The sequence below is a fragment of the Equus asinus genome, chromosome 27 (assembly GCF_041296235.1).
Source record: "Equus asinus isolate D_3611 breed Donkey chromosome 27, EquAss-T2T_v2, whole genome shotgun sequence".
NCBI classification, from domain to species: Eukaryota; Metazoa; Chordata; class Mammalia; order Perissodactyla; family Equidae; genus Equus; species Equus asinus.
This window is the reverse complement of record NC_091816.1, coordinates 25,295,665-25,764,960: the sequence shown is the minus strand read 5'-3', so window position 1 is coordinate 25,764,960 and position 469,296 is coordinate 25,295,665. Positions and strand designations below refer to the sequence as shown.

Sequence of the window (469,296 nt, the reverse complement as noted above, 5' to 3'; positions counted from 1 at the left end):
AGGAACTGAGGTCCCTGGAGACATGGCTGATGGAAGCTCTGGAACAGGGAAAGCGGGAGAGGAGCCTGGAGTACATTCTTGTGCCAGAAAACAAGGAAATGCTCAAAGAATAATGGGGATACATCAGAAGACACAGGAGCCAGACTGAAGGAGCTCCCAACCGCCAAATCTGAGACAATTTGAGCGTTAAAAAAAAAAAAAGAAAAAGATGGTGTAGTTGGCAGGAACTGGGGGGAGGGAAGAATGGGGACTGGGTGTTTAATGGGTACAGAGTTCAGCTGGGGAAGATGAAGAAGTTCTATCTGGAGATGGATGGTGGTGACAGTTGAACAACAATGGTAACATACTTAATGCCACTGAACTATACACTTAAAAATGGTGAAAATGGTAAATTTTGTTATATATTTTACCACAATAAAAAGTGATGGTAATGGATTATAACACACTAAATAAAAAATAATCCATCAGTCCCTAAGGATTAAAAACAGTAACAATAATGGCAGGAAGGGGTAGGGGGAGTTCTTCATATACAAATGCTGTCTGATAAATGTAGGGAAAAACGCCATTTGGGAACCATTAACATAATAATTGATGTATGTAGGCACAGATCTTCAATAAATGCCAAATCTAGTTGGTGAAAGATTTGTTGGGGAAAAGAATATTCATCCAGTCTTAAAATATCACCCCACAGAGCGTTACCAGTTACAAAGGAGAAAAGATACCTTTAAAATAGTATCAGATGTGCCTGTCAGGTACCACTTTCACTGAGGGTCAAATTGAGCATCACTCACGATGGGACAAAACTGACATCTTGTGCCTCCTGATGTGATGAAGTGAGAAGTGTACAATCCAACTATGGAGTTTTCTTGACAAGAGTTTTAATCTGAAACTAATGATGAGGAACTCATCTAAAACCAGATTGTGGGATATTTTGCAAGACTGCTGGCCTAGACTCTATGTCATTGTCACAAAAGGTTTAACAACAACAACAAAAAAGCAGGGGATGTTCTAGATTAAAATGAGACTAAAGGAACAGGACAATTAAGTGTGATATGATGTCCTTGACAGCATCCTGTTTTAATCAAACAAACAACAAATAGCTATAGAGAATGTCTTGGGGCAATTGTGGCAAGTTGAATGTGGACTATATATTAGATAATATTTTATGTCAATTTTAATTTTTTAGGTTTGATAATAATACATGGTTAAGTGGGAGAATGTTCTTATTTTTAGGAGACACATATTGAAGTATTTAGGAATCAAATGTCATGATATCTGTAATTTACTTTCAAATAGTTGCGTAAAAAAGCCTCTATTTATAGACAGAGAAAGAAAAGCAGTGTGACAAAATGTTAATATTTCCTGGTGAATCTGGAAGACAGATCCATAGGTACTCATTTTATTATCCTTTCAATTTTTCTGTAGTTTTCATACTTTTCAAAACGAAAAGTAGAGTCTAACTCTCTTGGGTGTGTCTCGAGAAGTGAACGGTTCAGATTTCTTATTTTTAAAATATTAAAATGACAGTATTACACCAACAAAATTACAGATATTTAAAGACATAAAACCAGCACGCTATATGGGAATACCCAAATCCGGAGAATCAGTATGGCAATCTAGTGGGGGCCTTGTTCTCACTCACCTTTTAGTCTTCAGAACGCCATTCACAATCAGTTCTCAATAAATGTTGACTGAATGAGTGAGGAATTTGTTTTATTTTGTGATTTGATGGTTTAGGTAACTACTAGAAGAGGTGATTTGGGTATCTTCTGCAGAAAGAGCTGAGGTGAGCTGAAGGGTAAGAGTTACAACAACTGGTATGCACAGTGCGATTCTGGGAACCTGGCGCCTCTGGCCTACCCACCATTGCCGCCACCACCTAGGACCCCAGGGCAACAGTACTCAGGCCATTTTAACACTGAAAGTGGTTAGAAACCAGCTAAAGCATCTGTTGGGTAGAATTATTGTTGTGCATAATTTATTATGGTTTTCAAAATCTCTGATGTAGGATAACAATTTGAAGGATATAGCTTTGTTTTCCAGAATTATTCTAATTGGCTCTTATTTTACAGTCTCCAAATCTGTGAGTAAATAAACAAGGGAACTCTTAGAAAGAATAACCTTCAGTACGGCATTTTCAGTCACACACTAAAAGTGCTAATTATAAGTAAAATTTCCATCTCTTCAGTAAAGCAGGTGTTAAGACAGGCGTTGGGTATTTCTCACACTTCAATATAAAACTGTAGTATTTCTAGGGGCCAGCCTGGTGGCCCAGCGGTTAAGTTCACACATTCTGCTTCGGCGGCCCGGGGTTCACTGGTTGGGATCCCAGGTGCAGACCTACGCACCGCTTATCAAGCCACGCTGTGGCAGGCATCCCACATATAAAGTAGAAGAAGGTGGGTATGGATGTTAGCTCAGGGCCAGTCTTCCTCAGCAAAAAGAGGAGGATTGGCAGCAGATGTTAGTCCAGGGCTAATCTTCCTCAAAAAAAGAAAAAAAACAGTATGGTATTTCTGTGCGTGTGTGAAAGAGTGAGAGGAAGGAATATGACACATATAGAAAAGTGTATAACATATGCACACATAATTTAACAAATAAGTATAAAACAGACAGGTGGAAACACAGAACATTATCAGAACTCCCCTCCCCATGTTTTCTCCCCCAAGTTCATCATCTCTCTCTTTACAAGAAAGCACCATCTTGACCTTTGTGATAATTATTTCCTTGCTTTCCTTTATGCTTTTACCTCTTGTGTTTGCATCCCTAACCAATATGGTTTGGTTTTCACCTGTTTTTCTCAACTTTATAGGAATGAAATCATACTTTACAAATTACTTTGTTTCTTGCTTCTTCTATCCAACACATGTTTATAAAGATTCACCCAAGTGGTTTTGTGTAACTCTAGTTCATTCTTTTATCATTGCTATATTGTATGCCATTGTTGAAATATACTACAATTTATTTATCCACTACACCCTTTATTGGACATTTGCATGCTTCAATTTTGGGCTACTGGATATAGTAATGCTATAAACACTTTTGACTGTGATCTTATGCCTACATGTGTGAGTGTCTCTAAGGATGTACCTAGGAGTGGAATCACCATGTTGTAGGATGTGGATGTCCTCCTCTTTCCTAGATAAGGCCAAATGGTGGCTGTAACCAATTTATATTCCCACCCCTTATTGATGACAATTCCTGGTGCTCCACATTCTTGTCAACACTTAACATTATTAAACTTTACAATTTTTGCCAATATAGAGTCTGTATGAATCTCATTGTGGTTTTAGTTTTCATTTCCCTGGTTACCAATGACATTGAGCACCTTCTCACCTTTCCATATGTTAATTGGCAAAATATATTTCTTTGAATATGTTTTATTACATAGACCTTTTTTTTTCCTTTTCAATTTGAATATCCCCAAATCAGACAAATTGGGGAGATTATATTGTAGCTGAATTTCTTAAAGCCAAATTCACAGCATTGAGTGAACATCAGGGAATCAAGAACTGAGGGGAAGAGAGAGGATGAAGTGGGGAAAGAGAGAAACACTGATAAATAATAAGTAGAAACAAAAATTTCAGTGGAAAATTCAGAGGGATAGGAAAGGAGATGTATACTTGTTTTAAAAGATAGCAATGAGAGAACACAATCCCGTCTTTTAAAGCAGCTGTTTTTCAGAGACTCTAAAGTTGAAATGGGGAAAAAAAGCAAATTAAAGATGGTACAATGAAAAAAACCCCTCATGTTATTTCATTATATAAGAAAAAATGTAGGTAAATATTTACTGTAAGAGTCCACCCCACACAGTATGCAAGAGATGTCCTCTGAGAGCCTTGCTATTTTTTTTTTTTTAAATTGGCACCTGAGCTAACCACTGTTGCCAATCTTCTTTTTTTTCCCTGCTTTTTTCTCCCCAAATCCCCCCAGTACATAGTTGCATATTTTCAGTTGTGGGTCCTTCTAGTTATGGCATGTGGGACGCCATCTCAACAAGGCCTGATGAGTGGTGCCATGTCCGCGCCCAGGATCTGAACCGGCGAAATCCTGGGCTGCGGATGCGGAGAGCGTGAACTTAACCACTTGGTCATGGGGCTGGCCCCAGAGAGCCTCACTTGTTTTTTTTTTGAGGAAGATTAGCCCTGAGCTAACATCTGCTGCCAATCCTCCTCTTTTTGCTGAGGAAGACTGGCCCTGAGCTAACATCTGTGCCCATCTTCCTCTACTTCATATGTGGGACACCTACCACAGCATGGCTTGCCAAGCAGTGCCATGTCTGAACCCTGGGATCCAAACCAGCGAACCCCAGGCCACCAAAGCAGAACGTGCACATTTAACCACTGTGCCACCGGCCCGCACCAGAGCCTCTCATTTTTAACATGGCATTGGGCTTCTGTTCCTTTATACTAATAAGACAGATTTTTAAATGTTCAATATATTTTTAGTAACCAGAGTTTGCTCATGTGAGTCTGCTATCTGTAATGAATAAGGTAAAACCTAATCTGTTTGATGTTGCTTACTATTGAATTGAAATGATTGTTGTTGCCTAAGGTGTTGATATAATAAATAACTGGAGGGGAAGTGGTTACGGTAATTGAGGTTTCTGGTTTGGCCCAGCACTGGGAATTCTTAAAGATCACATGCCTGTCTTGTTAAGGACTGTCTAGGCAATAAAATTTAGAAATTGTGGACTAGGGTTACCTATTCACAATAATTAGAGATGTTATTTGTTTTAACCAGTTCGATTGCAGAAGAGCAAAAGCAAAACCCAAAAAGTCACTAGTTTGATTCAGAAAAAAGGAATGTTCCTTTTTTTAGGCGTTCTAGTTTATATAGTCCCTGATCTCCTTGAGGAACCGGGGGTTATAAAAATATTGAAAACCAGTTCATCTTGTCCTACAGAGTTGATTCAATAGCATAACGACAAAGGTTATAACAATCATTCATTCAGAGATGGTTTACACACCAGTAACTAATTCTTACACACATCACTGAAAATGGAGACCACATTTTACAAAGAAATAAACTAAATCATATCAAATTACTTAAGAGTGATAGGCCAGAAATAGGATTATAGCTGGGCTACTTAATTCCATTTGACTTAGACTGGCATTTCCTTTCCAAGATTCTGTCCTGAATCCTCAGTTCTCAGATGGGTAACATCCCACCACATATTTGCTGTCGTGACTTTCTGTTTAAGCTTGAGTCCTGATCTTTAACTTTCTGCTGGGTATCTCTAATTTTTAAAATCAACCCCCATATCAGATCCTCCTTGGGACTTCCTCATTTTTTCCAGCTATTTGAGTCTCTCTTGAGGGCCTAAAATCTTGGAATCATGCCAGATTCCTCCTTCTAGTCTATTCACCTCTCCCTTCTTAATCTAATCAGTAGCAAATTCTTGCCAGATCATTCCTTTTCATCCCCCGTTGCCTTATTTCTAATCCAGACCTTTATCTCTCTCATACCTATACTATCACGCCAGCCTCCCAACTAGACGGCTCCAGCCAGTCTTGGGCTCTTTCACTCCAGATTCATCTTTGAGCTTGGCAGGTCCATTTCTTTCCACAAGCATGCCCTGCCATGTCTGTCCATTTTGGCATCACGTCTGTGCTCATCTCCACCCTGTCTCTTTTCTTTAAGGATCATTTTCCTCATGTACACTTCTTTGATAGGACCTCCCTGACAACCTCCATTCTCTATAAAAACTCCCCTACATCTCTGTCTGACTTCTTTGCCATTAAGGAAGTGTATAGGAGACTGCACTGTTATTTACAATTGATGATTGGGCCACTTCCAGTGAATTTAGCAAACGTTTTTCTGCCCTTTGCTTTTTTCACTTAATATGTCTTGGACGGTTTCCTTATCTGCACACATATGTTTATCTGATGCTTTTTAAATGCCTGCTGAGTACGGATGTACCATAATTCATTGAATCACTCCCTGACTGATGGACACTGGTGGTTTTCCCAGTTTTCTTATTATCAAACATGCTGCAATGAACATCCTTGCATTACTCAAGGAACTTTAATATCCATAGGTAAAATCACAGCACCGGAACTGCTGGATTCAAATTACATATATTTTAAATTTGGATAGACATAACTAACTCTCTTTTGACGTAATTTTCACTCTCTGCTCCTGTTTTTGATATCACTAATTTTCCTGCCATCCAGGATTTAGACATTGACATTGGGAGGTTTGTTAAGGGCAGCTCATCCCCACAGACTATGAGACCTGCAGAAGATGTAAAGTCAGGAGACAGGGAGCTGAAGACCAGAAAACAGACTCTTCAGTGGCTGGTGTAGATAGTTCCACAGACGGGGGCGGGGGGAGCCTGGGACCCAGCACAGCAGATCACAGCATCTTCATTTGCCAATGATAAATTGGAGCCAAATGAAATCTAAATGTATCCATCCATAAAATACAGATAATCTTTATATTTATTTTATTTTTACAGATGTGAATATAAAGGAAATGCAATTTCATTGTCTTAACCATTAGAAATTCTCCAAAGGGATGGTGCTGTGTAAATTGTGTGAACTCAGAACAGCTCAGTTCAAACTGGATCAAGACAAAAAGTCTTAGAGCGGTGACTTTCCCTTCTGTCATCTTAACTACTTTTGTGTGACCAAACGTTTCCTGTGCCAACCAGCGGGAGAGAAGAAGTGAGATTGTCTCTTAATTGCTTTGGAGTTTTGTTTGTCTATTTAGCGTCCCTTTTTGAAGTCTCAAGATTTATGGAACAATAAATGCCATTTACCGCTGTGTGCTTATTTTGGATTTCTCATCGGTGTTAGAAGTTGGGTAAAAATGTTTATCTGAAAGCTTATCAAGTTGTAAACGACGCCAAGAAGTACTGTGCCATTGTTCATCCCAGTGAAACAAATTAAATCATGGCAACAGCAAAGTGTGTTTCTTGTTTTTTTTTTTTCAGTAATAAGATGCAGACATTTTAGTATAATACATATTTTCTAATTGTTTTGGGGGGAAAAAACGGCCAGGAAGTAAGGTTTAAACAAGGATGGTTTGTCTGGGTTGCTGAATGATGTTCTCAGTATTCCACAACAAATTCTGGCCTTGCAAGTGGCCCAGGGTACAGCAGTCTAAGCAACAGCAGGTTCACTCAGCAGTGTGGAAGATTAATTTCAGACAGGTCTCATCTTTTTCACGGCGTTCAGGAGTCCAACCTTCAGATTACCCACCAGGCTGTCACATCTCATTGGGAACTAGAGAAGCTTGCCTTGTGTGGCCACCTTTTGGCGAATGGAGCGGGGCAGAACACGGGAACGGGAGCTTCTCCTTGCTGAGGGTGTAAAGAGGAAGACCTGCAAGGATGAAGTGAGTGAATTCGTCTTGGGTGACTCCCTTCCCCACCTCCTGGTCCCTCCTGTTGCTCCTATCCTGGAGCGGTGAGCTCTCCGGAGTTTCCGGTGGTTTAGTTTCCGCTCCAAGTGCAAATACAACCCGTTCTGAGACACTCGCCGGAGAAGGCAGGTCTAGTCTCCGCCAGGAAGCTGTTCCAAGCCTGGCCCTCCATCCTCACTCTCCAGGACCACCGTGCTCCACCTTCAAGATAGACCGCAGATGCCCCGACGGCCTGGGCATCGAAGGCCGTCCCCATCCTCTCCGGGCAGCTGCTACCCAAACCGCACTGCGCCAGCTCCGCGCTGTAGTAAATCGCAATTCGCTTGACTCCCTGACGGGTCTGTGAATCCGAGGGGTGGGCGTGGGGGGCGGAGGATGTCCCCAACCCTCAGAAAGCCCCTGCCCCACGCTGTGTCCTGCACAAGGTGGAGAAGTCATTAAGCCTTAGCTGGCAGGATTAAGCGAATTCACACCAAGAGGTGAATGACTGAGCTCGGGGACCTTCCTCGGGTGTTTTACTTTAAAAGAAGCTGCTTAGTAACCCGGAAGAATATGAATCGGGACGGTGGTGTAGACCTGGCTGGAGAGGAGTTTGGAACCTGGGAGAGACACTGAATACTCTGTGTGCAGGCCTTGCCAGTCCGGCAGCTCCTGGCACTGTCTTGCCCGGAGCCTGAGGTCTGGCACCTCCTCGGTGCCGACCACTACATAGTAGCTGCTGAATAAAGAAATGCTTGTGGAATTAGAGAAGATCCCGTTCCATCCCAGGCGCATCCAGGGCCCAGGAAGGCCTGGCCTCCGGGCCACCGCGGGCTCCCTCCAGCCTGCCCGCCCACACCCTCTAGGCCACGGCGGGACTCGGGCGGGGGGACTTCCCAGGCGGGGGCTGGACGGAAGACACCGGTTACAGGATGCGTGCACGTCCAGCTGTCCTGAGCCCCTGCAGCCGAGGCCAGCGGCAGAGGGGCCCCGGTGGCCGGCCGGGCCCCGCGGGTGCAGCGCCCCGACCCGGCGGGGAGGCTCCGGTGCCTCCGCGCCCCGGGCCCGTGCGGCGGGCGGCGGGGGGGGGGGGGGGGGGTGGGGACTGTCCCGGTCGCCTCTCAGGGTCGGGCTGGAGTTCCCCCGGCGGGCCGCTGGGGCAGGCGTGTCGCGGCGCTCTCGGACTGCGGGACCCGCCTTCGCTTTCCGCCGCGAGGCCCGCGGCCTCTGGGCGGAGGTCACGGAGGGCCAGGCGCCCTGCAGAGGCCCCGGGGGCGACGCCGCCCCGGACACGCTTTTAAGAGTTTTCGGTGCTTTTCACACTTTCCCACCGCCCCGAACCGCCCCGGGCTTCCGAAGGGGCTCAGGGCGCCGCGTGGGTAGCCTTTGTGGCCTCGCTGTTTGCTGGGACTTTTTCCTCCGAGGAGAGCCTCCCCCACCCCTTTCCTCTCCAAAGTCTTGTGGTTTCCCTAGAAGACGGAAAGAGGTCGAGAAGGTGCTGGAGACTGCTCTTTAGCTATCTTTCCCGACCCGAAACTCTAAAACCCCGAGGCGTTTGGCCAGAGGGAGACAGTCCGGGTCGAGGGGAGGGAGCGAGCCGTGCATTCCTGCGCGCGCCGCCCTCCCACCTGGTCCTCGCGCTCCCCTCCCCCGCCTGGCGCGGGCCGGACGCCCGGGCGCGCGCAGCCGGCCGGCAGCCGCAGGGTTAAGCCCTGGAATGTGGCGGCGAGGAATGTGCATGCAGATGAGCCCGGCGAGGGGAGGGGCGGCCGGGCGGGCCCGGGGCGGGGCGCATGCTAATCGCATGCAAATGAGGAGGCCCGTCGCCGCCGCGGCCGCCGCTCCGCCGAGCTTCCCGGATCCGAGCCCAGACGGCGGCGGCTCGGGCAGCCTGGGCGCCGCGACCCTCGGCGGCCACAGGGGGCCGGGGAGGAGGAGGAGGAGGAAGAGGCGGAGGCAGCGGCGGCGGCCGCGAGGAGGAGGAGGAGGAGGCTTCGCTCGCTCGCTCCGACGCAGACATGGTGGACTGAGCCCCGGCGGGGCCGAGAGCAGGGTTTCCGGAGGCGCCCCCCGCGCGTGGCCCCGCCGCGCCCCGCGCCCCGCAGCCCCGCGCCGGCGCCCGCGTCGGGTGCGGCGGCCGGGCCGGCAGTCGCGTTCCCGCCGCGTCCCGCGCCCGGTCCCTATGGAGGCGCCGCTCGCCGGCGAGGCCGCCGACCATGCCTAGGAGGGCCGGGAGCGGGCAGCTACCGCTACCCCGGGGCTGGGAGGAGGCCAGGGACTACGACGGCAAGGTCTTCTACATCGACCACAACACCAGGAGGACCAGCTGGATCGACCCCCGGGACAGGTGGGCGGCCGGGCCGCGGGTGGGCGCGGGGACCCGCCTCGGAAGCGCGGCGGCGGCTGTTGTCCGGGAGACCCGGCCGAGCGGCGGCGCCCGCGGCGCGGGGGGCGTGGGGCTTGGGGCGTCGCCGGCCCCGGGGCGCCTGCGGGAGGGGTCCGGGGGAGGAGGCGCGGACGGTCCGCCCGAGCCCGGCTGCGTCAGCCGGCGCGGCGCCCCGGAGGGGGCCGGGTGGAGCCGCCCCTTCCAGGGCCCCTTTGCCCACCCCCTTCCCGATGCCCCCCCCCCCCCCCACCTCCGGACCTTTAGACGCTCCGGGCCCCGAGGGGAGGTGGAATTGGCGGTCTGGGCTGGCACTGCGTGTCCAGTTAACGGACCCAGAGGGGCCACCTGAGCCCTGTTCCGAGGTCGCCTGCGCCTAAAGTTGGCCACATTGAGGTTGGAGGGCACAGTCGGCCTGGGAGGCGGGACGGCCCCGGGCCTCCCGGAGGAGGCCTGGGTGCAAGGTGGGGAGCCAGCCGGCCAGGCCACCTGTGGCATCTCTCTGGCCGTCCTTGGCTCCCCGCCTTGACTGCCGGCTCTTGACGGGGCGCGCCACCAGTCAGGCCGGAGGTCCTGGGCATGGAGGTCCCTTCCTCGCTGGGCCCTGGTGGTGGGTGTAGTTGGTTTTGCCCCTTAGACTTTAGAAACGCTTGTTTGGGATTTCACTGCCTAGCGTTAGTCTTCACCTGGAAACTTGAACTGACTCCCGGATCATGAAAGGGCAGATTCTGTTTTGAAGTAAGAGGTAGTGAAATGAACGTTGAAACTGAACCTTGGTTGTTGAGGAACTCTGACTTGAGCTTAGCGTGATTTCTTGTAGTTTTCAACACACTTTTTATTCCCGCGCGGAGGAGAAGGTAACAAAACCATGGTCTGAGAAGTTCAGGAGCTCGAGTTGAGCCGAATGTTCACAAATGTACTTCTATCTCGTCTCTTTTGACCCTTCAAAGGAAAATCTCTTAAACAGTATTTAGAATTACTATGGGAATAATAGGAGATCTTCCTAATTGTAAATGTGTAAATTGTCCATTAAGGAGGTATTCCTAGTTGTAAATTTAAATAATATATCACTAGGGATAATTCCAACATTTGGACTTTTATCATTTCTGAAACTTCTTCCCAGCTTTTTATGGAACATGGCCTTAGGATTTTATAACCCTTTCAGGTGCCTCTATTAAGCATTCCCCTTTTCTCAGTTTGAAGGTGAAATAGTGTCATACTTTATATTCTCACTTACTTTTATCCTAACTATATTCTTTTTGAAAGCTGTCAAAGAGCAATTATAAGAAAGTCATAAATGACATTATAAATTTATGGGACGGTCCTTATTAAATTATCCATGAAGCTATCGGTTTAGGTTTCGCTCCTGAAATGAGAAAGGGCACCTGTGCTGAGGTTCCATCTTGCCTCAGCCAGGCTGCCTGTTGCTGGCCTGATGAAAGTTATGACAAACATCACACCTTCACAGTCTCTCCAGACGTATTAGTTGTTGTCATAAACTTCACGCTCCAAGCCAGTTAGTGCACTTTGAAACTACTTAACAGATAGTAAATGTCAGTGAGGATGGTGTGCCCTCACCGCTCGCTTTTAAGGCACCTGTATAAATATTTGACTTTTATAGTTGTGTGGTAATCTTTCTGCTTTCTGATACTTCAAGTTGTTGAAATTGCAATGAATTCTTGAAATATTTAGGCATTTTAGGTTCTCTTCAGCTTCAGTTTACATGTCTTGTTATATTGCCTCACTTGTGTTTACCAACAAGGATTACAAGAATATGTAATGCCTGCGTAAAGCAAATAGAAAGTGAAATAAAACTATATGGCTTAGCTTATCCATATCACTACTTCTTAAACAAGTTAAGCATGTCTTTTATTTTAAGCTGTTAATGGATTAACAATTATTGAGAACTCTGTTTTCAGGAAACTGGGTAACCAGTTCATTTGATGGGGGCAAACATTTTTGACTAAGATGATTTGTCATTATTACTTTTTTCCTGAAGCTGATGGATTTTTAGGTATTTATAAATTTGGTTCTAAGACTCAGTAGTAGAGTTTTAGACTCAGTGTTAGAGTTATATAAAACTCAGTGTTAGAATTTTAAAAGGTATTCTGTGAGATCAGAGTCAACATTGACATATTTAGTTAAATTTTTTTTTTATTAAGATTTCACTTTTTCCTTTTTCTCGCCAAAGCACCCCGGTACATAGTTGTATATTCGAAGTTGTAGGTCCTTCTAGTTGTGGCATGTGGGATGTCACTTCAGCATGGCCTGACGAGCGGTGCCATGTCTGCGCCCAGGATTCGAACTGGCGAAACCCTGGGCCGCTGAAGTGAAGCATGCGAACCTAATCACTCGACCACTGGGCCGGCCCCTATTTAATTTAAATTTGATTGTAGGCTCTTTTAGGGCAACGAAGTGTCTGTCTCTAAGTCTTGCTAAATAGTGTAAGAGATGGTGGGAGAGGATATTTGGAGTAACTGTTAGCTCTTGTCAGTTTTGTTACACACTTAACAAACCTGTGGAAAGAGAGATGTTACACAGGCCCGTTGGAGTGTGCCCATTCTTCTACAGGATCAAATTACAAATCCTGAAAGAAAAGTGACTTCGTGAACCGTGGGTTTGCAGTACTTTTGAACTTTTAAAGCCATTTAATTAAAATGGTCCTGATGATTTTACCCAGTTGTATTTGTGTTAAGAAAAAGAGTTTTGTGTTTTTGATAGTCTATCAGAATTTGTGCAGTTACGTCTGATCGCATTGATAATTATACAGATTTAGTGGGGGAAGGCTGGGGGATTTTACAAGAACATAATTTCATCCAAGTAGTGATTTTAGAATACTGAAGTATTGTTTTGCAATACTTTTAAGCTTTTGGAGGTAGATGACATAATGAAACTTTGCCAGGACATGATCAGAGTTTTTATTGCTCTACCACTTATGAACTGAGTAAGCTTAGATGAGCTTCTGAATCACTCTCAACCTCCATTTTTCAACTCTAAAGTGAATACCGCCTACCTCACGGGGATTTTGGGGGCTCATAATTAGGGCCAAATAGTAGTGGTTGTAGTGTTGTCGTTCCCGTGTAGGAACTGGGTGGTAGTTCAGGTTATGTCTGACAATAGTTGGTATACTAGCACGTTTTTCCTCTGTGTTTACTGTCACAGCCCATGTGCTGAGCTTTGGAGCTGTGATCTCGTGTTGTTCTCCCATTAGTCCTAGGAGGCAGGTGCTGTTGTCATCTTCCACTTACAGATGAGGAAACTGAGTCACAGAGTGATTGCCATTGCTGTTAAATGTGGAGCCAGGACTTGAAGCCAGATAGTCCGACTCTAGAGCTGGTGTCCTTGATCGCTCCCCTAGACTGCCTGGACGCCTGGATGTGCTCAGGGGGTCTCTGGGTGGAGTAGACCCTCCTTGCCCAGTGTTGATTTTTCAGGCTGATCGACCAGTCTTTTCTGATCTCCAAAGCTTCCTGTCAGCCAGTTATGTTCTGTTATCCCTGAGTTGGCCGCACTTAGGGTCTGGTTCACGAATGCCTTGGGAGAGCGAGTGGGGACCCATCAAGTTGACCCTCTTGCACCACAGTGCGGGTCCTGGTAGAACTTGGAAATTCAGTGTACTCTTGGGCATATTATAAGTTCTGTTTGGCGGAAGTGTTAAGGGCTCTGTCTCATCCCTGAAGAGATTAAAATTTTGCTATGGCAGTTTTGATTCTGCCCTCTTCCTGCCCCCTCACTAGTCCGGAGGAGATCTCTCCATCTGTGATTCCTTGCTGCCATTCCACGCCCCCCCCCCCCCGCCCCCCCCACCATACAAGGGCCTGTTCCTCCTGAAGTGTGATATTCTGCAGGTCGACTCCTTCTTTCATCTCTATTTTGTTCACCATGGACACCCTTTGACTCACCAGTTGGTGTTTATGGTGGGCCATTGATCATGGCCAAATGGTTGGGTGCTTTAAAAAAACAAACTATGTTCAACATGGGTGAAAAAGGTGGGATAGATTCCTTGTCTCTGGAGGGGTGGGAGGCTAAGGTGAGCTGGCCTCAGAGACGGTTTGAGTGGTTTTACAAACTCACGGTAGCATTCTGCTCCTTTTCTGTCCTTGGATCGAGTGTTACCCAGAGATACAGTAACTTGTCTAGTTGAACTTACAAGATTTACCACCAGAACAAAGCAACTTTACATTAAAACTTGCTGATAGACCATAATCTTTGGTTTACGGCTGGGGTCAGATGTTGAGCAGCCTGTACTTTCTATTAAGGAAAGAAATCCTGGGGGATAGGGAGGGTGACAGTGAGGAGGAAGAGGATGTCAGCTGGGCGTCATTGATGACAAAGTTAACTTTTGGCTCTCCACGTCCAGTTTGTGGCACGTGTTTAGGATCTTTCTTTCAAAGTCAAAGCAAGGAACTTTGCTAAACCTGCTCTAGAGTGTAAACTCCTCAAGAGACCGGATTGCTAATTCCTGCTTTTTTGTCCTCGGTATATGGTGGATGTTAACTGAATGTTGGTTGGGTCAATTGATGGAGAAAGTTGTTAAATTAAGGAAAGAATACTAGTTGAGCTGCTCTCTTATTTCCAGTTTCTTATTGTTGGGCTTTCAAAAAATATACCCATAACCACCAACAACCAGAGAGTATTGGTTTTCCAATTAAATTAAAAATAATGAGAGAATTAAGCTGCTACATTTTGACTAACAGTATAAATGTGTGAATTACTTATAAGAGGAAAGAAAACAAAATCAGCCCTGATAGTCTCAATGCCAGCTCCTATTGTCATAGATCTCTGGAAATTGTTCCTCTCCAGCAGGCTCCGAGTCTGGGTGCCAAGTGGCTACTGTGAATTATTTGAGTGATTACAGTATTTGAAATATGGAGAGGTTGTTAAAAGAAGGTTTTTTAAAAAATCACTCTGGGAAGCACTAATTTAAACTAAACTATGCTGTCTTCCAAAAATTCCCAAAGAAATATTTCTTGTTTTCAACAGAGTTTGCTATAGTGCTTGCTGGAATGAGCTGTAGTTGCTTGGTACACAGCTAAGATTTCTTCAGTGACTTTAATAATCCATAGTTTGCAGTTTAATTTTGTTGAAAGACTCAGGACAATAATTGCTTTTTCAAGGAAGGCTATTATTTATAAATAAGTAATGTTTTTTAGAGCTGCAGATCGCTAAGTTGTCGAGTTACATAGTCAGCCATTGTGGCGTGTGGCCTTCGGGTAAGCCGGTGTTTAGAGCTCACGTGGGGAAGCCCAGGCGCGCCAGGAAAGGTGTGGAAGCTGCCCGCAGCCTGACCAGGCCGGGCACCGCCTGCCTGAGCAACTGGGAGATGGTGCCTTGTAAGTGGCGCTTTCTTACTTTTTTTGAGTGAATGTTGTAGGAAAATGATGCCACCACTATAGAAGGGTGAGGCCAGCTTCATTTTGCTGATGTGGGAGTTACCGAGGTGGTAGGAAACAGTGTGAGCCCTAAGACAGTGTAAATTCCTTGAGACAGGGCCTGAGTCTGTGCCTGCTCCGGTCCTGTGAACTTGATTGCAATTGGTTGAACTGATTTCTTGTTAGAATTTTGGACTAGTTTCTTCACCCATTTCTGAAGTTCCTGTTATTGGAGAAATTACCACAGAAGTATGTAGTCTGGGAAAGGGATTTTTAAAGGCACAGTATATATTTAAGTTGTGGGTTAATAATGATTTGCCAAATATATAGGTTCAGAATGTTTTCAGTGTCTTCAGTGGTTTTCCCCCAATTATTTGTTTTATTTTTTTGTTGACATAAAAAAATCACGTAACATAAAATTTACCACTTTAACCGTTTTAAAGTGTACAATTCAGTGATTTTTAGTATATTCACAGTGTGCAGCCGTGACTATTATGTAATTCCTGAACATTTTTATCGCCCCTGAAAGAAACCCTGTGCCCATTAAGAGCTCATTCTCCATGTTTCTCCACCCCTGCTGCCTTTGGCAATCACTAATCTACTTTCTTTCTCCATGGTTTTGCTTATTCTGGACATTTTATATAAGTGGAATTATACAATGTGTGTCTTTTTTGTGTCTGGCTTCTTTCACTTAGCATAATGTTTTCAAGGTTCATCCATGTTGTGGCATATATCAGTACTTCATTTCTTTTTATGACTGTGAATAATATTCCATTGTATGAATATTCCACACTTAGTTTATCCCTTCATCAACTGATGGGCGTTTGGGTTGTTTCCACTTTTGGTTATTATGAATAAGGCTGCTGTGAACAATCATGTTTAATTTTTGTATGAATATATGTTTTCATTTCTCTTGGATATATAATTCTACTTCTAGGTATAGTAGAATTGCTAGGTCATATGGTCATTCTATGAGAAATTGCCAAACTACTTTTCACAGCGGCTGCGCCATTTTACATTCCCACCAGATGTCTGAGGGTTCTGGTTTCTCCACGTCCTCACCAATGCTTTTTCATTTCTGGGGTTTTTCTTATAAGCATGTCTAGTGGGCACGAGGTTGTCTCTGGCCGTGGGTTTTTTTTGAGGAAGATTAGCCCTGAGCTAGCATCTGCTACCAATCCTCCTCGTTTCGCTGAGGAAGACTGGCCCTGAGCTAACATCCATGCCCATCTTCCTCTACCTTACATGTGGGATGCCTGCTACAGCATGGCTTGATGAGGGGCGCCATGTCCGCACGTGGCATCCAAACTGGTGAACCCTGGGCCACCGAAGTGGAACGTGTGCACTTAACCACTGCGCCACCGGGCCGGCCCCTCTCGGGGGTGGTTTTGAATGCATTGCCCTCTACAGAGGGTTTCGATTGCCTTGGTTAGACCCACTCTTCCCCTGTTATTCCTGCCTTCAGACCTCCCCACTCTCCCCACCTTTTTCTGTCCTCTCGCTTCTTACTTGACCAAGAAAGAGTCAGGGAAGAGAGGTTAGTTCTTTTTAGTCTCATGTTGTTCTTCCCTTTCTCCTATATCTGAGTGCTTTGAATTATTTTAATACTGAAGTTGTAGATATAAATTAATCAGCAGTTTTTATCGTGTCAGCCAGCTGGGTGCCCTAGACTCCAGGAGATGTAAAGATGGATAAGATTTGGTCCCAGCTCAGGTTGCTTACCATCTAGTTTGTGTAATCACCATGTAAAAAGTGAGAGAAATGTGGACTCTAAAAAATAAAACAAACAAACCAGAACAAAAACGGACTCATAGATAGAGAACAGACTGATGGTTGCCAGAGGAGAAGGGGCTTGGTGGGTGAAATGGGTGAAGGGGATCGAGGAGTACAAACTTGCAGTCATAAAACAAGTAAGTCGCGGGAATGTGCTGTACCACACGGGGAATGTAGACGAGAATATTGTGTTAACCTTGAATGGTGACAGATGGTTACTAGACTTACTTGGTGGTCATTTTGTAATGGGTATAAATGTCGAATTGCTGTCTTATACGCCTGAAACTAATATAATATTGTATGTCAGTTACACGTCAATAATAAAAAGAAAAAATGGAGTATTTGAGTATTGTCCGTTACATTTTTCATTGTCTCTTTAATTCAGCCTAATGGTTACCTTCCTCCTTCTTGATAGGCAGAGGAAGAAGCTTTGAGAGGAATTAGAATATACTGGCAAAGTACATATTAATTTTTGTCTTCATCTCTAATATGATATGTTGTATGAGGCATAGATGTGAGTCACGTAGATAATGAATCATAATGTGTGTGCATATGTATATGGCCAGCTTATTCAAAATGATTTGACATTTAAAACCTTTAGCTAGTTATATATGGTAAGAATTAAATTCATTTTTATTAATTATTTTTTAAAAGAACACTTGGAGCAAACTTGACAAACATTGCCTCAGCCAGTTGATCAAGATAAATATCAAGCCGGCCCAGATGGCCTGGTGGTTAAAGTTTGGCGTGCTCTGCTTTGGTGGCCTGGGTTCGGTTCCTGGGCGTGGAACCACACCACCTGTCTATCAGTAGCCATGCTGTGGCGGCAGCTCACATAGAAGAACTAGAAGGACCTTCAACTAGAATATGCAGCCATGCACTGGGGCTTTGGGGAGGGGGGAAGAAAAAGAAAAATGTCAACAGTAATAGGTCATGTTGATGTACCCTTGATGTGATGTGATGACAATGACACTTTTTCTTTGTGGTCTTTCTCCCCCCCAAAAAAATCATAACCCCAGTCAATCATGAGAAGAACACCCACCAAATCTTAATAGAGGATATTCTACAAGATATCTGACCAGTACTCCTTAACACTTTCATTATAGCGAAAAACAAGGAAGGTCACAGCAGAGAGGAGCCTAAGGAGACGTGATGAGTACATGTGGTATGGTATCCTGGGTAGGACTCTGGGACAGAGAGAACACATTAGGTCAAAGCTAAGGAAATTGGAGGAAGTATGGGTTTTAGTTAATAATGTAGCAAGATTGGTTTATTAATTTTAATAAATGTACCATTCTATAGAAGAAACTGAGGCTATGGAAACTCTGTAGTAACTGCATTTTTTTTGTAAATCTAAAACTGTTCTAAAAAGATGTCTTTTAAACAAAATTACAAAAAAAGACAGAACCGTTGGAAGGGTTTTTCTTTAGTCAGCGTGTGGCCATACTATGTAATTATGGTGTTTTGGTATACGTGAAAAGCAGGAATGGGCAAACTATGGCCCAAGGGCTCAGTCCCAGCCTGCTGCCTTCTTTTCTTATGGCCCTCTGGCCATGAACGGGTTTTATGTCATTAAAGGGTTGTAAACAAACAAAACCAAAGAAGAGCAGGTGACAGAAATTGTACGTGGCCCACAAATCCTAAAATATTTGTTCTCTGGCCTTTTGCAGAAAATGTTTGCCAACCTCTGATATAAAGTGAGATGATAAAGTCTTTAAAATATTTTGTGTAAACATTTAAAAGAAATATAAAAAAATCTTATATGATAAAATAGCATGTTTATCAATGATCATCGATCATTTATTTCAGAAATAACTGGGACTCTGGGCACTGTGTAGTATAAAAATGAATCAGACGCGGATGCTGGATTTGAGGAGCTACCTTGATTTGTCAATCACTTTTCTTCTAATGAAATGTAGCGTGTTACTTAAAGTTTTCCAAACCCATTCTTCTCTGAAGTAGCTGGAATTGTATATAGGGACATGAGAAAAACTGGCAAAAATGAACTTTTGGAGGAACCATAGCTTTTTGTTTACAGTTTACTGTTGGGAGTATAAATATTACAGTAATCTATTTTAATAGTTTCCTGTGATATATTGATAGTATTTATAAAATCACAGAATTGGTGATGATTATCAAGTAGAAAATAGTTCCACGTGTTGTCTTCACAAAGCTGGTGACTGTCACAGTTAAGGGTATTCCAAAGATGTGTGAAGGGCTAAAATTGTTTTGCTCTGTAAATAATTTTTCTGATACTGTTAACTCTGCTGTCAGTAAGGAAATCATGGTTCTGAGAAGATATTAGTGAGTAGTGTTGAAAATGGAGCCAGCCGGGAAGCGGGCAGTCGTGGAATAACAGAGTTAAGATTTGGGACCATCATTCACTCCTGTGACATAGCAGGGGTTGCAGTGGTCCCAGTGGAGTATTTGAACGGAGGTTTACATTTAATGTACTTTGGTCTTGCTGGGGGTGGAGGTAAGAAATTTAATTTTAAAGAAATGTAGACGTTATTTTGATTACTAAAACAGTGACTTACTTTTAGCTAAGTAAGTGTCGCTGGTTTTTCTGTACAAGTGAGCGTGTGAGAGGTTGGCCGGCAGCGAGTTTCCCTTGCTGTGATCGTTGCTTCTTCTGAACGTGCTGTTTTCTCTCAAGGTGGCGTGGGTTGGAGTGGTCACCAGCTCTGCATGTGAGTGCTGACAACAGCAGTTAAGGTTGACTTAGAGATGTGTTGCTGTAAACTCCTGATTAATATCCTGATAGTGATAGACCGCGGAAAATGTGTCGTGTACTTTACTGACATTGTTCCATTTTATAGGATGGTAATTAAGTCCACCAATACTCAGTAAAGTATAGAGAATGGTAGACCACGTTTACTGCGAAAGATTTGAAGAGCACACAGTTTCATTTAGTGCAAAACTTTGCTCTGCAGTTTTCCATAGGATTATGGTTTATAATAGAGATAAATTAAAATGCCAGTCTTCTTCCTTTTAAATTGTGACGGTGAAGGATGTGTGGAATCCGTGTTGTACGTGGTGTCCCTGGGTTAGCAGTTTGTCAGCTTTTAGGTCTAGGTTTGTCTAGGTTTTTTAGGCTGGTCAGTAATTCTGTCCACACTATGTATTCTTTCCCTTTCTGCTGATTGTCAGGGTGTTTGAACTTGTTAGAAACAGATCATTCACTTTCTCCCCTTGTTGCCTCCTCTCCCCCTTTTCTAAGCGACACAGCTCGTGACATTTCTCAGAGGACAGCATGTCTATAAACCAGTATTTGACTTGGCTGAAGGTTTAACATAGCATTAATGCCCTGCTTTGCTATTGCAGCTCCAAAGACACAAAGCTAACGTGATTGTCTGATGCCCCTTTCAGCCCCCTTTCCCCTGCAGGTATTCCTGTAGAGTGTGTGCAGATACATTCTTGAGAGATTTCCTAACGTCTCCTGCTTAGGGAGCATCTGTGTGTCTGCATCACTAATGTTCTCATCAAACTGGTTTCAAGTCAGCCGAGGATGGAGACTTGCTTTGCCTGTGCACAGTTCCTCTGTGCTCTCTGCTTAGGCTGCCTGTCCCCCCAGGGCCCTTAGGAACATTCAGAGCCCAGTACCCATGTAAATGAAATGTAAGTACTTGAAGGACCCTTGCTTTCTTCCAGCAGCCTCCATAATCTGTCCCCAGTCTGCTTTTACTGACTTAACTCCCTAGTCATTCACTCACTCATTTATTCATTCAACCATTTGTCAGACACGTATTGAAAACACTGTATGCGAAGCACAGATGTCTTGGGGACATAGCATTGAATGAAACAGGCAAAGGCCCTACGTTCATGGATTTTATATTGTAGTTTGGGGAGACAAATTATAAAGGCAGTTGTGAAAGTGTTCTGATGAAAATAAACACGGTGAAGTGCTAAAGGGTGTCAATGGGAGCTCCTTTGCCGGCAGGGTTGGGGGGTGGGGGTCAGGAAGGACAATTCTGAGGAGCTGACATTTAGCTGAGACTTGAGGAAAAGAAGGAGCCTCTGGTGTGAGGACCTGGGAGGAGAATAGTCCAGCAAGAGGGTAGGGCTAGGCGAGAGTCCGAGTGCTGCACTGTCCAATGTGTTAGCTTCAGGAGTATGTGGCTATTTAATCAAGATTAAATAAAGTTAAAAATTTAGTTCCTCAGTCTCACTAGCCACGTTAAGTGCTCAGTAGCTGCATGTACAGATTAGAACATTTCCATCAGTGCAGAAAGTTCTGTTGGACTGCACTGTCCTGAAGTGCTAGGGATGTTGGTGTGTTCAAGGAACTGAAAGGCAGCCAGCATGACTGCAGTGCAGAGACCGAGGGAGGAGGGTCTTCCGAGATGAGGCAGAGAGGTAAGAAGGGGTCCGATCATGTATGCCTGGGAGACCATCAGCATTTTCAGGGCTTTTGCAAGCCGTTGGAGAGTTTTGAGTTGAATGGAGGAATGATGGGGTTTGTGTGTGTGTGTGTGTGTGTGTGTGTGTGTAATATGATCTTATCCTTTTTTTCCCCCCTCCCCAAAGCCCCAGTACATAGTTGTATATTCTAGTTGTAGGTTATTCTAGTTCTTCGGTGTGGGATGCTGCCACAGCATGGCTTGATGAGTAGTGTGTAGGTCTCTACCCAGGATCTGAACCAGTGAACCCGGGCCCCTGAAGCAGAGCATGAGAACCTAACCACTGGGCCACAGGACCAGCCCCTTTATCCATTTTTTAAAAAGAGATCACTGCTCTGTGGAGAAGGAATCATAGAAACTATTGCAGTGAGATATTCTAGGTAGGAAACAATCAGATCTTGAATTGGAATGATGGCTTTGGCAAAGGAGAGCAGTCAGGGGATTGGGAATATGTTTTTTAGGTAAAAGTGAAAGAACTTGCTCATGCTTTGGATATGGGAGGTATGACGAAAAGAGAGGAATCAAGGATTTACTGATTTACCGATGGGAAAGACCAAGGGAGGAATATGGTTGGTTGGTATCCAGTTGAATCAGTAATCTCAGATTTATAGGTCTGAGATGCTTATTAAGACATACGTAGGGAGACACCTAAAAGGCAGTTAGATATAGAGTCTGGAGTTTGGGAGACAGCTCAGAGCTGGAGATACCAAATTTGGGTATACACAGATAGTATTTTAAACTTGTGGGATGGGATGAGATTCCGGGGAGAGAAGAAAAAGAAGAGGTCCCGGTGCTGAGCCCTAAAGCATGCCAGTGTACTTTAATGAAACCTTGTTGCAGCTAAGATGCTTTGTTTGTTCTCACTGGAACATATCTTATACATCCCACCGCTGGGTTAAAGGTGACGATGACAAAGCTGATGATGGTGATGATATAGGCAGCATCTGTTGAGCCTTTCATGCATGTCATCTCAGGCTCCCTGAGGACAGGTAGTGTGTCTGTCTTGTTCACTGTTGTATTTGAGTGTCTAGTTGTGTGCAAGCTCTTAATAAATATTTATTGAATAAATGAAACCTTGGATAGGTACCATTATTGCCCCCATTTTAGGAAACTTATAAGACTTAACAGGTTAAGTTACTTGTCTTAAGGCTGCAGAGCTGTTTAGCAGTGGTGGCAGAACTCAACCCACGTCTGTCTGATTTCAAAGCTGTGCGTTTGACTATGTGCGGCTTCTGACTATTGCTCAGAAGGCAGTTGGCCTCCTCTTTGGGGTTGGAAGTATAGCCACCCTCGAGGACTTAGTGAAGTTTCATCACCTGAAGCTTCCCTTAACAGCTTAGCCACACATACTCTTCCAGTGCCTCAATTCTTACGGTGCTTGTTTTTAGCATCTTTATTAAAACTAAATGTGTAGTGTTTTGACTCTTCAAGTTGAAATATTACTTTTTCAGAATTTAAAAAAAATTTTTCCATGCTAGTTGATAGGCTTCATTTGGTCAAGTCATGCACGCTGTTATTTCTTTATGCCCCCTCGCAGGACACCCAGCACAACGTCTTGTGTGTATTAGGTGCCAAAGTAAAGCCTAATCTGATTCTGTCACTTCTGCCTTATGCCAGTGCTCTAAGTTCCTTCATAGGCTGGGATCTGATATGCTGTAAATCCTCTTTATCCTTGTCTTTGGGTTCTAAAAGCCCTTTGACCTTGTACCACAGCCTTCTCCCAATCCAGGCTTCTGTGGAACCATCTCTTTCCCAAATGTGCCACCTGCACCCCCATGTCCCCTCCCCCGACTGAGGACAGGTGAACTGATTATTAAGGATGGAGAATTTTCAGAGCGATAACACTGAGTCCCAGCTCTTCCAGATTCTTTCCTAGAGCTCGCTCTTTTTCATTGATTTAAACCCTGATGGGTGACCTATTGTGTGAGAATGCCTTGATTTCACCACAGATGTGTAAATTACAGACCTGGATTTTAATTCTTTTTTACTTTGACTCTTGTAGTTGAGCTTAAGTCTTGGAGGAAAAATAATCTCTTCCTGTAAATTGTTGTGTTGTAGTTTGCTTTGCACTGCTTAGATTTGGATTCAGGCTCTAGCCTTGCTCAACGGGAAGTGTAAGAGGGAGCATGGTGTGTTTTTGTCTGTTTTACTTATGCCATGAAACTCACCTGGAAGAATACAAGCAGTCACTAAAGTGGTGCTTATACAGGAATCTTTCAACTTGCACATTCCTTGTCCTGCACTTTTTTTTTTTGTCTTGTCATGGCTGAACAGTGTATTGTGTATCTGCTTCTATTTGGGAATCTAATATTCTTACATTTCTACTTTTGACTTGGTTTGAGATTCAAGTTTGTGAGTTTTAAATAAATGCTTAGATTATGCATGTGAAAAATCTTTTGTTCCTGTGTTGCTATGAGCAACAGTTGTTAACGTTAACCTTCCTTTTTTAAGGAAATGTGGACAAATAAATATATGAATTTTAACAGGTTAAAAAGAAAGTCACCATTTAGTGTTGTGAGTGTTCTGCCTATAAAGTAGATTGTTACTATGACCATAATTATCCTGGGGAAGGGAAGAATGCAGTAGAAGTGAATAATCATTGGACACGTTGACAAAACATTCCTAAAATACTATTCAAATGAGGAAAGACTTTATGGGGCTGCAGCTAGTAGCCCGCGTTGAGTCCTTTTAGCTGGTCGTCTGCCTGGGTTACTATTGTGGCCGGAAAGAAGCTGCGTGTAGTGGTTTGCATAGAAAGGCCAGGACTTATCTGAAACTTTCCAACTTTTTTTTTTTTCTTTTTAAACCTTGTCTGCCATCCTCCCCACACAACACTTTATCTCATTCTTGAAGACTTCTTTTGTCCTGATGGTATTTGTTTCATTGCTTTCCGCCCTCCTTCAGCCTAGATTTTACTGACTCCCGGTGATTGCTTAGACTTGCTGTTTGATTCTGTTGTGTGATTTTGATTATGCTCCTTTGTGCTGTCTAAACTAGCAGTGTTTACCTGAATTAGTGTGGTAGTAAAGGACACAGGTGGGTCCATTGAAAGAGGATTGAGGGCATTGGCCTGGCCCTGCTGTAGAGGCTGCTTGATGGGTTTCCGTGAATTCACCCTCCAGAAGGGCGCTAGGAATTTGCCTGGATGAGGAAGCCAGCTCCTCAGTTAGAGGCATGAGGTCCGGGAATGGTCGGTTCAGGAGTTTATAGTGATAATGACATTAATTCACTCTCTGAGAATACAGGACTCTGCCAGGAGACGCTCTTTGTCCTCTTGCTGTGTTCTCGCCTCTTCCCCAGCTCACTCCTGAGCAGGACCCCGGAGTGCTAGTCCTTTACACAGCGTACAGGAAGGAAGCGTCACTTTCTCCTTCAAGATTTCACAAGACCCTGCGGAGCCCTCCACCTTCAGGAGGGGTGTCAACCCCTCCTCACAGTTGCATCCCTGTTTTAGCCATGCACTTTGTATGTTGGAAAACAGTGAATTCTTTTTTTAAACAAAAGTCTTATTTTTTGATTTTGAAAATTTAAATTGGATTTTTGTATTTTTTGTCAAGATGCCGGTTTTAAAAACACAGATACAGTATTGGGATGTTAATTCTAAAAGATATTTTGGTGATATAAAATATAAGAGTGGGAACTTAGAATGAGCGTGTAGTATTTTAGATGGATATTGACTTAACCCATGAAAGAAAGTTTTTAATGTATAAATCATAGAAGGCCATGCCTTGTGGATACTAAGTTCATTTCCTTTCCACTATTCTCAAGTCTTGTTCCAAAGTCCATCTTCAACTCCCAAATTCTTTATTCTGATATTCATCCATAGTAATAATTATGTAATTCTTAAGCAATCCATCCAAATAACTTGAATTTGTTTGTTAATGGATTTTAGAGAAAGTCACTATGGAAATAGAAGTCATCTAAATCTCTGGTTTCATCAAGATAGCAGAAGGGGTGTCCTATCTTTGGAGATGAAAAGTGACCTTTGCATGTATAGAAAGGATGTTTTTACTACTTTAAGACTAAATCCGTCTAAGTTAATTAGTAATTTGGGGACTCAAAAACAGAAAAGCTGATTTTCCTTTTCTGATCTCGAAGAAGAAAATGAAGAGTCTGTTTGTTGGAAAGCCAGTTGTTTTAGAGTTTTCAAGGTCACAAGGTCAGCTGCCTGAAAGAGTGTGTATATATATAAATTTTATTGAAAAATACCACTATTCATGCTAAATAATCGTGGCACGCACCATGAAATACTATCAGTTGATAAAAAAGATGTACGGGTGCTGAAATAGAAAGATCTCTGCCCTGATTCCGTTTGATTTGAACCCCGCGTGCACATGCTCACGTACGCATATATGCTGACGTTTGTCAGCTAGAATGGTCTTGAACAAGGAATCTCTATTAGTGGTTCCTTCTGGGGAGTGAGACTCCAGGTAGGAGGAAAAAGACGTGCATTTTATGTAATTCCTTTTGGGCCACTTGAATTATTATTATGTGCATAATTTAATGTTTATTTAAATAAAAACCCTCTTTACAGAGAAGAAAAAGTTCAGATATTTCATATTTATAACTAAAGAGTATTAAAAAATCATGATATCCCTAAATTTTCATTCCTATTTAATATTGTTTAATTTTACCTTGTCTGCATTTTTAGGGAAATTCTCCTAAATTCCTCTGGCTTAAGATGAATGGAACACATAAAACAGATTTTAAAAACTAACGTTGTGGAGGAAAACAGTGCAGTTGTTGACGTGGTAATTTGTTGTGATGGCCATTGCCCTAAGATAGAGGTGGAAAAATGTGACCTGTTGGTTGTCAGTGGAGAGGACATTTCCAATATCGACATATTTTAGTTTTTCCAGGTAAAATAGTTTAAGTGTTATGTACTTATCTGATTCAGTTACAAAATTAGTTTAAAAAATTACACATCTTATGCAGTGAACATTATCTAAACGTGAAATATCTTTTTTCTTTGGTTTCAGTGAGGACTGGCCTAAGGCAGTGGTTGGCAAACTGTGGCCGGGGTGCTGGGTTGTGTCCACGCCAGGTTATTAAGGCCTGTGACTGAACCATGGGTTTTATATTTTTAAGTGATTGAAAAAAATCAAAAGGGAAATATTTATTTCATGACATGTGGAAATTATATACAATTCACATTTCAGTTTCCATAATACAGTTTTGTTGGAACATAGCCGCGCTCCCCCATGTCCGTGTCGTCTGCTTTCACGCTGTAGAGGCAGAGTTGAATAGAGAGAGGGAGACTGTGTGGCCCGCCAAGGCTAAAATATTTATCATCTGGCCGTTTTTACCGAAAGTTTGCCCACCTCTCAAATAAGGTAATATAAAGGAGAGTAGAAATGCGTTTATTTGTGGGGAACTGTTGATTACATTAAGCCTTCTTGAGAAATCGTTTAACCGAATAACTTTGCCTTACGGGAGCATGTGTATTGGGTCTGTGGCTCTATGTGTGTAAACCAACCTACCTCCTTTTCTTCTCTTTCTCTTGGCTTACTTTTTCTTATTTAATATAAATTTCATTTTGCTACTTTAGTATCTTCATAAGCCCCCATCGATTGAGCTCTCAGAATTGAGAATCATAATAGTATCCCAGTTATTTGTTGAGAGCCTTGTATGTGCTAGAAGTATGGTAGGTGTGCTACCATACTTTTATCATAGCCTTTTTAAAATTGTCGTCAGAAACACATAACATAAAATTTAGCATCTTAACCATTTTTAAGTGTACAGTACAGTAGTATTAACAGTATGCACATTGCTGTGTTACGGATCTCTGGAATTTTTTCATCTTGCAAAATGAATTATATCCATGGAACAGCTCTACTTTCCCCTCCCTGCTGCTGGCAGTCCCTGCTCTACTGTCAGTTTCTAAGGGTTCGACTTCGATACCTTATAAAAGCGGAATCATGCAGTATTTGTCTTTTTGTGACTTTTGTATTTCATTTAGCATAATGTCCTCAAGTTTCATCTATGTTGTTGGCTGTGACAGGATTTCCTTATTTTTTAAGGCTGAATAATATTCCATTGTATGCGTATGTCACATTTTCCATTTGTCTGTTGATGGACATTTAGGTTTCTTCCACCTCTTGGCTATTATGAATAATGCTGCTTTGAACACAGGTGTGCAAATATCTCTTTGAGATCCTGTTTTTCCAAGTCTTTTGGATATATACCCAGAAGTGGGATTGCTGGATCATATGGTAGTTCTAATTTTTTTTTTTTTTTTTGAGGAAGATTAGCCCTGAGCTAACTGCTGCCAATCCTCCTCTTTTCCCTCAGGAAGACTGGCCCTGAGCTAACATCCATGTCCATCATCCTCTACTTTGTATGTGGGAAGCCTACCACAGCATTGCGTGCCAAGCAGTGCCATATCCGCACCCGGGATCTGAACCAGTGAACCCTGGGCCGCCCAAGCAGAAGCTGCGCACTTAACCACTGGACCACTGGGCCAGCCCCCTATTTTTAATTTTTTGAGGAACTTCCATACTGTTTTCCAGAGAGGCTGCACCATTGTACATTCTCACCAATAGTACCCAAGGGCTGCATTTTCTCCACATCCTTACCATCATTTGTTATTTTCAGTTTATTTGTTTGTTTGTTTTTTGTGAGGAAGATTGGCTCTGAGCTAAGATCTGTTGCCAGTCTTCCTCTGTTTTATGTGGGGTGCTGCCACAGTGTGGCTTGACGCGTGGTGCTAGGTCCGCGCCCGGGACCAAACCTGTGAACAGTGGGCTGCCAAAGAGGAGCACATGAACTTAACCACTACATTACCAGCCAGTCCCTGTTTTTGTATTTATAGTGGCCATTCTAATGGATATGAGGTGATATTGTGGTTTTCATTTGCATTTCCCTGATGATTAGTGATGTTGAACATCTCTTCATATGCTTATTGGCCATTTGTATATCTTCTTTGGAGAAATATCTATTCAAATCTTTTGCCCATTTTAAAAATGGATTATTTGTGTTTTTGTTGTTGAGTTGAAAAAGTTATTTATTTATTTCTGTTACTAACTACTTATCAGATATATGGTTTGTAACTATTTTCTCCCAGTTCATAGGCTGCCTTTTCATTCTGTTAATTGTTTCCTTTGCTCTGCAAAGTTTTTAAGTTTGATGTAGTCTCATGTGTTTAGTTTTGCTTTGTTGCCTGTGCTTTTAATGTCATATCCAATAAATCATTGCCAAAACTGATATCATTAATCTTTTCTCCTATTTTTTCTTGTAGGACTTTTATAGTTTCAGATCTTACATTTATGCCTTTATTCCATTTTGAGTTAATTTCTGTATAAGGTGTAAGGCAAGGGTCCAGCTTCATTCTTTTGCGTGTGTATATCCAGTGTTCCCATCATCGTTGTTGAGTAGTCTACCCTTTCTCCATGGTACCCTTGTTGAAGATCGTTTAACCAAATGCGCAAGGGTTTACTTCTGGGCTTTCTTTTTTGTTCCTTTGGTCTATATGTCTGTCTTTATGTCATCGCAGTTTTTCCAGGGTAGGTAACATTATCCCTCCAGACAAGAAAACTGAGGTTTAACTAGGAGGTAGGGAGCCAGAATTTGACCCCAGGCTTTGAATTTGTCCACCATGCTGAGCTAGTTTGTTACTTTTCTGAAATCTAAAAGTCATTAGTACTTACCCAATACAAGAAATATCTGAAGGTGGAATTTGTTTTCACTTTTGTGAATGACTGTGTGTGTATAAGTATGTATACATGTTTCCTGTCTCTCCTGCTGGATTATTAGTTCATTAAAGGTTGGAATGAAAATTTTTTGGTGTTTCCCAGAATGGCATATGTCCCCTGATGGGTAACCAGGGGTTGGTCTACACCTGTGTGAGTATGACCTAGATTGTATAATAATGATCTTGCATTTACACATGTTTACTTTGAGCCAGGCACCCTTCTAGGCACTCCACATGTCTTATTTCATTTAATTTGTAATACCCCGTAGGTATGTTCATATTCTTTAGTGTTAGCCTCCTAACTTCATTTGCTTGTTTATTCGTTTGTATGAGAAATTCTGCTACCTGCTCCATCTTTGCTGTCTTTCCTGGGCTCTGCAGCTCTACTGTTATTGTGGTCCTTAGTCTTTAGGGTCAAAATGAAATCCCCTTTCCCCATCCTGCCAGCAGGTGGAAGATGCCCCATTATTTTAACAAGGACAGGATCAATCAGTACTTTTTTCCCCCTGGAATTATTTTTAAAATCTTCTCATTTTTCTATACGTAATATATGTACATGTTAGAAAATTCAAGAACAAAAAGATACTCGGTGAAAAGTAAATCTCCTTCCTACCCTTTGTGTGTCCAGGGGAGATATCTATTACCAGTTTCTTGTATATTCTTCTGGAAATATTCTCTGCATATACAGACCTATGTATGCATACATACATATCCTTCTACATGAATGGTAGCTTTTTGTTTTTTGATACAATTGTAATACTGTTTTGCACTGTGATTCTTTTCTTAGAGATTGTTCAGTTGTGTATAACCTGCCTCTTAGTATTCTATTTTGTGAGTGTACTGAACCTTTTTGAACCATTTCCTCTTTGATGGACATTTCAGTTCCTCTCAGTTTTTGTTTTTCTGTTACAAACAGTGTTTCACTGACACTAACATGTATGTCTCTTTAATGCAAATAAATTCCTGGAAGTGAAAAGGCTGCGTCAGAGGTATGTGCGTTTACAGTTTCGATAGGTTGCTTCAGCTTGCTCTTTGTGGAGGTTATTGTACGCATTTCCACTCCTGGCAGCCTATGAATTAGGGCCTGTCTCCCTTACCTTTGCCAATCATTATGTTTCAAAACATTTGGTATTTTTTACTGGAAAGAGAAATGCAAATGAAAACCGCAGTGAAATAGCATTTTCCATCTATTATGAGTGAGGTGGAACTTTTTTCCATTTATTTAAAAGCCATTTTTTTCTGTGAACTAAGTCTTTATATTCTTTGCTTTTTTGTTATTGGATAGTTGCTATTTTTATTCCCAATTTGTAAATGTTATTTACATATTAGGCAAATTACAAAATCAGTGGGGGAAGAATGGATTATTAAATAAATGGTGCTGGTACAATAGGCCATCTGTATTAAAAAAATAAAAATCAGATCACTATGCTTCCCCATACACAAAACTTTGTAGATTGATTAATGTGGAAAATCAACATGGACAAACAGATTTTAAGCTATTAGAAAATTATAGGTAGGTGAGTATCTGTATGACATGGTAGTAGAGACTAAGAAGTCGAGACTGTTTAGGAAAAGATTGATACATTTCAGTAAAGAAAAACTCTGATGTAACAAAAGGCGTAAATAAAATTAAAAGACAAAAAAAGGGAGACAGTGTAGCATATAAGTAATAAAAAATTAGTGTCCTGAATGAATAAAGATCTGTAATTCAATAAGTAAATGAGAACACAGAGGAAAATGGGGTAAAAACAACAGCCAATTCTCAGAAGAAAACAGAATGGTCAATGAATATATGGAAAGATCTCAGTTTCACTAGTAATAAGGGAATTGCAGAGTAAAACTCCGAAGAAACACCATCTCATTTACGTTAGATTTGTTAAAATCAGTGAGCCCGAGAACATCATGTGTGGAGGGGATGTGGGCAGACAGGAGCTTTCATCACTGCTGGTAGATGTGACTCCACGGTACCACTAAGGAGGGCAGTTGGCAACGTATATCACTTTACACATTTGCTTTCCTGTAGGGCCCGGATTCTACTCGTGGATCCTAGAGAAACTCTTGCACGTGTGTACCAACAAGCATAATTTGTAAAAGCAGAAAATTGGCAACAGTCCAAATGTCCATCAGCAGGGGATTGTATTAAACAACTTTTGTGCTTTAGTTATAAAATGGAATGCTATACAGCAGTTAAAATAAATGAAGTAGAATCTTCGTACATCCATCAACATAGATAAATCTTGATGACAGTGTTTAGAGAAACAAAGCAAGTTTCAGAAGTGTATATATGTGTATACCTATACACTATATGTGTATATATGCACTGTATATTTATATAGTATTTCATGCATGTAAATTTTTTTAAAAACCCACTAAACTAGAGTATATAGCATTTATGGAGACGTATATATGTAGTCAAGATTTAAAAATAGGAATTGTCTACCCTGACCTCAGGATAGTAATTGGCTCCGAGGAGGGAAGGGGGTAAGGGAGTCTGTCCTAAAAGGCATCTATAATTCTTTATATTTTTAAATCTGAAGGCGAGAATGACAAAATATCATCTCCTAAATTGTGGTGTTGTAGACACAGTTGTTCATTTGTCTTTGTGTTTTTTGCTATACATTAAACATACATTTTGAATTTTTCTACATGCCTTTTCACTATATAGAGATGGTTTGTGCTTTAAGCTATTAATACAATGTATTTTATTAATAGATTTCCTAATTTTGAATTTTGATATGAAGCCCAGTTGGTCATTTAAAAAATGGATTGCTGATTCTGTTTGCTAATATTTATTTAGGACTTTTCCATTAATAGTCACGAGAGTATCCTTTTTTTCTTCCCCTCTTTCATGCTCCCTTGATTAGATTTTGGTTTAATGTTATGTTGCCTTCCTAAGAAGACCTTGGAAGCTTTCCTTTTCTGTGGGACAGTTCAAGTATCCCTGGAATTGTGTGTTCCTTGCCGTTGGGTAGAGCTCACATTTAGAACTTACTTGATCTCGTGCTTTCCCTGGGGGGTTAGTTCTTGGATAACTGTTTGGTATCTATACGGCTGATTAGATTTTTCCCTGTCTTCAGGGATCAGTTTGGTATTTATATTTTCCTGGAAAATCATCAGTGTTTTCAGATTTATTGGACAAGTTAATCCCTTAATGTTCTTCCCCTTTCTACTGTATCTGTGGTTGTTTTCCTGTTCTCATTTATTACTTAGTGTGTTTGTGCTCTTTCATTTTTTCTCTTTCTAGTTTACGTTACCTAACTGCTCAGTTATTTGGGTATTTCTTCTTAAAGTAACCAGCTCTTGAATTTATTGTTGTTAACTACTGTTTTTCTAATTCAGTACTATTTGCTTTTATCTTTATTCGTTACTTCCTTCTGCTTTGTTTTTCATTTTTTAGTAACTTCTTGAGATTGCTTAATTTATTTTCATTATTATTTATGTATTTGTATTAGTAGTTAAATGCTATCAATATTCTTTTGATCTGGTGGGGTTCAGGACATGCTACCCCAAGACATGGCATACTGTTCAACCTGTCATCTTCCTCTCCATGATGTCCACGCTTGAACCAGCATGAAGATACTCAGGTCTGACTTTTTCTTTAGGTCTTCATTTCCTTATGAAGGCTTCTGTGTCACATAAAACTTGTTAATCTGTGTGGTTTTCTCCTGTTCATCTGTCTTTGTCAGTTTAATTTTCAGACCCAGCCAAGGGCGCTAAGAGGGTTAAGGAAAACTTTTTCCTTCCTACTAGATCTCTGATCACTTGTGAATTCCTCTTTTTGTCGGAGTTTAGAATCTATGGGAACTCAAACTTCTCCACGAAGCATAGAAATGATTTAGACACACTGACTTTTTTGATGGAGTGTGTGGCCAAGGAATTACCCCAAGTGCTGGAAATGTCCCCAGTGCCGGCCCCCTGCCATGGTGTTTGGAGATGACATGGGCTATTAGGGCTGCTTTTCACGTGTGTGGGGCACTGGGGAGCAGGTAAGGCCGGCCTAGAATTACGATCTGTCGTTTCAGTCCTCTTCTTGCCCCTGATGGCTCAAGGGCTGGAAGCTCTTACCTGAAATAAGGTATGTTTCCCTTAATGAAGGTGTGGGTGCATCCTCAATTTTTGCCAGTTCTATTTTCAAATGACTCACAGTTCAGAGAAATTTGCCTTCAGATGCTGAATTCAAATTATCTGACATTTTCAGCTGTATATGGGTGCTCCCTGACAACTGTTCTGTTTCAGTATTGTAGCCATCATTGGCTATAAAACACTGTTTTCATAATTATTGAAATATTTTAAATAAATCTGTTGTTAGTTTATAAAAATGAAAACTAAAAAAATATGAACATACTAATATTAGTGAAAAATGTGTTGAATCCTCCCCTTCTGTCAAATGCTTATTTGATTTAAGGCGGTTGTCTGTGTGTTCACTTGTGGAAAAAAATGAAAATTAAAGATATTAATGTTGATACTGCATTATATAATATTGGATCTAAAATTCTGTAATATTGTCTAGTTTTCTTGCCCCCTTCTGCTTCCACATAACATCAAGCCTATTGAAAACTTTCATGCTCTGTATGCCTTTTTTGGAATTTTTTAAATATCCAAGTAGAAAACGTACACTTCAGTGAATTTACTCCAGTCTGTAGGTGTTTATCTTCAGTGTTCCAGCAGAATTCATGCTTATTCTCATATTTCCCCCTCCGAATTGGGAGAAGTAACACCCCACATTCTCAGCTGTACTCAATTGGAACGCCTTTAAGACTGTCTAATGAATGCATACAGTTGGTGGCATGAGAAGTGTTGGCATTGTTTACTTCCAGAGCTGAACTACGGTGAGGCCAGGCACCTCACAAGGGGAAGCCTAGGGCGCAAGATTTAAGGAGCTCTCTCCTGCTGTGCGGGTGTAGGGTTGGCATTGCATTGCGTGACCCTGAAAGCAAGTACCTCCTTAAATTTTGTGACCTAGGACCCTGGCTTGCCTCACCCCAGTCCGGGCCCTGTCCAGTTCCTCCACCTGTGCACTGTTTCCTGCTTCTGCAGAGCTGGTCTCTGTGAGCCTGTCTGTCCTCAGTGTGATTGAGAAGCCATCATCTTGTGCATTCGGGTCTTCAGATAACTTTTGTCCACTGCTGACCAGAACTGGATGAGAACCAGTTATTGATACGGGGTTTTTGAGAGAAGATATCAGTGCTGCTCTTCCAGGGTTACATATTCAGTAGCGAAGACCTGCTCTGGGAGCTTGTTCCTAAATTTAATCCTCTGGGAACCTGTTATGGCAGAGAAGGGTATCAGAGGCAGTAATCTTTGTGGTTCTCAACCCAGCAGGCATCCTGGGGCTCCTCAAAATCTCCAGTACCTGCCTCAGAATATGACTTGGTGGTGGATATTGATGTTCTTTCTACCCACTCTTGTCATTTTCAAGGCAAATAAAACTAGAGGTTCCTTAGAACTAGCAGAGGAGCTGTTGTGGATGAAACGGAAACAGTTTCCGTAGAACTTCCCAGGATTTACATATTACTATGTTTTCAGGTCAAAGTATAGTTTAGCTTTGACATCAAACCGAGTTGAGTGAATATGAAGAATTCCTGTAATTTGGAAAGTCTTCTATGGCCTATGTATGCACACACTAGTCTATTTCTACATATAGGTATGAGAATGGGAAAAGAATTATAAGAAGAAAGCAGAATGCTGTGCCAAAATTCTCTATTATTTCCTACACTCTAAGATTAATTGCATTTTGAATTAGGTGCAGGGTTGACTGTGTGTATATATTTAGTACATCAGTTGTTCATTGCTGTGTAACAATCTATCTCTAAGCTTAGTGGCTTAAGTGGGTGCTTCCTTGGGTGACACAAGTAGTTGGTGACTCCGCTGCTCACTTCACGTTGGCTTTCCTTCAGAGGGCGATGTCCCAGTGCTCTAGTCGGAGTAGGTTTCAGTGTCGGTCGAACACACACTCATTTGTGTTTCAGGCTCTCCACTCTCCCCACTGGGAATTCTTCTGTCCCTCTTCCTTATAGTCCATGTCCTGGGGATTCATTAGGAATTAGCTTAAGTTTTCACTCTCCTTAAATACACCTTTTAATTCTTCATTCTATCTCAGATACTTAGTGCGTGCCATTTGTGGAAATTCTTCCCCTTTGTGAGGGCTGGTTCAGGAATGGGTGTGTGACCTCTTCTGGCCAGTGAGAGGTGAGTGGAAGCCCACTGAGGGAGACACATGGAGGAGACAGTTTGTCCAGTTCTTCTTGATGTTTTTTGCGTGGAACTGTGGCCTCCATCATTCTGCCAGCCCGAGCGTGGAGCTAGCACATGGTGGAGTAGAGATGGACAGAGGTGGTGTCCTTGACATTGTTGAACAATTGAATAATCGACGCTGGAGTCCCAGCTATCCAGGTGTTAGGTGGGATAATAGATTTTCTTAGTGTTAAACCAGCCTCAGACCAAAAGCTTTCATTTGCAGCAGAACATTTGTCAACTCACTCATGGCCCTCCGCACAGTTGTTCTGGAAGTAGGGTTTGGAAACGGATGAACTGGAGTTTCAGTCTGGTTCTTCTGTTCACTTGGCAGCTTTGTGATCTCGTGCAGTGATAATATTAATTATTATTCAGGGAGAACTTTGTTTTGGTGCCTACATAATTGTATCATTTAATCCTTTTGTTAACATCATTTCGCTGATTAAGGAACCAGAGGTTCAGAGTCATTGAGCTTGTAGTGAGAAGGGCCTGGAATAAAATCAGACCTGTTTGACCCAGCTTCTCAGAGCCTCACTGTTTAATGGGAAAACTGGGGGTATTCTGTATGCTGCCAGCCTCATAGGGTTGGTGGGAGGATTAAATGAGATAATTTAGAGCGTTTCAGTACAGGGTCTGTTACCTAGATGTTGTTCAAGAAATAGCTGCTCTTATTATTATTGCTGTCGCTGTTATTATTCCTCATGGTGTCCCCATCACTTAGTATGGTATCTGGCATGTTTTAGGCTTTGGATTAGTATTTGCTGAATCATGAGCGATTCAATGAATAAATTTCTCTGGTTCTGTTAATTATAGTGCTGAAACCTATAGTGTTTTGTTATGCATGCTGTTTAACTGCTTCGCTAAGATTTCTGGCCTCCCCAGTGACATTAATTTCATGTTCCTTGAGGCTAGGGAGCAAATCTTACCCTTTTTAATTCTCTTTACCACCTTGTTCAGTGGTAGGCATTTGAAGTTTTTTATTTTTTAATATTTATTTATTTATTTATTTATTTTGAGGAAGATTAGCCCTGAGCTAACTGCTGCCAATCCTCCTCTTTTTGCTGAGGAAGACTGGCCCTGAGCTAACATCCGTGCCCATCTTCCTCTACTTTATATGTGGGGTGCCTACCACAGCATGGTGTGCCAAGCAGTGCCATGTCCGCAACTGGGATCCGAACCAGTGAACCCCAGGCCACCGAAGCAGAATGTGTGCACTTAACTGCTGTGCCACCGGGCCAGTCCCTGAAGTTTTTTAGAAACCAGTTTTTTGGGGCAGATTAATAGATTGAAGAGAATTTATTTTATGGATCACTTTTGAAGTTCCTGTTTGCCTTACATAGCACTTTATATCAGAAGAGCTAAAAAAATTCTTTATAAACATTTCCTTTATTCCTCAGATTCTCGGTAAGACATGAAAAGAATTATAGTGCCTCCAAGTCATGAATTTGTTCATAAGTTATTTTACTTCTTGAGAGACAGCCTACTCTGAATTCTGGTCTGAATTTGTGACACTTAGCTTATTCTTTTCTTATGTACCACATCAGACTTTCTCTCAAGAGCTATAAATCTGTATTCCTTCTTATGACAGCACATGAGAACAATGGACATTCCATTCTGTCTGCCTCTATATAAGAAGGTCATGGTACAGGGGCAGTGAGACCTTGCAGGATTAGTTTAAGATGCGTGTGGTGGGAACAGCCCAGTAAACTCAGTTTCTCAGTTTTAATCCATTGCTCTATTGTTGTAGCAATCTTTATTTATTTATTTATTTATTTATTGGGCATAAGCCCAATAAGTGATGTGAATGCTACCTGACTCTTTTTTTTAAAAAAAAATATCCTATGGTGTCATTTTCCTGTTCATTGCTTTATTATAATCTGACTTCTCAAAGAAAACAGTGGCCTTCTTAATAAATCCAGTGGTGCATATTAACAGAGATTGGGTTGGTGGTTACCAGAGGGGAAGGGGGGAGGGAGGAGGTTGAAAGGGGTCATTAGGCACCTGTGTGTGGTGATGGATGGTAATTAGTCAGGTGGTGAATATGATGTAATCTACACAGAAATCAAAATATAACGATGGGCACCTGAAATTTATATAATGTTATAAACCAATGTTACCATAATAAAAAAATGAAAATAAAATAAATCCAGTGGTGTATCAGTCAGGGTTCATTCAGGAAAACAAGCTATGCTCTGTATTCTGAGATATCAAGGGTTTAATGTAGCATTGGCTGCTTACACACTGTTGGGAGAAGTGAGGAGAAGCTGCTGCTGAAGGCCGGAGAAGCTGGTCTGGAAGACCTGGGCCTGAACTGCGAGGTGGCAGGTCCTCAGAGCTTGCCTGGAGGTGGCTGCAGTTGTGCCTGGCCTGCGCCAGCTGCTCCGTCTACAGTGGTGAGGTGGGTGATTCTCAAGATCTCAGGGAGGAAGCCACTGTTAAGCTCCATTGCGGCTTCTGCTCCCTGCCTTCACTTCCATCTTTTAAATCTCATGTGAGCTCCTCTCATTGGCAAACTCACCAGGAACCACTCCGGCAGGGGTTCTGAGAAACTGTTCCTGGCCTCTGTACATTGCATTGCAGAGGGGTGGGGTGACCACAGACCGTCTGGCACAAGAGGCCTGTACCTAGTCCCTTCTTCTCAGTCTTTCTTTTGTATGTGACACTGTTGCTTCTTGATGCTTGTCTGCCTTGGCTTCCATGAGAGTTTCTCTCCGATTTTGTCCTCTTTCCCTTCATTTGTGGCCCTCCTCCCACCTGTGACTTAAAGCTCTCTGTCACACGTGTCTTCGAGCTTTGTCCTCCCGTCTTTGTTCTTCACTGTGTTCCCTCCTTTAGGGACTGTCATTATTCTCATACCAGCGATCATTCTTGTCTTTTAGCAAGACCTCCTTTACTAAATATATTATGTAGACAATGGAAGTCCCTCATAATTCCAATCATTCTTGTCTTTTAGCACCTTCCTCTTTTACTCAGTGTAGACAACAAAAGTCTCTCATAGTTCCCGCTCAAAAAGGTTACATTGTTAATAGTATGCTATATTTGTCCCCTTTTTAAATGCATGTACTGACATATTGTTTACTTTTTTTAAACAAGATGGGATCATACTTAGGCGTATTTTGTAACTTGAGTTTTTCACTTAGTATTGTAGACATCTTTCCCTAATTAGTTCCTATAGCTTTAGCGTAAGCTTTTAATTAGCAGCAGTGTACAGAATTTTCTTGTAGTATATCCTGTAATTTATTTATGTTTCTATTGATAGACGTTGGGATTGTTTCTAGTTTTTTGCACTTGTAGATGATACCGCAGTGACTGTCCTTGTATGTACAACTTTGTGCACTTTTTACTTTTGATGTGGAAATAATTTGTCTTACAGAAAAATTGCAAGAATAGTACAGAGAACTCCTGCTGACCCTTCATCAAGATTCACCAATTATTTTAAACATTTTGCTACATTTGCTTTATTTTTTCTTTTGCTCTCTTGAAAACTTATATATAAATTTTCCATTTGAGACTTGCATACATTTTGTCCTTTTACCCCATAATACTTCAGTGTATATGTTCTAAGAACAAAGTTATTTTCTTATCTAGCCGTGGTACAGTCTTCAAATACAGAAAATTGCAATACTTTAATCTACTGGCAATATGCCAGTTTGTCAGCTGTCCCTGTAATGTCCTTTTCTTCCTTGAGTATGGGAGTTCAGAATTAAGCCCTGCATTTAGTTGTCAGGTCTCAGAGTTTCCTTTAGTCTGGAACGTATGCATCAGTCTCTCATGACGCTGACATTTCTGAAGAATACGGCTCAGTTGTTTTGTAGCGTGTTCTTCACTTTGGGTTTCTCTGATGCTCCTCTGTGATTAGATTTTAGGTTGTACCTCCTGGCCAGAGTACAGCATCACGTGAGATATGTTGTGTCCTTCTGTGTGTCCCATCCAGAGGCGTGTGATGTCCGTCTGATCCTCCTCTGATGGCACTTCTGGTCACCTAGTCAAGGCGCTGTCTTGTTTCTCCACTGCATAGTTAGTATTCTTTACCTTGCAACTAGCAAGCAGTCTGTGGGGAAACACTTTGAGAGCAAAAAAAATCTTGTTCCTCATCAAGAGTCCCTTTAGATTCAGCATCCGTCAATGATTTTTGTGTTCTAATCTTTACCACGTAGGTTGCGAAACGTTGATTTTCTGTCTTCACCCTTCTCCTCACTTTTATTACTCATCATAGTGTAAGGAAGAGCCTTCTGTTATCACTTATTTTATATATCCATTTACTGCCAGTGTGGTTGATAACCTATTACTGTCCTGTGGATGCTCAAATTCTTTCTGATTTGGGTAGGGTAAGTTTCTGGATGTGAAATTGCTATCCATGTGCATTTATGCTTTTCATAGATGTTGCCAGTTTTGCCCTCACAGAGTGTGTTCGTTCCCACCAGCAGTGTTTGAGAAGGCTTCTTTCCTCACAGCTGTGCTGATTCTGGGATCTTCAATCTTCCTGTCTTTCCTGATCCAATGCAAGTGGGGTGGATGGGAACTGCATTGTTTTACTATGCATTTCTTTAATTGTTAGATTGGATTCTATGAATAGCTTCCTTGGAAAATATTTTTCTCATATTTAAATTAGGTTGTCTTTTTTCTTATCATCTATGAAAGCTTTTATTTAAATAATTAGAGGGGCTGGCCCGGGGTTTGCCAGTTCAGATCCCGGGTGCGGACATGGCACCGCTTGACAAGCCATGCTGTGGTAGGCGTCCCAAATATAAAGTAGAGGAAGATGGGCATGGATGTTAGCTCAGGGCCAGTCTTCCTCAGCAAAAAGAGGAGGACTGGTGGCAGATGTTAGCTCAGGTCGAATCTTTCTCAAAAAGAAAAGAAAAAATCGAAAAAAATAATTAGAACAGTGTTAGTCCTTTGTTAGTGTGTTACATATATATTTTCCATTTAGATTTTATGGAGTTATATGGTGTTTAATGTTTTGAATTTTTATTTAATCAAATTTCCTGGTCTTTTCCTTTATGCTTCTGGGTTTTGTAAAATGCCTGGAAAGGCTGTGTGAAAATTACAAAAGTATTCATCTATTTTTCTTTTACTGTTTTTTTTTAAAAGGAATTATTTTATACATTTAATCTTCAGATCATCAGGAATCTGTTTTCCCATCATTATTTAACGTGTTCAAGGCCAAACGCATCACCTTTCCTTTGCAAACGAATTCTGCCTTCCAGGGACATTCGTACCACTGTAATTGCCACCATCACGGCTCAGGATCTTCCCTGACTCTTCCTTCATCAGAAGCCTCTTTCCTTTGGCTCTTGCTGTAAGACATCCTCCTGTTCTCTACCCTCATTTCGACCCCCTACTCAGTTTTTTTATTGAGTCGTCTTTTTTTGGTGAGGAAGATTGGCCCTGAGCTAACTTCTGTTGCCAATCTTCCTCTTTTTGCTGGAGGAAGATTGTCCCTGAGCTGATGTCTGTGCCAGACTTCCTCTGTTTTGTGTGTGGAATGCTGACACAGCATGGCTGAGGAGCAGTGTCTAGGTTCGTGCCCAGGATCTGAACCTGCGAACCCCCGGCTGCTGAAGCAGAGCATGTGAACTTAACCACAATGCCACCAGGCTGGCCCCAATTGAGTCTTCTTTTAACTCTTTAAAAATGAATGTTTGTCAAAATCAGTAGGTAGGGCCATGTACCTTGGTACCCTTGTATCAAGGGCCAGCCACAAGACTCAGCATATCCGAGAAGCTGTATTTATTGAATGACTTGGTGAGTAGGTGAGTGAATGTTCTGTCCTTGTTCTCTCAATATTTTTGTGGTATTTCCACATTGACATCCAGATGTTACCTCCAAAATGACACATCCCCATATAGTCTCGTGTAGCAGGCGTAGTATATCTGAACAAGGTATGTCACAACCTTCTGGTGAAGATCCTGGTGAAACATGGACTTGGTAACCTTTTAGTTAGGCATCTTAGTGACTGAGTAACCACACCCAAAGGTGTCTGCGAGGGGTCAGTGGAACCTGGTGAGGGCTTTCTTTGGGCTTGTTCTAGGATTTTGACAATCGCTCTGACTTCAGTCTTTTCGGTTAATATCTTAGAGGAAAATATATGTTTATCAGATTTGCAGATAGGATAAAGTGGGAGAAAGACAAAGTACGTGACAGAATCAGGATCCTGACGTATTGTAGACTTGGGTGGAGTAAGCTGCTAATGAAATCTAATGCCACAATGCAAGGCTTTGCACCAGGACCTAAAAACCTGTTGTATATATAGTACGATATTGCCTGGTGGAAATGTAAGGGAAATGAGTGAAAAGTTTTAATTGGTAATTTGGGCTCAACATAAGTAAAGAGTGTGACTTGATTCTTAAAACGCTATGATGTTCTTATATGATCAGAAGAAGAAATTCGATTTTTCCTGTGACATTATACTCGAATGTTGTATTCGGCTTGGGCTGTCAGTCATCTGGGGCCATTCTGAGCTAAGAGCTTAGGGGTGGTGAAGGGACTGGGAGTTATGTCACAGGAGGAATGGGTGGTAAGAATGCTTAGCCTAAAGAAGAGAATGTTTCAGGGGGTAGGGGAGTGTCCCATAACTGGGTAATCATATAACTTATTGTCCATACCCAGGACTCTTTGAGAGTGAGAGAGGTCACTTAATAATTATGCTGGAGTGGTGAGCATAAAGCAGGACTGTCCTGGGCAAATGGGAACATGTGGTCAGCTGTTTATACTCATCTGCAAGTATTTGAAGGGCTGTCATGTGAAAGAGAGATTAGACTTCATCTGTCGGAGTGATCGGACCAGGGGACAGGACTATAGGAAGACGTGCCTCTTTTTCCTTCTCATGAGCCACGATCTGATTCTTTCAGTTGTTGAAGAATGGAATGGGCTGCCTTACAAGGTGGCATGTTTCTCATCACTGCTGATGCCAAGAATTTATATAGCTGTCCTTGCTAAGTCTTGATAATACACAGGTTAGATGAATCAGTTTGTTCCAGTCCATCAAATATTTGTGTACCTGTTCTTTCCAAGGACTATGCAGATGTCCATTTTCTCATTATGTTTAGCTTAACCATTTGTGTCCTCCCGGCCCCGTGCCCTTCACTAGAGAAGGTTAGGATCCACGTCATCGATGGCTTTTTTGGTAGACCCAGCTCTGCAGTGGTCTGATCTCTTGTCCTAGCTGCAGAGCCCGCCCATTCCCTACTGGGGCACAGCCCCGTCTCCCCTTCACCAGCGGGCAGCGCTGCCCTGCCTTTGGTCTCAGGCCTGCTCCTCCACTTTGAGCATCTGCTCTTCTCTTGCCGGGGGGCGTGTAAGTACATGCTGCTGCAGCCTCTGCTGCCTTGTCTTGTTCATTACACCTTCTTCTCTATCTCTGAATACCCTGCTTTTTATTTCTAGTTCTGTGAGTCTTGGTTTTTACACTAAATGAAAGATGCCTCTTTTCTTCTTCATGGCAGAGCAATCTCCTAAACTTTACGAGATATAAGCTTTGGATCTGTTCATTTCTTACTGTGGGTGCCGTGGTCATTTCTCAGCTTCTGCAGGGCACTCATTATGTGCTTGATTCTTTTGTTTAGTTCTTCACAACAGCTCTAAGAGGCAGATGTGACTGTTTCCATTTTGTGAGGAAATGAAGTTTAGAAAGGTTAAATAATCTGCTGGAGGTGACCCAACCAGTAGTTGTCTAAGCTGGATCTGTGCCCGGGTCTCTTCATTTGTCCACATATTTATTCACGCAGCCAATGTCTGAGTGCCAGCATCGTGCCAGGCCCTGTCTCCTCCAGATTCAGGAGGCATCACCTTCCCCTCTCCCTGCAAATACATGCTCTCGTCACACTGGGCATTTTTCTGTACCTTCAGGGTGCCATGTATCTTCCTGCTGGATCAGTAAGACAGACCCAGCCACTGTGTCCATGTTGTTTGGAGTCTAGATGAGTAAACAGGACAGAAAGTCGTTTTGTTTTAAGTATCATGAGTATTAAGAAGAGGAGCACAGTGTGTGACGGCAGTGTGCTGTGTGGCCCTTGATTTGCTCCAGGAGCCACGGAAGCTTTCCTGGGGAGCTGAGGAAGTGATGTTTACCTGGAAGCCTGGAGGATAACAGGAGTTAGCTAGAGAAGAGGTGGGATGAGACCATTTCGGGGGACAGAGGAAAGAGCATGTGCAAAGTGTCTGAGCAAGGAGAAACGATGTTTCGGAGGTTCAGAAGGAACCAAGTGTGTGTGTTTGTGTGTGTGTGTGTGTGTGTGTGTGTGTGTGTGTGAGAGAGAGGAGAGAGAGCGTGAGAGTGAGCGAGCAACAAGAGGATCTGCTGATGGACAAGATATTTGGGCTGAAACAGAGGGATGACTTCAACCTTTCAGCAGTTGGTTAACTCCAAAGGAAGGGCAAGGTTGAGTTCAGTTGTGGATCTGTTGAATTTAAGACATTTGTGAGACCTGAGATGTGGAGTGAGTGGTCCTTTAACTATTGGAGTCTAGAGCTCAGGAGAGAGTATTAGTCTTAAGATACAAATTTGGGAGATATTATTGTATAGTAATCTCCATTTGCAACAATGCTAATGGAAATTTTGGGAATGGTTGAGATCACTCTGTTCAGTGATGTGCTCAAAATATTGGTGTGGTGGAAGCACTGCTTAAAAAAGGCATTTCCTTTTAATGTTTGAGAAAATGATACATCATTCTGTAGGGTTGTTACTAAAGCCTACTGAATGAGTTTGTCGAGATTATTACAATTTTGTTGTTTGATAACAACAGTTAACCCATTAGCAGAATTTGTTGAGGAATTTAATTCAGTATTCTGCCAGGAAGTTTTCTGTCACACAACTTCAAAAAGGTTATTTATTACAAATGCATAATGGATAGTTGGAATTTTGTAATTTTCTTCTAATCATTCATTGATTCATTTAACACATACTGAGTGCCTACCTCGATAGGGTGTCTTCAGGAAGGAGGTGCCTATTTAGTGTTGTCTTGAGGTGGGCATTGTTTCCAGTTGCTTGTTTTGCTTTCTAATGATTTCGGTTAGCTGAGTGTTGTTATCTTCAATTTAGTCCTCTGGGTTGTTTAAACTCAATGTAGTGATGCATGTTTACAGTAATGGTATTTTTTGCCCATACTTGTCCAGTTACTAACCTTGAGACATGTATGAGTTCTGGTTAAAATTTGAAACATCCCATATATACACCTATTGCTAAACAGGGAAGTGTGTAGTAGTCCTCCCAGACTTTTCTTATATAGCCTCAAGTTCCTGTTAGTACAGAGTTCTTTTTCCACAAAAGAGTAGAAATGGTAGGTGGAGGAGGTGGCTTGTGAGGAATTTAGCTCCCTTAAGGTGGCTACAGTCAAGGGAATGTCACAGCCGTTGGCCTAGCTTAATGCCTGTCAACTGTGACCTAAGTGTTAACAAAAGTTATACATGCTTTGTCCTTAGCCTATAAAGAAACAAAACAAAACCAAAACACTTTCAAAATAGAAAACAAAAACATTGTATAACTATTTAGGAACTATGAATATTATGGTAAAGTGTAATAATTGTATAAGGAAAATAGTGTGGTAGATGCAAAATTTCATATTTGGTATATTCCCTCTTTTGAGAATCCTAACTTTCTAAAAAACCTCTTCATTTCAATCACAGTAAAACTGACCTCTCTCTCACAACTCAGTAATAAGGAAACAAACAGCCTAATAAAAGATTGGCCAAAGATTTGGGCAGACTCTTGACCAAAGAAGATATACTGGTAAAAATAAATGCATGGGGGCAGGCTCCGTGGCCGAGTGGTTGAGTTTGCGCGCTCCGCTGTGGCGGCCCAGGGTTCGGATCCTGGGGGCGGACATGGCACCGCTCATCAGGCCACGTTGAGGCGGCGTCCCACATCCCACAACTAGAAGGACCAGCAACTAGGATATACAACTGTGTACAGGGGGGGTTTGGGGAGATTAAAAATAAACAAACAAACAAACAAATAAATAAATGCATGAAAGATGCTCGGTATCATCAGTAATTAGGAAACTGCAAATTAAAACCAAAGTGAGGTACCACTGCACACCTGTTGGAAGAGCTAAATAAACAAGCAAAGAACTTGGTAATGCCAAGTGCTGGCGAGGGTGGGGAGTGGTCAGAGCTCTCAGACTTTGCTGTTGAAAATGCAGTGTGGTCCAGCCACTTAGGTAGCAATGTAATCTACCTTTACCACTCAGTCCACCAATTCTACTGCTGGGTTTTTACTCCAGAGAAATGAAACCCTGTGTCCATCAATGACTGAATGGATGAACAAACTGGCATTTCTATACCAAAATACTACTCAATAGTAATAAGTAACAAACTGTTGGTTTGTTACATGGATGAATCTCAGATGTATTATGCTAAATCAGTGTTTCTCAACCTTTTTAACATTGTTATACTTCCTCTAGCCCTTTTAGATATTTTTTCCCTGATGGCCCATTCCCCCCATGACATTTTAATACTATCGGTATATTGTCTCTCTGTTTATGTACTGTGGCCCTGTGGAGAACCCAGACCATTGTAATGTCTAAGGTTTTTCCACCTGCCAAGAGCCAATTTTCACCTCTTGGGGACAGTAGCACACTCACTCCCCCATTGAGAATGGATGGGCTAGGTGAAGAAAGCCAAATTCAAGTGGCTACATACTGTATGATTCGATTTATGTGACATTCTTGAAAAGGAAAAACTGTCAGGTCAGAGAACGGATCTGTGGTTGCAAGAGGTCGAAGGGGGCATGACTATGTAGGCATGTGAGGGAATTTGTGGAAGTGATGGAAACGTTCTACTTCTTGATTGTGATGGTGTTGTGCTGTAGTATGAATTTGTCAGAATTATTAGAATTGTACCCCAAAAGGATGAATTTTATGGTAGTTATACCTTAATAAGCCTGACTTTTCCAAACATAGTCTCCCAGAGTAAACCTAGAATGGTTAGGGGGAGTGAGAAGATAGGGAGCATCAAAGGCTGATCATTTTGGAGTCTTCCATCATCACAAAGTGTGGTCTGTGTGCTGAGAGATTCACATATAAAATCATAAATAAAAAAATAACGCTTTCTAGAAACACGCACATGCACCCACGCAAGGGGCAATGAAAGGATGGTATAAATGGAGATTGTCTGGGGAGTCATTGAGGGTTTAGTGGTCCAGCCGCCTGAGGACAGAGGCTAATCTAGATTAATCAAGGTTAGAAGTCCTAGTTTTTCCTTGGGAGTTACTAAAACCTGGTTGAGATTTAATTTGCCAAAAGAGAAAGAACAGAAGAAAAGCTGCCTTCCGCCTGTTAGTGGCAGCTGGCTTATTGTTTATCAGTTTGACTTTTGGTAAAAGTTCCCCAGTTCCCTTGGCATCCAATAGGGGAGAAAGGTTTTATGCTACGTTTGCTGTTTTGTCGTTAAAGCTGGGACTTCTCCACTACTGCAGGCTCCATCTGAAGTATGTTATCATCCTGTATCCAGAGGAGCCTGGAGAAGGAGGGGTGGTGGAAATACAGGTTTTGCTTTTGGAATACCTTTAGCAAAGGTATTTGAATTTGTAAATGTTGCCAAGAAATAGAATTTTCTCCTCCATTAACGTTTTTATGGGTAATCATTGTATGCATCTGATTCTGAGCCAAAATGTTATATTTTAAATGCTCTGGTGACAGAGGAGCTGTTTTTTTCTTTTGAAAGCCCTTACTGAATTGTCATACATTTTGGGAGGTTTCCCAGATAGTGGTGTAAGGAGACTTGTGCTTCTTGTAATCTTTATCCTACAGTAATAGGTATGGGGATTGTAGTAAAGGCTGTAAACTACTGCAGATATTAAGGACATCACCTGTGGCTGTCTTTTAGTGTATGGGAAAGTCATGAAGAAGGTGTTACTGACTTCATTGATTACAGCGAGAGGCATCTTGTCAATACCTGTGAGTTGATATTTTCAGCATGCCTTCTGGGATTCGAGAGAGCACTTTTTCTGAGAACACAGAGAATACAAATGAAACTGCATGCAGTCTTCAACTTAAATCACACCTTCAACTGGCCTGATGGATCACTGGTGCCCTAGTCTGTCATCTACCACCGTTACCACAGGTGCTTCTATAAGACTTACTACTGTCCATGCTGACCTTAATTTGGCTGAGGTGGCATCTCAGGGTTTTTTACTATAAAGTTACCTTTTTCTTCCCCCTTCGCATATTGCCCTCCTGAAGGAAGTCACTGTGTACAGCCCACTCTTAAGGACTGAGAGTTATGTTCAGCATCCTTGAGGGTGCAGTGTGTGCATAAAGTGAGACGGTATTGTTGTAAGCTAGCAGTGGACAATTGGAAACCAAAATTAAAACATGCCATTATAATAGCTTCAAAAAATGGAATATTTATATGTAAACCTAATGTACACAAAACTATAATCTTTAAAGCAGCCTAAAATGCAGGTGAAAGAAATCAAGGAATACCTAAATGAATGGGGAGATGTATTCATGGATTGGAACACTAAATGTAGTAAAGATGTTAGTTCCTCCCAAATTGGTTTAACTCAGTTCCAATAAAAATCTCAGCAGGATTTTTTGTAGATACACACAAGCTGACTCTGAAATTTATTATGGAGAGGTAAAGGAGCTGGAAAAGAGAAAAGAATTTTGAAAAAGAAGGATGAAGTTGGAGGAATCACACTACCCAGTCATAAGACTCACTGCGAAGCTGTTGTAATTGTGTTAGTGAGGGTTGTCTGGAGAAATAGAACCAATAGGAGATAAATTGAAGGAACTGGCTTGCATGATTGTGGAGGCTGGCAAGTCCACAGTCTGCGGTAGCCAGCAGGCTGGAGACCCAGGGAAGAGTTGCAGCTTGAGTCTGAAGGCCTTATACAGACAGAATTCCCTTTTCCTTGGGGAACATGGTCTTTTTTTTAAGACCTTCAACTGATTGGAAGAGGCCCACCCACATTCTGGAGAGTAATCTTCTTTACTCAAAATCTACTGATTGAAATGTTAATCCCTTCCAGAAAGTACCTTCACAGCAACATCTAGACTCATGTTTCACTAAATTTCTGGGTACTGTGGCCTAGCCAAATGGACACATGAAATTAACCACCAGTAATTAAGACAGTATAGTATTGTGAAGGCTAGACATATAGATCAATGGGACGTACTAGAGAATCCAGAAGTAGACCCACCCAAGTATGGACAATTGATTTTTGAAAAAGGCTCAAATGCAGTTTAAGGAAGAAAGGATGTTTTTTCAACAAATGGTGTAGAAAACATTGAACATCCATGTGAAAAAAAATAAACCTCTGTGTAAACTTCATGTTCTGTACGGAAATAAACTCAAAATGGATCATAGATGTAAATGCAAAACTATAAAAATGTTAGAGAAAACATCAGAGAAAATTTTCATGACCTTCTATTAGGCAAAGAGTTTTTAGACGTGACCCTAAATGCATGGTTCATAGAAAAAAACGGTAACTTAGACTTCATCAAAATTAGACACATTTGTGAAAGATGATGTTAAGAGAATGGAAAATGAAGGTACAGACTGGAAGAAAACATTTGCGAATCATATATCTGACTACATATTATATAAATTATTCTCAAAATTCAACAGTTAGAAACAAAATCTAATGAAAAAATGCCCAAAAGATTTGAATAGACATGTCACTAAAGGGGATATACAAATGGTAGATAAGCAAATGAAAAGATGTCCAACATCATTAGCTCCCAGGGAAACACAAATTAAAACTGCAGTGAGATCCCACTGCTTACCTGTTGAAACAGCTACAATGAAAAAATTGTTCCAATACTAAGTGCTGACGAGCATGTGAAGTAACTGGAACTCTCGTATGTTGCTGATGGAATGTGAAATAGGACAGCTACTCTGTAAAAAGTTGGCCAGTTTCTTGTGAAGTTTCATACACGCTTACCATATAACCCAACAATCCAATTCCTTGATGTTTTTCTGGAGAAGTAAAAACTTATATTCATACAAAAACCTATACACAAATGTTTATAGCCACTCTGGTCATAATTCCCCCTGCCTGGAAACACCCCAAATGTCCTTTAGTGGGTGAAAGGATAAACAGATTGTGGCACATGTATACAATTGAACACTGCTCAGTAGTAAAAATTGAAGGCACAGCTTAGGTGAATCTGCCAGGCATTATGCTGAGTGAAAGACTTCTGTCTCAAAAGGTTACATAGTGTTTGATTGCATTTATATGGCACTCTCAAAAAGATACATTTATAGTGATGGAGAACAGATGCTGTTTGCCAGGGTTTGAGGGGTTAGGAGGAGTGTGTGACTACAAAGGGGCAGAATGAGGGAGTTTTTTGTGTGATGGAGTTGTTGTGTGTTCTGATTGTAGTGGTGGTAACTCATATCTATATATTTGTTAAAATTCACAGACTATGCTCTCTTCAAAATAGTGGTTTCACTGTATGTCAATTAAAAAAATGGCTTACAATACAAAGAATATATTAAGGTCAGCACACAACTGAAATTTTGAGTTTATGCATGTTGCAGACTGTCGCTCATTGATGATCCCTGCTCTGTAGGCTTACATCATGCAGGAGGAGCAGGTGGGCATTTGGTTCGTATCCAGTTTTTCCCAGTTATGAACAGCGCTGCTCTAAGCATTTTTTACACATCCCCTCAGGCGCGTGTGCAAGAGTAGATTCCCCAGAGTGTCTATCTAGGAGTAGGTTTTGTTGGGTTGTGTGGTTGTGGGTGCTAGGTGAAGCCAACTTTTCGAAAGAAGATTTTTTTGTAAAGCAGTTTATACTCTCCAGCAATAAATGAGATTTTCCAGTTCTGTATATTTTTGGCAAAACTTGAAGTTGTCTGACTTCTCATTTTTTTCATTTGGGTGTGTTTGAACTCGTACCTCATTGTGGTTTTAATTCTTCATTTCCCTAATTATAAATGAGGTCGGGGATATTTTCGTGTATTTAATGGCCGTTTGTTTCCCTTTTCTTTGGGTGGGTTTTTTTTTTGGTTGCTCTTCTTCCTATTGGTTTGTTAGTTTTTTATTGAATCTTAAGAGTTCCTTGTATATTTTAGAAACAGGTCCTTGTGAGTAATATGCGCTGCAGAGATCTTCCAGTTTGTGGCTTATTTTTTCACTCTCCGCATGGAGTTTTTGATGAATTGGCAGTTCTTAAGTTAAAATAGTTGTATCTCTCCATTTTTCTCATTGATGACTGTGTGTTTGTTTCTTGTTCAGGGAAGCTGTACCCTGAATCCTAGAGTCATAAAGGATTCTACCGTGTTGTCTTTGTGAAGCTTTAGAGATCTGCCTTTCACGTTTGGATCTTTAAGTCACTAGGACTTTGGTTTTTGAGTATGGGATGTGGCAGGAGATCGGTTTCGTTTTCCCCCCAAATGTCTACTTTGTCACCACAGCACCGTGTATTGAAAAGTCCTACTCTTCCCACTGATCAGTAGTGATAGCTTTTCCACATCAATTTCTGTATCTTGTGTCGATCTTTATATGGGTCTGTTTTTCTCTTGTTGTTTAGTTCCTGTAGTCTATTTATTCAGTCCTTTTGTCATTATCACATTGTCTTAATATTATAGTTTTTTTTTTTTGAGGAAGATTAGCCCTGAGCTAACTGCTGCCAATCCTCCTCTTTTTGCTGAGGAAGACTGGCCGTGAGCTAACATCCATGCCCATCTTCCTCTACTTTATATGTGGGACTCCTACCACAGCATGGCTTGACAAGTAGTGCCATGTCTGCACCTGGGATCCGAACCGGCAAACCACGGCCCCCCGAAGCAGAATGTGCGCACTTAACCGCTGAACCACCGGGCCGGCCCCTTAAATATTATAGTTTTATAACACATCTCAATATTTGGTAGAGAAGGCCTCTTGGATTATTTATGTGAAGGCAATGATAATATTTGCAAATAATGATACTATTGTTCTTCCTTGCTTATCCTTAATCCTTTTATTTCTTTTTCCTGCCATACAGCACTAGCTTGGACTTGGAATACAGTGTTGAATTCAAGTAGTATAATGGGCATCTTTGTTTTGTTCTAAATCCTACAGGAAATGCTTTCAATGTAAATAGGTATTTTGTGGACACCTTCATCAGGTTAAGGAAGTTCTCTTCTGTTCCTAGCATGCCAAGAGTTCTTTTTTAAATGATGTTGAATTTTGTGAAAAGGTTTTCTGTTCTTTTTGAAAGAATCAAATGATTTTCTTCTGTGAATGGCACAAGTTACATTAAATATATTAGTTGCTATTTTAATGTTAGGCCAATCTTGCATTCCCGGGATAAACTCAAGTTACTTATGAATTATTATTGTTGCCAGTTTGATTTGCCAGTACTTTTTTTTTTTCAAATTCAAAATGCCATTTATGTAAGATGCAGCTCTATTTTAGAGATGTTAAATTTTCTTTTTTTAAAGTGGCTAATGATTATAAGATGTCATAGACTGTAAAATGTATTCTGGTTTCAGAGATACTAGGTATTTTTAAATGTATGCCTTAATGCCAATTAAATGTTCTATTGTTTCGTGTTTTATATCTGTGTTCTTAAGTGAACTTGACTTACAATTGTCCTTCCTCATTCTTTTCTTGTCGAATTTTGATATTAAGGTTATGTACCATGATAAAATGAGTTGAGGAATGTGCCCACTTTTTCTGTTGAATAGTTGATGTAATATTGGCCTTATTTCTTTCTTTATTGTTTGTTGAATAAGCCTATAAAATCATATGGGTGTAGCGTTTTGACTGCTAATATAGTTTCTTTAATGCTTATGAAACTATTCAGGTTTTCTGTTTCTTCTTCTTTTTTTTCCCCTTCTTCTTCTTTTTCCCAAAGTCCCTCAGTACATCGTTGTATATTATGGTTGTAAGTCCTTTTGGTTGTGCTATGTAGGATGCCACGTCAACATGGCTTGAAGAGCAGTGCCATGTCTGTGCCCAGGATCCAAACTGGCAAAACCCTGGGCTGCCAAAGTGGAGCACACGAACTTAACCACTTGGCCAGGGGCCAGCCCCCTTTTCTGTTACTTCTTGATTCAGTTCTTTTGACTTTCACCTTTTAGGAATTTGTTCATTTCATCCATATGTCCAAATTTGTTAGCATAAAGCGATTCATAATAAATTCATGTATGTTTAATCTAGGTAGCATCTATAGTTCTGTCTCCTCTTTGTTTCTGCTATTGTCTATTTGCATTTTCATTCTTTTTTTTCTTTATCTGTATTTGTTAGCGGTTAGTCAATTTTATTCTTTTCAAAGAAATGAGTTTTGACATAAACGTTGTTCCTTCTCTTTATAGTTTGCTTTCTGTTTCATTACTTTCTGCACCTATTATCTCTATACTTCTACTTTAGATTTTACTGATTTTTTGTTAAACTGCTGAAAAGGAGTGCTTAACACTTTAGATTTGGGTCTGTTCTCTTTAACAATTGCACTTACTAGATAACAAATCCAACTACATGGTGCTTTACTTGCTCATATATTTTTATATGCAGAGTTTTCTTTATTGTTTAGTTTTACAAATTTAATAATTTTCAGCTATTTTATTTTCTTTTACTCATAACTATTTAGAAGCATTCTGATTTCCAAACAACGAATTGGTTTTGAATTGTGATGTAATTGAATTGGGGCCAGAGAACGTGGATGACTTTTGGCTTTGTGGGAGCCTGCTTTCTGGCGTGTTGTTATATGGCCGTGTTAGTGAGCGTTACACATGAGCTTGGAGATCACATGTGTTCCGCAGGCAGTTAACGTGTACGGGAGGCCTGTGGCCGCTGCTTCAAGGGGAGAGACTGGCCAGTGCTGCCGGTAGAGAAGGACAAGCGGCTGTGCTTCACTGTTCTTAGGGGAAGGTGGTGGCTCACGTAAGAGTCATAAACGTGAACTATGAACTTATAACTTCCTAATGCTCTCAAGAATATGTTGGGATAACACCTATTTTTAGCATACATAGGCATTATTTTTAATAAGCAGATAGAATTGTAGTTTTACTGTTAGATAAATGATTGATGAGACCTTATAAGAACAGCATTGGAAAGGAAACATAAATTGTTTTCTTATGCCCACTTTTGCTTTCTTTACTAATATTATAGTATGACCTTAGTAATAAAGGCGACAACCTTTACAGAGTTTTTCCTGTGGGCTGGAGTTAAGAGGCTAGACCTGAGAGTCAGACTTCCTGATTTTGAATCTGGCTTCTCTACTTAATAAACTGTGTGACCTTTCTGCACCTCAGTTTCCTGAAATAAAGGTACTGATTGTACCCACTGCATAATGTTATTTTGGAAGTAAAATTGGATAATTGTGCTCCTAATGATAGCAGCTGATATTATGTATCATTTACTCTATGCCATACACTGCTCCAAACATTTACCAAAGGTTAATTTAATCCTCACAGCAACCCTGTGAGGTGTATTGTTGATATCCCCATTTTTAGATTTCCTGAGGCTTAGAAAGACAGAGAGAGTAACAACACACGTTTCCCAGAACTGCCGACTTCTGTTGCTGACATGGGGGCAGAGCAGCTTCTCCGGGAGGATGAGGCAGGTTTGTGGGGAACCACGTGGACAGTACCAACAGAGGACGAGGAACGGGTTTCTGAAGGACTTCAGGTCTGTTAAGGATCATCTGATTTCTGCCCTCTATTAGTCAGTTCGGGCTGCCATAAAAAAAATCCTATTAGTTCTGGAGGTTAGAAGTCCAAGATCAGGGTGCTGGCCAGTTTGATTTCTGGTGAGGATTCTTCCCGGCTCACAGATGACGCCTTCTCACCGTGTGCTCACCTGTGCTTTCTCAGTGGGTGTGTGTGGAGAGAGCTCTCTCTCTCTTCCTTTTCTCATCAGGCCACCAGTCCTTTTGGATTAGGGCCGCACGTTTCAGACCTCATTTAATCTTAATTAACTCCTAAAAACTCCATCTCCAAATATAGTCCCACAGGGGTTAGGGCTTTAACATATGGATTTTGGGGAGGCACAATTCAGTCCATAGCACCCCCCAGCCCCCAGGGGACAAATACAGCATCCTCTATGCCTAAATAGATTCTCTACTACCTTCTAGTGAGTGTCATTTTTTAAAAAATAGTTAGCACCAGAGTGATCACCAACAGGCTGATTTCAAGGTTTTCAGCCTTTCCTTGCAGCAAGGTGGTGCTGTGTTGCTAAAGTAGGCAGACCGCGGTGTTGCTGTGGAGACCCTGTGAGTGTGTCGTTCTGTGTACCGGGCGGTGTGTGTCATTCTGTAGATGTACAAATCTGACCTCTTCTTGTCTCGTGTTATACATTTCTGAATAAATAGATACAGTCTAGTAGTCATTCACTTAACACATATTTAATTATCCTGCTGTATGCCAGCCACTGTGTGCAGGCTATGATAATGTAGTGAAAAGCCTAACGGAACAAGGTCCCGCCACGTGCTTAACAAGTGAACAGAGAAATCCGCAGCCAGTGTCTGTGTGCTCTGAAGGGAAAATGGAGAAAGGTAAGGGGATTGAGGATGGCAGTGTTGGTGGGGTGGGGCGCTGTTTTAGCAAAGTGGTCAGAAAGTGAGAGCGTGAGCCTAGGAAGTATCTGAGAGAACATTCTAGACAGAGAGGATGTAATACCACATACGAAGGCCCACTAGTGGAATATTCTTGGCAGGGAGTGTAAGGGTGACACCCCAGGTTCTGCGGTCATATTGCCTGGAAATGCTCGAGACATGTTAAGTGTCGCTGTTATCGATGTGATTATGGTACAGATATAACTGCAATAAACAAAACTTTTTCTGCCCCAAATGTACATTTTTGTTGGATGCTAAGTTGTTGCAAGGATCAGCTGGCCACCCTTCTCCCCTTTTACAATCAAGACAGCCGTTGCATTTTCTGAGTCAGTCCTCAGTTCATGCACTGAGTCACGTCGTGCTTCTCTTCAGTTTTCCACCAAAGTATTCTTAACGCAAGGAAGATTGAGCCCAAGAGGTCTTTCCATAAAGGGAACATTTCTTTGTAAACTCCTGTTTTCTTCTAAAGATCCATGCCAACTTTATGTTCTTCTAAATAGTAAATTTGTGCCTATTTTAATATTGAAATAACGTTTTAAACGCCGTGTCTGTTTGTGGGTTGGAACACCCCTGCCCTGAGGCCCATTCCCTGCCTGCAGCAGTGTGGGAAGCGCTGGCAGAGAGCCCTGTGGGGGGTGCACTGGCTGTCGTTCAGCAGCAGACCCGAGTTACCCAAGGGTTGCAGGGTGTGGGCTGGGTGGGTTTACTGTTAGTGTCCTGTAAAGCGAAACACAAGAATGTTCAACTTCCTTCCATAAATTATATATCAAGTAAAAACCAAGAAAATGCAGTTTTCTTCCTAGAATGAGCAATATAAAGTGAAGCATAAGAAAACCCCATCCCTGTCGAGAGTGCACACTGAAATTTATCCTATCACTGTCAGAAGAAAATCACCAGATAGAAAGTGTAGCAACAAGCGTTTTCCCCAAATCACATTTATTTGGCTTTAGAATTCATAATGTGACACTCACGTTTGCAGGCAAGTTTTCTTTTTAAGTTCTGTTTTATTAAATGAGTGTTAACATTAACTTGTTAGTTATTAATCATGGGTGTAGGTGACTCAAGCATGGCATCCATGCCACCACATTCTTCACTGGCGTCCTGGTCATGGCATCCTTCTCAACAGCGTGCTCCAGAAAGTCAGTACTAATTGATCAGAGTTGCCCTGGAGACGAGACTCATTTGCTAATAACTCTGTCGTGTTCAGTATATATGAGCCTCCTGGGATAATTGGGAACCAGCTATGAAGTAGTGGACTCTGATTATCACTCTTTTAGTTTTATATGTTTTTAATAATATATAAACATTTTTAGGGGAGAATTATGTTAGAATATTAAATGAAATATATTGAAAGTTTTTAATAAAATTGAAAATGGTCCATCCTTTGAGTTAAGTGATGAGTTTGTATGGGGTTGATGTTCCTAGCGTGAACTCTTTCTTAACACACAGGCCAAACTACTAGTGAATATGAAGTTAAGGTAATGGATACAGAGACATAAAGAAGGAAATTACAGTAAACTGCTCTCAAGCATCTTGGTCAGGTACCTGTATTTCGGAATCCCATGTCCACAGGGACAGTTGATACGCCATTTGCACATCTTCAGAACTCCTGAATTATTTGTCTCCCTAGTTTGAGTTGCCTAGCATTTGCAAAGTAACAAAATTAACTTTCTTATAAAAAGTTGGTTAATTGATTTCATTGCTTTAGTTTTGGGGGCGCCATTTGTCTGAATCAGGACGCTTTTCCTCTGGTTTGGGCATGTACATTAAAGTGGCTGCAGACATCATGTAAGGTCAGAGTTTGCTGAAATAGGGCCATTTTGACTTGAATAAATAATAGTTGTTTACTGTGAAACCTGTGTTTAGTATCCTGTTTTGGAATTTCAGTTGCAAGTTGAAAAAATTGATAAATGTAGAGAGTATTTTTCTATGAGATTAGAACCCAAATGTTCTAGGGCGAACGAAACTGCTTGGCATTAGTTTCATAATCTTGGAGCATTGTTAAATCATTCTTTTGAAGGTTAAAATTAATATTTGAAAGTAGTAATTAAGGCCGTGGCTGCCAGGACTAATTGAAATTTTTGTAGAGAGAAAATGTGTGATCCCAGATGTCATTACTCATTCGTGAAACCTCTTACTAAGAAGAGATTATTCTGGTTTCACTTGTTTTCATACTAACTGTTTATAACAGGACAGGCTTTGTTTAATGATGTTCCCTGTACACAGAACACTCTTCATTGTAAATAGGTATTGCATTGTAATTAGAAGATAATATGCAAACACACACTATTATTTTTAAGTAATGGGAAAAAAGTGTCACCTGAGTAACATCTGGGGGCTTCTTGAAGCTGCTGTGCTTTTTCTGTATTGCTGAGATTTGGTTTTATTTAGCTGAGGAAACCTGACAAATATCACAACTCAAGGAAGCGTGGCCATAGGCGAGACAGCGTACTTGTAGAATTCTCCGTGCTTCCGTTGATGGAGAGAACGTTTAATGAATTTAGCCCCGCGGTTGAGAATGCAAATGGCCTGGTGGATGAGACTGTGGTTTTAATCCTGGCCCTGCGGATCACGGACTGGGCAGGCCCGTGGCAAGTTTCTCTGCCTGCTTCCTCACAGGCTTGTTTTAGGGTTAAATGTGTGTTATTTATAAATTGTTTAGGATCATAATTGCCTCATAGTAAGTGAATATGAAAATGACTTATAAATAAAGAAAGAAAATTCTGGGCAATATTTGTTTTAAGCCTATTTGGAAATATACCTGGCACCTCAGGCGTTTTTTCTTTTATTGTTGTTGGAAAGATGATAGCAGTATTAAAGAAGAATTTAAAAATAATTATCCATATGCTTAATACTTAAAAATAACATTTGTTTGCATATTATCTTCTAATTATAATTTATTTGCATGCATATTTTACATTGTTGATCATAATGTATGTAGTAATCACTGTGGGCAACTGAATATGATTGTCTAGTCCTGGTCACATGCTTCCTAGGGAGTAGGATGGGCACTGAGGTGTCAACCATAGCCTCATGGGAAGGGGCAGGGCAGGCTTCCCACAAAAGGAGAGAAGGGGTGCTAAGCAGCTAAAGCAGCAGAAACCCACTACAGGACATTGTGGACTTTCTCATCCTGTGGGAGTGGTCTTTCTTGTTCAGAAATATTTGTTCATTAAATAGGGAGAATCACTGTGGTAATGACAGCCGTTTAGCCGGGGCTGCAAAAGTTCAGTGTGTTTCAGGGATTTGAGCTGAGATAATAATATGGTAGGGTCAGCGGTAGACTGAAGGGCCGAGGGAGGTGGAGTCTGCTAGACGAGTATGACCTGTGTGGCCTTGGACGAGCTCTCTAGGCCTTGGTTTCCTTGTGGGTAAAATAAAGCATCAGATTAGTTGATATTCTTTTTTTCACCCCTAAATTTATCCTGCCCTATGCCATGAAACTGCTTTTTGCTATTTTTTTTGGCCACAATGCTTATTTAAGATTGGATATCTAGATACATTTTTTAAGTTTTGCTGCTTTCCCACTCATCCAGTAGTTTTTGACAGTGTCTGAACAGAGTAAGTAAAAAGGACATGTTTATTAAGATTGCCTTGCAGTAGTTTTGCTTATAGAAATGATCTCTATGGGCCAGCCCAGTGGCGTAGTAGTTGGGTTTGCATGCTCCTCTTGGGCATCCCAGGTTCACGGATTTGGACCCTGGGTGCAGACCTACACATGGCTCATCAAGCCATGCTATGGCGGCATCCCACATACAAAATAGGGGAAGATTGGCACAGATGTTAGCTCAGTGATAATCTTCCTCACCAAAAAAAAAAGAAAAAAAAGAACAAAAAAGAAATCATCTCTAAAAAGAAGAAATGCATGTGTCCAATTTAAAAGAAAAATGTGCAGGGCCTGGCTCAGAGGCACAGTGGTTAAGTGCGCACATTCCACTTCGGCAGCCCAGAGTTTGCCAGTTTGGATCCCAGGTGCAGACATGGCACCGCTTGGCAGGCCATGCTGTGGTACGCGTCCCACATATAAAGTAGTGGAAGATGGGCACAGATGTTAGCTCAGGGCCAGTCTTCCTCAGCAAAAAGAGAAGGATTGGTAGCAGGTGTTAGCTCAGGGCTAATCTTCCTCGGGAAAAAAAAAGTGCAAAAATATGTAACTTCTTTAGTAATCACAAATATGTAAGGAAGAAAAACAATTTACCCCCTTTGAAACTGGCAAAGCCTTAAAAACATCACTGCATCCCGTGCTGCACATAATGCATGTAGTGAGACTGTAAATTGCTAGATGATTTCTGGAGTGAATAGTGTGGAAACAGACCAGTTTTCTGATCTGAACTTAACTAAAAATATAACCTCAGATTGGCATTTTCCTATATCATTAAATATTTTTCTGTAACTTCTTAATTTTCCTGTGTAGTTTATGAGACTCACCTGCTTTCATTCCTTATCCTTGTTGAGTGCATTACTCTGACTTCACTGTCAGAGTTACATGAGTTCCCCAAGTTTTGCAGTTTTGGTTTGAGAACTTCAAGGACTTGTTATGACACAGGTAGGATAAACTCCTTAGTTGGTCGTCTCATTGATAGTGGGAAAGTCTTGGCACCAGCTTTTGTTTGTGTCTACCCTAGAGTCCACCATGGCAGAAGTTGAAGCGACTTACCTTTCAGAGGCAGCTGGAGCAATTCATTGGCCGGCTGGTGGTCTCCATCTTCTGTTCCCCCTGGGTCTGGGGGCTCACACGGAGTGGGGTTCCGATAGAACTGGTGAGCATGTGCTACCAGAGGGCCCGTCTCTTGTAACCAAACAAATTGGACCCCAGTTTCATTCTGATTGTCAGCCTTGGGTATTGGTAGAACTGGACTCTGAGAGGACACCATTCCAGAGAATAAAAGGAAGTAGGAATATGGGTGTCCAGCACCTGGGAATCATAGACGATGGAATGTCTTCCCTAACTGGCTAATGCTCGCAGTCCAGGCCAGTAACTACTTGTTTGTACACCTCAGGCAAGTGTCCTTCGTAATGCTTGTTCAGAGTCTTTATTTGCAGGAGTGTTACTCACTTTATCTTGACTTGAGATGGAGTGGTTGGAAAGATATAAAGTGTAATGAGCTGCCACTGAAATGCTGGCATTCTGTCCACTTAAGGGGTCTGGACGAGCAGTTTCTGCAGCTGGGGCAAGGAAGAGGGGATGCGGCTGTGGGTTCAGTCATGGGAAACAGAACAGCTAGTTTTCTCAGACCTTCCTCGGTTGACTTGTCAATTCCAAGAAAAGCCTTAAAAATGAGATGTAGGGAACTCAGAGTGCTTGGGAGTTCTTCCATGCCCAAGTACCGTGGGTTGGCAGAATGGTGCTTTTTATGGGACAGGATGGGGAAGAGTCCCTTGGGGTTTGAGTTTGCATAGGCCAGCCTGCTGAAGAGGGCATTGCATAGCCTGGGTGGATGGCAGGCCCTTATAGATGTCTGTGTAACAGGGCGGTGATGTGACAGGTGCCACATTGTCAGCGGGAGAAAACTGCCAGGAGGGGTAGCAACCAGCTGTGGTCTGGGAAGTGAGCCACTGAAGTCGAAAGTTGAACCTACACAGCTGGGCAGTTGAAGGAGCTGGAGTGACAAACAGGGAAGGAGAGAGAAGTCAGCGAGGATCAGAAAATGGGATAAGGAGTCACGAAAGGATGCTGCGTATGAATACTTTGTGTTTCTAGATCAGTAGTTCTCCAACGTTTAATGTTCTTGGAAGCTTTTAGAACACAGTTTCCTGGGCTCTACCCCGGAGATTCTGATTTGTTAGGTTGAGCTGGGGCCCATGCCATGAATTTGCATTTCTAACAGGCTCACAGGTGATGTCGGTGCTGCTGGTCCTGGGACCACACTCGAAGAAGCACTCTTCTGGATCTACAGTGGATCACAGACTTTTCTTATCCCTCCAGTCTCAATATTTCTCAAGAGATTAGACAACGAAATAGGAACTTTTGAGTTTTTATTCTATCGCAGATGCTTACATATATGTATAGCATTATTTAATTCTCACAAACATAAAGTAGTATAATCTCTGTTTTCTCTGGGGCCATGGAGGCTCAGAGAGACTAAGTACATGCCCAAAGCAACACAGCTAGTCTGTGTTACGACTGGTTTTCTGAGTGAATGCCAAATCCTCCTTGTAACTCCTGTTATTTTCCTTACAAGTAACTGCACAGGAGGGTGAAGTTTTCACACCTGTGATAAGGAACACTCAGATTCCTCTTGTGTTATTGTAGATTTCCACACTCGCCAGGACCTGAAATGTGGCAGTTATACCAAGTGAATTTCAGAGTTTTGTAACTGGTAAAACCTCTTCAACTTTTGCCTAAAAATGTTGTAAAAAGATGATATTTTAAAATAGTGAAATTTTAAAAGTTTAGGATCAAGCTGAAAATGGTACAGAAATTTCTGACATGTTTTAATTAGGATTTCAGGCAAATCTTCTTGTGAGAGATTTTGAGTGATGTTAAAACAAAGGCTTGTCCAAATAATTTATTTCTTTTACTTTCTGTTTTCTGAAACATCATAAAGACAAACATAAAGGCATCTCAAGGCAAACATAAGAACAGTAAGGTGAAACATGCCTTTCTCTGGTAAAGGGTATATTTCCACATGCTAATATATTTCATTCCATTTCATTGTTCCATATGAATGGGAACAGCCTTCATAAAATAAATACTTCGATTTATTGTACTGAATAATCCTTTTGTTTTGAATAGTTAAAAAAATAAAAGTAGGTTATAAGAAATTTTAGAACTCTGTGAAATTATAGCTCTGCAGTTAGCTGATCTTGCTAAAACCGCCCTTAAACTCTGGTTTACCTCCCTGAGTACAAAAGGTAGAGCAGTGTGTGAGAGTGTGGCTGTCTCTGGGTGCCGTAGGTGTGCACGTTTTCCCCTTCACGTAAAAATGCCTGTCTTGGGAAAACAGTGGTTTTTTGGATATAAAGTGCTACTGAAGAATACTGTAAAAGAAAATAAAAAACAACCCCAATATGATTCAAGGATCAATCTGGTAATGATGTATCTCATATTTGTATGGCTGCTAAAGAATATTGAAATTTAATAAACTTGGAATAGGAAGTCTTAACCTTATTTAAATTAGATCTAGATCTTAGGTTCTTAACTAAGTGACTGTGTTTAAGATGATCGTACTGCTGCTGTGTCCTCCTCCCTGTTTTAATATTAGATAGTGGACATTAAGATGCATCTCCGATTCCTTGTTAAGCTAGTGTGATGTTTACCAGACCCTGCGTTACGTCCCCGCTTCCGGCTCCGTTTCTCTGCTTGGATTTCATATGGCTGTCTTCCTCTTCGAGGACGGCACTAGATAAATGACGTAGGTGGGCTCCGGATTTCAGGGGATGATGTACATCTTTGCTCCTTTGTGTACAGCCTGGCTGTAGCTCTTGGCTCATAAAGGAGGTATCCGTGTTCCTCCGCACCTGCTTTCCCCAAGCCTCCACTCCTTGCACAAGGACTTTCTTATTCAAGTTGGAATCTGTAGAAGAAGTGCTCTCTCCCCCAAACCAGGGTGTCTTGAATGAGTTAGAAAAAAAGATCTGAAAAGCATTTCATCTAGATGAGCAATTAAGAATAGACCACCACATCTCCTTCTCACCCCCACAGTAAGGTGAGAGATTGTCGTTAATAAAAGGCAGGGCAAACGCGAACCTTTAGGGGCCTCAGACATTGTAAAGATGACATAGTGTCCCTCCAGGAAACTCAAAATAGAGAGTACTAAATAGCAAAGGAATTGTAAGGACCACCTCAGAGTTCTGATTTTTCTCATTATGAACTCTTCAATTCCTTTTTTTTTCAAGTATTAAATCCAAAATTACTTGTAAAAAACTGGGGTGGGACAGGAGAGGAGGACTCTATTACTGATGCTCTGAGCATCTCAGCACATACTCAGTCTGCCTGATGGCTCATCTGGAATTCCCTTTACAATGTCACTCTTCCTTTTTTTAAAACTCTTTTTTTTTTGAGGAAGATTAGCCCTGAGCTAACATCTGCTGCCAATCTTCCTCTTTTTGCTGAGGAAGACTGGCCCTGAGCTAACATCTGTGCCCATCTTCCTCTACTTTATATGTGGCACGCTTGCCACAGCATGGCTTGATGAATAGTGCGTAGGTCCGTGCAGGGGATCCGAACTGGTAAACTGCAGGCCACTGAAGGGGAACGTATGAACTTAACCGCTGCACCACTGGGCCGGCCCCTAAAAACTCTTTTTTATTGTAAAAATTATGTGTATAGAAGCCGCATAAAACAAATGTATAGCTTAATACGAATTGTCGTAAAGAGGATTTCCTTTAACACCACCCAGGAGACTAGAACTTTGCCAGCCACCCCAGAAGCCTTCTATGGCCCCTCCTCTTAAAAGTAGTTATCCTGATAAAACTGCAGACACCATGGATTGATTCTTTTTTTTCCTTCTTCTTCTCCCCAAAGCCCCCGCAGTATATAGTTGTATGCATTCTAGTTATGAGTGCCTCTGGTTGTGCTACATGGGAAGCCGCTCATCAGGCCAGCTGAGGCAGCGTCCCACATGCTACAACTAGGAGGACCCACAACTAAAAACACACAACTATGTACCAGGGGGCTTTGGGGAGGAAAAGGAAAAATGAAATCTTAAAAAAAATAATAGATTGGTTTTATCTGATGGTTTAAAAAAAACAAGTACTCTAAAGTATTTTTTAATCCACTTCTCTCTTCATCCTTTATTTTCTGATGGCATCCACATTGTGCAATTCTGTATTTCTTGTAAATTGATACATCTAGAGAGTTGATCAAATTCAGGATATACAATATATTATATATAAAATGTATTATAATTTTAAATTATGTTTTATATATTATATATAAATGTATATTTTATAATATACTTATATAATGTAAATGTATTATATATTTTTATTATATATTTTGAATATTATAAGTATGTTGTATTATGTATAATATATCTGTGGTCCAGGCCTGTGAGTTGTCAGTTGTTACCCTCATTGCTACCTGTGAATTCTGAGAAGAGTGCACTCTGTACCTTTTCTTTTGAGCTTCCCATGTTTTTGGATCTGTTCCTGTTTGTTGACAGATATAAGACCTTACTTTGCTGTATGAAACCACTGAATACCATCTGGTGCTTTCGTGTGCCTTCAGTGGGGCAGGTGAAGAGATCTCCCTCTTACACAGAGTTTAAATTCATCACAGATGCCAAAGTTGTTAATTTTTTAAAAAAGATTTTTAAAACAAAATAATTTCAAAAATCAAATTTTAAAATAAATGCTTTATTTTTATATAAGCCATTCATATGAATTGGGATCTAGAATTGGGATCTGTTAATGCAGTTGTTTTCCTCAAAGTTTCATAATTGAAAACGGGGCTGGAGAAACATTGTCGTCTCTTGGACTCTGGAAAGTATGTGTGCAGTTTGGACTTACTGATGCTCAGAGATGAAACTTATCTGTTCTTAATTTACTTATACGAAAGAAAAGGATTTAACAGGTATTTTTCTTTAGGTCTGCTGTTTTGTATATATTATGTATTTTTGTCTTCAAAATATCTTTAGGCTGTTGGTGGTGTTTACAGAGCTCAGAGAGGTTAAATACCTTCCCCAGGGTCACAGAGCTGGAGAATGGACTAGCTGTATTCAGGCATTGCTTCAAAGCTTGGACGTAGTCCTCTGTGCTTCCTCACGTCTCAGGAAAAGGAATATGAAGAGTGAATCGTGTATCAGATATTTTTTCATGGTAACACAGCTAAAGTGTTCTATTTTATTTGTGTTTATTTCATTTTGGCTTTAAAAGACACTATAATTCATATTTATAACTAAAATAGTTAAATATCTAAAATGTGTGCCTATTTAAAAAATGATTATTGTTATTAAAGAAAAATATCCATACCTATGTTAATGTTGTTTTGATTAAACTAATAATTGAAATGTTAGTTTTTAGGAATTCTTATTGCCTTACAAATAGTTATGATTAATGGGCTCGCCATTAACAGTGTCTTAATAAGGTAGGTTTTAAAAGCAAAAAAAAAAAAAACCCAAACCAATCCAAATTGTTGAATACTGTTTAAATTAGACCGCATTCTAAAAATTAACCCAAAAGTATGCAATTAAAATATTATACCTTTTGGTTAATGTTTAGAATGCATGTGTTTGATCTTTTTTGATACATTTGTATTTATGTAATGGTTTAGACTGCAGACTTGGAAACTGCCTTTGTTTGAATCCTCGCTCTGCCCCTTGCTGGCTGTGTGATTTGGGGCAAGTTACTTAACCTCTCTGGGCCTCAGTTTCCTCTTCTGTTAGGTCATAGGAGTACCTAACTCAGAGGTTTGTTAAGAAGATAAAGTGATTAGATACCTGCTCAAAATGTGTTGTTAACTATGATTACCTTGAATTGTGATGACTGGATATTTGGGTATGTGACATTCCTGAAAATTCTGGTCCCCAGGGAATATCTTGGGGTTTTTTTTGGATGAAACATTTTAAATAAATGTGGTCAGCTACTTTTCCTGTGTTTTCACCATTCTGGCTAAATATTTCTTCTCATCACAGACGTTTACTGAGCCCGTGAATTGGGCTGGGAGCTGCAGATGTAGTGATAAATACTGGGCGGTTGGCTGTCGAAGAGCTCAGTCTACTGGGGGAGGTGGGCCAGGGAGTGAAGGATTTTCAGATGCAGAAACCTGTTGTGGGGAATCAAGGGAGCCACCTTCTTGGTTTAGGGTGAATTTTATCCTTGGGGACTCTTGGAGGGTTGCAGAATGTCGTTACTCAACTACTTTTTGTCTCTTTTTATTTTAAAGACCTTTCAAAGAGGAAACACATTTTGAAAATTCCTTCATTTGAGCTGGGTGCTTGGTTTTGTGGAACTGGACTGCATTTGCAAACATTTTTTTCCTTTTTTCAATTTAATTTTTAAAATTTAGGTATAATTGATATATGTGAGTATATTCTTTTCAGCTGTACGACATAATGATTCCGTATTTGTGTATTTTGCGAAATGATCACCACAATAAGTCTCGTTAACATCCATCACCTCTCAGTTACCCCCAGGGGATATCTTGAGATGACCTTGAAACTCTTGTCCTGAGTAAAGAGGGGGGTCAGATACAGCCTTGAGTTTTGCCCAGTGCTGGATTTCTGCATTTACCAGCAGGATCGCCATTTCCATAACCAAATGGTTACATCTTCCATAGAAAATCTACTCTTTCTTACTGCCGTACTTTGAAAATTGTGGCAACATTTCATAGATTTAGGCTTATCTAATTATAATTTTTAATACTTTGAACTCCATTAGGATGGAGTTCGCGCTTCTGCCCGTGGTGGCATTGTTTGCTGACTAACTATCAGCCCTCCCCACCCCCCACACCCCCTTAGTTGGGACATGTTGTACTGCCAATGGCAGGCTGCTGGAAACACCACGCCCACCAGTGAGCAGTGGCTCACACTGCCCTGGTGCCTTACCTACACTCTGGCCTCTTCTCTCAGACCATAAACTTCTTCCTGCACCGTTTTTGGTTTTATGTTTCTTTGAGAACTACAAATCCTTTGCTATCTCTGTGCTCTTGCTGCCCTATCTCTAGCTGCTCCATCCCATTGTATCATAGATTAAGCATGTGCTAAGGTACTTGCAAAGCTGGAGCAATAAAAAGAAGGAAGGCAGGGGATCGATGGAGGAATTAGACAATTGATGTTCGAATAAATCAGAACTTTGTAGGGCTTCTGTATACTTTATTTATTCTTACTTATGCGCAGCAAGTTCTTTTTTTTCTTGCTTTATCTCCCCAAACCCCGCCCTGTACATAGTTGTATATCTTAGTTGCAGGTCATTCTAGTGGTGGGATGTGGGACGCCGCCTCAACATGGCCTGACAAGCGGTGCCATGTCCGCGCCCAGGATCCGAACCCTGGGCCGCCGCAGTGGAGCGCGCAAACCTAACCACTCGGCCACGGAGCTGGCCCCCGCAGCAAGTTCTAATTACTACATATTCTAAGAAGGAGATGGTCCAGGTGGTGAGGACAGGCTTCATGGAGTTGGTGCCCCGAGGTGGGCTTTGAGGATTGACAGAGAAAGTGCTAAGGGTCAGTGTAGACGCAGGCTAGTTTTGGCTGAAGGGAGATTAGAGAAGAAATTTGGAAAAGAAGCAAAAAACTAGACGGTAGGAGACCTTGGCTATTAGGGTGAGATGTTTAAACTTGATTCTTTATAATTATCTTTCAAAGGGTTTTGATAAAGGAGTGATGGCCTGGAAGGTGTGTTTTAGAATGAAGAATTGAGAGCAGTGTGGCGGGAGAGATGGAAGAGGAGAGTGATTGGAGGGCGGGACACTGGTTTGGACAGTACTCCAATGACATGGGGGTGATGAGGGCACCTGGTCCAGTGTTGGTGTTGGAAGGAAGTTCTGTAGGAGTTACTCCCTTAGGATTTCCTCTGTTAGCTGTTGGTTGGACTGTACGCACTTGAAGGTAATAAGGTGTACGTAAGAAAACGTCATGTAATACACACTTTTCCTTGGTCCTTCTCTGTATGAGTGCCTCCTGTTAAGAGAATCTACCCACAGAGTCATTGACCCGAGAACACCCAAGGAGAGACTGGAATAATTGTTCCCTGTGCTACCTGGCAAGGTTGATGGTTTAACCTGTATTATGCAGCCTGATTACTTTACAAGTTTACTTATTTTAATTTCTAAATTCAGACTTTAAGATGAATGATAATATTATTTGTAAATTTCCCATTCCCTCTTGTTCTTTGTTCTTTCATTATACTCCCATCTCCTCTGCCGTGGCCTTGTTCTCAGTGAACGGATTAAAGACTTGGCCAGGAAGCAAAAATTGGGAGGCTAGGCAAAATTTGTCCCTTCCTCTTTTTAACTTATTTGGAAGTCGTTTCACACTTACAGACAAGTTGCAAAAAGAGTACAAAGAATCCCCATATACCCTTCATCCAGATTCCTCAAATGTTAACATTTTACCGTGTTTGCTTTATCGTTCTCTCTCTCCTCCCCTCCCCCCTCCCTCCCTGTGCCTGTGTGTGTGCGTGTCGCAGTACGATGGTCTATTCCATGTGCTTTATTCACATTGTGCTGAATTGCCCCACTACTGCCCTTTGTAGGACGTCTTCCCTCCAGTCCACTAAAAATTCATAGAACTGTCCTTTTCAGTTGTGTTGTCTCTTTATTCTCCCTTAATCTGGAATAGCTTCTCAATGTTTCTTTGTCCATGAATGTAGCATTTTTGAAGAACACAGTCCATTTATTTGGTATAATTTGTGTTAGTTTGATGTTAATCGTGATTAGATTCAGGTTATGCATTTTTGCTAGAAATTCCCTAGAAGCGATTTTGCCTCCTTCTCAGTGCGTCACATAGGGGTGCGTGATGTCTGTTGGTCCTGTTGCTGGTGATGTTCACTTTGGTATCTTGTTTAAGGGGGTGTCTGCCAGGGTTCTGACAGGGTCATCTAGTAAGGAGGCTTTACTAGAAGGCTTTTGTGGGGGACGATTTATGTGCCCCTCACTTGTTGGAAAGTTTTTTCCTCTTGCAAGTTTCTAAATTCCCCCCTTGCTTTTTCGCTCTTTACCATGCAGTTTCCAAAGAATGCCTCTCCTTTCCTTTTTACCTTGTTTGTCCCCCCAAACAGTTGCCGTTCCAAGACTGCCTCTTGGAGTCTGGGCTACACTTTTACGTTCCTTCTCCCACAGTATTTTCACATTTAGGGTGGGCTTTCTCTGTTAGGCAGTGATTTTAGACCAATCTTAGGACCTTAACTACCACCCCTGTCTTCCTTCAGCCCCTTTTTCCTGGAATATCCTTGTTCCTGTGGTGGCCTACAGCAGGAACACGAGATACAGGCAGTTCTGCTGTGATGTAACATGTGCATTCTTAAACACCATCATGCTCTGCACAGTCACACAGTAAAAACCACAGGGCTTGTGGGAAAAATGGGTTTGGGGGCCTGTATTAGTTTACGAGAACTGCCATCACAAAGTGCCACAGGCTGGGGGACTTAACAGAAATTTATTTTCTCGTAGTTCTGGAGGCTAGACGTCCCAGATCAAGGTGTCAGCAGGGTTGGTTTCTTCTGAGGCCTCTCTCCTTGGCTTGTAGATGGCCGCCTTCTCCATACGTCCTCACGTGGTCTTTTTCTATGTGTGTCTGTGTCCTAATCCCTTCTTAAAGGATGCCAGTCATGTTGGAGTGGCGCCCACCTGTGTGACCTAATTTTACCTTAGTTACCTCTTTAAAGGCCCTATCTCCAAATGCAGTTACATTCTGAGGCTAGGACTTCAACGTATGAATTTTTTTGCTGGGGAGGGAGGACACAATTCAGCCCATAACAGGGCACAACACCAAGAAAACATGGATGACACATTAAAAAAACAAGAGGAACCTAATAAAAACTGTAGTGCCAGCTTACCCACGTTAAGTTATTAAAAATACATTAATACTCCAATAAGTATGGCACTTTACCTTGAAAAAGACCTGAAGTCTGGTTGTGGGAGTGGCCATAGGAAGGATTGTAGCTTGTGAGTTATTAACCAGTGGTGGAGGGGAGGTTGTCTGAAATCAGATGGAAGGTTGTAACACCAGATGGGTGTGGCTCATAACTCCTGTGGTGGTGAACTGAGGTAGCTGGTAGATTTTTGAGGGGTGTTTGTGTATTTTGTATTCCTACCAGCTTGGTTCAGCTGGGTGCTGCAGTTTTCTGCATTTCACCTAGTGTTTCTTGCAGATCAAGATGCTCATAAGCAAACTCAGAATTCTCATTATGTTCTAATTGTTCCTTAATGTAACAATCACATTTGAACACCAAATTATGCAGTTTCAAAACAAGTGTTACACAAAATGACAATATGTATATACTTATCAATAGCTACTTTAAATGTCAGTGGACTAAATGCTCTAATCAAAAGGCATAAGGTGGCCAATTGGATAAAAAAATCAAGACCCATATATATGCTGCATACAAGAGACACACTTCAGATCTAAAGACACTCACAAACTGAAAGTGAAGGGATGGAAAAAGATACTCCATGTAAATGGCAAAGAAAAGAAAGCTGGGGTAGCAATACTTATATCAGACAAAATAGACTTTAAAACAAAAACTGTAACAAGAGACAAAGAGGGGCACTACATATTGATAAAGGGAACAATCCAAGAATAGGATATAACACTTATAATTATCTATGCACCCAACAATGTATAAAGCAATTATTAACTGACATAAAAGGAGAACTTGACAGTAACACAATAGTAGGGACTTTGACACTCCACTTACACCAATGGGCAGATCATCCAAACTGAAGACCAATAAGGAAACATTGGCCTCAAATGACACGTGAGACCAGATGGACTTAGTAGACATATACAGAACATTCCATCCAAAAACCACAGAATACACATTCTTTTCAAATGTACATAGAACATTCTCCAGGATAGATCACGTATTAGGCTACAAAACAAGTCCCAATAAATTTAAGAAGATTGAAATAATACCAAGAATCTATTCTGACCATAACTTTATAAAACTAGAAATCAGCTACAGGAAGAAAATCAGAAAAGCCACAAATATGTGGAGATTAAATAAAATACTACTGAACAACGGTTGGGTCAATGCAGAAATCAAAGGAGGAATCAAAAACTACCTGGAGACAAAATGAAAATATGACATGCCAAAATCTATGGGATACAGCAAAAGTGGTTCTAAGAGGAAAGTTTATAGCAATTCAGGCCTACCTTAACAAACAAGAAAAATCTCAAATAAGCAATCTAACAGTGCACCTAAAGGAACTGGAAAAAGAAGAACAAACAAAGCCCGAAATCAGCAGAAGGAAGGAAATAATAAAAATCAGAGCAGAAATAAATGAAGTAGAGACTAGGAAACCAATAGAAAAAAATCAATGAAACGAAGAGCTGGTTCTTTGAAAAGATAAATCAGATTGACAGACCTTTAGCTAGACTCACCAAGGAAGGCTCAAATAAATAAAATCAGAAGTGAAAGAGGGGAAATTACAATGGACACCTCAGAAACACAAAACATTATAAGAATACTGTGAAAAGCTATATGCTAACAAATTGGATAATCTAGAAAAAAATGGATAAATTCTTAGAATCATACACAACCTTCCAAAACTGAATCAAGAAGAAATACAGAATTTGAGTAGACCAATCACCAGTAATGAGAACAAAACAGTAATCAAAAGCCTCCCAAAAAATGAGAGTCCAGGCCCAGACAGCTTCCCTGGTGAATTCTACCAAACATTCAAAGAAGACTTACTACCCATCCCTCTCAAACTCTTCCAAAACATTGAAGAGGAGGGGAAACTTCTTAACTCATTCTCCGAAGCCAACATTACCCTGATACCAAAACCAAACAAGGGCAACACAAAAAAGGAAAATTACAGGCTAATATCACTGATGAATGTCGATGCAAAAATCCACAACAAAATACTAGCAAATCAAATACAACAGTACATTAACAAGATCATAAGGGGCCTGCCCCGTGGTGTAGTGGGTAAGTTCGCGTGCTCCACTTCAGCGGCCTGGGGTTTGCAGGTTCGGATCCTGGGTGTGGACCTGCACACTGCTCCTCAAACCACGCTGTGGCACCATCCCACATAAAATAGAGGAAGATTGGCACAGATGCCAGCTCAGTGACAATCTTCCTCAAGCATAAAGAGAAATGGATGTTAGCTCAGAGCCAGTCTTCCTCGCACGCACAAAAACACACACACAAAATCATACATCATGATCAAGTGGGATTTATTCCAGGGATACAGGGATGATTCAACATCTGCAAATCAATCAATGTGATACACTACATTAACAAAAATGAAGAATAAAAATCACATGATCATCTCAATAGTTGCAGAGAAAGCATTTGACAAGATACAGCATCCATTTATTATAAAAACTCTGAATAAAATAAGTATAGAAGGAAAGTACTTCAACGTAATAAAGGCTATATATGACAAACCCACAGCTAATATCATTCTCAATGGAGAAAAGCTGAAAGCTGTCCCTCTAAGCACAGGAACCAGACAAGGATGCCCACTTCACCACTCTTATTTAACATAGTCTTGGAAGTCCTAGCCAGAGCAATTGGGGAAGAACAAGAAATAAAAGGGATCCTGATTGGAAAGGAAGACATGAAACTGTCACTGTTTGCAGATGACATGATTTTACATATAGAAAACCGTAAAGAATCCACCAAAAAAACTTTTAGAAGTAATAAATGAATACAGTAAGGTTGCAGGATACAAAATCAACATACAAAAATCAGTTGTATTTCTACACACTAACAATGAAGTAGCAGAAAGAGAAAGTAAGAATACAATCTGATTTACAATTGCAATAAGAGGAGTAAAATACTTAAGAGGACACAACCAAAGAGGTGAAAGATCTGTACGCTGAAAAGTATAAAACATTGTTGAAAGAAATAGAAGAAGACACAAAGAAATGGAAAGATATTGCGTCCTCTTGGATTGGAAGAATTAACATAGTTAAAATGTCCATACTTCCTAAAGCAGTCTACAGATTCAGTGCAACCCCTATCAAAGTTCCGACGACAGTTTTTCACAGAAATAGAACAGAGAACCCTAAAATTTGCATGGAAGAACAAAAGACCCCGAATAGCCAAAGGAATCCTGAGAAAAAAGAACAAAGCTGGAGGTATCACACTTCCTGATTTCAAAAAAAAAAGAAATATAGTAACCAAAATAGCATGGTACTGGCACAAAAACAGACACACAGATCAGTGGAACAGAATTGAGAGCCCAGAAATAAACCCACACATCTGTGGACAGCTAAGTTTTGACATGGGAGCCAAGAACATACAATGGAGAAAGGAAAGTCTTCAATAAATGGTGTTAGGAAAACTGCACAGCCACATGCAAAAGAATGAAAGTAGACCATTATTTTACACCGTACACAAAAGATAACTCAAAATGGATTAAAGACTTGAATGTAAGACCTGAAAACATAAAACTTCTAGAAGAAAACATAGGTAGTACACTCTCCGACCTCACTATTAGCAGCGTCTTTTCAAGTACCATGTCTGACGGGGCAGGGGAAACAATAGAAAAAATAAACAAATGGAACTACAAAGTAAAAGTCTTCTGCACAGCCAAGGAAACCATCCACAAAATGAAAAGACAGCCTAACAATTGGAAGAAGATATTTGCAAACCATATACCTGATAAGGGGTTAATATCTAAAATATATAAAGAACTCATACAGCTCAACAACAAAAAAAACCTAACAACCCAATTAAAGAGTGGGCTAAAGATCTGAACAGACATTTCTCCAAAGAAGACATACAGATGGCCAACAGGCACATGAAAGGATGTTCAACATCATTAACTATCGGGGAAATGCAAATCAAAACTACAATGAGATACCACCTCACTTCTGTCAGAATGACTGTAATTAACAAGACAGGAAACAACAAGTGTTGGAGAGGATGTGGAAAGAAGAGAACTCTCATATGCTGCTGGTGGGAGTGCAAACTGGTGCAGGCGCTATGGAAAACAGTGTGGAGATTCCTCATAAATTTAAGAATAGAACTACTGTATGATCCAGCCATTCCACTGCTGGGTATTTATCCAAAGAACATAAAGACACGAATGTGTAAAGATACATGCATCCCTGTGTTCATTGCAGCATTATTCACGATAGCCAAGACTTGGAAGCCTCCTAGGTGCCCATCAAGGGACGGATGGATAAAGAAGATGTGGTATATATACACGATGGAATATGTCTCAGCCATTAGAAACCATGAAATCTGGCCATTTGTGACAACATGGATGGACCTTGAGGGTATTAGGCTAAGCAAAATATGTCAGAGGGAGAAAGTCAAATACCATATGATCTCCCTCATAAATAGAAGATAAAAACAACAACAAACAATCATAGAGAGACAGAGACTGGATTGGCTGTTACCAGAGAGGAAGCGGGGAGGGAGGAGGATGCAAGGGGTGATTAGGCTCAGGTGTGGGGGTATGGACTGTAATTAGTCTTTGGGTGGTGAACATGATGCAATCTACACAGCAATCGAAATACATGATGTACCCCTGAAACTTATGTAATGTTATAAACCAATGTTACTGCAATAAAAAAAAAGCAAAAAAAAAAGTTATGGCAAAACTGACAGCTCACTGGAATTTGGTATTGATTTTTTTACTTACAGGTAATTTGAAATTACCTTAGTCTTCTGGTTGCCCTGAGGGCATGGGTTTATGTAGTTTTATTTGTTCTTGCTTTTTAAAATTGTCTGTGTTTTGGAGAACGAGTTGGGAGATTGGCTTTACACAGCTGCTGCTGAGCCTCTTCTTATGGACAGAATTTCTTTTTAAAAAATACTTCACTCATAACCCTGCCTTTCCCTCTCTTCTTCTGTTTCCATATTCCTTATCTATATAATTAATTTCTCCCTCCTTGGTCAGAGTTCAGGGTTCTTTTTATTTTCCCTTGAAATTTAATTCTTCCAATAAGATGCTTAAATCTTTAGCTTAATTGTCCTGGGTAATTTTGAAGCAGGGATTGGAATGAAACAAGGCAGTCTTCACTCTGTGTGGTTATGCTGTGCGCTTACATCAGTTATGGTTTTCTTATATACCACGAGTCCCCCGGCAGCGTGGTTCACATGTCAGCTACTGTGTTGTATTAACTGTGAGTAACTGTGTAAAGCACAGACGCCTTCAGTCCAGAATCACTGCATAAAGAACAAATATGCATCGTGGTCAGGGACAAGTCGCGCTGGTCACTGTGCACCTGTTAGGTCATGCACAGACAGCAAAGTGTGTAGTTGTTTTGCCTCTTTGTCTCCCAGTCATAAGCTCACATGTCATTTTACAAGAATGAATAATTGACAGAGGGAATTGGCCAACACAAATGAAGGTGCAGCAAAGAAATGAAAAATGATAATGCTAGAGTGAAACTGGAAGTGATGAGAAGATTTGAAAATGTTGACAGCAAAGCACAGATGGACAAGACCCAGGCCTGCATGACACTGTGGCACGAGCCATACTGAATAAGTCTGTGAATATGAAACAAGATTGTCACTTCAGCATCTTTTAGTTTAAATTGTACTAGGAACAGAAAGTTGCTTATGGTTAAAATGGAGTGTTTACTCCTACTTTGGGTTGAAGACTGTAATTTTAAAAATTGCAGTCAGTTTGACTATCACTCAGGCCAAGGTATTGAAGTTATTTGCCTCTTTGAAAGAAAATGGTAATTATATAGATATTGAAGAAGAAATACTGTCCATAAAGACTGGATTCATCCTTCAGAAGTGGGCATGAATTGATTAATGTTAAGCCATCAGGGGAAGCTATAGCACAGATGTGGACGCTACTGAGAAATTTGCATCCAGCAGGTGATGATTATCATCAAATAGTTAATGTTGATTAGACAGATTGGAAAGCAGCCCCATTAGGAACTTGTGCCACAAAGATGTGAGATCTTGAAGTGGCTATAAAGGAGTTAAACACGAGAGTAATTCTTTTATTAGGAGGCATTGCAAAGGGTGACTATAAATGAAAACTTATGCTTATCTATCAGTTTGAGAATCCTAGAACATTAAAAAATCATGGAAAAGCATCTCAATCAGTCATTTGGTATGCAAATAAAAGATCATGGGTTACACTATCTTTGTTTCAAGGCTTGTGTGAATTGTGTTTATGTCCAGAGGTAGGCAAAATAATTTAACTTTTAAAGCACAGCTCCTATTGTTAGATAATGCTCCAGGTCACCCTGATTCTCTTGGGGACTTGAATGAAAATGTGAAAATTTGCTTTTTACCAGCAAACACAACTTCATTAATAGAGCCAATGAACCAAGGAGTTATTTCAGCTTTTAAAGCCTGTTATCTTAAATGGACTTTCAGACAGGTTACCGCTGGTACAACTAGAGATCATGCATTTTTTGTAGCTGAATTTTGGAAAAAATATGACATAAAGCATGCCTTAGAAAATATCCAAACATCATAGCAGGAAGGAACAGTGCTTAATATGTGTGCAAAATGGCAGAAACTTTTACCACACTGTGCAAACAACCTTGCAGGATTTGAATCTAATATAAATAGAGTTACAGAAGAAACAGTTGACCATAAATGTTGACATTGCCACCATTTGAAAGACTGGAGCTATGTAGCCGTAGGAACTTAGTGAAGGCAAATTTTTGGCATAAATGAGGAAAGTGTGACGAAAAGAATGAAGATGTCCCAGGGGAAGTGATGCCACCAAATATGTTCACATTAAAGGAACTCTCGGAGATAATTGATGACATTGAAAGTACAGAGGGTAAAATGTTGGCAGCTGATCCAGATTTAGAAAGGAGTATGGCAAGTTGTCAAGGTATAGAAAAGATTCTTGCTCCGTATCATGTTACGCAGTATGAAGAAGGCAAGCTCTGTTCAAACTACTCTTGATAAGTTTTTTACAAAGAAATAAACACTTTCTCAGTTTCTAATGTTTTAAATTATGGTATACTAAATAAATATTATTTTTGCTATTTTTTCATTTCCTTATACATTAATAGAGAGCTTCTGATATTTTTTTTTTTAAAGATTTTATTTTTTCCTTTTTCTCCCCAAAGCCCCCCTGGTACATAGTTGTATATTCTTCGTTGTGGATCTTTCTAGTTGTGGTATGTGGGACGCTGCCTCAGCGTGGTTTGATGAGCAGTGCCATGTCCGCGCCCAGGAGTCGAACCAATGAAACACTGGGCCGCCTGCAGCGGAGTGCGTGAACTTAACCACTCAGCCACGGGGCCAGCCCCGAGAGCTTCTGATATTTTGATGAAAATTTTCAAAGGTCATGGGACAGTTGTTGCCTTTTTCCATTAATTATTAAGATCACTTTGCACAGTTTCAGTTTGCACATTCATTTTTATGGTCCTGCACTACCACGCAAAGTGAGGACTGCATGTATTAAACATAAAAGGTCTGTGCCTTCCATTGCCATCACTTCCCTTCCGCAACCATCATCGTTTTATTGTCTGTATCTAGCTATATTCCTAGACTCTTAATAGTGTTCGCTATTGACATTTCCATGCTACCCATTGCTCTATATGACACCTTGTTCTCCAGCTGCCCTTGCCTGACATTGCCTCAGCTTTCCCTGTGTTTCTGGTCTGCTGAGTTGGCATGGTTGTCTTTTGTGGGACTTCTGGGTTATCTGACTCGTGAGAAACTACGTTATTACTGTATCACCCAGCTCTCCTCCTGGTGCCCTGACTGCCCCACGTAGGCCCCCTCCCCCCAGTAGCCCTGCTGGGTCCTCCTCTTGTCTAGCTAATTTAGTTCAGTGTTATCTTTGGTTTCTAGAGCATGTGCTTGGAGTCTCATCCTCAATCCCAAGGTCTTATCAAGGCCTTTGCTTTTTCCAACGTATTCATCTTCCTTTTGTGTTCCAAGAGGCCTCATTATTTCCAGTGTTCAATTTTTGCCCTTCTTTGTAGTGCCTTGGTGAGATGAGATGACTTCAAGGAAGAGAGGCCCTCTTACTTGAGTGATTGGCAGTTAAAAGCCTTAGGATATCACAGTGATTTGCATTAGGGACCAAAGAGGATAGAAGTGAAGGTGTAAGACTGTTTCCCCAGTCAATCATAACGGAGAAGTGCTCTGGATAGTAAGAAAAATGGTAACAGGAAAGAGGGAAGCAGGCAGATCCATCCGTGTGGCCACAGAGAGATTAGAAAATGTCTTGGGAGATGTGCCATACCGAGTGGGCCGAGGGTTATATTGCCTGCCCATAGTTCCTTACTCACCCTAGTCCACACCCCGCAACACTCTCAGCTCACTGTGGGCTGCAGGAGTCGTGGACTGGAGCTGGGAATCTGTTCTCTTACCAGCAGAAGAGAGGCCCAGAGCCCACAGCTGACAGGGGTAGTAAGAACAGAACGACAAATCCTTCTTCCAGTAAAAAAGCTCGTCATATGATAGAGAGCACGCAGAGAACTCTATTTAGGTAAACTGTAGTGTTAAGAGACTTCTGTGTTCTGGTTTGGGGGCCTAACTGAATAAATAACCTGAGCCCTAAACAGCTGCCTTACAAATGAGCTTTTGGAGCCTGACTCCAGTGTAAATCAGGATGTCTCCATTTCCTTTATTATTTTTCATTTTCATTGTTAGCATTGACCCAAGTCATAAGGCATTGCCAAGTTACTTTGGAAGTACCCTTTGTCTCGATTGTGTTATTGTGTGTGGATGGTGCTCAAAATTATTAAAATTAATTTAGATGTTTTCAGTTTTGTGAAGGGATTATTTTCTAGGTCAAAATACAAAAGTGATTTGTGATCTAGCTATTGGATGCCTTATAATTTTGTGAGATAAGTATACATAGAATTGAATCATCAAATAAAGTGGCAGGATTAGTGGACATGGTTTGCATTAATGTTTTAGGTTGTATTAATTTTAGATGAAATGAAATTAGTGTTCTTATGGACTGTTGAGCCAAGTTACTGAATTATTCTATTCAGTTGGGACTGACTCAATTTAACAAAATGGTACTTTTGGAGTTTTTAAGGGTAATGAGAAAATGGAACTGAAATTAAAATTCTCTCTTGCAGGTTGGACAAAATAATTTCTGTGAGCAGCAATTAAGAAGGTCCATATAAGAAATTCTGCTCTAAATTTCATTTAGTAAGACTTCATAATCTTAAAGCCCCTATTACTTTACCTGGAAAATGTTAGGGCTCAATGCGGGTCAGTGTCCTCTGGGTTATGTGATTTGACACTTTGACACTATTTTTTTGGAGTAACGGGAACAGAAAGAAGAGATGGGAAGTTGGTCTTCAAAAGACAAAATTTAGAACTAAGTTAGAGATTCCTGCTTTTTTTAAAGTCAGGAATATGTTGGGAAACTCTTAAGCTGGTCTACACTGTTGGAGAAGAACTTTGTGATATGTGTGGCTTTGGAGCCGGCAGGGAAGTCTTTTCTTGCGTATGAGTTCTGGAAGAGATCAGGTTTAAGCCTGCTTGACCCACCCATTGAGAAGATGCTCCGCGGTGGAGCCAGACCTTCTGGGTATTCCTTGACGTTAATCGGCTTCTGGGGACATGGATAGATGTTTTCAAAAACCAGGCAAATTATGGCTGGCTGTGTGCCAGTTCTGTGTGACAGCCTCCAGTATGGAGACATCCACATTCTCATTACCGTAATGATTTTTCTTGACCCATGGTATCATGTAGAAAAGGCACATTTTGGACATTTAATAAACCAGAAGTACTGATAACTGTTACCAGATAGTGTTACACAGGTACTAATGACGAATCAATGTTAGACTCCTTTAGGCACTGTGTTAATAATCTTCACCTCGGATATACCAGAAGCAGACATTGCGAGCCTGTGCATTTCACATTCCCTTTGTTTCAGGGTCTTACATTTACGGGGTGAACGCCCATGGGAACTCGAACACGGTTGGGCAGAGTTGATACGAGGGTGGGTCAGGGAGTGAGGTTAGAGGGGTGGAAAGTGGTGGAGGGCCTCTCCTGCCTTGGAGAGTCAGAGCCACATTCCTGTCAGAGGGTGGAAGGGCCTCTTGATTATGGTTTGGTATGTGGAGAATGGAAAGCCGAGTTGGTAAGCTTTCTTCTTTTCCTCCTAAATTCCACCCTGATAACAACAGAAAAGCATATTTGACCTGCCTGGCATTAAAATATTTGAGCATTAAGGGTCAGGTGCTCGGCGTGAGGAGCTGTTGAAGCCAGGCTAAATACAACTTCAGTGGAGGTGTGGTGTCCAAACAAACTAAGGGGTAGGTACCCGATTTCTGTCAGGAACTTGGGTTGAAGTTTTAAAGAACACAGCAGGCCCTTTGAAGGTGGTTAAAGGAATGGGTGTGGAAGGGGGTGTGGGGGAAGGAAATCTCAGCAGAATGCTTTTAGATATTTCCTGTTATATAAATGCTACATACTTCTCATGCCTTCAGACTCATAGCAAATGGGAATGAAGCCCATTGAGGCTTAAATTTAATTACTGTTACAAAGAAAGAATGTAGAAACTGTATAGATAATGAAGGAACTTCAAAAACTGGCACAAAGTACAAGTGTTAGTTTTTCATCCAAATCCTGTATGTGGCATTTGAATTTAGTGAAATGAAATCTACTGGGACAAAAAAGTAAATGTATTTGGTTTTTAAAAAATGCTTTTGTTTAATTCATGAGACTTTCTGTTTTAGTAAAAGAGTCCATTTCCAGGTGGACATTCCAGATGATGAAGTCCCTCATTTATTGTGCCCGCAAAATAACTGGATACATTTATGGAGCAAGGTGGTAGTGTGTGCTCGTGATGAACAAAGAGCTCCGCTGGGGTTAGGACGCCTGACGCTTTCTGCTTCTCGTTTCATGGTATCTCACATTGTTTTCCTCTCATTTGTATTTCTTTTTTCTTTTTTTTCCTCACTCTGATATAGCCAGGTCTATCTGTACTAGTGGCTGAAAGAAGCAGCTAATGAAAGCTTGTTCCCCGCCTTGTTTTCAGAGGGTTATTAGAGCTGCGAAGGACATTTGGGCAGTTGTCTGTCGCAGCCTGCGGCGTTCAGGGATGAACGTAGCTGCCGACGTGTCGATATTTTGTGATGGCAATGCTGTGGCTGTCAGGTGCGTTGCAGTTCTGTCCTGGTGTTCAGAGTGTCTGGATTCAATGCCTGGCTGCGTCACTTAGCAGCTCACTCTGGACAGTGCTCTTTGTTTCCATGAACCATCATGTTTGTAAAATAATGTCTACCTCACAGGATTTTTTGCAAATTAAAGAGCTGGAATAGAAGAAAGCAGGCCTGAATCAGTGTACATTTGAGGTGTGCTTTGGCAGGCATGGGAGTTCTTATTCCAGCTGCTGCAAAACGTCAAGTCACCTGCTCATTGGTTTTTATTTTTCCTTTGTCCAGAAAGCTTTTATTAGTATTACTGTTCAGGCACCCAAGGTACACTGTTGTCAATAACTGATCTATAACATTTGTTTTTCAATGTTTTTATTTTACTGAAGTAGTAATAGTAACATTCTGAAATTTCAGTTGTACATTATTATTTGTCTGTCACCAAATATATGTGCCCCTTTACCCCTTATGCCCACCCCCCAACCCTCTTGCCCTCTGTTAACCACTAATCTGTTCTCTTTGTCCATGTGTTTGTTTGTCTTCCACATACGAGTAAAATCAAACAGTATTTGTCTCTGTCTGGCTTATTGCACTTAACATAATACCCTCAGGTTCTGTCCATGTTGCAAATGGCACAATTTTGTCTTTTTTATGGCTTAGTAGTATTCCACTGTATATATACACCACATCTTCTTTATCCATTCATCAGTTGATTGGCACTTGGGTTGCTACTATGTCTTGGCTATTCTGAATAATGCTGCAATGAACTTGGGGGTGCATATGTCTCTTTGAATTGTTGATTTCAAGTTGTTTGGATAGATACCCAATAGTGACACAGCTGGGTTATATGATATTTCTATTTTTAATTTTTTGAGAAATCTCCGTACTGTTTTCCATAGTGGCCATACCAGTTTGCATTCCCACGAGCAGTATATGAGGGTTCCCTCTTCTCCACGTCCTCTCCAACACTTGTTATTTCTTGTCTTGTTAATTATAGCCATTCGGACAGGTGTGAGGTGATAGCTCATTGTAGTTTTGATTTGCATTTCCCTAATGATTAGTGATGTTGAACATCTTCTCATGTGCCTGTTGGCCATCTGTGTATCTTCCTTGGAAAAATGTCTGTTCGTATCCTCTGCCCATTTTTTGATTGAGTCATTTGTTTTTGTTGTTGTTGAGTTGTATGAGTTCTTTATATATTTTGGAGATTAACCCCTTGTTGGGTATATGATTTTCAAATATTTTCTACCAGTTGGTGGGTTGCCTTTTCATTTTGTTCCTGGTTTCCTTTGCCTTGCAGAAGTTCTTTAGTCTGATGAAGTCCCGTTTGTTTATTTTTTCTTTTGTTTCCCTTGCCTGAGTAGATATGGTATTTAAAAAGATCCTTCTAAGATCAATGTCAAAGAGTGTACCACCTAGGGGCTGGCCCAGTGGTGTAGCAGTGAAGTTCGTGCCCTCCACTTCGGTGGCCCAGGGTTCACTGGTTTGGATCCCGTGCGTGGACCCAAGCGTCACTCATCAAGCCATGCTGTGGCAGGCATCCCACATATAAATAGAGGAAGATGGGCACAGATGTTAGCTCAGGGCTAATCTTCCTCAAAAAAAAAAAAAATGCATACTGCCTTTATTTTCTCCTAGGTGTTTTACGGTTTCATTTCTTACCTTCAAGTCTTTAATCCATTTTGAGTTAATTTTTCTGTATGGCAAAAGATAATGGTCTACTTGCACTCTTTTTTGTGTGGCTGTCCAGTTTCCCCAACACCATTTATTGAAGAGACTTTCCTTTCTCCATTGTATTTTTGGCTCCTTTGTCGAAGATTAACTGTCCGTAGATGTGTGGGGTTTGTTTTGACATTAATATAATTATTTATTTGCTTTATCCAAGAATATCCATATAGCAGTTTTAAAATAACTATATGAGTAGTACTACTAAAAAATTAAGATAATTAAATACATTTTAATATTTCTCTGTGGGTGGGTGGTTATTGTCATTGTCCTTAAGATGTATCTTATGAAGGATGTATAGTCCAAATATTGTGTTTTAAAGTCACCTCAAATAATTCTTTCTGTATACCAAAAACTTGATATAGAGTTAAATTCAGTTATTTCAGTTTGTTTTCATTTTAGGGGGAGGTTTTCTTTCCTTTTGTATTTAATTCTGTTTTTTTCTTTTTTTAAATTTATTTTTTTATTGTGGTCATGATAGTTTGTAACATTGTCACATTTCAGTTGTACATTATTATCTGTCAGACACCATATAAGTGTGCCCCTTCACCTCTTGTGCCCTAGCGGAGGGGGAGGGGTGGAAGGTAACCACTAAACTGTTCTCTTTGGCCGTAAGTTTGTTTATGTTCCACAAATAAGTGAAATCATATGGTGTTTGTCTTTGTCTAGTTTATTTCACTTAACATAATACCCTCAAGGTCCATCCAGGTGGTTGCGAATGGGAGGATTTTTCTCTTTTTCTATGGCTGAGTAGTATTCCATTGTGTATATATATATATATATATATATATATATATACACACCACATCTTCTTTATCCAGTCCTTGGCTGATGGGTGCTTGGGTTGCTCCTACATCTTGGCTATTGTGAATAATACTGCAGTGAAGATAGGGGTGCATGAGTCTCTCTCAAGTCTTGATTTCAAGTTCTTTAGATAAACATCCAGTAGTGGGATGACTGGATCATATGGTATTTCTATTTTTAATTTTTTGAGAAATCTCCATACTGTTTTCCATAGTGGCTGCACCAGTTTGCATTCCCACCAGCAGTATATGAGGGTCCCCTTATCTCCACAACCTCTCCAACATTCGTTATTTTTTGTCTTGGTGATTATGACCATTCTATCAGGCATAAGGTGATATTTAAGTGTAGTTTTGATTTGCATTTCCCTGATGATTAGTGATGTTGAGCATCTTTTCATGTGCCTATTGGCCATCTGTATATCATCTTTGGAAAAATGTCTGCTCATATCCTCTGCCTGTTTTTTGATCAGGTTGTTTGTTTTTTTGTAGTTCAGTTGTATAAGTTCTTTACATATTATGGAGATGAACCCTTTGTTGGATATATGATTTGCAAATATTTTCTACCAGTTGGTGGGTTGCCTTTTCATTTTGATCCTGGTTTCTTTTGCCTTCCAGAAGCTCTTTAGTCTGATGAAGTCCAACTTTTCTTTTTTTTCCCTTTTACGAGTAGACATGGTATTTGAAAAGATCCTTTTAAGGCTGATGTCAACAAGTGTGCTGCCTATATTTTCTTCCAGAAGTTTTATGGTTTCAGGTCTTACTTTCAAGACTTTGGTCCATTTTGAGTCTGTTTTTGTGTATGGAGAAAGATAATTGTCAATTTCATTCTTTTGCACGTGGCTGTCCAGTTTCCCCAATACCATTTATTGAAGAGGCTTTCCTTTCTCTATTGTATGTTCTTTGCTCCTTTGTTGAAGATGTGGTTTTATTTCTGGGCTTTCAATTCTGTTCCATTGATCTGTGTGTCTGTTCTTGCACCATTACTGTGCTGTTTTGATTACTGTAGCTTTGTAGTATATTTTGAAGTCAGAGACTGTGATGCCTCCAGCTTTGTTCTTTTTTCTCAGAATTGCTTTTGCTATTCAGGGTCTTTTATTGCCGCATATGAATTTTAGGATTCTTTGTTCTATTTCTGTGAAGAATGTCCTTGGGATTCTGATTGGGATTGCATTGAATCTGTACATCGCTCTAGGTAGCATGCACATTTTACCTATGTTTATCCCTCCAATCCATGTGCATGGAATATTTTTCCATTTCTTTATGTCATCATTGACTTCTTTCATTAACGTGTTATAGTTTTCACTGGATAAGTCTTTCACCTCCTTGTTTAAATTTATTCCTAGACTCTTTATTCTTTTCATTGCGATTGTAAGTGGGATTGTATTCTTGAGTTCTGTTTCTGTTGGTTCGTTCTCTTTCTATTGGTTCGTTATTAGAGTATAGAAATGCAACTGATTTTTGTAAGTTTATTTTGTACCCTCCAACTTTGCTGTAGTTGTTGATTAATAGTTTTCCAGTGGATTCTTTAGGGTTTTTGATTTATAGAACCATGTCATCTGTGAACAGTGAAGAGTTTCACTTCTTCCTTGCCAATTTGGATACCTTTTATTTCTTTTTCTTGCCCAACTGCTCTGGCCAAAACCTCCAGTACTATGTTGAATAAGGGTGGGCACTCATGTTTTGTTCCTGTTCTCAGAGGAATGACTTTCAGTTTTTCCCCATTGAATATGAAGTTGGCTGTGGGTTTGACATATCTGGCCGTTATTGTGTTGAGGTACTTTCCTTCTATACCCATTTTATTGAGTTTTTATCATAAATGGATGTTGGAGCTTGTCAAATGCTTTCTCTGCATCTACTGAGAAGATCATGTGGTTTTTATTCCTCATTTTGTTAGTGTGGTGTATCACATTGATTGATTTGAGGATGTTGAACCATCCTGCATCCTGGTATAAATCCCACTTGATCGTGTGTATGATTCTTTTAATGTCTTGCTGTATTTGGCTTGCCAGTATTTTGTTGAGGATTTTTGTGTGTGTTTTCATCAGCAATATTGGCCACTAATTTTCTCTCTTTGTGTTGTCCTTGTTTGGCTTTGGAATCAGGGTAATGTTGGCCTCCTAGAATATGTTAGAAAGTGTTCTGTCTTAAGTTTTTTGGAATAGTTGAGAAGGATAGGTATTAAATCTTCTTTGAATGTGTGATAGAATTCTCCAAAGAAGCCATCTGGTCCCGGACTTCTGTTTTTTGGGAGATTTTTGAGTACTGTTTCAGTGTCTTTACTTGTGATTCATATTCTCTCTTTCTCCTTGGTTCAGTTTTGGGAGGTTGTATGAGTCGAAGAATTTATCCATTTCTTTTAGATTGTCAAATTTGTTGGCATATAGTTTCTCGTAGTATTCTCTTATAATCCTTTGTATTTCTGTAGTATCCATTGTAATTTCTCCTCTTTCATTTCTAATTTTATTTATTTGAGCCTTCTCTGTTTTTTTCTTAGTGAGTCTGGCTAAGGGTTTGTCAATTTTGTTTATCTCCTCAAAGAACCAGCTCTTAGTTTCACTGATCCCTTCTACTGTTTCTTTGTTTCACTTGCATTTATTTCTACTCCAATTTTTGTTATTTCCCTTCTTCTGCTGACTTTGGGCTTGTTTGTTCTTCTTTTTCTAGTTCTGTCATGTGTTGTTTAAGATTAGTTATTGTTTGTTAAGATGGGCCTGTATTACTATGAATTTCGTTCCTCACACCACTTTTGGTGCATCCCATATGTGTTGGTATGGTGTATTTTCATTTTCATTTGTCTCCAGATGTTTGTTTATTTCTCCTTTAATGCTTCAATGATCCATGGAAGACAATATCAATATCATGTTGTTTAGTCTCCATATGTCTGTCCCTTCCTCAGCTTTTTTCTTGTGGTTGATTTCTAGTTTCATAGCATTGTGCTTGGAAAAGATGCTTGATATGATTTCCATCTTCTTAAATTTATTGAAGCTTGCCTTGTTTCCCAACATATGGTTTATCTTTTAGAATGTTCTGTGTGTGCTTGAGAAGAATGTGTATTCTGCTGTTTTGTTGGTTTTTGTTTGAGGAAGATTAGCCCCCAGCTAACATCTGCTGCCAATCCTCCTCATTTTGCTGAGGCAGATTGGCTCTGAGCTAACATCTGTGCCCATCTTCCTCTATTTTATATGTGGGACACCTGGCACAGCGTGGCTTGCTAAGCAGTGCCTAGCTCCACTCCTAGTATTCGAACCAGTGAACCCCAAGCCACCGAAGCAGAGCACACAAACTTAACCACTATGCCACCAGGCTGGCCCTGTATTCTGCTGTTTTTGGATGAAGAATTCTCTATATATCTATTAAGTCCATTCTGATCTAGTTTTTTGTTTAAGTCCACTCTTTCCTTGTTCACTTTTTGTCTGGATGATCTATCCATTGATTTAAGTGGGGTGTTGAGGTCCCCTACTATTATTGTGTTGCTGTTGATTTCTCCTTTTATGTCTGTTAATAGTTGCTTTCATGTACTTTGGTGCTCCTGTGTTAGGTGCATATATATTTATGTTATGTCCTCTTGGTGGAGTGTCCCTTTTATCATTGTATACTGCCCCTCTTTGTCTCTCATTGCCTTTTTTGTCTTGAAGTCTTCTTTGTCTGATAGAGGTATGGCAACACCTGCTTTCTTTTGTTTGCCATTAGCTTGGAATATCATCTTCCATCCCTTTACTCTGAGGCTTTGTTTGTCTTCAGAGCTGGGATGTGTTTCCTGGAGGCAGCATATTGTTGGGTCTTGTGTTTTAACCCATCCAGCCACTCTGTCTTTTTATTGGAGATCAGTCCATTTATATTTAGAGTGATCGTTGATACGTGAGGACTTAATGCTGCCATTTTATCACTTGTTTTCTGGTGGTTTCTCCTCCCGTGTATTTTTGACTGCCAGTTCAGTGTGGTGTTTCTCTATGATGATTTTCTCAGTTTTCTCTCTCTGTCATTTGTGTTTCTGTTTTGAGTTTTTGTTTAGTGGTTACCTTGAGGTTTCTATGAAAGATCTCGTAGATGAGATAGTCCATTTTCTCATAGTCCCTTATTCCCTTAGTCTAAGCAGGTTCCATCCGTGTCCTCTTCCCTAAGTTATTGTTGTCACAACTTATTCTGTTTTGTGTTGTGAGTTTGTGATTAAAATGAAGTGATTATACTTATTTTTGATGCTTTCCTTTCTCTTATCTTTAATGTTACAGTTAAGTGTTTGGTAACCTGTTCTGATAGAGAGCTGCAATTTTCTGATTTTTATCTGTCTGTTTATCTCCTTGTTCAAGGCTTTGTAACCACCCCCCCCCTTTGTTTTTTCCAAGTATGAGGGTCTTCTTGATCATTTCTTGTAGGGGCATCTTGTGGTGATGAACTCTCTCAGCTTTTGTTTGTCTGGGAAAGTGTTATTTCTCCATTGTATCTAAAGGATAGTTTCAATGGATGGAGTATTCTTGGCTGAAAGTTTTTGTCTTTCAGAATTTTGAATATATTATTCCACTCTCTCCTAGCCTGTAAGGTTTCTGCTGAGAAATCCACTGAAAGCCTCATAGAGGTTCCTTTGTAGGTTATTTTTTTCTGCCTTGCTGCCCTTAATATTTTTTCTTTGTCATTGAATTTTGTCAGTTTTACAAATACATTACTTGGAGAAGGTGCTTTTTACATTGATGTAGTTAGGAGTTCTGTTGACTTCATTTACATGTAATTCCAGCTCCTTCCCCAACTTTGGGAAGTTCTCGGCTATTATTTCTTTGAATAATCTCTCTGCTCCTTTCTCCCCCTCTTCTCGCTCTGGAATACCTATAATCCTTATGTTACATTTCCCAATTGAGTCATATTTTTTGGAGAATTTCTTCATTTCTTTTTAGTCTTAGTTCTGTCTCCTTCTCCATCTGCAGCATGTCTGTATTTGTGTCCTCCAAATTACTAATTCTGTCCTCCATAATATCAGCTCTGTTTTTAAGGATTTCAGATTTTTCTCTGTCTAATTCATTGGGTTTTTCATCTCCAACGTTTCTGATTTTTTTTTTTTAAAGATTTTATTTTTTCCTTTTTCTCCCCAAAGCCCCCCAGTACATAGTTGTATATTCTTTGTTGTGGGTCCTTCTAGTTGTGGCATGTGGGACGCTGCCTCAGCGTGGTCTGATGAGCAGTGCCATGTCCGCGCCCAGGATTCGAACCAACGAAACACTGGGCCACCTGCAGCGGAGCGCGCGAACTTAACCACTCGGCCACGGGGCCAGCCCCTCTGATTTTTTTTAATAGTTTCAATATCTTTTGCAAAGAATTCCATCTTTTTATTAATTTTAATCCTGAGATCATTGAACTGTCTTTCTGAGTTTTCTCATAACTCATTGAGTTTCTTTATGATAACTATTTTGAATTCTCTGTCATTTAGATTGTAAATTTCTGTGACTTCAGGATTGATTTCTGGGCACTTGTAATTTTCCTTCTGCTCTGGGGTATTAATATACTTCTTCATGCTATTTGATGGAGTCGTCTTTGCTGTCATGTAGTGGTAGTATCTGGTCACAGATTCCACCTGCCACCACCAGATGGGGGGCCAGAACTGTGTTTTGTGAGCCCGCTGCAACCCCTGGTAGGTGTGCCTATTCATTGGAAGCTGTGCCAACTGGGCCTATCTGTTTGCCTGCTGGCAGCTGCTGCTTTACACATGTGGGCACAGGCAGTCTGGAGGGGATCCCCTGCTCTGGCTGACCAGCCGAGCTGGGTCACCAGGCAGTGCGAGGTGGGGTGCTTTCTTTCACATGTGTGATCCCGCGCACTCCCAATCTGCACCTGCTGTCTGCCCCCTGGCTGCTTGGCTTGGTGTGGACACCCCTGCAATTGCTTATCCCTCTCAGCGTGGAGTGTTCCCATGTGCTGGGAGGCAATGCAATGTCGCTTTCGTTGTGTCTTTTGTTGTCAACACGTTTTCGTCGTGTCGACATTTGTTGAATGTCGTTTTGTCTTCGTTCTAGGGCACAGAGACTAAGAGAATAGCTAGCTCCACCATGATGCTGATGTCACTCTTTGCTCATCTATTTTTAAAAATTAATTCAATCAGTATTCATTGAGTTTGTACTATTTGTGTTATTCTGTGTACTGTGGAGGATACAAAATCAAGGAATACAAATCTAGTGCCCAAGATGTCTTGAATGTGTAAGTAGAAAGTAGTCAGTATCTTAAGAAAGGAATAGATAAAATACTTTGGGACTCAGGGCTGTCGGAACCCTGTTGGATAATAAGTAATCTCTCAGTTCTCAGTTCCAAGATCAAAGCTCTCCTAGGGTGGAACCGTGTTTTTCATGAAATGTCTCCTCACAAATTGGAAGCACAGAGTTCTGTAGATCTTCCTTCAGAGATTAGACATGTAGCTGTTTCCAAGGCACCAAGTGATGGGGTGACATGGTTTCTGTCCCAGCATGTATGACGTCACATGTGAATTTGGCAGATGCACCAAGAAAGTTTCCTCTCAGAATGAACCATCAGTGTGTGTGAACATGGGACCTCTCTGAGGGAGATGGCTCTTTGGTGAGGCGAAGAAGTGTGGTTCTTCTCTGTGTCAGCTGTGGTGCCGATTTTAAAAAGACGTGTACCGATTTGACAGAACCTAATGTTATATGCTGGAGTTAGACATACCTAGGAGCTCAGTCATTAATCAAATATTTGTAGAGAACCTGCTATATGCCAGGCATTGTGTGGAGTATAATGCTGCATCGCTTCCTGATTCAGACTGGTTGGGGAGATAAAGCCTGTTATACACATAGCTCAGATATACAGCAGAAATGATCACTGAAAAGAGGTACTCATTTAAAGTACAATGGAGGTTTAGGGGAAGGAGAGATTATTTCCAGTAGATGTGCATTTGAATTAGCCTCTGTGTAGAGCAGTCGTGTGTCCCATTGTGATTGGGTGAGCCCCAGTTTACTCCTGGTGTCCCAGTGTCCCATCCGATTAACATCCTCTTTCACGGTCAGAATTGTCCTAGTTTGGGTGATAAGTTATGTGGTCCCCCTAGCTTTGAGAATTAGGCAAAACTTGACTCTGGAGATAGAGAACAGTCTAGGTAAAGACAAACCATGAGCAAAAACCGTGGGCAGCAAGACGACTTTGATGTGCTTAGGAAAAATATGTTTAGTTGGACTGTAGCTTTGGGAATGGGAAAGAGAATCATTGGAGATAAAAGTTGGGAAGGAGAGTTGAGGTCAGATTTTGAGTATCCTGAGTGCCAGGCCAGATACCTTGCATTTTATGTAGTTAGCAATGGAAGTCAGTGAACAATTTTTTTTTTTAAAGATTTTATTTTTCATTTTTTCCCCCAAAGCCCCCTGGTACATAGTTGTGTATCTTTAGTTGTGGGTCCTTCCAGTTGTGACATGGGGGATGCTGCCTCAGCATGGCCCGACGAGTGGTGCCATGTCTGCCCCCAGGATTCGAACTGGCAAAACCCCAGGCTGCCAAAGCAGAGAGCACAAACTTAACCACTCGGCCACGGGGCCAGCCCATAATTTTTTTTTTTAATAATTTGAAAAGACCCTTGTATTTCCTGCCACATTCAGTGAAGGGCCCTTTTCCAGCACAGGGGTTTAAAACAAAATTGTTAGGGGCCACTGCCAATTAAGGATCATGTAGATTTCAGTCTAAGTCAGTGGGAAAATAAAATATGAATTGCTGCAATCTACCGTGAAGTATTGCAGTATCTAAAAAAATTATTATGCTTTAGAGCATAAATTGACTTTGGATCTTTGAATCAAACTGTTGTTTTATAGATGAAGAAAACTAACAGTCAAAGAGATTGTTACATGTTAAAGCTCTCGCAGCAAGCTGTTGGCAGAGGTGGGGTTAGAACCTGGATCCTCTGGTTCCTTGTGGGGTGGGTATTTCACTTCACTGTGGGGTTGTATTTGGGGACCTCAGTCACATCAGTGTCTCCCTGTCTTGGCTTAGTTGTGATAAAGTGAAGACATCTACTTTACTTTTAAGGATGTTGAAGCTTATTTTTTAAAATATCTAGTGCCTAGAATTTCTTTGAAGAGAGCAAACATTAAGAAGGGAGGTTGTTAAACCAGTCATTCTCCTCTGTGTGCCATTGAGTGTCTGAGTGCATGCTGGCTACAGTAGAAAGTGTCAAGGGCAAAAATTAAAAACAAGGACAGTATCATTGATATTCATTGAAATTAGATGTGTTACTATAAAGCTGTGAACATTTGAGGAAAGGCAAAGTGTTTTATGTATATTTTTTACACTTTTATGGAAAGCTGACTTAAATTTTTTTTAAAGATTTTATTTTTTTCCTTTTTCTCCCCAAAGCCCCCCAGTACATAGTTGTATATTCTTCATTGTGGGTCCTTCTAGTTGTGGCATGCGGGACGCCGCCTCAGCATGGTCCAATGAGCAGTGCCATGTCTGTGCCCAGGACTCCAACCAATGAAACACTGGGCCGCCTACAGCGGAGCGTGCAAACTTAACCACTTGGCCACGGGGCCAGCCCCTGACTTAAATTTTTTTATCATTGTATTTTGGGATGTCCATTGGAGAATTCCTGAGAAAATAGTTTTGGAATGAACATAGTATACCCAAACGATGGGGTGAATGTCTTTATATGTACAAACACAGTTTGTTTATATCACATAGTATTTATGTTAAAGGAAGTAATTTTGGAGATTCAAGACCTGGTGTAAAGAAATGAGTGTTAAATGAAGTGCTATAACTTTCTCTCTGAAACCAGTGAATTACTAAATATCTAATAGTTGTATCATCAAATAAACGTATCATTTAAAAATTATGTTTTCATCCCAGGAATGCTTTGAAACCTGATTCTAGCTTACTTTAATATAAACAATTGGGTAGATGTTTACCTAAGTAGAGAAGTTGCTGTGAAATCAATACTTTCTCATGGACACCAATTTGAGCTTCAAAAGAAGAGCATACTTCAAAAGGGTGATTTTATTGTCTTTGGAAAATAGGTTTTCAAGTTACTTAGAGAAGAGTAGGTTTGTTGGGCAAAACAAACATAAAACCGCAGCAGAAATAGTGCTGAGAGGATTATTTCAGATGCATATTCCAGATGCTGATTGACCTAAAAGGACAAAGACATTAGATTAGCAGTTACTGTGCCTTTGGCCAGAGAATGATTTCCACTCTGGAACATACTGGGTCCTCTTTGACCCATCATCTGGCTTAAAACATCAGATTCAGGAGGCACACACTCGACATCACAATGGGGGACGAGCCCAGAGTGTACAGAAATCAAACATTGAAGAACTTTCCATGAGTATGATCTTGAGATGTCTGACAGCAGTTGCAGAGGCTTCCGTGGGCAAACTCTGAAGTCCTGGAGTTTCAGTCGGTTGGAAGAGTGTGTGCTAGCAGGTGGGGGTAAAGAGGAGGGCACTTTGCGAGGTTTGGGGACTGGTTGAACACTGCAAAGGGGCGGGTACAGGGAGTTGACAGAAAGTCCTCAAGGTCAAACATGTGGTGCCCTGGATGTTGAAATGCACTTTTTTGGTGTAGCTTTTCACTTACATGGATTTTTTATACTATTTGTTGAGAACATGGTAGAGATAATAGGACAGAGCAATGGTCATTGTATCATGACATTTCTTCAAATTAAGTTGTTTTTCTGCTTTATAAAATGGGGAGAGAGGGTAACTGATGAGAATGTAGCATGACAACCACCGTTTCAGAAGCAACCATATGGGAACTTTTTCTAATCAACTGCCATCATTTCTTCTTTGTACTGTTCCTGTGGCTCATCGCACAAACTTCCTTGTGTTATAGATATTTCTGCACATGCTTTATCTTTCCAGTTAGACTGTAGCCTCTTTGAAGGCAGGGTCCTAAGTTCAAAGATGAAAAGAAAAGCGTATATGTTGTGCTTTAACACTTTACAGAATACTTTTCATATATACTGTTTGGTATGTCTTAAAAGTGTATTGAATGTAGTAAGGGCTTCTAAATAAAAGCTAGAAGAACAAGTATAATATTTATACTTCCTATGTTACTTAAGATTCACTAGAACTTAGTTTATACTAAAGGACTACATTGGTAATATTTTCAAATTTTTAGGTTATGTGCTTTAGAGTACCAAAAAGAAAAAAGAGCTTTATGTAAGCTCTAAGCAAATGTAACTTTAAAAATTTATGTGAGATTTCTTTGGAGATAAATTTGAAATCTGTAAATAGAGGCAGTAGAGAAAGTTTTCTGACCTTTGAAATTAAAATTGGAAACTTATGGGAGGTTTTACAACTTTATTTTAATCAAAGTTGTATCTGTAAATGACTAATAAAGACAAAATAGTTTCTCAAGGCAAAACAGGTGTGGCCCACTGGTCTTCCCCACGCCTGATTCTCTCTCTGGAGCCGACCCCGTTTATATCTTTAATGGTTTCTCTGGGTATTTATCTCTGTATTTTTAAATAACATATTAATATGTCTCGATGCTTCAGTTGTAGATGTTGGGAACCAACTTCCCCCTGTGCCTCAGGATGCAGTTGTCTTACCGATGCCTCCGCCAGCACACAGGCTTCCCCTCCCCTCATCTTCTGGGACATTATATCACCTTGTAAAGAAATCAGTGTTCAGTGTTTACATTTTTTATGACTGTGTAAATATTATTTCTGGATGACGATTCTAGTGTACTATAATTGAATTTACTTTGGTTTTCTCTATAGTTAGTAATTGTCTCTTTTTCTCATTAGTTTAATTTTCTGTGTCCCTGTTGCCAATATAAATCTCCTTTTAGTACATTCAGACACAACAGGTATTCTGTCCATTTCAAGCCTCCTGTTCCTTCTGTTTGTGGTCTCCAGTTCAGCCTGGTCAACCTGCTGTACCTGGTTAACCAGAAAGTGGAACTGCTGCTTGTGTCATATGTGCATGCGGTCTGCACTTACTGTCATCTTGCAGATTTCATTTGTCTTTTCCTGTGTTGGACTTTATTTTTTGGACTCTATGTCTTACAGTTTTCTTGGTCTCTTCTCTCATTTTGGTGTAGCTGCCTGAGAAAGCAGACATAGGAGAGAAATTTGTTGACGCTTTGCATCTCCGAAAACGCCACATTGCTCTACTCTCATACCTGTTGGATATTTTAGCTGGGGATATAATTCCAGGTTGGAAATAATTTGCACTCAAAGATCTGATGGTATTTTTCTCCTGACTTGTAGCCTCCAATCTTGTATTTGAGAAATCTGATGTCTTTCTGATTCTTGATTTGTTTGTTATGGTGATCTAGTTCCTCTCAGAAGCTTTGAGATTTAGACTCTTTTTGTTGCCTTCATGTTCTAAAACTTCACAATGTTGTGCTTTGATGTAGGTCATTTTTTGACCATTGTTTTGGGTGGGCCATATATAATCAGGACACCTATGTCATTTGGTTCAGAGAAATTTTTCTTGCACTTCATCTTTAATATCTTCCTCTTCATGTGTACCTCATTCTCTCTCTCTGGAACTCCTGCTAGTCAGATCTTAGACTTCCTGGACTGTCCTCCAACATTCCTATCTTTTCCCTGCTGTTTATCTTATTCTCTGGGAATTGTTTTAACTTGATCTTCTAACACTTCTGTAAATAGGTTCATTTCTGTTATCATATTGTTCATTTCCAAGAATTTTAAAATTCTTTCTCCAAATATTTCTTTTTTAAGGTTCTATCTCTCTGAAGATGCTAATTGAAAATTTCTTCAATTTCTCTGATTAAATGGAACTTTTCTTCTGTTTATTAAATTGCCTGTTGCATTGTTTCAGTGTGTTTGTTTTAGATTTGGCTTTTATTTTAGAGGGCTAGTGTTCTTAACTTCTGCATTAGACATAACTACTACTGGTCAGTCTGGTTTTTCACTCCTTATAGGCACGTGAAAGGATTAACTTCTCTGCCTCCATGTGACTTGTTTGGGCCAGTGGAATGTGAACAGAAGTGATGTGCATGTCTCCCTTGCCTAGGTGATTGGACTCTCATGCTGTGATGGAGGTGCCACAGTCACTCAAGGTGCGTTCTGGAATGTTGGGCCGTGCTGTGGAGGCCAGCTGCCCTGGGGAGTTATCCAGAACCACTTTGAACTTGGCTGGAGTGGGAAATAAGTGTTTGTTGTGTTTAGCCTGTCAGACTTTGGTATTGTTTTTTCTTGCAGCATTACTTATCCTGTCCTGACTGGTAAAGCTGTCAGTCATACTTAAGAATGAGGCATAAAAAGCTGTTTGGAAGCTCTGTATTAGTAGGTGAGGCTTAGTTGTGTAGTAATCTGGCTCAGTGTTTCTGTTAGGGCCCTCCCAGATGTTAATGTCAGTAGATCTCTTCTCTTGGGCTTATTAGTTTTCCTGGGGAAAACTCCACCAATCTCTGTCCCAGCAAATGGAAGCCCAGCTACCAGGTCTTTGCAAGCTAAGTAGAGAAAGGGGGCTTGTGAGGCTCACAGGTCAGTATGTAGACTATCCCTTAATCCTCCTGTTTTTAATAAGGTCCTCCTTCTTTAGTGGTACCAGCTACCTGGAAGTCCACAGTCTCTCTGGTTGAGTCTCTCTAGAGAAGAAACCTTCAGTTTTGCCCACAGTGGGCAAAGGCAGGTTGAGGGTCTGATACCTTCTTAACAGACTTCTGGCTCATCCTCCACAGCCATACCACGCTGTCTGAAGTCCTCAAGGCTGAATTCCAGAGCCAGGTCAGGGGTTTGCAGTATGAATTGGTTGGCTTGTGGCTTTTCTCTCTTGCTGACCTAGGTCCCTATTCTCGGGCCTACTAAGTCAATTACCACTCAGCCATTTGCTTTCCACCACCCCAAATTTTGTTGCTCTTGTCCTTTGCCCCGCCCTTTGTCCTCTGTATTTATGCCTTTTTAAATCTCCTTTCTGCTATTTTCTAGAGGAAATGTAGGTCAACACATGTATTAAATCTGTTGTGTTTACTGGAATTTCCTTAATGAGAGATTTTTTTTCCTCCCAATTTTTTATTATGAAAAATTTCAAACATATGGAAAAATGAAAGCAATAGAATGAACTCCTGTATATAACTTCCACTTAGATCTGACAAGTAACTTATTGCCATATTTGTTTTATCTTCCCCTCCCTCTCTCTTTACATATATATGTGTATTATATTTATATCTGTATTTACTTTTTTTGCTGTAAGATTGGAAGGTATGTTACAGATAGTATGATGCTTCACGACTAAACAGTTTAGCATACATCTTCCAAGAACAAAAATATTCTCTTACACACCATAATACCAATGATCACAACTGTGGAAGTTAAAAAATAGTCTCATAATATCATCTAACATCTAGTATATTTGAATTACCCAGTTGTTCCAAGAATTCTTTTATAACTTTTTAAAATATAAATTGATATCTAATTGAGATAAACTTGCTACAATTGGTTGTTATTTCTCTTTTGGACTAGAACAGTTCTTCAAGGTTTTTTGTACTTTTTCCTTTAATTAATCTTGGGCAGTACCAGCATCTATAGAACTGGATAAATAACTAAGTATGAGGCCCTGAGAAGATGCTAGTGAAAGAATAGAGGAATAGGACGAATTTTATTTTGTAAAGTAATTTGAATGGTTTGTTTTTCTAACTCAGGTGCCAGTAATCTAAAACTTAATAAAGCATTGCTTTGCACATTCAGTTCATTAGCATTTTAGATAAAGAAGCAGTATTTATCTTTGCAGTGATGAAGAGCTATATTTAGAGTTTTCCCAGCCCACCCCACTTCACCTTGCATACTTTGCCAGCATTCAGCCTCATGACTTTTGTTTGCTTTGAATTGAATTTGAGTCTAAGCTCAAAGGGCGTGCATTTTTGTTTATGACTAAGGGCTGATCTCTGAAGTTAGTATAGTTATCAGGCATTCCTCGCATTCCATATGGCTAATTTTTAGTGCTTGGATCTGGTGCTGTGCCAGAGGAAAATAGAGGCTGGAGAGCACAAGGAAATACCATCAAGGAAAGTCTTCATGTAAGTTATAAAAGTCCGCTCATGTGTTTAACTAGCAAAACAAATGCTGGGTATGGAACTGATTTGTAGCATGTTAGCACCATTCCTTAGGCTACTTAGGAATATTTCTTAGTTTTCTGATATTTGATTCTTGAAATTCCAGCCCTGGAGCTTTAAAAAAAATCCGTGATTCTTTTGGTTTGTGTATTAGTTGTACTCAGGGCCAGGATGAAGTGCTTTTAATGCAAAAGCCTAATATCCTGAGAGTGACTTAGTGTGTGGTTGACGGGTCTTTGGGACAGATGCAGTGGTCAACAGAAAGTACCTTCATTGAGCAGATGTTGACTGAGCGAGCATCTGCCATCGTTCAGGTGCCAAGGACTACAGTGATGGACAAGAGAGGTCGTGGGGAGGTAGGAATAAAGACTCTATCAATAAACAAGATAAATCAGACGTGATAATAACATTAAGACAATTGACTGGGTGATATGGTAGACTGGGACTTCTTTAGATAGACTCATGCATTAGTCAGCTCTGCTGAGTTAACAAGCAATCTGCAAATTTCAGTGACTTCTACAGCAAATGTCTACTTCTTGCTCATATCGCGTCAAGTCAATTAAAGCATAAAATAAGTAGGGTGCTGGCCCCGTGGCCTAGTCATTAAGTTCAGCACGCTTCACTTCAGCAGCCCAGGTTCGGTTCGTGGGCGCAGACCTACACCACTCGTCAGCGGCCATGCTCTGGTGGTGACCCACATACAAAATAGAGGAAAACTGGCACAGATATTAGCTCAGGGTGAATCTTCCTCAAATACAACAACAAAAAGAATAAAATAAGTAAAATAATCGTCTAAACTATAAATCTAAGGGATGGGGATTACACATGAACTGTTGAATTGTTTGGTCACTAAAGATGCTTGTTTTAAAAGATATCAAATTTGTTGCAGTCCAGTATGCACATATACAGAAGAGCCAAATTAGATTCTGATGCTAATAACTTGAAATTATAACCTGTGTAAATTTAATAGAAAACAATTTAATACAAAGAACTTGAAGAAGGAAATTGTAGGACCGTTGGTCAGAAACTTTAAATATTTGTTACACTCCAAAGGCTAAAGAATAGAGGACTGTTTCTTCCTCTTAATAAAGACATTAAGTATAAAACATGTGAATAGGTATTCTGTAGAAATTGACTGTAATCAAGACTTACATCCAGGTTTAAAAAGCCTTAGCCAGTGTTACAAAAAAAACCTCCAAGACACATTTATGGAGCAGGCATATGTTCTTTGCATGTCTGTAAACAGTCATCTTTGAAACATTAAGCGAGCTTTCCTGGGTGGGCATTTTCTCCTGTATGAGAGGCTGCAGGTAACACAGAGGAGGAGTGACTCATTTATCCTCTCAAAGGTACCTTCTTTCTTTGGGAGCAGTCAGACGTGGTGTAATTGTGTGGGCATCTGGTCAGACGTCTCCGTGGTCTTCACATTCTGAAAGGCCTGTGCTTAGCCGAGAGTCTCTGCTCCGCTTTGGGCCCCTGGGAGACTCCTGGCAGTCCAATGCCAGCAAACTCCATTTGAGTCAGTCTTGAAGAGACCTCTTAATGCAGGACCAGGCTCTGCTAAGAGCATCACTGTAGTGTCAGGAAATGTGTTCAGTCAAATCTAGCAGGAATGCAGTGTTCATGTGGCCAAACCAGCATACTTCCTTGTAGCACTTATCCAGGCAGGATTGACAAAGTTGGGACCACTGAAGCAACACACAAATTAACGTTATGAAATTCGTTTGCTTTGTCTCTAGATGTGACAATATCTGTAGACTATAAAAAGGTAAAAATCAGAGGATAGACCTGAAGCACCGGCTCCTTCCACACGTCCTCGAGGCTTAGTTCTTCCAGCTGTGCACTGACAGCAGCGGGGCCTTTAAACCTGGACACTGCTGCTTGGTAGGGAGACGAGGGGACTCCAGCCCAGTGTAGCCGAGCAGTCCCTTCAGTGGCCGCAGGCTTCAGGGCTGCAGAACTGGACACCCCCCGAGTCAGATGCCTCGGCCTGAAGTCGCCTTCCCCGGGTGCTGCCACCCATTGTGGTGTATGTAGCTGCACAGCGGGCAGCGCTTTCTGAGGGTAGCTTTGCAGACCTCTGCCTGAGCAGACTGCTTGTCAGCATCTCCCCGAGGGCTCATTCAAGGATAGTCAGTACAGTGTTGTTTTAGATACAGTTAAAACGTCCATCGGTACTGGACTGCCCTGGGAAGGCTGAATATACCTACTATACAGAATGAGATAGCAACATGAAAAGCCTCTTACATTATATTGTTGGATGAATAAACTGCAGGATGACACAAGCAGTATGTTATTTATGTTGAAAGAACCCCATGCGTTTTCTAGCTAAATGTAGGGAAAGGTCTGGAAGGATCCCCACTGCACTGGTGATAGTGGATACTTTTGAGGAGAGGAGTGTGGGAACTGTGGTGAGAGCTGTAGGGTTGGTCAAAGGGAGCTTGAGCAGTATTGGCAATATTTTAGTGTTTTACAAGGAAGATATATTCATATAGTTTCTAACTAAAATTTTATATAAAAGGAGAGATTTAAAAAAAAGTTTCCAAAAGGTTGTCAGCTGCTGTGTGGAGAATGGGCTGCAGAGAGACAAGAGTAGAAACAGCAACCAGTTAGGAAGTTATGGTGCTACTCCAGGCAAGAGATGCTGGTAGCTAGGAATAGAGAGGGGTAGTGGAGAAGGAAGATTGTGTGGATGGAGGCTATGTTCTGCAGGTTGAGCCTGCAGGGTGTATGATGGACTGACCTGGGCAGGGGCGATGGAGAGGGAGCCCTCAGGGATGACTGCCTCCCAGGTTGTGACTTGAGCATCTGGGTTGATGATTGTCTCATTTTCCAAGATGGGGTCGTCTGGGGAAGGAGTGGTGTTGGGAGAGGTGGGGACATCAGGAGTTGTGTTTTAGGGGATAGCCCAGTGGTGGAGTGGTTAAGTTCACTCGCTTCACTTCAGTGGCACAAGATTGACAGGTTTGGATCCTGGGCGCAGACCTAGTACCACTTGTCAAGCCATGCTGAGGCGGTGTCCCACATAGAAGAACTAGAAGGACGTGCAACTAGGATATACAACTATATACTGGGGCTTTGGGGAGGGGTGGAGGGGGAGGAAGATGGGCAACAGATGTTAGCTCAAGGCCAATCTTCCTCACCAAAAAGCATACCTTAAAAAAAAAGGTAATAAGAAAAAAAAGTTGTGTTTTATACCAGTTACATTTGATGTGGCTGTTAGATGCCCCATGGAATTATCGGGTAGATGTTGGCTTTCATATGCCTGGATCTCCACAGAGAGCTCCAGCTAGAAATCACTTGCTTATTGTTTTCTCTAACAAACATCTGTCGAGCACCAAGTACCATGCTATGTGCTTAGAATACAGAGATGAGAGACCAGTAGGAACTCCATGAACTGAATAGACAACTAAGCTGAAAAATATAAACAGTGTGAAAAGTGACCAATTTGAATAGGAGAATATTTCCAAAACCAAAGCTCATACGATGTCATTAAATAGTACAGCCTAGGGAGCAGGATGGCTTATTTGAGAAGCTGATGCTTGAACTAACTTTTAAGGATGTTGAGTCTTAAAGGACAACTGTAAGGTGAAACTGAGGAAGGAGTGGGAGGGAAGGAAAGTGGAGGGGAGAGGAGGTGTTCCAGCTAAGGAGAACTGCACGTTTAAAGCTGGTTTTTCCTGCCTGTAATGACTGGTTTTTCCTTTTACCTCTCTTGGGCTCATTTTTGGTAGGTTTTCAGCAGTTGGTGGAGGAGGCATCTGAACTGCAGATGTCCTGCTTCTGAGCTGTGAAGCAGGATAACATTTCCACCCTTTGCCAGCTTGTCTAGTGAGTTCCTGGTGTTAATGAGGGTGTCTTGTTGGTTTGAGCTGGTTTTTCTTTCTTCTCTGATGTTTAGCATTTGTAGACCACCATGCCAATAACTTGTGCCAACCATGTCATGAAACCTGGGTCTTCCCACCAGGCTTGAAGTCTGATCATTTTTTTCCCCTCTCAAACGCTAGGCTTGGATGCAAATGTTCATAGCATCATTGTTTATAACATCTAGAAGCGGAAACAATCCAAATGTCTATAAACTGGTGAACAATAAGCACAATATGATAATCCATACGCTAGAATACTATTTAGCAATAAAACGGAGTGAATTCTTGACACATGCAACGACATGGACGTACTGCAAAAGCATTATGCTAAGTGGGAGAAGCCAGTCACAAGAAACCACAAATTGTATGATTCCATTTATACGAAATTCCAGAAAAAGCAAATCTGTATAGACAGAAAATAAATTAGTGGTTGCCTGAGGCCTGGGGTAAGGATGACGGAGGTGACTGCAAATAGACACAAGGGATCTTTTTGGGGTGGTAGGAATGTGCTAAACTTAGATTGTGTGGTGGTTTTAACTCTATAAATTTACTAAAAATTTCTGATTTGTACATTTACAATAGGCAAATTTTACGACATATAAATTAAGCTTCATTAACGCTATTTAAAAAAAAAAAAAAAAAGCTAGGCTTGGGATGCTTAAATTCCAGCATGACCAGTCACTGCTTCCTGTGGTCAGGGCGATCAGGAGAGTGAAGGTAGTTACTGGACTTGGTGTGTGGTGTGTGGAAAGGGAGACGACACCAATGTTGACTCTGTGCCAGCTGGGTTTCCTGGCCTCCAGAGATTGTTCCTAACAGATATGGAGTCTCTAGAGGTGGGAGACGGAAAAAGAGGCGCTTTAGTTCAGGGAGTCTAACATTGTGTTGTTGGTATGAGGATTACCTTGTGTTCCACTGAACTCCCACCTACTTCCACTGTTACAGAGTACCTCATGGTATTAGCTGAATCATATTCTGATGGTACAACAAGGAGTTCATTGGTTTCCAAAGCAAACATTGAGCTCCCACTGAGGAAGCGTTTTATACCACAAGACCCTTCACACCTAGAGGACAGTCACTGGTTGTGGAAAAACTGCTGGAGGACTAGAACCGTGCTTAACCCATCCTGTGTATCCCAGCGCGTGAAAGAGGCATTCAGTCTGTACTTGATGACCTGATGAATGCATGAATGAAATGTTCCTTTGTTGGTATTTCATTATTACTTCCTTTGGGCAGGAATGAAAAATTAGAGACTGAAGTGGGTTTTTTCCTCTTCTAGTTAAAGTCAGTTTTCTAAGCATTTTTACTGTTATCTCCTTTTCTCACATTAAATGTGGGCACATCCCAAGGCCTTGCCTGGCTCGTTAATCTCATCCATTATCCAATCTCCCTGTGGAAATTGTAGTCCATATTTTACCTGCATGTCCCTCTGGCACCTCACACGCAGCGTATTTTAAAGTTAATTAATTATTCCTGAAAAATTTGCTTACCTATGCTGTTTTTAAACTACCAAACCGTAGACTTGTAGACTTTCTCAGTGACCTCTTTCATGTTTAATGAGTGCATTGTTTCAGTAACACCCGCAACTTTTCATCATCCAGCTTCCACTTTCAAATATCCAGTGGCTGGGAGCTCTGCATTTCCTAGGAGCCTTTGGTCCTCCGTGGCCCCTCAGATCCTCTTGTTATTTCCTTTGCAGCAGCCCTCTGCACTGCCCCATGTTGATTGCCTTCCTCCTTGTCAGTTGCAGTTGCTTACATCCTGATGGTAAAGTGGAAAGTGGAGTTCCATTTCAGCCTCTTTCCAATCCAGTGGCCTTCACGCCGTAGCAGGCATCAGAATCATGTGGAGAGCTTGGCCTCACCCTCAGAGTTTCTGAGGTAGCAATTTTAGGGAAGGAACTTGAGAATTTGCATTTCTAACAAGTTACCAGGTGATGCTGATGCTGCTGGTTTGGGGACCACACTTTGAGAACCACTGCTGGGGTTACCCCTATATAATAAGATTATAGGGATTAAAAAACATCTTCCCAGTTCCTTAAGTTCTGATAAAAGTAATACGGGTTCATTTTAGCTATTTAATTAACGTTTTTAGGAGAGGAGTTGGCAATAACAAGGCTCAGTCCATCCAGAGAGGTGTGCTCTGAGTCACTTCTTCGTTGTTCTGACTGGAGCGTGTTCTCCAGAGTGAAAACTCAAGCTTCATCCAGTCCTGTCCTTGACCAGTGGTTATTTCTGTGCTGAAATCGGTAAGGGTGGTGTGTTGTTTGAACTGTAGGTATGAGGATGAGATAGTCTTGGGAGTTTTTTGTTTGTTTGTTTGTTTGTTTGGACAGTAATCTTTAAGCTCTCTTCCTCTCTCAAACATTCCTCCCTTCTTTGCTGGCATATCCACTTAAATTCTCAAACTATTTTCCAAAACCAAATAATCCAACAAGCAAACATTTCTTGGCACTTAGGAGAGAAAAGAGGTTTGGGTTAAAGTGTTTGCTGACTGCTCTGTTTTCTTTTGTAGGATCAAATACTTTCTTTTCTTTAACTTGCTGAATGATTGAGGCACCTGAGAGAAATTCTTTTACCTTTTTGTAACTAAGCGTCTGTTTTCTATTTAGCTATTCCTTTATGATACATACGGTAATTATAATAAACTAAAATGCATTATAGGACCAGATATTTTGTTGCAGTATTGAAAGATTTGTCTCCTATCCTGTCCCGCTGTCAGGAAATATATTTATCAGCTATTGGCTTAATATCAACCTTGATATTGTTCTTTCAGTAAATGCGTTTACCATTACATCTTGGTACCATTAAGTGAAAATTACAAAAAAAAAAAAGCCAATCATACCCTGATATAATTGTTTTCAGTTCTGTCCTCCTTTCTGATCTGCATCTGTTCAGTCAACGTTGATTATACGCCAGCTATTTACGAGGTAGGCATTGTGCTGGAGACCAGCGAGCAGAGCAGGGCCCTGCCTGTGCCAGCTCTTAGGCTGATGGGAGAGGCAGCTGTGTCGGAAGGTGCCTCAGGGGGCTCTTGAGTCTTTGTGGGGGTGGTCAGGTGGGACAGGATTCAGGGAACACTGTGTAAGAATAGCATTCCTCGCTTAAATGGAATTAACATTTTAATGGTTTTTTAATACTGCCAAATTGTTTCTTAAAAGGATTGTATCAAGTTCCAAGATCACCAGCAATAAATGAAAGTAAATGATTCCCCGCATCCTCAGTAGAACTGAGTTTCATCATTAAGACAAAGCAAAACAAAACAAAAACTCGATACTCCAATAGGCTTAAAATTAAGCCTCATTATTGTTTTGTTTGGCATTTCTTTTTCTTAGTGTTAGTGAAGTTGTACATTATCCCATATTTTTATTATTTTACTTCCTCTTGTGAAAATATTTTATTCACTTGGAGTCTTGGCATTGTTATAACTTGTTACTATTTGTAAAGAACAATTTATTGAGGTGAAATTCACATAACGCAGAATTAACTACTTTAAAGTGAACAATTCTGTGGCATTTAGTACCTTAACAATGTTGTCACCCACCACCTCTATCTTGTTCCAGAACATTTCTGTCACTCCAGAGGACCCAGTGAGCAGTTTCTCTCGATTCGCCGCTCTCTCTAGCCCATGGCACCCTTTGATCTACTGTCTGTGTGGATTTGTTTATACTGGATATTTCATATACATGGAAGCACACCATATGTGACCTTTTGTGTCTGGCTTCTTTCACTTAGCATAATGTTTTGGAGATTCATCCACATTGTAGCATGTATCAGTACTTAACTCCCTTTATGGCAGAATAATATTCCATGGCATGTCTATACCACACTTTATTTATCCATTCGTCCATTGATGCAAATTTGAGCTGTTTCTACCTTTTGACCTATTGTGAATAGTACTGCTGTGAATGTGTGTGTACATGTAATTGTTTGGGTTTCTGTTTTCTGTTCTTTTAGGTATGTACCTAGGAGCAGAATTGCAGGGTCATATAGTAATTCTCTGTTTAACTTTTTGAGGAATTGCCAAACTGTTTTCTACAGAGACTGCACCATTTTACATTCCTACCAACAATGTACAGGGTTCCCCATGTGCATGATTCCCATTTCTCCAAATCCTTGTCAACACTTGTTATTTTCTGTTTTCAATTATAGGCATACTAGTAGGTATGAACTGGTACCTCATTGTGGGGTTTTTATTTTTATTTATTTATTTTTTTTTGAGGAAGATTAGCTCTGAGCTAATGTCCGCTGCCAATCCTCTCCTTTTTTTGCTGAGGAAGATTGGCCCTGAGCTAACATCCGTGCACATCATCCTCTACTTTATATGTGGGACATCTGATGCAGCATGGCTTGATAAGCAGTGCATAGGTCGGCTTCTGGGATCTGAACCAGCAAACCCCAGGCCACCAAAGCTGAGTGCGTGAACTTAACCGCTATGCCACTGGGCCGGCCCCTCATTGTGGTTTGATTTGCATTTACCTGATGACTAGTGATTTTGAATACTTGTTACTATTTCATATATGAGTGAGAAAATGAAACCTTGCTTTGGAAGAACTTATTTTAAAATTATTTAAATGTCCTTTGATTCAAACGAAGAAAATGTTTCCTTAAGACTAAATGAAGTGGCCCAAATCTGAGAATTATTAAGCCATTAATTTTGTCTAAACGTTTCGTAGTTTTCGTAGTAGAGAGATTTCTGAAGCACAGGCTTCTGCCTCCAGTTTCATTTTTAAGTTGAGTTTCTTTTACTTTCTCCATCACCCGGGTGTATTAGAGCTGTAATTTGTGCCCTTTAACCAGTGGTTCTCAAAGTGTGGTCCAGGGACCCCACAGCATCGGCAGCACTTGGGAACTTGTGAGAAAGGCAAATTCTCAAGCCCTACTCCCGATTTATTGAGTTGGAAACTCTAAGGGTGGGCCCAGAAGTCTGTTTTAATGAGCCTTTCAGATGAGTCGAATGTACACTGAGATTTAAGAACCACTACTCTAAATTAACATTTTCAGGCCAGTCTTACATTAAAGAGCCCTCGTGGGAGATGTAATCCACAACTTTGGCCTTGTTAGCACCAACTTTTCTCATAGCTAAAATAGGCAGACAGTATAACAATTAAGTTGAATCATTTTGTAACCTCCTGTTTAAGAATTACATGTATAAATCATACAGTTTTACTTAGAAATTGCTATTCACTCTACAAATCATGTCAAAAAGAGATAAATATTTTTTAGAAGCTACTTTTGATCTTTGGTCAAATCTCTAAAGAATTGAAGAGTTGCGTGTCCTTGATATGTATTTTTACTTTTATCTGTGACTGGATTTCATCTTTTTGCTTTTTCAGAGCCTTTGCTCTGAAGATGTACAGTGTGAAGGCCTGTGCAGCAAAGCGTGCAACATTAGTGCTCCATAGCACGCTCTCTGGGGCAGCGGCCACTCGGCAGGGCGTCGTGAAGTCCGGGTCCCCTCTCCCTACAGAACTTTTTAAAGGGACCTCTTTCTTGCTACTTCTTCAGAAATTGGTGGATAGTCAAATCCAAGTAGCGTATGAACAGTTAAATCCATGCGTTAGGTGACAATAGTGATGGCCACATCCTGCGTAGTAAACATAATGGCTGGAAGCTACACATGTTGTCCAGGGAGGGGGGTGGGTGTTGCATAATCATTTGCTTATTTGATTATGAGTAGGTTTTATTTTTTTTTCCTGCACAGGCTGTTCAAATGGGGGTAATAATTGTATCTACTTTACAGAGTTTCATGAGCATTTGACTCACACATTTCTATATATTAAAGTATATATGGTACGTAGTAAGCACTCAGTAAACGTTCTTTATTGCTGGTATAATTACTATATGTAAAAGTTGACTTTATTTTTTTATATAGAATATTGAGAACATTGACATTTTTGCACGTAATATATGTGGGTCCCCAAAACAACAGCATAAGCAGTGTGCCCTTTGAAAGGTGAATCACCCACACATGTTGCCTCTCAGGAGTATGTTCATGAATCAACTGTAGAATTAGGTCAGGTGGCATAGGACGATTTTGGTAGGGCCTCCTAAATTCATCCTGATTTAAAATCTCTAGGTTAGAATGGGTGAAGGTCAAAGAGGAGCCAGAAGCTTTGAGGAAAGGCTTTTGTGGGGGGAGGGGTGTGAGGATATTTGTAGGCTGAGGGAGAAAAAATTAACTAAGTGAGAGAAGATTAATACTTAATAATTGATGGAGTGAGACTGCAGAGCAGAGAGAATCGGATGGGAGTAAGGCGGGCTCTTGAGTGGAGCAGGAATATGAGAAACGGTGAGAGGAATGGGGCGTTTGGGTTCTAGGAGAGCAGACTTGGCAAACAAGATCGTTGTGTTCAAATGTCCGAAAGCCCAACTTCACATGGAAGGGGGATTAAACTCGTTCTCTTTGGGATCAAGAGATAAAGGTAGCACCAGTGAGTAAAAGCCGTAGGAAGACCAGACCGAGGGCCGACATAGACGAGAATGGTCTGAGAACCTGGCACGTGCTAAGATGGCATGAACTGAATCAGAGGCAGTCAGCCGGGTTCAGCTACCCAGTTAGGCTCCTGACCAGCTGCTTGTCAGCGGGCGAGTCATTTGAATCTGGGAGCAGCAGTCTCCTCTGTACGCATTGCAGCGGCTGGGGGCCTCTCCTGCTGGCAGTTCTGCTAATATAATATGACTCCTTTTGAAGAATTTAAGCTAATTTCCTCAAAGACACAGAAATAACCTTGTTACCCTCCCCTGGAGTGGTTTGTATAATTTCTCTTAAAAGCTGTCTCTTCTTGTTCCCACCGTTCGCTCTTTCCTATTATTCTGCCTTTTTTTGTTCCTTTGCGTCACTAGTTTCCCAACCAGAATAGTGATAGAAAGAGAGAGAAGTTGTTTTAAGGGGACTAATCAACGTCGCCATTACGAATTAAAATTCTTTTAGAACTATAGAAAGATTTCTAGTATTTTACCCTCCCTTTAAAATTCACATTGTGACCCACATCCTCCCTTCTCTGTTCTCTTAGCGCCATTCAGTCGTGTCTGTGTGGACTGCCTCTATAGTCCTCTTGGACAGGTGACAGTACAGCTCTGCTCTGATTAGCCAAATGGTGACAGCAGCAGATGCTGCAAAGTAAAAATGACTGCAGACCTTTAACATTCTGCTGCACTGCGTGTTCGGGAGGCTTGGACTGTGGCAGGAGTTTTATTAACCTGAAAATGGTTTTCTGTCTCAAGTGCTTTTTAATTTAGTGCAATTAGTAGAAACTCAGTTTTTCTGGGGTTGTGCTTGCGCTCACGGAGTATTCACCATCATATAATTATAAAGAGTAAACATATCTGTGTGTGGCATCTCATGTCATAGGACAGGTATCCATAACTTGACGATAAATACTAAATGACAGATTGTGTAAAACAATGATAGAATGCTCACAAGGAGAGGAAATACCATGTGGAGTTCCAATTTTGTATGTAAACTTTGGCAAAGTGCCGCGGTAAATTGCCGTTTTCTTCATGTTAGTCACGGCGCAAAGGAAGACAGTTTTTTAAGCAAAGAGTAATCTTTGGAATTTAGCATAAAGCCTCTTGCTAATTTCAGGCTTTTTCATGATATGTTCCGTTGTGGGGAACCAACAAAACACTCCATCCATTTTTACTTCCTTAACATCAAAGTAAGATTGGTTATTTCAGAGATTCCTTGTGCAAAACAAAAGGAAGAAGTTTAGAGGCTAATCAACATTTCTGCTCACTGTATTTGTCATGTTGTTTCTAATTTTAGAATACATCTTATTTCTTTTTGTTTTGTGTTACTTCTTAGTATATCATAGTAATATGTTTGCTTTATCAGGAGAGCAGCATAATTGAGCACTTAGTTTTGTTTGTTTGGACCTGAGAATGTTATTCTATTTATATTTTGTAGTTTGGATAAGAATTAAATGCTAAAATTTTGAAATTTGTAAGTCTGTATTTAATGGTTTTACTTAAAGTGTGGAAAAAAGATATATTTATCCAGATTCAGAAAATAGAATATTAAATTGATTTTTGAAGTAACACTGCAAAGAAACTTTTATGTCAAAATTTTCAGGAGTGGAAACGTCTAAATTTTTCACTGAGTTCACAATTATATGTATACTTATAGATATATTTCTAGTCTTAGAATTGTGACAGTTAATAAAATGCTTCTTTTCTGTTGAACAATTAATGAGAAAAACTGGATTCTTTCCAAGTATAATCAAGTTACCGTCACTTGTAATCATAGCACATGTTCTGAAGCTTTGTGACTCTAATTCTAAGAGTAATGAATGTATTCGTATCATACTCCTGCTTAACCATGTTGATTTGGTGCCAGGATAAAACGTGTAATAACTCTCTTTTGTCTGGTAAACTTCGCATTTCCATGTCTCCTCACTCTTCACTTCTTTAGGGTGCATGTGCCTTTTCGATGGCATTGATAAAGAAGGTAGGGAAAGAGAATAATGTGGAGGCATCCTAGCCCCGGGTCTTGCCCTAATCAGCTTTGCTGAGGTAGTCAAAGATCAGTCTCTCAGACTGTGCAGGAGGACAAGGCCACTTCCTATGATACGGGCATTTTTTGATACAGTATCTAATTCCTTTGTCAAAAGAAAACTCAGTTTTCCTGGGCACTTTATGATATGAGGTGGAATTTGAGCACGATTCTAAGAGCACAGTTTTTTGACTCAGATTGAGTTCCAATTGACTCCAGGTTTACAAAGTAAATATGGTAAGGTGCCCTATTTGGGCACGTCGCTTATATCTGAGACTCATTTCACTCATCTGATGTATAGTGAAGCTTAGTGTCAGGCATTATCCTGTTCAGTTCTCATTTAAAGTTCACAATCCCAACCCCACCCCCACCACCTTTTTAAAAACAGATCGGGAAACAGGGACTTTTAAGGTTAATAACCTGCCCTTGATTGTTTAACAAGTAAGTGGCAGAACAAGGGTTTGAACCCGGGTAGTTGATGCCAAATGTCAAGCTCTTAACTTCTGAGCCAGTGGTTCCCAAATTCTCCAGAATTACCTGAAGAGCTTGATTAAACACTACAGTGCTGGGTGGGCCCTGGAGTTTCTGATGCTGTAGGCCTCCTAGAGGGCCCGAGAACTTGCTATTTCCTACCAGTTCCGAGATGCTGATGCTGCCGGTCGTGAGGACTGTACTTGGAGAACCACTGCTCTGTCTGCTCTGCTACCTGACCTGCTTCCTGGAGAGTACGAGAGAATTCACGTGTTGTGCTTGTACTAATAATCACTAACATTGGTTGGTTATTTCCCATGTCCTAGACGCTGTTTTAAGTTACTCCCTTGTTACACACTGAGCTAGAGAGAGACGCCCAGTAAGGTGGTCTCACAGTGAGTCGGCGGCAGAGCCGGTTGTTCTCATTGTTACTTCTGTAGCTGAACTGGTTTTGATGGCCACCATCCCCACAGCCATCTCCAGAAGCAGATTTCGTGCTATGGGAAGGTTGGGAGAAAAGGAGAGCCTTCTTCCTTTCACCCATGGGTATTCTGTGTCCTTGGAGGAGCGCTCTTGCAGGCTTGGCCTGGGGAGGAAGGCTTTCCTTCCTTTTCTTTTCCTAGTGCCCTCCCAGCCTTCTGAAGGATGGATGATGCAGTCTGTTATCCTGATGAATGATGTGATTCTGGAAACGACCCGTATTTCAGTTGAGCTGTGAGAGGGTTGATATTCATTAGCACGGATAAAAGAGATTCCAGGTGATTTCACAGGTGGGAACTGTTCTGGTGGTGCCAGTGCATTGAATGAGCTCTGTCAGCTGATGTGGGCTGCCCTATGAGAGGGCACGCGCTGATCTGTAGTTTTAGCCTGCTCATGGCAGCTCCAACAGCCAAGGAAGATCTCGGAAGCAACAGTTAAGGCAGTGAGAGCGAGTCGACCCGTAATTAAGTCTGAAACATGTGCTCTGCTCAGGAAACTGTAGTTTCCCTGTTAGTTTTAAAGCTTAAAGGGAAAGTATAAGGCAATTTCAAAAGGTGAGATCACATTGATTTATAAATACTTTATGTGTTTGGTTCCATTAAAAATTCTGTTGAGTGACTGTTACGTACAAGATACTTATAACAATAAGATATGTTTGTCCTTCCTCTCGAGTGGACCTCACCATCGAGTGCTTAGTTAGTTAATATAAGAGCATCCAAATCTGAAGTTAGTGTATCTGACGTATGTATGCTGTCTCAGAGGTGCTGATCTGGTGATTCCCGTGATGCCGGGATTCAAACCCTGGGACACACTGCTCTTTTCATTGGGATCACTGTTTAGCTGTAGAGCTTGAGCTGGACCCCAGGCCTCCTTACTCTCAGCTTGGATTTCTCCCTGATTTAAGACGGCCAATTTATTTATTGTATGGACTTATCTCCCAGTCTTAAATTGTGAAATTTCAAAAGGGTATTATCACTTATTTCTGCTTTTTTGGATATTCATCTCTATATTTTATCCTTGTTGTTTTTTTCTCTTTAAGAGTTCAAACACAGTAGTGCCAACTTCAGAAACAACCCAGAGCGAGAAGGAAATGCAAGCTCGTAGTTAGGGTGCTGCATTTTGACCTGTGTGGTTTGGTGGGAAGAATCACCTGTGCGTCTGTTCTGGTTTCTTGCAGGTTGACGAAGCCCTTGTCGTTTGCTGACTGTGTTGGAGATGAGCTGCCGTGGGGCTGGGAGGCAGGGTTTGACCCTCAGATTGGCGTCTACTACATCGATCACATCAACAGTAAGTGTTCCTTTTTGGTGAAAGCAAACATCAGAAAAGTGATTCCCCCAAATCTAGAGTCATAGAAAAAAGCAAACATTTTACAAAGTGAATTTCTTTATTGAACTCCATTTTCCCAGGGACTAACAACAACAGGGATGTGTTCTGAGAAATGTGTTAAGTGATTTTTGTCATTGTCCGAACATCATAGAATGTACTTACACAAACCTGGATGGTACAGCTACCACACACCTAGGCTCTATGGTACTAATCTCTTGGGACCACCAACGTATATGCGGTCTGTCGATGATGAAATGTCATTTTGTGGCAGATGACTGTACTAGGTTTTATTGCTTATCAGTGAGTGATAAACAAATGCTTAACTGTTATGGTGGAAGGGACTAATTTTGGTAAGATTAAGTTTATGTTAAACAACTATAACTCATTCTTATGTCATTGTAAATAAACAATTCAGTGGAATATCTGAAATGTATCACGATTTAAATCTCACTTTTATACTTATTGTATATGGGTAGAAGTTGAGCTTTTTTTTCCTTAAATAATATTTGGGGAACCAGAAACAAACCTGCCTGTCATGGTTCAACAGAAATAAGCTCTCATGGCACCGAAATGAGAGAAAATTAATCCCCTCAACTCCTCACCCGCCGCCTACGGACTCGCAGGTTTCTAAACCCACCGTCAGGACGTTCTCCTCCATCTCAGCAGAGGAGGGATTCTGGGACCCCCCCACCTCTGAGATCCTCTTAAATAACTTTTATATCCCATCCTTTGCTCCTGTTTGGTATCTTAAAAAGTTATTTCCTAGTTTTAAAAATTTCTCCCTCCGTTTCTATTTCTAGTGGTTCTTTTGTCTTTAGTGTTTAAACACTGGAAACTCAAAATGAAAGCGAACCAAAACTACCCAAAGAAACTCTCTCTCTTTCACTCATACTCAGAACCGTCTTTCAGTCCAAATCCCCTCCTAGCTATGGTCCTCTCTTTTTCCCGTTACTGCAAAACTTACTGAAATCCGTAATCTGGATGAACTTCACTTCCTCCACTGTTCTCGGTCGTTTGACAGAGACTGCTCTTGCTGAGGTCACCTGAGACCCCACAAATGAGCAAATCCAAACAACACCGTAGTCTTGTGTTCCTTCACCTCACACATCCCTTCTCACCGTGGTTATTCCCGCTTGCTCTTTACTGCTCTGCATTTCATGACACCCTCAGTTGGAGTGTTTATGTACCTGGCTGCTCCTGCCTGCTTTTCTTTTCCCTGTCCCTTCTTCCCCTGTTCCTGGTATCAGGATTTCTGTAACAGTCTTCTGTTTGCACCCTGCAGAGCTCCTTGGGTGATGACTTCAGTTGCTTTCTTGAAGCTGATGGCTGCCAAATTTGTCTCCTAAGTCTTGTCCCCAGTTCCAGATGCATGTATTTGATTCCTTACTGTAAGGCTCCTTCCAGTCTGCCTCCATTTTCATCTCCTGCTCTCTCCTGGCCCCGCAGGACCCTAGCTGTGCCCTGTGCTTCCTCAGCTTTCTGCTTTTCTTTGCATTTGCTGGTTCCAGCTCCCAGCACTCTGCCTAGCCCCTACGCCCTCCCTTTTGGCCAGTGGCCACATCCTTCTGGGGCCCGATATTTTCCTAACTAGACTGAGCTTCTTATGGACAGTGACTGTGTCTTTATTTTTTGATCCTTGGGTGCCTAGTATAATGATAAACTCTTAAATGTTAGAAGGAAGGAAGAGCTCCTTTGTTTAACTCACAGATTAAAAGCTTTGTTTTGTTTTTGAAGAAATTAAAGTGCATTTCAAGTATAAATTATGCTTCAGAAAGCACCCTTGTGAATATTTGAAACTTGGTTATCAGAATACACGTTTGTAAGCCTCCCGTTTTGCTTTGGTGCGGTAGTGGATCCCATGGCCCACGGATTTACCGCGCCCTGAAGTGCCCAAATTACCCACAGCCAGTAGTTTTCCCACTAAGAACGATCTGGTCCATTATCTCATTAATCTTAAAGACATTCCTGTGAAGTAGCTTAGGGAGCAAATGGCATTATCTTCTCATAACAGCTGGTCCACGCGTATGTTGTGTCCTGACATTGTATAGTTTCAGCATTATTTTCTCTTTATTTTAATAAAAAATGAAATAAAGAATGTTTGGTGTTAATGCTATTTCTCTGTAACACTATTAAATGTCTAGAAGTAAAAGATTTGACCTTGACAGTGATAGTTATTTTAGGCCTTAAGTGTTTTATACTAAACTTCTCCTTTTAGTGGGTGTGTGTGTGAAGTTGAGGTGCACATGGTGGGAGATGTTTGTAACTAGTTAGAAATTAGTTATGAAGTACTGTTGATAAAGTTTTGGTATTATCACGACATCAAGAAGTGAATCACTTTGCAGTAGGGTCAGAGTTATACCTTAATTTTTTTCTTTCTTTTAGTAACTGAAGTCTCATTTATATATAAGAATGCACAGGTGCAGCCTGGTGGCATAATGGTTAAGTTCACGTGCTCTGCTTCAGTGGCATGGGGTTCATGGGTTTGGATGCTGGGCACAGACCTACACACCACTCATCAAGCCAGGCTGTGGCAGCATCCCACATACAAAATAGAGGAAGACTCACAGATGTTAGCTCAGGGACAGTCTTCCTCAAGCAAAAAGAGGAGGATTGGCAATAGATGTTGGCTCAGGGCCAATCTTCCTCACCCCAAAAAAAAGAAAAAGAAAGAAAGAAAATGTGCCAATTTTAAGTGTATATTTCAGTGAATTTTGACAAATGTGTAATCCTTTGTAACTACCACTCCAATCAAGATACAGAATATTCTCATCCTCCAGTAAGTTCTTTCCTGCTCCTTCCTGGGGACCCCTTCCCCACTGCTGCAAATTGTTCTGATTTCCATCATCACAACTTAGTTTTGCCTGTTCTATATAAATGGGATGTATTTGATTTTGTGCATGGAATCTTTCACTCAACATGTTTTAAGGAATATACTAGTGATACATCCAAGATCATGGATGTGTTCATAGTACATACATCTGACAAAGAATCCATATCCAGAACATATAAAAAAACTCCTGAAAATCAACGTTAAAAAGACAAACAAACCAATTTAAAAATAGGCACTCCCTCAACCGCCTCTTCATCTTTCCCCATACTTTCTGGCTCCCCTGGAGCCTCTTTTTCTGGTATTGTGGCTAATCAGCTGAGGCCTCGCCTCGTGACTGGATGCTTCCCATGACTGCGTGTGTCTGCAGAAAGTGGGGATAAAGTGAGCCTGTGAGGGGCCGCGGCCACCATTGCCTGCGTGGGGCTGCAGGTTTGTCCCTGGGGTGTTCCGGGATGGCCCTGGGAGACTCCAAAGAGCTTAGTCTGGTGGCACCCCCTCTCCCTGCCAGTCCTCTAACAGGAAAGTAGGTTTTGTCTTGGAGCCTTCGTGTCTGCGCGCATTTGCAGTTGCGTAGGATGTGGGAAATGCAGGAGATAGAGGGGGATGAAACAGTGGAACTCAGCGCCGTGGTTGTTCCGTGAGTTCTGACTGCTTCCACAGTCCTGCTTGCTCCTGCTTACTTGTCAGAGCCTTCCTTTGACTGTTCACGTGTGCCGTCCTTGGTTTTTAGTTGCACTTGGTGGGAGAGACTGGATGGCGTGTGCTTACTCCACGTTGCCGTGAACGGGTCCTCTGTATTAGCTTTGAAGCAACACGTGTGTTCAGGTTTGATGAAAATTCCTCAAGTATATATGATATTTTATATGGAGTTGTTTCCTGTAGAACAAAGGAAGTAAATTTTGGAACCCTTCTGTTTCACCTCTGTCTTATTTCATTCTTTATATTTTCCTAGGAGGTTAATCTATTAAGATATTTCATAAAGAAAAATCTTAAAATACTTAAAATATTCGAGTAAACATATGATGGTGGTAGTGATGCTAATTGTTAGTGGGCCTAACAATTGTGGTCTCCTTTTCCTCCGCCTAGAGGTAGAGCTGGTGTGGATGACTGTGCCTCTTCTTGACCCTGTTATCTTCCTTTCTTTAGACTGTTCTTCTGTCTCTCCTCATTTGAGTCATATTCCTCAAGTCCCTATAGCTTGTCATTCCCCAAAGATATGACCTCACCCCACATGCTGTCCTTTATCTCCACGGTATTTTCCTTTATTGTTACTATGTGAATGACTCTTCTGTCTATGTTTCTGACTCTGATTGTCCTAATATTTTGTCAAACATTTCCAGCTATAGGACACTGCTACCTATTTTTGCCATCAAAACTTCAAATAAGCACAAAATGGGATTCTTCAGTTTTCCCTTTGACTTTATTATTTTTCAAAACATTAAGGTTCTCATGGTTACTAAATTGAAAAACTCAGAATCATCTTGTCAATTTTTGCTGATTTTTTTCTCTATAATGTAATCTCAAATTTGCTCCTTTAGCCCCTTTTCCACTGCCATTTTCCTAATTCAGACCCTCATTACCTTGTGCCTTTTGTTCCTTTCCCTTTTTTTAAAAAAATTTTATTTTAGAAAAATAATAGACGTGCATAGGAGAAAAGTAGAAAATGTAGGTAAATAAAAGGAAGAAAAAGATTATCTGTATTCACACAACCCAGGGATAACTAAGTATTCTGAGCCTTTTAGTGTGTGTCCTTCCAGACTTTTTCATATTAATATAGACACACAGTTTTCAATATGTTTTATACCTCAAGTGGGATTATATCATACACATGGTTTTATAAACTGCTTTTTTCACTTAATGTATAATCTTCCATCAAAGAAAATTTCTGCACAATGATGTCAACTCTTTTGATAGTAGAACCTCACATTTCTGTCAGGTGATCCTCCTCAAATATAGCTAAGGTCCTTTCCTGCCCTTGCTTAGAACCGTTCTGTGGCACACCATTGCTTACAAAATGAGTTTCATATTTCTTCATCTGATGTTCAAGAAAGCAGAGGCTAGTCCCTCGCCAGGTACTGGGGAAGGAAAGAGAAAGCATAATCGAACGTGGAAAGACGCACCATCACACCAGGAGAACGCAGAGAAGCACCCTGTTCATTCTGAAGGGTGTAGCTGTGGCTACTTAGAGAAGATGCTTTAAGCTGATACCTGAAGAATGACTGAGTTAACTAGGCCTGGGGAACAAGGGGAGTGGGTAGGGTTAGGGGGTTGGGAGAAGGAGTAGCTTCCTGGAATAAGGAGGACCACAATAAAGCCAAAAGTCGAGAGGGTCCACAGAAAAGAAAGCAGGGCCTGATAGCATAAAGGAAGGAAAGAAATTCATGCAGTGAAGGCTGGCGTGAGTGGGGGTGGGGGAAGATGGCTGGAAAGTGAACAGAGGCTGGGTCCCGAAGGGCCTCTTGTCTGGAAACTTCCAGAGTCCCATTTGATCACTGTGTGTTCCATGGGACCTTACTTTTTCAGCCGGAGGAAACCCCTCTGTCTCTCAACTGCCACGGCACTTGACCATTCTCCTCTCAAGGCTTCTGTCACTTTCTACTTTGTAAATAGTTGTTGTTGTTTAAAATTCGTGTGTCATAGTTTCTTCTCTGTTCTGTAAGTTCCTTGGAAGGAGGGATGGTGCCTGAACATCTTGTTTCCCTATTGCACGTATTAGGTGGTCAATAGTTGTCTGTAAAGTAACAAACAGATAATAAATAAACGTAGCAGATAGTTTCTAAAAAGGAGGCTAAGCAAAGTTACTCATATTCATTTCATCCATTTTTCCTGAGCGCAGCAGAAAGCATAAAACTATGCATGATAGACAGAAATAATGTTCCTTTGAAGAGTCTGTTATCTTCCACGATAAGCTCTTAGAAGTTACAATGTGTTCTGTATCTGTAAAGTTCCACCTCTATCAAACTGATGGAATGTGAATTCCCTTGAGGTATGTGATGTTTTAACAGTATGTAATGTATCACTTCTTTCATATAGTAGACGACATGCAAATTATATTGCATTATAATACTGCAATCTCCCAAGGTTACCAGGTCTTAATAAAAAAATATCACATTTGTGTAATGTACTTTTTGTGAGTATTTACATTTAATAAATATTCTTCACAAATCTATTCAGCAAATATAACTGATGGAGATGAAGCACAATCCTACTTTATGAAGGCTTCTTCTAAGGGGCCTTTGGGAACCCCTTTTTGTAGTTTATATTTGAATTGTGCAGTATTTCAGAAATGTAAATGTTTCCTGTGCAAGCTCTTGTAGCGAACAGTATTTAAACCGGTCTGTTGGAGTGCTTCTGCTGATCTGTCCAAAACAGATGCTGACACTTTATTAATATTATTATTATTGTACTTTATTCATTGAAGTGTCAGTCAGTGTTATTTTCAGTGTTTTGTGGCGATTTAACTGTTGACAGGTATTTTATGAAAGTGCCAGTTCCCCAGTACGGAGGGAAATATGAGTAGATAAAACCTCCAAAGATATTGAAAGAGAACTGGGAATACGTATCTTGCTATAACTATTATAACTTATCAACATTTCAAGTTTTCCATATGCATTTTCAATTTATATTATCTCTGTATTTGCTTAGTTTATTAGTTATATATCTCACTATAACAAATTACCCCAAAACTTAGTGGCTTAAAATACGTTTATTATCTCCTGGTTTCTGTGGGTCATGAATCCAGGCCGGGCTTAGCTGGATCCTCTGGCTCAGGGTCTCACAGGCTGTCCTCAAGATGTTAGCCAGGCTGCGTCATCTCCAGGCATGACTGGAGAAGGATCTGCTTCCAAGCTCACTCATGTGGTTGTTGGCAGGATTCTGTTCCTTGTTGGCTGCTGGCCAGCGACCCCCTCATTCCTTGCCTCATGGGCTCTCCATAGGATGGCTTACAACATGGCAGTTGGCTTCATTAGAGCAAAAAAGCCAAGAAGAGCCAGGGAGAGAGAGAAAGAGAGAGCAAGATGGTGTTCACAGCCTTTTACCTAGTTTCAAGTGAGATCACATCGGTTAGTCTGTGTGGTTGCACGAGAAGCGAGTCACTGGGTCTAGTCCATATTCAAGGGGCCTGGACCCTCGGAGCTGAGGACTGTTGCAGGTCATCCACAGTTATGAAAACTTGAAGACTATAAATTTCTATTTGTTACAGGATGATTTCTGTACTTTGGGTCAGGTTGCATTCATATCTGTAAATATTGGAAATGAATATAAATATTATGAGTTTGGATAACCAGAGACCTGAGTTAGACTGAATATTTAAAATTGAGAAATTTAGGCTCTTATTGACTGACTTCTACCCGTTCTCCATGTTCTCCAGATGGCCCGGCTGCCCTCTGGTGATGACGTCCTTGAAGATTCTTGGCTGGAGGGGCTGTCCATGTAGGACTGTTCCCCTACATCTCTTCTTTAGACATTGACTCTAGCGTATATTCTCCCACAGTTATGTGAGATATGCCTCTTTTGCATATTGAAATACTTACATCTTTAAAAATTGGTATTCGAAATACTTTCCCCACAATTACATGAGATATGCCTCTTTTGCATGTTGAAATATTTACATCTTTAAAAATTGGTGTTCAGAATACTTACTACTTTAGAGAAAGCTCAACTTTATTAACCAGTGACTGTGGCGTGAGGCCTCTGGGTCTGAGGCAGTGGTTGCAGTGAGTCCGGCTGACCCAGGCCATTTTGTTAATCACCCAGGGCATCTCTAGGCCCTAAGGGGACCCAGCCTTCACAACCTGAACCACTTTAGTTTAGTGTTTTCCATTATCCCCAGAGACCAGGTTAAACATTTCCAGAACCAGCCTGGCCTCTAGAGCCCCTTTGGTCCACATCGGATCACTTCATATCATTCTCTGGGTTTTGACTTACTGCAGCCCTTGGGGCCAACCAGAAATACTGAGTTGGGGTACGTTAAGATTGAGCTGCACATGCCACGCACTTTGAAGACAGTACATGCCACTGGACATTCCAGCAAACTGATAAATTAATTTTCCCATCCTGATTTGTCAGGAACAGCGGGAGCCCATATGACCCATCTGTTTTGATTGTACCTGGGATTTAGTTTATAGAGGTGACTGAGTGACGGCACAGAGAAGTCATTGCCATTGTCAGAAGTTGCATTACTCTCAGTTCCCAAGAGAATGGGGAGCGCCACCCCACGCAGGGCCACGTGGGAAGCACCTGGGTCAGCCAGGAGGCAGAAGGAGGGAGGAGAAGGCTTGGGCCGGAGACTTTGTTGTGGTTTCCTGGGGAGGGATGTGCACGGCGTGGTAGGCAAGGTGAGCAAGTGTGGGATTGGCCGGTTTCGGTGGTTTCAGGGAGAAGGCAGCGAGTGAGCGTTTGCGGAGCCTGTTCTCGGTCTCGCTGCTCACTGGAGCCACACGAGGAGCTTTCGGGCTCGCTGCTGCCTGGCTTCCACGCGCAGAGACTCACTGGTCTGGGAGTGTTTTTAGAGCTTTCTAGGTGATTCTGGGGTGCAGAAGCACAGAACCGAGAGCCAGGCCTTAGAATATTCTCCTCAAACCAGGACCAGGGTTTGTCTGTTTTTAAATTTCTAACCCACTGTGGACTGACTGAGTGTTGTAAAATACAATAAAAATGAATTATTGGAAAAATGAGGAAAAAAATATAAAATGCAAGCCCCAATATTGTTAGAGTCAACAGATGTCCAACAATTGTATAACATTGCTATAAACCTTTCAGAATGTTTACTCTTGATTCTGTACTTGTTGTGTGGACGCGTAACCGAGTTCGTGGACAGCGCTGGTCTGCGCCCCGGACTTTGAGTAGCGCTGGTTTAGAGGGCAGCACGGCGAGAGTCCTGGAGTAAGTGAACGGAAGCCTGTGCCATGCGAAGTGGATCGGGTTCCCGTCATAAGGGCCTTAAGTGCTGCCATAAATTGCTTGGCTTTTATTCTGAAGTGTTACAGAACCAGAGAATTCCTGAAAGGAATGCCCTGATCACAGCCATGGAAGCTCACTTTGGCAGCATTGTGTATGATGGATTCACAGCGAGAATAAATTGTTGACAAGGACCTGAAAGGGAGTGGGGGTGAGGAGGAACAGGGTAAAATAAAACAAAACTGTATCAACTTTCTGGAGAAGCCACTTCACAAATACTAATAAACTGTCTAAGAATTAATGCTAGCTACTTTTTTTAAAGCTTAAATAGTCCAAAAAAAGTAATTAAATTCTAAAAAATAACCCACTTAATGTACTTTCAGAAACCACACAGATTGAAGATCCAAGAAAACAATGGAGGGGGGAACAGGAGAAAATGCTCAAGGACTATCTCTCCGTGGCCCAGGATGCCCTCAGGACACAGAAGGAGCTGTACCACGTGAAGGAGCAGAGGCTGGCTTTGGCCCTAGATGAATATGTACGGTTAAATGATGCCTATAAGGAGAAGTCAAGTTCTCGCACAAGCTGTGAGTACCTGTGTCTGCTCAGACTTTAGAAAGGGGGCACAAATTGTAGATAACAAAAGACCACTTGGGTTTCTGTGGAGTTTCCTTTTGAGTCCTGTTCCTTCCCAGGCGAGAAAGAGTCCTTCAGAGCCCTGAGAGAGGGTGAGGACACACCGCAGATTTCTCAGTAAAACCCTTCCACCCCGTTCCAGATAAAAGTCTCCTCATTTGGGGACTATGTATCCCTTCTGTTTTGGCTCCTCCCTCTGTCTGATTGCCTTTTATTTATTTATGAGTTAATTTTTACCTTTTCAGATCAAGGCAAATACTTTGGCCCTTTTTGCTGTTCTTGTACAATATTTTTAGCTCAGAGGAACTGGAACTATTAGCTAGAATGAAGTTTCTGTTGGCCACCTACCTCTCTCTCATCTCAAAAATTGTAATCTGGAGCTGGCCGTGATTAAAGAAGCAGCTATGATGGGCTCAGAAGTTAAATTATAAGTTTCTGGATACTGGAAAGCTCTGATAAACTGTCTGCAGTGAGGTCCTCTATAGGTGTAAAATCCAGGAGAAAATTAAGCACCAGGGTCTTTAGGACATTCCTGTTTCTTTAGTTATTAAAAAACTAAAAAGGTTTGAAGACAACTTTTTATGTTTAGGTGTCTGATGAATGAAATAAAGGAATTATAAAGAAGTTAGCCACAGAATTGTGTAAATCTTGTTGTTTTTAGAGTTTGTAAATTCTAAGCTGAGAACTAGTGCAACTTGTAGAAGTTACTCTTTTTTTCCTTTTGTCTCTCTGAAAAGTATTCTCAGGATCTTCATCCAGTACTAAATATGATCCTGATATTTTAAAAGCTGAGATCTCCACCACACGATTAAGGGTAAGATTTTCTTGTTGTGGTTCTGTGTTGAACATGTGCACAGAGTAGGACGGTGGTGGGAGGGACTTTTGTGGCCGTCTCCATTCCAGGGAGGAACCTGCTCTGCTTACCCTGATGGGTGGTCTCTCTGCTTGTGTTAGAACATGTTCAATGATTGAGATTAAAACAGAATATGTTCCATTACTGGGCACTTTATTATTTGTGGTTAGTATATTGAATCAAAATTTGAGTTTCGAGGGGCTGGCCCCGTGGCTGAGTGGTTAAGTTTGCGCGCTCCGCTGCAGGCGGCCCAGTGTTTCATTGGTTCGAATCCTGGGCGTGGACATGGCACTGCTCATCAGACCACGCTGAGGCAGCATCCCACATGCCACAACTAGAAGGACCCACAACGAAGAATGTACAACTATGTACCGGGGGGCTTTGGGGAGAAAAAGGAAAAAATAAAATCTTTAAAAAAAAAAAATTAAAAAATAAATAAAAATTTGAGTTTCGATAACTTCCTTTCCTTTATCATGCTGAAGTACGTCTACCAGAGTTGAGGCCACCTGGTCTTTCACCAGACAACCCAATATTTAGAGATGCCCACAGTTCACGTCACCAAGTCATCCCTTTTGTAGGTCCAGCTTTGGTAGTTCTCACACTTCCTCATGGGTTGTTTCCTGATCTTTACCCTAAATCTTTTTGACCAAACTGCTGTTAAGGTCATAGCTTTTTTATCCTTGATTTTTGGAATCTTACAGACTGCTGAGCAGGTAAACAAAGTCATACACCCATATCTAGGTCATGCAAGAGATTATTACCCTGGTCCCAGAAGCCTCCTCATTACATCCCCTCGTCATCATTATCCTTCTCCCTCACGGTAACACTAGCCTCATCAGCACTGTAGGTTAATTTTTTGCCTGGCTTGAACTTTGAAAACTGAAATGTTACCATGTGTATTATTTGATGGCTTCTTTTGTTCGACAACCGTTCATGATATATCCACATTCGCTTTTATTGCTCTAAAGCATTCCCCTTTTCTATGCATGCCATAAATTCTTCATCTCTTCTACTATTGATGTACATTAGAGTTTATTCCAATTTCTGATAATTAGAAATTATGCCTTAATGTCCGTGTCTATTGTACATGTCTTTTAGTGCATATATGTACACATTTTTGTTGGTTGTACAACTAGAAGAGGAATTGCTGTGTCAAAAAATATACATACCCTCAGCTTCAGCAGACACTGACAGGCAGTTTCAGGCCTTCTTCCGTTCTAATATCTGCCCTTAAAGCTCGAAATTACGTTCTGCACATGGCTTTGCCTATATCCCACAGGTTTTGAATTTTGTATTTTTATTATTAATCAGTTCAAAATATTTTTAACTTCTTTATGATTTTTCGTATGAGTGTATTGCTTAATTTTTAAGCAGTTGGGGATTTTCTTTTACTGTTGATTTCACTTTAAGTCCATTGTGTATTTTTCAGTTCTAAAGTTTCTATTTGATTATTATTTATTGTTTCTAGTTACTTGCCCAAATTCTGCACATTGATGTATAATTTGTTGAACAAAGTAATCACAGTTATTTTTAAATTCCATGTCTTGATTAACACAATATCTAAAATTTCTAAGTGTTAGATTCTCTGGTCTGGTCTGTTCTCTTCTCTTGATTTTTGGTCAATATTTGACTTGTTACAGCTGCTTACTTTTTATTAGGAGCCATATATTATGTATGAAATATTCTAAAGATAATTTGAAGTTTTGGATGATCCTGTCTTTATTTCCAGTTTACCCTTTCTCTTGGGGCAAAGCTCTTCAGAATCCCAGTTGAACTCCTGGGATGTTTGTGAGGGCTCCCTTTGCTTGATTGGGGCTGAGCTCCAGCCCTCTCCCCGAGCCCCTCAGCTCTGTGGGGCTGCCAGGAGCGCTCTGTAGCTCAGACTCACAGTCACTGCATTCTTCCAACTTTTCAGTTTCTCTATTGAGTATACAAATGTCTCAAAAGGAAAAACAGTGCCAAGTTTGGATCCGGATTACGGGCTTCCCCTGTCTTTTGGATCTTTAACGCCAGTGCTTGCTGCCTTGGTAATTCTCCAGAGTCTTCAACTAGGTGTTTGGTTTGGTTTGGTTTTTCCTCACAACTTTTCTATTTGTTCTTAGAAGAAGAGTATGAAAAAAAATTGTCTACACTTTCTGAAAGCCAAACCTCTCTTCAGTTTGGATTTCTGAGTTTAATTGATGAAGTCTTTGCTAGAAGTGTTCTGTGTCATTCTGCCATAAACGTCCCTCCGATGTATCATAGACCCTTTACTCTGTCAACCTGTCCATATTTCTCTCTACATATCTTAAGAATATCATGCGATGGTTTGCCAAACGCCTTGTTGCTGTAACCCTGTACTGTGTCTATACATCTCTGTGACCTACTAGACTAGATATCTTATCTAAAAAAGGGAAATTAAGGTATTTTGTCAAAATTTACTCTTAATAAACTTCAACTCTCACTTGTGCTGTGTGCCTCTGAGGAAGTTATCACTTATTATTACTGCTCTTTGAAATTTTAACCATTTTTCACAGTTCTTATCTTTGTAAGACACCTGAATAGAATAACCACAACAGGCTATTAGAGTCTGTCCATTTAAATCCCCTTTTAGGAAAGATGCAAACTAAGGGATTTAAAAACAAAAACTTATAGGATATCCCATACAAGCAACCGTTTAGAAGGAAATGCAGCCCCATCTCAATCAGGGAAATCCCAAGTGGTCACATTCCCTAGACCTGTCTCCTAATGCAGCAGAATCCCTTAGATAAAGCTTATTTTATGCCAGCCTTAATGTGCCCTTCGTATCAGAACCCTGTATTTCATATATATGTTTCATCACTGTGAGACCACAAAGATGAGTCAGACAGGAGCCCTCCTCAGGGAGCTTCCCTCAAGAAGAGGATTTAAGCCATTCATACGTAACTGTAATGAAAGATCAGAAGGGACACTCTCTTCTTCTCTTTCATTAGTGAATAGGTGCCTGTTTGACACTTCCTGTCAGTGTAAATGCCTTTTTATAGAAACGTTCCCTTAGCAAATTGGCCCTTGTGGTCTGTGCTGCTGTTGGGATGTTTTGAGCTGTGTCGTGTTTGAACACTGTGGAGCAGCCGGTGCGGTCTGTCTGCTGTTTGCACTTTTTGGCCAGGTACCCTTTGAGATGCCCCAGCCGTTCAGATGGGGTCTGTAACTTGGCAGAGTCTGACGGCTTTTGATAACCTGGCTTTTCCTGGCTTGCCTACCCTGTAAAAATTCTAGTGTAGACTAGTCTCTTTCACAGGTGAGTGCCACAGAAATAGTAACTTGTGAATCAACTAGCTCTTTGTTGCTTTGGTGTCTCGGAGGACCTGCCTGTGTTTTTGGTCACAGTGACAATTTTTCAGGTATAGCCAAACAGTGGTTTCATGCTTCATTCTTTTGATGAAGCAATATTGGCAGGGTGCTCCCTCTGTTTTACTGAATTAGAGCGAGTGAGTCAAGTATTTGGGAAGCAGGCATTTAGGGATATCTGTCTAAAACATGTGTTTTGTATTATTTTGTATTATGGTCATGGGTATTGGTGATCATTGCGCTTCAGTTTCCTCTTTGGGCGAATGGGATAATAGTACTTCTTGGAATCTTATTTCTAGTTGTTGAAATAGTGAAACGAATAAATTAGTGCTCTTTTAGTAATATACTCTGATAACTTTTAAAGATGATGTTTAATTGCTTAAGAAAATCTATTTTTTAGGAAGAGGAACGTAAAAATTTTTATTGCAAAATTTATTACTTCATTTATTCACAATGGATACTTAGACCATAGCCTTCTTGGGGTAGAAAATGGAATATCTCATACAAACAAAACCTTAAATTCATCTGATATTTAAAAAAATTTATACCTCAAATTACAGATAGGTGAGATTTGGTGAAAATTTGGTGGAGAAAATTTTTGGTGAATTTTGATTAAATTTTTACTGTTGTTTATTAAACTGAAATAAAACATTGGAGGTGTAAATGCATTTGAGAAATTTATTGAGCACCAAAGCATACGCTCTGAAACAACTTTTAATTTTGTAAAAAAAGAATACAAAGGCCCCTTTGGTTAAATTATTTATATTCCACTCCAAACACATGGCTGGTTAGTGGACACTGCTGTTTATAACTATGTACTATCTTTTGCTCTCAAAAGTATTTACTCACACGTTGTTTATATAAGTTCACTTTGAATTGTTTTGGGGAATGGTGATGGACTCAGAAAACTAGTCTACAATCTCATGTATATGTAATCTTGGGCATAGATTTAAAAGGATGGCAATTGAATTTAAGGTTTGTTTGTAATTATGAGTAGAGTTAACTAATGTGCTCATCAATTTATGCCACGTTAACCAGTGATCTAACTAATGTACAAAAATCATAGCAATGTGCTTCAGATGGAAAGAAATATGCCTTCTGAGAATGTATATTGCTACAAATAAGGATTATCTCCTCTAGACATGAGAGATGTCTTTATTCTTGTACTACATTTAAAACTTAGCTTACATCCCTTTCATTACTTCTTTCAGCTGTGACTTGGCCACTTTCAGGATATTGAAGGAGATGGAATGATACAAATTTGCAACACCATGCTGTGCGTTAGATATGGTTATTCTTTTAGGATGTTCGGGGAGGAATTTGTGTTGTAGTTGGTGTTGGGTTAGAAAATAGTAGAACAGTCTTTGTGAATTTTGAATGAAATGAAAAATGATACAATTTGATTCACATTCACTAAAGAAAAAGAGAGCAAGATTGAAAGAGAAAATAAGAGAGATAATCTTTTTAATGCAAAAACTGGTGTTGTCTCTATTATGACGTGCTAGTAACTTAAAGTAATTAAAATTCATAGCAAAGTAGCGCTTTTTTCAAAAGGCATACTCAGCCCTTGAGTAGAGTGAAATTGTAGGACTTAATCACATTTATTGATTTCATAATGTTTTGTTCCTCTCTGGTGATTTTGGTCTTCTTCTCTAGCTTTGAATGGTACCATACTGCAGCTAAATAATATATACTTCAAAAGAAGTCCTTCCTTGATTCTGTGTTGTGGGGGAGGAGATATTTACTTTTTTCTCACCTGGATAAACTACCATATCAATCTCTTTGGCCATGACTTCCAGACTTGTCCATTTTAATTCATAAACTCCCTTATATCCATGATGCTCATGGCATTTTGCAAAATTAAATGCAGTTAACATTTCCTATGAGAGAATAAACAATCTAAGCAGATAGGAACAGGAAAATAATGATTCATAAATGATGATTTTTAAATGATTCTATAAATCCTGCATTTGTTCTATACATATATATGCGTATATTATAAATTCTATAAAGCTCATTCTCATTTTTTGAAGGGCTATGGGACTTAAGCTTTGTGGAGCTGTATGAGATAAAGATATTATACTGAATACATTCAAACCAACACTTCCCTAGATTTTGACACGTTTCCTTGGCATATGCACGATAAATACATCAACCTGATGTGTTCACTTAAATTTTGAGAGAATCACTCTCCTGAGGCCATGACAATGAAGTAGTGAGAGAAAAAATAGCTATTATACTGCATACATTTTGAGATCTTCAACACTTTCATGTGCATATTTATATCTAGAGTTGAGGGTGGTAGACATAGTACTCTCAGCTTCTGTTTAATCAAAGAACCAGAATCTGACAGAGTTCCTTCAAAATAGAGTGGAATAGATTTGTATGAGATTAGCCAATTGGATCCAAGATTTAGATTTTGTGCGTTGAGAGAGAGAGAGAGAGAGAGAGAGAGAGAGAGAGAGAGAGAGAGAGAGAGATTGATGAAACAGGTCCAACAGGGAGATATTCTGCCTAAAATTCGGTCTGTTGGAATCACATGAATATCTTTTAAAAGATCCAGTTGACTTCTGTTTTTGCCCAGGGAGGAATAACTGCTATAGGAATTGCCCTCTAACAACAGACAATTAGAGAACTGGACAGACTCTGTAAGACAGCTGTTTTCAGACTTTGGGTAACAGGCACTAGAGGACTGTGCTCCCTAATGAGGGGAGGCAGAGGAGGCGAGCCCCGAGATCATCCTGTCTGCAGTGTGGGGAAGGACTCACACATATTCTAGTGCTAGGCCTGAGTTGAAGAGACTAAAGAACAAAGTTCAGTGAAGTGGAAGTGTCTCGAATTTGTGGGGAGTACTGGAGAGGAGGGAGCTAGAGAGAGAAAGAGAACAAGAGCCAGCTCTGGAGATTTCTAATGGGATCTCCTCAAATTTTGAATATCAGCTAAGTAAACATGGTATGAGATAGGACTAGGCTGAGGAAAGAAAGCAGTAGGACGGACCATTGTTGGAGCTCACGTGGGGCTGGGAATGGTTTGTGTTTCCACCAGCCGGAATGGAGAGACCTTAAGACATGGGGCGTTAGATAGAAACCTCAGTAGTGGGACCAAATTAGTCTAAGACTAAAGGCTGCTTTGGGCCTACCCTAACAAAAATTAAAAGCAAACCTTGAATGGAACAAATTAATTTAAAATAATTTAACTGTGTCCTAGAAGAAAGTCCACCATTCTTTAAGAGGATACAACTGAAATCTAGCACCAATAATGTAAAATTCACAATGGCCAACGTCTAGTCAAAAACTTCCGTGCATGTTGGGAATGAGCATAGTGGGGAGGGGCGGAAGGAAGGAATTACCCAGGGGCATAAGGAAGCTTTTAGGGGAATGATAGATATATTCCTTATCTTGATTGTGTTGGTGGTTTCATGGGTATATACATATGTCAACATTTATCAAAGTATAAGGCTTAAACATAGTCACTTTATTATATGCCATTTATACATCAATAAAGCTGTTAAAAATTACCAGGCATTTAAGGAAGCAAGAAAATATGACCTGCAACAAAAGGAAGAAATAAAGATACGATTTAATTAGCAGACCAACATGTTAAAGCATATCATACATATGCTCAAGAATGTAGAGGAAAACCTGATGAGGAGAGAAAATAAAGATATAAAAAGGATCAAAATGGAGCTTTTACTATTTAAAAATACAATGTCAGAAATGAAAAATACACCATATGAGAATAACTTGGATGCCAAATAAAAGATGAGTGAATTTGAAGACATAGGAATAGAAACTATCCAAGATGAATTACATAGAGGAAAAAGAGCCTGAGAAAAATGTCACAGCACATCAGTGTCCTGCGGTACAATATTGAATGGTCTAATGTATTTGTAATTAGAATCCTCAAAAAAAAAGAACAAAGAGGAGAAAATCACAAAGAACATTTGAAGAAATTAAAACTTTAAATTCATAGATGAAGGTATTCCAAAGGGGAGTAAAAACAAAGAAGATCATATCAAAGTACATCGTAAGTAAATTACTGAAAATAAGTGATACAGAAGAAATCTTAAAAGCAGCCATAGAAATTAGACACATTACATACAGTGGAACAAAGATGGTAATTGCAACAGACTTCTCATCAGAAACTATGCAAGCTGCTAGACAATGGAGTGAAATCTTCAGAGTACTAAAAGAAAAAAAATGTCAACCTAGATTTCTATACCTGGTGAAAATATCTTTCAAAATTGAAGGCAAAAATAAACAACCAGCTCAAAAATGGGCAATAGACATTTCTCCAAAGAAGATATGCAAGTGACCAATAAGCATATGAAAAGATGGTAAACATCATTAGTCATTAGGAAAATGCAAATCAAAACCACAACGAGACACCCATTACACTCATTAGGAAGGCTGTTATAAAAAAAAGTGGAAAATGACAAGTGTTGGTGAGGATGTGGAGAAATTGGAACCCCTGTGCAATACTGGTAGGAATGTAAAATAGTACAACCGTTGTGGAAAACCGTATGGCAGTTGCTCAGAAAGTTAAACATAGAATTACCATGATGTAGCAATTCTGCTCTAGGTATACCCAAAAGAATTGGAAGCAGGGACTCAAACAGATTCTTGTACACCAATGTCCATAGCAGCATTATTTGCAATAGCCAAAAGGTGGAAACAACCTGTATTAGACAGGGTTCTCTTAGGAAACAAAACCAATAGGATGTGTATATATATAGAAAGAGATTTATTATAACAGTTGACTCACACGATTATGGAGACTGGGAAGTCCAAATCTGCAGTGTGAGCTGGCTGATGGTGCAGTTCCTGAGCAAAGGCTGGCAGGCAGAGACCCAGGAGAGCAATGGTGCATATGAAAGCTGAGGGCAATCTCCTAGAGAATTCCCTCTTACTTGGGGAGGCTGGTCTTTTTGTTCTAATCAGACCTTCAGCTGATTTAATGAGGCCCACCCACCTTATGGAGGTAAGGCTACATACTTGGAGTTCACAGATTTAAATGTTAATCTCATCCAAAAACACCCTCCAAGTTGACACATAAAATTGTTATTATACAACCTATATGTCCATCAACAGATGAATGGATAAAATATGGTCTATACATACAATGGAATATTATTCAGCCTTAAAAATGAGTGAAATTCTGATACATGTTACAACATGGATAAATTTTGAAAACTTTATGCTAAATGAAATAAGCCAAACTCAAAAGGACAAATATTGTATGATTCCACTTATGTGAGGTGCTAGATGAGGTAAATTCATAGACGGAAAGTTGAATAGTTGTTACTGGGGTTGGGGGAGAGGAGAATGGGGAATTTTGTTCACTGAGTACAGAGTTTCAGTGTTGGGTGGTGAAATAGATCTGAAGATGCCTAGTGATGATGGTTGCACTTAATGCCACTAAATTGTACATTTAAAAATAGTTAAATGGTAAATTTTATTATATGTATTTTTTACCACAAAAATTTTTAAGTGAAGGCAAAATAATTTTTCCAGGCAGACAAATGCTGTGAGAATTGATTGCTTGCAGAACTGTAATATATTAATGTTAAAGGGAATTCTTTAGGCAGAGGGAAAATGATACTACATGGAAATTTGAATCTACATAAAATAACGAAAAATGTAGGCTACAGTAAATAAGAATGTGAATAGAAGACTTTTTAATGATTTAAAGTTTCTTTAAATATAATTGCTTATGTAAACATAATAAATATGTTATGGGGCTTATAAAATATTAAGGAGCAAAATATAGTATATCACAAAGGACAAGGGAAAATGGAAAGATCCAATCATAAGGCTCTTAGAGTATACATAAAGGAATATAATATCATTTTCAGATAGACTGTATATTTTATATACTAGGGCAGGAGTGGCCCAACTTTTCCTATAAAGGGCCAAATAGTAAATACTTTCAGTTTTGCAGATATGGTAATCAGAATTGCAAGATATCCTCCAAGAGTCCCCACTCCCCGACCTTCCCTGTTGTACACACCCTACAGTCTCTAGGCTGTCTGTCATGAACTTCACTCTTGTGATTGGGTTGTTTTATAGGACACAGCTGACTTTAACATAAGGAGATCATCCTGGCGGGCTGGAGGTAGTCACTGAGCCTTTTCTCTGGCTGGTGGTAGAGGAGAAGTCAGATGTTCAAAGCACAGGGGACATTCAGAGCACCATTTCTGTATTAAAGAGGAAGGGACTCATAGAAAGGAACTAAGAGTGATGTCTGCTGTAGCCACTGAGGAATCTGAACCTCAGTCCTGGAGCTGTGGGAGCTAAATTCTGCCAACAGCAAGAGTGTGGTTGAGAGTGGACTCTCCCCTGGAGCCTCCAGATGACAACTCAGCCTGGCTTACACCTCAGTTTCAGTTTTGTAAACTTGAACAGAGAACCCAGCCAGACCTTGTGAGCTATTAAATAAGTCTAATTTTAAGCTACTAATTTTGTGGTAATTTGCAGCAACAGAAAACTTGATATAGCAGGCCATGTACAGACTCTGTCGTAGATTTTTCTTTTTCCTCACTGTTTCTGGGAAAATAATAAAAAACGTGAAAACCATTCTTAACTCATGAGACATCAAATAATTAGTCTACAGGGTGGGTTTGCCCCACAAGCTGTCATTTGCTGATTCCTGCCCTAAAATAACCACTAGGAAAATATAGAGGTCTTACCAATAGTGGAGATAAAATGGAATCATAAAAAAATTTAGTTAATCTAAAAGGAGGCAGGAATAGAGGTAGAAAGGATAAAAGAACATATGTGACAATTTAGAAAACAAATATAAAGATAGATTTAAACCCAACTCTGTCATTATATCAATGATTACACTAAATGTAAATGTTCTAAATGTTCCAATTAAAGGGTAGAGATTATCAGAATGGTTAAAATAAGACCCAACTCTATGATGACTACAGCAGACCTATTTTAAGTGTAAAAATCCAGGTCGGTTGAAAATTAATGAAAAATATATAATGTGATAACACAAATGCAAAGAAAGTTGCAGTTGCTGTATTTAGATCAAAGTAAACTTTAGAACAAGGATATTATTACTAGAGATTTTATACTAATAAATGAGTCAGTTCATCAAAGGACATAAAAATCCTAAAGATGTATGCACATAATAACAGAGCTTCAAATATCTGAAGTAGAGACCAATAGAACTGAAAGGAGAAAGACAGATTCACAATAATAGTTGATATATCACTGCTCCTCTTTTAGTAATTGACGGAATATGTTGACAAAAAATCAGCATCGTCGTTGGAGATGTGAACAGTACTGTCAACCAACCTGATCTAATGAACATTTGTAGAGCACGCCCTCTGAAAACAGCAAAACACATACTGTTTTCAAGTGCGCGTGGAGCGTTCACAAAGGAGACCTTACACTAGGCTGTGAGAAGAATTCTCAGTATTCAAGGGGACTGAGACCAAACTGACTACAGTGAGATTACACTAGACGTCAAAACGGTACATATCTGGAAAGATTTCCAAATACTTGGGTTTTATTAGCTTACTTCTTATTGATGAAAGAAGAAAGCACACAAGGAACATTTTTAAATATTTTGAACTAAATGAAAATGGAAATATACTCTAAAAATTTATGGGAATAAAGTAGTGCTTAAATGGAGGTCATTGGCAAATGGAACTCTCATATATTACTACAGGAATGCAAAATAGTACAACCACTGTGGAAGACTGTGTAGCAATTTCTTACAAGGTTAAACATACACCTAAAATGTTACTCAGCAGCCCCGCTTGTAGGTGTTTACACAAAAGAAGTGAAAGTATATACCCACACTCAGACTTAAGTGTAAATATTCACAGGAGTGTTATTCTTACTAGCCCAAACCTAAATGTTCATCAGTGGGTGAATGGATAAGTACATTGTGGTAGATCCATAAAATGGAATAAAAAGGAGCAAGCTGCTGATACTCACAGCATGGATGAATTTTGAAAGCAATTGATAAGTGAAAGAAGCCGGTCACAAAAGACTACTTAGAGTGTGCTTCCGTCTATATGAAATTCTTGAAAAGGTGCATCTGACAGAAAGTGGGACAGTGGTTGCTAGGGGCTAGGTGGGGATAGATGACAGAGGGGCCTGAAGAAGTATGTGGTGATTGCCTGGTAGTTACGTGATTATGTATGTTTTTCTAAATTCATCATATTTCCTATTTTCAGTTGGTGAATTTTATTATAAATCATTTATTCAGCAATAAAGATAATTAAAATATCACTTTCTACATGGGGGAAAAGATTTAAATGAATAATTATTAGAAGCAATAAATAGAATATGTGTTTTTTATACATACAAAATATTTTTTACATACTTATAGCTACTTAGAAAATATAGTGTGAAAAATCATATTCATAATAGCAAACAAAAATCATACCAAGGAATAACTTTTATCAAGAAATGTAGAGAGAATTATAAAACATTATTGAGGGATATTAAAAAAAGGTTTTAATAGGTAAGAGTCATACATTTTTCTTGAATAGAAAGAATAAATATTATAAGGAAGGACACATTATCAAATCCTAATTTGGGAGTGGAGGAGGGGAAACAAGGTAAAATTTTGCAGAATATCATCTGGACAAATGACTAAACAGGAATAGGAAAAATTTAAAAGGAGTTAAACTGGAGGGGGTTGTTTTAGATTAAAAAATACTTTATTATGGGAAATATTAAACACTGTACATGAGTGGAGAGAATGGTATAATTATCTCCCTATTTCCATCACATGCCTCAATAATTTTATCTTTCATTCTCTCCCCAGTCCACTGAATTATTTTGATAATTTGAGATAGTAAATTATTTTGATAATTTGAGATAGTAGATCATTTCTTCTATATATATTTCAGCATCTATTCCTAAAAGCTAAGAAGTGTTTTCAAAAATATAACTGCTGTATATACCATTATCACTTTTTGAAAAGTCAACTTAGAATTCTTTGGTACCATTCAAATATCCAGTCAAGGTTTATGTTTCCCATTTGTGTCATAATTTGTTTTTCTGTTGGTTTGTTTGAATCAGGGTCCAAATATGGTCTATACCCTGCAGTTGGTAGATATATTTCTGAAGTCTATTTTAATCACTCTCTCTTCTTTTATGTGAAGCTGTTCAAAAAACCCAGGTCACTTGTAGAAGTCCTCGTCTGATTTTTGTATTTCATATCCTCATAGTCTACTTGAACAAATTTCTTGGCCCCTTTGTTTCCTGTAAATTGCTAATTAGATGTAGAGATTATGAGATGTAGTTTTTTGGGGGGGTTAGGATTCATCATAGTATTATACCATCTCAGGTATACAGTATCTCATTTTTTCCCTTTTATTATAGTAGTAATCATTCATGGTCATCGTCTAGATTCGTTATTTCATTAAGGGTTGCAAATGATTTTAGTCTAATTGTGTTATTCCCTATTTATTTATTTATTTGTTGGGATACTTCTCTAAAGAACCCCACCCCCACCCCACTGCTATTTGCTATTTGCTTACCCTCATCTCATATTGGAAAGATGGATAAATATTGGATTGTTTTCCTTTTTTTAAAACCTGTTTTCAAATGATGAGCTGTGGCTTTGCATCTGCCAGAGGTGACTAACAGAGTTGAATTTGTTTAAGTATCAGTATGTGCTCACACATATAAACATTATCGATGTCCTGACAATTATCATTCTTATTGAACTCACCTTGTCCTGTCTCATGCATAAAGGAGCCTCTTTATACTGGCTCCTGAATTCTCTGATCCCAGTATTCTTATAGTTTCTTTCTCCCTGGTCTGAAAAGATGTTCTTGACTTTTTTTGCCCTAGACCTGGAATCAGACATTTTTCCAAGAAATTCTTATTCTTTTTAGTGAGAAATGGTATTTAGAGACCACAATCTATATGCATGAATGTTTATTACAGTTGGGTTGGCAATAGCCTATAGGTATTTATGTTAATATATTTAAAGTACTTAAATCTCCAGTAATTATAAAAGTGTGATATTGACACAAAAATAGGAAGATCAGTGGAACTGAATATCCAGAAATACACAGAAATGCCTCATTGAATTTAAAATATGATAAAAGTGGCATTCTGTGTCATTAGGGAAAAAATTGATTATTCAGTGAATGCTTAGGGACATCTCTTTGCCCGTTTTACAGGAAATTAAGGTGGATCTGTACCTTATCCCTTATATAATAATTCCAGATGGATCAGTGATTTAAGTGTGAAAAGTTCAGTCATGAACTTATTTACTTAAATTAACGACAAAACATTTAAAGCGATGAGTGGCAGAACTATGGGGAGTAACAGACAAAGCCATGCTCATAGTGAGACATTTTGATAAATCAAGTGCAATAACTGACAGGATGGCAAGTCTTCAGTCTTTTATTGGTTAAGCAATTATTTATTGAGTGCTTCATACATGCCAGGTACTGTTTGACACATTTGCTATAGCAGAGAGCAAATGGAGTACTTAGCATAGGTCAGGCACTGTTCGAGGCAATGAGGAATAGCTGAAACAAAACAAGAGGGTTGCTCTTATGGAGCTTATGTTGTATTAGGGTGGGGAGTTCAAACAACTAAGTTAATAAACTTAGTCTAATCGTTATATGTGGAGCCCACCAAACAGTGAATGCAGATTTCTTTCCAGCACTCACTTATAAAAATTAACGACATGCTAGCCATAAAACTGCCCTGAAAAAATTAATACAATGGGGGCCAACCTGGTGGGGCAGCAGTTAAGTGTACATGTTCCGCTTCAGCGGCCCGGGGTTCACTGGTTTAGATCCCAGGTGCGGACATGGCACTGCTTGGTAAGCCATGCTGTGGCAGGCATCCCACATATAAAATGGAGGAGGATCGGCACAGATGTTAGCTCAGGGCTAATCTTCCTCAAAAAAAAAAAAATTTAATACAATGAATTGATGTCAAACTGAGCACATTGTCTGATCATGCTGCTAATTAAGTTAGAAATCAGTAACAAAAAGATAAAACTTAAGAAAATCACAAAATTCTTAGATGGAACTTTAAACAATTTTTAAATAGAATTTAGCAGTATTCATGGATTAAAAAAATCAAATGGAAATATAGAAAGTAGTTAGAATTGAATGGTCATAAAAATACATAAAAAATTTGTGAGCTACAACTAAAGCAATTTTTAGTAAGAAATTTTTATAGTCTTAAATGAAAAAGAAATGTTAGCATTAATAACTAAACATATTAAAAAGATTAGAGAAGGAGCAGACTAAACTGAAAGAAAATGGAAAGAAATGAAGATAGGAACAATAATTAATGAAATAAAAAACAGGGGTACTATAAAGTAGCTCTAAAATAGAGCTACTCAGTAGAGCAGCTCAATATTTTTACAGGTGTGGAAAACCAAATCAAGCCTTGTCGTGATATCACAAGAATAGGAAAGAGAAAGCACAGAAAACCAACGTTAGGGGGCTTTTCTGTTAACAGAATGGTGAACTCTATGCCCACACTGCACGTCTCCTGAGGGTAACTAAAAATGGTGACGTGAATATGATATAAATGAAGAAAAGTAAAAGCATGAATGAGCTGGCAAGAAAGGCATTCACGGAGACTGTCAGCTAGACATGGAACCCGGGATAATAATCAGAGCACGAAAGCTGGCTTTAGCCCAAGGGAATTGGCCAAGCTGGGTGAACATCACCTTCCACATTCTTGCTTTCATGGTCTCGTGGAGACAAAGCCCAACTGCATAAAAGTGGGACCCCAAAAGATTAAACCCTCAGTAAGAGAATACTAGACTTAAGCTCAACCAACCCAGCCACCCCAGCATACCTGCCACTGCCATCACCACCACCACCACTTCTAGAAAGCAGGAAGGAAATTTGTCTATTTGGAAAAAACAACGCTATGTTGAAAAAGAAAAAAACAATTTGGATCTTTGAACTTATCACCATCTGATGCCCCTTACATGGGTTTGTAGCCTGAGCTCACATTTATCTGGATGGTCTGAGAAAGTGCAAGCTAAACACAGTGTAAGCTGTGACAGGTTTAGGCAGTGGCAGATAGTTGTGCCTCCAGTTGCCTGCAGGTGCGTATCCTCTCTGGAAGAAGACTCCTGCATGAACTCAGAGCCCCAAATCACAAATTTAATTAGAAACAAGATCTCATCAATAAAAACTAGCAGAAAAACAGACAATAAAATCAGGTCTTCAGATGCTTCAAATTATGTTGATTTTAGGTAGAGAATACAAAATATGGGTGGTTCGTATGTTTCAAGAAATAAAAAAGGAATTGAAAATATGAGTAAGGAAGATACGATGAAAATGATCAAGGATGTATGAAAAAGAACCAAGGAGGGGCCGGCCCAGTGGGGCAGCAGTTGTGTGCACGTTCCTCTTTGGCGGCCCAGGGTTCACTGGTTCAGATCCCGGGTGCAGACATGGCACCACTTGGCATGCCATGCTGTGGTAGGCATCCCACATATAAAGTAGAGGAAGATGGGCATGGAAGTTAGCTTAGGGCCAGCCTTCCTCAGCAAAAAGAGGAGGATTGGCAGCAGTTAGCTCAGGGCTAATCTTCCTCAAAAAAAAAAAAAGAAAAAGAACCAAGGAGAAATTCTATAAATTAATCATGTAATGATTAAAATTCAAAGCTACCAGAGTAATAAAATCAACAATTCGACAATAGCTGACTATTCCATAACTGTGATGGAAGGAAAATGATAGTGTAATACTTTGAGTGTTCTAAGAGAGAGTAACCATTAACCAGAATTTTATACACAGTAAAACATCTTTCATGCATATGGATGAGATAAAACCATTTTCAGACAAAATCAGAAAGTAACATATGGCACCACTATTTCTTCACCACTGGAAATACTTAAGAAAGCAGGAAAGAAGAGAAGAGAATCAAAAAGGCAAGCCAAAGGAAGCATCTAATATAAGATGGTAAAACTAAGTCTAAATGTATCAGTAATTAGAATTAAGTGTAATTGGATTAAATGCTCTAGTAAAAAGACAAAGATTGACAGACTGGTTTTGGAAATAAAGATCTTGTGATGCTTATAAGAGACACCTAAAATAAAGATATAGAAAAGTTAAAAATAAAAGGATGGAAAAAAGATGCAACAATCAAATTCTAATCTGAATAAAGCTGGTATAGCTTTGTTAATTTTGGAAAAGGTAGATTATAAGGCAAAATGCTTTGCTAAGAAAAAAAAAAGAGGACCATGAATCTCTAATGCCTCTGTTGAAATACAGGCCCCAAAATATATAGCAAACATTGGCAGAAAATCCAAGTAGAAAATGACAAGTCCACAATCACAGTGGGAGATTCCAGTGTAACATTCAATAATTGATAGGTCAAACAGATAAAAAAAATAGTATAGAATAGGTGAATAACATGATTGACCAATGTAATCTAATTAATGTATATACAACATTGCGCCAAAAAAGTGGGGAATAAAAATTCTTTTTAAACACAGTACATTTATGAAAACTAACCAGATATTGGGCCATTAGGTTAGTTTCAATAAGTTTCAAAGTATTGATCAGACCACACTCTGTGACTATAATGAATTTGTTAGTATTCAATTTAAAAATAACTGCTTCACACCATTTAGAAGAGCTGAAATCAAAAAGACCAACAATACAAAGAATTGTCAAGGTGTGGAGCTGCTGGAACTCCTTACTGCTGGTGGGAGTATAAAGTGACACATTCGCTTTGGAAAGCTGTTTGGCCTTTCCTAATAAAATTGACCGTGTGCACACCTGTTACCACGCAGCTTCACTCCTGTGAATAAAATGCTCATAGTGTAATAGCCTGAAACTTGAAATGTCTACCAGCCGCAGAATGGCTGAATTCGTTATGTGTAGTCACTAGAACATTGTATAGCGGTGAAAATAAGTTAGTACAATTGCCTGCAGCCACACAGTGTTGAGCAGATGAAGCTAGAAGTAAGACAATACACACTGTATGATTCCATCTATATAAAGTTCAAAAAAGACAAGTCTGTTTATTGGGTTAGAAGTCAGGATAGTGGTTACTTTGGGGAGAAGAGAAGCTTCAGTAATTTGGAGGGGCACAAGAATGGCTCTGGGATTCTGATAATGAATTATTTCTTGAACTTTTGGCCTTTCCATGGGTGTTTTAACGGTGGGGTCATTCATTGGGTGGTATACTCAAGATTCTTTCCTTTTCTGTGTGCATGTTTTACTTCTAAGTTTAAAAAACTTAGAAGCTACATAATTTGGATATCCAGAACCATACACTTCTAAATAATAATGGGTCAAAAATATATGAATATTCTTTGCTAAAACTAGTGAGTAAAACTTTGAGAAACAGGATGTTTGTGTAGCTTCAAAGTATCTCCCCCCCAGTACGCATCACTTAACTCGGATTGCTTTAACATGTCCACTAATGTTTGATACTCCTCTCTCCTTGAGTATGGACTTCTAATGAATAGAGCATGGAAAGGGAAGAAGAGTAAGCTCACAGTGAAGAAATCTGGCAAATACTACCATAACCAAGTGATTAAGGTTAATGACTTATTGTCACCAGCGATAAGTCAAGTTGATAGCATGTACCCAGATAGCATTTGTTGAGGACACATCACCTCTGTGGTGGTCTTCCTCCAAATTTAGAACCTCAGTCTATTAAGGAGAAAGCCTCAAGCAAACTGACGGTACCCACTGCAAAACATCTGACCTATTCAAGAACGAATAGATCTTTAAAGACAAGGAAAGGCTGAGGACGTGTCACAGATTGGAGGAGATTGAGGAGACAGAAGTAAATACAACATGGTGTCCTGAGTTGGATCCTGGAATAGAGGAAAGACAGTAGTGGAAAAAGTGGAGAATCCTAAAAAAATCTGTAGTTTAGTTAATAGTGTCAGAAAAGAATTAAAGGAAAACTTAAAGCCTTAATTGCATGTACTAGAAAATAAGAAAGTCTTAAAAATTACTGAGCAATGAATTCAACCTAAGAACACCAGAATAAATCTGAAGAGTAGAAGAAGGGAAATAAAGTTAAGGGAAGATATTATTGAAATAGTGAACATGGCTGTAATAAAGAGTATCAGTGAAAGCAAAATTTAGTTCTTTGAGAGAATAATAAAATTGACAGATATCTGTCAGGAGTGACTCAAAAGTGAGAGGAAAAAGAAACAAAAATATGTAAGGAATGAAAAGAGGTAAAACTCTAGATGCTTAAGAAATAAGAGAAATAAGCAAATTTATACTATTACTTTTGAATTTCAAGATGAAAAGAATAAATTTCTATTAAAATATCATTGACCAAAAATGACTCAATATGAAAGAAAAAATCTGAATAGCCCTTTTACGATAAATGAAATTCCAGAGACACCCTGCAGATTACGCTGGCATAACCTTGGCACCAAATTCTGACGAGATAATATGAGGGGAAAAAAATGGCCAGTCTTATTCATAGGCATAGCTGCCAAAATCCTAAACAAAATATTGGTAAACCTAGTACAGGAACATTTAAAAAGAATATCATGGGTTTTTTTGTTTCCAAAATCAGTGCAGCTAAGAACAGGTGCTGTAGAAGAGGGCGTGGGGCTGCAGTTCGAATGGGGTCTTCAGAGTAGGTCTCGCTGCAGTTTGAATGGGGTCTTCAGAGTAGGTCTCGTTGACAAGGCGACAGTGAGCAAAGGCTCAACAGAGATGGTGAAGAAGTCACCTAGATGGGGAGGAGTTGGTAAAGGTCCTGATGCTGGAGAAGGTCTGGAATCTTCAAGGAACAATGAGAAGTCAAATGCGGCCACGTTAGAGGGAGGGAAGGTGAGAGAGTTAACTTCGGCGATGAAAGGGAGATGCAGCTTGTAGGCCTCGTGACCGCCGTGAAGACTTCGGGTGTTAATCTGAAATAGGACGCCGTGACCAAGTTTCTGTGATGTGTGTTTATTTTTTATCAGTTTAATTGGCATATAGAGATACCCTGGTTTTCAGTTTTGTCTTTGTTAGGAGATGATTTGGTTTTGTGTGTGGGTGATGTTCTACCTTTTCTGTTTTCCATTTGTTGGTTTGCGTTTTTTTAAATCTAACAGCTTTATTGAGAAATAATTCACATACCGTACAATTCACCTATTTAAAATGTACAGTACAATGGGTTTTAGTATATTCAGTTGTAATTTATTATATTTAGTTGTATACCTGTCATCACAATCTAATTTTAGAACCTTTCTGTCTCCCCTAAAAGAAGCCCCGTACCCATTAGCAGTCACTGCCCATTTCCCACACTCTTCTCCTCCACCCTCAAGCCCCAAGCAACCACCAGTTTATTTTCTGTCTCTCTGATTTGCCTGTTCTGGATATTTGTATAAATGGAATCATACAATATGTGATCTTTTGTGTCTGGCTTCTTTCACTTCGCATGATGCTTTCAAGATTCATCCATGTGTAGCATGTGTCATTTCATTCCTTTTTATTGCTGAATAATATTCCATCGTACAGATAGAGTACATTTCATTTACCCATTCACCAGTTGGTGGATGTTTGAGTTGTTTTCCCTTTTTGGCCATTTTGAACAGTGTCATGATGAACATTCCTGCGCAAATGTTAGTGTGGACATAAACTTTCATATTTCTTGGGTGAATGCCAAGGAGTGGAATTGCTGGGTCGTGTGGCAACTTATTGGTTTATTTTAACTTCTTGTGGAGATGTAGCATTGACCTTCCATATTTGTATCTATTATTTGTATCTTAAGATAGTGTCTTTCATAAATGTCTCATATAATTTTTCTCAGTGGCTTTTGTTTTGTTATTCCCTTTATATTGTTGTTAAACAAAACTTTGGGTTTTTAAACACAATATTGTATTCAATATCTTGTTTCTGATAACTGAATCCATTTATTAGACATCACACATGGCTCTAATGGCATCTGGGATTCTGTTTTCCTCTATTCTTTAGTAAAATCAAAAATGTTTTCATTATTAATTCTTTGACTTTCTGAAGCTGATTTCTCATTTTCTTTAAAGATGACTTTAGAGAGGAGGAGGGTGGTGAGGATTTCAGTGAGGTGGAGGCGGTAGTGAAGAGAAAGATTTCCAGAAGGAGCAAGGTGACAGTTGCCCTTTGTTGGCTTGCTTAAGGGGCTCCCGGCCAGACAATGGAAAAAATGGTGCAAAGGGAAGGTGGCCATTAGCAAAATGCCATTTCACTCATTACAGCTTTAACGTCGCTGGCTTCACTTTCAGGGCACACTTACGAAACCTGCCTGTCTTGTGATCCTTCCAAGGTCCACAGGTTCTGGAATTTACTTTTCCTTCATTGTCACCTTCCTTCTCCCCCTTTTAAAATAAAGCTTATTACACACTAGGATTGTGAGAGATGGTCGGAGGCTCTGTGATTTCCAGTCATACTTATCACATTTAATCACAGTATCTTCCTGGTTTTCAGAAATGACTTTAAAATCAATTGAAAATGTCAGTGGCTTTAGTGTAGTCAGTTTAGAAAGCAAGAAATGTGCAAAAGTCCTGGGTCTCTTGCCTCCAATTTGGTGCTCTGGGTTGTGAGATTTGATTCCACAGAAATAGGTCTGTAAAATTAGATGGTTGGCTACAGCTGCAGAAAGTAGCCAGGCTCTAGGGCGTCTGGGCTGTTCATATCTTCAGTTGGGGATGGGATGCAGGAATAATGAAGTTTCTAAGGAAGAATAACAGCCATAGATTTTATTTAGGTTATTGTGCTACAATTCTAGTTTGTCTTTGATCTTACATGTACTGTCATGCCATTAATAGCCAAAACTTTTATAATTGTAGTTAAAAAAAATTCTCCTGGGTTCTGGACTGCTTTCTGCTGCTTAGTAGTGGTGTAACCTTCAGCAGATTACTTATTCTCTTTAGATCTGAGATTCCTCAGCTACAAAATAAGAATTAAAACTGTCTCTACCTAATAGAGTAGTTATAAGGATTGAAAACAGGTATTTATATTTAGCACAATGCCTGGAATACATATAGTGCTCGTGAATTTTAGCTCTCATTATTGCTCCTAGCAGAGTCCACATTGTGCTAAATTTGCAGGTGAGCATTAGCTCATCGTTTAGCTGTGGTCCAAGGACACTTGTTTTTACATCCCGTGTCCTACGTTTGAGGCTAGGTTGGAGAATGGAAGAATAGAAACAGTGATCCTTTAGTAGCTAATCTTGTCAAATGGTTCTCCGAGAAGAAAGGTGGTTGAACGAATTAAGACCTTACTCTTAAAACTAAGAGCAATTGGAAGTAATGTCTGGTTGCAAATAATGTGTTTTCACTTGTCAGTGGAGTAGAATCACACTTTTTCATAGTTAACAAAATAAAATGCAACATTGATATTCAGGAGCTGAGACTCATTCAGGTCATCCACTAAGCAGACTTCCCAAAATAAGAACAGGAGCTTAGAGCCAACTTTAGGTAAAGTAAATAATGTGGAGGAAAAGAAAGCACGGATTAGCTTCCTCCATCATTGTCAGCAAACATACAGTAAACTCTCACTCCCATCACTTAAACAGAGGAGCATCTGAGTTGCCAAAAGTTAACTTAGATTTTAAATGATAATTTTTGGAAAAATTAAATTAGTGTGTCATCACAGTCCAAATGACTTTAAGTAGAAGGCTATTTTCTGTCAATGAAATATACTGATTGTTTAAATTCGGTTGTTCTCAGTGGGCTCAATATTACCATTGTTTGTTTGTTTGTTTTGAGGAAAATTAGCCCTGAGCTAACGTCTGCCACCAATCCTCCTCTTTTTGTTGAGAAAGACAGGCCCTGAGCTAACATCTGTGCCCATCTTCCTCTATGTTATATGTGGGATGCCGCCACAGCATGGCTTGATGAGTGGTGCCAGGTCTGCACCCGGGATCCAAACCGGCAAACCCTGGGCCGCCAAAGCAGAGTGCAGGAATTTAACCACTACGCCACCGGGTCAGCCCCAATATCACCATTGTTTTTATCAACTGTGTTTCCAAAAGTAAAGACAGGTTTCGGCCCAGCTATTTGAGTTGCTATTGATTTTTGGATTAACTGGTTTTTTTTTAAATAAAAATGTTACAGTCTTTTTGGTAAAAAGCTCTTGAGGGTGCGGCCAGAAGTAGAAGTACATGCCGAGTGAGCTCTTGATTGCTGATGGCTCTCTCGACGCGATAACGGTCTAATGCTAAAGGTGAAATGTCTTTATGACACAGTGTGAATGAGCTCATTGCTCTTCATGAATATTAAAGCACCTTCAAAATCCAGTTCAGATATCTCCTCCTCCATGAGGTCAGCCCTCATCCCCAAGCCATAAGGAATCCTTTCCTCTTTTGAATTCCAAAAGCATTGTTTATACCTCTGTTAGTAGTTATAAATCAGGCCTTGCAACACAATTATTTGTATTTCCTTTTCCCTAATAAAATATAAGTGCCTTAGGATACAGACTGTGAAACATTCAGATAAACTTAACAGATAAATTATTGAATATCTACTATATCCAAATTGTGCCCTTAAGTATGGGTGTTAACATGGGTATTACTCAGCTCCTGTCCGTGTCATTTTATTCCTCGTAGTACCCAGTCTCCCTCTTGGCTTTCTCTCTCTTTTATTCCGTGATGCTCTTTTTTTTTTCCTCCAGTTACTCTTACCACTACTTCGTGGCGTGTTTTGTGTTTTCCTCTAGTAGACTTCTGAATGATGAAGATGCCCAGGCTGTGTTCCTCACTCTCTTCTCTTTTCAGTCTTCTCTCCAGGTGATCTCATTTATTCTTATGCATTTAAAATATCGTCTTTATGTCAGTGACTCCGTTTATGTCTCTAGTCCAGGCACCACTTCTGAACATCAAGGCCACGTATTCCAATTGCATTTGAAGTCTCGTGGGTATCAGAAAAATAAATATCTGAAAGAAAACCCTGGTCTTTCCCCCAAATCTTGTCCCACTCTTTAGGAAAGCACCTTCATGCACCCTACTGGCAAGCCAAAATCCTGGAGGTGATCTTAGGCACATCTTCTCCTTCACTCTCCACTTTGAGTCCGTCACCAAGTCCTGTTGATTCTGCCCCAAAATACATTCTTCCTCTGGGCTCTACTCTCCATAGTGCTGCCTGCACCCGTACCCACAGTGCTGGTGGAATGGCCCCTTTTGGCCCCTCTGGTCTAATGACCACAGAGTCATCACAGTGATGTTTTAAAATCATAAAGCAGAGCATGCTTTCAAATCCCTCCTTGATTCTCATTGTTCGTAGGATAGGTTTTAGAAATCCTCAGCATGGCTTCAAGACTATGTAATCAGGCCTTCTTTTCCAATCCCTTCTCATGCCGCACACCACCTCTGTAATCCAGCAATGCTAGCATTCTTAAATCCAGAGATTTGCTGAGTTTTCCCCTCCCACAGTTTAGGGTTTGTCTGCAAGCTCTGCCTTTTTAAAAAATTATTTTATTTTATTGAGGTCATAATATTTTATAACATTGTGAAATTCCAGTTGTACATTATTGTTTGTCAGCTGCCATATATATCTGCCTCTTTACCCCTTATACCCACTCCCAAACCCCCTTCCCCTCTGGTAACCACTAATCTGTTCTCTTTGTCCATGTGTTTGTTTATCTTCCACATATGAGTGAAATCATACAGTGTTTGTCTTTCCCTGTCTGGCTTATTTTGCTTAACATAATACATAATACATAATACATAATTTTGTCTTTTTTTATGGCCGAGTAGTATTCCATTGTGTGTGTGTGTGTGTGTATATATATATATATATATATACACACACACACCACATCTTCTTTATCCATTCATCAGTTGATGGGCACTTGGGTTGCTTCCACATCTTGGCTATTGTGAATAATGCTGCAGTGAACATAGGGGTGCATAAGTCTCTTTGAATTGTTGATTTCAAGTTCTTTGGATGAATACCCAACAGTGGGATAGCTGGGTCATATGGTATTTCTATTTTTAATTTTTTGAGAAATCTCCATATGGTTTTCCATAGTGGCTGCACCGTTTGTATTCCCACCAGCAGTGCATAAGGGTTCCATTTTCTCCACATCCTCTCCAACATATGTTGTTTTTGTCTTGGTAGTTATAGCCATTCTAACAGTTGTAAGGTGAAAGCTCATTGTAGTTTTGATTTTCATTTCCCTAATGATTAATGATGTTGAACATTTTTTCATATGCCTTTTGGCCATCTGTATATCTTCCTTGGAAAAACATCTGTTCATATCCCCTGCCCATTTTTTGATCAGGCTCTTTGTGTTTTTGTTGTTGAGTTGCATGAGTTCTTTATATATTTTGGAAGTTAATCCCTTGTCAGATATGTGATTGACAACTAACCCAGGTGCGCAGATCCGCGGCTGTCTCCTCCTGGATCGCACCAGCTGTTGTGCTTTGTGGGCAGGATCTCCCCACTGGGTCCAAGCCTGGGCTGCTCCCTATCTCCACCACCTCCCTGGGGGTAGTCCTTCCACCTTCAGATGTATCGCTGCACAGGTCTCTCAGGCATCCTGATGTGCAGTGTGAGTATCCTCCACTGATCAGTGAATGTCCATTTTGTTGTAATTCAAAAGCGGGAGAGATGAAGGGAGCACTTACGCTGCCACGTTGCTGAGATCCCTGGGCAAATTCGGCCTTTGGAGGACCCCGTTCTACCAAGTGAAGCCCCACTAACCCTCTCAGCTTAAACATCATTTTCTTAGCAAGGCTTTACCCAACCCCTCAGACTAAATTAGATCCTGTTCCCCTTTTATATCTTGAAGTATCCTGAACTTTTCCTTTGTATCACTTGTGGTAATTGGTAAGATTTATTTTATCTGATGATCATTTGCTCAATATATGGCTCCCCCATTGTTCTATTGAGAACCTGTAAGACCTATTCTGTTGTTCTATAAGACCCTATAAGGGCAAAGATCGTGTCTGTTTTGTTCACACTTCAGACCCAGGACCTGACACATGGTGGAGAGTCAGTAAATATTTGAGGAATTGGTAGAATAAATAGGAAATAAAAGTTCAAAAGCACATTGAAATACGGTGTAACAGAATGTGCTTAACACTTAATATATGGAAGTAACTTTCTGATACATGTGAAGACCTTCTGTCTGTGACTAAACCAGGCTCCTGCTGTTTTCTGATCTATCAGATTTTAGTGTTGTTATTACCAAAGAATGTACTTGGCAACAGGAAAAAAATATTTTTTATCAGTTTGACAACAAATATTTATTCATCACCTACTGTTTGCCTGGTACTGTTCTAGAAGTTCAGGGCACCGCTGGTGGGACGTGGCTTACTTTCTCCTGGGGGACAGACAGGAAACAGGTACAGAGAGGACTTCCGCTCTTGAGAAGTACTGTAAACTACATAGAGAGATGGCAGGAAGAGGGCAGTTACAGTGGTCTTCTTTGAAAAGGCAGTGCGTGAGCCAAGACCTGAGTGAGTAGGAGTCAACTATTGAGTATCTGAAGGAAAGCCTGCCAGGCAGAGGGAACAGCACGTGCGGAAGCACTGAGGCAGCTCCTGCCTGGCATGTTTGAGAAACGGGGTGGCCAGTGGTCCTGGAGCAGAGTGAAGGAAGGGTGAGGACAGAGTCAGAGCCACCTTGGTTTGAAGTTCTGACTCTCTCCTTACTGGCTGTTTATCACAAAATGGAGACAATTGTCATGTCCAGCTCAGAGGAATATTGCTAAATAAGATGATGAAGGTAAATATTAGTGATAATGTACATTATTGGTAATGTAAAAATAATTAATCTACCTTCCATAGAGTTTCTGTCAAGGAGAAACTAGTAGAGTGAATGTTAAACTAATGACTGATTATGTGTTTAATAGTTTACTAATGGATTATCTTTTAAAGCAGTGTTGCTAATTATTTACAAACATTCATATTTACATTGATTTCTCACAAAAGGTTAAAAAGCTGAAGAGAGAGCTCTCACAGATGAAGCAAGAATTGCTCTATAAAGAACAAGGCTTTGAAACATTGCAACAGTGAGTATAAAAATCCTAAAATTGACTTTAGAATAATTCAAAGCCCCCTAACTAAGACGAAGGAAATAAAAGTACTTTACATAAGAGATTTCTCAAAGAAACATAAAGTAAAAAGCTCAAAGCTCTGCACCAAAAAACAAAAAAGCAGTCAACTGACAAACAAGAAACTTGGGAAAATCTATACACTTTGAAAACGTCTGAAGTTTTTAGTAATCATTAGAGATCCAAAGAAGCTAAAGTGAGAAACTTGACTTGTCTCCTGGGCGCCGGCAGCCTGTCTGAGATGGGGGCGTGCAGCCAAGGCAGTAGGTGCAGGGAGCGCGCTCCGCGTTCTGCTCTGGGGCCAGACTCTGAGCTCCACTGCCCTGGGCCCTGGTGGAGGCATCTCTCTGCCCTCCGTCAGCCCAGGCGTGCCTGGACCGTGGCTGAGCTCGGGAGCAAGTCAGGATCGTGCGCAGAGGAGCTGGGTGAGTTCCTCATTTGCCGGGTTGCCTCCTGCCCTTTCCAGTTATGTACTGAAGTCTGATGGGCCATTGGCATAGCTCTGGGCTGGGCCAGGTGAGATGGAAATGTAGATGGCAGAGGGGAGCGGGGCCTGGAAATCCCTGCTGCATTGCCAGCCCCCAGAAGCCGCTGCTGTCACTGCTGATGATGCCCGGCCTAAGTAAGCCCTGACAGGCACACTGAGACTTTCTAGCTCTCACAATTCCCAACACAGGGTCTCTGATGCAAGAGAAGCAGCCGATGGTTTCACAGCCACATGACCACAGAGAGGATCAAAGGCGTTATCCCTTGAAAGGCACGCAGCTGCTTTGTACCTTCCTTCTCCATGATGCAGGGCTCAGTGCCACCCGTTGTGTGCAGTCTTTATGGGGATCTCCCTGATGGGTTTCATGTCCAGGCAGGTTCCTGCTCTTCCCTGCCTCTCCCTCAGCAGCAAGCCAAGGCAGCAGGGCGTTTCCCCATTTACAGATCCTGTATGTTCTCTGGCCAGGCAAACATGAGCTGATGGTTCTGTGTGTTGGATGATGAGCTCCATCTCGGGATACCCAGCCAGGATGCCTGACCACCAGTCACGTGACTTTGGTTTCAGATGTTTGGTTTTGTGACTCACTCTTCCTTTTTGCCTATTCCCCTCATGTAATCCTGACCATGATATTCTGTCAGATGCTCCTCCCGCCCTGGTGGTTCTCAACTGCTTATTAGAATACTCTGAGGAGCTCTTTAAAAAATACCTGTTTCTGGTCTCCACCCCAGGTAGATTTTATGAGATCTCCAGGTGGTTCTTGAGTACAGCTGTGTTCTAAGAAATTCATCTGGTTGCAGAGCTTGCCTAAAAACTGGGCAGACCTGGGATGACCTGAATGTGTTATTTAGTAATTGTTTATCAACATAAAGGAGGGCTTTCTGGTAGGAGTGGAGGGAGAAAACAAACTCTGAAGAGCGCCACAAAATGTTTAGCCATACGTTAAACATTTTTAAGGCACGTGAAATTATAACTCATGTCACCACCCGAGATTAAAGGTTAGCCAAACTTGCTGTTTTTGTTATATTGATGTAACAATGCTGTATTGTTTCAAAGCAGTTTGCTTGCAAGCAGTTTTTATAGGAATCTAAGGCATGTTTAAGAATCTGTCAATAACATTCCACAAGAAAACAATGGACATTTGTTGTGGAAATTTAGGCCTTCTCTTACAATGATTCTAATCCCTTGAACCAAGAGCAGGAGGATATGATATCTAACATCAGAGACATCTCTTGTTGATGTTAACTATAGACAAAATAAAGCTGTTTGCATTCAGATGTTAACCACCATACTAGTAGAACCTTGAATAATGATTGATTGAACCCCGAGACCATACTTTTCAAGAAACCACATTCCTGATACTATAAAGGGACGTTTACTTAGGGTTATGACAGGAAATATATTTCAGGAAAAGATTTAAATAGAATCCCACTGAAGGCTTTTGCAACTTTTCACGTATTCACAATAGAATGGAATATTTTTGTTGAATCTGGAATTATAATGTAATTTAAAGTCAGGCTTCATTTTACCTGGTGTAATAGTTTATGCTGGATGAATGAATGTAGTTTTATGCTCTATGTTATTCATTTCAGTCTCTGGTTCCCAAATTTGACTTTGGCCTAAGCGAGAGTGTTGCTTATGTGTAGATGGATACCAGGAAGGAGCATATTTCTACTTTGCCACCTCCAGTGTTCACTCAAAATTGGAAAATGGGAGGTGATGAAACACCCAGCAAGCCAAAAGTATATGCAGAGTCTGTGAAAGTTTGGCTCTAGGGGCACATATTTTCCAGGGAAAGCATGCAAATGATAATCTCTTCTCTTTCAGAAGAGGCTAAGATATGGGAAAAATTAATTATAGGGCACAAACCAAAACTTTTTTAAAAATTTGTAGGGAAAAATATAAATGGCATTTCTGAAATTAAGAACAGAAAGCTCAGTACTTTGCTTTAAAAATCAGCACGTAATGCTAATATTTTATTTTATTGTCAGGGTCAAATGAGAGAAAAGTTGGGAGATGAAAAGTGGAGGAGAAAAAGGAGAAACTCGGAGGAAAAGGAAAAAAGCAACATTTAAAAGTAGAGAGGTTGACAGGAGGCAAAAGAAAGGGAAAAAAGGCCAAAAAGGGTTCCGTGGCGCACGCTGCGCTGGGATGGCTCATTCTTGTCGTTTTTAACTTGTGATTGAGCAGTGGATAGCCAAGAAGTTTTTGTCTATTTTTAAAGCTCTCTGCAGTTTAAATTAGCAGCCTGAAGTAATCCTGCTTTTATTTTCAAATGTTATGGTTGATTTCTGAATTAAACATTTGTTTTACTGTTAAATTCTGCAGGTTTTACACAAATAGGAAGAAATTACTTGGGCTCCAGCGATTTATTTTGACAGTTTGAGATGCCTATATTACTAGCTATTTCATAAAATCTCACCAATTTATTTTTTTTAATTAAAATAAGCCTTTTGCCTCAACTAAGTTGGTAGATATAATACTTCAGGGGGCCAACAATTTCACTGACAAATGCCTTCCCAAATAAATGGAATTAACCCATATTCAAAGTACTTCCAGTGTTCTTATCAAATATTATAAATCTAATAGTCGTAAGAGCCCCAAGCCCAGGCCTATGAGGCTAGTCGCCCTACAAGCGGAGTGTTTCTGCAAATTTAGCCCCTGAATTGGCCTCGGTTTCTTCATTTGGAGGAAGTGTGACTCGTAGATCTCCAGGGTCCCTTCCCACCCTGAACACTTGGTGTGTGTGTGTTTAATTCAGTGACTCCATTCGTCGTACTTTATTATCGAATGACCTTATGATGAAACTTATTTTCTTAGATTCTTTAAGGCTTTAATTGCTTGTTCAGCAGCATAAAATATTTAGTAAAATAGTGCTTGGGGTAATATGTTATCTACAAACTGCACTTGTTTGAGTAAATTTTGCTTGGAAGAGTGAAAAAGACGGCATTGTTTTGGTCTTTTTTTCAGATTATACCCTTCACATTAGAATAAATATAAATTATTAAATGTTTTAAACCAAATGAGCTCAGAGCCAGTTTTCTGTGATTTAATAGGTGCCATTTCTCTAGAGAGTCTGTGGATTAGACAAAGAATCTGTCCAAGAATGTGTATTTGTCTGTGGATGAGACCAAGAATCTGTCTGAGAGTGAGAGTTGTGGGCTGGCGGGCAGAGGCTGAGTCATGTGTTCCTCCAGTGAAGCCCCAGTCGTTCGTAAGGAACCTTGGGCATAGGTGGCTAGGAAGAACCAGCAGAGGGATGTGAAGAAATTGTTGAACTATTTTTAGAAAGAATTAGGTAATTTGGTTAGGCCCTTCAAACACAAAGAATTTGGTTACATGAGATCCTCTGACATAGGGTGACCATGTGAACTGTAAGGACATTTGGTGAGCAGATCTGCAGAGGAAATAAATTAGCTCATAGAGAAGCTCTTTATTCAATGTTGGTAGACAAATGAACATATCTGTCCGTCTGCCTTGTTCCTAGATTTGGACTCATTCAGCAAGGCAAGCAATTTTATCTTGACTCACAACTGTCATAAAAATAGAATAAATACTTTCCATATATTTAAAAAGAAATAAGAAACTAACCACACAGTCCAATATTGTAGGATATGCATTAGTATAAGTAATAATCACTACCATTTATGAAAGGCCTACCAAGCCCTGGGCCCTGTGCTGGGTTTGCACAGACATCGTGGCATGTAAACTTCGGCGGCATGGATGAGTCCTGTAGTTCTGTGGTTGTCTGGTTGATTGGCATTTCTGTCCTTCTGCTAAATCGTCTCCCTGCGTCCTTAACCTTTCTCAGGGTGGAGCTCAGGATCAGCATGTGATGAGGTTTGAGTTCAGTGGGATCACCCAGGCAGACTGAAGACAAAAGGCTGAGCCTGAAAATGGTTAGAAACAGACTGGATGTGAGGTGGGGGATGGGAAAAGTCATAGCTAGAAGTGATTAGAAGAGAAAGGAGGAGAAACGGCTTGAAGGGATGATACTGGCATGTGAGTCAAGTAATAAAACAATCAGGACTAAGACAGCCCAGAAACCAATTCCTGCTGGTTTGTTTTTTTAACTTGTACTATCGTTCTTTAATTTCTTTTCTTTTCTTCTTTTTCTTTTTTTTTCTTTTAACAGAATTGATAAAAAAATGTCTGGAGGCCAGAGCGGCTATGAGCTCAGTGAAGCCAAAGCCATTCTAACTGAGCTGAAATCTATCAGAAAGGCCATCAGCTCCGGAGAGAAAGAGAAACAAGATCTGATGCACGTATGTTATGGAGCATTTTGTTAAGTCAGACAGCTACCTTCTGGGGCCCTGGAAACTCTCCTTGAGGCCGAAGTTCTCCACCAGAATCTGGATGGCCCTTTGTCACACCCGCCTAATTCATAGAGAATTTGGTCCCGTAGGAAACTGTTACAGGCACTAAGGCAGTTGGCTGCCATGGAGGAAAACAGATTGGTTCCAGGGTTCTGATATGTTTATTTGAAGGCAGGCTTTAGATGGCCTTTAAGACACAGGGTGGTGGATCCCAGAGCCCATATAAGGAGATTAGCATCCTGGCGCACCCTGCAACTCACTGAAAACTTCATGTGGAAGCCAGATCAGCAGGGTTATCAAAACCAGTGGTCCTCAGCCCCGGGTACATAAAGGGTATGTCACCTGTCACCAGTAAGTAGAGGATATGCCTTGAGGAGTGTGGGGAGGGTATGTGAGGAGCTTAGAAAAGCTTTTCCCCACCCCAGGTGATCGGAGGTGCTAGCTAGGGGTTGGGTGGGGAGTGTTGACCCAGCAAGGGGCTATCTGTATAGTCACCTGAGGAAAGCTGCTAATGGCAGTGGATCCCCTCATTACACCTGTGCAGTCCTCAGCTTACGGGGCTTAGCTCCCAGTGACGCAGCCTTGTGTGCAGAAAAAAACAACCATTCAGTGATCAGTATTCTGCATTTTGAATATCTATATTTAGCGGATACAGTCAGTTTTTCAAGAGTGTGTCTCTTCCTCCTCCTCTCTTCCCTCCAGCCCATAATTATCACAAGTGCTGAGAATTCTTTGTATTTCAGATATTTGAAGTTCTTTACTTAGCCGAGTAAGGTTTTAGTCTGTCTTTGGGAAAATGTTAGAGCCAGTAGTGGTGTTTGCGTTCTTAATAGAACCTCTACATTTAAGTACAATATTCAGCTATTTCATGTCAGTTTTCAAAATGCTAGTTGAATATAGGTAAATATTCCTGAACCCATATAATTTTGCATTGGAGGAATTTTTAAATAACTTGTAAGAAGAGATCAAATTGAAAAGATAACAGTAATAATAGCAAATATTTATAAGTACCGACTGCCAGGCAGTCTTCTGCCTGCCTTGCATCGGAATAGTTATTTAATTCTCCCAAGAACCCTAAAGATAGGCACTGTTATTATCCTCAACCTACAGACAAGGAAATTGCAATACAGAAAAGTTAAATAACTTAAAGTCACACAGCTGGTAAGTGGCAGGACTGGGTTCAAACCCAGGCATTCTTGCTCCAGAATACAGTCGTATGTCACTTAATGGTGTCGTTAGGTGATTTCGTCCCTGTGCGAACAGCACAGGGTGCCCTTACAGAAACCTCAGTGGCACAGCCTACTCCACACCTAGGCTATATGGTACTAATCTTATGGGACCACCGTCGGATACGTGGTCCCTTCTTGACTGAAACGTCGTCATGTGGCACATGACTGTGTGTGGTTTTAACATATACAAAACTTGGATATATTTTGATTTTGTTCCACGATGATCTTGCTGATTAAATCAGTAATTCCTGAAAGGTGCATAATAGTTCCTTTGAAAAAAGTTAATAGAACTTGAACAAATTTATATTGGAACTTCATAATTCACCAATTTTAGATCATCTTTGATTTTTCCTATAAATTTTAGATTTATACAAAGGCCAGATTAAATTAAAAGATTAGGTTCCTTTTCAATTACAAAAGCACATAAAATAATTATTAGATACAGAAATGAACAATAGAGCTGAGAGAGACATTAGATATCTTCTTGACTTTCAAACCTCTGACCATGACCCACAGTAAGAAGTATATTTTACATCAAAACCCAGTAAAACACAAATGTCTTTACCTGTAGATACATACACACACACAAACGCACAAAACAAATTTCACAGAAATATGCCTGCTCTTAATACTAGTAACGCACTCTGATTTCATTTTATAGTCTCTTCTATTTCATTAAAGAACATACTAGTCCTGACCTGCTAAATTGATTGAGTGCATTGTCATCACAGATAGGTTTGAAAAATACTAATCTTTTCATTACACAGATGAAAAAGTAGCAAATACTTGCCTAAGATCACTGATGGTTTTCTTTTCTGTAATATATTATTTAATGTGGTCATTTAAGTTTTATCCCTCTTGTATATACATTTTTGTATCAATATCCCTTTGAAAGAAAATAAAGAAGGTTAGGTAAAAAACCAAATATCAGATCTCTTGATATTTCTACTTCCTTATCATGAGAATTGTAAACATCAGAATTAAATCCTGACTCTTCTTAAAGTTGATAATAGTAAGTTTCTTACCATTTTTCTTAGTGTTTTTTAGGAGGTTTTTGGATAGCAATTTAGATGAGATCTTTTCCTTTTGAACAGTAGCCTGCTCACATCCCCCTCTAAAGTAGATTCAGTCTGTTAGACTTGAGTGCAGACAGTGGGCACATTCACTCTTGATTATTCACTGTACAAACCACACGGATCGCTATAGGCAGCGCCGTGCAGTCGACGGACAGACGGGCTCGGACTCACTGCTGGGACTGCAACTTCTGGGCTTCGGTTTCCTAATCTCTAACATTGTTGTGAGCCAAGAATCTCTTGGGTCCCATCCAGATGTACAGTGGCATAATTGTAGAAGTCTTCTAAGTAGGAAGTTTTCTTGCCATAACCAAAAGGAGATTGCACTATAGGTGTTCCGTGTTTCCATAATTTCTACTGCATAAAATGAGTAGTTCTTTTTCAAATAGAGACTTATTTTCAATGGAATTTTAAAAATAAGAATTACTTGTATTAAATGTGAAGATACCCTTATTCACAGACTGAATAATTCCCAGGCTGTCTTGGGAAAGGTAAGATGCCCTGTTTAGTATGATCTCACATACTTCCAAAAGTCGTGTGTATGTGCAAAATTATATTCTACTCTTGTTTTTTCAATAATTTAAAGTGATAAGGACCTACTAAAATAATTGTTTTTTCCATTGAGATTAGCTCTTTCCATTTAATTTTCCCCGGTGGGGAAGTTTTGCCCTCTTACACGTTCAGCCTTCTGAAGCCCTTTGTATTTCCTGAACAGAGTCTTGCTAAGCTGCAGGAGCGGTTTCATTTGGATCAGAGCATTGGCAGATCTGAGCCCGACCTGAGATCCAGTCCTGTGAACTCTCATTTATCTCTTTCCAGACAGACCCTTGATGCCGGGTCACAAACAAGCATTTCGGGAGATGTAAGTTATCCATGTGGAAGGGCTGGCCCCAGCGCCGTCCTTGATGGGCCTCGATTACAATATGGATGGCAAATGGAACAGGAGGTGGATAGGTGCTTTGAATCCCTGCAGTGTACATTCAGTATTTCATGCTTATACGATTGGTTTTAAAAATCATAGCCTTATCTTTTCTGGCTAGGTGCCAAGCATATCAAGATTTGTCCATAGGAATACCTTTGTTCAAATATTCTCATGCTGTATTTATTCAGAGACACTATTGAGAGGCTAGAGACACGTGAGAATTTAAGTTTTTCCCATAAAGTTTAGAGTCATGGAAATTTAGGTCCTTTCCTATAAACATTAAGGCTAAACAGAAACATAAATATATGTCTTTAAAAACTAACAAAAAAACTTGTTTTTGTAAATCTGAAGTTGTTTATTAAAATGTTTAATGTATGGTTTATACCTGGCATTCAAAAGTATTTAATGTGGCTTAAATATTATTAACTATTTTACATTCTCCCGTTTTGGGACCATTAGCAGCTATTTACTTTCCAGTAAGTTCCCAGTTTTTTTTCATATTCTCCTATGCTTCTTGAATTCTGTGCCTTGAAAGTTAAAACAGGTAGAGATCAACAGTAGGTCTTACCTATTTGAAAAATTATTTTTTGAAGTTATTTAGTTTATATTTTATGCATTTGAAAGCTAAATGATGGAAACTTTGGCTCATAGAGACAAGGAAATTAGTTCCAGTTCATAAATTTTATTGACCTGTACACCCCTCATAAACTCTTAGAAACCAGAAACGTTTACCTGATATTTTTTATCTTGAATTTAATGTGTGGAGAAAATGGTGTTAAAGTCTTTGAAAAGCAGACAAGCTTGAATTAAGAAGAAATGCGTTGCCCCTACTGAGACTGGAAAGTAAGTGCCTGTTTCAACTGGTGTTCCCAATTTCAGTACCATCTTCTTCAGCTTTTCAATTACTTGTACTTTCGAGAAACAAAAGCAGTTTACCTTCATTCATTAGCAGAGTTAATTGACTTTTTCCCTTTTGTTTTTTACTAGGTCGGAATGAGAAGCAGATCAAATTTAGCTGAAAAGGTCAGGCTGAGCCTACAGTATGAAGAAGCCAAAAGAAGGTAACAACAGGGGTGCGGTTTGTCCAGTGGTCGGCGGGCTTACACAGGATTTTCTTTTCCAGAATTAATCTTTGCTCCTAGAGTGACATCTGCTGGGCGCTCCCCACAAGTTCTCACCAAGGCTACCCTTCTGTTTTTTAGAATGTAAGGTTTTCAGAGTCTCCTCTCTGCTCCCTGTCTCTTCCTTTCCCCCTCCCCTCAAAGCTGAAGAACAAGGAAAATTAATGAGAAGTGTGGCAATGAAATTGTCCGCTTCTCTTCTGAAAGAAAGAAGCTTTGAGCTTCTACAAGACTTTCAACCAAAAGTGAGAAGGTTGGTTTCTCAGGTAGAAACGATGCAGTGGCTCAGGTACAGGACTTGACAGCAGTTGAGCAGCTCTAAGGTAAATAGCTTTAAGCGTGTTCCTTCGCTTTGGAGGGAAGACCGCCTGCTAATGTCCTGGAGGATGCTGGGGTGTCTGTGCCAGTGACTTACTACAGGGAGAAGGCAGAGGGAGTCTTACTTCTCTCCTTTGCCTCATGGACTCCTGGTAAACGCTGTGCTGTCTTCTTACCTGTGGCTCGGCTTGGGTAAAGCGTAGGAGGCTTCACTACCCTGTCTGGTAGGCAGACTCGACTTGTTTTCATAATATAGGACACTTTGCTTATCTTGAGAGAGAAGGTCATACCAATACACTTGATTTCATTATTTTCCTTATATCATTTAAGAAGACACTGAGGAAAAAACTATTCTCCTCCTGTGGGGGCCGGAGAAGTTTATCCTGCTCCTCCTCAGGAGCATGGAAAGCCCAGCTGAGCGCCTGCTAGAGTGCTACGGTTTCCTACCAATAAGGAAGACCATCAGATAGACCTCGAAGCATATCTGTGATTACTGGTGGTGATGATAATTTCGAAGTAATTGGCCAAAGTTCTTAGAGGTTATCTGGCTTTAACAAAGTAATTGCTTGGTCTGCCTAAATACAATATTTGCCTCTGTGTAGCGTCTTACTAATATTGCTTGGTTCTTTGATTTACTGAGAGAACCCCAAGCTGTGTTCCACGAATTATTAACCGTGTGAGCTTGAGCAAGTCCCTCAGTCTCTCTGAACAGCATTTTGCGCAGCTAATTTGAATGCCTATCAGTTTTCCCAAGCAGATTGTAAATTGCCTGAGGTTAGGAAGAATTTTGTGTACTTTATTGGCTGCTTCTCAGTGCCCAGCCAAGTGCCTTACCCTCAATAAGGATTGGAGATTGCTTTGTGGTTTCGTCACCTGGGGCGTGGAAGCCGCTGGTGGATGCTGTTTGTGGCCCTTCTGGCTGTGAGTACGCCAGCCCTTCAGCAGCCAGAACTCCTGGGTTCTGCTGTAAACAAAAGCCCAGGATTTGTGTCTGGTTCTCTGAAGGAGAACAGCAGTCACTCAGAGCGAATCTTGGAGAGCCAGGCCCCATGCCCCTAGGTTCTTTGGGACTTGACACCACTTCCCCTGGATCAGCTTGAGTGCAGGGGTTTTTTTGTTTTGTTTTTTGGTGAAGAAGATTGGCCCTGAGCTAACATCTGCTGCCAGTCTTCCACTTTTTTCTTGAAGAATATTGTCCCTGAGCTAACATCTGTGCCAGTCTTCTTCTATTTTGTATGTGGGACACTCCCACAGCATGGCTTGATGAGCAGTTTGTAGATCCATGCCCAGGATCCGAACCCTTGAACCCCAGGCCGCTGAAGCGGAGCATGTGAACTTAACCACTATGCCACTGGGCTGGCCCCAGCTTGAGCTTTTGCTTTGCTTTGGCTACTAACAGTTCAGTCCATCGGGAGCTCACAGGGTATTTCTCTTCCTCAGTGTTCCCGGAAACCTTTACATTTTGTTCCTCAGAATTGGTGTGCCCTTTCCAAGGAAGACTGAACACCTACCTAATGCTTGGTCACACAAGTAATAGGTGCCTTTCTCTCTTTCCTTACCTTGCTGCTCCCGGTTCACTAGGTTAACTCAGTCACATCCAACATGCGGGTTCTTTCCCATTTGGTTGCACTGCTGTTCTTTTACCGTTTGGGGTTTTGTTTTAAAGATGAGCAGGTAAATCTCAAGGGTTTATGCATATGCTGAAGATGCTTTCTCTTGCTCAATTCTGAATAAGAGGCGGGTTTTGTTTCTCTGAAACCTGTTTGCTCCTCCAGCCTTTGTTTTTTGTGCTTAATGAAGCTAATAATATCATGCTTATTTAGCAATTTGATGATTAATTTTCCAGTACGTTGAGACAGTCGTTTATGGTTTTGTGGTTAAAGCTGAAGAACGACTGATGTTACATCTGTCATAAGTGCAGATGGCAGGTGAAAATCAGAAGTGCGTTGTATACACAGTGCCATTTAAGACGGCAGTTTTATTTTTAACTAAAACAAGAAACTTACGGCACACGAATGTGGAACTACTTCCATCTTTGTCCTGATAATGTTTTTGTTCATGTTTTTTCCTCCCTTCTACAACTTCTTCCATCAAAAGGAAAAAAAAATTCCCCCCTTTCTCTTTTTCCTGTTCCTGTGTGTGCTGTAACAAGATCCAAAGGAATCAGCTGACATTTTTTATAAGGATATGGATTCCTTGTGCCAGCATCAGTTGTATTCTTAGCTTACCTTGATCTTGTGCTTATGGTCAAAACAGCCACGTGCCGTGTACCTCTTGAACAGTTCTGATTGTCCTCTCAGTGCCACAGAGCAAGTTATTTCATTCAGTGGTGAGAACATTCTAACTGAATTGGGAGTTAACGTTACTGTTTGGTGTGAAGCCCTGGATGCAGTGAAAGCTGGGGTCGGGTGAAATTACGACGCCAGGGAGCTTTCCCTTTGCTGCCTTCTGCCCCTCGTCCCATCCCTGCCCCCTGACTGCAGCACGTGCTGTCACTCTAGAGGGGCCACTTCAGCTGCCTGTGCTGCTGCAGGTCCACCAGCACTGCCTGCTTCTGTGCAGCCAGATGACTGTAGGCAGAGGAGAACCAGGTCGAATGCAGTAATGTCCACAGTGCTGGCTCAGTGAGCTCAGTAAACGGTGTAGACACCGATCCAGGCCCTGACAAGGCCGAGACTTCTCCATGCACAGCTTAAGGGGAACGGGGGTGAGGAAGCCAAGCCCCGCGCCCTGGTCCTGGGCCATGGTGGAGCTTGATGGACTGACTGTTTTAATCCTGGTGAGCCCAGCCACTGCTCTCCTTTCTCCCTCTTCCTTCCCTGACTGGCTAATGCCCTAGCTGCTGCCCAGCCTCTCCTGGGGACTGCCATGTTACTAAGGGACAGTGTTGTTATGCAGGGGAACAGAATCTGTAATGATAACATTTCAGGCATTGCTCACCTTGGTTTTCTTCAAAGGGCAGCCCTCCAAGTCCCCTCCCGTCCTCTCCTGTCCCCTCACACAGGCAGTCACACATCAGGCTGACCTGCCTGTGGCTCGCAGAGTGCTGTGCTGTCTCGGCCTCTTTGTACTTTGACCGTCACCCTTTTTTCAGACAGGTGGGGGTGCTTCCTCTTACCGTAAAGGTGGGGAAAGTGAAGCAGGTGACAGCTGAGTGTAGAGCCAGGCCCAGATGGGAGAGTGGCGCTGCCGCTCCTCCTTGGCCTCGTTCCAGGTGGTCAGCCCTCTCCGGGGAAGCTTGCGGGGGAAAGTCAGCATGTGCACCCCACACCCAGCCCAGTTTGTGTTTTCCCTCTCGTGGGAGATCTAAGTATGTGCACGCCTCTTTTATCTCTGTTTTAGTATGGCCAACTTAAAAATTGAATTGTCGAAGTTGGACAGTGAGGCCTGGCCTGGGGCGCTGGATGTTGAGAAGGAGAAGCTGATGCTGATTAATGAGAAGGAGGAGCTTTTGAAGGAGCTTCAGTTCGTCACTCCACAGAAACGCACTCAGGATGAACTGGAACACCTGGAAGCCGAGAGGCAGCGGCTGGAGGAGGAGCTGCTGTTGGTGAGGGGTGCGCCCAGCCGGGCTCTGGCCCAGAGGTTCGTTTCTGCCCTGGGGACACGACTGGTGAAACCTTGCGGGTGTGGCTTAGCTGTGCCTGGAGGCCAGTTCCCCTGGTCTCTGGAGATCTCAGTGGCATCTCAGCGGACTGAGAACCAGCACAGAGGACTTCCTCTGACCCTCCTCGTGTCCCTCAGTGTCCGCTCCTCTGTGTGTGTGAGGAACGTGGAAATGCTGGGACAGATGCTGAGTAACTAAGGAATGTTGACTTAAAGCCGGGAATGAAGTGCATCCTTGACGGAGTCAGATAACAATAGCTATCAACTGCCAAGCTCTGATAAGAAGGATTATCTGGGCTGTGGCAGCAACTGAAGCTTCCTATCCAGGGTTTTATTACTCACAAGAATGCAAAAGTTTATTGCTTTCCATTTCACAAGGAAAAGACAGCTTGCTCCCTTTGAGATCTTAACAGGTCACAAAATGTTCACTTGGGTTTTTGTTTGTCAGTTGAAACCCTCCTCTGACGTAGGTGAAATGTAAAGAAAAATATTTTAAGCAATTCCTGATCTTTCCGTGGGAAGGCGTAAATTGATTATCTAATCTGAATATCCAGTTGTGTAAGCAGAGCAGCTGGAATATTGTGCTGGGGAAGGTCAGTCTGTCAGTCTGGCATGCACGCGTCTGCATAGGAGCCCTGAGTGCAGGCCTTGCTGACTGGTACGGGCAGACCCCTCTCTCAGCCATAGGCCAGGTAGCCCTTTAGAACCATGGCACATCCATCCTTTAGGCCAGCGAGTATCAGGGGCTGTGCCTGTCTCAGGATGACGGAACAGAAATTCCATTCGTATAATTCCAAGTGACCTAGAAGTAAGTTTAAAATGCCCAGCCATAATCCAATTGCTTTTATTTTTTTTAACTTCTTGGCTTCTTGTCTTCTAATTCCTTGTCCTCTATAATGTTTAAGGTTGAGTGTCTACAAAATACCAAAATCTTTGAAAAGTGTGATGGGGGCAGGGGGAGGGAAAAAGCCTCGACGTTCCTGGTTGGTTGTAGCCCGTGGACTTGCCTACCCTGAGTTTAACCATCTGGGGGAGGTCACTTCTGTGAGTTAAAACGTTGATGGAGATGGTGCGTAGCTTCACCATCCCAGCTTCAGGGAGCCTGGGAAGGATCAGCCGGGAAGGCCTCTGCAGGTGACCTTCGTATAGCATCCTTGGTAGTTCACAGTGCCCCGCCTGCCCTACTTTCCTTCCCCTGCTGTGCTCACATCTTTGTCTGGTGCTGCTGCCTGAAGGCTCAGCCTAAAGGTAGGTGTGAGCAAGGCTGGCCAGGGCAGGATCCATCAACAAAGACCAAAAGGAGCAAAAAGGTGGGCTGAGAAGGCCGCATTCGTTGTTTTCCGGAATGACCTTGATGTCCTCAGGGTCTGTGTTTGCGTATCTTAAATTTCTAGGATAAAAGTTTGGCAGTGATCAGTAAATATGATGAAGTGGGTAGCTTCGTGTGGCCCATGAAGAAAACACCAGTGATATTTTGTGTATTATGTAGCACTTAATAAATGTCATATAATCACACGGGTCCGCCAGGCTGCGTCCATCTCAGCTTTCTGCTTTGTGGTATGCGACTCTGGGAAGGGCCCATGAGCAGACTTTAGATTTGTTCTGTGATGGAGTAAACAGGCGTGCGTTTGTTTGTTTGAATCAGTTTTGCAGGCGTGATGTCTTGTCTTTTTTATTAGGGCTAGAGCTTCAAAAATGACGAATGAAGTAAGATGAAAAATACCGTTTGTTCCTCAGTGCCTAGACTGCGGCCTTTATACTTCTCTAGGCACGCACATAATCCCTGTCATCATTCCAGCAGAAACAGTGGGTTTGAACTCAGCAGGAGGACAAGCTGTAAAATACTTAGCTATCGAGTGAAAGCCGGTGAAAGCCGGCCGTGGGGTTTGGGCCATTTGGGGAGTGAGTGGTCTCGTGTCCCTCTGATTTGTGCTTCCTGCATGGCCCCATCCCTCACACTGGGTGTTAGCAGGAAGGGAAATGTGTATGTTTTATGTTTGCAATATGCTGACTCTTCCGAGCCATTTGGAAGAGTCAAGTCATCAGCATTACAAAAAGTGAGCCCTGATTTCCTTTCCCTTGTCCGTGGCCAGAAGCAGAAGCAAATCCCCAGAATCAGGCTGTTGTGTAAGGTTGAGGGGCTTATACTTTCCTGCTTTAGTGACTTCAGCTTTTCTGCCTGCTTTCCTTGGACACAAAACGGCCCAATATTTCACATGTCCAAGGAGCCGAGCCAGCTGCCGGGTGAGCTCTGGGTCCTCTGTTTCCCTGGTAAACACAACCCCATATGGCTTCAGGGTTTGTTGTTAATGCTTTTACTTTACTCCCCTGCATTCTCTCACCTTGTCTTACTCTTCAGCCTTCACGCTTTCTTCCTACTACGTGGATGTGTTTCTGCTCCGCTTACTGGTGCTGTTGAACGAAACAGGGGGTCGTGGAAGGCAAGACAGTGCCTCTGCAAGCTGTGTGTTTTCTCGTGTAAAAGCTGGCGGTGGGGAGACGCTTCTGGGAAACAGCTTTCACCCTGGGAAACTGGATTTCATCACAGAACCAGTTGTGCTTCACCGACGCCAAATCTCTCAGTTTCTTCTTGCTACCTGTGCAACCATCGAGGAAGCTGCTTGCCGAATTCCCCCAAGTTTTCTTGTTTTCCGTTTATATCGTGGGTTTCCCATTGTTTCAGGAGTGGCCTCAGGCAAGATTCTGAGTCGTTACTGAATTGTGGTCTCTGAAGAGCTACGCTCACATGAATTTTCAGCCACTGAGTGTGATCCTAGAGCTCTGCAGCTACGTGCCTGCCAGCGCTGTCCGCGGTGTCACCAACTCGCCCGGCAGCAGTGACTGAGCTCGCCACCTAGTGGTCGCAGAGCCCGGGAGAAGAGAGCTGCTCCCTGTGAGGGATCATTGGCGAAGAGAAATTGCTCTCAAATGAGAGTCGTGCAGTGTAGGCTTCCTACACATCTTTCATGTGCTTTCGGTGCACTCATTGAAATGCCTCAACTCTGTGCCTGTCTGCAGCTGATGAGCGCTTGTCACTGCTCCTTATTTCCTCACAAATTTTAGGGGTTTTGTCTTAATCTTGCCAAGATGTCTTATTTGTTTCTTAATTATATGAATGTTTTCTTCACTGATTCTGAAAAGATTTTTACAGCAAGTGGGTGAGGGTATGAGTGTCATTTTTTAGTGGGAAAGGCACTTCTTAGTTCCATAGCTGACATGGAATTTTCCCCAAGTGGGAAGTTCTGAGTGGTGTGAATCAGGAGAGAACAGCCAGTGCCTCTCTCCTGAGGGCACCAACCGCAGAGGTAGGAGGGTGTGAAGACCCTGCTGATGAAGGGATGGTGCGGGGCAGCAGGACCGGTGGGAGGAGTCTTCTCGGGGCCAGTTGTACAGACCCTGTCTCGCCCAGGAGGACTAGAAGGACAGAGCTTGAGAAGGGCTTAGAGACAGGGACGCTCCCTCTCGAGGGGCTGATGTCTGAGCAAGTTCTCCTAATCCCTGGTCCCGAGGATGCGGAGGAGGTCGCTTCCCACGAAGGACACCTGGAATCTGAGGAGGACTTCGGCCCCCACGAGGAGAGGCTTTGGTGATTCCATCAGAGACAGGAGTGGAACCCTTGACCAAGGACAGCGACAGCCACCCGGCCAGAAGGGATTCTGTGACCCTCCAGTGCCTTCTTTATGCTTCTCTCAATGAAGATGTTACCCAGACTCCTGCCGAGGGGGATGCTGGGGCCGGGCCCGGCTCTTCAGACAGCCTGGGTAGAAGAGGGAGGAAGAGCTGATGGGTGTCTGCCGGGAGCTTCGGGTCTGACTGGGACATGCGAGCAGGAACGCAAAAGGCGGGCTCAGTGGCTCAGAGCTTCGGATCTGACTGGACATGCGAGCAGGAACGCAAAAGGCGGGCTCAGTGGCTCAGAGCTTCGGATCTGACTGGACATGCGAGCAGGAACGCAAAAGGTGGGCTCAGTGGCTCAGAGCTTCGGATCTGACTGGACATGCGAGCAGGAACGCAAAAGGCGGGCTCAGTGGCTCAGAGCGGCCATGAGGGCTGGCAGGGCAGGGCCTGAGCAGCCCGCTGCAGGAGGGAGAGGGCCACTGCTTGTGACTGGGCCTGGATTTTACATTCCAGCACGTGACGCCCTGATGTCAGACTGAAGCTGCCTCACCACACCAGAAAAGCCTTCATTTGTGCAATATTTAGTTTGAAAACTTACTTCAAAAGTGCTTCTCCTGTGTCAGAAGACATGGATTTTACTTGATTTTTGGGCTTTCTCCAGACCTTCATCTGCCTTCTAATTCAGTTAATCTGCTTTGTATGAATATTTTTTCCTTTTTGAGTTTTTGTTTATATTTAAGAGATTAAAAAAATAGGGACTGCACTCCTTTTCAAAATACACCTTTGAAAACTGCGAATTAAGAATTTATCACTCTTTGAAGTACCAAACAAAATGACAAGAATTCCTTTTTTTATTTTAACATATAATGAAATTGTGTTGGTGACACATCAAAGGAAAGATACCTATAAATAAAATATGGGCATGTTTCCTTACGGCCTAGAGGACACAGCATTTCAAAGGGGTTGGAAATTAGGAACATTTTCTTTTTCTCCAAAGGAAAGTAGCTAATTTCTGTAGCCCCACCTTGCAGGGCCTGCTGAGGTTTTGAACAAGGGAGGTGCGTTTTGATGTCTGTGGAGCACTTTCTTGTGCATTCCTCCATTTGATCCCTTCAACAGCCTCAGCAGGCAGACGCGTAGGATCGTAACCACCATTTTACAGATGAGAAAGCTGAGAGCCTTGATTAAGGGACTGGCCTAAGGATACAGAGTGAGCAGCAAATCCAAGACCAGAGAGCAGGTGGTTCTCTGGGTCTCTTTCCGCCTTCCGTTGACCACTGTAAACGAGCTCATTTAAATGTCGTCTAAAGACCTCGAGATGACGTAAGCGATCCTCATGCAGGCTCTGTGTTGCAGAAACCTCTGGCTGCTGGATCTATTTTTAAGTGACTTTTCGGGTACACAATTCCATAATACTCAGATTTCTAAGAAACCTCATAAACACTTGTGCAGTTGAAGTGGATGAATTTCATGATAATCTGGTGCAGGTGATGAGATGTGCTGTAGACAGGAAAGGAAATCACTTTTATGACTCTTTCTTGCTTAAACAGTTAAGCCCAAATTAGCACACACTGGCAATATGGACTAATTTGTTTCTTAATCGCTAAAATTCTCATTAAATTGAGATTGGAATTTTTATCACTAAATATTATTCGGGAACAGTCCTTACCAAATTCAGTACTTAGGACAATCTTTTCTAATTCTCTGTTATTACTGTCAAACGTTTTCGTAATGTAAACCCAATTCACAGGCCTCTAGAAGATTCTGTGATCTTTGTTAGTTTTTTGTTGTTTTTGTCCTCACTCTTTCCCTAACTCATAAGAGCATGAGGGTTTTTTACCCATTTGAGAAAATTTTTGAATACCAAAATTTAAAACGCCCTCGGTAATGTTGGAGATGTGGTATGGATCTCCCCTTTGTTCAGCCTGGCTGTGGATGGTTCTGCCCATGTGGCTGCTTGCTGGTGGTTCTGTTTTCCCTCTGTTGAGTTCATTCGGATTCCCCTCAGGGTACAGAATATTGTGTAATAAGAATCTTTCTTTTCTTTTCCTTCAGTTTTCATTCTTTATTGTAATCATATGAAAATGTGTCCATTTCTTTTTTTTCCCTAGATTGAAATTGGAAGAGCGAAGAAAAGAGCTGCTACAGAAACTTGAAGAAACTACTAAATTAACTACGTATTTGCATTCACAACTTAAAAGGTAAAGTTACAAATTTGAAGTTATGTAAATTTTTTTTGTGAACCCCAGGGTCATATTTGGACTGTGTCTGAAATATATTGTCAGAAGAAGGTATGTTTTAGCCCTTGTTACATACTGAGGAAAGTGGTGTGTTCCCCCACATCAGTCCTTTTAAAAAGGGAGGGTGGGGAGATTTGCCTTAAAATAGCCACATATTTACTCCTTAAATACACACAGAGATGAGGAAAGAGGAGTGAGCACCCGGTCTTTGTGTAACCTCTGTCTTTATGAGCTTACCTTTTTTTCTCTCAAAATAAAAAGTTTTATTCTTTAAGCAAAGTAACTGTGTTAACACTTTATGCTGTTTACACCCCTCCCTTCTCTATTTTTTAATTGCACAGTTGCTTCTGAATATCTATGCAGGTAGATTTATCAATAGGTATTTGTACCCCCACCCCCTTTTTTTTAGCTTTTGCAGAAGGGGAATGATTCTTAATAAGAGTAGGCTTGCTGCTTCAAGAGTATGTAGAGAGCCAGGTTGAAAGTGTTGGTGAATAAACGTGGGGATGTGTGGGATAACAGCAAGTTCCTTTTCCCCGTTGTTGAGTATGTTCTTTGGGGTCACTGGGTTCATACCCTCTGGGGTCCAAAGCGGGTTGTGTTTGGGTTTTCCGTATCATACCAGTTTTTACAACATGTGTTTTTCTTCTCTCAGCCTCTCCGCCAGCACCCTGTCCATGTCCTCTGGGAGCAGCCTGGGTTCCCTGGCCTCCAGTCGAGGGTCTCTGAACACCTCCAGCAGAGGGTCGCTCAATTCCCTCAGTTCCAATGAGCTCTATTACACGAGTCAGGGTGACCAGATAGATGCGGATTATCAGTATAAACTGGACTTCCTTCTGCAGGAGAAGGGTGGTTACATTCCTTCCGGACCCATCACCACCATCCATGAAAACGAAGTGGTCAAGTCTCCTAGCCAGCCTGGCCAGGGTGGTCCCTGTGGGGCGGCAGCTGCAGCGACAGGCCACACCCCCGCACTGACTGAGGCCCCCAAGTCTGTGACGTCCCTGTCCTCAAGGTCATCCCTTTCCTCCTTGTCCCCTCCTGGCTCTCCCTTGGTTTTGGAAGGCACATTCCCCATGTCGTCTCCTGACGCCCCCCTCCATCAGTTCACTGCTGACTTCGAAGACTGTGAGTTGAGTAGCCATTTTGCAGACATTGGCCTTGGTGAGAATCAGGTATTGTTGGATTCTGATTCAGGCGGAGCTTCCCAGTCTCTCTTGGAAGACAAAGACCTCAGTGAATGTGCGAGGGAGCCATTGTATGAAGGACCCGCAGGTAAATGCAGACCTTTGCTGTCGTGTTTTCCTCTTGATTATTTTAAGGAGAGTGGTTGGAGGGCTACTTTTTCCACATAGACAGATGCTCCTAGTCCCCCTTCTCTGTCTGATGCTTGTTCATTTCGGCTTCATTTGAGGAGTTTTTATTGAGATACCTAGACATTTTTTCTTTATCAAATAAAAATGACCTTCCCTATTTAATAGCTTTAGTTATTAAGACTCTGTTCCCTTGTCCCAAGGCCTTCTGTGTATGCCAACTGCCTGGGAAGGGACGGGTTTTGTGAACACACTCCACGCTTCTAAAATGATTCTGTTTCTGCAATAGCAAGGCAAAGAAGAGGGCCTTCTTTTAAAAGTTGGCCTAAAACAGATTAAAACCAAGGCAATTAGCATACCAGCTAATTAGTACCAGGGTTCAGTGTTTAGGTAGCTCAGGGAATTCTATATAAATACAATTTTGGTTTTATGCCAGACCCACCCTCCCTGCGGGTTCTGATGTCTGGTCTTACCCTGCCATCTTCTGGCCACAGGACTAGTTACAGCCCGAGAGAGAGGGCAGCGGATTGCCTTCAGACTCCTGCGTTTGTGCTCAAAGAGACAGAAACAGGGAGAATTTAATCTTTTTGTAATTGTTTTCCTTTGCAAGGCAGAAGCTTTTAATATACTAGATGTGGCTTTAAAGAGAACAGAAGGGACTCTGTTGGCAAATGATCACAGTTCTCGTGCGAGGAAGATGATCTAGTGGAGAGGTAGCCAGGACGAAGTGGGAAACAAGCTCCAGTGCCGGGCCTGCAGCCCTGCTCAGACCTGCACGGGCTACTGTGAGTCCACAGCACACAGGACAGGCCTCTTTGGGAGTATTTTCCTGCTGTTTTGAGAAGCATATTTCTTTTGTATTTATGGTCCTAGGAATTCTAAGTATTAATTGATCGGCCAATTCAGATGTTTAAAAAGATAGATGAATCCATGTTGGTTGTATGGTTTCAAATACCAAAGACTGAAGCCCCACCTGCCTGCCAGTGGCCTGAGGCAGAGGCAGAGGCGGGTGCAGAAGACATCTGTGTGGCTCGTGTGCTGCTGCCTGGCAGGTGTCAGAGCTATGAGTAACGTGTTACTGCAGTAGTCATCTGCAAAGAAAGTGAGCACAAGAGTGGTGTTTACAGAATGGCTCCAAGAAAGCAGAAACCTGCTGGGACCCCCTCCCCACACCCCCGCCTGCAGGAAGGAATGTGGTGTGCTGTGCTCCACCCCTGGAGCCAGCCAAGCCTGCACTCCCATTTTGATTGCCCCATTAACTGGCTGTGTTCTGGCAAACACGTTACCCATCTCGAGCTTGTTGTTCCTCATCTGCAAAGTGGGGATGATACAATATCCACCTTGTGGGGCCCTGGGAGGCTCAGTGCCATAATCGTCTAGGGCAACTGACCGTGCCTGAGCTCAGCACTCAGGTCACGGTAACTATTATTACCTAAGGACAGTAAGTACACAGGCTCTGCTAAACACAGTTTCTACCACAAACCACTGAAGTTATACAAGGTGGAAAGAACAAACGAGAGAAGAAAGTGGAGTGGCTTTTGTGCCATTCTTCTGTGCTTTGGACTTGAAGGGTCTTACATTCCTTGAGCATTTCAAAGCTGTTTTTGCTCTTCATGTATTTGGAGTGTTCCCTGGTGACCACTTCTCCACTTTGGCGGGGCTGGTAAATGAGGCCGAGTGCTGGAGCGGGGAGAGATCTGTGGGAACGCCGCCCAGGCCGGTCCCCACCTGGCGGTCCTGAGCCACTGAGGTCCCTTCCTGCAGCGCCTCTGCCAGGCCGTTACCTGCTCCTGGCCCCTGGGCCTGCTGTGGGGTCTGCTGAGAAGCTCTGCCCAGAGACCAGTCCCTCTGAAGCTTCCATGACATAGCTTTTAACTTTTTAAATGTGTATTATATTAGAAAACTGCTCTTAAAAAGTCACCCAAAGGGAAGATATGTCTAAGAGCTTTGTTTGCAAATAATGTTCAGTTTCATGTGTGAAAACATTTTTAACTGTAAAGGCTAATTCTCTTGAGGTCAGGTCACCAACGCTTGGTCTCTTCAGGGGATGTCTGACCTGATGTCACGTGGGGGCGGGTGGTGCATGGTGGGAACACCGTTCATCTCTCTCAGCGCTCCAGAGCCTTATGCAGGTAAAGGCAAGTTCCTTTCATGCACATCTTGCTCTCCAGCCCCATTCCCTGCTGGGTGACAGAAACCAAGCTGGAATAACTACGAAGTCCTTCCACAGTCAGTCTCTGTCATTGTCAAAGTCAACTTCAGGCCGCTGTGGTTATTCCTGGGGGTAATCAATAAATCATGTCATCACCTTCACCCCTCACAAAGGGGGGTGGGCGGAGAGAAGGCACTTCATCATCAGTGAAAAAGCATTCCCACTGCCAGGAATAAAAGGGAAAATGCAGCAATCAATCCTGTAATCGGAAGCCTCAAAACTTAAACATCTTAACAAGATGTAAAGTCACGGATCAGAAGGGGGCGAAATGCATACCAGAGCTGCTCCCTGCGCACTGCTCAGGATGAAAGGACTCCACAGGTCCACCGGCTGGCAGCCGAGGACAGAGGAACACGGCTGTAATGAATGCTCCTTGCTCACCACAGGAAGCTGGTGTACGAATATGAGCTAGAGATAAAAGTGAAGTGGTAGCTGGTGAGGAATTCTGCAAGTCAAAGATGCTTTTTCTTTAACTTCTGTTGGAGGAGGAGCAGAAGGGATGTCGCATTTGGCCTGTGGAGAGAAGGGGAGAGCAGCAGAGGTGGAAGTCTCTCTGACACTGAGTAACTGGAAGCTCTCCATAGCAGAAATCTCTAATACTCCAGGGAGGCGCCCGAGCGTGTGGTAACTGCAGGGACTGCCTAAGGGGGGCAGCAGACCAGTGAGACTGTGCAGCTCATCCCTGCCCTTAGAATATTTCAGGACAGAGAAAAGCCGTATCCTTTCTCAGATAGTCACCAACAGCTGGCATCCCAGGAGTCTTATGAGTCATGGTGCCTTCAACCATCACATTTGTTGATTTAAATAGTAAGATCGTTGGTTCTCAGATGGAAATTATATTTTGGATTTCTCACAACCTAACTGGGTGTATACTTTATGTTTACCTTTTCCTAATAAGGAATCTTAATTAGTGCTGTCACTTTCACCTCCCTAGATGTGGAAAAATCGTTACCAAAAAGAAGAGTAATCCACCTGCTTGGGGAGAAAACCGCTTGTGTGTCGGCTGCTGTGTCTGATGAGTCTGTGGCTGGAGACAGCGGGGTCTACGAAGCTTTCGTGAAACAGTAAGGATTGAGCAGGGGTGCCTCTCCGTGAGGCCACGTCTCCTCATAGCCGTGCCTGTGGGCGGGAGGCTGGGAGCGTGTTGCCATTAGCCACTCTGCTGCAGTGAGGGCTGTGGTGTGCCTGAAAATCTCAGTGTACTGAAACATCCCATCAGCAGGGAAATGATAAACGATAAACAGGTTGGTGTACTCAAAGACGACTGATCGTCTTTAGGACTTAAAACTTAGAATGTTGGAGAGGCTGGCCAGTGCCTGTTTGGCGCGTGAAGCCTCTCGTGTTATTTCTGAGAGCCTGGAATGTGTCTGGGGGTGTGGTAAACCCAGGGAGGCTCAGGAAAGTCAGGCATCAGAAAGTCCCCTGAGGGCTTGGAGGCAGATGCCTCTTGACAAGGTGAAAAAGAATCTAAGAGTGAGCCCTCGCTGGATCAGCCCCACTGGTGGTTGAGGGGTGCTGTTGCTGCAGGTTCACTCAGCATCGTTAAGTAGCAAATAGTGACCATGCTGATCCGTCTCCCCGGTATTAAACTCTTCCTACGCCTGCAATTTCCCTGTCCCTAGGCCTAGTGAGGTCGAAGATGTTACGTACAGCGAAGAGGACGTTGCCATTGTGGAGACTGCCCAGGTGCAGATCGGACTCAGGTACAGGGAGCTGCATGGGGGGAGGGGCAGTTCCAGCACTCTCTGCAGCGACGAGTGGCCTGTGCTCTCTCCTTACTCCATCAGCTTCTCTTTTGACAGATATGATGCGAAAAGGTCAAGTTTCATGGTGATTATAGCACAACTCCGAAATCTTCATGCCTTCTTGATACCTCATACTTCAAAAGTGTAAGTAAAATCAGTGAGAAACTTAAAATTGTCCACGTAGGATCCTTTTACATTGTGATCAAGCGATTCATCCGAATGGAGATACGAAGGAAAAGGCACAGCAGGGCTGCTCATGTCCTATCAGCAGAAGACAGAGATGGGGAGAAAAGGGGAACGTGAGAAAAGTAAACTGGGTTTTGATCCTAATTCAACCATCTCATTATTAAGTATAGGAACCAAGACTTTATTTCCCTTTTCAACCAGAAATTCTGTATTGTCATGTGTTGGAGCCTGATTTTTTGAAATTTAACTAAAATTTTCATCATTGCCCAATTGTGACTACTGTTGGTTTGGAGGAATTTTCTGATCTTTTACATGAAAATGTAGCAATTAAATTTTATTTATCAGTACAGCTTTGCCAAGCATCATATCATGCTACATGTAAGAGTACCGTGTTTTTATCATTAAGCTTTCACTTCCCTATGACCGGTCATTTCTTAAAGTTACTTCACTTTAAGTTATTTCGCTTCATCAAACCACGAATCCCAAGGACTGCTACCCAGTCTGTGGCTCAGGGACTGTTTGTTTCTTGCCAGATATTTCTAGAGACCTTCACCACCACTCACACTTTCCAGAGTCAATGTTTCAGTGACTCTCTTAAGGGCCCATGGCTAGAGAGTGCCAGAAAGAAGCCAGATTTCAACATAGCACCTCTGACTTAGAATCCAGAATTTTTATGTCCACCCTACACTTACTAATACGTTGAATAAGCCAGAACAGGCCTGGAAATAAGAGAGAGTGAGTAAGAGTGACCCCTACCAAGACCCTATACCCAGGCAGGTGGATTTCCTTAATGATAGAATATGTTCCTCAATGAGAAGGATGTTTAGTAGAGTAAATGTTAAGAGTTCTGGATGTTTTCCCTATGGGTTTACTTTTAAGTTCACATCCTAATATTTTAAGAATTGTCAGAGAAAAGAAACTGGATCTAAGAAAAGAAGAGCTAGGTTATTCAGTAGGCAATAGAAGAATGGAGCTAGTGGATGTCTGTGTTGATGAGCATCAAAGCTGGAGGGGGTAGGATGCTGGGAGGGGAGTGGGCTCAGAGGGCCTCCCAAAATCAAGGTGTGGGGAATCCACGTTATTAGCGAGAGTGGTAAAGAGGAAGGCGTAATGGAGGCGTGGCTTGATCACCCCGGAGAGCCTGCTTCCCAGGACTGAGATTAGGAATACCCATCAGTAGTATCTTGGGGAGACAGGCTGATAATACTATTTGTGATTTCTCCCTACTGATAAATACTCTGAGATATTGGCGTGTGCCATTGGCAGCCTTTTCATGTTAGTATAGCCTGTCAGGGTGAAGACAGGTCCACCAGGGATCGAGTCTCTGAGCAGTGAAAGCCAACCCACAAGTCCAGGAGAAAACTGCAGAGCCCCCGAGAACACACACTTTCTGTAAACTCAGATCGTAAGGACAGTCCTACCCAAATGTTCCTGTGACACGCTGTCTCAGTCACTCTCGCTCACCTCGTAGGAAGTCACAAGAACAGTGCCTGTGGGAGGTTTGGCGGTAGCCTGTGTAGTTCAGGATCAATGGGAGGCTGAACCGGGGAAGGCAGCCAGCTGTTCGCTGTGCAGCTGGTACGCAATTGCTTGTCCAGTTGGTCTGAACCTTCCTGAGATGGATAGCAACGTGTTCTTAAGCCCATACACAAAAGCCTGGGCCTGCATAATGGCACTGTTAGAAATGGCAACTAACTAGTATGAAATATCCTTAAAACAGTTCTTTTTCTCCCCTAACTTGGAACTTATTTTTGGTTATTAATTACGACCAGCAGAGTTTGTGCTTCAACTGGTTGGCAGCAGCCGCGGTGTTTGCTTGAGAGGCTCCTGACTCCCCAGACCTCCTACGGCAATAAGAGAAGAGCCCCTGCCTCCTTCCCCTCTGCCTTGGGCTCTGAACCACGTAAAACCTGATTTTTTTCATGGGGAAACCTTTTAGGGTCATGTAACTGGTTCGTTTACTCAGTTTCAGAGTAAAACTGAAGTCTGGAGAAACAGAACATTCCTTCTCTCCATTCCAGCTCTCTAAAATACTTCCTTTTATTGCCTTTCCATGAAGGCGGAGAAAAAAGATTTCTTCTGAATCTCCAGCCTTAGCAGCAACGGCCCGAGGTCCACTAGATTTTAGTGCTGCAGCTCCGTAATTGACGTTGATATCAAGCACAGCAATAATACGACATTCCTCAGTTCTGCATGTGGACTTACAGTGTTTATAATTGGAGAAAGGCACCCTTCAGAGTATGAATTAGACAAGCCTGGAAGGGGGAGGTGGGCATTTAGTGGGTGTGCTCTTTCTGGGATTTAAAAGGAAATAACCTCATGCTGTTTCCAAGGGTTGTGAGTCCTCGTATAATGTGTGCTCAGAAAATTCACTTTAAAGTAGTATTAGAAGTTACTGTTTTTGGTAACTCTTCCTCTGAATTTTACAAAGCATAAACTCTTGAGTTCGTCATATCTGAGACTTCTGAGATGCCGGACAGTGGTATTTTTGAACTGTGAAATTTCATCTGTTTTGAGTTTTCTCAGCAATATGCTACTTAGCTTTTCTTTTTCTCTAGTAGAATAATGTATTCCATTCCTGAGAAACGGTCCTGCGCAGCTCCTTTAGCTCTCTGCATGAGTGTTCTTTGGGACCGTCACCAGTATCTGCTTAGTATGTGCCTGCCTTCCCAGGCTCAGAAACAGCTGACTTTGGAACTGGCTGTGCCTGGGCAGGAGGGACATGAAATCCGGCTGCCCACGGACTTTCCTCCCTGTTGCTTTCCTGCCGTGCACCTTTGCCGCAGCCTCGTGGTGACCGGCAGGCTGGGCCGTTGCATGCTCTGGGGCACAGTCGGCACGGCTGGGATAAGAAGAGAGCCTCTGCACTGAGCAGGGACCCACATGGCAGCAAAGCTTAAGGGTGATAATGGACTCCATCTTCCCCCTCGTTTCTCTCTTTTGCAGATAATTTCAAACGATAGCTGTGAATCCAGTATCCTTGCAGCGCCTCTGAAATCCATTTTACTCTTGTTCTTTACAGCTATTTTAGGGTTGCTCTACTTCCCTCCTCAACTGATGTCAGCTGTCTATTTCGAACAAAAGTCCACCCAGCCACGGAATCCATCTTATTCAACGATATGTTCAGAGTGGCCATTTCCCAAGCTGCCTTGCAGCAGAAGACGCTGCGAGTGGACCTGTGCTCTGTCAGCAGGCACCGGAGGGAGGAGCGCCTGGTAGGGCCTCATAGCTGCCATGTGAAACCACGCTTAGGACTGGCTGCTCTGAGATTAATTTCCTAGTTGCTGTTGCGCCAGCCCTCATACCACTGCAGATCTGCCCAAGGCCACATCCAACGGTGGTTTCATTTTTTATCTGAAGTAGTGATTTCTAGTTTTCCTTCTCTTATTCCAGACCTTTAAAAGATGCTTAGAAATTATGATTTTCTATAAAATGTACTTTCTACCCTCTGGCTAAAGAAGAACTTTGGCCTGTGTTATGATAATCACTATGGAGTATGTTTATTATTCCCAGGACGAGTCTTGTGCTGGGTGCTTTGTATACATTATCTCCTTTAATCCTCATGACAATCTTAGGAAAAGGGTTACGATTACCTCTATTTTCAGATAAAGAACTGCTTAGAGAAGTAATGTGATCAGGGCCACACAGCTAGTGAATGATGGAGCCAGATATCAAAGACATCCCACACATAAGTCACTGTTACAAACTTAGATCAAGCAAGGCACTGAGTATATAGTTCCTTTGTTCAGCTCATTTTCCCCAGCCATGGTTTTAGAACTTCTCATCACTTCTCAGCCTTTTGGCTAAGACTAAGTGTGGTATTAGAGCTTCTAGGAAGACCTAAGTGGTGTTTAGAGCAGTGTGAGGTCTAAACGCTAAAGCAGAAGACATCATACTAACCAATAGTGAGTTTAACACACATTGTGCGTAATAACCAGAAAACCGTCATGTACCAGTGAGGTCAACAGGTGTTCAGGTGCATGCGCGTGGAGGTGTGCCCATATGTCCCAAAACAGCAGGGTCTCCACTTAACTCTTGTCTGCAGTCCACTCGGAAACACAGAAACACACGGTTCACGAGGAATAAAATGTAAACAGGTGATAGATTTCTTATTAGTATTTCCTTTTCTTTATATGAAAAAATATATTTGATAATATTGTTTGACAGTAAATAAAGTTAGAAGCAAAGATAATAGACTGGTCAGGCTGTTGGAAAGGCTTAGTATAATAGATATATATGTCACAAGCTCCGTAAAGTTAATAAATGTGTTAATTGATAGCCTTTTAAAAAATGGTGCAGTTTAATTTAGATTCTGGCTGATACGTGTGATTTGGTGAAATATAAAAGCTTTTAACCTTTAATTTTTTTTGACATTCTCTTAACTTATCCAGAGAGAAAAATTTTGCTATCTGATTTCTCATTTAAGATCCACAGTAGACTTTTTGTTTGTTTTTAAATTTTTCAGTGGATAGTGGGTTTTGTGAGTAATAAAGCACTCATGGCATATTGTAAGATATATTATGGTCTATGCTTAGTCATTTATTTTTTTTCTTTTTCTTTTTTAAAACTTTTCATTTAAAAATAATTTCACACTTATTAAAAATTTCATGCTTAGTCATTAGGTTTTGGCAAAATAGTATCTCACAAAATAACCCCAGGGTTGGCTTTTTTTTTTTTTTTTGAGGAAGATTAGCCCTGAGCTAACATCCATGCCCATCTTCCTCTACTTTATATGTGGGACGCCTACCACAGCATGGCAAGCGGTGCCATGTCCACACCCAGGATCCGAACCGGCGAACCCTGGGCTGCTGAGAAGTGGAACGTGCAAACTTAACCGCTGCACCACTGGGCCAGCCCCCAGGGTTGGCTTTTAGATTGGGATTATTTCTTATTTAGTCACACCTGAAAATATAAGACATCTCCAGGCTTTTAAAAAATCCCCCAATGCTTTATATCATGAGTATTGTATTTTTTTTCCCTAAAACAAGCTTACCCAATAATCTTAATTGTATCAGAGGGAGCAAATATGAATTTAAACATTTTATCTTCTCTCTCTCTCTTTTTTTTCCTTTCTTTTCCTGTAGGCTGGAACTCAGATCAGCCTGGCAGATTTACCATTTTCCAATGAGATTTTCACTCTGTGGTATAACTTGCTTCCTTCTAAGCAAATGCCTTGCAAAAAGAATGAAGAAGAAAATGAGGATTCTGTATTTCAACCAAGCCAGCCATTAGTAGATTCTATAGACTTGGTGAGTCAAAATTAGAGAATAAAATTCATTACAATTTAATAAAATAGTATGGAATATTCGCTTTCACTATCCTTATTTTTTCTTTCACAGCTTACCCTTTTTTCCTGGCTTTCTAACCAAAAAAAAAGAATAATTGAAGCTTTGCTTCAAGTACAGTTTGTAAGAGAATCGCTCGTTTCTGCCCGTACTTCCTTCCATAAAAGTAAACTGATGTGGAGGCTTCACTGTTTTAAGTGACCGTGGAAAGCCTTTTGATTTAAATTTACGCTTCATATACGGTGTTCACATTTTTGATTCCACTGTCAGATTATACGTTTGGATTTCTTGTTTTTTGCAAACTTTCCATTTGTAGCATTGATATCTGTAAATATTTTCTATTAAAAAGTTTGTTCTAACCAGCAGTCATGCTTCAATACTTCCAAAAAATTTACCAAGGGGCGTCTTGTGAGGCCGTCCTTCTCTGATTTGGCATTTGTGGGTATCGTTATGGAGTTCATTTATTTCGGATGATCTATGAGGAAAGGGTTTACTAAGCAAAAGTCACATAATTCAGCAACAGTGCTTTGTTGTTCATCTACTATGTGCAAGAAAGTATCGTGGACGTTATGGTGGGTGGGGAAAGGGAAACGAGCGTGTTGGTAGAGCTTGTGTTCCGTGTGCAGGTTTGTGGAAGACACTAAGTAAAGCATACGAGATGATGAAATATGGTTTCTGCCTTTAAGAATGCTTTTATAATGGTCACACTGTGTATAAGGTTTTTTTAAACAGCTTAATGCAATATAATTTACATACCATACAATTAATCTATTTAAAGCATACATTTTACCCATTAGAAGTAACCAATTCAGTGGTTTTAGTACATTCACAAAGTTGTGCAACCGTCACCACGGTCCAGTACTAGAACATTGTCATCATCCCAAGAAGGCCGACACCCCTTAGTAACTCCTGGTTCTCCCTCAGCCCGTTCGCCCAAGGCAACCTCTAATCGTCTTTCTGTCTCTATAACTTTTCTTATTATGGACAGTTGATGTAAATGGAATAATACAATATTTGTTCTTTTGAGACTAGCTTCTTTCACTTAGCATAATGTTTCAAGGTACATCCGTGTTGTAGCATGTATTAGTACCTCATTCCTTTATATTCCCAAATAATATTCCGTTGCATAGGTACACAGCATTTTGTTTATCTGTTCGTCAGCTGATGGGCATTTGGACTGTTTCTGCTTTTTCACTATTAGCAATACTGCTGTGAACATTTGTATACAAGAGTTTGTGTGGACGTATGTTTTTATTTCTCTTGGGTATTTACCTAGGAGTGGAATTACCGAGTCATGTAGTAGCTCTATGTTTTGCACAGTGGCTGCACCATTTTACGTTCTCACTAGCTGTATAGGAAGGTTCCAACTTCCTCACCCCCTTGTCACATGTTATTAATCTTTCTTTTTGATTCTAGCCCTGCTAGTGGGTATGAAGTAGTATCTCCTTGTGGTTTTGATTCACGTTTTCCTAATGACTAACGATCTTGAGCATACTTTCATGGACTTATTGACCATTAGTTAGTGTACCTCTTTTTTTGAGAACTGTCTGTTCAGATCCTTTGTCTATTTTTTAAATGGGCGATTTATCTTTTTTTGTCGTTGCGTTTTAAGAGGTCCTCATATATTCTTGATACAAGTCTCTTATCCAATAAATGATTTGAAGATATTTTCTCTCATTTTGTTGGTTGTCTTTTTACTTCTTAAGGGTTTCATCTGCAGTAGAAAAGTTTTAAATTTTGATAAAAGTCCAGTTGCCAATTTGTTTCTTTTATTGCTTGTGCTGTTCGTGTCATATCTAAGAAGGCCTTGCCCAACCTAACATCACAAAAGTTTGCTCCAGTGTTTTCTTCTGAGAGTTTTAAAGTTCCGTCTTATTTGTAGGTCTCTGATCCAATTGAATTGTTTTTTATATGTGATGTGAGGAATGGGTCCAATTACATTCTTTTGTTTCTGGGTATGCAGTTGTCCCAACACCATTTATTGAAAAAACTATTCTTTCTGCCTTGACTTATTATGGCACTTTTGCCAAAAATCAATTGAGCATACATGTGAATGTTTATATTTCTGGACTCTAAATTCTGTTCCATTAATCTCTCTATCTGTGCTTATGCCAAGCTCACATTGCCTTGATTACTGTAGCTTTGTAATTATTTTGAAATCAGAACATGTGTATCATCTAACTTTGTTTTTCTTTTTCAAGATAGTTCGGGCTGTTCAGGATCCCTTGCATTTCCATGTGAATTTTAGTATCAGTTTGTCAATTTCTACAAAAAAAGACAGCTGGGATTTTGATAGAGATTGCACTGAGTCTGTAGGTCAATTTGGGTCATGTTGTCATCTTAACAGTTTTAAGTCGTCTGATCCATGAATACGAAATATCTTTTCATTTATTTAGATCTGCCTTCATTTCATTTAACAATGCTTTGTAGTTTTCAGAGTCCAAGTTTGTGCTTCTTTTGTTAATTTTATTCTTTTTGATGCTATTGTAAATAGAACTATTTTCTTAATTGCATTTTTAGATTATTCATTGCACAATTGATTTTTTACTATCTTGTATCTTGAAACCTTGCTTAACTCATTTAATAGCTCTAATAGTTTTTTAGTGAATTCTTTAGGATTTTCTACATATAAGTTTATATCTTCTGCAAATAAGGTTCATTTTACTTCTTCCTTTCCAATCACCTTCTATTTATTTTTCTTGTCTATTTGCCCTGACTAGAACTTCCAATACAATATTGAAAGAACAGATGTGAGCAGACATCCTTGTCTTGTACCTGATCTTAGCAAGGAAGCTTTCATCTTTCACCATGAAGTATGATTTTTGCTGTGGGTTTTTTGTAGATGCCCTTTATCGGGTTGAGAAAGTCTCTTTTTCTAGGTTGTTAAGTGTTTATATCATTAAAGGCTGTTGGATTTGACAAATGCTTTTCAGCATCTGTTGAGATGATCATGTGGTCTTTGTCCTTTATTCTATTCACGTGGTTTGTTGATTTTCAGATGTTAAACCAACCTTGCATTCCTAGGATAAATCCCACCTGGTCATGGTGTATAATCTGTTTTATGTGCTATTAGATTCAGTTTTCTAGTATTTTTTTGAGGACTTTTTTGTCTATATTCGTAGTTTTCTTGTGATATCTTTGTCTGGTTTTGATATCTGAGCAATTCTGGCCTCATGGAAGGAGTTAGGAAGTATTTCCTTCTCTTAGATCTTTTGGAAGAATTTGAGAAGATTTGATATGAACTCTTCTTTAAATGTTTGGTAGAATTCACCACTGAAGCCTTCTGAGCCTGGACTTTGCTTTGTAGAAAGTTTTTTGTTTACTAATTCAATCTCTTTAATTGTTATAAGTCTACTCAGAATTTCCTTCTTGTGTCAGTTTCAGGAGTTTGTGTCTTTCTAGGAATTTGCCCATTTCATCTAGGTTGTCTAATTTATTAGCATACAATTGTTCTTAATATTCCCTTATAATCCATTTTATATCTGTAAAGTTGATAGTGATGTCTCCTCTTTCATTCCCGATTTTAGTAGTTTGAGCTTTCTCTCTATTTTTCTTGGTCATACTTGCTAAAAGTTTGTCAACTCTTGATCTTTTCAAAGAACCAACTTTTGGTTTCATTGATTTTCTCTAATATTTCTCTTTTCTGTATTTCATGAATTTCTACTCTAGTCTTTACTACTTCTTTCCCTCTGATCACTTTAGGTTTATTTTGCTCTTTTTCCATTTTCTTAAGGTTTAGGTTATTTATTTGAGATGTTTCCTCTTTTTTAATGTAAGTGCTTATAGCTATAAATTTCCCTCTGAGCACTGCTCTTACATCATCTCATAAATTTTGGTATTCTGTGTTTTAATTTTTATTCATCTCAAAATATTTAGTAATTTTCCTTGTGAATTCTTGTTTGACTCGGTTACTTAGGAATGTGTTAATTTCCGCATATACATTAATTTCTTATTTCCTTATGGTACTGATTTCTAATGTCATTACAGTGTGGTCGAAGAACATATTTTGCATGATTTCAGTCCTTTTAAATGTATTGAGGCTTGTTTTATGGCCTGGTATACGGTCTATCCTGGAGAATCTTCCATGTGCACTTGAGAACAACGTGTGTTCTGCTGTTGTTGGGTAGAGTGTTGTACAGGTGTTTGTTAGGTCTAGTTGCTTTATAGTGTGGTTGTGTATACATTTTTGTTACACTTTTTATCTTGTTCTAATCTCACTCTCTGACTTCCTTTGTGGAGAGGAGTGATGGAGAGATTTATAACAAAGTGCACAAATCTTATGTGAATTTTCTGATGAATTTTCACAAAGCGAACACATCTGTGCAGTTACCAGCCAGATCAAGGTATAGTACATTAGCACCACCCCAGACTCCTCCCTGTGCCTCATCATAGTCATTACCAGAGCCCTAAAGGTAATCTCTATTCTCACTTCCTCTCTATATATTAGTTTTGCCTGTCTTTGAACTTTATATAATGGAAGTGTTCAGTATATATTCTTTTATGTCTGGCATCTTGTACTCAACCTTATGATTGTGAGAGTCATCTACGTTTTTTGTGTAATTGTAGTTCATTCATGCTCATTTTGTGATATGTCATTGTGTAATTATATCACAGTTTATCCATTTTGCTATGGATGGACATTTGAGTTGATTCTACTTCAGAAGCTATTATGGGTAGTGCTATTAGCATTCTTGTGCATGTCGTTTGGTAAAAATACTATTTATCTTCTTTCATTTTAGCTATTTTGGTAGATAAATAGCACTCTCTTGTGGTTTTTTTTGCATTTCCCTGGATTATAATGTTTAATGGCTAAATGGATGTCATCTTTTGTGAAATATGTGTTCAAGCTTTTGCCCATTTTTCTATTAGGTTCTTTTTTTTTATAGGTTGGCAGAGTTCTTAATTTTACATTTGAGTGTTTTGTCAAATATATTTATTGCAAATATCTTTTCCCATTTTATAGCTTACCCTTTCGTTTTCTTAATGTAGTCTTATTTATCGATTTTTCCCTTTATGTTTAATGCTTTTTCTTTCCTATTTAAGAACTATTTGCCTACCTGAAGGTCATGAAGATGTTTTCGTGTATTGTCTTATAAAAGCTTTCTTGTTTTACCTCTCATATTTAGATATGACCTGAAATTGATCCATCTGAAATTAATTGTTGTGAAAGGTATGTGGTAGGAGTTAAGATTCCTTTCTGTCCATATGATAGCTGGTTGACCTGGCATCTGCTGAAGATTTTCTTTCGCAACTGCACTGCAGTGTCACCTTTGTCCTAAGTCAGATGACCTCTACATATGTGGGTCTGTTCCTGAATTTACTATTCTCTTCCATTGGCTTAGTCGTCTACCTCTGTAGACAATACTATAGTTTTTCAGAGTGAAGGCTTTTCAATAGTTCATCATTTGGAATGATTTTTCTGAGGCTATTCATAGATAATTGCTACCAGATTAAGGAGGTTTCCTTCTCTTTCTAGTTTGAGTTTTTATTATGCATGGATATTGAATTTTATCAAACATTTTTACTGTGTCTCTTATGATTACATGATTGTTCTCTTTTATTCTCTTAATGTGATGGATTATACATTGATTGACTTTTGAATGTTAAACCACCATTGGATTCCTGGAATAAAATAGACTTCATTATGGTGTATTTTATGTGTGTTCTTCTATATGTTGCTGGATTTGATTTCTTGATTTCTTGATTTTGTGTTTGGGGTTTTTTTCATTTATGTTCATGAGAGAGATTAGTCTTTAATTTTCTTTTCTTGTAAGATCTTTGTCATTTTTTGATGTAAAGGTTTTCCTGGCTTCATTATACAAGTTGGAAAATATTCCTTCTTTTTTTTTTTTAAAGATTTTATTTTTTCCTTTTTCTCCCCAAAGCCCCCCATACATAGTTGTATATTCTTCGTTGTGGGTCCTTCTAGTTGTGGCATGTGGGACGCTGCCTCAGCGTGGTCTGATGAACAGTGCCATGTCCGCGCCCAGGATTCGAACCAACGAAACACTGGGCCGCCTGCAGCGGAGTGCGCAAACCCAACCACTCGGCCACGGGGCCAGCCCCAATATTCCTTCTTTTTTTACTCTCTGCTGAAGTTTTTGTAAGATAAATGTTATCTTCCTTCAATATTTGGGAGAATTCACCCTTCCATCCTTTCTCTGTGAGAAGCAGCCTTTCTCAGCCAGGTTTCTGTGAGAGAAGTAAGCCCTACAAAAAGTGTTTTCAATGACTATTTTCTTACTTCTCTCAAGGAGGGTGCATAACTTATACCCTTCTAGATGTTTTGTTTTGTTTTGTTTTAACATAATGAATGCCTGAGGGCATTAGGGCTTAATTCTCATGGAATTCCAGTTGAAAAAGGCTGGTGGCTTATTTTTTAATTACAGATTCAATTTCTTTATTAGTTTTAGGACTATTCCGACTTTTCTATACTTACATTGGTTGTAGTATGTTGTATTTTTCACAGGATTTGTCCATTTTATATTAAATTATCAAAATTTTGACAAAGTTTTTCACGATGTCCTCTTATTATCTTTTCATAGATGCAAGGACTTTACTCATTTTCATTCCTGATGTTGGTTATTTATGCCTTTTCTTCCCTTTTTTCCCCCTCATTCTTGCCAGAATTTGTCAAATTCTTTATTTTATACAAAGAAAAACTTGGCCTTGTTGATTTTTCTCTGTCATTCATGTGTTTTCTATTTTATTAATTCTGCTCTGTATTATTTCCTTGCTTCTGCTTTCTTTGGGCTTAATTTGCTCTTCTTTTTCTACTTCTTGAGATAGATACTTAGATAACTGCTTTGTAACCTTCTTTTCCAATATATGCATTTAAGGCTAAAAAATTCTCTTTGAGCATGGCTTTCACTGATTTTCACGAGTTTGATAATGTGACATTATCAAAATATCATTGAATTAAACATATTTTATAATTTCCATTGTAATTTCTTGTTTAATACATGGGGTTTTTTAGAAATATGTTTACTTAATTCCCAAACAGTGAGGTTTTCTAGTTATCTTCTTCTTATTGATTTCTAGTTTTATTTCACTGTTTTCAGAGAATAGAGTACATAGTATTCAATCATACAGAATAATTGAGACTTGCTTTATGTCTTAGCGTATCGTCAGTTTTAGTAAAAGTTCCATGTGCTCTTGAAGAATGTATTTTCTGCATGTCAAGTTTGTTAATTTTGTTTTTCAGATCTTCCACATTTACTGATTTTTCAGTTTGCTTATTTTATCGGTTTGAGAGGTATATGAAATCTCCAACTTGTGATCATAGATGTCCTTTTCTCCTTTTAGTTCTATTAGTCCTTGCTTTATGTATTTTGTGTGTGTTATTAGGTGAATGTAAATTTAGCATTATATTGTATCTTTCTGTTCAACTGACCCTTTTATCATTATAAAATATTCCTCTTTATCTCTAATAATACCACCTGTTTTTAAAATCTATTTTATCTGGTATTATTAAAGCTATGTCAGTCTTTTTTTGATTAGTGTTGCATGGTTTAAATTTTTCCATCCTATCACTTTCAGCCTGAGTCCTTGTATTTAAAGTTTTCCACTTGTAAGCACTACATGGTTGGGTTTGATTTATTATCCAATCTTAAAATCTTCATCTTTTGATTGAAATATTTAGTTCATTTACATTTAATACTATTAGTGGTATATTTGGGTTTGAACCTATTACCTTACGATTTGTTTTCTTTTAGTGCTATCTTTGTTCCTTTCTTTCCTTCTTTTGGATTAATCAAGTATTTTTTCAGTTTCATTGTCCCTTCTTTAGATCACTAGGAATACAGTCTTTTATTTTTTGCCATTTCCCTGATGATTACAGCATGCATCTTTGACTTATTAGAAACTATGTTAAATTGGTGCTTTTACTTTTTCCCAGACAGTGCAAGGATTTTCAAAGACTTTAACTCCATTTATTCCCTTTCCTCCTTCTGTGCAATCATTGGTCCTATAATATTTGTTACCTATATTTTAAATCCCACAAGACATGATTATTATTATTTTATTAACAATCAATATTCATTTAGATTTCCCCACATCTTTACCCTTTCTGATGTATTCTTTTCATTTCTGCATTTTTGTGCTTCCATTTGCATCATTTTCCTTCTGCCCAAAGAATTCCCTTTAGTATTTCTTTTAGTATCTTTATTTTAACTTCATTTGTGAAGGACTTTTTTTTTCTTTCCTGCATATTCAGAATTTTAGGTAGCCAGTTATTTCCATTGGTTTCCACTGGTTTCCATTGGTTCTGTTGAGCTGTTGGAGGATAGTAATTGTTGATCTTTAAAAGGCATTGCATCTTTATTTTCTTTGACTGCTTGTAAAATTTCTACTTTTTCTGTGATTTTTGGCAATTTCACTCTGATGTGGTAAGGTGTTTTCCTTTGTGTTTAGTCTAGTGATGTTCTCCATCATTTCATCCATTTTCTTGAACATGTTAATTTAAAATTTTAAATTCCTTCTCTAAATCACTGCCATATATTGGATCACCTGTGGATCTGTCTCTTTGCTCTGTTGTTTTTCTGGCTTTCATTCACTGGGTCCCGTTTCCAGGGGATGCTGGGTGTGACGTATGAAGAGGTTCTGGCTGGTAGCTTCCTCCAGAGAGGACTTAATGTTCTTCTGGAAGGCAGGTGCCAGTAGCGCAGATTGCCTGGATCACTTGGGGGACCTGAATTCCAATTTTTCTCTCCCTAGGACCATGAGGCAGCTGGAGTATCTGCTTACGGTTTTGTTTCAGCCTCTGACCAGCTGGTTTTTGCTTTGTTTTTCAGCTTCTTGCTCTGTACATATTCAGCTTAAGAATGGCAAATGCCTCAACAGGAATATTGTGCAGAATATTGGGCTCACTTTACAGTTCATTTTGTCTGCACCCTCGCACGCTGACTGCCTTGGTGTAGTCCTCAGCTCAGTTTTCATCTTTGTGTCTTACCAACACTGCTATGGTTCTGGGCATTCAGTCTGGTTAGCTTGTCTGCCTCATCCCTAGAATTGACACGCCCCACCCCACCCCACCCCCACCCCCCGAGGGAGACACGTGGCAGTGATGGCCACATTTCTGTGCATGTCCCTTCTCCTCAGGATCTTGGCCCTCTAGGTCTGATCGCCTTTTTGTCCTTCAGTGCTTTAAAGCGGCTGGAGTGAGTGTGTTTGCTTTTTGTTTTAGTTTATTCTGCTTTTGTGTTTGATCTCAGCAGGAGAATTGGATCTAGTACCACCTTCTCTTTCACAAGTGGAAGCATAAGTCCCCGTCTGATGAGTTTTAAATCATTTCTCAAAGTATATGATGTAGATTGCCATATGTTTTATATTCTCCAGGATGCAGTGTCAGCCTTACTTGCAAGAACGTCAGCCGAGCTGTTGGCTGTGGAACAAGAATTAGCGCAAGAAGAAGAACCTGGGCAGGACGAGGAGCAGAGGGGTCCCGATGGAGATTGGTAAACAGTTATTTCCTTTTGCTGCTGGGAACTCCAAGAGAATGTGTTTAGTCTCTCATAAGACTCTTTCAGGGAAGCCTTTATGAGTTCATATCTTATTCTGGAATTAATGGAAAGCAGTGCGGCTGCAGGGAGTTGCCCCTGGAGGAAGGACGCTCTGGTCATTAGAGAGTTGAAGGAGATAACGGTGAGCTGGCCAGCCGAGTTAACACAGGAGTGAGACTTTTCGTTCTTGCTTCAGTAGTTTTGACACTGTTTCCTGAGCTTTTTAAAATTTTAAGTCTAATCTATTTGGAAAGGAATAGTAGTTTATTGTAGAGTCATAGATAAGTTTTAGAACTGACACTCTTTTCCTTTAAATTACCAGAAGTACCATTTAGGCTCTGTAAGTCAAAGCAGATATTTAGAAAACATCTGAGTAGTCATTTCTCTATTTGTTAGCACTTTCACCCTCTTTTTCTCTTCCCTCCCCATTATCCATACCCCGTCCTTTAAAAAAAGAGAGAAAAATGGTTTTTATAGCTTTTGTCTAGATTCACGTATATGTAAAGAACTGTCCTGGTTTGCACTATGTTCTCTAAAAACAAATTTCAGTGAATGTGTCAGTTTTTAAAAATATATATGTAAAATCATTTAGATCAGCTTTATATAGTTGCATATACTGTTATGTTTGAACTACTGTTAACACATATAAGTGCATACATATATAGCATGCACGTGTGTGTATGGGTGTATCTAAAATTTTTACAAACTTCGAGTGACAGGATATATCATAAATAACACAATCTTGGACATTGGGAAGGAACAGCAACTACAGTGATGTAAAAAGGTACCAATATACTTTGTCCTCATCAAAAGCCCTTTATAGTGAATAAAAATCAGAGTACTGAAAAAAATATATATAAACATGAGTGTGATTATAAGGTTCATCATGATATCTTTAAATACTCAGCCTTCCTCGTGTATGTAAAGTACAATTTGTTTCATACACATTAAAAAAATGCACTCACTACATAAGGTAAATTTATAATTTACAGTATTCATTGCTAGTTCCCCCTGTGTTCATTTCACGACGAGACATTTAATAACTAGTCTGTGTCAGTTTGTCAGTATGTCACCAATCTTGGTAAAACTCCACTTTTAGTTATCAATGGAGAAAATGTTTCCATTCTAAGAACATGAAACTCAGGGGCCTGCTCAGTGGCACAGCAGTTAAGTTCGCACGCTCTGCTTCGGCAGCCCAGGGTTCGCCAGTTCGGATCCCGGGTGCGGACCTATGCACCACGTGTCAAGCCATGTTGTGGCAGGCATCCCACATATAGAGTAGAGGAAGATGGGCACGGATGTTAGGTCAGGACCAGTCTTTCTCAGCAACAAAAAAGAGGAGGATTGGCAGTAAATGTTAGCTCAGGGCTAATCTTCCTCGAAAAAGAAAAAAAAAAGAACATGAAACTCACAAAGCATGAGATGTTCTAAACCATCCTTGTTCAATACAGTTTATACAGAATACAAACCGTGTTTATGTTCTGGACCCTCGCCTGTAATGCCACCCAAGCCTGTGCCTTGACTTGTTAAAGACAAGATCATATGCCATTGAGTCTTCCGTTACTTCAGTAGTAAAATTCCGTTTACACTGGGTTCTACCCCTGCTGGACCGTGGGCACAATTGATAGTGGATGTTTCTAATGCTTATATTTTTACTCACTCTTAGCAGAGAGTCACCCCATTCTGTTGGATGATTACTTTTACAATAAATGAACAACCAATACCAAGTTATATTATACTGAGTGTCAATATTTTTAAATGGTGGAGTTAAACTTTATATGAGATTTTCAGAGTATTTCTATTTTAATATCTGGGAATTAAGTCAAATTTCATGAATTTAACTTTTTAATGACAAATTATGGTGATTTTGCTGTAGATTGCTAGCAAGTAAGATGATAATTTTATTTTTCATAATCATTTTAGTAAAAGTTGCAGCTAAAGAAGTGGCTTGACTTGTCATGTGTGAGTCTGTTCCTTGCCCAGAGAGCGGTGAACATGCCCGGGCTGTACTGTTTGCAGAACGCACCTGCTTGACCTGAAGTATGTGTGTTTCGCTTCACTTTAGGTTAGCAATGCTCAGAGAGGCCTCAGATGAAATTGGGGCTGAAGAAGAGGCTGAAGTCAAATTGCCGGAGGGCAGTAGCTGTGCAGAGGACTCGCGTTCATGCCCGAGTGTACCTGAGATGAATGAAGACATGAGCAGGGACGAGAACAGCTGTGCCAAAGACCTTGGAAGCCAGCCCCCCACGGGAACCCCCACCCTGGTGAGTGCCCTCACTGAGCTCTGCTGAAACAGCCCTCTCATGGGCGCCGTGCCGGCTGACTGTCTGCTCGGGAGGATTCCTTAGGATTCTGTGCCAGAGCTCATCACGACGGGCATTTGTGGGACCAGACTCTAAGAAGCATTGTAAGTGCTTTAAAATTTTTAATGGACCCCAAATATTCATTCTCCACCTAAAGTTTATAAAGAAAGGTAATAGCGCTATTTAGATCTCTGTGAAATGCTCTGTGACCATTATTAATAGCGTTTCAGAATCTCCTGGATAACACCAGGATGACTGCTTAATTGTATTAAATTTCATAAACATTGTCAGTTTATTTCAATTTCACCCATGAAGTAAACATTTGAAGTTCGTTTTGGTCACACGGCGTTCCAGTTGAAACCCCTCTGGGAAGGTGGCAGAGGACTCGGTTCGGGCACAGGTGCCAGCCAAGGTGTTAAGCAGGTAACACTGCTAGTTCAGTGAGAGGCATACTGAGACTGCCATCTGCAGAGGGGGAAAGTCATTTTCAAGCCTTGAGGATGCTGGTGAACTTGGGATGTTGGTAAAGAGTTTAGGAAATTCCAATTCTTTATTCCTGAGAAAAATAATATTATGCCCTGACTGAAGACTTCCCTTCTATAAGGGAGCACACCAGCACGAGGCTGGTCTGGAATCAGGTTATACCTGTAAGATCAACCGTGGACACCTGCCTCTGCCTATGGAGTTTGTATTTTGAGAAACTTCTGTTTTTACTTAAGGCTTCTTTTTCATTACGTTTCTAAAGAGCCAGTAAAAATCCAAACTCAGCCTCACAGCAGTTGTTATAGACATGTATGTCTAACTGCGTGTTCTCTATAAACCTGTAACTTTGTAGTATATTTCCATGTTCTTATATTTAATTACTTTTATCATTTACTCTGAAAAAAACTTATCAGAAAGTTGAGTAATGTTTAGTGCTGAAGCATTCCCAAATACGATTCTTTATAGAACCACATCTGCACTCTAAGTGTACACCTTCATTTTTCAGGTCTAATCTGTCAGCGATGGCACCTCCATTTATGGGTAACCCTGTGGGGCAGCCATTATCCTGCCCACGGAGGGGAACTTCTTAAGAACTCCGCAGAAAGCCATCTCCCCGGGTTTCCATCAGGAGTGGCACAAAGCCTTTCTCCCAGAAGTAGCCTTGGTGCTAGATGGGTCTCTGTTGTAAGATTAGATATTTCTTCCATACTTAGAGGAAAGAGCGTAAATGCATCCATGTCTGTCCACTCCTGACAGATTACTGACTTTTCCCGTAGGTTGATAAAGAGACGAATACCGACGAGGCAGGGAATGCCAGCATGACAGTGCGCCCCAAGGACCGCGGCGGCCTGAGCGCTCGACAGCGCCCCTTCGTGAGGAGCAGCGTGATCGTGCGCTCGCAGACCTTCTCCCCCGGAGAGCGCAGCCAGTACATCTGCAGGGTAGGGGCCCAGTGCTGCACTGTCGGGGGTGCTCCTCGGCCGGGTGGTGCCGCTCTGCCGGGGGTGCTCCTCCCGCCGAGGGTGCTCCTCCGCCGGAGACCTCCCATGCACTGCGGGCCGCGGCCCTGCGCCCCTGCCAGTGAGGGGCGCTCAATGACAGTAGACTGTTTGCTGGGACCTTCCACTTCTCACTACGAGGACTACTTACTGGCTAGGAATGATTTCATAAAATATACAAAAATACCACAGTTTCTGGTTCTTTTAGCTTGGGTTTGGGAATTTTTTTTTCTTTTCCCAAATTTAATGTCTCATTGCCTTTAATGCCATTTATTTGGCAAGTAAGTGAGATTAAGGACCTGGCTGCTAAGTATATTTAGACTTCGGTCTATACTTGGAAGCTTAAAGTAACTTGAGATTTATAATATTTTGTATATTTCTGCCATATATCATACATGCTTCAAACCATGTTAGTCTTGTTGAACTAAAAATTATGAATTGGGTTTTAGAACAAAAATCATCTTTTAATAATGCCTCTAGACACTGATTCAGATGCATAGTTCTGTGGAGAATATTGTGGGATTTGCATCAATTTACCAAATTCTACCTGTGGAAGTATTTATGACTTATAGTAAAATAGATTTAATATTCTAAAATGAGTTAGGAAATACTTCTGAAATTCTAAATTTTTCATTTAATTCAACAAACATTTTTATTAAGCACCTCATGTTTCTAGAGACTTGGGATTCGTCCATGAACGAGAGACCCCGAGCCCTACCCTGCAGGTTTATACCCTTGTGGGTCAAGCCAAACAGTAAATAGTACAAGTGATGAATAGGTTATGAAGTGTCTTGGATGGAGACCACTGCTATGGAAAACAATAGAGCAAGTCATGGGGCGCTGGGCATGGTGGGGCCAAGGGTCACAGATTAAGAAGGGCTCAGAGTAGGCGTCACAGAGAAGGTGACATTCCAGCAAAGTCCTGAAGCAGGTGAGGAGTCAGGGCGGCCTCTCTGTCCAAGAGTGCGATGGGTTGTGCGAGCTGTGCCCACGCTCTGATCCCGAGCTCTGTACACGCTGCAAACCTGTCTTTAAAAAATGAATATTGCTTGTTAGCTAAAAGTACGAAGGATAATTTTATTTCAAAGTATGTACGATTATCTGAACACATGATTTGTGATAACTGCCACCACAAGACAACTGTTGACATTTTTAAAGAAAATTAATTTATCTAAGAAAAGCTTAGAACAGGGAAAAACTTGTTTAGAGGAAATTTTCTTAAAGAAATAAACTCATATTACCACTACCTGCTTTATCAATTCTAAACTTCTGCCAGCACTCCCTTATGTAGTGATTCTCCTTTTTTTTTTATCCTTTGTTGCCAGTTAAATCGAAGTGACAGTGACAGTTCAACCCTGGCTAAAAAATCACTGTTTGTGAGAAACTCTACTGAACGGCGCAGTTTGCGGGTCAAAAGGGTACGTATTCCCTCAACAAGATCCCGCTGTCCTGGACCTCTCCAGAATCATAAATTGCAAAACGTAAATACCAGAACTGTTGAGTGTCGTTGCTCCACGCTCTTGGGCTGTTGAGTGAAACCGCTGTGATCACAGAGGTCAGTTACAGAGATGGAGAGAGATGTGCTTGAGAGCGTTCATTCATCGTGGCTGGATCCTGTGATGATTAAGGCAGGAAGTTTAGTTTGCGGCATCAATGGAGAAGGGGCTTGCTGAATGGGTTGAGCACGTTTCTACTCCTGGCTGCTGTGTCTCCACACCGTGTGTGGCTCTTAAGCAGTTATGGGAAGAACATAACACCCAGTACCTTTTCCGAGGGGCAGACAGCTGGTAAAGGAATAACACGGTTTTAGTAACTTGCTTAAAAACAGATATCTTTAGACAGTTAAGATTAATGTGGATGGGAAAGCTCAAGTCAGGTTTTCCCGGAGGCCCCAGGTCCCTGGATGAGCTTTAAAGGATAAATCTGAGAGAATATTTAAGTAAATTAAAAGGTGGACTCTTCAGGTAGTTCAGAGATTCCTGTGTACTTACCAACAGCTGAATGCTAATGGGAAGTTATTGGTTTAGTAATAATTTACTAAACTGTGTTATTTCAGCTTAAAATGTGCCGTTTAGTCAGTGCGAAGCAGTGTGTGCTCAGCTCTGTAGGCGCGGTGGCACCGTCTGCAGGAGTTCCCATCTGGAGGAGGCCTTCGAGGAGCGCACGGGGCTCTCAGCATGTCGCTGGTGACGGGGTAGCGGGCTCATCTGGTGGGAGAGTCTGCAGGGCCTCGCTGGGGAGATCTGCGGCCTTGACACCTGGATAAAATCTCAAAAGAAAGTGGCAGCTTTGTGGGGGATGGATACCAGGTGCTGTCGGTAGGTGGCACGAAATGACACAGGGACAGGCAAGCACAATCAGAGGGTGAGCAGTGATCACACTCAGGCCCCGTGCATGGGAAGATTGGAGTGAAGACGGGAAAGAAAGATGAATCGTTAGCTCCACCAAGGACTCTGGTGTAATGCCACTTGCGAGAAGTGCTGAGGGTGTCACTAGGCAACTTCTGGGTCCCCCGGCTTAACGTCCTAGTTACTTAAAAGTGACAAGCGCATTTCTCTTTTCTCAAGGCAAATATGCTAGCATTTGTTTAGTATTGGCATTTTCAGGAAATTTTCAGGTGTAGATCTTTCAGATTAGCAAACTTTATGCTGTAAAAGCACTTAAACTTTCATCATCTTGAATGAGAATGTTTCTCAACTCCTTTGTCAGTCACCGGCATTTTTGAGCAGCACATGCTTTTAGCGGATGGTAGCACTCTTCAGAGAAATTTTAACCAGAATTGTTTATGAATTGAGTGCAGCTGAAAAACAGTTGGGTTGCTGATAAACTTAGTTATTAAAACTATTTGAACCACATAGGTTAATTCTGAACCATTGTGTAGGAGATGATTGTTAGATGATCTTTAAAGTAGACAGATACGGCTTGGTCGAAGTGAATGGGAAACGGTATTCTGATTTAAGAGTTACAGCATGAAAAAGATGCGGAGATGAAGTGAACAGAAGCATCTGCAAAGATCAGTGAAAGGTTTACCTGGCTGGAAAAGAAATGTCCCAGGCATATGAGGCATGCGGTTCAAGGGTACCTGTGGGCACGGGAGTGCGAGAGCCGCCTCATGCTGGCTCATGAGAGCCGGTCATGCACACCTCTTCCAAGTCAGTGACGTCACATTGACAACTTGAAAGCAGTTATGGCGGGAGTATTTACACCAAAGAAATTGGCGAACCCTACAAATCAATGAGGCAGATGTTAAACATTTACTTGCAAGCCACTGGGGTTCTTAGAGAGGCTTCATTGCATGACAGCTAGGAAGGATTTCTGATTGTGAAGAATGAGTAATGCAGTCAAAGAAAGTGTGTTTCTAAATGATTCTGCAGTGTAGTAAGTTTGTTAGAGAAAGCAGAGGCGAATGAAGAGAACCTAACAATAAGAATGTTACAGAATGTTAGAGAGTGTTGCAGTGATATGTGGTGGACAAGGATGGAGAGGAATAGAGACAATGAAGGCTATTCAGACTTTGGCCAAGGCTTTGAAATAAGAAGAGGGACAGACAGGCCCTCTCCCTTCCACCTGTCATGGACACCACAATTGTTTCAGATCTTCAAGCTAGAACACTTGTCAAGTTTGAGTCCCTTCTCTCTTATATCAAACCGTACCAGTTTTTATTAGTAATCTCTTATTTTCCATTCCCATGGCCAACCACCTAGGCAAGAAATGCCGGCCTTGTTCCCCGCTGCTTGTGCAATCTCCCCCGGCCTCTCCGGATTCCTTCCTCAAGCGCGTCTCAGCCCTGAGCGATCCCTCCCCTCCCTGACCTCCTGGGCTGCAGAGGGTACTCCTCCACAGTTCTCGGTTGCTTACTGTCTCATAGGGTCCTCTAATCCAGGTCCTCAAGGTCGGAAAGTCTGTCTCCTCTTCTTAGCATTTAGCCTGCAAACCCCAAACAGATATTTATTCATACATGTTCAATAATTATTTCTTGATAAATGGATATGTTTGGCCCCAGGAAGAACCCCACTGGTTCAGGGGTGAGGGTAGATACTAGACAATGGGAAATTGAGGAGGGAGTTGGAATTTAAGCATGTTGATTAGAGGAGGGAGTGAAATTTTATCCCCACTGACTAACTACTTTTGGCTGGCAGTTACAGAAATGATAGCAAAAGGTGTAAGCTGTGAGGGTACAGTTACATGTCCCGAAGCCGAGGAGATGGACGTTTCTGGTAGCGTGTTTGTTTCTCGCAGAGACCGGGCCCTGTATGGTAAAGTGGTCAGGCTAAGCCAGGTATGCTATGGTAACAATATAGTTTTACTTCTGGCTTAGCTGCTTGGCCTCTGCAGGTTGACCGGACGCTCTGCTGCTTGTCCTCACTCAGGACCCAAGCTGATGGGCCTCCGTCTCTGGGTCTTTGCTGACCCTCTAGCAGGGGACAGAAGTGTACACATCTCACACTGGCTTTGAAAGGCTTCTGCCTGGAAGTGATACACATCACTCCCACTCACCTTTCATTGGCCAAAGCAAGTCACTTGGCTAGTTATGTCCTCCTTCAAGGGAGCAAGGAAATGCCATCCTCTTGTTTGCCAGGAAGGAGGAAAAGCAGAATGATGACAACCAATTTAATGAGTGTCTTGTTTTGTTTTCTAACCATCCAGGCGGTTTGCCAACCAGTCCTTCGGAGAACAGCCCAAGAATGCCCAGTCCGTACATCTCTAGACTTAGAACTGGATCTTCAGGCATCTCTAACCCGGCAGAGTCGCCTCAATGATGAGCTGCAGGCCCTGAGGGGCTTGAGGCAGAAGCTGGAGGAGCTGAAAGCTCAGGGAGAGACTGACCTTCCACCGGGTGTGCTGGAAGACGAGAGGTTCCAGAAGCTCCTGAAGGAAGCTGAGAAGCAGGTAAAGGAATAACACAGTTTTAGTAACTTGCTTAAAAACGGATATCTTTAGACGGTTGAGATTAATGTGGATGCGAAAGCTCAAGTCAGGTTTTCAGCGTGTCCGTTCTCTCTGAGGGGCTGACAGAGGGTTAATCTTTTTAAAGCCTGCCATGTAGAAGATACCCCACTTAGACCTCAGTTTTGCTAAAGTCTTCAAATCATTTTCCCAGGACTTAGAACATTTTTTTCCCTTGTTATAGGCCTTTTCTTTACCTAGGATATTGCCAAAAAAAGTGGTGCTGCCACCCACCAAGGTGCAGAAAAGAGGTCCCCCAAGCATCCACCCCAGCCCACAGCTGCAGCTCTGGCAGCCGCCGGCCTCCTGCCAGCAAGGGGATATGGCAGCTGGGGGACGTGGTCGTCTTCATTGATGCTCAGCATTTTTCTTTGTCTCAACATGAGACTTGGCAAATAAATACAGTATCACTTTGAACATAAGTCATAAATTTTGTTTCTACAGGTAGCTCTTTGAGATTCATTAACCACATCCATTGGAAATGTATTGCTAATTTTAATGCCCCTAAATTTTCACATTCTTTTCTACCTTCAAGGAAGATCGCATTTCACATATTGGCATTCTCCTTTGCCTTTTGCCATACAAACAACTATGCAAAATAGGATAAAATCGCTGATTAAAAAATAGGATATTTGTGGGGCCGGCCCCGTGACCGAGTGGTTAAGTTCGCGTGCTCCGCTGCAGGCGGCCCAGTGTTTCATCAGTTTGAATCCTGGGCGTGGACGTGGCACTGCTCATCAAACCACGCTGAGGCAGCGTCCCACATGCCACAACTAGAAGAACCCACAACGAAGAATATACAACTATGTACTGGGGGGCTTTGGGGAGAAAAAGGAAAAAAATAAAATCTTAAAAAAAAAAAAAGGATATTTGTAAGGGAATATTTCTCTTGTTCCACCACCTAAATATGACCAAAATTTCCAAGAGCCTGCATATTTATGAAGTCAATTGATTCTCTCAAGATTAGGATTTATATTTTGGTGCGGGAGTATATGTTCACATCCATATGTAATATACAAATAGAATTTTCCACATAGCTGAAATATTACAAATGCCAAAACGTTATTTTCTTTCAGCCCTTTTGGATGGAAATCTGAAGTCAATTACACAGTTCCTTAAATTAATAGAAAAATCTTGTCCATAATATAAACTTCTTTCTGTGGCCCAGAGTTGCTTTGGTCATATGGTACATGGTACTGCAAGGAAACCTGGAGTCGTTTAGCTCCCCAGCCACTGCTAATCCTAGATGGAACTCAGAACTTAACAGATGAATTTCAGGGATCAAACTTCTACCAGCAATTTTTAAAGAAAGTTTAAGCAGCAAAACATATTACATATCTGTATTATGTCCCACCTGATAGAAAGAAACCTTGGCACACAGCAGGTCCTCAGTAAATGTCTGTGCAGTGGGCAGTTGAGTGGTAGGCCTTATGTCTGACACTACAGTGAATACAGGGATAATGAGACATTGTTGTGCTCCCAGAGAGCTTATGATTTAGTAAAGGAGATGCACCAGATACACCAGCTCCTCAAGAGAAATCATTCCCTGGTGAGATGAGGAGAGGCTTTGTGGAGGAAGTGACACTTAAACTGGTCTCGAAAGCAGGTTGTGGAACTTCATCTCAAGGGGGTGAGAGCCTCAGCAGGCACGGGACCCTGCAGCAGTAAAAGGTCCAGGAGAGCTCCAGACAGTGAAGGGCCCTCGGCGAGAGCCTGCGCGATAGCAGGGCCGCAGCACAGCTGACCTTCTGCAAAATGAGAGATCAAGTTAAACACTGAAATGACCTACTTTTATGCCTGTAACCTGAATAATGATCATCATCATTTTCATACTCTTGAATCTTTCAATTCAGCGTTAGCAGTAATTTTAAACTCTTGCTTGACATTAACCAACTCTAATATCATGGAGAAGCATCAGTCTTTTAACCCTGTGGGTCAAAGCCTTTCAAAGCTGGAGTGGAGTTTTACAACTAGAGGTATAAGCAGAACTTTGTATCTTTGGGGGTTTTGTTGTTTCTAGTTTGTTCTGATAGGAAATTCTGGGTTCCTAGGTGTCAATAATTATAAAAACTTTGGGACTTTTTCACTTAATATCATATTACTAAGATTCATCCATAAGGTGCTTATTACTGTAGTTTGCTTTGGCTGCTGTCTAATCTCCATTGTGTAGAGAAAAGCTCAATAAAGCAACAAGTTGGTTCTTTGGAAAAAACAAACAAAATAGAGCTCTGGCAAGATCAGTGAAAAGAAGATACAAATAAAGTAAATTATAAAAGTAAAGTGAGATAGGAGTACAGATAAATTTGAAATTTAAAGGATAATTGAATACTGTCAAAAATATATGCCCATAATTTAGACAAATATCTAGGAAAATATATTAGAACTGATGAAAGAGGGAAAAAAAGGTTAAAAATACCTCTTAAAGAAATGAAAGCAGTGATTTAAAAGTCTATCCACATAGAAAACATTAAGGTCTAGATTTTTTTTTAAGATTGGCACCTGAGCTAACATCTGTTGCCAATCTTTTTTTTTTCCTTCTTCTCTACAAAGCCCCCCAGTACCTAGTTGTATATTCTAGTTGCGGGTCCTTCTGGTTGTGCTTGTGGGATGCCACCTCAGCATGGCTTGATGAGTAGTGCTAGGTCCACACCCAGGATCCAAACTGATGAAACCCTGGGCCACCAAAGCAGAATGTGCAAACTTAACCGCTCGGCCATGGCGCCGGCCCCCAAGGTCTAGATGTTTTATAAGCAAGTTCCACCAAACTTTCACACAACAGATTATCTCAATTTTATACAAACTCTTCCAGGCACTGGAAAAAGGGAGCTCACTCCACGACTCATTCTATGTGACCAACACCAAATAGACAGACATATTATCAAAAAGGAAAATCACAGGCCAGTTTCAGTTATGAATATAGATGCAAAAATTCCAACTAAAATATTAGTAAATAGAATCCAATATGTTTAAAAAATATTACATTTTGACCATGTTGAATTATGCAAGGATTTTTTTAATATTATAAAAATCTTATTAATAGAATTAGTCCCTTTAATAGATTAAGGAGAAAAACCATGTGATCAACTCAGTAAAAGCAGGAAAATATTGATAAAAATCAATACTCATTCATGCTTAAAACTCTTAGTGAGTTAGGAAGAGATGAGAACCTCCTTAACCAAAAGCAGATGTGGTCCTAAATAGACAGACATTGGAGCCATTCCCTTTAACATCAGAAGCAAGCCATTCCGCACTGTCTGTTCAACATTGTGTTAGGAATTCTCACCAATGGAGGACGAGAAAAAAGTGGAAGCAGAGAGATTGGAAAGGAGGAAATAAAACTGTCATCATTTGCAGATAACATGATTGCATACATAAAAAACCCCTGCAAATTATTACTAATAATAAGAGAGGTTAGCAAGATGGGTAAATAGAAGAATAACATGTAAAAGTCTTTTGCTTTGCTATACGCCAACCAGAAACAACTAGAAAATTTAATTATTAAGATGTTATTTACAACAGTATCAATATCAAGTATCAAGAAATAAAATTAACAAAAATGTGCAGTACAGTATAGGAAAAATTACAAAACCTTTTGAGGAGAAATGTAAAAACACCTAAACTCGTGGAGAAATATATCACATTTGTGTAGAGCAGAGGTCAGCAAACTTTTCCCGTAAAGGACCTGATAGAAAATTTTTAGGCTTTGTGGGCCATAGGGTCTCAGTCACTACCGTTCAACTCTACCGTGTGGCACAAGCACAGCCACAGACAAGATGTAAATAAATGGTGTGACTGCTTTCTAATAAAACTTTACAGAAACGAATCACCACTATAGAGGAAGAATGAATATTGTCGAGATGGTCGATTCTCCCTAAAATGTACCGCGGATTCGATGTAATTCCCATCAGAATGTCTACATGGTTCTTCATGGAAACTGATTCAATTAATGGAAGAACAAAGGACAAAGAATAGCCCAGATACTTCTGGAGAAGGAAAGAAAGGAGGGAGACTTTCCCTACAAGGAATCAGGTTTTGCTAAGCAGCTAAGGTACATAGATAGCATGGAATTGGTGGAGGACCCAAGAGACAGATCAATGGCCTGAAATAGGGAGCACGTGTGTGTAGGGCGTTGCTCTGTGATAGAGGTAGCCTGGCAGCCAGTGGCTAAAGGAGGGACTGTTGGATCAGTGAAGCTGGAAAAAGATTATCCATATGGAAAAGATGACTTTGGACCCCTCCCTTACATACAAAAATCAGCTCTGGATAGATTAAGGACTTAAATGTCAAAAATAAAAATTGAAAACTCATAGTAAACAATATGGGGTGTATCTTTTCCTGTTTTGATTCATGTATCTTTAGCACGTGTTCTCCATACCTAGCTGGAGAAAAAGTGGCTTGGGGCAGAATTGGTGAGACCCTCAAATGCCTAAGCGATGGGGAGCCACTGAAGGTCTCTGAAGAGGAGCTCTTTGGGAGGCATGTGAGGTCGTGACGTGTGTGTGCCATCAGCTAGAGTGGGTGGCTCCTTCCAAGTCCCCAGGGATAGACATTTCCCCCAAAATACAGCAAGAGGAGCTGAGGCAAAATCCAAGCAGTATGTCTAATGCTGATTGAAAGAAACAGGATTAAGGCATCCTTTCAAAGGGAAAAGAGTCGTAAGTATGCCGTTGTCCTAAGAGGTCTTGAAAGAAATCTTTCATTATAGAATGCTGCTAAGATTTTTGCTGATGTTGATGGACAATTCGAGGTTTGCAGGTTTTTAGGGTGTCTTCTTTTCCTTCTACATTAAAGAAATCCTTGGTACAAGTAGATGAAAACCGGAAGGAGGGTAGAACCCAACAACCACGGAGATCGTCAGTGCCGACTTCTACGCGTTGCTCGGTCTCTGAAAACCTGCCCTCAAACAAGAGTTGATGTTTGATGTGTACCTGTTTATTTTAATGATTTGTCCTGTAATGAACCAGTCAGGAATGTGTGTGTTTTCAGCTATAGGAAATTCTGGGAGGGATTTCTTGGGAAGCTTGAGCAGAAGTGTTCTCTATAAAAAAGAACAGCCTCTTAATGCAAACCCTCCCTCTCCTGGGATGCCTTCAGCCTAGTATGTAAACACTCCCGAAGGTGACGAGGCCACATTTTGCTGCTTCTGTATTCCAGTGCCTTGTGGTAGACGTCCCAGCCAGCCTGGGCGGAAGTCTCCTCTGCCTCGGTAAAGCTGCTGATCTTGCTTCCCAGGCACGATTTTATCCTCTTTTGAGTTTTGGTTGCCTGCTACCTGCCACTAGAGTAAAGGATTTCCCCTTGACTTACTGGTGAATAGATAAATACAGCATATAAATAGTCACGAGAAACTGAGTGGTGGGCACTGCTGGTGGCCCCAGGAGCGCTTGGACACCTCAGAGCCTGTGCCTTGCCCCCTTGTGGGGATAGGCATGGCCATGGTGTGGGCTCCCATGGTCCAGGCTATGCCTTGGTGGCTCTGGGACCAAGATCCAGGATCCCCAGGGTCTAGGAATATCATCAGATCAAATCAGTCAGTATTTCCTAGGGACTTGTATAAGACACAGTTTTTATGTGAGCCTCAACTCTTCTCACAGACTGTTCTGAAACAGGAGTCTTACGCTGTTCTGTTCCCTGCATCCCATGGGATGTTCACAGTCTTGATCTAGGAAAATAATGGCAGTGACAGGGAGAAAGGGGCCTATCACACATCCAGGCTGCAAGGACCCCTTGTCCATTGGTTTTCATTCCTGCCATATGGTTCTCGGTGACGGAGGTAATCACAGGAACGTCAGGCAGAGTGTGCAGACACATGTGAAGTTGAACTAAATTCCCTGCTAAGTGACCTCTTTGAAAACTGTCATCTCTGTCATTCAGCAGCCATTTGTGTGACACGGGCAGTATTTTCCCCTTTCATCTCCTAATTATTGGCACTTTGATTGTCCCTGTGACAAGTCATCCTCTGAAGAGTGGGTGCCGGCTGCAATATGGGTGGTGCCTTCCTGGGACTGCCTCAGAGCCAGGTCTCCCTGCAAGTGCTGCTGCCGTCGGGGAGCTGCTTCCTGAAAGCCCACGCCCCTCGGCCCGCTTCTGCACAGGGCCGCTCTCTGCTCCCAGAGCAGGCCCGCTCTCCCCGCTGGAGCCACGCCCACTCTGAGCACCTGGGCTCAGGACTGCCCAGGAGGACCGCTTCAGAGCCCGTGGGCTTTTCCAGTTTGCATCAAGAATGCAAAGATTTGAGGGCTGGCATCTCGTGAGTCTTGCCCAGTACAGGATGTAAACAGATTTTATTCCAGCTTTGCAAAGTGTCTTAAGAAGAGTGGCACTTCAGAATTCTTTTTTGTGAAATAGTGCTTTATTTTTATGTTAACTTGCAGTTGCTCAGTCGTTACGTGACACCTGCTTATGCGTGATTCCAGCCTCCTAAACTTCTGCTGCTGATTGTAATCATCCGTACATGAAAATCATGAGTGATGATTTTCCTTAGAAACATAATTATAGCTTTTTTTTAAAAAGATTGGGACCTGAGCTAACAAGTGTTGCCAGTCGGTTTTTTTTGTTTTTTTTTTTTCTTCTTCTCCCCAAAGCCCCCCAGTGCACAGTTGTATATTCTGGTTGTGAGTGCCTCTGGTTGTGCTGTGTGGGACGCCGCCTCAGCATGGCCTGATGAGCGGTGCCATGTCCATGCCCAGGATCCGAACCAGCGAAACCCTGGGTGACCAAAGTGGAGCACGTGAACTTAACCACTCAGCCACGGCGCCGGCCCCCTGATTATATCTTAACAGAGGATTTCTGATCTGTGTTATCTGATGAACCAGCACTTACCTGGTTTCATAATCAGTTTGCACACCAGAAACTGAGGGGAAAGAAGAGCTCACGGAGGTTTCTCTGTACTGGTGCAGAGCCTGAGATAAACGCTCCTGGTCCACTGCTTCATGAAGGGGGTGCAGCCCGGAGAGCAGAGGGGAGGCGAGGCAGGAGAGGCAGGAGGTGGCCACTGTGTGGCCTTCTTGTGCCCGTAGGTCCGGCCCCCTGGAAGCCATACAAACTGCATCTCTAGTCGTCCCTCAGAGAGAAGAGAAATGAAAGAATTGTTCTACCAGTGTGCTTGTGTGGGTACCAAGCAATCTGATGGCACATTTTGGCTTCAGCAGGAAAACCCAAGGCAGCACTGGAGGCTCAGAGAGGGAGCATGAAGGGAGACACTAGCTGTGCCTTTGTGAAGGCCGCCAGAGCCCAGAGGGAGCTGGTGACCACAGGGCAGCAGGAAAGGTCAAGAGCATCTGAGCTGACCTGTTAGAAGTATCTGATTCAGAATGAGAATGTACATTTTCCACTTCTCATCCAGAGAATTCCAGCGTGACTAAACGTGAAGATGTGTCTGAATAACTAGGGGCCAGGGAGAGCTGAAATCGTTGTCTTAATTTCTATTCTGCTTTCTCTGTACCACTGCTGTTGTTTTCCTAGATTGTTACTGTGAACATCATATGAAGATGCTGTTAGCAGTTCAGTATAAAACTCTTTTTCTAGAAGTGTTGAATCTTAAATATACAAAGTGCTATATTTTTGTACACAACACAGGCCATAACTCTCTAGCTAGCCTGATGACACCCGGGGAAACAGTCACTAGTGCATGTTGGAGGTCCTTGTTTAGGGTCTAAGTGACAAGGAAGAGAGTAACTGTGACAGCAAGGCCAGGAGACCATGAGCGACCAGGGATCAGAGCCGATCCTCCCTGATAGTTTTGCTTTCTCAGTACCCTTCCCCGTTCCTGTCCTTCACAGCGCCACCCTCTTTCTCAGCAAAATAAATAAATAACCACAAATCAGCCTTATAAAATGTCATAAAAAGTGTGCATATCTGTGGCTTTTGTTTTTTCCATGCTCGAGTAGGATTCTGTATCCTTCTCTGTAAGCTAAGAGGATTGGATTGGATGGCCATCAGGATGCCTTCTAGTTGCAAAATTCTGTGCTCTATTTGAGATAAATCTAATATGCATTCAACATAAGTGAAGCTTTAGAGAAATGTGTGGACCTTGAAGGCTGCACAGCCTAAAAGAACCAAACCTTCAGGGCGCATGTGGCACTTTGATGGTTCTGAAGTCCACGTGAGACGTGGTTCCTTGCTGCTCTTCCGTGTCAGGGTGCCCATAGCTCAGTCTGATGCAGGTCCGTAGAGCAGGTCTTTGACTGAACCGTAGGAACCCGTGCTAACCCTCTGGTGCTCTGTCTGTGCTCCTGCCTCGGCGAAGTTGTTGCAACGGGCACCAGTGAAGAAAGAGCTCACAAGACGACGTGCGTGTATACCATTTTAGGAACAGTCTGATTCCCCTGAGTATGGATGCTGTTATGTTTTTACCAACTCTGTAATACAGACTATTTGAGTTACATACTTTTCTTCTCAGCCCTGAAGTCTGTAAGAACCAGCTCTGTGAAATATAGACTGTTTTGACTGTGCAGCCTTCATTATTAACAGAAGTTAGAAACAACCATGGACATATCTCTCCACTGGCTCTTCATTTCCACACCCACTTCTTAATGTACACGCAGACACAGCAGCACACACATCACGCGCTGCCTCTTCATCTCTACCGTCTCTCCATAGTCGTGGGGATTTGTGAGCTTGCGTCATAAAATGCCCAACAATGAGCAAAGAGCCTGCCAATTGCCATGGAAAATATGGCTCCCAGAAAAGCAGTTAATTGAGGCCAGCAGCAGATCCTGGATTTGCCTCCCTTGTCAGAGAAAGCTGTCAGGTCTCAGCGTCGCTGGCCATAACCTTCCTCCTTTGTGGTTGAAAGGCTGTTTGGTACCTCAGAATAAAAACTGAATCAGAGTTGGTGTCCTCATCCAGTGTGCAGTTCTCTTAGGAAGCAGAGCAAGAAACTTGGGACTGTGAATTAAGACTGGATTGTGTTCCTTCCTCCATTAGGCTTCTTAATGTGACTGTGAGTAAATCGCTGGACTTTCTGCAGGTCAGGCTCCACTGCGTAAACTGAAGGTTAATCACACTCTTCTGGAATCTGGGGCATAAAAGTGGCTTCCGATCCTCATGAGCCAGGCAGCTTATCATGACTTGTTGGGTGAGAAGGGGAGAGGCGTGCCCAGGAAGGATTGGGTATTTTTCCAAAGGAGCCTCATGTTGCTTACAAGGCAGAAGTTTCTTTTTCTTCCTCAGAGTGTTTCCCTGTCAAAATGCCAAAGTTCTGTGATGCTAGACTTTTTTTTCTTTTTTGGGGGGAAGATTAGCCCTGAGCTAACATCCACCACCAGTCCTCCTCTTTTTGCTGAGGAAGACTGGCCCTGAGCTAACATCCATGCCCATCTTCCTCTATTTTATATGTGGGATGCCTACCACAGCATGGCTTGAGGAGCGGTATGTAGGTCTGCACCCGGCATCTGAACCAGCAAACCCTGGGCTCCCAAAGCAGAGTGCTCAAACAATTACTACGCCACTGGGCCAGCCCTGATGGTAGACTTTTTAAAAGCTTAAAATGATACAGATGTTAACATCTTTAAAAGTTAGAATCTGCTAAGAAAATTATGTGTCAAAGATTATCAATACACCTCACTCAACAAAATAAATGTTAATGATTTCAATGAAATATTCAGCATTGAGATTTAACTGCCTGCAAAGTGGGCTGCTGTTGATTATTAACAGCTGACAAAAATTTTATGCTGTAGTTGTCACCCAGACTTTTGGAGAAAGATATAAATATAGATACAGACATAAATATATAAACACAGAGACCAGCGTATCCTTCAGTGAAGTATGTTCTTATTCAGCAGGGAAAGAAATATTTTTACGTGCTCCATGGTCATATTTTGCACAAAACAAAGCCAAGTTTCAAAGTAGTTTTGCAGTTAGCACAAAAATGCTGGTATTTGAAAATAGCAGCAGCCATTAGGCTACTTGACCGTGCTCTACAGCGGATAAAACAGACCTCCCAGTTCCATTCACGGAACGCAACAAGAGGCAGGACAGAATCCCAGGGCCTGTTGCATTTCTGCTCTGATGCCATACATTTTCTTGGGGAAACTGAGTCAGAGTTTCTTACCAAGGTGTACCCAGTGTGTGCTTTCCCTCTCTCGCTTTTCTTGATCTTTCCGTTGTGAAGTCAGCAAGCAGGTGGCCATTTGCAGGTAGATTTACTCGTGTTCTGAGTCGGCGAGAGTTAGCACAGCAGCAGTACTTTGGTGTAATTCCTCGTTTGCTCCTTGGCTGTACCCAGTCGTGGGAGAAGGCATTCCTTGGTGTTGACTACGTCAGTGGTTCCTCACCTCGGACCTAGTGAACGCCCATCCATTCACTGAAGATAAGACTTCACCAAATAACTGAAATCTCACATTTGTCCCCTTTTGAACTTGAATTACATAAATTCATGCGTTCTGAGTGACAGCTGAACTATCTCATCAATTACAAAATAATCAAGAGAGAATTGTTACCTCACAAACACGGGCCACTTTTCTAACAAAATCTTTCAAGACAGGGAGAGGAAAGGGGAGCAGTGAAAATAACTGGAAAGGGGTCCTTTGGGCTGAAAAGAGTCAGAAGCTCCTGCAGTCGATTATCATTGGCAAAGTACTAGGCACGCCCTGCTGTAGGATGTTTAACTTTCCGTAAAGTGGTATGAGTATAATTGATTCTTCGTAAGTACTTGCTGAATAAATAATTTTTGTAAACTGTCGTCTTTCCTAAAAGTGTCACAGCATTTTTATTTCCAAATTTAAAGCGAGTTTAGTGTACTTCTGCTTTAAGAGTTTTTTAAAATTTAAAAAGATTTTTTTAAGTTGGAAAATTAACACATACTTATTTTTAAAAATCCAAATAATGCAGAAAAATGTATAAAGTAAAAAGCAGAAGTGCCCGTCGGCGTCCCATTCCCCAGGGGGGACCACTGTTGACAGTCTGGTATGTGTCCTTCCAGCTCTTTTTCGTGCCGTGTGTGTGTGAGTTTTTTGGAAGAGTTAGACCAACACTGGGTCATAAAGACATATTGTTCTGAAGCCTGTTCTTTTCCCCACTTAATTCTAGTAATACACGATGAACAGCCTTCCATGTTAGTAAATGTTGCTGTAATTCATTATTTTTAAGGCATCACTGTGTAGATATAATTATTTCATTATTCTACTAATGACAATTTTCAGTTATAGACAATGTGGAAATGAACATTTCTGTCCATCTTTGGGCACCTTTCTGGTTTCAGTCGTGTTTCTGAAGCATGAATACCCAGTGGTGGCGTTGCTGTCTTATCAGTTTGGCTGTGAACCGCAGTCAAAGATCTTGTCTCTGTCATGCCTTTAAGCCTGAAGACCTGGTTCTTTGACTTCTGGCCTTGAAGGTCCCTGAAACAGTGGGTGCGCCTGGGAAGACAAGATCCTTAATTACCTTTTTGCCAGCACCAGTCTTATCTCCTTCTAAAGTTTTAACTGCTTAAGTTGAGAACAGAAGAAGTTGGCTTTTTCAAGTCCAGAAGGATCCCAATTATGGGATTGTCCATCAACTAGATTGCAGGCTGCAGGCTGCCAGCCTTAGCAGAGCTGTTTTTTCTTCCATCTCTTTGTGCCAACTTCTTAGTTCCGGCCTGAGTTGATCTCTCTCTCATAAGACTTTGCTGTAAGCTGCAAACAGCTGCAAACACCAATATTCTAAATTTCCCGAACTATTTCCATTACAGCTTCAGCTGCCACTGCCATGACCAGTGGCCACCACTAAGCAGGGCCACATTTTATATTCTGTTACCGTAGCATACCGCTTGGGAGGCCACAGGGAGAGAGGCTAACAATGCTGTTGGGGGGGTCCTCCCAAATGAGCTGAGTCTCCCAGCCTCTGACTCAAATTAATAGTGTCCCCTCCCCCAACACGTAACCCCTCGTGGGGGACCAGAAGCCTGGCTCGATTCTCTCCCCTCTGTGAGAACCTGTGCATTGAGACACACACCTCCTCTCCCAGGACCCGCAGCCCTCTGACTCATCCACAGTCGGGTAGAGAGAGTGGTGTCCTTGGATGAGAGCTGGCCCCCATGTTTCTTTGCCATTTGTGTTTGTTCTGTGGGTTGTCTGCTCACGCCCAGGCCCTTTGTCCTGTTGCACCGTTTGTGTTTCTCTCTGAGAGTCCTCTTTGTACACCTACCTGTTATTGAGTTACAGAGGATTTCATCCATTCTATCATTTGTCTTGTGAATACCTTTCAGATTATAGAAGTTCTGATGTGTGCTTGCGTTTAACTCTGTCAGTCTTTGTTTTATGGCTTTCTGGAGTGCCTTTGTTGATACTCATTGTTGTAATGTTGGTTACTTTGTTGTAATCACTGGAAAAAACCCTGGGTAGTTCTAAACCTTTTGAGGGTTACTGAAGCACATTAATTTTTAAAAGATTGTCATCTAAAAACCTGATTTTCCCACAGACCTACTCATTCCTTCCTTCATTCATCTGGTGTTTGCTGAGCCCCTGCTGTGTGCGGGCCAGCGGAGGCCCTGGGGAGTGGTTCTGGGGGGCCGTGGGGGGCACAGACGAGTCCCTGCCCTGGAACCACTCCAGAAAGTAAGGCAGGGTGAGGGGGCCTTAAAAAGCACCTCTCGCCCCTGTGCCGTCCACAGGTCTCCTTGTGCAAATGGCTGCTCCTCAGGAGATGTGGTGGAAAGGCCCTGAGATGCAGGGATCAAAGAGAAGCGGATGTCAGGGCCAGTGCACCGCCGACTCGGCGCAGGGTCCCCAGCACCCCCGGTGAGAGTTAGGAGGAAAGTTCCTCTGTATTGGCACCAGAACTCTTGCTCAGAATTCCTTTTCTTAAAGCAGCTTTCCACGCAAATGCTGAAAGCCAGCTCACGTATTTATAAGATCTCGCCATGCCCAAAATACTAAGTAAATTAAGTTAGCTTTTTATGTCTGTCAGATGGGGATAACTCATATTTTTAAGTACGCATTGACAAGACTGCTTTTAGATGACACTGCTTCCCTTCATGAAGCACATGTGTAATGTATTCTTAAGTCTCCAGCCGTTTGATTTAATATAATTCACTTTATAAGGCAACACTGCAAGCAACTTTAGACATTTGTCAAAAACAAACCACTGGTTTGAAACACCGCTTGAACCTCTGTGAATAGTGTTGAACAGACGCAGCCCTGCCCTCCTGAAGCTCATGGGCCCGTGTAAACACTCAGACCCCAGGATGAACCGTTCACAGCCAAGTGGCCTCTCAGCTTTACTGAAGTGGGAGTCAGCACGTTCGAGGAGGGTGGCGGTGGGGACAGAGTCACAGGCCCCTTCACCCCACAGTGACATTCTCGCCGTAAGTCATGTAATAAGCACATTCGTACCTAAGCCTCATTTCCCACTTCACAGCTGGTTTATGTAGCTAAGGAATTGTCCTTTTGTGTCATAGCTGTTAATAAATAAACATTGATTTGGAAGGAACTCTTCAAGGAAGCCTTCAGTATTTTACAGGATTACGTGTTTTTAAACTCTAAGTACAAATTAAACAAAATTTTGATTATTGTTTTCCCTGGTGGTGGGGTGATGGCAATGCAGAGTTGTGTGTGCAGACGTAGACCTATCGTGGAGAGCTTTACAGCACACGGCGCGAGCCTGCTTTTACCCCTCCAAATCTAATTAACCACATGTTCATTCCCCCAGATTTTTAAGTGCTAAATCCCACGTGAATGAACATTGCAGCATGGAAATAATTTAACTTTGTGACTCTGGAGAGTTAACTAAATAATTATGCTACTGCTATTAAATAGAATGTTATGAAATCATTAAAAAGTTACGGACGTCCGGTTCCTGTTCTGGTGCGTAAGGAGCTTGGCAGTTGTCACTCCACCCTAATAAGTAAAAAGCTGAACAGACTGAAAAATCAATGACGCTTCTTAGCCCTGCCAGGGAAGTGAGGTCACAGGGCAGAGTGTTGCCCCGACGCCTGGAGAGCCAAGCGGGACAGAGGGTCGCAGCTCAGCAGAGCAGAAACCCGTGAACTGAAACTCTGGGGGCCTGGCACCCAGATAGGAAAACCTACGCAGTAGTGATGAATTACTAGACGCTCAGTGTGGACAAGTCGGAGGGTTAGAAACTCCCGGCCCGTCTTGGTGAGCCCCCACACTCGAGAGTTCCGCTCCCTGGAGGTCTGCCAGGTCCTCTTAGTGAATATCAGACGAGAAATCTCCTGGCGCTTCCCACAAGGAGAGCAGGAAAGTAACCAGTTCGAAATAAGCCAGAGCATTCTGTTCTTCACAAGGCCTGCCCTCCGGAGTCCAACCTGGAGGGGTTTTGTGAGACCCTAACCAACCCACCCTCCCCACAGAGGCGGAGGCCCGAGGACTGTAGGGCAGTGAAACGGTTCTACGGGGCACTCGAATAGTGGCGCATGTCAGTATGCATGTATGCAAACTCGTAGACGGTCCAACGCCGAGAATGAAGCCTAATGTAAACTGTGGGCTTGGGGCGATGATGACATGTGTGGGTTAATCACTTGTAACAAACGTGCCACTCCAGCGAGTGACGTTGATACTGGGGGAGTCTGTGCGGGGTGAGGATAGGGGGCGTATGGGAAATCTCTGTACCTTTTACTCAGTTTGCTGTGAACCTAAAACTACTCTTAAAAATAAAGTCTATTTTTTAAAAAAGTTAATGGTGAGGAAGAAGATTTGTTAACCTAGGAAAATATTTACAATATAGTGTTAACTTTCAGTAATTATTAAACAATTTCTAGTCTTTGCTGTTGTTTCTCTCTCCCCCTGGACCTCCTCTGTCCTGTTCACGACTGTCTCCCAGCTCCTGGTACAGTGCCTGGCATGTAGCGTAAACAGCAGCAATAGCTGAACACTGGAATAGTCCATTTAATGCTGTGTGGGGTACTGCTCTCGATACTGTAGGTGTATTAACTCATTGAAACTTCACAACCCTTTAAATGTAAGTAAATGTAAATAAGTACTTATTCCCAGTGTACAAATGAAGAAACTAAGGCACAGGGAGATCAAGCAACTTGCCCAGATTCACACAGCTAGTAAGTGTCAGAGGTGGAATTTGAACCCAGGCAACAAGGTTCCAGAGTTTGTGCTTTTCACCACAAACTGACCCACCTTTCTTTAGAAGACAATCGACAAACATTTGTTGATTGGATTAATGAATCAGTGAAATGAAAAAGGAACCTTTAATACAGTATGTATTATTCATTTTTATTTTTAAAATATGTTCATGCAGGACCAGCCCAGTTCACAGTGGTTAAGTGCACACGTTCCGCTTTGGCACCCCAAGTTTCTTCGGTTTGGATCCCAGGTGTGGACCTACGCACCGCTTGGCAAGCCATGCTGTGACAGGCGTCCCACATATAAAGTAGAGGAAGATGGGCACAGGTGTTAGCTCAGGGCCAGTCTTCCTCAGCGAAAAAAGAGGAGGATTAGCAGCAGATGTTAGCTCAGGGCTAATCTTCCTCAAAAAAAAAAAGTTGATGCAAGGTACCCAAATATCCATCAACAATAGCACAGATAAAAGATTGTGGTCCAGTCCCACCATGGAATGTTATACAGCAGTGAGTAAAACCAAGTACAACTGCATGCAGCAGCGTATGTGATTCTCATAAATGTACGGCTGAGCGAAAGAAGTCAGACCCTAAGAGTCCCTCCTGTACTCTTCCGTTTATATTAAGGATAAAACAGGCAACAGTTACCTTCTCCCTAAGGTGGAAGTCAGAATGCTGGTAACGCTTGGCGGTGGTTCCTGGAACCAGCTAAGGAGGCTCAGGACTAGGGATGTCCTGTTTCTTCATCTGGTACTGGGTACATGGGTGTGCTCAGTTTGTGCAAGTTCTTTGAGCTGTACTCTTATGTGCACTTTTTGGTATGAAAATTCTACTTCAGTAAACATTTTTAAATGGCTAAGACAGATAGAAAAAAAACGGTTGAAAAGATGAATAAGAGGTTGAAAGTGTATTCGCCCAAATGTGAACAGTAGATATTTCTTGGACGCGGTGCTAAAAGTAGCTTTTAATTTCTTTTTTGAGGGTTCTTAGGTTTTCTAGATGTGATAAAATGATCACATACTCTCTATGTAATAAGATTGTTTTTTTTTTTTTGAGGAGCATTAGCCCTGAGCTAACATCTGCTGCCAATCCTCCTCTTTTTTTGCTGAGGAAGCCTGGCCCTGAGCTAGCATCCGTGCCCATCTTCCTCTACTTTATATGTGGGATGCCTACCGCAGCATGGCTTACCAAGCAGTGCCATGTCCGCACCTGGAATCTGAACCAGGGAACCCTGGGCCGCCAACGCGGAACGTGCGCACTTAACCGTTGCACCACTGGGCTGGCCTCTGTAATAAGATTTTTTTAATGCAGTAGAACAAACTTGGCCCTGAAGCAATGACCACCCCACAGCAGCACAAATACAGCATGTGTGTGTCGTCCCTGATGGTGACACAAGATGCCCACTTCATCAGTTGCCCTCCTGTCTCTAGCCCACGGTCTTTGGAGCTGTGTAGCATGTCTTGAGGAATTTGTGATTAATGTTTTGTGGGATTTTTGTGCTTTTGTTCCCTTTGCCAGGCTGAGCAGTCAAAAGAAGAGCAGAAGCACGGTTTGAACGCGGAGAAACTGATGAGGCAAGTCTCCAAGGACGTGTGCCGCCTCCGGGAACAGAGCCGGAAGGTGCCTCGGCAAGTGCAGTCCTTCAGGTAACGGGCCCCGCCCCGGGACGCTCTCGGGGTGTGCTCACGTGCTCTGACTTATGTAGGAGTCTACCGCGGAGTGCGCTGGGAGTTAACATCAGGATGTGAGGCATCGCATCCCTCCTCCCAGTTTGAGCGTAGGAGCCTCCATGCATTCCTTCCTGAGGTGCACACCCCGCTGGCACATCCTGGCCCCGTCAAGTCTGGTTCCCCAAGAAGCCCGGGGCCCCCAGCTCTGAGCGGCATTAGTACATCTCACTAAGGCTCGATGACCTACAGAAAAGTCACATATCTCCGAGATTTTGTTAGCCACTCGTGTGACAGACGTCCCTTGGGCCCCCATGAGCACGTGCTCCTCTCTCCCAGAGGCTCCATCCCGGGGATCTGGCAGGTGAGCAGACATCACCCTGCCACGTGGAGACAGCCCACTGAAGGTGTCAGGGCTCCTATGAGGGCAGGCAGGAGGGACCTTGACCCGGCAGGGCAGGCGTCGGGTCTGCAGAAGCTAGCCAGGGAAGGTGGTGAGAGAGGCAGCGTTTGCACCCTTGGTGGAAGCATGGGTGCGAGTTTTCAGGTGCTGGGGACGGTAGGTTTGGGAAGGACATCGAGGCAGGAGCGACCAGCGGACAGAGGTGCAGAGCCTTAGCGGTCAGCACTGAGCTCCGTGCATGTGGTAGAGCTGCTGGCAGGTGAGCTGGGCTCAGACCACACAAGGCCGGGCCTGCTCTGCTGAAGGTTCTCGACGGTGGTTTCAGATGGTGAGGGAGCCAACACAAAAACAAGTGATGGAGATACGTTTTATGTGGGGCCAACATTAGAAGCCTTGTGGAGGATGGGCCAGGGCAGAAACTGGAGAGGGGGAGCCGATGAAGTGATAGAGTGATGGGAGGGGTCGGTGGAGGGACAGTGGGAGCTGCGGAGTGCCGGCCCGAGGTGCCAGCATGGAGACGGGCGCTGGAGAGAGGAGCGGGTTTGTGGCGAGGGTGGTGAGGTCTGCTTTTGGCCAGAACAGGTTAACAATTCCAGTAGGACAGCCCAGGTAACTGTGGCCAGAAGACAAGGAGAAATAAAATCTAAAGCCAGGGTTAGAGGTCAGATGGGAGATAAAAACGGAAGTCTTCATCCTTCATGTGTTGGTTCCATCAACAGAAATGGGCCAGACATCCCAGGAAAGATGACCAGGAGAGGAGGCCCGGTGGGCGCTGACCACTGAGGGGCTCACAGCAAGAAAGGTGTTGGGGAGCGGCCGGAGGGGTAAGGGAGACCCAGGAGAGCGCATCCTGGAGCTGGAGGGAGAAGCACCCGGACACCCAGGAAAGAAGAGGAATGAAAAATATCCTCTGGACTGGGCGATCAGGAGGCATTGGCGACCATCCAGGGACTGTTGTAGTCACACGAGAGTAGGGCCACAGAAAAGGTTTTTCTGCTTGGTTTTTTCGTTTGTTTTGGTTTGTATTTGGATGGGGGTGGGTGTGGGTGTGGGTGTGTGGTATGTAGAGGAGTCTGTAGGCAGTTTTTAGGCTGAAGGAGAAGCCGAGGAGAGTGTTGAGATGTGTGGGGATGGCGTGCTGCGTGGTGGAGCAGTCATGGGCCCTGGTGCAGAGGGTGTGGCCCGAGGAAGAAGTGGGAGGTCAGCGCTGTACTGAATGAGTCCAGAGTGGAGGGAAGGGACGCCAAGGCATCCTGGGCCTCCGACTCTTTAATGTGACAGTTTATAGTAAAGAGTCGAGTTTTTCCTGCCTCCCTTCCACTGCAGAATCACTCTTGGAACTGTTCGAGAATGCTGCTCCTTGGGTTTTCAGAACTCCAGTGTGGGGAGAGGAATCTTTTTACGCCTTCGATGCTGTGGTCTCTTTGAGAGCAAGCAGCTCTCCAGCGTGGGAATCATAAAACCCCCAGCAGTTGCTAAAACCCAAAATAAAGATTTGCCTTAACATACAAACCCATTTATATGACCAGGCAGGTGGTAAAACTGAATGAGATGGACCAGTATAAGACAGACTGTCCTGGAAGTGTGGAGGCCCTTGGTCGCTGACCCTGGCCTCGGGGGTGAGGCAGCGGGGAGGGGTGGGGCCTGGGGTACTCCGCCTGAAGCGCAGCGCGAGTCCACCCTAGCTGCTTGTGTCACCTGGAATCAAGAGCCCGGTGTCTCCTGGTCTTCTGATTTGTCAAGGGAAGTTGGAAATCAGGAATTTTATGTGAAATATCTCAAATGTAGACACTGGCAGCTAATTCAGGTATTTCAAAAACACCATGGGAGCCAAAGAAACTCACTGCCAGGAAGTGTTCAGGCACGGGTCCCCAGTTTTCAGCTCTGCCTTATGGCCTTCAAGGACATCATGACCATGCTCACTTGCCTTTTCTAATTCCTATCTTTATCTTTTATGCAATTGAACCAATCGAAAGGATGCTGTACCACAAAAAATAACTCATTCCAATTTCCACAGTTTTTTCACTCTTCCTTTTCTTCTCTCTCCTTCCCTTGGTCTTTGGAGCACTGCCACCTCCATTCTGGCTTCTTACCCCACACTTCTCCTCACCTAGACTGTCCGTTTCTCAGAGCAGAGCCCATGCTGCATCCTCCCTTATGGCTACCGACGTGCGCCGCGTGGGTAACACGCCTCAGTAAATGTGTGCTGACGGGACACTGAACCACATGAAGGTTTCGTAGAAAAACACACATGTTGACCCTGCCTTTGGTAGCCATATAACCCTAAAACCATATTTTTTTTAACACTCTCCTAACCTCTGAGAGCCATTCTGCCCCTTTCTTTCTGAGCCTCCCCCTTTCAGGTCGTGTGTCCTTATCTCCGCCTCAGGATGCAGGATGGACTAACCTTTATGACAGGTTCCTCCTTTCCCTTCACTGGAGCCATGGTATCACCTGTCCAGTCACCCTTACCTTAGCGTCGTGTTGATTTCAAAGAATTTCCCAGTACCGTGTACTTTTCTGTGAGACAGTTTCTGTGAGAAACTATCCTGAGAAGTTTTGCGGGATCTTGGCCCTCTTGACTCCTCTACTGCCTGGTTTAGAACCCACCCGAACGGGCCCCCGGTGGTTTGGAACTGCCTTCCATTGGGCATCCTGGAAGGGAACTAACTGCCTTGGCCTGTAGGCGGGTTCCCGTCAGCCAGAGCTACCGTTCTGTCTGTCCACAGTAAAGAGGCGAAGGCGACCTTCAGTGTCACGGGGTTCTACCCAAGGAAAAGGTCTCCGAGCCGGGCTCATACAGGCTGCGCTGGCATTCTTGGGACTGTCTTTACGGTCACAGGTACTTTCTCCATCGTATTTCAGCGGGTTTATTTCTCACCCCTGACTCTAGGGAGAAGATTGCCTACTTCACCAGGGCCAAGATCAGCATCCCGTCCCTGCCGGCTGATGACGTATGATTACATTTACATTGCTGAAGAAATTATTTTTTCACTCGTTCATTTCTTAGGGAGGGCGAAAGACTGAACATTTGTTTTGTTTTTAGGGGTTTTGGTGGGTTTTTTTTTTGTAATATACATGTCAACTCTTAAAGAGCTTTTCTTTCACATCAGATTTTCAACATGTCAATTTGTAAAGCACCTTGAATGTAATTCTTGTATGTTTAAAAAAGACAAAAAAAATCAGATAACCAAAATGGGGTAATCTTGTACGCAAGTGTTGTACAGTATGTGTGTATGGCCAGTGGGCTTTATTTAGTGAAGATGGACTAGAGGCGGTCCCCAGTGTGTATCCCATGGAACCGAGTGTTGAGAGCAAGCTCGATTTAGCGGGAGGTGGTGCTCGCTTTTCCTGTGTGTTCTCATGAGCACACTGTGCAGATGGCAGTGGCGCCCTGTGCTGTTTTGTGCTCGAGAGCAGCTCGTGCAGTGTGAAGTTCAACATGAAGCATGAGCTTCAGTACAGAGCTCCCGGCCCACCTGAAACAGGTGCGGCGCTCATTTCTGTCACCTGTGTGGGAACGCTTTGCTTCCGTCAAACAGTTTCCTTTTTGTCCTTTTCTATTTGTCTAAAGAAAACAGAAACAAAATGCTGAGCGCAAGAATATAAGAATGCGAAGGAGCAATACTCCTGGCCTCACTGAAGTTCTTGTCATTTATGACACTGAGGGGAGGGAGATGCGAGGAGAATGCCAGTTACCCTGAAATACACTAAAACACTCATCAGATGAGCAGCTGCTGCTTCTAACTCAGCCTGACTTTGCACAAGCGTTCACATGTGAGTTTCTGGGTGGCACCAATACCGTTTCGTCCGAGGTGTGAGGATGGTGCCAACTAGAAGAATGTGGTGGCTGCCTCTGAGGACAAACTCCTGGAGATGCAGAGGGATTTGCATCAGCACTTATTTGGTGAAACCAGGAACAAAGGAAAGGCTATCTTGATTGAATCAAAGTTGCCAAAAATTTAAAAAGATACTTTATTAAACAGATTTCTGACATTTACTGGAAATTACTTTGCAGCTCTCATGTTTGGGGGATCCCAGCTATAATTTATGGTAAGGAATTGGGAGGCAAAGAAAGGAGTATGCCTGGGGAGATTATTAATTTCAAGTATAGGCTAAGTCATTGGTTTAAAAAACACCATTCTAGATGAACAAGTTTAGAGACATAAACAGACTCAAGTGTCCTCCAGTAGAATTTTAGCTTACCCGGCCCAGGCACTTCTTAAAGAAACAGGTCCCCAGTGTAGCTCTGCCAGCATAAAGGCTTCTAAAATAAGAAGTACTTATGCGATTTAAATCATACTTATTACTCAGTCTGTTTTACTGAAAGAGGCCGTTTTTGTTTGGCCATCTTATATAGCAAACTAAATCTTTTTTTTTAGAAATGCAAATATCATCTTAAAGGAAGTGGCCCCTTAAAAACACACACACACACACACACACACACACCCCCATGAGTTCTAAGACTAAGCTAGAACCGTCATTAGCAAGAATTTTTATTTTCTTCCAAGTAATTATATTTTGGAAAGTTCCTTTTATCAGAATCAAAATTCAAATTAAGCAATTTCTGAGCCTAGAACCTTAATTATTTTTTCCTAAGTGTCCCACCACTTATATACCAATGTCTTTGAAGCTGTAACTGGACGTGACACTATGAACAAACCCAGCCTCATGAAGTGACTGAGCGCAGTGCTTCAGGACGGCCCAGTTCATTCTATCAGAGGACTAAGGCAAACTAGAGGAAGAGTACCATTCATCCTGGTCAAGGTCAAATGTGAAAGAAGTTTATTTAATGTAGAGTTAAATGAAGGTCAGCTGTTTTCAGCTTCTTAGTTTGACCATGAAAATGTTTATAGAATTATGTGTAGTTGTACCGTACGATTTTATTTTCTTCATTTATTTATTTACGGTCTTATTTATGTTCTGTTTAATATATAGTTCGGTTCTGGCCATTTTAAATGTTTGACATAGAAGAGGCTATATTGGAATATTTACAGCTTTATAAATCTTCATCAGATTAGCTGTTAACTTTTTGTAATACAAAAAGTTTCAGACAAGTATAAAAGAATAAAATCTGTCTCAGGCTGGTAGTCAACAGTTGTGACCAAGATGCTTTTGGTTTTATTTTATAAAATTTGCTCATTTCTAACATGAGAGTCAAACATATTTTAATGTAATCCTTTTCCACACTTTAAAAATCAGCAATAGTGTTATGTATTTATAGGCAGCTTTTAACAATCCTGTCATATTTGTACTAACCCAAATGATTCACAGTGACAAAACATTTTAATAACTTGATCACAAAACCATATGGACAATACAAATTTTAATATTATAAATACTATTTTTTAAAGGTAGAATTTATTCTGCACAGGGTAAAAAGAATGTAATATTTAGTTCTCAAGTTTGAGTTATCAGTATGTTATTACAATTTTGTATATCAGAATCTAAGTGTTACAGGTACAAAAAGAATATTGCTAGCCAAAAGAACAACATTTAGCTGAATCTCTGTAGCATGCAAATCAAATAAATTTAAAATTTTTTTTTGCTATTACTTTATCTATATTGTATTAAATATCAAAAGCTCAGGACTGAACTAAATATTTAATCAGGTTAAATTCTGAATATGTTTCTGTTTTAATTTGTCTTGTTTGTAAAAGTATGCAAATACATCACATAGATTAACTTTGGTTTCTGCACTTTTCATGTGTTTGTGGGTGGAAAAATATTCAGTGGGTTTTTTTTTTTAAACAAAGACACATATTGCCTAATACTTTACCTCAGTGTCATTTATTGTTCAGTCAATTCCCCTGATTGGCGCAAACACAAGAGTTTATGTGAACCATGTACTGAGCAAATATAAAATCTTTCATGAAGAATTCCCCAAGCCAGCAGTTTATTGTGAATAGTTCTTGGTTGAACGCTATGCACTGCTGATAAAAAAAAGATGGAGTATTGTCGTTGTGCGAGTAAAACAAAAGGCTCCAGGATATGAGCTCTGTCATCCCACTGCCCAGACCAGCAGTGTGCTCAGCGGCCCTGGGCAGAGGTCCCCACAGGTTCTCTCCCACACACCCAGGTCCTGACCCGCAGCGCCCCCTGTGTCTGCTCCCCAGAGCCAGGGGCCGCCAGGGGTGGAGGGGGCGTTGGCCGTCTGCTGGAGAGCACAGGACCCAGAAGCCAAAGCACATCTGCATGGTAGATTTTTCATGAATCTTCCAGAACACAGGATTGCCCTCCTCTGCTTCTGACATAGTAAAGGCGGTGTGGGTGAATGTGGCTGACTTTTGGAAAAGGTTCCATGGAGGCACTGAAGTCTCCAATTAGAAATAAGATGATGTGTCCATGTCTCTCACTTCTCAAGCTTTCAAAGAGCCAGCAAATTTTTTTAGTATAATCAGATGTCATGCATTTTACATAAATATGCTGCAAGACTTTGGTTTTATGTAATAGGTGATCTTGAACAGTTGGAAGAAGTAAATGATTAGCAGTAACATTTCCAATTGCCAAAATGATTCATCTCTATGAATAACACCTTCAAAGATGTGTAAGTACTAATATAATGTTTTATTTACCAGTTCTGTGCAATCACTGGATCTTTTTTACAACTGAGGAAACTCATCCGCAGTAATGAGTATGATTACTATTAAGTCTTGATTGGCTTTGGTCTCAGAGTAGAAAAGTGGCTTACCATCTTAGAAAGAAATTATAGCTTAAGAAGCTAATGGCCACAGGAAAAAACACATTTTAGGAAATGAAAAGCATAGTGAATGGGTGACTTTGTAGCAAGAAATCCTACCACATCCAGAGTTGACACCTGAGGAGTGGACACCTCTGATCCCGCTGGCTTAGATTTCCAGGTGGGCGTTTTTCATCTCCAGGTGTTGATGGGGATATTGCATTTCTGCCACAGCATGGTGGCCCAAGGCTGGAGGAGCTTGGGTCGAGCAGGCTGCACAGTGGAGCAGACACCCTCCTAGGAGGAGAGAGAATCCAGCAAACCACCCGAGAAAGAGGGCTTCCCCGAACTCCCACCTGGGCACAATCTCTGGGATAGTCTCATCCCAGAACTCCCGGACGATCAGGTGGGCCACCCAGGAGACCGGCACGACGGTCGTGATGCCCGCCGTCCAGAACAGAAGTCCTCCCAGGATCAGCAGTCGCTTCTTGCAGGCTGGCTGTCTCTCTCCAATTCTCAAGCAGTCCAGTCCAAACCCCGAGACCAGCAGGCCCAGGAGCCCCAGCCCGTTTGACAGGAACATGAGAATCCTGGAGCCCCTGAGTTCGGCAGGCAAAGCCAGGAAGGAATCAAAGTCCTTGCACTGCATCCCCACTTCCTCCTGGATGACGCACGTTTGCCAGAGCCCCATGGTCCAGTTTTCCATTTCATTTAAGTCCAGGTTGAGGTTTTTCCATTGTGGCAGGTAGTTTGTAAGACAGGATAAAACCCATCCCAGCAAAGATAGTGAAAGTCCAGCTAATTGTGCCACGGTTCTAACTACTACAGCCATTGTCAAGTCCTGCGAGCTTTAGCCAAACTAACTCCTGCCTTTCGGTTGCTGTGAAAAGAAGTGTGACAGTGTCTTATCACCGGCGGAGCTCAGAAATATTTTTTCATTGTGTATATAGGAGGATTCTTGCCAGGGAAATAATGCTGCAAACCAGTAACGCCAAGGTGTGGCCAAGATCGTGTTCGTGTCCTGTGGGCGCAATTTTATAGGAAGCAGTTTGTCCCTGAAATAACATTAAGTCGTAATAATCCTCCTTTCATTGTTAACGTATAAATGGCTTTCTTGTTGTTCCCAACCTTCCTAAGGAGTGAAAGAATTGAGAAGCCTAAATGCAAAATGTTTAATTGACGGTTTTGGTTCCACTCCTACTGCTTTGTGTCTTACTAATTGCACCTGTCAAATTTTCATCTGTTAAAGTTCTCACATGTCAATACATATGTTTTGGTACTACTGAGTGTTACCATTTTTTAAAAAATACATTCAAGAAAAGTGTTACTTAATAAATAAAACCAAATAAATTGGTCTTCGCAGAAATCTCTCTAGACCTTAACTCAGGCCTGTTTTTCTTAATCCCTCTTAGGCTATGTATACCACGTCACATGAAGCAATATTGAGCTAACATCAAGTCTGTTTACCTAGTGCCTTTCTATCAAATTCATGCATATGCATAAACACTTACTTTTTCTTTGCTTAGATATGCCTCCTGTGCTGTGGGAAAGTTAGGCAATAGGCTTTTGTGGGTGAGAACCAGCCTCTCTGTTGGTTCATCACTAAAGTATATATCCCCATGCTTATAATTTTTAATTGAACAAGGGAGAATTTCTATTGGGGCACATGAACTGCAGAACCTGGATACCAGGCAGAATACTTTTGGAATTATCTTTTTTAAATATGAAGCTTTTGAAGGAAGAGACAAGAGGAAATTGGCCAGTATTTTTAATCTGAGAGTATCTTGATGTACCAAAAACTTTCAGCCTCATAAAATCCTGTCACATAGGGTGCCTAGTAATTTTCTGAACACAAACCACCTCTGTTCAAAGAAAACCAAAGTCATTGTTGTGTCAATAACACTCTGGGATAGGCTTAACATGTGGTTTTGCTAGTGTAGAATGCTTAAAAGATTTCAGATTGTTCATTTTTTTCTTTAGGAAACAAACTCATTATCATGTCCAGGTACCAACAAAAACAAAAAAGATTCTGATACAGAATTAACACATTAAAGCTTAGTACCAACTATATTGGATAACCATCACCACATTTTGATTTAAATAGCCAGATCAATGGATTATTTTTGCTCATACCTATGTAATGCTTACCGTAGTAAGTTTCTTTTAGGTACAAGATTTGCCTCTTCTCCAGATTTGGAGGGGAAGGGGGGGTGATCTTGGATAGAAAAGTAGTCGTTCGGTGAGAAATTGTGACCAGCACAGATTTAGTTACATAACAAAGACCCCTTTGTCATGTAGAGCCTACATCGCAGTTGATGTAGAAAGATGCGGCTCTCTGGTCTTGTCCAAGTCTTACACTTTAGGATCTGCAGTTCCATTTTCCAGGTATGGACTATGCATTTCTGCCACTGCATAGTGGCCCGAGGCTGGAGGAGCTGGGGTCGAGCAGGCTGCACAGTGGAGCAGACACCCTCCTAGGAGGAGAGAGAATCCAGCAAACCACCCGAGAAAGAGGGCTTCCCCGAACTCCCACCTGGGCACAATCTCTGGGATAGTCTCATCCCAGAACTCCCGGACGATCAGGTGGGCCACCCAGGAGACCGGCACGACGGTCGTGATGCCCGCCGTCCAGAACAGAAGTCCTCCCAGGATCAGCAGTCGCTTCTTGCAGGCTGGCTGTCTCTCTCCAATTCTCAAGCAGTCCAGTCCAAACCCCGAGACCAGCAGGCCCAGGAGCCCCAGCCCGTTTGACAGGAACATGAGAATCCTGGAGCCCCTGAGTTCGGCAGGCAAAGCCAGGAAGGAATCAAAGTCCTTGCACTGCATCCCCACTTCCTCCTGGATGACGCACGTTTGCCAGAGCCCCATGGTCCAGTTTTCCATTTCATTTAAGTCCAGGTTGAGGTTTTTCCAGTATGGCAAATAAGTTGTAATAATGGATAAAACCCATCCCAGCAAAGATAATGAAAGTCCAACGAATTGCATCACTACTCTGAAGACTAAAGCCATTGCAACAAATCTGAGGACTTCTGCCGCCCCTATAGGACAGCTGTCTTTTGTGGTTGACAGTAGTGTGACGATCTTGGTTCTATGCTGCCTGGAATATAAGCTTTGGTCATTAACTCTTTGGGCACTCTGAAATGCGTTTTTGTTCTTCTTGAATATAATGTTTCATGTAAAGGACGAAGAACGCTTAAAACTATGAGTTAGGCTTTCTGATAAGGATTTGATCTGTTACCTTCCAATTTGCTTGGTAAAATTATATCCCCAATGCTTGATGATTATAAGTCTAAAGATGAACAAAGAGGGCTCTATGACCCCTCACCCTAAAATACAACAGAAATCTTTGTGCTTCAATATGGATTAATTAGATTTTAAGTGGTGATAAAAGGCCAGCTCTTTCTACAACAGGACTTCATTGTAATAGCTGAATCTGAGATTTCAGAGATGCAAAACAAGACCCTGTAAAGAAAGGTAGACTGTTTCCCTATAATCTTTATTCTTCTCGGACTTCCTTAACCTACACAAGAGCCTGGCCCATGTTCTTGAGTGTCACAGGGACTTGGCTGGGACTTGGCAAAGACGTTTCCGTCAGATTCCTTTGAAAGGTAGAGGCTGGTTTGCTGGGTTAATTAAAAGGAGAAAGACGGAGGCCAGGCCCAGAGGTAGTAAGTGAGGAAGGGAGCTTCGCAGGAGCTCTGCGTTTCACGCTAAGATCTTCTCCATCCTTGTTAAGGACTTAGGGTACAGCTTGATTTCTTTGTATCTGGGAGGTGTGTTTTGGTCCAGAGCTGAGCTGTCTGCTGTTGTGTAAGCCATAGACAAAGCAGCACCTAGCATGAAGACTCCTGCCATTTCCAGACAAAAGGCCCTGGTTTGAAAACAATAGCCACAGTGGAGCTGATCTCTGAGATTGGATCTTGTTTGTTTTTTTTCATTTGGGCCACACCTTGAGAGCATGATCCGTCAGGGAATCCAGGCCCTCACAGGCCAGGACAAGAGGCCACCTGCTCTAGAGTCCCCGGGCTGCTCCCCAGGTTCTGCATGGTCCAGCTTCTCTCCACAGGGCCCCTGGGTGTCCAGCACCCACGGCCAAAAGGCAGGGTCTGACGGGCCTGCATGAGATAGAACAGGCAGGTTCCTAAAGTGGAGCCACTGACCTGGAAGAGTCGAGTGTCGACTGGTAAGAGGCATCGACTGCAAGAGAAGCAAAAAGATTATTTGGAGTCTCAAGAATTGCAATTTGGAAAATGGAGATTGAGTAGAAGCTCAGATGTGCTCCAGAGAAGACAAAGGAGACAGGATTTTATAGAGGCGAAAAGAAATAAATTATATAGGTGGTTTTGTAAGATTTGTGATTGATACCAGCAACAACTGTTACTTCTTGGCTTTATATGATCGGTTGCTAAGGCCATCTCTAAGGCAGAAAGTTCTTATCTATGGGAGTAAGCATGTTTCTTGGAAGGTCAAGATGATGGCAGTGAAGCACAGTTCAAAGGTTACATTCTGTCTGGGTAGAGATACACATAAGCCCCACTTCCCTAATGGCCTCCCAGCTCCATTTTAGAAGCCTTGACATATGTTACTCCATTTTGTTATCATCATCAGCATTTTCCCCTTTTGGTCAAGATCTTTTGGCAGAAAGCATCATGGATCACTGTTTTATTGACATATATATATCCCTCATCACCAGGATGGCTCATTCCTGGGAAGTCATGTCCCATGTAGGGGGACAGCAAGGTACTCAATCATCAGTAGGAGTAACGCAGTCAATGGCTTTGGCCACATCTGAGCAATAAGGAGGTGGTCAGGAAATGAGTCTGAGGTGATGAGGATCAAGGCTGCCCTAGGGCATCCTGCCTTACATACCGATCGACATTGTCCTCCTCCAGGAAGTATAGGACGTCCTGACCTGACTCTATCCAAAGTTATACGACCATCTGATAACCAGACCCCACCTGCACTGATACCATTTTAACGACTTTTTTACATAATCTTTCCTTTGTCTTGTAAAGAAGTAACTCACATACCTACGCCTTATAAATTTAGCCCTACCCTCAACCATTGCAGCTCTTCACTGCACGTGAGTTCCGTCCCCATGCTGCAGCTCTTCACTCCCCATGGGTCCTGTCCCCATGCTACTCCATGCTATTCTCTGAATAAAGGAGCACTACTACCAGACCTTGAGAGTCCAAGAAATCTTTCTTTTGATTCCTCAGCTCGCCAAGCCCGCCTCAATAGGCATAGTGTCTGTCTGGAAACAGTGTCAAGTCCTTTGTTCAGAGTTGCAAGATTGGTTGATCATCTCAAGTCACTGAGCAATCGTTATTCTGGAGGTAGAGACAGACAAACAGCATCAAGAAATGCAAACCATTAGTCACTTAAGGTGACAAAGATCATGCAAACCAGGACAATAATCATTAGTATTACTTGGAGCAGATCTAAGTGAGTAGTAGTATAAGTTTAAATTAAGTACACATAGCAAAATTCCAGTAATCAAAAACAATATTTAAAGTTCTGATCTGCTCCAAGCACCCATACCTGAAGGAAGGCAAGGAACCAGAGGGTGTCATTAAAAGACATTGGGCTGGAGAGATGCTATGCTGCTTTTATAATTTTTCCAAGTTCTGACTCAACTTCACCAGGAGAGTTGATCCAGGTACAGCAGGAGGTGTAGGCTGTGGCACAGATGCCGCCCTGTTCTGTAAGGAGATAATTGAGTGCCTGTTGATTATCTAATATAACCCTTGCTATGGAATCCAGGGATCATTGTTATTGAGCAAGGCTTGAGTGGTGGAATTTGCCAGGGTGGCTATGGTTAGGGATAAAATTTTTATCAACAGGTCATCATGGACAACATTAATCCAAGGAACAAAGTCTTTGGGAATGGTAATCAATGGAGAGTAGTTGAGGTGTAAAAAGGGGTTGCCAGGTTTCCCCTAGACCTATGAAATTGCAGTTGAGTTTTGTTTTGTTTTTTTAAAGATTGGCGCCTGAGCTAACAACTGTTGCCAATCTTCTTTTTTTTTTTTTTTTTTCCTGCTTTATCTCCCCAAACCCCCCTGTACATAGTTGTATATCTTAGTTGCAGGTCCCTCTAGCTGTGGGATGTGGGACGCTGCCTCAATGTGCCCTAATGAGTGGTGCCATGTCCGCACCCAGGATCCGAACCCTGGGCCGCCATAACAGAGCGCACGAACTTAACCACTCAGCCATGGAGCCAGCCCCGGGTTTTTTTTTTTTAACAAGAACTTTAAATGATATATGGTATCCTAAAAGGCATTGTCCTGCCATACACCAGCTGTCTAGACATTCATAAGCCCATGGTTCCCCATAGTAATCACACACAAAGGTGTACCCAAAAGGGGCATCTAATATGCAATGCCTTCTAGTTCTGTAGTAGTGTCAGTGGTCAGGAGCACTTGGAAAGGTCCTTTCCAATGGGACTTGAGGGCTGTCCTCGTCTGTTGATGCTTCCAGAATATAGTCACTGGGCTCTAGACCGTGACCAACAAGATCCTTTAAACTGGAACCTGGGAAAACTTCTTTAACCTGTCGATGATAGGCTGAGGCTAAGACATTATAACCTTACAATAGCTGGTCACGTTAGCACAAGACAACAAGGGGTCAGCAGAAGGTTGTGTACCAATAGACACTGATGTGCTGGTGATTATCTCGTCTGGAGTTAGTTTCTGTTTTCCAAAGAGGGAACTGTGAACAGTCAGCAGGACCAAAGGCAAAACTTTAGCCCAGGGGAGTTCCATCTACAGTATATAACAAAACCTCAAAGACAATAACAGGACTAGAATCGAATATCTACAAAGGTGTAAACATAATTTTTCTCTCCACAATTACCCTAATTTTTTTTACCTAAAATAATCACAGTAAAACTAATTTATTTATATTAAAAACTTGGCCTGATTATTTATACAAGTGAAAATCAGAATACTCACTGAGAGCCAGCCCTGATGGCTTAGTGGTTAGAGTTCAGCACCCTCTGCTTTGGCGGCCCAGGTTGAGTTCCTGGGCGTGTAACCATACCACTTGTCTGTCAGTAGCCATGCTGTGGTGGTGGCTCACATAAAAGAACTAGAAGGACCTACAACTAGAATATATAACTATGTAGTGGGGTTTTGGGAAGGGGAAAAAGAAAAGAGAGAGAAGATTGGCAACAGATGTTAGCTCAGAGCAAATCTTTCCCAGCAAAAAAAAAAAAAAGAATACTCACTGAGAGTTTTTGAATTCTGGAGGAATCAGGTAGGGAGAAAAAGTAAATGTTTCATCTTTGTTCACAAAGGTATATCTTACCTAATTGTTGACAGCTTAAAGGATTTCTTTAAATCTGGAAAAACAAAAAGTTAAACCATCTTTCTCAGCTCACATAGTCTCATGTAATTTAATATTTCCTCTACTTCAATCCAGTTTTTCCATTAGTGTTCTGAACTGTGCCTGATGATTGAGGATGATAGGAACAGTGACAATTTGAAGAAGGTGAAAGGTGTTTGGTAAGGTTTGTGTGTCTGTGCAGTGAAGTGGGTGCCTTGCTCACAGGCAACTGTGGAAGGTATATCCCAACTGGGAAATACATTTTTCTAACAGTTTCTTTGCCATCGTGAGGGCATTAGCTTTTCTGAGTAATCAAAGACTTGATAAAGACAAAATACAGAATCTTTGTTTCCTAGGCAGATTACATTAAAGGTAAAGGAACTTTGTTTATAATTTCTTATTAAGAGCAGACCAATAATCTGAGAAGCCTTTGTCCTTTAATAGAAAAACCAAATTCTAATTTTGTGCCAGTATACTTTTGATATTAGAATTTATTTTTAAATAAATTCATTTTGATCTTAGCTAGCTTGACCACACATCAAAATTTCTTTTTTTTTTTTAAAGATTGGCACCTGAGCTAACAACTGTTGCCAATCTTCTTTTTTTTTTTTTTTCTGCTTTTTCTCCCCAAATCCCCCCAGTACACAGCTGTATATTCTAGTTGTGGGTCCCTCTAGTTGTGGCATGTGGGACGTCGCCTCAACGTGGCCCGACAAGCGGTGCCATGTCCGCACCCAGGATCCAAACCAGTGAAACCCCAGGCCGCCAAAGTGGAGCATGCGAACTTAACCACTCAGCCACAGGGCCAGCCGCCAAAATTTCTTTTTTAAAGATTCCTTTTTCACAAACCTTCTACAACTTTCTATATCTTTTTAGATTTTGTCCTATCTCTTTGTTTCTTATTTTGGAACAATCATTTTATTTTAGGGCAAAATTACCTTCTTGTTTTACTTTAACAAAAATGCATCTTCATTCTTCATACCTTCTCTTACTGAAAACATATATCCTATTTTCCTTATCTACTTTTCATATACAGTTATCTATCTTCTCAATTTTAAAAACTTACAAAGTTTATCTAAAAGAGAAATGATGCAAGGCAGTTGTTACAGAATAATTACAGATTTTACTCTTGGAGGTTAGCATAATTGCCTATGCATTACATTAAATGAATATAAACTCTTCTATGTAATATAGTTATGTAATATAGTTAAAATAAACTGTACACTCTTAGGAAATTACAGTGTGAGATTCATTGGTGTCTACAGGTTCATCCTGACGTGGCTCTGCTAGACCAGGAGTGACAGGACAGGCAGAACAAGATCCCCACATTAATGCTGAAGAGAGTTGATCTAAGTTAAGTAGGCAGAATAAAATTTTGAAAGATAGAACAACTTCGAAACTAATGGCAGAGCTATAAATATCTGGGAAGCCACCACCAGAATTCTCAACCTTGCGAGTAATAAGGAATGGGGTAAGGTCTTTTAATAAAGGTTGTTGCCTGGTTGTAAATCTGAAAAGACTAAGCAACAAAGTGCGAGCCTGTCAGAGAGTGATTACAGCCTGGCCTGGAGGAGTTGGCACTGTCTGTGTGCAGGACAGAAAGGGTGGGTGCTCTTGTATTGGCCTCTCCATCTGGCTGCATGGACCTTTCTGTTGCTCAGTTTACTGTGATGTAAGAGGAGTGGCTTTCAAACATGTTGGATCATTCCACAGCAAGAAATATAGTGTATATTATGGTCCAGCATATACCTACATATATAAAACCATATATGTAACTGAAATAAAAATTTAATAAACTGACATGTATTTTCTTTTTTTAGTATATGCCATATATTCATTCTATCTTGCATGTTATGAAATTTTTCTTTGTATATAAATTTATAATAAATTTATATTTATTTTAGATAACATTAAAGATATGTATTATCCATTTACATTTTGATAAGTGTAGATACCATGTACGTTTTCTATTTAAATAAATGTTAATCATAATTTATCAATGGTCTGTGACCATAGTTTGAAAAATAAGGAGTTACAGGGGCCGGCCCAGTGGCACAGTGGTTAAGTTCGCACGTTCCACTTCGGTGGCCCAGGGTTCGCCGGTTCGGATCCCAGGTGCAGACATGGCACTGCTTGGCAAGCCATGCTGTGGCAGGTGTCCCACATATAAAGTAGAGGAAGATGGGCATGGATGTTAGCTCAGGGCCAGTCTTCCTCAGCAAAAAGAGGAGGATTGGCAGCAGATCTCAGCTCAGGGCTAATCTTCCTCAAAAAAAAAAAGAAAAAGAAGGAGTTACAGTAAATCCTTCCATAGTAGGAGATGTTCTCATGAGAGTCCATTGCTTCTCATCTTTCATATGGGCGCCTGCTGCTTTGCATGGACTCTTAGCGTCAAGGCAGCCCGTTCGCGTGGAGTTAATTTACACTTATTACTCTAAGTGTTGTGACGTTTTCTCTTTGGTTCATTTGGTATCCTCAGCTCTTCTTCCAACTTTCCTTTTTTTAACTGTTTGTAATCTTTGCTGTCCAGTGAAAACTAGGAAGCAGGCAATCATCAACTCTCTCATAAAGTAGCATCCTGTAGTAGATTAGCAAATCCATAAACACATTTCATAACTTCTAGAAGCATATTTCTCTTTACAGCAAACTTTTCAATGTGGCATAAAGCATATCTACTGATAACCCAAATATTGTTTGTCTCTCTGTAAAAAAAAGTAGAAAGCCAAAACTAGACAAACTTATGTTTAGCAGTGTCCCAGTATACCATCCTATCTGGAAATGATTTAGATATTCACTGAATATCTATTATTTAGTTTAACTTAGTATAAACTTTTATCTTATTTTACAATTATTTAAACACATTTTTAAGTTATGTTTGGATTAGACATTAAATAGTTAACCATCATCCAAGTCATTCTGCCTCCTGATAAATTCTGCAACAGAAACAGCAGACCAGTAAACCCAGGTAGAAAAAGTTGTATGTTTTCATTACATTCTCTATTGATAACTCTGAAGACATGCCTGTTTCTATTAAACCAGCAAATTTAAATTATCTTTTATCAAACATGATCTCAGATCACTTGAACTTGAAAAACATTTGGGTTAGTTTTTATTATACTTAGAAATAATTTATATATGCGCTTACTTCAAGTTAATTAAATAGAGTTCTTTAGAAATGAATTTTAGTAATACCATCCAGAGGTGGAAAACTATGACACGTATATACCATAAAAAGATATGTGAACAGACACGGAGATTTTATAGCTTTTATTTTACAAATTTCAGCCATGAATCAGATAGAGTAATACAAAGCTCACTACTTGGGAAAGAATGGTTGGATCCAAATTTTTTGCTTCTGGCCAATGGAAAAAGTTAAAGTTACCTGTTTAAAAGTTTATTTTTTGTTGTATTTTGGGGGTGGTTTTTGGGTTTTTTTTAAACTTCAGGCTTTCCTGATTGAGTTAGCCAGTTAGGCAATTGTTGGCTGTTATTTCCTTAGGTGTTTACATTCTAAAGACCTGGTAAAATTTACAACTTCAAAGGACAGAGAGAAAAATGCAAGTTTTTTTATTTGTCATAGGAGTTTTGGGGTAATTGTAATTTAAAACATTCCTTCAGTCTTAGGAATTGAATGTGGGTGAAGGAAGAGCAGAGACAGTGACAGTAGGGAAAGGAGTGTTGGCTGACTTTCCTACTTGCAAGCCTTTGAGAGAGGTCTGACTTGGCCTGAGTTAAGAATTAACAGCTTGCAGGAAAGCAACTTTTTCGTTGTTTCACTTAGAGGCCCCAAGACACCAATTAAAATAAGCTTCCCATTTGATTTGTTTAGTTTGATAACTTTTTCCAATTGAGCACACAAGCAAACCAATTTAGGAATTTCAAAGGGGCCCCATTTAGGCCAGTGAGACCTCAAATCATCCCAAGTAATGCGAATCTGGCAGGACAAAAATCTACATGTAGAAGGTCCGTATTCTTTACACAAAACCACCAGGAGGCCCAGAGTGGGGGCTGCCCTTCAGTGGTCCCCTTAGAAGATGGACTTCCCGTTCGTAAGTGCTCACCAAAGAAACAAAGGCCCAAGAAAGGAGTGAAGACAAATAGATGTTCCTTAACAAAGCCAACAACGAAAGGACAGGATGGCCAGAACTGGTATCAAAGGACACCCAAATAAAGAGTTTGAACCTCAACCAAAGAATGGAAGGTTCCAGCCCAGGAAGTCTTACCACTGGGAGCTGGAGCCACCAGGAGGAGACAATAATGCACACAACACTCTTTGCAGTTACCTTGCTCTTGTCCACGCAGTAACCCCAGAATCAGAGGTCAGTCGCTCTGAATCCCATGTCTCTGACACCATGTAATGTCATGAATAAGAGGCATAAACTGCAAGAGAAGCAAAACATTTATTTGAGGTCTCAAGAATTGCAATTCAGGATACACAGATTTGAGTAGAAACTCAAATGTGCTCCAAGGAAGACAAAGGAGACAGGAGTTTATAGAGGCAAAAAGAGAAATTATGTAGGTTGCTTTGTAAGATCTGTGATTGGTGCCTGCAACAACTGTTAATTCTTGGCTGTGCATGATCAGTTGTTGAGGCCATCTCCAAGGCAGAAAGTTCTTATCCACGGGAGTAAGCATATTTCTTGAAAGAAGGTCAGGATGACAGCGGTTCAAAGGGTGCATTCCATCTGGGTAGAGATGTGCATAAGCCCCACCACCCTAATGGCCTCCCAACTCTGTTTTAGAAGCCTTGACGTATGTTACTCCATTTTGTTGTCATTGTCTACACCAACCTGGTGAAACAGAACCCCTGCCCATCACATTTCAGCCTTTGAGTCTAGTCCAGGATCAGAGATCTTTTATGATGTCGCTCAACAGGAGATTGGAGAGACAGAACCCAATCCGGATGTATCCAAAGTAAGCACAAGAGTCAGGTTAGATGAACGGTGCTTTCTTCAGCATTTTCCATTATTTTATGTCAAAAAAAAAAACGAACTCTTTGTTAACTTTTACAAATTCTCAGAATCCCTTAGGATATATTGCTGTCCTCACTGTACAAAAATAAGAAGTTCCAGTTTGCACAAAGAATGGGGGTCCAGGGCCTCATCACTAGGAGATGGGATAATGGTGAGCTACAGCTTGCTGACCAGGAGGCAGTCAGGATGATGAAAGCGCTCGGGAGTGTGGGAACTGGAATTGGCCACCCCAAGATATGTCTCTTTGGCATGAAGATTATTTTGGGCTGGTTACTTTTTAAAAAACTGCAGACAGGAGAGAAACTCTGAAAAGCAGAGTTTACTTACCCTTTGTTAAGAAACATTTACATTGTAAAGGAAATCTCCATCTGTAAATGTGTCTCCCTCTCTGTGCAGGAAGAAGGGGGGATGACCTTATCTCTAGGAACTCTTATCAATGCAGAAGGCAAAGACTTAAATCTGCATAATAACCTGACCCTTGTTTACTGTACTTGTCTGGTAATCTCCCGTAACTGACTCCCCCCACCCCCAACATCCTCCTTTGTCTTTAGCTGAAGATGATATTTAACGTGGTGGCTTTAGCCATTTTGGGGAGTTGCTCAGTTTGCCTGAGCCTCTCCCACGTATACATGTTAGAAAGCTTTGTTTAATTTTCTCCTGTTATTCTGTCTCATGTGAATTTAATTCATTCTCCGGCCAGAAGAACCCAGAGTGGGTAAAGGAAATGTCTTCCTCCCCTACAGTTGCAATCATTAACAATTACAGGGAGATGATTCTGAATATTGCATTGAAACTTTTTTGAAGAAGAAGAGGAAACCCTGAGCCACCATCTGCCACCAATCGTCCTCCTTTTGCTGAGGAATCTCAGCCCTGAGCTAACATCCGTGCCCATCTTCCTATATTTTGTGTGGGACGCCTGCCACAGCATAGCTTGATAGGCGGTGTATAGGTCCACACCTAGGATTCGAACCAGCAAGCCTCAGGCTGCCAAAGTGGAGAGCACAAACTTAACTGCTACGCCACCAGGCTGCCAAAGTGGAGAGCACAAACTTAACTGCTACGCCACCAGGCCAGCCCCCAAAACTTTGCTTTAAAATGGAAGAGAATAGGCTGCTCTGTGAGGTAATGAGCTCTCCATCCCAAAGATGTTTAAAAAAGGGTAATTCTCAGGAGCCAGCCCATGGCCAAGTGGTTAAGTTCGCGTGCTCCACTTGGGCAGCCCAAGGTTTGTCAGTTCAGATTCTGGGAATGGCCCTACACACCACTCATCAAGCCATGCTGTGGCGGCATCCCACGTAGAAGAACTAGAATGACCTACAACTAGGATGTCCAACTATGTACTGGGGCTTTGGGGAGAAAAAAAAATACTATGAACTCACTAATCAGGACAAGACACTCTTGCCTTCACAACCCCCAGAGCACAAAGCCTTGACTCTCTTACATGTCCAACAAATATTTGTCTAGTAAATGGATAAGGTGGAGGCTTTGAAATGGTAGTGCATGTCAACACAGAATACCATCCTGGAAGTGCTGTGCCCATTTGCCGGTTACCTTTCGTGATGATGATGACGGGGCTGTCCTGATGATGATGGGGCTGTGCGTCTGAGCAGGACCAATGAACTTGAAAAGAAGTGAACTCAATCAACCACCTATAGCGGGATAGGAAATATTGACAAAGCATCATGTGTTAGCAGACAAGAGTGTCCTAGGCCAGAAGGGTGTCAAGACTGATGTATTCTAGGTTTTGGGAAAAGACAGGAAGGCTGCCAGTACACCAAAATCTTACAGGATGCCAGAGATGGATACTTTTTCTTTTCCTTGTTTTCATTATTTATATCTTCTAAATTTTCGACAAACTAGGTAGGATTCTCATCAGAAGAAAACGTAAATGTTATAAAAGATAAAAGATACCCTGCTGGACTAAGCTTTTTTCTTTTGTCAGATCATAATAACAGGTAACGATTATCAAATGCCTTCTACTTACCAGGCTCTGCTCTGAGGACTGGCACACATGTCATCTCATTGAATCCTCACGGTCGCCCAGTGGGGTGGGCACTGGCAGCAGCCCCATTTTGAGAAGACAGCACTAAAGCACAGAGGCAAGGAACTTGCCCACAGTCACAAGGTCATTTCTAGAACTTCAGACACAGGCGCCTAGACTCTTTTCCTAAAGCCCAGAAGTAGCCGGGGGCTAGGTCCCCTGAGGCTACACTTAGCACTCTTGTTCCAAGAAGAGCGTCTGATTCAGAACCACGTGAGGGGCTTATTCCAGCTTTTCTTTTTTTTTTTTTTGAGGAAGATTAGCCCTGTGCTAACATCTGCCACCATCTTCCTCTTTTTTTTTGTCAAGGAAGACTGGCCCTGAGCTAATATCTGTGCCCATCTTCCTCTACTTTTTATGTGGGATGCCTGCCACAGCATGGCTTGACAAGTGGTGTATAGGTCCACACCCAGGATCCAAACCCATGCACCCTGAGCCACTGAAGCGGAATGTGCACACTTAACTGTTGCGCCACTGGGCTGACCCCTATTCCAGCTTTTCTTTTGGGTTCCACACCCATGGTGTGCCAGAAAATGTTTGACAGCGGCTGTCGGGTTGTGGGAGCCCTGGTTTACAGCCTTTGCCAATTTCCATGGTGTAAATACTCCTGCCATGACCAATTTCAGGTTAGTAATGTGAAGTCACTGAATGTGGAGTTAGGAAGAGATGTGCGTAGCCCACCTTACATAGCATTTTTACTGTATGGATACAATAGATTTACACAATCTCAAGAGCATAGATAATAATAAAATGAATTAAAATAATTAGGAAGTGATAAGTTTTGAGTATTGATAAATAGTTTTGTTTTCAATATAATTTGATTGTAAGTTTCTGTAATTCCATTTTTAGTGATGGCTATGTTTAACAACTAACTCCCAAAATTCCTGAAAAATGAACACTTGGCTCTCTGGGGTCAGCGTGAGACAGCTCCAGCACGTCACCAGCCCAGATATTACAAATCAGAGTCTCTCAAGGGAGCTGGGGGGCAGCATCCTGCAAGTTAACGAGCTCCTGCAGGAATTCTCAGACATGCTGAAGCTCACCATTTGAGAACGCGGCCCCTTGGCTTTGTGGCAGGGAGCTCAGGGCTGACCCGTCAGAATCCTTGGTTGATCCCACCCCCACTGCAGCAGCCCAGCCCGTGGAGAAGGCAGGAGGACAGTGGTCCGGGTTTCGCCAGCCCCTTCCTACTCCATCTACCTCTTGATTTTCGCTCTTTTGCTCAAGGTGACTTCTCCAAAATATGGATGTAGTCCCTTATGCCATTCTGTTCCAGTCACCCAAACACCTGTGTGCCTCTCAGGCCTCCAAACATTTAGGACATCGGTAGTTAAAAAAATATATATATATGTATATATATATATATATATATATACACACACATATATATATATATAATTTTTAAATTCATAGCACTTCTCAATTACTTGAATGAATTGGTTTGATTTTATAATTGCCAGGCAGTCTATTAGTTGAGTGCCCCTGGGACTTTCCTCAAAGGGTTTTGGGGAGAAGCAAAAAGATCCATCCTTGCCCATGGAGTGAAAAAAAAAAAAGCTTGGGGGGGGGATCCTCAAGAGACTATAAGGAAAAATAGATCAACAAGTATAAACTAACACTGCTCTGCGAACTTAACAAATGGCACCTGGGTGTTTATACTTGCAGCATCCACCATCCTAAATTTCCTGCATCAGAGGATCTTTGGGGAGTCAGCATCAGAAAGTTATTCCCCTGGGCCTGACGTGTTGTTCGGGACCTTCTGGGGGAGAACGGACTGAAGCAGGAGGTGGGAGGGGTCCAGCCCAGCAGAGCATCTTGGATCTTGCTGTCAATGTTGCTGTCCTCCATCTCCCAGCCCAGAGAGGGGGTGTCTGAATATGCACCCCAAGAGGCATCGCCCACACATAATCACTCTGGTTTCTGAGTGACTCCAGGGTGGCCTTGCTCAGGCTCAGGCGATGGCATTTAAGAGAGGAAGTGGGGGAGCCCCAAACAATGTGAACTTGATCCCTCCTTGCGTGTGCTGGCGCGGAGGACTGTGTGGATTTCCAGCAGCGGGTCTGAAAGCTCTTTTCATAGCTGGGTGTGTGTGGGTGGAGTGTTTCTGAAAGATTACTTATCTGATGTTTGTGTCTTCTGAGGCCTTAGCTGAGATTGTATTCCAAGCTTTAAAAGGACTAACGCTAAAAAAATAATGTGAGATCTCAGGTCTGGATAGTGAAGGGGACATCCTTTTGTGCAGTGGTGATGGGACCAAGAGACAGAATAAAGTGTAATAATGATAACCAGTATTTATTGAGCACTTACTGTTTGCTAGGCATTAGGATCAGGGCTTTATCTGTGTTATCTTATCTTATCCTCTCAAGAACCCCATGATGTAGGCACCATTATTACCTCCATTTAACAGATAAGGCATCTGAGGCTTAAATCAGCCAATTAGCTTGCCCTCCATAGAGCAGAGAATTATACCTGAGCCCCTCAAACACCAAAGTCCAGCCCTTGATCACTTTATGCTGTAAAAGCGATCTTCGGCCATTGTCACAATCGCCTCTCCGTTTTGTCCAGAAGCTTCACCTGCTAACCCTCGGCATTCACTGAGCACAGGGCCTCCTCCTCGGACCAGAGTCAGGTGCTGAGGGCGTCGGACAGGCGCAGGCTGAGGCGGAGGAGGCTTATGCTGGTTCTGTGGCTGAAAAGTTCGCAACTGCACCAGCAAAGGGGCTTTCCAGGGAGGACCACGGGACTAGACACAGAGACACAGTCTCCACCCTCTCCACAAAAAGAAACGAAAAGCCCTCTCTCTCAGGATTAACTGCGTTCTTTTCTTTGTAAATCCTTTCTAGATATTAATCTAGGCTCACAACCCTTGCGGCTCATTTCCAGTTAACAGATGGGGAAATCATTGCAAACCGGCGACAGCCTTGCTGTGTCCTCTTGAGGAGACGAGTATCTAGAGACTCATGGGACCCCAGAGGCAGCCGCCACCTCGGACATCACAGCGCCTTCATTTCATCGGGAGCTGAGGCCTGAAGAACGGATGCACCTGGTTAGGACCAGGGTCAAAGCTAAGACCTGGCCCCCAGGCTCAGATTCCGGGGCTCTGTCCCCTCTACCATGCTGCTGGGTGCTGGCAGGAATGCACAGCCCCAGCTGGTGCCCCGGCCATCAGAGTATTTGATTTGTCTTCTCTCCAGAAGAGAGAACAGATTCCATGCCGACATTCACGGAGCACCTGCCACGCACTGGAAACTGGGCAAGGAGCTGGGGGAGGGGCAGAAGGGAGGTGGGAGAGCATGACTCCAGGTAGAGGGGACAGGAGCAAAGGCAGGGCCATAGGTGGTGCCCAATCTGGGACCGCCGTGGCCCCTGTGAAGCCTGGCAAGCAGCCAGAGGGAGGATGAGCTGGACAGGGGGTTGACAGGAGGTGACACTGGAAAAATAGGCTGGGGTCACAGTTATTCGACAGATCTTCATTGAGCAGCTACTGTGTGAGAGGCGCTGTGCTGGGCCCTGGGGTTAGAGAGGTGACCCAGAAACATACAGTCCTTGCCCTTTGGACAGGGAGAGATAATAAGCCAGTGAAAGGGAAGGAACAGAATTATGGCAGATTCTGATAAGACAACGTGAAAATAACATGGGAGCCAAGAACTAACAGATGAGAAAGTCAACCAAACAGAGACGTGGAGGGGCCATTCTAGGCAGAGGGAAGGTGAGCGCAAAGCCTGATGGGAACATGCCTGACGTGTTTCAGGAGCCAAGCAAAGGCAGTGTGGCAGGAGACCTGTGAGCAAGGTGAAGTGGGGCCCAGAGGAGCCCAGGGAGGCCCGGAGGTTGTGGAGGTTGTGGTTGGGTTTGTTTCACTGTAATTGTTTCCCTTTGCTGCAGCCTGGAGAACTGACATGATCCATTGTGCATTTCTAAACAATTTCTTTGGCTATTAGAAGGCATAGATAGGGCAGGGGTTCTTGCAGTGGAGATGATGTTGCTCAGTCTGAGCAGGGATTAGTGGAGATGGTGAAAAATGGGAGAATTCTGGGTGCGTTCTCTGAAGGTTGAGTGGGCGGGACCTGCTGGTGGCTGTGGGGGACGAGGAACAGACAGTGACACTCAGGATTTGCATTATCCTCTGGGTGACTGATGGTAACGTGCTGAAATGGGAAAGACTGAAAAGAGAAGGGAGAGAAGAACCAAGAGACCTCTTGGGATGCATTACATTTGAGATCCTAGTAGTCATCGCATAGGGATGCTGAGTAGATGGTGGGATAAGTGCATCTGGTGCTCAGAGACCTGAACTGGAAACTAAATTAGGAGTCATGAGCCTTCAGATGGTATTTAAAGGCATGGACAAGTGACAAGCACAAGCACTAAGGGATTATGAGGGGAGACGAGAACTCATAAGGAAGCTCTGAGGAGCGCCATCATCTTGGAGAGGGGTAGAGGAGATGAGCCAGCCCTCGTGGTCCAGTGGTTAAGATTCTTTGCTCTCACAGCCACAACCCGGGTTCCTTTCCTGGTCAGGGAACCACACTACCGGTCTGTTAGTTGTCATACAGTGGCGGCTGCATGTTGCTGTCATGCTGAAAGCTGTGCCACCAGTATTTCAAACACCGGTAGGGTCACCCGTGGTGGACAGACAAGTTTCAGTGGAGTTTCTAGACTAGACAGACTAGGAAGGAGGACCTCGCCACCCACTTTTGAAAAAAAAATTGGCCATGAAACTCCTAAGGGGAGCAGAGCAACGTTCAGCTCCACTGCATGCGGAGTCTCTAGGAGTCAGAAGAGGTGATGCACCACCAACAAGAGGAGGATGAGCCAGCAAAGGTGACCGAGAGAGAAGCACTGGCGGAAAATCAGACGTGGAGGTGCAGCCGCTGGGAAAGGAGAATGTTTCCAGCCTGGCGGCGAGACCAGCTTGCTTAATGCTGCTGAGAGGTGGTCAGAGGAGCACAGAGGAGACTCCTCTGTAGGGCAGGCCTGACCTTGTATTTCCTGTGAAGGAATGTGCACCCCTTTGTGCAAGGAAGCGGGAGCTAAGAATGATTTGAAGCGAGAGATTGACATTATCAGGTTTGAGTGAGAATGAGCTGGAGGGAGAGAGACCAGTTAGAAGGCTCTTCAGTAGTGAAAGCAAAGCCATTGAAAATGGAGAGGGAGGAAGAAATAGCGAAGGTAGAACCTCTAGAACCAGTGACCCGAAAGATGGAGAGGAAGAGATGTCGATACTAATATACAGGCTGTGACATCCTTGACCCAGATGGGCACCTGAGGAGCAGCAGGAGGGGACAGGTGGGAGGGTGGGGGCAGGTGGAACTGAGCTCCATCTTGGACATGTTGTGTTCAAGTTGTCTGTGGTACATCCCTGTAGCTTTATGGGTCTTGTGCTGGGGGAGAAGCTGTGGCTGGAGATGGAGTGTCGAGAAAGATCAGAGAACAGTAGTTGAAGCCCTGGGCTGGGAGAAGATTACTCACAGAGAAGATGAAAGACAAGAAAAGCAGAGGCTCACTAAAACGAGAGCCCCCACCCCCGTAGACACAACACACAGGACTCCTCAGGCTTCTAAACAGATTTATAGGATTGTTGGGGCTGCCATCACTAAGAGCAGTGCCTCTGAGAGCTACTTACGACCTTTCGGATCGTGTGGCTGGCTTTCTGGAAACCTGGGTGTGGACTCCTGCTGACAAGTTCCTGGGTTCGCTCACCAACGTTTGGGGCTCCACATGATCGGCGTCCCCCAACCTTAGGGAGCTCTGGACGTCGTGAACAGAGTGGGTCTGGTCCTGTGTTCCAGAATGACTTTGAAGTAAACATCAGCCTATGGACTCTGGGAACACGGCAGCCCCGGCCAGGAGTTGGGAAACTGAGGAATTTCTGGGAAGGAAACATAAAATGTGAATTTGCATCGCTGCCTGTGTCAAGTTTGCCTGGGGCTATTAGATCTGCACCACCGTGTTGCACAACTAGGGGTGGGGTGGGGGGCTCCATTTACATAGAATGCAATGGAAGTGCCGCTCCCTAGAATTGGGAAGACAAGTAGGCCTGTCAATTCTGTTCCTTCTCTTTAAACACAAGACAGATTATAGAAAACTGAAAGAGTTATTGGTCACTCATTCAACGGGTGTTTAATGATCATCTACTGCTAGCCCCAGGGCCCTGGGTGGATGGGGTGAACAAAAGGAGTTGTGGTCCATGTCCTCGTGGTGCTTGGAGTCTAATAAATTTTGGCTGGAAATACATATTCAGTGCCTACCTAGACCCCCCTATGGAAAAGCAATCAAATGAGTTAAGTACCTACAAGCATCCATGTCTGGTCCTGGGCTTCTGGAAACTGTGACCCCCCAGCCTGGCAGGGTTACCACACTCAGACCTGAGCAAGAGAAAGGCGGCAAATCGCCCCCACAAGGCAGGCGGCCCCTGAGACGGCAGCGGAGGAAGGCCCTTCTCAGCTCAGGAGGGCCTTGGGCAGCTGGGGCAGGGAGAGCTCTGCTTCAATCGTGCCTGACCCCCCCAAATCTCAAGGAGCATGGAGCAAAGTGGAGGAACTCAGGTCACATGCTTATAGAACTTTCCAGAACAGTGAGCCTTCCTGGAGACCCATCTTAGCAGCGGGCTGTGTCTCAGAGACTCCAGAGCCCGCCAGGAGAGCTGGAGGACACGTAGTTCCAACCCAAAGCCGCGCACATTCCTGCCCAGCCCAAGAGGGCGGAGTCTGGGCTGGAGCGAGGGTCTGGGGGCGGGGCTGCACCTGGGCCTTCCCATCAGAGCTCGTTGCTGCTGCCAGCCACACAGGGCTCCCCAACACAAGGCTCTTTGTTCTCTCGACAGGTTGCTCCCTTCCGGTTTCCCGAAAACAGTGTGCTAGGGGGGTCTGAAAGAGATTTCTCTCATAAATCCCCTTGCAAAGGAAATCCTTGAATGCTAGGGATATTTCTTGTCGTGGCCTTTCTTCCATAAACTCCTTGTTATTTGTTAACACACCTGCTCCGCCTCAGAGGCTGCTACCAAAAGCAGCCACAACTCCACCGGGTGTGGAGCCCAGCAGAATAAAGCTGGCCTGGCCAGTTCCCAAAGGAGACACTATTTCGACCCAGTCAATATAAAAGGCCTTTGAAAATCACCACCTAACACTCCCCAAAATGGTTATATTTCAGAATTATGGTGTGGATTTCCCCCCCAAGAGACTTTTCTATAAATCAAAGATTTATTTAAAGGAAATTGAAGAGTTTGGACTCTGGAATCGGAAAGGCCTGGGTTCAAATTTTAATCTGCTTCTTACACCTGTGTGACCTGAGACAATTTACTTCCCTCCTCTGAGCTCCAGTCTGCTAATCTGAAAAACAGTGATCATCATAACAATCCACCAACATTGCCGAGGTGCCCGTGAGGAGTGGGGACGATGACGGAAATCTCACGGCACAAAGATGGCTCTAGGGAAATGAGTTACTGTTTTTATCTTGTGTTTTGTCTTTCAAAGCCACCTGCAGAGACTGATGGGAACATGCATTTCTTCTGTGGCCGGGTTATATGTTATTGTACACTGGCCAAAACAGATGCCCTTTTCCAAGGTCTTTATACAACTGGATTCTTTTCAAACTGGGGTTTGTGCCATCGGAAAAGGCTTGGCAGGCAGGGTTGGCTGGGCTGGCCTGCCCAGGAAACTTGTTCTTTCTCCTCAGACACGAGTGAATGGTTCTCTCACAGGGCCACTCCTCTCTCACGCTGTGCCATCCGTGGCAGTTTTGTGTGACTGTCTCACTTGCCTTCAGATTAAAAGGATGAGATACCCCAGTGATCGACTGTGGTTTCTGTGGTCACCAGCCCACCTGCTTGACCTGTGCCTGAGGCTGGGAGGCTGGATCCAGAGTCAACGTTTCTTTCCAAGTTTTCTTGGGATCCTGCTTTGGGAGAAGGGCTCTAGATATTATTGGCACAAAGATTTCCGTCAGCCTTAGCTGGAAGGAAAACTTCCCTTCTAAGAGGAGAAAAGTTGACTAAAGAAATTATAAATGTGAACTGCTTTGCATCTGCCCTGAATATTTTTATCCACCCATCCACCCACTCATCCATCCATCATCCATTCATCTACCCATCCATCTGCCCATCCATCCACCCATCTACCCATTCCTTCCTGCACCAGGTATCCCCATGTTGAGTGTCTATAATAAGCATGTGAGGCATGTGAGGCACAGGGGATCAGAGATGGAGAAGAGGGGTCCTTACTGTCAGGTAGCTCACAGACCATCCAGGGAGAAGGACAAGCAAAGAAGTGATTAAATGCCGTGTGATAAGTGTGGAGCAAGGGAATGAGAGAGAAAGAGGTGAATGGTAAGGGTCCCGTATGCTGGGGCTGCACAGTTAGGAGGTTTCCCAGAGCCGATGACGTTTCAGGTCCACGCAAAGCACAGTGGGAGCCAACAGGTAGAGGGGAGGAAGAGGCAGCCCAGGCAGAAGGACCAGAATGTGTGAAGCCCAGAGAGGCTGGCGGTCACCCCTGATTCCCAGGTTGTGGAGGCCGGTGGCAGCCACCAGGGGAGAGCTGGGCTCAGGGCTTCCAAATCTTTGAGCCACTGACCCTTTGTGTGGTTGCATGAGGCCTATGGATTCCTTTTCAGAATAATATTTTAAATGCATAAAACAAAATAAAAAGGTAAAATACACAGGCTGACAAAGGAAGCCAATTACACTGAAATACAGTAATCAAAATATTTTTTAAAATAACAATGATGTGCTTCTTTATTAACACATTAAACAGGAAGACCCAGCAGAGGGACCACACGTACCATAGTTTCCGAATGGGGGTAAGAGTAATGAGTCCAGCATGTCTGCGCCAACGGCAATATCACATGAAAATATCTGTGGTTCCATTGGTGTCCAACTACTGCTACAACTAGACTACCATGGTTTGTTGCTCACCTTTATAATTAAAGGAAATGCTAAATTTCAGTTAGATGTTAGTAGAAAATGTCATTTTTCCCATTTCCAAGAACCCCTTTCTTGGAGTTCATGGACTCCAAGTGAACACACACCCGACCCAGCTCAATTGCTCCTCACGCCCCGCCTCCCCCAGCCACTCCAGATTCATACGTATTTGTTGATGTTCATTGTCCTTCTCTCCTTACTAGAAGGTGAGCTCCCTGTGGGCAGAGTCCATCTGCCTTTTCGCCTCTGTACCTCCAGAGCCTGTCCGAGGCAAGTCTCTGCATATAGTAAATGCTTGTTGAATGAATGAGTCATGTCACACTAGGGATTTTAGACTTTGGAAAGGGATTGTGGGGTGGAGGTTGGAGTGGCATGATGAGAATCATCTGTGGGCGGATACAGAGATGGGTCAAACACAGTTCTGGTCACCATGGTCCAGTGTGACAAGAGTAAGGAAGAAGAAAGCGCAAGATGCCATGGGAACAGAGAACAGCTCCTAACTCAGAATGGGAGGTCAGGAAAGAGCTTCTTAGAAAAGATGATGTCTAACTGATAGGTATTAGCAAGTGCAATGAGATGCAGGCAGATATCCAGGCAGAGGAAACAGCAGGTCTGGAGCCTGGGAGTCAAGAAACCCCCTAGGGTATCAATGGCTCTCCAGTTGGGATCATCTTGGGCTGACCCTGAGAATGTCCACAGTCAAAAATGTGCCCCAGAACTGAAGCAGCCTCCTGTGGGGGGCCACCCAAAGGAGTGTCATGTGGATTAGTCCAGCTCAGTCAGCTGGACCGGCTCTAGGTCGGGAGGAAAGTTATCGTTTGCTGGAGGGGAGACGTTGTTGGATATCGTAGGGCCTCAGCCTCAGCACGCAGATAGGGTGGAATTTCTCCTTTTGCAATTGGGGAGAAGCAGGGACAGAGCAGAGCTCCCAGTCCTGTGTGGTTTGCCAGAGTAGCCGTCCACGACCAACAGGACTCCACAATGCACGCTTTCACGAAAACCAAACTTGTCACACTAACCCCAGCCATCTTCTGGAAAGGGGAGTAAGGAGGGTCTCTTAAGGGAGATTTTGCAGGTCTGGACTAACATAAAGAATTCTTGGAGTCCACCCTCAGGGACAGAATACGCGGAGTCTGCATTCATGGAGCACCAGCTGTGTGCCACACACGTGTGGTACCAGACTCCTTCCCGTCACTTATGTGGAAGAGAAACAACAACTGTGCCTGGCAGGGCTGCCACTTGGTTGACCCCCTCATTCTCCCCTTGGTGTCGCTTGCTGCATTCCTTCATGCTGGGACCCTGCACAGACCTGTGGACATCTGGCTCCATACCAAGCTGATGGATTTCAAACCCCCCGCCGTGACAGAAATGTCGCTTAACACGATCTCCCATCTATTAAACTAGCACAATTTTTTTTTTTTTTAAGAATAAAGCACAATGCTGGCAAGACTTTAAGGAAATAAGTGCAGTCATACACTGCTGGTGGCTCTTTAGAGTGGTTCTTCTCTTTCTTGAGAAAAATTGGACAATATGTAACAGGAGCTACAGAACTGTTTGACCCAGTCATTCCACTTCTGGGAATCTGCCACAAGAAAATAATTCCAAAGGAAAAAACCTAATATGTATAAATACATACGCAGCAGCTGCAATTTAACACAGTATAAAACTGGAAACAAGCCAGACACACACAATAGGGGAAATGGCTAAGCAATTTCTGCAGTGATGCGAAATACTCCACGGCCCTTAACGATGACAAGTGCATGGACCACATCAGTGCATTCAGATCTGGATATTTAAGCAATGATAAAGTGAAAGAGCAGCATGCACAGGCTGAGGGTAACTCTATTTTTTAAAGTACATAAGTATTCCCTAAATGTTACCAGATAGCCTAAAAGGAAGTAAGTTTAATTTAAATGTTTATTGGGTCCTTTCTTTGTATCACTGCTCGAGTTCATCATTTACAAAGCATATTTTTAAAAAGTAGATGTAGGGGCCAGCCCTGTGGCTGAGTTGCTAAGTTCAAGTGCTCCACTTCGGCGGCCCAGGCTTTCACCAGTTCAGATCCTGGGCACAGACCTAGCATCACTCATTGAGCCATGCTGAGGTGGCGTCCCACATGGTACAACTAGAAGGAGCCACAACTAAAATATACAACTATGTACTGGAGGGCTTTGGGGAGAAGAAGGAAAAATTAAAAAATCTTTAAAAATTAAAAATAAATACATAAGAAGTAGATATGCAGGATCTCTTTAGAAAGAAAACCACCGAAACCTGGGAGCCAGGGAGCCCTGCGGCCATGGCCAGCGGCCGCACTGTCAGAACATCAGGCTGCTGTTCCCAATGCCGCTTCATCTCTGACTCATGCTTGCACACCTGCCTCAGACAATTCTTCAAGCATCTCTTTTCTCTGAGCACTGTGGGAACTCAGTGCAAAGGAAGCCACTTGTCTCATTTCTGCTTCACGTGGTGCCTGGCAGGAATTGACCAGAAGGTAGCAGAAAATCTTCAGTTTGATTTAGAATGCCAAGATGTCCTCTTCTCCCCCAGGACCCTTGGTCTGGCTGGGCTGGCACCTGCTGCGCTGGAATGCAAAGAAGTTACGCACAAGGACGTGAAGGAGCAACCACCTACTTAGTAGGATCTTTAGGGTCTAACAACTAAGAAGTTTATGAGCACTGATCCTGGTGCAAACTGGGGCTTTCAGGAAATAGCCCCCACCAGTCCTCCAGGCCACTGGGCGGCTCCAGCTCTGAGTCAGCCTAAGTCTCAGCTCACAGTAACATGGAGATAATAATTCTCTCTTCCTGGGTTGCTGTAGGCATTCGATGAAATAACGTATGTGAAGCACCAGTCACAATTAGGCATCACGCAATGGTAGTCTGTTGTATGTTAGGTGTGTAGCTGATACCACCTTCAGTTTAATTCATGCTATAATTGATCCTCAATGTGAAAAAGAAGTATCATGCACCATCAGCAGCTCACACATTATGAGTCAACTAGGTCGGTCAGAATTTCACAGCTGTAAGCCTGAGACCCTGCAAACCAGGAGTCCACAGACAGAGACGTGTCTAGAGACAGGCTTTGTTTGGTTTGCCCAGTATTATTTTTTCATTGAGACAATATTTAAAATTGTGGAGAATGCACATTAAAAAAAAAAAAAATTCTGGCTTCTGTTGAAGATTCAGAAGGTTTTACCATAGCAGTGGGCCCACTGCCCCGTGGCTGCCAGCAGCTGCTGCTTTCCATGTTTGTGGACAACTCCTCATGGCTCCGCCACTGCCCCCTGTCTGATACCAAACACTTCCGCCAAATCTACTGCATTCTTTACTTCAACTAGAAAAGCTTTCATACTTAATAATCTTAATTAGTCTTTTAAACTAATGACATTTCTTTTCAATTTGCCAACAGTTTCCTTTTCTGTTAAAATAAGTATAAATAATATTTTAAACAGTTCATCGGTTCTAATAGTTCTGCTTTGGACGGTATATGTTGTTCCACTTTTTGGTGTTTCTTTTATGATGTGGAATAAAATGAAATAAAAAAGATCCTGAGAACATGATGGACGCTCTGTGGCTAACCGGGACCTAAAATCAAAATGGAGTCATGCGGCCATGACAGGACTGGGACGCAGTCACGTCCTCTGTTCTCGGAATAACCACAGAATGCACTCTTAAGCTTTTGACTCTGCCAACCTTCCTGATTTTACAAAAGTCCCCACAGCCGCCTGGACCTAACCAATAAAACTGTCATCCGCACCAACCAATCAGGACTAAGCCGACTTGCATCCTTCATTTGCATAAGCAGACCTGACTTCCCGGAAGCTGGGCGGGAACTTTTGCTACCAAAACCAGCCCCCTTTCTTTGTTCTTGCGGAGCATACTTTCGGTTTGCTGCTGTAGGCTACGTCTGCCCTGTTGCACGCTGTATGAGCAATGAAGCTTTCGTAACTAAATTCTCATATTCCAGAGGTTTTGGTTGACAATGATATTGTGCTCCTGGAGAGCCTAAGCTCATGTTCCCCTGGGGTATTGGCCACCCTGTTTAGGAACACCAATTAGGATTGAAAGCCAGGTCCTAGTCTGGGCACCTCCTGGGAAGCTAAGGAGTGGGGAGGATGAGCCCCCAAGCAGAGAGTCACGGTCACCACAGAACCGCTGGTTGACCACTCGTGGGTGCGCCATTCCACCATGCAACTCCTTTCCTCTCCTCTAGTCTTAAATAAGCAACATGGAAAGAAGACAGTCTCCCCATGGAGACTGAAGGGGGTGGAGGAGTGGATGCCCAGGGGCACCCCGAAAGCCTCCACAGTTTTCCTGCACCTCCTTCCCCTTCCCGTCCTGACTTTTGTCCTGCCCTGATACTGGTGCAATGGCCTGAATTGTTGCTGCTAATTCCTGTGGCAAATGGACAGGCCATGATTATTCCAAACCATCTTGGGAAGCAGGAAAAAGCAGAGCTTGTTATTTTTGCTAGATCCTCTAATCCATGCTTCTCTCTCTCTGGGGTTGGTTTGGAGGTGGGGAGCCAGTAGCCTATGCAAGTCCACCATCTTGACCAGCAAGCCTTCTGCGGTGGTCTTATTGTAGAAAACCATCTCTTTGTACCAGAGGCAGAGCTCCATGATGCTAATGACATTAAACTTTGGGACCCTCGCCTGTGTGAGTACATTCCAAACTCTGGGAGGGGGCCTAGCAATTTGTTCTCATAGCCATATTTTTTTTGTAAAATTTGCAAGAGTGAGATATTTTCACTGCAATTGGTCAAGACCACTGTCTCTTTCTGCTCTGATTTTTCCCTTCATCACCTTCCTCCCACTCTTCCTCCCACCCAGCTCCCATGTTGGTCAGCACTGGAGGGTCTCCTTATTGGGGAGATTCAACTAAAGAGAAATTGAGTTCGGGATATATCTGATTGAGGTTCGTGGAAATGTTTATGTAGCTCTCAGCTGTTTGCAAGTACTAGGCTACTGACAGCCACCCAGTGTAGGCAGCTCCTAGGAATCCTGGTCCCCACTGTGCTGACTCGCCCAGCACCAGAGCCTGAAGCTGCAGGCCCAGAGGGCCAATGGCAGTATGAATGTGACCTACGGGAACTGACACCAGAAATATGCACACGGTGTGAGGAGAAATAAGGCTTGAAATGTACACAGCCAAAAGCTGCTCTGTGGAAGCCCTTCCAATGTTCACATGTACAAAACGGTAAGCAGAGGATTCGGTTGTCATTAACACCTTGTCAACATGGAAGCTCTCTCCTCTTTGAAAGATAGCTCAAAATGCAGTATGCTATTGTAACTGCACCACATTTCTTTTGGGGGAGGAAATCGTGTGAAATAGAAGTTATCAGAATTCCTGTGTTTGAGGGCACAAATCTCTGGGAGTCCTTCAACCCAAAGGTGCATCTGTGCATGAAGTTGCATGTTTTATGCATCCAAAGTATCAAGTCAGCTCTTGGTGTATGGGACACATCCGTTGTCTTGATGGAGTCTGGTAGTTCCACATAAACCAGCACTCAAAATTGTACGAACACAATGACATAATCCGAAGAAACAAGTATTTCCAGTGACAAAACTGCGCGTATTCATCAGTAAGTCCATGGACTTCATCTAAGAGTGATTTGATTTCCCATCTGTGCAGCTCACCGCAACAGAGAACAATTTAAAATGCGCTTGAATTGCTCAGGAGTATGACTTCATATTGCATCTTTCTTCTTAAAGTAGACCCTCAAAATTCTATCTGCTTCAGGCCCCACAGAACCTAGGTCCGCCCCGTGGCGCACCCATGTCTGGAGCCGCAGTGGGAAACAGCAGACGGATGGGAGAAGCACATGTTTCCGTTAAAACAAAAACAAAAACAAAAACGAAAAACAGAAAAAGATGTATTTATTTGTAGGTGTAAAGAGTATTCCTATACATTTAAAATAGGAGTAAAGCATACGTGTATCAATATTGTTTTACAACTGGCCCACTTGACTCATTCATGTCACCTGCCTGGCCCCTGTGAGCATCTAAGTTTGTCCCCTCTGTGTCAAAAATTGTGTAGGCTGGATTCAGAGGCGAATGGCAGCCAAGGAAGGTTAAAAGAGATGCATTTGAGCCTACGGCCACTGCTAATTTGTGCAGATTCCTGTTCAAGGGGGAGATAAGGGATGAGTAAGTTGCTGGGTAGAGCAGAAGACTTCGTATCAGACAAGATCAGCATTGGAAGTTGGTCATTTAACGAAAACAGTCTCTTAAAGTGGGGAATCATGAAAAATAATACAGGTTCACTTTAATCATATTATTTTACTTTCTAAGACATAAAGATACGTTCATCCACTCATCTTGTGACGTCAGGCTGGCTGTTCTAAGAGAATGGGTCAAGTGACTGGAGCATCTCTTTGATGTTTGTGCAGGAACCACACTTGAACGCAGCGTCCACCATTTCCACTCTTGGTTTCTTCAAAACTTAAGGCACTTGAGCATTTCAGGTGCAGAAGATGACAAGATTCTTACGACTTTCCTCTAATCTTTTATTATTGTCTCACCCACACCTAATATAAGAGCAATTTTGAGCTATTCACTTCCATCAACTCTCCAAAGCATTCAAACTAGTTTTCATAGAGACAAACTGTATTCTCACTCATATTTAATCAGTTCATGTGAAATTTAACTAAATTGCAAATCAATACCAAAGAAAAATGGCACAAACAGCTTTGGAAATAAACACCACGAATTTGAGGCAAGCGCACAACTCAAATGATGAGAGCAAAGAGCCAGAGAGCAGCCTACAGGCTGAGAGCTTGCTGCCTGTGGGGCGTCCATCCCCACGCCTCCCCAAGGACTAGAGCCAGTGAGTCATGGGAGATCTTGAGGTCGAATGTCTTCTTTAGTGGGCACAAGGCAGGGTGGTACAGTGTAAAAAGCTTTGGACTCAGAATCAGAAAACCTGAACTCTAATTTGGCTCATCCCCTCACCGTGTGATTGAAGGAAATCTCGCGTCTCTGGTCCCCCCCATCTGCCACACCATCCATAGGGATGCTTCAGCATCACATGACTTTGCCTCCTAATTCACTGAGTGAATAGAAACAATGAGAAGAGCACTTGCACACGTCCCCCCAGCACACCTACCCACGCCGTGCATCTCACCCGTCTACTGTGAATATACAGTAGCTGCACTCTGCCTTCCCTCCCATTAGGATGTTGGGACTGTCACTGCCCTTTCTAAGCCAACCCCTACCCTGGACCCCTTGATCCCATGCCCTCTAGCAAGTCTTCCCTCTCCCTCTGGCATCATCAACTTTTCCCTCTTCACTGGACTTGCCCATCAGAATGCCGTAGTTTCTCCCACCAAACAACAAACCCTCTCTTGACCCTACATCATGCCTCAGCTATCACCCTGTTTCTCCTCTTCCTTTACAGAAAACTCCTAGAAGGACTTATCTGTGCTTGCTCCCCCCAATTTCTCTCTTGACCTCACGCCAATCAGGCTTTTGTCCCCCGAGTCCCCTAGAATGGATCACTTCCTCTTCTTGGTTGACCTCGCAGCCGCACTGGACACCTCCTCCTGGGACGCCCTTCTCCTCCTACGTTCCAGACCAGTTGATTCCTCTGGCAGCCCCTTCTCAGTGTCTGTTATGGGGTGAACTGTGTTCCCCATAAAAGATGTGTTGGAGTCCTAACCCCCATTACCTCAGAATGTGACTTTATTTGGAAATAGGATTGTTGCAGATGTAATTAGCTAGTTAAAATGAGGTCGTACTGGAGTATGGTAGGTCCCTAATCCAATACCAGTGGTGTCCTTATAAGAAGATGGCCATGTGAAGACACAGAAAGAAGACACAGGGAGAATGCCAAATGAAGATGGAGGAAGAGATTGGAGTGACGCAACTGTCAGAAAAGGAAGGCCAAAGATTGCCAGCCTGCACTAGAAGCTAAGAGATTCTCCCTTACAGCCCTCAGAAGGAGCCAACTTAGCTGACACCTTGATTTCCGACTTCTAGCTTCCAGAACTGTGAGACAACACATTTGTGTTGTTTTATGCTACCCACTTTGTGGTACTTTGTTATGGCACCCCTAGGAAACTAACAAAGGCACCTCTTCTGGTTAATGTTCTCTTTACACTGGAGTGTCCCAGGACTCAGTTCTTGGATTTCTTTTCACCTCTACATTTGGTAATCACATCTAATCTTATGGCTTTAAATTACTACCTCTATGCTAACTACTCCCAATTTAATATCTCCATCTTGATTCTCTCTGCTGAACTCCAGACTCATGTATCCAACTGCCTCTTCAATATGTCCTCTTAGGTGGCCAAAAGGCACCTCAGAGTCAACGATCTCCCTCCTCCCGTGGTCTTCTCCATTTCCTAAACCACCTTTCAGTTTCTCAGGCTCCAAATTTTGCTGCCATCCTTGCCTTCTCTCTTTCACTCATACCCTACACCCAATCTGTCAGCAAATCCTGACAGCTCTAACTTCAAACGTGTCTGGAACCCATCCATTTCTTATCACCTTCATTGCTTCCATTTCATCTCCTTCTTGAATTATGCAAATGCCTTCCGCTCCCTCCGCTGCGCCTTCTCCGTCTATGCTCTATCAGTAAGAAGACTTATCCAATAAAAACTGAAGATAAATTCCAGTAGTGGGGCATCCTACAGAATATCTGACCAGTCCGCCTCAGAACTGTCCAGGTCATCAAAAACAAGGAGCATCTGAGAAACTGTCACAGCAAGAGGAACCTAAAGAGACATGGCAACTCAATATCATGTGGTATCCTGAATAGGACAAAGACTGTGGAAATCTAAACTGTGCGTTAATAAAAGTAATGCACCAATTTTGATTTATTGGTTGTAACAAATGTATCATACTAATGTAGGATGTTAGCAATAGGGGAAATTGGGGCCAGCCTGGTGGTGTGGCAGTTAAGTGCGGACGTTCCACTTCGGTGGTTCACGGGTTCTGATCCCGAGTGCGGACATGGCACTGCTTTTCAAGCCATGCTGTGGTAGGCGTCCCACATATAAAGTAGAAGAAGATGGGCACGGATGTTAGCTCAGGGCCAGCCTTCCTCAGCAAAAAAGAGGAGGACTGGCAGCAGATGTTACCTCAGGGCTAATCTTCCTCAAAAAAAAAAAAAAAATAGGGGAAATTGGGTGTGGGATATGTGGGAACTCTTTCTACTATCAACCAATTTCTCTCTAGATCTAAAACTGTTCTTAAAAAATTGTCTATTAAAAAAAAACTTAAGTCATTTCAGGGCAAAACTCTTTATCTGTTTCCCACAACAGAGTAAAAGCCCAGTCTTTATGAGACACAGTGCTTAGATTCGCTTCCTCTCAGCCCTTGCCTCCTATAACTTTCCCTTCTTCTCTCTGTGGCCACCACAGGGCCTTAGCATTTGCAATTTCCTCTTCCTAGAACACTCTTCCTTCAGAGAGCCACTTGGCTCACTCCCTGACCATCAAGGCTTTACTCAAGTATCGCCTCCTAGTGAAGATTTCCCTTACCTCCCTATTTAAATCTGCAACACTCCCTAATCCTTCCCATGGCTTTCCCTACTGTATGTCTCATACCACTTATCAACGCAGAACGAGACTGCTGACTTCCTTGTTCATAGCCTGTCTCCCCACCCCAATTAGGATGTAAGCTCCATGAGTGCCCAGAGGTTTTTGTTCTCTGTGTTCCCTGCCATGTCCTCAACACCCAGAACAGTGCCTGACACATGGCTGACACTCCCTACCCATTAGCTGAACGGATGAACGAATGAAGGCCTGAATGAGCTATGCGGAAGCGGGGGGGGAGGCTGCGGTGTGTTGTAGTGGAGGGAGGATGAAAGTCCAGGGCAGGGAGCAGGGGCCAAAAGAACAGAGGAAGCAAAAGCCTTGGGCAAAGGAATGTGTGGGGCCTTTTGGATTTAACCTGATGAGGGAAAGCCAGATTACGATTCTGAACCATGAGGAACGTCAGAAAGCTACCTGCTCAATCCTCTGAAATAGTCTCAGGGATACGAGGATGGCATGTACTCAAGGTCTTCAGAGGAAGAGAGTCCCAAAGTCCAAGTGGCTGCCCAAAAATCAGGAGGCATGATCAGAATGTTTGGTTGATGATTCTCCGTCTAGTAAACAGGCCATGGGCAGGACGGGTCTGCGTGGGTGTCCAGTGAACTTCACTCACTTGGCTTGCTTGTAGGGCTCTTTGAAAATGTCTAATTATAAGCAACATGTAACTTGTGCTCCTCACTTGCCATCTGGCGACTTGGGGAAGGTAAAAATGTACCCACCCTACAGCTACTGCTTTATTGACTTGTAGCTTTTAGATCAATCTTTAAATTAAGCCTAAGCATGAAAGGAAATAGATTGGACACCATCAAAACCACCCAGACCCACCAAGACAGCCCTCTGTTTGGAGGTGCCTTCGTAGATGGTTTCAGATGCATTCCAACAAGATGCACTCGTGGTGACATCAGTGTGTTAGCATGACAGGGAAGCACGTGGAAGACGTTGATCTTGTGTCCATTTTTCATTGAGTTTTTTTAATCGGTCATTGACTGAGCTATTTGACTACATGTTTCATGTGACTTGCTTCTAGTATATGAGATGAATTGAAGTATGCTCTATTCCTAATGGCGAGAACATGGGACTAGAAGTCCTCAGACTCGCGTGTTAGTCTTTTCTTTTTCTTTTTTTTTTTTTTTTTGCTGAGGAAGATTCGCCCTGAGCTAACATCTGTTGCCAATCTTGCTCTTTTTTTGCTTGAGGAAGATTAACCCTGAGCTAATGTCTGTACCAATCTCCCTCTATTTTATGTGGGATGCTGTCACAGCATGGCTAATGAGTGGTGTAGGTCCCTGCCTGGGATCTGAACCCACAATCCCAGGCTGCTGAAGCAGAGTGTGCCAAACTTAACCACTACACCACAGGGCTGGCCCCTGATCCTGACTTAATTGCTTCCCGGCTATGAGAGGCATTTGAAGGCAAGAAACTTAACAATCAGAATGTCATTGGTAACTTGGTTCAGGAGTCAGGGCTCTTTCAATTGCAAGTCACAGAGACTTATCATGAACTGCCTTAATCAAAAAAGGAAATTTATCGACACACATAACTGAGAAGGTGGGTTAGACTCAGTGGCCTCAAGGTCGGCCAACCTCCCTCCCGGTTCCTGACTCTGGCACTCTCCTTTGCCTCTGTCTCCTCTCCCACTCATCAGGCTCAGGTTGAAAGGCTGTCTCTACTCCTTGTCTGTTCTGTAGTGAACTGACAGCAAACCCCCAAAGCCCTGTTGAACCAAGTGAGAGAGGCAGAGAAGCTATTCACGCTGTGAATCCAGAGGGGCTACCTCCCAATCCTTGGGAATCAACAGTGAAGGAGTTCTCCTAAGCATCTTAGCAGAGGGACCCCATCCTCCTGCACCGACGAGACTGTCCAAGAAAATAATACTCACTGGGGTTCTAAGATAAAGGGCAAAAGATGGAAGAGGAGGTCTGTCATGGGATCGCAGGTGACAGCAGGGCTCCTGGGGTAGCTGGGGTGGACATGAAGCACAGTGCCTGGCCTCTCAGATCTTCTCTCCTGTTTGCAGCATTCTCCAGGGGTCAAAAGTCAAGGGGTGCCAGAATATGGGAAGGGCCCAGAGAGAAAATGAGAGAAAGAAACTGCAATTCAGAAGGAGAAGGAAACGTTCAAGAGGCAAAGCTGAAATGCATTTGACACACATTCCAAAACAGCTACAACTTTCTTTTTTCTTTTTGAGGAGGATTGGCCCTGAGCTAACATTTGCCAGCAACCCTCCTCTTTTTGCTGAGGAAGATTGGCCATGAGCTGACATCTATGCCCATCTTCCTCTACTTTATATGTGGGATGCCTGCCACAGGATGGCTTGACAAGCGGTGCAGGTCCACACCTGAGATCCAAACTGGTGAACCCTGGGCCGCCAAAGCGTAACGTGCAAAGTTAACCGCTGCGCCACTGGGCCGCCCCAAAACACCTACAACTTTTTAATGGAAAAGCGCTCTCTAGAATGATGGGCAGGTATCAATTAGCTGCTCCAGGGCCACCAGGTGAGCAGAGGAATATCAAGGATGGACAATGTGCAAAGACAGGGTGTGTTCATTTCCCAGGGCCGCCGGAAGAAATTACCACAAATTGGATGGCTTACGACAACAGCACTTTATTCTCTCACCATCCTGGGGCCGGACGTCAAGGTGTCAGCTGTGTTCCCGCTGAGGCTTGGGGGGATTTCGTTCTTCACCTCTCCCAGCTTCTAGTGGCTGTGGGCCTCACTCCACTTTCTGCCTCTGGCTTCACAGGTCTTCTCCTCTGTGACTTCTTCTTTTTGTAAAGACACTTATTGGATTTAGGGCCCACCAGATAATCCAGGGTAATCTCATCTCGAGATCCTTAACTTTACCCCTGCAAAGTAGATTTTCCAAATAAGGTCACATTCACAGGCTCCATGCGAATGTGTTTTGTGGGAAACCATATTTTGTGGGAGACCATCCCCCAACCCACTATACAGGGACTTCCACGTTGCAAGGTAAATGGAATTTCTGCTCAGACAACTATTAAAAGCTGCTTCTTTTTCTTTTTACACAGTGCTGTGGAAAAATAGTTTAAAAACTAAAATAACTTCTGAATGCCTTCCTGTTCTAATGGGTAATGAAATGCTTTTATCCATTATAATGGTTTCCAGTAACTTTTGCATGGCCACACATGTGAAAGAAATCCTGGGAAAGATGGGTCCCTATTGGTGTGGCGTGGACCTTTGCAGCCTGTCACATAGATGCAATAGATTACAGGGGATTTCAAATTCCCACCCACAGCTCAGAACTCCACCCTTTTCTTTCCTCCTGCTCAGAGACACTCTGGCTCTTGGAGACCTCATGTCTGCACCTATTTCTTTAGTCATGAGGCCTCCCCGCTGTCTGCAGTTCTCAAGCCATGCAGCAGTAGAAAAATCTTCCCCTTGACCTTGCAAATCATAGTTAGGACAATTACTTGATCAATCTCCCAGGTGAAAGAAATGAAAGGCAGAAACTTTTCATCAGTCCATCGTACCTATACAACGGTTGGTTGCCTAAAGATATTCTGATAAATTTTGAAGAGACACGAAAAGGAGCAGGAGACTGGGTTTTGGTTAGAAGAAGTTGTCTAAAGAGCAGGTGGTCTACAGAGACACTGAGTGAAGGGGCTATGCTATGCCAGGAGCACTTAGGGCCCCACTCAACCCCGGAGGTATCCTCAGCATCAGAGCCTTCTTTCCAGGATGCAGACCCGGCGTGGGAAGAAATTCCTACCCTGCCGTGATCTAAGACCCGGTGTATGTCAGGGCATTTTGACACCTGCAGGCACGGCGAACCACAGCCTGGTTCTGGCGTGTGTAAGCAAACACAATTAAGTCCATTCTCTCAAAGCCAGGACGTGGCCTTTTTTGTCTGTTGTGATGGGACAGGAGCCAATGGGTGAGGATCCCACAGAAGACAGTGCGATTGCTTTAAAATGAAGCACGAATGCCCTTTCCTTTCCTGTTCAAGGGAGAGAAGCACAGCTGAGATTAAACCACCTACAACTTGACCACACCTGGGGCCTTTGTTATATTTATATAAGTGGGCAAACTCCTCTCATTCTTCCATGCCGATCAGAACACCAGGTGTCAGTCATTCAGCCTTTTTTTCTTTCTCTCTTTTTATTTTGGCTGTTTGTGTTTTTCATATTACAAAAGTAATGCAGCATCTTTTTTAAAACGTAGAAACTATAAATAAATAAAGACAAAGAAAAATCGCCTGTAATCTTACCACAGAGCAGGAGCCATTCTGAACACTTCTGGTTCTGCTCCTGCAATTGCTTTTTTTATGCCTAGATACACACCCCTGTGGGTTTCTTACGAAAAATGGGTGTGAACGCACTCACTGTTTTTTCCTGCTCCGTTGGCACTACACTATGTGTTTGCCTGAATATCTTTCCACAGTTGTGCCAGATCTCATCTGCCCGCCTGTATTGGTTGAACGGTGCCCCCCTCCCGAAAGACATGTCCACTCAGAAGCTGTGAATGTGACCTTATTTGGAAAAAGGCCTTTGCAGTTGTGAGTACATTAAGGATTTCAATATAAGATCATGCTGGATTAGCTGGGCGCGCCCTAAACCCAATGGCAAGTGTTCTTAGAAGAGAAGGAAGGAGAAAAACAGAGGAGAAGGCCATGGGAAGAGAAGCAGGGATTTGAGTGATGTGTCTGCAAGCCAAGAAAGGCCAAGGATGGCTGGCAGCCCCCAGGAGCCAGGAGAGAGGCGTGGACGGATTCTCCCTTAGAACCTCCAGAGGGGACCCGTTGATTTTAGACTCGATTTTAGGCTTCCATTCTCCAGAACGGTGAGAGAAAAAATGTCTGTGTCTCAAGCCACCAAGTTTGTGGCAATGTGTTATGGCTGCCACAGGAGGTTAATTCACTGCTGCTCCAGAACCCCCTCCACTCTTCTCCGCCTTTTTCCTCATGCCCTCTGCCGCCTGTGTGAACGCCATCCACAGGGCCCATTACTTTTGTCGTTTTTAGCTCAGTCAATAGGAGCCCAAGCCAGAGATCGGAGGGAGGGAGGAGAGTCTTTATTCTCCTGGCCTCCACTCTGCAAGGTCTCTTGGGCAGGCCTTGTCCTTGACCTTGGTCATTGCTCCTCTCCAGGCTCTCCATAACTCTCTCTGGTTACACGCTCTCGTCCTCTCTCCCACTCCATGTCCCTTGGAGACAAGCATTGGTAACAGCTCTGTGGCTTCTTGCCCCGAGTTTGTACACCATCCCTTGTGGTTCCCGTCATGACTCACACTTGCATACTTAGTTCTTTTGTAAATGAACCCTCCTTAGATTATCCTAATACGATACACTGACTGACACTGTGCCTTAAACATCCTTTCCAACCACCATGTCTAATGGACACCCGCTAGTTCCTTATGTGCTTGTGCCATAAAAATTTACGAATAATCCATGAATTAATTTAATGAATCCTTTATTATTACACACTTTGGTAGTTCTAGTTTTTTGCTTTTATGAGGAATGTCTCAAAGAGCATCTTCACAGTCAAATCATTTGACATAGCCATGATGATTTAGGACAAATGTCTAGACAAACATTTATTTGAACAAATAATTTTAAATTATTAACAACTTATTTAATGTTACAAATATAAATTCTTTACTAATGATTTAATTATAAAGCTTTTGATGTATGGTACAAAATTGCTTTCCAGAAATGTTCCATCAGCTCACCCTCCCATCAGGAGCATAGGAGAAGACCTAGTCCCTAGCACCAGCTCTAATCAACATTTTTGGATAAACAAGGAAACCCAAAGATTGATTGGTCCCATGTTTTGCTACAAAATGCAAAGCTGTGCGTTGCGAACAGCTGTGCCTTGTGAGGACAAAAGAAATTAGCTTTCTGAGTGGTGACTAGAGCTTCCTGGAGTGGAAAAGCATCTTAAATGAGAGAAAAACAGGTGCCACCTCTACTCCAGGATTATCAGGAGCTTGTCTGAAATAGTTTGTAATGAATGGTTTAGGTCAATGAGAGGGTGATTCCAATTAAGGAATTTTAGTGGAGAGGAGAAGGCAGCTGCTGGCTTGAGTAAGTGAATGGCCATTATTGTCTGAGATTAAAGCAGCAAACCCTTCACATAGAGAATACATTGTTTGGAAGAACTGATTAAGAACATGTCTGAAAACGGACGTCAGCGTGTATGGGAGGGTTGTTCTAACTATAGAGTTTGTGATTTACTCCTTGCTATTGACCTTATCTCGAGTGAGTTATGATATTTTCTGGGTCTCAGCCATGAGATCTCTCATTGAGCTGACCTCATTGTGAGACAATAATCAGAGTTCAGGTTCGTCATGCCATCAATCTGGGCATACCCAGGAAAAATAATAAATATGCATCTGTGTAATGCTTAGATATAATCTCATTAGGAGGCCTTTGTGGTGAGATTGTGGGAACTGAATTACAGTGAATCAATTCTATAACCTATTCTAAAATCTCAGAATCATTCTCTGCTATTAAAACAACAATTCTAGGCCAGCCCCATGGCCGAGTGGTTAAGTTCGCACGCTCCTGCTTTGGTGGCCTGGGGTTCGCCGGTTTGGACCCCGAGTGCAGACGTACACACTGCTCATGAAGCCATGCTGAGGCAGCGTCCCACACAGACGAGGTAGAGTGACTCACAGCTAAGACATATAACTGTGCACTGGGGCTTTGGGTGAAAAAACCCCAATTCTGTCTAAAATTAAAATGTACGTGCTATAAACTCCCTTCTTATTTGAAGTGGCATCACAAGCAGATCTGAACCACGAGATGCTGGGTGAGTACAGAAAAGAGTTGTGACTAAGAGGGTCAGCCTCAGAGCCATGGTGGGACCCTGGAGGACTGTTTGAAATACCAATGTAGCAATTTGTTCACTCACAAAATCCAAGTCCTGCAGATAGGAAAATTAACATGTATCCAAGACCTCAAAGAAATCGAGCCATGGGAAAGAGAAGATGTTGAAATTAAAGTGGAAAATAAAACCCACCATCCTAAAGACACCCCCCACCACCCCCAGATATGAGTCTACCTTGAGTTACCCATGCCCCATGGCTCTTCTTTTCTCATGTCCAACCCTTGCCTCTTCAGTACCCAAGTCTGTGTTCCCTCCTGGTCCTTCTTTGCTTCCATCCTTCCTTCCTTCTCTCTTTTATCCCCTTCTTCCTTCCTCCCTTCCCTCTTACTTGCACAGGCAAACACACATTCACCAAGGGCCTATGAAGCCCCAAGCACTGTTCTGGAGTCTGAGGCACTAGAAATGTCCAAAGGACATGTTCTGCCAATCTGCCGCTCTGCACTTTTCCAGAGATGGTGTCCAACAGCCATTCTCTGGGGAAACCAGAGGAGAGCCCTGCTGGAGCCCAGCTGCCACCTCAGCCACGTCCTGGGTTGGTTCCTGCCATTCATCTTTATCACCTTTCCGTCCATCCACACCTGGATCTGAGCGGTTGACCATCAGAGCCTGGCAGGGGGCAGTTACAGAGCCACAGATGATGATTTGTGGTCAGGACACCAGTCGACCTGGGAGGGCTCTGTGGCAGCTTCAGTCTAAAGAACGTCTGGATTGGAGGGAGGGGGCATTTTTTCTAAGATACTAATGTTTGAGTAGCAGTAATAAGGACAAGTAGTGCTTATTATTTATAGCTTAAGAAAATGAAATAATCTGCACCTACTCCTATAATCTATAATTCTTTACCCCCGACAGGAACAAATTGGCAAGAAGTCAAAGGAGCAAGATGTCCACAAGGAAGAGCAGCTCCTCCGCACTTCCTCCCAGGCCTGCCCGCCAGGCGCCATATGTAGGCGCAGGCTCCGGTGAGCAAGGTGCTAGGCTCTGGTGTGTGTGACAGCAGAACTCCAGCCTCTCCTCCCCGCCTCCGCTCTCAAGAACTAACATCAAGAAAGATGTCTCCCCACCTTGTATTTATTCATCCCTGTATTCACTCAGCCCAGCATGATATTTAAAAATACGTGCTCAAGAGTCCAACTGCCTGGGTTCAAATCCTAACCCCAACACTTACTAGCTGTGTGACTGACCTTGGGAAAGCTATTCAAACCTCCTGTGTCTTCGTTTCCTTCTCTGTAAAATGAGGCTATTACTAGTTTCCAACCCAAAAGGCTGTTGGAGGGACTGAAAGAGCTAAGGCGTGTAAAGCACTTTAGAATCGTGCCTGGGACATGTTAGGAACTAAATACACATTGTCTCTTATTAGTTGAGAAATGCTTCTCAACCACCATGTTCCAGTACAAGAGATACAGCCCGTTCTCTCAGCCTATTGGAAGGTGGACGAGGAAGCCACACAAGAGGACCAGGGCACCACTGGGGTTCGGGGACCTAGGTGGGTGGACGTCCAGATCAGTCTGGGGTGGAGGAAGAGACTCAAGGAAGACTTTCCAGAAGGAATGACCTGTGCCCTGAATTTCTAATGACAAATAAGATCTCACTAGGTGAAGAAAGCCAGGGAAAGGAGAGAGGAGAAAACCGGAGAAAAGCGACCTTGGCTGGTGGTTCTGTAAGGTTAGAGCAGATCATGGGAGACTCCCAGTGGCAGAGAGGGTGCAGCCGAACCACGAAGGGTCTTTTCCGCCGTCCTTAGGAATTTAAGCTTTTTAGTAATTTTATTTAGGAATAAAAGCCAAGGTGGGGTCCTGAAAGGTTTTAAACTAGCTGACCCCCTGAAGGGTTAACAAACCAGCATTCCACTGTCCGTCCTCATCTTTATAGTATATCTGAAAGAAAACTTGTTTTTTTTCTTTTGTCATCTCAAAAATATTTGTAGTAACACTTGTCTGGGTCTTGAATTGTGATCCATTTTTACTGAAGCGTAGTTATGATTTCGTAGGGGCAGCTGGCTAGATAATAAATGCTGGCTCCTGCGAGATTTTCTCCCCATTTCTTTTCTCATTTTGTGCCATCATTTCCAAAAAGGGCCCGCCGATTGTATTGCTTCATCTGAGGTCCCTGACGTGGACGGACACACGGCGGAGCCTTCTGCAGCATATAGGGCAAACCGCTTGGCTGAGCTGTCAAGTCCGTGCAAGGGTAATCAGCAGATTTATTTGAGGAAATGTATTTATGGGACTAAATGGCTGTCCTAAATGGGGCCATTATCTGGCCTTTTCGCTGTTGCTATAAATGTCCCTCCAGAACGTGGATACCCACAATAAGTCCATCACGCTTCCCGGACACGACTTCAAGACAATATTTATGCTAGTTCCAGTCAATGCACATGCATGTGTGGGGGTCATTTCAGTAGTGTTTCTCGAACACTTAGGCACAAACTCAATGCCAGAGGCTTTATTAAACATTTCCAGGGCAATCAAAGGCAGAAAGAGGAGGAAAAGCAGAGATTTGCTGAATAGTCAAAGGAGAGTAGGGGTTGAAATGCAATCCTAAATTATTCACAACCTGGTATAAGCCCAGGAGAAATCATAACTATACATCCTGGTGTCACTTCAAAGGACACCATCTTTCTTCTGGAGCCGGGAGTGCCCGCTCCATCGAGTTCAGTGAGAAAAAGCCCAGCTGATTGGGGAACTTCCAGGAGGCCATCTGCAAGGAACAGGAGGCTGAAACTTCCCAGGCTAAACCCCTCTGAAGGCGTTGGATAGCCACACCTCCATCAACAGAGAAACTCTTGGTTTCCATGGTTCTGGACCCCACTCTGCGAATATACTCTGAGACATAGCTGCTTCGAGATTTCTTAGAGAATGTCTGTGACAAACCCCAAAATACCCTTTCCATATGTTCTTGTTTTGCTTCCCCACCTCTAAAGCTTGTACAACAGAAATGGGAAGAGATTCTTAAAGAACAGACCAGTTTTTATTTATTTAAAAAGCTAACTGTTTATATATAGGGATAAGCATGTGTATAAAAAAATACAGAAATGTAGCAAAGATCCATGTAGTCAGATGCCTCCAACACCGACCTATCTATATTCAATGAGAAGGGGAGATTGCTGTTTAAGAAATTAAATTACCGTAAAATTTTTGCATTCTAGGAAAAAAAGCATTACTCGAAGTAGGTGGCACATATGCTTAAGAAAACATGTATGAGCCTTTTGATCAGGATAGATGAGGCCCCTGTCTAGTCTATGTGAGTCAGGATTAGGCAAGGGAGGGCGGCCAGTAAGAGAGAAAATTAAATTGCTCTTCTTAATAAAGTAAGAGGATGTAGGCACGGTCTTCTTGAAGTTCGAGAGGAAAAGTTTTTGCGGGCTTGGAAGATGGAAAGAAGAGCGGATATGGAAGAGAAGGATCTGGAGAAAAGAACGCCCGAGAAAACATGACAGCAGGCAGAGAGAGTGAGAGGGACAGCCAGTGGCAGAGATGGCGAAGGGACTTGAGGGCTGTGATGTTTGATATTTAGTTGACGTCATTGCCTCTTCTGAGCAGCGCTGTAGGAGTCTTCTTGGGCCCTAAACACTCATCAGACTCCGGTGTTATTGGTGCTTTGGCAAATGAAAGAGCACCATGTCTGCGGTGAACAAAGCAGTATGGGAAGAGGGAGCAGCCTTAGGAAGTGAGCAGATGGACAGGTCACCCAGATTCAGGAAAAGCAGGAATCTGGCAAGAAATGACTGCAGGAATATAAGCCTGTAGGCCCTCCCCCCAAATCTGGGGGAGTCATCAGAAATCTTGGTGAGGCTCTGAACATTCTACCGCCACAGCATGGCCTAGGGCCTCAAGTGAGTTTGGATATTAAAGAAAAAGGGCGATTGCAGAAAGCTGCAGGACTTAGGAGCATCCAGGCAGCTGACATTGGGGTGCGATTATGCACAATTATGTGGATGGATCCAAAGGAAGGAAACCCTTGTGATTCATCATTTCTGGATTTGCTGTTCTGAGTCTGCACTGGGCACCAAGTCAACTCGCAGCTTGTGATGCATTTTTATTTCTCTGGCTTTTTAAAATGGCTTTCCAGGTTTTTTGTTAGCTACAAAGAAGAGAGCCTCTAGTAGACACAACTCTTTCTTTTTAATTCTTTCAATTAATGGGGTGCTAGTTTCTTGTGTTCTCTAATTGAAGCCATTTTTCCTCCTTTCACAAGAGCAACACATAATTGCCCCATATATGGAGAAATGCCAAAAGGGAACCAACAATTACATTGTTTTCCAAACGGAAGTAGTTTTCTTGGCTTTTCACACTATGAAAGGAATTTTTTAAAGACATTTTCTTTTCTTTTCTTTTCTTTTTTTTGAGGAAGATTAGCCCTGAGCTAACTGCCACCAATCCTCCTCTTTTTGCTGAGGAAGGCTGGCCCTGAGCCAACACCTGTGCCTGTCTTCCTCTACTTCATATGTGGGATGCCTACCACAGCATGGCTTGTCAAGTGGTGCCATGTCCGAACCCGGGATCTGAACCGGCGAACACCGGGCTGCCGAATCAGAACGTGCACACTTAACTGCTGTGCCACCGGGCCGGCCCCAATATCTTCATTTTAAATCAGACAATACAGAAACCTAAAGAGGAAAATAAAAATACCTGATTTCCTTCCACACAGCTTTTTTTATTTTACAAAAATTCTACAATAGATAGTGCACAGTTGTGTAATTGGCTCCATTTTTCCATAGCTCTATATTGTGAATATCTTTCCACGCCAAAAAATATGGAGCATCATTTTAAATGGTTGTATAATATTCTGTTGGGCAGATTCCCTTAATTTATTTAACCTATCTCTCTCATTTTTTGACATTTCAGAAGCGATAGAGACAAATGGCCTTTTACCAACATTTTTCCACACTTATCCTACTGTTTCCTGGGGGAACATTCTAGAAGTGGGAAGTATTCACCAATTCATTAGCACGTGTATTGAGTGCCTGCTGACACACGTCTCTACTGACACTGGGAACACAGCAATGATCAAGATGGACAGGGGGCCGTTCTTCAGAGCTGTTAGTCTGGGAGAGAATTTCATTATTAAGGAATTACAAGTTAATTACAAGGAAGTTCAAGGTATTTTGGTTCAAAGGAAATGCACTTTGAAAAAGGCTCTTGCTACATAGCTAATTGCTCCCCCAGAAACTTTGTGTTCGTGTGTCCTCCCCCAAGCAGGTGTGCAAGTACTTGTGTCCTTACTTCCACAGGCAGCCCCGTGAACCCATGTTCTTTTATATCTCTGCCAATCCCAAAGACCAAAATTGCTTCTCATTGTTGTGCTCATAGCAATTAATTATGTGTATAGGTTTCTGGTTACTTTTCTATTGTCCTGTCCATTTGTAAGAAGACGCTTAGCAACCCTCCCTTCATGTGTATATGGTTTCAAAATGCTAATTGCTTAATTTCCCAAAGGTATGCTTAAATTTTACACCTCGAGCAAACTGTTCAGAAGTTCAGGTTGATCCCTGTATCTTCCTTTGCCCAAACCTCCCTGATTTCACTCTGCCCCATGGCATGCAACCCTCTGTGTCTTTCCATTCATGTAAGGACAGCTCTCAGCCCTACTTTCCCTGAATAATACCCACTACTGCTTGGGAGAGCTCAGAGGAGGCCTTCTCACTAACGCATACCTGTTCTCGACTCTTTCTGCACAAAACGCATCCATGCAGAAAGCTTCGGGTGAGTGGAAAGAGGGGATGAAAAGGGTATAGGACTTAAGTAATGATCCACTCTAGAAGAATCTGGGCATGCTGGTAAATCCCACATTAGGCTTATTTCACCATTCACTGGCCTCGGGCGTGTCAACCATTTCTGGTCTGTAAATCAATCTAAGAAATAAGTGCCATTCATTCATTCACTCAACTGGTATTTATTGAACCCATGTGTGCAAGCCTCTGTGTCTGAGGATACCGTGTATGTATATAGTTATCTGAAGGTCGTAAATTAATATATATTTCAGCCGTTGCAGACTTGGAAAGTCATCTTCCAGTAGGTGGGGTTGGCAGGTCCCACCAAAAAGTGAAGAGTTCATTGTATGGATCTTCAGGATCTATATGGTGGATCCCTGGCCGGGAAAACCAGCCGTGAATGGCAGGGCACCAGGGGAGTGGGGCTTTCCTCAGTATCAAGGCGGAGACCAGCTCCTGGGTAAGCTGAATTAAGAAGGCGCCCACCGCACGAGGACAGCCCTGGTGCCTGTGAAGTTGCACAGTCCTATGGAGTGAGAATATCACCATGGTAGGATCAGAAATCTGCCTCTGGGAAATCTGATTTTTGCATACTACTGACATTTTTTGTAACATTTCCTTTTTGCTTGTCCTTGTCAATGCCATTTTGAAAATGCGAGTTGGTCTCCTTTGTACTAAGGGACTCCAAGGAAAGGAACTTTTTTTTTTTTAGGAAGACTGGCCCTGAGCTAACATCCACGCCTATCTTCCTCTGGTTTATATGTGGGATGCTGCCACAGCATAGCTTGACAAGCAGTGTGTAGGTCTGCACCCTGGATCCTAACCAGCGAACCCCGGGCCGCTGAAGTGGAACATGCGAACTTAACTGCTGTGCCACTGGGCGGGCCCTGGAAAGGAACTTTTGTGCCTGCTCACTAGACTATTCTTTTGGGGGAATAGAGGGGCTTGGCTACTGGGCACAGTGTGGATTAGCAGAAGAAACAAAGCCATGTGACTGCAGTGGGATTTCATCCTTTTCACATAATAGTTTTTTTCCTCCTGCTTCTTCCTGCTTCCTCCTCCCCCTCCTTTTTAGATCTCCCCCATTCCCTTTCTAACCCATAGCTCAGTGACAAGCTGAGAAGGCCAGCCCCCTTAGACCCCATCAAGAAACTACGCAGGACAGGAAGCTTGACCCCTACCCCAGGGGCTGCCCCCAAAGGGAATCATCCTGATAGTGCAGAAGGGGACCTCTGACTATTGTTTTTACCACAGCTCTTCCTGAATTTTTACACTTCAGTGGGAGAATGATAGCATCCTTTGATTTAATTATGGGAGAGCTTTGTTCTTTCAAAGCAAGAAATCTTTAGCGAGATAGGGCCCAGTGAGAAAATATAGAAGCTGTTCTAAGCAGACCAGATAACTGGAACCCTGAGCTACATCTGAAGACCAGTGTCTCAGGGTTTTAATTAATTTCAATATAGTTCCTGTATTATTGTATTTTCCTTGTGTTTCTGTAAATGAATTTTTCACGGATGGTTGGGTTATTCATGCTGACTCTGACAGGAAAGGTTTGGGTCTTTGTCTGCACAGGAACCACACAGCACGCCCGAGCCTGGAGCAAATCTATGCACAGATAAACCTAACCCTGGGCAAGCGGTTTATAATGGCTCTGCTGACAGACGGGCAGCACGCACACTGCCATGCAGACCGGCACTGGGGGAGAGGATGGGGACCGATCAAACCAGGGCTCCAGCTTTGCTGTCAGTGTTGGAAACAAATTGTTGGGATTCAGAAAAAGATTCCATTGTGTGCGAGTTATTGTAGCTTGACAATCCTCATTATTTGTTCATTGACTTTTATTTTTAGACTTTAAAAATGTTTCCATGGTTAACCCCTCTGGGCACGTGTACAGTAGCAATAAAGTTACACAACCAGCAAGCTGACAACAGCCAGCTCCTGAAATTGTTTAAAATCAATCTCGCTGTCACTTTCTCTCAGATCGAATCCAGAGTAAATATCCATATTCTCTGCTGTCTGTCACTAAAGGTCAGAATACGCATTGGATACCGGAGGCCGGCAGGGGAAGTGCAGTTTGGAACTGAAACTTGGTCTATAGCCCAGCAAAAACGCAGAGCAAAACCCGCCTTGAAAGTTTGCTCCTTCATGTTTGAGGGCTAGCCCTCGGAACCCTCATGGATGGCACCAGAGAGCAATGAAGGCCAGAACCAGGGAGCCAGAGGCCCTGGGTCGAGTCTGCACCTTACTGGCTGTGCAAACCAGAGCAAGTCTGCCTCCCAAAGACTCGATTCCTCATCTGAAAAAAAGAGGAATCGATGTGGGAGTCGGGGGAACTCATCATTCATCCAACACATTTTTATTGGCTCCATCTGCGTGCTAGAAATTGTGTCAAGCACTGTGGATCCAGTTGTGAACAACAGAGTTAGAGACCCTGCCTCCTTGGTCCTGTTGGTGATATAAAGAAGTGAATAGAGTAGTAACAGTGTGATAACTAGGGTAGGACGGGAGAAATTCAGGATGCCCCAGCCCCCACCACCCAGGAGGGGTTCAGGACAGCCTTCCAGGAGCAAGTTTTCTGGGTTGAATCGGGGGTGGCCAGGCGTTGGCAGGGCAAGTGCCCCAGGCACGAGGAGAGCACTGGGGGTGCCAGCCCCGAATCTGCAGTCCAGGTAGGCAGAGGGTGGACCAGCGATTCTTGCTCACCCCAGCGTCAAAACTGACTTTAATGGAGCCATTTCAAGGTGGAGTCGGCACTGCCTCTCCAGAGAAACTGCCTTGCTGTCTTGAACCTTGGACTGGGCCCAAATGGCAATTGTTTCACAAGCGATTGTCTGAGTCGTCAGCAGGAGAATGGGACATCCTGATCACAAGACAGAGGACTGTGGACTTTCTGAAGATAGATCAACAGCCAGACCAGTGTTCTGCCTCCAACTCCAATTAAAATGGTTTGTAACACCACCTCCCTTCTTTGCCTTTAAAGCCCCTGACTTTTATTCCCTAGCAGGATGCTTTTAGGGTTTCTACCTGAATCTGTGTTCCTGGGAACTGCAATTCCTTGATCCCAAATAAAGCTTTGCTCTTAAACTTGTTTCTGCTTGGTGTTTTTTTTTGGTTTCGTTTTGTTTTGTTTTTGGTGAGGAAGATTGGCCCTGAACTAGCAACATCTGTTGCCAATCTTCCTCTATTTTATGTGGGATGTCACCATAGGGTAGCTTGATGAGCAGTGCTAGGTCCATGCCCGGGATCCAAATCTGTGAACCCCTGGCTGCCAAAGTGGAGCTCGTGAAGTTAACCACTACATCACCGAGCTAGCCCCCTGGTTTCTATTTTTGAAGGTTCCCCCAACCCTCCACGCCCTCAGGCTGAAAGGCACTGGGCTTCCCGTCGGAGCCCCAGTGCCCTTGCCCTCCCTGTGGGCCTGTTCTAAGGTCTTCCTGCTTTTAAGTCATGACAGGCCCAGAGCACTGCCCAGGTGAGCAGGGGGGCTGGGCTGGGGCCTGGGCCACAGCCATCAGGGTCTCACAGTGGCCCCCCGTGGGGCTGGGCAGTTAGTGGTGACCTGCCAGAGGAAACCCTAAACATTTGGTGGTTCTATTACTTGTTTTGGGGTCTGTTATTTGACATAAGTGATTTGGTTTCTCTCTTAGGTCTGGAAGATATTTTGGGACAATTTAGAAGAGCCTGTGCGACCTAAAAAAATACCCGCTGACCTGGGTGGGGAACTGCTTCAGTGGCCTGAGGCCTTATTTCAACTCCCCACCCCTCCACCCTATTACCCCTACACATTCACAACCCCTCCCTTTCCTCCTTAACTGGCTGAGACCCCTCGGTCCCTGTCAGGGGCTCTCCCTGGCATATGCCAGCGCCCTTTCCCTTCTCTTTCTTTCTTTGAACTGGCCTTGGGACCTCCCACCCTGGTCATATCCTCTTCTCCACCAACAACACTCTGGCATCTGCACAGCTGGACATGGCTAGAGAAACACACCATGCTGTGGTCCCGCTTGAAAGCCCTCTCTGGGGCCTCCAGTGGGCCAGGAGTCCTGCCTCCTGTCCTGTGGGTTCACTCCCCCTCATTTCAAGGGCTGTTTTGCAAAGAGTCCCCCTCTCAGACCCCAAACCCTCTTCTGTGGATCCAATGGAGGCAGCCAGAAGAGAAGTCCCATAAGTGCCACCCCACATCCACCCACCTACCCACAAACTTTGTCCTTCCACTCTTACTCTGGGGGACCTATTGGGACCCAAGGCCAGCCTCTCATTTGTATCCTAACTCCACCCTTCTCACTGTTTAGGGATGTCATGCCAACAATAGCCCCTCTCTATCCTGCATCACCAACTTTTCCTTTTTTTTTTTGCTTAAGAAAGATTCACCCTGAGCTAACAACTGTTGCCAATCTTCCTCTCTTTTGTGTGTGGGTCTCCACCACAGCATGGCCACCAATGAGCGGTGTAGGTCCGCGCCCAGGAACTGAACCCAGGTCGCTGAAGTGGAGCACACTGAACTTAACCACTAGGCCTGCCCCAACTTTTCCTTTTCTATTGGACCATTCATTCCCACCAGTATACAAACATTCTTCACATCTTAAAAAAAAAATTAGAAAGCACGTGTTCCTCCCAGCCTCCACCTCAAGGCTCCACTCCCCACCTTTTACAACAAGACTTCTCGGAAGAGTTTCTTCTGGAACCTGGCTCTAAATCCAACCTGTAATCATATCCTGCTGGTTCTACCTTCAAAATATACCCAGAAGATGACATCTCACTACCTACCACTTCAGCTGCCAACACCCAGGTCCAACCCCCCATCAACTCTTGCCTGGATTATTGCAATAGCCTGCTGACTGGTTTCCCCACTTCCATCCTTGCTCCCCTTCAGCAGAGAAAGCCACTCAGCTCAGAGCCTCCAGTGGCTTCCCATCTCCCCTCAGAGTGAAAGCCTCATGTAAGTAAAAAGCCTTACATGACCCTCACAGCACACCCCCCACCACTCTGATCCTATATCCCGACACCTGGCCCATCCCGTGCCTGAGCCCCAGCCAGAATGGCCCCCACCATTGCACTCTTTCCTCACAACACCACATCCGACTCCTTCACCTCCTTCAGATGTCTGCTCCACCATCCCCTCATCAGGGCAGCCTTCTCAACCAGCCTATCTGAGATTGCCTCATTTCCTAATCCTCTTCCCTGCCTAATTTTGCTCCATTGCACATATCACCATCTGCCACACACTGCATTTTCTTTTTTACTTTATTGCCTTTCTCCACCACTAGGATGGAGGCTCTGTGAGGGCAGGAAATTTTTATTTGTTTTTGCACAACTGTCTTCAGTAGGAGACAGTGCAATTGCTCCATGAGTGGCAGATATTATTATTATTATTATTATTATGCTCCCAGGAAGACAACTGGAAGAAGTAGCATTAACTCTAGTTAACCCACTTTACAAATATGAGAATGTAAGAAACGCATAGCAGTAGGCGTATGGCCAGGGTGTGGTAGCTGAGCTCCAAAGGTGCATCTCTGATGAGCTACACCACCTGACATCTGTGCCTCTGTATAGCCCTGTCCTCTTGAATCTGGTTTGACCCCACTAGGTGAGTTCCAAGGCTTGCAGAGTTCAGAAGAAGCCTTGCAATGTCTGCTGCACTCTGTTGCATGGCAGGCTCTTGGGGAAGCCACTGCCAGAAAGAAGTTCTACCAGCCTGAGATTGCAGGGCTGTGAGGAGGCCTGAGCTACCAGGTGGAGAGGCTCTGGGGAGAGAGAGGCCCCCAGCCAGCCCCCAGCTGTTCCATTCCTCCCAGCCCAGGCACAGGACATGTGACTAAAGAAGCCTTCTTGGACGTCCAGTCAAGTGCCTTCAGGTGACCCCAGCCCCAGCCAATATCAGATTTCAACTGTGTGAGAGACTCCAAGGAAGAATCGTTTAGCTGAACCCAGCCAAGCTACTGAAGCACAAGAGAGAAAACAAAATCGTTGTTTCAAGCCACTAAGTTTTGGGGCAGTTGGTTACACAGCAATAGATAAGCAGAACAGAGGACATCCTCAAAGCAAGCCCATCTTAGTGCCTGAGAGCATCGGATTGGCTAATGCTGCCCAGCTTAGGTGTGCTCTGCCTAAAGAAACTCCAACACGAGACATTTTGTTTAAAACAAATAAATTAAGGCCTTATAAAAGCATTGTCTTATTCCAAGTGCAACTTCCAAGACACTTGTAAGCATTCATTGAGAGGGTAATAGCTACTTACCAGAAGCCTACAAGCAGAAAAACAGAAAGAGAAATGTTGGAAATAACTACCTTTTAGAGATAATTCAGTGCCAAGGTAAAGCATCCTAGAATTTGCAGTGTGAGTAAATGAGAAAATTATGCGATGATCAAAATTGAATTCACACACGACATTTCAGGAACAAACACAAATATTAGATGTCATTAAGTATACTTGAACTTCAAAAGTTAAACCTCACACCTGGGTAATCCAAGTCACTCCAACACTTAACCTGCTTTAGGCTCAATTAACCAGCTGAGGATATGTAGGGAAGGAAGACATTTCCTCTACCAACCCTAGGTCCTTCCGGCTGGTCTGCTAATTAAATTGACATGAGACAGAATAACAGGAGAAAATTAAACAAAGCTTTATGACATGTATACATGCGAGAGACTCAGGCAAACTGAGCGACCCACCAAAATGGCGGGGGTTCTCATCTTAAATACCATCTTCAGCTAAAGACAAAGGAGGATGTTGGGGGGGGGGCAGTCAGTTATGGGAGATTACCAGAAAAGCACAGTAAACAAGAGTAAGATTATTATGCAGATTTAAATCCTTGCCTTTGGCATTGATAAGAGTTTCTAGAGATAAGGTCATCCCCTCTTCTTCCTGGTACAGAGAGGGAGACACCTTTATAGATGGAGATTTCCTTTACAATGTAAAAGTTTCTTAACAAAGGGTAACTTCTACTTTTCAGAGTTTCTCTCTTGTCTGCAGTTTTCAAAAGTAACCAGCCCAAAATAATCTTCATGCCAAAGAGACATATCTTGGGATGGCCAATTCCAATCCCCTAAAGATACAACCAAGGGAAACCAGAATTGAAAACTGAATTGCCCAGGCTGGTGGTCTACCGAGACCCACTTCACTGGACAGTTGCCAAAGGTCCACTTTCTCTACCACCTCTCAGGAGGAGCTTCTACTGTTTATGCAGGGTTTAATGATTCAGTAGTTCAATAAGAAGATCCCTTAAACCACAAAACAATCCAAACGTGTTGTGAGTAGGATAGAGTTGCATGCTTTAAGATATTATGAAAGATTACAGAAGACTTAGAAAATATTTACCCTTTTTGTTTTTTAAACCAAAGTTTGTAAACCAAACCATTTGCCCAATTTTGGATTCTCAGCAGAGCATCAGAATACAATACAACTGTAGAAAAACGAGTAGCATTCAGTTCAGGACTAGAAAAAGGACTATTCACCCCCCAGGGAAGCTTTGTCGGCTTGTGGGTGGGAGAGCATCGAGGGGCCCCCTGGCTGAGTGCAGTTCTGATGAGCGCAATGGGAATAAATCTGATGGTTTTAGTATTCTGATAAGAAAGTGGGCTGTAGGGCTGGCCTGTCCTATGGCTGGGAAGAGCAAGATAAAGGATTCTTTGAGGTTTTTATTTAAGGCTTTTGCTCAATAATTCAATAAGAAGATCCATTAACCTATGAAACCATCAGAAAACCGTGTGTCAGGAGTAGAATAAAATTACACACTTGTTGCTGAATATTGATATTATTGAATTGAAGATTTGGGGAATATTTGTCTTTTTTGTTATTTGGCATTTTCCCATATCAAAGGAGGGGTGAACAAGCCTTCCAAACGGGCAGGACATGAATGAGAAGAAAATAGAGGCAAGTGAAATTTATGAGAAATTATGGGATTTATGAGAATTTATGGCATTTTCTTCCTTACTAGATTGTTGTTTACATTTCCTTTAAAAATTGATATCCCCTGGCGAATGTGTCTAGGAGAAAAAGAAAAGGTCTTTCTGACAAAGAATTCCTCTACTTTAAAAGCGCTGATTGTGCTTGAATGTTGAGAACCGAAATGTACACTCATCAAGGTAAATGGATTTGGTTCGGTAGAAAGAACACTAATCAGGCATCTGGAGCTCTCAGCTCTGCCTTCAACCCCAAGCAAAGTCTGCAGGCAAGATGCTCCTGGTTCCTCAGGAAGGCGGAGCAGGAGGGGAGGAAAGGACTATGGGTTACAAATGCTTTGGGGATTTCACGAAGTGTGAGACCGTTGAGTAGTAAATATTTCAGAAATAAGATAGATACAATAAAAGAACTGTTGGAGGATAAATTGTGGCACTGAGGCCCCTGAAGAGACGGACCTGAAAAGTCCATGGAGAAGAGTTGGAAAGAAAAGTACAGCCAGAGAAAATGAGGGAAAGGGGGGATGGGAACGTGTGGGTTTTCAGCCGCTCTTCCGTTCGCAATGACTCCAATATGATAGGAAAAATGAAACCAAATCCATTCAAAACAAAAATCAGGTAGGAGACTTGAAAAGAATGATATTTCATAGTACATTTCAATTTTTTGTACTGATTTTTGTTTTGATGAATATTTTTAGTACAAGGTTCAGAAGAATGTCTTTATTAATCAAGTATTTCTGTTGGTTTCCCTCCCACCACCAATGATGGAAGAGAAGCCAGCACCAATATCAGAAAACACTTTCAAAGAACTCTGAAAATTGCACAGCCAAGGCCAACTGGTGGCTCTCTAGCCCCTGTAGATGCTGGTGGGGTCGTGTTGGGGTGTGTGTGTGTGTGTGTGTATGGTGGGATGTGCATGGTGTGTTGAGGGTTCTGACACCAACTAAGATTCTGATCACCAACTGTTCCACTGTGTGTGGGGTGGTGGTTTCCATACCTCCAACTCAACTCTCTGACACCAGCTGCAGGTCCTACGATTCAACTCAATTCTGACACTGTCTACCTGGAGATGGCGTCAGCTCCCACAGGTTAAGAGTTCAGTCCTATAAGACTGTCCCCACGCTTCAGATGCCAGTAGCAAGTCCAGGTTGTCACTCGTCATGTCACTGGTTGACAGACTGGTAATAGATTGGAAGTTCCAACAACCGCTTTCTTGGGTTGGATTAATTTGCTAGAGCAGCTTACAGAAATCAGAGAAATGTTTTACTTACCAGATTACCAGTTTATTATGAAAGGATATAACTCAGCAGCAGCTGGACAGAAGAGATATATAGGACAAGGTATGGGGAAAGGGTGCAGAGCTTCCATATTCCCTCTGAGCCCACCACTCCCTCCAAATCTCCATGTGTTCATCAACCCAGAAACTCTCTGAACCCCATCCTTTGGGTTTTTATGGAGGCTTCATTACATAGGCATGATTGATTAAACCATTGGCCATTGGTGACTGATTCAACAACCTCCAGCCCCTCCCCCCTCCTCAGAGGTCAGGGGTTGGGACTGAAATTTCCAACCTTCCAATCACATGATTGGTTCTCCTGCCAATCAGCTCCCTTCCTTAAGTTTGGTTCAAAAGTTGCCTCATTGACATAACAAAAGACACTATGACTTTGTCACTCTATCACTTAGGAAATTCCAAGTGTTTTAGGAGCTCTGTGCCAGAAACATGGACCAAGACCAAATATATATTACTCATTATAAATCACACCATCACATATGTGTACATGGGAGAGGGGCGTTGGTTGGTATTGTAAGCTAATCCTCAGCCTCATTCCTCTCCCAGTATTGCAGTGACTTTCCAGGAGGGGTGAGGCCCTCCTGCTGGCCAGCCTTCCCCTCTCGTGGGCATGCTCCAGGTCCACAGGTGCAAAAAGGCTGATGAGGACCCAAAAGGGAAGAGCCCAGAGGGACCCCTCTATGAGCAAAGCAAGCTCTTTGAGAAACGGAGGCATAGATTAAGCAAATGTAAAGACTTACAGGCTCTGTGACCTGAGGAGAAATAAGATGTGAGCACGAAAACTTCCAGGGCACCCACGTCTATAATTTACTTTTATTTTTTTATTTTTTATTATTATTTTTGTTTTGAGGAAGATTAGCCCTGAGCTAACATCTGCTGCCAATCCTCCTCTTTTTGCTGAGGAAGACTGGCCCTGAGCTAACATCCATGCCTGTCTTCCTCTGCTTTATATGTGGGACACCTACCACAGCATGGCTTGTCAAGCGGTGCCATGTCTGCACCCGGGATCCGAACTGGCAAACTCCAGGCCACCGAAGTGGAATGTGTGCACTTAACCACTGTGCCACCGGGCTGGCCCCGATATAATTTACTTTTAATTGCATAAAATTAAGATGAATTGAGAAGTAAATAGAAGGATGTATGTGTCAATGAAAATAATCCATAACCAATCTATAAATGAAAATTTGGGTGAGTTTATTCTGAGCTGAAATCTGAGGACCATGGCCCGGGGCCTTTCTTCCCAAAGGAAGAAAGGGCATCAAAGAAGTGAGGTGTACAGAGTGGTTATATACCCCCAAGCAGGACGTTTCACATATGATTGAAATGTCCCTCCCACAATAGTCACAAGATTGCCCTGTCAGCACAGTGCTTGATGGACACAGCAGGTAGTGGGTCTGCTATCTCGGAGGGTGTAGCAGGAGGCAAGTCTATTGTCTCGAGCTGGGTGGTCACAGGTGAGCACAGCAATCAGTTTCTAGCCTAAGGAAAGATGCTTAATCCTTAAGGAGATGCCACCGTTGGGAGGGGGAGGGAAGTTGCACCTTTATCTCAAGGGCCTTTGTTCTTGCCATAGGGAATCTCTAAAGCAGATATACAATGCATGCTCGACAGCCACCGTCAGGCCCTTTTGGAAAGACAAGGTCAGGCCGAATTAGGTTTATACCAAATGGCTTCCTCATATACTCCAATATATCCTATTACTTGCCATTTTTATTTGTCATATAGATGGATAGATAAGTGATAAAACAAATAATAGTGAAATATTAATGATAGAGCCGAGTGGTAGGTAGATGTGTGTTTACTATAAAGTTCTTTCCACTCTTCTGTATGTTTGAAAATGTTCATGATAAAAGGTTGGAGGAGAAGCCAGACCAGGCGATACTTGACTGGAACCTGGAAATCGGAGCTAGAGTTTGTTCCCTCTGTGGAGCTTGGTTTCAGCAGTAGTGACAAGGATTTTAGGCTGGCTACTTTTAAAACTACAGATGAGAAGCAGGCTCCGAGGACTGGAATTTTGCTTGCCCTTCTGAGAGACATTTGCGTTTATGAAGGAAGGGGGGGTGACCTTGTAGGGACCCGAAATTGGCCACCCCAGGATATGTCTCTTTGGCATCGGGATTGTTTTGGGCTGATTGCTTTTGATAAACTGGGACAGGGAAGGAGGCTCTGGGGAATGGAACTTGCCCTTGTTGGGACACATTTACATTTGTAAGGTAAATCTCTATCTGTAAAAGGTGCCTCCCTCTCTGTACCAGGAAGAAGAAAGTAGATGACCTTGTCCCTAGAAGCTCTTAATGGGGAAGGCAAAAACTTACGTTGGTTGCTGTCTGGCAATCTCATGTAACTGGTTTAGGGTGGTGGCGTCCAACCTTTCTAACATTTACTCAATCCGGTTTGATTCTTATCTAAAAGTTGTGGGAGCGCCCCATGGCCGGACCCTACCGGCACTGGTACCATTTTAACTTTTTTTCCTTTGTCTTGTAAAGAGATGACTCACATACCCATGCCTTAAATTTAGCCCTAACCCTCAACTCGGGGCAGCAGCAGGAGCTCTGACTGCCCGTGGGTCCTGTCCCCAAGCACCAGCTCTGCCTGCCCATGGGTCCTGTCCCCATGCTATTCTATACTATTCTCTAAATAAAAGAGCACTACTGCCAGATCTTGAAAGTCTAAGAAATCTTTCTTTCGACTCCTCGGCTCACCGACCCCGCATCAGTAGTTCCTTTTGAAATGTACCCACATTTACTCATTTCCTTGGGGCAAATTCTCAAGGTCCCTCTGAATATATTCAACCTGCCACTGAGAAGAAAGAAATGGTAGAATTAACCAGCATGACATTTCACAAGAGAGACTTCCACAGCAAAACATCTTTTTCTAACTCTTGCTGGTAAACTTCTCCCCAGAAAAATCTCCCCTTCACTTTCTGTATATAAAGTCATTAAAAAAAAAAAAAAAGCCTTTGCTTACCACGGTTTATTACACAATGGGTGCTGGAATTGTTGTTGAAGTGTTTGTTTCTAGAAGTCCATTCCTATCTAGGATGATAACTGACTGATTACTCACCTACCACCCAGAGGGACCCAGGAACTGAATACCCATAGTCTTTTTGTCTGTGACATAAGAACCCCCATGTGCAAAATGAGGAATTAGTGCCAGAAATACTGGTGACAATACTTGAAGGCACTGGGAAGTGACCACAAATAGGCAGATTCTGGAAGAAAACAACGGCACTGGGTGAGTCTTTTGTTTTCCTGTCTTCAATCACAGTCTGCAACCTACAGAATGGCTAAAACTCAAGGTGATAACCAACCCAGTTTTTCCAGGGACGTCCCAGTTTTAGCACTGAAAGTCCTACCTTCCAGGAAATTCCTCAGTTCTGGGCAAATCAGGATGGTAGGTCGCCCTACTAAGACTCCAACAAAAAACCTGGGGTTTTTCTGGGCTGAAGAGGCAGTAGACAGACTTTGGGACAACCACAGCCAGGGGGAGGTGAGAGGGGAATGCCAGAAAGCAGAGAGCAGGGAAAGGGAGCCCAATTTCTGTGTATGTTCTGCTCAAATCTCTGACTGACTTCTGAACCACACACACCAGGAGCCGACTTAAAGCAGCCCAGCTAAGAATAGAAGAACTGAACTGAGATTCCAGCTGCTGCCCAGCAGACAGGGTTTTCAGTCTGCATCCCAACAAGCTAATTGCCTGGTAATACAAAAACAACACAACCCAGTAATATTCAGAGCTGTGTAACAGAATCCAGAGTCTCCACAACATAACATGCACAATGTCCAAGATACAATCCGATATCACTTGACATACCAAAAAACAAGAACATTTGACCCATTTTCAAAAGATCCACCTTGAGGTAACCAAGATATCGAATTTAGCACACAAGGATTTTAAAGCAGCTAGAATAGCTATGCTCAAAGACTAAAAGAAAATATGTTCACAATGAATGAAAAGATAGAAAGTTTCAGAGGAGAAAAAGAAACTGTGAAAAGGAACTATATTAGTCAGGGATCTCCAGAGAAACAGAACCAATAGGATGTCTGTATACATAGAGATTTATTTTAAGGAATTGGCTCATGTGATTACAGAAGTTAGCAAGTCTAAAATCTGCAGAGTGGACCAGCAGTCTGGAGACCCAGGGCTGAGCTGATGTTACAGTTCAAGTCTGAAGGCCATCAGGCTGGAGATCCAGAAATGAGTCGATGTCACACATGAAGTCCAAAGTCAGTCTGCTGTAGATCCAGGAAGAGCCCACACTGCAGATGAAGTCTGAAGCAGGCTGCTGCAGAATTCCTTCTTGCTAGTGAGAGGTCAGCCTTTGGTTCTATTCAAGCCTTCAACTGATTGGATGAGGCCCACCCAAACTATGGAGAGCAATCTGCTTTACTCAAAGTCTACTAATTTAAATTTAAATTCAAAACACTCTCACAGAAACATCAAGAATAATGTTTGAACAAATATCTGGGCACCGTGACCCAGTTAAGTTGACATATAAGATTAACCTTTACGAGAATGAAGCTGAAATTCTTTTAAAAATTAATTGTAATATGTGAAAAACAAAAGAAAAGTGTAATATCTGAAAGTCCCCCCAAAAATTCCAACGGATGGACTTAATAGCAGAATGTAGATGACAAAGGAACAAGTCAGTGATCAATAGAAGTAGATCAATAGAAGCTAATCAATCTGAATAAAAATAAGAAAATGGTTGAAAAAGATGAACAGACCCTCAGAGACCTTTGGGACAATATCAAAACGTCAAACATACACATAATTAGAGTCCCAGGAGAGGAGGAAGAAAATGAGGCCAAGCATAATTTGAAGAAATAATGGAGGAAACTTGGTGAAAGACATGAATTTTCAGATTCAGGAAAATCAAGGAAACTCAAGCAGAATAAATATGAATAAAGCCATGCCTAAGGACAACAAGTGCTGAAAATCTAAGATAGAGAGGAAAGTTTGGAAGCAGACAGAGAAAAATGGCACATGGGGGATCAACGATTCAAGCTATCACTGGCTGTTCATCAGAAACAATGTGAGGTCAGAAGACAGTGGGACACCATCTTTAAAATGCTGAAAGAAAAACATTCAACCTAGAATTCTGTACCTAGTGAAAATATTACTCAAGAATGAAAGCAAAATGAAGATATCTTCGGATAAAAGAAAACTAGGGGAAGTCATTGCCAGTAGATCTGTACCGTAAGAAATTCTAAAGTAAATTCTTCAGGCAAAAGAAAATTATATCACCAGGAAACTCAGATCTTCAGGAAGGAAGAAAAGGAAAAAGAAAATAAAAAAGGTTAATATCCAGGGAAATATAAAAGACTATTTTCCATTTTAATTTCTTGAAAATTCATATGACTATTAAAAGCAAAAACTTATAACATTGTCTAGGCCTACATAGCTAAAAAAGCTAGAATAATCCACTGGAAATTCATTTAGGTCCAGTACCTCCACAGCAGAGGGGGACCTATGTGGTGTCTGTCATTCGATTGCTCCAGACCAGGAAGGAGACACAGGCTGCAGGTTCTGTGGATGCCCAAGACCTGAGCACATGTAAATGCAGCTCATCTGTAATAGGAGAACTCCAGGCAGAGTGGTTACTGAAGCCTTGAAAAGCCTGACCACTAGCCGCTCTCTAGTTTAGAAGCCTCAGCAAAGGGTTCCCACAGGCTGTTCTTGAGTCGACATGGACTATTTGTAATGCTGCATCCCAAGTAACAGCTACCATTTACACTTGCAAACAGAGACGATCTTAGCTCTTTGTGATCTTTACGCTTTTGTTTCTTTTTCTTGCCTTATTGCAAAAGCTAGGACCTTGAATAGAATAGAGATTGGATGTTCTTACTTTGTTCCTGATCTTAGGGAGACAGTATTCAGTTTCACCATTAAGTAGGATGTTAACTCCAGGTTTCTCATAGATGCTCTTTATCAGATTGAAAGAGTTCCTTTCTCCTATTTGGCTGATAGTTTTTTGCTTTTGTTTTTGTCTTATCACAACGGAGTATTGAATTTTTTCCAAATACTTTTTCTCCATCTATTAAAATAATTATGTGGTGTCTCTCTTCTATTCCATATATGTGATAAACTACACAGGTTGATTTTTGAATGTGAAATCAACTTTGCACTTCTGGGGTAAAATCTACTTGGTCATAATATTTATCCTTTTTTATATATTGCTGGATTTGATTAGCTAATATTTTGTTAAGGATTCTTGTGTCTACATTCATGAGAGATGTTGGCCTGTAATTTTCTTTTTTTGTTAATGTTTTGTCGAGTTTTGGTGTTAGGGCCTCATTGGCCTCATAAAATGAGTTAGAAGTGTTTCCTCCTACTCTATTTTCAAAAAGAATTATTTTTTTCTTAAGTATTTGATAGAATTCACCAGTGAAGCAATATAAGCCTGGAATTTTCTTTCTGAGGTTTTGATAACAAATTTCAATTACTTTAATAGATACAGGGCTATTCAAATTTTCTCTTTCATCCTTTGTCCGTTTTTATAAGTTGTTCAAGGAGTTTGTCCAATTGCATCTAAATTGTTCAATTTGATGGCATAAAGTTGTTCATAATATTCCCTACTATTATTTTAATGTTCGCAGGCTCTGTAGGGATAACCCCTTTCATTCCTGATATTGGTGATTTGTATCCGTCCATGTTGTAGCATATATCAGTACATCATTTGTTTTTATTGCTGAATAACATTTCAGTGTATAGATACACCACATTTTATTTATCCATTCATCAGTTGATGAACATTTGAGTCCTTAACACTTTTTGGCTCTTTTGAATAATGATGCTATAATAATTCATGTACTTGCTGTTGTGTGGATTCCTCTGGCTTTTGCATTGGCTTGCTCCTATGATCCCAGCAGCCCTTCTGTATTACCTCCCACTCTCAGTTCCTCATTCCTGTGTAACTGAGGAGATTCTCTTGGTTCCTGTCCCTGAAGGTAAGCGGATCGTGTAGCCTGAGCTGGATTAAGCCTGGGGTGAAATCCTGAGGTGCCCCACACACCTGGACACTCAGGCAGCCTGAACTTGGAGCTGCTGCAGGAGGCACAGAAACAGACACAGAGGTGCAGAATTTTATGACTTGGTTGAGAGCCCTTGCTTAAGAATTCTCGTGCAATATGTAATTTGTCAATTCATGTTCGTGAACCCACATATTGTTAAGCAGTATAATTTGCCTTTTAGATTAGTTTTGTTCATGGGCACATTCTTTTATCCCCAGAAATCCTTGGGAAGAACTTGTCACAATCTGGAGGAAGACTTCACCCCTTGGAAACCATTTCCTCCCCTGCAATTTCAATAAATCTCCAAGGGACAAAATGGCAATGTTTCTTTTTCTTTCACGTTTTTATCACTTACTTTAGCCAGAACTACTTCTTCTGAAGTCTATAAAGATTCTTCCTATTAAACGAGAACTTGGAAGTTCTTCATTTTTTATTTTCCTTTTAAAGGGCTTGTGGGTGAAATTATTGAAAGAACTTTTTATCTGATCATAGACTAGGTCTTGAATTGACTTCATAAGAAAAGAAGGGAAGGAGCAGAAGGAGGTTAACTATGTGTGAATTTATAGGCGTTTTGGTGTCTGGGGTCCATGTAAATAATATATGACCTCACTGTAAATATTAACTCTGCCAGAGCCTAAGTCTTTAAACGCAAATTACCAGGAGCTACCGGGAATGAAGAGATGTTCTGCTCTTAATGATCTTTTTAACACTAGCTCCAGGTACTCAGGACCCCGCAGGGAAGTTCTGGGATGTGTAGTCCTTAAGATGCTGGTTTGCAGTGTTGAATAGTTTGTAAAGGAAAAAGGAAAAGGAATTTTCTCCATGTAAAATAAAAACTAAAACACTGTAGCAATCAATCCTTTAAGAACAATTACAGCAACTGCTGTTGGCCTAGAGACTACACGCCTTTAAACATTTAGTAGGTAATTTTTTTCTAAGGGAATAAAAGTGGAATCTTTGACCAAGCTTATCAGTAGAGGCAAGGCTTGTCTGGGGACACACAATTCACACGTGTCCTTCTGCTGCGAATGCGGAAGCAGCCTGACTTTATTAACTCTGCTGGCCTCTCTGAAAAAACCGCCAGCTTTAGCACTTCCTGCTGGGGCTGCCACTGTGCCACCAAGTACCAGGCCTCATCTTGTTGGTCCCCAGGGTACGACTGTCCCCCACCAGTGATGTCACTGATGTCCTGAGTTCTCATGGTTCCCAATCTACGGAACAATAAACTGTGCCAGAGGGAGGGGATCGCAAAGCACTGTTGCTTCCGCTGCAATATTTTTATAAGGTGTATTAAAACAGATCTTTCCACTTTTTATTCATGGCCTTCTCTCTCTCTAGACACATGTGTGTATGAAATAGACTGGACCAGGAACGGGTTAGAGAAACAGCCCCTCGCTCCCACGGCATTCAGAACCTCTTCATGCCCAACTTCTTCCCCTGACATGAGGCTCTTTCCAGGAAGTTCCCTAGCTTTTGCAGAGGGAGTTCTGTCGTGTCACCACACCAGTTCTCCAGCAATAACCCAGCTGAGCTCCTTCCTGGAAAGCTCCTCAGCACCCCCAAAATACACTGCTTTTGGTCATATTCTGCCTGTCCATCACGGACAACAGAAGACTATGGTTCACGTGGGAGCTCCTCCGCATGTTCTTACAAATAAGCTATTTTTGGTAAACTTATTTGTAAGCTTCTGTTTTTCAAACACTGACAATTGCTTGTCCCATTATTCCTTATGGTATAAATACACTGTCATAAAGAATGATTTAAAATAAGTTGGGCAATCACTTAAAAGATAACTGGTTGCAATAGTCGTGGATTCTAGCAGTGTCTTTTTGCAGATAATGCTATGGTTTCACCAACATTTTTGACAAGTCTACAAAGAAAAGGATCAAGGCTTCTTGTTGGTAAAGAGGGAGCAACTGAACCATGGTCTTGAAACCATGGCTCAAAAGACTGGGTACTTCTGCCAACGGAATGAAAAGAAAAGGCCAAAGGAAAGGCTTGAAGGAGGACGTGGCCGAGTTGTGTATGTGCCAACGCCAAGATGGCGAAGTTGGCTTTCTGTCGGTTTTTTGAGGTTTTGGAAGTTTACCGGTCATATTTCGTTCCTTAAGGAAACTACTCAAATTTCACCACAAAAAAAAAGCACACAAAACCGTTGTGTTGCATCAAACCTTCTCTTTGGGTCCTCCACTCTTATTCCACGGCTACAGAGGAGTAGCTTGAGTGAATTCTAAAAGGATTTCAAGCAGCACCTCAAGAAAATGGACTTCAGAAACTTGGTGCCCTACGAAATGCCCATTTTTTCTGAGGCTGGGAAAATGCACATTTGGGTCCTCAGGAGCCTAGGAGTGTCATTCATTCAGTAAATCAGTCATCAATCATTATGAAACACCTACAATTAAGTTTTTGGCACTGGCAATTCAGCTGTGAGTAAACGAAGTCCCCACATTTGGCCCAGGAGTTCGGGGCATGTGGGGAAAGTGGCAAAGGATAGGTTATAACATTGCAATACCCCATACTATCGGGTTATTGGAGGTCATTTCCCTCGCGCTTGCTTCATTTGCTCTTTGACATGGTTCCAGATCAGGCTGCTCCTCAAAGCTGCCTCGCTGGACCAGGCTGTCACTGGCATATGCAGACTCCAGTGATCTGTGAAGCAATAGAAGACCGATTCCCTCCGGTGTCCCCATCTACACTGCAGCTCTTTGCTGTAAGCTTCTGAGAAGGACTCTTAGGATGGTACCCGCAGCCTTTCCTTCCCACGTGTCCCATGCTGCCTCTGTGACAATAGCACCACTTCTCTAAGAAGTTGCCGTCAGGAGAGAAAGAATAATGTCGCTGCTAATTTTGAGCCTCTACTGTGTGCTAAGAGCCTTTGCTGGGCACTTTATGCACATTAGTCCTGATGTCCACCCAACCTGATGGGTAGATGTTAATACCCCCATTTTATAAATGAAGATTTGAGAGTTTATACAATTTTCCAAGGACCTTATCACTAATAAGTTGCAGAGCCAAGACTCAAAGCCAAGTCTATCTAATTCAAAAGGAATCATTAGAAAAATCTAAGTCTGGAATGGCTCTGTGATCCAGGGTGAAATACAAACTGAATAAGAAACATTATGCATTTCCCTTTTTCTACTAATATGTGAGCAATCTTCTCGTTATTTCACCCACTAGATGACACTTCCAGGAGGAGATACACTGATTTAAGGGGTCAGAGAAGAGGAATGGTCATCTAGGGTAGAAACTCTCATTCTCCTCTGCAGTGACAAGCTTGTCTTGACATATTATTTCCTAAGAATTCGTGTGTTACATTCATTCGCATATTAATGTGACAAGGGGATCACACAGAACATTGCTGTCATCTCTCACTGCTGTGTGGGTTGGCTTTGAAACTTTTCCCCCAAAGTGACCTCTAGCAAAGTCATTAAAATCAATATAGATGTCCTGCCTTGGGTCCTTGTCACTCCAGCTCTGGGAAAGAGGAACAGCCAAAATTTACTGATCCAAATCCTGACCATCCGGGAAGGACAAAGAAGAAAACAGAGTTTTCTTTTGTTATTTAACACTCCTGGCTAATTACAAAGGAATTGCCATTTGGACTTGGAGGAAAATAAATGGAAGGGGAGGGGATTGTGTTTTAGGTAAACTTGAACTTAAAACACAATCCTTCACTCCCTTTAGTTTTTCTTTAGAACAAACGGGATTTAATTTTGCCAGATATTTGAGAAGAGTCAGACCAGGTAAGTCTAAGCCATTTGCTGATGTCATTGTATAAAAGTCAAGCAAAATAAGGACAGAATCTGGAAGAAAACATAGGCAGTACACTCTTTGACATCAGTATTAAAAAGATCTTCTCGGACACCATGCCTTCTCAGAGAAGGGAAACAATAGAAAGAATAAACAAATGGGACTTCATCAGACTAAAGAGCTTCTTCAAGGCAAATGAAAACAGGATTGAAACAAAAAAACAACCCACTAACTGGGAAAAAATATTTGCAAGTCATATATCTGACAAAGGCTTAATATCCATAATATATAAAGAACTCTCACAACTCAACAACAAAAAAATCAAAAAATGGGCTGGAGACATGAACAGACATTTCTCCAAAGAAGATATACTGATGGCCAATAGGCACATGAAAAGATGCTCATCATCGCTGATCATCAGGGAAATGCAAATCAAAACTACACTAAGGTATCACCTTACACCCATTAGAATGACAAAAATATCTAAAACTAATAGTAACAAATGCTGGAGAGGTTGTGGAGAAAAAGGAACCCTCATACACTGCTGGTGGGAATGCAAACTGGTTCAGCCACTATGGAAAACAGTATGGGGATTCCTCAAAAAATTAAAAATAGAACTGCCATACGATCCAGCCATCCCACTACTGGGTATCTATCCAATGAGCTTGAAGTCAGCAATCCCAAAAGTCCTATGCACCCCAATGTTCATTGCAGCATTATTTACAATAGCCAAGACATGGAAGCAACCTAAGTGCCCATCAACAGACGAATGGATAAAGAAGATGTGATACATACATACAATGGAATACGCTAAGCTGCAAAACAGAACAAAATCATTCCATTTGCAATAACATGGATGGACCTTGAGGGAATTACGTTAAGTGAAATAAGCCAGCGAGAGAAGGATAATCTGTGTATGACTCCACTCATATGAGGAATTTAAAATTATGGACTAAGAACAGTTTAGTGGATACCAGGGGAAATGTGGGGTGGGGGGTGGGCACAAAGGGTGAAGTGGTGCACCTACAACACGAATGACAAACATTAATGCACAACTGAAATTGCACAAGATTGTAACCCATCATTAACTCAATAAAAAAAAAAAAAGAAGAACAAAGTGGCAACTCTGAAAAAAAAATAAGGACAGAATCTGCCAGTCAGCAGATGAACCCAGCTCACCTAATATTCAGCAGAAAGGCAGCTTTGCCTAGGTAAACCCATGGCTGCTCATGACAATGAGTTTATGTTTTGCTTTAAAACTCACAGTGGCATTAATTCCCTATATATAAAGCTTTAGTCCTGCCTTGGACTTTTTTCGCACGGTTCTGTATAGAAACCGCTGAGCACGGTATTACACCCGACATACCTCAGTGATCATCCTGGGAATTACAATTATCATGATGGGCAGAGAGTGAGGTCTCCTGGTTCTGACTTGCTAAGAATGATGGAAATTTGCATCCTGGCTGCCCCTCACAGATTTATCTTGCCTGCAAGATAAATGATCACAAGCTTGATTACTCAGCAAGATAGCGATCGCATTTTCAGGTAGAACTGGGGCTTCAAGGCGTGGAGGCTTGAGAAGAGACACACCACACTGACCCCACTCCCACCTTGAGCCCTCTGTCAGCTCACCGTAACTCCCAGCTTCCGGTGTCTGCGGCGCACACTTCCCCTCATGGCCTCCCACTCTCTTCGGACACCCCATTTTCTGGCCTGGTTCCTGTCTCTTACTTTAGCATATTTACCAAGTTTTCCACATCTTAAAAGTCTAGCACAGCTGCTAGTAGCCTGGCTCTCTGGCTAAAACTCAAGAAAGCCTAACACACGTCCACACAACTGCTCAGTGACCTGAATGCACCCGAGTTTGAGGTGCCAGGGGTGGAAGGGACAAGTAATTAATTGTAAGACTGTGTTAATCAGTCTCCAAATGCAACAGAGGCAAAGAGCCCAGGGTGTTTAGTCCTTTCTGGCTGTTTGCGTCTAAATTAAAGGAGTCACCACTTTCATCAATAGTAATTAATATTTCCTGAGTGCCTATCAGTATCGTGGCATTATATGAAGTCCGCCTAGGGCTTTTCACAACGTAGAGGATGTGAAATTTTGGGTCTCAATGAGCATATAGTAATACGCAAGACATGGCAATTAATTAGCGACTATTTATGGAGCGCCTACTTAGCCTCAGCATTTTGCCAGAAGCTTGTATACCACAACTCAATGATCACAGGAGAGAGCCTTGACTAGACAGAGGCGGTCCCTAAGAGCCCTGAGTCTGGCTTTTGCGGGACTCCGAGGAAGTTGAGGAGCTGGTCTCGCCTCCCGCCCCCAGGTAGTGTTTATCAGCCTGGCACTATCAACTATCAACCGTTTCCAACCAGGGGCAGTGCTGCCCCCTAGGGGATGTTCGAAGATGTATGGGAGCGTTTCTTACTTGCTTTTGGTTATTACACATGAGCCCTTAACGTGTGGGGTCCAAGGATGCTAATATCATACAATGTGCCAGACGGTCCTTCGCAATCAAGAGCTTTCCCACTCAAAATGCCGATGGAACTCCTATTGAAAGCTGAGAGACCAAAAGCTGTGAAAACACTGAAAAGGTGGAGGAGTCCTCACTCTGTTTCCTTCCCACATACTTTAGGAAACCCTCGGGGAGGTCCAGCATGGAGAGGTGGAAACGGCCAGGTTAACCCCAATTCTCCAGAAACCAGAGTGCCTCACTGAGAACAAGCCCAAAGGATCTCGACTTTCAGGATTGTGGTTAAGTTATCTTTTTGGGGAGAAGTTCAGCAAGATTCTAAGTTTAGAATATTATTTGGCCTCTGTTTATAAGTTGACAGTCATATCACAATGTGTCTTTCAGAATAATTTTTCTTATTGACTGTGACCAATTCATGTATCTCTTAAGAAAAGAGATACATGAAGTATAAAATGGAAGATCGAGTGACCTGCGGTGAAGTTTATCGACTTCCGTCACTGCCTAAGCTCTAGGCATTCCCAAGATTACCCGAGTTCTAGCCAAGCTGCCTGCAGACTTGTGGCAAGAGGCCAACGAGGAGCAGCCTGAAAGCATAGAAAGGAGTAGATCAAACTGTGGCCGACCACGGGGCAGGTAACCCAAGGGACTGACATGGAAGAAAAGGAGAATGAAACACAGCCAAAGCAGAATGTGGACCTGTGGGCCTGAATCGGCAAGACAGGGCAGCGTGCGTGTGGGAAGGGGTTGAAGTTCAAACCCATTGGAGCAATGCTCTTCAGGACCAGACACGTGACCTTGGAGAGTGACATCTGGCTCTGGGGAAGGCTGAGGGCATCTTCAGGGAGCGTGAGCCAAATCTTCACTCACCCACAAGAAGGGTTTCTTGGATGATTAAGGCATAATTTCAAAAAGAAAAAGGAAAAGTCAGTGAAGAATAGATCGGGAATTTTCATGTCAGTGTATGGGCAGGAGAAGCTAGTAGTGTTGAATTCTGGGCATGCTGTGGTCTGCCAGGAAGAGATATGGAGACCAGAAAAGTCTCATGTGACCTTGGAGCCTCCTAGGTAGGCTGATGATGTCAGCAGAAGGCCTGGAAATCCACGTTCTTCTATTTCCTACTGTGTGACCCTAAACAAGTTATTTAACCTCTCTGATCCTCCCTTTCCTCATCTTTAAATGAAGATATTATGCATGCTCACCTTGTTGTGAAGATTAGGAATAATATATTGAAAACTAAATGCCCAGCACCTAATAGGTGATCAACAAATTGATGATAGGTATCATTATTATTTGATCTTTCTCTAAGAACACTCTCTGCCAACTTCTTCCTACCCAAACTAAGATTTAATTCCAAAGTATTCTTCCCAACTATGTGTTTTGACATATGTTTTTCCAAAGCAATGATTATAGGATATATGACCTAATCATCGGAAACATTACTGTAAAATGCTTTATCATAATAACAGTATCAGTTAGAGCTGATGATTGCAAGTGACAGAAAACCCCATTCAAACTGGCTTAAGATGAAAAATGGAATTTATTTGTCCATTTAAACTGAAAAATGCAGGGGTGGATCTGCCTGGCTTAAATATGGCCCCATCTATGACTCAAACAATAATGCCAGGACTTGATTTCTCTCTTTCCATCTTCTGATCTGTTCTGAAATAGAAACTCCACTCATGGTGGCAACATGGCTCCAGCATCTCCAGACCCTTGATTCAAATCCTGACAGTTTCTGTGTTTGCCTAGGGACATAGTCTGCTTGGACTAAATAGTAGTCACATGTTCATCAACAAACCAATCACTGTGGCTAAGAGGATCCAGTGCTCTGATTGGCCAGGTCTGGGACGCATGTTCCCCCCCTGGCAGGAGGATGAAACCCGCTGGAAGCACATGAACTGAGCAGGGGGAGGGGCTGTTCTCCCAAAAGAAATTCAAGATGAATGGATGTTGGGCAGAAAAATGATAAAAATTCACTCCCAAGTTCCTCATGTGTTGCAGGACTGTAGTTGGGTTTCCTCGGGTAGTTAGAATACGGTGCTCATCAGGCCATGGACAGACATTTACCAGCCAGGTGAGCTGCGTAGCTTGGTTTGGAATTTCTCCGAGTGTGGTCCATGGCTCACCACTACTTGAATCACCTGGGATGCTTGCTAAGAGTTTATGTTCTTGAGTCCCACCCTAGACCTACTTTATCTGAACTCTGGAGCTGCGCCCCCGAATCAGAATTTTAAAACAAGCTCTCTGAAGATTCTAATGGACAGAAAAGTTTGAGAATGACTGAAGCCTAAATTCTGGGCTGATTGTGAACAGCCTGGGAAAAAACACACTGGATCAGCCTTTATAGTCATTGCAACTTCATCAGACAAGGAACTCTGACATACCTCCTAGATGATATTGCTTTACTCATTTCTCTAAAGGGGGCCTCACACTGGTTTTGTATCTCATCTTTCTGATGAGTCATCCTTTGGTTGAGGGACCACACAGAACTGCTGTCTTTCCTGGTGGGAAACTGAGGCATGATGGCTGGTAACTTTGCAGCAGAAATGACTTACTGCCACAACTAGTAGGACCCAGAACTAAAATATGCAACTACGTACTGGAGGGATTTGGGGAGAAAAAGCAGAAAAAAAAAAAGAAATGACTTACTATCTTTGAGTTGATGTCTTAATTTGGTCAGATTCCCATATCTCCTCTCTGCCAGCTTTGTTCTTCTCTATAAATAGTGCTAAACTACAGGAAGAGTCTAATAGACCAAGAGAATACCCAAACCAGAAGATGTCCCCTGCGTTTTTAACACTGACTTTATTTATTTTCTCTTCTGGCTAAGAACCTCCCTTTTGTTGACTGAACACTAGTTTTCTGAGTTCAGAGGGTCTCCCCTTCTTGAAGATCTGAATAACGCCAGAAATCCAATGAAAATACCACCGAGCACATTTTCAGGACATGCCTCTTCCCACAGGAAGACAAATAGAGCAGAGTAAACAATATGGAACCTGCTGCCCACTTTAAATCCATATCTAGAGAAATATGGGCCCTGTTGGATCTGACATCTTTAAATAAAAATGGGATCCGATTGAGCCATTGAAACTCACATGTCAGTATATGTGCAGGATTCCAGCCATTCTGCTTTCAACATTGAAGAGTGTTTTGATGTCCTTTTTATAGCCTTCCTCTCCGCTAGTCTGCAGTAGGATTTCGTATTGAAAATTACTGCCAGACGAAGGTTGTACGAGCAACTTTATTACCACTTCTGTTTTCTAAGGGATCCTTTTATCCATCAGTGGCAATATTATGGGCTCACATCTACAGTAAGTAAATTAGTATTAATTTCTGATTTTTCCTACAGTGCTGTTTTCCAAACAGCAGCCTTCCCTTTTATGTATTTGCTGATTATTATTTCTCCCCAGGTGCATTACCTTACATTTATCTAAATTATATCTCTTCTCATTTACCACACTTCCTCACTAAGCTTACCAGATCTGACCACAATTGCATCTTTCTGTCCTCTCTCTTCCTTCCTCTCTTCCCTCCCTCCCTTGCTTCCTTCCTTCCTTCCTCTCTATCTTTTCTAGTTTAGCGGCACCCAATTGTTTTCCTCCTTCTTATTAGTAGATAAATTGCAGAGTAAAAGACTTTGCCAAAATGGATCCCAGCAGCGTTATACTTTACACCTCCCCCACTTGAGGGAGAGCTGCTAATAAGTACTTACCATCGTCAATCTGATTGTCAACAAGCATTTGGCTTTTATCATGTGGGATAGCAGTGATGATTGTGGATTTGCCTTTATCAGAGTCTGTTGGGTGCTTATTTGTTGCAGTGATCTTTTGCTCTTGCTGATTGATTTGGTTTTCTTTCTTATAATCATATATTGAACAGTTGACAACTTTGTGTTTCCTTTTCTTTAAAATAGCCATTGATCTGAAGGTGCATGAATGCACATACATATTTGCACATGTCCACACTGGAGTTTTATCACATTGTTACTTTCCCCAGGCTACGCCAAGATGGCAGCTGTGAAAAGCAATGCTCAGTGGTTAGAAACTTGATTCTGAGTCAAGACTCCTGCCTTCGATTACTAGTGCAGGACACTTGGTCTCTGTGTCTTGTGTTCTAGGTCTGTAAAATGGAGAACATCCAACAAGATGCAGGGAATATGGGAACATGCTAAAGTCTGGGAATATCTTTATGAGGCTGTTATTTAAAAAATAAATAAATAAAGCTTCAAAAATTAAAGTACTAAAAAATATCATAACAAGAAGAGAGCACACATAGCTGGGATGGAGGGCTTGAAGCAGAGGATACAGGACTTGAGTAGTTAGTTTCGAATGTAGTTATCCTGGAGGTATGACTGGGTCCTCAGACAGCTCACGAGTTGGTGACTGAGTGTGGTGTGTGTGTGGGGGTGTAGTCAGCACTGTCAACAACGCCTTTTAGTTTTGCTTCATCCCATATTGCACTGATGCCTGCCAATTTTGAAAAGTTGCTGAGTTCTTGGGATAACCCCAGAATCAAGTAAGTTTGGGCCACCCTGAGCATTCAAGTCAGTTTTCTAATCATTCATTTCAGAGAAACTAATGAAACTCTCATTTTCAAAATATGAAGTGACTTCCCCAGGATCATACAGTTAAATCACTTCTAGGTCCAGAACATAATCCAAGGTATAATTTTGTGTCATGGTCAAGAGCATGGGCTTTAGGGTCTAACAGACTTGGGCTCTAGAACCATCGGAAGGCAAGCAACACCACTGTCTTTATTTGCAGTCTTCTTGGGAGACCCAAGAAAATTGATCAAAAAGAGCTAGCTCTTACTAGTCATGTTTCCAGATGAATATTATAAAATGTCAATTATCCCCAAATTAATTTTTAGGTTGAATTCTATAGTCAGAACACAAAATATCAATCAACCCAATTTTAAAAAGGATCAATGAGGGCAGACATTTATTAAAAGATATTTAAATATTCATTTATATATGATATATACATACACAGTCACCCCCACACAAACAATAATTTAAGGGTGTGATTCCCGCACAGGAGTGGACAGACAAACCAGTGGAAGGAAGGGTGGATTAGTTAATATGGAGTGCTGAACAAACGGTGAAGACCATAAACCCTGGACAGAAAAGTGGAGAAAGGATACGAGCAGACAATTCTCCTAAGAGAAAAATCGAACACCTAAGAAACCTAGGTTTGTGTTGTTCCTTCCAAAGTCTGGTCTAAATTCTGAAAACAAGACCTGCGTTGACCAGCCAGCACCACTCTGTGAGCCCGGGTTCGCTCCTATAGCTGCAGGCCAGGCCTTTGCCAACAGTCGGCTGGTCTGTCCACATCCTTCAGCCATGCCTTGCCATTTCTGCAGCCCATTCGGGGTTCCAGGCTCTGGAGCCAGTGCTTGGTTTGGGATCCTGACTCCTCCTTGGGCAGATTGCTTAACCTCTCTGTGCCTCAGGTTTCCTCATCTATGGAGTGCAGGTTAGGTAGTTCCTACCTCCTAGTGTTGGGGTGAGGATCAAAGGAGGTACCATATGCCAAGTGCTTAGCACAGCACCTGATGCAGAGAAAGCACTCAATAAACAACAGTTATCATTGACCTCCTCCTAAGACGTCCAGGGGAGAACTCTAGTGATGGGCAGTTGTGCTGGGACAGGAGGAAAACCCACTCCCCTCAGGCAAGTGGGAGTGGGCTCTCTGCTCAAGACCTCCAGAGTTACAGTAACTGCCCTCACCCTAGTGGCAAGACTCCTGTCTCAAGACAGTTTGTGTACGTAACCCCAGGAGAACTCAGGACCAGGGAACTCTCAATTTTCATCATTTTCGTTGACACATTGGATTTCAGTTTTTTTATGTCCAAAGGCTTTGCACTGCATCTTTTCCTACTGACTTTTCATCAACTAACTCTTGCCAGTTCCCCAAGTTCTAATAAACCTCTATTTTGCCCATTCCTTGAGCCAATGGGAAGCAATGAAAAAGACTTGACAAAAGGCCTTCTAAATAATGAATGAAAAAAAAATCTTCTTAGTGATCCTCTAACAATCTTTTGGAAGCTACCTCTAACATATACATTCTTATTTCTCTGCCTTGGCCTCCTCAAGCATCCTGCATGGTAAACGCCACATCCCTGGGTAGTATTTCAATGTAGCTCGGTCCCGTCTTGGAAGTAGCTCTGGGTGGCAACACTGCTGTTCTCCAAGGTTAGAGGGAGGTTTAAGGTTCACATACCAAAGGACTGATGTGAAATTTGAGGGTCTCTTAGATCCTTGACTTGAGAGCAAGGCCATGAATAACTAGGACTTTTGAAATGACTTTATCACACCTACTCCTTTATAAAGCTCCTTAGGAAGGAGAAAGCATTACATGGAGAATTTTGACTTTGGTATAACTCTAGTGCTATCCTGGTTTTGCAAAACCAAGATATATTTTTTCTTTTTTTTTTTTGCTAAGGAAGATTAGCCCTGAGGTAACATCCACTGCCAATCTTCCTGTTTGTATGGGAGCTGCCACCACAGCATGGCAACCAACAGACAAGTGGTGTAGGTCTGCACCTGGGAACTGAACCCGGGCTGCTGAAGCAGAGCACACTGAACTTAACCATTAGGCCACTGGGGCTGGCCCCCAAGATACACATATATATATATATATATATATTTTTTTTTTTTTAAAGATTGGCACCTGAGCTAACATCTGTTGCCAATCTTTTTTCTTCTTCTTCTTCTTCTCCCCAAAGCCCCTCCAGTACATAGTTGTATATTCTAGTTGTAGATCCTTCTGGTTGTGCTATGTGGGACACCACCTCAGCATGGCTTGAGGAGTGGTGCTAGGTCTGCACTCAGGATCCGAACCAGTGAAACCCTGGGCCGCCGAAGTGGAGTGCACCAACTTAACCACTGAGCCATGGGGCCAGCCCCCTAAGATGTATTTTGATAAGACAATAAAATCATAGTTCTTGGCCATAAAGATTTTTCAAAAACATAGAATATGCCCAAATTCTTGTTTTTAAATTTGGAAATTCCTTCTCCTAACTCCAACCTTCCAGATTTGCAAGCAGGATTATAATTCAACAAAAATTCACCTTCAAGGGGCCGGCCTGGTGGCACAGTGGTTAAGTTCACACGTTCTGCTTCAGAGGCCCGGGGTTCGCCTGTTCTGATCCCAGTTGCAGACATGGCACTGCTTGGCACACCATGCTGTGGTAGACATCCCACATATAAAGTAAAGGAAGATGGGCACGGATGTTAGCTCAGGGCCAGTCTTCCTTAGCAAAAAGAGAAGGATTGGTGGCAGATGTTAGCTCAGGGCTAATCTTCCTCAAAAAAAAAAAAATAATTCATCTTCAAGTATGTTAAAACAGTTATAAAACATAGAAGAGGAAACATATGCAACATGCATATACAGAGTTAATAGACATGAAGCTTTGAAAAGGACTTCCTGTTACAGATTTAATGGTAATCGCAGCAGAGCCTGGTTTTACCTTTATTTTTCCTTGATTCACATTCTTTTTTATAGTCCACACTTAGATGAAGCATTACATAAGGACATTTTTGCCTAGCAAAGCATAGGTAGAGAACTGTGGCTAAATAAACTCTCCCAATGGTAACCTACAGGCCAGGTACGTAAACGATTGAACAGACTATCAGACAACAGGACTGGAGCCTGTAGACTGGAGATAAGTTGCTCTGTCTACAGGGTGCAGCCGCTGCTCAGCGCCCGCCAACTCTTGCCATTCAGGACAAGGCATCCATCCAGTGATGCCAGATCTTCCAAATTTTCAAAACAAGCCAGAAATCTTGATTTTTATGAGACATCTCCAAATATTGAAATTTTGAATAGCATGCAAAAATCAAAACAAAGCTGTACGGGCAAACAAACAAAACACATCTGTAGTCTGGAAATGTTTCATAGGCTACCAGTTAGCAAGCTCTGAAATTAACCAGGTATTTGATTGTGTTTTGTTCTGTTTTTAGTTATTTTAAGTGCTGTTTGCATTTGACAGCAAATGGAGAATTCTCACAGAGCATTGAATTTGAAGATGCAAATGTGTTTAAGGTAATAACACCGAGAGCTCAAAACATATTTTATCCCGATGAGAACCATCGTTAGAGACTGCAATAACATGCAGAGGGAGTGTACTATGTCCTGGCATCGTATGAATCAGGCTGGCTGCATGGGGCGGGCCACTGCAGTTCTGCAATGAGGGTTTTCCATGGTGCCGTATCACAGACCTATGAGGGGGAGGAGTTTCGAAGGACAAGTGATGGACAGTCTGTAAATAAACGTTTGAGTCCATTTTAGCACCTGGAGTTACCTGAAGTACAAGTCAGATTTGTCCTGGGTAAATTGTATCAGGTTAAAAAGCTGACACTTCCTACTTCCTTCCTGTGTCTATTTCCACTTTCTGTGTCCTAACTTTCTTCTTCCAGATCAGTCAGTTCTCTCCTCCTGGTCCAGGTTCATCATATCCATGATACAGGCAACTTTTCTAAATTACCTAAGCTAATAAGTTCCCATTTGGTTCTGAAATGCATTATTCCATTTTCTTAGTTTATTTACAATATTATCCTTAGGCTAATATTAAAATTAGTCTTAAGGTTATAATGCCACCCCAGTCTCATACCCAGAGAAGGGAGCAGTGCCTTCCTTCTCTTATAGAAACTCCCCTTCTTTTCTCGTCTGCCTGAAGACAATAACAGCCATTGCCTGCAAATGCCAGGGGCCATTTGGGGATGGATCACAGGCAGACACCACCTGACCTGGGGGCTGCCTGTGGAATGGGCTTCTGGCCTTCATCCACATCTACTCTGCCTTAATTTGTCCCTCTCTCCTGTTCAAGAGCTAACAAGATCCCTTTTATAGATAAGGAGTCACGACCTTGAAACAGACAAAATAGCTGGAGAATCCTTATGGGTTCAATACTTCCAAGGTGAGTCCTTAAGAAATTTGGTTTTCTCATGAACAGATATCTCGGAAGAGGATGAGTGAGGGAAGGGAGGTATAAGACATAAGAAATGAAAGGAATATTCTAGAGGTAAAGAAATATGATCAGGAGTTAGTGATTAATTACAGACTCATTCAGAAAAAAGGGATTCCAAAGTCAGGTGTCATGTTTGGTCCTCGAAATGCAAAGATATGTACGACATTTCAAGGTATCTTATTAGGTAAAAAAATAAATAAGATGGGAACTCTGCCTTCAAGGATCTCAGAGTCTAGAAAATGGAGCAGACAAGTAACTCAGGAATTACCAATTTGCTATAGTAAAACAATAGTAATAGTATGTACAGGCTTCAGAGGAAGCACAGAGACGCAGGAGTGAAACTCTATGTGAGGGCATAAGGGCAGGGTTTTTTTGTTTTGTTTTTTTTAAAGATTTTATTTTTTCCTTTTTCTCCCCAAAGCCCCCCGGTACATAGTTGTGTATTCCTCGTTGTGGGTTCTTCTAGTTGTGGCATGTGGGACACTGCCTCAGCGTGGTCTGATGAGCAGTGCCATGTCCGCACCCCGGATTCGAACCAACGAAACACTGGGCCGCCTGCAGCGGAGCGCGCGAACTTAACCACTCGGCCACGGGGCCAGCCCCCAAGGGCAGGGGTTTTTTTGTTTTGTTTTTTTTTTGAGGAAGATTAGCCCTGAGCTAACATCTGCTGCCAATCCTCCTCTTTTTGCTGAGGAAGACTGGCCCTGAGCTAACATCCATGCCCATCTTCCTCTACTGTATATGTGGGACGCCTACCACAGCATGGCGGGCCAAGCGGTGCCATTTCCAAGAACCAATCCGGCGAACCCCGGGCCGCCGAGAAGCAGATAGTGTGAACTTAACCACTGGCCACCGGGCCGGCCCAGGGTAGTTTTTAAAGAACATTTAGCTACTGGAACAGGTATTTGAAAGAAGAAGACTTGACCAAAAAGGCTGGGTGGGGAAGGGCGCTCCGGGCATCATGGGAAGAACGTGATAAAGCCATGGGGACTATTTCCAGCCTGAAGAGGTAGGCGTGTCTGCTGAGGGGATGCTGGGATGCTGAGGATGCTCAGAGCCCAGACATCAGACTGAGTGAAGATAGAGGATGTGAGCAGAGGAAGGAAGCTGGTTGGCAAGGAGGAGAGAGGGGGCCACGTAGGCACGTGTGAAGGCTCCGGAGGAAGCAAAAATTGCAGCAGCTGTTCTGCAAGGGGGCTGGAGCTGCTCTGGTTGGTTGGCAGCATTGTGAGCCAGGGAGGGATAAGGAACGAGGGTAATTAGGGCAGGATCCCCTGGGGTAGAACCTCCCAGCCTGGGGTTGCCTCCGGGAGGGTATACCTCACCATCCAGACCAGGTGGGGAAGAAGGAAAGAGGCAGGGCCAGTCGCCTACTGTGACGCTAAAGAAGATGAAGAGATGACTATGAAGCACAGAGAAAACACAGGACACAAACTGGCCCGAGTGGGCAGAAGCTGTCAGTGTCAGGAAGGAGGAGAGCTGAGGACTCCTGGCTTCAAGGAGCTTCTGGCCCTTGCCACCAACCAGTGCACATCAAACCAGAGGACATGCCAGCCTCCAGGCCCTGGACAGGCTGGGGCTCGCTGCCAGGGGCCTCGCCCCTCACCAGGTCTCTTGAGCAAGGGCCAAGGCCAGAGCACCCCAGATAGGGCTTGAACTCCTCGTGCCACGGGCGGGCTCGCAGGCTGGACCCACCTCTCCATGCCATCCCCCCAGCCGCCATTCATCAGCCTGCCCTTTGTGAAGCGGCTGGCTTCAACCCAGCCAAAGCTGGGAAATCTCCATCCTTAGTCCTCGATTTGTTAATTATTTAAACAGTGTGTGTGTGTGTGTGTGTGTAAGAGTGTGTGTTTAATTTCCTTTATTAAAAAAGCACACCAAGCCTACCGGGACGGCGATGCTGAAAGAGGCTGGAAGGACACTCAAGAGATTTCATTCTGAGAATTAGCCCGCGAGCTGGGGAAGCAGTTGGTGATCACAAGATTCCAGTGGCAACAGAGACTCCTAGCGATGAGAGTGAGAGCTGGGTCCCCTTCTGTTCAGGCCTTTGCTCCATGTTCCTGTCAACCCACCTCCTTGCAGGCTGGTCTTTCCTCAGCTGCCCTCCAGGCAGACAGAGCTGGAAGCTGCTCCTCAGCCCATGGGGCAGCCGCGCTGGGGCTCAGTCCACTGTCCACGGTCCCAGTGCCGGGATGATGGACAGTGGAGCCCAGATTTATGCCTATCATCTTGCAGGTCCTTAATGATAACATGATGTTGAAGGTTTACTGAGTATATACTCTGTGCAGGCACTGTTCGAAGTGCCATGTATTACCTTACTTACCCCTTACCTCACACATCTGAGGTGGGTTCTATTGCTATTTGCATTTCACAGATGAGGAATGGAGACACAGAGAGGTGAAGGAACTGGTCTAAGCTCACACAGCAACTGACTCTGGGACCACGCCCCTCCCCACGCCCTGGGGGAGGACGTAGAGCTGCCAGGCTGTAGGAGGCACCCGGACATGCCTTCCCAGAGCACCAGATGGATCAGACTTTAAACAGGAACAGTGAAATCAGAAACGTGCGCGAAAAAACACGGGTGCCACGTTTCAGAGGAAAGGAGAACAGAGAGCTGTTTCTAAGCGTGACACAACGCCCAGAAAACCCACGGGAAAAAATCGACAGGCCTGAACAAATAAAAAACTTTTAAATGTTTGACTATAAAATAATGTAAACTGAAAAACTGGGAAAATATTCATGACAATGGCTTAAGTTTACTAACATTCCAAAAACTCTTAAAGCAAAAAAGATATAAACAGGCATTTCGCAGAGAAGGAACTAAACATGGATGATATGCAAATGAAAAGGATGCCCAACCTCATTTATCTTTTTTAAGATGTCAGTTAAGACAACAAAGGGAGGGCATGTTTCGCCTGTAAAGCCGGAGACTGTTTCATATCAATATCTTCATTTTCAATCCAACACCTCAGGCTTCAATCTCGTTTTCTTGCTGTCTGCAGTTATAAGTGCTCTCTCCAGTTGTGAGAAACCTAGCTCCCATCACCCTCGCTGTATCTGCGTATTTACTCAATCTGCCTCTGTGTATCCAGTCTCCCATTGTCTCTGATCCCACCCTGCTCCAGTCCAGTCCATTTTACAGAGGAGGAATGGAGACACATAGAGGTGAAGGAACTGGTCCAAGCTCACACAGCAACTGACTCTGGGGCCACGCCCCTCCCCACGCCCTGGGGGAGGACGTAGAGCTGCCAGGCTGTAGGAGGCACCCGGACATGCCTTCCCAGAGCACCAGATGGATCAGACTTTAAACAGGAACAGTGAAATCAGAAACGTGCGCGAAAAAACCCGGGTGCCACGTTTCAGAGGAACGGACCCTGGGCTGGCCATGCCTTCACTGCCCCCTGCATGGACGTCCCTTCACCCGCCGTGGGTGCTAACACGCTACTCCCTCCTCCCCACACACATGTGGGCACCTGGGCTGCACATTCCCCACAGGTCATCCCCTCCATGCAGATGCCCATCCCACTTGGCACCACCTCTAATTCAGACATTGTTTAAAATAGCTAAGTCTACTTACGTGAAATAATGGGCTCAAAGGCCACAGCTCTTTGAATACAAATTGCTTTCCTACGGGTTTGTGCCAATTTCTAATATGGTAAGAACCACATTCGAGTGCCTGTTTAACCACATCTTTGCTGGCATCAGGTATTACCCATTTTTTCCAGGTTCTTTCTCTTCTAGTTTCCTCCCATCATGGGTGTACCAGGGACAAAGAGAATCCTAGAGCTGTTTATGGAGCCATCTCAGCTAGCCACCTAACTCAGCTGGGTCTACACCTAAATACTCTGAGATGGATGGGTTTCATCTGATTAGCGGTGATCTGTATAGTTGGACGAAACCATCAGTACAGTTACCACACTTCTTTAGTGAGCTCATGCTCCCCCCATTCAAAAAGTAGGAACTGAGCACCAATACGATGTGCTGGGTTTTTCGGAGGCTTGCAGAGATGTCTACGTTGGAGTCCCTGCCCTCAAGGATCCTGTATTTTTGAGGAAGGCAGAGATTCTGATGGTAATATGAACACAGCGTTCATTGAATAAGCGACTTCAGTTCAGATCACTTATCTGGAAAGTGGCACATCCCAAATCTTCCAGCAGGAATGTTCTGTGTGACTTCATAATCCCACCCCACTATCTTTTAAACTCATCTTCCTCTCCTCCCCAACACAAGCCCCGTGCTCCAACCAGACCAGCGTCCTGTCCTTCAAATACACAATTACACAGCCATTACTACTGATAGTATATTTTACCCTGACTCTCCTGCCTCAAGCAGCTGCCACGTGGACATCGTCTCATTTAATGCCCACAACAAGCCTATTGGGGGAATTACTGTAATGCCCGATTTTTAGATATTGCTACTGAGACTTAAAGAGGATCTTGCCAAAGGTCCTAAAAAACTGGCATCCAAAGCCAAACCTTAAAGTGTGCATTCCTCCACGGCCAGAGGCAGCCTCATTCCCTCTGTCCCCGCCTGGCTTCCTGTAGGGACCCCCCTTTACTTCTCCTTTGACTATTTCATCTCACCCACCCATCAAGCTCCAGCTGCACGTCGCACGGACTCTCCCAGTCCTCCCGGGCTGCCTGGCTCTGAGGAAGCTGAACCACAGCCTCTAACAGACTTTTCACAAGCTCATCCAGTAAGTGTTTGATGGAGACGGAAGAGATTCCAAAGACATCATTCCTGAATCCCAAGTTGGCTCCTAGTGACATCCTTGTGGACTTTCTTGTCCCCTTGGGTGGAAACTCTTTTAAGATAAATGTTCACCTTATTCCCTGTACTTTATAAATTCTCCCTGAGTAAAGGCCACTCTGAGGTCCTCGTCCGATGGAGGCAGAAGGTGGTGTGTATGTGTGTGTGTGTGAAGGAAATGTATTCACTGCTTGCAAAAGGAAGAGGATTAGATCAGGAAAATGTGCCAAATTGGTGTAAACAGGCGCCTGTGGTCATGGGCACTGAGCCACTCTCACCCTGTGGGCATCGGGGCTTCATCCTTTTCTATCCTTCATCACCTCATAACTGGAAGGAGCCACTCCCCTAACTTGTATCATTCTCCTCTTTATAGAAGGGCTGTGGGAGGTACAGTGTCACTCAAGGTCATGGGCTCAAAACTGGTCTGGGTCTGGAGTGAGACGGTCGTTCCTCCCATAGTGGCTTGGCAGTGTTTGTGAGGTAAACCAGTGGCTTCCGTTGGGGACATGGTGCACAGATGGCCACCTTCCTTGGCACAATGGCTCATTTCCTTGTCACCAGCTTGGGTTGGCTGGGCCTCATGACTATTCATTTCTATTACTTTTGAAGCACACCGAAAGAACAAGAAAAAGAAGCATGTCCACACCCAGGAACCCAGGATTTGAACCGACGAAACACTGGGCTGCCTGCAGCGGAGCGTGCGAACTTAACCACTCAGCCACTGAGCTGGCCCCTAATAATCCACTTCTAACACTCACACTGGCGGCAGGAACTCTGCTCTGTCCTGAGACTCCTCAGAAACACTGACGCATTAGCTCCCAATAATCTGGTCATCACTCTCCCCCCTTCACTAGGACAATTCCTCTTGCCCCAAACAGAAAAGTTGGGTGGTTTGAAACTCCGGCGTTTAGTCATCCTACCCTCCTCTCCACTCTTCTTGAAGGGCAGTGATCAAATTGCTGGCAGCCTTTCTTTCATCTGCAGACGTGGCCACAATTGAAGATTGAAGGGAAGCGCTCCTAAAGTAGGGATGGGCGAGAAAGGAGGGTGTGATGTCATAGTCATAACCTTCTGAGCTCAACTCTAGTGACTGTCCCCACCCAGCCCCAACCCAAAAAGGATGAAGGCAGAAAGGAGCAAGGAGGACGAGAAAGGAGGAGAAAGGAAGAGCAAAGGCAGAATCTGAGGTGGCAGTGTGAAAACATGGCCATGAATTCTTTCATCCTCCTTCTGGCAAGGGGTGGCGTCTCTGATCTCTCCTCCTGAACTTGAGCCTGGCAACTATTTAACCGATGGAACACAGTGGACCCCAAAAACAGCTGTGCCGGTTTCCCAGCCCAGGTCTTAAGAAACAGGCAACTTCCTGTGTCTTGGGACTCTTAGTCTTGGGAACCCAGCCACCAGACTGTGAGAAGCCCCAGCAGATCCTGTAAAGCGCCACCAAGAGCAGAGGGCGCTGGCCCTCAGCACCGGCTGAGCTCTCAACCAACAGCCAACTCCATTCTCCGGCCGCATGAGAGAGCCATCCCGTAAGTGAATCCTCCAGCCCCGCAGCTGCTGCAGCCGATGCCACGTGGGGCAGAGACGAGCCGTCCCCCACGCCCTGACCGCTGTCCGAGTTACACATCCGACCAGCCACGTTAACTAAGCTGCAGGATGGTTGGTGCTGTAGCCGCAGACGACCGACCGGGGCACCAGCGTTCCAGCAGTCCTTGAGGGTGAGGGAGCTTGGGGAGGGGTGCTGACCCTCCCCTCCGACCTCCCCAAGAAATGGCCATTGGTCGGCCTCTCACACTGGTGATGATGGGGTCTATGGGATTGGGTCCCAACTGCTAGGCCAGCCCTAAATGCCTTTCACACACTTTCCAACTCCCTCTCCCACTACCCCTTACATGTATCCTCTGTTCTTGGGAACGTACCCTACACAAGGGGTGCTTGGCCAAGGTCGCTCTAGCTTAGTAAACATAAATGAGGATTAAGAACTCGTCATCTTTTCTCTCAGGCCCAAGCCTTTCTCCCTTGCCCTTGTGGGGCTCTGTGGACTCCCTTCCACACCAGGCACACTGCTTTATGGAAATGGATCCACTGTGGGGCCGAGGGGGCGGAGCCTGGGGGAGGGGCCTAGGATGGGGCAGGGCCTAGGAGGAAACCCAAGGGAAATGAGTCATAGGAGCCAAGGGAGGGCTGAGTTCAAGAAGGAGATCACGATGATCAGTATCAAATATAACAGAAAAAAGACAAAGCGTCTCTTGGGTCTGGGATTATGGGCAAAGTCAGTTTCAGTGGAGCCATAGGGACAGAAACTAAATGGGGGCGGGGGGGCGGGTTTCGAGTAAACAAGAGGAAGGAAGTGGAGGCAGTGCTCACAGGCAAGTCCATCCCAACTCTTGTTGAGAAAGAAAGGCAAGAGATAGGTCATAAGTAGCTAAAGGGGGCGTGGAGACCCAGCAGGGGCTTCTCGTTTGCAGTGCGCTTTGTTTTCTAAGATGGAAGTTGCTAAACAAGTTTATTCCCGAGAGCAGCCCCGGGGAGGGGATGACCACTCAGGCCTGGCGGGTCCGTGGGAGGTGGAAGCGCGTGGGACCAGGACTCAAAAGGCAGGGGAAGTCCGTCGGCGGTGCCGCTGACAACTATGGAGATGCTGGGGGCAGGAAGAGCTAACCCGGAAAGGAAGGAGGTGCAGGATTCTACTCTTAGCTCTTCCCGTATGGCACGGGCTGAGGGGCTGCAAGCTGGCAGGGGCGGAGCCAGGCGACTGGCCTTGAAGCCGTGTTTGCACGGGGCTGCGTTTGCACGCTCTAACTCAGATGCTCTTTTACAGATCAACGAAAATAGCATTTTCCAAATACAAACATCTTTCCTAAATATGCTTTTATTCTTTCTTTCTATAAGAGGAGTAAACAGCGACAGTCCACATTAAAAGTGGCCTTGGGACGGGGGTTGGCCCCCTCTCCTTGCGCATCGCCCCTGTGACTGACAGCCGCAGTCGGACCCGACAGGGGCAGGATGCCCGGGCCTAGCGCCATCCCGGCTCCTTCGGCGCCACCCAGTGGCGTTGGGGCGGAACTGCAGCCAGCTCCGCGGAGCTGGGGCGTAAAACAACCCTTTGTCCTCGGAAGGTGCTTTTCCTGCCAAAGCAAACCGCCGTGTGTTACAACTCCTGGAAGAGCAATCCCGAGAAACAAAGCCCTGGTTTTTTATAGCAACAGTGGAAACCAGACCCCACTTCCTTCCTGCAGGATTAGGGCTCTATTGATACCGGTGGAATCGGTCCTCTGGTTTCAGGGTTGACCTGCAGCCAGCCATACTCCGAGAGGGAGAGAGGAGAAATATGTCCTGTCTCCCAGGGACTGTATCAAAGGTTTTTCTGTTCAGGTTACCCAACTGTTACAAAGGACTCTCTGATGGGTATTCCTTTCTTTTCTTTTTTATTAATTTTTTTTTTTTAAACATTGAGCCTGAATTTCCCTTCCATGCATGGCTGAGAGCGAATGAGCTTGGGAGCATTAATGAGTGACACCTTAAACGGCACACACCTTTCTGTGCCCTCCTGTAGGGAAAACAGCTTCCGGTTCTCCACCAAGGAGGCTTGCGTCTCGCTGCGGCGACCGAATGCATACAGTGGGTGCTGAATGATAACTTTCTCGTTAATGAATTCAGGTGAAACCACTTCAAAATAAAGGTTTAGCCAACTTCAAAAATAAAAACGCCGTAGCCAATTATTATGCAAAGAAGGATAGGGGTATACGGGGGGGGGGGGGGGGGGCAGGAAATCCCTTCCAGGCGGGGCGGGTCCAAGAACCAGCTTAATAGCTGTGAGCAACTCGCTTATCACCCCTTTAAGGCTCCCCGTCCTCTGCAAAATGAGGATGACAATAAAACCTTCTTCACAGGATTATTGAGAGTTTCTAATGAGATAATGCATATTTAGTGGTTATGAATTTTATTCTAAAACAAAGAATATAAAAAATACCACATTCAGAATTTTTCTAAATCCTACCAGATCAACTTGCCTGTGTGGGGAGAAATGAAGCCTCAGTCACATGTGCCGTCCCCACCTCATCTCTAGGGTCACACAAGAATCATTGGTGGATCTGTGGTGTCCAAAACGCCAGGGTCAGCTCTCTAGCCTTAGTCCATCAGGGTCACTGCCAACATCCACCCTTGCCCAAGCCAGCCCGGTGCCTAAAGCCTGTCAGCCCCCTGAGCGTAGGGTCTGGCCTCCTGAGGGGGCTCCTCTGAAGGGTTCAGAATATGCCACCCCAAAATATGCCACTTTGGCATGAGGATTATAACAAATTGAAACAGCAAGCATTAGGATATATTGGAGTATATGAGGAAGACATTTGGTATAAACCTAATTCGGCCTGACTTTGTTTTTTCCAAAAGGGCCTGACTGTGGCCATTGAGCACGCACTGCATATCTGCTTTAAAACATTTCCTATGGCAAGAACAGATGGCCTTAAGATAAAGGTGCAACTTCCCTCCCCCTCCCAACGTTGGCATCTCCTTAAAGATTAAGCATCTTTCCTTAGGCTGGGAACTGATTGCTGTGCTCACCTGTGACCACCCAGCTCAAGGCAACAGACCTGCCACCCTGCTGTGTTCACCGAGACAGCTGACCTATCTGCTGTTTCCATCAATCGCTGTGCTGACAGAGCAGCCTCGTGACTATTGTAAAAGGGACATTTCAATCATATGTGAAACATCCTCTTTGGGGGTATATAACCACTCTGTGCACCCCACTTCTTTGGTGCCCTTTCTTCCTTCTGGAAGAAAGGCCCCGGGCCATGGTCCTCAGATTTCAGCTCAGAATAAACTCACCCAAATTTTCATTTATAGATTGGTTATGGATTATTTTCATCGACAATTATTTTGAGCTGAGGGCAGTTGAGAATCAACTCCTCTCCCTACTCTCTGCTCTCCCCTTAACTGCCTGAAAGCAGGGCATACATCCCCCCTCTCCCTACCAGGATGAGGAGAGCCTCTGTTATCACAGGACACCTGGGCCAGCACCAAAATGAGTCTGCATTAAAAAGCCTTACTAAAACTACCCTTATCTTCCATTATTTTCTAGTCACCTTCCCACAATTTATCATCTGTCAAAGCCCAAATCCCGTCCTTTTGTCTAATCACTTCTCCACAATTTATCTTCCTTTGTAAAATGGTATATAAGCCCCTATGTCTAACCACTTCTTGAGGTTTTTACTTCTGTTCTATGAAGCCCTGTGCATGTGAAATTAAAAATGTTAAGTTTCTCCTGTTAACCTCTTTCACCAGTTTAATTCACAGGTGTCAGTCACTGAACCTAAGAGGATAGAGGAAAAAAATTTTTTTCCTCCCCTACACCTCACAGCCCAGTCCTCTGAATTCCTTCCTCTTCCCCAGGGGGCTTTGGGTGGGGGTGATGGAACAGGGCTTGTCTTTATGACTTACAGAATCCACTGAAATCTCTGTGGACATTGCCAACCTTGGGAGAACTTCTCCAAGCCTCTTGTCACTCCAGCACCTTCCACCTCTTCCCCTCTGAAGACCTCAAACTCTGTCCTACGCCCCTAAAGAAATATCTCCCACAGTCCCCAACACGACGAGGCAAGAGAGCCAAAACTTGGGATAGCAAAGAGGGGAAAAAAACAACAGGGAGGACAGCAACGCGAAAAACACAAATTACTCTCTCGGTAAATCATCCTGTAAAACAGTAGCACACGTACGAGGTCACGCTTCAAGGAATGGAAATAATTGTCACTGATGCTAGAGGCTGGACTTAGAACTACAGAATTGTCGCTAGCACTGTACAATGGCTTTGGGTGGGGCCCATTCACATGTTTCCTTTGTTTTATCCACCCACTCTCCCCTGGTGGCCGCCCTGCTGGTCTGGATGTGCGCTCTGGGAGCAGAGGGCCCTTGCTGGGAGCTCACTCACCGGACCATGCTTAGGTCTTTGCTAGGTGAGTTTCTATTTTTTTTTTTTTTGAGGAAGTGTAGCCCTGAGCTAACTGCTGCCAATCCTCTTTTTTGCTGAGGAAGACTGGCCCTGAGCTAACATCCATGCCCATCTTCTTCTACTTTATATGTGGGACGCCTACCACAGCATGGCATGCCAAGTGGTGCCATGTCCACACCCGGGATCCGGGCCGACAAACCCCGGGCCGTGGAGAAGCAGAATGTGCGCACTTAACCACTGCGCCACTGGGCTGGCCCTGGTGAGTTTCTATTTTTTCAGAACCTGGAGAGCTAATCAATTCAAACAGACGGTAGTGTTTAAGTGACCTGCTGCTGGTGAGCCCCCACTGCAGATTTGAACTTTCAACCACAAGAGAGTTGCTCAACTGGAAGAGGACCATGCTGGGTCGGGAGCCTGGGGCTGCCCCTGCTCTGATCCTCCCTGGGGCACTTAGGTCAACATCCATAGGTTTCTCCTATGATGAGGGGGAGCTAAAAGAGGTCCCAGATATTCAGTGGACACATTCTGAAAAAAAACCCCTCTGAAGCGGTCATTCTGTTTAGGGTAATACCACGTGTAGGGAAAAGTCAATTCCCAAAAGTGCCATGTCACAGAATAGCTTCATGCCAGCCTGACACACAGGCAGTGGCAGAAACTTGGAGACTGTGCAACTTTCTGCCCTCAAATTTGCATCCTTCATGCTGTATGACGGTTTAGCCATCTTTTGCATCTACGACCGCCTGCCCCTCGCTGTGGGAGGGTGGGGGGTGGAATCATGCCACGTACCTCTCAGCCTGTCCCTGTCTCCCCTTCTTCCTCCGTCTTCCCCTCCTCTCTCTCCCCCCCCCCACCCCTACTTCCCAGCAGCCTGGATCCTTCTCACTGGTCTCCACCAGCAGGAGGCATGTAAATGGGATGGTTGACAGCCAAGAGGAGAGCCAGCGCTTAGTGAAGGCGCAGTCTGTGTCGCATGATCTCATCAGACCTCGCAGAAACCTCTGAAGTAGGCATTGTCAGGTTTACAGATGAGGAAACTGAGGCTCCGTGATGTGTTGGCTTTGTGCCCAAGTTCACGCCGCTGAGAAGACACAGAGCTGGACGCTCCTCCTCAGTCCCTGGAGGCCGGTCTCTGCAATCCAGCAGCCCAGGCGGTTCCCACCCCTCCCTGTGGCCTCCTCTGAAGGCACTGTTCCCCAGTCTGGCAGCAGGTGGGGACAGAACACCACTGGCCCCGCTCAATTGCCTTTGAAGTGTTCCCAGCCCATGAGGAGGATACCTGGGTGAGGAGACCAGGTGTCTGCAAGGCTTGGAGGAGACAGTGGCCCCAGGAACCAGCTAAGGTGGGTAAGGGCAGGTCAGCTGGCCAGGTAAACATCAGGGCCGGCAAATGTACTTCCTGGCAGAGGGGCCAGCCCAGCAGAGGAAAAGGGCTTTCACCAAGGTGGCCAGTCTGGCACTGTTACCTTGGGCTCACAGTAGAAACGGAAGCAACACTGCATTTCTTCTTGGCTCTTTTTAAAGGTTATGCCAATTTCCAGTTTTCAGGGGAGAATCCTCCAGGAGGATCATGGTTCCGGTTGATTCTATAAATAAAGAGGAAGGTACTAAGTATTTTTGGTCACTACTGAGAGACCACAAGATGACTAGGAAAAGATTCAACGTTGACAAGACGCATGTAGGAATTTCACAATGCTTCCCCGCCTCTGTGAATCTTGCAAATATTAATTTAATCTGCTGGGTAAATTGGTAATAAAATTCTCTTTGTATTAAGGAAGTGGTGAAGTTAATAGGCTGTAAACCAGAATAATTCTTGGGTGGTTTTATGGCAGCGCATGCCAGCACCTCTAATTGTACTGTGAAGGACTGAGTTACTTTGCCACCTCTTGTGACTGGAATAGCATTATCGTTGACTCATGTGGCATGCCCAGCCCTGAGACGCGCCCCGGCCCAAAGTAGTTGTTCAATAAATACCATTGTGATAAGTCTAACATTCAGTCTACACAGCACGAAATGAAAATTGAGAGGCTACAGTTAAGCTGAGATTATCTCGACTGATGAATTTTTTTTATTCCGTGGATCAAGAATAGGTCTAGAAACTTCTTCCTGGGTGCCCTAAAGCAGAGATCCTAGAAAGCCTTCCCAAGATGGTTTAGTTTGGGAGTGTTCCTGATCCTTTGGATGATCTAACTGATAGTTGACCCCAGTGCCCAGAACCATAACAAATTCTGAATTTTGACCATACCACCTAGCTATCCCACTGCTGGGTATTTACCCAAAGAACTTGAAATCAATAATCCAAAGAGACTTATGCACCCCTATGCTCATTGCAGCATTATTCACCATAGCCAAGACATGGAAGCGACCCAAGTGCCCATCGACTAATAACTGGATAAAGAACATGCGGTATATGTATATATATGGAATACTACTCAGCCATAAAAAAGACAAAAATCATCCCATTTGTAACAACATAGATGGACCTTGAAGGTATTATGTTAAGTGAAATAAGCCAGACAGAGAAAGACAAACACTGTATGATTTCACATGGATAAAGAGAACAGATGAGTGGTTACCAGAGGGGAAGGGGGTCAAGGAATGGGCACAAGGGGTCAAGGGGCACATATGTATGGTGACAGATAAAAACTAGACTATTGGTGGTGAGCACGATGCAGTCTACACAGAAATTGATATACAATAATGTATACCTGAAATTACACAATGTTATAAACCAATATGACCTCAATAAAATAAAAAAAATAAAAATTTTGGATTTTGTACATTCAATGTGGAAAAAAAAATTTTACCACTGAACTCAACAAAAATAACAACCTCGATCAAAAGTCTAGTGACAGAGGGATATTTTTAACAAATGCGTGCTATGCAGCCCGCAGCTACTCAGGAATCCAAGGGACCAGCTCACCCAGTGCTCACAGCTTGAGGCCAATGCCTACCTTAGTCTCTTTGCGACAACAAAACCCTTCAGTATCATCACTACAAAAGGCTGGCCATCCTCGTGTTTTCCTCACTTCATCACATGATCAGTCAAGTGAGGAAGGCAGAAGTCGATGAGAGACGGACCCCTTTCCTATTAGACCACTGGAAAGATCCCTGCTTTGTGATCACGTGCTGAATAAATCCTGATGCCGTCTTGAGTGACCCCATTCACTATTTTGTTTCTGTTCTTTTGTTTTAATTCAGGACCCTCTGACCACATCTTGCCTGGATCACATTCTCACTTAATAAAATATTGACAAAGCTGTGTTGTTCAGCCTTTTGCACTGCACTAGAGTGAGCTAAGTAGTGGGGCTTCATGCACACACACTCACAGCGATGGGGGAACAAGAATCTTGAGGCAGTTGGCAGGCAGGAGTCATCATGAGGGACTGGGACTGGTGGGGGTTCTGGAAACAGGGCAGTGCTTTGTGGATCTTGACGCTAGCATCCCACCCTGCTGTGACTCAGCCACTTTCTCCATCTCTGCTTCTTCCTGTGGGATTTCTCACTTCTCCTCCTGCTACCAGGGAGCCACTGCACTCCACAATTTGCGTGGCACTTTTCCATGCCATAAGTTGTGCTCCATGCTCACGATTTCTGCCTCTTTTGAAACGTCAGCCCGCTCATGGTCCGTCACGGCCTTCTACCTCATAACCTCTCCTTGTGCACTCTTCCAGCTTCAGAGGCCACTGATTTCAGCCTCTCTCTCTGTGTATCGCTAACAGGTAATCTGATAGGCATCGGCGCTTTCATGTCAGGGCCCCCCCAGGCCGATGGCTGCCGTGCCACATGGTACTGAATAAGATCACCATGTGTGGGCAATAGCCTGGGTCCGCATAGGTAGAGCTGTGTTTTAGAAGGCGACAGGGATCACGGGGGTGCTATGATTGACATGTCTAGGACAGCAGCCTAGAATATAGCACCCTGTGATGTGCCGTTTTCCTCTGCCCCTTCATGTTTGGTTTTACTCATACATTCATCCGTCTACTCAGAATCACCAGTGACCTCCATGTTGTTAAACCCAATGGCCAATTCTCAGGACTCATTCTCCTTGACCTTCTATCAGCATTTGACCCAATTATTTATCTCTCTTCCTTGAAAGACATTCTTCCCTGGGCTTCCAGAATACCTCATTTGCCTGCTTTTGCTCCTACCCTCTGGCCGCTCCTTTCTCAGTTTCCTTTGCTGTGAGCATCTCTGAGCTTCAGAGAACATGGGATCTCAGAGAAGCACGTCATTCTTCACTGAGATCCAGGGATGGCACCCACGGACGGCTTGCTGACATCAAATTGGTATGTCTCATCATGAAACTGCAGGACCACCTGTTGAAAAGCAATTATTTCTATGTCAGTATTATTCCAGCCACATTAGAATCTGATGACAAATCTTCTTCTGGTCATTTCAAACCATGTCAGAATGGCATTTAACTCAAAAACCTCAAGATGAAATTTAGAAGGAAAAATCTTTATATAATTTAGGTAAAACATCCATATATTGAAATGGTCAGTGTTTATTAAATAAAATGCACTTCCTCTCTTTCTCATACATATTTTTTTATACTGTATATTTTTACATATATATATATATATACACATAAAAAAAATCAAGTTCTGGCTGAAAGAGTGACAAGTGGCTCCTGTAACAAGTCATTTGGGGTTCCTATTCATTCCTCCATTCATTCTCATCGCCCCCTCATCGCATTATATCTAGTCGATCCAGCAGGCACAGGTGGACCTATAAAATTGGAAGAAGTTTTTGATTACTTTCCAGTCCCATTCAGGATGGTGCTGCAGCGGCCCGTCATCCTGCTGGTGATAAAACCTTTCAAATGAAACCTCCTCTTCCGCAAAGATAAAGAAAATGAGATTCACAGTCTAATCTCCTTGCGTCTTATAGCCTTCTTCTTTTTTTTAAACACTGGCTGCGAACATTATTTTTTAAGCCAAGAATGAATCTCTGTGCTTGCACGGTCCAACCTCGTCCTCCATGCCCACAGATGCTGCTGCCTCTGAATCAGAGACTCACTCACTCCCCTCAGTCTCGGCAAATGAAGCGATTCAAAGGCCGGCGAGGCCTGGTCTCCGTTCGCCCCTCTGCCTTCTGTGTTCCAGAGTGCAGGGCTGAAAGAGACAGCTCGGGGGAGATGGCATGGAGGAGTCTGCAGAATTCTGACAAGTGAGCCACGGGATCAGTGGAGTTTACCCTCCAAGCCAGCTGGGGAAGAACAGACACAATCTGTTTTCTACAACCAACATCTTGAGACAGAATGGCCTGTCTGCCAGCCCAAGAGCCCACCCGAAGCAGTATGTCCAATTGCTCTTTTTCTGCGCTGTTTTTGCACAAACTCGCTCAAGCCAGATCAAGTGGTCATTACCATCGTCCATGCTTTAGGATTGCTCCAGAAGAAAACCTTTCCAGTTCATTTCTTGAAGTCAATATAACCCTGGAGCCAACATCTGACAAATATCTTGCCAAACTCTCCCCACATAAGACCATATTACTTACACTAGATGCACAATTTCGAAATAAAATTCTAACAAAAGCACATTGAGAAGAGTGAATGGGTCCCAAGCCAATGTCTTGTATGCATCCTTCCCTTTGCAGGGCCCCCCACATGCCCTCCTTGGCTAAATAAACTTCTGGGGTGGGCAGGGATGAGGAGATCCTTCCATCATTCCTTCCGAAATCAAATCCAAATAAAAGACATACCATTTTTTTGGATGAGAAGCCTCCATCTTGGGATATGGGATTTCTTCCCAAACTGATTTCTGTGTGTTGACTTACTCGACATCTCACATGTTGAGTGGTAGTGGGGCGGCAGTGTCTGTTGGTGGCAGTAATAGACCTTGACAAGAATGAGACTCAAATCCAAGATTCTCAAGTTCACCTGGAAGACATTTATTAAAAATAAGAGACTTCCACAACCATATATTAAATGCATATTTTAAAAACTGCAAGAGTCGCCGTGCAATTTTAGGAGCAATAGGCAGAGAGAGATTTGAGGTACACAGAGGAGAAGGCCGTGTGAAGGTGAGGGCAGAAATGGGGGTGATGCCAAGGAGCTCCTGGGCCACAAGCAGCTGGAAGAGGTGACACAGCCTCTCCCTGCCGTTCCAAGTCATTTACAACACGCAAGCCCGGGGATGCCCAGCAGGAGTGGCTGCAAGGTCATTTCCTGTATTGCCCCATGGGGGCCAGCCTCACCCTTAGGAGAAATCAGTTTTACTTCATTAATAAACATTGAGCTAACCTAAGATGCTTGAGTTTGTATTCTGTCATGCCTTTCCCCCCAGAAGACAAAATTTTGTGCTGTAAATTTTATCCCTGGACAAAATGCATGGAGATGTCTCTCTTAGAGGCTCAGGGGCCAAGCCCCAAAGAGACAGCACAGCTTTCTTTTCTTTCTTTTTTTCTTTTTTTTTTGGTAAGGAAGATTGGCCCTGAACTAAGATCTGCTGCCAATCTTCCTCTTTTTGCTTGAGGAAGATTATCCCTGAGCTAACATCTGTGCCAATCTTCCTCTATTTTGTATGTGGGACACCATCTCAGCATGGCTTGATGAGCAGTGTGTATGTCCACACTGGGGATCCAAACCTGTGAACCCCGGGCCACCAAAGTGGAGTACACGAACTTAACCACTTATGCCACCAGGTTGGCCCCCTGCACAGCTTTCTGGCTCCACTAAACTAGGGTTTCTCAAAGTCTGAATAACGTACCACCTGAAAGTCTAGTTTAAAATTCAGAATCCAGAGCCCTTGGTCTGATTTTCTGAATCAGAATCTCTTGGGGCAGGGCCCAGGAATGTACATTTTTGGGAAGTCTTCTCATGATCTTTACGCACACTCAAGTTTGAAAACCACCACCTTAGTGCATCTGTGATGTCCCTTCCCAGCTCTAGAGCACTTGACGTGGGTTATATTCTTGGTTCTATTACTGCTCATTGGCTGAGCCTCCAACTTCCCATCTAGAAGACAGAGAAATCTCACCAGCTGCTAGGTTGTTTTTTTAAAAGATTTTATTTTTCCTTTTTCTCCCCAAAGACCCCCAGTACATAGTTGCACATTTTAGTTGTGGGTCCTTCTAGTGGTGGCATGTGGGATGCCACCTCAGCATGGCCCGATGAGTGGTGCCATGTTCCTGCCCATGATCTGAACCTGTAAAACCCTGGACCGCTGCAGCAGAGCACGTGAACTTAACCACTCGGCCACGGGGCCGGCCCTGCTGCTGGGTTTTTGTCTAACATTCTTTGAAATCCTGAGATGGGGGCCAGATAAACAGAGCCCTATTATTTATGAACCCTTCCCTTGCAAAGGCCCCCTCAGCAGTTCGTTCTGCCCTGCACTGAAACGTGCCAAGTCAGGAGGACCTGGCAGTCATGGAGACTATGCCTTCCCTCCCGCTCCACATATATGGGCAGGTTAAAATGGGACGCTTGAAAGAGCTTCAGAGACCTTTTTTCCCATCTTTGCAATATTCTAAATCAAATCTGCCGACTGCCTCAGGCCCTGTGGAGCCCAGCGTAGTTTGAGCTCTTCAAGCCTCCACCGGTCTCACAGCCAGCCTCTGAATCCAGTTGCTCAGTCCACTTCCCCAGCCACTCAGGGGCCGCAGCGCCCGCAAGTAAGCTCTCTGTAAGGTGAGCGACTGCTTGCTCTGTATATTATTTTATACTGTTATATAGCATTATTTCATTGATGCTCCAGCAACCCCATGAGCTGGGCTTTGTTGCTTTTATTTTGTAAGTAAGAACAATGAGGCTCAGAGAGGTTAAGTAGCTGGCTGAAGGTCACACAACTGGTGAGAGTGGCATCTCTGTCCTTTGCCTGCTGGTCTGGAGAATCCTGTCTGTGCTCCCTCCCTTTCCCCATCAACTGCTGGCCTATTGTGTGCTATACACTAAATGTTTTTGTCCCCCGCCCCCGCAATTCATATGTTGAAACTTAATCCACAATGTGATGGTATTTGGAAGTGGGACCTGGGAGGTGATGAGGTCATGAGGGTGGGGCCCTCAGGAATGGGATTAGTGCCCTTATAAAAGAGATCCCCAAGAGCTCCTTTCCCCCTTCAACCCTGTGAGGACACAGCCCCAAGACAGGCATCTGTGAACCAGGAAGCAGCTTCCCTCCAGACGTCGCATCTGCTATTGCCTTGATCTTGGACTTCCCAGCCTCTAGAACCGTGAGAAATAAACGTCTGCTGTTCAAGCCACCCAATCTGTGTATGTTTGTAACAGCAGCCCAAACAGACGAAGACACTGTGCTGTTTTCCAGACAGGCAGGGAGGCAGGCTCTAAATATTCTGCTTGCCTTCTGCCTGCTGGACCGTATTTCCACGTAGCCTTCGCGAGTGAAGATTCGCTGTTTTTCCAGGGTCTGACTGGCCTCAAGGTGAGGGTCTTCATCAAGGGCAGGGCCTATTTCTCTCTGTTTGACTGTGGCGATCACTCGACATCCAATTACACTCACAGACGTGACAAGATGCTGGATTATCGACACGTATGCAGGGACTTACTGCCTAAAGAGAGCGCCGAGCTTCCGTGATTCTTTCCCTCCTGGTGAGCCCATTAACATTACTATAAATTCACATCTTCCTCGACTTAGGATGGGGTAAATTATAAAGTGAAAACATTGTAAGTCAAAAACGCATTTAACACACCTAACCTACCGAACGTCACAGCTCAGCCTAGCCTATCTCAAACGTGCTCAGAACACAGTAACCTACAGTTGGGCAAAATCATCTAACACCAGCCTCTTTTAGAATGAGTGTTGACTATCTCACGTAATTTATTGAACGCTGTACTGAAAGTGACAAGCGGAATGGTTGTCTGGCTACAGAATGGTTGTCAGTGTATGGGTTGTTGACCCTCGTGATCGCGGAGCAGACTGTGAGCTCACTGCTGCTGTCCCGCATCACCAGAGAGTAACATACCAAATATCAGTAGCCTGGGGAAAGATCACAACTCAAAATTCCAAGTACGGTTTCCACTGAATGCCATCCCTTACGCACCATCGTAAAATCAAAAAATCATAAGTCAAACTATTGCAATTTGTGGACCATCTGTAATAAAAAAGCACAATCCCACAATGTCAGAGATATAGAGAGGAGCATTCAGCAGACTAGAGACTTCAATAAATTTACAGAAGGTGGAGAGAGTACAAAGCAGTGTGGGGAAAGCTGCCATCCAAAGATGTTGTGGCCTGGGAGGTAGCTGAGCTCCCTGGCAGAACTCCAGGAAGCTCTGGATGCATAGAGCTCAGGTGTGACAAGGAGAGGGAAGTGAGAAGAAACTGGACTAATGAAATGAAAGAAAAACAAAACAAAACAAAAATATATATATACATATCCTTGTAAAATTTAATTAATATTGAAATGTCTAAAGTAATGAATAGTCTTTGCCTCCCATCCTCCAATGGCTGGAATGCATCACCTTACCTCCTTGCTGTAATCATTGATAACAACTTTTGTATCTCTTTCCATGAATTTTCTTTTTCTTTTTTTTTTTTTTGTTGAGGAAGATTCGCCTTGAGCTAACATCCACTGCCAATCTTCCTCTTTTTGTATATGAGTTGCCACCACAGCGTGGCCACTGACAGATGAGTGGTGTAGGTCCATACCTGGGAACTGAACCTGGGCCGCCAAAGCAGAGTGTGCCAAACTTAACCACTAGGCCACCGGGGCTGGCACAAATTTTCATTTTTTTTTTGAAACATACACAAACACATATACATTTAGAGATTTTTAAATATAAAATGAGGTCACACTATACATATGTCTTAAAATGTAAGTTTAATTATCATTCAGGTTTGTGAGGTCAGCAGATCAGGAGAAGACTGTCATTGAAAAGATAGTTTGCTATTCTCAGTTCCCAAACAGAGGGGGCACGCCAAGCACCCAGGACCACCTGGGGAAGCACCACGGTCAGAGGCAGAAGGAGGAAGGGGAAAACACAGGAAAGAGCCTTCGTTGTTGTTTTTGTGGGAAGAAATGGGTGAGGCAGGATAAACGGGCTGGGCAGGTTTAGGATTAGCTGGTTTGAATAAGCGATGTAGGGACCAGCTCTAGTCTCCCGGTACCTGGCCCCGGGGTCATTAGAGCAGGGGGCTAGAGGCTCGACCTGTGAGAGCCCAACAAAGGAGGCAGGCGGTGGCACAGGCTTTGGATTGGTTGGTTTGCACACGAAAGGTGCGCTCCTAAGGGATTCATCTGCTACCTGGAAGAATGAGCCCTGGGAGAGGCCGGGTCTCCAGCATCAGCAAGGCCTCAGATGCTAGAGCATCACAAAAACAGAAAATATAGTTAATACAACCTATCTCCAACTTTCTAAACCAAATGATATAATGGGAACAATGGTGCATACACCACAGCTTTTTGTTTTTAATACCTTCCTAGCATCCCACAACCTGGATATTCCATCACTGGAATGTAAATTCCACAAAGGGACAGTTTTGTCTCTTTTCTTCACTGCTAAAAGTCCAGAGACTAGAATAGTGCCAGACATAGAGTAGATGCTCAAAAATATCTGCTGAAGGAATAACAAAGGACCACAACGTATTCAACCATTGCCTTATCAACAGACATTCAGATTATCATTTCTCAGGATTTAAACAATGCTTCAACAAACATCCACGTATATAAATCCTTATGACTTGAACTAGTTAGGATTGGGTTTGGAGAGTGAAGTAAAACCTTAAACACTGAGGCTGAACCCAGACAAATATTTAGCTTTCTCTCCTATGTTCGAGAAGTCCGGAGGTGGTCAGGTCAAGGCTGGTCCGGCTCTCCGTGGAGCCGCCTAGGGGCCCAGGCTCCCTCTACCTGGCTGACTCTCACGTTCACGGCCCCCGTTCCCAGGACACCTCACAGTCCAAGCTTGTTGCCAGAACTGCAGCCAGCGATCAGCATTTCCGGGAGAAGACAGAAGCAGGGCCCTAGGAGCATTACTCCTTCCTTTGAGGACACTTTCTGGAAGTTGCCACCTCTGCGTATGTATTATTGCCTAGGACTGGCGTGCATGGCCACACCTGACTAGAAGGGATGATGGGAAATGTAGTACAGACTCCAGGTGGCCATGTGCCCCGGTCAGTATCTGTAACTGAGGAAGACAGGGTAGTTGAATATTAGGAAATAACCAGCTTTTATTTCTGCCAGATAAGTTTCCAGAAGTAAAATTGCTGTATTAAAAGATATATGCAGGGGCCGGCTCAGTGGTGTATCGGTTAAGTTCACATGCTCTGCTTTGGCGGCCCGGGGTTCGCAGGTTTGGATCCCGAGCACAGGCCTACACACCGCTCACCAAGTCATGCTGTGGTGGCATCCTACATACAAAATAGAGGAAGAGTGGCATAGATGTTAGCTGAGGGCCAATCTTCCTCACCAAAGAAAAATAAAAATCATTTTTAATAAATACTAACAAAAACTTTCCGTAACGACTTTAGTAAGTGAATCCCACCACCAGTGTATAACAGAATCCATTTCCCTCCTTGGATGCTAACATGGGAAAAACTTTTAAAGAGTGATAATTCAATGAGCAAAAGAAGTTACCTCATTGTTGTTTTAATTTGTATTCATGTGACTACTAGTGCGGTTTAACCTCTTTTCACATACTTCCTGGCCATTTATCATTTCCCTTCTATGAATTGCCTTTTCATATCCATTGCCCACACTACTGGATACAATAAAAAAAGCTGTTCTTACAAAAGTGGAATCATGCTATGCATTTGATTTTGCAACTTGATTTTTTTCATGGACATCCTTCCCTGTCAGTACAAAAATAACTGTCTCATTATTTTTAATACTATGAATTAACAGAATTTATTTAACCATACCCCTACTGCTGGACACTTATGTTGAGTCTAATTTTCACCTGTAGCAAAAAAAAATGCTGCCATGACATCCCCATACATACATCGGTACACACATAAGTGTTGATAGATACGTCTATGACATTATACCCCAGAGAGTTTCTTATTAATAGTTGACTGACTCTAAATTAAAACACAGTTTTTAAATCTTGGTTATGCAGGGCCGGCCCAGTGGCACAGCGGTTGAGTGCGCACGTTCTGCTTCAGCGGCCCAGGGTTCGCTGGTTCGGATCCCGGGTGTGGACGTGGCAGCGCTTGGCAAGCCATGCTGTGGTAGGCATCCCACATATAAAGCAGAGGAAGATGGGCACGGATGTTAGCTCAGGGCTAGTCTTCCTCAGCAAAAAGAGGAGGATTGGCAGCAGTTAGCTCAGGGCTAATCTTCCTCAAAAAAAAAAATCTTGGTTATGCAGAGTATTAATCAGGAATCCCTTGATTGCAACCTAATCCAAATCGGCTTAAACAAAACGGTAGTTCATTGGGTGGTTAACCACAACGTCCAAAATAGCCCCACTCTGGCACTTCTCTTACTCTGTTCTCTTTCCCTTAATAGAACTTAGGACTACCAGATATTATCTATCTACCTACCTATCCATTCATGCATCCATCCACCTACCCATGTAACGTGGCAGATATGTGTGGTGAAACGGGGACTTGCTCACTGCTGAGTCTCCATACCTGGCACGGAGCAGGTGCTCGGGACTTTCCATCTCCATTTCTGGGTTCCACACCTGCCAGCAGCTTCAAGATCGCATCCTGTGCTCCGCATCCTATGCATCCAACAGACAGACACATCCTTTTCCTAGTTGCTCCAGCAAGAGTCTCCCAGTTGGCTCTCCACGGCCAGATCTAGGTGATGTGTCCCCTGGACCCAGGGATTGGGGCCAGCCCCACACACACCACATGGCCGGCAAGGGAGTGAGAGGTGGAATCTAGGAAGGCAGGGAACTGTTATCGGAAGAAGGGGGACCACAGCACACACCCATTATATTTGGTCAGCCTGCCTGCAGCAATTCAGACAGAGGTCAAGAGGGCTCTCAGATTGACATCTGACAAACAGTGTGGTGAAACAGGAAAAAAAAAGCAGCACCACCGGAGGCCCCAGACTTCATCAACGGTCCTTCCCTTGCCAATGTTCTGTATGTTTATTTTCTTTCTCACTGTTTTCTCCTAGTTCAAGTTCTCATTAACATACATTCTCTAATCAAAATAGTGTGTATTATCAACAGCATAAATATTTATCGAACATTCGCAGAGTGCTGGGCACTAGGCTAAGATATTTGTGTGGATTATCTCATTTTATCCTCACAACGAGCTATGAGGTCGTCAGGGGTTCAGAAGAGTTAAGTAACCTCCCGGAGGTCAAACAGCTAGTTTGTGGTAGATGCAGTCATGGCTCCCTCACATCTCTGATGCATTCCTGTCTCTGAGCCTCTGATGGCCGTCTCCTCTTGCTCTGACCCAAGACCACGCTTTCCCGTGAGGTCCAGACCTAACCCTTCCCCCAGTGCACCCGGTAGTCTCTCTCCTCTCTGAACTCGTAAAGCACTTGCATCTTTCACTTGATATTTATGAATATTTTGTATACATTTTAGAAATACATGTATTACTGTCTAGCAAACTCCTCGAGGGAACAAACAGTGCCTCAACCATCTTTGTGACCTCACCGCTAAGTACAAGGTCTCACCTGTCACAGACAGTGGGTGGATGACCACCTCTAGGAAGCCCACCAGTATGGTCCACTAGCATGCCAGTGAGCAAGGACTAATATTCATGATGGCGACTAAGAGGCTTTGAGGAAATAGTGAATTGTGTTTAGGGATATCTGGAGAAGGTTTTGAACTGACGTTATTGATATAAAATCTGGGAGGCCTGAGGAAACTCACTTCAGGATTTTTACACATTCATATGAAAAACTTTATTCTCTTATATTCTCTTTATACCCACAAGCCCACTTGCCATCTGATACTTATCTAAAGTCATTTAGACTAAGAGGGTGAGTTAAATGATGACCCAAAGCCAATCCCGTTACTACCCTCCCACCCCTAAATAGACCACGTTCCACCATCAGAGTTAGACCTAGAATCCTACAACTTCAGAGAAAGGGACTTTGGGTTCTCTGGCCCAATCTCTCCAAATTCCACATAAAGAAAGAGAGTTTGGCTTTTCTTTCTTTATTGCTTGCCCTTACACGCTACAAATTAGTCTCTTCCCATCATGTGTCCAGGGTCACAGCAGCCCCAAGGTGCTTGTCTCCAGGACATCTAGAAGGATATGGGTAGCCCCTGTCCTTAGAATTCCCCGAGGAGGCCAGTGGTTAACGCTTGCTGTGCCCCGAAGCAGGGGATTGCAGGCTGCCCCTGGGTTTCTATGAGGAGCAGAAGAGAGAAGGCTCCTCTGTCTTGGAAGCCTTTGGGCGGTGGGGTGGGAGGCTGGGGAGAAGGGACTCTCTGGTCCCAAGACAAAGGGCTCTGTGGGGTCTGCACCAGGAAGGGTGGCTTTCTCAGCCCCAAGGAGCAGGCTGGAGCCTTTACTGACTCCTCGGGGGGCTCAGGACCCGGTCAGTAGACTCGAGTGCAATCCACTGAGAATACACAGCTCTCACCCTCTGCCTCTCTCCTCCAGGCTGAAGCCAGAATTCTAAGAAAGACCGAGAGTGACAGGGTGAGCCCCAACCGGTGTTTCAGAGAGAGGCTTCGATTGGTCTGATGTCCTTTGCTTTGGGGCCCATTACACTGTTTGGGTCCTGGCACTTGCTGCCAGGCAGGAATTCACACGTCTTCAGAGGAAGAGGAAAGAAAGCAGAGTTAAGCAGATTGACTGAAGCTAATAAAGAGCCAAAGTCTGGAGCACTCAGCAACTTCCCTCGGATTCCTGAGAGCCCGGCAAGCACAGAGAGGGATGAAAGCGTCTCACTAACCTGGAGGGAAGCTGAAGATCCAAGAGTGGATGCTACAGACAGTCATGTGACCGAGTTCATAGAAAACCGATATAAACATCTGAAGTTACCGAAGCCCCTTCCTGGCTGTGTTGGGAAAGATATCACCGTACTTAGAGAAAAACGACCAATGTGGTAAAAGCTAATGTAATATCATACATATTATTCTGGAACAAAATTAATAGAATGATACACTTTGTATTTCTAGAGTGCTTTTATTTTTTGACAATTTCAGTACCAGAGCACTTGGCCAACACTATCTTATGGCTTTACCATGTTCCCTTTATAAAAATTTCCCTTTATAGGGGGCTGGCCCGGTGGCGCAGCAGTTAAGTGCGCATGTTCCGCTTCGGCGGCCTGGGGTTCGCCGGTTTGGATCCTGGGTGTGGACATGGCACCGCTTGGCACGCCATGCTGTGGTAGGCGTCCCACATATAAAGTAGAGGAAGATGGGCACGGATGTTAGCTCAGGGCCAGGCTTCCTCAGCAAAAAAAGGAGGAGGACTGGCAGTAGTTAGCTCAGGGCTAATCTTCCTCAGGAAGAAAAAAAAATTGCTGTTATATGTTCAGAACCAACTTCTTGCTTATGGAAAGACTCAAGAACGCCTTGGGAAGGAGGAAGTTGGGTTTGTAAATGTAGAAGTCCCCAAAGGAAGGAGACTGCAATAGATCTCCCGGGCAACACTTGGCCCTCCCCGCCGGGCTCATGTGGGGCTTGGCTCCTTCTGGAATCTCGGGACAGTGGGTGTTCTATGTGCCGGGCTGCTCAGGCCCACGCAGGAAAGGGAATGGCACGTGAGGTGGCCCTGTTGCTCCAGATGCACGTCCAGCCCTGTAGTCACCAGGCTCTCTGCGTGTGGTTGTGGGTTTGTACTGTTTTCTCCTTGCCTTTTCAGGCACTGTGGATTCCCCAAATGAACCAGCCTGTTCCCTGGAAGTGATGGTGTCTGTGTGTCTGACGCATGGACTTCAAGTGGTTAGACGCTAACCCTTCCTCTTCTTGAAACTACAGCTGGCAGAAAGAGTGCCCGCCTGGAAATCAAGTGTCATTAGGCATTGCTCAACGGCCTCTCTGAGCTTCAGTTTCTTAATCATTCCTAAGTTCCTAAAAATGAGGAAACAGCCTCAATTAACCCTACGGAGTCTGCCAGTAATAGAATTCCATGAATCTATGATGTCACAGAGAATTGAAGTAACTCCCGAATGCTTTTTTTTTTTTAAATGGGCGTATTACATCTCCTTTCTCTGAACCAATAACTTAGCATTTGGTTGTCTTTCAAGACAACCAAAAGTGACACCGTCACCAACTAGTTACCCCAAGGAACTCAAGGATGGGTTTGGATATTTTAACTGTTTTTCCAAATTGTTCTTTTTCCTTTTGTTACGTTAAGGAGATGCAATCACCAACCTCCCTGAACCAGAACAGGCCTCACCACGAGAGCTACGCCTGTGGCCTTTGCCTTATTTTTAATGCTCAGATCTTTCCAGGAGGAGCTTAGGCCTTATTACCGTAGCCTGCAGTGTGTGTGGATGCATGTTTTCCAACTGAGCCTGCGCAAGCGAATACCCACCTCTCCCTTTTGAATATTCATTCCCCATCCCAAATAAATGTCACTGCTCCCCTTTGTTCAGGGGACGTCATGACTCTGGAAATGATTCCTCTTGGTCCCCTATTTGCCGCAAATATACTTTACTTTGTGAGATGACTACTTCTGGTGGAGAGTCTGATTTAACTCGCCAGGGGGAAACCCACTTCAGTTTCAGTAACAACACCAGGTCCAGAATCCTACGACCCAGAGCCACTGAGGCAACGACAGTGCCCAGCTTGAGCCGCGGGACAGTCCCATCACTACAAGCTCCTCCTGTAATTCTAAACTGAAGCTTTCAGCTAACGTCTGATTCTACTCATATGTTTACTGAAAAGTGCGATCTGATTTTTCCCCGTCACAAGGAGCAAATTCATGGCGTTGGAGGTAATCTAACTACGTTCTTTTCCCTTCCTATTGACTAGTTCTAGTTTCATACAGCAGCAATAAAAGGAGCATTCTGATCTTCTTGGGCTCTAGCTTGGAACAATAAACAAATGCGACTAAAAATTCCCCCCCCAGCCCCCCACCCCGCTCTTCACTCTGTATCAAACCCCTGTGGAATCAATTTCACGATAGCAAGTCCCCCTGAAATCAATGGAGTCAGCTCCTGCATTCATTGCCATGGGACTTGGCATTGTGAAAATAATTGGATCCTGCTGCACTCCAACTCTCCTTTCAGGAAATAGAGAAAATGGGCTTTTGCTCGTAGGTGGCGGTGATAACTCGTCTCGGAGCTGGTAGGTTTCATCCTGTGTTCGGTATTGTCTTGTCAGGAGGAGCTATTATCAAGTCCCAGATGAGCCTGGCGGTACCACCCTCAATGAGGTGTTTAAAACTGCCTTCCCTTGTGGCGATGAAAACACTTCTTTTGTTCCCATCTTTAAAATTAACTGCATAGTGTTACCACTATCAATGAGGTGTTTAACATCAAAATTGCCTTCCCTGGTGAGAAGAAAAACACTTACTTTGTTTCCTTCCTTAAAATTAATTGAGGTTTTTAAAAACTCATCCTTATTCACCCAACAGTCGCACAGAGGGAGAGAAGAGAAGATGGGATTTCTAAGTGTTGCCTTGGTAGCCCATCAAACCTTTTGAGCACTTTCTTTCTGTTTAGACTGCTTGCTGAACAGTCTTCTGCTCCTCCGCTTTCTTTTCCTTCCATGATATTTGATACCACTGGTCTCGTCGGTGTGACCCTTGGTAGGGAGTTAATTAATAGGTATTTGCTAGAATGAGGGAATGACTCCATCGATCCAGATATTCCTTATGAGCTTGCAAATTTTCCATGAGCCTACTCTACTTGTTCAATGGGGTTAAAGAAATTGCTTATTAAAAATTAAAATTAGGGCCAGCCAGGTGGCACAGCGGTTAAGTGTGCACATTCTGCTTTGGCGGCCCAGGGTTCGCCCGTTAGGATCCCGGGTGAGGACATGGCACCGCTTGGCAAGCCACGCAGTGGTAGGCGTCCCACATATAAAGTAGAGAAAGATGGGCACGGATGTTAGCTCAGGGCCAGTCTTCCTCAGCAAAAAGAGGAGGATTAGCAGCAGTTAGCTCAGGGCTAATCTTCCTCACAAAAATAAATTAAAATTAGTCTCTATTATTACTATTTGAAGGGGCGTTGGTAGATTTGGCTAAAGATGCTCCAGTCCCCCATTTCCCTCAGGAATTCCAGAGGCGGCTCTACCTTTCATAATTGTCTGGCTAGTATTTGAGATGTGAGGCATTCTGTAATCACTGACTTCTGCAAGATGCAGCAGAATGCAGAAGGCAAAAGAGACAAAGTTTGCACTTTTACAGGTCAAAAGTCCAGGTGGGGCATAATAGTAACAGTTTTAGAAGAACAGATAACCAGGCTACTTCGTATCCAGATAAGAAATTCTCCAAAGGAAAGAGAGCTTGAAGGGGGAGGGGAGGGAACCAAGAGAATTAGAAGGCTGGTGTGTTTCCCCGAGAAGGTGCCCCATGTCCTGCCTACCCTTACCTGCAAGGCTGGACTGCAGACAGAGGGGGAAGAAAGGGACAAAGGCTTGGGGGAATCCCTGAGCATGGTGACCCATGCCTCATTCCCAGCAGAACCCAGGGAAGCTGCAAGATATTCAGAGCACCCTCCCTCCTAGTGATGCAGGCTTGGTGAGTCAAGGAGTCGAAAGAAAGATTTCTTGGACTCTCAAGGTCTGGTAGTAGTGCTCCTTTATTCAGAGAATAGCATGCAGTAGCATGGTGACACGACCCGTGGGCAGGAAGAGCTGCAGGCATGGGGACAGGACCCATGGGCAGTAAGAGCTGCAATGGGTTGAGGGCAGGACTAAATTTATAAGGCATAGGTATGTGAGTTATTTCTTTACAAGACAAAGGACGGATCATGAAAAAAATCATTAAAATGGTATCAGTGCAGGTGGGGTCTGGTTATTGGGTGGTCCTATAACTTTAGATAAGAATCAGATCGGATTAAGTCAGGACTTCCTATGCTTCCTGGAGGATGATATAGATCAGTATGTAGGACAGGTCACCTTGGGCCTCTCTCCCTGGGGCAGCCTTGATCGTCACCACTAGCATGGCATAAAGGAGAAGACTAGAAACTACGTAGGACATATCTGGGCAAGTGGATCTGAGATGGCCTCACAGAGAACCTGCAGCCCCAGCATGGTAAGACAAGCAATGGAATGTTTGTGTCAGAGAGAGGCATGCGTATAGAAACGAGAGTCCTGGGGCCGGCCCGGTGGCACCGTGGTTAAGTCCACACATTCCACTTTGGCAGCCTGGGGTCCACCGGTTCGGATCCCGGGTGCGGACACGGCACTGCTTGGCAAGCCACGCTGTGGTGGGCGTCCCACATATAAAGTAGAGGAAGATGGGCACAGATGTTAGCTCAGGACCAGTCTTCCTCAGCAAAAAGAGGAGGATTGGCAGATGTTAGCTCAGGGCTGATCTTCCTCAAAAAAAAAAAAAAAGAAACGAGAGTCCTCTGACTTAATGAGGCCCTGCTGTAGGGCTGAGGAAGATGAAGCAGTGGCCTACATGGACCTACATAGACCAAAAACTGATAGGAAAGGCGGATATTTCAGGGGATCTCTGGGAACTCCTCACCTTGACCCCGACCCCCAGCCCCTCTGCCTCCACCCTATGTTAGCTCCCTGGAATGGAGACTCAAAATCCTGAATGGACTGAAATTAAGTTTCCACCACCTGGTGGAATGGGACCTTAAAAAGGAAAAGGAATTCAACCAGAGAAAAATAGTTCCATTTCTTTGCACACCTTGAGTTTGTGGACTGAGATTTGTGCCTGCTGAACTCATTTCATTTGCCAAGATGTTAATTGCATAAATCAAAAAACCAATTATTACAATTGCATTATTACCAAATAAAACCTGAAACATGTTTCTAAAGTCCCCGTGCTGAATGTAAGCTGTGTACCAGGTGCTGACCTATTCTCTAATACGTGATGTCATTTATTCCTTACAACTCATAGATGCAGCTGTCCCCACTTTATGATTAAGAAAATGGTGACTTAGAAAAGTTAAGTAATTTGCCCAAGGCTGCAATGGTGGTAAATAGTCAAGTCAGAATTTAAACCCAGGAACGTCTGACTCCTAAATCAACATTCTTAATCCCTAAGTTAAGCGACATACTTTTCTCTCATTTGGCAACCCAGATCTCTCCAGGAACATTCCTTCCTACTACCTCTGCTGCCCACAGTTTCAAGGCAATCACGCATTCATGTACTGGAGCCCAGGGTACAAAGCAGCACTAATTTCATACCCTTCCTGCTCCTAGTTTCCAAATTGCCCAATAATTAAGCAGATTATTACTGTCATATCTTAGTGCCGGAATTAACAAGTTTTAGCTCAGTTCCTATTTCTTTTGCAGCCGCTACACCTTGTAAGTGAATCAAAATTGCTGATTAATTAAACTTCACCAAGGAGTAACATGTGCCAGGAGACAGAGACTAGACCAGAAGTCTGTAGACCGACTACGTGCCTTGATTTCTCATTCTCGCTCTTCCATCAACCAACTGTTCCACCTTGGGCAGTGACTTAACCACTCTGACCCTCAGTTTCCTCATCTACAAAATAAGCACAATCTTAAGGTCCCCTTCTTCTCTAACTTTCCATGATTCTGAAGAGCCATTATTAAGTTTATTATTTTATGGGAACTGGAATTGTACTTCTCCAAATACCAGCTCTGATCTCTATCTGTATCCCTTTCCTAGATTTATCCCACATTCTGGGATAAGGCACAGGTCAAGAGTTTCACAAAGGGATGGGAAATTACATATAATAATACCTCAACTTGTTGGCATTAGGAGGAACATGAAGACTAAAAAGATGGAATTATTTTCAGGATGGCTCTATATAAAACTATATAAAGAAATATAAGAACTACTATTAAAAGATTCAATCACTTTGGCTAAGCTATGGAGGAAGGTAAGTCATCCTGATAACAGGGACCCCCGCAGGAGCATTGTCTCATGTCATTTGAAACTGTTTACTATCATCTTTTCTTTAAAATCATTTGTGGTATTTAGTGATCCTTCTGTTCATATTGATGTTATCTCCCTTTCCTTGAGTGTAAATTCTTTGATTTATTGAGTTTGTTATTTCCCTAGAATGATATGGACCCTACTCAGATGTTCTATTATTCTTAGGGTGGGCACAGGACTCAGACCTGCACAATCAGAGTATTTCACACCCCTGGCTAGAGTGTTTATTTAAGGGATAGATATATGACCCTACAGAACCGATGGATTCCCAGCAGAACCTCAGGACGTTGGCAGAAACTATCAAGCAAGATGAGTTCTCTTTCTACTGTGGTTGCTGAGCTATGGAGGATGTGTATGCCATAGGCTGTCAGGAACCATCTTGCCACCAAGTAAGAAGAGCTTGCCCAAGATTGAAGCTAACACAGAGAAAGCAAAGTCTAGAGCCGAAGAGAAACAGGCTTCCTCATTATATCATCTGAGTACCTGGATCCCACAGTCTACTCCCTGGACTGTTAATAACACAGCCAATAAATTCCCTTTTTGTTTAAGCAGAAGCCATTCTAAGCCACAATTTTTTGTCACTTGCAACTGAAATTAATAAAAATAGAATTTGTGAACCTGTAGAGAAAGTCCATAGTTCTCTACTTTCTCACATCAGTAGATGCCCAAGGGCCTTTCTAAAACGGAAGCAATTGCTACACCACAGGAAAAGACAGTAAAGTGGGATCTTATCATATCTGACTTTCATTTACATGCTGATTTTGGAAACTAACCCACATGAAAGATATAACTTCACAATCTTATTTCTCACAGCAGCAAACAAATTTATTGACATTTATTAATGTTAAGGCTTAATGTAAAAACGAGAAGGCACAAACCCTGCAGGTAAGAAGGAACACTTCAGAATTCCCCATCTGCTGCCAATTCACCACTAGCGATTAGATTTTCTCTTAAAGCCAGATTTTTTGAATGTTCAAATATCTGCTATATGGTCTCTCCTCCAGAATTTTCTTACGTTATGTGGGAATCAGGAGCTAAGTGTCTAAAGATGGCAGATTAAGAAATTAAAGATAAAGTATAATGTTTAAATTTATGAAAGGTGGCCAACAGCAGAACAATAAAAATATAACTAACAAAAATTGGGAGAAAGAAGGGATAGTGTAATGTGGGTTTATCATCTTTCACATTCAGCAGTGAAATAAGTACTGCTTAAAGCCAAAAAAAATCAAGAAATAGAAACATAAGCATATAATTTGGAGTTACAAAAATAAGCACCCAAAGACAGAAATTGACATTAATGCTGATATCGGCAGAGTGGGACCCAGGATGAGAGGGTAGGATGGTTGTTCCTTTCATTTATGCCTTTTAATTTTCTTTAAATGTTTCGTTTTTGTGGGCATGCACAATTTATAATTTATAAAAAATTGGCCAGAACTTAAACTATGTCTTTCTAGACAGCTTGCTCCCCTGCTATCTAAAATGTCCGTTTCAAGCAGTCTCTACTCCATCACACGGACTCTATCTCAGCTTCCCGCATCCAAACTTACAAACCTTTTTTTCCTTTTAAAATGGAGCAAGTGTCTCTTCATCTACATGAGGTTAATCTCTCCACCTGTGTGTTGGATCCGAGCCCCTTCCATTTCTTCAGAAATTGCTCGTTACCCTCTTTTTCTTAATATCCTTAAGCTCTGTTATCTCCTCCCAATCTGCAGATGCACATGCTCAGGCTACTCCCGTCTTAAATTTAAAAGCTGCCTGGACCCCATGACCCTCTCCAGCTTCCTCTCTCTTCTCTCCTTCGAGGTCAAATGTCTTCATTTCCTACTCTTGAACTCATCCCTATATGGGGTCTGCCTCCATCACTCCACCAGCACTGCTTTTGCTAAATTCCCCAGCGGTTGCAATCTCTAAATCTGACCCTTAAGACCAATTTTCCTCTTACTTTATTTCTCCACAGCTTCTGACACAGGGGACCACTCTCTTCTTAAAACATTCTCTTCTCTGACTTTCGGGACACCAGATTTATTATTACCTGCTACCTACACAGGTTCTTTACCCGCCACACAAGAGGGACCAAATAAAGACTGGAATGCCAGGCTTATGGCAAGGAAAGAGTTTTTATTTTGGGTGACGTCAGCTGGGAGATGAGAGTGAGCCCTCATCTTCCTCTTGTCTCCCCTAAAGATGGGAGGCCAGGGGTTTTAAAGGTTGCAAGGAATGTGGCTGCTTCTAGGGAGGGGGGAGTCTGTGACCTTGCAGGTCAGCACTTTCCCACCAGCCTGCGTTTGGCCTTGTGAGGCTGCTTGCATGGAGGAGGAGATAAGGAATTCTGCAGGTGGCTGTCCTTGATTGTCTGCCTCTGTAGGGGATGGTGGATTCTGGTGCCAGGAAGCCAAGGAGTAAGCAGGGAATGGGGATGAGTGTTTTTATTGTAACCCCATATATGCTGGGTTTAATGTAGGGGAACTGATATCAGGGCTGGTATCATTACCACTATTATGATTTGACTGACTTGGGACCTCATATTTTGTTTTGTGTTGAAGTTTTCCCTTCACTGTGGACTGTTTTTCAAGTCCAGCCATAACCTCAGCCATGACATTGACTACAGCATTTGCTCTGCACAAACCTCTGTACTCCACAGGCAGACCTTCATACCGAGTGCTTCCTTAATCCTCTGCTTGCTTCTGTAATCACCTTCGGGAACAGGGGCCATCCCCTTCAGGTTGCTCCATGGGGAAGCCATTCTGCAGAAAGGCCAGCTTGCCACTGGAATTTTTATTGGATTTCTTCAGAGACACAATGTAGCAGCAGTTTTAACGAATGTGCTTCCACTTGTAATGGAAAACTTAATCTTGTGAAATTAAGAGAATGCAGTCACCTGTAGCTTAAAACTCAGTTTGGGGGTGGGGGTGGGTAATTCCCAGTTGATTAGGATTATTTCCCTGTGCTCCTCTGGTCAGGATTCCAGTGTGGGCAGTGGGAGGGGGAGAGGCTTAAGTGTCATCCTAGCATCGTCTCAGTGCTTCTTTCTGGGTCTTCTTCCCTGTGGGATCCACTGAGAGTGCACTGTCTGATCTCCCACCCAAGTGCACACTGGTCATTGCAGGACAGCTTGAGGGCTCTTCCATGTTGATCTGGCCCAGCCTGGATCTCAGGGGCCTGATGACTTGGTACCAACTAGCTGTAGGCTCCTTTGCCAACCTGGGCTGTCCATCCCTCTAGCCTCATATGGACCATGGTTCCTGGGAGGCACTTCAGCATTCCTCTAGGGCCTGTGAGAGAAAAAGGGTGTGGGTGTGTGTGTGTGTGTGTGTTGGGGGGAAGGAAGGGAATGGTATAGTTGGTTATCAGAGCCATAAAGGGCCCTCGCTATGCTCTTTTCTACTCATCCAAAGGTCAACCCAAGCTGGCTCAGGGTACTACCAACAGGCTGTCTTCTCCCAAAGATTCAGGCCGAGCCAACCTTCCCATCCTCATCCCCATCCCCACTGATTTTCACGAGTTCTCTTCTCACCTTTTCTTTCTAAATCACTCGTCCAGCCCAGAAGGGAATTTGTCTCCCTATGGTGAGAAGGCCTTTTTAAAAAAATATATGCTATCCTTCTCAACTTTGTGGTCCATGGTCCATGTTCTGAATCTTTATATGCAAAGTCAATTCAAGAATCAAAAAGAAAAATACACATGGGGCCGGCCCGGTGGCACAACGGTTAAGTTCACACATTTCGCTCTGGTGGCCCGGGGTTCACTGGTTCAGATCCCGGGTGCGGACAAGGCACCTCTGGCAAAAGCCATGCTGTGGTAGGCATCCCACATATAAAGTGGAGGAAGATGGGCATGGATGTTAGCTCAGGGCCAGTCTTCCTCAGCAAAAAGAAGAGGATTGGCAGCAGATATTAGCTCAGGGCTGATCTTCCTCAAAAAAGAAAAGAAAAAGAAAAAAGAAAAATACACATATCTTTTCTGCCAAGTACTTGGCTCTTGCAAATAAGAAGTACTCTAGCCTCAGATCACATTGCTTTTATTATAACTTTAAAAAAAATTGAAATTCAGGCTCTACTTGCTCTCCTTTCAAGGTAACGAAGCATATGGGAGGAAGGCTACAGGGCAACCAGAGAAAAAGTGAGAAAATTCTTGGTTTAAAATGCACAAATATCTAGGCATGTAAGCATACATTCTTTCACTTGCTGTCTCCCTCTTGCCAAAGAATTCATGAAAGGAAAAAACCACGAAATTTCTCCAGCCTTTTAAACTGCCAGATTTCTGTATCTTTTCACCCTGCTAAAGTTTCAGGAATTGTCAGTGAAAAGAAGAGCAAAACTAGAAGCAAAATTCCAAGCTTCAAAATTTCTTTGTGCCTGTTTTTATGCAGTTTCTTTTGTCATGGCAGGAAAGTGGGCAATATCATTTTCATGTAATAGCTGGATTTTGATTATTCCAGCACATACATAAATTACATGCCTTTTTCGGGTTAATCTTATCTAAGCATTCTTTTTGTTTCGTTATTCTGACTCAAGCATTTTAAAATCAAAATCCACATTTAGTGGAAGGAAAATTTCCTTTTATTTGGTAAATTTATCATTATATATCACTCATTTTAACTTATTAAAATCTATTAATCTGGAAGTACATACACGCCTCAAATTGGAAAGGTAACAGCAAACAATCGGGCAGTAATGCTGTCAAGTGTGGACATTCTCAAGCGGGGAAAAAAATAGCTCTAGGAGAGAAAGGTTTGGGGCGGGAGAGAGAAACGGGCGCTTTTCCACGCCACCACCTGGCTATCTGTCCAGTTGGGGGGTATTGTTTGTTACTTTAAGGAAATACGAGAGCTACAGAGGGTCCACGGCGCAGTGATGTTACTGACCACAGACAGACACGACAGGAGGCCGGCCCGGCCGGGGCTGGACCGCGGAAACGAAACCAACCCTGCGGACGAGGGCGAGGTTCAACGATTGCAGCCCCAGGGCAACGGGGACCCGGCTTAAATAGTAATAAGAATCAGGTTACTCGGTTAAGTTCACCTAAGCGCCCCGCCACCGCGACGACCTCGGAATGCTTCGCTTGTCTACATTGACAAGCTGCTTTCGGACAATCGAAAGATGGAGGCGAGCTTTTGTGGATGCGGGCCCCGCTCGGCAGCAGCGTCTTCGGGCGGAAGCGCGGACCTCGCACCCGCACGGCGGATCAGGTCCGCACGCATGCGCGCCGCGGCCGACGGCTGTGGCCGGCCCCCTCCGCTGCCCGCGCCGCCGGGGCCGGGCGGGGAGGGAGGCGGCGGGGGCGCGCGGCGTCACAAAGCCCAGCAGGAACACGCGGTTGCGCTGAGGCTCCGGGCGCCCCGGGAAGGGCACTCGCGGCCCGCCCCCACCTCCGCCGCGGCGCACCATCAACCCCGCCGCCTGCCGGGGCCGCCGCGCCGCAAAGCGTCCTGGGAGGGCCGGCTCGCGCCGGAAGGACGCGCGGGCGCGCGGCGGCGGCGAGCTTATAAAAGGGAAGGCGCCGGCGGCGGGCGGAAGTGGGCGGTGCGGCGGCTCGGGGCGCTGTTGTCTGGCGTGTGGGCCTCCCGAGGGGCGTTCTCGGGCGGGCCGCCGGTGCAGGCCGCAGGGACAGGGCCGCGCGCCCCCGCTCCTTCCCGCCGCAGCGCCGGCTCGCGGCCGCCGCGCCCCGCAGGCCCAACATGGCGCAGGAGGTGTCGGAGTACCTGAGCCAGAACCCGCGGGTCGCCGCCTGGGTGGAGGCGCTGCGCTGCGAGGGCGAGACGGACAAACACTGGCGCCACCGCCGGGAGTTTCTGCTCCGCAACGCCGGCGACCTGGCCCCCGCGGGCGGCGCGGCCCCGGCGGGCGCTGCCGACGCCGAGAGCGGCGCCAGCAGTCGGCAGCTGCAGCAGCTCATCTCCTTCTCCATGGCCTGGGCCAACCACGTCTTCCTCGGGTGCCGGTGAGTGAGGACGCGCCCCGAAGCCGCGCTCCCGGTCCGTCTGCAGCCCGCGGGCTGGGGCCCGGCGCCCTCGGCGGGGAGGGGGTTGCGAAGCGCGGGAATCGGCGGGCCCGGCTGCCTTGTCGGGGCGGGGAGGGCGCCTCTGCGCGGAGCCGACGGGATTTACAGTCCCGAGGCGTCCCCGGCGGGTGGGGGCTGCCGGGCGAGCTGTCGGCGGACGACGCTCCTGCGGATGGACCGCGCGTTTGAAAGTTGGCCAGGAGGGACCCCGCCTCCCAACCTTGGGGCATTTGCTGCTGCGGTTCCAGGAAACCGAAAGTTCCCGGCGGTTGGTACGCTTGATTACAACCAGGAAATGCAGTTCCTGTGGCCCGTTTGTGCACACCAGAAGTCGTGGCTTAGAAAAAACACTTTTTTTTTTTTAAGTGTCTTTTCCTTCTTTTTCAGGTACTCTCAAAAAGTTATGGATAAAATACTTAGTATGGCTGAAGGCATCAAAGTGACAGATGCTCCCATCCATACCACAAGAGACGAACTGGTTGCCAAGGTGAAGAAAAGAGGGATATCGAGTAGCAATGGTTAGCAGATCATAGATGTGAACATACATAGGAGTTTAGAACATAAGTTTGATATAATTAGGAATTGCTGTTTTTACTAATTTTTTAATAAGCTAGAATTTATGTAATGTTATTACTCAAGTTGGAACATTAAACCTAAATTATGTCTCTTTATTTTAGGCTGTGAATTTGATCGTCGCCCTTTGACTGCTTTAGATCTTGAAGTGTCACACATTGTACTGTTGATTTTTAAATGTTAGAGATTAATGATGTCATTTAATGCAATTTTAAGAAATTTAGTTGTATTCCACTTTAAAGAATCTACTAGTCCTGAAATATTTTCGCCTTTGCCTTTATTTTAATGAGTATTTGTCTTGTAAATTTTCACCTGGTACGTATGAAGTAGACTTAGTCACATATCTGTCTTCCTTTCTAGAAGGGGTAGAAGAGCCATCGAAAAAACGAATCATAGAAGGAAAAAACAATTCTGCAGTTGAGCAAGATCATGCAAAAAGTTCTGCCAAAACAGAACGTGCATCAGCTCAGCAGGAAGTCAGCTCGACATGTACGGGGTCGTCTACCAAATCCGAGAGTGGTGGGAACTCAGCTCGGGGCTCTGGCACGTCCAGTCAGAACAGCTCTGCAAGTGATGGGGATCGGTCTGTCTCCCGGCAAAGCAGCAGCAGCCTTTCTGCTCAGGTAACAACAGCAGGGTCTGGAAAAGCTTCTGAATCTCAAGCTCCAGATAAACATGGTTCGGCATCGCTGGTCTCTTCGTTGTTGAAATCCAGTGTGAATAGTCATGTGACCCAATCCACTGAATCCAGACAACAAAGTGGATCACCTAAAAAGAGTGCTTTGGAAGGCTCTTCAATCTCAGCTTCTCAAAGCATGTCAGAGATAGAGGTGCCCTTGTTGGGCTCCTCAGGAAGCTCAGAAGTAGAGTTGCCACTGTTGTCATCTAAACCTAGTTCAGAGACAGCTTCAAGTGGGTTAACTTCCAAAACTAGTTCAGAGGCAAGCGTTTCATCGTCGGTCTCTAAAAACAGTTCCTCATCAGGTACCTCCTCGATAACTCCCAAGAGCAGCACCTCAGCAAATACATCGGTGCTGACTTCCAAGAGCACTTCACAGGTGGCCGCGTCGCTGTTAGCTTCCAAGGGCAGCTCCCAGACCAGTGGGTCTCTGGTTTCCAAAAGCACTTCCTTAGCAAGTGTGTCCCAGCTGGCTTCTAAGAGTAGTTCTCAGACCAGCACATCACAGTTGCCTTCTAAAAGTACTTCACAGTTAAGTGAGAGTTCTGTGAGATTCTCTTGTTGCAAGTTAACCAATGAAGATGTGAAACAGAAGCAGCCTTTTTTCAATAGACTGTATAAAACGGTGGCATGGAAGTTGGTAGCTGTTGGTGGCTTTAGTTCCAGCGTGAATCATGGAGAGCTCCTAAACGCAGCTGTGGAGGCTCTGAAAGCTACACTGGATGTGTTTTTTGTCCCGCTGAAAGAACTGGCAGATCTGCCTGAAAGTAAGAGCTCTCAAGAAAATATTGTTTGTGAATTGAGATGCAAGTCTGTCTATTTGGGCACTGGCTGTGGAAAAAGCAAGGAAAATGCAAAAGCAGTCGCCTCCAGAGAAGCTCTGAAGTTATTTCTCAAGAAAAAGGTGGTGGTAAAAATATGTAAAAGGAAATACAGAGGCAGTGAAATAGAAGACCTGGTACTCCTTGATGAAGAATCAAGGCCTGTAAACTTACCTCCAGCGTTGAAACATCCTCAAGAATTACTATAATACGTCCAGAATACCACTGCATACGTGATCTGGTATTCGAAAAGAAAAACTGGCTTACTTTTGTACAATATAAAACAGGCTTTCACAAATTTTGTATTGCTTTTTTCCAGTTTTGCAGAAAATTTACATTCTAGTTCTCTTCACACAATAGAAGTTGTAAATAACTTACGAATGACAGTCCATGTTAAAAAGTATGCATTAACAGCATATCAGTATGCTGTTTCGTTTGCTGAAGAAAATACTGTCTTCTATTTTTAATGATACGTTAGGTACGACGTGTAGATCTGTGGTCTTAAAACTTTTGTATTTCAATTTGGTGAAAATGTATTGAGTTGTCTACCATGCTTGTTTCTTTCTAGCTGAATAAACCTCCACATCAAAGAAAAGGGGACCATGGTATTTGAATGTCTGAAAGTCTGTGAAGCTTAAGGTTGTAAGAATGTTGCCCATAACGTTGAACATGTCTCTTAAAGAATAAAAGAAAAAATAGTTGCCTCAGACTATTTTTATGAGAAGTTGTAAGCATTTTTTAGATATAAAGCAGTATAAAGTACTTAAGGTTATTTTATTCTGAAATTGTTTAAAATTCACCATGATTTTGACTGCTGCAGATTCTTTAAGTGGGTTAATTTATGTTTTGAGGTAAAATACAATTTACATGTTTTCTTAAAGACATAACTGTGGGTTTCTATATTAAGCATATTTTGTGACTACTATTAACAGATTGATTTGTTTAGATATTAAATGCTTTAAGCTATTTTACCTTTTCAAGAAGTTGTGTTTTTTTTCCCCCCAAGTCAGAACCAATTCCTGCAAATAGGCTTTCCACTTCTAGTCTTGGTAAAGTGCAACCAGGTAATTTTGCATAGCTGCTATACAACTTTTTATAAATAGAGAAGTTTTTTTGCAAATCTAGAACTGGATGGTTGTTTTGTTTACAAATGCCATAGAACACTGGGGAGAATGGAGAGCCAAGCCCAGCTCTTCAGTGAGCCTGATTAACGTTTGTTAGTAATGAAATGGAATCCAGTTTCTGTGTCTTCGGTGATTCTGACTGTATTACTCTATTGTGATACATTGTCTCATTTTTCTTCAAATTCTGGCCCAAAATGTTTTGTTTTTTTTGTGGCCTTCTGGCTTTCTAGATGCTGCACAGTGAGCAGAAATATCAAGTAATGACCTTTTAGGGGCTGGCCCGGGGGCATAGTGGTTAAGTTCACATGCTCTGCTTCCGTGGCCGGGGGTTCGGATCCCAGGCACAGACCTAGCACTGCTCATCAAGCCACCCTGTGGCAGCATCCCAGGTGAAGTAGAGGAAGACTAGCACAGGTGTTAGCTCAAGGACAATCTTCAAAAAGAGGAAGATTGGCACAGATACTAGCTCAGGGCCAATCTTCCTCACACATTCACATGTTTGCATGCACAGTTGTATTGGAATAGGAAAATTGAACATAAGCACAATTTAAGTGCGTAGCAGTTATTTCTAGTTTATATTCTAGAAATAGTAGACAAGGATACTTTATATACTTGAAATAATCAGAGTGGTTTTTATTTCACCAGATAGCCTTCAAAAATGATTCATTTTTGAAGATGCTGAGTTGGATACCAAAGCTAAGTCCATCTTTTGTCAATGGGTTGCTTTTATGTGTTGTGAGAAGCAGTAACAGGAGGGGGCTGGCCCCGTGGCTGAGTGGTTAAGTTCGTGCGCTCCGCTGCAGGCGGCCCAGTGTTTCGACGGTTCGAATCCTGGGCGCGGACATGGCACTGCTCGTCAGACCACGCTGAGGCAGCGTCCCACATGCCACAACTAGAGGAACCCACAACGAAGAATACACAACTATGTACCGGGGGGCTTTGGGGAGAAAAAGGAAAAAATAAAAAATCTTTAAAAAAAAAAAAAGCAGTAACAGAAATGTTGTAAAGCACTTTGAATTACCTCACTTTCCTCAGTTTTGGAATGTACATTTTGCAGGACAATGATTGCCAGAAAAGCAAGCCAAATATTACAAAGAATAATAAATTTCTGTCATGTATCTAATTAGGTGATTTGGTAATTTCATGAATTGGCTAATTTCAAGTTAATATAAATATTATTGAAAATAAATTATAGTAACCTTTTGGTAATTTGAATTGGAGGAAGCTGCTTGGTGTACAGACAGTTTAATTTCTGAACATTTATTTGCTATAATCTTACTAAAAGCTGATAAAATGCTTAAAGAACCCCTGATTTAAGAGCAACACATGTTTTACAATTCTTCAAGATAGTATAGTGAGTGCAGAAGAAAACAAGCTTTGGAATCTTGACTCCCGGGAATTTAACCTTTTAACTTCATTTGAAATAGGACTATGAAGATTTAACGAGATAATACATTTAAAGAGCCCAGTATAGTGCAGTACACCGTAGTCTGTTGATTGCTTATATACGTGTTCTCATTTCCTCACAACTTCATGAGTAGCTATTCTCATTTGACACTTTTTTTGGTGAGGAAGATTGTCCCTGAGCTAACATCTGTTGCCAATCTTCCTTTGTTTTCTCGAGGAAGATTGTCCCTGAGCTAACATCTCTGCCAATCTTCCTCTATTTTTGTATGTGGGACACTGCCACAGCATAGCTTGAGCAGTGTGTAGGTCTGCACCCAGGATCCAAACTCAGACCCCAGGCCGCCAAAGCGGAGTGTGAGAACTTAACCATTATGCCACTGGGCGAGCCCCATCTTTTGGCCTATTTTTCAGATGAAGAAACTGCAAAAAGTAATTTGGTCCAAGGTGGGATTCAAGTCCATATCTGATTCCAGAGCCCAAGCTCTTACTATGTTCTATTGCTTAATATCTTTCTCACTTCTCTAAATGTAAAATTTCTGACAATCCCCCTCAGGCTAGTTTTCCACCAGTTTTTTTTAAAGATTTTATTTTTCCTTTTTCTCCCCGAAGCACCCCCGGTACATAGTTGTACATTTTTAGTTGTGGGTCCTTCTAGTTGTGGCATGTGGGACACAGCCTCAATGTGGCTTGATGAGCAGTGCCATGTCTGCACCCAGGATCCGAACCGGTGAAACCCTGGGCCGCTAGAGCGGAGCGCATGAACCCAGCCACTTGACCATGGGGCCAGCCCCTCTACCAGTTTTATTAAGTGATCACAAAATCTTTCCAAAGCCTTGTTTTCTTGAAATGAGTCACTTCAAAAACTAATTCATTCTCCTTAGTACTTGCCTGTGTTGAATATTCTAACTAGGGAGTTATCCCATGTGGGTGCAGTTGAAGTTTGTTTAAAAAAAAAAAAAAACCTAAAATAATTTGCAATGAAGGTTAGTGAATAGAATAGATGATCAAGAGGGGGGAAATACTGATTTTTGTTTTCAATCAATGAGGTGAGATGATGCCCTGAGACTGAATTTTCTTGATGGTGCTAAAATGGGGAATTTTTTTTTTTAATGGTAAAGTTAGATGACTTTGAAAAATGGTATTGTCATGTGAGTTTTTAACCCCAATTCTCGGGGCCTGCTGCTGCCGCCATTGGCTGGAATAATTGTCATAAGGATATGTGTAATTTCAAGGCTTTTGATATGTATTATCAAAAATGTAAATTGTGTGTGAGAGCGTGTCGTTTTCCCTGCCGAGCGCAGCTTTACTTGGCACAGATTTCTCCTTGGTGTTTGGATTCCTGAGCAATGGCAGTGAGAAGGTAAGCAAAGCAGTCATCAACTGGAAACCAGGTCAGTCCTACAGTTGTGTTGAAATTGTAGTTTTAGGGGAATTTGTAGCTTTGTCCTCAATAATTGTGCCAAAGTCCTATATTGACTCACTACTTAGACACTGGCAAATCTGTGCATAACAGTTTCAGCGTGACAAGTATTTTCTGTGGTTGATGAATAAAAAAGCTCTTCGTAGCTTTCTGCCATTTAAACAAAAATGGATAAATGCGGGAGTTGTCAAGCCACTAATTTTCCCACTACCCCTCTACAAGAAAAATATTGATCGAGTTCACATTTCCCTGGCTTTCCTGAATGCAGCTTGCTACCCAGCTAGAACCATTCCTTTTTACTTTTCTTCCCTTACTACCATAAGCTTTAATATCTCTCCACTTTTCTGTTTTCCTTCTTTAGAAAAATTACTGAAGGGAGATAATTATCTGATCTTTTGTTCTTGTTTATACAGCAAGAAAAATAGGGTAGTTAGTGGACAAGGTCCCCAACTAAACTAACGTGGGAGGGAAAAAAAGCACAGGAAGGTTAGCTGCAGGACATTCTTCTTAGTCAAAACTAGAGATTTCATAGGTCAGTACTTAACAGGAAGCAATCAAATACTTGTGATTTTGAAACTTTTATGAGTAGAATCAGAATCCTCTTTGGAAATCACTACGAAGCAACCACACTAAGGTAACATAAACAGCAAGCACACTGAACTGTGAAACCGTACTGTTATATAGAAATGGAACTACTATATGTAACGTATGTAGCTTGAAATAAAAAGGAATGCAGACAAGTGCACGAAAAGTTAAGAATCACCTAGTGTTGTCCTTACGACTGTTTTCATGTAAATCAGTTTACCAGGGCTTGGACACCGGGCAGTGATAAAACCTGAGCTCTGAATGTGTGATCAGTGGTTTTCAAACTTTGTTTCAGCCATATTCCTTAAAGGAAAAATGGGAGCCCTGTGTGTGTAAAACAGATAGGAGCAGACCTAGGTGGGCGGCCACACCCCACCACGGAATTCCTTCTGCCTGCCTTTCTCACGGCCTGCAGCACCTTGCCCTGTGAGCAGAAGGGGTTTAGCAGCCGAGGGCCAGTGAGGAAGGCCAGCCTTCATCTGCAGCAGCTATTAGAGTGGAGGTAGGCAGAAAGCCACCAGATTACTGCGAAATGGAAGTGATCTGTTTATAAGGAATGTGCCATATTAGAATTTGTAATTAGTAGGGACTCAGGTCAGGCTTAGGGGACCATCACGTAAATTAACATTTCAATAACGCTAAAAATAGCTACCATTTATTTCTTCTTTATTGTGAAATATAATTTCAGAAGGCCATAAAGCCCACATCATAAAGTTCAATAATTATTGTCCACATAATGATTACCTAGGTAGTAAAATAAAAATGTCAGCACGGCCAGAACTCACCATGTGAATAGCTACCATTTATTGGGCGCCTACAATATATTGATGTGTTACATGTCTTATTTCAGCCTCGCCCACCCTATGAGGTGGGTTGGCACTGTTGATCCTTCCTATGTTACAAATGAGAAAACTGTTGATTATTTTATATTGTCAGTCAAATCACAGGACCAGTAAATGTTGAAGTGGGGACTCAAATCCAGTGTTCTTAGAGAAGATTAAACAATGACTTGGTTCAAATTTGGGGCACTGAATGTGAACGCTGGTGAGATGTTTGGCCCCATGATGTTTGTTTCCTATGTTCCAGAAAATACTAAGTATAATCACACTTGGAGGAAATTTTTGAGAAATTTTATTTAAGTAAACTAGGAAGCTTCTAAAGAAATAAACCTTAAAGGAAACTGTTCAAATATGTATCTGAAATGACCATTGGAAAATATTTTCTAGTCATCCCATTTGTAGAATTCAAAGGGACAATTTAGAGGCAATGATATAGTCAACAGTCGAAACATTATATATCTTATGAATCCTGTCTCATTACTCTTCATTTGAATATTATTATTTTTCTATACTAGCTAAGGAAAAAACTGGTTCTCATTGAAATAAAAACTAATAGAGATCCGTGAAGTATTCTGGTTTCTCTTACCTGTGTGCACTGATGGTGGACCATTCTTTTTTTTTTTTGAGGAAGATTAGCTCTGAGCTAACATCTGCTGCTAATCCTCCTCTTTTTGCTGAGGAAGACTGGCCCTGAGCTAACATCTGTGCCCATCTTCCTCCACTTTATATGTGGGACACCTACCACAGCATGGCTTGCCAAGCAGTGCCATGTCTGCCCCTGGGATCTGAACCAGCGAACCCCGGGCCACCAAAGCAGAATGTGTGCACTTAACCACTGGGCCACCAGGCCAGCCCCTGTACCATTCTTAATGAGGGAGTTATGGCATATGCTCTGGAACCTGCAGGTTGGAAACCAGTGTGGGGTAAAGCGCATGCACCTTTCTGTCCACGATTTTCATTTCAAAATATTGAATGCAGTTAAGAGAAATAAGATATAGGTAAAATAAGAATACTACTTTGAGAATATTCCTTCCTTTTCCCTGTAATTCACATTCTCTAGCAGTCATCCTGCCATTCTGGCTTTTATAGGGAAGGAGAGAAGGATAGTGTGACTTTAGGGAAGTCCATCCCAGGGATAGCAAGGAAGTAAAAATCCTCCCGTTCCAGCCCTGGCAGATGCTGAGGAGGAGAAGGGTAAGGAAGGGAAGCAGGCATCTGAGACATGTGGGCCCTCCCCTCTACTTCATGGCATGAGCCTCACCTGTGTCAGTATCGCAGAGGTGGCAGTGATGACAGTTTTCATTTAAGGAGCCTGCCTCGTTTATCCCTTGACTGTAATCACAGAATGCATCACTCCTTAGGAGGGTCCAAGAGACTGAAGCAAAGACGGCTGGAGTAAGAAATACTGAAGGCATCAGGAACTTAGCTCCAGAGCCGCTGAGTTGCACAACACCAGGGGGCGCCATTCACATGGAATACAATGGGTGTCATTTAATACAATAAATAACATCCCTTGGAGTTGTGGAACAAGGTGGCCCTTTTCGGCCCCTGAGATTGCCCTACGAGTACACTTATTAGAAAAATCTTACTTTAAAAAGTAATTTGAAGTAAACATTCGTGGTTCCGTGAAGCATGGATAGCGTGTAAATTCTAACCGTTCTTAGGGGCAGCATATACTAATGTTATTTGATGATGTTGGGAGCACTATACTTGGTCACCAATTACTTTGCCCAACACATTCTTCTATAGGAGGAAATATTTCAAGACAATAGCCTAAAATCAAATCATACCAGGTGAGGTAAGGCTGCTTGGGTTATGTTAAGGGTTTGTTTCTTCTCTCTATTCACAAACCTTGGGGGAAATTCAGGACTAGGCAGATAAAGAATTATGTCAGCTTATGTGTGGAATAAACCCGAGCATCTGCTTTGTGTTCCTTCCTACAGATGACGTCCCCTAATTGCATCAAGTTTGCTTCCATACATTCCATGTAAACCCACCATCCCTTACTCGGTTTCCCTCTCATCTTTCTTGTTCTTCGCTAACTTTTCTTGGTGGTTACCTTTTGCCGATGGGAGCTAACATCAATGAATAAACATTTTGAGATTTTTACTTTCTGAAACCATGGAAGACAGTACTTCAGAAGCCAGACATCCTATCAACTTCAGTGTGATGATGGTTCTGGGAGAAGAGTGAAAAAGAAAATTGTGGACCCCTTTTGATCTCTGTCAGTATCCAACAGGAGGGAAAAAGAGTGGTACCCACAAAATAATGTAAGGTCGGTTCAACTCTGTTCCCATGAAACAGATCTGTGAATTTTTGGTAGACTTAGTGGTTTTTTAGGATTTAAGATTCTATCCCTTCCTGTTGTAAGGGAATCCATGGCGCCACGTATCAGAGGAAAGCTTCCCCAGAGAGTCTTGACCTCCAGCAGACAAACTAAGATAACATCAACAGCATGCTGATTTTCTGTTGCCGCTGTAGCAAATTACCACAGGTTTGGTGCTTTAAACAATCTACGTGTGTCTCCCTGGGCTTAGATCAAGGCTTTGGCAGCTGGGCACTCATTTCTGGAGGCTCCGAGGGAGAGTCTGCTTCCTCTTCCAGCTTCCGCGGGCTGCTAGCATTCCTTGGCTCATGATCCTCTTCCTCCACCTGCAAACCGAGCAACGGTGGGTTGAGTCTTCAAACTGCATCACGCTGACCCTGCTGCTGCTGTCCCATCTCTCTTTCTGACCATGACTTCTCTGCCTCCCTCTTCCACTTTTTCTGTCTCCCATTCCCACTTTATAGGGACCCCCGTGATTACATTGGGTTCACATGGATAATCCCCCTGTTTTAAGACCATCTGATTAGTTGATCGTCTGATCAACTTTGTTACTTCCATGTGCAGCCTTAATCCTCCTTTGCCATGGAATGGGAAGTACTCACAGGTTCTGGGATTAGCACACGGACACCTTGGGGGGTCCACTATTCTGCCTACCACACAGAGGTTTGAATTCACCACTACCACCACTACCAGTTATCTTAAGAATGCTGGCTTTCTAACTTCATAAATGACAAGTGTTGACTGCTTGCAGCTGAGCAAGATGCAGTATGGGAAATGGAATAGCTTCAAAATGAGTTCTGGATAAATGGGCAACTGGATAAATTCTGTAAGACAGATATACTTGCTTTAAGTGATGTCTGATCACAAGTAGTTTCTCTGCTATTTAATCCTAAAAGCCTAATAAAGGAGCCTCTTTCTGTTCCAGGTATCTTTCAACAAGAAAGATTTCCTGGGGCCGACCCCGTGGCCGACTGGTTGGGTTTGCATGCGCCACTTGGGTGGCCCAGGGTTCGCCAGTTTGGATGCTGGGCACAGACCTACACACCGCTTATCAAGCCATGCTGTGGTGGCATCCCACATAGAAGAACTAGAATGACTTGAAACACGGATATACAACTATGTACTGGGACTTTGGGGAGGAAAAAAAGAGGAAGATTGGCAACACATGTTAGCTCAGGACCAATCTTCCTCACCAAAAAAAGCATTAAAGAAATGCAGCTTTAAAAAAAAAGATTTTTCTCTTTAGAGTCAAGGAGTAGAAGTAAAATATCAGTTGCAATGGCAAACAAATTGTTGACAGTTTTCCAAGCCTTCTTTTGGGGCGGAGTAGATGGAGTAGAATTGCGACTGCCAGAGTGAGGCTAGAGGGTGTGGTAATGGCTACACCAAAGTGCTCTATGGCGCCCGTCATTCCTTGTTGCCTGACTGACCTCACAGATGCTAAATGTCAGCCTCTCACTGCTGAGCAAAATACATTTGAAATTCGTAGCTCTCAAGCATAGCTGGACAAATAGCCAAAGGGCACATATGATTATGAAAACACTCGATTGTACATTCTTCATAGCCATTAACAGTTGAATACATCCTAGGCATTTAAAAATATCACACTGACTTTGCATATTTAAATTTTCATTGCAAGTATCCTAAAGAGAGGAAAGGGACAGGTTCATGAGCAACACGACAGCACATGTTTCGCTCCAGAGAATATGCATAATTCTAAAATCAGAGATGGGTTAAAAAAAAAAACAACCTAATTTACAAATCCCAATTCTGCATAGTTCAAAGAAAAAATATCTTTATTTGGAAAGAATATCTTTATTTCATTATTTTACCACTTTCAAAACATTTTTAGAACACCTCTTTTGGAATTGCCTTTTGTTCCAGAAGTGTGTTCTTTGGAATTGCCTTAGTGATTTAGTGATAGAAAATATTTGTTTTTTGTGGATTGATCGAGTTTTACTTTTACTTGAGTTTAGGGGACAAAGGGCACTTATCAGATAGGGCCTCAAATTTCCTCATCAGTTTTGATGATTCACCAGCCCCAGCTTAAGGGCTCTTTCGTCACTTGTCAACTGGTTTAACACAAAATTGTCCAATCTCACTATTTGTTGAGTACCTACATCAGACAGTTCGTTTCAAGCTACAGAAATTAACTCTAAAACAACCAAACAAAAATTACTGAAGGGATCCTGGGTAGCTCACTGAATCAAAGGACTAGTTAACCAGATCTCGAGGTTCTCAGCAGCGGAGACAGACAATTGAATCAATGTACTGCCATCAAAACAATTCAGTTCCAACCATTTTACGTTCTGTAACTTGACTCAAGCTTCTCATTCTCAGGAAAGAGGGTCCAAGTGGCCAAGCTTAGGTTACATGGCTGCATCTGGCGGGGGGGGAGGTTGGTACATGAATAATTTATTATTGACAATGTCAGTAGTAGGTGTGACCTCATGAAGGGCCAGGTACAGATACCACCTGGATAAATCAAAGTTCACTTTCGTGTGTGTATGTGAGGAAGATTGGCCCTGAGCTAACATCTGTGCCAGTCTTCCTCTATTTTATATGTGCAACGCTGCCACAGCATGGCTCGACTAACGGTGCTAGGTCGACAGCCAGGAACCGGACCTGCGAACCCCAAGTCGCCAAATCGGAGTGCGTGAACTTAACTACTACGCCACCAGGCAAGCCCCAAAGTTCACTTTTTAAAAGGATATAGAATAAAGTTAGCACAGTCAGCATACTCTGCAGAGAGATCAGCAATATTCTCCAAAGACAAAAAGAGGTGGAAACTTCTGGACCCAAATCCCCAACAGATACTGCCTGAGTTAGTGAGAGTCACATCAGACCATCTGAAAGCTCAGCGGCATCCCTCAGGCCCACTCTGACGTAGCAGAGGTTAAAGGTCTGAGATACAGGCTGCCTACTTATATGTCGGAGGCCACCAGACCTGAGCCAAATGCACCCCACATTAGAGTTATAGTCTGCACACTATGATTTCTAGGGTTCAATATATAGTACCTTTAGGCCTGGAAAAACTTTTCACCTATTGCTCTTAGCTATCCCAAGATAACATGGCTTGAGTCAAGAACATACTTGAATTCAAATTTCTAGGAACAGAACAAAGGTCAGTTACTTATGTGTCCCAAGGAGTTGGGCAATAGCCCTTGGGCCAGCTAATGAGGCTCTCCTGAGCTGGGAACCTTGATTGACATCCCCATTGAGACCATATGGCTGGGGTATGGGAGGGGGCGGGGCAGTGGCGGTGGTGAGGAGACAGTTCTTCCAAGTTCCCGTTGCCTCAGGGATAATTCTCCAGAGGGATGTTTTAACCACAGAAAGGCAACAATGTGCTGGGCAGGCCAAAATAGACGTCCTGTAGAATGACCGCGGAACCCTGGGTTCTGCAAGATGTCACCAGGGGTTCCACAAGAGCCTGTGTTTGACAAACAACAAAACAAAACTTTTTTTGAACTTTGCACTGTACAATGCTACCACTCACAGAAATCAGTTGTCCTGCTAATTTCCTGAGAGGTCTCTTAGCCGTTTATGGCAGGGCGCAGCAGCACAGTGTTCATTTAACTGAGTGCAGTCTCAGTTTTTGACACTAGATGAGGCAGTCGTTGATAATTTGATAATTGATAAGTGCTATTGTGGGGGGCTGGTGAGGAGAGGGGAAGATGGGAGGCTGAAGACGACAGCCTCACCATCCTGAATGCCTCAACTCAGCCTCACCATCCTAAATCGCCTCAACTCCCCCATGCCATCAAGTGACGTGCCACCGACTGACAGCAGCAAATAAGCACTACCAGTTAGAACATTGGAGCGAAAGTTCTAAAAGAGGAATTTTTTAATGCACGGTGACTCAGCTGTCCACTCCTGCTGCTTTGCCTACGTAGAAACGTTGCAAAACGTGGACTGTATGGGGTAGAAGTGAACTGTCACTTTTTTTTTGCTTGTGATTCTCTTGTTTAGTTTTTTATTATGCCCTTCTGTTTCATGTTTGTGTTTTTTTTTTTTTTAAAGTCTAATCATCCAATGCGGCAATTTTTAAGGAAAATATATAGGATTGAAGAGGAAAATTTTGGGCCTACACCTATGGATGATCCTGATTAAGGCTAATTACAACCCTCTGAGTCATTTCACAGGAGTAATAAAGAGTACACAAAAAAGTAACAATGAAAATTACTTATCAGTGGGTTTTAGGTGGGCTGGTAATCCAGGCTGACCATTGTCGGTTGTCAAAAAACTTAAAAACGCAGCAGGGGCTCCAAAAAATTGGAAAAGAACTTAACTATAAACCACAGCTATTTGATAGTAAAGGTGCTGATTCTTTTACATGGCTATTGGAAACTCAAAACAAAGGGAAAAAAGCTTTTGTTTAAAAGAAAAGTTGCATTCAGTAGAAAAACTCAAGAAGCTATTTATTTAGTAGCCGAATTTATTATTCAGAAAAGAAAAAGTCACATAGTTGGTGAGACTCTCATAAGGCCAGCGTGTAAAATGCTAGGATAAGACACAGTATTCGAAATTGAGAAGATTCCTTTTTGTTTAATTGCAGTAACATTGGTTTATAGCATTATATAAATTTCGGGTGAACATCATGACATTTCGATTTCTGTGTAGATTACATCATGTTCACCACCCAAAGACTAATTACCATCCATCACCACACACATATGCCTAATCACCCTTTTTGTCCTCCTCCCTCCCCCCTTCCCCCATGGTAACTACCACTCCAATCTCTGTTGCTATGTGTTTGTTGTCCTTGTTTTCATCTTCTACCTATGAGTGAGATGACACGGTATTTGACTTTCTCCCTGTGACTTATTTCACTCAGCATAATACCCTCAAGGTCCATCCATGTTGTCACATGGTGGGATTTCATCATTTCTTATGGCTGAGTAGTATTCCATCATGTATATATACCACATCTTCTTTATCCATTTGTCCCTTCTTGGGCACCTAGGTTGCTTCCAAGTCTTGACTATTGTGAATAATGCTGCAGTGAACATAAGGGTGCACGTATCTTCATGCATTTGTGTTTTCATGTTCTTTGGATAAATAACCCAGAAGTGGAATAGCTGGATCATATGGCAGTTCTATTCTTAATTTTTTGAGGAAGCTCCATACTGTTTTTCATAGTGGCTCCACCAGTCTGCACTCCCACCAGCTGTGTATGAGTTCCTTTCTCTCCACATCCTCTCCAACACTTGTTTCCTGTCTTGTTGATTATAGCCATTCTGATGGGAGTGAGGTGATATCTCACTGCAATTTTGATTTGCATTTCCCTGATAGTTAATGATGTTGAACATCCTTTCATGCGCCTTTTGGCCATCTGTATATCTCCTTTGGAGAAATATCTGTTCAGATCTTTTGCCCGTTTTTTAATCGAGTTGTTAGTTTTTTGTTGTTGAGATGTATGAGTTCTTTATATATTTTGGATATTAACCCCTTATCAGATATATGATTTGCAAATATGAGAAGATTACACTTTTTTTTTTGCTGAGGAAGAGTAGCCCTCAGATTACATCTGTGCCCACCTTCCTCTACTTTACATGTGGGACACCTGCCACAGCATGGCTTGATACGTGGTGAATAGGTTCACGCCCAGGATCTGAACTGGCAAACCCCGGGCCGCCAAAGCAGAGCACACAAACTTAACACTACACCACCAGCCAGCCCCAAGATCCCACTTTTAACAGTAGGATCAGTTGGTGTGGTGACGACATGTCACACGATGCTGAAGAGTTTTGTGTAAAGAACTGGAAAACAATACAGCTTCTCTATTCAGGTTGATGAGTCAACAGATTTCACCAATAAACATCACAGTGTAGCATGGGTAAGATTCGTAAATGAAGAAGAATCTGAAGAAAACTTTTTCCTGCTGCAAAGATCCAACGGAAACAAGGAAAGGCCAAGACACATTTAATAGTTCGTCTTCCTATCTGGAAACAAAAGTTTCCTCTTAGAAGGCACTGTGTTCACAGTCTATGCTGTTGGCATCCCATGAATGGATGGCTCCATAAGAAGTTTCACCTCTCGGGTCAAAAGAGAAACTCTGAGGGGCTGGCCCCGTGGCTGAGTGGTTAAGTTCGCGCACTCCGCTGCAGGCGGCCCAGTGTTTCGTTGGTTCGAGTCCTGGGTGTGGGCATGGCACTGCTCATCAAACCACGCTGAGGCGGCGTCCCACATGCCACAACTGGAAGGACCCACAACGAAGAATATACAACTATGTACCGGGGGGCTTTGGGGAGAAAAAGGAAAAAAATAAAATCTTTAAAAAAAAAAAAGAAACTCTGGACAATGTCACACGAGCTGCTCTCTTCACAGAGAGGTGCTGGAGTAAAAAAACTCATGGAGATAGAATGACAAAATTCTGAGTGATTTTACAAAAATGGTAAACTACATTTAAACAAAGCCATTTCACTTGAGTATGTTCTAAAAACTGTGAAAAGCTGTGAAAAACAAGGGCACATAAGTCTCCTGGTCCATAGAGACATCCGATGGCTTAGCGGAGGAAGAGTTCTCAACCCTCTCGGGTGTTTCAGCTGAAAGGTGACTTACAGGAGTGCTTTTGAGAAAACAGTAAGCCAGATTTTTCTGAGTGCTTTGAAGATAAAGAATGGCAGCAGAAAGTAGCCTATTTAGCAAACACTTCAGCACATGAACTAGTTGAACAAGTACGTACAATGCCCTGGAGAAAAGGTTTTGACTCCAACTCACATGATTCTTAGGCTTAAAAAGAAACTGGATTTTTGGAAAAATCACGTTGAAAAAGAAAATCTTGAAGTGTTTCCACTGCTGTTTGGCCATAAGAGTGAGGAAAGAGCTCAGGAAGCCTCAAGTCTTATTGAAAACCACCTGGAAGAATTGCAAAACAAAATGGAACAGGATTTTCCTTCCTTTCAACACCACTGAGCGGCTGGATGCGGGGCCCCGTCTGGATCTGCCGCTCAGTCTGAGTCCAGAGAAGAGAAAGAACTTTGTTAACTACAGTCCGAGAGTACATTCTGGATGAGATTCCTGACCGCATCCTAGACAAGTTCTGGATTTCTGCAAAAGAAGAGTACCCTGCTACTCACAGGCAGCAAGGAAAATTTTACTGTCATACTCAACTTCGTACTTACACGAGCAAGTTGTTTCTCGTTTAACAAGCATCAAGAACAAGGACAGAAATGGTCTCATTTCAGTTGAAAATGAAATCTGTGGGTGCTCATTTCAAATTCGCTCCAGGATCGAGTATTTGTGCAGCCAAAAATAAGCACAGGTTTCTTTTAAAGAGGCAAATTTTACTCTTTATTTTTAGTTTTAAAAACAGTAATTGTTATGCACATACAGGCCTGCAAAAGAGCTAAAGAAACCAATATGTGTCACCAATAATTTTGTAACTGCTGGGCTAAGACGTGAGTCTGCTCATTTCACTCAATAAGAAAGTGGTTTTTCAAAGTCTTATACAAAATTGTGTTTTAGAATCTATTTTTATTAACAGTACTTAGACATGGTTTTAATAGCTTTACTATTTAACATTGTCAACACATTTTCATGCTGTAAATAACATAAATTAAAATCGATTTATAACCTTAATTTAAAGTCAATCTGCTGAGACTACATTTAAAAAATTACATTCCAATTTTGGCTTAAACCAGTTATTTATTTTATTATGTTTGCCTTATGAGTTTTAAAGATTTATGAAAAAGAATGATTTATCTCAAGAAAGGAAAGCTAAATTTAACCACTTAAAAAGAAAATTTGCCTAAAAAGTCATTTTTAGTTTTAAATAGGGGGAAAACTACCCTTGCATGTACCCATGTTATATACCACATACCATACCTTCTTACTCTCTTACATGGTAGAAATTTATAATAAAACTTCTAAGCCAATTTGGAAAAGGTTTAAAAATATTTGAAATTTAAAAGAAGGAAAAACTACTTTATTCTCCCTATGCTACCGATATCCTGTAACATCCTTAATATCCTTTGTGGGGAAACGGAAGCATACAGATAAACGACTAGAACCCAGGGTCCCAGGGGGCAACACTGCCTGGCAAAGTTTAGGCTTAGCTGAAACGTCCAATGAGGGGATCCTCGAGCCACCAGGGGGCAGCATTAGGCACTGACTTCTTAGGGAATAAAAAAATAAGGAGAAGGCAGATAAACATCTTATTCAATGAATACACATTGGGCATCTTATGTGAGGAACACTTAGGGAGTTTTCATTTACTGGAGAATGGAATGGTGCTAACAGGTGTCAAAGCAAAGTTGCCTGCTTCCAATTTTGCCTATAGTTTAGCTCAATAAGATTCTCTCTTCCAAATACCCATGTCAGCCTTTCAACAAGCATTGTATTTCTCTCTTATTTTTACTTCTAGCTCCTCCTCCTGTTATTAGTCCCGCTGTTGGATGGATGATAGTTCGGGTAAGGCTCTGGTCACTTCTAAGGAGAACAGAGAAATTTTCAGTACTGCCCACTCCTTGCTTAAAGTTATAGATATTGTGTCAGACTTTCCTCCTAACAACATTATCGTAAGAATTTATTTATTTTTTCTTCTGGGCCTGAATTATTTATCTGGTCCTTTACAGAAGAGTTGGCTGACCCTTGACAACTGTCATCATCTCTTTGTTGCACAAACTCAAATGCTTCCAGGCCAAGCATGATGTGGCTTCTGTCTGCTTCTTCACTCACCCTGGCCTCTTTTCTCTTCCTCATACACATCAAGTCCTTTCCCTTCTCAGGACTTGCTGCATCCTTTACCTGGACTGCCTCTAAAGGTTTATACTCATCTTTTAGTGTTATCTCAAATATCACTATGTAGAACGAGAATCTTCTATCCCTACTTATTCTCTATCACAAATTCACCCCTTTATTCCTTCAGAATGATTTCACTTATTTATCTTTTACTTAGTCCTTATCTGTTTCCTCACTAGAATGGAAGCTTCATGAGGCCAGGGACCTTACTATCTTGTTTATCAGTGACTGGCACATAGTAGGTACTCAATAATCTTTTCCTTTGTGGTAAAATACATATAACATAAAATCTACCATTTTCTATTTTTTTTGGTGAGGAAGATTGCCCTGAGCTAAGATCTGTGCCAATCTTCCTCTACTTTTTGTACTTTTTGTGGTGGGACGCCACCACAGCATGACTTGATGAGCAGTGTGTAGGTCTGCGCCTGGGATCTGAACCTGTGAACCCTAGGCCTCCAAAGCGGAGTACGCGCACTTCACCACTACACCACCAGGCCAGCCCTGAATCTTCCATTTTTCAAGTGTACAGTTCAGTGGCCTTAAGGACATTCACATTGTTGTGCAACCATCACTGCCGTCCATCTCCAGAACTTTGTCATCCCCATCCCTCCCACCCCCAGATGCTGGCAACCACCATTCTACTTTCTGTCTCTATGAATTTGATTACCCTGGGTGCCTTGTATAAGTGGAATCATACAATATGTGTCCTTTTGTAACTGGCTTATTTCACTCAGCATAATGTCTTCAAAGTTTATGCATGTTGTAGCATGTGTCAGACTGTCCTTGCTTTTCAAGGCCAAATAATATTCCTTTGTATGTACATATCACATTTTATCTCTCCACTTGTCCATCGATGAACACTGTAGGAATTTCTTAGTTAAAAGAGAAACTTATTCATAGTAAACATTCCCTGGGTCTCTTAAATTAGGCTTAACTGAGCTTTACTATTATAATCAATGTACAGTTAGTATACACTTAATTTTATATGTAAAATGCCCACAGGCAAAACCAAGAGAGTAATCAGCAATAATCTCCAGGGACTTTATCAAACAGCTGTTACAAAGCATTAGGTGGGCAGCTTTCTTCTTCTTTCAGTTTTTATTATGGAGTATATGAAACACACATTAGACAAAATAATATAATGAACTCCCACGTAATCACCACCCAGCTTAACAACTACCAACTGAATGCCAGTCATATTCCATCTATACCTTCATCCACGTCCCCACTTCCTACAGGATCGAGGAGCAAATCATTTGTCTATAGCTATTTCAAATGTCTCCCTAAAAGATGAGTAAACGGTTTTGATTTCTCAACATTTCATCAGGAAGATCTTTTCAGCTGAATTTGTTTATGGTGGTATCAGATCCATGTCTGTAACTTGGTCAGATAATTAGATGGAAAGCACTGCATTAACAAAGCAAATTTGAAATTGAATATTTAGAAAGGAATTATAAATGTCTGATTATTTCAAGAATGTAAAACCTGGAGGAAAATATTTGCCAACGTTTAGCCACAAACAAAAATAAAAATTGCTGAGCTACAAGGTGACCACTTCTTTGAGGACCGGCCCCCGGGCAGGACGCGGGAGACCAAGCCCCTGTTCTCCGCCCCAGTGAGGGGGAGAGTCGAGAGGAGCTCATTTGAAAAGCAGATTCCAGGCCCCGCTTCTGAAGACTTCTGAGTTAGCAGGTCTGTGCTGAGGCCCAGAAACACGCATCTCTAATAAGTGCTGAGGGTGATTCTGATGGACGGGCTCCAAGACCCCACTGTGGGAAACTCTGGCTAAACACTCTGTTTCTCACTTTAGCACTGATTTGCTCCATGGCTTTGCCAATCAACATTCGTGCCTTTTAGTCTTCCCTTCGGTGAAATTTTTCATGTCCTGACCAAATAGTTATACCATAACCCAGCACTGCCCTCCTTTTAATTCTCTACTTTGAATGATAGACATTTCCCCCACAAGTTTACATGATCATATATTGCTCTATTGTCTCACTTCTGAGTATGATTGGTTTTCATGGGTTTTGGGAATTTTGATGACTTCATTGGTTGCCAAGAACAACAATCTCAGTAAATCAGGATGACATTGGCCTGAGCAATTTATGATACAGGCGTATTCAATACTACTGAGGATAAGAAAAAAGGTAAGAAGGTATTATCTGTTTTGGTAATATTCATAAGTTCTTTGGTATCAGACTGTGTTTGTTATAGCAGAATACAAACGCAATTTGTCTCAATTTAAAAACATCGCTGAAATCAGCAATGCTTTTTATTAATTAATAGCAATCTTCTTAGAAAATCATTTTATGCTAACTAATTAAAATTTCCATTTCACAGTGATGGAGCCAAAGCTAAAGAAAAAAGTAAAAGAACAAGTGGACTAAATACGAGGAAAATGTAACAAAGAAAAAAAAGAATAAAGTAAAGCTGAGTTTTAGTTATTTATCTAATCACGTTAACTGGCACTGGTATATTAGCATCAAATAAAATTGGCACGCCTTTTCTCCTGTGAATCTCTCTTTTGTCAGTATAATTAACAGGCCCCATACACAAAACCTCAGAGGGTAGAGGAAAGTTTTTCCTCCCTACATAATTATTTGAGAACTTAATATACTAGGCATTTGCTCACACAGTTTTCTTTTAAGTAGGAAGGAATAGTGGTATAGTAGTAATAACTGCATTTATAATTTCTGCATCTATAAAACAAAGATGATATGACTGACTTAATATAAGTCTTGTGAGGGCTAAATAAGATGAAACACATACAATACTTAGCACAGAGTAGAGCCTTGGTCACATTTACTTCCTCAATTTTGATGCGTATCTCCGTTGTTAAAGTAAAGATTGCTGGGACGAGATAAGAGTTTAGGAAGAAGGATGGATAAAACGTGAATCTTGAGTTTTTCCCTCTGTCTCTAGGTGGGGCTGCCACAGAAACACATAACGTTCCCATAGTGTTAGCTGGCAGTCAATGCAAAGGACTTTGCAACTGAAAGAGGAATTCGAGAAAAATCCAAGATCCCAAAGAGTATAAAATAAAAGCACAGATGTGAGGTAACCATGATTGTGGATATCGCTGAAGGATTCGGAAGGAGGAAGTAAGAGAGGAGGGGAAAGAGAGTGTCTGCCTGATTATCAATATGGAGCAAGAGCTTTTACCCAATAATTTTGCTATAATGGGCCCCTATTGATGAAATAATCTGAAATACATAAAAACAATTAAGCACATAAATGGTCATCTCAACTTTATAAAATGGAAAAACTAAACACACCTTGAATGACCAAAAATTGTAAAGTCATTAACTTACAGTATTTTTATATGATGGAATATTACTTAGCCATTATAAACAATACAAATGAGTATATACATTATCAGCTCAATTATGTAAAAAAAAAGTACACAGATGAAAAAAGATTGGAAGGAAATGTAAAACAGTATTAAAAGCACATAACTTTGGGTGGTGGGTTGTGAATGTGGAATTTCAACTTTCATCTTTTTAGTGCTGCCTATTTTGAAAATTTCTACCCTTAACCAATGTCATTTTTATAACGCTTCCTAAAAAAAACCCACCAGCACCATCACCACGACCACAAAAATTATTCAAAAACCAAATGCATGGAAAATACCTGTAGTGCAGGCATTCTTTGTTATTGGTTAAAAGAAGATCCACTCGCTTTAGGTTTCAGACAGATTTGCAGGTGGCAAGACGGAAATTTCTGTATGTAATTTAAAGAGCCTGAGATGTGTGTTTCCTCCAGTGTGGGAGGGTTTCCCCGACCCCACATGGAGAGGGCCTTCAAAAGAAAGTCGAGGCCCCTTCAATGATAGATTTAGTTCTGCTTGAGCCAAAAAGTCAACCAAAGCCTCAGATTTCTGTCTTAAAGCCTGGAAGAAAGAACGGTGGCTTAGACCTCGAGGGCTATAGTTACTAATACTCCACATTAGCATAAAAAGACCTCAATAGGACTTTCAGACACATTGGATTTGAACAGGACTCGGCCCATGTTTGACCATAAGAGATTTAAATCCGATAACTAACTCAGACGACTTCTCATTCCTTGGACCTGGCAGGAGTTTAAAACTGCTTCTTTCTACAAAAAAGTAGGTGCTTTTATCCTTCAGAGACCACTACTAGGAGTGTATGACTGTATTTCCCATGACTCGATATATTTTCCTCTTGCTGACATTTCCACCACTAATAGGATTTTCTGGTTCACTCCACCGGGACTTTTTCTTTTTGGAGTCCCATTGCTTCCCTTGGTCAGGATTTTAAATAACTCCAGGCTCTGTGGCTCTCATCTGATTGGCAGGAAATATTCAAGCAACTTTAGGCAAGATGAATTCAAGAATGGCAGGCTGATTCCAGAGTGTCAACCACCCCTTCTTCATTCCTGCCTCCTCAGGAGCTAGCCAGCTCATCTTTTAGATTTTCTAGGTGAGTGTCAGCTAATGCACGGTGTGTCCTTAATTACAGGTGAACATATTAGACTTTCTGAGAGTTCTCACTGAAATCTCTCTCTCAGGGCCGGCCTGGTGGCTTAGTGGTTAAGTTCACACACTCTGCTTCAGCCACCCGGGGTTCACAGGTTTGGATCCCAGGGGCAGACCTACACACTGCTCATCATCCCATGCTGTGGTGGCATCCCACATACAAAATGGAGGAAGATTGGCACAGATGTCAGCTCAGGGCCAAAATGCCTCAACGACAACAACAACAAAAATGAAGGAGAACTCCCTCTCTCTTGATGTTAAGCATTCCCCACCCTCTCTCTCTGGATGACTCCACGGCACAGCAATCTCTAAAGCAATCTTCAGATTACTTTCAGAAATCTTCTCTCTTAACCTTTTCATGTCCTTAATGTGGTGGAGAGGCTTAAGACTCATGCATCTATGCTGATATTTTTGCATGGTGCTCTGTCTAGAATAAGACATATAAAGACTTCTTCCCTCTGCTGAAGAGTCCCATTTAAACATTCTATTACACATATGCCTGTATATGCACAGAAAATCTCTGGAAAGACTGATAAGAAATTGGCTTTCTCTGGGAAGAGGAGCTGGGAGGCAGGGGTCAGGGGTGACAGACTGTACTTACTTTCACTGTAGACCTTTTTTTTACCGTTTGGATTTACTATGTGCATATATCTTTTAAAATATTCAAATAAATTAAAGTAAAAAATTTAGAAATAAAGAGAGGATATGAAATCCTGCATAAACAGATATTAATATTACATTCTTGTCAGGACAACTTATCATTGTAAAATTGTTCAGTCTCCCAAAATTAATCTATAAATTTAGTGCAATTCCAATAAAAATCCTAGCAAGATTTTTTACAGGAATTTGACAAATGAATGCTAAAATGTATGTGAATAAATAAACCTCCATAAACTAGATAATTTGATAAAAGAGATTCACCTATCAAATATTAAGACACGGTATCAAGCCAACAAAACTTTAAAGCAGTGTATTTTGGGTAGAGAACAGACAAAAAGACCAGAACAGAAGAAAGTCAAGATGCAGAGCCAGAAAGGGTACATGATGGAATGTACATGAAGGTTGAGTCACACAGAGATGGTGCAACAAATTATAGGGTAAGTGAAGGATTATTTAATGGAAAATGGAAAAATGGTTTGCTTCGTGAAAGAAAAAATAAAATTATGTCTCTACCATACACCATATACAAAAATAAATCCCAGTTGGATTACAAGTGTGAAGGATTTTTTAAAAACCTATGAAAAAAAGGAAAATGCCTTTAAAATTTCAGGATGGAACGATTTCTCAAACAAGAGGCTCAATTCACAAATGGATACGAATACACCAAAATTAAGTAGCTTTGTTCAAAGAAAGCAGAACGGCAATGTTAACACATAGGCAACAGACTGGGAAGAGATACTTACAATATTTGAAAGAAAGAAAGGGATAAATAGGTACAAAGAATTTGTGCAAATCAGTAAGAAAAAATAGGAGACCCTACAGGAAAATGGTCAAAGGCTACGAGTAGGAATTGTCATAAAGAGATTCTCAACCTCACTAGCAGTCAAATCCAAGTTGAAACAGTAATGAGATTTTTTTTTTTAAGATTATGACAGATTACAACCTTGTGAGATTTCAGTTGTACATTATTGTTAGTAATGTTGTGGGCACACCACTTCACCCTTTGTGCCCTCCCCCCACCCGCCCTTTTCCCTGGTAACCACCGATCAGTTCTCCATGTCTATGTTAACTTCCACCTATCAGTGGGGTCATATAGAGTTCGTCTTTCTCTGTCTGGCTTATTTCATTTAACATAATACCCTCCAGGTCCATCCATGTTGGGGCAAATGGAACAATTTGGTCCTTTTTTATGGCTGAGTAGTATTCCATTGTGTATATATACCATATCTTCTTTACCCAGTCGTCAGGTTCTGGACATTTAGGTTTGTTCCACGTCTTGGCTATTGTAAATAATGCAGCGATGAACATAGGGGTGCATGGGATTCTTGGGATTGCTGATTTCAGATTCTTAGGGTAGGATTTTTTTTTTTTAATCCAGTAAATTGGCCAAGATTAGGAAGTCGGATGGTACCAAGTGATGGTGAGGATGTAGGGAAGGAAGAACCCAAACGCATAACTCGTGGGACTGTTCATTGGTGTGGCCATTTTGGAGATCAATTTGGCAGTATTTAGTGAAAGAGAGAAAGTCCACGTGCTACTATCTAGTAATTCCATTCCTAGATAGACTCTAGAGAAAATTTTACACTGGTTCACAAGGAGATGGACATGTAAGCATTCGCTGGAGTGTTGTCTGTAGTGGCAACGTTGGAAGCAATTGCTACTATTCCATAATGGGGAATACACTTCTCATCAATTACAAAAATGCTAAATACATTGCAATAGTTAAGTAGTTATAAAAAAGCAAATAGGTGTCACTTTAAGAAAATGATACTTCTATAAAAGTCTAAATTTATACAACAAAGTAAAATGAGTATTTGTATTACTAAAATATGCTTTTAATTTATATCAGGATAATGGAAAGACTTTTATTAGAAGCCAAAATATCTGCCTCCACTATTCAGCAGCTATCTGACCTCAGGCTGGAATCTAGCAGAGATACTTAATCTCTTTAAATCTATTCCTTCATCTGTGAAATGCTGTCTACTTCAGTGAAGAATAAGCGTGAAAATATTCCATGAAATATAAAAAGTTATAAACAAAAATCTAAGGACTTACTAAAATTATTCTTTTGATGTGAAATAGCAGGTCTCCTAATGGTGTTTTAAAATGGATTTATAAAAACTGAATTTACATGGAGCTACAACATCTGTCCTCTATATATAGACTAATCTGTTTCTGGGTCAATTACTTTCAAACAAGGTAGGAGGTAGAATATATATATTAGAAGATTCTGGAGAATTTAAAGACAGGAATGACAATTGACTATGAGGAGCCCCTATTGCCCTTTAGAATAAACTCATCACTCTCAGGAGGGAAATGTTCATAGTTTCAGGATGAGTGTTATTTATCACTGTACAAAGCACCTTGAGTTTGGAAAAATTTTAAATGTATTTTAAGTTGTTTTAATCAGCCAAAGGGAGGAATGGAGATCTAAGTTTGTAAATAAAAATATGATTCAATGGTCAAAGGGAAGGAGAGCCACCTCCAAACTCACCATGAACATGCTTACACTTTGTTCTTCTAGAGCTGTTGGTCACTTAGGGGTTAGTGGTCAATGGTATTGTTCAGACCTTAATGTCTTTACTGAATTTTTAAAAAATATGTTCTATCAATTTCTGAGAAAGAGGTGTTAAAATTACCAATTATGATTCTGGAATTGTCTATTTCTTCCCTTAACTCTGTCCATTTTTGCTTCATGTATTTTGAAGCTCTGTTATTAGGTGCATACACACTTATATTGCCTTTCTGATGTACTATTTTATCATTATCAAATATCCCTCTATAGCTCTGATAATTCTCTTTGTCTGGAAATCTACTTTATATGATATATAGTGACTTCAGCCTTCTTATGCTTATACTTTGTGTATATCTTTTTTTATCCATTTAATTTCAACCTCTCTGTGCTTTTATATTTAAATTACATCACTGGTAGACAGCACATAATTGAAACTTTTTAATGCATCTTGACAATTCTTACCTTTAATCGGAGTGTTTAGTTCATTTACGTTTAATGTAACTATTCAAATGGATGGATTTAGGCCTATGATTTTATTGTTTTGTCTGTCTCATCTGTTTTTTTTTTTTTTGGCACTCCTGTTATTCCTTCCTTATTTTCTTTGGGATTAATTGAATACTTATTTATTTACTTTTTAAATTTTTTTTGAGGAAGATTAGCCCTGAGCTAACATCTGCTGCCAATCCTCCTCTTTTTGCTGAGGAAGACTGGCCCTGAGCTAACATCCGTGCCCATCTTCCTCTACTTTATATGTGGGATGCCTACCACAGCATGGTTTGCCAAGCAGTCCCATGTCCGCACCCGGGATCCAAACCAGTGAACCCTGAGCCTCCGAACCGGAATGTGGGAACTTAACCAATGCGCTACTGCACCAGCCCTAATTGAATAATTTTTAGAATTTCATTTTAATTGATTAATTTTAGCAAAACCTTTGAGGTTTGTTTTTAGTGGTTGCCCTAGGGATTACAATACGCATCCTTACCTTTTCAGTGTTTCGGTTTGTTTTTTTTTTTAAGATTTTATTTTTCCTTTTTTCTCCCAAATCCCCCTGGTATATAGTCGTGTATTTTTAGTTGTGGGTCCTTCTAGTTGTGGCATGTGGGATGCCACCTCAGCGTGGCTTGACGAGTGGTGCCATGTCTGAGCCCAGGATTCTAACTGGCAGAACCCTGGGCTGCCAGAGCAGAGCGCATGAACTTAACCACTTGGCCGTGGGGCCAGCCCCATTTTTCAGTGTTTGTAAAGTTAATATCGTACGACTTCACATAAAACACAAAAACCTTGCACCCCACCCATACCTTTAAGCTACAGTTGTCATATGTACCACATCTACATATATTATAAACCCCATTATATAATGCTGTATTTTTGCTTTAAAGCCATATATTTTAAAGAGATTATGAGGAAAAAAAGCACCTTTTATAAGTACTTTTCTGGTGCTCTTCATTCCTTCTTGAACATCCAAGTTCCCGTCCAGCATTATTTCCCTTCTATCTAAGGAACTTCACTTAACATTTTTTGCAGTACAGGTCTGCTGGTGACAAATTCTCTTAGTTTTCTTTTAAATGAAAACATCTTTACTTTGCCTTCATTCTTGAGGAATATTTTCATTTAATTTCATCTTGAAGGATATTTTTTCTTTTAGCACTTTAAAGATGTCATTTCACTTGATTCTGCTAAGTCAGTAGTATTTCAAATCTTTGTTCCCTTCCTATAACATTTTCTTTGGCTACTTTCAAAATTTCCTCTTTGCTTTTGATTTTCAGCCGTTCGACTGTACCTAGGTGTGATTCAACAAGCTTCTTGAATCTAGTAATTTATACTTTTCACCAAATTTGGGGAAATTTCAGCCATATTTCTTCAAAAATTTTTTATGCCCCATTCTCTTTTCCTTCTGGAACCCCACATGTTAGATTTTTTTTGTATTATCTTATAGGTCCCTGAGGTACTCTTCGTTATTTTATTTTACAGGCTTTTTCCTCTCTGAACAATTTCTGTTGATCTACCTTCAAATTCACAGACACTTTCTTCTAGTATTTCCACTCTGATCTTAAGGCTACCCAGTGAAAATTTTATTTCAGATGTTGTACTTTTCAGTTCCAGAATTACCTTTTGGTTCTTTTAAAATTTCTTTTCTCTTCTGAGATTTCCTATATTTTCATTCATTATGAGTAAATTTTCTTTAAAGTCCTTAAGCACAGTTATGACAGCTGCTTTAAAATCCTTGTCTCTAATTCCAACATCTGGCTCATCTTGGGGCTGGTCTCCCTTGATTGACTTTTGGGTCACATTTTCTCCACATGTGTAGTAACTTTAGCTACAATCCTGGACATCGTGAATGATCTACTTCAAGAGATGCTCAGTTCTGATATGCTTCTCTAAGGAGCAGCGATTTTTTGTTTCAGCAGGCAGTTAACTTAGCTAAACTCAAGCTCAGTGCAGTTCACTTTATCTGGGCTTAGAGTCCACCCTGCATGTGTGTAGTTTAGGGGTTAGCTAGAGATCTGGGCAGTTTCTACACAGGCTTTAAGGCTCCCTCTCTGTGGTCTTCTCCTTTCTGGGATTTCTCCTCCACTTTCCATTGCTGTTTGTTTTAACTGCCTCCTCTTCACTCACCAGTGAGGGTAGGAATCCCACTCTACGGTTATGCGAATGGCCTAACGCGTGACCCTGGACAGATGAGAATGACAGCAGTTCACTAGTCACGTATACTCACAGCCTGGGGGAGGACACCAAACTCACACAGGGCTACACGGAGGTTCCACTTGGGAACAGAGTACACAACCAGGCACTGTGGGAGGCAGGTTCTGCAGTATCAAGAGCATGAGGTAGCCCCTGGTTCCTGCAGGAGGATGGGATTGGTTTGTTTGAATAATTCCACAGGCTTGCAGGGCACTGAAACCTGCTACTCAGGGATAAACAGGAAACGGTCCCCAAGACAAGGACGGTTGTTTGGCTAAGGGACCTTATCCATGGCAGCAGAGGAGGGAAGGGAACTTGGAGTTGGACCATTCAAGACCCTCCTGCTTTTACCAGATGTCAAGGCAGTACATGACATTAATTTTAGGCAGTGGATCATGCCATACTGGCTTCTCAGGTTGCTTTGCATAAACATGTGCACCTGGATTTATTGTTGGGGTCCTGAGTTTCAGTTGCCACGGCTGATTGCATAGCAGAATATGTGTTCATTAACAGCCCCTCTAAAAGTCTTGGACCCTGAGACTCATATTGGCTTACATGGGCAGAGAAATTTCATACCTGCTGTAGTTTGCTGCTAGAGAGAGAGGACGAGTCCTGTGTAGCTTAGACAGAGGACATTGGAGTCCTGTGCTGAACCTCTCTGGACTTCACCAATGCTTCTTTTTCCGTTTCTTTTGTTCTCTATCCTTTGCTGTAATAGATCTTACTTTTTTTTTTCTTTTTCCTCTTCTCCGCAAAGCCCCCAGTACATAGTTGTATATTCTAGTTGCAGGTCCTTCTGGTTGTGCTATGTGGGACGCCACCTCAGCATGGCTTAATGAGCAGTGCTAGGTCCACGCCCAGGATCCAAACCAGCGAAACCCTGGGCCACCAAAGTGGAGTGCGCGAACTTAACCACTCAGCCATGGGGCCAGCCCCTGCGGTAATAAATCTCAGCCATGTGCATAAACTGCTGTTGAGTCCTGGAGTCCTGGAGTCCTGGGATCACTAAAGGAAACAACCGCATATAAAGTGCTGAAGAAATTTAGAATCCACTTTGTTGATCTGAGTCTTGATAGGATCCACTGAAAAGAGAATAATCAACATATGTAAGTATCTGCTGTGTACTAATTTAAACTAAATGAAATCTTTGGTCCATGTCCAGGAGACATTTATAGTCTCTATAGGGAAAGAACACATGTAGAATGTTGGGAAAATGCTAACAGGTATAAGTATAAATGAAAGCAATTTAGCAATAAATGCAGAAGCAAGGCAGAATAAAAGATTAAAATTGGTAGGAGTCAATCAAAGTTTATGGAACATGGTGCGTGTATAAGAAGAAATATGGGACCACATTGTCAGATAACAGCTTTTGTTTTTTTCCCCCATACATACTTTAGCAGTATGTAAAAAATGTAAAATAAATATTTTTTTTTCTGGATTTTATCTGATGAGTTCTGAGTTCCACTCAAGTTTGACCAAATTATTTGTGTGGGATCAAAATTTGTACTAAATCAAAATGTGTGTATTTTATGTAACAATTTTTTATGAGCCCTATAGTTATTAATTTCAGCTATGAGTCAGTATTCTCATGTATTAGCATTCCAAAGACTCCAAACCAATTCCTGTTATAATCAATAAATCATATCTGGTAACTTCTTCAGCTATTTAGCTAAACTGCTTACTTCCAAAGATTAAGAATGAACTTAGAGAGTTTGGCTTCTGGTAATGGCCAGATAGTTCCTATCGGATCACCCTCTCATGAACAACTATAAATTCTAGATAAAATATTTAAAAAATACCAAAAGGTACTAGAGAGCAAGCAAACGAAGGCAAATTCTGGAGAGAAGCCAACACTTGGAAGAATGAAACAGCTCAATAAGAGTCTTCAGGGAAGGACTCCTTGGGTAGACATACGTCATAGGTCCCTTCTGAATTTGTAACTTTAAATTGTATGACTTTGTAGGTAGAAGTTATACATGGCATTAATGATACCAGCCCTGATATTAGTTCTCCTACATTAAACCCAGCACATATGGGGTTAAAACCAAAGTACTCATTCTCTGCTTACTCCCTGGCTTCCTGGCTCCAGGATCCACTATCTGCCATGGAGACAAACAGCCAAGGTCACCCACCTGCAGTATCCCTTATCATCCTCCTCCCCGTAAGCAGCCTCCCAAGGCCAAAATCTGGTGGGAAATCTTCGATCAGCAAGGCCACTGACTCCCCGTCCCACGCCGCCCCAAGCAGAAACATTGCCTGCAACCTTTAAGACCCCTCGCCTCCCATCTTTTGGGAAGAAGAGACAGAATGAATTTGAGGGCTCACTCTTGTCTCCTGGCTGACGTCACCCCAAATAAAAACCCTTTCCTTGCCATAAGCCTGGTGTTCCAGTTTTTATTTGGCCCCGCTTGTGTGGTGGATAAGGAACCTATGTTTGTAGCCGGTAACATTAACACATAACATCAACCTAAATATGAATTTTCAAACATCTGATTCATAAAAATGACAAAAATATTATTCCACCTTAACCTAAAGTACTCAAGTGAGATGCCACAAAAATTAAGAAAGCTCTTAACAAGTTGAGGGCTGTACTGAATGAGGAAAAGGCTACATACACCTTCTCCTAAACTGCTAAAAAACTTCACAAAAAATGAGTTTTTGAGCCAACACTGCTTAGATTAGTTCCTAAAGTGGGAAGTCTTCAAAAGCTTCAAATTTACCAATTGTGGTATTTCTTGGTTTGAATTTGGCACAATAATATATGTGTAATTAGGATGCCAGTATGTAAAGCACAGACATGACTAACAATAGTGGTAGAAAATTTCTCATAAAAGTGAAGTAAATCTAAATATTTAGTGTATCTACTTAAGTGCTCCTTTTCTCATAGGTAGGAGACATACGCATTTTGTTATTCTGGAAGATACAGAAAGCTTTTTTACTTTTTTTATATTAAAATAAACAAAGTTTAAATTTTTTTTTTACAGTAATACATGTACTGAACAAACATCCAATGTGCAAAATGATATTTGTGAAAACTACATCGCCCTCCAGCTCTAAATCCCCAGGCCCTAAATCAGAGGCAACTGCTGTCAGTAGATACTGCGGGACTACTCTATCTGAACACAAAAAGTCAGGGGTATTCCAAAGATCACATCATGTCAGGAAGTCACTAGGCTCTTTTGAAATTATTTTTGAATCAACATGCCAGTTTTCAAAGATTAGGGTAGACAGGCTATTAGTCCAACTCTGTATTACAACCGCATTTTCTGTTACGCATAAAAGTAACACAAGTAGTTTCCACACATGTGATTTATGTATCATGGCCCCTAAATTTTAATTCTCATCATGTACCACCACCATTCACGGCTCAGATAATCAGACCTTTCTCTGATTCTTCTATTTTCCCCTAACAGAAAGCTTTTCAGCCTCTAATACTTTCCATACAAATTTTCCCCCATATCTTTTATACGTTTGGTTTTTTTTTCTCTCTAATTCTAGCACTTACTTAGCCAGATACCAGAAGAAAATATTTCTACTGTCATTTCAGGCATTTCTTCAGTCTTCTCCCTGAAGATGTCATTTTTTGTGACCAAAGGATATTATGCCAAAGTATCTGGAATGTACGCTACAGTTAAGACAAGCAAGAGAAACTACACCAAGGCTGCAGTTAAGACAATGAGGAACATAGCCTGTGTTTTCTCAAGCAGAACAAAACAATTGAGGGCAGTCTAGAAAATGAAAGAAAATCAGATAAATTATTTGTATTAAACAACTATTTTCATTTTCAAAACTTGGGTCTCTTATTTTATAGAACCGGCACGTTACAATTACCTGTTGTAGCAAAATATGGTTGAAATACAATTTTCCAGAAACACACGTATTGCATAAAGCGAGATATACTGGTTTTCATATATAAAAGAGTCAGAGAACCTCAATTTATGGAAATAAATTAGATAAGCAATTTAAAAAAAATTGTTACTCTCAGAAGATAAATCAATATTCACCAAAATGCTGGATTAAATTAACCGTGCCAAGAGCAATTAATGTAACAATAGCTCCAGTAGGGCCTCATTAAATAATCAATTAGAGTCATTTAAAAGGAACAAAAGATTTAGCAAAAAGCTCCTGGCTGGGAGCAATAGCTTGTTATTTTGGGGCGGGGGGGGGGGGGGGGGGGGGGGGGGGGGTTTTGCTGAGGAAGATTCGCCCTGAGCTAACATCTGTTGCCAATCTTCCTCTATTTTGTATGTGGGTCGCTGCCACAGCATGGCAGGTGACAAATGGTGTAGGTCTGTGCCTGGGAACCAAACCTGGGCCACCGAAGTAGAGAATGCTGAACTTAACCACTAGGCCACTGGGCTGGCCTCCAGTAGCATTAGTTTTATTTTTAAAAGACCATGTGTACTTCAGCTAGAGCTGAAGGCATAAGGGATTCACCATTGAAAATAAATGTCTAAAGGATATGTGGCTTCTAGTACTTTTGGTTTTGTGATTATTTTGAATATTGTTGTTCAGGAAATTGTAATTTTCCTTAGGAGGTAATTTTGTTAAATTTGCTTTCAAGATTTCTCAGAAAAAGTAATTTATAATATCCCCAGATCTTAATTTTTTTCTCCTATGGGGACTTTTCTCCTTTCCAGTGATTAACAGCCAGAAAATAAGATGAACTAATATTTGATTTACTCTTAATTTTTTAGGCATACTTATTTCATGAATTGGTGTGTGATCCTGGGCAAGTTACTTAACTTCTCTGGGTCCCCATATTATCACTTGTAAAAAAAAGTTGGTCTAGAGGTGATCTATCATAGGGATCTTCAACCTGTTCTCCACCCCTGCAGACATGATGATCATGAAAAACTACCATCTGCAGCAGTGGCTCACCCAGCCACTCAGTGAGGCTGCCTGTTGCTTGCTCTCTCTTTGGGGAAATCATTGATCTAAGATTATTTTTAGCTATAAAAAGTCTATGAGTCTATAGTGATCAGGAGATTTAAAATAACCATCTGAAATTATGCAAACTTGATTTTCTTTTTCTTCATGTTACCTTTATTTTATTGAGCACCGTGCAAGGCTCTGATAGAACAGACGTGGTTCCCGAATAAAATCATCCTTTTGGGAGGTTCTTATTTTAAACCATACAATTTAACGAAAAGAGGAAGTCTACGCTATTGTGCTTTCAATACATTCCCTCCCTACCACTCTTCCTTGTCCATTTGATGAATTAATAGGAAAATCTTTACAACAAATTAAGAGCAGCATCTGACAGGCTTCACCCCAAACATTAATCTCAAGCTTTCAAAGAAGATGAGAGGTCAAAGTTTCAGTTTACACATGGTTTGGCTACTCTAAGATTCTAGGCTATGGTTGGGCTTATTGATTACCTGCAAAAACATCTGAGGGTAAGATAGCTCACTAACATAAAGGGGCATCTACAAAGACAGAAGGTGTTGGCATCTCTTTGATCACACTCATGGATCTAGCTATTACATTATTTGTATAGGTTGAACAATTTATATCTACAACATCAACTATTTAATTTTGGAGAAATTTTTAAGTTTCATCAGCAAAATTAGACCAGAATTTAATTTTGAACATATAGTATAAATCTCTCTTTCCTAAATTTTAAACGCTTTCCCTTGCTTTTAGGATACATAATTGCATAATTTAAACTCTTTCACTACTGTGACCTAGTTTCCCCTCTTGATGTTATAAACAGCTCGGGTAACTATGGTTACCATCTAGGGAAAACAGAATGTTTTTCTGGTCAGCAATATGCAAAGTATACCATATGTGTTATTTTTTTCTCTCTGGGATAACTAAAGTGGATAATATGTGTTTGCTTTTCTTCTTGGTTATGAGAATGATATTTTAGTATACTGAATTTTTTCTTGACATAGTCCCAGTCATTCACCATCCCTTCATTAAAATGTTTTAGGATCATCTTTTGAAGTTAGCAGCCGGTACTATAACGCATAGTAAGATTGATTGTACACACTAATTTTAAATCTGTGCTGTCTACACCATAAACTAAATGTCCAGGCTGACATTGCTCAGATTTCCAATATTCCATCTTGAGAATGTGGTATTTTCTTGACTTTGTCCTTTAGCCCTAGCCAAAGTGTTTCTTTAAAGCAAAAAACTAAAACAGAATTGTATCTTGGGGGTATACTCAGGTACTGAGAAGAGTTATCTCCAGTTTGTAGTGATTTCTAGATCTTTTTTTCAGTTCTATTTTCTGTTTTTCCTACAATTAATGTCTACTACTTATGCAATAAAGCAATGAAAAATGCTTTAAATTGAGTTCAGTGGAGATGCAGACAGTAGTGTTTTTTTTAGTTGCCTATTGTACTAATGAAGTGATTTAAAGTTTTAGGTTTTTTCAGTACAATTTAAAATGCTTCACTGGACCTTCTAGAACAAATTAAATTAATAAAAACTCCTAGATTTTTAAGGATTTATTTATTTGCATTAGGTACAATTATATTTCTACAGTGGGCTATCAACTGGCAACCTTTTAATACGAAGGTTTTATTTAAAGTGACTTTCTTGAATTTCCCTATGTTTTTAACAGAGCTTTCCGACCATCAAATATCTTCCTTATAAAAACATTGCTATCTGCTTCACTGAATTAAATAGGGAATTAACTGCCTCTTACTAAAAGACCTCACTAACCAAATGCAAAGTGTGGAACTTGTCTGGATCCTGTTGAACAAACCAAGTGTAAAAAGATATTAATGAGACAATAGGGAAATTTGGAAATTTGAATTGTCTGGATATTAAATGACCGTAAGATAATTTTTTGATAGGATAACGGCATTGTGGACATATTTTTAAAAATTATCTAACTGTTCATATTTAATGTATTTACAGATAAAAGGATAATCTAGCACGGGTAAGGGAGTGTGGAGGGTTACAGATGAAATAATATTGCCCATAGAGTATTGATAAATGTTCAAGCTGGGTGAATGGTATATTGGGATTTATTGTACTATTACCTCCACTTTTGTGTGTGTTTGAAAATTTCCATAATAAAAAGCTTTAAAAAATATTAAAAAGTAGAAGAAAGGATTTCAAATTCAATTGGCCTGACTCAGAGCAGTAGCTGAATTCTCTCAGGAGCTATCTTTAGGAATCCTGCAGAACTATTTGTTACTTAGTTTTCAGTTCCCCGAGTTTGAAGTTGTTGCTCTCCCCTCTCACAGTAGAAATATGAGTACCGGATATCGGTTTAGAGGCATAAATATTTCCTCCCTGGGATTTTTAAAAAAATAACTGACTTAGAAATTAAAGGCAACCCCAGATACTTGTACTAATTTGGGGGTGTCAGTTACTTTTCTTTTTTACAGTCACTTTATAGTAGAAAATACACTGAAGAGCAAATAAGATGCCTTTTTTCTCTATTCAGAGGATTAAATATCACCAATTAACTCCTATGTTGCAGAGAATTGGGACTTTTACATATTGCATTTACCAGAATAAGGGGACCCAATTTGAGAAGGCCCCAAATTTCCAGTTAAGTGATTACTGAGAAGAAAAGGACCTGATAAATAAGCAAGGTCAAGTGCTGAGTTTGGAGGGTGTGGCCCCATAGTGTAGTGGCTAAGCTTGCTTTGGTGGCCAGGGTTCAGGGGTTTTGATCCTGGGCATGGACCTACACCACTCGTCAGCCATGCTGTGGCAGCAACCACAGCTAGAAAAAGAGCTGAGTTTGGAGAATATGGTGATTTTTTTTTTTCCATGAAGGTACTCTCCCTACACGGTTTGCTTTCACAAGTACGGTAGGAATAAGCCTCTGATTAACTTTTATGAATTAATATAGCAAGAAAAGCATACGTCTGAAATAATTCACACTCACACACACATTACTATATTAGAGTGTTCTTTATCCGCTTAGACCAACACAAGCTGAAAACTCATTACTTGGATTTTTTTGCTTCCTTTCTGCCTGTGCAACACAATTATGAAAGGTGAAAACAATGCTAGAAAACATTTCCGATTGTACTCATCCTTCCCTCCTCTCTTCTTGCTCTGGGTTCCTGGAGAGAGTACTCTAGGTATTCTGCATCACTGCCTTTTCTCACTTCTAGTTTTAACTCCATATCATATCTGCCAGCAGGTCACTTCTAGGCTGAATCAAATCCATAGGTGCATTCAGCGTCTAACCTGAATCAATAAATAACAAGGCATCTTGCATTATTTTGGGCCTTCAATAAAGACAAGCTGACGCAAATCTATGAGTAAACAAAAATCGCAGGGTTCAGGTAAAAAGCAATAAAATCCAATTCTTAACATTGACTGTTTTTTGACAAGACCCGGATGCTTAATCTGAAAGATTTAAAAAGCAGCAACAATAAAATCCCTAGGCGGGTCTCAGAAATACAAGACACTGCACTGCCTGGCTTAACATTTAAGTGATCAAAACCTCAAAGTGTCACGGGATAATAACACACGACAATCTCCGAGTCCTGTGCAACACTGTTTTTTTGTTCCCAAAACATCGAATTTCCCAAAGTGCTTCGCTTTGGTTTGAAATTTACAATTTCCTCTAGATCAAGGTCTAGATTTCTCTTTGCGAGTCAATGGTCACTTACTATTAACAGCTGTTTCAAAAGTGCTCTAAATGGGTCCCCCGTATAGGTGTACCACCGCTGCGAACAAACGGGATATAGGGAAATCCCAATTCATCGCCTAAACACCTTTTCTTTCTAACTCAGAGGTACTGCTCACAACAGGGTTTGCTTACATAGGCATTCCTTTAAAATTTTTCGTGTATTTGTTCTATTTACACCCATTTCTTTAAAAAAACACACGTTATTATAAACACTGAGAGTCCATCTGGAATTAAAATGAGCTGCTCTGCTTGGCATTTCATTTAACCCTACAGAGAAGTTAAACCCTGACCGTCGATCACACAGGGGAGGCCGTGGGCCTGATTCCTGATGAGGTTTTGACTCCGATCCCCACGACCCCTTCTTCCCCCGGCCCCAGTGTTTTTGAGACTTAGGGCAGAAAGAGATGTAAAGCTGGTGGTAAGCCGCCCATAAGCCCTCGTCGACCTTTGAGGCTTACACGTTCTGACCCCCGGAAAAAAACATTTTTTTAAATGTCGTCTGTCGAACAAACACGTTTCCGGGGCGGAATGAATAAACTAAACCGGGGACTCCCGAAGGGCCGGAGGTGGACAGAACTCGCTCGGTCCTCGGGCGCCGGGCGACCTCCCGCTCCCGCGGAAGGGCGGAAGCGCGCTGACGCCAGGAGGGAGATTTAAAAGGCGGGCTGACTAATGGAGCAGAACAACGCAGGGAGCCCGCGGGAGCGCCGCCTACCTCCGCGATCGGCCCCCCCGGTGCTCCGGGAGCCCGAAGGCCGCGGCGGGAGGAGGGACGGAGCCCGAGGGCAGCGCCGCGGCGGCGGCGGGCGGCGAGCGGCGAGCGGCGAGCGGCGGCGGGGCGGCGGGAACACGGCCGCCGCGCATGCCGGGAGCGCGCCCGCTGCACGCTGGGTGGCGTAGTTCCCGCAGGCCTCCCTCCTGGTGCTGGCGAAAGGCGGCCGCCTGCTGCTCCTTTTAAGGCTCGCGAGAGGCCGGGCCAGATCCACCTGATGGGGAAAAAGTCGGTAACACCGGGCCGAGGGAGCCGGGCCAAGCTCCCCCTCCCTGTGGGAAGGACGGAAGGGAGGAAGCAGCCACCTGCCCTCTCAAGACCCATTCAGTCATTGAGCAAAGAGGCGGGCTCGGCCATGCTTCCTCTTTAAGAGGGGGCGGGGCGCAGCCTGCCGTTTGGCCGCCCTCCGCACCCTCCCCGCGGGCCGAGAGTTGACAGACCAATCGCCCGGGTGGCGGAGGGAAGGCGGGAGAATGCGAACCCTTCGGTAGGGCGGTAGGGGCGGGCCCCCGGCCTTATTAGGAGTGCGTCCTGCGCAGGCGCAGAGGCGGCCGCAGGCGGAGGGGCGGGGGCAGTCCAGTGAGAGACTCCCCGACAGGCACCGAGGGTGATTGGGAGGAGAGGGGGCAGCGAGGGGCTTGTCATGGGGATCCGAGCTGCGAGGAGGCACTGGTAGCATCTGGGGACTCCGAGGGGGACAGGAAGTGTCAGCGCCCGGGACCCCGGCGCCGGCTCCGCTGGGGGATCCCCGCTGCTCTAGCGCTGGGGAGGGAGGGGAGAAAGGAGGGAGCCCTGATCTCGCCCCGCCCCTGGGCTTGTTCCCGCGGGGGCGGGGAGTGAGGGCTTTTTGGGGGGGAGTGGAGATCGGGGGACTCGGCTGTGCCCTCTCGAGCGGCTGCCGGTGTCCCCGCGGCGCCGGGCTGCCGAGCAGAGGAGCCGCGGCGGCCGTGGCTGGTGCATGTGTGGCTGCTGGATGCGGCGGCGGCGGCGGCGGCGGCGAGGAGCAGCAGCGGCGGCGGCAGGATGTTAGGGCAGCAGCAGCAGCAGCAGCAACTCTACTCGTCGGCCGCGCTCCTGACCGGGGAGCGGAGCCGGCTGCTCACCTGCTACGTGCAGGACTACCTCGAGTGTGTGGAGTCGCTGCCCCACGACATGCAGAGGAACGTGTCTGTGCTGCGGGAGCTGGACAACAAATATCAAGGTAGGGGGCCGCGGGGCTGCGCTGCGGGGCTCCGCCACGCTCGGATCCGCCGGCCCCCTGGCCCGGCCGCCCGGCGCCTGCCCTGGGTGGTGTCCCTTTCCATTTCTCCCGTGACAGCCTCCCCGAGCGCACACAGCGGGTCTGGGGTGTGGGGACGGGGCGGAGGGACAGGAGCCCGGCTTCGCGGCCCTCCCTTCCCCTGCGGCGGTCGGCGAGGACTTCGGCGGGGTCTCCAGGGTGCGAGTGGGGGCCGCTCGCCAGCCCCCGCTGCAGACCCGGCGGCTGCAGCTGGGGCGAAGGGGAATCAGCCATTTTAAGCAGTATTTGTGCCGGCGCTCGCCTGCCTCGGGCCGTACACCCTCCTGTCCCGGCGAGGAGCGTGCAGCCGGGCGGGGGCCGGGGCAGTGAGCGGCCGGCGGGGCCGGGCTCTCCCCACCCCGCTTGGGCCCCCACCCCTGAGAGCAGATGCATTGGAACGTGCGGGGGGGAGGGGGCGAGAGGGCCGCGAAGGCGGACTCCGGGGAGGTCCCTCCCTCCGCGGCCGGCTCCCGGCTCGGCAGCAGGGAGTCCGTTCGCCTCTCCCGCCCCAGGCAAAGTTCCGGGCCGCAGCCTTTTCCCAGCCCCGTCGGCCCACTGGTTCAAAGGGGAGGGGTCCCCGCGGGGAAAGGAAGAGGGGTGTGTGTGTGGCGGGGAGGGCCCCCGTCCCCGGGGGCGGGGCCTGGGGCGTGACGTAGCCGGGGGCGGGGCGCGGACGCGTGCGCTCCCGCCCGCCCGGAAAATGGCTGGTGGCAGGAAGGCTTGGGCGGAGCTGGCTGGTAGCGAGGGGCTCGGAGCTGTGCGGGACGTTAGTTGGTCCCCAGGCCAGTGAAGGGTGGGGTTTGGGACATGTTGTGATTTCTCGGCTCTCGCCCAACCACTCAATCACGACGAGGACACAGCTACGGGGACCGGCGCTGACCCTGGCCGCGCGTAGGTTCCGGCCCGTGCGTCACTTCCGGGCTCCGGGAGGAAGTGGGTGGTTGACTGGGCAACCGCCTGGCGTCCCTTAACCCCTGGGTCCCTCCTCAGCCAACTTTAAGTGATGAGGCAAAAACCACCCATTGTGGGCAGACCCGAGAAGCTAGGATAGGGAGTCGACGTTTCTTACAGAGAGTATCATTTATCCCCTCTTGGTGGACCTTTCGCCTGCTACTAGGAGGGGGGAAGTTTATGGGGGGAGACGTTTTGCGTTTAATAACCCTGAGTCAAGGAACAGACCTTGGACATAATGTGGAAACAGCCATACGGACTTGAAGATAACTTCTTGGACCCATTCTCTGTTTTTCTAGACACGTCGCTGATCTTATGATTTAGTCTCAAAGGAACCCCTTCTGGGGGGACATTTTCTGGCCTGTCGCATGTTAGGACATTTAAATAGCTCTGTGTTTTCGAACCTATAGTTCCTTTCTGCCTTCTGAACCCATTTGATTGATAGGACTGATGTCTCTTAGCGGGGAAGAGAATTAAGACTGATTACTTACCGTATGTCAGTTGGTGTGCCAGGTCCTGGACATTCTCATTTAATCCTCACAATAATGCTATGAAGTAAGAATTCATTTTACAGCTAAATTAAAATTTACAGTGAGTTTTAAGTAACTTGTCCGATTAATTAGGTGGGGAATATTTGACTTCACAGCCTGGCCAGTTCAGGTGCACATCTTGGTTTTTAAACTATTTTAACTTTTTTTTTTTTAAGTGAAAGGTCTCCAAAGGTGTTTTATACAGACATGGAGTACATACATGAGTTGTAACCTTGAAATGATACATATTTATTTAAGAATTGTTTATTGAACATTTTTAGTTTTTCAAATAATAACTGAAGTTTGTAAAGCTTGCAGGCTTTCACATTTCCTTAAAGACACATGTTTGCCTTCACAGAAGTTAAGCTATTTTCTTTTATTTGAATTGGGAAGGACAATTTGTTCCAGGGAAATATTCCATCTCGACTGTCTAGAATTGTCATAAGCATCATGTCATGTCTGGTAACATGAGAAACTGTATTAGGCCTTAAAAAATTGACAGATTATAGTAAACTTCAGCTCCATTAAGATTGTGGTTAGTTTCAAGATTAATATAAAAACAACGATCTAGTTTTCACTCCATGCACATGTTTACTAAGCTTAACTTACACACTTTTGTTGTTTATTAGCTTTATATACTTGTGTGTTCTTGGTTCAGATTTCATGTTTCATATTTCTTTGTTGTTAAGAATTTTCTGTTTTTGGATCTAATGCTTAACTGCAATATTTACTGATATAAATTATATAGGTAGTCAAAGAAATCTTCCTCCTACCTGAGACACTTTCAGAAATTACTGAAGAACCTTAAAAGTAACCTTCAAAATTTTTAAAAATAGAGAAGTGAAGGAAACAATTTTACAATTGAATGAAGTATTTATTATGGGATATGGTTATTAGAGAACTTCAGATGTTTTTCCGATATTCTTGTTCATAATTTCATGAAGAAATAACCTTCGAACTAAAATTTAATAATTTCAAGTGCCTTCCACGCAGCTTAGCAGAAAGTGCTTTAGTGGTGGAACTGGACCTGCAGATCTGGCAGCGTCAGAAGTCGGGTTGTTTCCTCTTGAGCTTCATTTCTTCACATGTAGAAGTGATGGCTCCCTCCTGGGGCTGCTCTGGGGATTAAATGAGAAAATCTTTTTCACATAAAAGGGGCTAGTGTTAGTTTCCTTTCTTCTTTCACTACGTAATTAAGGTGTCTTAAAAATGTGAATTTTTATCTCTTGTATAGTATCAATGTGCTGGTATGATATAATTAGTTTATAACTCCTGAGTATTAGATACAGAATATTTGAACTAAGACTTATCTTTATTTTTTAACCGTCAAATTTTGTGTGTCTGAGGGGAAATATATACTTTCCTTATTTTTCCTGGAGGAAGATTAGGTTCTTAAGAAATCCACTTATCTAGCTAGCTAGATAAGTGCACATGGGCTGGATATGAACTTTGTTTAAAAATTTGCTCTGCAGGTGTGACTACCCTCAAATGTGGGTGGCACTTTGTCATGTATCCCAGGTTAAACAGTTGTTCATCAAGTGGGAGTACCTATAATTTCCAGGGAGGAGCTAAGACCTAAGAGTTGTGTTGAATACTTGCTTTGTGTTACCTGACTTGCAGACAGCCTCGATGTATGTATTTTACTTGTCTAACCTTTCTGTTCTTATCATTGGAGTAATAATATTGGAAGGTAAAACAGTGGTATGCTATGTGCGAGTAATATTGAAATATAAAACAGTGGTATGCCATGTGGTGTGATAAATTAGAGTTAATTTTTGTTTTTCCATCCTTGGTAAGACAGAACTCTTTCATTATATCTCGTAAGGATAAGAAATAGAACAGATTCGAATAGAAAACTAATCTTATGTCAATTTTTTGTGACATCTGGAACTGTATTTTCAGATTTTTGTGTATCTTTTAGTGACTCAGCCATTTTTAATTGATTTAATGTGTCTCACATGCTATACAATACCTAAATCAGCAGTTTGGAAAGCTTAGAACCAACTGCTGCGTTATCTACAACAGCAGAGTGATCCAGTGCTGACTTTACTGTAATTTTGTTAGTAGTCAGTTGATGCCAGAACCTGAACCTAGACCTACTCTGGAAATAGTTTGGTTTTCCAAATCCCCCAAGTGATAAAATAGAAGAACTATTAAAACTAATATTATGGGAAGCTCAGAATTACTTGTGTCAGCTTTGTTTAAGAATGTCCAGAGGCGTGATATGAAAGTGAAGGTGGAATGTCTCTCTGGAGTCACTGACTGAACTGTAAATCCCAAAGACACACTTCAACAGTAATCCGTAGCCTAGTCCTGGAACCTCGTTAAGTTTGACAGCTGGAGTCCAGCATGTAAATTTTATGGGGTTCAGATGAAGTGTAGGCAGTGTGGCACTAGGTAAATTCTGAAGTGGAATGCACTGTTCTGCCCATGTAAAATCCTCTTGATTATTAATTAGCCACACATCTCTTATCCTTTTTAATATAGATGAATGAGTATTAGAGAATTTTGTGGGTTTTATTTATTTATCTGTAGATATTCTTTCATATTGGATGACGTGGTCTTTGTGTGGGCAACAATATATTTTAATGTCTACATACTATAGAGGAGTGTGGTTTTATAGTTTGAGTTTGTTCTAACTTTAGCAATTCTTTGGAAGATAACTAACTTGAAAACTGTTACATGTGCTAACGCACAATAATGTTGATTTTTCTTTTCCTTTTTTTAGAAACATTAAAGGAAATTGATGATGTCTATGAAAAATATAAGAAAGAAGATGATTCAAACCAGAAAAAACGCCTACAGCAGCATCTCCAGAGAGCATTAATCAATAGTCAAGAATTGGGAGATGAAAAAATTCAGATTGTCACACAAATGCTCGAATTGGTGGAAAATCGGGCAAGACAAATGGAATTACATTCACAGTGTTTTCAAGACCCTGCTGAAAGTGAACGAGGCTCAGATAAGGCAAAGATGGATTCCAGCCAACCAGAGAGATCTTCAAGAAGACCCCGCAGACAGCGAACCAGTGAAAGCCGTGATTTGTGTCACATGACGAATGGGATTGAAGACTGTGATGATCAGCCACCTAAAGAAAAGAAATCCAAGTCAGCCAAGAAAAAGAAACGCTCCAAGGCCAAGCAGGAGAGGGAAGCTTCCCCTGTTGAGTTTGCAATAGATCCCAATGAACCTACATACTGTCTGTGTAACCAAGTGTCTTATGGGGAGATGATCGGATGTGACAATGAACAGTGTCCCATCGAATGGTTTCACTTTTCCTGTGTTTCACTTACCTATAAACCAAAGGGGAAATGGTATTGCCCAAAGTGTAGGGGAGACAATGAGAAAACAATGGACAAAAGTACTGAAAAGACAAAAAAGGATAGAAGATCGAGGTAGTAAAGGCCATCCACATTTTAAAGGGTTATTTGTCTTTTATATAATTCTTTCAGAATTTACTTTCAGAAAATGTTTTAGGATAAATGCATAAGACTATGCAATAATTTTTAATCATTAGTATTAATGGTGTATTAAAAGTTGTTGTACTTTGTCTGTGACCTTTTCTGCACTGAATTACCAAATATTTTAAACCAGGTAGTCTTTAGATCACCTGATGAAAGGAGCAGGGAATAGGGAGAGGGTGGTGTGAACATTATAAAAACTTCACAAACCATGCCTATTTCAATTTCACTTAAAACTGCAATGCTATTTTTGGGTAAACACCAAAGTTCTGCCAGCAGTTTAGTTCTACGTGCTAAAAAAAATATTTAGATATAGTTGGAGTTCTCTGTAAGCATTCAAATTCTCTTGGGTAATTTAAAATATGAACACTATACCATTTAGAGCTTCTTTCTCCCTAGCCCCATTTATACATACACTTGTTCATCTCTAGTCTTCCAAGAATTTCAGGAACTAGAGATAAGACTAATTTGGGATTCCATGTGGAATAATGTGCTCTTATTAGAGTATTTGCTGCTGTATTTTCCTTAGTAGCATTTTGATACACTGTCAGTAGCCCATTTGTAAATCCCTTGCTGCTGCTTCGTAGATAGATTGAATCTAGTGCTTAATAGGGGAGTTGTGTTTTGTTTCGTTTTAGCTGGGAGAAGTAAGAGTAGTTAGAATACCAAAAATGCCACCATTGGCTTATTTGGCAAAATTTGCGTTGTGTAGTATCATGGTTCAAGGTCGAGCAATTTAAAAATTGCATCTGATTTAATAATATTTTCCACATGACCCCCTCCTGGGATGCCTAGCCATGGGCCTGTCAGTGGGAGAGGGCATATACTAGTCTTTAAATATTGCCTTTATGTCAAGCAGTAGTTTAAATAGTTTTGCTAGTGGCTGTAGTTCATTTCTGTCCCAATCAGTGATTATATATTATTTTAACTAATAGTGTAATTACTTTCTTAACTTTCTGGTATTGGTGCTGTTTGATGTTTTCACGTTTAATGAACTAATTTCATTATAACAATGCAATTAATAATGTATTTGTAAATTGAATTTTCCAAGATTCTCATATTTTAAGGGTAAGCATCTTGATGGATATATGTCCATATATTCAGAGAATTTTTTGGTTTTGGGGGAGGGGACAGCAGATTGACTAGTCCTTTAAATCTATATGTAACATACTTTTTATTCCTCATTTCTTCCTAATCTGATGATCTTGATTCTTTTTGATTAACATGTGAAAGATCCTGTCTGCTTGTTTGAAAAAAAAAAACTGTTGTTTTCTCTTCTAGCTCTCCTGTGTGACTTTCAGGCATGTCATTTCACCTCATCTGGGTGTCAGGTTATTCATCTGTAACATGAGATTGGCTTCATTATCTCTGAGGTTCTTTTGAAATCTGTAGTATTTGCACTATAGTGAGGATTTTAATAATCACATGACTTGTTTTTTCTCTTTCATCAATTTTGTCCTTCATTCTGAGGTATGAAGACAGTTTAAAGGTGAGCTTAGAGACAGGCAAATGCACAGTATTTGGTTAACTTCTGTCCTAAGGATATTTTGATTGATGACTGGAACCAGTTGGTTATACTACTTCTTGAGTGAGAAATATTAGACAGCATGATTAAGAATTTATTTTATTGTAACGTAGTTCAGTTGTAAAGAAATCCTTTTCTCTCTTGAGAATATAGCATTGTGTCTTAGTGATTACGTCCTTATTACCAGGATAGTTATTTACCGGACACCATTAAAAATAGGAATATGCAAAGCCCCAGAAACTTTCAGATGTGACTTATATAGAAGTCAACACTTTTTCGTACGTAAGTTTGCCTCAGCATATGGGGGAAAAATAAGCTTCCTAATAGAAGTACCCAAATTTGGATTAGGCTTGATAGGAAAACAAATGTGGAAAATCCTGGAAAATTTGCTCTTTAAGACCTAATGTTTGAAACAATTTTATTTTTTATGAATTTCTTTTTGTTTTCTATACCACATAGGAAATAGAAGTTTTAAGTTTGCATAACTCTGTGACGGGGATTTTTTTAAGTATTATGGATTTCATATACTCTATACCAATGGTTCCCAGATTTATCTCACATTGGAATTACCTCAAGAACTTCAAAAAATACAGATACCAGTGTCCTACCCCCAGCAATTATGATCTAATTCATTTGGAATACAGCTTAAGTATTAGAATTTTTAAAGATCCCAAGGCAATTCTAATATACAGAAAAGTTTTAGAACCACTGCCACGTTATGAAAATTTGAACCTGTTGAAAATTGTGGGTGGGTTCTCTACATCCAGATCTGTGTGACTCTGAAGTGCACATAAGTGCTGATGCATACATGAGAGTTGGTCCCCGGCCCCCAGCAGTTCCCCCAACACCACTCGAAGACTCAGTACTTGAGTGGCTTCTTGTGTCGTAGGTGCTGTTCCAAGCAGCGGTGGTTTAAGAAGAAGAAAAAGCCCCTGCGCATGGACCATGCGTTCTCGTGGGAGAGTCAGATGTATACCATGTCAGGCACCTGTGTTAAATCCTAACAGGAAAGTAAAGCAGAGTAAGGAGATAGGAAATGCATGGAAAGGGAGGTGAGTTTGTTGATTATGGTCATTAAAGAAGGTCTTTCTAAGGAAATGATCTTTGAGCTGAGACCAGAAGGAAGTAAGGAAGTGAGGCAGGCGAAGATTTAGGGGAGGGTGGAGTAGAACAAGCTTGTCAATTTGACTAGAGCATTTGACACAATGTGGGAGGGGCTAGAAAATGTTGGCTCTTGGAAGCCATGGTAGAAAATTTGGGAAGGGTTTATGTTCTTTAAAGATCACCCTGGATGCTGCGTGCCAATTTTATTGTAGGTAGCCTTGGTGAAAATAAGGAGATTTAGGGGACTCTTCCAGAAGTCTTTGCACCAAAAATGTTGGTGGCTTAGACTAGGGTGGTTAACAGTGGAAGTGGTGGCGAGTGATAGGAGTGTGTTTTAAAGATACTGCCAACAGGGGGACTTTGGCCCAGGAATTGGAAAGCAGAGATGACAAGGATGACTCAGATTTTTGGCTTGAGGGAAAGAATCAAGATTTCTGTTTGCACTTAGGTGTGAGATACCTGATAGATTTCTAGTGGGATCCAGCGTGGAGTTGGGGGACTGAAGTTGGGGGAGGAGTCAGGAGATGAACATTTGGGAGTAGTCAGGAGATGAACATTTGGGAGTTATCCTGTGAATGGAGTTTACAGTCATGTGATTGAAAGCACAAAAGTGAACAGATCAGTGCGTCTCAAATTTTAATGTGCATGTCTGTCACCTGATTGTGGTAAAATGCAGATTCTGACTCGGTAGGTCTGGTGTGGGGCCTGAAATGCCACATTTCTAACAAGCTCCTCAGTGATGCTGATACTGCTGGTTCAGGGCCCCACGTTTTGAGGAGCAACCATGTAGACCCTGAAGAGGAAGGAGCGGGCCTTGTGGGACTTCAACATTTAAAAGAGGGGGGAGCCAGCAATGGAAACTTCCAACATCTCTCAGTGAAATAAGCCAGGAAAAATGTGGCACACCAAAAACAAAAGTGAAGAAAGTATCTCAAGAAGGGAGGGATCACTTATTCAACTGCTGTTCAAGTAGGATGAGGACTGTGAATTAACCCTTAGGTGGGAGGGGGGCCAGTGGTGGTAAATTTAACAGGCTGCAAGTTTTGAGGATGAAGGACTAACTGGAGTGGATTGGGAGCAGAAAGCAATTGAAGTAGAGTCAACAACCATGGACAACTCAAGTTCTGATATAAAGGGGACAAGAGATGGGATGCAGCTGATGGGTAGGTGAGCTAAGAGGGGATTTTAACTTTTAAGGAGATAACATAGTGTGATTATGTGCTGATTGGAATATTCCATCAGAAGGGGACAAATGAATGCTGTGGGGAGGAGTGGATTACTGCAGGAATGAAATCTGAATAGGCACAAGAAGAGAGAGAGCTAGGACTCCTGAAGGGTTAGTCTCAAGTAGGCACAGGGACAGTTCCTGTTCATGTGTCAAAAGGGAAGGCAGTATTTTTCCTCATTCAAGCATTTATTGCATGCCAATTATTTACAAGGCACTGTTTTAGATACCGGAGGTAAAGCAGTGACCAAAACAAGACAAAAGTCTAACCTAGTGGAGCTTCGATTTTGGAGTGAATGGCTGTAAATGTGCATAGCTTGCTAAATTTGGTCTTGGGAAAATGAGATCATTCTCTTCTAATAGCTTCCTCTCTCCCAGTGAAGGGCTGAGACAGGGAAGGGATGCTGGCAATCTGTAGGAGTCAATGAGAGGTGTGTGTGAACTCTCCCTGTGGAGAGTGGGAAAGTGAATGGACTCGGAATGCCAGTCGGAACTGTGGGTCAGCTGGAGTCTTTGGTCCTAACTTCAAATGAACTACCAACTCTTCTGTCGCCTGGATGCAGGTGTGAAAAAAGAGGTGTACAAAATAACTTAAAATTTCAAAATCTCGCCACAGTAAGCTAGAAAAATTGCTGCTTTCCCATTCTTTTTATATACCCAGTAGGTGGCTTCCTCTGAGGGATCTGTCTTCGTTCCGCCACCTGAAATGGAGAGGAGCTGGTATTCAAGGGGCAGTTGGCATAAATAAGCTAGGCAGCCCTTCAACCCTTCTTGAATGAAATCCTTATAGTTTGATGTGGTTCAAAGTCTAATTTAGGGAAAGTAGAAGTTATCTTGGAATTACCTTTACTATGTTGGCTAAACTCTATACATCAATTGGGGAAACCAAAGCTCTCTAATCATACCCTAAATGTGAGGGCAGCACCCTGGACTGGGAGGCCAGAGATGTGGCCTTCTCCGGCATCTCAGCCAGGTCACCTGTCCTCCTTGGCCTGCTGTTCGTTCAGCTGTAAAACAAGTGATTTAAGATATGGTTATCCTAAAACTGTGGTTATTATTCATGTCCCTTCACATTAGAGGAAAGAGTTCTCCAGGTCACAGAGTTACTATTTGTGTAGTTTTTAAAATAACTTAATTTATATATGTGATTAACTCAACTTTGAAAGCAGGGTCTTCTAAACTTAAGACGCTGGAATGACATTGATGGATTTTCCCATTTCCAGATACCCTTCTAAATTTATATTTGCAAGTATTACTTATTCAATACTTTTCTTGAAAATGACTCACTTTTTTAAAAAAGGAAAATAGATGTCAATTTGTTTTTAAAGGGAAGCATATCACTTTGGTAAACGGAAAATTCATATCCTTTCTGTGAATAGATTACCTTAAAACATGAAAACAGAACAGTGTTATTAATTTCAAGCTATGTAGTATTGCCTGTGAAAACTGAGCCCACAGTCTACCTTCCCTTTATTAAAAGGTGTGATTAGTAAATAATATTGTGTAGGGGTAAAAAAAGCGAATTGAGTCTTTCTGCATGATGTAATCAAAAAGCTTTAAAGAGAATTTTGAGCACTACCTTGCCATCCTACTCTGGGAAACACTGTAAGCAACAGAAGGTTAAACACTGCAGTTTCTTGACGCAGTATAAAACAGAGATTAACACGTCTTTATTTAAAGGCATTTGTGTAGCTACATACAGATGGAGTTTGCCTCTTAATAAAGGTTTCTGTAAACCTTCCAAGGTATTGACCAGCATTCTCTGGATCGGTCTTAGAGTAACTGACAATATCCTGACTCCACAGGAGTTTCTAGTCTTGTCTGTTTTCTAATCTCAGGATAAAAACCCAGCTACACCAAGGCCCCTCTTTGGGAGTTGGGAGATCCTGGGCAGCCTTGTCTATAGTCACTTTTGGGCCTAGCATTCCAGCCCTGAAAAAGTCCTTAGAATTTTCCTGATAACATCCTCAGTTCCCCACTTGCTAGTGGATTCTTGACTTAGCAATCACCATTATTTAAAAAAGATTCCAATTTCCTTGTGAATTGGATAACACCAACATGTCCATGCCTGTCAAAGACACTGAAGGAATGAGACTTTTGGCATAGCAGTGTATTTTGGTATACTGGGTAGCTGTGCGCCTATAAGCACTAAAGTAGTCTTTCACATTTTAATTGTACTGGATAAAAATCGTCCTGCCTTTTTAAATATGTCCTGCGACCCTCCTTGGCATATTGGTAGGATGTAAATGAAGATTTGGTGACTTCATCCTTTGACTCAGCACCGCATGTTGATACACAGCAATAGCCTTCAGTCCTGCCCCAGGATGGAGGACCATCACCTCTCTCCTTGCCTCAGGCTGGTTTTTAAAATAAATATGCTTTTAATGATTTTTGTTCTTCCCTGCTTCTAAAACTGTCTGCCTAGTGGCTTGTATCCCTCTTTTAATTTATTGGGTGTTGGAAAAGCATTTGGTCAAATTTGTGTGCAGCTTAAAAATAAATAGTTTCTAAGAGAGGATATAGTGCTTGAGCTTCAGTGTACAATTTTGGTGTTTTAAATACGTGCATTTGTTTTTCTCCCTTGTTCTTGACTGTGTTCAGATAGTAGCGTTTTGCTATATTCTTGCTTGGTACAGCAAGATCTAACTGCTTTGTTTGACCACCAGAGTCCTTAACTTATTTGTATAGTGCACTAATCAATCTTAGAAACTTCCCACAGAGAAACAAAGGTGTGAGGTCAACTGGCTGGTTTTCTCCCCAAGGCTTCAGGTCTTAGATTAGTAATATGGGATCATGGCCTCAATGGGAAGTAATGATTTTGGTACCGAGAGAAGAACTTGCTGTTATCCTTACCAAGGATGTAAATGGTAGCATATAGCAATTCCAAGCCTTTAAGACTGACGTTTTTTGCCCTTTTGTGCATTCCTGAGACATAATAACATCCCCTACATGTCAGAAACTTTCTTCTTTGATCTTTAGAGCACAGTGTGCTTCTTGGTTATAAACTTAGATTTGTCATCACTTTGAAAAAAGTAAATTCTCACAGATTAAGAAAAGTGACCATAAACTGTAGCAAAATAGTGACTGAGAAGTTATTCAATTTGGACTACAAAAAGTTTGTAGTAGCTTTGGCTTTGAATTATGGTGCTTCAGCATTGCATTGAATATTTTCTACCTCCACATCAGTTTCAAGTTACTTCGGGATAGTTCTGACTACATTTAAGGTGTAATTTAGTGGAACTGACAATCTAGAACTTTTCTATCTGCAAAGTGAAAAATAAAGAAACTTCCCATATCTAAGTAAGAGAAGGAAAAAAGAAGGATCTAAATTATTTTCTTTCTGTTTGTCTTTACTGTATTAGAATTCATCTTTAATTAGATTTCTCTTTCCACTAGTAGATTGAATGCTTAATTTTCTGGAACTGAGAGTTTAAGGAACTCCTTTTTAAAAAATCACTTTCATGTCATTTGAAGATCTGGAAAGAAGTACTTTATGTTTGAGAGAGTTTGCAGTACCTGCTTAAATACTTGAACAAGCGGTTAATCCGGTGAGTTCCAAAATAGTAAACTAATGTGTGTATATATATATTTACTTTTTACTGAGATTATGATAGTTTACAACCCTGTGAAATTTCAGTTGTACATTATTATTTGTGAGTCATATTGTAGGTGCACCACTTCACCCTTTGTGCCCACCCCCCACCCCCTTTCCCCTGGTATCCACTAATCTACTCTCTTTGTCCACGTGTTTAACTTCCACATATGAGTGGAGTCATCTAACGGTAAATTTTTATACTCCTTTACATGCAGGATTAAGGTAGACAATTTGCTGTTTTGGTGTTTTTTTTAATCAAAAACCTGAATCTTTGTTTTACTTGTTACGTTCCACTGAGGGCTATCCTTCCAAGGGGTCAAGGATGCGCATATTATGCTAGGAAATAGAATATTACTGTACACAATCCTTTGTAACCAATCCCCAGGCATAAACTGAGTGTCATGTGTTTCCTGGATGTATTTCCCATTTTAGACCTGCCTCACCCTGACTTTTGACATTAATATGACAATTCAAAGATAATTTAAGTACACTGAAAAAGTAATTTGCAAAAGCATAGCACACAGAACTAGAACATTCCTGTGGTAATTAGGCTACATCCTGTGTCTTGCGGTGAGCTGATGCTCCAAACCAGAGTTTCCCAAAGTGTTCCATGGATCCAGGGATGCTAATCTGCCCAAGAAAGCTGGGTACTTTGCATGAGGTATCTCGGAGATTCAGAGGGTCCATGTTAGAGGTTCTGAGAAATCTTGCCACATTTCCCCCTGCTGTACCTGTTCATATCCTGAGCAGGTAAGAGGACTTGCAAACTTCTTGAGAATGCTGCCTTAAACTATACCGTGAAGGGATGGATCATCATATTCAGATATTTTTGGTAATCCTACTGTATGGGGAGCTACAGCCCAACTCCTCTCTGTTCTGTATCGTCAGAGCTCTTGAGACCATTGGGTCCATTGTTTAAAGGATCAGTCAGGGATGGGGACTCCTCCCTTCTTTCTGTTTGCTAGACAGTAATGCTTAATTGGACGGAAGAAGTGTATGTGTTTCAAGCCTTCCTAAATGAATCTGATGCAACAAATAATAATACTGTTCAAATAAGAATTGTCTGTCAAATATAATTGGGTTGTGTAGCCTATTAGCTCAACCTTGAAAATATTTTAACTTGTTCAGTTTCTTGGTTGGTAGCATTGGCCTAGATTTCTTAGGTACATAGGGACTGTAACCTTCCTATTTGATCAGAGAAACTCTAGAAGAAACCATTGTTGATAATCTTGTACCATTTCTGGGAAAGCATGGACTACAAAGGGCAAGTAATAATGAGGATATAAATTCAAGCCACATTTTGGTATTACCATATGGGTCAAGTAGTTGTGAGAACTGACCTCTGGGTAACAATCTGTGCTCTCAGCGGGCTCTGAAGTTTATTAGAATTTAATGTCACGGTACTCCTTTGGCTCTAGAACCTATAAAGATCAACTTAACTGTTTTCCTTGGAGATTTTCATTATTTCCAAGTAGTATAATTTGTTCCTATAAAATACTAAAAAGGCAGATTTGCTCAACCAATGTCTCAGTCAACAATGTCTATGAAAGGGTAGAGAAATACCTTCTGTAGATAGATCCAAAACCTGAATTGTGTATGAGGCACAAGGCCTCAGAGCAAAGGGGTGTCCAACCGTCCAAGAGTTACAGCTCCAGAAAGAGTCACTGACAGAGTTCCACATTTACCATTTCTGGCACACGCCAGGGAGCAAGCAGGAAGTCTTTCAGAATGTTTCTCCTTGTAATCAGTTGAGGTCTTCAGGAAGATCAATAGCTATGGATAAGAGAATCAAATTGTTCCTAGAACCAGAAGGTTAAGTTAAAGCAGTATTTGAGGCGCTGATGTCTGTATACTGAGAAGTAACAGGCTCCCTCTTGGTCCCTACAGATTTGCTTGGTGAAGCTGTTTTAAGTTTAACGTTCATTCTGAAGAGAATAAGGTATCAAGTCCAAGTGAGGATGATGGGCAAAGGGGAAATTTCCCTTCTTTTTCATAATCATGCTCGTTTTACCAAAGAACAAAAAGGCAGAGCTCGCCACCTGCCACCACCTTCCTGGTGCCCACCGCAAGTTTTACAAACTGCTAGGGTGCCAAGTACTCTAAGGCAGTGAGGATGAAGCAGCTTTTCACTCCATTGCTTCAGTATGGTCTGGAACACCACGCTAGGTTGCAAAGCAACCCATGTAGTCGCCTCAAATTTTAAGTTCCTGGGGCACCATAGGGAACATTTGAAATACTGATACCCGGAAACCTCTTTTTCTCAAAGCACCATAAAATTCACTCCCAAATCTTTGTCATTTTTAATACAATTTCACTTATTTTTAATAAGTTATCAATTTTATAGTGTTTTAATCCATCATGAACTAATAATTGTAATACTCAATTAGAAGAAAGTTTTTAACTTAGAGACGTATACATATTTTTGTTGCAAAGAAGTATTATAATCAAATGACTCAAGAATAAAAATAAATCATTAGGATGGTATTTTGTGGGAGAAGCAGAATGGAAATATAATTTTGGGGGGGAAACAATGTTAAACTTTTATTTGTTGGCACTTTAAAAATGTGTGGTATGGTATTTCTATTCCATTGAGTACATTAATTAACACTCAGTTAATGGTGTTTTTTTAATCAAATAAAACCATTAATAATTTGGTTTTATTTTAAAATGCCAGTTCCTGTATAGATAATACGTCAGAAATTATATTCTTTGCACTCATATAAGTGTTATGATGAAAGATTTTAGAGGTCAACTTATATGTGTGAGAGGATACACAGCTTTTCAAAAAACTTTCATAGATGTGAGAGCAACAACACTAGAAATCATTGACAGAAATAATCTGTTCACTACTCTGGCCTTGACCCTCTCGCCTCAAATGGTTTATCCCACCTCAGCCACCCACTTCCATGGTGTCACCTTAGACTTTGCGACTACTAAAGTCTTTACCTGTTACCAAAAAACAAATTCTCAGTTTCCAGCACCCCGTCCTCTGGCCACCACCTCCTGTCGTTCTAGCCCACTCCCTTGTCTACTCGACCTGAGCGATTTTCCAGCACCAGCAGGACCTCCAAAATATTCCAACCAAACGCTCCCACCCTTTCTCCTCCTCAGCTTGGCCGTTTCCTCTTTACCTGACTCAGATTCCTGCTAATCATCGCTTGCATGCATTCTCAATTCCCCAGATTCTTTATCTCCCTCAATGTTGTTTAAATCCAACCCAGCCCACTTGGCTTCTGCAGCCAGGTGGCTAGAAAGAAGCTAGATTAACACACACCTGTGCTGACTGCTGGTGCCTTCCATTCATGGCAAAGCTCAAGCCGGCACGTACAGTCGCCTGACAATCCTCCTACATTTTCTTAGTCAGTTTATTTTCACTCTCAAACCCCTATTCTGCTTGTTCTTTCTTCAAACCTCCAGTACCCCCTCTTCCTCCTCACTCCCAAAGTGGTTAACTCACTTCATATGTCACTAAAAACAACAACAAAGTTAATCAGAGCTCTCCGCCTGCTATTTCTACCAGAACTATTGGCCTGCCTGCCTTCCATCTCCTTATGATGGGTGACTGTCTGGTCTTAAGGCCAACTCGTCTACTTGTGCAGGGGAACTTTGTTCCTGCAATTATTCCCTCTGTCTCAATTATCCATATTTCCCCTTCCAGCGGACTTTTCTGTTGGCATGTAATGTTGTTCTATTTCCAATCTTAAAAACAAGAAGGAAACAACAATGACAACAAACAGCCCCACATCCCCTGCCAACTAATGTCCCATTTTCTTTGCTCACCTTGGCAGAGAAACTCCTCAAAAGGGTTGTCTATTCTTGTCTCACTTTCTTTCTTCCATTCTTTTCAGAATGGCTTTGTCTCCAGCATTCCAAAGAAACTGGCTTCACATGATCAAATTCAATGGTCAGTTGTCTGTCGTTATGTTTTCCTGCCAGCATTTGACACAAATGATGACTCTTTCTTAAAACACTTTTTTTCCCGTTGGCCTCCAGGGTACAAAGTACGCTTGCTCTGGGGTCTCCTCCAGCCTCACGGATTGTTCCTTCTCATTCTGCTTTTCTGGCTGCTCCTTCCTCCTAGGAGGAAAAACTGGAGAGTCCCAGGCAAAGGCTTCAGAAGCCTTTTCCATCGACACTCACTCCCTAGATAGTCTCATTCTGTCTGGTGGCTTTAAAAGCCTTTTACACTCTGATGACTTCCAAATGCCTATCAGCAGCCCAGCCCTCATCTCCAGACTTACGCACCCAGCTGCCCTCTCAACGTTTCCCTGTTTGTCCAACGGGCATCTCCAACTTGTGTCAGCTCCTGATTTTTAGACTCCCTCCCAGCCACGCACCTGCTCCAGTCTTCCTCTTCCTCTTCTCTGTAAAGGGCAAGTCCATCTTTTAGTTGCTCAGGCCAAAAATCCTGGCGTCGTCTTTGATTCCTTTTGTTCTCTTGTACTCCAAAACAAATTTGTCTGCAAATTCTGTCATTTTGGCCTTCAAAATGTATTCGGCAGCTTGCCACTCCCTCACTCCTTGCCTCACCTGGACCATTGTCAACCACACTGCCAGAAGGATCATAATAGCCCCCTAATCAATCTTCCCGTTTCCACTTTTACCCTTGTGTTTATTTTCTACAAAGCAGCTAAAGAGATTCGGTCAAATCAGTCCTTCAATGATTTCCTATCTTAGAGTAAAATCCAAAATCCTTACAGTGGCCTAAAAGGCCCCACTAATTCTGGCTCCCAGCTCTGACTTCTAGCACTTTTGTTTTGTTGATGTTGTTCTGGCTGCCTTGGCCACCCTGCTGTGCCGTGAGCACATCAGTCACCCTCCAGACACAGGCCTCTGCCCCCGCTCTTCCCTCTGCCTGCCATGGTCAGTCTGCTCTCAGGTTTCCATTTCACCTGCTCCCTCTATCACGTAGCTACTCCTCAAATACCTATTTCACGCTCCAGAATTCCCTGAGTTCCTCTGAGCCATCAAAGCTCTTATCCAATGCCATCTAGGTTAGGAAGAAAATCATACTCTGTGAAACTCTAACAAGGATCATTATCTGAATGTAACCTTCTCAGAGAATTCTAATATTGTTAGTCCTGCTCATGTGATATAAATCCAAACAAATCTTGCATTTGTGCAAATTTGAGACAGTAAAACAAGACAATTCAAATGGAAAAGAAAGAACACCAATGAAAGGAGAAAATGTTGCAATGACTTGTCGTCCCCCTTTACCCTTAATTTTTCTTCATAGCGTACGGTTGTTTGACTGTCTCCTCCCACTAAAATGTGAGCTCCGTGGCGGCAGGAACTATGTCCGCTTGGGTCAAAGCTGTATTTTCAGTGTCTAGAACAGTGCTGACACACACTACATCCTCAATAAATATTTTCTGAACGAATGTCATGAAACTTTTGTTAATCTAGTCCAGTGTCTTTGGTCTTTAGACAAACCATCCCTTCTCAGGAGGCTGTTTTCTTAGAATGAAGGTGTTGAGTGGACTGAGTGCCTGTACATATTACTGTGTGATACCTAATGATTCTGGTAGGGCATTATGGGAACATTTGTGATGGCATTCTTTCTCTAAGTTTAAAAACTGATGCATTTAGCTCATATTTTGGGAGAAAACACATTTGGGAGAAAGATACAAGAATGCTTTTGGTTCCAAAGCAAGAAGTCAAATTTAATGTCGAGTAGAGGAAACAGGAAATTAATTTTAATAATGCTTAATTTTTCAAACAATAGTACATAACACAAACCTGCTATAGAGGTATTAAAGGGACAGTTACCATCACAAAATACTAATGGTCTGTTGAGCAGTTTGGTCTGAACAAAGAAAGAAAGTTTTACTCTGAAGTTTTACTTGAACCTCCTACAACCTCAGGAACAAATCTATCAGGCTCTGTAATGACCAAGCCACACACATAGGGCTTGCTACTTATCCACCGGGAAAGATGAAGGGTCAGCGTATTACTCTTGATTTCCTGTGTCAAAATGTAAAGAACCATCCTCTGCTCTCCAGACATCAAAATTGTATTACTTTAATCAGGGAGGATCTTTCCCAGGGGCCGTCTCTGTGTACAAATGCTTTCTTTTCTAGAGTATTCTTCTCCGCCTAAAGAAGCTGAAGACAGAACAGCAAACGTGCAAGGTCACAGGTAGGTTAGAAGAAATGTTCCAAAATGCCACATCCCAGGAAGATACCGACGAGCCACAGTCTTGTATGATTTGGGGAAAGGGAAGTGTGAGAACAGCAAATACCTGACAAGTGCTGCAGTCAGGCACCTGCGCCAGAGAGAGCTGTTTCCTGGCATTCTCTGCTGCTGACCTTCAGTGACCTCAAGAAGTCTTCTCAACACACAATTTTCAGGGGTCACCATCAGCTGGTCGGCGTTAGCACGGAAGATCAAACTCACTCGCTATGGAACTTCAAAACTTCTTCACAGACAGGCATTCTGCTTTCTGATTGTAATTCTATGCAGATAGTTTGCAAAAGATTGAAATTTATTATTGGTCAGCTGATCACTGACTGGGTTAAAAAAAGGGTCCACAGTGAGAACGTGCGTTTCTGTTTGCTGGATTCCAAAGCTGGTTTTCCCCCTTCCTTAGTATGCAGTGAAGTACCTTGGAATTTTCAGGCTACATTGAGTTGGGAAAGCAGAGACCAATGCTTCTAAATTGGATCTATGTTAAGCATATAACAAGTGTGTCATCAACAAATTGCAAAGGGAGGGATGTGCACGGCTTACCTCTAATCGTTCCGCCCTCATTAAGAGTTGGAACTCTAAAATCTTGGTGGTGGTGGTGGTAGGCATTTTAAATAAGTTGGCATCTTTTCTACTTCCTTTTAAAATACTTCACGTTCTCCTTGATTTTTGTTGTACTTGACAGTGTCGTCGTTTCTCTAAACTGTCTGATTTTGCCTTCATTGAGGCCACACTCCATTTACTTTTTACTTCTCAGATCTCTTATTTGCATTAGTCCTTCTTTTTCCATCTCCTTAACTGGGAGTGTCGCCCAGTGCTCAGCCTGGGCCTTCTGTTAACTCGCCTCACTCTCTTCTGAGATCTGAATCCTTACGGCTTCAACCATCACCTTGCAAACCTACATCACCGGTCCTTAGCCTGACACCCAAGCTTTCTCAGCCCAACTTGCATTCCTCTTGGATGGCCCAGTATCAGGTCACATCAGTGCATCTTCTCTTGGACTGGCCCAACTCCCTGCCAAGTTCCATGTCAGTCAAACTCACCCTACATGATTTTCATCCACTTACCCTCCACAACAGAGGCCTTGCTGCTAATACCATCAGAGCTAGAAAAGAAAAAAAAAATCTTGTGAGCTTGAAGTTCTAGAAAGGCAATGGATTCTTTACTAAAAGAAGGGAGGAGCTATGGATGATAGAGAAGACAGTCTCTTCAATGAGTTCTAAAATAGAGCTGCATGCCTCTGTGCTAATTACCTCATCCCAAACAAATATATATTACATTTTATAATATAATATAGTTAATATATATATTCTTCTCCTTCTTTTTAAAGTATTGGTCCTACTTTTCTACTTGAATATTCTCTTTGTTACATGACCTAAAATTTCAATAAATTTGGGATTCGTTTGAATTAATATCACATGATTAGAACAGCTTAATATTCTAACCTAGATGGATATGGAAATAAGAGTTTGATTGGGCCAGAGGAACTTGGGGCATAGTATATAGATCTTTTAGGATAGCTATGTGATTGTGGCAGAGCCTGAGACCAGCCTGGAAAGAAAGATGTTGGGATGTGAGAAATGGTTGAAAAATAGGTGGGAGTTTGGGAAAAGGAACTGGGCGTGTGTGGTTCAGCTCCTTCTAGATTCTCACGTTCGTTCCATCTGCCAGCAGGGAGGGTGCCTTCTCATCTCCCCTCCGCCACACGATAGGGACCTGACCTTGTGGCACAGCTGGGACTGGGTAGGTCATGAGTCTAATCCAATTAGCAAGATCACTTAGTTACAGTTACGGAATCATGCTCTCCATCAGCTTATGAGTAATAAAACTGGCATTTGGTCTGCATTCGCCTGTCTCCTGCTTCTTATTTCTCTATCAGTTCAAGCTTGCGTGGGAAAACAAAGGTGTTATTTATTCACCTCCCAAAACTTCCACACTTAGTTAATAATTAGTCCTCAGTAAATAGTTGTGGAGTCATTAAAGAACTTTTCCATTGTACAAATTCTCCTCATCTTACCTCACTTGGCTCGGTCCAGTAGAGGATCCATTTGAATTGTAACCTCAAAAGCCAGGTGAGAAGCTGTAGCCTGGTATAGTATCACTGGCAGAGAGAAAAAGCCAGTTGGCTTGTCTGCCAGATTTCTTGCACATTTCCCTGTCCCAGAAGTCAGGAAGTCTAGCAAAGGCAAGGTAAAGTTAGGAATCATCTTTCCCTAAGGACCACACCACTCTTGTCCTCGTCCAGTGCACGTATTTTACCTCATCCAACAGGAAGTGACTCCGGAGAACTTCTACCCTTTCAGGAACCACCTTTCAGAACTCGATTTCATTTTGGGTAAGATATTCCTAATCTTCCCATCTCTTCCAAGGAACGGTTATTAGAAATTTTCCATTTTCTGTTTCAGCTCACTTTCTAGTTGTCTTTTTCTTCAGTTTTCCTATCCCAAGGAGTCCAAAAAGCTGAAACAATACAGGGGATAAAGGAGAGTGACTTAAAGAGGCCCATCACGGCTCCGTGGCTGAGTGGATAAGTTCGCGCACTCCGCTGCGGCGGCCCAGGGTTCGGATCCTGGGCACGGACATGGCACCGCTCGTCAGGCCACGTTGAGACGGCGTCCCACATCCCACAACTAGAAGGACATGCAACTAAGACATACAACTGTGAACAGGGGGGGTTTGGGGAGATAAAGCAGAAAAAAAAAAAAAGATTGGCAACAGTTGTTAGCCCAGGTGCCAATCTTTAAAAAATAAATAAATAAAAAAAATAAAGAGGCCCATCTACTCCAAGTGGCCCATCCACACAAGCCTGGAGTTGCCAACCAGGCCTGTAGAGAGTCGCAGGTATTGACATAGTAAGCTAACTTCACGTCTCTCCTGTTCACCCAGGAGTAGGAAGGATGACTCTAAGACCTTTAGCTCAGAAATGCTATCAACTGTATGAAGCCACACTTGAGGACCCTCAATATAAAGAACAGACTTGATGTGGATCTGCACTTAGTGATGGAGGATGGTAATTTTATCCTGGTCCTCACTTTTGAGCAGTGCTGTATTTCCTATATCATTCTTACTTTTGTTTTCTTCCTAAATTTGGAGTAATCAACTCACTGCCACCTTCCAATAACAGATGACAGTTCTGCTTTCTGGATTTTCAGTTCCCAAGGGATTTAAAAGTGTCCAGAAGGAATTTTGGGGTCACCACATGGTCTTCACAGAAATATTGACAGGGAGAGCCACTGCTCAGGGATCATTAAATATGTCAGTTTGAAAGGGTTTGGAATGTTTACCCACCTGATAAAGAAGATCTCCTGTAAGAACAGGATATTTACCCGGTGCCAAAGTATCACCTCACATTATTGACTAACTTTAAAAAGAAACATACAAGGTCGGTGGAATGGTCTGGCTCTCAGCAACTTAACTGAACCAATCATTACTAATAGATATTTCACTAAGTACTTTGTGACATGATGTAGTCTGAAATACCCAACATCAACTATGAATATTTTTGTCAAAACGTTGAGCCGTAATCAAATCAAATATCTCTACATCTAACATCTAGAGGGGCTAGAACAAGTTCAATTACAACATAAGGAGACAATCAGAAGAATCCAGAATTTGAGAGAACTGACATAGACATCTCAAAAAGTCAATGTTTTAGGGAAAAAAGGTTGGGGGGGGGAGGATAATTCTGGCTAAAAAAAGACATACCCAAATGCAATGTGTCAATCTTGATTGGATGCTGGCTTGAACAAAAACAGCTATAAAAGGCATGCTTGCTGAGCCAGCCCTGATGACCCAGTGGTTAAAGTTCGGTGCTCTCACTGCTTCGGCAGCCCCGGTTCATTTCCTGGTCGTGGAACCACACCACCCGTCTGTCAGTAGCCATGCTGTGGCGGCAGCTCACAGAGAAGAACTAGAAGGACTCACAACTAGGATATACAACCATGCACTGGGGCTTTGGGAAGAGAAAAATAAGAGGAAGATTGGCAACAGGGGTTAGCTCAGGGAAAATCCTTCTCAGCCAAAAAAAAAAAAACACACAAAAAGGTGTTCTTGGAACAAATGGTGAAATTCGACCATGACTAGATATTAGATGATATTATAAAATTATTGTTAATTTTCTTAGATGGAATAACGATACTCTGATTACATAGGAGAGTGTTCTTACTCTTGGTAAGGTGTATGCTGAAGTATTTAGGTGTGAAATTTCATGATGTTTAAGTTCTGCATGTTCCGCTATGGTGACCCAGGTTCGTGGGTTTGGATCCTGGGTGCAGACTTATATCACTTGTCAGCCATGCTGTGGTGGTGACCCACCTATAAAGTGGAGGAAGATTGGCTAACATCTGTGAGGAAGAGGGCTAATCTTCCTCAAGCAAAAAAAGAGGAAGATTGGCAACAGATGTAAGCTCAGGGTTAATCTTCTTCAGCAAAAAAAAAAAAAAAAAGTTGGGAATGAAAAGTTTATAAAACAAAACAAAAAAAGTACTTTCAGATGGCAGAGATAAATTCCCAGAAAGCTAGCAGTTTCCTTTCCCAGCATAGTCAAGTCTTGCCACAGACATTGTATATCTGTCTTGAATGAGATCTTTCCATAGTGGACCACAGAAATGGCCTAGGACCTCATGGACACCAAGGATAGTGCTCTGAGATTTGGACTGTGTAAACACATTAATTCTATGGAGCCAAAAGGAGCTCTCTCAGTCGAGGCAGGGATAGTAATAAGGACTAGTATACGATTATGAATTGTATGATGCTCTTTGTTCTATAAAAAGTGTGATTGCTAAATTCACTACTTTTGGAAATGTTGCAAGATGTAGTTTCAAACCTTTGGAAAATAGTATCATTCTGTATCATTACAGAGACTGCTCTAGAACAATCTCCATTCTGCTTTCCAGTCTACCATTTGCACAACTTTATTTCAGCTTTCTGGCTCAGAAATCTGATTTGTGAAGGCGCATGAAAAATACTTGAAATTGGCAGATGATCCCCTTAAGCCAGTTCAAGGCCTCACTCTTTCCATTTGGGGTGAGGAATCTGCTTTTAGACACCTGGCATTCTTGTTGGCTGGGCCCAAAGAATGTATCCAGTGTGATTCTGTAGGAGTTACCCAGGTGCTGACCCTAAGCCTACCCAGAAACCGAGAATCCTTCACTGTGGGGCTATGCTGACAAAGCCCTGAGGGGGAGCAACTTGTTCAGTGAGGAGAGCTAGCAATTACTCAGCTGCAGAAAACCGGATGTCCTAATCCTCGCAGGAGCTTGCTAAAAACTCTCTGTATCACTCTTCTCTGAAGGGTCCACATGAGTTTCTGCTCTGGTGTCAGTGACACCCATCTCAGAGGACGGGGCGACAGGACGGAGAATTTCACAGAAGGCTCATGATCTCTGTTTCTCTCCTTAGGCTCTGCTCCAAATAGGCTGCAACCACTAGAGACTGAATATACCTCTGGGCAAAGCAGGTGATCAGTACCAGGATGGAGCTAATGAGTCTAGAGCATTCTACTTACAGTACCATTCTTTCACCATGTTGTCTTTCTCAAATGTTTCCTTCGGAGACAATTTTTATAGTTTTTGTAGAACATATAATGGAGCAGAGAGGTGAGGGAAATTCGAACAAGGGGCCTGACTTAAGCAGGGAGGAGAGAGTCCGGCTCCCAATTCCTTTGGACCCACCACTTGGTTTAGTCCTGTCTCAACCGTCATGTTGCTGCTGTGATGTTAGCTCTCTCAGCCTGATTCCAGTTAAAAAACGGTTGGCCATCCTAAGTGCAGCTCTAGGCAAGTGACATTTACAACTTGTGGTTTCTTCCCTGAACCTTGTTTTCTTCCTGGAGTTTTTTTGGTGTGTCCACTGGAGTTGTTGCTGGATAGTGCTGCCAGGTGGAACCTTGCTAGAAGATAGTAGTGTAGGCGAGGCAAAACTTGACCCCTCCTCTCTTGGAGTCTCCAGCTGGGCCTGAGAATTAAATCGCCTTGAGACAGATTAACAAGAGTAGAGCGCACAAATTTTCACACGTACGTGGGAGCCCCCAGAGGAAAATGAAGCCCCAAAGAAATAGTTAGAGCCAAATAGTTGTGTGCTAAGTTGGACAAAGAGCAGTAAATTGTGAAAATGTGGCAAGACAAAAGGACTTGAGCTGGGGCAGTTAACCGTGGAGAAATGACTAGGAAGATAAGGGTTAGTTTAACAAGGTTTGTTTGTGTGAATTCCGCTCAGCCTTGACTCCTGTCTCTGGTGATAAGAATGTTCTTTTCCTCCCACGTAGGGAGGACATCTTTCACACGGGAGCTTCATCTCTTGCTTTCAGGAAGAAAAGGAAGGTCAGGGCACCCTTCTTGCATCTGCTGTTTTTCAAGCGCCTTTAACTCAAAATAATCTTCATGCCAAAGTGGCATATTTTGGGGTGGCACAGTACATCGATTCAGTTAAATAAACCCTCTCCATGTGAGTCTTCTATGTGTTTGCAACATGTTAGTACTGAGAGGGAGTAGGAAGGGGCTGCAGAGAAAAATGTCCTTTCAGAGCTTATAACCTGATAGAGCAGATGGACACACACACATCTGTAGAGAAGTAATCAGGTCCACCCTCATCTTCCCATCACCAAAATCACCAAGCTATCTGTGCCTTCAGCTACACTCTCTGTCTCTGTCAGCTCTTATCTTAAGCCGAGCTCTCCACTTGTGTCCTGGTCCGTCTCTTGCCTTGTTAACGACTTGCTTCTTCAAGTATCCTTCTGTTAGCCCTGCCTCATTGCCTTTTGTCTCTGCCATACCGTCTTTCTCAGTCTACAGACCAGTCTGATAGCACACAGCTTTAAAAATAGCTGTACCCCTCACCCACAATGATTCAGTCCTCTCTTCTCAAAACCCCTTCCGGCTATTGTCCCACTTCTCTGCTGCTCTTCTAGCCGTGTGCCTTGGCAGAGTCGTGTGTTGTCTAGTCTCCATTTCCTCTCCTCTCGTTCCTCATCTCTCTGTAGACCAGCTTCCATCCTCAGCACCCCATAGAACTGCTTTTGTCAGTGTTTCCAGTGGTCTTCAGGTTGCCACATTCAATGGGCGCTCTTTGTATTTACCTCACTTGGTCTCTCCGCAGGATTCAATTCAGTTCACCCCCCCTTCTTAAAACAACTGTTTCTCATATTTCTTGATACCAGGCTCTTCTGGTTTTTCTTCTACCTTAGGGGATGCTGCCTCTCATTCTTTTCATTTGTTCTTTCTTCTCTGTTTGACCTTTAGATGTCCCGGGGCCCCTTCTTGCACCTGTCTATGCACTCTTCTGTGTGACATCATCCAATTCCAGTGCTTTCAACACCTCTGCATCTCAATGACTCCCAAATCTCTATCTTCAACCCTAACATCTCCATGGAATTCCAGATTTGTATTGATTTGTATTTGTCTAATTGACTCATCCTTTTGATAGTTTTATTAATTCTACTAACAATTAGTGGACATAATAATATTGTGTCCACCAACATTTATTGATCATCTGTATACGTCAGCTACTATTCTAGGTGTGGAGACGATTAGCAACACAAATAAGTAAATTAGGTGGTGTCTCAGAAGCTGGTGAGTCCTTGGAGAAAAATAAAGCTGGGGAGACAGATAGTGAATGTTGAGATGGAGGAGAGGGTGTTGCAATTTTAAATGGGATAGTTATGGAATGTCTTACTGAGAGGTGATATTTGAGCAAAGACTTGAAGCAGGGAGGGAGGGAGTCATGTGGATATCTTGGGGAAATAACAATTGAGGCGGAAGGTGCAGGAAGGGTAAAGTAACTGGGGCAGGAGTGTGCCTTTGTGTATTCAAGAAATATTAGGGAGGTCAGTCCAGCTGAAGCAAAGTGAGCAAGGGGAGAGGAGCAGGAGAGAAGGTCAGAGAAGAAATGGAGGAGGTGGAGTGGGAACAGATCCCTTAGAGCCTGCTGGGCGTCAGTAAGGACTGTGGCTTTTATACTGACTGAAATGAAAATCTATCGGCAGTTTTAAGCAGAAGAGTCACAAAATTTGATTTACTTTTTAAAAGATCTCTTTGTCTGCTTCTTTGAGAATAGACTGTAAGGGTCAAAGGGAGAAGAGTTGGGATGCTATTTTAGCAATTTGAATGATGACGGTATCTTGGCCCAAAGTGGTAGCAGTGAAGACGGGGAAAAGTTTCAGATTAGGCATGTATTTTGAAGGTAGAGCCAATAGAATTTGCTGACAGATTGGATATGGGATGTGAAAGAAATAGAAGAGTGAAGGATGATACCAATATCTTTGGCCTAAGCAATTGGAAGGATGAAGTTGCTGTCAATTAGGATAGTGTATATATGTCTGTCTCCACTGCTTCAAATCTTGCGATGGCATCTCGTTGTCAGCGTCAGTACAATGAAGTCTAACCTCATTATCACGTGTGGTCCCTGTTGCCTTGGACTTCACTTTGTAAGTCTCTTCTGTCACCCTCCAGGATTCAGCCCCTGTGGCTAGATTATGCAAGGAGAACAAAAGGGAGTCTATTTTAACAGTCCCAGCAAAGAAAGAGGGCTTGACCTGGAGCAATAGGGTTGAGGCTGGGTGTAGGGAGTGCGTGTGCAGGTGCACAAATGTTAGAGAAATTTCAGAAAGAGGCGCAAGAGGGTTTGCCCTTGATTTCTGCCTCTAATTTAATTCTTTATGAATCTTGACTTTAGATTACAGATAAGGGAGAATTATATGAAAAGGAAAGGTTGTGAACTTTCATCTCTCAGAAATAAAGAACTGGCTTTCTGTTGATTATTCTAAATCTAGGCACTTGGTCATTGAAAGCCGCCAATTCCGAACAGCCATGTTGGGAGATGTTCATTCTGTGTTCATTTGTTCGTGGACACAGAAACTTGAGGAGGAAAATACAGATGTTAGAGACAAAATGTGGAGAGAATGAAGCAGGCAGGCAGCAATCTATTTCCTCCACGAACTTTCAAATCCTCTAGGTTGTCACTGTTTAGGCTTCATGAGAAATTACCTGGGTAGCAACTATCTATTATTCGGTCAGAGCGGCCGTATAGGAGTTTCCGATCACACAGAAAAAGTGACAAAAACGCATTTTAAATGCTTTAAAAAGATTGCAGTTAGGGTTTGTCTAAAAGGATACAGGAGAAACTAGTATCAGTGCCTCTAGGAAAGGGAGCCAAGGCCTGGAGGTCAGGAGTAGGAGAAAGATGTATTTTCATTGCACATCCTTTAATGTATTTTGAATCTTGTATTGTGTTTATATATACCTACTCATACAGAACTAATTTTTGTAAAGTGATAACATTAAAGGGCCAGAAGAAGAAAATCTTATTTATGTTTACTGCAATTTCACATGCAAATTTTAAATATTTTTTCCTGAATGGGGAAATCCTTTAGATTGCTGTATCTGTGCGTGGTCCTGGATGTGGAGTCGGGAGCCCCAGGACTGAGCTCAGCAGTGGATGCCCTTGGAGTTGTCCAGACTTGGGCAGATGCTGGAGCTACTGTGAGTTCCGCTTCTCTCATCTGTCCAATGTGGGACCACACGGGATGACCTCTGTAACCCCTTGCGGCTTGGACATTCCTTGAATGTCTGTCTGTTCATTTCCCAAAATGAAAAAGTATCTTTTGACCTTTCCATCAGCTTTGCCCGTGAAACGGCATCTCAAAGACAGTCCAAGTGCTTGACTTCAGAGCTCCGCTCATTAAGCGCACGAGCATTTCCCACCCATGAAGTTGGTGGATTTGTTGAGCGGCCACAGCTCACGCCTGCAGCCCGCCAGTGATCCACAGGCCTGCACTTGCCAGTCCACATGGATCGAATCTGAATCTGAGTACTACTTCTACTCCCGGGAGCCAACACATATGGAAAATATTAATGCTCCCTTCACATAGAAAATTTTTTTCTTTTTGGAAAAAAAAGATTTTTAAAGACAATTCTAGCTACTGTGCTACAAGAAGAAAAAAAAATCATGTTTCTACATGCCCATAGAGTCATCATATTATCAGATGTAAAGAAAAAAGTGCTTGTTTAAGGGAAGAATAAAAATCAAGTCAGACTTTTTCCTTCGACAGCTACAGTTCTTGGCCCTAACAAACGGAGCCTTCTAGCTCTTTGAAACAAACCCAAGCACATCCATGTCAGCAGCGTCGGCATGTTGTTTCATCTCTGCAGACAGAGCCTGCTGGACTAAACTCAATCTTGGGTTCTTCTCTCCGACCCTGATACAATCTTCCAGTACATTAATTGCAAGCCTTGAATCTGGGCCTGGGTTACCATGAGAACCTGCCTTTGTTGGTCTCAAAAATTTGTGTTAACGTTTTTTTTTTTTTTTTAAAGATTTTTTTTTTTTTTCCTTTTTCTCCCCAAAGCCCCCCAGTACATAGTTGTATATTCTTGGTTGTGGGTCCTTCTAGTTGTGGCATGTGGGATGCTGCCTCAGCGTGGCTTGATGAGCAGTGCCATGTCCGCACCCAGGATTCGAACCAACGAAACACTGGGCCGCTTGCAGCGGAGCGCGCGAACTTAACCACTCGGCCACGGGGCCAGCCCCTTGTGTTAACGTTTTTGCCTCAATATGGCCTTTCATAAGTTCTTAAATGCTGTTGCTGATAGTATGTGGAATGGACAGGAGGGAGAGTTCTTGATAAGGGAAGATCTTTCCAGTGGCCTTTTAAGGCATTTAAATATAGAATTTTTATGTCTGTAAAATCACAGCTAGTTTTTCTGTTTCTTGTTGCCTGAAGTCTAATAGTCTAACAAATGTAGTTAACATATTTTCTTTAACGGTACTTTTAGTTTGTTTTATTTATTTTTTTTTTTTGCTGAGGAAGATTTGCCTGAGGTAACATCCATTGCCAATCTTTCTCTTTTCGTACGTGAACCACTGCCACAGCATGGCCGCCAACAGATGAGTGGTGTACGTCCACGCCAGAGGAACCGAACCCAGGCCGCCGAAGCCAAGCATGCCAAACTTAACCACTAGGCCAATGGGGCTGGCCCTGTAGTTAACATATTTGGGTAACTGGCCCCTGGGATCTCTTGTGCTGCATGAGGTCAGTTTGTCCTGAGTTAGACATCCTGGGTGGAAGGTTTGGTATGAAAGGAAAGCATAAGTGAGTATACCCAACCTACTATTGATTGAGTTAATTAGGATAAACCTTTGGAGAGCCCAATTGAGAAGATTCCCAACAGGCTGGATTTGTTGCAAACAACTTCAGGAATTGGAATTCAATCTTCTTCATTCCCCCCTCCCCTTGGCGCCACTGGGAGAACCATGCTGGCCCCTAGGGTAGGGTGGGTATGGAGAGAGTAGTTCAGAGCTGTGCTGGCTCCTCTCAAAGGCACAGACTAGGCTTACTGGCTGATGACAGATTGGGGGCAGAGAGAATGGGGCATCTGGGAAAGGAAATTCAAAGTGAAAAATATATTCATATGAGAACACAAACACTCAGTCTACAGCTGGTGCCTTCTTAGTGCCCTTAACAGTGAGACCTCCTTGCGGGCAGTGAGGCTTCTATTGGGACCCTAACTGTTCTGCAATTCCTCTCCTTGGAATCAAAAAAAAAAAAGAAAGAAAGAAAAAAATTCCAGTTCTTTCCATCCCTGGGGACTCCATGCTCTGCAGAAGGGACTCCAGAAATCTAGATTTCAGGTGAGATTTATTTTCAGCATTTTTTTTTTTTTTGCAGGGAAAGAGTTGCCCTGAGCTACTATCTGTTGCCAATCTTCCTCTTTTTCTTTTCTCCCTGAAGCCCCAGTGCATGGTTGTATATCCTAGTTATAAGTCCTTCTAGTTCTTCTCTGTGAGCCACTGACACAGCACGGCTACTGACAGACGGGTGGTGTGGTTCCATGACCAGGAAATGAACCCAGGCCACCGAAGCCATGAGAGTGCAGAACTTTAACCACTAGGCCCTCAGGGCTGGCCCTCTACTTCTTTTTATATACCATCCTAAGAGTGGCTCCTCTCACTTTCAGAGCAGATGAACAGGTCAGTTTTTCCATAGTTCTGATTCTTCAACCATGATAGGGAGCAAAGCCTTGTTTTCAGCATCAAAAGTCATTTTGCTTCTGTGCTAAATTCACTGACGGTGGGCACAGCATGCATTATGAATTATGCACTAATTATATGGCTGACTTCATTATCCTCCTTCTGAAAATATGCAGTCTGTCTCAAACAATTAGCACTTAATTATGTTTCTATATTGTTTCTTAATTGTTCCATATGTTGGCTTTTGACTCCTCAACCAGACTACACACTTCCGGATGGCAGAGATCAGAACTTAAATGTCTTTGAACTCCTAACATGGCAATATGTGTCTGTCCTAATTAACACTGTCACTGACAGAGCTGGTGTTTTAAGAAAGAGACGGTAGCCAATCAAAAAGTGGGCAGAGGATATGGACAGACATTTTTCCAAAGAAGATATACAGATGGCCAATAGGCACACGAAAAGATGCTCAACATCACTAATCATCATGGAAATGCAAATCAAAACTACACTTAGATATTATTTTATGCCCATTAGAATAGCTATAATCACCAAGACAAAAAACAACAAATGCTGGAGAGGATGTGGAGAAAAGGGAACCCTCATCCACTGCTGGATGCAAACTGGTGTAGTCACCATGAAAACAGTATAGAGATTTCTCAAAAAATTAAAAATAGAAATACTATATGACCCAGCTATCCCACAACTGGGTATTTATCCAAAGAACTGGAAATCAACAATACGAAGAGACTTATGCACCCCTATGTTCATCGCAGCACTATTCACAATAGTCAAGATGTGGAAGCAAACCAAGTGCCCATCAACTGATGCATGGATAAAGAAAATGTGGTATATATATATACAATGGAATACTACTTGGCCATAAAAAAGATGAAGTCGTTCCATTTGCAACCACATGGATGGACCTGGAAGGCATTATGTTAAGTGAAATAAGCCAGATAGAGAAAGACAAACACCATATGATTTCACTCATATGTGGAATATAAACAAACCTAGGGATAAAGAGAACAAATTAGTGGTCAGTGGGGGAAGGGGGATGGAGGGCGGGCACAAGGGGTGAAGGGGTACGCTTATATGGTGTATGACAAACAATAATGTACAACTAAAAGTTCACAATGTTATAAGCTATTATGACCACAATAGAAAAAAAAAAGAAAGAGATGGTAGCACAAGTATCAACTACTTTAATTCTTTGGGAAAAGGTTGGACATAGCTGAAACTAGGTTTAAAAGAAAAAAGAAGTTTGAAAGACATTTAATGAAATTATAGATCATTCAATTCCCCAGAGAGCAGGGATAGATGTGAAATGACTATTTTTAGTGAGTTAACAACCGACTTTCTTGAGTTCCCGTTATGTCTAGGTCCTGGGTTAAGTGATGAAGAAACAAAGACCAATGGCAGTCTTCACTCTTCAGAAGTTTACAGTCTGGGAAAGAGGAGGAGTGACAGAATTGGAAACAATTACTATAAAATATGAAAGAAGCTATCAGAATTCCATACAAAGTGCTTTGGAATCAGAGAAGGGAGCTGCTTACTGTCCAGGGCAGTCAGGGAAATTAAACATTCAAATAACCTCCAAAAGCATTTGATGGGTTTTGAAGGAAGACTAGGAATTTGCAAGGTGGAAAATGTGAACACATTCTGGGCAGAGAGAACAAGTGGAATAAGTTCAGAGAGCTGCGCAAGTCTGTGTTTTCTGGGAAACCTAGAGTTGTTCTGAAGGCAAACATCTGGATAAGGTCTTTTGAGGGAGATGGAAGAAATAAGACAAGTCGAGACCTGTGTGTGAGAGTCTCAGGGTTAATCTTGTGGGCGATGGGAATCACTGGAAGTTTTTGAGCAGGGAACTGATGTCAGTAGGTTTGGGTTTGGGGAAATCACTGGCTGTGGACAGGAGGGCAGACTGGAATGGGGGAAACTGGTGGCAGAAAGACCACCTCGAAGGTGATCATGGTAGTTCGATGAGACATTACAAAGGCAGGAAACTAGGCAGTGGAATTGGAGAGGAAGAGAAATGGACTCATTTGAGAGCCATTCAGAAAGCAGAGTGAGAGGAGAGCTGAATGACTAACTGGATGTCAGGAGGTGAGAAGAGGAATGACGGGATCCAGAATCATTTTGAGTTTCTACTTCAAGAGAATGGAGAACAAAGGAAAAGCAGCAGGAGTGGTGTGATTGGGAAAAGAGGTTTCCATTTTGGACTGTAATGAAACGACCTCTTCTCTGACTGTTTGTGATGACTTTAGACACACTATTCCTGTTGAGGCTACAGAAAGCCTCCCCTTTGTGGGGAGGGAGGTGAGGTTTCCCAGAGGAGATCAGGACACGGGGCCCAGTGTCAGCCATCTTGGAAGGAAGACACTTCTCAGCCAAGAAGCTGTAACTCAAATGTGGACCTAAGCTTCTCTTGATTCTAGATTCCAAGAAGCCCTCACCACATAGCTGCAGATTAGGTTGTAAGCAGATTGCAACCTACAAGATCCAGAGAAGGACATAGTTTTTAAACCAAAGAATTTAGTTATCTGTTATCATGTGCTTTTTCCATTTTTCTTATCCTTGAGCAAAGTCTTATAAAAAAATAATCTAGTCATATTGTAGCTGTGCTGCAATGGCTTCAAGAACATAAAAGGAACAGTATTATAGCCCTTCCCTCTTTCGAGCCAGGGAAGAACAGCAACCATATTCAGGGAGAGGACGCTAAGGTGATGATGAAGTTGGGATGAGTGGGGCCTGCAAGGTACAGTGGCCTCTCCCTTGTAGACGTTTTCCTCCACTGCCAATTGAAAAATGAGGCTTTATTTTGCTAAGGTGGACAGATATTTTCCTCAAGGGAGATGTTGTTGTTTGAGATGCCTAGGATGCATCATTCAGAATGTCTACTGGGAAATACCATCTCCTCCCCACTCCTCCCCATACTCATTCATTTATCCTGCCCCAGCTCCACATACAGACAAACTGTCAAATGGGTCTCCAGCCATTTGGGTAAGGGTGTTTGTAGCCTGTTGAGAGAACCCTTATCTAACAATCATACCCAAAAAAGACACCTTCACCCTGATATTGTCTATCTTTTCTTTTCTTTTCTTTTCTTTTTTTTTTTTTAAAGATTGACCCTCAGCTAACATCTGTTGCCAATCTTTTTTTTTTTTCCCTTTCTTCTCCCCGAAGCCCCCCAGTACATAGTTGTATATTCCAGCTGTAGGTCCTTCTAGTTCTGCTATTCAGGATGCCACCTCATCATGGCTTCATGAGCGGTGCTAGGTCTGTGCCCAGGATCTGAACCAGCAAAACCCTGGGTCACAGAAGTAGAGTGGGTGAACTTAACCACTCAGCCACAGGGCCAGCCCCTATCTTTCTTAAAATATTATTATTATTTTTTAAAGATTGGCACTTAAGCTAATCTGTTGCCAATCTTTCTTTTTCTTCTTTTTCTTCTCCCCAGCGCCCCCCAGTACATAGTTGTATATTCGAGTTTTAGGTCCTTCTAGTTCTGCTCTGTGGGATGCCACCTCAGGACAGCCTGATGAGCAGTGCTAGTTCCCTGCCCACGATCTGAACCAGCAAAACCCTGGGCCACCCAAGCTGAGTGCTTGAACCTAACCACTACGCAACCAGGCCAGCCCCCATCCTAACCGCTTTTAAGGGTACAATTCAGTGTCATTAAGCACATTCACACTGTTGTGCAACCATCACACCATCCACCTCCAGAACTTTTTCATCTTCCCAAACTGAGACTCTGTACCCATTAAACACTGACTTCCTATCTCCCTCCCGGAAGCCCAGCAGCCACCATTCTACTTCCATCACTACGAATGCCTCTCCTCTGGGTTCCTGATAGCAGTGGAATCACACAATATGTGTCCTTTCATAACTGACTTATTTCACTGAGCACAATGTCTTCGAGGTCTATCCGTGCTGTCTCATGTGTCAGACTTTCCTTCCTTTTAAAGACTGAATAACATTCCTTTGTATGCACATACCACATTTTGCTTATCTAAATATCTGTTGGGGGACATTTGGGTTGCTTCCACCTTTTGGCTATTGTGAACAACGCTGCTGTGAACACGGGTGCTCCTGTCTATCCATTTTGCCGTGCTTAATTTTTTCTACATAGCATTTGTCGCCACCTGACATATTTATTATTTATTACCTTTCCTTCCCAACGATAATGCAAAATTTTGAGGTCAGGAACTTTGTTTTGTTCACAGCTATATCCACAAAACTCGGAGCAGAGTCTGGCATATGGTTGGTGCTCCATAAATATTTGCTCAGTGAATAGATAAGGGGACTAACAGTCTTGACTCAGCCGGAGTTCCTACACTGAGTTCTATTCTGTTCTGTGGCTGACCTCACTGCTGGGTGGAGGGGGACTTTTAGTTATCTCTAAAATGGGTATCTGTCTTGTGTTCGGCAATATTTGTGAGCCCCCCTACGTGATAGGGAGCAGGCCCAGGGTCATTGTATTTTCTGGCAGAACTCTGGGCAGCCCACTGGAAGGAAAAGCAAATTCTCTGAGTCCAGCTTCTGAGGATTTTCTCTCCGTTTACTTCTGCTGAAGAGTGACGGCTTCGTTTCTTCTGTTACGTTATTTTAAATTAAAAAATAAATTCCGAGCCAGCCCTGATGGTCTAGTGGTTAAAGTTCCGTGCTGTCATGGCTTCGGTGGCCCTGGTTTGTTTTCCATGTGTGGAACCACACCACCCGTCTGTCAGTTGCCACACTGTGGTGGCAGCTCACATAGAAGAACCAGAAGGACTTACAACTAGAAATACAACCATGCATTGGGGCTTGGGGAGGAAAAAAAAAAGAAGAAAAAAAGAGGAAGATTGACAACAGATGTTAGCTCAGAGCAGATCTTTCCCAGCAAAAAATGAAAAATAAATAAATTTCCCCCAAACTCTCATTCAACGACAAAGATATTTTCTCAAAGTATTATGCTAAAGAATGATTAAATGAAATTGTAATGACACAAACTTGAGTTACATCAGCTACCATACTTAAGCAATATTTTGTGTATAAAGTTTCAGTAAAAAGTTCATGTAAATTTCACTCAAAATGATGAGTCATTTTATTCAATTTGAAGGTTATTTTTATGAGTTTATTATAATGAGTCATTTTCAGAAGGCTTTAAATTGGACTCAAAAGAAGTCTGGTTTGTTCAATTTGTTTATTTTTAGTGTTTCATATTTGTCTCCCAGACTCAGTAGGTTTATCAGAACCAGCGACTCCAGGACTGGACATTCTCGTCAAAACATAACAGCAGGGAGCATTGACAAGGAGGAATTCCCTCGTAGACACTTTCGCCCTTCTTAATGTTCTCGATTGGATTGAGTAAGCGCTAAAATCCCTTCCCCATTTTCCCATAGACGCGCTTCCACTAAGCACTTTATGTTTGTGCTGTGGGTGGGTACATCATAAAGGCTGATGTTTTCCTCACGTATTTCCTTTCACAGGGCTGTAAATTGGTAATTTCTGAAAATCATTAAAGAGGACCGTCTGTGTATTATTATATATTTAAAGATTGCAGTATAGTGTTAGTGACTTGGTGGTGGATAGATTGGAAAAAAAAGATGCTGCTGCTATGCACCCTGCCCAACCCAGTCCTTTATCCTCTACCCCAAAGTCTCGTCAAGGTGGCCGTCTCCACATGACTTGCTCTTTTGTGTCCCAACAAGTGCTCTTCTCCTTGACCTGCAGTAGCTCTTGTGGTCTCCCTACGTCTTAGCCATGCCTTTGTAAACAGCCTCTTTATTAAATTCTCATCAACTCATCGTAATTTTAATGCATCCTCCTTTCTCTTGTTGGGTCTCTGTTTCATCCATGAGGATTAAGGAACCAAAAGGATGTGCCTTCCATAAATCAGACAAGATTCAACTGAAAAGTACCAAATATGCAGACTTTCTCTAAAATATTAGGCAATAAAATAACTAAAAGGTGGAAAGGGTGAGAAAGAAAAAGAGTGGACTGGGGGAAGAGAGAGAAAGAGAGAGGGGAAGGAAAATGAATATTATGAGTCTTGGCTTTTCCAGAGTTTGAGGGATTCTGAACTCTGTGAACTCTTAAACCAAGTGACAGAGGTGAAGGCTGTAGAATACAGAAGAAAGTAGGATGACAGCTGCCATTTAGTGAATGCCTACTGTATGCTAGGTGCCCCTCTGTCTTAGTCTTCTTGGGCTGCCATAACGAAATGCCACAGGCTTGAACAACAGAAATTTACTCTCACATTTCTGGAGGCTGGGAAGTTCAAGATTGACACACTAGCAAGGTAGGTTTCATTCTGAGGCCTCATCTCTTGGCTTGTAGGCAGCCACCATCTTGCCGTGTGCTCACATGGCCTTTCCACAGTGCATGCACTACGCGGAAAGGGAGCAACGAAGCAAGTTCTCTGGTGTCTCTTCCTAGAAGGGCACTAATCCTATTGGATCAGGGCCCCACCCTTATGATCTCATTTAACCTTACTTAATTCCTGAGAAGCTCCATCTCCAAGCACAGCCACACGAGGAGTTAGGGCCTCAACATATGAATTTGGGGGGCACACAAACATTCCGCTTACAACACCTTCTTAGCTTCTGTGCTACTACTGCACCCGGAGTGCCATCCCAGGGAACAGGAAAGAAGTTAAGGAGGAAGGTAGGGAAGGAGGACAACCATTACGAAGGTGAGTTACCAAGCTGGCCACTACTTGCTGTCAAACTTGATCCCAGGGACCATTTCCGAGATGTTGAACGATCACTTTCAGAGACACATTCGGGCAGGAAGGGGGAAGAATTTATATGAATTTGTGCCTGTGGGAAGTTGGTAGGACACTATCCAGAGCTGATGGCTACAGTGACAGCTGGGCCTGAGACTCCAGAGACTGGAAGGCCTAGAGATCTGAGGGGCAAGGAGGAGACTTTTGATGCTTTCCACATTAAGTGCTTTCTGTACGTTATCTCCAATCCTCATAGTAACTCTCTGAGTAGACACAGTACTGTGTCCCCCTTTGAGAGATAACTCTAGGTCAGACGAGACCCAGGGACTTGAACAACACCAAGCTCCTCTGTGCCAAGTCTCTTAATTCTCTCAGAATTTCCTCTTGACTTTGGAACCATGATCACCAGCTGCTGTGGCCCCACCCCTTTACAGCGCTGCCACCAGAAACCAGAAAGGAAAAGATTTCTCTTTCTTCCAGTTTGAAAACATCCTAGGGAAGGGCTCTGGCTCTGCTTTCAGTCATATGACTACTCCACGGACCAATCACTGTAGCTGGGGCGAGAGGTCAGCACTGTGATTGGCTACTCTTGGGCCATAAGCTGTGCCCTGTGGTGGGGATCAGGGTGTATCATGAGAGGAAGGCAGCAGACCAAGACACTCAGTGCTTACTACAAAGAGCCTCCATTGTTCAATAGCAGTTAGAGAGTGAGGGTCAGAGGTGGGTCTTTTCATTAAGCCTCACTCCTAGAAACAAGGAGCATCCACACACCAAGAAGGAGAACATGAGATTCCCTGTTTACATGAGCATCCAAGGTCACCTCTGTCTCATCCAGGAGGACATTATAGGGAGAATATTTGGCGCTATTTCCCCTTCATCCCTACACATAAGCAATTGCCAAGGTTTGTCAATTCTGCCTCTTAAATGTCTCTTAAACACTCTCTTTTCTTTCTGCTTGCATTGCCACAGCATATTCTGGGTGCTCATCCATTGTTACTTGGTCATTTGCAGTCACCTCTCTTGTCTTGCCTATACTGTGCTGTTACGAGAGTTGCTGTAAAACAAATCTGCTTAAACTATTCTGCTTAGAGGCCTCTGATGACCCACTCTTTCTTCTGTATTCAGTATCAATTCTGTGAAATTTCCCCCAGAAAGAAGAATGGGACAACTTGGCTTTTCTTCCTGAATGCTTCCCCTAGCACTTTGTTGTACAAATACTCTTTTATTTATAAGCGCTCTTAGGGTATTTATCATATTTGATTGTGTGTGTTATGTCCCTATTATTTTCTTCCAACAGACTGAAGCCTATTCAAATGGGTAGAGTGAGTTTCTTATTTATTATTACATTCACAGTACTTGTCGTGTAATAAGTATTCAATAACTGTTTGCTGAATAAATACTTACTGTTTAGTCTTTTGCCTTATTCCCTAGTTTCTGAAAAGGGTGAAGAAAGAAATGGGGGAAGAACAACAGAGAGAGGAATGGAGAGGAGAGAAAAAAAATCCAAAGTCACATTTAAGGCCCAGCTCTTGTATCAAATCAATTTTGGAGTGAGATGAGGGTATAAATAAGTCAGTCAACAAAATAATCACATTTCGTATACATAACATATGTTCCCAACACCAGAAGACAATGTGGCCTCTGTTTGTGGTATGTCTCTTGGTTCTAAAACACAACCTCATTGAAATTGAGGCTGTGGATAATACTGATGCTGGAAAAGGTGCTTGAGGGTCACCCCAAGAATACGATGACCAGATGTAGTATATTAAGTCGTGTGGCAATAGTCCTTCAAATTCCCAACAAAGCTCAGTGGAAAACCCCTGACAGATTCTGTGGTAGATGGTTTGATGGTTTGTAAATGTTCACTCCTCCTTTCTACAAAAGAGGATTAGACATCCCTCTTCATTGCCTGGGACTTCGTGGTATCTCCCCATAAACAGGGTTGGTGTGTACTCCCACATCCTGTTGTCAGGTTGGGCCAGTGGAATGTGAGCAGATGGACTTATGCCTTGCCAGCAGAAGCCTTAAATGTGATCACTTGCTTCAGCATGGACTCTTGCTTCTGCCCTCTGCCGTAGGACGGCACATCCCAGAACAGGATTGCTCCTTCAGCTGAGGTCCCAGATTGAGAAGACATGGAGAGCACACTTGCCACCAACCCACGGCCTGGGAGCAGAACCACAGCCTGGACCTGACTGTACAGACCCACATGCAACAGGAGCAAGACATAAAAATGTTTTTCATTGTAAGAAACAGCTTTTTGGAGTCTTTTGTTACTGCAGCAAAGCTGACGACATACAGAAATCAATCAAAATTCTTAAATTGAAACAATCATACTCTTCAATATGAGCCATTAAGCCAAATACTTGTAGAAACAACAGGGAATATATTGAAGAGGGAAAAAAATTCTCTTTGATTTGTGGTAGGAATAGAATCTTCAATTAGACCAAAAAAAAAAAATACCCAAATACACCCCATGTAGTAGGTTATATTATTATTCCTAATTATTTGCTGCCCTTCCTGAAAAGGATTATACTTCCACACACCACTGACATCAGGCATGGCTATGGGACGTGCTTTGAGCAGTGAAACGTGAATGGAACTGACATACAGCCCTTCTAAACAGAAGCTTTGGTGAGGACAACTTGAACTGAAAAGTTTTTCAGGAAGTGGAGACACAGCGAGAGATCTAAACTGCTAATCTGGACTCCCCCTTGTTGAACTTTTGAAGGAGAGGTGTCACCCGCAGGAGGTCTTCTGGCTGGACATCCAGTGGCCTCACAGGTAGCATTTCCTTCATGATATTCTTGTCTTAGTTGTGCACACCCAGAAACTTCATCTCATTAGCGTGACAGATTGCCTAGCTACGTGGAGAAAATGGCTAACTAACACAATCCACAAAGGCCCCCTGTAAAAATAAAATCATCAGTGTCTTAATATATGAAGTATAACATCCTTTCCAGCACCCCAAATCTTCCTTTCCAGTACAAAGAGCCTGAACTCTTTAACAAGGTATCTGGGAAACCAAAGATGAAATCTCTGGGTAAATGTGGAAAGATGAGGGGAACAGCATTCCAGCATTGGAAAGTCAGAGCACCAAGTGTTTTTATTTTTTTAAATTTTATTTATTTTTTTGAGGAAGATTAGCCCTGACCTAACTGCTGCCAATCCTCCTCTTTTTGCTGAGGAAGATTGGCCCTGAGCTAACATCCGTGCCCATCTTCCTCTACTTTATATGTGGGACGCCTACCACAGCATGACGTGCCAAGTGGTGCCATGTCTGCACCCGGGATCCGAACCGGTGAACCCCAGGCTGCTGAAGCGGGAAGGTGCGCACTTAACCGCTATGCCACCGGGCTGGCCCCCAAGCATTTTTAAAGGAAACCACTTGACCACATGTATCTGTCAGGGTCATCAATCTTTCTGCTCTGTAGAGCTAAACTCACTCCCATTCTGCTTCTCAGACTCCACCCTTTTTAGTGTGCCCCATTGTTGAACATTTCTCCCTTCTCAGTGACACTTTTCTTTAGGTGTGTTTATAGCATTAATTGGTTTTCAAGATGCTCCTGGCAGATCTTTTGAGTCTCAATTCAGAGACAGAGTGGAGAAAGGATGGATGTCAGAGCCAGACAGACCTGGGTCCAAATCTAGGCTCTAACACTTACTAGCTGTGTTTCTTAGCCATTATGAATCTATATCTTTAACTATAAAAAATAGGGATAGTAATATCTACATCTCAGGGTTATTGTGAAGATAAAAAGAAATAGGATTCTAACCTGGCTGGTACACAACAAATGTAAGATTCCCTCATTTTCTATTTCTATTAAAACATAATGCAAAATAATCTTTTTTTTTTTTAAAGATTGGCACCTGGGCTAACAACTGTTGCCAATCATTTTCTTTTTTTCTGCTTTATCTCCCCAAACCCCCCCTGCACATGGTTGTGTATCTGAGTTGCATGTCCTTCTAGTTGTGGGATGTGGGACGCTGCCTCAACGTGGCCTGACGAGCGGTGCCATGTCCGTGCCCAGGATCCGAACCCTGGGCCGCTGCAGCGGAGTGCGCAAACTTAACCACTGGGCCACGGAGCTGGCCCCCGCAAAATAATCTTACAATGAGAATAACAACAATAATAATACTTATTAAGCCCTAGTATGTCACTAGTACTATGCTAGAAACTTTGGTCTTTTGTTAACTATCCTCTGTTGAACTCAAAATTAGCATTTAATTCTCTCTCTTTTCTTCTCTTCTCTGTTGTTCTATTTAAGCCCGAGTTTTCTACAGAAGCTAGAGATGTTCTGCAGCTCAGAAAGCTCTTGATGCCGATGAAAACCTTCATATCCTGTTCCTATCTCGTAATTACAAAACCTCTTCTCTCCACGCCTGGATTCTTTCTGAAGCACCCTTCCCATTATCTCGCTGCTCTGATCAAGAGTTTATGACGGCTCTTCAGTGTACATCAGATGAGAGATCAACTCTCAACTCCCCAGCCCCGCAGACAGCCCTCCAACCAATGTTTCGTTAGGAGAGTCCAGCTTCTCTTTCTAACCTTCGCCTGAGGTCTCCATCCGGCCCTCTCTGGGCATGAACACACCCACGTCTTGCTACTGATTTCTTTCCTGTAAACTCTGTTTATGCATTTCCTCTGTCTGGAACAAGAATTCTTTCCTTATTTCCCTTCACCTAAATCCTACGCTTCCTTTAAGGTCAAATTTGAAGTCCACGAAACCTTCCAAGACTAACCAAACCTCAAACATATAGGATTAATATTTATTTTGCTTTGAAAAAAGTTTTTTTCTGGGTAGAGAGGTTACATCGCCTCAGCCACTACAAATTATAATCATTCAAGGGAAAGGAAATTATAGTCTATTACTTTAATGTTTCTCTCCATCTCTGAGCCTAATCAGACCTAGAGGAAACAGTAGGTACTTAATAAGTACAGAAATAAATCCCTTATAATGTTATAATAATCAGTAAGCCATGGGACTGTCCACCACGAAAACATCTGGAACACCAGAAGATTTCAACTCAGATCTGTGAGGAAACTTTTGCTTAATTTATATATGGTGTATGTAGTGTTAACTCTGTTTTAAAATTCATGGTTTTGTTTTTTGGGGAGGAAGATTGGCTGTAAGCTAATGTGTGTGCCAATCTTCCTCTATTTTGTATGTGGGACGCTGCTACAGCATGGCTTGACGAGTGGTGCGTAGGTCTGTGCCTGGGCTCTGGGTCCGTGAACCCTGGGCCACCAAAGCAGAGCATGCGAACTTAACCACCACACCACTGGGTCGACCCCTAAAATTCATGCTTTTTTTAAAGCTAGCCTACTCAAGAAGATTCCAGGAATTTGCAGTCAAAATTACATAAAGAATGATTAAAGTGTGGATAGTTTAATAAGAATCATGTAGAGAAAGATGCAGATAATTGTACGGTTTAGTCTCTAGATTGTTGAAGGGTTTCTTTCCTGAATATAATCTTTCTGCCTTTTGGAATCTAACATAATTGCATACATGAATATGCACCTTGCACAAGATAAGAGAATGACATCCAATCAAGATGTTTTTCAGTAACCACTACCATTGTTCTTCATATCTTAAAAAAGCATGCATCAGTGTAAAGAAATTATATATTTTATTTATTTTTTTGAGGAGCTTTCTGATCGGAACCAGTGAACCCCAGGCCGCCGAGAAGCAGAACGTGAGCAGTTAACTGCTGCGCCACCGTGCCAGCCCCTATATAGTTTATTTTTCAATGTAATTATAAAGCACAGTATCCCATAGCACACCTTCTTCTGTGTGCTGACTTGTGTAAATAGATGAAACACTAGTTAATGAACTTCCATAAGAGAGTCAGGAAAACAAGTTAGCTGTGGACTGGAATCTTCCTGGAGCTCATTGTGGGACAAAACCAAGAGGCATGAATAAAATATTCGTTGTTCACACACTTCTGTGAGTTTACAGTATAGAAGTTACAGAAATACAAGCATGTGATCTGAATACTTCTTAGCTCAGGGATCCCTGGACCAGGGTCTAAGGACAACTTTAATTGAGCCCAAGATTTAGCTCTGAGCTTCACAGCAGCCAATGAAGGGTAATGATTTATATGTCTTTTGTCATTTGACATTTAAAAAGCCATCAGTTCTTTAGGAGATGAACTTCTTTCCACTATCAAACTGTGAGAGAAGCTGGTCCTGGGACACTGAACAGCTAAGGCAGGGTTTTTGATGGAGATTCAAAAACATCTGGCCTTTCTTGTCAAGAGACAAGAGCACAATGTGCCAAGAAAATTCTGTAAAACCTTTTGACAAGGAGCTCAAGGAATTTCTTCTATAGAACCTTCTGAGATAGCCATATTAAGAAGAAGTCATTAAGGAGACTGAACTGGGTTATTTGGTTTTGTTTTTTTAGAGCTGAAAATAGGGTGAAAGACTGGCTCAAAACTGAGTTTCAGGAAGTCAAGTTCCCAAAGCCATTATCTACCTTATCACTTTTTCTAGTTCTTTTTCTTTTGTTCTATTTTGGTTTATTTGTGGATTAAAAAGTAAATCACTTACGTAACATTCTGTTACTATAAATAAGTTAAAATTTTTCGAACACCAGATGCTTCCGTGGTGTTTGCTGCCGGCTGTGGGTTGGGTGTCTATTCCCAGGCTGCTATTCGGTCACAGGGGTGCTCGTAAGGGAGCCCCCTCTCACGTTAACACAAGACACGGGCTTCAGCTGAGGAGAATGCTGGAAGACGATCTTCAGTCTGGGCTGAATTGTTTCTGCAACTGTCTTCTCTTTTCTTCTGGACCCTCACTGTCCCAGTGGAATCTCCCAATCTCATCGTCTCTGTTGCCTCCCAATCTGGGCCACAGGAATGTGCCATTCCACTTTTGAACTCTATCCCAAGCTTGGGCCAAACAATCTTTCTTTGGGTTCCCTGAATATTCATTCATTTGACAATAGTTAATTCAGCATCTTAGCTGTGCTGGACCCTCTTGTAGGTCCTGAGCAGCAGAGATGAATAAGGCAGACTCCTCGGTTCTTTCCCTAATGGAGTTGTCATTTGAGTGGGAAAAGGTACAATAAACACATAAATAGAAAAGATAGTTATTGTTAGTCATAAGTACCATTAAGAGACTGGTTAGTGTTTACAAGAAGAACTTGCAGACATTAAGAGAGAATAAGAAGAAATAATTCTAGAAAACACAAATGACAAGGTATTTACATAGGAAATTTGACAAAGCACAGATTTTTAATCTTAAAATGACCATGCTCCAGCTTCAAAGAGTTGGCACTTTGCCACCAGCCTGTCTTTCTATTATGCTGTCTCTGCCATCTTGGGGTTTAATCCTCAAAAGCTCTTCTAATGCTTGTCTTGTCTCCTAGACTCAACATTTTTCCCTTTTCAAATGTCATTGCCAAAAAGCCTTCAATTTCAAACAAGTCAGTGACCCAGAAAATTACCGAAAGCATTCTCCAGAGGCACCAATCATTGGTATAGTCTCAGAATGTTCAAGTCGAAAATGCTACTTGAGTCATGTCACTACCAAGGACTTGGAAATGAGGGAACCATCAAATGAGGGAGAAATCAAAATTTCCAAGGGATCAGACCAGAGATATGCAAATCTCTTTGATGACAGGCTGGTTAAGAATTCTAATAATACAATGGAAGATGTTTCCTTATCTAAATAATGTGTCACTGTAATATGGGAGTTTGTTAGCAGAGAGGGCCAAGAAACAGCAGTCAGAAAAGCTGGCATTGGCAGTGTCATCCATGGACAGGCTGTAGCATCTTCACCTGGCAGGTGTACCCACTAATTAAAAAAAGGAAGGAATCAGGCAATTAAAGCCATGTGTTATTACACATTTGAATCATAACTTCCCTTTCTCTAAATTTATACTCATCAAAAAATATTCTGTGACTTGATTTCCCAAATCCACAGAGAAAACAAGATCTGCATGAACTCTGAGCCCACTTAGTTATATTTCTTATTGAGATGAATAAATTGGAATTTTGATTAATATAATTAAATTCTTCATCAGTCTTTTCCTGAAGTCTGGTCAAATCTGGAACATTGACCAAATCTAGTTTCTAAGTTCCAAAAAGCCATGGGCTGCACTGGGAATTCATTTGATCATTCATTCATTCAATTGAATATTTTTGGAAGCTTCTTACAGCCCAACCACTGTGCTCAGGAATTTAGCGTTGAGCAAAATAGGTGTAATGCTGACAGTCAGAGAGCTTTTAAGCCAATAGGTACAATAAGATATGACCAGGGTTTCTCGGCATCTGTGTTTAGAAAAAAGAAAAATTTGGAGTCTAGAAGAAATGATTAGGTTCAGGAAGGCTTTCTGCAGTCAACAGTATCTACACGGAGACTGGAATTAGGAGACTGTGCAGTGAATGCGCAGGAAGAAGACAGTGGAGGAAATGAAGGGAAGGAGGAGAGGCAGGGTGCAATGAGAGCAACGGCGAGAAGTTGAGTCCGGCTGGCATTCTTAAATGGTGAGGGGAGGCCAAACAGAGGGGGGAAGAAGGGCTTGGTGATGCCGGTTTAAGGAGTCTGAGCTTTATACTTAGGGTAATAGGGAGCCACTGCATAATTTAGTGATGAACTAGCATGACCAGATTTGCCTTTTGGACAATCTCTGGCCATGCAGCATCTGAACTAGGGAAGAGTGAGGGATGGGAGTGGACAAAACCAGGACAGGGAGGCCAATCTGAAGGCAATTGTTGAATTTGTGTGAGAAACAATGGTGGTCCAAGGTAGAAACAGTTGGATTGAGGGAGAGGCATGTATATGGATTTGAAAGATATTTCAGAGGTAGAACTGAAAGGGCTTGCGGATGGATAAATATGGGCAGATGGGAGAGTTGAGTACCATTTCCAGGTTGCTGGCTTGGGCAGCTGAGTGGATGGTAATGGAACTTCCTGATCTGGATGCTGGTCTTTTATTTAGACTTTTCTTGAACATACACAAAAGGAAAAAGATGTGCACATATGAAGAGAAGGATCATTTCTCAGTAGAGAACATGGAGGAAAGAGCAAAGCTCAAGATGGAAGCGACCAGCCCATTTTAGGACTGATCTAACCTTCCACAGTGAAGCAACTGATAAACTGTTTAGAATGGAAATATCTGGAAAAAGATTATTTGCTGCCTCTCTCCCCAGAACTCAGGACACAGCAACTTCCTAAAAGTGAGAGACTAAATGATCAAATAAATGCTGGTTAAGATATTTTCTTTAATTTTTGCCTTTGTGCCTCTTCATATTCATATTCCTCCCAGAATGCTTGTCTTCAACATTCACCGTCTTCCCTCCTTGTGTATTTCATTCCTTTCTTACCATATCAGCCTTTGGTTGGTCTCACTATGTCCTTTACTGTATGTCTCATACAGTCCTTTTCAAGGTGACATAGCCAGTTTGCTTTTGGACACTCAAATTCTTGGGTTTATTTGATTTTCTGAGTTTGGTTTTGCATACTATCTCCCTAATTGCATCTTAATGACTCCCAGATTCCTCATGAATGATTCAATTCTGCACACTTTAACTCATCCATCCCCCAGCCCATTTTGCAAGACCATCGTTTGTACGCTATGGTTTTATCTGTGTATCCTCATCAACATTTCAAATAGTAATTCTGAGATTAATATTTTTGGAGGTTTCAATGATTAACTTTTCAGCCACTTTGGTATTTTTTTAAATTATAAAGAAAAAAGAATTAGATTCAGTTATTTTAAATCTTTCTCATGGATTTGAATTTGATATTCAAGAGTTATGAAAGAAAAATAGAGACAATAAAATATGTGTAGAAGAAAACAATTGGTATGATGCCCTTATTAAAGGTAATTATCAAGAAAGAGATTAACATTACTAACAAGCTTTTGGGGGCCTTTCCTTTAGGGATGGGAAAAGGGGCTTTATAACTTAATGATCACCAATCTCAAATGGACTCTCAGCACTGCCTGGATGTCCTAATATGTTTCTCTGGTTTACTCACTCGCTCTCTCTACTCAGTGTCAGTTTTGAAACTTTCTCACTTTCCTCAAATCTCTAATCCTTTCACCTCTCTTCTTCACCTCAGCTTCTTTGAGTAAATTGAAGTCATCAGCCAAGAACTCTCTCAACTTGCTATAAATTAATTACCTGGTACCCGTGTCTCGCCTCTTGTGCTTTCTGTTACATTAGGAGGTGTTCTTCTTTCCTGACTGCGGACCTCCACTCCTACCAATTTTGCAAGAATCCCTTAGCTCTTCTGTGGCTTCAATCTCTCCCTTTCAGCTCGATTCTTAGCATGACACACTCTCTCATCTTAAAACAAAGCAAAAGCAAGCAAAAAACTATGGTTTGATTTGCACTCCCTCCAATAACCACCACACTTCTCTTTTCTCCTTTGCAACCACGTTTTTTTCTAATGAGGAAGATTAGCTCTGAGCTAACATCTGTGCCAGTCTTCCCCTATCTTGTATGTGGGATGCCTCCACAGCATGGCTGATGAGTAGAGCAGGTCCACGCCCAGGATCCAAACCCACAAACCTGGGCCGCCAAAGCAGAGCGCACAGAAGTTTAACTACCCAGCGGCGGGGCCAGCCCCATATAACCACATTTCTTGATAGATGTGTATAGAATTACATTTTCTATCTCCCCACCTCTCATTGCTCAACCCATTCCTATCACATCCATGTAGCTTATGTCAAGGTCTCTGGTGCCCTTGACATCATTCCAGGCTCATTTTACCTGATCGCTGAACAGCATTTGACACAATAGCAATTTATTTTCCTTCTTGAGACTTGCATCCTTTGGTCATTAAATCAGGATTCCTTAGTGCTTTGCCACAAGTTCTGTTCTCATTCCATACTCACCTTGGTAAATCTCAGCTCTGCCAATAGCTTCAATCACTGTCTATACGCTAATGATTCCCAAATTGACATCTCCAAGCTTCTCTTCTCAATTCCAGATCTTGTCTACTTGACTTCTCCATTTGAATGTCTCAAAAGTTTCTCAAGCTCAACATGTCCAAGACTGAATTTGTTGTCTTCCTGCTCAAAGCTGGTCCTTTTCTATCATTCCCCAGCTCAGTGACTGGAACCACCATGCAGATACACAAGCAGGAACCTAAGTGTCATTCCCACCTATCACTTGTCTTCATCTTCCAAATTTAATAAACCCAATTCCACTGATTTAACCTCCTAAACAGATCTTGAGTTTTCCTCCACTGTCACGTGCTAGTCTAAGCAATCTCTAAGGAATTTCAATGAAACCAGGTAGCATGCAGACTTTTTGAGTTCACCCTTTCTCAAAACTATCGTTTTATCCTCAGATTTAGCTAGTACCAGTGGCCGTGGGTTTCCACAGGATCTGATAAACAACAAAGTAATTTCCTGATGACTTTATATTATGAGCAAAACGAAAATTTATAAAACTGCAGTATCTGAGTTCTTGCATTATTCATTGATTACATTTTACTTAAATTGTATTCTTAATAAGGCTGGCATTTGAAAAAATTCAGTGTGTAATTGACTACAATTAATTATTTAGTGGCAAGAGATAAGGATTGTAAAAGATTCAAATAGGCTGAAAATCATACATGGAGCAGATTTTTAAAAAGGGAATGTAACTACAAATAAAACTCGACTGCAAAATCCTATTTTACAGATCTTCAATTTAAAGCTAAGAGAAAAGTAAATACTAAATGAAAACCCCATACAAAGCAGGTTCAAATGAGGAAATACATATTTTCAAAGGGGTCTCCTCAGGCAATGCAGTCACAACACACAATTAGTCTTTTCATATCTCAAAGTACTCTCTTGGAGAGAGGTCATCAAATGGGTAGGAGTAGTTGTAGCATGAAAAAACTCTTTCTTCCAGCAGTACAGCCTGGGTGGCCAAAATCTCTTCACTATCACAACGAACGGCCAACCGTGCGTAACCATAACAACAGCCTCTATAATGGTTAGCAATGTGCTTCTTAGAAAAGGATGTAGTTCAAGGTCAAACTCTACACTTGTGAAGAGGCCTTATCCTGTTCCTCTGCGCAAACTTGTCATTGAACAGCAGCCAAAATATGAGGCTCCCTCAACCTTGAGAGTGTCAGCCCAATGGCTCCGCCAGCTTCCCTCCACGGTTCTTGCCAGGACTTCCTGTTTCTGTCCTTTCTTGGCTCCTCCATTTCCTGGAAAGCACTCTGTTGGGGCCAGAGTTGGGATGGCGATCACAGAACCCTGTCACCCAGCCCCTGCATCACTGAGCCTGCTGGATCCTGTGAACGAGGCCTTGACTGGAGCCCTTCTACTCAGAGCTGGGATCAAGCCCACCAGGAGCTGAGGAGGAACGAGATGCTGGGGATCCTTCCAAGTTAGCTTCTATATCCGTGGTCCCTAAACGTGTGTGGTCACACATCCCTATCAGTAAAAATTTTTGAGCATGTACCCCAATATATATTCATTCATAAATTATACATACAACTATATGCTGAAACCTATATATTAAATTTTAATAAAGCTTAACATTTTTCTTTTTCAGAAAAAGTAGATCTAATATTTTCTTCCCTGTCTTCAGTTGACTGTTTTGCATACCTCATAGGTTGCTTACACTGGACTTTGAAGATCATTGCTCTTCACTTTTGCCTGAGTCAACATGCTAAAATACAAATCTATCCAGCTTAAAACCCTTCAACAGCACCACACGGCTTTCAGGATAAAGTCCAAATTCCTTGACACAGGTTTTAAAGTCAGTCTGGCTCGGATTCACCACTTACTGTCCCGTAATTTAGAATCACAGTACTTGCATTCTCTCTACACCATACATTTTTTTCCTTCCAGGACTTTGCACAGACTTTTCCCTCTCTGTAGAAATCATTTCTCTCCACACAGTCATCCCTGCTAACTGTTATTTACAGAAAATTCCCTGGGATCTCTTCCTCCACCTCCCGCTTTGTCAGGATTTTGAACCCATGCATGCTTCCCCAACACAATAGAGTTTTTTCTTTATGCAACATACATCACAACCAATTGCAATTATTTATTTACTAGTGAGCTTGCTAAAAGTTGGGATGGGTTTTTCATTAAAAGGCTTGGGTTTAACATGGTTAAAAAGGTGAAAAATCTACTGGTTTGAGATGATGCTTCACACCAGCTCAGGGCGGGTATGAAGAGGGCCCAGCCTCCTTCTTTAGCAAACAGGTACTAGCTCTGGTCCCGGGAACTGAGGGCCAGGAAGGGTGTTCCTCCTGCGCTCTCTCTGCCATCTTCCTCCTCCAGTGTGTCTGCACCACTGTGGTCTGGTAACTGTTTTCCAGATTTCATGATTCTTGGGAAGAAATTAATTTCATGGTAGACCCAGGGCATACATACATATTTGCACATATACATACACACACACTTACATAGACACTTATGTATGCACACATATTACTTAAGTATCACACACCACTTTCTTAAGGAGGCCTAACAACCTCTGTTCCATTCTTGAACCCTCTTATGCTGCTTTATTCTTTCCTTTTTCCATCAAACCTTCAGATACACTAAATAGTTGATTTTACTGTGTTTATTTTTATGGTCTGAATTCCTCCCTAGATTAGACTGTAAGCTCCTAGAGAGCAGGATCTTTGTTCACTTATTTATCACAAGTGTCCAAAAGGGGACCGGGCACATTGTCAGCCCTCAATAAATATTTGTTGAGCAAATGAATGAATGAATGAATTGAAATAAATGTTTCATGAAACTAATCTTTACTATGTGAAATACATGCATATATTTTCTCATCTCATCTGTTAAAAAAGCAAACTGACCAAGATCCACTAATGGGTCAAAACCTGAAGTTTCAAAAGCACTGGCCTAGGCTGCTCTCCTAAGGGCCTGTATCAGGGCACCCTGATATGGCCGGAGGGAAAATACCTTATGGGCCAGGAACCTTCTAAGGCGATGCTGGCAGAACTTACCAACAGGGGGTGGGTGTGAGGGAGGTCAGCAGCAGCCCCTGCAGAAAACTGTATCCAAGGAGTGTTGGGGTGGTTTTAAAATATATCCTTCAATTCTTTGACAGTTCTCCCTTCAAAGGGTGGAGACTAATTTCCCTCTCTTTAAGTGTGGGCCAGGCTTGAGAACTCACTTCTAACGAATAGAGTGTGGTGAAACTAACCATGTGTGGCTTCCAAGACTAGATGTGGTTTTCTCCTTGCTCTCTCTTTTAGACCACTTATTATGGGGGAAGCCAGCTGCCATGTCTTGAGGACAACTCAACCAGACCAATGGAGAGGCCCACAACAGCTATGTGAGTGAGCCATCGTGGAAGCAAATCCTCCAGCCCCAGTCAAGCCTTCAGATGACAGGAGCCCTGGCTGACATCTTGACTGCAACCTCAGGAGAGACCTTGAGCCACAGCCATGCAACCAAACCACTCCCAAATTCCTGACTGCAGAAACTATGAGATGATAGAAGTTTGTTGTTTTAAGCCACTAGGTTTTGTAGGAACTTGTCACACAGAAATCAATAATTAATACAAGTCTAAGCAATTCAAAAAAGCATTCACTCTTATAACACACTTTTTTATCTGGAAAATGAAACAAAATTGTTTTCAGAATACAAACTAAAATGTAAAGCTTGTTAAAATACTCTTTGCTGGCAAAGATTTCAAAAGACCTGATTCAGATTATAGCTGCAGAGAGCTAGAGCCGCTTCTTGTTGTAAAATGTTTTTACAGATTTCCAGTTGTTTAAGAGGAATCCATGGCCAACAATCAAGGGAGACTTCTTGCCCTGACAGAAATGCAATTAATTGGCTTTTTTCTTTTTAAAAAGTAAGTGGAAAATTTAGAATACCAAGAAACAGGGATCAATGAAAAGGGTTTTCTCACTACGGTTTCCCCCCTACACTTTCAGATGCAGAAGTTTGGGTTGGGCTCATCATATTCCTCAGTTCATGGCACTTTCATTGTGCTCCATGAAATGTCCACTCTGATTTAACTTGTTTAGTTAACTTCTCGTATCCCCACTCCACTCCCACTTAGTTATCATAGGTGATCATTCTAAAGTGTTTGCTGTGAATCCTTTCACATGAGTAATATTGTTATGGGTGCATTTCTAAAAGTGGCATTATGGTCTAGACTTTCTTCTGTTTCTCACCTTTTTCATTTATTGCTTTCTATTTAGATCTTTCAGTTTTGCTGTGTGCACCTACTCCATCCTACCATTGCTTCCTCATATCTACTTATCCATTTGCCCAGAGATGGTCACATACATGGTCTCCAGCTCCCTTAAATGCAAGTCCCACTGTAATGAGTATCCTCAGATATATCTCTTCTAGATCTGTGGGAGAATTCTGTAACCAGGACCAGGACTGCTTGATTGTGGGGCATGTGCAAGCTTAATTGGACTAAATGCTGTAGTTTCCTCCAGAATGTCTGTACCATCTACGCTTGTACCAGGAAGTAGTGTGGGAGGATCCCTGCATTCTCCTGTGTCCAGCTATCTAGCTGTCTTCCCATCTGTGGGCATGAATTGATATCTCGTTATTTTATTTATGATTCTAATGAATTTGAGTATTTATCTGCTTGTGAGCTACATAGGTTTTCTCTTTTGTGCATTGTATATTCAAATCCATTACACATTTACCGTTGGGTTTTTTTGTCTTCTTGTTGATTTGCAAGAGTTTCTAAAATAGTCAAGGTATTAATCTAGACTAATATTGCAAATATTTTCTTCTAATTTCTGACCGTTCTGTTAGTTATATTTATGGTGTTCTTTTCTGAATAGAAATCTTTAATTTTGATGTCACCAAATCCATCTATAGCCTTATGGTTTATGCTCTTAGGGATTTGTTTAAGACTTCTTCCCCATCTCTAGGTCACAAAGATATTCTCCTACCTGTCTTTTGTCACCTGTATAGCTTTTATGCTTTAAATCTAGGGCTTCAATCTACATGGAGTCTACCTTAGTATATGCTCTAAGGTTAGAATCCAATTTCATTTTTCTTCATAGATTCCTTTTCCCTACTATGCAATATACAGCCACACACTTCTCAGCCCTCTGCTCGTTTCTTTCTTTTTGTCTTAAAAGTCTGGATGCTGAAGGTTCCTTTTGTCTCAGGAGTAGAATAAACAAAGAGAAGTTCATCCGCGGTCAGGCTTAGAGATTATGAACTGGTCTCTGTCTTCCTAAGTGAGCTCCTGACCCTTTTAAAAAATAACTGAGACTAACAACAGTGATGACATCCAATTTGAACTTTTCCTCTCTCATTTGGGACACTGGGAGGAGGGTCCTCTCTATTTTCTAACAGAAGGAGCATGTAAGGCAAGCTGACTTGGGATTACAAAGTAGTAAGCGGGCATGTTTTCTTGTGACTAGTGAAAAAGTTTTGCAGAACCTCTCATACTTTGTACTCCTTCCTTTGTTAGAAGTTACATTAATCAACTTTGGGGAATGAGACAGCCCAGGCCTTGCAACATCATGTTCTTGGAACTTTAGCAACACTTTATCAAGCCCATATTTTCCCTGATGAAGAAAAGAGTCACATATGGCAAATAACCGAGAAGCCCCTAAAAGGGCTTTTCCGTGGATCCCACGGCATGAACTACCTTCACTTTTTCCCATGGAATGGGACTAGATGGGTGCAATACTCTTAAGGTATGGCAGATCCTTGTATTTGGCATTCCCCATGGGAAAATGAAAGAAAGAGGCTAGCGCCTTTTTGTCTTTGCAATATCATGGGACTAGTAAAATAATGTCTTTGGAAAAGTAAAAGGCAACAGGAAAAGAGCAAGACCAAATATGAGATGGATTGACTCCATAAAGGAAGCCACAGGCATGAGTCTACAGGAGCTGAGTAGGGGACAGGACATTGTGGACATCACTCATTCATAGCATCACCAGGAGCTGGAGCCAACTTGACAGCCCATAACAACAATAAACACAAGTAAATGGATGACACTCAATCCATTAATGACAATAGTGCCAAGCAAGCCACTATTCACAAATGTGAAGCAGATGTTTGTATTTAGGTTTTAAAATAATACTGGATAAGATTGTTCCAGTTCAGTTGAATCTTGATAAAAGTGATCTTCACACTAAATTATCTCCCAATTTGCCACAGTCCATTGGGTCCAAGGATGACACTTCTGGTCCTCATGAATTTTACTTAAATATTATATTTTGATATGGGTTAATTTTCTTCAGCCAAAAGGAAAATAAAAAGCTAGTGTTATTACTTAGAGTTTTTGTTGCTTGGTAGGTAGTGGCCCTGAAAGGGCACTGATGGCAACTTGATTAGGTTTAATTTAATTGGCACGCACACTTTCTTGACCGCAACTTGGAATTGCCTGGTCTTTTTGTACTAGCAGGCAATGGTCTGACATGGTACCCCACTGTTCATGCAAGAGAGGTAGATGCCTCTTCCTGAATCTCAGTGAAAACGATTATAGGCATATGAGTGCAGCCTGTAAGACACACTTGTTGGAAACTAGTGGTGTACACACAGGTGCAGACATGGTGGGTGGGGGCGGTAAAAGGAGGAAGTGGTTATAAGTTTAATATAACTCAAAGAGCAAGGATGAACCGACCCCTGTGAGGGTATGTCTGGGTATTGTAACTTTCCAGGCAGAGCTTGATTTTCAGCCAGCGTTTGGGCTCTGTAAATGTTATTAAACCATAAAACTTGCGGAATAATTTTGGTCTGGTTCTCTCTTAAAAATTCTCTAGCTATTACTAAGTCTTTTTCTCCTTAGGACTTACAAATTATATATTTACCATGACCCACATTTGTATGAACAATGCCTGTATGAACAAGTTTCGTCATTTCTGAAGTTATTTATATCCAACGCACAGTCCTCAGATCTAAGAGGAGAAGGTTTTCCTTATGTTTAATGCCGACTAGAGTCCCCACCTCATTGCACTACCTGTAAGACAGAAGTGAACAGGGAAGATTTTAATATTTAATATTTGTTCCTGCCAATAAAAATCCTTAATTTGTGCTCATGCATTGCTGAAGGTTCTCTACTTTATATCTATACAATTTCACCATCAATCATTTAAACTGTGCTGCCCAACATGGTAGCCCATAGACTTATGTGGGTATTGAGCAGTTGTCATGTGGCTAGTCCAAATTGAGATGTGCTGAAAGTATAAAATACACACCAGATTTTGAAGACATAGTATTAAAAAAAAGGATGTAAGGGGCTGGCCCCGTGGCCGAGTGGTTGAGTTCGCACGCTCCGCTGCAGGCAGGCCAGTGTTTCGTTGGTTCGAGTCCTGGGCGCGGACATGGCACTCCTCATCGAACCACGCTGGGGCGGCGTCCCACATGCCACAGCTAGATGGACCCACAACAAAGAGTATACAACTATGTACTGGGGGGCTTTGGGGAGAAAAAGGGAAAAAAATTAAAATCTTTAAAAAAAAAGAATATAAAATATCTCATTAATAGTTTTTTATATTGATTACACGTAGAAGTAATATTTTGGGTATATTGGATTAAATAAAATATATTATTAGAATGAATTTTACCTATTTCGTTTTACTTTTTCAAATGTGGCTACTAGAAAATTTAAGATTACATTTGCGGCTCCCATATTTCTATGAGATAGCACTGATCTAGAAGCTGGTTTAGGGTCTCTTGGCACCAATTCCTTGCCCAGAGACTTCGGTTAGATCCCTTGATCTCAGCCACGTGGGAGTGAACTCTTTCATGTGGCTTAACCACCTCCCCCAAACATTGGCCAAGTGAGCAACTGGGTGTTAGTAAGGATTAGAGCCAATGACTGGCTTCTCATTACAGCCTCCCCTGGCCTGGGAAGCCAGAAACATGAGGTTACTGGACATGCTGTAAGATATCTACCTTTCTACCAGGCGAGTGGAATTCAATTCCAGGGGCTGTGCATGGAGGAGGCCAAGGCTATTTGTTTTACTCAACTGAAATCATAACTCTAGCTTTGAGCAGAAAATGCCATTATCAGAAGTAACAGGATTAGGGGATCAATAGTGAAAAAAACCAACTAAAAACCTTTTAATTTAATAATTCTAGGTTTAAAATTCCCCATTTGGCTACATGATCGGTATTTCCCGAGTTCTCAGTCATGCCACCTCTTTCGCAGCTTGATCACTGGGAGTTCTCTATACTCTGATTTCCATTTAGTTGGAGGGAATTTTGCTTTACTTTAATCTTCTGGTGGTTTATAGAGTCATGAGTTCCAATTATATTTAAATAAGTGGGTTAGCATCGAATTATCTCCCCAAAGCAATACAAAAGAATAACGTATAGGGAAATTTATGTTTCTTTTTCCCCTCGATTCATTTTTTTCTCTAATAAAACATGTACTTTTAAATTCCAATCTAAATCTCTTCCCTGGGAGAAAAGTTTATTTTATTTTATTATTTAAGTTTTTATTATGGAATCTTTCAAGCGTACACAACAGAGAAGAGAATAGTAGAATGAGTCCCCATCTATACATCACGCAGTTTCAACAATTGCCAAAATATTCCCAATCTTGTGTCATCTATTTCCCCAACATATCTCTTTTCTCCTGAGCATTTTGAAGCGAATCCCAGCCATGTCTCCTGTAAATACCTCAGTGTGCGTGTCTATGTGATTGATTGTTGATAAAGACTTTTTGAAAAACATAACCGCTCTGACATTTATCACTTAAGAAGATTAATTACCATTCCTTAAATAATCGAATATCCATAGCATATTTGAAATGCCCCTTTTATCTTAAAAATTCCTTTTTATGGGTTGTTTGTTTGAATCAGGATCCAACCAAGTATCACAAATTACATTTGGTTGCTGTGTCTCTTCAATCTCCCTTACTCTGTAACAAACTCTTTTCTACATGCTGTGGTGTGTAAGAGGAAAGGAGCCATGTGTCTATAGACTCTCTCACAACCTGTTCTGGCTGTTTCTTTGGGGTATCATTTAATTTGTTCTGCAAACTCCTGTATTTCCTGTAAATTGATAGTTAGACCTAGAGGTCTAAGTGATAGGCTCAGGTTCAATTTTCGGTGAAGAATCCTTCATAGGAGGTGCTGTGTACTTCTTTTGGCATCACATTATGTGGTTATTGTCCCACTTTTGGAAAGGCCAAGATTAGTCAGTATGTGCCGGATACGTCAGACTGATCCCTCGATTAGGTAGTTTCTTACCAACATTTCATCGAACGGTTGGGACTCCATCAAAGAAGGACCTTTTTCTACTCAGATGATGAGGACAAGCAGGGCCAGTGTTTTTAGCACAGAGCTGCTTGAAGCAGCATAGAGGTACCTACAGGAATATTCTCGGTTCATTCGCCCATTTGCCTGCCTCTGGGGGTGTATACTTGTCAGAGAAGTCCACTTTCCTGTGAGACGATCAACAACATGATTCCAATGTAAGTCCTCACCAGAGGTTTCATAGAATCTATGCGGGAAACTAGGATTTTAATACCGGAAATTAAAGGCAATAGGGTGGTGTGTGTGTATACATTTGTCTATGTGTGTGTGTGTATGCGTGTGTGCAGGTAAGATTGAAAAAGACTATCTTTTAGCCTGAAATAGTTCTACTGTTTTGAGGTAAATATCCTTTATTTGATGAAACGATCTTTACTGTAGTTCATAATTGGCCACATAGAAAGTCGGCAACTTTATTTTCCTGATCTGTGAAATCAGAAAGTCTCAGATAACAGGTTAAGGTGATCCTCAACCGAGGAGGCATATGAGAACCTCAGGGTGTCATGAGCTCCTATTATTTTTCCAAGGGGGGGCATGGGGAAAAAAATGTGAGAAACACTAATCTAAAAGACAAAGGAATCAGCGCAGAGAGCATAAACTTTATTAGATGACATAGGTGACCCTAATTGGCAGTCTTTTCTTTTTCCCTGTAAAGGTCTACTTACTTTCAATAGCCCATTAAAAATAAATGGTCACAATCAGATACCACCTCATACCCACTAGAATGGCTAAAATGAACATGAAATGATAAGAACTGTTGGACAAATTAGAACTATCATACACTGCTGGTAGGAATGTGGACAAATTGGAACCCTCATACACCAGTGGTAGGAAAGTAAAATGGTACAGCCACTTTGGCAAACAGTCTGGCAGGTCCTCAAAGGGTAAACAGAGTTGCCATATGACCCAGCAATTCCATTACTAGGTATCTACCCAAAAGAACTGAAAACATATGTTTACATAAAAATTTGTACACAAATGTTCATAGCAGGATTATAATAACAGCCAAAAAATTTTAACAACCCAATGGCCATCAGTTGGTGAATGGATAAATAAAATGTGGTATATCTGTACAATGGAATATTATTTGGTAATAAAAAGAAATGAAGTAGTGATTCATGCTACAACAAGGATGAACTTTGAAAACATTATGCTCAGTGAAAGAAACCAGTCACAAAGGAGCAGATATTATATGATTCAATTTATATGAAACGTCCAGAATAGTCAAATCCATAAAGACGCAAGTAGATTGGTGGTTGCCTAGAGCTGGGGTGAGGGCCGCTAGGAGGCAGGGGTTGGGGAATGACTGGTAATATACATGGAGGTTTTTTGGGGGTGATGAAATGTTCTAAAATTATTTAGTGATAGTTGCACAACTCTGCGCATATATTGAAAACCACTAAGTTATACACATAAATGGGAGAATTATATGGTATGTGAAATATATCTTAATAAAGCTATTATAAAAAAATAAAAACGAGCCTTTTGAATAAGTATTGCTTTGAAGACATGAAATGTTCCACTCATCTACTGTATAGAATCTCAGGGATTAGAGAATTTAAAAGTTAGCAATGATTTTCTAGTCATTCGGTCTTTTTATCTCTTTATTGTCCTCACATTCTTTTTCCATTTTCTATGGAAATGGAAACATTTTAATTTAAATCAACAAGACTGCCCATTTATTAACTAACAATGAAAGTTAAATTTACTAATGTAACTGGTATGAATAAATCCACTAAAAAGATCAAATTAGATTAGAAGGTCATTTAATGAATAAAGGTTTGGAATAAATGGTGTTACATACACCCATTTCCTGAATTAAGAATAGGGAACATAAAATCTCCTAGGGCATAGAGAGAATAGTGAGTTATATTTTAAAGTTTATGACCAGTCTTAGAAAAAAACAGAGGAGAATGAGAACTGTGGACATGAGGAGACAGGGAGACAGAGAAAGAACAAGGGTTGTTGGAATCTTGGAGATCCCAGTGTTAATTGGACCCTAAAATGGTGGAAGGAACATGAGCCTGTGAAAAACAGCTCTCTTAAATTTCTCATCAGAGATAGTATATCGAGAAAGCAGACTGGGCTACTTAAACAACGCTATCTAGTGATGGATAGCATAAGACCATAAGCGTTTTAAACTAGAGAAAGTGAGAATTTGAAATGCAGAATATGAAACACCAAGATTTATGTCACGAATTCAAAATGCAGAGGGAGTGCGCGAACAAAAATAGACTTAAAGTGGTTATTCAAAATACCAGACGATTCAGATGGAAAAATAAACACACAGAAGGTTCCAGGCAGGCCCTTCCTGATTTAGGCAGAGCTGGTGCTCATATGACCCTTTTTTTTTTTGAGTTTGTAATAGTTTACATCATTGTGAAACTTCAGTTGTACACTATTACTCATCCATCACCATACATATGTGCCCCTTCACCCCCTGTGCCCACCACCCGGCCCCCTTCCTCTGGTAACCACTGAACTGTTCTCTTTGTCCCTGTGTTTGTTTATCTTCCACATATGAGTGAAATCAACTCATATGACTCTTGACTGTCATGAGGGGAAGCTGGGCAACGGGATGAGGTACAGACACTCTATAGAGAGAACAGAAGGCCCCCTAAAAGGAGCCAGAAACCAAAAAAAGATCAGAGCATGTTGGCTCTTAACCAATCTTGAATGGCTCGTTGTCAGAGCAGCGGAAAATCCCCTTTCCTCCCTTCCTCCCTTTTCCAGCCATTCTTATGGCTGGACGAATAAAATTGACACAAGATCAGATCAACAGGAGAAAACCCCAGTTTCATACGTCCGTATTGGAGACCATAAAGAAATGATGCTCAGAGAGTGAACCAAGCAGGCAGCATATATATCTTTTACACAAAGAAACAATCAACTTTTGAGGAATGACAGGACAAAGAAAGAAACAGATTTGAGGAACATAAATAGTAAGGAATTTCAGCTGAGTTTAGGCTTGAGGTAGTAAATTAGCAAGGTGTGTTGATGCAGGCTGCTGGGCCTTGAGTTCCTCAGCTGTGGTGATAAGGATCAGAGAGAGTACCTGTCACAGCGAGGATTTTCCCCCCACTTTCAGGGGGAACACACAGAAGGGTCAGAATGCCATTTTTGCTTCTCAAGTAACTTTAATTCAAAATAATCAATATGCTATTGTGGTATATTTGGGGGGTGGCTTGCCCTGGGCCCCAGCACCATAGAAGGCCCACGCCCTATTGACCTAGAATTAGGCAAATTTACCTAGAAAATGGAGATTCCTCAGAGATGGTTGGAACTCCAGCTACTTCAAGAAGCAATCTCAAGCGTTGCAATTTCCATTGGAGAAACACAAAGGAAAAAAAAAAAAAGAGTGATAAAGACATTCACTAGGCAACGTTCTTAATTTGTGACCTTTTGAGATCATGCTCAAAAGATTTTAAAGCCAAGTTGTGCTTTCATAAGTAAAGGCATACGGTGCCTTTCACTTGTCCCTAAGGCTTAAATGAAGTTAAATTTAAGGTCAAAAATTCGCATCGCTTTTTTGTGGACTCCATGAATTAATTTGTTCAAATCTCTTCCACTGTGTTTTTTTCTCAGTTTTATTGAGAAATAATTGCCACACATCCCTGTGTAAGTTTAAGGCGTACAGCTCAAAGATTTGATTTACATGTATTGTGAAATGATTACCACAATATGTTCAGCTAACCTCCATCCTCTCATGTAGGTACAATAAAAAGAAAAGAAAGAAAAAAAGGAAAAAGGTCTTTTCTTGTGATGAGAACTCTTAGGAGTTGGCTGGAGGCATGATTTGGAGACCTCTGCCATGTCTCCTGCAGGCTGGTTGGTGACCATTTTGTGCTGCCTCAGAAAGGCCTCTGACGAGTCACAGGGGACTCCATTTAAATTTAACACGCTGCAATTAATTCTCCCAAAAGACTGTGCCTGACAGTTTAAAGAGTGTTATGTAAGAAGATGGAGCTCAATTTGGTGTTGTATCAATTTACAGTCGAGTTAGCATATTTTCACATGAACTGTAAATCTTGCGGATTCCCCGGCTTTCAGCCTGATTTACAAGCTTCAGTTTCTAGGCACACGCCACACTGCGCGAGTCTCCCCTCCCCACAGTGTCGTAACAGCTCTCCGTGGATCCTCAGTTCAGAGCTGGCCAAGACGCCAGGGAAGAACGGTAGTAAAGCCACAGAGCAGGAGGAGCTGGAGAACCAGGCTATTTATAACTTTGCCCTTTCTGATTGTCACGTTCGGTCCTACGAACATGGCCTGCCCCTCAAGTTATTGATCTAAATGACCCAGTTGCACAGTGCAACTCTTCTAATTTTTAGAGTTAACTTATAATTTGTAATAAGCCGTTAATACTTTAAAACCCAAATAAAAGATTTTATAGCTTTATTAAGATATGATTCGTATATCACGCAATCCAGCCTTGTAAAGTCTACAGTTGAACTTTTTTCTCATACATTCACCGTGTTGTGCAACCATCACCACAATCTGACTTTAGAACATTTTCTTCCCTTCTGAAAGGAACCTTGTAGCCATTAGATGTCACTCTCCATTCCCTCCACCCTCTCTGACTCAAGCCCTAAGCAACTGTGAATCTACTTTCTGGCTGTAAGGAGTCGCCTATTCTGGACATTTCATAGAAATGGAATCATACAATATGTGACATTTCACTGAGCATAATATTTTCAAGGTTCATTCATATCATAACATGTATCAGTATTTCATTTATTTTTGTTACCAAATAACTTTCCATTGTGTGGAATGACACATTTTATTTATCCATTCAGCTGATGGACACCCAACACAAAGAATTTATATAAGAAAATATAATGGCTCATATTTAATCATGGAATTCATCTTGGTTATTTGTTATACATGCTCTGCAACAATTTCTAAATCCTACTTGAAGTGTAATTTACCTGGACGTCTGGCTATGAATGATGATATAGAAAATTAATTCTAGAATGTGCAGTGTTCATTGAGGCATTTCTGGATCAGTAGGGCCTTTCCTCTAACATTTGCACACCACACTTCCAACCGTCTCTGATCCTACTTTGCACCTGGGATAAGCATGTTTTAAAGAGCACTGATGCGGGTTTGACAAGCCTGTCAGTGATGCTTCAGCTAGGTCTAGGCAATTTTTACCTGGTGATGCTTCAACAAGGATGTCCTAAATAGCCAGGAACTTCCAGACTATCCAAAACGAAATCCATTCTCTAGGTTCAGGTCTTTCAAATGGCTGCCCTGCTCCGACTCTGGTGAGGGGGGATTTGCATGGAGTCTCAGGCTGCAGAGAGATGCAGGGTCTGAATGGGGCTGTTCCAGATGTGATGACTCATGTCTATAAAGGTCACTCATTTGCAAACATGACCTCAATCAGTTTTTGCAGAGATGTGTAGCTTACCTGCCAATAATCATTTTCATAAATGAGGCTATTTCATTGCCTGAAGATTGGTACTTATAACGTTGGCTGTATCAGCAACAGGAGCAGCTGAATGGCCACGATTATAATCCCCAGGTGAATCGCATTAACTTCTGTATGAAGGAAATGGCACCCTCAAAGCAGTTAGAGGCTGCTTGGATAAATCTGAAGGATTTATGAATAAAATACTGTAGCCTAGGTTATAGGGGCAAGGGCAGGGGGCTGAGCAGGAGCTCTCAGACACAGGCAACGAATGCCCTAGAAACTCAAGCCCTACGTTTTCATGCTTGCTCCGCTAATGACATGGTGACACCACTATGTCATGTCTGTTTACTCCACTGGAAATGCAGATGGTATAATAATTGTCAAAATGGTGAACTGAAATAATGTATATAAAGGTGCCTGATGGCCAGCAGTCATTGTATAAACCATTAACTGAATCTGAGAAGAGCAAGATGATTCCAATTTGGCTTATGCCAAATACCAATATAGCAATCTCTGTTTTACAAAATAATTTCTAAGTCCCGATTATTGCCACAGTTTTCACCTGAACAATTTCTGTACCACACAATCATTTAGAGACCCATGAATTTCACTACAAGTTGATACATACAGAACAGTTAGTTCACTTCAATATGGCGCCAAGGATGCATAGTAAACAAAACAGACACAATTCCTGTTTTCAAGAAGCTTATAGTCTCATAAGAGGTCAAGGTACCTACCCTACCATGCATGACTTCTGAGCAAATATTACTTGCAAGTCCCTTGTCTATATAAACAATTTGATATTTAAAAGGTATTACAAAATTCATGGACCTATGTGAGGTATAGTGATTTACTAATGAAGATTTAGAATAATGGTTAAAGAAGAGATATTAATGTATTTGTTTATTGTCCAGTCAGTGTACATAAAAATTCTTCTTTGTGTCTAGGCACCATCTCTTTTGTTCATGTCTAGGAATCATCTCCTTGTGTTCTTTGTTGTCAAATGCCCCGTTCCTGACTACTTTCACATCTCCCAACGTGAGAAAAAGGGAGCAGCACTGTTAGTACTCACAATGCCGCCCATGGCTCTTCAGAATCTGTATGTATTGAAACAACATAGACATTCTGGTCCAGGCAGTTCCCCTCACCGTTATTCAATGCTGGTCATGCCATTACTCACAATGCTGCATCACCTGCTGGGCTGACTGTGAACACTGGCTTCCGATGACTCTCTCAAAGGTTCTTCCTGTGCTTCATTGATGCTGACCACAAATGCAAGTCTTACCCAGAATATGCAGGAAAATGTGAACAATGATTTGTTTTCTGGTCAGGAGGCTTTTCTGTTTGGAATTTTGTAGCTTAAACTAGAACAACTCATTATCCAAACATGTCTTCTCATGCACTCTTTAGACTGTAATTCCTGCATTGTCATAATGTGATCTCTCTGGAAGTTGTCTGTACCCCTACCTTCCAGACCACTGCCACCAGTAGGGAGGATAGAGGAGCCATGGGTAGGAAGAGAAGAGTGGTCCAATTCTTGCGAGGAATGTCAGCCCTTTATATGGTAAAACAGGCAGCATATTGATCAGAAGCACAAGAAGACGCTGATCAGAAGGATCCATTGGATTGGAAGGCCCATTGGCATCGTGGAGTAAGAGCCTTGAAAGCCCATGGGGGAGATAGGCACCACCACTTCTGCAGGACTGCATGGCATGTGTCAGGCAGGAGCCTGTGGAAGAGGTGGGGTGATGCTCTGGATGACAGTGCAGGGAAGGTACACAGGGTGAAGGATGCCTGCCACCACCCCCAGAGGCCCTCAGGTGCTAATGATGGGAGACGGCACCACACTGGGAAATGGGCAAGTGAAAGGCAAGCCTGGCTCCCTGAGTTTGTGACTTGGTTTCACGTAAATGGAATCATATGATATGTGGTCTTTTGTGACTGGCTTCTTTCACTTAGCATGTGGGGTTTAATGCTCTGCATTGCCATCGTGAAATTCTTAATAATTTTATCTTTGAATTTGTGTTTTATAAGTGAATCCTATGGGACAATGGAATATACACGTGAGCAGCGGAGATATGCCAGGGGCCCAGCCACTGAGCAATTGGCCTGCTGGCCAGACACACACATGTATGCCTTTGGGACAGTCTGACATTCTTGGAGTGCTAAGGTTGCCAGGCCAGGACCTGAGCTCGGATTGGTGGTGATGACAATTGCAGCAGCAGCAGCCACCGCAGAAAAGAGTGGTTCCCTATGGGGGCAGTGCCAGGGCCTGGGCCAGCTTGACCCTCTATCTCCAGAGTCTATCCTTGCAGTGTCTGCACAAATATTAACTCTCTGGCCTGAGCTCCAGGATAGGAACTGCGGGTGCTCAGGCAGTGAAGTTTATCAGTAAATTATTGCAAAAGAAAAACGTGCACACGGGCGTTGCAATAAAGCATATCAGGAAGTTATTATAATTCCAAAAGTGTTTTGGATTTCCAGATTTTAAAATGCTGGAACATTGCAAAGCAAAGCAAATACCCACAGGCTTGGAAATTAAATTTAAAGGTCATTGCATTCAATGGAAAAGAACACCGCTTTCATAAGAAGCTTCAAATAAACCAGTTATTGATGAGGAAGAAAGATTTAGAATTAAATTTTCCTTGCAATTGGAGATACGATTATAGAATGAATAAACAAGTGTTTTAAGTTATAGGAAAATCATGAAGCCAATTTCAAAAACCTCCACAAGTCAGAGGACATGTCAGAGAAAACTTTAAAATGCCAATGTATAAATATAAGATTTAATTCAGATTTATACAAAATTGATTTGCACGAAGAATTAAATAAATTTTAAAAAAATTATTCTGTGAGAATCATCATCTCTAGATGTACTAACCTTTATATTTCAAAATAATTTATCAGAAATTTATTCCAGGGGCCGGCCCCGTGGCTGAGTGGTTAAGTTCCTGCACTCTGCTTTGGTGGCCCAGGGTTTCACTGGTTCGGATCCTGGGCACGGACATGGCACCACTCATCAGGCCATGCTGAGGTGACGTCCAACACACCACAACTAGAAGGACCCACAACTAAAATATACAACTACGTACTGGGGGGATTTGGGAGAAAAAGTGGAAAGAAAAAAGAAGATTGGCGACAGTTGTTAGCTCAGTGCCAATCTTTAAACAAACAAACAAAAATTTATTCCAGTATTGTCACAGACCGTAAACACTCTTAACAACTCCAGAAGTAGTTTCCTTCTTCTCAAAATTAAAAGTTATTAAAAATTATTTGTGATCTTGCATTTGCCAAGAGTGGCTGATGTTGCTTTCAGTTATGCCAATTGAAAATGAAATTGCTAAAAGTATAATTTTTGATGATCTAATAAATGAGTTTACAGAAAAGCAAGCCAGAAAACTTTTATGTTGTCAATATCACATTTTGAAAGTATCATTATTTATCATATTATCTAAAATTATGACAGACAATGGAATAGTATTCCATGCTACAAAGAAATGAGCTATTAAGCCATGAGAAGATAGGAGGAAATTTAAATGCATATTTACTAAGTGAAAGAAGCCAATCTGAAAAGGCTACATAATACTGTGAACCTAAAACTGCTCTAAAAATAAAGTCTATTTAAAAGAAGGAAAATGGGCAAAAGATCTGGACACCTCATCCAAGAAGATATACAGATGGCAAATAAGCATATAAAAAGATGCTCCACATCATATGTCATTAGGAAATTGCAAATTAAAGCAGCAATGAGATACCACTACACACCTGTCAGAATGGCTAAAATCTAAGAACACTGACAACACCAGATGTTAGCAAGTACGTGGAGCATCAGGAATGCTCATTCATTGCTGGTGGGAATGCAAAACGGTCCAGCTACTTTGGAAGACAGTTTGGCAGTTTCTTACAAAGCTAAATATACTTATACGATACAGCAAATACATTCCTTGGTATTTACTCAAAGGACTTGGAAACTTATATTCACATACAAATCTGCACATGATGTTTATGCAGCTTTATTCATAATTGCCTAATCTTGGAGGCAACCAAGATGGCCTTCAGCAGGTGAGTAGCTAAATAAACTGTGGTACATCCAGACGAAGGAATATTATTCAGTGTGAAAAAGAGACAAGCTATTGAGCCATGAAAAGGCATGAAGGAACCTTAAATACATATAACTAAGTGAAGGAAGGCAATCTGAAATGGCTGCATACTGTATGATTCCAAATGCATGACGTTCTGGAAAAGGCAAACCATGAATGCTTAGCATAAAACAGTAGAAGAATCAGTGATGGCCAGGGGTTGTGGGGCAGGAAGGAGGAGTAGGAGGAGCAGAGAGGATTTTTAGGGCAATGAAACCATTCTGTATGACACCATAATGGTGGATACATGTCATTATGCATTCGACAAAACCCATAGAATGTACAGCACCAAGAGTGAACCCTAAGGTAACTGTGGGCTTTGGGTGGTAATAATGTGTCAATGTGGGTTCATCAGTTGTAACAAATGCACTCTCTGGCGCTGGATGTTGATGTTGGGGAGAATATGCATGTTGTCGGGGCAGAGTGTATATGGGAACTCTTTACTTTCTGCTCAATTTTGCTGTGAACCTAAAACTTCTCTTAAAAAAAAATCTATTTTTTTAAAAGCTGGCTAAAAAAACCAAAATAAAAACAAAAATGAACTATGAGACACACAAAAAAGCAAGAAAAAGCAATTTGTTAAGAGATAAAATTATCAAAAGAACCAAATCCAGATATGGCCCAGATGTTGAAACTATCAAATAGTCTTTAAAATAACTATGATTAATACGTTAACGGAACTACTGGATAATGTGGAAAGCATGGATTAATAGATGCGAAATTTTAGCAGAGAGATAGAAACTATGAAAGAGAGTAAAATGAAAATTCTAGAAATAAAAAACTATTTTAGAGATGAAGAATTCCTATAATGAGCTTGTCAGCAGATTGGGAAGAGCTGAGGAAATGATCAATAAATGTGAAGACAGGTTCACAGAGATTATCCAAACTGAAACATAAAGAGAAAAATAAGTGTTTTTCAAGAAGCCTAGAGCAACCAAGAGTATCAAACAACATAATATATGTGAAACTGGAGTCCCAGAAGGAAAGAGAGAGAATAAACAGATAAATATTTATTTATTTATATAATATTTGAAAATTATTTGAAGAGGTAATTGGTGAGAACAAATATTTGAATTGTATTCAATATAAAGTTGAACCAAAAACATATTTGAAGAGATAATTGTTGTCAATTTTCCAAAATCAATCAAAGATAAATCACAGATTCAAGAAACTCAGAGAACTCCAAGTTGAGGGCAAAAATCACTTACGCATTTCATGATAAAATTGCTAAAAACCAAAGATTAAGACAAAATCTCCATGGTGGCCAGAGTAAAGAGAAACATTACATTCTTGTTTTCATTTGCATTTCCCTGATGAACATCTTTGAATATGCTTACTTGCCGTCTGCATGTCTTCTTTGGGGAGGCGTCTGTTAAAGTCTTCAGCCAGTTTTAATTGGTGTTTGCATTCTTTTTGTTGAGTTTTAAGAGAACTTTGCATATTTTGAGTAACAGTCATTCACCAAATGGCCTTTTGCAAATATTTTCTCTCAGAGTTTGGCTTGTCTTCTCATTCTCTTGATACTGTCTTTCACAGAGCAAAAGTTTTCAATTTAATCAAGGCCAACTTACTGTTTTCTTTATGGATTGTGCCTTTGGTGTTGTCTCTAAAAAGTGACAGCCATACCCAAGGTCATCTAGGCTTTCGCTTATGTCATCATCTAGAAGTTTTATAGTTTCACATTTTACATTTAGATCCATGATCCATTTTGAATGAATTTTTGTGAATGGCATAAGGTCTGCGTCTAGATTCATTTTTTGGCATGGGGATGTCCAGTTGTTCCAGCACCATTTGTTGAAAAGACTATATTCTGACCATTTTCACTAGTTTTCTCATTGCTCTTATAGAAGAAATCATTCTCAGAGGTCTTGCTTTGTTATTTTTCTGACGCCGACTCCCAATAAGGAAGCACATCATCATATTTGCCCCTACTTCACGTTCATGTCAATAATTTTCACATTTTGTATTAGGACAGCTCTGTTTTTTCTGAAGGTTCTGATGAGATCAGTAGCCATGTGTCACCGGCAAACTCAACACATTTGCCACACACATTCGTGAGCAAGCTCTTCAGGTTTCTTTTTGAATCAAAGTTCTCAGTGTTGTAAAGCATCTTGGGACCGCTGTCCTTAAGGGACTAAAACAAATAAATAAAAAACGAAATGACATCTCAGTAGCTTTAATTAATTTTGTTTCATTAGTTCTGCACTTTTCATGCTCTTGCCACATAATTATTTGTAAATTATATTCATAGCTGTTTCTTAATTTGTAGTAATTTTATCACTCAGAGGATAATTGTTAATTATTTTTCCCTGTGGTTAGCAGGGAAGAAAAACAAGGCTTTTAAAAACTGTAAAATTAAATTGGAAACGAATTTCAATCAGTCTCATTCGCCTTTGCTCTGACATTCCAGATGGTGTCCATGGTTTGTATTCATCGTTATGCAAAATGACAGATGTCAGGAAGCAAATATTTTCAGCATATTAATAAGAGCAGTGCACTAGCCCTTCTGTACTAGCAGGTACGGTGCTGAGCAAGAATGCTGAGAACTCTCAGACACAGCAGACAAAAGGCTCATGCAGTGTCTTCAATTGGTTTCATGTCTGGATCAGTAAATGGAAAATCAAAAAACTGAGGCTCTACTCTCTACTCCACCACTTCCTGTGTGACTTTGATTATGTTCCTTCTGGAATGACATAGGGGTATGAAGTGATAAGTAGATTAGTTAGATTAATACGCTGATAATAACAGATCCTGCGTTCAGCATCATAATCAGTGAATTAGGTGGTGCACATGATTTTTAAAATATCTGAAGCTTATTTCTTTAAGCTCTGAAACATCATTTTTGTCAATTTTGAAGGAAATCTCTCTAAAGCTTATAACGTAGGTAATTGCCTTCAAGTGAACGACATGGGACATCATTTCAATTTCATCTTTATATCTCAGCCCATCAGCAGAAAGCTGAGTAGGTGATTTTACTGTGAGACCGAGCATAGAGGCCAAAGAGCATGGGCTGTGAGCCAGGCCCCCAGGGTCTGCAGGCCACGGCTGAGATTTTGAGAACTGATTAAGGACCCTGAGCCATGGCCTTAGGAACCCCAATCCATCTCCAGTAAGATAACAAAAAAGAAATCCACCTCCAGATGTGGCATAGTGAAAATGAAGGACACCAAAGACTCTGGGAAGAATTTAGAGAAAAAAAGGCAGATTCTCTTAAAAGAAGTGGCTTAATTACAGTTGGCTTCTCAACAGCAACCACAGATGCCAGGAGATGGGGCACCGGCATCTTCATTTTGCTGAAAGAAAATAGTCGCCAATATAGAATTCTTACACCTAGTGAAAATACTTTTAAAGAAATGAGAGCAAATAAAATAATCTTCAGACAAACGAAACTGAGAGAGTTCACCACCAACATATCCACACGAGGGGAACTTTGAAAGGATATATTTTAAGCAGAAGCAAAGCAAAGGCAGATGGAAGGGCTGAGATGTAAGAACGAACGCAGAGCAAAGAATACGGTAAAAATGAAGGTTTATCAGTCACAATCAGGAACATAGCAGTGCAGCATACATAACAGAGAACCCCAAATACTCAGTGGCTTGAAACAATAAAGGTTCACTTCTCACACATCCCACATGTCCATTGTGTGTTGGCTGGGGCCTCTGGTAACACTACCTCCTTTCAGGGATGAAGACTGATGGAGCCTCCTCCATCTGGAATGTCTGCTCTGCCTTTTGGAATGGTGCTGGTTGCCAAGGCAGAGAGAAAAGGAAATGGCAAAATGCAGAGTGTCCCTTAATGGCTTCCACTCTGAAGTGACACGGGTTACTAACACTCACATTTCATTGGCCAAAGAAAGTCACATGGTCATGTCTAACCCCAGAGGGTGGGGAAGAGCAATTTTACCATGTGCTGGGAAGGAGGAACATGAGAAATTCTGCCACTGTGGAGGAGTCTGAATGAACACTAACTACTTGAAACCATAACTTGAGAAGTTAAGAAAACAACAGCATAGAATTAAAACACACAATAACAATAATATAAATAGACAGCGGACAAATAAAATTTAAAGCATTAAATTGTATTGTCTGGGAGAGAGTAAGAGTTTGATAAACTTTAGCCTTTGATAATTTAGATATATATCCTGTAATTTCTTGGATAATTGCTAAAAGAATAAACTGTATAACCTCCAAACAAGTAGAGAATGAAAAAAAGAGGGATGGACATGATAAATAATGAAAGGAGAGAAAAATATTTTACTAGCCAGGATTTTTCAGAGAAACAGAACAACTAGGATGTGGCTATAGATAGAAACAGATTTATTATAAGGAACCGGCTCATGAGATTATGCAGACTGGAGAGCCCAAATATGCAATGGGGGCCAGCAGCCTGGAGACCCAGGAGAGCCAATGTGCAGATGAAGTCTGAAGGCAGTCTGCTGGATGATTCTCCCTTACCTGGGAGGGGGTTGGTGTTTTTGTTCTATCTAGGTCTTCCACTGTGTGGATGAGCCCCACCCACATTATGAGGGGCAATCTGCTTTACTCTACCAAATATAATGTTAATCTTATCCAGAAATACCCAGAATGTTTAACCAAATATTGGGGCACGCCCTAGCCCAAGTTGGTTGACATATTAAATTACCCATTGTAAAAATATATGAAATAGATGGGACAAATAGAAAGGTAGATTTAAAGCCAAATATATCAGTAATTACATTACACGTAAATGAACTATACGTTGTAGTGAAAAGTGATGGCTATGGTCCGGAACTCTCTTCCCAACTTGGACACTTCTAAGAAGGCCTGTACCTGTTGGAGGTGACTTAGCATGTTACAGAGGCCTCTGGGCCCAACTTCTCTCCCACATAAGTGAGATTTAGTATGTGGATTTGCAGGTCTAAAAGTCAGAGTGCTGCTCCCTCAGGTCTCTGGAATGTGTTGCTGCATGAGCTATGCTTTCTCAATGCATAACAGCAATGCTTCAGCTCTAGCACCTTATTTTAACTACAATGACTCTCCTACTCCCTGTTCGAACCCTGTTCCTAGTGGAATGAAAAACCGATATGACTGGTTTTCAAATATTTTGTGCCTTGGAAGCATTGATGACAATAGCAGGAATCTCATTCATTAATTTTTATTCATTAATTTTAGCTCCCTCTGCTGTTTCAGCAACACAGATCATTTTAAAAAACCAAAACCAAAAAGCAACACACACACACACACACACACCCCTCCTAAGAACTCTTAAAGACAGGCAAAACCCAGAAACTGATTGGGGATTGCTATGGTCTGACCATGCCTGACCCCCAAATACATATGTTTCAATCCTAACTCCCAAGATGATGGTATTCAGAGATGGGGCCTTTGGGAGGTGATTAGGTTATGAGGGCAGAGACCTCATGATGGGGTTAGTGCGCTTATCAAGGAGGCCTCAGAGAGACCCCTCGCCCCTCACATTTGAAGACACAGAGAGAGGGCCCTCACCAGACACCAGATCTGCCAGCACCATGATCTTGGACTTGCAGCCTCCAGAACTGTGAGAAGTAAATTTCTGTTGTTTAGAAGCCACTCAGTCTACGGTATTTTTGTTACAGCAGCCCGAATGGACAAAGACAGGGATGGTAAGGAATATTCCTTAGATTGAGATTTTAAAAAGAAGCACTCTTCGTATGAAAAACAAAGGAAGTTATGGAATATAACTTTTACAAATAGCTACTTTTTTCTTTTATTACTTCTTCCTTTTCATCATAACTAAAAATTATGTTAGTGTCAATAAATATTACCCATCTGATCACAATAATTTATGGCTAAGAGTACTCATTTAATCTTCCACAAATATTTCTGGAATGCCCATTATGCACATGGTGCTGGATGCTAAGGATACAGTGACGAGGAAGACAGTTGTTTTTATAATGCTCTTTTATCTTAGAAATCTGCCAGGCTTTCTCCCTAACGCCTCTCATTGTCATATCCATTCCCTGGATAATAGATGAAATCATTAATGCAGACTAATGCAATTTACTATGGATTTATTTTTAGAAATAAGACTCTCTAAAAGTGTTGGCTCCATCTGATCTTCAAACCATCATTACAGGCAGTAGTGTGCTGCTTAAGAGCACAGACTTGGGCAAGTGGCAAACTTTCTGTGCCTCTGTTTCCTTACATGTATCATTGGGATGACGATAATAATAACACGACCTCATATAAGACTGTTGGAAATAATAAATAAGTTAATGCATGTAAAGAACTTAGAATAGTGCCTGACATATAGAAAACATGAAATAAATGTGAGCTATTATTTTTATTTGTTTGTGAATTAACTAAGCAACTACTATGGCTTTCCTATCCTTATAAACAAGCACACAAATGAAGATTTTCTACTTTGCTAATAGCTTGTTGTTTCCATACCCCTTTTTCATTCTTTTCGACAGCAAATTTTCTGAAAGACATAATTGCTATCTCTGCATCCTCACTGTTGGTCACACCTGAATCCTCTGCACTGTGGATCCTGTCTCTGGTCCTCTTCAGGATCTGTATTTCTAAAAGTCACTAATGTCCCCAAAGTCCAGTAAGAAGTTTCCATAGATTGTCTCCTTCTTGAAGTCTTGGAGGCATTTGACCTCTGACATGTATTGCTTGTGGGGATTCCTTGACACTGTGGTGCAGAGTTCTCCAATCTCTTTGACCCCTTTTCTGTCTCCTGTGCCCTGGCTTTTATCCCAAGAACAAAGATTCTTCAAAGTTCTGCACTCAACTAACTTTTCTTCTTCCTTCTCTATGGTTTCCTTGGGAAACATCATCCATTTTCACAGGGTCAACCATTACCTCTGGGGGAGGGGGCATGGTGTAGAAGCTGAGAGCACCAACAGCCCATTCTCCAGACACCAACTGGGTGTCCAACGATTCAATTCAATTCTGACACTAACTACCCGGAGTTAGTATCAGATTCCACAGATGTGAGGATTGAGTCCCACAGGATTGCTCCCACATCAGATGCCAGTCCCAAGTCCTACCCACCCCTACTTCTGACCTACCATCTATAAATCAGGGATTCCAACAACCCCTCTTCAGGTTCAATAATTTGCTAGAACAGTTCACAGAACTCAGAGAAACACTTTGCTTAGGTTTACTGGCTTCCTATGAAGGATACACTCAGAAACAGCCAGGTGGAAGAGACGCCCAGGGCAAGGTGAGGGGATGGGGGGTCCAGAGCTTGCGTGCTCTCTCTGGTGTGCCCCAGCACCTGGGTAAGTTCACCAACGGGGAAGCTCACCAAATCTTGTTGCTCAAGAGTTTTGATAGAGCTTAACCTCCAACCACTCCCACTTCCCAAGCGGGTGGGTGGGGCTGAAAGTTCCAACGTTCAGATAACTTGGTCTTTCCGGTGACCAGCCCATCTTCAGGTTACTAAAGCTCTGCCCTAAATCACCTAATTAGCATAAACTTAGTTGCAATGGAAAGGGGCTCATTATGGCTAACAAAAGACATTCCTATCAGTTAAGAAATTCCAACAGTGTTAGGAGCTGTGTGCCAGGAACAAGGGACAAAGACCAAATATATTTCTTACTCTACCACAGCTCGAGCCAGACTGCCTGGGTTTGAACTCGGGCACCACAATTTACGAGCTGTGTGACTTGAGTGTGTTGTCATCTCCATGTACCCCAGTTTTCTCATCTGTTAAGTGTTCATAATAACAATAGAACCCACCGAACAGATTTGTTGTGAGATTTAAATGACTTAAGAAAAGCACTTAGAACAGTGCCTGGTGCACAGTAAGCAATTTAAAAGTGTTTAATCCTTATTCATTCCCAGGTTCACCCCAAATTCTAACTTGTTTCTTGCCTACAGGTTAAATTCCAAAGGGCATTCGAGGCTATCTATACTGTATTATTCACAGCAAGTAGTTTAGTCAGTGTTAGGGAGAGGTGAGTTTGGTTAGTTGCTAGTGCTATCTAGTGGATTCTGACTCCTAGTGACCCTGTGGACAACAGAGTGCAACCCTGCCTGGCCTTCTTGCGCCATCCTCTCCCCTTCTGGCACTATGTCCGACAGTGTGGTACTGCTATTCATAGGGTTTCCACAGCCAATTTCTGGAAGTGGGTGTCAGGTCCTTCTTCCTAGTCTGTCTAGTCCAGAAGCTCCGCTGAAACCTGTCCACCATGAGTGACCCTGCTGATATTTGAAGTATCAGCGGCACAGCTTTCAGCATCACAGCAACACGCAGCTGCCACAGTATGACAACCAACAGATGGGATGTGTGGTTCCCTGACAGGGAAACGGACCCGGGCTGCTTCTGGGGCAATGAGAGCGCTGAGTCTTAACGGCTAGACCTCCAGGTCTGGCTGTGAATTTGGTTAGAGGTGTCCTTTATTCTAAATGAGAACCTTGGGGAGTGTTGGCTCCGTGTGTATGAGTGTGTGTGTATTTATGCAAGTGCATGAATGACATTTGGAGAACTCCACCCTCTGGAATGCAAATATTTCAAAAGAGTTCATCTAGGCTTTCAGTTATAACTATCAGTATGGTAATATATACAAGATGAACAGATAAGTTCCAAACCAAGAGTGAAGAAAAAGAAATCTCCCCAAATCAGAAATTGATGAGTGATTTTTGCCAAGATATTTAAATAAATCATGTCTCTAGTTGTTGGCAGAATGTCAGTATTTCCATTATAAAATGTTGATTCAAAGCCAGATGATACAGGATAGAGTTCACCGTGGTGCATTAAAGCCTTTGAGTTCAAGGGTGCCTGTACCCGGATTCCTTCCAGAGTGTTACACGATTCTCGTTGAAACAGGGATAAACTCTGTTGATTCATTAAACCGATCATGAGATGACAGCACGCAATAAATCCAAAGACAAACTTGTACAGGAAAGTCAGGTTGCAAAAACTAATCCGTCTTGCACACCCACTTGTCTTTCCCTTGTAGCTATTTTTGGGTGCACACAACAGTTCAATTTATGAGGACTCATAGCATCTTTTTAAGGATCTGCTTGGAATTCACTCCTTCCTGCCAACAAAGTCATATGCATCCTCTAAGGCACAGCTCAAGTCACATCTATCAAGAAGCTTCTTCAATAACCTTATTTAGCCCTAGCCCACTATTGCTACTGGCTATTATCATAATCACCTAATGAGTTTTTGAAGGAAAAAAAGGCCCAGGCCATATTTGTTGGGATTCTCACTAGGTAAGTCTAGAGTGGGGCCCAGTAACCTACAATTTTATAAGTTTCCTAGGGGATTATGATTATCAAATGGAATTAGTGGCCACTGGTCTATCTCAATGACCTGTTACATGACAGAAGCGCAGTAGATGAGGTATGGGAATGTTGAGCCTGCTCGAGACTCTCTTTCTCTGAGAACTTTTCCCTGGTCGACAAGGGGTGGGTCCCGACTAGCATAGTTTTGGTGCCCGGCTTTCTCCTAGGCCATGGTGATTTGACAAAGGGAAGGCATCTGGTATAGGTGGGCCAGATTTTTTTCTCTCACTTTACAGATCTTCCTCAACTTACAATGGGTTTAGGTCCTGATAAACCCATCGCAAGGTGAAAATATCATTGAAGTTGAGAAAGCATTTAATACACCTAACTTATCGAACAAGATAGCTCAGCCTCGCCGACCTTAAACATGCTCAGAACACTTCCATTAACCTACAGTTGGGCAGAGTCATCTAACACAAAGCCTATTTTATAATCAAGTGTTGACTGTCTCATGTAATTGAGTGACTACTGTACTGAAAGTGACAGACAGAATGGTTGTCTGGGGACAGAACGGTTGCGAGTGGATGGGTTGTTCACCCTTGTGATCAAGGGGCTGACCACGAGCTGCAGCTTGTGGCCGCTGCCCAGCCTCACGAGAGAGAATCGTACTGCATATCACCAGCCCAGGAAAAGATCACAAGTCAAAGTTTGAAGCATGGTTTCTACTGAATGAGTATTGTTTTTGCACCACTGTAAAGTCAACAAACTGTAAGTTGAACCATCGTAAGCTGGGGATGGTCTGTATTTAAATTGAGAGACGCTGAGACTGAAAATGCTGGAGCTATAAGACATAGAGGAGGAGATATGGCTCCCACCCTGGTTCCCACTTTTCCTGAGGCCCGTTGTGTTCTGCTTTTCCTTGAATTCTGCAAAACATTCTGTATTCGTTTCCCAGGGCTGCCAAAATAAGCTACCACCAACTGGTAGGCTTAAAACAATAGAAATCTATTCTCTCGCAGTTCTGGAGGCCGGAAGTTTAACACCAAGGTGTCAGCAGGGTTGGTTCCTTCTGGAGGCTCTGAGGGAGAAAACATCCCATGCATCTCTAGCTTCTGGTGGCTGCTGGCAATCCTTGGCTTTCCTTGGCTGGTAGACGCATCATCCCAACTTCTGCCTCCATCTTTACATTGCCCGCTTCCCTGTGTCTCTGTGTCCTCTCCTCTTCTCATTGGACACCAGTCATTGGGTTTAGGACCCACTCTAAATCCAGGAAGATTTCATCTCAAGATTCTTAACTAATTACACCTGCAAAGACCCTATTTCCAAATCAGATCACATTCTGAGGCTCTGGGTGGACATCAGTTTGGGGCAGACGCTATTCAACCCACTACACACTCATCTACTTAAGTAAGTAAGAAGTCAAAGACAGTATGCTCAGAGTCCCAAAGAGAGACAGGACCTTTCTCCCTCAGCATGTCTATCAGTCTCATAAAGAACTCAGGAGTCAGCTTAGGTCATGTGACCACCCCTGGACCAATCACTGTGTCAAGAGAGGTGGGCATTCTGATTGGCCTGCCTAAGAGACACACTCGCCCCCACTGGGGAAGGGTGTCACGGGATTGACAGCCTCACTAGAGTCACCTGTGATGGAGGAGGCAAAGTCCCAATGGGAAGGAATGCTGGGTAGATCATACGTCTGCTATCTAATTCCAGCCCCTCCATATCACTGAAACTCATTCTGGCTCCAGATTCAAAGGAAAAATAAAAACTTTCATCAACATTTTTATGGTTCATAAAATTTGTAGTAAATCGGCCCCCCAATACTCTCTCCTTCCAGAGGCTTAGCAAGCTTTAGTTACGAGCTTCCTACTGCCTACTCATAAAAGAGAAAATGATTAGGGAAAGGACATAAGCCTTAGTCTCCCAGTCTTTATTCCTAAAAACAACTGACTCTGTCCAAAGAAATGACAGTTATTCATATTGACACGGCACTTGGCACATTCATATCTATTGTCAAAATTGATAAGCACAATAACTCTGGGAGGTAAGCGTGTACTATGATTTCCATCTTAATGATTTGGAAAATTGATGGGCAGAGCATTGAAGTGGTTTGCCTGAAGTCACATGATCAGCTGGTGGCAGAACCAGCATTAGCATCAGATGCCCCTGACTCCTGATGCAGGGCTCTCTGTACTTATTACAATGGCCCGAGTCTGGTACCCGTTGAAAGCTGGGACAGCACTCCAGCGAACACTGCACCTTCCGCTCAACCAGCCTTTCCATGACATGTAAACACTTTTCTGCTGGGAGGTGCTCTCACAAACTTTTGACCTCACAAATACACTTTTTCTTCCCTGGAATGGAAATGTAAAGCTCGGAGGTTTGCGGAGAAATCAATCTTTGCTCTCTCCTGGGAAAGAGGAAAAATAGTTAGGGAGCTTCAATATTTTCTTCTCCTCTAACGAAAGCCCCTCTCTCCTTTGGAACGTTGAGGACTGAGGCGCGAGGGTGATGGGCTTCAATTGTGTCAGGAGGGATTTGTCAGGACTCAGGATGACATCTGTGTGTAGACCGACTCCCTGAGCATATTCGTGTTATATGGCATGAGGTAATGATGTTAACGTTTTCACATCATGATTAGTTCCCAGTGCTTACCCTGATGTATATTTTCCTAGGACCTGGGCAATAACAACAGAAACCAAATGGCATTTCTTCACTTCCTCTGGAACTGCAGGAAACCCAGCCCTCCCCATCATCCCAGACCTCCTGACCAGTTGAGGAAGAACCCAGGAGGAAGGGTGGGTGTGATGGTTAATTTTATGTGTCAGCTTGGTTAGGCCATGGTGTCCAGATATTTGATGCAAAACTGGTCTAGCTGTTGCTGTGAAGGTATTTTCTAGATGACATTAAAATTTAACTCGGTAGATTTTGAGTAAAGCACATAACCTTTCATAATGTGGGTGGGCCTCATCCAATCAGTTGAAGGTTTAAGAGACAACAGACTGAGGTCCCCTGAAGAAGAAAGAATTCCGCCAGCAGACTGTCTTTGGACTTGAGCTGCAACATCAGCTCTTCGTTGGGCCTCCAGGCTGCTGGCCTGCCCTGCAGATTTTGGATTTGCCAGCCTCCACAACTCAGTGAGGCAATTCCTTAAAATAAATCTCTCTCCGTGTATCTATCTGCAGACCTCCCATTGGTTCTGCTTCTCTGGAGAACCTGACTGATACAGCGAAGGGTGGGGTGCCCTCCTATTCCTAGAGCACGTGCCCGCACACTCTCTTCTGGCTGCAGTGTGACACCTGCCTTTTCCCCCGTCCTGCTCTCACGGCTGCTTTTGCTCCCTGCCACCCCAGATGCATGGGGTCTGTTGTGTCTTCTCCACTGCAGTGCAGGCTGGTCCTGCTGGATATACGGGCCATTCTTACATGTCTCTCTGTCCCCTGCTCTGATATGCTCTGCCCCTTGGCCATCGCCGCTGGTCCTAAACACCACTGAGCAGAGCTGACTTGCCCTTAGTGCTGGAGGGCCTTGAGCATCACAGCTCCCTCAGTTTCACTCTTTCCTCCTCCAGGGCCTTAACACATTCCTAAGGGGAAAACGTGTTCCCCATTTTGCATTGTTTCTAATGACCTTCAGAGGTATCATAAAGGCCTCCTTTTTGAAAAAATTAGTATATTTATGTGTTTAAATAAATCCTCTTTCTAAGAGACAGATATAAAGACCCCATAGTGTGAATTCTCCTTCTCATCCAGTGATTTCCTGAACTCTCGTACAGACTTTCTGTCATGTGCCATAGCTTCAATTTTTGATATTCTAATCCTGATGTCAAATTCACCATCGTTTGGAAATTTAAGCATGACATCCTCTATCAGCATCCCAGGATGTTCACATTTAATTAAAAATAACTGAGGAAGACATTGCTTTCATAATGTATTAGTCTATTCTTAACCACTTAGGCATATAGTAGCTCTAGCCTTTAGGAATAAATGACTTTTATCTTCCCTCTTTTCTGAAAAATCCAGAAATTTTCACGAGCTCCTCTTGGTATTTGAACTCTTTTCCTTTTGGGGGTAACGCTCCATTCTTTTACTGTGTTACTTAACACTTGCCCTTGACAATGACCCGAGAGACCAGCGGGCATCGCAGAGTGAATTTTTTCCTTTGCAGGTGTCACGGTCAGTGTTTATCCTTACCTCCCCTCCCTATCTCTTAAAATCCGATTAAGATGATACACAATGTATTTCCTAAAAGAATAAACCCATAACAGAGCTGGAAAAGAAGAAGGGATGTTATTTGTAAATCATATTTTTGGCAGTGGGAGGAATTTCTGGAAAATTGAAAGCAAGCAGCATCAGATTTATGAAGAAACCGAGGCGGACAGATACACCACTCAACACAGGCAGGCGAGAGGGTTGTCAGCGAGGAAGCCGTTCTCCCAAAGGGAGCCCCAGAGAAACTCAAAGCTTAGGATCTATGTAGCAAACAGACTTTAGTTGAAAGTCTGCAGAATAGAAAGACTATCTGTAGATTGCCCTGCCTCTCTGCCACTTAGCAAAAAACCTCCTGCATATTAATAAGAAAAGGATAAACAGTCAAGTAGAAATATGTGTAATAGATACTAATAGTCAAAAGAAATAAAATGGCCTTTAAGTACATGAAAAGATGCTCAAATTCACCAGGAGTCAGATAAATGCAAATGGGAATGACAATAGTATACCATATTTTACTCATTTGAAAGCTGACGCTATTCATTTTTTTGAGGAAGATTAGCCCTGAGCCAACATCTGGGGCCAATCCTCCTCTTTTTGCTGAGGAACACTGGCCTTGAGCTAATATCCGTGCTCATCTTCCTCTACTTTATATGTGGGACGCCTACCACAGCATGGCTTGCCAAGAGGCGCCATGTCTGCACCTGGGATCTGGGCTGGTGAACCCCAGGCCGCCGGAGCGGAACGTGTGAACTTAACTGCTGTGCCACTGAGTGGGCCCCAAAAGTTGACACTATTCTGCTTAGGCTAGTGTATGGGTGACCGGGCCCTGAACTCTGTTGATAGGAGTTTAAAGGTTCGATCTTGAGTTAGCAATGTCAGCGTCTAACAGAATGTCACATGTACATAGTCTTTGATACAGCAATTCTTCTAGGACGTTCCTACAGAAATATTGACACACACAGGAAATACAAGAATAGACCATGTAACATTGTTTGCAGTGGCTGAAAATCAGAAATAATCAGTAGGGAAATGGATAAATACATTGTGGTTTATCCACACTATGAAATGATACGTTTAAAAGAACTGACATGAAAAGATCCTTAAGGTACATTGTTAAGTAAAAAATTAAGAAGCAACATGCAGAACGATATCGTTGTATGACCCACTTATATTTTTATAATCCACCAGCCATACAAACATACATTCATACACACATATGTGAATATACACACACATATGTAAATACATAGAGAAGGTGTATTAGTTAGGAATACTTCAGCTGAGAATAACTGAAAACCCGGCCACAGCGATTTCAACAAAAAGGGGCTTATATTTCTCCCATGTCAAGGAGGTAGGCAGTCCAGAGCTGGCGCAGCAGTTCAGAGTGGCCCTCAGGGACCCAGGCTTTTTCCATCGTTTCACTCGCTGCCTTAGAGAGCTGGCTTTCATCCTCACCATCACAGATGGGGCTCCTCTGCCAACCTCATATCTACCTTTCAGGCAGGAAGAAAGATAAGGGTGACAATTCAAGGTGTCACCTATACCAAGAAAGCAAAATTTTCCCACAAATCCTCAGCTTACATCTCGTTGCCCAGAACCGAGTCCCACGCCCACCCCGGACTGCAAAGACGTCTGGGTCTCCTACAGGTCTCCACTCTAAACACAACCAGGTTCTGCGGGGAAGGAAGAAAGGGAAGCAGCTATGCGGGTACACAAACATTCCTAATGCAGAAAGGAGGTGTAAGTGCGTGACCAGGCAGTGTTATCTCCCAGGTTGGGGTTAGGAAATAGATTTCCCTTTTATTTGACATACTTCTTTTGTTGTTGATTTTTAAATAATTTCAAACATATGGAACAGTTTCAAGAATAGTAGAAGAAACTTTCCTAAATCGTCTGTAAGTTGCTGATATGATGCCCCGTTATCCCTGAATTCTTTAGTTTGTGATTCAACAAACAAGAACGTTTTCCTACATGAGCAAAACTAGCACCGTCAAATCAGAAAATTAACACGAAGTCTTCCTACTAGTCTAATCCACAGATCTCATTCAAGTGCATTCTTCTCTCTATGGTCATATATTGAATTTTCATTGATGCTCTTCCTTGATGTCAACTATTTCAGGGAAAATACAGGTTATTTTTGTTAAAAATGGGTCCTTCAAAGGGCTTGAGCAAACAATGGTGAGAGTCTGTTGGTACAGGCTGGAACTCAGGAGCAGAGGTTGAGCAGACACATGGTCTCTGGTCTCAGCACTCTATGGAGGGACACTCGGGTTGGGCCAGGTTGGAATCATACGGATCTTGACTCCAAGAGAAGGAGTCAAGGCCCCCACCCCCACTCAGTTGCTTTCCCTTTTTATAGAGCAAGCACAAGAGCAGCCTTGCCAACTGGGACACAATGTCTGCTTGGGCATCAGGCAGTCTGAGGTTAGATGGCAGCTGTTCAGGGAGTTGGGTGTCTGGAGCGCCTGTTGCTGGCACCTGTTGACCTTGTGGGCAGTTGCATTCGGGCACAGCCCCACCTGCTGGGGGAGAGGAGTCTCTGGTCCCATGCTCACTGTTGCTAGACAACCTAAGTCTTCAGATCAGACAACGCTGTCCTTCCACAAAGTATGTAGAAAACTCATAAATAAAGCAGAGCTAAGTAAAATTCTGATTGTTGAGGGAACGTAAACCAGGACTTTTTTTTTTTTGCCTCCCTCTCTTCTATCATTACTTCCAGAGGTTACTAATTTGAAATAACTTTTAGATGATCTGCACTCATGGTCCCTGCAAGAGAGAACACAGGGATAAATGTCCCATAAGCTGATGCCCTGATGATATTGTCACAGGTTAGGAGTAACCTCAGTGGAGCATGGTGATTTTACAAGCTACTATTTAAATAGTGAGTAATTGCAACTACTCAAGTGTGTTGAGTTCAATAACTCCACAGAATTCTTCAGTTGTTTAATCATGTAAAGCTGCATTTCATCTCGAATATATTTAAATCCGTCCTCTATCAACGCCATAGGAAAGCTTCCTTCTAGCCCTGTGTGCCCAGTATGGTAGCCACTACCACATGCGGTTGTATCAATTAAAATGACAAGGAACTAATTAAAATTAAGAATTTACTTTCTCACTCACGCTAGTCACATTTCAGGTGCTCAACGGTCACATGTTGCTAGCGGCTACGTCATTGGACAACGCAGATATAGAACATTCATATCATCGCAGAAAGTAACACTGGAGAGCATTGCTGACCTTTGCTAGGGAACAAAATCTTGACTTGTCTGCTTTCCAAGTCTTATCAAAAGCCTGTTTAGGAGACGCGATATTTCCAGAAGATTGGTGGCAAGTTGCCCGTTCCTATGGTTTCTCTGAGTTTTAGCTGCGAATCAGGCAAAACCATCAACAGCGTTTTTGGACCACGTACCTTGGCTCCCTGCAGGACTGCTTTCATTGAGCCATGTTTTGGGACCTTGTCCAAGAACTCATTAAGATATAACCCAGTGAATATTGCTGCGCCAGAAAGTGAAGAATTGCTCAAGTATGACGGGGGACCTGTCAAAAGGGTGCCAGCTTGATGGGGCATTTAGTGGCCAAATCTGGAAGAAATTGAGCAGCAGAATCAATAATGATAAAATGGACTATAGACTAAATCCAGCATGGAAATGAGTTCATACTGATGCGTGGAGGAGAATGTCATACCATAGAAAGCCAATGAATAAATGCAGAAGGAATGACTGAATTAGAACATCATCACTTGGCAGTCTCCGTAGTCACAGTCGTTTCAAGCAAGAATCAGCTATAGAAACTATGGGTGAAAGTTGGATATGGAACAATATTTGCATAATACCAAAGCATCTCCTTACAAGACATTTCTTAATTTTAAAGGTAAGAAATACTAACTTCACAGTGGAGAAACCTGGTAAACCCAACCTTAACGAAGTGTCCAAAGTTGACGTCACCAGGAACGGGAAGAGTAGATACCATACACCTGGCGTACACAGCGAGGACACAATACTACTTCTGAGATATTCACGCCAAAAATACATGACCTGAATCTAACCATGAGGAAACATTGGACAAACCAAAATTGAGAGACATTTTACAAATATTTGGCCTGTACTGTTAAAAAATGTCAAGGTCTTGCAAGACAGCCTACAGAAGTGTTCAGATTAAACAGCGAAGAGACTTGATAACAAAGTGCAGGTTTGAGCCTAGATTGGATCCTGGAAAAGAAAAAAAATTTTTTTCTTTTGCTCTAAAAGATATTTGAGAAAAATGATAAAATCTGAAAGGGTCTGTATATTAGATAATAGTACTGTATCAATGTTAATTTCCTGATTTTGATCATTGTACTGTGGTTATATAATAGAACGTCCTTGTCCTTGAAAATACACACTGAAGTGTTTAGGAGTAAAGGGGCGTAATGTCCAATGGTTCAGGAATAGTATATATGTATGTATGTCTGTATAAAGGGAGAGAGAAAACGAGAGAGACTGGGGGCAGAGAGAGAATGATAAAATAAATATAGTAAAATAGAACAAATGAAAAATTTGGAGAATCTGGGTGAAGGTATAAGGCACTTCTTTGTACTATTTTTGCCTTCTTTCTGTTGGTCTGAAATTACTTCACAATGGAAATTAATAAAAGAAATAATCCTATGAAACCCATTACTACATTTGTCGTGGGAGGTTTAAACCTCTGTGTCCTTATTGTGAAACTTACTAAGAGAAAATTCTTATAGAGTTGAAAGCTATAAAAGCTTTGACTGCGCCCAAAGACTGTCTAGTTTCTCTCTTTGCCTATTAAAATCTTAACTGTCTTCTTTCTCACTTTGACCTGCAGAAAGCTCCGAGCTAAGTTGCTGGCTAACTATAGCAACTGTACGAGACCCTATAGAAAATTCTCTGTGTTCCATGTATCCCCGTTGGTCATATGCCTCCTGTATTCCCGTAGTCCTGATGCCTGTTTGTTTGTTTGTTTATACTTCATCTGTCACAAATCCTCTGTGGACCAAGGCAGCGCAAACATAACAGCATCGCTACCTTCAGCACCTCTGTATTCCAGGCTCTGTTCTCCACGCTTTTCACCATCTATCTTATTTGATGTACACAAGACCCATCAGGTTGGCTACTGGTACTACTCTGCCCGTTTTACAGATGGGAGACCGGACACAGAGATGTTGAGGAGCACACAGCTCATCAGATTAGGACGTGGGAGAACCCATAGCTGAACCTAGGCTGTCTGTCCCCAAAGCTGGATTTGATGACCCCGTGGAACTGTACTGCTTCTCGAAAGGTGAGAATCAGAGACAGGAAAGGAGGTCATCTCATTTTTGCACAAAGATCCCCTCACCACAGAGTTTAATCTCAGGCAAGAGTTAAACAGTCTTAGAACTAAACGTAAGTCCACATTATATTGTTATATATTTTTTAAAGATTGGCCTTGAGCTAACCTCTGTTGCCAATCTCTTTTTCCTTCTCCTTCTTCTCCCCAAAGCCCCCAAGTACATAGTTGTATATTCTAGTTGTAAGTCCCTCTGGTTGTGTTATGTGGGAGGCGGCTGCCTCAGCATGGCTTGATGAGTGGTGCCAGGTCCATGCCCAGGATCCGAACTGGTGAAACCAGAGCATACCAACTTAACCACTCGGCCATGGGGCAGGCCCCTATCTGGTTACAATTTTAAATTAGTGTACGGAAATATATAATAAGAAAGGGGAAATTTTTGCAAAATGAGTAATTTTCCTATAAATAGTTCAAACCAATTACATTCACTGCTGATGCTCTTATGGATGATAGTGGAGAAGTGGTGGGTCAGGCTAGAAAAAATTGCCAGGGAGTCACAAATATGTCAACAGATGTTAAAGTGGTAGGATGGGTGGTTATATTTTCCTCCTTATTGTTGTTTGGGGAAAAAAGACTGATATAAACTGCAAAATGTATCTATCTGTAAGGCAAGAGACTGGGCAGAGAAATGTAGTCTTGGAGCCAACCGTTAGGACCTGCCAATGATAATTGGAAAAGCAGATGTACTTACTAACCAATCAGCTTGGGACATCTCACCCACCTCCCCCAGGCTGGCCTGGCACATCCGGAGTTCCAGGGGCCTGCAGAGGAGGATGCCTTCCTGGAGTCTGCCTTCCAAGGGCTGGCTAGAGGCACCTGGTTCTCTCCTCTGGAGTGCACTGTCCCCTGTCTCCTGGCTATCACCAAACAAGACTGAGTCCTTCCTGTCAACCCATCTCATAAAGCCCCGTGTTTGCCTTCATAACACTTACCTTAAGTTGTAATTATAAGCAAAAGCACTTCTATTTCACTTTCAACATGAAAGCTTGCACACGTATAAAACAAAGCTCTTCCCAGAACCAAAGAAATGAACACCGGGAAGAGAGGATGGGCTCAGTCACATCCAGGTGACCACTGGTGAGTTTTCCAGTTTTATCACTGAAAGTCCTGTGTCCCAGGAAACTCCGCAGTAGCTTTCCTACTATACTGTTTATGTCTGCTGCAGGATCACTGCTGGTACATACAGGCACCTTTGTGCAAACAGGAGAAGGGGAGCCCTCCACCCCTTTGGCAGACCGACAGGAGAGGGTTTTCCTTCTTCCCCACGGAGGTGGCCTCAAGCCTGGGCAGGCAGCTTGGCGATCAGTGTGTGACGTGGAGTTTTAGCTCCAGTGGAGGCCCTTGGGTGAGACACAAACACACATGATGGCCCTGCTTTGCTGTGACCGCAAACCCATGGCTCAGCGGCCTCACCCACCCCATGGTGAGGTTTATTTGGTCTGTTTTAAAAATATTTTAATTACTAGCATTTAAAATTCAGGAAAGCCGACAAAAAAATACAGATTTGGGGCTTCTCTTTAAAGACCCGGGAGTGCTCCACCTTCCTTCTTCCACAGCAACGACAGCTTGGAAGCAAGCAGTGCTGCTAAGTCGGGGCTCTGCAGGCCGCCGCCCCATCACCCCAAGGGGCCTGGCCTCAGAGGCTGAATAGTTGTCCTTCCTTAATGCTTTGTGTTGTTTTTCCTAAACCCAACCTACCTTATTCACTTTTGTGACGGCCCAGCCCATATAGGCTCTTAAGCATTCAGTCCCTGTTACAATCTGCCTCTCCTTTGACCACGATGTGACACCCAGCAGCGATTTCAAACCCGATAGCCTCTTGGCTTTAAGCCAAAAAGCGGGAGCATCTTTCTGAATCCTGCCAAATCCCACTGTGTACCATTGGCTCTTAGTAGGGCCAGACCAACCCTTTCAACAGCACGTGAAAGTTGCATTTCTGCTCTTCCATTTGTTTGCAATCTCACAGTTTTCATGTCTTAAGGGTTATGGTGGCTTGAAGGGAGGATGATGGATTTATGCTGTGTTTAGATTTGAGGAAGAGTCAGGCTTCCAGGAGGGCTTTGTTCTTGAGCCATATTTTGGGGAAGGTGAGGGAACACAGGAGCTGGGTGAGTATTTCACATTGAGGGGATGGGACAAGGAAGAACAAACTGCTCACAGGGTGAGGAAGAACGAGCTGCCCCAACACCCCTTAGGACTTTTCTGGCAGCATCTTTCTCCCTCTTTGCATAAAGGCTGATGCTATTTGCGATGCACATCTTCTATAATCTGTCAGCCAGAAACATTTGTGGAAATAAAGGCCATCTGTGCTGTCGGCTGAATGTCAAGTTGAAGGGATCTCCCGAGGAATACAGAACAAAACATGAGCTTATTCTAGAGAAGAAAGATCTGATTTTGACCAGCAGAGGCTTTGACACCCCCTGGCCTTCAGTGGACGTCCAGAAGCCAGCGAGGTCAGAGCTCCCCCACAGTATTCCAGCACTCCCAGTACAGCCAGCCTTCTAGTCGGTACAAGTCCTACTGTGTATGCTAATATGTCTCTTCTGCATCAGGGAAGATGCTCGTTTGTCAGCACCATGCAGTGAGCACCCAGTGAAGTGAAATGGCAGGTATTCAGAGGTACCAAAAGGCCATCAGTTTGTAATGCTGGAAAGACACACCGGCCTGGGCAAGTAAGAGGCCATCTGGAATGAATGGATCCACTGTAAAGTGGGAATGATCATGGTTCTCCTCTACCCCATCTGGAGATGGACAGGCCTGGTGCTTCCTGAGCTCTCAATAAAGGTCAGTTATTAAGGAGTGGCTTTGACATGCAGGTAAGAAGAAAGGTGGGGCAGTAAGGTGGAGATGGGTGGGAGTCAGAGAAGGGCTTTCATTTTTCTTGTTTTGAGAGGAGATATTAAGGCTTCTGTTTCTTGGCTGAAGGGAATGACCTGGTAGACACAACCGATGATGCAAGAAAGAAAGGGGTACCTGAAGAAGTCCTCCAGACCGTTAGAGGCAACGGGATTCAGAACCCCAGTGGTGAGGTGGCCTGGGCAAGAATAGAGGTATTTTCTCAGTGCGTCAGGGAACAGCAGTGAATATGGGTATAGTTGTAGCCAGGGTGGGAGTGTGATGGTGGGAAGATAAGTTACTTTAAGCAAGTGGTTTTCTTCCAAACTGAAGAGAAGCATTTAACCAGAGAGTTTACTATGAGTTTTCATGGGGAAAGGCCACATGGAACTTCGGATATGAGCAGGTCAGAGGACGGGGACATGAGGCAGGAACTTTGGCGTTTCACAATAGCACGTGGCTCTGAGAGTCTATGGAACGGAGGAGGGAGAGAGGGAAGGGGGAACACCAGGAGGGAGGCAGGAAACACAGTTCTCACTCCTTGGAGTTCACTTGGGCTGTCTAGGGCAGTGCTGCACATTTTCAGCTAATGAATATTCACCAGGATCTCTTCCTTAAGTGCCCATAGATTGTCTCTTCCTGATCAAAATTGTAAATCCTTGCAGAAACCAAATTCTGTTGAGTTAATCAATGAAGATCAAAAAAGTTAAGAAAAGTGCTGGGGAAGCTGCCTTGGCCCAATGGACAAGAGTCCATGTCGCCAGATATCAACCCAGGCTTGACCAGATGTGGGCCCGTGGTCGAAGTGGAGATGCCCATCACGCCTTTCCTACTAAAACAGTGTCACTCGGCATTTCTTTCAATAAAAAGTAAAATCACTGAGTATGGAAGAGGGAAATTATTTGAGGGTGAAATTTAGAAGATGGAGAAAGAAATTTTCAACCAATTATCAATTGCTTCAGAAGGACATTCTCCTTTTGCTTACAGACACCACGTGGGTGCCAAAATGGAGCATATTTTTGTTTTTGTTACTGGCTCAACCCAGTAATAAAGTAGGGGTCCTGCCGTAAAGCATGATGCACTTAGAATACTCAGAGGTACAGTTCAGGTGGGAAACAAACTAATTCTACGGCTTACTAAAGAAACAGGAGGCTTAAATAAAATGCGTGATTCTGCTCTACATTAGAAGAATAGCAAAATTTTAAAGCAAGAATGCATTTGCTGACAATAAAAGTGGGAGAATCTGTTTCTTGCAGGCTCTCAGACTGAAGTCTGGGACTCTGTGGGATAGGCGTCAGGGATCAGGTGCTCCTGACACGCCCTGGTCATGGATTTCTTAGAATTCACGCCTACTGACTTTCTGCCTTCCTTGGTCCCATCTAAGCGCTGTTCTGGTTAAATACAAGATTATTTGATCAGATTCCATTGAAACCCTCACAAACTCTCAAGCCAAGCAACAATTTAGGATTTAGAAAAGTGGTTTTCAATTTTTTTAAAAATAGAACTCACGGTACACTTTACATCGCAACCCAGTAGGTAAACATACACTGGTTCTAAAACAAGCTGAAAACGTTCAAAAAACACTATCTACTCAGAGAATATATATTGTATTCTGATCTCTTCCACTTTGTTATGTTCTTTAAAAAAAGAAATGCTACTGGAAGCCCACAAAATTGAATTTATTCCTACTAATGGGTTAGGTTGTGAACCAGCTAGAAAAACACAGGTTTCGAAAATGTTTTTTTCTCCATTTTAGTTATCTATATAGTGGAATGATAGCCAAGATTATAAACCGGAAAACATCTGATAATGCTAGTCAGTGATATTCATCTGATTTGAATAACAAAGGTGACAAAGGTATTTATTTCAAAAATAATAATTACTACTTATTGCCTACTCTGTATCCACGACAGTGTTAGGCTCTTTACAAACATGTTCTCTAATCTTCCTAACAATGTTGTAATTCAAGGGACCATTATTCCTGTCGAGGGAAGAACCCTGACCTCACAGAGGACGGCAAGAAGTAAGAAGGTGCCACAGGAGACGACAAAGCAAGCTGATGGACTCACCATCACTCCAGAGTCACTGGAAGTAAACAAGACTCAGCGGACCAGAGTGAGACCATCTGTTACTCTCAGCACAGAAAATGACAGCAGCTCAGTGTGACAGGCCAGTTTCCTCGAACCCACGTCCCATGGGATGGGCCCCAAGGCAGCTCCACACATAATGGGTTGTGCTGTAGCTGAGGAACCCAGGGCCAGCCCCCTTTAGAGCAGGAGGTAAAGGCAGCCCCCACCTGCTGAGGTGAGCGGGTGCGCGGCTGTCACGCTGCGGTTGCCTGTGGCATCAGCTACACAGACGGCTCGGGGTCAGAGGATGGGCGGGGGCCTTGCAGGTTGGTATTCTCAGCAAGGACATGCGGGGTCCTTGGGCCCGTGGTGGACGCCTCTCCCAACAATTCCCCATTTTATAAGTTGACGTTCTAGAAGCTGAGAGCCATGATTTTCTTTTCTTTTTATTTTTTATTGTGGTCATAATAGCTTGTAACATAGTGAAATTTCAGTTGTACATTATTTGTCATACACCATATAAACATGCCCCTTCACCCCGTGCCCACCATCCACCTCCCTCCCTCTGGTAACCACTAATTTATTCTCTTTGTTCCTAAGTTTGTTTATATTCCACAAGTGAAATCATATGGTGTTTGTCTTGCTCTGTCTGGCTTATTTCGCTTAACATGACGGAGAGGTATCATTTTCTTAAATGCACACAAATAACATGGTAGAGCATCCGTTCCAATACATCTGCTTGATTCTGATGAAACGTTCTTTTCACTCTACCACACAGCCTCTGATTGATCCCAGCTCCAACCTGGTGCCTTTCATCAGCAGATACCTAAGGATGCTGATATTGACTAGGGGCAAGTAATTATACAGGACGTTATCCTTGCACACAGACCCTTTCACACACACAAAAATACAGAAGTGGGAACAATTCTACAAGTGGAATTTCCAGACCAAAGGCCTTGGTGACTTTGATAGATATTGCTGAATTGTCTTTCCTAAAGCTTGTATCAATTTACACTCAAAAATCTTTGTAAGAGGGAACCTGCACCCTCACACCTTCAAAGATGGTGTTACCAAACTTTTCAGTCTTCACCAATCTCACAGGAGAGAAATGGAATCTCATTGCAGTTTTAATTTTTCTTATTATGAGAGGGAAGATCTTTTCAAGAGTCACTTATATTTCCTTTTGTCAAACTGTCACATTCTTTGCTCCTTTTTTATTAAGTTGTTCTTTTTCTTGATAATCTCTGAGAGCTTTTCATGTAGATCACACATATATTGAAAGTGATTTTTCTTTCAAAAATTAAATTTTCTTTCAAAAAGAAAAATAAAGTAAGTTTGTTTATCTATGGAAACTTTTTTCCGTGCAGAATTTTTTCACTTTTATGTCATCACACTTAGCATTTTCTTTAAGGCTTCAGAGTTTTGTGTCCTACTTAGGGAAGGTTGGCTCATCCTGAAATTGCACATTTAAGAATTTCCGACATTTTCTTTTTACTGTGTGGAAGTTACTAGGGGGTAAAGTGTGAGATAGAAAGGTCTTTTCTGTCCCTAGGTGGCTATCCATTGGTTATCCTAATACCATTTTTATTGAAGAAATTATGTTTTTTACAGAGCTATCATAAACTCCTGCATATATTCAGGTCTATTTCTGGACTCTATTTTATAATTTTATTGATGGGAGCAGGTGCCAGCACCTCGTCACTTTAATTCTTGTTGCTTGAAATGTTTATTTTTAAAAAACATTTTATTTCTTAATCTTTTAAGTGAGGAACATAATCCCTGAGCTAAAATCTGTGCCCATCTTCCTCTATCTTGTATGTGAGACGCCAACACAGCACAACTTGATGAGCAATGTGTAGGTCCACGCCTGGGATCCAAACCTGTGAACCCCAGGCTGCCGAAGTGGAGCACTTGAACTTAACCACTATGCCACCAGGTCACCCCCCCAAAATATGTTTTACTAAGTGGTAGAACGAATCCTGCTTTATTACCCTTCTTTTTCAATATTTTTTCTGGCTACTCTAGCATGCTTAGTTTTCCTTAAGAACTTGAGGGTCAGTTTGTTTTTCTTTTAAAAATCGAGTTGCAATTTCACCGAGATGTTATCTTAAATTTATGGAATAATTTAGGGAGAATTAATATCTCTATCAATTGATTTTTTGCAACTGTTGAGGTAAAAAACTTAAGAGTCATTTTTGATGCATGTCTTTTTCTCCCACACCCTTCGTCTGATCCATTAGCAAATCATGGCAGGAGTTTTTCCAATATATCTCCAGAAACTGATCACTTCTCACCCACTTCCACCTCCCACCCTTGTCCCAGCCATCATCATTTTTCACCCACGTTTCTGCAATAGCTTCCTAGCTGGTCCCTCTGCCTTCCCTCTTGCTTCAGTCTATTTGCAACACGGAAGCCACAATAAACTGTTACAAACAAGTCAGATTGCCTCACTCCTCTGCTCAAAACCCTCCAAACAATGGAATGTCATTCAATCATGAGAAAGAAGGAAATCCTGCCATTTGCGTCAACAGATGGAACTCTAGGGCATTAAGCTCAGTGAAATAAGTCAGACAGAGAAAGACAAATACTGTATGATCTCACTGGTGTGTGGAATCTAAAAAAGCTCACCTCCTAGAAACAGAAAGTAGACTGGTGGCTGCCAGGGGCTCGGGGTGGGGGAATTGAGATGTTGGTCAAAGGGGACAAACTTCCAGCTGCAAGATCAATACGTTCTGGGGATTTAACGTACAGCAAGGTGATTATAGTTAAGAGTGATGTATTACACACTTGAAAGTTGCTAAGAGAGTGGATCCTAAATGTTCTTACCACACACAAAAAAAGTAATTATGTGAGGTGATGGAGGTGTTAACTAATCTCATTGTGGTCAGCATTTCGCAAAGTAAATGTATTGAATCATCATGTTGTACACCTTAAACTTACATAATGGTTATGACAATTATGTTGCAACATAATTGGGCAAAGGCCACCAGGCAGGAGCATGGCGGAGTCATAGGAGCTGAGGTCCCAGACAGCAGCAGATCAGAGACCAGGGTCTGCTGGGCCAGCTTAGCTAAAAATTGTTGAAAGCAGCTACCTATGTGGAGTGGGAATTGGGGTAGGAGGGGTGTGGCAGGGAAAAGGATCTTTTTACATTAAGAGCCTTGTAGCACTATTTGACTTCTAAAACCATATGTATGACTTTGATAAAAATAAAAATTTAATAAGGAATTTAAAAACACTGGCATACAGAAGAAAAAATTAGAAACTAAACGAAAACTTTGACAGATGGCGTTTGTCACCACATAGTGGGAGTTAAGCTTTTAGCAGATGCATGGACATTCTTCTAACCAAACTCCATGATTTCTCAGTTATTGTGAAGATTTTAAATAACTAAGATCCATCAATTTAAAATGTTGTCTTTGAGCGGCCTCTGGAAGGTAAGGAATATTTATGTAGTGTATTCATCATTTATCAAGTGAAATGGAAAACTGACACATTCTAGATTTAGTGATCTTCGGAGAAATAGAACAGAAAAAAGGAGGAAAAGGTTTCAACAGATTTTAATTTCTTTCACTTTCACGTTTAAAAAAAAATCATACTACTGGGTAGAATTTGAAAAAGGTATGAATTTAGAACCCAAAACAGACAGTGAAAAAGAATGTAGGAATTAACAAAGTGTTTGCTTCCACTGAAACCTCAGAGGTGTCACCGCACAAAATTGGGGTTCTTTTGCCCAATGCACATAAAAAAAGCCAATTATTACAGCATCAGCTTTTGGGAAAGGAAAGCAGCTTTACCGTTAGATCGATCTGCAAGGAGAGTGGGGCATATGCTCTCAGATCTGTCTTCCTGATCCAGGGCTTGGGGCACAATTCATGGGATGAGGGCAGGGCAGTCTGAAGAGTGGAGATAGATGACTGGAGGTGAGGAGAGGTGAGGTTATTGATGATCTGCATGAGCATAGTCAAGTTTCTTGCCTCTGCACAGGATGCAGTTCACAAAATGGCGGTGTTACCTTGATCTGAGGATGGAATTTTTAGCTTCTTGATATCAAAGAGGTCACTTACAGAGCATTTGCGCAGGTCCAGTTGATGGGCTGGTGGTCTCAACTGGCCTGAACTGGACAAGGGGTCTCAGTTCCTGAAAAATCACTCAATCTGTTGATAGATGGGGTCAGGTGAACTGGTCCAGGAGGGCCCTTGGTTACAGAGGGATTAACATTTTCCCAGGATACAAGAGTCCAAACCCTGTTATGTCCCTTCACAAATGATTTGGATAGTAAGCAATTCAAAATATCTACTGCCCTCCTCAAAAACAAATATTCAGTTTCACCTTGCAGTGGGAGCAGGAGAATGAAGTGTGAGCACATAAGAGGAGCCTTCAGTCTACACAGTAAGGCTGGTATCTTGTAATTCCACACATTAAATGAAAACCTTTCTCCATATCTTTCTGTACTCTAAACACTGTCATAAGATTAAACTCTTCAAGGTTAACGGGTTTTTTTTGTTTTTTTTTGTGAGAAAGATTGGCCCTGAGCTAACATCTGTTGCCAATCATCCTCTACTTTATATGTGGGACGCCACCACAGCATGGCTTGACAAGCAGTGCGTAGATCCACACCCAGGATCTGAACCTGCGAACCCCTGGCTCTGAAGCAGAGCACACGAACTTAACCACTACACCACCTGGCTGGCCCCTCAAGGTTATATTCTATTTAATTATGAAGCAAAATGTTTTCATCTGCATTGTTCCCCCCTGTGAATCGTTTCCTTTTATAAGTTGCAGTCTCTTTTGTTAATGAAAGGAGAAAGAACCAGGCATAGAGATGGCTTGTTGATTAAAATATTAAGAATAGTGTCCCAAGCCACAGTAAAGGACATATTATAGCTAAAGAGGGCCACAGAGAAACCTGCAGGGTCACTTAAACCTTCCCAGATGCCAGCAGTATCTACTGGGGGAAAGGGGCAGGGGTGGGATGTTTCCTGTCTATTTTATCACTGCCATCAGCTGATCAGCAGACACTTGGTCCTGTCTTAAATGTCCATCAGACATTCAGTCCACACCAGAAGGTCCTTGATATCTGGTCATATTCAGTCCTGTCCAAAACATCCATGGAGACATCTGGTCCACGCAAAATGTCCTTGCTATTTGGTCCTGTCCAAAGCCATTTGGCATGGACCAAATAGGCTCATGGACATTTTGGACAGGACCAAAT

General features: G+C 42.3%; 6 protein-coding genes and 2 long non-coding RNA genes across 12 annotated transcripts; 3 read left to right on the top strand and 5 right to left on the bottom strand.

The window, feature by feature from the left end:
* The first annotated feature begins 9,390 nt into the window (after positions 1-9,390).
* Positions 9,391-218,686, top strand: WWC2 (WW and C2 domain containing 2). 3 transcript variants are annotated; one of them, XM_044760694.2, is made up of 23 exons: positions 9,391-9,694; positions 111,318-111,427; positions 120,581-120,784; positions 121,571-121,647; positions 147,837-147,916; positions 152,578-152,707; positions 155,776-155,922; positions 156,970-157,043; positions 160,764-161,006; positions 166,757-166,846; positions 167,541-168,160; positions 171,345-171,474; positions 172,033-172,113; positions 172,213-172,299; positions 175,364-175,556; positions 177,426-177,590; positions 186,963-187,081; positions 189,192-189,390; positions 190,689-190,853; positions 192,236-192,328; positions 195,558-195,800; positions 212,389-212,516; positions 215,834-218,686. In XM_044760694.2, exons 1-23 carry the CDS (start codon positions 9,564-9,566, stop codon positions 215,898-215,900), a joined length of 3,576 nt encoding a protein of 1,191 aa, XP_044616629.1. In that variant the 5' UTR covers positions 9,391-9,563; the 3' UTR covers positions 215,901-218,686. The 3 variants fall into 3 exon arrangements, with proteins under 3 accessions (XP_044616629.1, XP_044616630.1, XP_070355728.1); XM_044760695.2 differs by lacking the exon at positions 215,834-218,686 and adding an exon at positions 213,660-213,841 and having other exon boundaries at positions 9,431-9,694; XM_070499627.1 differs by lacking the exon at positions 9,391-9,694 and adding an exon at positions 96,598-96,794.
* Positions 218,687-219,652: 966 nt separating this feature from the next.
* Positions 219,653-220,603, bottom strand: CLDN22 (claudin 22). The gene has a single exon (XM_014839472.3). The coding sequence runs from the start codon at positions 220,449-220,451 to the stop codon at positions 219,789-219,791; it is 663 nt and encodes a 220-aa protein (XP_014694958.1). The 5' UTR covers positions 220,452-220,603; the 3' UTR covers positions 219,653-219,788.
* Positions 220,604-221,377: 774 nt separating this feature from the next.
* Positions 221,378-222,778, bottom strand: LOC106830069 (putative claudin-24). Its single transcript, XM_070499629.1, has one exon. It carries the CDS (start codon positions 222,626-222,628, stop codon positions 221,972-221,974), a length of 657 nt encoding a protein of 218 aa, XP_070355730.1. The 5' UTR covers positions 222,629-222,778; the 3' UTR covers positions 221,378-221,971.
* A 13,450-nt stretch (positions 222,779-236,228) lies between these two features.
* Positions 236,229-286,796, bottom strand: LOC123281438 (uncharacterized). 2 transcript variants are annotated; one of them, XR_006520907.2, is made up of 4 exons: positions 286,558-286,796; positions 286,292-286,412; positions 239,583-239,828; positions 236,229-236,985 (listed from the first exon to the last, which is right to left on the bottom strand). It is a non-coding gene; the product is annotated as an uncharacterized lncRNA (long non-coding RNA). The 2 variants fall into 2 exon arrangements; XR_011498759.1 differs by lacking the exons at positions 236,229-236,985; positions 239,583-239,828 and adding an exon at positions 254,997-255,260 and having other exon boundaries at positions 286,558-286,791.
* A 20,294-nt stretch (positions 286,797-307,090) lies between these two features.
* On the bottom strand, positions 307,091-319,831 carry LOC106830070 (uncharacterized). Its single transcript, XR_006520845.2, has 4 exons — positions 319,595-319,831; positions 312,765-312,942; positions 311,185-311,377; positions 307,091-308,644 (listed from the first exon to the last, which is right to left on the bottom strand). It is a non-coding gene; the product is annotated as an uncharacterized lncRNA (long non-coding RNA).
* A 13,519-nt stretch (positions 319,832-333,350) lies between these two features.
* CDKN2AIP (CDKN2A interacting protein) lies at positions 333,351-336,981 on the top strand. Of its 2 annotated transcripts, none has more exons than XM_044760544.2 (3): positions 333,351-333,865; positions 334,313-334,412; positions 334,859-336,981. In XM_044760544.2, exons 1-3 carry the CDS (start codon positions 333,603-333,605, stop codon positions 334,865-334,867), a joined length of 372 nt encoding a protein of 123 aa, XP_044616479.1. In that variant the 5' UTR covers positions 333,351-333,602; the 3' UTR covers positions 334,868-336,981. The 2 variants fall into 2 exon arrangements, with proteins under 2 accessions (XP_044616479.1, XP_044616478.1); XM_044760543.2 differs by having other exon boundaries at positions 333,404-333,865; positions 334,313-334,443.
* A 33,679-nt stretch (positions 336,982-370,660) lies between these two features.
* Positions 370,661-373,692, bottom strand: LOC139042257 (uncharacterized). Its single transcript, XM_070499727.1, has 3 exons — positions 373,329-373,692; positions 372,123-373,253; positions 370,661-370,959 (listed from the first exon to the last, which is right to left on the bottom strand). The coding sequence occupies exons 1-2, from the start codon at positions 373,690-373,692 to the stop codon at positions 372,508-372,510; spliced, it is 1,110 nt and encodes a 369-aa protein (XP_070355828.1). The 3' UTR covers positions 370,661-370,959; positions 372,123-372,507.
* Positions 372,715-378,489, top strand: ING2 (inhibitor of growth family member 2). Its single transcript, XM_014839475.3, has 2 exons — positions 372,715-373,380; positions 377,668-378,489. The coding sequence occupies exons 1-2, from the start codon at positions 373,203-373,205 to the stop codon at positions 378,336-378,338; spliced, it is 849 nt and encodes a 282-aa protein (XP_014694961.1). The 5' UTR covers positions 372,715-373,202; the 3' UTR covers positions 378,339-378,489.
* The last annotated feature ends 90,807 nt before the right edge of the window (positions 378,490-469,296 follow it).

Bases quoted from the DNA above. Each gene is read 5' to 3' on its own strand.
- LOC106830069 (XM_070499629.1), bottom strand. From the start codon at position 222,628: ATGGCTTTAGTCTTCAGAGTAGTGATGCAATTCGTTGGACTTTCATTA.
- CLDN22 (XM_014839472.3), bottom strand. From the start codon at position 220,451: ATGGCTGTAGTAGTTAGAACCGTGGCACAATTAGCTGGACTTTCACTA.
- LOC139042257 (XM_070499727.1), bottom strand. From the start codon at position 373,692: ATGGCTGATTCCCCTTCGCCCCAGCTGCAGCCGCCGGGTCTGCAGCGG. The intron at 373,254-373,328 runs GTGGGGCAGCGA...CTCCCCGGTCAG, and splicing joins GACACGTTCCTCTGCATGTC to GAGCGCGGCCGACGAGTAGA.
- ING2 (XM_014839475.3), top strand. From the start codon at position 373,203: ATGTTAGGGCAGCAGCAGCAGCAGCAGCAACTCTACTCGTCGGCCGCG. The intron at 373,381-377,667 runs GTAGGGGGCCGC...TCCTTTTTTTAG, and splicing joins GCTGGACAACAAATATCAAG to AAACATTAAAGGAAATTGAT.
- WWC2 (XM_044760694.2), top strand. From the start codon at position 9,564: ATGCCTAGGAGGGCCGGGAGCGGGCAGCTACCGCTACCCCGGGGCTGG. The intron at 187,082-189,191 runs GTAAACAGTTAT...GCTTCACTTTAG, and splicing joins AGGGGTCCCGATGGAGATTG to GTTAGCAATGCTCAGAGAGG. The intron at 195,801-212,388 runs GTAAAGGAATAA...TCCCTTTGCCAG, and splicing joins TGAAGGAAGCTGAGAAGCAG to GCTGAGCAGTCAAAAGAAGA.
- CDKN2AIP (XM_044760543.2), top strand. From the start codon at position 333,603: ATGGCGCAGGAGGTGTCGGAGTACCTGAGCCAGAACCCGCGGGTCGCC. The intron at 333,866-334,312 runs GTGAGTGAGGAC...CTTCTTTTTCAG, and splicing joins CACGTCTTCCTCGGGTGCCG to GTACTCTCAAAAAGTTATGG. The intron at 334,444-334,858 runs GTTAGCAGATCA...CTTCCTTTCTAG, and splicing joins AGGGATATCGAGTAGCAATG to AAGGGGTAGAAGAGCCATCG.